Source organism: Symphalangus syndactylus, chromosome 10 (assembly GCF_028878055.3).
Source record: "Symphalangus syndactylus isolate Jambi chromosome 10, NHGRI_mSymSyn1-v2.1_pri, whole genome shotgun sequence".
In the NCBI taxonomy this organism is placed as follows: domain Eukaryota; kingdom Metazoa; phylum Chordata; class Mammalia; order Primates; family Hylobatidae; genus Symphalangus; species Symphalangus syndactylus.
Window position 1 is genome coordinate 97,050,401 of NC_072432.2, and position 576,716 is coordinate 97,627,116.

The window sequence follows — 576,716 nt, forward strand, 5'->3', positions numbered from 1 at the left end:
CCGAGATTGTGCCACTGCACTCCAGCCTGGGGAGAGCGAGACTTTGTCTCAAAAAAAAAAGAACACACCCATCAAAAATTAGCCTAGTTAAGTGCAAGAAAACAAGAAAACTGAACACTTTTCAGATTGCATCATTCTTACTGGAGACTTCTCACTTCCACAGTTCCCTTACTAATAGGAAAGGTATAATAATTTTAAGAAGAAATTACTAAGTCAGTAAGAAAATACAGTCTCACAAAGAACAGACAGGCTTCTTGTAATTTATTTGAGTTATTTCCAAGCGACAGTTACAAAAGTTAATTTTTATAATACTCTTGATAAGAAAATAAAATTTAAATAAAAATACATTCTCAACAATACAACATGGTTACACAAATTCACTACATTAAGTTTTGATAACTTACATTTTCAAACTGGGTACTGTAAAAACCGATATTTACTAGCAACATATTAATTTCCAAATTAATAAAAATGGAAGCAGATAATGTCAACCAAGATTGGTAATTTAACTCTAGAATGAGTCTTGTATTTTTCACATACTGTAAAAACACCTAAAAGGCTATGCAGAATTCTGTCTTTACAGGAGGTACCGTTAGAGCAAATTAAAGGTGCTTTCACTTAATAAAAAGATCTGTTTTTCAAAACCTGGCATAAATGAAATCAGGCTTCAGAAACAGAAACAAAAGCCATATTATTTGTCACCTTTTCTTGTTTAATAAAAAAAAAGCCTAGTTTTCACACTTACCCATTACCCGTGATATTAAAAACAAGTTTCTTTGGCAAATAAAATAGTTCAATTTGATAAATTATATTCCTGGGAGTAAAAATCTTTGCTATTGCCCATCATCTTATTAAATGAATATTAAAAAACAAAGCTAAACAAAAACAAAACAACAACAAAACAAGCAACAGATCACACCACAATTTCAACTGATGGAAATGGCTACACTAAGAACCAGAACCAGCATTTATGGCAAATTTCCCCATATCATCCTTTTCTTTCTTTCCTGGAGTTTTTAGGTTTTTAGGATGAAGTGAGCTGCCTTGTATGTTTTCAAATGTGGAAAAGGTAGAGAAAGAATATCAGGTAGTAAAAATTAAAACATTTGTAAGTAATGGCGGAGGAATGAGGGCCCTGGAAGCAAATTCCTTGGTTGTCTTAGGGTCCTACTTACATGGTCTCTTATTTCAAAAGACTTTCAAAGAAAAATAATTTAATTTCACATTACTTCTTTTTTAGGCTGTGTCAAGTTGGTTAATTCCAGTCAAACTGGCTGTTTAAAAGTGTCATGTGAAGAAAAGAACTAGATGGCTGAACTCTCCTTCTTTCAAATCCAGAGTTATATATGCACACAGCCTTGGTCCCTGTGATCATGCCATGATCTTTAAAACAATCACAATTGGGGATTTGATATTAGAAATGCTAGATGCGTATTTCTTTTGCCTTAAAAAAATAGCAGAGGACTAAAAAGCCACTAAAGAATAATGACTGGTACCTGGCAATGTTTACATGTTCTTCGCAGGTAGACATTTCAGAGACTCTTAAAAGGAATTTTAATCTAAATGCAATTTGAGAATAAGAAATTTATTAAATGGCTAAATTCTTTCAAATGTATAAATCAGTGTAGTTTATGGAATCTACAAGCTTATAAAATTTAAAGGACTCTTTCAAACTTGTCTTTAAAATGAGCTGGGAGTAATAATCTACCATAATGCAGACTTAAACGTAACTCATTGATTTTTACAAGTCATTTAGAGAAATACATTGCTCAGTTATATTCTTTTATGGAAGAACTTTGATTGTATGCCAGTAGTCTTTAAAAATAATTACCTAATAACAATATAATTTAAAAACGATTACTCACCAATAACAAAATTGGCAAAGTATATCTTGAAATATAGCTTATGCTCAAGGAAACAAAGTACTACTAGCAGACTTACATTAATAAGTCACAGTTTTGAAGAGAAACATGTAAATATTCCAAGGTTCAAAGTACCACATTTAGAAAATGTTTTGAATTAAAAAAGACAGAATAAGAGTACCATGGTTTTTAATACTGATGAAGCAAAGTGTATCCCTCAACTTCAAGGTGGCAACTTGCTTCGACTGCTTATTTACAGTTAGGGTTTTTAGGACAAAAGTAAATTTCTAGGGTAAAAAAGTCTTCAGAGTTGCTTGCCCAAATTCCATTTGGCTAGCAGGCAATAAGGAAACAGCAATGAAATATAAACATTTTCAGGAAAGCATTATTTTTAGACTTAAACACTGATCATTCAACTGATCATAAAGATTAGATACCATGGAGTATCTAAAGTATAATCTGGAGCAGTCCAGATTATTAAAGTGCGCCGAGTGACTGTTCTCGAGTAAGATCAGAACCGAACACTATGAGGAGGGCATCCTTATGGTGGCCCTTATTACAATATGAAATAGCAGGTGAAGTGAAGTGATTTTCCCACCACCTTCATTCCCTGTTTACTTTCTTTTTCAGAAGAGATGTCCTTAAAAGTCATGTTAAACTTTCAAATCAAGAAAATGAGTACCTGGTATTTAAAACAATGAAAACAATTTCAGTGGTCTCATTACTTCTTTTGCCATCACTGATCCCAAATGTAAACAGATGCACACAATAGCACATATTCCCTGATTCCTTCTGTCTTGAGTTTTGTTTACATCTTTAGGCAAAAGGATCTACCAACTTTCAAGGATGCTCTGGCAGTTTTCTAAAGTTTCTATCACTGTCTTGAATGGAACCTGTAATGACTGATGGACCAAAGGAAAAACATTTCTTATTATTTTTTCTTTTTTAAAGCGGGAGGGTCTACATGAACTAAATGAAAAGCTCTGAACTGTCATGAATTGGAATTTTCTAGTAAAACACAATGTTGGCAGTATAGAGCAGGCACTGATGGTAGTGAAAACAAGTCCACAGAACAGAGTGTTACAAGAAGAGATGGTTTCTTGCTACGGAGGAGTTCTCCCTTTGTTACAAAGCTTTTCTAGGAAGATTTTTATGATGAAAAAGAAGTTGCAGAAACATGGATTTGGTCACACAGGTATGAAGGGAATACTGGGCTTTAAATTCTCTAGTAATACATCAATACCAGGATTCCCAAACAATTAATTTCAATTATTAAATATTAAATACAATGTGGAGGCAGATGACATTGAAGCAGATGCTCATTCTTAAATACTATGAACAAAATATAGGTGAATTGAAAAGCTCCACGAAAAATAATATTTTCCAGTTCTTCTGAACCAATCTGTTAAACTCTAAGATGCTTTCCCAACAATTGGATTTTCCCTAGAAAAGAAAAAGTCATTCTTCAAAATTTAAGAAACACAAAAATTTAAAGGGTGACAAATATATAATCCATTAAGTATTTAGAATTTTCCCTGGATAATCTCTCATGCCAAATCTTGTTTCATTAATTCAATGAGTACTTACTGACCACCTATTCAATCTTAGACCCTAGTGTAGAACTTAAAGATAAGGTAGTAAACCAAACAGACCAAGAAAACCCTTGCCATCATGGAACTTACACTCTGGTATAGGGTAAATAAAATTAATAAGATATTTAGTACAGTAGAGGTTGATATTTTTTAAGAGAGAAAAATAAAGCTGGGAAGTGATATGGTGTGTATGGGTATGAGTGGAGAGGTACTATTTAAGAAAAAATGTCTGGGATCTCATATGGAAACTTCCCAGGGCTCCAAGGAAACTGGATTACTATTGTTGGAAGAAAACCAATTACATTAATACAGAAAAGACAGGATTAGGATGCTTATAATAACTTTTCTAATTGAGGCATCTATCTAGGAAGAACATATATTTATACCTGTCAAATTGATTTTTATTGTACATGAATAAAAAATATAATTATTAATACACATACTTTTCAAAGAACATTTAAAGTGGTAGGGCCAGGATTCAGAGCCCTAGTCAGCTGTGTGACCTTGGGCAAGGCATTTAGCTTCCCTAAGCCTCCGTTTCTCTAGCTGTAAAATGAGGATAAAACCAAGTTGGACTGATTTGAGGATCAATGAGTGTTCACTGTGGCAAACACTGTTACTTGCTGGCCCAAGATCCATCCCCTCCCTATCCACTTCTTTGTAAACAGACCCTGATTCTGCTCTAACATTGGGCAGCCATGTGTTTCAGGGAAAGCTGGGGGTAACTATAGAGAAGGTTCCCTTCTACTAGTATGGAGAAAACAGCCTTTTCTGCCTGTGGATGCTATCATATAAAAATGTGGGGCTCTGAATTATTGCAGCTCATCTGTGACCATGAGGGAACAAGCCTGAGGAAGAGAGAAATCACCTTGTTGAGGTTGGCTGAGTGGCAGGTGTTCCTTGATAACAGCGCTGAGCTGCTGAATTAATCAACTGTAGAAGTTAACTCTTAATTTGCAAGAGTAAAGAGTTTTATTGTTTAAGCCACCTCAACTGGGACTTCATTAACTTGCTTCTAAAAGCAATCTAAATAAGCTGTAAAGTACTAAGCACAGTGCCCCTTCATAGAGTAAGTTCCCAGTAAATGCGAGTTGTTGCTGTTGTTATCCATTGTAGTATCCATCTACACCTGAAGTGGTCCAAAAAATCAACTATAAAATACTTCTAGCACTTTTACATTTTATTTTTTTTGGGGGTGAGTTTTGTGAATTCTTATTATGTACTGTAGAAGGAGGATCAGTAAAAACAAAAACAAAACGAAGAGCTACTAAGTATTCAAGAAATGAATTACAATTGAATGTAACATTAAAACTGGTGATAGGCTGGTAGTGTTGCCTCATGTCTGTAACCTCAGCACTTTGAGAGGCCGAGGCAGGAGGATCGCTGGAGGTCAGGAATTCAAAACCAGCCTGGGCAACATGGTGAGACCCTGTCTTTACAAAAAATAAAACAAATAGCTGGGCACAGTGGTGCACACCTGTAGTCCTAGCTACTCAGGATGCTGAGATGGGAGGATCACTTGAGCCCAGGAGTTGGAGGTTACAGCGAGTTATGATCACACCACTGCACTCCAGCCTGTGTGACAGGGCAAGAACCTGTCTCTACAAAAACTAAATATATATATCTATCTATGTATAATATATAAATATAAATATATATAAAATATATATTTATATACTATATATCATATATAATTTCATATACATATATATGAAATTAAAAAGTCGATAAAGGATAGCACCAACACAGTGAAATGATGGCTAAACTGAACAACACAAAGAGCACTTTGAGTTTGACTGGCCAGGGAAACTTGCACCAGAGAATGGCCCTGAGCTGGATCTTGACAGATGTGGGTGAGCAGGAGGTGTGGGGGTGGGGCAGGACAGGCAATCTCAAACTCTTGTTTAAAAATATGTTTACAATAGCTTAAAAATTACTCACTTGCTCCCATATTTTGCACTACTGGATCTTTTCTTCCTATATTTTTCATGAGGTTCATCCAGCTTCTCAATTATGCTTTTTATTTGCTGAATTGTCTTAAAGGTTGTTACAGAATCCTCGATTACAAAGTTAGAATAATCATCAGGCTCTTTCTGTGGTCCTTGATAGACTGCAATAGTTCCACAAGCCTCTACAAGGAGCAGGAAAATAAATCTCTGATCAGACAATAAATTATATAAATGCAATATGTAGTACAAATAAGAATTTTTCAAGTGTCTTATGCTGAGGGGATTTCCCTTGGCAGAGCCCAGATAACTAAAATATATACATTTTATTTATTAGGATCATCACATTCATGCAAAAACAGTATTTTTACTTCATAAATGTCAATGAAAAATGCCTCTCTGTGGGTCTGTCAACTTTCAACAAATAACATTTTGGTAAATCTATGAGTATTTTCAACTTTTCTATAATGCTAAAGCAATACTTTAGGAATTGGTAATGAAAGATTATGGTTATATAAAAACAGATTGTGTATTTACCTTCCATCTTCTGCAGCTTAAGTAAACTGAGGGTAAAAAGGGAATAAATTCTTTCTGTTTCTCTGTCTTCATCAATATCTATTTGGATGTCTGCGGGGACACCTCTATGATAAAAATAAAAAATAAAGATATTGTACAAATTTTATTTTGTTAACATGCCAAGGACTTCTGCTGGTTTGAGACTAAAAACAGAACCACAGACTTTTGCAGAAGGAAGTCTGGAAATTTAGTTTCATTTGACAGTTAAAATAAAATGGGGCCAAGGAGAGGTTTGGTTGTTATGTGACTCTAATCAGAAGGAGGGAAATTTTAAAGTAAAATCATTTCCACAACCTATGCTTCATCACAAAACAATACATTATTACTTAAGTCTATAGAAATACAATGGTTGTTCTATACAATTAGAAAGAGAATGCTAAGGACCCTTCTTTCTTGATATCTTGGTTCAAGCTCATGCTTCTATTTAAACATTGCCTTAAAATTTTTTAACTTGTGCAACCACTGTTAATTTTACAACATTTTCTTCACTCCTAAAAGAATCTCTGCATCCAATAGCACTCCCCATTCCTCCCTTCCTATCCCTTGTAACCACTAATCTACTTTGTGTCTCTACGAATTTACCTATTCTAGACACTTTATATCAATGTTATCAGATAATACGTGGCCTTTATGATTGACTTCTTTCACTTAGCATAATTTTTCAAGGTCTCATCCTTGTTGTAGCATGGATCAATATGTCATTCCTTTTCATGGACAAATAATATTAACATTGCATGGATATATCACATTTTGACACATTGCTTTTATAATCAGAAAGAAACTTACGCAGTACATGGCTTGCAGCCGAGAGTGTTTTCACCCGTCTCCTGACAGCAGAGCCAATTTCCGTTTAGATACACAGAGGGATGATAAAAACTTAGCCTGTTTTGATTGCATCGGCTCACCCTGCAGAGTATGTCTATCCATTCATTAGCTTCTACACAGTTATTTGCCTGGACATAGAGTGGTTTCTCCGTATGTATTACTTGGAACATCTTCACAGGCAATTAAGATAAAAAGTTAGTGACAAGAGTCCAAAAACCAACACACAGTACAAAACAGAAGAAAAGTACCTAAAGGAATCTAGTTTGCTTGGCTAGATAACTGGTGCTAAGATGTCTTAGAAATTATTATGTTTCAAGCAAGTTAGTCCCAAGCATAATCTGAGTCACATGGTACTAAGCAGTACAAAAGAATGTAAGTTTTAGAAGCCACACATATCCAAAGGAATGGACTGTCATATAGATAAGAATAAAGGGAAGGAATTGTTAATGGAAGAAAAGGTATAAAGGAAAAGCAGTAGAAAAATATTTAGGAACAAGGATCATCCTGGTTGGCTTGAGTGTATGGTATGCACTGAATGGGAGCAGAAGACAAGGCTGGACAGATAGCTTGGGACTGTATTACTTAGAGACTTGAGTATCACGTACAGCAGTATAACAGGGAAATCTTGAGAAAAGTATCTTTAACTTAACTAATTAGGCAAGCTATATGAGGCATCAACAATAAAAGACAATTTTAAGACAGAGTTTGAGCTAGCTATTTATGAACTATTAATGATTAATGGTAAACAATCCAATAAACAACCTCTTGAAAATTTGAATACCAATATCTAAGTAATAGGTGATACAAATACAAGGTATTACCAAATACCTTGAAATACAAATAAGTAATATATGCAGTTCGGAAAGCTTTAAATATTTATTTACATAACTTACATTTTTCTTGTTGAAAGAGCTCTCTTCCAGTTTTTCCACAGCAAGAATGTTTTTTACTGGAATTGTGTAGATTGCATCTTTGCCTAAATAATAAAAAAAGTAAAACAAAATTAAAGTAATTTCCATCAGAATTATAAAGATGAGAGGTTAATTCTGTAGGGTTTAAGCTCATCCTCTTGATGGTAGGAGTATAAATAACCTACAGAAGACTTACAAATGGCATATATATAAATATTTGTTTCATGGAACAGATGAATTTTGATTGTCTTCTAAAGTGACTACTGCTTTTCTTTGCCATATAATATTAAAACATTTTCAAGGAAAAATCTGGGACTAAATTTGATCTCTGTGTAGAAAGTAAGAACGTTACAAAATTTTATATATGGGGACTGAAAAAAATAACAGACTCAGCAAAAGAGGCCAACTCAAAACTTGCCAAGACAAGGACTTTTCTTTCATGGAGGAGTTACTATGTAAGCAGTGACTATGACTACCTATGTGCATTTTTATATTGTTCTGACCTAAATTTAATTAAGGGATTAACCCTCAAAACAGTATTTCTAAACTGAAAAACTGTTCATTATTATCCCACATGGGTTGATCAGCCACTTGATCAAAAGCTACAAAATTTAAGAGATGTAGGGAAAAAAAGTAAAAATCTTATCTGGTAGAGTGAATCCTTAACCTAAGACTTTGGAAATTCCATTAAGGAAATTTGAGTTTGCTAAAGGAGCTCCATAATAATATGGCATAAGAATATGACGCATTTCAACTTAACGATTTACCTGAGAATAAATTATATCTCACATAGTCATAGAAACTATAAGCAAACATAATTCTAACTTCTGGTCATTTTGTAATATTGTTCTTAGAAAAATCAAAGCTTTGCTTTTATTTCACCCCCAAGCTTTGCCTGAATGACATATAGATTGAAGTGCTGGAGGTTAAGAAACTTTGCATTTTATATTATTTAACCAATTAATTGCATAGTTTTGGGCAATTTGGTTAATAAACATATGTTTCTTTTTTTTTGTCTTGACAAAGATGTTAAGATAGAATATTTGATAAGCCTGGTTTCTGGTATAAAATCTAAAATTTATGTAATTCAAGCAAATGTGACATATAATGTCAAAGTCACTTAATTCAACTATCATATATTGAATGTCTACTCTATATCAGGCACTGTTCTAACCACTTAGGATATAGCTGTAAACAGATCATATAAGGCTCCTAAAGGAGTATGCATTTAGGTCTGGAAAGACAAAAGACCATAAATATTAAATAGAGATGAATGCTACAATGAAAATAAACTGAGGTGATGTGATAGAAAGTCAGAAGTTACTTTAAATTGAGTGGTTAGGAAAAAACTTTCTGAGGAAATGACATTTACAGTTAACAAATATAAATCATAAATGCATGAGATAATAAGGAAAGACTATCAGCAATCTCCTAGAATCAGACGAGATTATATTTATGGGGGTGGGGAGTTGAATGGCGGGGCAGGGAGGCAGTAACTGAAGGAAGCCATAGTCTAAGCCAGATGTACGATAAGACATCTGCAAAAGTAGGAGTGGTTAAGGAAGAGTTTCAAGCCAGAGCAAGTGGACACAGACAGCTGAAGGTTGGGGCACTCAAACATACATCAGGATGATTAATCGGTGAGTTGCATGTGGAACAGCTGGGTCAATCAGGCCCTCCCCATTCCCAGGTTTGTGCTAAGCAGCAGTCAACAGAGGCATATATTCACAGGCTAAAGCAGCAAGGATGCATACTGGGCTGCCGAGCAGTGCAATGTCACAGGTAGCTGCTAACTCTCAGAAGGGAAGGAGAGAATACCCACACCAGAAGACAAGCAACAGCACTCCTGCCCCTCAGCAGCTTGTCCTGTCCCTCCCTCATAATCATTGGCAGTAAGCTACTCAACACTCAAGTAGGTAAATGGACTGCAAAACACAAAGATGAGTAAAACACCAAAAAAAAAAAAAAAAAATCACCAGTTAAGGAAACTCATCACTCTGAAGAAGAGACATACATGCAACAAAGGAGGATAACATCTGAGGAAATCAGGAGTTTAAGAAATTGGGGGGAAGAGACCTAAGTCTTTGGGTACTAATTTACAGGGGGCATTATAATCAGAGAATTTTAAAATTTTGCAAGGAGTTTCTATTTTTAGATTTGTTGAATACACAAAGAATGCACATACCCTGAAAAATGCTATATTTATTCATTTCTGGACAAATTATAACACAGCATATGTAGAAAGGGCATTGCTCCCAGGCACATATACTGTCATGATATCATTAGGGTTAATTTCATAATTAACAGTGTTAACTGGAGTGAACTGCAATGTGAGTTAGTGAAAATGAAAGATTTTACTGAGGATTTTCCAAAAATACAGTACAAGAAGAAAAAGAAGCAAAAATAGAATAGTTAAGTACCATCGTGGATGGATTTAGAAGTTTTAATATCTGACAAATAAGAGTATTCAGGAGAAAATTACAGATAAAAATGTCCCCAAGATAAAGTCGGAAATCTTCAAATAGAAAGTTATCCACCAAGTACTAAGCAGGATGGAAGAAAAAAGAAAACTACCTAAATACTAGGCAGAAAAACATTAGAACTTGAAGGCTACAGATAGTCCTAAGAGTTTTTAGATAGAAGAATCAAAAGTCTGAGAATCAGAGTGACATCAAAATCCTCATCAGCAGCAATGGAAGCTAGTAAACAATGGAGTATTCTAACTATCATTCAAGAGTAAGGGTAAAAGACATTTTTTTTATTCCTGTTCAATTTATTTATTTATTTTTTAATATATATATTTTTATTACACTTTAAGTTCTAGGGTACATGTGCACAACGTGCAGGTTTGTTACATATGTATACATGTGCCATGTTGGTGTGCTGCACCCATTAACTCATCATTTACATTAGGTATATCTCCTAATGCTATCCCTCCCCCCTCCCCCCCACCCCAGGTAAAAGACATTTTTGTATATGTAAGGACTCAGAAGACTTATCAGCCATAAAGCCTATCTGAAAGAATTCCTTAAGTACTCCCACAAAATAATGAATCCAGGAAAAAGATGTGTTATACAAAAAATAGTGTTGGGCCAAAGAAACCAGGAAAACTGATAGGCAAGGATGCAAAATCATTAAAACATAATATAAAAAGGTAAAAGAAACAAGAGAAACAAGTATTAAAATTCCAGATGACTTCTTTAGGGGAGATGTTAGGAAAAGAATAATTGAAAGCATGATAATGTTCTTTCCCAGCTTGAATGGAGACTTGGATCAACTTAATATAAACATTTAAGTTTAAATTTGTTAACAATTTAAAAAGTAAAAATAGGATAGTCAAGTTTCCTCAACAGATAGAGACAGAAAGATAGAGTGCAAACACCCATACATGCTCAACTATTCCAGTAAAAAGGAAGGGAAAAATAAACCCAAGAAACAGAAAAGCCTAGTAAATAGAAAACACAAAACAAAGTTGTAGTAATGGTAATCACCAATAAATGTGAGTGCATTACATTTCCTACTAAATGGCTGAAATCAGGTTTTAAAGTTGTCATTACCTCCTAATTAAACAGAAATACCCTATTAACTCATTGATTACACTCCTACGTATATACCATGAGAGCTGAAGACACATCCACACAAAAACTTGTAAATGAATGTTCACAACTGCATTGTTCATAATAGCCAAAAACCAAAAACAACCTAAATGTCCATCAACTGGTGAATGAATAAACAACATGTGGTATTATCTGTAAAACAGAATATGATTCAGTCACGAAAATAAAGTACTGATTCATGCTACAACAGGAATGAACCTCCAAAACATTATGCTGAGTGAAAGATGTTAGTCACAAAAGGCTACATATGATTCCATGTATATGAAATGTCTAGAATGGGCAAACCTATAGAGACAGAAAGTATATTAGTGGTTGTCAGAGGCTGGCAGAAGGGAGGAATGGGGAGTGACCGTTAATGGGTATAGGGTTTCTTTTTGGGTGGTGAAAATGCTTTGGAATTAGTGGCGATTGCACAACACTATGAATATCTTGAAAACCAATCAACTATATACCTTAAAATGGTGAATTTTACGGTATGTGAATTATATCTAAGTTTTATTTTATTTTTTTTTTTTTGAGACAGAGTTTTGCTCTCGTCACCCAGGCTGGAGTACAATGGCATGATATCAGCTCACTCCAATCTCCACCTCCTGAGATCAAATGATTCTCCTGCCTCAGCCCCCTGAGTGGCTGGGATTACAGGTGCCCACCACCACACTTGGCTAATTTTTGTATTTTCAGTAGAGAGGGAGTTTCACCATGTTGGCCAGGCTGGTCTCGAACTCCTGACCTCAGGTGATCCACCCACCTTGGCCTCCTCAAGTACTGGGATTACAGGCTTGAACCACTGTGCCTGGACTAAATTTAAAAAAATACCATTACCACCACAATAAAAATGAATGTCCAACTACATATTGGCCCCAAGGGACACAGCTAAAACAACGTTATCATGACTGTTTTTTTGATAATAGTGTTAAGAAAGATGGGTGTACAAAACTGGGCAAATTATTAAAAACAACTTCAGGGCACGAGAAAACAACCAACGGTGATAAGTTTACTCATGAAAAACTGCATAGGGTAAGAACTGTGGATTTATGGTCTTCCTACCTGGGGGTGTTTCCATTATCCCCAAGTTAGGCAGTGAAAATACAAGAGTTTTACTGGCTGGAGGTTACAGATTCCATTTAAGGATGAAATCTAGAAGCAAGAGGGCTATGAAAGCCTGATAATAAACTTGCCAGATCCCTGCCTGACTGCTAACGTAGGCATGTATGTGGAATATCCGAGTCTGGCAAAAACTGAAAGCCTGGGGAGACGTCAATTTGCTGTGACTCTGAATGTATTCTCTAATTCACACACAGCTCAGGTGACAGAGGGTGGAAGCCTTTGAGGTATCTGAGCTGCCTGCTAAATTCATTTGTTGACCACTAAACTAATCAAGTTCAGGTGAGGCCCCCTAGAGCGCTAGCTAGGGTTAGAGGGAAACATCTGAACAGAGAGATACACTGTAAGAGAGAGACTGCAGTTTTAGTCTAGGCAAGCATTCAGAACAAACCAAATGCAGACACACTACAGTGTACTATCTACAAGAGGGGTCCCCAAAATCTGGACCATAGACTGGTGCTGGTCAGTGGCCTGTTAGGAACTGGGCCACCCAGCAGGAGGAGCAGTGGGTGGGCAAGCAAGCATTACCACCTGAGTTCTGCCTCCTGTCAGATAAGGGTGGCATGAGATCACAAGAGTGCAAACCCTATTGTGAAATATGCATGCAACGATCTAGGTTGTGCACTCCTTATGAGAATCTAATGCCTGATGATCTGAGGTAAAACAATTTCATCCCAAAACCATGACCTGCCACCAGTCCGTGGAAAAATTGTCTTCCGTGAAACTGGTCCCTGGTGACAAAAAGTTTGGGGACTGCTGATCTTAAAAATGTCTAGCTTTTAATAAGAAAGTAAGACATATAAAAAAACAGGAAAGTGTGACACATAACTTGGGAAAGAAGGCAGCCAACTAAAACTGATTCTGAATGGGTCCAGACAGTGAATTTAGCAGCCTAAGACTTCAAAGCAGTTACTCTAAATATGCTGAAATAATTCAATAAAAATATACTAATAGCAACTGAACATATATAGGCTTTCAACAGAAAAATCTAAAGTATAAAGAGAACTAAATGGAAATTCTGGAGCTGAAAAGTACAATAGATGAATGAAAAATTCACATGAGCTAAATCAGTGAACTTAAGCAAAAATGATCTAATTTGGAGACCAAAGAGAATAAAAGAAAAATGAACTGAGTCTCAGTGAGATCTATGAGACAATTTATCAGCATAAATTGGGGGATCCCTAGAAGAAAAAGGGGAGAAATTTGAAGAAATAAGTCAAAAAAGTCTCAAATTTGGTGAAAAACATTATCTTATGGTTTAAAAAATTCAACAAACCCCAACAAGCTCTTGAAAAATTTCAACCACCAAGTAATACATTTTATGGTCATCATATTAAAAAAAGAAAAAGGAATGACAATGAATAATGGAGAAAACACACCTTTCTTTTCAATGAAGTCCAATTTGTTTAAGAAAAATGTTCAGTGCTTTTAATGTTCTCTTCAAGAAATCCTAGCATATCATGGTTTCGAAGATATTTTTCCACATTTTCATTGAGGTCTATGATTCTATCATCTTTTTTTTTTCTTTTTTTTGGAGACAGTCTCTCTCTGTTGCCCAGGCTGGAGCACAGTGGTGCGAGCTCGGCTCACAGCAACTTCTGCCTCCCGAGTTCAAGCATTCAAGTGATTCGTGGACCTCAGCTTCCTGAGTAGCTGGGATTACAGCCGTGGGCCACCATGCACAGCTAATTTTTGTATTTTTAATACAAACGGGGTTTCACCATATTGCCCAGACTGGTCTTGAATTCTTGAGCTCAGGCAATCTATCTGCCACGGTCTCTCAAAGTGCTAGGGTTACAGGCGTGAGCCACTGTGCCCGGCCCCATCATCTTGAATTAAATTTTGTGTTGTGTGAGGTGGGGTAAAGTTCATTTCCCCTCCATGTTTATCAGGGTCGTTCCTGCACCATATGTTAAAAAGCCTTTTCTTTCCCTACTGAATTGCCTTGACAGCCTTGTTAAAACAGAATTGGCCATATATATATGTGTGTGTGTGTTTCTTTCTGCTCTGTCCATTGATCTCTTTCTCTCTTATCCTAAACCTACAATCTTGATTACTGCAGCTTTACAGTAAGTCTTTAAATTAGCTCTCAACTTTGCTTTACCTTTTAACATTGCTTTGGCTATGGTTAAGACCTTTATTTTTCCATCCATGTATATTCTAGAATCAACTTGTCCATTTTAAAAACTGGCTGGGATTTGGAGTGGGATTGTGTTAAAATCGAGATGAATTCAGGGAGATGTGGCTTCTTAAAAAATATTTATCTAAAAGGCAGATCAAAGTGGTGGGACTCTAGTTGTGGCCACGGAGATGTGAAGCTCTGAAGGACTCCTCCTGCTCCAGGTCGGCGCTTGCCCTTGCTCTCTTTGCCCTCTGCCCTGCACCCGCCAAGGAGAAGACAGAGCTGATCCAGAAGGCCAAGCTGGCCAATCAGGCAGAGTGCTACGATGACATGGCCACCTGCATGAAGGTCATGACCGAGTAGGTCGCCGAGCTGTCTAACGAGGAGCGCAACCTGCTCTCTGTGGCCTACAAGAATGTGGTCGGGGGCTGCAGGTCTGTCTGGAGGCTCATCTCGAGCATGGAGCAGAAGACTGACACCTCCGACAAGAAGCTGCAGCTGATTAAGGACTATTGGGAGAAAGTGGAGTCCGAGCTGAGATCCATCTGCACCACTGTCCTGGAATTGTTGGATAAATATTTAATAGCCAATGCAACTAATCCAGAGAGTAAGGTCTGCTATCTGAAAATGAAGGGTGATTACTTCCAGTACCTTGCTGAAGTTATATGTGGTTGCATGTGGTGATGACTGAAAACAAATAATAGATAATTCCCAAGGAGCTTACCGAGAGGCATTTCATATAAGCAAGAAAGAGATGCAGCCAACACACCCAATACGCCTGGGGCTTGCTCTTAACTTTTCTGTATTTTACTATGAGATTCTTAATAACCCAGAGCTTGCCTGCACGCTGGCTAAAACGGCTTTTGATGAGGCCATTGCTGAACTTGATACACTGAATGAAGACTCATAAAGGCAACCCTCATCATGCAATTGCTTAGAGACAGCCTAACACTGGACATCAGACAGTGCAGGAGAAGAATGTGAGGCAGTAGAAGGGGCTGAAAACTAAATCCATACAGGGTGTCATCCTTCTTTCCTTCAAGAAACCTTTTTACACATCTCCATTCCTTATTCCACTTGGATTTCCTATAGCAAAGAAACCGATTCATGTGTTTGGAATCAACTGTTTATAGTCTTTTCACACTGCAGCTTTGGGAAAACTTCATTCCTTGATTTGTGTTTGTCTTGGCCTTCCTGGTGTGCAGTTACCGCTGTAGAAAAGTATTAATAGCTTCATTTCATATAAACGTAAGTAACTTCCACACACTTATGTAGAGGACTAAAAATGTATCTGGTATTCAAGTAATCTGAAACAGTTCTGCAAGTGACTGTGTTTTGTATTACTGTGAAGATATAAAAATGTAGTTAATTACAATTTAAAGAGCGTTCCACATAACTTCTTAATTTCTATATTCCCTCCCTTACTCTTCGAGGGTTTCCTTTCAATAAGCAACTTTTCCATGCTCTTAATGTATTCCTTTGTAGTAGGAATCCAGAAGTATTAGACTGAATGAAAACGCACTTGCCATCTCTGGCTATGGTTCACAAATTGAAATGCCTCCTTTATCACATAAGGAGGTCATGTATATCTGTGGCAATGGGAGTTTCCTTATTCACTCTTTATTTGCTGCTGTTTAAGTTGACAACCTCCCTTCCCAATAAAAATTCACTTATACCTCCTGTCTTTGTAGTTCTGGTATTCACTTTACTAAGTAATGGAAGTAGCATGTTGCTGCCAGAATACAACATTGCTTTTGGCAAATTAAAGTGCATGTCATTTCTTAATACACTAGAAAGGGGAAATAAAGTACACAAGTCTAAGTTTAAAACCTTTGTACTTTTCTATGCAGATTTGTGCACGTGAGAGGGTGTCCCGTTTGTCTAGTGATTGTTAGAGTTGGAACACTATTGTGTGTTGCTAATCATTGACTGTAGTCCCAAAAAGCCTTGTGAAAATGTTGTGTCCTACATAACAGCAGAGTAACATAAAATAAAATTACATTTTATAAACCAAAAAAAAAAAAAACCCCAAAAAACAAAGAAACTCAATCTTCAATCCACAAACACGACATGTCTCTTTTTATTTAGACCTTCTTTACCTTATCTCCAGAGTGTTTTGTAGTTTCAGTGTAGAGGTGTTGTACTTCTTTGGTTAAATTTATTTTATTTATTTATTGAGACAGAGTCTCGCTCTGTCGCCGAGGCTGGAGTGCAGTGGCACGATCTCGGCTCACTGCAACCTCCACCTCCTGGGTTCAAGTGATTCTCCTGTCTCAGCCTCCCGAGTAACTGGGATTACAGGCATGCACCACCATGCCCAGCTCATTTTTTGGTATTTTTTAGTAGAGACAAGGTTTCAGCATGTTGGCCAGGCTGGTCTTGAACTCCTGACCTCAAGTGATCTGCCCACCTTGGCCTCCCAAAGTGCTGGGATTATAGGCATGAACCACTGCACCCAGCCTTCTTTGGTTAAATTTATTCCTAAGTATTTTAGGGTTTTTTTTGGGGGGGGACTACTGTAAAGGGTATGATTTTTAAAATTTTGTTTTCTAACAGTTTGCAACTTGTAGAAATATAATTGATTTGTACATATTTATCCTTTATCCCAAGACCTTGCTAAATTAAATTCAGTTATTAGTTCAAGTAGCTGTTTTGAGGATTCTTCAGGAGTTTCAATATAACACTATATGCCTTTTATTTCTTGTCTTACTGCATTAGCTAAAATCTTCAGTATTGAACAGAATTTATTAAAGGGGATAATCCTTGATTTAACTGCAGATTTCTTACATATACTTTTGATCAGATTAAGGAGATTATCTTTCAGACTTCATTCAGAGTTTTTATTTTCTTTAATCACAAACAGGTGTTAAATTTTGTCAAATACATTTAGTCTGTTAATAAGATAAATTATGTTGATTAGTTCTCAGATATTAAACCAACTTTATATACTTGGGACAAACCCCACTTCATTATGGATTGTCCTTTTCATATACTGCTGGATTTAATTCATTATATGTATTTTTTCTTGTAAAATCTTCAGTTTTAGTACTAGAGTTATGCAGGCTTCAGCAGATGACTTGGCAAGTATTCTTTCCCTCTGCTTTCTAAAAGACTTTGTGGGTAAGGCTGACATTATTTCTTCCTTAAGTGTTTGGCTGACTTTACCAGTAAAGCTATTTAAGCCTGGCATTCTTTTTTAGGACACATTTCATCACAAGCAGAGATACAGGGTTAAGATATTCTACTTTTTTCTTGCATCTGTTTTAGTAAACTGTGTGTTATTACAGACACTCTAGTTGGTGTGAAATGGTATCTCATTGTGGTTTTAATTTGCATTTCTCTAATAATGATGTTGAGCATCTTTTCATATGCTTATATCCATTTGTATAATCTCTTTGATAAAATGTTTGTTCACATTTATCATCCTCTTTTTAAATTGGGTTTTTGAAAATTCTGGATACAAGTATATAAGCGTTTTGCAAATATTTTCTTCCAGTCTGTTGCTTACCTTTTCATTTTCTTAATGATCCTCTTTTGAAATAATGTTTTTGAATTTTGATAAGATCCAATTTATCGAATATTTTCTTTTATAGACCATACATTTCGTTATGTAAGAAATCTTTGCCTAACCTATAAAGATTTTCTTTACTTGCTAATATAAATATTTATAACAATCAATTTCCCTTTACGTACTGTTTTAGCTGTATCCCACAAACTTTGATATATTTGTTGCATTTTCATTATCATTTAAGTTAAAAATATTTTTGAGTTTCCTTGTGAATTCTTCAATCTATAGGTTACTTAGAAGTATTTTATTTAATTTCCAAATATTTAGGGCTCTTCCAGATATCATACTGTCATTAATTCTGTTGTGATCAGAGAACATACTTTGTAAAAAGTCAATCTTTTGACATTTACTGAGACTCCAGGCCCAGCATGTGGTGGCCTATTTTACTGAATGTTCCATTGCACATTTTTTTTTTTTTTTTTTTTTGAGATGGATTCTCGCTCTGTCGCCCAGGCTGGAGTGCAGTGGTGCAATCTCAGCTCACTGCAAGCTCCGCCTCCCGGGTTCACGCCATTCTCCTGCCTCAGCCTCTCCGAGTAGCTGGGACTACAGGCGCCCGCCACCACGCCCGGCTAATTTTTTGTGTTTTCAGTAGAGACAGGGTTTCACCGTGGTCTCGATCTCCTGACCTCGTGATCCGCCCGCCTCGGCCTCCCAAAGTGCTGGGATTACAAGCGTGAGCCACCGTGCCCGGCCTCCAATGCACATTTCAAAAGAATATGTATTCTGCACCTGTTTGGCCTAGTGTCCCATAAATGTAAATTAGATCAAGGTGACTGATAGTATTATTTCAAACTTCTGTAAGAAAACTGGTCCTTGTGCTCAGCTGCTCTAACAATTGCTGAGAGAAGACTATTAAAATATTCAAGTACAGGTCAGATGCGGTGGCTCATACCTGTAATTCTAGGCCGAGGCAGGAGGATCACTTGGGTCCAGGAGTTTGAGACCAGCCTGGGCAACAAAGTGAGACCTTGCAGCTACAAAAAATCAGAAAATTAGCCAGATGTGGTGGCATCCACCTATGGTCCCAGGTACACAGGAGGCAGAGGCAGGAGGATCTCTTGAGCCCAGGAGGTCGAGGCTGCAGTGAGCTATGTCTGAGCACTCCAGCTTGGGAGACAGAGCAAGACCCTGTCTCAAAAAAAAAAAAAAAAAAAAGAAAAAGAAAAAGAAAAAAAATTCAACTAGAATTGTAGATGTCCTAATTCAATTCTGTTTTTTTTTCTCCAACTACACTGAAGTTGTAATTAGGTATGTACACATTTAGGATTATGCGCTCCTTCTGTCATTATAAAATGTGCCCAAACGTATTCGGTAAAAGTTGTTTTGACATCTACTTGGTCTGGGATTACTGCTTACTGTTTTTACATCATCTTTCTCCACCCAATTACTTTCAACCTATCTGCTTTTATAATATATTTAACATGGATATATTGTAGAAAGTATATTATTGGATCTTGCTTTTTAAAATATAGTCTGACAGTCTCTGGCTTGCAATGTAATGTAGTTCATTTACATTTACTGTAATTATTGATATGGCTGGGTTTAAGCTATCATTTTGTTATTCGTTTTCTGTCTGTCTCATCTGATTTTTGCTCCTCTGTTCTTCCCTTCCTCACATTTTAATTTATTTATTGTTTGGGAGGAAGAGAGGGGATGGATTAGTTATATCAAGTTTTTTCCTAAAGTTTTGTTCTAGATATTATAATATACAGCCTTAACTCATCACAGTCTACTTAAAATTATTCTTGCATCACTTCACATAAAATATAAGACCCTTGGAATAATTTACTCCACCCTCTTCCTTTGTGCTGTTACTGTCATATATTTCATATTGATATGTTATAAACCCTATAATTAAATGTTATACATTTTGCATCAAACAGTTGCTTTTTAAAGAAATGGAGAAAAAAAAAGGCATTCTTACATTTACCCACATATTTACCATTTCCAGTGCTCTTTACCCCTTGTAGATCTAAGTTTCCATCTGGTATTATTTTCTTTCAGCCTGAAGAATTTCCTTTAGCATTTCCTATAGTGCAGGCTTGCTCACAATGGAGTCGAAGCTTTCATTTATTTAAAATATATTTTCATTTTCGAAGAAAATTTTCTCTAGAATGTTAGGTTGAGACTTTTGTTCCTTTAGCATTTTAAAGAGGTCAGTCCACTGTCCTCCAGTTTTAGTTGCTTTTTATGAGGAGTTGGCTGTCAGCTGTACTGTTGCTCCCCTGTGTATGTATCTTGTCTTTTGTTTCTCTGCTTGCAAGATTTTCTCTTTATCTCTGGTTTGACTATTGTACGTCTAAGTGCAGTTTCCTTTGCGTTTATCATGCTTGCAGTTCATTGAGCTTCTCAGATCTATAAGATACTATTTCATCAAATTTGGGAAATTTTAGGCCATTATTTCTTCAAAAAAAAAATTTTTTTTTTTTTTGTCCAATTCTTTCTCTGCTCTCCTTCTAGGACACCAACCATGCATATGCTAGACTACCTGATATTGTACTAAAGGGTCACTGAGGTTTTGTTCATTTTCCCCCAGTCTTTTCTGTGTTCTAGATTGGTTCATTTCTACTGATCTATCTCCAAGTTCAGTGAACCAATCTGTTGTTAAGCCTGTCAGATTTTCATGTCAGATACTGTGCTTTTCAATTCTAGAATTTCCATTTGATTCCCTTTTTATTTTCTTTTTTGGCTGAGATTCCCCATTTCTTTACTCATGATGACTACTTTTCCACTAAGTCCTTGAAATATTTATAATAGAGGCTTTAAAGTTCACATCTGCTAATTCCAACATGTAGATCATCTAGGGGTCTACTTCACTGATCGCCTTTTCTCCAGATTATGCATTATAATTCTGTGTTTCTTCTTGAGTTGTTAATGTTTCATTACATACTGGCCATCATGAATAAAACACTGGAGAAACTATGGATTCAGTTACCTTCCCTTGAAGTTACATCATTGGTGGTTATCATGAGGGTTGGTTTTATACTTTGTTTATACTATACTTTGTTTATTCTTAATCCTAGAATATAGTCTTTACTACTGAGCCACCACTCTTTTGAGATTTTGATGAAAATACTGAAGTGTTTGCTAAGCTCTCTAAGTAAAATTCCAAATTCTGTCTCCTTTGAGGGGGACAGAAACTGAACTCTCTGTTCATCTTTTTAAAGTTTTCAGTTGTTGCTTTTCACTAGCCCCTCTGGAGGTCCCTCTTGCATTAGCGGTTTAAGAGTCAACTAAAGATTTCAGAGGAGTTCACACGCAGACTGAAGAACTCCTCTTTATGCCTCAATTTCCAGCCTCTCTGGTAGCCCTAAACTCCATCCTTTGGTATCTCAAGCCAATAAAGCTTAGTTTTCTGCTTGCATTTTAGCACCACCTCAAACTGACTAGACTGGGAGTGCTTTCAAGGGGAAAAGCTGTATAAAAATAAATCTTAGGCCAGGCGCAGTGGCTCATGCCTGTAATCCCAGCACTTTGGGAGGCCAAGGCGGGTGAATCACCTGAGGTTGGGAGTTCAAGACCAGACTGACCAACATGGAGAAACCCTGTCTCTACTAAAAATACAAAATTAGCCGGGCATGGCGGCGCATGCCTGTGATCTCAGCTACTGGGGAGGCTGAGGCAGGAGAATCACTTAAACCTGGGAGGTGGAGGTTGCAGTGAGCTGAGATTGCACCACTGCACTCCAGCCTGGACAACAAGAGTGAAACTCCATCTCAATCAATCAATCTTAGCCAGCATGGTTCCTTTCTTTCAAGGGTCAAATTCTTCAGAGAACTGCTATACATATTCTGCTCAAGGTTTATAATTGTTATCTATGAGAGTTAGTCTAATACAAGCTTCTCTATCATTACCAGGACTCTTGGTTTTTTTCTGCCATTACCAGGACTCTTGTTTTTTTTTAGTTCAGTTTTACACTGTCTCCATCATTTTCTGTTCCCCTTCTTTACTTCTTCTTTTTTATTTTTCCTCAGAAAGAGTTCTGTATCTATTTTTAAAAAGGCAACTTCATGCCCAAATCCTTGGAATTATCCTTAACTTGCCTTTTTCTCTCACTCCCAGTATCTAACTCCTCTGGGTACTATCTTTCAAATAGATCCAGAATGTGATCCATTTTTATCATTTCAACTGCTACCAACAGATCCAAGCCATTCTCTTTTCTCCTCTAGAATATTTTAATAGTCTCTTAACTGGTCTCCCTGTGCCCTTCATTCATTCTCCATGTAACACTCCACAGACATAAGTTACCCTACTAAGACATAAGTTAAACGATGTCATTCTTCTGCTTAAACCTCTCCAATGTCTTTCCATTTTACTCAAAGTTAAAGCCCACAAGGTCCTATAAAATCTAGCACTTCTATGATCTTTTTGATCTTAGTTCCTATGACTTACCCTCTTCATTTTTTTCCAGCCACAAGAGCTTTCTCTTAACTCTTTAAGACTCAGGCATGCTTCTATTTCAAGGCATTTGTTCTGGGTGCTGTTAGCTATTTCTGTGACACTTTTATCCCAAATATCCACATGGTTCACTCCCCGACCATCTTTAGGTTTAGGTCTTTGCTCAAATGTCACTTTCTCAGTGAAGCCTTCCCTGGTTAGACCTTTTAATATTTTAACTCACCTCACTGAACTCATCATTTTCTGTTCCTTGTCCTTGCTTGTTTTTTGTTCATCTCATTTATAATAATCCAACATAAATATAATTTCCTTTTTTTACTGTTTATTGTCTTAGTAAAGATCTGTAAGGGCAGGGATTTTGGTATGTTTTGTTTACTACTTTTCTCTCCAGAGCCTAGAACAGTGTCTGGTACATAGTAGGCACTCAATAAAATACCTGTTGAATAAATGCATGATTGAATCAATGATGTATTTTGTTCTTTAGCTATCAGAAAAAAAAAAAGCTGCAGAGCCCTGTATGTGAAAATACAGGTAGGTGAAAACCATGTCAACCTCAGTGTATTGAACATTTATGTTTAAAATATCATAGACATTTCTTTTACAATGTCCATTGGCTATATGAGCTAGGGTAGGGCTGGCTATATAAGCTAGGGCATTTAATGTCACATGAAAGTTGTGTGTATGTATATGTGTATAACAGGTCTCCCCAAAGTAGACAATATCTAATTAAATTCTACAGAGCAGAATTTCAAAGATGAATTAGTATGCCTGGCAGAAATTTTAGAAAGACAAGTGGTTCTTAACGTAACTCAGATGACAGCACATATGGAAGACATGGTGTTCCTTGAAAAATACTTACTATATGCCTTTATGCCACTAGTAATAATACGGTCCTTACCACTGAGGATCTTAAAGACTAGGGGAAGAGATGGACAGAAGTAATGACCACACAGTATGCCATGTAGCTAAAGATAAACAGTAAGGGAATGGCTACACCGAGGTAGCCATATGAGGCTTACAATGGCTTCCATAAAGACCTGACACTTGATCTAAGACTTAAAGAACAACAGATTACACAGGTAAAGAAGAAAATAAAGGAATTTTTAGGTAGATATTTTTATGTACATATGCAAAAGCATGAATGTAAAAGCATGCAAAAGATGTAAAGAAGGAACTGCAAAAAGTAGTCTGGTGAAACTACCTGTGGATACTGCAAAAGATGAGGCTGAATGAGACATAAACAGGCTGGAACATCAGTAACTAGTTTGATCTCCGCATACAACTAAGAGAACTTTTACTTGTAGAAGATGACTAAATTATAGTATAGCAATATAAAATCATAATCGTAAGTACACAAGGCCATAAAAATCTCTCAAGGTAATCATGACTGATGGCTGAGTGTCTGATAATATTCATTTGCTACATGCTAATTTAACTCTACTGATTAGTTGCTTACTATTGCCTGTTAGCACTTGCCTAAAGGGGCCTCAAAAATTTAAAAACTTATTGAAGAAAAATCCTTAAGACAGAGAAAATTCTACTAATTCATTTTCCAGTAAATTGGGAAAGGACTATGCATATTATTTGACACTAAGTGACAGAAATACTTGATTCACAATACTACTGTATAATAGGAAGACAGAGTGAAAGACTCAATGAGTTAGGTCTATGTTACAGGAAATTTGGGAGGTATTCTTTCAGACACCAAAGTCACATAGTAAGTGTAGCAAAAGACTAATTAACTAGCAGTCTTGGCTATCTAGAAAACAGCAGGGAAATTGGAAGTAAGCAAAACATTTGCTCAACAACCAAACAGAGAATGCAAGGCCCATGTATTTTATTTACAGGAGAAAGTCCTGACGTTTTCATTCAAAGCCTTTTAATCTTAGGCATAATTTAAACAAACATAGCACTTGCATCCTCACTCATAGGACATTGCTGTAAAAAATAGAGGTGGGTGATGGGATGGGAATAAGGTATTATATTATGGTTCACAGACATCACAAGAAATTTAAGGTCACAGCCTTACCACAAAGGATACAGAAAAACTGTATAAAGCGAACACAGGAACACAAAAAGCACAGCAGTCCAAGGCATTTAGCTGCAGAGTAAATGCATTTAGCTGGAGTAAACAGCTGCACACACCCTTAAGCAGCCCTGAAAATATCACTAAATCAGAATCCATATAACAATTAATATTATCAATGGTAGCCCCAAGTCATCTAGAAGATGTTAACTTACGTTCAATGAACTCTTTTTTAGAAGGCAGGCAAGCATGTAATATATTTTGGAAAAATCCATCAAAATAGTTAAAACAAAAAGCATGGAAGCTTAAAACTGCAGGCTTTGGTAAATAAGCTTGAAATTTCATATTTCATTCCTCCAATGTCATTCCAAAATTTTAAACTTCTTAATGCTTAAAAACAACATAGCTTCTAATGTGTCTATCTTATACCTCTAGTAGCCTCATCATTCTAGAGAATTTTGTCCTCTTAAAATCAGTGGACAGGACAGAGATTCTTTTTTTTTTTTTCTTTCCTTTTTTTTGGAGACAGTCTCATTCTGTTACCCAGGCTGGAGTACAGTGGCACCATCTTGGCTCACTGTAGCCTCCACCTCCCAGGTTCAAGCAATTCTCCTGCCTCAGCCTCCCAAGTAGCTGGGACTACAGATGCACGCCACCACACCTGGCTAATTTTTGTATTTTTAGTAGAGATGGGGTTTCACCGCGTTGGCCAAGATGGTCTTTATCTCCCGACCTCGTGATCCGCCTGCCTCAGCCTCCCAAAGTGTTGGATCACGGGCGTGAGCCACCGCGCCCGGCCAGAACAGAGGTTCTTAACTTGAGAATCACAGATGAACTTTAGGTCTATGAACTCCCTGATATTATATGCAAAATTTTGTGTCTATGAACTCCCTGAAGTTAAATGCAAAATTTTTTGTCTATGTTTGTAGGTACAGTTTTCTAGCCATAGCTATCTAATTCTTAAAGAAGATTATAAACCAAAAAATTCTTCAGAATATTGGTTTAGATTAGAAAATGCTTTAAATGAGGAAAAAAGAACTCATTTATTCATAGAGAATGACTAATTTACCTTAACTTTTATTTAAATGTACTATTAATGTAAACATAATTAGCACCCAGTGCTATGCATAGGTGAGAACATTTATATAGTATTCAGTAAGTTATAATTTCTAAAACATTCAAAATATGCTTAGCTTAGAAAATGCTATCTGGGCTGGGCGCGCTGGCTCACGCCTGTAATCTCAGCACTTTAGGAGGCCGACGGAGCAGGTCACGAGGTCAGGAGTTCAAGACCAGCCTGGCCAACACAGTGAAACCCCGTCTCCACTAAAAATACAAAAATTCGCTGGGTGTGGTGGCAGGCGCCTGTAATCCCAGCTACTAGGGAGGCTGAGGCAGGACAATCACTTGAATCCGGGAGGCAGAGGTTGCAGTGAGCCAAGATCATGCCACTGCCCTCCAGCCTGAGTGACAGAGACTCCATCTCAAAAAAAAAATAAATATAAATAGCTATCTGGAAAGGCATGTATGTAGCCTATTGACTTTTAGTTATTTGAGTATGTAAATGTTGTAACAAATTATCTGGGTAATATACCCAAAAGTATAATGCATTTGGTTTCTTACATCTTTCTAATATACTGGGACACACGTAGTCATTCTGGTTAAGCCATTCCTAAGGAAGAATTATGAAATAAAAATTTTTTCTTATCACTCTACTATTCACGAGTCTCCACTGAAGCACTCTACTTAACTGTGTTATATCCTCTTTAAAGCACCCTATGTCTGATGTATTATTACAGAATTTACAGCAGAAGCTGTCTTAACAGATCTTTACCTAACAGATTTGATGGATTAACAGACTCTCCATTTCCTCTGTAAAACATACTGAATGTTGCTCACGGGGTGCTACACACTTGTGGTTGCTTGGGTACTCTGTTAAGCCTGCGTCCTTCTACTTCCATGGGTTAGGCTGTTTTGCTTACTAAATCCATTGGGTTTGTTGCTAAACTTATTTATGCTAGTTTTCTATGTTGTAATTATAATTTACTTTATGTAAAGAGACAAAGTAAGTGCCCACTACCAAGAGGTTTATTACTTATTTGAAAATCAGGTAAATGCTTTGAAAAGCCTCTAAAAAGGAGACACATACCTCCACAATTAAGGCTGATTTATGTGGGGGTAAGACAGCTGTAAAAGACTAACATAACTATCCTGAAAATCTAAGAGGATTTTGTGCTTGAATTACTTTTCAAGTATCTAAGTTCTAGATTACTTTCGAGAAATCAACCTGAAAACTGATGCATTATGGGTATATTTACACAAGAAAGACAGGAAATCTGATCTATAGATCCATAGTCAAAGAAAGAATCTTGGTTCTCTATCAAAATGCTGGTAAACAAATACATAAATATTTAAGATCTGTATGCATCTTTTTGTTTATTTTAAAATGATTCTCGCTTTAACCAACCTTTTGGTTTGGTTAAGTGAACATCTCTGGATCCTGATCATTTTGGACAGAAGGGATTCTACTATATAGATGTGATCTGTCATCTAGATACTAAATTCTTCTTGCTAAAATATCAGAAGCTAATGGCCTTCTGTGGATAATTCCTTTTTTTTTTTTTTTGAGATGGAGTCTTGCTCTGTCACCCAGGCTACAGTGCAGTGGCACGATCTCAGCTTACTGCTGAGAATCAAGCGATTCTCCTGCCTCTGCCTCCAGAGCAGCTGGGACTACAAGCATGCGCCACCACGCCCGGCTAATTTTTTTGTATTTTTAGTGGAGATGGGGTTTCGCCATGTTGGTCAGGCTGGTCTCAAACTCCTGACCTCAAGTGATCCGCCCGCCTTGGCCTCCCAAAGTGCTAGGATTACAGGCATGAGCCACCACACCTGGCCTTCTGTGGAAAATTAACCCAACGGAATAAACTCAAAAGTAGTTTATTTAAAGGACTGTGTCAGTCTACTGAAGGATAAGCTTTGCCTCTCTGCAGCTCTCAAATCACACTGTAGGAAGACGGCTTCATTTACACAAATAGCCCACTTGTAAAGGCAACAGAATCTTCACACAAGGCAAATTATTAAGTCATCCACCTTGGGGTTAGCTTAGCTAAGAGCCTAGGATGAATTTGACAACCGTATAGGGATCACAATCTATGGTATAACTGTGGGAATTTTTGGCTGATATTTCCAAGCAAAGGACAGAAATATTCTCATTTATTAGATATGGAATCTTGCTAATTTTGCCTCTGAGAGTTAAAGAAACTCCCATGTTCTAAGAGGTTTAGCTGTTGCTCTTTGATAAATAACAGTATGGATTACTATGGATTTTTAGAAAACAGAGCACACTGAAGGAACACCATTTTCAGAAACTCAAGAAATTTAATGTGAGAAAAACATAATATACATGGGGTTACTGTCAAATGTTTTTTCATTCTTAGTACGTATGTATCAGTGTGAGAAACCATAAACTACAGTAATATTACTGAAAGGATTCACTAGAGTCACAATAAGCGGCAAAGAAATCTCCACTGAGAACCAGGAAAAAACCCACAATAAAGCATAAACACAACTACCTGGCTGTTTGTGGTAGGTGAGCTCTCTGCTTGTTAAGCAGAACCATCGTTTCTTAAAATTCTTTTTTCCAATCCGAGTTCTTCCTTGAGCTCTTTTATACATCTCACTGCCAACATAACAGATGTAAACATTTAGCTATAAAAATTAAAAGTTAATCCAAAACAAAAAGTATCCTTTAATTTTAAATGACATGAATAGTACTGTAAGATTATATTAAATATATAAAAATGTTTTTGCTATCCATGACTGTTGCATTTATTTTGGCCATACTAAAGGAATAAGGTCTTTAATTAATATTTTTAATTGTACTATACAGAACAAAAAAGGGCCAAATGAGTGATTCCCCCCCTTAACTTACAATAAACACTTTACATTAAGACTAATAGTGCTGCTACTTTTTTAAAGTACTCTAAATACCCATCATCTCACTATAACTGCAAAACAACTCTAGGACTGTATGCACAGGAAATCATGCTTTTCTGCCATAAAGTTTGTCGGACAGTAAAGGTGACTTACCTGACTGCTAATTTTGGCAGTTCTAACACAGAACACAAAGCCAAATCTCCTGACTCTTAGACCCACGCTTTTTGTACTTACTTAATATCTATACTGATATATGACTTTCATGTCTAATTTGATTAAATTACCCTTCTTTCAGGTGCACAGGCTCACTCGTACCACTGGACTCTTTAGTTTCAGTAGATGAAATTTCATCCAAGAACTAAATGGGGAAATGGGCAAATATTACACTGTGTGATAAGGTACATTATAAAAAATTCAGTTTATCTTACATGTCATTGATTATAATGGGAAGTTCATTATTAATGAATACACATAATAGTAACTTATAAAACAAAACACGTATTTAATTACAGAGGAAATCCCTAATTTACAAATGACAAGTATTATAAAAGTATTATTTATTTATTTATTTATTTATTTATTTATTTATTTATTTATTTATTTATTTATGTGGAGACAGAGGCTCACTCTGTTGCCCAGGCTGGAGTGCAGTGGTGCAATCTCGGCTCACTGCAACCTCTCCCTCCTGGGTTCAAGTGATTCTCATGCCTCAGCTTCCCAAGTAGCTGGGATTACAGGCATGTGCCACCATACCCAGCTAATTTTTTTGAATTTTAGTACAGACAGGGTTACACTATGTTGGCCAGGCTGGTCTTGAACTCCTGGCCTCAAGTGATCTGCCTGACTCAGCCTACCAAAGTGCTAGGATTACATGTGTGAGCCACCGTGCCCAGTCTAAAACTTTGTTCTTAAGTTACTTAAAACCCAGAACATATTTCCTTGTAGGAATAATTAAATCCATAATTCCTTAACTGCAATTCTGAAATACATAACACTCTGAAAACAAAGTTTTTTAATCTTGTCTTTGATTTGAAGTACTCATTTAGGGGTATAACTTAACCTGAACTGGTGTAAGGCTATTTACACTCTGTACTTATATTACTTACTGTAAGTATTCATACACTGTATTAATGTATTTGATTGTGGGGTGCTACCCTAGGCTCTGTGTATTTGATTGTGGGGTGCTAACCTAGGCTCCACTGGGGGGTGTTACATATAGTATATACTGATTACCTTTTGAAACTCTGAAAAACTGAATTCTGAAATACTTTTGGTCCCAATAATTTTACATATAAGATTGTGAACCTTTATTATAGGTTAAGGATCACCAAAGTATGGCTCAGAGGGCCACGTTTGACCTGTAGCCTGTTTTTGTAAGGGCCATAAGAATACACGTTGAACATCCTTAATCTGAAAAATCCCAAATGTTCCAAAACCCAAAACTTTTTGAGTGCCAACAGGATATTCAAAGGAAATGCTTGCTGGTGCATTCTGGATTTTGAATTTTGGATTTTAAGATTGGGGTGCTCAACCAGTTAAAAAAATATATATGGAGAGACAGAGAATGAATAAAAGTATTTCAAAATTTGAAAAAAATCCAAAATCCAAAACACTTCTGGTCTCAAGCATTTTTGATAAAGGATACTCAGCCTGTAACTATTACCTTTCTAAATGTGACAATCAGGGTTACATTTAGGATTGTGAAAGGGTTGTGAAAACAAAGACTAAGTGGCAGAGACCTTATGTGATCAGCAAAGCCTAAAATATTTTCTCACTGTCCCTTTACAGAAAAGAGTTTGCCAACTTCTATTACATATAACTGACTTTAGCTCTGAGAGATGTTATTTCACAGTCATGACCGAAGTGTAAACAGATTATCTGGGATAATCTGGAAATCTGATCACCATTTATAAACTTTCCATCAAGAAAATTTATAGTATCCATCTTTACCAAGTCAGCCAGTGAAGAACATTTAACTTCATAAATATGCTGCCTTGACTGGTCAAGGGCTTTTTAGTATTTGGCTGTCTCTTCATGGGAAAGGGAAATTAGCAGTTCAAGGAACAATTCCTTTTTCTTTTCTTTTTCTTTTTTTGAGATGGAGTTTTGTTCTGTCGTCCAGGCTGGAGTGCAATGGTGCGATCTTGGCTCACTTCAACCTCCACCTCTCAGGTTCAAGTGATTCTCCTGCCTCAGCCTCCCGAGTAACTGGGACTACAGGCGCCTGCCACCGTGCCTGGCTAATTTTTGTATTTTTAGTAGCGACAGGGTTTTACCATATTGGCCAGGCTGGTCTTGAGCTCCTGATCTTGTGATCTGCCTGCCTTGGCCCCCCAAAGTGCTGGGATTACAGGTGTGAGCCACCGTGCCTGGACAGAACAATTCTTTTCTTTCTTTCTTTCTTTTTTCTTTTAATCTACCATTACCTTGATTTTGAGGAACAATTCTTGTTCTTAAAGAAGAATCCTATTTTGCCCCCTAAATGAGCTATCCATTTATTTAGTTCATTAGGTGGATATTACAAACTCAGAGAGGGTCTGCATTTCTTTGCTTTTTCCTTTATACTTTTCTACGTTGTTCTGCTTAGGACTTAAAAACAAACCACATTCCAATAAGGATGGTATTGAGGCTCCAGTGCCTATTCTAAAGTGGAATTTGTAGGCGCAGCCATTTTCTCCTAAGAGTGGCTGACGATTGCCTGCCAGAGCTCAGACTTAAGGAGTTTTGAAATGGAATGTTTACTTCTGTTTGCTGAGAGAAAATATTAGTAAGTGAAAGAACAAGAACAGAGTTCCTTTTGCATTATATGTCGGTAATGTGGGTACAAGTATCCAAGGGAACTGAAGAAGTGCCCTATCACAGCATCAATTCTCCCAGATAGACCATACACTAATGGAGTCTGAGTTATGTGAATATTTTATTTCTTAATATATACCTGAAGTCACTGATTTGTTAGCAAATATTTATTATTTATAATAATTTATTTTATTTTTTTGAGACAGAGTTTTGCTCTTGTTGCTCAAGCTGGAGTGCAATGGCACGATCTCAGCTCACTGCAACCTCTACCTCCTGGGTTCAAGCGATTCTCCTGCCTCAGCCTCCCTAGTAGCTGGGATTACAGGCACGTGCCACCAGGCCTGGCTAATTTTTTGTATTTTTAGTAGAAACAGGGTTTCACCGGCCGGGCGCGGTGGCTCAAGCTTGTAATCCCAGCACTTTGGGAGGCCCAGGCGGGCGGATCACGAGGTCAGGAGATCGAGACCATCTTGGCTAACACGGTGAAACCCCGTCTCTACTAAAAAAAATACAAAAAATTTGCCGGGCGTGTTGGCAGGCGCCTGTAGTCCCAGCTACTGGGGAGGCTGAGGCAGGAGAATGGCGTGAACCCGGGAGGCGGAGCTTGCAGTGAGCCGAGAGCGCGCCACTGCACTCCAGCCTGGGTGACAGAGCGAGACTCCGTCTCAAAAAAAAAAAAAAAAAAGAAACAGGGTTTCACCATGTTAGCCAGGCTGGTCTCCAACTCCTGACCTCAGGTGATCCGCCCGCTTCGGCCTCCCAACGTGCTGGGATGACAGGCGTGAGCCACTGCGCCCAGCCAATAATTTATTTATTATAATTCTTAAGGAACTATGGGGTAAATACAGAGATATAAAGTGAAAGAAAACCCAGTAATTAAGATGGACTATAGGCAGGGTGACTATAGGTCCCAGTTTGCTCAGGACCATCCCTATCAGGACCATCCCTATCAGGACCATCCCTATCAGGACCATCCCTATCAGGACCATCCCTATCAGGACCATCCCTATCAGGACCATCCCTATCAGGACCATTCCTATCAGGACCATCCCTATCAGGACCATTCCTATCAGGACCATCCCTATCAGGACCATCCCTATCAGGACCATTCCTATCAGGACCATCCCTATCAGGACCATCCCTATCAGGACCATCCCTATCAGGACCATCCCTATCAGGACCATCCCTATCAGGACCATCCCTATCAGGACCATTCCTATCAGGACCATCCCTATCAGGACCATTCCTATCATCCCAGAATAATCACAAATAGTATTTTTCACTCTTAAAAGTGTTCTGGTTTAGACAACAAATTATATGGTCACCTTGTTTATAGAACTATCCAGGTTATCCTTTCTAAACTCTGCAGGGAATAGCATATGATTCAGAGTCATACTCTGTTTTCTTCTGCATCAATAGTAAATGTCACTAGTCAGAGTGCCAATATAAAATGAGAAATTGAGCTTCACAAGCTTTTACAATTTATAGCACTGCACATATCTTGTTGTAACTACTAAATAGGAAACTAGGATATTAGGGCAAAATACCCTATGTCAGCTTAGGGATCTAGAACCAAATCTGAGACAGAGGCACACTATGGCGATAGTCCATTAGAATGTTGAGTGGGTGACTCAGAGCAGATCAGGAACAGACTAAACTCCTGGAACCCTTAAATCCTTTCTCCACTGACATTATCAACTCTACACATTCTGATTATATCAGGGGAGAAAAAATCAGATGCTACCATAGCCTCGGTCACAAAACATGGAAAAACAACCCTCAAACAAAAGACAGTACATCATAATCTTGCCAATAAAAGTCTGCCTACGGTGTCACAAATGTTTCAACAATGTCTGAAAAATAAAAGGGCAGCTTTTTATTTGCCTATTCTTTTGAAAGACTTTCTCCTCAAAAGCCTTCAATGGTTGCCTAAAAAAATCTTGGTTAAACAGGCACTATTCCAGATGAAAAACATTCCAACGGACTTTAATTTTTTAAATCATCATTTTTCACTTACTAAGTCTCTCTAAGAACCCTAAATATAAAAAAAGGCTCAAACATGTATCTCAACAAAATAAATACTCTGGCAACCAACTGCTAGTTGTGCTACAGAAATTGAATGAAGTCTTTAACATTTGGCTTTGCTAATTTGGATTCATTAAGACTGTGATACATAAAATACAGTACTTTCTTCAGGCCCAGTTTAGATATAATTCATTTCTTTCCGTATTTTTTAATTCTTAACTTCTAGACTATATGGGATAGAGTACTTCAAAGGTAACTTTTCTTTATAAATTTTCAGCATTTTACAATAATGCTACATTTTGTTTAGATGATTCAGGACTAAGGACTCAAGAAATTAAAGATCCTTTCAAAACATTCTCAACTTCTAAGTACAGTGATTTTTGTATGCTGCAGGCCTTGTGTTAGGATATTATATACTATAGGCTTTTGTACATTTATAGTAGCTTTCCTCAGGTTACTACCATAAATTTATATTGTTCATTAAATGTTCAATAATGTATATATTTTTTACTATGGCAATTAAGTGCCCACTCTACATCAGGCACCATACAAAGCCTTTACCCCCAGAGACCAGAGGTTCTCAACCAGAGGCAATTCTGTCCCTCAAGGAACATTTGGCAATACCTGGAGGCATGCTTGGCTGTCAAAACAGAGGCATACTTCTTGCATCTAAGGGGTAGAGGCCAGGGATGCTGCTAAATATCCTGCAACGCATAAGCCAGCCCCTCAGAATCAAGAATTATCTGGCCCCAAAAGCCAATAGCGTCACTTTGAGAAATCCTAACCCTAGACATCTGTAATTTGTGTTTCTAATGCACTGGCAAAAGTAGTTGTTGTTAAACTTATTTAGGTATTTTCAAAGCTTAAAAGCACAGCTTTGTGTAAGAAGAAAAAAGAAAAATGAAGCCTTTTTGATGAACAGTTTAAACATTATTATTTAAACTGGGGATTGATAATAATAATATATATAAAATGTTATTTCCCCTATGTTATATGAAATAAATATTAACAATTCCAGAATAAAACCATCATACCTTTTTAACTGCTATAATATATCCTTCTTCTTGAAACATTTTGAAAAATTCACACATGAATGTCTCTTTGAAACTTGACTAAGAAAAAACAAACACAGGGTTTATATGTGTTAAACAGAGAATTAAAAATAGAATGGACTGTATTTTTAAGCTGAGGATTCAGGCCTAAAAGGACTCAATTATATATTTTCAGAGAGTTCAGGGCTTGGAGTGGAAGACTTCTTTCAAAGCTGTCATGTGATTATGGCCCAAGCAGGCAGGCAGACAGACTGTCCTGCACCTCCTTACTAGGCTCTCGTCTTATTTAGCAGTTTTCATGAAACTGTCTGCTTTTTTTTTTTTTAATGTTCTCATTACACTTTTTTTCTTTTTTAAATTTCTAGAGACAGGGTCTTGCTATGTTGCTGGGACTGGAGTGCAGTGGCTATTCACAGGTGCCATCATTGTGCACTACAGCCTTGAACTCCTGGCCTCAAGTCATCTTCCCGCTTCAGCTTCCTGGGATTAAAGACACAAGTCACCATGCCCAGCTTCTGAAACTGTCCTCTTTAACAGGTGACTAAGAGAGTATCTACTTAAAAGACAGCTATTATGTCTGTGTGTGTGTGTGTGTGTGTATATATACACACATATATGTTTTGTTTTTAATTTGGAAGAAGGTAAGTCAAGGACAAAGGATCATAGGATGTAACATTTAGAAGTGTAAAAACAAAATAAAAGATATAAGGACTTACCTTGCTTTTGGACAGACTCCCCCAGCTTCCCAAAGTTTGTATAGTTTTTGAGATGAGAGTTAATGTTCTAATTGTCTGTGCATCCTAAAGAATGTAAAAAAGACCAAAACTACTAAGTTTTCAAGAAAATAATTTGTATAAAAAAGTAGAATAGAGTAAATGGACTACATTGCTGTAAAACAATGACTCAAAAACGTTCAAACCATCCACAGTTAAAATCTAGCTAAGGCTGGGTACAACTCACCAGCCTAAGGAATTAAGAGACTAAAGAAGCCATATATAATTAACAATTCTTCGCAAAGTAATTATTAAAGATGTGGTGCTTTTAAAAGTCATATGTGTATGTATATATATATATATATATATATATATATTTCTTTCTTTTTTTTTTTTTCCTGAGATGGAGTCTCGCTCTGTTGCCCAGGCTGGAGTGTAGTGGCGTAACCTCAGCTCACTGTAACCTCCACCTTCTGGGTTCAAGCGATTCTCCTGTCTCAGCTTCCTAAGTAGCTGGGATTACAGGTGCCTGTCACCACGCCTGGCTAATTTTTGTATTTTTAGTAGAGACAGGGTTTTGCCATGTTGGCCAGGCTGGTCTTGAACTCCTGACCTCAGGTGATCTGCCCGACTTGGCCTCCCGAAGTGCTGGGATTACAGGCATGAGCCTTTTGGCACCAGCCAAAAGCCATAATTTTATCAATATTATATATAAGTTGTTTCATACAGTATGGCACCTTGGATTACCTGACAAATTATAGTCACTTCTGGAATAGTCACTTCTACTTTACTACCTTGTAACTTAAAATGGCAGTTTTAGATGTTCCAAATTTTCTGTGCTCAGCTCACCTCTAAACATATTCAATACTTTAAATGGCTTTTGCAATTAACTCTTTTCACCACGGAAGCAAAGACCTAAATTCAGCTTAGGAAATGTGAAGTCACCTAGTTCTTTTTGGATCTTACCAGAGGGTGATTATTTGGGTCTATTATCCAAGAGGTTTTTCAGGCCTGTCTATCTGAAAGAAGTAATATATAGTAGTATATAAAATTGACTAAATGGTATTCCCTCAGGAATCTTTGCTCCTTCATTTTTTTTTAAATTGAAATGTAATTTACATATGACAAAATGAATAGGTCTTAAATGAATACCCTGCTGAATTTTCACCAATCCATACATTTGTGTAAGTTTCTATCAAAACACAGACCATTTTTATTTGTTTTAAGGATTCAAGTAAACAGTATCTTGCATCTAAAGACATATCCAGAAAAATTTAGATACAGAAAAGCTTTAGTTTGATTTTTGGCTCAAATTCCTTAATATTTTAGTATCCCCCCCCACCCCCACATTGAAAATAGGCAATGAATGTGAAGGGGAAGAGATGACCAGAATATAAGGTAATCTGGAAAGGAAGGAATATCTGAAATATGATCCTTCTAAAATAGATACACACCTAAATTAAGGCTATTCAGAAAACATTTTAGCTGTAACATCTGGGATTTCATTATATCCATAAAAGGTCCCTACAATTCTCTGTCTTTGAAGAAAATAATATTCTTAAAGATGTCCTGGCACCTGCACTCACGTTTCTTGCAGCACTATTTACAATAGCAAAGTCATAGAACCAACCTAAGTATCCACCAACATCTGTTACAGGAATATGCAAATTCAAGTATGAATACAAGGCAGACTCACAAGTTCAGAAGTAGGTGTTCTGTTTATGTCCAGAATGTTGCTACCAGGCTTTCACTGCCTCAGAGTTCTGTGCAGCTTTAGTAACAAAGCCACAGAATGGACAGCCCTGTGAACAAAAGGACACTGGCCCACTCTCTGCTGGGGCTACTCACAGACCATTTATCCTTTGGCAAGAAAGGGCATGGTGCTGCCACTGCAACATGGTTCTATTCAGTTCTCACAAAGTTAAGTGAGTGTCAATGCCATGTAGCCGTTGAGAGAAGAAATGGGTATTCAGAACCTGGTTCAACTCTAAAACTCATGTGTTTTCCCTACACTATTGAGCAACTCCTCTTGGCTGTCAGTTTCCTAAGGGCAAAGAGTATCTTATTCACCACTGCATCTCCAGTACTGAGCATGAAATGATACATTATAGGTACTTGAACATCTGTCTAAGAGGTTGAAAGGGATAGGATTAAGCTCACAGACGATAAAGACTGACTGAATTTGAATCCCAGTTAAATCCAGTTCAAATTGAGTAAGATCAAATCATAATTTGTCAGTTGTGTGGGCCTGGAAAAGTTACTGTATTGTGATTTCCTTATCTGCACATGTGGATGGTAACAGAATTTACCTTACGGGGTTGCTAGGAAGACCAAATAAGTTAAAACATAAAGTAGTTAGAACAAGGCCCAGTACAAAGCACTAAATAAATGTGGACTATTATTATTATTTGTTATGCAAATCAGCAACTAAGAGCAATTAGATAAGATTATAAAGTATTTGGAACATAAAAGCTTAAAGAATCAGCCAAATTACACCATATAAGAAGGAATCAGAAGTATAGCAAAAATAAATAATTTTAAAAATTAAGAAATAAACATGTAAATCTATGCAGTGGAGATTTAGATTTTTGGTAATTAAATAGGACTCCAGAACAAAGATTGCATGCTTAAAAATTTTTTAAATCTCATATGTTTACAGTATTACCTCAGGTAAATAAAAAGTAAAAATACTGATATATTTAACAAGTTATATTCCAATAAAAGTTCCTACACCTTTCATTATACTGCATTCTTGGTTTCTTTTTCTGTTTTACTGTTAATGCTTACCCAGTTCACCTGCCATTTAATATTTTCTAATTATATGCTGTCAGTTTCATTGCTACTGAAATCTTCTATCTTAGATGCTGTTTCTAAATTAAATGGAATTTCTCTTGTAGCCTTCTTTCTTAGAGAAGAGCCTCTTCAAATTTCTGTGAAATTTAAAAATATCTGCAAAATTAACCTATTTTAATAAATCAGGAAAGCAGATTTTGTTTAAATAAAAAATCTATCAAAATGAAACCTGTAACTAATGAAAAAAAATCTTATGGAAATTTACAAACACACACAGTAGCAGATGAAAAAATATAATAAATCCCCTTTGTACTCATCACCAAGCTTCAATAGTTAACAACATTTTATTACTCTTGTAGAACATATTTTAACAACAACAAAAAATAGGATTATTAGCCTCACTTGAAAGACTGAAACGGCCAAGAAAAATGCTGAGTAAATTTAAGGATCAGTTATAAGAAAATACAGCCCAGTGAAATTAGTTTATCTTTTCTTCGTTTTAATAAAAATTTAAAAAATGGAATAAAGCTTTCAGAAGAACGAACACTTACTGGATGATGAGGTCGCAAATGAAAAGTATGAGGTGATACTACGGCTACAGCAAAGAAACGAAGAAATACAAAGCTGCTCACTGCAGAATACTGAACATGAGGGTCATCTGCAGGAAAAAAATGGTGAAATGTCATGCACAAAAACACTCAATTAAAAAACAAAGATGATAAATTAAAAAATATAGAAAAGACATGTAAACTAGGAGAGCAACATAATTTGTCTAGTAAGAACTGAGTTGATGAAATGATAGTGATATTTATGACTAAATTAAAAGAAAACCCCCTATGATTAAAAAAATCCAAAAGAAGAAATAATATGAAAAAAGACAAAAATGCTAGGTTTTCAGAAATATTTTAATTTGAAAAATACCTCTTTCCTCACCTGCAAGAGACTGCTAAAATTACAACAAAAATAAAAGTAGTATCTAGCACTACCTAGTGGTAACACTGAATCCCTTAAGAGTATGATACAAGGCTACTTTCAGTTTTAGGTTCTTGTTTCAATTTCCCCCCCAAAAATCTTGATAATATCAAAAGTTATGCAACAAAAACAATTAGGCAGAAATGTTTACTTTAAAAAGCTATCAATAGTCCATAAATAAAAATGCAGATGAACTGAAGACTACTGGTGGCTTTGATCATTCACCTACAACTTTCGTTTCAGACTGGAGTCAACACTTTACCCAACAATCAGACAAATGGTGGTGAAGCAGATGGCGAGGGAAAGAATCTTTAGGTTTGGTTCGAGTTTTAACTCTTCTAAGTCATTCAGTAGGTAACCATTAACAAGTCGTTTAATTTGTCATTCTTTAATAATATCTGCTTTCTACCTGCTGTCTGCCCTGCCCTCCTACCTCTCCTTCCCCCGTTCTTCTAGGGTAGTAAGAACAACAAAAAACAGAGAATATGAAACACTTATGGCAACAAAACTGTCACTACTATAGTCCACTGAGGATATGATACCCATATTAATAGTTAAGTCAACAAAAACATAACTAAAGAGATACATCTGAATGTATATAAAAACATAAAGTGTTGGCCGGATGCGGTGGCCCACGCCTGTAATTCCAGCACTTTGGGAGGCCGAGGTGGGCGGATCATCTGAGGTCAGGAGTTTGAGACCAGCCTGACCAACATGGAGAAACCCTGTCTCTACTAAAAATTAGCCAGGCGTGGAGGTACATGTCTGTAATCCCAGCAACTCGGGGGGCTGGAAACCTGGGAGGCGGAGCTGCAGTGAGCTGAGATTGTGCCATTGCACTCCAGCCTGGACAATAAGAGTGAAACTCGGTCTCAAAAACAAAAACAAAACCCAAAAAAGCCCCATAAAGTGTGTAAGATCATTTATATAAACAAGAATCAAACAGCTAAAACAGATTTAAGGCCAAGATCACCAGTTAGTATAGAGTATAGTGAATGGCAGCATGTGGTTTGGAGTAGACTAGGCCTAGGTTTGAGGCCCTGCTTACCTGTTGGCCACGCTATAGACCTTGGTAAAGTTACTCAGCTTCTCTAAACCTTAGTTTCTCACCTAATGGGAGTAGTACCTACCTCATATGGTTTTATGAAGATGAGAATAGGAGATAATGGAAGCTAACACGCTAACACTGTGTTACTAAGTAGTCAATGTGGTTATCATGATTTAACTATTTAAAAATATAATTTCAATGAGCATTTCACCTTTCCGTGTGCCTCTGGCTCCCCTTATTTTTGTTATGAAGATTAGATTTAGTTACTTATTTGCAACTATAATTAGCAAAGACATTTAGATCTGAATTTATCTACATGTTAGACAACTCAGCCCCACTAATTTAGTAATGGGTCAATTTAGCAGAAGGGCAGTTAACTGCACACATGTGTGCACAGGGTGAGCACACGCTTAAAAACATAAAACTGCAAAATCTCTTCAGATGGTTACAGAAATAAACTTACAGTTTTGCACAGCTGGTTAAGACTGATAATTTAAGTACCTGCCTAATTTTACCCTCCTACCCACCACCTCTCATTATAGACCGATCTGGAAAGATACCTGTAGCAAGTTTATTTACTTATCAGAAATACATTAAAATGTGAATAATTCTAAGTATTAACAGCGACAGTAACACTTAATTTTATGAAAAGTCTCTAAGCAAAACCTTGACATAGCTACTTTTTCAAAATTAAAATATGCCAGTTACTGATATATGTACCTTAAAACTCTATGTATGTTACAACAGAAAGGTTTCTAATGTCTAAGACCATTTCTGTAAAAACCTCTCACCACCAAAACCTTATTAGCATTCTCATACTGTCAAATCTAGTCAATTTTATGGAACTAAAGATTCTCACTATCTGAATGCATGCAGCTGGAAAAGATAGTTGGTATAAATAACAAAGGTATTTTTAACTTTCATAAGCATCTGGTATAAGTGCTTACTTATATAATGTTACAGTTCTAAATTTTTGCCTTTCTTTAATGGTGATTTTGATTTGCTCTTTGTATAAAGTTGCATTATACTGAAATAAAATGGAATAGAAAGCTAGAATCATTTTGAAAAACTAAAGAAGGTTGTACTTAAAAACCTTAGGCTGGGCGTGGTGGCTCACGCCTGTAATCCCAGCAACTTTGGGAGGCCAAGGCAGGTGGATCACGAGGTCAGGAGATCGAGACTATCCTGGCTAACATGGTGAAACCCCGTCTCTACTAAAAATACAAAAAATTAGCCGGGCATGGTGGCAGGCGCCTGTAGTCCCAGCTACTCGGGAGGCTGAGGCAGGAGAATGGCATGAACCCGGGAGGTGGAGGTTGCAGTGAGCCAAGACAGCGCCACTGCACTCCAGCCAAGGTGACAGAGCAAGACTCCGTCTCAAAAAAAAAAAAAAATAAAATAAAATAAAAATACATAAATAAATAAAAACCTTAAATATCTCACACAAACCAAACATGTAATTAATATCTACAAAAAAGTCAAAGAAAAAGAAATGGCATGTTTTAGTAAAACAAGGCACTTACTAGGAAATCTCTGAGTAGCCATCTGCCTTAGAGAATAAAAGATATCACACATTACAGTGGGGCAGCTCATACTTGATTTTACTATTGTATTGAATAACTTGTCTACGTAGTAGTGCAGATTCTCCTGCAGGATTTAAAAAGGTAAACATTAAGGTTTTGATGTTCACACATCTTCAATAGCCTTCATGAAAGAAAAATGTAAGAAAATGAGGTTTATTAGACAGTCACTATCTAACATTTTTTAAAGCACTGTTACCCTTTTCCAAACTCATTCAGTTTAAGGACAATTTACATGCTGACTTAATTTAATAAATTAAATTTAGATTTGCTAGGTGTAAGAGGTGAATCTATGAATAAAACTCACAAGAAGCAAGAGGGAATAAAATGATCCAAAAGGAAATCACAAAATAACTCGGATACACAAGCACAAGGACACTGTGACACTATTATCCACTGCAATAAAAATTTGTGACCGTAACACAATCATTGTTTTTTCAGAGGCCACTGAAACTACTGACTGACAAAGTCACTGTGTCACTTAGCCTGATCAGTTTGAGCCCAAAGGAATGGCTAGAACAGGGGCTGCAACTAGCTATAGCTTAAGTTCACTATTGTTACTAGGGCCAAAAAGAGACAATCAAGAACAAAAATAAAGTGAAACCACTGAGGAAATAACATTCTAAAAACTAATCCTAGGAAGTGCTGCTAATAATAAAGGCTTATGTGAAGAATAAACAGCACTGCTTCCCTCTATATATGGCTTTATTATAATGTAAGTGGGAGAAAGGTACACCATTAAGACCAATTTTAATGCAATTATTAATAATATAACAAGGACTTACTTTATTATTTTCTACATTATCTCCCTCTTTCAATTTAACAGGATCAATTTCACAGGATTTTGAGGAGTCACATATCTGAAAAATAAATTTTTCAGTTAATGATTTTTTCTAAGTAATCTGACAAAATGAAAATAACATTTTTCTGATAATAAAAGTTAATTACAGAAATTTAAATTGTAGCAAAGCGTAAAACGTCCTATGCAGGGACAACATATACAATTTTCTTAAAACACGATATCAAAAAGTATTTGTCATACATTTGAAACTCTAGCTAAAATAGACATCTCATAACAAAGAAATAATGTAGATTATACTATACTGTACCTTTTGAGTAAAAATCCATTGACAGAGAAGTAAATAATTTGTTTCTAAAGTGTTCAGTCTATTTTTGCAGTAATACATGAATGAATAAATCCTTCCCATCAACAGATCACTTGATAAAAGAACAACTATCATAAGGCCACAAACTATCATTGCTGGAGATATATGCTGTACCTCATCAAGAATAGGTTTTAATGTTACTTTCAGGTAGTGCCCTCCCACTATTTTCATCATCTCATCCAGACATCGGGTAGCCAAGGAATTTCCTCTAAAAATTGTGTTTGCATCTCTGAAATAGAAATAGATGAAACCAAATGTAGTAAACAAAGGTTTTGAAACCAATAATATAACATACTTGACCAATTTAAGAAAGAAGCATTTAGCTGAAATAGATTAAGACGTCCTAGAAGGCATAAGTTACCTATAATTTTAGTAATTTTTACCATTTATTTAAAAGCTTGCTGCCATTAGGTTTTTCAAACTTACCAAAAATATATAAAAATAATGGCCAGGTGTGATGGCTCACACCTGTAATCCCAGCACTTTGGGGGTCCGACGCAGGTAGATCACTTGAAGTCAGGAGTGTGAGACTAGCCTGGCCAACATGGTGAAACCCCATCTCTACTAAAAATACAAAAGTTAGCTGAGTGTGGTGGCGAGTGCCTGTAATCCCAGCTACTCAGGAGGCTGAGGCAGGAGAATCGCTTCAACCTAGGAGGCAGAAGCTGCAGTGAGCCAAGATCATGCCACTGCACTCCAACCTGGGTGAAAAAGCGAGACTCTGTCTTAAAAACAAACAAAAAACTCAATACATGTGTGTGTGTATATATATATATATATGTTTTTTTAAAAAGGCAAATCATGTTTATGAACGAAAAATGTGGAGTATATGTATGTCTGTGTGTGTAAAAAAACAACAGTGTTAGAAGTCACTTGATTGCTTTTTAGAATGTCATACATATGCATATCAGGGTGATACATAATGAATAAAGAAAAAAACACTTCTGCTCTGGTGTTTTTACTTGTGACACGTGAATCATTACACTAAGAAGCAGATTAGTAACAAATGAAATTTCCTGAGTTAAAGAAAAACATCCTTCATTAATTGTTGTCCTTAAGGTAGGTGAATACTGTTTGATAGCTTAACTGCCTTTTGTTATTTATTAAGTACTTCTTTTCAGCCTACTATACAGTAAGGATGATCAATACAAAAAAATTCAGACTACAAAATCAATCTGTTAAACTAAGGTCCAATTTCAACAACATGTAATTAACATTTAATAAAATATAACTCTTACTGTGTATCCTTCAAGTCTAATTCAGCCACAGCAGTGGCAAAAGGAACAAGTTTATCATGGTGCAGCAGCAGTCGTACAAGGGGCAAAACAGCATCATTTTTATCTCGACATATTTCACTCAAAATGTAAGCAGCTGAGGCAGATATTGGCTAAATATAGAAAGGTAGAAAACAAGCACAAAAATCAAGGAAACATGATTAACTGTTCAATCACTAGCCTGTAAAAGTAACTGAAATCATGTCACTAAAGCTGTGATACAGGATATTTAATTTTCGAAATTTTTTATCAGAGATGATTGTGGGAGCACACGTAGGAACCACAGTACTCTGGTTCAGATAAATAGGAACGTGTGTGTGTATATATATATATATAATTTTTACTCTTTTAATAAGACTTGATACTCTTGAAATCTTTTCCTTATCATTTATAGAATTATTTTAGCCGTTTCGTGTTAAATCATATCCTTAAGATTCTTAACATACTTGAACATCTGGTGATTTAAGCAGCAAAGTTTTCAAAGGACCATAGTACTCTGAAGGAAGCACGTAGTCTTCTGTATAACATATATTTAATCGAAGAGACCCCAGGTCATCAGTTTTGGATGACTTGTTTCCATTGTCTCTTGGTTGTAGCAAGTACCTAAAGTAAAAATATAAGTGATTCCATGTGATGGAAATGCATTCAAGCCAATGAGGCAAGTTAAGAGTTAAGCTATAAAAATACTAAACCAAAAAAGTCAAGTTAGTATTTACGGTTAGGAAACTTCCTAAGTAGCAGGATACTAATCTTCAGGAACCTAATATTGGTTATACATTGGATTAGAAAGCTATAAATACATTTTTATTCAGGAAACAAAAAGCATAGATATCACAGAAATTAAGATCTCAAAGGAGTTGAATAAGAGTTTGATTAGCTTACAGGTTTAGAAAAAATGATAATAAAAGGTAAACATTTAAAATCTAATGTAATATCAAAAATAAATTTTTACCAACTAAATTTAAGAAAGAGGCATTTAGTTGAAAATAGATAAGACAGTCCCCGTGCAGCGGCTCATGACTGTAATCTCAGCACTTTGGGAGGCTGAGGCAGCCAGATCACTTGAGGTCAGGAGTTCAAGACCAGCCTGGCCAACATGGTGAAATTTGTCTTTACTAAAAATACAAAAATCAGTCCAGCATGGTGGCAGGTGCCTGTGATCCAGCTGCTTGGGAGGCTGAGGCAGGAGAATCACTTGAACTCAGGAGGCGGAGTTGCAGTGAGCTGAGATCCCGCCATTGTACTCCAGTCTGGGCTTGCCTGGATGACAGAGCAAGACTTCATCAAAAAAGTAGATAAGACACATCAGAATGCATAAGTAACCTTGTTTTAAAGTAAATTCTTTATCCAAAAATTTGAACTTAAGAGAAATTTGCAGGACCAAAACCAGAAATCTAAGAGTTTAAAAAAAAAAAAAAAAAAAGCTTTTTATCATGGGAATTTAAAAACACAAACAAAAGAGAATATTGATCTCTCATGTATCCATTATCTAGCTTAAACAATTATCAACTGAAGACTAATCTTGTTCGCAGTCATAGAAAGAAAAAAATTATGTCCTTTGCACTAACATGGATGCTGCTGGAGGCCACTACCCTATGTGAATTAATGCAGAAACACAAAACCAAATACCGTATGTTCTCACTTGTAAGTGGGAGCTAAACACTGGGTATGCACAAACACAAAGATGGTAACAATAGACACTGGGGGTTCCAAAAGTGGGGAGGGAGATAGGGGGGTAGGGGTTGAAAAAAACTATCCAGTACTTTGTTTGCTACTTGGGTGAAGGGATAATAAGCCTAAACCTCAGCATTACACAGTATACTCATGTAACAAACCTGTACATGTACCCCTGAATCTAAAATTAAAAAACAAAACAAAACAAAATTAGATGAAGGCTGATAAAAATTGCAAAGTACCATTGACAATCAAGTATTCTTACTTCATTTTTTGGGGGATACTCAGCAATATGCTTGCCTAAATTTGAAATTTACGATTTGTTGTTAGTGTAAATATCTATTTTTTTTCTAGACATATCAGGTTTAGAGAAAGGCAATTTTTACTCTTATAGTAGCCTAAGTTTGCAAAAACAATTGAACTCAACTAATTTGGACATTAAAACTTCAGAATTGCTGGGCTTCAGCCAAAATATATCTTTCTAGGACTGGAAAAAAAAAAAAAGTTTGCTACTCATTCAAGATACCACAGGAGTTCCAGGAGTTAAAAAATTGTTCAAACTCTTAAAAATTTATTTATCTAAAATAATATGCCAATTACAAATACTTCATCCCCTTTATTCCATTAGAGAAAAATATCTAAAAACATCCAGGAAAAAAACCTAACTGTATTCTTATTTTTCAATAATTCATTATTTTAAAAAGGCGTTTTCTTGCGCTGTATATAAAATAGTGAATCTTTGCTTTACTTAACTATAACCAGAAACCAAACTGCAGAAAAACTGTATTATATGTGTCTTTTATTAGTACATTCTAAAACAAAATTATTTTAAGTTACTATGTGCAGCCAGATGCTCAACAGTAACACTGATAACATCCTTATTTGGACACTGAAAATAGCATAATTTTAAATTATGCTGCAGAAACTATCACAATTAGAATATATTAAGGGAATTTATTTATAAATATTTATCTGCATATTTTTTTTCCTGTGGCTTATCATCATATTGCCCACAAAATTTATTTTCAGAATTAACTCCAAATTAAATTTACAAATTTGGATTTGCTATTAACAAACACTGTAGGTAGATAAAAGCAACTGAATGGAGATTCTTTTTGTAGTGAAGCTCAAACTTCAAGAACCAAGAAAGAATCTGTGTGGAGTGCCACTTATTATTTTCATCACTCTTTGAACCAGAATCTTCTTTATTTAATATTAAAAAATCCTTACTACACATAGACAAATAGATAACAATGCATACATATATAAACAATGCCATCAAATCAATGCTTTTGTTTTCTTAGGGAACATTTTCTTTTTTTTTCTCTTTTAACTTTGTTTTTCTCTTATCTTTTCTCTTATCTTCAAAACACTACCATTCTGCACCTCTGCTTCTCTTAGGAACCTGTTAACTACCTACTATGGACCCTTCTCTATTTTCTTCATGCTTATATAATTTTATTATAGATATTTTAAAATGTGTGCATATATACACATTTATAAACGAGTTTTGAGCCTATTAGTCAGTTTACAAAAATGTTATTCTACTCTCCTGTATCTTGTTTTTTTTTATCTGAAAGCACTTCCTAGTTAACTCTTTGAAACTGCTTTTCATAGATCCAATTTGTTCTTTTTAACAGGTACATAACATTCATGCAACGAATGGAATCGAGTTCGTTAAGAGAGGTGTTTATGAATATAATGAAAAATAATTGTACTGTCTTGTGAAGTGAAAATGCTATACAGCTTAATAGGCCATAAGTAACTTAAAAATAATTGTGTTCAGAAAGCAATAAACAGCAAACATTAAAATTCTGAATTTAATTTCAACCCTCCTTACTAAGAGACTGGGGAAAATTATTTATTTGCTTTGTGGGTCTGGGAAATTCTCTCTCTCAGTCCGCTGTTCCCAAGTTCTGCTAAAATGCTTTTCTGGATTTTCTTTGCCATTCTTCTCCCAGAATAATCTGCATTGATACTTCTTTTATTATTTGCAGAAAATCCTCAACCTCTGTTTATACAATTGTTCAACATTTGTACTAGGCATAGCAAATTTATAGCACTGGTTACTTATACTGAGGAAGAGTTTGTCTTTCCATTTTCATCTTGTTACTGCTCTATTCTGTTCCTCTCTTACTCACTGCCTCTATGGTACACACTTGCTACAGTAAAGGCAGGGATTCTCTCCTTTGGTATCATGTCACAATTATGACACAAACTGCATTTTCTTATATTTTGTGAATACATGTAAAATACATTAAGAATGCATTTTAATGTTTTAAAAATACATTTAAAAAGTTTTAAAATACATTAAAATGCATTTTAAATGCTGTCAATATTTCCCCTATATTGAGAAATAAATTATATATTTTATCTAAGAATGTAGAATGTTTGGAATTATTATTATTAATATTTGAGACGGAGTCTCACTCTGTCACCCAGGCTGGAGTGCAATGGCATGCTCTCGGCTCACTGAACCTCTGCCTCCCGGGTTCAAGCAATTCTCCTGCCTCAGCCTCCCGAGTAGCTGAGACTACAGGTGCGTGCCACCACACTGGGCTAATTTTTGTATTTTTAGTAGAGGCGGGGTTTCACTATGTTGGCCAGGCTGGTCTTGAACTCCTGACCTCAGGTGATCTACCTGCCTCAGCCTCCCAAAGTGCTGGGATTACAGGTGTAGGACACCATGCCTGGCCTGGAATTATTTATTTATACTCACAGTTTTCAAGTTTTATAAATCCTGCACTAAGGCCTTTCTAAAGTTTGAAATTACAAAGCCCAGTAGTAAAGTAATTCCGTAAAAATACTAAAATAGATTCACAGGTGCAATATTTTAAAGCAGTTTGAACTTTTTTAAGCATTGCTGTTTGAACCCACGATTTTATTTTCAGTAGATAGGTCAGCATAGGACACATGGGCTTAGGAGTAGACATTCCATGGATGTTGACTAGAGAGTGAGCGAATGAATGCTTTGGTTCTGAAGCCTTGGGTCACTTTTTGAAAGCAATTAGAAAGAAGTTTCCAATTAACATGAGAAAAAAGCTGCCATCTTCTCTATTCTCTATCTAAAGGCAATGCCAAACAAAATTTAAAAATACATACACTGAATTTTTTTAATAAAAGACTGATCTTGTTTCAGCCATACCTTCACTCACTCTCCCATCCTGTTCCTGCATTATTATTTTAAAGCAATTTCCAGGTATAATTTCATGTATAATTTTAAAAAGTCATCACTATTCACTTAGTATTCAAATTTCCCCAAACTTATCATAAATGTTTTTCTACAGTTTGTTTGAATCCAAATAAGGTCCATAAATTAGAATTGGTAATAGCATTCTTAAGTCTCTTTTATAGATTCCTCACTGTTGGTCCTATAGAGTTTTCCACCTTTGGAATTGTGTTAACTCTTTTCTCTACCTCCACAATGTCATTTACCATATTCCTTCATCCTCTCTGTATTTCCTCTATATTGGTAGTTAGATCTAGAGGCTTGGTTAGATTCAGATTTGATGTTCTGGCAAGAATGCTTCATTGATAATGCTGTGTAGTTCTACCAAGAGGCACAAATGTCTGGTTGTTTCTCCTTTTGCAATATCAGCAGCCACTGATGATCATGGCTTAGAGCCATTAATCATCAAAATGATAATTTTATAACTCTATCACTTCTCCTTCACTTAGCTGGAATGCTGAGATGCTTTTTATAAAAGAAACAGTAGTTTTAATACTAAATTTATATATTTATCAGCTATGACCTCCTCTAATACATTAATTCATTTAAAAATAGAAGAACGCTTTAATAGAATATTTATTAGCTTTGAGAAAGATAAGATAAAGACAGAAAAGACAACTAGTGAATTAACCAAGGCAAATTTAAAGGATGAAGGGATGGTTAATACAAGAAGAAATTATATCACTATCCCACAAAAGAGGAAGATCAACCTTCAGAACATCTACTGTCTGATTTAAGAAATAGTGATGTAAAGATATGGTCAATGAAATAATTAGAAACAAGTCTGTTAGCAAAGGTGACTAAGAAGTACCTCTAAGGGAAGTGTATTTAGTCTGTTCTCATGCTGCTAATAAAGACATACCCAAGGCTGGGTAATTTCTAAAGGAAAGAGGTTTAATTGACTCATAGTTCCACATGGCTGGAGAGACCTCGCAATCATGGCAGAAGACAAAGAAGAGTAAAGGGACGTTTTACATGCGGCAGGCAAGAGAGCTTGTGCAGGAGAACTCCCATTTATAAAACCATCAGATCTCGTGAGACTTATTCACTACCACAAGAACAGTATGGTGGTTTGAAACCACCTGATGATTCAATTATCTTCACCTGGCCCTGCCCTTGACATGTGGGGATGATTACAATTCAAGGTGAGATTTGGGTGGGGACACAGCCAAACCATATCAGGAAGTTTAGCTGGTTGATGACCAAGCATCCTGACAATTGATACTTTGGTCAATTTTTCACAATCCAGAGCATGTTCGGCAACCTTGCAAATTCAGACATCCGTTTTATCAGCACATCTAAAGTGAACCTGAAGGTCAAGTGTGGTGGCTCATGCCTGTAATCCCAGCACTTTGGGAGGCCAAGGCGGGTGGATCACCTGAGGTCAGGAGTTTGAGACCAGCCTGGCCAACATGGTGAAACCCCATCTCTACAAAAATACAAAAATTAGCCAGGCATGGTGGCACATGCCTGTAGTCCCAGCTACTTGGGAGGCTAAGGCAGGAGAATCGCTTGAACCCAGGAGGCGGAGGTTGCACTGAGCCAAGATTGCACCACTGCACTCCAGCCTGGGCGACAGAGAGAGATTCCATCTCAAAAAAAATAAAATAAAATAAAATAAGGTGAACCTGAATTGCAATGACTGAGTGCAGAGCCTGATATACTTAAAAGCAGGTCAATTATTAAATTTATGAAAAAGAAATATAGTCAAGTGGCATAAGTACCTGGGTTGTTAAGTGACCAATGCATTTTATTATAGAAATGCTCACTTACAAAGGTAGGGAGAAGAGTGATAATAGTAATAATGAACACCCTTTCTTAACACCACCCCCATGTGCTTGTCACTTGGTTACAACAATTATCACCATTTACCATAGGGTTTTCATCTATATCTTTCACTCTATTTTTTTACCTGTTGGTAGGCTATTTGGAAAGGCAAATTATCAAAAGGCGTTGTGGTGAGTACAGAGGCATGACAAGGAGTTTTATGCAGCCTTAAGAATCTCTCAGCTAAGACAATAGTCTTGCCAAGGAAACAGTAATTCTTCTGGACCAGAATCCCCTTCCCCCTCAATTGTGCTTGAGTAGGCAGTACCATGCCTACCTCTTTGGAATCCTTTTTTATTATTCTAGATGAATCTTTTCCTCCTATTGAACTAATGTTTTCCATGCACAGTAGAGTAACACTACTTGTATTACTGTTTACTCAGTTACAACTGGTTCTGCCTCTCTGGGACCATTCCTATCCATCTTAAACAGTGTCTCTACACTCTACAGTCAAAACAAACTCTGTTTTGGTTTGTACTACAGAAATTTTGCTCAGAGTGCAACTTTATTTCCTTTAGCTCCAAATAACTGAGGGAGGGGTATGACATCCCTCTTTACTCTCATATAACTGAAAACTACCAGGCCTACAGTCTTAACATAGCATTGTTCTATGTAAAGGAATTAGGGTAGTGCTATACCAATTACTCATTTTTATGCACACATTGTTTTTGGATGCTTAAGAACTCCAGAACAGTTCACTCCTGCCATACTTGCTAAACTTGTTTCCTTGGATTTTCTTTGCAGGATAAGAAATCCCCACAGACAAAACATCTCATCTACGTCTACTTGAAAAAAAAAAAAAGACTTCACAACATGTTGTTTTACCCATCCCTTGAAAAGATCATTTTTTAAATGAGTAGGGAATGCTCTGATTCTCTTTTAAATAATATTTTATAAGCAAGGGGCACTCAAATCTTTGCTAATGGCTTAAAAGAGAGAATGTTTCTGAGTTTTAAATATATTCAGAAATATGCCGAAGTTCAAACTTACAGTACACTGGTTAAAAGCACAAACTTTGGGGTCAAACAGTTTGGTTCAAATCCCAGCTGTGTGACCTTAGACAAGTTGCTAAATTTCTCTGTGCTTTTTCCTCATTTGTCAAATAAGGAGTATTAATAGTGTCTTAACACATTAAAACCCTACAACAGCCCTAAAAAAGTTACTATAAGTAAAGCACTTAGAATAGTTCCTGGCACACAGTAATCACTATGTAAATGTTACACATATAACATTTATATATATGATGTATAACTATTACCACTTAAATATATGAATAATAACTATCAATAGTTATTTGTATAACTATATAAATGTGATTATTATTTTAAAATATTATTACAAAGGCTCAATTTAATAAACTACCTGAAGGATCCTTGTGAATTAAATAATTCTGCATGAATTAGAGCTAAAGAGAAAAGGCTCAAGATTTGTTAAATAGTTCAGGACTATCTGGCATTTCTAAGTGAAAATAAAACAAAAAACTCATATATATATGTCAGTTTTTGAATGAAATATTTCCGTTTGAAAGAAAAAGAAACAGGAAATAAAGAGAAATTTTTAACTGAAAGAAGCATTCAGTTGCTCTACACATGTACTTTTCATTCACAGGCATAAAAGCAATCCTTATGCTCTCAAAAGTAAGCAGTTTTGACAGTCCCTTAACAGAAAAAAATCAGCATTTAAACAATTCTAACCATACGGTCTGTGTAATTAAAATTGAGGTAGACAAACCCAAAGTACAATTATTTGTACATAATGCTACGTAAATGAGAGAATAAAGAAGCAGTTCTATTAATAACTGAATGTGGGCTGGGTGCAGTGGCTCATGCCTGTAATCCCAGCACTTTGGGAGGCTGAGGCGGGGGGATCACAAGGTCAGGAGATCAAGACCAGCCTGGTGAATATGGTGAAACTCCGTCTCTACTAAAAATACAAAAATTAGCTCGGTGTGGTGGCACATGCCTGTCATCCCAGCTACTCAGGAGGCTGAGGCAGGAGAATGGCTTAAACTCGGGAGGTGGAGATTGCAGTGGGCCAAGACTGCGCCACTGCACTCCAGCCTGGCGACAGAGCGAGACTCCGTCTAAGAAAAAAAAAAGAATGTTGAATGTTATTTCTGTTTTTTTTTTGTTGTTGTTGTTTATTTTTTTGAGACGGAGTCTCGCTCTGTCTCCCAGGCTGGAGTGCAGTGGTGCAATCTCAGCTTACTGTAAGCTCTGCCTCCTGGGTTCACGCCATTCTCCTGCCTCAGCCTCCCGAGTAGCTGGGACTACAGGTGCCCACCACCAAGCCCGGCTAATTTTTTGTATTTTTAGTAGAGATGGGGTTTCACCGTGTTAACCAGGATGGTCTCGATCTCCTGACCTCGTGATCTGCCCACCTCGGCTTCCCAAAGTGCTGGGATTACAGGCATGAGCCACCGCGCCAGGCCTATTTCTGTTTTTTTTTTTTTTTTTTTTTTAACTGAAGACAGGAGACTTGTTATATTTTCTAAATTCAAATATTAAACAGATATGTTAAAAATGTGAGACCAAAGGCTGGACACAGTGGCTCACAATCCCAGCAATTTGGGAGGCCGAGGTGGGCAGATCACGAGGTCAGGAGTTCAAGACCAGCCTGGCCAACATAGTTAAATACCATCTCTACTAAAAATACAAAAATTAGCTCGGCATGGAGGCGTGTGTCTGAAGTCCCAGCTACTTGGGAGGCTGAGGCAGGAGAATCGCTTGAAGCCGGGAGGTGGAAGTTGCAGTGAGCCGAGATCATGCTGCTGCACTCCAGCTTGGGCAACAGAATGAGACTTTGTCTCAAAAAAAGTGAGACCCCCCCCCACCAACAAAAAATGTTTGAGGACAAAAGGTGTCAAAATTAACAAACTGGAAAGCTAAATCATATCAAATATTCATCTAATCTAAAATCACGTATGAAGTGCTTCTGTTGAAAAGAAAAAACCCAGTAATTCATTTTATCTATTATTTGAATCTCACTTTCAAACTTAAAAATTACAACTGAAAAGATGTTTATATCTATTTTGAGACTTTTCAAACAACAGAATTAAATTACTGATGATTACTCTCTTAACATCAAGATGAGAAAGAATTCGCCCGAAATCCTGAGGGTAAATAAATCTTTTCTTAGAGTTTTCATGCAGTTACCAACAATCCCACAAGGGGATGCTATGGCTCTACAGTTGACGGAGCAGGTTAAAAGTTTTATTTCCAACTTAGAAGAAACAGCATGCACATTTTTATGTTTCCTTACAACTATGGAAGTATATATGAATGACCAGATGTTCCTATTTCACGGTATATAAATTTTAGCACTTATATTTCTGGTAGGTTACTTTAAAATATCATGGGCCAAAAACATCTATAAAAATAAAATTAGTTTGTTAATGTTCTTACATACTGCCAAGGAAGCTGCACAAAGTTTTGCCAAATTTGGAAGGGATCTCTGGAGACAGTCTTACTTAAAAAACAGATTATGTGGCACATTTCAAGTTCATTTTGAGGGACCTGGAGGCACTACAACGCGTTTTTCTCTTCTGTACTGAGTGGTCTGGCACATAATTTTAAAAACTTGACAAACTGAGCTCAGAAATTTTCATTTTAAAATGTATGCTATTTGATGGAAGGTGGAAGACACGGTGTAGTGGGAGGATGACAGGCCCCAAATCTTCGTCAATTTTTCATAGTGACTACGTTTGATTTTTTTTCCCCCTCTGTGGATGCATTTTACAAACTATAATACACAAAATGCCAACATAAAGACCAATAAATCCTAGATCTGCCTTAGACTAGAGAGGCAAAAATAAAGTAAAAATCAGTCTACAAGTGATAACTGCTCCAGGCCAAGACTCTAAAATGAAGATGTCTGATGGCCAATCAGAAGAGGCAGGCTCTTTTAGGGACAGATGAAACTGATATCCATAAGAAACACCTAAACACTCCTCTTTGAGGCAGCAGAAACTGAGTTCCAAAAAGTGCTCCTTAGAAGGCAAATGAGAAAGGCACGTTCATTTATATCCAGTTGAAACCAAAATCTAGCAAGAGAGATGCTGGGCAACATACTGAAAGGATACACACGCTTTTAAGTGCTATAGACAGAAAAAAACAATAGTTTCACATTGATTCTGCTAAGGAAACTAGCTCAATGTAATGTCTGAACATTAATTTGAATTAAACATCAGTTTAATGTTATTATTAGAGTCACTGAAAACTAAAATAATATTATAGTCATTATTGAACACCGAGAGCCCTAAAAAGTGCCAGCTCAACAACATAAGACCTTAGACATTCAAAAAGTAACATTAGGGCCATCTACGGTACATTTCAATGGGGTGTGGTAAAGGAAGAACAGTGGTTAGTTCTTATAAACTGAGTCCCCTAAATAAAATCCCTTGCTTTCAAATATCCACAGTTTCTATAACCACTAATAAAACTTCTGAAATGCAGACACTGATTTGTGACCAAGCATTTTCTTACATGAACTCTTACGTAATGTTTTAAATGTTTCCCATTTTTCTCCCTTAAGAGTCAAGTCTTCACTTCCGAACAGAAAAATATTCCTAGATGATTCAGTTCTTTTTTCTCAGTACCACAGGTCAAGTAATAAAACTTACAATTTACTTCTGCAACAATGAATTAATGAACATATCAATATTAATAACGTTTGGCTTATTACATGGAAAATTTAAAATATGTTCAGAGTAAGCATCTATTTGCATATATATACTGTATTAAAGAGAATTAAACTATGGAGTTCACTAAAATTCTGGGCTCTTACCAGGCTTGATGAGAGGAATCAGTTCTTAATACGTTCACAGGAACCTTAATCTCACCTAGGAAAACATCTTGGACTAGGTTTCCATTGTTCCACAAGTCGATCCTGAAAATTGAAAACTGGCTTTATGTTTTGCAAACAATGTTTAAGAGAGTTCACACCACAAAACAGCTTCAAATTACTTTGATCTGTATTATAGCATTAATTTTACATGCTTAAAAGATGTTAGCGACACCATATACATACCTCACTATCCAGACTAGAGATGCAAAATACTACAGCAGCTTTTATTTAAAAAGCACAGAAAGTAATTTTAAATAGTCTAAAAGAAGGCACTTAAACTGTCTTAGTTTGAAAGTCGAGGCTTTATTTTAACCTGTAGCAATAAGGACTACAGAAAGAAACTACAAAAAGAAACCAACTTAAGACTAGTTTCTCTCTAGATTACCACCAATTAATATATATTGAGAAATTAGAAAAATACATTACCTGATCACTCCAAACACATGATTAATATACCATCTAGATGAACACACTGTTAACATCACACCTACACATGCATTTATAAGATTTTTCCTTTGCAAAGGGCATAGATATTTAAGACCTAGGAAACAGCACAAACTTCAAACACATGCACCTGTTGAATTATCTTCTTACCTCACTGAAATTTCTGTTAGACAGCAGATATGTTAAGAAGAATAAAAAAAAATTTCTAAATTGGCTGAGATATAACTTCCTTTCCATCCATTACACTATAATCCAGAAATGTAAGGAACAACTTGGGAAAAATTAAAAATCAATACAATAAAACAGATGAAAATTAGATCATCTTTGTTTATAAAATTAATACACCTTGACTATTTCTGCAAACAAATCAGACTTTGGAAAGATAATCTGGATTTAGATTAGTTGCATATTCCTCTAAGTCTCATCAACCAACTTGCTATAGACAATTCTATTAAAGTTGGTTTATCTTTTTTGGTTGAATCTAGGATTTTCTTTTGGTACACAAAAAAGCAATTCTGTAAAACCCCAAGGCACATACCTGATTTCTAGCTTTTCAATGTCCTCCTCTTCTACCTGGAACTGGGACTTTCTGGTGTAACTACTGGATCTGGTTACCTGTAAACAAAATATTTTAGTAAAAATTTTTTTTAAAAAAATACATTTTTCCTACAGCTTAAAAATGATCATCTGCAAAATATTCAATTGTGGATAAAAGCAGAGGAAAATGTCCACGTAATATTTTACTCAATACCTGAATATAAAAGCAACTATGGAAGTAGCAGAAAAGAATAAGGTAGTGTAAAAAAAAAAATCAAAATAATATTTGTCTCTATGCCATTCCTATCAACTCAATATATGGCAACGGCCAGGTGCAGTGGCTCATGCCTGTAATCCCAGCACTTTGGGAGGCCAAGGCGGGAGGATTGCTTGAAGCCAGGAGTTCAAGACCAGCCTGGGCAACAAAGTGAGACTGTCTCTATTTTAACAAAAATAAAATAAAATAAATATATCAATGAACATTAGATTCTCTGGCTCATAGGTAGTCAGTTGGTGACTCAGAAGTGTTTAAAGATTTTCTCACATTTCTCAAGACACCAATCCTACCCTGCACTTCCTTCTCACATTTTTGCTGGAAATATCAAGGCCATTGGCAGGAACTTCCTCAATGACCGTTCACCTGAACTTGTCCACTCTCACACAGGGTTCTCTACTTGAGTTTTTCTCATGCTCTTCTGAACAAGAGAATGAGATGATTTTCTTCTTTTCTAAGACTAGCCACCCACACAGGGTATGCAATAAGCATTCAGTAAGCATTATTTGATCTATTTTAATTACAGCTTTCTATACCGGCTTGTTCATCTCACTCAAGTCTAAGAAAAATTCTCCCCTTAAATTATGGTCTTCCTATCTCTTTCCTTTCTCAGACAAATATCTGAAAACTGTAATCCATCCTTACAGCTTGTACTTCCTCACCACCCACTCACTATAGTAACTCCTTATAATCTTGGCTTCCTCACAGATCACTCTCCTAAAATCTCTCTCTTCATCACCAAATCTGATGATGAATTCTCAGTTCTTACCTCCCTTGATCTCCTATTTAATTTAGTGATCATAGAACTGTATCTCCTTTCCCAGAAACACTCTGTAGAGTTTACCCGGGCACTACCTTGGCAACCTTATGCTGCTTTGTTTCTTTTTCAGAATCTACAGATATATTATTCTTCAAAATTTTATGTTTTATCTTATACTAAAAACAACTTGGAGCTGCACAGTGCTGTACAGTCTACAAAGTGCTTTCACATCCATTATCTCCTTTGTTCATCAGAATGCTGCTCAGAGGCAGGCAGGGCTAGATTTATTATCCTCACTTAAAAATGAGGAAGCTGAAGTACAGAAATTAAATGACATGCTCAAAGTTGAATATTTAAGTCGCAGAAATTAGTTTCTTCACTTTTCTCCTGTATCGTATACCTCTATTCTCTTGGCTTTCTTGGCTGTTTATATAAACAAACCTTGAGTGTTGGTCAATTGCTATCACTCATATTAAGTTTCAGTCATGAACTCCCTACTGGAGGATTTAAAATGTCAGCCCTCAAGCTAATTATGCTCCAAACTAAACCACTTTCATTTTCCTTCTTCCCTACTTTTCTATTTTTCCAGATTTGGAACCTTAGGGGCAGCATTCAGTTACTTCCTTTCTCTTTTTTTCTATCACCAATTTGTTACCTTGCCCCTTGCATTCTCTCTTTTATCTGCCTCTTCTTCTCTATTTCCATAGTGCTCTCTTGAAAGATACCCCATCCCCTCCCCATTTTTCTTACACCTAAAGTACAACAGTTTCCCCATCTTTGTTCTTTCTCCCTAAGCCACCTGGACCTCAGATCATATTTAATTCCTTCCCAGACACTGTTTTACTCATTACTTATAGGCTCAAAATCATTTACTTAAGCACCACAGCTAGGCACTCAAGGCCTTTCATCAGCTGGTCCTACTCTACCTTTCTAATCTTAGTTCCCATTATTTCCTTACACAAGCCCAGTAAAATCAGTACTCACTGTACTTTGGACATAACTTTCTGCTTTTCTGTCTCTGTGCCTCTGCTCAAAATGTTTGTCATCTCTAATACTCTCTTTCCTCAATCTTAGAAAATCCAATCTTTCTTCAAGTCTTTAATGGAGCAGAGTTCATCTGACCTCCCCAATATCTACTGCATTTTACTGTTGTGTATATGCATACATGTGTCTGCTTTGTGTTCCTTGCTTTAGATAAAGGACAGAGATGGAAATGTATCTATCTTTATAACCAACAAAAGGCCCTCTGAATGAATGTTGCAAGGCCTAACAAGTACTCCTGCTACAGCAGGCAGGTCAGGCCTTCTACTTTTAAAAGGTCATCTGCTGACTGTAAGGATCCATGAAGCAGAGTAGATTCCATCCAGCTGAGGTTTAAGGTATGTGGGCTAATGCGGAGTGTGAGTGCCTTTAGTCAGCAGCCCTTTACATTGCTGCCTTCTTTGTTTTCTCCAGGTTAGATGCAACCGCCATTAATAAATGTAGAACAACTGCACCAAGTCCTTAGCCAGGAAATGGAAAAGTCTCACACTGGTACTTTTTCTTTTGTTTTTTTTTCTCCCTTGCTTTCCCCTCCACAATTCTTCCTGCTTCACTTTTGGCATTTTCTTCGGCCTGTGTTCCTTTATTAAAGTACAGCAATCAGGCATGACTAAAGGTACCCTTATTCTCTCCACTTTGAAATACCAAGAAAAATACACATACAGAAGAAAAGGCACAAAATGTAACTCCTTTTTTCAAACCTTCCCTACACGTTGATATGAACTGCAACATGCTTTATTAGAATACAATCTTTTTGAGAGTTTGATTTCTTTTTCTGTAGTTTGCAAATAATAAGAAAAAGGATTTCGTTAACAAATGCTCCAAAGAAAAGCACTCCAAAGCACTGTATTTGGGACAACTTCAAGGCAGCTAAAGCTGTCTATGAAGATAAGCAGGTGTCCACAGAACGAATTAGGCTTAAAAAAAGAGTAATAATAAGGCTGTAATCATACAGTATTTTATGGTCTCAAAGGATTCTCACATGCTTTGGGTCTTACAAAAACTCTATGAGTCAGGTAGTGCTGCTATTTTCCCTTCCAATTATTCTTTCACAGGATAAGAAACTTGAGTCACATTTAGTGACTCTTTCAGTCAACTTGACTGGAACTCAGATTTATTGAGTGATAATTATACTTACTTCACTAGTGACTGTCAAAGGCTACCCTGCAGAAGAGTCCTGTGGCCACTATGTGTTAGGTAGGGAGCTGGGTAGGGTAAGGGAGGGTGCAAAGGAGGGCATGATAGTGATGATGACTGGGGAGTGGGTATGGCCCCGGCCCTTCCTGCTCCCAAATTAGAGCTCTGCTTTTATTCATTTTATATATTGGGCATCCATTGCATCACACCATGGTTTTACTGCTTTCAGGAGAGAAATGCTGACCTGCATTAATTGATAAAATGATTACTATGACTGTGGTTTGAAAAAAGAAATCAACTAGCATTAAATATTACATATTTAATGTTAACATTTACGTAAAACAAAAAAATTACCTCAAAATAAAAGATTTCATTAAACTGCGGATTGCTTGTTTTCTTCTTTACTTTTGTCTTCTTTTGGTCATTCCTGTTCCAATGTGGTAGAGTTTTACCTTGTAGAACTTAACAGCACACAATTATAAAACATGCTATTTCCAACCAGGGAGCCTGACCTCCATTTAAAGTTAAGGTGACTCAGGGAAGATTCAGTTTTAAATATTGCTTGGAAAAAACTAAGTGTCCTTATAAACTCAAATCAAAGAATATATAAGCTTTAGGCATCCCCTATGTGCCAAGATTGTATTATTCTCTCTACGGACACACTAGATTGCCAACCTTTTTCAGGGGTTTTAAAAACACATTCTATTCTATAAGCAACTCAGAATAAATAGAAGGAAGACAATAAGATTTAGAGTACCTTCATCTATGTTGAAAAATACCCAAGGAACTTGAAAAAACATTCTTAGCTTACTTCTTAGGCTTCAGGTACAATAGAGACTTCTTAAAAAAATCTTTTAATTTAATTATAGATTCAGAGGAGATCACAAAAAATGTTTAAGGAAACCTTGTGTCTTTACCCAGCCTCTCCCAGTGTTAACATCTTACACAACTACGGTACAATAGCAAAACCAACAGTGACTTTTTATTTTTCAGTTTTTTGAGACGGAGTTTTGCTCTTGTTGCCCAGGCTGGATGGAGTGCAATGGTGCAATCTTGGCTCACCTCCTTTGCCTCAGGGTTCAAGTGATTCTCCTGCCTCAGCCTCCCAAGTAGCTGGGATTACAGGCATGCGCCACCACACCCAGCTAATTTTGTATTTTTAGTAGAGACGGGGTTTCTCCTTGTTGGTCAGGCTGGTCTCGAACTCCTGACCTCAGGTAATCCACCCGCCTCGGCCTCCCAAAGTGCTGGGATTACAGGCGTGAGCCACCTGCGCCTGGCCAGACTTTTTAAAACACAAATTCATATGCCAAATTGTCTCTAACTGTATGTTACCAAATAATTAAAGAATTTGTCAGGTAGAGATTACTAAAAAAAAAAACAAAAATAGCTCCACTAGATTGAACATTTTTAACATGCAAAAATAAATCTCTCTAATAGCATTTAATGTCATACGACTGAGTATCTGCTAATAGCATACTATTGTTTGAGCACCTAATAAATACCAGCATGGTACTAGGTACTTTACATACATACATAAAGACATTTTTCAAAGTGACTTAGTAGTGATTTTCTACAAAGTAAGAATAACTAGAGATTCTGGGGATGGGGAAAAGGGGTGTGTATGTATGCATGTATGTGTGTGTAGAGGGAATACTGTGATTCTTGCTTCCTGATTCTAAACCTTCAAGTTGTAGACCTATTTCAGATGTGTTAGTTCCTTAAAGAAACCATAATGAAGTCATATAACACACTGTATTACAAAATGCTATAGGTTTTTTCACAAATTATTATAAATCATTTAAATCAGTGATATGGTACACTTTGCCATGCTCTAGTACTTCAGCAGTTTTTCTACAGTTGGAATTCTCTCTGTAGAGGATAGATCTCACGAGTAGAAGAGGCAATTTTCAGTCCTGAGCTGCCTTCCAGACAAAAATATATAAATTGTCTTGTTATTCTGAACTGGCATTAATTAAAACAGGATTTTACATGCATAAAATTCAAGATATTTGAAAGTAGGAATGCTGATGCATGAAAAGTCAAGTTTATGTTTTAAAGTACTACATTGTAATAGTATAAAACTGAGGTTGTTCCTTAAAGCCTAAGAGCATGGCAGATTTAAAATGGGGTACCAATTTCTGTCTGTAAACAGAAGGCTTTGTTATTGACAAGTGTATAACAGAATTCACTAAAGATTTTTCTTTCAAAGCATTTATTACTGTGTGTTATAAATAGCTATTTATCATTTGCTTGTAGAATCTTTTTAAATTTTTAAATCAAACATCAAAACTTTAAAACCTAATAATAATTCAATAAACATTACCTAGAAGGGCCCACTAGAGAAACTGTTGCATAAGGGTCACAGCTTTGGCCATTTATGAGAGGCAACCCATGGCATGCCTTGATGCTAAGGTAGAATAAAAGAGATTTAACATATTAGATTCCAGTTAAACAAGACAAAACATTATCTTTAAACACAAACTAATACATTCAAAAGGTTAAGAATTGTTTTCCATATGTCTGCAGTTGTATGGCTATATACTACCTATTCCATACATATATATGTATGCATTTTTAAATTTATGCTATGTTTTCAAAATGAGACTAAACAGGAATGCCACAATCATTAATGAAACTATCCAACACAGGCTGAGCATTCCAAATTCAAAAATCCAAAGTCCTCCAAAATTCGAAACTTTCTGAGCACTGACACGATGCTCCAAGAAAATGCTCACTGGAGCATTTCAAATTTGGGGTTTTTGGATTTGGGATGCTTAATGGGCAAGTATATATCATGCAAATACTCAAAAAAAAAACCAACAAGAATAAGAAATTCAAAACACTTCTAGTCTCAAGCATTGTAGATAAGGGATGTGTAATAGTCAACACATTTCCTTCTGCTAAATACCCAACAAGGTACATCTTGCGGTTTGCTAATACATCAAAACTGCTGTGGCCTCTAAAAAGGAAAAGAAAGCAGTGCAAACCCTAAATGAGAAGCTACAAGCCAAGCCAGCCCTATGGCATCATATCCTCTGCTAAAGCATGAATGACAAACAAGGAAACAACTGTGGCTTCCACTTAAAAATCCGATTCATAAATATAGGGCAAGCCTCACACAATTCTGTAGCCCTTTATTCCAATTCTCAGTAAACAGCTCCTCAGTAAGCACCATTCTGTAGAAAATGTTTTAGACCATAAAAACCAAGGTCATCTAATCTACTCCATGGCTCACAGTTGTTGGTATTTACAGAGAACACAGAATCTAACTTTAGTGATTTGTTCCTCCAATTTTCTCACTAAATATTACTGAGTTTATGAGTTTAGTTTAATGTCTAAGGGTCTGCATTTTCTAATGCCTAAGAGAAACTCATGAGTGTTGTTGAAAAGTATTCTTTGTTGAAAGATGCAAGCTGTTGAGTAACATCCTTATTTCTCTCCACAACCCACAGGTCACAGATGTGAGTGAAGTGCTATTGGTATACTGCAGAGTAAAGACAGAAATGGTAATATGACTCATTTCTATTAAGCTGAGCATCAAAAAATAAATAAAGAAATTTTGAAACTAGCCAAAGAAAACACAAGCCAAGATAATTCTGGTTTTTAATGTTGGGTTGAGGTATAGTCAGATTTTCCCACTGTACATACTGCTTAAAACTTACCCTTCTCAGGCTAAACCTCAAAATGATATCTAATACGGCATTTACAGTTTACTATGCACTTTCACAAAATGCACCTAATTCACACAACTGCCTTTGTGAAGAGAATTATGCCATTTAAAAGAAGTAAGGCTCAGAGGTTATGTGAGAAAGTTACAACGTAAGGCTCAAAGAGGTAGCATAACTTGTAAGAAGCTGGCCAAGACTCAATTTCTACTTTTTAATTTCATTACTGAAGTCCAGTGCCCTTCTACGTTCCCACTGTGCCCCCAAATACAATATTTATGTCACATAAACACCAATTATGAGAAACCTTAATGACAGAAATCCAATTTTCTATTTTATGAGGTCTAAAAAAACCAGAGGAAAATGCAGTACTGACTTATAAAAAACTTATGAAAGGATAAGAATACCCACAAACCAAAACAAGGATGCCATAAACCAGAAGTGTCACCCTACAGAAATCATCAGTACTCTTAATTTTTAAATATAAAACAGTTAAAAATTGAGTTTTCTGCAAAACTTAATATTATTAAATATAGGTTATTCATTACATATATTTGGAAATATTATTTTTCTAATTACCTAGGATAGCACTGTTCTTCCAATCTGTAAGTCAAGCAATTTCATATCATAAATCATGGATGGGCAGAAAACAAATGTTGAAAATAACCTCAATATAAGGAATTTTATATTTTATTTATATGTGACATATAAAGCATTTATAATACAGTATCTAAAATTTACAAAGTAAATATTATAAACAGTTTACAATCAGACTGATCTGATTCTTTTCTTTGGATTTTTTTTTTAAACTAAAAGAAAATTTTAACTTCTACATCCAGGTAAGATGGAGTAACAGGAACTAGATTTACTCTCCACCCAAAATGACTTGGACAAAATCAGCAGTGAAGGACAGGTGAGCCCTCCAACTGCCCCAGCTTACAGATAAATGGTTTCTCTGAGAAGAGGAGGCAAAGCTGTCAGCAGGAGGAGGTCAAAGTGACTAGAGTCCCCAGGGCAGAGTACTAAAGGGAAGAAAGTTGCACAGAGAAAGAAAAACCTCCAGGGAGCTACAAGAATCCCCACTGAGTATTCAGCTGAATACTGATATGTGTAATATATATGAGGAAATCATCTGAGGCTGGGGAAAGAACCATTTGAAAAGAATAGAGGCAACAGTTCCTAAAACCCACACATGGCTAGCAAGAGGTACCATCAGCCACAGTAGAAAACCTGGTAATTCATGGGTACTGCCTTAATAGTAGGAAAACATAAGCCCTCCAGTAAAGGCTGTGCTTGTCTGTTTAACAAACGTTAAAAGTAAACCACAAAAGGATCAAACTGTTTCTAAGTAACTTAACCGAGTGCTGAACAAAGCTCAAGCACATTCATAGAAATATTAAAATATCCAACAACTTCACAATGTCTGGCATGCAACAGAAAATGACCAGGAATGCAAGGAACTAAGAAATTATGATCCATAATGAGAAGAAAAATCAATAGAAACAGAATCAGAAATGACAAAGAAGATAGAACTAGCAAAGACATTTAAAAGTTATAATTATATTCCATATGATCCATCCAGACACAGAAGACAACAAAAATGGAAAAATCTAGTGATGAAAAACATACTGAGTGGAATTAAACATTTGCTAAGACTTTGGGGGAGGAGTTGGATAGACATGAGAATCAGTACTTCAGTTTTTGAGACGGAGTCTCACTCTGTCGCCCAGGCTGGAGTGCAGTGGCGCAATCTCGGCTCACTGCAAGCTCCGCCTCCCGGGTTCATGCCATTCTCCTGCCTCAGCCTCCCTGTACTTCAGTTTTAAATGTGTTAAGTTTGCAATGTGATTCATCAAAGTAGACATATTAATCTGAAACTCAGAAAACAGACCTGGGTTGAATGCATAAGGTATAGGCAATTTTAAAAACCTTGTTATTTTGAAATAATTTCAGATATTCAAAAAAGCTGTTAAAATAATAGTTTCTGTATACTCATCAACCAATGCTAACGTTTTGTATAACCATAGCAGAATTACTGAAATCCGTAGCCCTTACTCAAATTTCACCGTCCTTTTTTGATCTAGGACACAATATAGGATCCCATACTGCATTTAGTTGTCATGTCTTCTTATTCCTCTCCATCCTGAGACAGTTCATTAGTTTTCCTTCTTTGCCCCATGATCTTGCCAGTGTTGGCCAGTTATTTGGTAGTGTATTCCTTAATCTGAGTTTGTCTGATGTTTACTCCTGATTAGGTTGAGGTTATGTATCTTGGTGTCCTTCTCAATGCATCCTGTTGGGAGGTACTGGATGTCTCATTATTGGTGAGGTTAACTTTGATCACTCAATTAAGGTGGCATCTATCAGACATCTTGTGGGAAAGATTCTTTGAGACTATGCAAAAATGCTGTTTGCCATCACACTTATGCTCACTTAGCATCCACAGATGATTTGTTGAATTGTCCCCTCACCCACTTATTATTGTGATGTTTGCCAATGTTGATTTTCATTTCCATCATTCCTCCTACATTCATTAATTAGAATTCTACTATAGGAAAAAGCAGTCCTTTCTCTCTACCAAGTATTTGAGTTTTTAATTGTTTATTTGTATCAGTATTTGCTTACATTTATTTTATTCTATAAGTTTTAACCCACTATTATTATTTATTCTGAAGCTCAAATTGTTCCAGATTTGGTAATTTGAAGTCCCTTTACATTGGCTTCAATGTCCTTTTTACATATCCCCATTATTTTTAGCACTTTCTTACTTTTTGAGCCCTTAAGATGCTCCAGACTCATCTCATATTTTCCCTGCCCAAGTCCTGAAATAAGCTACTGCTAAAAAGGAGTCCAGATTCTTTTACTGAAGCTGCACTAATGCTGTAGTCATTAGCCACGTGTGGTTATTTACATTTAATTAAAATTAAACAAAATTAAACTTCAGCTGTTTGGTCACATTAGCTGTATTTCAAGTTTTCAATATCCACACATGGCTAGTGGCTACTGTTTCGGACAGTGAAGATACAAAGCATTTTCTACATCACAGAAAAATCTACTGGAGAGTGCTGACTGGAGAATTGCAAACACACACACACACACACACATGCACACACACTCACTCATACACACTCCTACCACTATTTTTCCCTAGAGAAGTCTGCCTTCAAATCAGAGCAGAGGAATGGGAACGATAAAAAGGACTGGGGTATGGGTGGGCAGAGATGAGGTCTGGGGAGGCATGCCTTTTAGGATAGAGATACTAGAACATGTTTATTTGTGGTGAGAACCATGTAGGGGAGAAGGTAAAGCTGTCAAAACAAGAAAAACAAGGCATAACTGAAGGAGGAAAACTCGTTAAGTAGAGGAAATAAATGGAATCCAGAGCTCAGATGGAAGAATTCAATGTCAAGAAAAGGAGTACCTCCTCTGCTATAAGGACAAAATTATGGATGCAAATTAGGTTTATAGATTTGGATTCAGGAAGATGTAAGCAATTTCCAGGCTGTGGTGATAGAGAATCTTATAGCTGTATTAGAGAAGCACAATTAAGTTCCAGGGCAGATATAAGTGCCCATGTGAGGCCTGTGATGATAAATTTAAAGTGAAATCAGCCTAGGTGATTTTCTCCAGCAATATCCATGTGCAGATTGAACACAGAGGAAGAGGTCACTTTCAATCAGAGTTTTTCCAGATAAATAAGAATGATGAGAACAATAGGGGAGTTTACGGAACCTGCAAGAAAATGACTACAGCAATAGATCACGGAAAAAGATGTAGAAAGAAGTGAAAACAGGAACACAGTGAAGATCAATGGATGGCAGGGGGGTCTCACTAAAGTTCAAAAAAATGTTGCAGTGGGGACTTTCTAGGTCTGGAGGATAATACTAACTACTAGGACATGAATCTTTCCATACATTACTCCCCCAAAACCAAAGTCCAGCAAGAGGCACAAAGAAAGTCATATGTGAAACCATGCCTTTAGCAATACTAAAAAACAGAGAATGTCATGAATTTCAGAGTATCTGTAAGGACGAGAAATCAACAATGAATTCCATAAAGCTACCACTGGAACTCTGCTGCTACAAGACAGTGAGTATGGAGAGCAAAGACTTAAGAAACTTTGAAAAAAAGAATAAATGGAAAAACCTAGAAGAAATGGATAAATTCCTGGACATATACAACCTACCAAGATTGAACCACGAAAAAATCCAAAACCTGAAGAGACCAATAACAAGTAATGAAATTGAAGCCACAATAAAAAGCCTTCCAGCAAAGAAAAGCCTGGGACCTGATGGCTTCACTGCTGAATTCTACCAAATATTTCAAGAGGAACTAATACCAATCCTACTCGGCTAGTCCAAAAAATAGAGAGGGGAATACTTCCAAATTCATCCTATGAGGCCAGTATTACCCTGATACCAAACCAGAGAAAGATACATCAAAAAAAGAAAACTACAGGCCAATATCCCTGATGAACCTTGATGCAAAAATCTTCAACAAAATATCAGCAAACCCAATTCAACAACACATTAAAAAGACCATTCATCATGACCAAGTGGGATTTGTCTCAGGGATGCAAGGATGGTTCAATATGTGCAAATTAATCAATGTGACACATCATATCAACAGAATGAAGGGCAAGAACCATATGATCATTTCAACTGATGCCAAAAAAGTATCTGACAAAATTCAACAGTCCTTCATAATAATAAAACCCTCAAAAAAATAGGTACAGAAGGATCAAACCTCAATACAATAAAAGCCATATAGTACATATCCATAGCTAGTATCATACTGAATGGGGAACAACTGAAAGTCTTTTCTCTAAGATCTGGAACATGACAAGGATGCCCACTTTCACCACTGTTATTCAAGTCCTAGCTAGAGCAATCAGATAAGAGATAGAAATAAAGGCATCCAAACTGGAAAGAAAGAAGTAAAATTATCCTTGTTTGCAGATGATATGATCTTATTTGGAAAAAACCTAAAGACTCCACCAAAAAACTATTAGAACTGATAAATTTAGTAAAGTTGCAGGATTCAAAATTAACACAACAAAAATCAGTGGGGTTTCTATATGCCAAAAGTGAACAATTTGAAAAATAAATCAAGAAAGTAATACTGCTTACACAATAGCTACAAATAGAACAAAATAGCTAGGAATTAACCAAAGAAGTGGAAGATATCTATAATGAAAACTGTTAAACACTGATGCAGGAAATTGAAGAGGACACTCAAAAATGGAAAGATATTCCAAGTTCATGGACTGGAAGAATCAATGTTGTTAAAATGTCCATACTACCTAAAGCAATCTACAGATTCAATGCAATCCCTATCGAAATACCAATGTCATTCTTCACAGAAATAGAAAAAAAAATCCCAAAATTTATATGAAACCACAAAAGACCCAGAATAACCAAAGCTATCCTGAGCAAAAATAACAAAACTGGAAGAATCACATTATCTGATTTCAAATTATACTACAGAGCTATAGTAACCAAAACAGCATTGTACTGGCATAAAAACAGACACATAGACCAACAGATCATTACAGAGAACCTAGAAACAAATCCGTACATCTATAGTGAACTCATTTTTAATAAAGGTGCCAAGAACATACATTGGGGAAAGGACAGTTTCTTCAATATATGGTGCTGGGAAAAACAGATATCCATATGCAGAAGAATGAAACTAAACCCATATCTCTCACCATATTAAAAAAATCAAATAAAAATGGATTAAAGGCTTAAATCTAGACCACAGACTATGAAATTACTACAAGAAAACATTGGGAAACTCTCCAGGACATTGGACTAGACAAAGATTTCTTGCATAATGGTTGCCACAAGCACACAAGCACAGGCAACCAAAACGAAAACAGACAAATGGGATCACACCAAGTTAAAAAGCTTCTACACAGCAAAGGAAACCATCAACAAAGTGAAGAGACGACCCACAGAATGGGAGAAAATATTTGCTAACTATCCATCTGAGAAGGGACTAATAACCAGAATATGTAAAGAGGTCAAACAACTCTACAGGAAAAGAATAATCTGATTTAAAAATGAGCAAAAGATCTGAATAAATATTTCTCAAAAGAAGACATACAAATGGCAAATAAGTTTATGAAAAGGTGCTCAACATCACTGATCATCAGAGAAGTGTAAATCAAAACTATAAGGAAATTATAATTTTTCTCCAGTTAAAATGGCTTTTATTCAAAAGACATGCATAACAAATATTGGTGAGGATATGGAGAAAAGGGAACTCTTGTACACTGCTGGTGACAATGTAAATTAATAAAACCACTATGGAGAACAGTTTGGAGGTTTCTCAAAAAACTAAAAATAGAGCTACCATATGATCCAGCAATCCCACTAAAGAAAAGGAATCAGTATATTGAAAAGATATCTGCACTCTCACGTTTACTGCAGCACTATTCACAATAGTCAAGAATTGGAAGTAATCTAAGTGTCCATCAACAGGCGAACTGATAAAGAAAATGTGGTATATATACATAATGGAGTACTTTTCAGTCACAAAAAAGGATCAGATCCTGTCATTCAAAATAACAGGGATGCAACTGGAGATCATTATGTTAAGTGAAATAAACCAGGCACAGAAAGACAAACCTCATATGGTCTCACTTGTGGGAGCTAAAAACTCAAACAATTGAACTCATGATAACAGAGTAGAACAATGTTTTCCAGGGGCTGGGACGGGAAGTGAGGGTACAAAAATATAGTTAGATATAATGGATAAGATCTCGTATTTAACAGCATAAGAAGGTGACTACGGTCAACAAGAATTTATTATACATTTAAAAATAACTAAAAGAGGGCCAGGCTTGGTGGCTCATGCCTGTAATCCCAGCATTTTGGGAGGCTGAGGTGGGCACGTCACGAGGTCAGGAGTTCAAGACCAGCCTGACCAACATGATGAAACCCCAACTCTATTAAAAATACAAAAATTAGCCAGGTGTGGTGGTGCACACCTGTAATCCCAGCTACTCAGGAGGCTGAGGCAGGAGAATCACTTGAACCCAGGAGATGGAGGTCGTATCACTGCACCCCAGCCTGGTCGACACAGCGAGACTCCATCTCAAAAAAAAAAAAAAAAAAGTATGTAGTACCTCCCCACTCTCTCTCCTGTCCCTACTCCTGCCATGTAGGACACCTGCTCCCCCTTGGCATTTGCTATGATTGGAAGCTTCCTGAGGCATCCCCAGAAGTAGATGCTGCCATGCTTCCTGTACAGCCTGCAGAACCGTGAATGAATTAAACTTCTTTATAAATTACCCAGTCTCAGGTACTTCTTTATAGCAATGTGAGAATGGACTAATACAAGACACTAACACCAAGATGACATGATTGTTATGATTATGTGACATGGATCTGAAAGCAGCCATCATAAAAATAATTCAATGAGCAATTTTTTTTTAACTTAAGTTCAGAGGTACATGTGCAGGTCTGTTATATAGGTAAATTTGTGTCACAAGGGTTTGTTGTACATATTATTTTGTCACTTGGGTATTATGGCTAGCACCCATTAGTTATTGTTCCTGATCCTCTCCCTCCTCCTACCCTCCACCCTCTGGTAGGCCTTAATGTCTGTTGTTCTCCTCTATGTGTCCATGCATTCTCATCATTTAGCTCCCACTGTAAGTGAGCATGTGCAGTATTTGGTTTCATTTTCTGTTTCTGCATTAGTCTGCTAAGGATAATGGCCTCCAGCTCCACCTATGTTCCTGCAAAGAATATGATCTCATTCTTTTTTACGGCTAGTATTCCATTGCATATATGTACTGCATTTTCTTTATCCAGTCTGCGATTGATGGCCATTTAAGTTGATTCCATGTCTTTGCTATTGTGAATAATGCAATGAGCAATTATGAATATGTTTGAAACAAAAAAACAAACAGGAAAGTCTCAGCAAAAGAAACTCTCACCAAAGGAAAAAAATTATAAAGAATCAAATATAAATTTTAGAACTTAAAAATATAAATAACCAAAAAAAAAACTCCACAGATAGGCTAAACAGAAGAATGAAGAGGACAGAGGAATGAATCAGTGAACTTGAAGACATAACAATAGAAATCACCCAATTTGAACAACAGAGGGAAAATAGACTGGGGGGAAAAGCAAAGGACAAAGCCTCAGGGGGACCTCTGGGACTGTAAAAAAAAGACCTAACATTTGTGCCACTGGAGTTCTGAAAGAAGAAGATAGCAGAGGTGATAAAGAATTAATAGAAGAAATAATGGTTGAAAATTCCCCAAATCTGGCAAAAGACATAAATATACGTAGTCAAGAAGCTGAGCGAACCCCAAACAGGCTAAACTAAAAGAAATCTATTCCAGGATACATCACAGTCAAGCTAAAACATATAGAAATCTAAAGGCAGGCTGGGCGTGGTGGCTCACACCTATAATCCCAGGACTTTGGGAGGCCAAGGCAGAAGGATCACTTCAGGCCAGGAGTTACAGAGCAGCCTGGCCAATATGGTGAAACCCCGTTTCTAATAAAAATGTAAAAATTAGCTGGGTGTGGTGGTGCATGCCTGTAATTCCAGCTACTTAGGAGGCTGAGGCATGAGAATCGCTTGAACCCAGGAGGCAGAGGTTGCAGTGAGCTGAGATCGTACCAATGCACTCCAGCCTGAGCGACAGAACTAGACTCCATCTCAAAAAAAAAAAAAAAAAAAAGGAAGAAAGAAAAAAAGAAAAGAAATCTAAAGGCAAAGAACAACCTTAAAAGAAGCCAGAGAAAAACAGTGTGTTACCTATACGGAAAAACAATTTGAATGACAATGCATTTCACATCAGAAACCATCGAGGACACAAGGAAGTGGTACATTTTCAAACATGGAAAGAAAAGAACTGTCCACTCAGAATTCTATATCCAGTATAATTATCTTTTACAAATGAAGAGGAAATCAAGGCCTTCTGAGATGAAGGAAAACCAAGAGAATGTATCGCCAAGAGACTTACTCTAAAAGAATGTTAAGAGGAAACTCTACAAACTTAATCACAGAAGGAATCTTGAAACATCAGAAAGGAAAAAAATAACATGGAAAGGCCAAAAATGTGGGTAAAGACAATAGACTTACACTTTCCTTCTCCTCTAACTCTTCTCAATTGTGTTAGATGGCTGAAGCAAAAATTATAACATTGTTTGATGTGGTTCTCAATATATGTAGACGAAATATTTAAGACAAAGTATATTACAAATGGGGGAGGGTAAAGGGATTTAAAGAAAGGTAAAGTATATACACTTTATTCTAATTGGTAAAATGTTGACATCAGTACATTATGATAAGTTATGCATGTATAATGTAATACCTAGAGCAACAACTAAAAAAAAACTATACAAAGAGATAGACTATAAATTTTTTAAAAACACAATATAAATAAATCAAAATGGAATTCTAAAAAGTGTTCAAGTAACCCACAGGAAAAAGAAAACAGAAAACTATAAAATAGGAGACACACAGAAAACAAACAAAAAATGGCAGATTTAAGCCTAATATTCAATAATTACATTAAAAATAAATGGAAAAAACTCACCAAAAAAAGACAGAGATTGGCAAAAATGATTTTTTTAAAAAGTGACCCAACTATATTCCATCTACAAAAAACTACACACAGTCATTCAGATAGATCTGAGTAAAAAAAGCCAATCTCAAAAGGTCACATAAGATTCCATTCACATAACATTCTTGAAATGACAAAATTATAGATATAAAGACAGATCAGAGGTTGCCAAGGGTTAGAAGAGAGGAGTGGTTATGACTATAAAGCTATGGGATGAGGGATATCTTTATGGTGACAGAAGAGTTTCGTATCTTGGTGGTGGTAGTTACACAAATCTACACACATGATAAAATGATCTGTAACTATATACTTACATTATGCCAATGTAAATTTCCTGGTTTTGGTATTGTGCTATAGTCATGCAAGATGTATCCACTGAGCGAAAAAGAATGAAGGGTACATAGGACCTCTCTGTACTATCCTTATAACTTTCTGTAAATCTATAATTATTGCAAAATTTTAAAGTTGGGGGAAAAAAATCAAACTGCCAGAGTTCAAATTCAGGCTCCAACACTTCCTGTGTGAAATTAGGCTTATTTAACCAATATGGGCATCAGTTTTGTCATCTGCAAAATGAGGATATGGCAAGAAACAAATAACATACCAAAAAGGAAATGATATACGTACAATGTGGATGAATCTCAAAAGCATTATGCTAAGTGAAAGACAGCAGACACAAAAAAGACGTATCATACACTTTTGTTCAAGTAACACTTTGGAAAAGGCAAAAACTATAGGGACAGAAATCAGATGATAGTTGCTTGGAGCTGGGTGTGGGGAGAGGGAACTGAACTACACATCTCTGAGTAACGCCTTTTGTTATAGTTTTGATTTTTGAAATCATGCAAATATTCTATTCAAAAATAAAATTAAGTCTACAAGGATGGGGGAAAAAACTTAAATTGGGGGGAAGGGACACAAGAAAACCCTTAAACTGAATGCAAACAAACCAAACCAACCAAACTAACTGTATTTCAAATGACTATTATAATTAAACTGAAGCAGGGGAGGGAGGAGTGGAAGACCTAATCCAGATATTTTCACCATATGCTCTCAGTTGGTCTACAGAGTCAGTATGTGGAGAAAAAGCTGCAAACAGATCTTGAACTGTTTTTAGTAGGTAAACCCAAATTGAGAAACATTAAAAAAAAAAAAAAACTGGCTTATATTCTTTAAAAATGTTAATACAATCAAAGAAAAGCAAAAAATTATTCCATGTTAAAGGAGATTAAAGAGACATGTCAACTAAACATAAAACATAATCTTGGAGCAGATCCTTTCTTAGAAGGAAAAAAGCTCCTTAATAGACATCATTGGGACAGTTAACAAAAGTGGAACATAATAACTGCAGATTAAAATATTAGAAAATAACTATAGATTTTTAAAAAGTATTGTACCAATGTTAAACTTCCTGAATTTGGTAACTGTACTGGAGTTATTTAAGATAATATTCCTTATTCTTAGGAAATACATACTGATATATTAAGAGATAAAGAGTCATACACATGCAATCTTTTTTCAAAGAGGTCGGAAAAAATTAATGAAATAAATATTATATATAGTAGTAAACAGACATATTTATATACAGATAGAATACCTCAAAGGAGCTGGGGTTCACAATTGATGAGAATAAGTTACAGGCTGGAGCAGCAATAGGAGAGTAATAGCTACTCTACTCCCTGGCCTTACAGTATGTAGACATGATAGAAAAACAAAGCCTCTAACTGAGAAGGCTGTGAAACTGCAGTTCTTTGTGGGATATTCGGATGTCAACTAATGCAAAAACAGAGAAAACACCCAGAAGAAGTGAAGGTTATCTGGCAGTCTAGTGAAGGATATCACAGAGTAGGGGTTTGGAGGGGAGGAAAAGAGCAGGGGATTGGGCTACAACAGATTTCCAGAACAGCCAGGAGATTAGAGTCTGGGTGGTAAAAAATGACTTGAGGGTGGAAGAGGTAAAAAGGAATTCAAAGTAGGTGGGAATCAATACTGGTCATCTCTGAGTGGGCATTGGTTCTTGCTCCAAGGTCTCTAAAGCTCTGCTCTGTGGTATGACAATTTCTAGAGGACTTTCTTTGGGAAGCCTTTCCAATTCTCCACTGCCAGAGAGTTAGACACCCTTATCCTTAATGCCCATATATATCATTTAACCCATATTCAATAAATATTAGTTAAATAAATTAATGACTCACCATAACCTGAGTAGAGTATGAGAAAATTAAATTGAAAATCAACTTCACAAAAGGAATGACATAGCAGAATTTTGTTTTTGAAAAAAGTTTCTGAAGTTAAAATAAGGAGTTGGCTTAAAATCGAAAGAATACAAAATGGAGAATTATTTCTAGTTGATTTTGGTTAAAAAAAATGCTTACTGTACAACAAGCTGCTGGCATACAGTTCCATTCTCCGTTATCAGTTCATTCAGTTTTAATTCAAGGTGAACTTTACCCTATAATGACAAAAAAAAATTACAAACTGAGTAGTCTATTTTACTGACAAAATATTAAAGGTGTGTGCCTTTTCAAATCATCACAGTATTTATCCACTGACCACTAGTACATGGCTTTGCCTATACTAAGTACTTGTTAAATGAATAATAACCAAAACCAAAGATCAAAGTTCTGAAAGATATGAAACAAATACTTATGTCAAACATGGTATTCAAATTTAAGAATTTTATGTCCAGTTCAATAAATACTTATGTATCTAATTATCATAGACTAAAAAGAAAGATAATACCTAAATTTAAGGAAATTTTGAGATAAAACCAAATTATAAAATGTAGGATGCTTTTTCCAGAAGATAAACCAGCATTAAGGACAGAAGCAGTATCATTAAAAGACAGAGAAATCACACAATTCTAAAACAACTAAAAACTAAGTTACAGCCAATAAAACTCAATTTGCCACTACTTAACTTTGATCAAACAATAAAGATTTATGGAATGTCTACTATGTTTCAGAAGGCACTGTGGGAGTGGGTAGGAATCCATAGATGTCAAAGATGTAAGTCACTGCTTACAAGCAGCATACAATCTAGTTGGGAAAACAATAAACAAAAGATAACATATGGCCAAGAGTCTTGATGGAAAGATGGGACACTGAAAATAAAGGAGTACTTTAAGAGATATTAATAGACGAATTTTTAAAAATTAAGTAGTGTAAGTTCAAAAGAATTCAAACTATCAACTTCTCAAGAAACAAAGGCTTAGGAACAATATAATCCAGAGCTTGATATTTCTACCCTGCCGCTGGTGATGAGCAATTCTGCGCTAATCATGAGCAATTCTAACCTGGTTAAGAAACAGTACTAGATTACCTCCACCCAGATGACAAGACAAATTCTCCCACTGCCATGTGGAGATTTCAGGGGAGTGATGTCTAGGGACTGATGACGTGAGTGATTTCATTAGAGGTAGGAAAGTTCATTATCTAGTCACTGATCCTCTTTAGAACAACTCCTTTCAAAAATTCTTTCACAGAAACCTAACCTGAAACACTCTCACTATTTTAAGGGGACTTATACCAGAATGAATCTGAGGTCCACCAGGTACAAAGCTCAGGGTTAGATGAATAGTAAGAGATGAGCAATAAATACTGATGGATCTTAAAACAAAATCTGCCTGAGAAAGCTAAGGTCTAAAGCAGCAAACACATCTGTGGTAGCAAAATTAATACCAGTTATGTGGAGCTGGCATTAAATTAAGCAAATCTTCCACTAAAAATCTAGGCACAAATATTTATAAAATTATATATAATTTGTAAACCAGGTCTTTCATTATTCCTGCATTTAGTATTTACAATCTCTACTATTCAAGGGTGATCTTGAAGGTCCATGATATGTAATTTGTAATATTACTCAACTAGAATTTTGAAATCATATTTTCTGTTGTGACAGCACATATGTATTACTTGGCTAGCAAGGGAGCCAAGCCAACTGCACAAAAATTTGCAGTTTTACAATTTTAACATATATACATTTTATTACAGAAATCGTATGCTAACACAACAATCTTTCAGGAAATGTCTAGGATCTATTCCAGTTCTAAGAAATAAAAACTATGACAACAGAGTAGAAAAAGATAATCATTTTGTTTACAACTAAAATCATAGTATTATAGCAAGTCAAAAGGATATTTAATGAGATTCTGCCAGAAATCATTATTATTGAGTCAGAGTCTACCTAATATGTTCATTACTCCCACTGACTGGTAAATAAAACATTCCTTAGGTATTAATCAACAATAACATAATTATCCATTAACCTGGTCAAGAAAAGTGTGAGGACAGAACAGGCAGACACAAAACACATACTGTTAGGGTGGAACACTAAATTAAAAGGCATTATGAGTTAAATTAAGGAAATTACAATTTCTAAACCGTAAAACACTAACTCATTATATACTTTAACAAGGAAATACATACAATACTTAGCAAAAGAAATAAATCACAAAATAGGGTACATACTATAATGTTAACTTATAAAAATAAAAAACATGTAAGTATAAAATTACAAGATCATCTACCAAAATGTTGATAGAAGATACCTTTGGTTGGTGAAATTTCAGAAGATTTTCTTTGCTTTTTTGCTCTAGATTTTAAAAGTTCATACTACCAATTTAATTTTCAAAGTTTTTACTACTACTGTGTTGTTCTTAGTAAAGAAAAATGAACGAAGTTTTAAATTATTTAAAACTGCTTTTCAGTTTTAGAAACTGAAATCAGTGAACATTTTAGAATACTTTTTAGTCTCTTTTCACACAAAAGTTCAGTTTTACTTATATCTGTAATCATTTTATAGATTTGAATTGCAGCAAAACAAGTCTGTGTGTGTGTGTGTGTGTATGTGTGTGTGTGTGTGTGTGTGTGTTTTGTTTTTTGATGGGGCAGTTATGAGCCCAGCAAACTGACATTTTGTAGCCTCCCTTGAGATCAGGGATAGCCATATGACGTAGTTCTGCCCAACAAGATAGAAACGGAAGTTGCTGGCAGGGAATCATACTTCTTCTCTAGGGGAAATACATCATTCAGGCCCTCAAATTATCTCCAATATATTTTATATTTTAATCTCCAGCATTCCATTAAAAATTACAGAATATGCCAGAAGACCAAAAACCAAGAGAAAAAATGAGGAAAGCAGTGGACTTACAAGAGACGCAGATATTGGAATTGACAGAATTTAAAATTGCTTTTTTTTTTTCTTTGAGACAGAGTCTAGCTCTGTCGCTCAGGCCAGAGTGCAGTGGTGTGATCTCAGCTCACTGCAACCTCTGCCTCCTGGGTTCAAGCGATTCTCCTGCCTCAGCCTCCCGAGTACCTGGGACTACAGGCATGTGCCACCACGCCTGGCTAATTTTTGTATATTTAGTAGAGACGGTTTCACCATGTTGGCCAGGCTGGTCTTGAACTTCTGACCTCAAGTAATTTTCCTGCCTCGGCCTCCCAAAGTGCTGGGATTACAGGTGTGAGCCACTGCATCCAGCCTAAAATAGCTATTTTTTAAAAGACGTAAAACAAAATGAAAAATCCTGCAGATACCTGGAAACTATAAAATGAATGAAATAAAAAAGTTAGAACTAAGTAATAAACCAAAATGAAAATGTATTCAGTAGCAGAGTAGCCACAGATGAAAAGAGGACTGATGAAATGGGAGACAGGTCAGTAGAAAATATCCACAATGAAGCACAGAGAGGGAAAAAGCATAGGAGACATATGAGACATGGTGAAATGGCCTATTATTCATGTAACTGGAATCACAGCAGAGAAAAGAAAAAAAAAAAACAGGGCAGAAGAAAAAAGGAGATAAGATAATTGCCTGGAATTTTCCAAAACTGATAGAAGACAAGCCACAGATTCAAGAACTCCTAGGGACAAATGAAAAAAATAAAGAACCTACAAAGATGTAACATTAAGAATCCAACAAGGAGGCTGGGCGCAGTGGCTAATGCCTGTAATCCTAGCACTTTGGGAGGCCGAGGCAGGCGGATCACCTGAGGTCGGGAGTTCGAGACCAGCCTGACCGACATGGAGAAACCCTATCTCTACTAAAAATACAAAATTAGCCGGGCGTGGTAGCGCATGCCTGTAATCCCAGCTATTCGGGAGGCTGAGGCAGAAGAATCACTTGAACCCAGGAGGCGGAGGTTGTGGTGAACTGAGATCACACCATTGCGCTCTGGCAAAACTCCATCTCAAAAAAAAAAAAAGAATCTAACAATCTAACAAGGTACTATGTTTGATAATAAACATGTAATGTGATTTGGTCTACAACTGCATTCTTATTATTCAGTCTCCTAAAGGAAGCTCAATGACAGTATACTTTTCATCTATGTCAGAAAATGTTGGAAGATCAGATACCTTGCACTGTATTATACGTCTTTAATAAAAAATAAACCAAATTCTTGGAAGGTATGGCTCTATATGACTTCCATAGCACTGATTATGTTAGGCTGATACATGCAGTTATAATATCACATTATCTTCTATTAAGAGGCATTCTGAGGAACTTACATTACTCTGGTACTGATATGGTTTGGCTGTGTCCCCACCAAATGTCAACTTGAATTGTACCTCCCAGAATTCCCATGCGTTGTGGGGGGAGCCCGGGCGGAGGTCATTGAAACATGGGGGCCAGTCTTTCCTGTGCTATTCTCGTAATAGTGAATAAGTCTCACAAGATCTGATGGGTTTATCAGGGGTTTCCGCTTTTGCTTCTCTTTTTCTTTTGCCACTGCCATGTAAGGAGTGCCTTTCACCTCCTGCCATGATTCTGACGCCACCTCAGTCATGTGGAATTGTAAGTCCAATTAAACCTCTTTTTCTTCCCAGGCTCAGATATGTCTTTATCAGCAGTGTGAAAACGGGCTAATACAGGTACTATTTGAAGATTTAGTATTTTATATGCTAACTTTATTTCAATTAATTTTACAAAAATTTCACACAAAAATATCTGTGATTATTTTAATTGTATATTACATATGTTCTTGGTACCATATAGAAGATACTGTGTAAATTTCTGCATATAGTTTGGGAAAATAAGATGAACAGAGGTTGATATGGTTTGAATGTTTGTCCCTCCAAATCTCATGATGAAATGTGATCCCCAATGTTGGAGGTGGGGCCTAGTGGGAGGTGTCAGATCATGGGGGCAGATCTCTCATGAATGGCTTAGTGCCACCCCCTTGGTGATAAGTGAGTCTTGCTTAGTTTGTTCATGTGAGATCTAGTTGTTTAAGAGTCTGGGACTTCTGCCTTCTGTCTCTTGCTCCCTCTCTCATCATGTAATATGCCTGCTCCCCCTTTACCTTCCACCATGATTGTAAGCTTCCTGAAGCACTCACCAGAAGCAGATGCCAGCACCATATTTCCTGTACAGCCTGCAGAAGAACTGTAAGCCAAAATAAACCTCTTTCCTTTATAAATTACTCAAGCCTTAGATGTTCCTTTATAGGAACACAAAAATGGACTAATACAGAGGTATTTGAGCAAAACATAATACATGCACTCAAAATCCTCTCAAGTCTAAACTTTATTTTGTTTTTATCACAAAACACTAAATTTTAATAACTATTTCCATATAAAACAACTCAGTATGTTTCAACTGGTAAAAAATGTTTTTACAGGCATACCTTGGAAATACTGTCTAAGGGTCCAGACCACTTCAATAAAGCAAATATCTAAATAGAAAGTCACAAAAATTTTTTGGTTTTCTAGTGCATATAAGTTACATTTATACTATTTTGCAGTCTATTAAGTGTGCAATATGTCTTAAATAACAATATACATATTTTAACTTAAAAATATGTTATTGCTAAAAAAGGCTGTCATACAGACATGAAGTAAGCATATGATGTTGGAAAAATGAGGCAGATAGATTCGCTTGACACAGGGTTGTCACAAACCTGCAATTTGTAAAAAAATGCAGTATCTGTGAAGCACAATACAGTGAAGTACAATGAAAGAAGGTATGCCTGAACATGAGGTGAAAAATATCCCAACTTCAGGGTTTCTGATGGATGTTTTAATATGTAGAAATTACCTCTATAAATAATTTTGGACACAATCACCCATCAGATGAAAAAGCAAAATACAAATTTTATTTAGTATCTCTTATATTAATGGCAGTTCTTTATGGAGGTGTTGTTTTCTCCTTAAAGAAGTATTTTATATGATCTAGAATGGCTCATTATTAATTCACATATAGAAATTTAAAATGAAGTTAAAAAAATCAACCTGCAATAATGAATTACGTTTTTACATTTGTTATGTCTTGAATAGGGCATGTTTCAAAAATCCTCGTGTATTTATTATTAGCTATAATCATTGCATTTCTTTTTAAATGTCTTTTTAAACAGGTAAGGCAGAGGTCTTTAAAAAAAAAAAACAAACTATAAAACAATCAATAACTTATGGCATGATCCAGAAATTCAAGATATGCTTGTTGGTAAAGACCTATTAACCAAGTAATTGCATCATAAAGGACATGGTTGATAGCACATCTGGATTTACTGCTTGGACAAGTTGTGTGAGACAAACTCCTTAATTAATGAGAGCAGCAAATTCTCCATATGGGAGATTTGGTTTAATAACTCTTTCCCGCCTCCCCCCCGCCCCATAGAGATGGGGTCTTGCTATGTTGCCCAAGCTGGTCTCAAACTTCTGGGCTCAAGCAATCTGTCTGCCTCAACCTTTCAAAGTGCTGAGACTACAGTGAGCCACCATACCCGGCCTTGTTTAATCAACCATATGTAAAGTATGCTTTCTATCACAGTGCCTAAGAAATAAAGAAAGGATAAATACTTAATGTACCTGGTGAGTTACAGGACCTAATAACTAATAGCACGGCTGCAGTTCACTGAAGCCAAAAGAGGATTTATAGAAGGCACCAGCACTACCCATATTAACTTCACATCTGTGGCAAAGAATATTGAAAAAGAATACCAAATGAAGTAGATGATAACTAGGACCATAAACAGGATCAGAAACTAAGGAAGAGAATGCTTCAAAATGGAGGGAGTGGTCACCAGTATCAAAAGCTGCTCAAAGATCAAGTAAGATGAGGACTGAAAAATGTCCACTAGACTTATTGACACAATGTCATTGGTAAAAAGAACCATTTCTGCTCTCTCTCTGACCCACTGCAGAGTCTGAAAGCAGATTAGAATAGGTTGAGGAAAAAAATGGTTCAGCCCAGAAGGAAGAATTACAAAAGGTAGAATCAAGCCAAAACCTAAATACAAAAAAAAAAGTAGAAAAATACACTCATGAAATGTTACTAACAATATTTTAAACTACTGAAGATGAGACTGAAAAGAACTATTAACATTATTGACAAGTATAACAGTATCAGCAATAATAAAAAATTATCTCTGGTAGACAATTCACGGTAAGAGGTTACAGTTCTAAACAATTTCTCAACTGTTTTGGCATAAAGCCCATCTTAATACTATCGGGATCTTTCCACTGGAAAGCTAAATTACATTTCTGCATGTTATTTCCCTAGAACTTCACAACCAAGGGAACCCTTTGCGCTGACATTATCATTTCATAGATGAAGATCCTCAGGTAACAGGCTTGTGATTATTTGGGGCGCAAATGCTAATTAGTGGTAGAACTAGGAAACAAGCATCTCTCCCTCTGAGGTAGCAATGTCAATCATTGCCTCTACTCAAACCCCTTCCTTAGGGAACATGCCTACTCAAAGCCCTAAAGTGGACTGCCTTACAGTGAATTTTCCTCCAACCATATCAAATTAGATTGAAGTGGACATCTGACCAAAGTTTAGCCAAGCTTTCTCTCTAGATTGTGGCAGAAAACTGAGTCAGATGTTGGAGGTGAGGAAGCTGTATGGTCACATGGACTCAAAAATTGGTGTGGCCTCTTTTAGGTCTCAAAAAGAGACTGGAGTAGATTTACAGAGAAGCAGAGGAAGAGACATGTCTCATCATACATACAAAAAGAATACAATGGAATCTCAAAATGGTGTTCTTTCCTTTATATTTTGCAAAGCGAATAGTTATTAAGATGAGAGGGAAAGACTGAGAGAAAACATTATTCATTTCATGAAAGGGAAAGAAAAAAACCAATATTTAAACAGTGAGAACTTATACTCAATAAGCACAGTGAACACAGGAATAGAAGAAATGATTAGTGGGTCTCAGTTTCCACGTGCCACCTGCAGTATCTATTGCTGTACTGAGTCGGGGTGGGGGGGAGGTCTACATTTTAAAGATACAGTATATAGTTTTCATTTACCATGGCCCAGAATACAAGCCAATTATTTTATGTGGTAGTCAACCAAAAACAAACAAACCACCCAAATATCTTAGGGTATTTTATAAGAAACAACTATTTTCAAAAATAATTGTAACTTATGCAAAAAAATTTTAACTTTTCATTTTGTATACTCATTTTACAGATGAACTTGGGCAAATTTTAATGTCTGTTGTTCTAAGAATCTAACCTCCACTTAAGATGCATCTCCTCTGCAAATGCCTGACAACTTTCTAGCTCACACTGGCAATGTAAAGTTCCCATGATGACATTCCAAGAAACTCTTTAGGAGCTTTCCAATGGCCTCTCCCATTTTCTTTGAGCAAATCTGAGGAGGCTTCTGTTCCTTACACTCAGATGTTACTTAAGTGATACTCCTAATCTATTATTTTTTTTTATGACTAATAGTACAGAATGGTGAAAGGCAGTAAAGGCACTGTGGTTAGGAGTTTTAGAATCAGACAGATCTCTTTTGGAATTAAGCCTCCCCTACTCAGTAGTTCTGTGACTTTGGAGAAGACATTTAACCTCTGCATTTCATTTGCCTTATTTGTAAAATGCAGGTGATGCTATTTACCTCATAATGCTACTCTGAAAGTTAAATGACATTAAGTACTTAGTACTGTGCTTAGGATATACTGGTATAATTACTAATAGCAATTATCAGACTGAGTTCCTGTTGAACGCAATCTGTTTCAAGCTTTCACCTATCTCCCTATTAATTGCTCTTATGTTTCATGGTATTTTTGTAAAATGTTATAAAGTTTATGGAAGTGAACAAATTTATTAACAAAGTAGGATTTGTATGAACCATGGGATGATTTTCTATCTTTTCTAGACTCATAAAGATAATTTAGTATTCCCTTATCACTAGTGGGACAACAACATTTTCAATGGTACCATATTAACCCAAAAGTGTTATATGTCTCTTCCACCCCTTAAAGTACTTTTCCTTCTAAAATCTGTTTTAAATAGTGGGTAAATCTTATTAAGTATCATTTAAGACAAAGGAGTTGTAAAGTTTAATAACTCATAGTCATGAAAATAACTTGCACAAAATTTTAAAATGACTATATTATATCTGGGTAACTGCTGCTTCCACAATTTTCCTGTTTCATAGATGAAATAGATATCTCTCAAATGTGTATATATACATGCACACATGCATATATATGTGCATATCTATAAATATGCATACCCATGTGTATGTAATGTGTATATATATATACACACACATATATATATGCACACACACCATCAAATAAAGGCTTGTGTCTCTGTATTAATCTTTAGTACCATCTCTAAGAATTCTATATTCTATATAGAGTTCTACCTTTTGAGAGCTGGAACTCTTAAATTGTTTAGCAAATTTACATAAAATTCACAAAATTTATGAGTTTTATAAAATGTAATGGTTCATAAAATTTCAGTTTAAATTTTCAGTTTAAACTGAAATTTTCAAAGCCTTTTCCTATCATGCCTTTTCTTAAAACTATTAAAAGAAAAACTGGTACTTTAAAACTTTCATATCTGCCTTTTGGTAAAGGATTAGTAGGGAAATAGCCACCAGACTGACTGGTGGTAAACCGACAATATTTTACATCTGTATAGCATTAACAGCTTTTAAACTATTCTTACAGATATTCCACTTAATTCTCACAACCATATGAATCGAACACAGCAACTTTTATTCCCACTTTATAGACATGAAATTCAATGTCATTTAAGCAACTACATATAAAAACTAGGACCTAAGTTTTCTGCCTTTTAATTTAAACCCTTTCCACTTCTTCACATTGCTTCTCACATGGATCATTTACAATACTGTACAATTGGGATCTGAGTAATAGCTATGGTCATAAGGAAAGACAAGAATATTAAACCATGGCAAAGTAGGTTAAACAGGAAAAGTATGTTAAATTTTGCAGTTAAGAAGGGGTTTTAGTGCATAAGTACTTAATTTTTTGACAATTTAATAATTAATCAAACAGAATGCCTGAGAGATTATGAGGAAATGGAGACACAGGCACTTATTTGCAAATTATCTGTGGTGTGGGTGTAGCACTTTCTTCTTGTCTTAAACTTCTGTTTGAGTCACAGTAGCAAATTAAAACTTCTTTTAGAGAGGAAGAATCCTGCTTGCAATTATGCCCTTGGGAAATGGTTTCACAATCCTTACCATATTTTATAAATAAATAAGGCTACAAGAAAAAGATTCCCTTTAGTTAGAAATAATAATTTCTAAGACAGAGCAACTCATATTTTCTAAAAACAAATAGAAACTTCAGCTACATGGCTAAACACACATCTTTACTCAGAATCTGAAAAAGGTCTCTTATTTTGGAAAAAAGAAAAAGATTAAAGAGTAATGATACCCTTTCAAATAAAAAGCGAGGTGAACAACAGGAAAGGGTGGGTGTGGGAGTGAAGGCTGTGTACAGTGGGCTCAGGCAGGGTTTAAATGAACAACATTTCCCCAAGTCCAGTTTACTAGAGAGTAAACAGAGAATCAAGACAGACAAAATCAGACTTCCAGGGATTCTCCCCAAAGTCAGAGTTAATAAACATATATTTTCCCTTAAAACTTTTCCCCTCAAAGATAAAATAATAATTTGCTATTGTGACTCAAACAGAAGAAGGTAAGTAAGAAATGCCCTAATCTCCACAAATCTACACATATGCATACACATGAGCATTATTCTTGAAACAATATGACAAAGCCATTACCTTCCTGTCCTATATTACCCAAAAGTCTATAATATTTGATGCCAGAATTTAAAATAAGGTATAATATGCTCTATTTACATGAACCAGTTTAATTAGTTCATTTTTTACTCATTTCCTGTGACAATCTCTTGTATTACATAAGCCTTAATATTTACCTGAACCTCTGAATTGGAGTCCACAGGCTGTAATGAAAACCAAGTTTCTTTGCCACTGTGATTACACAAGTCTTCTTTTTTGATGGCTACTTTTCCTACAGAAAATAAGTAAAACAATATAAGAAAACATGCTCTGTATAATCCTAAGACTCATTAGCATTGTTTTATATAATACTTTATAGAAAATATTTTAAAATGATTTGTACCTATTGACATAAAAATCCATTTTTATAAAGCATTTTTTCTACATTCTAAAGAATGAAAAAGTGTCTCATTTCTCCTTGCCCCTTGGCAGACCTTTGTCTGGGTCATTTTGAATCAGGGGATTAGATAAAACCTCAGTTGTATTACATGCAACTGCATTTTTTTAGTACTTACTCAGATTCATGCTTTTACCCAGAGTACACTCATTATAAAAAGCAAGGTACAATGGTAGAGCAAACTAATCTTCCCAATTTTTTGACCCTATGAACAAATGACAAGTTTTGAGCAGATGTATCTGCATTTAGTAAGAGTTTATAAATTCCAATTAAGAGAAAAGGAAAAACAATATCATACATCATTAACAACAGTGAAAACTGACTTGAAAATTATGGGAGATTATAACACTTTTATTATTCAGAATTTACTTTTATCAAAACATTGCAAACACTGATTACGTTGCTCCAACACATACAAAAATTAAGGCAGTTCTCTGAAGAGTTTAAACCCTCTCAGAGGAAGATACAGTACAATGAACAAAGTAGTATGAGAGGAAGAAACAGAAATGTTCTTATAATAAAATATTTGCCATCCTGGTACAAAGCATTTCCTTCCTCAATTCAAGTTTTAAGAAGTAGACACAGTTTTGCATAAGACTGACGATGTATTCCAGGATTCTACACAAAAGTTTCAACAAAGGATATATAAAGTTAAAAGCAGTTCACTTTCTTTTGTCAAGTAAGAATTTTCATTTTATATGCCCTAATTCTACTTTATTTCCTTGTACTTATGATTTACCTTGGTCTTTTAGTTCAACATTTGAAAACTTTAAGAAAATTGTAAAGAAATTTTTCTGTCAAGACACGTCAACTTTTGTCTATCAAGTGAAAAGGAAGGAACAGGAAAACAAACACAAACTATGCTTAAAATTTCATTCTGGAATTAGATAGTGGTGACAGTTACACAACTCTGTGACTATATTAAGGTCCCCACCACACCATACACTTTTTTTAACTTAAAAAATATTTTAATTCACCCAAGCCATTAGTGCTGGAAAAAAGAAAAAAAGATGTATTTTGAAATAATTTCAAACAGAGAAAAGTTACAAGAACCGTACACCAAAAACTTCCATATTTTCTACTCAGATTCCCCTACTGTTAACTTTTATAATGTTTCTCGCCCTCTAACGTATATAATGATTCTTTTTCTGAACCACTGAAAAGCAAATATAATGTATACCTTAAAAGGGTGAATTTAATGGTATGTGAATTACATCTCAATAAAACTGTTATTTTTAGAATGTAACCACATTACAGTTTTTGATAAGCTTCTCATTCATGTCTTGGAATTCAAACTGTAAAGACAACCGATACATCTAATTTTAAAGAAAATAGTAAAGTACACAGCTGTATTTTATTAAAGAGTGGTAACTGTATTAAAAAAACACAATTGAAGGAGGCCTATTGAAAGTTCATCTTTATATGTCTATTAATACATGAAGTTAAAACATATAAAATTTTTAAATAAATTGGTCCTGATAACAAATACATATCTTCCCAACTTTCTTTTGAATATTTTGGATAAAATATAATTTGAAGATCAAAATCTTTATGTGAATATATAGCATTTATAGTTCATTCAAATCACATGGAAAATGACACTAGGGAAATAATGTATTTTAGTTTTTTTTGGTTAAATTTAAGATAAAAATGATGGGAGAACAGAAATTCTTATAGTATTAAATACACAGATTAAAAGCCAAATATAAAATTCAGGCACTAACTGGAATACTCAAATATTCCTTAAACTGCAGGAAGAATTTAGGTTAAGAGACAAATCATCCAAATCTCTGGATGTGTTTTATCTATGAATTGTATCAAATTCCTGGCAAATCCATATACTACCAGGAATGGCTTAGGATATAAAATTATGACAAAGTATTCAATATTGCACACTACAAGTGATTACCATAATTCTATCAAGTAGTCCTAATTACCACAGATTCCACACCAGACGTAAATAAAATGTTAAGGCAATGCATAATAGTTTGATACTCAAAAAATATATACGTACATACAGAAATACATCTATACATCCTATAGCTGAAGCTCTTACCTTTTAAGAACCATTCCCCTCCCTTTAAGAATCTTTGTAACTGTGTATCTTTTGTGTCCTCTCCCCAGAAAAAGGCACAGATAATATCTGGCACAGAATTTTAAGAGAGTTTACTTACCATCCAGAAACGAATCAGTAGACTTCTGGTGAAATTTCTACTTTACGATTTCCATAATTTTTAGTTTTGTACACAATTTATGAATATGTATATAGATGTACATATGTACATACATATAATATATACAAACATCACTAAAAGAAGTCCCAAATTCTAAAAGAGGGTTTCCTACAAAGTTTATTTAGGAGTTTATTGGTTTGACAAACTCATTCCCTCATTCAACAATCACAATGGCACCGTGTTGTAAATGCTGATATGATTTCCAGGCTTCCCTAACCAAACTCTATTTAACTAACAATGCTGCTAAAAACTAGAGTAGAAATGTACCTGTCCTATTTATGACTCACTACTCTCAGATCACTGGAAATACATCTCATCTGTCACAGGTGCCTTCCCAAAAGAGAATCCTCTTAGTCACACAGGTAATATATTCTAAAGCAAATAGGCTCTTCCTCCTATTCTGCATCATGAGTATCATGACATTCACTGTCACTGAAGAGTTGAATGTTTCTCGTCCTATGAGAGGGAAACCCTTCTCTGACTAGCTGCATAAATAAGCCATTTGTGAGTTGAGAATAATCTATAATTTTATTGCCAGCTCTTATTCTTAAGTTCCTTTTTAAGATGTCAGTTTCTGATATGTAAAGATCTAGCTGCATGAGGCTAGTTGGCCTGAAGAAGCAGGGAAGAAAGAGTACATGATCCCACAAAGTTAGAGAAAATGATATATAAGAATGGCACAGGAAAATTAAGAAAAATATTTGAAGTCAATAGGTAGCAGGATACCTACAACATGTCCAGCACTTTATTAGGCAATATAACATATAAAAAGAAATATACATCATCAGCCTGAGGGAATAAAACAGGGAAGGCGGAGAGGGGAAGAGAGACAAAGAATGAAGGAGGAAAAAAGGTGGGAGGATAAATGAGAAGGAAGTATGGGAGAGGGAGAAGAGAGGATGGGGAAGGAAGGAACAAGTTTCTGAAACACAAATAGAATTTAAAAAAAGCCTCATGATTCTGATTTGTTATTTTATCACTAAACTGGCAGGCATTAACAGTAAAAGGTAGGCAGCCCAATACAGTGGAAAGAGCACTGAACTGAAAGAAAAGCCAGCGTTTACTGAGTCTCTACCAGGTAGGAGACATTCCTATATATTTTCTTGTTTAATTTTCCTAACCATCTTGGAGGTAGAGGGTATAATCAGCATCTTACAGATGAGGAAAGCTGAACAATATTTTTAAACTTGCCACAGGTGCTGCAGTCAGATTTCAAAACCAAGGCATGCCTGTTCGTGCTCCTTCCAACAAACACTAATTTCATAACCTAGAGTCAATTCTGTTACTTATTAGCTGTGTAATCTTGGGTGAATTACTCAAACTCTACATCTGATGTGCCTCCTCTGCATTCGAATGACTTTTAACTTAATGATCTTAAAAACCTTTTTGTGCCTCTAATAGTCTCAAAGATTGTTTTAGTTTAGTGTTTACTATTTTCTTTTATTTATGTATTTTTTTAATTTTTTTTTTGAGACAGGGTCTTGCTCTGCTGCCCAGGATGGAGTGTAGTGGCATGACTACAGCTCACTGCAGCCTCGATCTCCTGGGCTCAGGTGATCCTCCCACTTCAGCCTCCCAAGTAGCCGGAAGTAATTTTTATAGTTGGTCCCAGTTGGCTAATTATTATAGTTCTTGTAGAGATGGGTTTCCACCATGTTGCCAAGGCTGGTCTTGAACTTTTGAGCTTAAGCAGTCCAACTGCCTTGGCCTCCCAAAGTGCTGGGATTATAGACATGAGCCACTGTGGCCAGTTGTTGATTACTATTTTAAACAAAATTAATTCATTATTTCACTAGCTATGAAATTACCAACTTCAAAAAAAAAATCAAACACATCTGGGTGCAGTGGTGCATGCCTGTAGTTCCAGGTACCTGGGAGGCTGAGACAGGAGGACTGCTTGAGCCCAGGAGTTCAAGTCCAGCCTGGGCAACATAGTGAGACCCCCGACTCTTAAAAAAAAAAAAGTCAACAAGAAACAAACGTTCCAACAAATCATTTAAAGTTAGTACTTCATTTCGTCACTGTCCTGACAAACTCACGGACAGAAAGAGCTTAAAACCAAACATATACATACCAGATGCTGTATTAGCTCCTTAAAATCAGACAAAGAAAGGAAACACAACAGGAAATGAAGGAACTGTGGGCACAGAAACCACCTTTGTTGATCTTTAAATAAAAAAAGCATTTTTAGCTTTCTAATACCATTTTTCGGCAGCATTTTCTTGCCATCAGTAAATGTGTTACCCTTCGGACCCATTTTTAGATACAATATATTCTTAGAAATTTCAGCCTGATACAATTCACCAATTGGCAAAATCCTAATAGTCCTGTTCCTACTAGAGCACTAGCAGAAATGGCTAAAAGAGGAGATAAAAACAGTGACAGGCCGGGCATGGTGGCTCACGCCTGTAATCCTAGCACTTTGGTGGGTGGATTGGCCGAGCTGGGTGGATTGCCTGAGCTCAGGAGTTTGAGACCAGCCTGGGCAACACGGTGAAACCCCATCTCTACTAAAATACAAAAAATTAGCCGAGCGTGGCAGTGTGCACCTGTAGTCCCAGCTACTCCAGAGGCTGAGGCAAGAGAATTGCTTGAACCCAGGGGGCAGAGGTTGCAGTAAGATGAAATCATGCCACGCCACTGCACTCCAGCCTGGGCGACAAAGCGAGACTCCGTCTCAAAAAAAACAAACAAAAACAGTGACAAATATTACTGTCTATATAAAAATGAAATAGGACCAGAGGACTGAACAATCTGGCAGATAGTCAACAGCAGCAATTTAGAGACAATGGCAGCACTTCGAAGCCTTAGTGTACGAGGTTTCAATAGATATATTTTGGTCTTTGTGGTAGACTGGTATATTAATGGCCTCCATAACTCCTGGTTATCTACACCATTGTGTGGTCCCCTACAGCACTGACTCTTGGATTATGTGACTTGCTTTTACCAACGGGACATCAGCAAATGTGACACACCTTTGCATTAGGGCTTGCCTTCTTAGAACCAATCAGGAGAGCATGTGGTGAGGAAGGTCCAGCTAATAGTCAGTACCAACCATCAGACACATGAATCAGACCAGCCAGCCCCAATCTCCCAGATAACTGCACATCAGCCCCAGGCGAGACCAGCCGAACCACTCAGCTAGGTTCAGCTCAAACTGACAAACAATAGGATCACGAGTAAATGTAAGGTTGCTGTATTAAGCCGGTAGTATTGGAGCAGTTACATAGCAGGAGATAACTGATACAGTCCCTGTGCAGACACTAAAGTGTAGCCATAAGCAATTTATACACAGTAAATTTTGCTTAAAAGCTAAATGTCAGCAGAAATTACAATTCAAACTGTTGGAAAAGACCTTAGCAATTTTAAACCCAATCTTATTTTATGGATGAACCAGGCCTAAGAAAATGACGCAATGAAGATCACATAGATAGTTAGTGACATAGTCATGACTGGTATTCAGGCCTCAGACATTTTAGTAAAATCCTTTCATTTCTATATGGTTCTGAACCAAGGTGGGGTGAGGGGTGGGGGAGAACTGCCAGAATCTACTAAGATAGTCAGTTTACTTATTTGAGCTCTAGAAAAATAGTCATAGTTTACTTGTTTGAGCTCTTGCATAACAAAATAACTAAAAAATACATATTAGGAGGTAAAACATTTATGTTTTAATTTCAGTATTATTAGAATCCTCATTGGAAATAAAAATATATGCTTAAAGTTTTCCTTTTTCTCTCATTTTGTACTAACTGTTCCTAGCATATAAAGATGCCTAATATAAACAATTATGCCCCGAATTAATAACAATTATTACCTCTGGGAAGAGGACTGGTTGGAGGCAGTGGTCAAAAGTAATTTAGGCTGGGCACGGTGGCTCACGCCTGCAATTCCAGCACTTTGGGAGGCTAAGGCAGGTGGATAAGAGTTTGAGACCAGCCTGGCCAAATGGCGAAACCTCGTCTCTACTAAAAATATAAAAATTAGCTGGGTGTGGGGACGGGTATTTGTAATCCCAGCTACTCAGGAGGCTGAGGCAGAATTGCTTAAACCCAGGAGGCGGAGGTTGCAGTGAGCCGAGATCATGCCAACGCACTCCAGCCTGGACAACAGGGAAAGTCTTCGTCTCAAAAAAAAAAAAGGATTATCTATGCCATAATTTAAAATTTTTTACAAAAATAAAAATATCCATACATAAGAAGCAGAGAGAAGCAAACACATTTCCACACTCAGGCTCCTTCTGACTCTCCTAGGTTCCATTAGAGCAGAGTAAGTGCCAGTGTTCCGCCAACCCAGGAACAGGCCCTGCAGACTCAGTGAGAATCATCCCAGAAGAAAACTCAGGAATAAAAATGGAGAAAGTGACACTTCAGACTGAAACTACCAGAAACATCCAGAAAATGAAGCAGAAAAAAAGCAGTCCAGGGACCAGAAAAGCCCTCAGTCCAATTAATTAAACCATGGAGTAGCCAGGAAGTCCAGAGTTTCCTGCAAGAATGGAATTTCTTGAGTGTGAAGTGTACAGGGTGAAGAGGGTATCACACAGTATCAAAAGCAATTGCCCTGCATCTCAAGCACAGAGGTATAAAGAAGAGCTGGCAGGAATGTCTCCAGATGCTGATAAGCTTGCAGGACTTATACTTCACTATTCATGAGGCCAACCAGAGGCCAAGGTGCCAACCCTTGCCATGTCCTTATGGAGACGCCCTGCACAGGATTCTGGGATACAGATGGAAGATCAGCGTCTTCTCAGGTCCTCCCTGTGCTGATGTGGCTGACCTTGCACCTCCCGAGCACCAGCCCCATGCCTATGGCATTCCCGGAGACTTTCAGGAGCCGATGTGGGCCCCAACACCTGTGATCTATATGGAAAATGCTCAGGTACCCAGATGGGAACCCTGGAACATGAGCCTGCCATGGTCAGTTCTACAGATGTATCCTGCCTTTCTCTCAGCAGCCCTGGGCCCTCCACCACAGTGGTCCATCCCTACTGACTGATCCAGATTTAGAAGACAGTTAGAATCTGGATCCTGATTCTATCAGAAAGACTGAAAAACAGCACAATCTGTGTGTGTTGGTGCATGACTCCTTCCTCTCCTCGCCTGGTACAATGAGAATAAATGTGAAATAAATGAATGACAAAAAAAAAACCATACATTACTCATGTAATTAAAAATAAAAAGCCCCTAAAATCTATCTATGCTCAACTTGTACTGAATCACAGATCTTAAGTATAAAAGATGATTCTGTCAATTCTAGCTCAAATTTCATTTCCAGAAAATGCTATGTCAGTGTTCAATCTACAATTGAGTGACTCCAAATTATAAATTAAGAAAACTCAACTTCCAATAGCTCAAAATTTAAAAAAAAACTTGTGTGTTAATGACAAAAGAAAATGATACTGAACTAGAAAAATGTTAAAAACATATAAGCAAAAACATCAACCACTTCCAACCTTAAAGGGTATGTAGTGTGTTTAATAATAACTCTATATGCAAAACGAAAAAGAATTTTCTGTTAAAAGTAGAAATTTTATCCCTTAGAAAGAATAAACATTTAAGAAAAAGTTATCACACCAACAGTTACAGCTTTCTGACACCACTCCCTAAATAATTGATTTTTACTAGAAATTATTTTACTTAAAATTGATTTTTACTTTCAAAATAAACAAAAAACAAAGGCAACTTCTAGAAACCATAAACCTCAACTTTATGCTGCTATTTAAAAGGCCTTAAAGGCCTTTTCAAGAAATATTACCTTAAGATTATAACACGTAAAGAGACGATGAAAATTACTAAACATTTTTCTTAAGATATGATGGCCAAAGTTATACATTCTCTCAAAGGTTATTAATAATTACCAATAGCCTCTATCAATCCTTATCTGACTCCACCTGTCTCTAGTTGCAGACATTAAAAGGTTTCCTTATCTTCTCTGACATTAATCTCTCCTATCTTTCTTTCTACTTCCTGATATGCCTTATCTATCTTCAAGTCTCTTCTTCCCTGAAACTCTCCTTATCCACTCCCAGGTAATTTCATTCATTCCAACACAGGCTTCACCTATCACTTAATGCTAATAACTCTCAAATCTGTATCTCTAGCTCTTTTCTCTAAGCTTCAGATCTATATTTCCAGCTGTCAACCAACATGTCCACTAAGATGTACCCCAGTAATACTAAGTTTAATTTGTTTGAAACCAAAGTCATCCTCTCTCCTCCTCACTCAAAAGCGAATGTTCTTGCTGTGTTCTTTATCTCATTTAATGACAGCCATACAAGCAAGATCATTTTAAACTCTTCTCCTTTTCACATCTCCTGTATCATCTTGGTCCCTATGCTCTATTTGAAACCCCTAAAGTACATTCCCTCATCTGTATTGTCACTGCCACTGCCCTAACTCATTTCATTTGATAATAGCATACCTGTTGGTCTTCCTGCCTCTAACCACTCCCTATTCCAAATCAACTTCTTATGGCCTACAACAGTACTACAAACTCGATGTATATAGATTACATATTTAAATTAGAATATATAATATCTGTGTGTGTATATAACTGTATGTGTATATATATGTGTATATAAGTGTGTGTATATATGTGTGTGCACATATATATATAACTGAGTATGTAACTATATATAACTGTATATTATATAATACAATATGCAGATTCTTCTGTTTCTAGCAATACAAATGCATGTATATTCTATAACACACACACACACACACACACACTCCAGTTATATATAGTGACATACATTCTCAAAAGGTTCAAAACCACTGTCTACAGAATAAAGTCCAAGTTCCTTAGCTTTTGGAATTAAGAATGGTTTCTAGGGTTCATCAGTTTGGTCCCAATTTATATCCTCAGCTTCTATCACCCTCCTCCAGCAGGTACACCACAAACATGATTCATTTTTCCCCCTCTGCTTCTGCCAATCCCTGTCACCTTGAAACTGTTTTCCCTGGTGGGGCGTGGTGGCTCACATGTGTAATCCCAGCACTTTGGGAGGCCAAGGCAGGCGGATCATGAGGTCAGGAGTTCGAGACCAGCCTGGCCGACATGGTGAAACCCTGTCTCTACTAAAAATACAAAAATTAGCTGGGTGTGGTGTTGTACGCCTGTAATCCCAGCTACTTGGAGGCTGAGGCAGGAGAATTGCTTGAACTCAGGAGGTGGAAGTTGCAGTGAATGGAGATCACGTCACTGCTCTCCAGCCTGGGCAACAGAGCAAGACTCCATCTCAAAAAAAAAAAAAAAAAAGAAAAGAAATTGTTCTTCCTTTTCCTACCTATGTAGTCTCTGTTACTCCCCTACCAAATAAAATGAGCTGTTCTCCCTACTATTCTCTCCAAGTATTCTGTTCATATCTCCAGCACAGACCCTAATATATTAGTATTAATATATTAGTATTAGACTACAAGTCTGCCTCTCTGATGAGCAACTTGAGTCTTACTCATCTTAAAAGTCTCATCCTTTGTGTGCCACAGAGAAGTGTTTGGTAAATGTTAAACTGAATTGAGGACACAGCTTCAAGGGTGATCTATAATCAACGGTTTGCTAGAAACAGAAGAGTCTGCATATAAGAATCCATCAGAGGGAGAAACACATCTAAAAAAATACACCACCATGAAAATGTCTTTTCTTTCACTTTCAACAAACTGAATAAGCAATCAAGAGAGTGAAATGTGACACAGAGGCAGAAAACAATAACAACTAAGAAAATGCCTTTTGTGAGACAGAGTATTTGGTGTGTATAGAGCTGACAAAAGTTAACATATCCAAAAATAAGAAGGCTTAAGGATAAATGTTAGAACTCCAACCAAAAGAAAAATAGGCAAAGGAATGAGTAATCAATTCACAGAAGAAAAATGTAAATACCGGCCGGGCGCGGTGGCTCACGCCTGTAATCCCAGCACTTTGGGAGGCCGAGCCGGGTGGATCACGAGGTCAGGAGATCGAGACCATCCTGGCTAACATGGTGAAACCCCATCTCTACTAAAAAATACAAAAAAAAATTAGCCGGGCAAGGTGGCGGGCGCCTGTAGTCCCAGCTACGCGGGAGGCTGAGGCAGGAGAATGGCGTGAACCCCGGGGGACGGAGCCTGCAGTGAGCCGAGATCGCGCCACTGCACTCCAGCCTGGGTGAAAGAGCGAGACTCCTTCTCAAAAAAAAAAAAAAAAAAAAAGAAAAATGTAAATACCAATAAACATATAAAAAATTCCTCAAATTCCTTCAAAATCAGAAAACACACATTAAAATAATAATGTGTTATTTTTCACCTATCATATTGGCAAATTTTTTTCAACGATAATATGCAAGAATGGCCAGAGGGTAGTAAAATGGTTATGCCCATGACATCTTTGAGGAAATGTAAAGTAGTACATTTCTGTCATCCATATTAATATGATACTGTGTGGGGTAGAGGGGCAATACAGAAATTTACAGAGGAAATCATAAAAATGTTCATACTCCTTGACTCAGTATTTTCACTTCTAGGAATTTATGCTGGGGAAAGAGAGACATGCAAAAATTTATGCCAAAGGACATTTGTTCATAGCAACACCATTGAGGATGCCCAAAATTTGGAAATGTAAATGTTCACCAACAAGGATGTGGTTAAAATAAAACACTTTTCTATAAAGGATATTATATAACAAATAGTTTTGACAAATATTTATGATATGGGGAAAGGATCACTATGATATTAATTGAAAAGGAAAAAATCTGAATAAAATGTAGTAATACAAATGTATGAAATAAAGAATGGAAGAAATACACCAAATTATTAACTGTAGTTATTTCTGTAGAGAATCACTACCAGACACTAAGAACATATAATAATTTTATAATTAAGAAAAATATATTCTTTTAAAGGTTATTTGATTAAAATGATGTTGGCAAATTTCAAGAAAGGTTTATCAAAAAAACACAGAAGCCAGATTATAGAGATTTTAAAAGAAATAAGTAGCAAGCAGAGGACGGACACAGACCATCTGTTAAGGAGTTCAATATCAAACACGGAGAAACATCAGAAGTTAGTTAAGAGGACAAAGACAACGCTTAATTTTTTTTTTTTTTTTTTGAGATGGTGTCTCACTCTGTTGCCGAGGCTGGAGCACAGTGGTGCGACCTCAGCTCACTGCAACCTCTGCCTCCCGGATTCAAGCGATTCTTCTGCCTCAGCCTCCTGAGTAGCTGGGACTACAGGTGCGTGCCACCACTCCAGGCTAATTTTTGTATTTTTAGTAGAGACGGGGTTTCACCACATTGGCCAGGCTGGTCTTGAACTCCTGACCTCGTGATCTGCCCACCTCGGCCTCCCAAAGTGCTGGGATTACAGGCATGAGTCACTGCACCTGGCCAAATAATGCTTAATTTTTTAAGCTGTAGGAGACTTGACCATATTTCAAATAAAAAAGGAAATGGAGATGAAATTTAGGACACTAAAAAGAAAGAGAATAAATGTAAATTAGACCTCTGCCTATGATTAAAATACAAAGATAGTGTTGCAAAGACCAGGAATGTGACACATATGTGGCCAGTTAGCTCTGTTCTAGTTCATGCCCACATATCACACTCTAGTCTGACAATTATTTAAGATATATATTTATTGGCTGGGCACAGTGGCTGACGCCTGTAATCCCAGCACTTTGGGAGGCCGAGGCGGGCAGATCACGAAGTCAGGAGATCAAGACCACCCTGGCTAACACAGTGAAACCCTGTCTCTACTAAAAATACAAAAAAATTAGTCAGGCGTGGTGGTGGGCGCCTGTAGTCCCAGCTATTCAGGAGGCTGTAGCAGAAGAATGGTGTGAACCCAGGAGGCGGAGCTTGCAGTCAGTTGAGATCACGCCACTGCACTCCAGCCTGGGTGACAGAGTGAGACTCTGTCTCAAAAAAAAAAAAAAAAAAAAAAAAAAAAAGATAAATATATTTACTGGTCACTGATACGGTTTGACTCTGTGTCCCCACTAAAATGTCATGGCAAACTGTAATCCCACTGTTGGAGGAGGGGCCCGGCATAAGGTGACTGAATCATGGGGGCAGACATCCCCTTGCTGTTCTCATGACAGTGAGTTCTCATGAGATCTGGTTATTGTAAAAGTGTGTAGCACGTCCCAACTCTCCTCTCTCCTGCCAGCCATGTGAAGATGTGCTTGCTTCCCCTTTGCCTTCCACTCATGTAGGTTTCCTGAGGCCTTCCAGAAGCAGAAGCCTGTACAGCCTAAAAAACTGTGAGCGAATAAACCTATATTCTTTATAAATTACCCAGTCTCAGGTATGTCTTTATGGCAGTGTGAGAATGGGCTAATACAGTCACTAATACAGACAGGAAGAAAATTTATAAATAGATTAAAGTGAATTATTACTTCTACTAGAAAAACCTCAACAACAGATGTTCTTTGGAAGGATCAAAACTGCAATCTTTCTATAAAAACATTATCTGAACCACTAAACAAATACTTACCCAACACTTACTAAATGTAAGGTGCTCCATAAGAAAGAGTGCCTGCCCGGCCGGGCGTGGTGGCTCATGCCTGTAATCCTAACACTCTGGGAGGCCGAGGCAGGTGGATCTCCTGAGGCCAGGAGTTTAAGACCAGCCTGGCCAACATGGTGAAACCCTGTTTCTACTAAAAATACAAAAATTGGCTAGGCGTGGTGGCACGCGCCTGTAATCCCAGCTACTCAGGAGGCTGAGACAGGAGAAATCGCTTGAACCTGGGAAGTAGAGGTTGCAGTGAGCCAAGATTGCACCACTGCAGTCCAGCCTGGGAGACAGAGCAAGATTGTGTCAAAAAAAAAAAAAAAGTCCCTGCCCTTTTACTCACATTTAACTAGAGAATCTAGATATGAAACAGCCAACTAATGAATAAGCATAATGAGTACCATGGAAAGGGAACCATCAGGTATTATAAAAACATATGACATAGTGACTAAGGGAGCTGCAAAGGCCTCCCTGAGAAAGTGTCATATAAGCTGAACACATAAATTAAAAATAAAATTTCACAAATCAACATGTAGTCTAGAGAAAAAGATCAGAGATGTTGAGCATATATTATTCTGTAGTTTTCAACGCTATACTAAGAGAACGAATGAATATAAACATTAACGTTGTGATTAAAGATAATTATGAATAGTACATACCTATACGGAGATCTCTTTGTAAAACATTCTTATCATAAACATAGAAAGACAAATACTGGAAAGTTCTTGGAATCTCGAAGTAAAATTCTTCACTGAAAAATGGGCTAGAAAGAAAAGGAAAGCTCATTACTTCAAATAATATAAAATAATTAAACAATAATTAATATCACTTTCAATAATAATTGTATACTCAAATAATATCACTTTCTTTTTTAAATATATACATATTTTATTATACTTTAAGTTCTAGGGTACATGTGCACAACGTGCAGGTTTGTTACATATGTATACATGTGCCATGTTGGTGTGCTGCACCCATTAACTCATCATTTATATTAGGTATATCTCCTAATGCTATCCCTCCCCCCTCCCCCCACCCCACAACAGGCCCCGGTGTGTGATGCTCCCCTTCCTGTGTCCAAGTGTTCTCATTGTTCAATTCTCACCTATGAGTGAGAACATGCGGTGTTTGGTTTTTTGTCCTTGCGATAGTTTGCTGAGAATGATAATATCACTTTCTTCTTTTTTTTTTTTTTTTTTTTGAGACAGAGTCTTGCTCTGTTGCCAGGCTGGAGTCCAGTGGCGTGATCTCAGCTCACCACAACCTCCAGCTCCCAGGTTCAAGCGATTGTCCTGCCTCAGCCTCCAGAGTAGCTGGGACTACAGGCACATGCCACCACGCCCAGCTAATTTTTGTATTTTTAGTAGAGATGGGGTTTCACCATGTTGGCCAGGATGGTCTCAATCTCTTGACCTCGTGATCCACCCACCTCAGCCTCCCAAAGTACTGGGATTACAGGAGCGAGCCAATGCTCCTGGTCAAATAATATCACTTTCAATAAAGTTAATGAAATTATGGACTAAAATGCCATTGAAATGAATTTAAAAAGCCCCAAAATAATTCTCAATGCTAAAGTTCAACTAAGTTCTGTACAAACCAAGCTGAACACTGAGGGGATCTAAGTTGCCAGTATGAGTTCTGAACAAATAGCTTTTCAGCAGTCCTGTGGATAGAAGATACAGTAACTGCCTGGGGTCATGCTCACCTAAGGTAGACCATTTGAGAGGTGAGGATAGTGTCATTCATACCATCCTTGTCTTAGAAATGTGTAAAGCTGTATTATTTACAATACATAGTATCTAAAACAGCCAGTGTTATGTGAAAGGTTACCTCAAAATTTTTTTAAAAATTAAAATAAGCTATTTTTAAAAAATTAAAATATGCAATTTTAAAATCAACTTAAAAATATTTTTAAAAAATTAAAACAAGCTATTTTTAAATCAATTTTATTGAGCTATAAGTTACAAACAATAAAAATCCAATTTAAAGTATAGAGGTTGATGACTTCTGATAAATTTATACAACTGTGTAGCTTCCACCCCAATCAAAATACAGGACACTGCTATCTCCCCAGAAAGTTCTCTTAAGCCTCTCCTTCAGTTACCCCACCATACCTGCCCCAACCTGTGATGTGTTTTCTGTCACTACAGATCTATCCTAAAATCTCACATAAATAGAATCCTATAGTATTTACTCATGTCCAGCTTTGTTCATTCAGCTTAATGTCTGTGAGATTTTTTCGATGTTGTTGTGTATATAGTAGTTCAACTGTTTTAATTGCTGCATAGTATTCCATTGCATTCCAAATCCATTCTCCTAGTGATGTTATTTGAGTTGTTTCTAGTTTGGGCTATCAAAACTAAAGCTGCTATGAACATTCTTACACAAAGCTTTTTCTAGACACATGCTTTTGATTACTGAGAGTGCAATTACTGAGTTAAAAGGCAGGTGAATGTGTAATTTACAAGAAACTGTCAAACTGTTTTCAAAGTGGCTGTACTGTTTTACACTCCTAACAGCAATGCTGCAGTTGTTCCACATCTTGGTACTGACAGTCTTTAGCTATTCTAGTGAATGTAACATGATAAATGTATACACCTATGTAATCTCCACCTTATAATCAAGATATAAAACATTTTTATCTCCTCAGAAAGTTCCCTTGTGACTCTGCAATCACTCCCACCATATTCTTACAGGCAACCAGTGATATGATTTCTATCACTGCAGATTATGTTCTAGAATCTATAGTGACAAAAATGGTTTTAAATTGATATTCTGATGACTAACAATGTCCAATACCTTTTCATGTGCTCTTGGCCATATCTTTTCTGAAATATCTGTTTAAGTATTCTCCCCATATTTTAAATGGCCATCTGTCTTCTTTTGAGTTATCAGCGTTTTTGTTTTTAAATAAATTCTGGATACAAGTCTTTTGTCAGAATACTTTCTCCCAGGTGTGGCTTGCCATTTAATTTTCTTGACAGTGTCTTTTAAAGAAAAGGAGCCTCTAAGTTTGATAAAATCTAATTTACCAATTTTCATCTTTTATAATTAGTGGTGCTTCTTGCATTCAAAGCAAGAAATCTTTGCCCATCCTCATGTTGCAAAGCTTATTTTTATAAGTTCATTTTAAGAATGCCATTTTGATATATTTATTATTCTATGATTCTTCTATGAAGACGTGAATCTCTGAAATGATAGTTTCTTTTGTCAAGTGTACCTCTTTCCTGAGAAAGTTTAAAGAACAAAAAGATTCTCTAGAAATATCACTACGAAATGCAGTATCTTTATGATGTCATAACTAAATGAGAAGCTGAAATATAAAGTAAAACACTCCTACAGAAGTCATATCTGATCATGTCCAGAAAACAGTTGGTTCAGCTTTTTAGTTGTTAAAATGCCTGGTGAACTTTTGTCACTATATTTTTCCCTTCAAATGTAACCAAACTAAACTTTTAAAAATTGGTCTCACAAAGTAACTAGAGCCTTCTAATTAATTTCAACATAGAAATCAATGCAAAAAGAACTATTAGTCAAACACATGATATGAAAGACAAGACATGGGTAGGTATGTATCTCTTTGCATTATTTTATAAACAATTATAAATGCAGAATTTCCTTTATATATCACATCCACATTCAAATACTATGTTTAAAGTACATTCTAAAGCCAAATAAGAACAATATGAGAATTAAGACTAAAGATTTCAAGTTTATTACTTGAAATGTTTTTGGGCTACTAAAGTATTTTCAGTTTTATACAATACCTTTTCTAAGAAGAATTCAATAGATATTTAAAATTATAAAAAATGAAAATAAAGACATAAAAGGAAACTTCAAAGGCAAATGTAAAAGAAAGATATTTTTAAAAAGGCATCAAAAAAAAAAAACAGATCCCTAAAATACAACTGACCTAAAATATGATTCAGATAAGGCATGGCATTCAATATTTCATCCACCACATGCTCATTCCAATAATACCCCACACCATGTTTTTTGTTTTTGCTTTTGTTTTCTGAGATGGAGTTTCACTCTTGTTGCCCAGGCTAGAGTCCAATGGCATAATCTTGGCTCACTGCAACCTCCGCCCCCTGGGTTCAAGCGATTCTCCTGCCTCAGCCTCCCAAGTAGCTGGGATTACAGGCACCCAGCACCACGCCCAACTAATTTTTTTTCGTAGAGACGGGGTGTGACCATGTTGCCCAGGCTGGTCTCGAACTTCTGACCTCAGGTGATCTGCCCGCCCTGCCTTCCAAAGTGCTGGGATTACAAGCGTGAGCCACCACGCCCAGCCTCCTTATTTTGACTTTTGTCTCCGAACAAGATTCTCAGCACAGCTCTGCACCAGAATTATGTTCACATTGCTACGGTGCAGAAGTGGTATATTCCAATTTTATGAATTAGAATTTAATATGATACTCTCAAAGGGCAATTACACTTTCAAAGATGAGACATCTATCTGAGCATTCATTCCCTGATAGTGCACTACTAAGTTAAGCAACTTGTATGAAGTTTAAGTAACTTATTCTTTAGATAAATAAAATAAAGATGTACTTTGAGGAAAGTTCAAATGAATAGGCAATATTTAGCCTGTCATGTGAAAAAATTTTTCTCCAGAAAACAAAGATAAAATTAGGAACAATTAAGAGGAAGATACATTTTGAGGCCATGAAAAGCCACATGAAAGTAAGCACTGTTTCTATCTTGTCTTCTTGATTATCATAATCTGGAAAATGCATAATATTTACCAACCTATATAGTAAAAATTATAATTTACCAATTTTTCTACCAACCTTAAAGATTTTTCCACAACTTGGGTACGATAAACTTCTTCCTGGTCCAAATTTATGGTACAGAAACAATCTCTCATTTTGTGGGGTCCAAGATATGGCAATAAATTTTTTGCTTCACCTGTTGGCATAAAATTTGAAATTGTTATTAAATATCATCAACTGCTTCATACTAAGCCTTATATAGGATGACTTCAATCTGAAAGAACATATTAATGTGGCACAGAAAAAAAAAAAACTAGCGATTAGAGAAAGATCAAGTTGGTCTAAAGGAGACTGGTAAGACTGAAGAGAGGGGGCTGTGTGTAAAGTGACTTGAGGTCCCTTTTTTATATTACGTAATTGCATCCCCACTCCTATGAAAGGGCAATCCCTCTACTTGTGCTCTCTATCCCATCCCACCAGTGCTACCTCAAGGACTTTACTTCACAATTTATCTTTCTTTCCAGAATCACCATTAATTTTCCTCTCTAGTGGATCATTCCCATCAGCATATAAACGATGATGGGAATTTCTCAACTTAAAAAAATACACAAAAAGAAAAGAAAAGAAAACTTCTCAAAAGCATCATCTCTAGTCATTGTCTCTTCTTTCTCACCTTCCATTCATACTTCAACCCACTCCAATCAGCTTCTGACCCCACCATGACACTAAAACTGCTCTAGCTGAGGACACTAATGCCTTCCACATTGCCAAATCAACGGTCACTTCTCTGTTTTCATCATACCCGGCCAGGCAGCATGATTTAACCCAAGAGAACATTAATATCGCTCTTTAAAAATGCTCTCTTCTCTTGGCTTCCACAGCACAGTATTTCTGACTTTTCTCCTACATCACTGGCTCTCTGCTGACTTCTCCCCCTCCCTACCTCTAAACACGCAATGCCTCAATTCCAAACCACCTTCTCTTCCTTCTCTTTGCCAACTCTGCAGTATACAGTGTTAATGCTAACGCCTCCCAGATCTGCAACACCAGGTCTAACCTCTCCTCAACAAACACTAGATATGACTATTCAACTGTCTCCTTGGATATCCAGTAGGCATTTCAAATTTAACAAGTCCCAGAAAAACCATCTGATTTCTTTCCCTGAAATGTGCCCTTTCCCCAGTCTACCATTTTCCTCTCTTACTCTCACCATCCTCTCACTACTTCCCCAAACTCCCATACCCAGTCTCTTAGCAAATCCAGCAGACCTCCAAAATAAATCCCAAATCCAACCAGTTCTCTTTGCCTTGACTAGAATCACCAAGCCCAAGCCACCACAATCTTTTATTTGGACAAACATGAGAGTTGCCTAAGTGGTGCCCCCGCTTCCACTTTTGGCCCTCCTACAATCCATTCTCCATCAAGCAGTGTGATATTTGAAACATATTCTTTAGGTTACTCACTCACTCCCCTCCTCCAATACCACACCATTTCACTTAGAATAAAATTATCTTTCTATACTACAGTCTACAAAGCCCTACTTAATGGTCTCTCTGATCTCTTCTCCTTCCATTCCCCCAACCCCGGTCAGTGTTTAGTTTTTTTTCATTCGTCAACTGTGCCACATCATGTTCAAGTTTAGGGCTTTTGTCTGGAATGTTACGCTCCTAGAGATCTTCAATGGCTAGTGCCTTTATCATTCAGTCTCAGCTCAAATATCACTAACTCAGAGAAATCTTCCTTGACTATTCTATCTAAAGCACATAGTTCTGCTACCATATTCTATTTCTCCATTTTGTTTCTTTGATAGCACTGATAATTATCTAAATTTCTGTTCATTTTTAATTCAGTGTTTATTTTTTGGTTCCCTCATTCTTGAGGCCCAAGAACTTGTTGATCTTCAAGATCTTAAACAGTGACTGTCATACAGTAGACAGCTGAGAAACATTTGTTGAAGGAATATTAAATAACCTAAAAAGTCTAGTTTTGAAGTTTTGAAGTCCTTTGATACTCTAGCTCAAAGGACATACACAAGTACAGGCACTGAAATCAATACACTAGTTCCCTTATGCAGTCAGTTGGCATAAGGGAAACAGCATTGCCCCAAGAACCATAAAACCAATATTCCTCTCTTACTCTGCTACTAAGTGGCTGTATGACTTCAGACAAATCACTCAATCACAGCTTTCCTGATGAAGGTTTGGACTAGATAAACTCAAGTATCTTTCTGCTTATCAACTTTAAAGGCCATTTAAACCAATATATTTTAGAGAAGTCTATTAGAAACCTAAGAAGTACCTATAAAAAAAAACTCAGTAAACAAATTATTTATAAAATTAAAAAAAGAAAACCAATGGAATAGTACCAGTAAGATACTTATTAAATCTGTCACTGAAAGATTTTTTTAAAAAATAAAGTTACCACTTAAACAGAATAAACAAATTTATGTCCACCTCAAGTCAGAATCGAGGAATCTCACCTTTTAAATGATTGATTTAATTAACTGCCTAAAATGGGTTAGTCCTTACAAATAAACCAGGTTCCTAAGAAAAATAATCTATATCTGAACCTGTTCATCTGTTTTCCTCTTCCTCCAAAGACTAGTTATTCCTCTTCTCATCCAAAGTTCATCCATATACCTGTGCTCTCTCCACCCCATTCCCTCTTCTCCCTCCAGGACACTGTCTAGCAATTCTATTTTCATTACTTTCAGCCTTCTTGTTCTTCAGCCTCTCCTTTTTCTTTGACATCTCCCTTCTGCATAATTTAGACTTTTTTTTAAACGAAAGTCCAACTAAGTCACAATATAGGACCTAAAATACAAAAAATTTGGAATTAGATCATAATAATTCTCTACTTAATAAATATGCTCCATAATAAATATGCTCCATATCTAATTGGGAGAATTTGAAACACTAACTGTCCCTGAACGTGTTTCTGTTTCATTCACATAAGTGCAGTTTTGAGAAAACAATATTATACAAATTTACACATATTCTACTTCCCTCTCCCTTTTAAGAGAGAGACAATGAGGTTATTTTGAAGAATCCAATGAACCTGACATTATCAGATATTTATCTAGAATAAATAAAAACATAAGTTCTATGTAATATGAAAAAATGTACCAAGCATCCTTTCCTATAAAAGCAGTTATCATAATCTGTACTTCTTAAATATCCACCACTGACTGAAGTTCAAATAAACTTTGCTGAAAGTTAATTCATCTAATCAATGCCCGGCTCAACAATCAATTGTACAAATATGTTAAGTCAGCTACTGTAACTCCAAACTATAGTAGTGATTAATTGGCACTTTATAAACAACATAATCAAAAAGGAAGTAATGGTTACAGATATAATAAGAGTAATGTTGTACCTATTATATCTCTAAGCATAAAGAGAATATGTTAAGAGCCACACTTTATATCAAGCTACACAAAAAGACAAAAGTGAAGAACTTTGGAAGATTGTACTTGCTTGTGTGTGATATTTGTTCAGGGCCTCATGAACTCTAGCCAATTCTGGTATATAAATGAGCATGTGCCTTAGACCAAAAAAAAAAAAATCTATTGCCCAATTTCTTGAAAACTTATTCTATAAACTGCTTTCAAGTGTTCCCTTCAACTCACAGCCTAAACCTGCAACTTGCATACTTCTCTACTTCTTGTTTAGAACCTTGAAGAACACTAACAGGCTGGGTGCAGTGGTCATGCCTATAATCCCAACCTCCTTTGGGAGGCCAAGGTGGGCAAACTGCTTGAGCACAGGATTTCGAAACCAGCCTTGGCAACATGGTGAGACCTCATCTCTACTAAAAATACAAAAAATTAGCTAGGCGTGGTGGTGCATGCCTGTGGTCCCAGCTACTTGGGAGGCTGAGGTGTGAGGATGGCTTGAGTCCAGGGGATGGGAGTTGCATTGAGCCGAGACTGTGCCACTGCACTCCAGCCTGGGACAAAAGAGCAAGACCCTGTCTCAATAGTAAAGAAAGAAAAAAAAAAAAAACCAAAAAACCACTAATATTAAGTGCCCAAATCATATCACTGCTTTTCAATCCCACCTTATTTAACCACTCTTCATTATTTGACAACACTAACCTTTCCTCAGCTCAGGTAACCTTTTATGAGGGTTTTTCTTATACTCCCTCTTTTGGGCTTTTTATCCACTAACCACATTTTAAACGTGAGGAAACTTTTGGTATCCACAGACCACTTAATTCATCATAAAGGTAAAGGACAAATTCTAGTTTTTTTTTTAATGTTGTCATTATAAAACAATAAAAACATACAAAGAAACAAATGAGTTTCTCAACATTGTTTGATGGTATTATTTACAAAGTTTCTCAACTTATCTATAGCCCGTTTAATGACAGCCAACCTTAAGGAGAATCAGGTTCTAAACCTGCAGTAAATATGGTAGATTACTGTTTAACATCCATTTCAACCTCCTTCAGTGTATGTCTTCCTGTGCTGCAGAGAAGAGAAAGTTAAAAAATACATTTCCCAGCCTCTCTTGTGGCTAGAGTTGTAAATGTGATTTAAGTTCCACCAATCAGATGCACTCACTAGAAATTTTAAGGACAGAAGAGAAGGGAGGTTGAGTTTGGGCTGCTTTACTAGCAAACATTGTCATGGAGATGTTCATGTCCTGCAGCAGTATTTGTAGAAGTCCTAGTATCCAGTCACAGATTTCATGAATATTAAGAAAGGTACAAGGCATCCATTCTGCAGTACAGGTTGTGGTAGGCAGAGCTTGGCTCTAGGGCCAGCAACGACAAGGGCTTACTGATGAAGGTGGCTGCTTGCTAATGGCTATTTCCTAATAGTAGTAGACTCCTGATCATGGCATAGTCTACTACTATTGGCAAGGTTCTATGGCAAGGTTCTAAGACAGGCATCTAAAAGCTACAGTTTCACAATTCTGCAAAAGCCTTTCTGATCCTAAAAGAGGCAATAACCCTCTTGGTGGCCTAGATGCAACGTGGCTTTTTCTAGATCTAGAGTCTGTTTCTTCAGTCTTGTCAACAATTCTATAAGCCACTTAAAATTTTTTTATTAAATCTCTTTCTGCTTAAACTAACTAGAGTTGATGCTGTCACCTAATCTCACTTCTTTTCTAACCTTTGTTTCCAACAAATTAGAAAATCCCACCTTGAGTTACTGGTCATCATGGTTGGGTAAATCCACCAGCTACACGTGGCTATCTGGATCAAACATGGAATCAGAAATTACAAAGCAATTTTTCACTGAAAATTATTTTCATTGTTCCATCAGAAAGTGAGTTGAATAGCGGCACACTTAAAAAGGGAATCCTTTAACTTGGGAAATGGATCTTAACTCTATATATAGTTGTTCTACCTTCACAAAATATTTCTTCATCTTCTGTAGCATTTGGATAAAATTTTAAAAATATATTCAATAATACAGTATTCATATTTTCATGAACTTGGAATGCCAAATTCTTTTTTTTTTTTTTTTTTTTTGAGACAGGGTCTTGCTCTGTCACCCAGGCTGGAGTTCAGTGGCACAATCATGGCTCACTGCAGCCCTGCCTTCCTGGACTCACGTGATTCTGTCACCTCAGCCTCCCGAGTAGCTGGCACTACAGACACACACCACCATGCCTGACTAATTTGCTTTGTATTTTATGGAGAGACAGGGTTTTGCCATGTTGCCCAGGCTGGTCTTGAACTCCTGGGTTCAAGAGATCTGCCTGTCTTGGCCTTCCAAAGTGCTGGGATTATAGGCGTGAGCTACCATGCCTGGCTGGGAGTGCCAAATCCAAATTCTTAACATTCAAATCATGTGTACCATTTTGGGTGCTTCTATTTTGTCCTTAAATTCACAAATCATAGTTTGACCCTAAATTAATAAGAAAATATTCAAGAAATTCAATATATTGCTAAGATACGACACAAGAAAGCCAGCTGAAATAATAAAAATGGTTTTTACTTGCATTTGAATGAAAGGAAGAAATGTTTTTATAGTTCATCCCTCATTTCAAAAATTCTGTGCATGCAGAGTCCTGCAATATGCAAAAGCAGACACTTGTCCTACAAGGCAGATACATTGTTCCCACAGCAAAGAGTATAGATTTTTGACTGTATGTACAACTGTCACTATTTCCTTCAACAATAAATCAAGATCAGGAGGTATATCAATGACAACCAACTGTTCCTCTATGAAGAAAGGAGGTTGACATTTAAGCACAATTTATTTTATTCTGTAACATCTTTTCTTGTTGATTCATAACTGGTACTCCTTAAGCACTTTTCTAGTGTACATTACGACTTACAACATAACTGTTAACTAATTTTTTAAAGTCTTCTTTCTTAAAGGGTGGATTTTCAAAGACAAACAGAATAATCTTCCACTGTGCATTTCTTCTCTTTCACAAATGTACTGCAAGTATGCCAAGAACATTTTCCCACTATACATCCATGATTTTGTCCAAACATAAAATGAAATATCCTCTTGCCCACATGTGATAGTAATTGTTTTTCTACATCATATTTTTCTAAATCATACATATCTTAAATAAAATGCTGTGTTTAGCTTTGATACTCAACCTTCACATTGTTGCTAGTTACCTTTTTAATACACACACACACACACACAGAGACACGTATTAATAAATATAAATAAAACATCCCTTGCTCAGAAGTCTTCAATGGCTCACACTATCTACCACTGTCCACTTGGAAGGACAAAATCTAAAATTCCTTAGTCTGGCACAAAAACCCTCCATCCCTCCATGATCAGGTGCTATCTACTACATGTTCAGCCTCATCTAGTTCATCTTTACCCCCACAAATTATGCTGTAGCAGTACTATACTTTTAGTTCCTTGAACACACTGTTCTCTCATTCCTCTGTGTATCCACAATGCTATTTTCTTTGTATGAAACGCCCTACCTGTTTTTCTCTCCAAAGAGCTCTGCTTAAGGGCATCTTTGTAAAGTCTTCCTCAATTCCTAGGCAGTCATGTCACTCTTTCCCATGTGTTTCTACTGTACCTTGCATCTCTACTACAGTGATCATATTGTTTTGTACTTGTTGCATTTCATTCAACAAATATTTACTAAGTGCCTAAACACACGAGGCACTGTTCTAAGTGCTGGGGATATAACAGTGAATAAAAACAGGTCTCTGCCCATACGAAACTGTTGTACAATATATACAGGGACAACAAATACCACAAACTCTTAAATAAGCATATAGTATTTATTGCCATGGAATAAATAAATATGTATTGCTATTCAAGAAAACAAAGCAAGTTAAGAGAGTTAGGGAATGGCAGGCCCAGAGGGTAGAGACAGGGAGGAAGTCAATGTTATTTTATATAGGGAAGCAGGGAAGGCCTTTCAATTAAAATATTTAAGCAGATACCTGAAGGAAGTCATTGAGGGTATAAGCCATACAGTTATCTGGGGAAGGAGATGGACAGGCAGAAAGAATAAAATGTGCAAAGGCCCTGAGACAGGATAGTTTGGCACACCGGAGGAGTAGCAAGGAGGGCAGTATGGCTATAAAGCAATAAGCGAAGTGGGGAGAAGGAGGAGATAGTAAGAGATGGAGTAAGGGTATGGGAGGAGGCAGGTTAAATAAGGTCTTACAGGCACTGGAAAGTCTTAGGCTTTTTTTGTGTGTGAGATGGTAAGGTTTTGAAGGATTTTGAGCATAAAAATGGTAAGATTTTTTGTTTTAAAATCAATGCAGAGGGGAAAGGTAGAAGCAGGTGACTAGATAGGAGGCTACTGTAGTAATCTCGATGAGCAAAAACTTGCAGGTCAGGGGAGGCGCAGAGCAGACACGGGTCTGGAGAGAATGGGTCATTTGGGCATGTATTTTGAAGATGGAGCCAACAGGATTTACTGTAGGGTGTGAGAAATAGAGTAGTCAAGAATGACTTTCAAGAGTTTTAGTCTGAGCAGCTGGATGAATACAGATGCTATTTCTAGAGACACAGCCTCTTGTTGGGACCACGTTCAAGAGACCGTATTGAATATTAAATATGAGAGGCCTTATATATCCAAGTGCAGACAATCTGTCCAAGGACAAAGGGTCCTGGATAGAGATAAAATTTGAGAATCATCAGTAAGTACATAAAATTTACAAAACCAAGAGACAATACAAAATCACAATGGGAGCAAATATAGAAAAGAAATTTGAAGACTGAGCCTCAGGGCTTTCTAATGTTTTCAGGTGGTAAAGATGAGACACAACCAAGCAAAGGCAGTTTGGTTGTCTCTTCACTAAACTATAAACTTCTTGAGGAAAGGGACCAATTCTTAGCACCATCCTTAGCATATAATATATAATGAAACAGCTGCTGAATAAGTATCAATATGTATGTATATAACTTTGGCATGGGCAAAAAAAAGGTTCCAATACCACATCACAAACCATAAAATTGTATGTAAGCTTCTTTTTTCCATTTCATTTAAGTTGATTTATGTCAACTGCTCCAGAGATTTTTTAAAAAGTCTCCTGTATACAGTTACCAAGAGCACTTAAAGAATCTTTATTGTATTAATACAGAGACGTTTTGAAAATAAACCAGTGCTGAAGTTCATACATTCAAATACTTACTGAGTACCTACTAAGCTGCTAGGATATGACAGTGAGCAAAACAGACAAAAAGTCTGTGTCCTTATTAGGCTAACACACATGGAGAGATCAACAACAAATAAGATACATAAGTAAAAATGTATGGCCTAATACTAATAAGTATGGGCACCACAAGAAATGAGGTAGCTCAAGGAAGGCTTCATTGAGAAAGTAACTTCTGCATAAATACCTGAAAAAAGAGGAGAGAAATGTAACTATAGAAAACAGCAGCTTTTAGACATTGTTAAAAAGTAAATAGTTTAAAGCGCGAAGATAAACACCATCAAATCAAAACTGTTAAGATTAACAGAAATGGAAAAACAGCTAACTCTCTATGTACAAGATCAATGATTCCATGTAACAGTCATCAGACAGTTAATTCAAATCCTACCATATAAATTTTATCTAGGACAAAAATTCCAATATCAGGCTACTATCAAAGGTAGAGATTCTGGTGTATATGCTTCTGTTCATGTATGTGAGTATGTACATATGTGCCTATGCAGACGTTTGAGGATTATGTGCATGCATTTATACCTGAAGGTTTGCATGTATGTTTCTTTATGTCCTAGGGGAGGACACTACAGGGATAAGACAGAAGATAAAGATTTACTAAGTAGTTAGATGCTCCAAGACAGCATTAAATATTTTCTCAAATGTTTCATTTGATCGGTACAACAACCCTGTGAGATAAGCATTATTATTCCCTTTCATAAATTAAGAAAAAAAAATTCAGTTACATAGCTGGTAAGGTTATTTGGCATAAATCAAACTCCAAAGCCTAGAGTCTTTCCATTCAACTCTTAAGGTCTTTCTGAATACAGCAGTGCTGAGAAACTATTCCTATCTGAAAGAGATGTAGTAGGTCCAGGTCTACTTCAAAGGTTACCTGAAGTACAAGGGTAGGAGCCAACATGGGTCCCAGTAGGATTAATCCCCTAGAAAAACTGCAAAGGGCCAGGGTCCTGGACAAGATGATCCAAAGTTAAGGATTATTTGGGGTGAGAGAAAGCCAAATCATAGTAATAGCTACCACTTACTGAATAAATTAATACATGTATTACACACAGATTTTTCATTGACTTCATATATATTATTTTACTTAATCTTCACAATAACTCTTCTGAATGATATATATTTTCAAAATACAGAAATTGGGGATAGGAGGATAACATTCCAGGAGGAAGGCATAACATGAACAAGTTCTGGAGGGGGGCAACAAGAAGAGCACCATCGAGGAGGCAGTGAATAGTATAAACTGACTATAGCATAAAGAGAGATGAAGGGGGAATGAGAGGGAAAAAGATTATAAAGGACAGGTAGTATCAAACAGAGAACCTAAATGCCAAGCTAAGGTTTAACTGTATTCAGTAGGCAACAAGGGTCGCTGAAAGTTTCCGTGTGGTTCATACTTCAGGAAAAGTACTCTGATAGACTGAAGAGCCTACATTAAGGTAACAAAGGGAGATGAGAGGAAAGAAAAAATAGAAGAGATACTATGGAGACAGAATCCACAGAATTTGGCATTAACTGGCTTGAATGACTCAGGATATAATGTTTTAATACAGATCGAATATCCCTTATCCGAAATGCTTAGGACCAGAAGTATTTCAGATTTCAAATGTTTTTACATTTTGAAATTTTGCATTGTATATACTTACCAGTTGTGCATCCCAAATCTGAAAATCTGAAATGCTCCAATGAGTATTTCCTTTGAGAATCATGTTGGTGCTCAGTTTTGCATCCTGGAGCATTTGGGATTTTGGACTTTGAGATTTGGAATGCTCAACCAGTAATAGAAATATCAACCTCAACAGAACAGTAGAACTTCAGGTGATGAAAAGATATAAAATATGCACATTTTGTCATTTGCATTCACAACAACAACAACAACAAAAGAAAGAGAAAGAATGAATCTAATGCACATGTAAAAATATGATATAGTCTCTGGTATTGACTAGTTTAGAGTAAAATTAAAATGCTGTTGTGCCAATCTAATTACACATAAATAAGACAATCCTATATAATGGTAATATATCATAAGGTCTTTGAAATTTTCTTCTAAAGTTTAGCTTCAATTTTTGCAATATGATAAAAGGTATGCATAATTATAAAAACATATACATACTAGTATAGTATAGCAAGTTAAATGGATGCATTACAGAGGCAGACATCTGCGTTTCAAAATGAACTTTGCATTTAACTATCTGTATGTCCTTACTCTCAACCTCTTATGTAAAAAGAGGTAACTATAATGCTTCAAGATTGTTGTGAGCATTAACTAAGGCAAAGCGCTTGGCACAATGCCTACGACAGAGTAAATATTCAATGGATAGTAACTATTAGTGCCCTTTCTTGGCTAGACATTCTTAAAAATTAGCATCTATATACAAATTCCCTTCATCCAAGCCATTAGCTCCTGCCAAAAATAACCTGTAATATAAGAACTGGGTATAACAGAGGAGGTTATTTTTTAAAATGAGTCCTTTGTTACAAAATCAATGCATTTCTATTATAGGAAATACATGGAAACATGTCCAACCTTCATACCTCAAGCTCCACATCTCTAAAATGAGGATACAAATCTGGGGTTGGCTAGCCAGAGATTTGTTTGGCCTGCACCAAATTTAAAAAATAATTTGTGACCATCTAGAAACTGAGAGCTAACAATAAATAAATTTTAATTTCTGGTTTCTCTTTAATAATCAAAATCTGGCAAAATGATTTTGAGTGGAAACTGCAGACAGGTGTATCTTACTAAATCATAATAAATCTCTGCTGGGCTTTACTGCATTATACCTGGTCTGTGTATATTTGAGTTTGCAACTCCTTAGCCAGTTAATCTTCTAGGTTCTCCATAGCTCTAAAATCTGAGAGACAAAAAAAATAAAAAATAAAAACATAAAATCTGAGAGACAACACTTGAAATTTAAAAAGCACAGAATAACACTGATTTCTAATGTTTTACGGTAGTACTACTTATTGCCAGTTTAACCTGATGAACACTACAAGAACTGGATATACATGTAGGTACGAATACTCCAGTACATTTCTATCAAATAAGTTATCCATTAAGAAAACTATGAAAAGATACTTTATGGGTATCACTACTGCTCGTGTTAGAACCAACACTTAACTGAGCACAAAATGCCAGGCAGTACACCAAGTCATTTAACCTTTTCACAACCATGCTATATGATTAGTAAAACTACTATTCCTAATTCATAGACAAGGAAGCTGAGGCTCAGAGAAGTTAAGTGATTAGTAGAAAAGCAGCAGAAAACCATGCTTTAAACATGCTACCTTAGCCTTTACCATTCAATCAGTTTTCACACACTTAAAAAATATTTTGTATATAATAGATCTTACACAAGAAAAAAACACTCCCATTGACTTATCTTTAACAGTTCTGAACGGAGAAAGGAAGAGAAGAACTGTCTTTATCACACGACCTTCCAAAGAGTCTCAAATTTATCCCCTTCAGAGTACATCAGATTGCTGCAGTGTATGAAAAAAACAAAAATAAAAAAAGGAGGGGGGAGTGTCAAGAACTACTGAAAAGAGAAAAGTTATGTAGCTGTTATTTCCTTCCTTAGTGGCTCCTTAATTGTCATCTTGAAAACACCACTGGAAGGTTACACATTTGTGATATTAATCAGACAGAGAATGAGAAATGGTACCAATAGGCATATGGTGACTGCTGGAATATCTACCAGTAAGCAGAGTTTTCCAATGCATAAATTAACATGGTGAAATAACTCAGTTGTCAAGCAATTTTCCTCACTCCTGGCAAATGACTTGTATCTGTAAAATAATCCAAGATTCTATAATCCCACTCGATTGGTAATCTTTAAAAAAATTAACACATTGGCCGTGCGTGGTGGCTCATGCCTCTAATTCCAGCACTTTGGGAGGCCAAGGTGAGCGGGTCAGGAGATCGAGACCATCCTGGCTAACATGGCGAAATGCTGCCTCTATTAAAAACACAAAAATTAGCTGAGTGTGGTGGCGCACACCTGTAGTCCCAGCTATTTGGGAAGCTGAGGTAGGAGAATTGTTGAACCAGGGAGGCGGAGGTTGCAGTGAGCTGAGATTGCGCCACTGCACTCCAGCCTGGTGACAGAGGGAGACTCCATCTCAAAAAAAAAAAAAAAAAAAAAAAATCAACACATTAAATAACTCCTACCAGAAATCTGGTTCTGCCTAAGGACAAGGCACTATGATAAAATGAGGTAGTACCAGTGAGCAAACACTTGAGTGGGCACAGGACTCCAGGAATATGGCTAGCTGAGACTCAGTGAAGCAAAGAACTGTTTTTTCGTGTGTGCGTGTGGCTATAAAACCTGAACTATATATAAGTACAATTCCACATAAATAAGACAATCCTACGTAGTGGTAATATATTATAAGGGTTTTTGTGGGTATAAAACCTGAACTATATATAAGTACAATTACACATAAGTAAGACAATGGCTGACAAGATAAAGTCAAAGTAAACGCATAAATACCACTGCAACTCCCAGTGGTAAAGTCTACAGAACATAATCAGGGGTTAGTTGCTGCATGGAAGTCATGTGCACAATAACTATCGTACAGTTATCTACATTGCTATCATATTAATCACTTCTGACTGAAGCTTAGTCTAGAACAAGAAGTTAGGAAACTACTATACACGAAAAGGCAAGTTTCACAAGGTATTGCCAGGAAGTGTCTATGAGTTATATAGATACGTCACCAAGTTGCGGGCAGGATCTTCCTGTGGTTTGCCTTGCCCACTTCCGGTTTCAGTTTTGAACGTGTGCTGATCTACAAGCTCCCTACAGACCCCTTCTTCAAGTGGCAAACCAAACTCTGAAGTACATATGGCAGGAATCTCTTCTGGGCTAAGCCAATGGTACCTATAGCTACAAGAAGCTTAGCAAGGCTACTAAGGTGACCAAGACAGCCTGGTATGGCAAACAAAAGGAAGGCAAAAAGCCAGGTGCTGGCAGAATTCAGGGCTACATGGACAGGCTATATATGGGATATGGCTGTTATTTCTGGTGACAGCATCCAGCGAGCCAAAATAGGATTCATATTGATCTTGGCCCCCCCCACAAAAAAAAAGACACCTAGACTCATAAAGAAGTTACACCCATGAGCATATAAAAGTGTGTATGTGTATACCTGTGTGTGTGTATGTATGTGTGTACACATATTCAAGAACCACTCAAAAGTACATACAAACCCACATAAGCAGTTAGGCAGCTAAAATAATTACATTCATGAACCCCCAAAACAGGCCAGAAGATAAATTCTTATAGCATTCAAACATCATAATTTTATTGAATATCCATTACATTGGGCCATAGCCAATTTAGGAGTAATTATCAACTTCTTGACAATATAAATGTACTCATCAATTCCTTCCAATATATCATCTGACAGGCAGCTTTGTAGAGAAAGGGATGTGGGCTTTGGTAACATAAAGACTTTCTGAAAACTCGGCTCTGCTCCCTTACAGTCCTGAGCAAATAACCTCTGTTGCTTCTTCTCTAAAATAGGAATAATGATCTTCTTCATGTAATTGGAATACATGAAATATTTTGCAAAGTATCCTAACACAACATCTGGAAACCAGTAAATACTCAATATAACGTTAGTTCACCCCATCTACCAAGAATATTTTATATAAAACTGTAAAATTCCAAACTAAAATTCTGTACCACTCACACAAATGTCATATTTTAAAGGATCAAAATTTTTCAGACCCTTTTTACCACATTTCTCTGAAACAATGTATTAAATTTTTAAAAGTTTTTCTAACATAAACAATTAGTCAAACAGGTAAAGTATATAAGAATTTGCTGTATTATTCTTTTTTTTTTTTTTTTGAGACAGGGTCTCACTTTGTCACCCAGGCTGCAGTGCAGTGGTGTGACCTCAGCTCACCACAGCCTCAACCTCCTGGGCTCAAGTGATTCTCTGGCCTCAGCATTCCAAGTATTAATAGCTAGGGCTAAAGACACACCGCTATGCCTGGCATTTTTTTTTTTTTCGTTTGTAGAAACGGGGTTTTGCCATGTTGCCCAGGCTGGTCTCAAACTCCTGAGCTCAAGCCATCCACCCCCCTCAGCCTATTCTTACAATATGTAAGTCTGAAATTATATCAAAAGTTACCAATAAAACTTAACAGAAAAGTTGACTTTATTTCTTCTATAGCACTCAAAATGTTACAAAACCTAACATTTGATTACTCTTGTTTTTGCAGATAGGATAGTCTTCCAAAGTAGAGTAACAGAGACTGCCACAGCTTAAGATTAATACCGTACCAAGTTCATTTATATAAACAATTACTTTTGATAACATATAAATATACTCCCTATAGGAAATCAAACCATTACAGGTAAGGCTAACTCCCCCCTTTTTTAAATCATACTTTAAGTTCTAGGGTACATGTGCACAACGTGCAGGTTTGTTACATATGTATACATGTGCCATATTGGTGTGCTGCACCCATTAATTTGTCATTTACATTAGGAATATCTCCTAATGTTATCCCTCCCCCCTCCCCTCTCTCCCCACCCCACGACAGGCCCCGGTGTGTGATGTTCCCCTTCCTGTGTCCAAGTGTTCTCATTGTTCAATTCCCACCTATGAGTGAGAACATGTGGTGTTTGGTTTTTTTGTCCTTGCGATAGTTTGCTGAGAATGATGGTTTCCAGCTTCATCTATGTCCCTACAAAGGACATGAATTCATCCATTTTTATGGCTGCATAGTATTCCATGGTATATATGTGCCACATTTTGTTAATCCAGTCTATCATTGATGGACATTTGGGTTGGTTCCAAGTCTTTGCTATTGTGAATAGTGCCGCAATAAACATATGTGTGCATGTGTCTTTATAGCAGCATGATTTATAATCCTTTGGGTATATACCCAGTAATGGGATGGCTGGGTCAAATGGTATTTCTAGTTCTAGATCCCTGAGGAATCGCCACACTGACTTCCACAATAGTTGAACTAGTTTACAGTCCCACCAACAGTGTAAAACTGTTCCTATTTCTCCACATCCTTTTCAGCACCTGTTGTTTCCTGACTTTTTAATGATGGCCATTCTAACTGGTGTAAAATGGTATCTCATTGTGGTTTTGATTTGCATTTCTCTGATGGCCAGTGATGATAAGCATTTTTTCATGTGTCTGTTGACTGCGTAAATGTCTTCTTGTGAGAAGTGTCTGTTCATATCCTTTGCCCACTTTTTGATGGGGTTTTTTTCTTGTAAATTTGTTTGAGTTTTTTGTAGATTCTGGATATTAGCCCTTTGTCAGATGAGTAGATTGCAAAACTTTTCTCCCATTCTGTAGGTTGCCTGTTCACTCTGATGGTAGTTTCTTTTGCTGTGCAGAAGCTCTTTAGTTTAATTAGATCCCATTCGTCAATTTTGGCTTTTGTGGCCATTGCTTTTGGTGTTTTAGACATGAAGTCCTTGCCCATGCCTATGTCCTGAATGGTATTGCCTAGGTGTTCTTCTTTCTAGGGTTTTTATGGTTTTAGGTCTAACATTTAAGTCTTTAATCCATCTTGAATTAATTTTTGTATAAGGTGTAAGGAAGGGTTCCAGTTTCAGCTTTCTACATATGGCTAGCCAGTTTTCCCAGCACCGGCTAACTCCCTTTATCCACCATTGAGGCAATCACTGTTATCTGTACAACTGTTCAGACCTCTTTTTATGTATTTATCCATCTACATGCAGAAAAGTAAAATGTTTTGAGATTTAAAAAAATACATAGGATACTACACATATTATTCTACAACTTGCTGTTTTTACCCAACAAGACATCCTGGAGTCCTTTCCTTTCATAACATAGATATACCTCATTCTTTTTAGTTGCTATAGAATATGTATATGAACATATTATCCATTTTCTGACCGATGTACATTTAAGTCGTCTCCAATTATTCTGTTTTACCAACAAGGCAACAACGAATATCTTTGTATATGCCTCTTCTCTAAATGTACAACTGTTGATGTAGGGCAAATAGGTAGAAGTAAAAATGCATGGAGTATAGACATTTAAATTCTTAATATATATAGCCAAAATGCTCTCCAACATTGCTTTATCAATTTAAACTCACAGCAACAATGAGGAAAATACTTATTTCCCTAAACCCTCACCAAAGACTAAGATAAACTTTCCTTTTTTTGTAAATTGATGATGTTTTAAAATTTTATTTCCCTGATTAATTTTTACTTTACCAATATTTTCACATTTACTGGACATTTGTATTTCCTTTCCTGTGAGATGCCTATTCGTAGCCTTTATTTTTCTAATGGCCTCTTGTTTTTAAGTCTGTATGAATTATTTATATAATCTGGACATAATAAATAGAGAGGCATAATAGCATAGTAGGTTAAGAGTTAACAGGATGGACTCTAGAGCCAACCTGCCCAGTCTGATTGATAGCTCCACCATTCACCAGCCATCTAACCTTGGTCAATTTACTTAGCTTAGCTATTGTGTATCTGTTTCCTCATAATGTGTAAAATGGGGATAATAATGGTATTTTTAGAGTTACTGTAAGGATTAGTTAATATGCATAAAGTGCTTTAAAACAGTGCCTGGCAAAGAATTAATACACATTTCCTTTGTCTGAAGGATACGCTGCAAATATTTTCTCCCAATCTCTTGTCTTTTAACTTTTGTTTGTAAGTCTTCGCTTACCTTTCCTCAAGCAGTTCTTTCTCAATTTCTCGACCATCAGACATTATGTAAGTAGATGAAACTTACAACTGACTGCCCTCGCTGGATCTCACAATCAACTTAAGAATAAATTCAGGCATCAGCCAAAGTATACAGATTTTTTTAATCTTTGCACAGGTTTTAAAATAATAGCTAACTTCCTTATAGCATAAAGCATTTTCTCACAAATCAACAAGACTATAACTCACCAGAAAAAAAAGGACAAAAGAAATAGACAAGTTCACATAGCACACCAAAAAAATGGCTCTTAAAAATATGAAGAGATCCTATAACTTAATTTCAAGACTTAGAAAAATTTAAAATTTAAAAATTAGGGCCGGGCGCGGAGGTTCATGGCTGTAATCCCAGCACTTTGGGAGGCTGAAGCAGGCAGATCACGAGATCAGGAGATCGAGACCATCCTGGCCAACATAGTGAAACTCCGTCTCTACCAAAAATACAAAAATTAGCTGGGCGTGGTGGCACATGCCTGTAATCCCAGCTACTCGGGAGGCTGAGGCAGGAGAATCGCTTGAACCCGGGAGGCGGAGGTTTCAGTGAGCCGGGATTGTGCCCTGGTGACAGGGTGACAGAGCGATCCTCACTCTCATTTAAAAGTGCAAATTAAAACTACAAATTAAATGTTCCTTTTTATTTCACAGATCAGTAAAGATCGAGAAGTTTTAAAATACACCCTACGTGGGTATAAAGAAATAGACATTCATACATTGCTGGTGAGAGCTTAAATTGCTATAGTTTAGCATTGTCTTTCCAAAATAAAAATGCACATATCTTTCAATTCACCAATTTAACATCTATCTAGAAATGTATCCTACAAAAAGACACTCATATTAAAAATGACATGCTTACAAGGTTATTCATTGTAGTAATGTCTGTAATAGCAATGACTGTTATCCACCTAAGTGTCAACTAACAGGGGACTGGCTAAACAAACTGTGGTACAGCCAAATGATGAAATATTATGCAGTTGTTTAAAAAATAAGGCAGATCTCTCTTTATGTGAATGTGAAAAATCTTCAAGCTATGTTGTTAAGTGTAAAAAAGCAAGATACAGAAAAATGTATATATTTTGCTATAATTTGTATGTTGGTGGAAGGAACGTATTAGTGCACATAAATTTATGTTTGTAAATGCTTAATTTCTGGAAGAACACACAACAAAAAGGATATAACAAATTGGTAATGCTTGCTTCTGGGGAGGGAATGGCTAAAAGATAATGAAAGGAAGGAATACTTTTCAATGTATATACTGTTTTGTACCTCTTGAATTTTGTACCAAGTGTTCATATTATCTAATCAAACAGAATTAACACATCAAATATACATGCAAACAAACTAAAATATCACTGTAACTACACCAACCTTTCTACTAGTACCTTTTAAATGATAGCACAGCAGGTTGCTTTCATTTAGGTAGGGTTTGTGGCTAATCTATTTGTGACAAAAGCAGAAATTCACCATCCTAGCTGCCCAACATCACCCCCTGTGGAACTTTTGAAACCCAGAAATTTTGACTTAGTAGGTCTGGGGTAGAGTCTAGGCATCATAATTTTTTTAGTTCACAGGTGATGGTGACAGACAGTCAGAACTGAAAATAGCTGAGGTAGACCATGGCACAAGTAATTAAACATCCAGGTTCAATCTCCACCTAGGTCATAACCATAGTTTCATCACTAATCCTAATCACTTCACAAAGTTCTTAAGAAGGAACAGTTGAGAGTGTGTAGACGGCACAGTGAAAATCTTATTACCACCTCTCAATATATAAACAGATAAGTAGTATAATCTCTGTGTATTAAATGTAGTACATTTGCAACATTCATAGTAATAAGTTAATCTCATATAGCATTCTAGAAAGAACTTTGATAATAGTGGACCAGTGCCGAACAGGCCATCAACTGTGTGACATTTGCTATCTCTGTTAGATTCTTCATTTGTAAAATGAAGGGCGAGAACCTTTATTTTGTCTACCTTCATGTTCTCTCCCTTCCAGCTTTAAATTTCTATAATTGTCTAAGAATACAGATGTCTAAAAACAGCTATTGCTTAGTATAGACTTTAGGATAAAATAGGATCTTTCATCCGATTCACAGCTTAGGCCCATTTCAGTCCAGTGGGTTAGTGTCTCTTAACAGACCCTTAGATATGTATTATGTGCTGCTGAATTAATTAACGGTCACAGGAAAAAAATTTAGAATTCAAACGCTCTTATCTAATAAATCTTAAATATTTTTAAAACAGTGAATCATGCAAAACAAGTGTACTAAATACATTTAAACACTAAAATAAAGCATCTGATGTACTGTCTTAAAGCAAATGGTTCCAGTTAAAAAGCAATAATCAAAATGGTAGAAGGGATGTTAAAGACCACATCCAAACCTCTAATTTTAGAAGTAAGGAAATATGGGATCAGCAAGGTTAAAGAATTTGCCCAAAGTCATTGTCATTAATGACAGGAAAACAAATTTGTCATTTATAGTTCTCTGTATGTGTACTGATACAAACTTTAACGTTTATCACTTTAGATAGGGGTCTTTGATGACTAAATTTACATACAAACCTAAAGAGATGCCATAAAAATGTCTTAATACACATAAAAAGCTTAACTTACATGAATATATGACTATACAACAAAATTTTGTTTGCAGTTCTCAAAAGAGAATAGAACTTTATTAGTAGCAAAAACATGTAATCTGATACTATTGTCAAATAATTTCATAAAGCACATTAACAAGGAAATAGGATTAGCAGCTATGATTAAAGGATAAAATGATGGTTTTATTCTGGCTATATTAGTCACTTAAGGATCTATTCAAAGAGTTCTAAGTTTTAAAAAAACAACTCTATGAACTCATTGAGGTTTACCTCCCGTCTTCCACAGAGCAAATGATTAGCAGACTGCTCTGTGAACTTTTACAAAGAACCCTTTTCTCCCCAGTTTCTATCCATCTGAAAGATGGATTCTTCCTCCATCCTAAATAACTCATCATCTCATTTCAAATATCTGATAAAAATGAACTCTTCGCATGAATACACCCTTTTTAATCTCTTCCACTCAACTTTACTGGATAGTCAATAAAATGTTTTCATTTATACTTCACAGAATTAAATAGACGGTTTTATTCAAACCTGTCACGTCAAATTAAAACACTTAATGTGTAAAGTATGAATATGAGATTTTCTTTTCCAAGCTCCAGGACCAATTAGTAACAATATTCAAATGCCCTAATAATAAGTAATCAGAGCATTAAGAAAAATTTAATCTTTTTCCTAATGAGGCAACTTTGGCATCAATTCAAACCTAAGCTTAGTGGGCACTGTGATTTTGAAAGGGATGAACTTCCTGATGCAGACTCATGCAGCTTTCTCTTAATACTAACACCTTCTAGTTTTTTTAGGTATATAATTTATAAAATACTTTCATACCTAGTAATTATCCACAGGATAACATTGCGAGGTAGGGTATATTCTAAAGGCCTATTCTGTTCTAGGCACTGTGATGACACTGGGATGATTTTTAAAAAATGAACAAGAATCAATTCTATCTTGAAAGAGCTCACTATCTAACAGGAGAAGTGAACAAATGATTTCTATGAAATGTGCTATAATAAGGAAATGAACAAGGAATTGTGATACCCCAGCAGCAGAAAGTCCTAATATCCTCTGGCCAGAGATGGCACTGGAAGTGTCTCAGAAGGTTTTGGGAAGGAGATCACATAGAGCAGGCTTCTGAGGGATGAGTAGGAGCTTCCTGACATAAAGATGGGGTGGGGTAAAGAAAGACAATCCCAAGCAGAGGGAACAACCTGTATACAATGGATAGTGGGAAAGCATCATTCCCATTTAAAAGATGCGGAAGGTAAGCTTCAAGATAAGTGAGCTGGCTAACGCCATATGAAGATTAATTAACAACGTTTAAAGAAGAATATAGGTCTTCAGATTTTAATCAGCTTTGTACACCTGGAAATGCCAGTACACGTTGGACAAGAACATCAGATAAAGATTAGATTTTATCTCCTACTTTACTCCTTCCTAAGAGATGGTCCGTGTATGACCCAGATCCTGGGGAGTGAGAAAGAGCGGGCAGAGATGAGGAGGGGCAGAGTAGGGAGGGAGGCTTATTTAAACCTCATAACAATCCTGTGAGATAGGTATTTTTACTATCCCCATTTTACATATGAGAATATGGAGGCCCAAAGACATTAACAAAAGTTGGAAATTAGGTGAAGATTCAAACCCAGGTAACTAACTTCTTCACCAGGCCTCTAAGCTCAAGCACTTAACCATATCCTATAGATCCTCCCTACTCTGTCAAATAACCCTAGGCTATTGTTGGTCTGAAGACATCAGAGAAACCAAGTGAGTTTTGGAACACAGGGTCCCACAGATCTCGCACTGTACCACACATCTGAAAATTCACACAAAATTTTCCCATTTGGCTCTCTTATTGATCTGGTATTCCTTGAATAGATAAGCCCACACATATGGTGGCATAGGTGCTCTCCGCAACACTTTTACAATCTAATGTAATTGGGTAAGAGGAAACTTAACAAGTGCTAATCAAAAAGGAGGTCACCAAATAACAGCATGAAGCCTGAAGATATATAAAGGAGGAAGCCCTAATCCCTCTTTTCTGCTTGAGTACTTTTTTTTTTTTTTTTTTTTGAGGGGAGGAGGGAGCATGCAAATGTGTTTCAGGTGTTCTAGCATACTTGCTACTCGCTACACAGGAGTTCAGACCAAAGAATGGAGTTGAGTACATCCCTAATTTCCTTTATCAGGGGTTCATATGACAACCTTAGGATATCAAACAACCAAACTCACCTCTTGAAAAAGTTCAAGGAAGCAGACAATTCAGAACTGTCATGGTTTCCTAGCGCAAACCGCAGCAAATTCAGGGTTGCTGACAATATTTTGTCTTATAGATGGATCTCGAATTCCCTGGGTTCATTTGAGCGCATATAAAACACCTGAAACACATTTGCATGCCCCTTCTTCCCTCCTCCCCAGCCCCCCAGCAAAAAACAAAGAAAAAAAAAGTACACTCAAGCAAAAAAAGGGTATCGGGGCTTCATCCTTTATATATATTGAGGTCTCATGTTGTTATTTTGTGACCTCCACCTTTTTGGTTACCATTTTTTGTTAAGTTTCGTCTTGTCCAATAGACAAATATCTGTCCAACTGACAGATATTTCACCTTGTGAAGTATTAAGGGGAAATAATTACAGGAATGAAATCCCTAAAGAAGGTTATGGACTATTATCTCTTGAACATTCAAGACACATAAACCAATCCATCCTCACTTTTTACCGGGGTGATTTGCAGTTAAAAGGTCCTATGCAAGTCTAGAAATAAGAAAATTTCTTCAGACTAATTTTCAGCCCCTACAGATCTCTAACTCTCCAGAAAAGACGCTCTCAATCAGTAGTATAAAATCTGCCAGCACATCTCCTAGTGGGCACTATCAGGCTTTCTTCCAAGGTTTCCTACTGTAGTGAAGAGAAAAGCTGACACGGTTACACCCTCCCCAAGCTGCTTAATATCTTGTCAGAACCACCACCGTCTCATTTCTGTGACCTTGGCACCTGCTAATGACTCTTCCAACCCCTCAGTCCCCACCCTACAAAACCCACATGTTAGTTTCAGGGAAACAGAAAACAGCATCTCTTCACAAGGTTCTGAATGTCAACCAACTGTGGATTACATCAGTTAAAAGGAGGACAAAGAAACGGGAAGGGAGCTTCTGTATACAAGTACACAAATACATTTTTTTCTAGAAAGCAGACACTCCATAATCTGAGCTATAAGATAAGCAATTTAAAAAGCAAGAAACTGACTAGGATAACAGATACAACACTTCAACTGTGGTTAAAGCAGTAATATCATTCCCAGCAGCTGGATGATCAATCTCCAAGCCAGGGTTGCTTTAAACCATAGAAACAAAGTGGTTTTTTGTTTTTCTTTTTTTTAATGTGTAGACCCAAGTTTCACTTACAAAACTGTTCTTAGTGGTCTTTGGCATGGGGCAGACAAAAGCACAGGACAACTAAGTCCTTCTGGAAACCCTAACCCTAAATTCCAAGATGTATATATGTAGTTCCATGGTAAAACCTGCAGTTACGTATCAGTGAGGCTCCAAAAGGCAATGCCTAGCATCAAGTGGCACTAAGAAAGTGGTAAAAGTCTGGAAAATCATATAAAGGGAGAAACTTTGGCCCATTTACACTTTTCCCAAATAGTAAATTAGATATATGCAAAAGTTGAAAATAAAATTTTCCCGTCAAATACAAGGTTACAGAAAAACAAAAAATAAAATTTAATCTGAATTCTGAAAAGATTTTATGCCCTAGAAAGTAACTTTAATTTTGGGAACTAAGATCTACCTCTGTGGTGTCACTTTCCAGGTTTTAAGAAGTGTAACCTCTTAAGAGCCCCAGGACTACCTCAGGGAATAAAAAGATAAGAAAAGTTAACATGTCTGCTTCTGAGGTTTCATTAAAATCCCAAATACGTGAACCACCTGAAAAGAGGAAAAGTGGGAGAATGTGAGCTCAATGGTATTGGTATTAGAGGAGAGGAAAATTTTACATCCTGCCCAGGAAAGAATTGTTAGCCATTTTAATGCAAGTCAATTTTCTTCAAAGTGAAAAGTACGCCCTCATAATTGAGGGTTATTTATAAGAAACATGAAGCATGTTTCCAATCTGAGAATACTGCATGAAGAAAATAATGCTAATTTTCGACAAATGCAAAAATAAATTTTATTGATCTCTCTTACAAACAGAAAACAAAAAGCGCTTCATCTAAATAAACTACTGTGAAAAAAAATTGCAACCTGACACCAAAGGGTCGTTTTTAAAACTAAAATGTTCAAATGACAGAACTCAAATGATCTGGCCACAGTAATGCTCGGACAACTCTGAGCAAAATTTCGTATTTAGTCAACTGGCAGGCTCGCTCACTAAAGTAGCAATTACACGCATGAGAAGGAAGGGAATTAAGCGGGCTGAGTGCGGGCTGGGTGATTGTGTTTTGAGACCTGCTCACAGGAAGCCACTACATCCTGCCTTTAGTCCCGCCTGTCACGCCGTCCCTCGATTCAAGTCCCCGCCGCAGCGAGGTGGGGCAAGTACAGGTGTCCCGCCGAGCTCCTCCCGGGGCGCTCACCCGCGAACAGCCCGCCCGGTAGCCACTCGGGCCCCAGGGCGGCCCGTTTCCTGCAGCTCAGGGCGCCTTTTTCAACCTCTCCCAGGCTCGCCGAGCCCAGGAAACGAACAGCCCCCTCCCCTCGGGCCAGCCCCACTTCCCGGCCCGCCACCTCCTCCGGCCGCGCCTCCGTGTAATTACTGCTCGGCTCCCACCCCGGGGCCGCTCCCCAGCGTCCGCAGCCGCGCGAAGGCCTGAGTCTGAGGGCGGCCGGAAGCTCCTCACGCCCCCGGACCGCGCCCCCGGCCGCGCCCCGGACTCCAGCGTCCCCGCGTCTAGGCCGCTCCCCACGACCGAGCCCCTCACGCCGGCGCAGCCCGGGCTCTCCCACCCCAGGCCAATCTCCAGCTCCCACTCCCTCCCGACAGCAGCAGCCCCGGCCCACGCCGCCCCGTCGAGGCGACGCCGCCCCCCAACACACCCCCTTCCAGCCTCAACCGCGCCCGGCCCAGGCCCCCTCCCGGGCCCGCGATCCCAGCGCAGCTCGGCGCCGCCACCGCCGCGCACCCGCCGCCCCCTCAGCCTCGCGCCCGGCGCGGCCAGGGCGTCCCCTCAGCCCAGCCCCCGCTTACAGATCTTGCCCCGCAGGCTCTGCAACACTCGAACCTCTCGACTGTCCTCGTCCCCGGCCTCGGGCTCCGCAGTTGCACTCGCCGCCGGCGCCTCGGAAGAAGCCGCCGCAGCAGCAAGCGCCGCCGCCGCCATGGTGCCGCCCGGCCCGTGCCGCAGCCCTGCCGCCTGCGTAGCCGGGCGAGGCGGAGCCCAGCGGCGGTCTAGGCCCAGGAGAGCCGCGCGCCTGGCCCCGCCCCCGGGCCTCGGCCTGACTCGCCCCGCCCCGCCCCGCCCCACCCGCCGCGGCCCCGTCCCCGCCCCACCCGGGTCTCCATTCACCGCCGTCGCCACCCCTGAGCCGGGATGCCCTGCCGAGAACCCGGCTTGGGGCGCTGGCTAAGGGTAGCTCCCAGTCGTGGCTCTGAGCGGCCTTAAAATCCCCACCAGGAGAAAGCCCCGGTCCTCCCGTGATCCCTAAATCCTCCCGGGAATTGGGCTCCCCCAATGAATAGACCTGCACGTCTCCTAACGCTCGCGGGAAATACAGGCCCTTCCCAATCAGGGAAACTCCCTGTGGGAAAAAAATAGAATGGAATTTGGCAGGTGGGTGGACCTCAAAAGTATCTTATTCAAAAGGAGGCAAGAGATGCATTTGAGGCTCTTCCAGTATTATCCAAATACTGCCCGCCATTAAGCCAAACTCCTCCCGCACAAATACTGTCTACTAGGACCACTTCTCTGCAAAAGCTGGTTCAAGAAAAGGACCAGCCACCCCCAACTCCAGCGTGAGTGCAGCGCCTGAGACCCTCTCAGAGAGAAATTCTGAAACATTTACCATCACTTTTGTATTTCAGGAACAGAAAAAGCAAAGAAGGGCTCCCCCCACCCCGCCACCACCACCACTACTGAAAGTTGGCTTTGTTAAAAAGTTGACTGACCCTAGGAAATGTGTAAATCTTTGACTAATTGTTAGCTTTATTTCAAGGGAACTCTTTACAGTGAGTAAACTGCATGAATAATACCCTGGTATGTGATGAGGAAGACAATTTCCTGGTGTTGAGGTTGTTAACTACGCTGCCCTAAGAAGGAAGAAACTGTGACTTAATCGGGCAGGGTAATTCTTTTCCAGGGCAACAACAGGAATAAGCCAGTCAGTCAACAAATATTTTTTGAGGGTCAGACATAGTGATGGCCTCAGACCTCAGAGACTACACAAAGATCAAGATGAAGAGAGCTCCAGCTCATTCTGGAGGCAGACACAGAAAAGGCCAGAGGCACTGGGAGATAAGAAATAGGACGGGGAAACCTGAAAACTGAAGACAAACGCGCCGCCTGTGCAAAGGCTGGACAGCCCCAGAGAATGGTCAGAGTTTAACATGGACCTGGCCAGCGAAGCTTCCAGTTCTGCCTGGGTTGCAGGTGACCCCTATTCCCACATGTGATCTTTACACCTGTTGGATAAAGTGAACCACCTCCTCTTATGTGAATGTTTTGCCGTCATTTCAAACATAAGTCCAAAACTTAATTACCTGTCTTCCTTTCCAAATCTGAGTTCACACCTTATACTGTTATTCAGGCCAGAAACTTTGACTTTTTCTTATCCCTTGTCCCAATGCTGTTTTCAGTTGCCACATCCTTCCGACTCTGCTGAAATCTCTTCCTTCCTTTCCATTCTCTGTCATTGCCCTTGTTAAAATTATTCTCATTTAAAGAGTATCAACGGGTTACAGGGAGGTTTTTCCCCCTTATTTTTAAAGGCATCCCTTTTTGGAATCAGACACAGAGCCTGTTTCTACCCCTTTTACATTTGGGCAAGTTACTCAACCTTCCTAAACCTATTTCTTTTTTCTGTTTCTTTCTTTTTTCTTTTTCTTTGTTTTTTTTTTTTTTTTTGACAGTCTTGCTCTGTTGGTAGGCTGGAGTGCAGTGGCACGATCTCAGCTCACTGCAGCCTCAACTTCCTGGGCTCAAGCGATCCTCCCATGTCAGCCTCCTAAGCAGCCGGGACTACAGGTGCGCGCCACCATGTCCAGTTAATTTTTGTATTTTTGGTAGAGATGGGGTTTTGCCATGTTGCCCAGGCTGGTCTTGAACTCCTGGGCTCAAGTGATCCATCCGCGTCAGCCTCCCAAAGTGCTGGGTGTAAGCCACTGCGCCCGGTTGAACCTGTTTCTTTAACAGTAAAGTGGAAATGCTAAACTTTCTTCTTTGAAGGGTTGTTATTAAGATTAAATAATTATTGGGAGCAGGATGTGAAGTGTCTGTTGGAATGCTGAGCACGTAGTAGGATTACCCCAGTAACTGACCTCATGCTTTTGACTGGAACTCTGGTAATAAGTCCCCCAGCCCTCTCATTCCTCCTACATCCCACTTAAATTAACTTTCCTGACAACAACAAAAAAATGGAGCTTATCAGTTGCCTGCTCAAGAAGACATCAGTGGCTTCATTTATCCCTTCAGCCAGCTAACAAGCACACGCTACAGGTCATGAACAATGCTAGAAATGACTAAAGTTCAAATTCTTCAGCCAAGTGTTGGAACTGGATCCAGCCTACCTGACTCCTGATCTCCAGCCACACTGAGCCCCTTTTCTCACCAGCCTGATTCTGGCCTTCCTCCTGCTTGGCCAAGCGATGCCTCATCCATCTATTTCTTTCTCCAATAAACAGAGAAATTATTTGAACCTTTGGACAAATGTATCCATTTATAAAGTATCAATGTACAAATGGACAAATGGACAAATGTATCCAATGGACAAATGTATCCAATGGACAAATGTATACAATGGACAAAGTAACAATATCATTGTCCATTTGTGTCAAAATCTTCTAACTTCCCTTCTTTTTCACTAGCTTAACCCCAAGTGCATAACTCTGTTACTAAATGGTCACTAAAGGTATGAAAACAATGTTACATAAAGGGACACTCCCCTTTTTTTGTTCTTCCAGACAGTCTTCCTTTTGCAGATTTCAGACTTATACCGTTTCACTAAAATCCCCAAACTCCATTGCTTTTTCATCTGAAGTCACTTCTAATTATTCTGTTTTTACTGATACTTGCCTACTTTGAAGAGATCTTGGGTAATGTCAGTGTTTCCTTAATATAAAATATTTGGAAAATAAAGTTTTCTTTCTTTTTTTTTTTTTTTTTTCTGTTTAAGACGGAGTCTTGCTCTGTCGCCCAGGCTGGAGTGCTGTGGCGCGATCTCGGCTCACTGCAGGCTCCGCCTCCCGGGTTCAAGCTATTCTCCTGCCTCAGCCTCCCGAGTAGCTGGGACTACAGGCGGCACCCGCCACCGTGCCCGGCTAATTTTTGTTTGTATTTTTAGTAGAGACGGGGTTTCACCGTGGTCTCGATCTCCTGACCTCTTGGTCCACCCGCCTCGGCCTCCCAAAGTGCTGGGATTACAGGTGTGAGCCACCGCACCCGGCCGAAAATAAAGTTTTCTAAAGGCTAACAAGACAGACATACAGTATAATTACAAGAAGGCTGTTACATCTCATTCCCCTTATTGCCCTTGCATTATGTTTTAAATTCGTCTAGAGTTCCTCTCTTTTCTTCATGATGTTTAGTAACTGGAACAATATTGCATCATCACAAGCTTGAACTTCACTTCCTTCCTCAAATTATTAATGAATGCGTTTAAAGGCCATCACTCCTATCCCTACCACTCTTCGTTCTGATGAGCAACCATTCACTGCTATGTCTTTTCCTATTTCTTCACCAGTTTTAAACTCATTCAGTCATTTCAACCCATACATTGGCTTGCTTTATGGCAGATGATGTAGGAAAACTATGTTGTCTCTTAATAAGAAGACTATAACCTGCAGCTAGAAACTAATTCCATAACTCGTCTGTTACGGCATATTTTTGAATCAGCACCCACCAACATATAACATGGCATTGTAGGGGGTTGTCTCCAGGCCTTGAGTTATTTATTACATTTTTTCTGGTGAGTAGGGGGAAGAGAAATGTGTTTTCTTTTTAATATTTAAATGTAGATCATTTTCATAGGGCTGGACACTCATGAGACAGAACTGTTTCTACTGGACTGGTGGGAAAGCAAGTTCCTTTGATCATTGGTGACTTGGTTTCCCCGTTTACCCCATCAGAGTACTGTTTGATGTTAAGCATTATGCACTCAGTTACATTATAAAAAAAAAATCTCTAAATCCAACTGGCATTTTAAAAAATAAAATTGGAGTGGTAGAAGGTGAGGAGAGACCTTAAATGTTCAGAAAACTTACTTTCAACATTTCATTTGAAGATCAAATAAGGCCATTGACTAGGCTGTGTGGACAAAAATGTGGACAAATTTTTACCTTAAAACCTCCAACTCCTTCGGTACAAATATTTTCAAGGCTAGATGTGATGGCTCATGCCTGTAATCCAACAGTCGGTTGTAATACCAACTGAGACAGGAGGATCACCTGAGGCTAGGAGTTTAAGACCAGCCTGGGCAACACTGTGAGGCTCTGTCTCTACAAATATAAATAAATAAATTAGCTGGGCATGGTGGCACGTGCCTGCCTGTACTCCTAGCTAATCAGGAGGCTGAGGTGGGAGGATTGTTTGAGCTCAGGAATTTGAGGCTGCAGTGAGCTATGATCATCCCAGTGCACTCCAGCCTGGGTGACAGAGAGAGACCCTGTCTCTAAAAAAAGAATTTATTTTTTTTTTTCAAATTCAGTCACCTCTTGCAACAGAACTTTAAAGGCCTGAATATCTGAGCACAATACAGCTAATGCCCTTAGGTCAGTGTGACTTCAGTTATTTCTCAATCCCCCTCCTTTTGAACTATTTTGCCATATCCATTCCATCTCCAGTGCACTCTTGTCATTTTAGTGATAAAACAAAACAATGGGTGTAGGCTGGGTGTGGTGACTCATGCCTATAATCCCAGAACTTTCAGAGGCCGAGTTGGGTGGATCACGAGCCCAGGAGTTCAAGACCAGCCTGGGCAACATAGTGAGACCTCAAATCTATTTAAAAAACAAAACAAAAAACAAAAAACAAAAACAACAAAAACCCCCAAAACTCAAAACCAACCAAACAAATAAAAACATACAAAACAATGAGTGTAAAAAGCAAACTGGAAATGTTGTGCAGCCATTCGCTTGTTTCATTTTCTACTCTGTAGTCATTCATAAACAGGACTTTATTGGGTTAGCTTCTTCGCAATTCTTTTGGCTTTTGCCTCATGGTCACAATATGGCTGCTGTAGCTCCAAACATCTCAACATCCAATGGCAGGAAGGTATATTTTTTTTTTTTTCTAAAATGTCTTTTTCATTACTTTCAGTGGCAAGATCATAGTTACTTTTGCACCAACCTTATATTAGGGAGGAACGCTTTTCCAGGTAGCTTTCTTGTAAATCACCACCGTGAGGTATCTTCTTAAGGCTCACTGACAATCACAAGGAATATATAATATTTTCTTAGTCTAAGCAACGTTGATACCCCTGGGTCTGGGGATGAACCCTCCTTCCCAAAGTACATTGCTACTTGAGACCTGAAGCCTGAACGAAACCAACGTTTTCTTGTGACACAGAAAGGGGAGCAGTAAGACATGGAGTAGGCAGCCAACTCTGTTCACCATATCAACATACTTATCTTCCAATAATAGTGCCTAAGTTCAAATGAAAATATTTCAATACATTTAATGCTCAATCTTCACCTCCTGACTTTGTCTCACAGAACTGGCCTCTTTTTCCTTTAGGCCATTATGTACCCTGTATATATGAATACAGATAATCATTGTAGTGCTCATAACACATTTACTATTCCTGTTTGTTTACCTGTCTGAAACAGTCTCAAAGACTGGACAATATTTTGTCTTTGCCTCCCTAGCGCATAGAAAATACAGAAGAACACAGAAGGCACTTATTAAATGTTTGATAAATGAACGAATGAATGAATGAGCAAATAAATGAGATAATGTGTTCAGAGAAGCTGCTAACAAATGAGCCTAGAATTCTGAATTTAAAATCCACAAGGGAAATCAGAGCAGACCACAGAACCAGCTGGCGGGGCCTGGGCTTTGCAGAAAGCTTAGGTGCAGAGAAAAGGCAATAGATCAGGAGTCTGATGAGGAAGGAGAAAGGGAAAGAGTCAGGGTCTGGGGTTTCCAGTCCTCACACTGGGCTGGGGCTGCGTCTGTCACAACCAGCTCATTTTTGTCAGAGACAGCCAAGGAGAGCAGAAGCTCATCGATCATAATCTGTGCTCTAAATGTAGGCTAGATACAAACGTCTTCAATTTTTTGTGGGTGGTTGTAGAAGCTGGGAAAACTGATTTCAAAGTTGCAAGGTGTTTTCATACTTGTTATTATGACCAAATATCCAGGCAGCATGTCAGTCTGTGGCTACATATGAAATCCTGTTAACATAAATAATCCACAGTTCTCTATCTTGTCTCCACTTTCTACCTGCCCAAATAATTAAACCTCTTCCCAATTATTGATTTTCAGGAGTGCCCAGTGGGTTACATTGGCAGAGTAGGGTGTGGGGAACATGATAGGGTTGCGGATTTGTTATATTCTTCCTCTCCTGCTCTGGCTTTCCCTGCTACTGTCACAAAAAGGGACCCTCACCACTTTATGATGGCTGCTATGAGAATATCAAGGCCCAAGCCAAGAGCGCTATCCTTCAGAACCCACAGGGCTTCCACATTTTCAGCAAAGCTGGCAAGAAGAGTTACCTCCCATTTCTAGGCCCAAAGCTGCACTGCTTGGGCTCAGAGTCTTTAGGAACAGCCCGGCCTGGTATCTTGCCCTCACAGTTGAGGGTCCAAGGGAACGAGAGAGGCCTGCATTGACCTGCCTAGGCCAGGGCTATTGGTTGCCCTCTCCTAGGCAACTGCCTCCTGCCTTTCATCTACAAGAGGGCAAGATTGGGGATGGAATGAGGGAGTGAACCCCTCACTCCTTATCACATATATAAAGATAAAATATTTTAATAAATTGTATTTTATCTAGTTCTAAAGACATTGGTACTTATTTTATAAGCATACAACTGAATTTTGGAAAACTGACTTGGATATACAGCCACAAATGAAAGCTGGTGGCCTATCAAATAATTGACTCGACATGGCCACCGGAATGTAAAACATCTAGTTTGTGTATTGTTGTTTTAAGCCATGTAAGGTGGGTCCTTAGGACTGAATTCTGGGGCTGTATGTGCAGAGGTAGAACTGGGAAGGGCTGTTGGAGAGAGGGGCCAGGGAGCTTGAAATAAAAATCCAGAGGCATTTATAGAGCATCTGTATGGAAGGCCAAATACACCACTGTCCCCAGCACCCTTAACTCCAAATAATCCTTCTTAGTGAATGTCTTGTCTGCAACGAGGCAAAACAAACATACTAATACCTCAGCTAAAGTTTCTCAAGGGGCGTGATGGGATATAAGCTAGATTCTGAGGATTCTCTCTAGCCATGAGCAAAGCATAGAGTAACCTAATTACCCATAATAAGCATGTCTTACATGCCATAGCTATTTTATTTGCTGTGCTAGTTTTATTATATTTTCATATTTCATATTGAAAATACAAATACTTATAAAGATTTTCCAAAATTTTATGGGGGCTTCTTTATTCAACTCTGTTTTTTCCACAGGATCTGGAATTCTTCAATGGGAATTCTTCTGCCTTAAAGGGTTTTAGGGAACTGATTTATATGGTTTGGCTGAGATTATTGTCTGTATGTAGTGCTGATTAAGAATGAATATCACACACCTGAAAACGTGTTTCGAGTGAAACAAAGCTGTCTTTTATTTTGTCATTGGAAAGGGAAGCTGTAAGGAAACAACTGCCCTTCCTCCATTTCTCTATTTCAGGGTTTCCCGACTGTGGCACTATTGACATTTTGGCTAGGATGGGTAATTCTTTCTTGTTGGGGAATGTCCTGTGCATTATAGGGCATGTAGCAGCACCCTAGACTCTATCCACTAGATGCCACCAGCATATTCCAGTTGTGACTATCAAAAATGTCTACAGATACTGCCAAATATCCTCTGGGAGACAAATCACCATCCCGTTGAGAATCTCTGCTGTATGTTAATACATCTCTTGTATCAACGGGGTCATTGCGTTTGTAAACCTGTCAAAGCTGAGGTCTGTGTTGTTCAGTGCCTGAGTGAGTAGAGTTCAAATAAGCAAAGTCCTGATAGGAATTATACGGTTAAAAAATGAGATACAAGTATATAATCTAGAGCAGTTCTTCTTCTTCTTCTTCTTCTTCTTCTTCTTCTTCTTCTTCTTCTTCTTCTTCTTCTTCTTCTTCTTCTTCTTCTTCTTTCTTCTTCCTCTTCTTTCTTCTTCTTCTTTCTTCTTCTTCTTCTTCTTCTTCTTCTTCTTCTTCTTCTTCTTCTTCTTCTTCTTCTTCTTCTTCTTTTTTCAGATGGGGTTTCGCTATGTTGCCTAGGTGAGTCTCGAACTCCTGCTTATGGGATTCTCTTGCTTCAGCCTCCCACGTAGCTGGGACCATAGGTGTGTGTCACAGCACCAGGCTGGAGCAGTTCTTATCAAAAGGTTTTTCATCTTATCTTCTCCAATATCCAACAAAACCAAGATCCCTCACCCTCTTTCCCCAGAGTAGCACACTCCCCCACCCACCCGTTCTCTCCTTCTATCTCTGACTGTCCTCCTGCTCCCACTTGATGCCTCTGAACACATCAATGCCCCCACTCTCAGTTGCCTCTTGCAAGAAAAGCTTGGCTTTGATTCTTTTCTCCCTAGAATGTACCCATGTGGCTTATGTCATTTCTATTCCTCTCTTATTTTTTTAAATTTTGCATCGAAAGTCCCAAAGATCCGGTCTGGACCCTCCACGCTCTTCTCTACAGTTGGGTGTGGGTGGATGGGAGGAACTGAGCAGCCCAAGCAGCACCAAATTTAGCAGTGGGGAGGAGGACAAGAAAAACTGGCAACACTAGTATGTGTGAAGGGTTGCAGATTTTTTCATCCTACCCACAGATGTGCAAAGAAGATGCAGCATCTTAATTTCTCTAAAATTGTTCTTCTCTTCCTTATGAGTCTCCAATAACTGAATAGAGGAGAAAATATTCTGATGCACCAGTTTGTTTGTTTGTTTGTTTGTTTTGAGACAGAGTTTCACTCTGTCACCCAGGCTGGAGTGCAGTGGATGATCATAGCTCACTGCAACCTCGAATTCCTGGGCTCAAGGGATCCTCCCATCTGGGCCTCCTGAGTAGCTGGGACTATAGGTAGAAGCCATTTATTTTTATTTTTATTTTTTGTTGAGATGGGGGTCTTGCTTTGTTGCCCAAGCAGGTCTCAAATTCCTGGGCTTAAGCAATCCTTCTGCCTTGACCTCCCAAAGTACTGGAATTACAGGTGTCAGCGACCTAAATAGACATTATATAAATGGTCCATCCATTTAGGTAAATAATACTCAGCCCCTTAGATATCTGCATTCTTTTTTTCTATTTTTTTTGAGATGGTGTCTGAGTTTTTGATGGAGTTGTGGCTAAATGACCCCATAGAGACAGCAGAGGTGGGGTCCTCGTATCGATGCAGTATCTTTTGCATCTTTGCAGATTTCTGTTGTGGGTGGGTGGTCTGGATACTTTCTGGATACTTCTTTTGAGGGTGAGATGGGCTCAATCCTGGGAGTTGTGTGAGGGCCTGCTATTGAGGCTGTATCTATAGTACCCGTGATTTGGTTCCTCCTGGCTTGGCAGTGCCTGCTTGTTTCCCCTGATGACTCAGACTCCACTCTGGCTGCCACTCAGACCCTACATCCTCCATCTGGCTCTTCACTAGAATACCTCTCCCCAGCCTCACTGCTGATTCACCTTTCCCTTGTGATGGCCGGTGCCTGGAAGCCTGGTGGCTACCACCTCAGCTGCTTTCCACGCCTCTTCCCTGGAGTATGTGGGAACTCCTTGGTCCATTCTAGTCCATACCGGTCTTGGGGGAAGCTCAGGAAATTATATTTCCCCCCTTTCCCTGCAAGCTATGCTGTGCTATTGAGTTAAACTTTGATATCGCCACTTCTGGGGTGGTGTCAGGCAACCGATAAGGTGAACTCCTCCCAGGGTCCCAAAGATGCAGTACTCCGAAGCCCTCAGCCTTTCCCCTATCTGCTTAACAAACCTCTCACTTTGGGCAGGATCAGGAAAAGGAAGATTAGATGTGGCCTCCCTTACCTCTCTCTTCTTTTTTTTCCTAGGTAGTCCCCTGGGATGAATAGCGGGGAAGAGGTTTCCTCTTTTTCTTCTTGTCTTTCCTTGTGAAAAACTCCAAGATTGGCCAGGCACAGTGGCTCATGCCTGTAATCCCAGCACTTTGGGAGGCTGAGGCAGGCAGATCACCTGAGGTCAGGAGTGTGAGGCAAGTCTGGCCAACATGGTGAAACCCCATCTCTACTAAAAATACAAAAATTAGCTGGGCGTGCTAGCGTGCGCCTGTAATCCCAGCTACTCAGGAGGCTGAGGTAGGGGAATCACTTGAACCCAGGAGGCGGAGATTGCAGTGAGCCAAGATTGTGCCATTACACTACAGCCTGGGCAACAAGAGTGAAATGCCATCTCAAAAAAACAAAACAAACAAAAACAACCTCCAAGATGGAATCTAGAACGTCTTTTCTCTCTTATAAAGCCTAGCTTTTAAGCTACTACCTGGCCAAAAAGCCCCCAGATCCTATTTAGAAGCTGATAATTAACTGTTTTTTTTTCTCTTTTCTCCTTTTCTTCTTCTTCTTCTTTTTTTTTTTTTTTTTTTGCATTCCCACTGTGACAATCCTAAACCTCCCTGAGGCAACTGGAAACCTCTAAAGATTGGGGGAAAGGTAAGTACAAGAAAATGTAAAAGAAGGCAGCGAGTTGAGGGACTTCAAAATGATATTATCACCATTATATACATTGATAATTTTTCCTACGCACATCATGTTCTAATGTGGTTGTTCCACAGAGGCTTGAAAGGCTGAGACCACAGCCCTGTGGGTAGACCACATCTGTCCAGCCAATGGCTGGAAGAAGATGTAGGTCCTCAGACAGGAAACCAGAACTCTGAGGGCAATCTTAGCAGACAGGAGAAAGCATTCTTGGCCATCTCAAGGTTTCTTGGCCTGGCCTCACAGGAGCCTCAGGACAGTCCTCCCACATGTGGGCCAATTTTCTCTCTCAAATGGAGTCCGGCCAGGGTCTTTGAAGGGAGACTTCTTCGTAGGGCTCTGATTCCCTGAATCTACAATTCAAAAGATTAGCAAAATAAAATATTTTTAGTAAGAGGACTAACATAGGAGTATCACTTTGTATTTTGCCAAGCACGGATGTTTAAAACAAAGCATTATTTGTATTGTAAATGTTTCTTTTAAAAAAGGTAAGAGCATTATTTGTATAGTCAGTGTTTCGTTTAGTACCTGAAAAGTTGATGATTTTATTTTAAGGAAAGCGTCATTTACTGACAAGCAAGAAAGCCACTTCAGATGCCTGGATGGCGTGGAGCAAAGGCATGGAACAGAGCCAGAGAAGGGAGATAAACAAGGTCATTCCAAGGCTAGTAAGGATACTTCTTTGCCCACAGGATTTGCACGGGGGCCTATGGGAGGTGAGACCGAAAGGACGCTGGAGCATGTCCTAGAGATCCTTGAGTAACAGGGTGAGGACTAGAATGTCAGCTTTGAGAAAGTCAGAGCTTCTGTCTGTTTCATGAAGAGGGAATTGACTAAGAGGAAACCATATTTGGGAAATTTAAGTTGTAGGTTATGTGCAGCTTCTGGTGGAATTACTGCATTTTGTGGCAGAGAAGTGAGAGGAAGGAAAGCCATTCGGGAGAGAAAGCATGGAACCTATCCCAGACTTTGGCTGAAGTGTAACATCTAGTGCGACATGAATGGGGCACTTTTTCTACGTCTGTTATTTATTGTGTCTGTTGGTTGCCATGGGGGACCAGGTGATTTTTAAGAGAGCCACAGACACTCTTTAAAATCCAATAGATATGCACAAGGTAGATTTGAACATTTTAGACAATTTCTGTCTCTTCTATACAGAACTTAGTCCACATTTGTACAGGCCCTTCCACCTTGGTGCCTGTATCATAATATGACGTGCCTTTTTCCTTTGGGTCACTTACCACAATTCGGATTATTTCATTAACATAAGCATCTCATTAATATCTGTTTCCTCCACTAAACCATGAGGTTCATAGGAACAGGGCTCATTATTTTACTCACGATTGTATCTCTAGCACCAAGTATGTGCCTGACATATAAAAAAGGCACTCGATAGGCCAGGCACGGTGGTTCACGCGTGTAATCCCAGCACTTAGGGAGGCCAAGGAGGGCGGATCATGAGCTCAGGAGATCGGGACCATCCTGGCTAACACGGTGAAACCCCATCTCTACTAAAAATACAAAAAATTAGCCTGGCGTGGTGGCGGGCACCTGTAGTCCCAGCTACTCGGGAGGCTGAGGCAGGAGAATGGCGTGAATGTGGGAGGCGGAGCTTGCAGTGAGCCAAGATTGCGCCACTGCACTCCAGCCTGGGCGACAGAGTGAGACTCCATCTCAAAAAAAAAAAAAAAAAAAAAAAAAAAAAAACTCAATAAACGAATCAACACATGAATGTACCTCTAGGAAGAGTAATTGGAATCTCTTCATCAAGTACACTTTACTGAGTGTGTGAGGTATATTTGTTTGTTTGTTTTTAACAAAATGAGCTTCTTAAAGGCCACAATCAAACACAAATAAATAATGGATCCTACAGTTGCTGTTAGGTGAAGTGGTCTTGGTAGTTCCTGGCAACTGAGGCATGGTGCTAATGTAGTGCCCCCTGTTGGATAAAACAGAAAATTCGGCTTTTTGCACAATCACATTTTCCCTTTGCAAAGAAACATGTAGTTCCATCTGAATTTTGTGGCATCTCCTCTGGCATTAACAAATTTTTATATTTGGCTTCATTTCCTCAGCTAAATTTACTGTTTTCTCACGCTTTCTCTATTAAATAATAGCTTTGTTTTACCCCATTTTCCACATTTCAGATAAAGAAATCTTATGTAGTAAATCGTAGTAAAATTTCTGATTCACAAAAGTAGTCAGGGAATTGAAGTATCGCATTAATAAATTACCTTATGCGACATGCATCGATCACTTGAAGACACAGATATCTGTGATAGAAATACACTCTATAGTAATGGTATGGCAACATATTCATTAAGAAGATTATTGAGAAGAAATACTCATACCAAAACCTATGGCATACAGCAAAAGCAGTATTAAGAGAGAAGTTTATAACAATAAATGCTTACATTAAAAAAGTATAAAGATTTCAAATAACCAACCTAATGATGCATCTCAAGGAACTAGAAAATCAAGAAGAAGCCAACTCCAAAATTAGTAGGAGAAAAGAAATAACAAGGATAAGAGCAGAATAAATATAATTGAGACCAAAAAAATACACAAGAAAAAAGGTGTTTTTTTGAAAAGATAAACAAAATTGCCAAACCGTTAGGTAGACTAAACAAGAAAAATAGAGAAAGGACCCAAATAAATAAAATCAGAAACGAAAAAAGGAGATATTACAACTGCTACTACAGAAGTCCAAAAGATTGTTAGAAACTATTGTGAACAACTATACACCAAAAAATGAGAAACGTAATGGAAATGCATAAATTCCTAGACATGTACAAACTACCAAGATTGAACCAAGAAGAAACAGAAAATCTGAATAGACCAATGGTGAGTAACATGATTGAATCAGCATTAAAAGTCTCCCATCAAAGGAAAGTCCAGGAGTTGATGATTTCACTGCTGAATTCTACCAAATATTTAGAGAAGAACTATACCATTTTTTAAAAAAACTTTTCTAGAAAGTTGAAGAGGAGAGAATTCTTCCAAATGCATCTTTGAGGCCAGCTCATCCTGATACCAAAACCAGACAGGAACACAACAACAATATAAGAAAACTATAGGCCAGTGTCCCTAAAGAACATAGATGCAAAAATCCTCAACACAATACTAGTAAACTGAGTCCAACAGCACATTACAAAGATCATTCATCATGATCTAGTGGGATTTATTCCAGGGATGCAAGGATAGTTTAGCATATGCAAATCTATAAATATGACATATTACATCAAAAGAATTAAGTACAAAAAATCATCTCAATAGATGCAGAGAAAGCATTTTATAAAATTCAACATCCCTTCATGATAAAAAAAAAACCCTCCAAAAAGTATGTATAGAGAAAATGTACCTCAATACAATAAAGGCCATATATGACAAACTCACACCTAATATTATATGGAATGGGGAAAAACTGAAAGTTTCTTCTCTAAGAACTAGAACAAGACAAGAATGCCCACTCTTACCACTCTTATTCAACATAGTACTGGAATTCCTAGCCAGAGCAAAAGCAAAAGAAAGAAATAAAGGGCATTCAAATTAGAAAGGAGGAAGTCACACTGTCCCTATTTGCAGATGACATGATTTTATATATAGAAAACCCTAAAAGTTCCACCAAAACAAAACAAAACAGAAAACTCTTAGAACTGATAAGCAAATTCAGTAAAGTTGCAGGATAAAAAATTAACATACAAAAATCAGTATCATTTCTATACACCAAAAACAGACTAGTGGAAAAAGAAATCAAGAGATCAGTCTCATTTACAACAGCTATAAAAAATGTAGGAGTAAATTTAACCAAGTTGATGAAAGATCTCTATAAGGTAAACTATAAAACATGAAAGAAAGAAATTGAAGAGGTCACAGAGAAAATGGAAACACATCCCTGTTCATGGACTGGAAGAATTTATATTATGAAAATGACCATACCACCAAAAATGATCTACAGATTCAGTGCAATCTCTATCAAAATACCGAAGACATTCTCACAGAAGTAGAAAAAACGACCCTAAAATTCATATGAAACCACAGAAGTCCAGTAAGAACGTTAGCTTAAAAATTTTTTTTAAACAAAAGAAACCACAGAAGGCCTCAAATAGCCAAAGCAGTCCTGAGTAAAAAACAACAAAACTGGAGGCATCGCATTACCTGACTTCAAAATATACTGCAAAACTATAGTAAACAAAACAGCATGGTACTGGTATAAAACCAGACACATAGACCAATGGAACACAGTAGAGAACCCAAAAATAAATCCATGTATTTACAGCCAATTAATTTTTGACAAAAGTACCAAGAACATTCAATGGAGAAATGACAGTCTCTTCAGGAAATGGTGCTGGGAAAACGATATTCATAGACAGAAAAATGAAACCCTTATCTCAGTTGTCAGCAAAGCCTGAGTCCTGTCCTCTCACTCTCCTCCCTGGACAGCATGAGCTTCACCACTCACTACACCTTCTCCACCAACTACTGGTCCCTGGGGTCTGTCCAGGCACCCAGCTACAGCACCTGGCCAGTCAGCAGCACGGCCAGTGTCTATGCAGGCATGGGGGGCTCTGGTTCCTGGATCTCTGTGTCCCACTCCATCAGCTTCCAGGGTGGCTTGGGGTCCAGAGGCCTGGCTGCAGGAATGGCCAGGGGTCTGGTAAGAATGGGAGGCATCCAAAATGAAAAGGAGACCGTGCAAAGCCTGAACAACTGCCTGGCCTCCTACCTGAAGACAGAGAACCAGAAGCTGGAGAGCAAAATCCGGGAGCACCTGGAGAAGAAGGGACCCTAGGTCAGAGACTGGGGCCGTTACTTCAAGACCATCGAGGACCTGAGGGCTCAGATCTTCGCAAATACCGTGGACAATGCTCGCATGGTTCTGCAGATCAACAATGTCTGTCTTGCTGCTGATGACTTTCGAGTTGAGTATGAGACAGAGCTGGCCATGTGCCAGTCTGTGGAGAGCGACATCCATGAGCTCCCCAAGGTCACTGATGACACCAATGTTACTCGGCTGCAGCTGTAGACAGAGACCCAGGTTCTCAAGGAGGAGCTGCTCTTTATGAAGAAGAACCACAAAGAGGAAGTAAAAGGCCTACAAGCCCAGGTTGCCAGCTCTGGGTTGACCATGGAGGTAGATGCCCCCAAATCTCAGGTTTTCGCCAAGATCATGGCAGACATCTGGGCCCAATATGACGAGCTGGCTCAGAAGAACTAGACAAGTACTGGTCTCAGCAGATTGAGGAGGGTACCACAGTAGTCACCACACAGTCCGCTGAGATTAGAGCTGCTGAGATGACGCTCAGGGAACTGAGACGTAGAGTACAGTCCTTGGAGATCTACCTGGACTCGATGAGAAATCTTAAAGCCCAGCTTGGAGAACAGCCTGAGGGAGGTGGAGGCCCGCTATGCCCTGCAGATGGAGCAGATCAATGGGATCCTGCTGTATCTGGAGTCAGAGCTGGCACAGACCCAGGCAGAGGGGCAGTGCTAGGCCCAGGAGTATGAGGCCCTGCTGAACATCAAGGTCAAGCTGGAGGCTGACAGCACCACCTACCACTGCCTGCTGGAAAATGTCGAGGACTTCAATCTTGGTGATGCCCTGGACAGCAGCAACTCCATGCAAACCATTCAAAAGACCACCACCTGCCGGACAGTGGTTAGCAAAGTAGTGTCTGAGACCAATGACACCAAAGTTCTGAGACATTAAGACAGCAGAAGCAGGGTACCCTTTGGGGAGCAGGAGGCCAATAAAAAGTTCAGCGTTCAAAAAAAAAAAAAGAAACCCCTATTTCTCACCATATACAAAAAAACAAATCAAAATGGATTAAAAACTTAAATGTAAGACTTGAAACTACTAGAGGAAAACATTGGGAAAGTGCTTTATGACATTGGTCTGGGCAAATTTTTTTGGGTTAAAACCTCAAAAGCATAGACAACTAAAGCAAAAATAGGCAAATAAGATTGCATAAAGCTAAAAAGCTTCTGCACAGCAAAGGAAACAATCAACAAAGTGAAGAGACAATCTACAGATTGGGAAAAAATATTTGCAAACTATCCATTCAACAAGAGATTAATAACCAGAATATAGAGGGAACTCAACTCAACAGCAAAAAACAAAACAAAACCAAACCAAACCAAAAAAAAAAAAAAAGTAATACAATTTAAAAATGGGCAAATGAACTGAAGAGACATTTCTCAAAAGCAGACATACAAATGGCCAACAGGCGTATAAAAAATGCTCAGCATTACTAATTATCAGGAAAATGCAAATCAAAACCACAGTGAAATCTCATCTCATCCCAGTTAGAATGGCTATTATGAAAAACACAAAAAATAACAGATGCTGGTGAGGATGTGGAGAAAGGGGAACACTCATACACTGCAGATGGAAATATAAATCAGTACAGTCACTATGGAAAACAGTATGGAGGTTCCTCAAAACACTGAGATCTAAAAATAGATCTACCATATGATCCAGCAATCCCACTATTAGGTATACATGCAAAAGAAAGGAAATCAGTATATTGAAGAGATATCTGCATACCTATGTTTATTGCAGCATTCTTCACAATAGCTAAGATATGAGATCAATCTAAGTGTCCATCAATGGATGTATGCATAAAGAAAATATGGTACCTATACACAATGAAATACAACTCAGTTATAAAAAAGAATGAAATCCTGTCACTTGCAGCAACATAGATGAAACGAGAGATTGGTATGTTAAGTGAAATAACTAGGTTAGAAAAGTGAAAAAAGACAAATACCGCATTCTGTCACTCGCGTGTGGGATCTTGAAAAGTTGATCTCATGGAGGTGGAGAGTAGAGTGATGGTTGCCAGAAGCTGGGAAGGTCGGAGGATGAATAGAGGTTGGTTCATGGGTGCAAAAATACAGTTAGATAGAAGGAATATATTCTAGTGTTTGATGGCACAAGAAGATGACTAAGTTAACAATAATTTATCATATATTTCAAAATAACTAGAAGAGAAAATTTGATATGTTTCCAACACAAAGAAACGATAAATGTTTGAGGTAATGGGTATTCTATTCACCATGATTTGATCATTACACATTGTATGCATGTATCAAAATATCACATGTATGCCATAAATATGCACAATTATTATGTATCAATTTAAAAGTTACTACTCACTAGAAGAAAGCTATATTAAAGTTCTTATGGAACCTAAATAAAAGCCCAAATGTCCAAAGCAATCCTAAGCAAAAAGAACAAATCTGGAGGCATTACATTGCCTGATGTCAAATTATACTACAAGGCTACAGTAAATAAAACAGCATGGTACTGGTACAAAAATAGACACATTGATCAATGGTTCAGAATAGAGGACCCAGAAATAAAGTCACATACCTACAACCAACTGACTTTTGACAAAGTTAACAAAAATAAACAATAGGGAAAGGACACCCTTATTCAATAAATAGTTCTGGGAAAATTGGCTAGCCACCTGCAGAAGGAAACTGGACCCCTTTCTCTCATCACATACAAAAACTAATTCAAGATGGATTAAAGACCTAAATGTAAAGCCTGAAGCTATTAAAATCCTAGAAGAAAATCTAGGAAAAACACTTCTGAATATCAGCCTAGGTAAAGAATTTATAACAAAGACCTCAAAAACAAATGCAATAAAAATGAAAACAGACAGATAGGATTTAATTAAGCTAAAACACTTCTGAAATAGTCAACAGAATAAACAGACAACCTATAGAATGGTAGAAAATATTTGCAAATTATTCCTTCACCAAACGACCAATATCCAGAATCTACAAAGAACTCAAACAATTGAACAAGAAAAAAAACAAATAACTCCATTAAAAACTGGGCAAAGGACATGAACAGACATTTCTTAAAAGAAATATAAGCAGCCAACAAACACATGAAAAAATGTTCAACATCACTCAATCATTAACGAAATGCAAATTAAAAACCACACTGAGATACCATCTTACATCATTCAGAATACTATTAAAAAGCCAAAAACAACAAATGTTGGCGTGGATGTGAAAAAAGAGAACTCTTGTACCCTGATGGTGGGAATGTAGATTGGTTCAACCTTTATGGAAGAATCTCAAGGAACTAAAATAGAGCAATCGCACTAAGGGAATCTACCCCAAACATAAGAAATAATACAAAAAAAAATAACACCCACACTTGTGTGTTGATTGCAGCACTATTATTTATCATAGCAAAGTCAAGGAACCAACGTAGTATCCATCAATGGTTGATTGGATACAGAAATGTGATATGCAGCCGTAAAAAAAAGAAATAATTTCCTTTCATACAGCAACATGAATGGAGCTGGAGGCCATTATCCCAAGTGAAGCAGAAAATCAAATATTGCCTGTTCTCACTTATAAGTGGGAGCTAAACAATGGATACACATGGGCATAAAGATGGAAATAACAGACACTGGGGATTCCAAAAAGGGGAAGGGAGGAAGGGGGTGACTGTTGAAAGGTTGCCTATTGGAGACAAAGTTTAATTTAGGGTGACCAGTACACTAGAGGCCCAAACCCCACCATTATGCAATATGCCCATGTTACAAACATGCACATGTACCCTATGAATCTAAAATTTTGAAAATTAATTTAATTAAAAAAGAAAACATCATGAACTTCTAACCACTAAGTAAGAAATTAACTCTTTTACATTAGTTTACAGTTCAATGCAAGTGTAAATGGAATTTTTAATGGGAAAAAGTTACTACTTATAACCTACATTTAAATAAAAGCTTTGTTGAGGTATAATTCGCCTCCCATAAAATTCACCCATTATACTTTAAAATATAATTGAATGTTTTTAATTTTTTTTTTTAAACTTTTTTTTGAGACGGAGTTTCACTCTTGTTGCCCAAGCTGGAGTGCAGTGGCGCAACCTCAGCTCACTGCAACCTCCACCTCCCAAGTTCAAGCGATTCTTCTGTCTCTGCCTCCCAAGTAGCTGGGATTACAGGCGCCTGCCACCAAGCTCAGCTAATTTTTTGTATTTTTAGTAGAGATGGGGTTTCATCATGTTGGCCAGCTGGTCTCGAACTCCTGACCTCAGGTGATCCACCCACCTCGGCCTCCTAAAGTGCTGGAATTACAGGCGTGAGCCACCGCACCTGACCTTAACTGTTTTTTAGTATGTTCACAGAGTTGTACAACCATCATCACAATCAATTTTATAATATTTTCCTCACCCCCCAAAGAAACTCCATACCCATTAGGATTCACTTTCCATTTCCCTCCAACTCATTCTCCCTCCCATTCCGTCCCCACCCTATCCCTAAGCAACTGATAATCAACTTTCTGTCTCTGTAGATTTGCCTATTCTTATGGCCGAATGATATTTCATTGTGAGGATACGCCACATTTTATCTAACCTTTCATCAGTTGATGGATATTTGGGTTGTTTACACTTTTTGGTTATTATGAAGGATGCTTGTCTTCAAGTGTGTGTATAGACATAGGCTTTCATTTGTTTTCAGTGAATTTCACTGCAGCCAGGAGTGAAATTGCTGGGTCATGTGGTAACTCTCTTTAATCTTTCGAGGAACTGCCAAACTGTTTCTAAGGCAGCTGCACCGTTTTACATTTCCACCAGCAATGCATGCGGGTTCCAGTTTCTCTACATTTTCCCTCATACTTGTTTTTATCTTTTTTTTTTTTTTATTACAGCCACTCTAGTTGGTGTGAGGTAGTATTTCATTGTGGTTTTGATTTGCAGTTCCCTAATGGCTAATGATGTTGGACATCTTGTGCTTATTATGTTGAACATCATGTGTTTGTTAGCCATTTGTATATCTGAAAAAATATACAAATGTGCATGTTTGCTACATGAGTATATTGTATAATGGTGGGTGGGTTTCTACTGTACTTATCACCCCAAATTGAAAATTTGGACAAAAATGTCTATTTAGATTCCTTGCCCATTTATAGATTGGGTTGTCTTTTTGAGTTGTAATAGTACTTTACATATTTTAAATATGTCCTTTATCAGATACATGATTTTCAAATGTTTTCTACCATTCTGTGGGTTGTCTTCATTTTCTTGACAGTGCCCTTTGAAGCATAAAGTTTTAAATTTTGGTGATGTCCAGTTCACCTATTTTTTGTTGCTTGTGGTTTTGCTGCCATATTTAATATATAATTCACCTTTATAAGTTATCCTGATATGCAAATATTATTCATTATGTGATAGAAATTAATGTTATTTACATTGATATGAAATAATTTAAATATCTTGGGTTTATGTGTACATTCTTAATTATTAGAAATCCAGAAAACAAGGTGTGACCTACATGCATCCCCACTGAAGAGGAAAGGCATTTTCTTTTTCTTTTCTTTTTTTTTTTTTGAGAGGCAGTCTCGCTTGTCACCCAGGCTAGAGTGCAGTGGTGTGATCTTGGCTCACTGCAAGCTCCACCTCCTGGGTTCACGCCATTCTCCTGCCTCAGCCTCCCAAGTAGCTGGGACTACAGGCGCCCGCCACCACGCCCGGCTAATTTTTTTGTGCTTTTAGTAGAGACGGGTTTCACCGTGTTAGCCAGGATGATATCGATCTCCCGACCTCGTGATCCACCCGCCTCGGCCTCCCAAAGTGCTGGGATTACAGGCTTGAGCCACCTCGCCCGGCCGAGGAAAGGCATTTTCTATCTGAGACAATTGCTTTAAAAGTTACAGGAGGATGAGGTTGGACTGAGGGGATGGGTTTTATCCCTGTGACTCACAACACAGTTATAATAACAAGAACATTAAATGTGGGAAACATTTCATGAGCGTCTGTGATATGAAAAAAATTTTCACCTGGGAAAGGGCTAAGCCCAGGAAGAACCATAAAGAGGTTTCCCAGGATCGGGGGTGGGGAGAAGAATTCAGTTTTACTCAGAGGGAACATAAAAGGGATTTTGTGAATTCTTTAAACCCAGATTCATGGAAATTTGTTTTTCTTAGGACTGAACACTACATGTCTCAGTCACATCGAGTCTGCAATGAGAAATGCAGACATTTACAAAACAGATTGACAAAGAAATGTAAGCTGTGCTATCTTGTCTATGATGTAGCTTTTTATTTGGGGTATTAGACTTTAATTTCAATTACGCTTCCTTTGAAACCAGGCAATAGATACTTATTACCTTTAAAGTCCCTAAATAAAAACTCATCGAAATGTCAGAAATGTCCTATAATTTCCTGGATGAGGAAATAGATATTCAGAGAGTTGTTAAAAGCTGTAGGTGCAAGTGGCATTACAAATCAGGTTAGAATCCAGAAATTACCAGTTCTCTATATTGTCCTCTAGAAAGCAGCCATTTCCACTAATTTACAAGAAAAATTTTGTTAATATAAAAATAGAAAGTGCACCAGATGAAACAGATGTATTTAACAGAAGAGTGGCGTGGAGAGAAGAGCATTGCAACCCCAGACATGATTTTTAATCCTGAAATCACTGTTTTTATGCTCCATGATGCCAGGCAAGTCCCTTCCATTTGGGTCTTGTTTTCCTCAGCCTCTATGGGGAGTTCAGCATTCTCCTCCTGGAGGAAGAGCTCAAGAATCAATGGAATTCTTATGGTGATATGGTTTGGCTCTGTGTCCCCACCCAAATCTCATCTTGAATTGTGGTTCCCATTATCCTCACATGTTGTGGGAGGGACCTGATGGGAGGCAATTGAATCATGGGGGTGGTTACCCACATGCTGTTCTCATGATAGTAAGTTCTCACGAGATCTGATGGTTTTATAAGGGGCTGTTCCTCTGCTTTGCTCTGCACTTCTCCTTCCTTCTGCCATGTGAAGAAGGACATGTTTGCTTCCCCTTTCGCCATGGTTGTAAGTTTTCTAAGGCCTTCCCAGCCCTGTGGAACTGTGAGTCAATTCAAACTCTTTCCTTTATAAATTACCCAATCTCGGGCAGTTCTTTATAGTAGCATGAGAACACACTAGTATATATGGCTACCACAAAACTTGCCATTTTTTGGTAAAGAGAAGTAAAATAAGTGCATATCTATTAAACTATAAAATGTGCCACTGAAATGATCTTGGGCACCTCTTGTGGTACACATATCCTGATCTTAGGGGTCTTAGGGGAATTGGCTCCTTCTACTGCAGCCAATGCAGAGTCACGGAAAAAGGATGGAAGTAGAAGCACAACAAAGAAGAAGGTGGAAAAGAGGCCGGGAGAGCATGTGACAGCAATGATGACCCCAAACACACCTGTTTTTTACCAAGTTGGTCCCATGAGCTCCTCCCAACCATGAGACGGAGGGGAAAGACTGGCACCCTGTGGAACCAGAGCAAGCCCTGGGCGTGGGTTAATCACTACAGGTATAACTCACTCTGGCCCTGCCCACTTCACCACACTCGGACTCAGACCCTGATATCTCTCTCTCTCCCTCTCTCTCTCTCTCTCTCCCTCTCTCTCTCTCTCTCTGTCCTGGCATTCAGGGACAGCCTTGGTCTTGCCTCTATAACTACAGAGAAAGGATGGAAATGAAAGACCAATTGTTAGTATATGAACCTCTTAGGTGACATTTGTGGTACTTCCTGGGAAATCACCCTTTTCCCTCACCTCTGGTCCTTCCAAGGTCATTGCCCACCTCCGCACTCCTCCTCACAGTTCAATTTACCCAGGCTCACGTGGGTGTGCTCTTGAGGTGGAGCTAGCAAGGGAAGTTGAAGGTTAGTAGATTCTGTTCCCAGACTGCAGAGTTTCATTGAGAAGGAACAAACGATGACTGTTCTGCAAGGCCACACAATGAACTGCTTTCTCCTAAAGCCATGCCCTTTAGCCAGGAAGAGGCCAAGCACACTTATCAAGTCTCTGCATTTGCTGCAGCGAATCTGTGGTAAACAGAGCAAGAAGGCCCACATTGTCACTGAGGGCCTGCAGAAACCAGTTATTTATTTATTTAGTCAGTTAGTTAATTATTCTGGAGACGGAGTCTTACTCTGTTGCCCAGGCTGGAGTGAAGTGGCGTGATCCCAGCTCACTGCAACCTCTGCCTCCTGGGTTCCAGTGATTTTCCTGCCTCAGCCTCCCAAGTAGCTGGGATTACAGGCACCCACCACCACGCCTGGCTAATTTTGTATTTTTAGTAGAGACGGGGTTTCACCATGTTAGCCAGGCTGGTCTCGGACTCCCAACCTCAGGTGATCCGCCCACCTTTGCCTCCCAAAGTGCTGGGATTACAGGTGTGAGCCGCCATGCCTGACCCCAGAAGCCAGTTTTTTACACAGAGCCCTTGGTTGCCTGGTCAAGGCCTATGATCCAATTTAACTATGGCAATTGGTTATTTAAAGTTAAAAGGTAATTTATTTAGTTGGGTTTTGATTGGCCTGGATAATTGCCAAGGACTGCCACTGCGGCCATGCTGTGGTGAACATGTTTGCTGTTTACCCGTAACTCATGTCTTCTCTGTCCATGCTCATGGAGGCTCGATTCTGTACAGCTATTCAGTAACCATGCCACCACTGTCAATGGAAAACCCTCATGGGAGCCATCCCTTTCCTCTTTGCTAGGGATTGGGCTATTGTGAAGTGCTGAGGGTCTATAAGGAAGGGAGAGGGTCCTGTCATGCTGCACTTACTTCTTGCTTTTGGACTCGTTTAAGGGCCGGATGCTTCGACTGGCTTTGGCCTTCTTCTGGCCATGAGGGTAGATATTACAAACAGAGTTGACAGGTGTGAATAAAGGCCTGAGTCTTTGTTGACACAGCTGGGCTTTGGAATTGCTTCCTTTGGGACACCTTGTTAAGGTGGTTTCTCTGCGGATTGCAGACTACAGCTTCCTAACTGATACAGATACTTCTTCCCAGCTGACCTAACATAATCAGCCACAAAACAAAACCTTCAGCAAATAGTTGATATCAACACTCTGGTTTTGTTATGGCTTCAGGCAAGATGCTGAACTCTGGAGGATTTCTGATTTTTCATTGTGTCATTACACTACAGAGGAACTGGAAATTGATTTGAACAATCAACATCAGGCTGGATGGCCAGGGAATCCCCTTTTCTGTCAAGACCACAGTCCTTTAACCTCAGAACCCGCTTCCTTTTTTGTTTAGTTCTTTTTCTCTCCCTGAAGGATTTGGAACAGAAATCCATCCATCCATCCATCCATCCATCCATCCATCCATCCATCCATGTCTATTAAACCCCCTCCATGTGAGCATTTACCAGTGGGGGTGATGGGATCTCTGTGTGCACTGTGATGACTGGCATTGCTGTGGACCATGGACTGTGGGCTCTTTGGTTCCAATCCTTCTCCTCCTAAAGCTAGGCTCTTTTGGAGGTAGCATCAGAGGCAGTTCTGGATAACTCAGCCTAACAAAGATTTATCCAGTGCCAATTATGCCAGGGCCACTGCATTAGGTGTGGGGTAAAAGACATACTGCAATTGTGATATAGGAGCTATTGCATCAAAACATGCAGAATGAATTTTGCTGGCTTAGAAGAAAGTTTCTAAGAGGAGACTTAAGAAATGCTGTCTCAGTAACACTCACTTGACAAATGAGGACACAGATCCACAGAGCTTGTCACTCGTTTTACATGTGTTAAAATTCATTAAGCTGCATGCAAGATTTGCATGCTGTACTGTGGGCATGTCTTACTTTAACAAAAAAACCCAAAAAGTAACAAAAGAAAAAAATGTCCTAAATATCTTTTACCATCACTGAAAGGAATAAAGGCACTTCTTTGAATAAAGGGAATATCTGTGATATTTTACACATTTTAAATTCACAATAGTGGGAATGGTCCAATTAATTTCTATTTATCATTCCTCTTCTGCTAGAATCTCTTCTAAATCTTCAGTTTCAACTTCGTTTCCAATAAGATGCTTTTAAGTATGTGTTGTTTTTTGCAGAAAACATGTAATAGGACAGTTATTATCTCTGTGTTAATCTTAGATTTCAGATTTGTGCCTTGCAATTGCTAGGTCCCACTTTGGGTCAGGAATGGTCACAAAGATTCAGAATGGCCTAGATGTTTGCATGGGAACAAGCATATCACATATCCACTGCCCAAAGGCTGTAAGGTTCAATGACCTGGCTGCTCAATTACCTGGTGCTTGGGTGGGGGACAGGCCATACATCCTAATGGCTCCTGTAGTTGTTATTTTCACCTGGCCTCTGAGGCCGGCAGCCTCTTGGCCCTGGCCAGTATGTGAGGCAGATGCCGTCATGTGGCAATTCAATGGTCTGTAGGTGCCCAACTGCTTCCTCCCACATTTTACAGTTTCTTCTCCTCCACCTTTAATTGGTGGATGAGCCCTGGTGACATGTCTTTGCTCTGATGGTGGCTATTTGAGAGGGCTGGCAAGTCAGTCCATTATACATAGGTACTGTCTGTGGCTCGCTCTTGGCCCACAAGTGGCTCATAGATGCCTCTCGTTTGTGGGAGTTTGAAAGGTGGATATCATGGAAGTAGAGAGTAGAATGATGATTACCAGCAGCTGGGAGGCAGGGGTGATCAGAGAGGTTGAATAATGGGTACGAAGATACAGTTAGAAGGAGTCAGTTCTAGTGTTCAATAGCACAGTAGGGTGACTATCGTTAACAATAATTCATTGTATATTTTAAAATAGCTAGAAGAGCTGAAACGTTCCCAACATTAAGAAATGATAAATATTTGAGGTGCCATATCATGGTATCATTTCCTCCTCTCTGAGGATCTATGTATGTTACCTCAGACCACGTTGTGTGTGTGGGGGGTGTGCGTATGTGCATGTGTATGCACACGGGCTTGTGTCCTGGGGTGGGAGTCTCCTCTCAGTCATCCAGGCAAGAAGCAGGTGGATTAAGTTTATGATTGGGCTAAACATGGAAAAATACAATCCAAGGTGAAAGCAGAACCTGCTGTTCTCTGTGTGTCTTATTGTGAGTATTAATGTTAAACACTCTTAGGTTTGGGATAGCAAAGCTTACTACTGAGAAAAAAAAACTGCTGGCCCACGCACACTTGATTAGTGCAAAGCTGCCGTTTATCTCCTTCACTGAGCTAAGCAGCCATCAGGTTAAGAAGAGGGCAGGGGAGAGGGGGGCACAGCCTTATTGGGATGAGGCCAGCCTGCCGCTGACTCCCAGCTGGTACAGCAGTGACCTCTGCTGGCAGGATTTTCCTCTCCAGTGTGCACAGAGTAGGCGTTCCCTTGGAGTCTGTGTGGTTCAGTAGTGTTCTTCAGAGAGATGCCCCAAGACTGATGCTCAGGGAGAGGGCCGACTGGGCTTTCCGGCTAAAACTGTCACTAAGGGCTGGGGTTACGCAGTCAGGAGTTGAGATAGATCCTTACCCTTGCTTCAGTGGACTTTCTCTCAAACACATATGGCTTCTTTACGTTACTCATTCTCAGATCTAAACATATTTCTTTAAAAATATGTTCTCAAAAAGAACAAAACAAGTGTTGCTGGGTGCAGTGGCTCACACCTGTAATCCTAACACTTTAGGAGGCCACGGCGGGTGGATCACTTGAGCCCAGGAGTTCAAGACCAGCCTGGGTAACATGGTGAGATGCCATCTCTACAAAACATTAAAAAATTAGCTGGGTTTGGTGGCACGCGCCTGTAATCCCAGCTACTCAGGAGGCTGGGGTGGGAGGATAGCTTGAGCCCGGGCGTTTGAGGCTGCAGTGAGCTGAGATCGTGCCACTGCACTGCAGCCTGGGGGACAGAGTAAGACCTTGTCTGAAAACAAAAACAACAAGTGTCACCCAAACAAGTCCATGACATTTCTTGAGAATAACGCATTTACAATCTGACAAGCTGATGTGAAAACACCCTCAAAACTTTTGTGTGTGTGTAGAGGACAGGAGCTGAAGCATCCTTTACAAATACCTGAATCCTACTCCTCACTTCAGCACACCACATCTCACCCACAAATCAGTGTGAAATGCTGCTGTTGGACAAGGCCTCGGCAGAACGTTTTCTTACCTATCCTGACATATCCATAATGGAATACTCCAGGCTAGAAAGCTAGACAGCCAAGTTGAAGCCATCGTGACGGCTTTGAGGGTCCCTCATGCAGAGTTACTGACTAAGCAGCTCTTGTCCACAAAGCTCTTGTCCCCGTGGGACCATGTGGTGGCACTTGATGGCCATTCCCAGCGCACCCGCCCTTCTCTGATCACCATGTTTGTCCTTGCGGTGGGGCCCCTGCAGCCATCTTCTACTATAGGGCTCTGTCCCTTTCGGCAGAGCTCATCAGATCATCGGGGAACCAGTCTCTTTAGTGGGGGTGGGGAAGGAGGGCCGTGGATTCCTTTGCCTGTGAGGTCCCTGTAGGGCTGGCTAGCATCTTCCATCCACAGGCAGGGAGAGGCAGAGAAGGCTGATGATTAGCACAGACAGAAATGAAGAAAGGTGACACGGGGGACACAGAGATGACAAGACATGGAGAGAGGGAAGTTTTCTGCTTCCTGTTTCCAGATTTCCCAGTCCTGCCTTAGTTTCCATCTTTTTTCCTTCCAACATCACAGTTTGCTTAAGCAACTAAAGATCCCTAAGACACGAACTTCTGTTTAGTTTGCATTTAATACACAGCAGAAGAATTCCAAAAAGTTTTACTTGAGAGCTCAGAATTGGAATTATCTTCATTCCAACTACCAAGAACCCTCAGAGTATTGTATGGCCTCTGTCATCATATTTTCTGGTTAAATAAGAGTTAAGCAGAAAACTGTTTTTCTCTTTGTTTATATCTCTATTATAAAAATATGTCTAAAATGTAAACACAAAAGCAAAAGATTGGAAACAAATGCTAGCCAATTATTAGACAATGGGTTAAAAATTCATACAACGTCCCATGATTTGAGGGAGCCTAAACAAATTAATACAATGGAACACTACGCAGTCACTAAAAGAATAAGAGAGATCCATATGTCCCAGCATAGAAAGTTTTCCTTTATCTATTGTTAAATAAATGAAATAAGGCATTGAGTGGCATGTGTAGTGTGCTCTCATTTATATACAACAAGAAAAAGAAAGGAAAAAATTTGTAAGTTTAAATGCACACACACACACATATATATATTATATATATATACGTAATATATATATATATGCTTAGATATGCATGGGATATCTATGGAAGGACACCCAAGATCTGGTAACAGTGTATACTTTTAGGGAGAAACCTGGGGGCAGAGAGGCAGGGAGACCATTTTTCTCTGTGTACCCTTTTGCAGTATTTGAAAATTATTTTTTCTGTGTACATGTATTAGCTTTTAAAACACATACATAATACATAAGTACACACAAATGTATTATCTTCCTTTCTACTACAATTACAGAGTGGTCATTTCTCTTAATCATACAAGTTCCTGGAACTTGAGGTAGGTAGATCTTCATACATGTCCACACTGGTTGGGTCACCTATTCTAACATGTTTGCTTTCATGCATAAAAGCCATTGAGTGGCCAGGTAAAGGCAGGAAGAAGTGAAGGCTGGTGTTCCTGGAACCACACAAAGTGAGGGCAGAAGGGAAACGTGGAGGGTGTAGTCTGAGCACCAGTAAGTTGATATATGAGGTTGAGGAACTGCCAGTCAGTAAACTGGGGCTGTCATTCCTGTGTGGATTGTCATCACTGAGAGCAGTGGAGTCCTTGGACTCGGGCCTTCACTTGTTGCATTGATTAAATGGTGAAAACAAGACCTTCTTTCCAGGTTCTTCTGAATAAAGATGAAAGTATGTGCCTGGCTCAGTTAGTCTTAGCTGGATGCAGAGTGTTTTGTTGTCATTTTGATAAATTTTTCTTGAATGTGTCCTGAAAGGAGGTGCGTACCCTGTATTAGTAGAGATTCTGAGTGTCAACTCTGATGTTAGATTTCTTGGATGTGGATTCAGACTCTGCTCTTGAGAGGTTATCATTAGAAATATCTCTGCTCCCTTTGAAGACTTTTTTTTTTTTTTTGAAGAGTGTGTTTTCACTCGTTTTGGAGAACTTGATTTCACTCAGCATGGATATCTTTGTCTATCAACTGGGGAGAACCAGTCTGAGACTGGAGCTAATGCAGAGGAAAGTAAGAGAGAAAAGGGACGGAGAGTGAGGGGTTGAGAGAGATATCATTTTGCTAGAGCCCTTGAATTCAGCTTTGCTTAAAGCCAGCTATATCCTCCCCATATCATGAACAATTGGGTTTCTATCTCTGGCAATGGAGAAGGTCTTGACTCAGTTTCCTCATTCTTGTGTTGAGATGTAAAAAAACACGTGCTAGAAACCGGCTTATATGCTTCCTTCCCAATCCCATCAGGTGGCCACCAGTCACCTGATCCTGATTTCAGATATGGTCTGAAGGTGGGGCTGATGAATAAGAGGGTTAGGGGTTGTTTCTAAAGGAAATTCAGGTGCTTTCACCCATAAACATAGAAAAGGACTCAGCAGGAAAACCCGTAGCTTTCCTCCACACTGGGCAGGATGTAGTGGAAGACTTGTACTCACTGTTTTTTAGGGTGGACGCCATCAAAAATTCTGAGAGGCAAACGCCTTGTGTGGGCAGCTGGAAGCAGTATGGTGAGCTTGGTTTCCCAGGAAGTTTTTCAGAGAAATGAGAGAAGTAGGAGTGTCTGTGAAATCACTGAAGGATTTTAGTAGGGCTCTGGAGATTGGGTCCCAAGGTTCTTCCCTCCATTTTCTCAGGCCAGACTTCTGTGTGGCCTAGGTGTTTCCTCACTGCTCAGGAAAGAACGTCCTATTAGTTGTTTGAAACTGAAATTGGCCAATGAGTTCTACTTCTACCATGACTGCTGATGCTCCCTTCCTTTCTGAAGAGGTTCTTCCCCGTTAGGGTGACCCATCATCCTCATTTGCCTGGGACTGTCCCAGTTTTAGCACTGAATGTTTTGCATCTTGGGAGAGTCTTCAGTGCGAGGCACACCAAGGCAGTTGGTCATCTGGGGTGGCGAATCGGCACACTTCATAGATGGCTTGCATTTGACTGCAGCGTGCTGATGCTGGGAACATCCCGGAGGAGCTCGCTGGCTGACGGCAGAGGCAGAATTGAAAACGGCTGAACCCAGAGAGCTGTGGTGGGGCTGGAGGTCAAGGCAAGCAGAGGTGTGAGGGGCTGTCTCACACAACACTGCAAGGAAGAGGCTTTTGATGGGGCCTTTGAATTAGGTATTGAGAAATGATCACGTCTGTGGATGGGGCTGGGGTAGGGATGGAAATGAACATTTCAGCATGGTCAGAGCTTGTATACACAGACAGCATGATGAGACGCCAGGCATTTTGGAGAGTGATGACAGCCGCCCCCTCAACACTCGCAAGGCGGGGAGTAAGTGTACAGATGGAGGCATATATATCATGTGTCTAAATATTTAAAAGTTATAAACCAGGCTAGCAAGTTCTTAATTAAATATATTCTGTTCTCCTCCCTTGACAAATGTACTTTCACAGCAATCTGGAAGACCGTGTTGGAATGTGGAATTCCTAGTTTCTGGCATTTCCTGCAGGAATGAGACAGCAGGGGAAGAGGTGGGCCAGATCTTCTCCCATCCCCTCCTCCCCTCACCCTGCTCCCTCCCAGGGTGCTAGGGGCCTCAGGCACACATGTGGACGCTGAAACTCCATCACAAACTCGGTCCACAACCCCTGCAAACAGCTGCCCTTTGGCTGCCCCCGGGGTGTGGCACTGGCAAGGAAGCGGCCAGAGCAGGCCTTGAAAGTCTGCAGGGAATTCTCAGGTTCTGGGTACCAGAATGCAGTCTCTGGGGATGGCGTGGACATTGGGTGGGCACATCCCTGTTGTCCCTGCAGACTTTTTGCCCCGTGCGGCGGGGCACCTCTGGAGGAGGGCAAACACGGAACCCTCCTGCCTAGGTCTGAGAATGATACTGAGTCCTGAGCAGTTGCCGGTGGCTGGAATGCTGTCGTCTTCAGCAGGAGCAGCAGCAGAGAAGGCTGATACCCATCGTGATGACAGACGACGAAAATGGCGGCCCTGAATTCCTACCTCTGGTCTTTAGGAAGAGGAATGTCAGAAATAATGGAGTCTGATTTGGAAAGACGTGGGACATGGCCTGATCCTCTTCCACTCACCACACTCACGCAGACGTCGAGCACGTCCAAATCAATGTGTGGAACCTCCCTTTCTGGCCCAGAAGTTCTGAGAAGCTAGACATTGAAAATGGCTTAAGCTACCCACTGTCTCAGGTCGCTAGAGTTCCAGAGAGAAACCAACCGCTCCAGAGGTGAGTCGGCTTATTTCTGGCAATATCCACTACTCCCCTGATGTGACTAACCTTTTTGAAGTAGACATGTCGTTTCCTTGTCCTTCCATTAGAGGGAGCAAATGTGCATAAAGTAATCGATGACCCAGACGTTTAGCAGAGGAGCTTGAAGATACCTTCTGAAGCTGGTCTGCACTGCAGATTTTAACTCCCTGGTCCAAGCCTTCGTTTCTCCCGTATATGACCACTTTGAGTATCTGACTAAAGGTTCCAGATGTTAATTATTTATAAGGAAAAATAACACACACATACCCCACCCACCCCTGCCCCCCAACACTCATATTTTCATTTTTTCCTGATTGAAAAGATAAAAGTATGAAGGCTTCTACTTGCCTTGGGCCACATGAGACCATATTTCACCCCCAACGTAATAACAGCCTTGTTTAGACAGTCCTTGACATTTCCTAGTATTTTTAGAATTTCTTCCTTTTCACCGATCCCTGATAGATGACTCCAGGACTCTCCAGTTCTGCTATGAATAATGCTGTGCTCTTCTAACCCTGACTCTGCTGTGAGAGTCCGGGCTGCGCTATTGAGCTCCAATCCCTTTTGCCTCTCCTAGCAGGCTCTGGAACGCAACTGCCTGGGATTAACTCTGTTTATCCACATACCAGCTGTATGGCCTTGGGTAAGTAATTTAACTTCTCTGTGCTTGGTTTTCTCGTTGGGAATAACCGTCGTTGTTGCTTACCTCTGAAGATTGCTGCCATCAATTCCTTCCCTCCCCCCCACTGAGGACTAGAGTCTACTCCTTCACCCCCTTGAAACTGGGTGGGCTGTGGCTGCTTTAATGCCACCCTGGTCATGCCTTTAGATGACTCCAGCCTCATCACCATCTAACTGCAACTGCGTGAGAGCCTCTGGCCCAGCTGATCCCAGTCAAACCACAGAACCATGGCGAAATAATAATAAATGGTTGTTTTAAGCCACTGTTTTGTGACACTGTACAGCAAAAAGATAAGCACACTAAACATTGATGGCAATGATAATAGTGTTTCCCTCATGGGGTGATATGAGGATTAAATGAGTTAATCTTCATTAGATGCTTAGAACAGCACCTGGCAGTACTAGTTGCCATATAGAATATGTCGAATAAAAAAAGGAGTGACCTAGGTCTCTGAAAGTATTAGGGTCTCAGGCCAATAAACAATCATTTTCAGGAAAGGACAGTATTTTTTTATTGTTTTAGCTCTAGGTTCTTCCAAAAAATACCTTAGTCAATGTGGAATCAGTAGGTGGGGATGACAACAGTGTCTTGGAGATCAAAAGGCTCAGAGTTGGTCCTGTCTGGCCTGGGCAAGCCCCTTAACCCCTCTGTGCCTCAATGTCCGCAGCTTCCAAATGAAGACAGTCATCACACCACCACAACAGGACTGCTGTGAGGGATGAAGCAGACAGTAGTTGTGCAAAGATCGTAGACTCTAACCTTATTGAGACACCTTGTTTCTGAACCCTCCATTTGTGTCATTCTATCAGACATTGAGGTCTGTACTTCTCTGGGCTCTTCTCTGCCTTAGTTTGTTATATGGACTATTATTTGACTCATCTTTCAAATACAGATGATCCTTGACTTATGATGAAGTTATGTCCCAATCAACCCACTGTAAGTAGAAAATATAACAGCATAGGCCAGGCATGGTGGCTCAAGTCTGTAATCCCAGCACTTTGGGAGGCTGAGGCAGGTGGATCACCCAAGGTCAGGGGTTCGTGACCAGCCTGGCCAACATGGTGAAACCCATCTCTATTAAAAATACAAAAACTTCCCGGGCATGGTAGCATGTGCCTGTGATCCCAGCTACTCGGGAGGCTGAGGCAGGAGAATCGCTTGAACCCAGGAGGCGGAGGTTGCAGTGAGCCAAGATCGCACCATTGCACTCCAGCCTGGGCAACAGAGTGAGATTCCATCTCAAAAAAAAAAAAAAAAAAACAATCTACCAAATAGCTCAGCTTAATCTACCTTAAATGTGGGTCAAATGCTTACTTTAGCCTGCAGTTGGGCAAACTCATCCAATGCAATGCCTATTTTATGATAAAGTGTAGAATAGCTCATGAAATTTATTGAATACTGTACTGAGTAAAAAATGGAATGCTTGTATGGGTACTCAAAATGTGGTTTCTACTGAATGTGTATTGCTTTTGCATAATCAGGAAGTCAAAAAATTGTAAGTGGAAACCTCAGAAGTCAGGGATCATTTGTATTGGTGTTTTCTGGATTCTTCCCTTCTCTATACAAGCTTCATGGGGGGACATCTTGCACTCCTAGCTTCAACAATTCTAAAACCCAAAGACTATCCTTGATCCATCCCTAGGCCTCACTTCCCATATATCATCAAACATCAAGTCCTGCTGATTCTCTCTCTGAAGTATCTTCCAAATCCTCCCCTTTCTCTCCATCTTCACTGCAATCACATCATCAGTTAAACTAAACTAAATTTGGCCTAAGGATGCCTTCATACTCAAGTTCGAAATGAACTGCAACCTTACTTAGTATGTAAACTAACTAAATGCCTAAACTAACAGCTGAGTCTCAAGTCAGTTCAGCAGCTGAGCTTCAGTCAATCTCAGGCAGCTGACTGATTCACATAAGGCAAAACACTGAGCTGTAGCCAATGAAGCTGCCTGTGTACCTTACTTCTTCTGTTTTCTTCTTATAAATGCTGCCTATGTTGTAGGCTGGAGTTCTTAAAACCTATTCTGGTTCTTAGAGGTCCCCAATTCACAAATGGTTCTTTGCTCAATTAAACTCTGTTAAATTTAACTTGTTTAAGGTTTTTCCAGTTAACAAATCCAAGCCACTATAATCTCCAGCCTGCACAATTGCAGTAGCTTCCTAAGTGCTCTACTTTTGGCCGCTACTATCTTCCAAGCCACTGTCTACATTTCAGCCACGGTGACTTTTTTGTAATATAAAACTGATTAAATATACCTCTTCTTGTCCCAACCTGCTTTAAATAATTCAATGGCTTTCTGATGCTCTTAAGATCTTCTGGATCTTAAGAATAAGATCCAAATTCTTAGCATGACCTTGAAGGTTCTGCATGGTATGACTCCTGTCCTCTAGTCTGATTTTAAATCAATTTCTCATGTACTCTGGCCACCACTGGCCTCCAAAGAACTGTGTTCCCTCCACAGGCTGCCCTTGATATCTGTTAGTCCCTCAACCTAGAAACTCTCTCTCCTTTCAACTCTTATTTGTCTTTCAGATCTCAGCTCAAAAGTTACTTCCTCAGGTCTAGGTCTGAAAAAAAAAGTTACTTCCTCAAAGACAGCCTCCCTTGAACCTTCCAACTAGGTTACATTCCCCCATTAGATGTCCTCAGAGCACCATGCACCTCTTCTGCATAGCATTTAGTATGGTTGTCATTAATCACCTTTTTAGCCTTTTGTGTTCCCCACTATGTCACAGGCTCCAGGGACTATTTGTTTTGTCCATTCTTGTGCTGTACTCCCACCTCAAATATATTTTGAATGAATGAAATACAACTTTCAAATCCTTACCTCAAGTCAGTCTCCTCTTCTGAACTTCCAACCCAGGTATCTCGTTTGTTGGCAACACCATATTTCTAATTGTTCAGGCCCAAACCTTGGTGTCATTTTTGATTCCTCTCTTTTTCAACCGCTGGTATCTATACCATCAGCAAATCTATCAGATCTGACTTCAAAATACATCCAATGTCTCAGCCACACAGAGTGTACCTCCTAACGGAAGAACATAACCCAACCTAGGAGGTTGTCCTGTTTCTTCCCAGACTGTGAACACAGAATTTCTTCGGAACGAAATTGCAAAGGGAAAAAATAGAAAATCTATAGATTAAAAGACAGGTATATCAACTAATTGTAGTATGGGACTTGAGTTGGATTCTGATTCCAATTGTAAAAAATATATATATAATGATGAGACAACCAGAAATTTTAACGAATGGAACTTGATATTAAGGAAATGTTAATTTTTAAGGAATGGTAATGATATGGTTATATTAAAAATGTTGGCTACCTTTTTAGAGATCTGTATACTGACATATTTACAGATGAAATGGTATGATGTCTACGATCTGCTTTAAAGTAATACAGTGGAGAAGGAAAGTAGGTGAGGGTATTGATGAAACAACATTGGCTGTGAATTGTTGATTGTCGAATGATGGGTACACTGGGTTTCACCAAACTATTCTACTTCTGCATCGGCTTGGAAATTTCCATATTACAAAATGTAAAAATCGATCTCCAGAATGTGACCCATTTCTTACCATCCCCACTACTCCCACCCTCTTCCAAGCCACTGTCATCTCCCGCCTGTACTGCCACAGCCTCCTATCTCATCTGCCTGCCTCCACCCTTACCCCGGGCTGTGGTCTATTTGCTACACGCAGTAAGAGTGATCCTTGTAAGCACATCAGATCCTTCCACTCTCTGATGGAGTCCTCCTCCAAAGGCTTCTCATCTTGCTAGGATATTGTGTTACCTCTCTCTGAGTTCGCCTCCTACTACCCAGCCCCCTCCTTTGCTTGCCCTCTGCCTTATGCTATCAGGATAGAGGTCCAACTCTGGTAAAGCCAAGGCCCTGATGATGTGTCCCATGTGCCTCTCCAGGTTCATCATCCCAAACCCCAGGCTTTTGGAACAACCTACATTCCCCGGTGGCTCCTTTGTTTTAGTCGCTCCTCTCTGGACCTGACCCCTTTGGTGAAGCCCGGCTCCACCAGCCCCTGCTCAGTATCACTTCTCTCTGCTTTAGTTCTAGGCCTCTTAAGAGCTCAGAGTTTTGTTTTATAATCATCTATTGTCTCATCAGTCTCCTTCACCAGACCTAAGTTCCTCAAAGGCACAAGCTACCTCACATCTCTGTAGTCCTTGTTCAGCAGTAAAAATTAAGTATATTTGGAATAAATGAATTACAGTTTTACGTAAGTTAGCATTATTATTATTATTATTATTATTTTTTGAGATGGAGTCTTGCTCTGTTGCGCAGACCAGAGTGCAGAGGCACGATCTCAGCTCACTACAACCTCCGCCTCCCAGGTTCAAGTGATGCTCCTGCTTCAGCCCCTCCAGTAGCTGGAATTATAGGTACCCGCCACTATGCCCAGCTAAAGTTTTGTATTTTTAGTAGAGATGGGGTTTCACCATGTTGCCCAGCCCATTCTTGAACTCCCGCCTCGGCCTCCAACGTGCTGGGATTACAGTTGTGAGCCACCGCGCCCGGCCGCATTATTACATCTTTAAAATGTCTGTTTACCAGTTTCTCTAACTGGAATACAATACTTTTGCCTATAATTACATACAAATCATATATTTTAAAATTATTGCAAAAAAGTGTTTGATTTTCCAGAAAAACATTCTAAATAGAATGTTTTCAATGTTACTAATGAAATAATAAAATATAACATTTCTAACTAGTTCTTCATTCGTTGTCTAAATTTAGAGTGAATAGTTCTAAATTGCACACCCAGCCAACTTTCTTGCTCACTGACCATCTTGCTTGAAGAACTGGGTTAGGATGTACAAACTAGGGAGGGAGTAAAGGAGGCTTCTCTCTCCAGAAGAGAAATCAATAGCTGGTCAGGATTTGGGGAGGGGGAGGGGGATGTGTTCTCAGATATGGAGGAAACTGAAGTGGAAGAGCTGTTGCTTCTGTAAAAATAAACTGGTAAGAGACAGATGGGAGAGGAACTAAATCAATCAGTAGGTGATGAGAAAAGACGAGTAGCAAGAATGAAAATATCCGAAGTAATGGAAAAAAATATACTAACATTTTTGTTTTATGCTTTTACTTTCTCAATTGTTACAAATTCTTTCAATATTAAATCTGTTGTTCTTTTACATAATGAAGTTAGTTTTAGCAGATAACAGTTATTAAATTTTTGGTGAATCTGGTTTGGATTGCCCTTCCAATACAAAACTGATGCTACTGGCCAGCCATTGGTAGGCCTGGCGTAATTTTCTGTTGCTGATGGACTGTGCTGCCTGAGCCACCGACATCCCCTCTCACTTTGCCCACTGGGACAAACTGCAGGCATTTGCAAGATAGTTAGCTAAGTTTAGGAGTCTGTGACGAAGGAACGTATTTTTTTCTTTGTGTGAAAATTACTAGCTTATAATGCCATTACAATTTTACTCCATATCCTTAAAAAAGTGCACAAATTTTACTGATTTTATAGGGCAATCTCCTGAGATATAAGAGAAGCCCAATTCAGGGGAAGCTGAACCTGACACAGCCTCCTTTAATCCTGTTCCAGGGCAGTCACTAACTGCCATCCTAAAGCTGCAGTACTTTATCGTATCTCCTTTCCTCATACTCTGTTCAGTTTCTATAAATCATTTCTCTCTACAGTGTTGAGAAGGAACAAAAACATGGGCTTTGGAGTCAGGCAGACCTATGTTAGCATCCTGGCTTTGTCTGGTTGTGAGACCTTCTCAAAGTCACTATAGAACGAGGATAATGAGGTCGAATTCTGGTGTGTGTGTGTTAATGAAATAGCCGATGTAAAGACATTGCCCAGTGCCTGGTACTCAATAAATGTAATTTGTTTCCCGCGGATGAGTGGAGCAGAATTGCTTCCTGGAGAGCATTTCATTCTCTGATTTATCATTGTAAGATCAGGCCTATCCAAAACACTCAATCATCAGAAGGCTTCAATCTCTTTTATTCTGCTTTTTTTCCTAATGTCATAATCCATTTGACTCCTAAGCATGTAAGTAGGTACCACGTAATATAAACAAGGAAACAGAAATAAACTGAATAATACGTGGAAACAAAGCTGTGACTCACACAGATGAAATAGCTGCACAAAAGAAATAACATTAAAACATTTAAAAAGAGACTTAATGTAGGAATAAGCTATTTTAATCAAGCAAAAACAAATTTATATCCATTATTTCTAAAAATAAAATTAGACTTTTCCAATCCTTAACATCTGCATTTAATAATATCTTCTAACCAAAATACAGATGCTAAAACAGCAAGTTACATTATATCTTGTACAGCATACAGTATGTTCACTGTTTACACTTACTTTAATTCTAGTTGGTCATGTACTCAATGCATACTTAAACATCACTCAATAAAATTTTCACAATTAACAAAAAAATGTGACAAGGCTGTCTTAAAACGGCTCTGCTATAAATTGTATAGAATATACAGAATTACAAAGTCAAGTATTTTTTTATCAAAATATACACCCCTCCCTGAAACTAACACAAGCTATCAACATTTTAAATGAATACAATTATAGAAAATATTTGCAAAATTATTTTTTCATGTATAAATATTCTGCCATATTTACTTTGGTCTAGAATTATCAGCATACAAGTCCACTTAAAAAATATCCACATATAAGGGCTGGGAGAGAGACATCACTACAGGTAATTTTATATTTGGGGTTAACTCAAATCAAAATGACTAGAATACACAGTAATTGTCTTTGATTCATATTAACTGATAAAACAAATTAGTGGATCATAGGATTGCTTATTCAATATTCTAATTATCAATTCAAAAATGATTTTCATAAGCCCTTTGTGACTATCTCTTTAATAAAACCGAAATGAATAGTGTAGGGTACACATATATACAACGTATAAAATAAAGTTGAATTTGCTTGCATTTTCCCATTTTTCTCTACTTATATAATACTGTATGTAAGTGAAAGTAGATGAACAAAAGATAAATGCAGATACAATAGTGGGGTTACTTAACAGCAAGGTACTACAGTATTAAAAGGTCAACTTTAATCATGTCCTTTCCTGGGCGTTTAAATGCTTTCTTACCCACCCAAATCCATACAAAGTCTTCTTCATGGAGACATCACACTTGTAGACAGAAACCGGAGTCCTTTGAGCTACTTCTTCACAATGATAACCTTCCAATCTTCGATAACCTTGGGTTTCCATCTGTCAAATCCAATGAACATGAATGACTGCAGGTCACGCTGAAACTGCATTCCGGATTCTGTTCACACCGGTGATCAAAGGGGTAGAAATGTTTTCTCTCTCCCTTCTATTCCGGCAGTTTAAAAAAGAATCATGAGTTCCAGCTTTCCAGGAACCTAGTCCACATGACAGAATATGCTGTAGGGCAATTAGATTTTAGGGTAATGTTGATGGTGTGGGTCAAAGAACATTAAAAAAAAACTTCAGTGGGTTTTTAGCAAGGGGTCTAGATGCCTGCAAATATGAAGACAGAGCATCTGGCTTTGTAGATATATTTCTGAGTCTCATAAGTAAAGGATAGAACCATGTCACTCCACATCCTACCTTCCCATCCCCTAAAAACAAAGCTACTGTTTTAGGCAAGGAAGGCCATCACTTCTTCTTGCCCACTCAAGTCATTAATGGGTGGGGTGGAGGGTGGGGGTTCCTTTGTCCTTTTGCTTTATACTAGTCTGTACTTGTGGGCTGCATAATCTCCAAGAAGGCTAGTAATTGTAGGGATTAGGCAGTCACTTTCAAGTGCCTGGGAATTCACTACTGCAGTGTACCTTGCACTAAATCTCTTGGATAGTCCTTCAGTGGAATGGGAGATGGCAGGTTCCACTTGAACCTTTAAGTCTGTCTGGAATAAACCCCCACATCCATGGCCTTGTGGTGGCTGGAAGACTGCAGAGAGTTTCAGAAGAATGTGACCCTCTTTCATTCTCTGAGATGAGGCCATTGCAAAGTAATATGCAGCACAGGTAATCACAGGTAAATTCTGGGAGGGTGTTCCCCCATAGATAAGGCATGACCTATGTTTTCTGTGAATTGAGTAGACCAGTTCTAAGAACAGCTCAGCCATAACTTCAAGGGAACAGCATTCCATCTAAAAGCATTCACATGCTCTTAAATCATATTCAAAATGCTTTCTATTGATTTTTACATGAGTCCTCATTATTTGCAGATCTATTGCTCCTCATAATTCTCTACAGGGGATATGGACAGTTAAAAGTTATAGTGATTTATATATGTATTTTACAAGGTTTGTGTTGCAGAAAAGTAGTTCTACATAATGTATGAATGTCCTACTTTAGGTTACTCATTATGCACATAATTTCAGTTATATTGTTTAAGTATTTCATGTGTATCCATTAATTTAAACAAATTTTAATAGTGCAGAAGCCAGATGTGAATAAACACCGTCACACAGCTCATTACCACGTAACATATTTACGAAGATGCCATCTTCAGGATATCTGACCCTTATTTTCTCCAGTGACTAAAGACAGTTCAGCAGCCAGTTCTTATTAGCAATTATTAGAAAGTTTTAAACTAGGCTAAAATTAAACTCCTTTTTTCACTGGTAGAAATACCACAGCTAAGAACTTCATTAACTTTCACAAGAAACTTGGGATATTGGAGGAGTCAGCTATTTTGTTTTTGTGCACTTTGCATAAAGTTAATGCTAAAACCCAAAGTAGATATTAGGATCCTTTTTCTGGAATTTTCACAAATGAGTTTTTTTTTTTTTAATTTCACTCCTTCATGACTGTCATGTGAACAAAATTAAACTAAACTTAAATCATAACTAAAAAAAACCACCAACTATATTTTTGAAGATTTTTCTAACTCTTGCCACTCAAAGGACAACATTTTCCACACCGGTTTGTATGTTATCCTTTTGGTCATTGTCTTCTGAATCAATGAAATGTTGATTCTCCAAGGGATTTGAGTTTTCGTGGCACATGTCACCTATTTTCTCCTGCTGACTTGGGCTTTTGAATAAGTGTTTCTTTTGGTGCATTCCAAGGGCAGCAGCTGTTTTGCAAATTTTGGGGCACTGGAAGCAGGCATAACCCTTCCCATTATGCTCCCGAATATGCCTCTGCTCGTGATTCCTTTTGGTGGAGAGATACAAAAATCTCTGAAAGCAGAACTGACAGTGGTAACGCTTTTCTCCAGTATGGATTCTTTCATGGATTTTGAGGGTCTCATTCAAGGTGAATGCCTTGTTGCAATACTGACAGATGAACTCCTTCAAGCCCAGGTGGATGCGTTCGTGTTTCTGTAAGTTTCCTTGCACCGAAAAGCACCGTCCGCAGGTCTTGCACTGGTATGGCTTCTCCCCGGTGTGACATCTCATGTGCATTTTGAGTGTGGAAGGGCTCTGGAACTGCTTGGCGCAGAGCTCGCAGGCATATGGCCGAGAAGTAAGATGCCGGTGGGGCCTTCCTTGGTTTCCAGCCCCGACTGCTTTGTCTCCATCGCAGAGTTCACACTGCAGCTTGGGCATCTCTTTAGCTTCTTCTTCCTCAAAGGGTTTATCCCGAGGAGCCTTCCCCACGGCGCAATCCAGTTCTGCTGGGTATTTACATTTATGGCTCGGGCTGCTGTTTCCGTGCTCCTTCCTCCAGTTGACTTTCCTCATTTTTCTCAACTGTCTGGATTTCTTTTTGGGTTTGTAGTTGTAGTAAGGGCGCCACGGTTTGTCAGTGGAATCCTGGTCACTTGCGTCATCGAACACTTCACTCATCTCCATGCACTCGGATTGGCAAAGCCCGAGTGGGCTGTCTCCACTAGGTTCTGGGTCATTCCCCTGTGGCAAAGTCTCCTCCTGCATCTGATACTTGGGTCTTCTCCCTCTTTTATAAAACAGTTTAGATCCTAGAATGTGCCTTTTCACAATGGCTTCATTTCCAATTTTCACTGTTATTTGGCAAAGGGGTGCAACGTTACTATTTGTGGAGGTTCCCGGCAGAGCAGGTTTTGCAATGTAGGTTTCAATTTTACTGGTTTCTTCAGCAATATTTGTGGTTTTGCTCAATGATCCTCCAGGATCAGCAACATAGTTTGACTCCTCCGGTATTTCTCCCCTGGTATGTGATGTAGTTTTCTTTTTCTCCTTAATGCTTTTGGGTCTGCTTGCAAACCTACCCACTTTATCTGGCTCGGGCTTACTGTCATCTTTCAGGGACTGACTGACAGCTGGGTCTGAAAAGGCTCTGTGGTTGCTGCTGGTCATGGCAGCAATGGCATTGCTGTGCATGATCACTGATGAAAACTGGCTGCTGTGTACAATGACCGAGGGCGCAGAGCCACTGTAGCTGATCACAGAGGCGGCATTCTCACTATTACTCAAAGACAAAACAGGTACATCCCCTGCCTGGAGGTCAGAACTGACAGCATTTTCAGTGGAAGAAACTGACACCTCAGTTGAATAAAAGTTATTGTCAAGATCAATTTTCAATGCCTCCTCTCCCCATTTGGTACCCTCTGCATTTTGTACATTGGCAGAAGTGGGTATGTCCTGACATGCAGATGTTTCCAACGGGATGGCTGGACTGTTGGTCAGGGTGTTTACAGTATCTTGGAAATTCAGCGTTGGTAATTCAGAGCTGTGTGGATTCTGAACAACATAGGTACCAGGTGCAGACTCATTCATTTGACTGTTTTCTCGTGCATTTTCATAGGAAGAATTTCGGTAGCTCTTATAAGGGGCTCTCTTGCATTTCATAGGCAGTAGCCTATAAAGTTTATATGGATAGACACTAGGCTTCAAGCCTCCATTTGCTGTTTTTTTACTGATGGAAAGTCTATGATCGATGGCATGGAAAGACTTCTGATGATTTTTGAGTATGTAGTAGGTCATGAAAGTTTCAAGACAGAAAATGCACTGATATCGTCTTTCTCCCGTATGCCAAATTTCATGCCTTGTCCTGTACTCAGCCAATGCAAATACTTTGTTGCAGTAATGGCAAGGATATGTTCTTCTCCAGGAGTGAACATTTGCATGTCTTCGGAGGCTAGATAAGGTCACATAACTACGTTTGCACACAACGCAACTATAGAGCATTTGCCCATTAACAAATTTAACCATGTGGTCCGTGTCTGGCAAAGTACTTCCAGTACTGGAAAATTCACCAATCCTATTTTCAGATAATAAAGGTTCTGGACCTGTGAATGAACCTCCATTTTGTCCAATGGTAGGATAGTTTTCTAAAAAGCGTTGGTTTCCTCCAGGAATGGGCATGTGGCTTGACCTCATGCAGATCTGTTCATGCCGATCCAACCTGTTCAGGGTGGTGAATTGTTTGTTGCAATACTTGCACACTAAAGGCTCCTGGGTTGGCTTGTGAAGCTGCATGTGCGCACTGAGCAGAGTGCTGCTGTCAAAGGCTTTGGAACAGCAGCTACAATTGTACACCAGAGGTGGAACCTCTGCTGCTGGTGGCCCAGGAACATCAGAAGATTGATTTTCATCTTCCCTGGAAAGATGGACATCTCCTTCATTGTTTGGAGACTTTGAACGAGTGAGAACGGCAGCTGGCTGTGGACTTCTTTCTTGATTAACCTCTAAGTTGGATACTGGAGGGGGTGGTATATTTTCTGGGGCTGAATCAGAATCCTGTGGTATGGAGAATGTCTTTGGCTTCCGGCAGGTTTTCGGTTTCGCTGCAAGGGCTTCACAATTTTCTTTCCCTGTGTTACCAGGTGAACTGCCATCAGGTTCACGTACAGGCTGACTTCTGTAAGCCTCGGCGACGGAAGAGACAGCGTATGAGTGCTCGGCGAGTGTGCGGACAGGCTCTGCCTCGTGGCAGACGTCCGTCCTCTCCAGGCAAAGGCTAGCTGTTCTCATGGAGTCGGAGACCTTTTTGAAACTTGCCCTCAAGTCCAGCGGGGAAAACATGTTATTACTATTTTCTGTTTCGATGATGGAAAATGCATTTGTGATCCTCGGCCCATTAGTGATGGCTGGTTCTTCATGCCTTTTTTCATTTTTTTCTTCTTTAACCACTCCCTTTTCAGTAATACAGAATACATAGGGACCCGGGGAATTTGAGAAGTTGCGATCAGTAAGGTCTTCCAAGAACGATATTCCCAGCTTTTTTCCTGCAGCTGCAAGATCAGTGACTGTTTCCTGTCTCTTGACAACGACTGTGGAACTGTAGATATAATTAAGTATTTCAGTAAACACTTCAGCTTTGAGATCGTCCAGCTCCAGGACGTGGCTGGAAATACAGATTGTATGGCTCCAAAAGATATTTTTAAAATACAGGCTTGAAGCTGCCAGCACATTGCTGTGGGCTTTAAATTTGGTGTCTTCCACAATGATAGTGACATCGCATAAAATGCCCCGAATGCGCTGCTCATTTAAGATGGAGAGCACCGTGTCACTGTGAAAGTCGTCCTTGAGGTCCCTGGAAAGGGACATGACTGTCATCTAAAACAAGAGGAGAGAAATGGTCAGATTATCTTCCACAGGTGGCTTCTTTATCTCTAGACTATTTTCCACTTCTGTGAAAAACTGTTCTTTTGTATGAAACTTCAGGTTCTTATCTCATTCTGTTGATGCTCCCAAGACTCAAGAGTCAACATTAGAAGCTAAATCTTTTTCTTGCCCCAGCCTGTTTCTCATACCATTGCTAATAGTTGTTATCATTGGAAATCCTCCCAGAACTCCTTCCCCTTTTCTCCAAAGTTGGAGCTATATATACATGTCCAAATTGGGGAGGGGAGGAGTTTTTTTTTTTCTCTCTGAAATGTTAAGGGTCTCATCATCATTCAAGGCTGCTGCTTTGAACTACTAGAGGTGGGCAATGCCATGGTCCTGCCACAAGCTTCCTGCCTATTTTCAAAGAGAACTCTGATGATCCAGTCATAACCATGAAGCAGGAAAATGATTTTTTTTTTTTTTTTTTTTTTTTTTTTGAGACGGAGTCTCGCTCTGTCACCCAGGCTGGAGTGCGGTGGCGCGATCTCGGCTCACTACAAGCTCCGCCTCCCAGGTTCACGCCATTCTCCTGCCTCAGCCTCTCCGAGTAGCTGGGACTACAGGCGCCCGCCACCACGCCCGGCTAATTTTTTGTATTTTTAGTAGAGACGGGGTTTCACCATGGTCTCGATCTCCTGACCTCGTGATCCGCCCGCCTCGGCCTCCCAAAGTGCTGGGATTACAAGCGTGAGCCACCGCGCCCGGCCATGATTTTTTTTTTTGAGACAAAGTCTCGCTCTGTCACCCAGGCTGGAGTGCAGTGGTGCAGTCTCCGCTCACTGCAACCTGCACTTTCCAGGCTCATGCGATTCTCTCACCTCAGCTTCCTGAGTAGCTGGGACCACAGGTGCGAGCCACCATGCCTGGCTAATTTTTGTATTGTTGGTAGAGACAGGGTTTCGCCATGTTGCCTGGTCTATTTTTTTAAATAAATTTTCCTTAAGTGGTACCTATATGCAAAGCTATTGCCCACTCAGCGAAGAAGCAAGAACTGAAGGAGCCCTTCCTAATTTGTGGCTCAGAAGGGTCAATCTCTAGAGTTGGAGGGTGTGTAACCAAGTCTGACCACCAGGGGCACCCTGCCTCTCTGCGCTATTGGCCCTGTGGGGACTCATTAGGTTCCTTTTCTAGTTTCCCCTTTAGTAGAGACAAAGTACACTAGGGTTTTCGAAAAGAACTGTCAGGTACTGAAGGCAACTAAAAAGGAGGCAAAATGTAAAACCAGGAAAGGACATTTCCAATTCCTTTGACAAGAATGGACAAGAATAAATCTAGTCATAGATTCCTGAATTAGCACAACTTCAAGGCACAGTGGCTCTTGTTCTGGTCTGAGGATCCCATCTCCATTCTTCTCTGTATTTGCTATATTCTCTATATAAGTCCTATTCCATGAGTCTGGAGTGCTAGAGCTTACTAACTGATATTTTAGTGAGGGGCAGTGAAAAGCAGCAGCTTTCATACTTCCCACAGTAAGAGATACACAGTACATAGTGACCTAAGACACAAATGAAATTAACACTCACCCTTACTAGGTGTGATGCATTCTGTTCTGTGCTAGTATTTTTCTTTTTTTTTTGAGATGGAGTCTCGCTCTGTCGCCAGGCTGGAGTGCAATGGCATGATCTCAGCTCACTGCAACCTCCGGCTCCAGGGTTCAAGCGATTCTCCTGCCTCAGCCTCCCAAGTAGCTGGGACTATGCGCATGCCACTACGCCCAGCTAATTTTTGTATTTTTAGTAGAGACGGGGTTTCACCATGTTGGCCAGGATGGTCTCGATCTCTTGACCTCGTGATCTGCCTGCCTCGGCCTCCCAAAGTGCTGGGATTACAGGCGTGAGCCACTGCACCCAGCCTTTTCTTTTAAAGAATGCTTACAGCAACTCAGTAATTTCACTACCCACTAATAGATCACCACATGCAGTTAAAAGTAAAGCAAAACAAACAAACAAACAAAACACTCACAAAAAAACCCCTCTGGTCTACAGAACATACTAACCAGCGATTCATCCAGTCTATGCTATTCTGTATTAAGAGCCGTCTCCAGAAAGCCTTACAGTTTGATGATACTTCTTTAACTCTCAGTGGCAATGTTTTCCTAGCACTAAAGTATAACATTTAGCTCATGGCATTTATTTAGTTGGATGAACCAGATGGCCACACAAAGAACCTCTCTTTACCTTTTTGTAAAGCTGCTATTATAAGCTGTGACTATTATGTTATTTAGTGTCCTTTATACAAGGATCCATTTGATAAATTCTTTTATTGTATCCAGTCATAGGAAAAAAGTACCTTTCTACTAACAAATTCTTCAATTCAGATAATGAGAACACTATATTCACCATGTTTCTGTTTTAATCCTCAAGACAAAGAAGCTCAGAACTAACTTTTATCATCAATTGTTGTAGCTATTCTTAGCCTGGGTTTCTGGTGTGCCTATTGTTTCATTTTCTTTATTTAACATTAGTTCTTCTGCTCTTGTTTACCCTGCCTTTAAGTGTAATCTTCCATGAATCTTTTCTAGAAGTATGGGGGATTATTTCTACAAATAAAACTAGAATGAAACGAAATGGAATCTTATGACTTCCTCTTTGCCTCTGAAGGGAGAAAGGGTCACCCCGGAGTGAAGGAGTCTGTCCTTCACTGGGTCACAGATCAATAGCATACTTTGCTGATGTTTCTTTTGCCTTCTTTGAAGTCTCTCGGCTCTGGGCCCCTGTAGGATCTCCTTTCTCCCCTGACTCATATATTTTTATCATGTCTGGCTTCTTGGAAGCCCACATGTTATTTTAATTCTTTATCAGCCTGACTAGATAGCTTCAGATCTGACAAAACGCATGCTATATGATTCAAAAAGGTGGCTTAACTCTATGCTGACATCATCTATTTTGTCTTTCCAACTCAAAAGTACTGCTTCTTCCAAAACATTCTGCTTCACAGCATCCTGAACCTCCCTTTAGGCTCTGCTTCCATTTGGGGAATACGGCATTTCACATCAGGCTAATGAACACTCTAGGGTGTCCTGACTCAGATTTACAATATACAAAGCTCCAACCAGTCTGTGGGGTTCTGATTCTTCTCTCAGATTGTTCAATTAGGATGGTTAGCAAAAGGCCAACTCTTAACATGGAATAATATCGTAGTCATACTTAACAGAACAACATATACAATAAGAATCATTATATATGTCATTAAAATATTGTCATAACTTTGCAAAATCCAAGCATGACATTTTTCAGGGGGGGATATCTACCTTTGTGTGTCAGAAAGCCTTTAAAAATCATAGTTACTAAGTAGCACCTTGAGTTGCCTTCTTGACACACCTTTTAACAACTTTATCCAGCAAATATGTTAATATGGTCAGACATAGTACTTGGGTGCTAGAGATATACTGGCGATAGGAACAGGAGGAAGGCAAGTCTCTGTTCTCAAGGAGCCCAGAGTCTAGGGGAAGAAAGAGAACTGTCAACTCATCATTGGAATCCATGATGGCAGGCCTTATACTGGAGAGAAGTATAAAATGTTACAAGAGTAAGTACAATTATTTACAGAGGCCCTGGATTACTTCCATAAATAAATAAAACAGGGGTATAGGAAGGATGCTGTAAGCAGAAGGAACACTATAGGCAAAAAAAATTAAAAATGATCAAATTGGGTACTGTTCTCAGGGGCTGATGAGGGAGTCTCAGTGGTAGCAGGAGTGGCGTGTGCGGCCCAGTCAACAGCGTCTACATGGGGCCAGGCACGTGGCAGGCCTTAGCATGTATTTGTTGAATGAGACAGCCTGGGAAAGAAGGGTCAGACCAGATCATAAAGGGCCCTAAAGGACTCCCTATAGTTAAATTTTATATTGCAGGGAATAGGGAACCACTGAGAGTTATAATGAAATTTGAGCTTTTTTAAAAAAAATCACGCAGCCTGCAGTACGCTGAAAGTCTCAGAGGGAGGCAGGCTGCAGGCAGGAGACCAATAGGCCATCACAGTGGTCCAGGTGAGAAGTAGCTATTCACCCCAGACAGAGTGAGAGCCTGGGGAAGAACAGATGACTCGACTTCCCGGCTAAGAAAGTGGGATGGGGTGGGCCAGGCGTGGTGGCTCATGCCTGTAATCCCAGCACTTTGGGAGGCCAAGGCAGGTGGATCACCTGAGGTCGGGAGTTCATGACCAGCCTCACCAACATGGTGAAACCCTGTCTCTACTAAAAATACAAAATTAGCCGGGCATGGTGGCACATACCTGTAATCCCAGCTACACGGGAGGCTGAGACAGGAGAACTGCTTGAACCCAGGAGGTGGAGGTTGTGGTGAGCCAGGATTGTGCCATTGTACTCCAGCCTGGGCAACAAGAGCGAAACTCCATCTCAAAAAAAAAAAGAAAGAAAGAAAGAAAGAAAGTGGGATGGGGTGTTGGAGGTGGTGATGGCATCTGAATTCAAAATTTACTTTAATTCTCTTAACAAATATTTATTGAACAATTGCTAGGCAGAAGGCATCAGCTAAGTGCTATAGAAAGACATGCGTTCAAACAGCTGGGCATAGTGGCGTCCGCCTGTAGTCCCAGCTACTTGGGAGGCTGAGGCAGACGAATTGCTTGAACCCAGGAGGCAGAGATTGCAGTGAGCCAAGATTGTGCCACTGCACTCCAGCCTGGGCCACAGAGCGAGACTCCATCTCAAAAAAAATAAATAAAGAAAAGAAAAAGAAAAAAGAAAGACAAGCGTTCATTCCTCCTTTGAATGAATGCTTACTGAATACCTATTATATGCTTTGAGACAGCGGTTCCTAAACCTGGCCAGGCATCAAAATCACCTGGGAGGTATTCAGATAGTACAGTTTTACAGATTCCACCTCCCCTGCTCCTATAGAGATTCTGGTTTAGAACAGCTGGGGTGAGACCCTGGAATCCATATGTATTTTTATACCTTAATTTCTTTTGTGAATAAATAATACATTCATATGATATCAAATTGAAAAAGCACACAAAGTAAACATTGGAAAGTGTCCTTCCCACCTTGTTCCAGAGGAGCACCTTATTTCAGGTAGTTTTTAATCAACCAGCCAGAACCGTTCTAAGGGCTGACACTAAAACTCAGTGCCGTAAGAGAAACAAAAATTCTACACTCAAAGGTTTGCAGGGTGGCAGGGGAACTAAGATGTGTTCATGAAACACTGCAAAACAAAGATACCCAGGGAACATCCAGGATCAGGCATGCAGGGAAAAGGTATGGGAGTTCAACAGAGAGTAAGGGAGGCAGAAGGGGTGGCTGAGAAACTCCCTGCAGGAGGACGTGGCATGTACTGGATCCTGCTGCTGGAATTGAGTGCTGCAGATATGGACAAGAGGAGAAAAGGGAACTTCAGGCAGAAAGAGACAGAGTCAGAGTTTCATGCCCTCGAGAAGTTTATAATCCAGGAGTCAATGCAACTGCTTAAAACGAAGAGTCCAAATCTGCAAATGGAACTTGAAAAAAAGCAGTGAAACTTCTTGGAGAAGCAATTTAAAGTTAAGACTCTAGTATCCACCTCTCCAATCTTAACAGTGCCCGCTCCCAAAACCACCAAGTGTTGTCAAAACTGTCTTTAGAGCACAGTTATCCAGCTCATTGGATGATCTCAGAAAGTGCTACAGCTAAAAGGTATTCCACAGGTCCAAAGTGCAACAGGGAAATGAGTTCTAAATCTGCAGACCAAAGGAGGCCCACTGTAAGCCATGCAGCAAATCCGGTCCCCACAGGTTTTGTTTGACCCATGTGATTTTTAAAACTATGTTTTTGAAAATCTTAGTTAACCATGTTGAAAAACTGTAACATAAAAATCAAGATAGCCGGCTGGGCGCGGTGGCTCATGCCTGTAATCCCAGCACTTTGGGAGGCCAAGGTGGGTGGATCACTTGAGGTCAGGAGTTCAAGACTAGCCTGGCCAACATGGTGAAACTCCATCTCTATTAAAAATACAAAAATTAGCCAGGCATGGTGGTGAGTGCCTGTAGTCCCAGCTACTTGGGAGGCTGAGGGAGGAGAATCACTTGAACCTGGGAGGCGGAGGTTGCAGTGAGCCGAGATCACGCCACTGCACTCCAGCCTAGGCAACAGAGCAAGACTCTGTCTCAAAAAAAAAAAAAAAAAGAAAAGAAAATCAATATAGCTTTTTCTGAAAAATAGGAAGACCAGGAAACACTGCGGTTGTAGCCTGCCTGGCAAAAAGGACTGGCACCAAGTGGCCGTGTCCCCAACACACACACGCTGCCTGCCCAGGGATTTATCACCAGGCAGCTTCTCTCAGTAATGTGGCCTGCCTGGCCGCTTCGGCAGGTTCAGTTTGTGTGACTGATAAGAACAGTAAGTAAAATAACATTGGACCCACAGATCTTAGACATACTTACTTGAAGGATATCCCCAGGATGAAAATTTAGACTTTAAAAGAGCTCACGTGGGAGGGGGACAGTCATTTTCACCAAAAACAGTATTCTTTGACTTTAAAGTTACTTTAAAGCAATCTCCTCCACTATGTTTCTTCATAAAGAGTAACTTAAAACAGAAGTCTTAGGAGATCCTGCCAATGGAAAGTCCCCAACAGATTTCAGAAAAAGAAATATAAGTTAGAAAGAAGATGAGGTTTTAATTTACATGTAACTTTCTAAAATATTTTCTAAAAAGCAAGTTTTGTGCAATAAATTCACCGAGATGGAACAGATAGGCATAGAAAGGCTAACAAAAATATTCTAGATATAAAAATTTAGATGAGTCAATATTTTTAAAAACATAAAGTAATTTGTAATTGGATAACTGGCCATCTGACTTTAATGTCATTATTTTCCTGAGTTTGCATTTTAGCTGGAATAGCTTTTAAAATATGTTTTTATTTTAGTTTTCTTTTTTTTTTTGAGGCAGAGTCTCACTCTGTTGCCCAGGCTGGAGTGCAGTGGTGTGATCTTGGCTCACTGCAACCTCCGCTTCCAGGGTTCAAGCAATTCTTCTGCCTCAGCCTCCCAAGTAGCTGGGATTACAGGTGTGTGCCACCATGCCTGGCTAATTTTTGTATTTTTAGTAGAGATGGGGTTTCACCATGTTGGCCAGGCTGGTCTTGAACTCCTGACCTTGTAATCTGCCCACCTCGGCCTCCCAAAGGGCTGGGATTACAGGTGTGCGCCACCGTGCCCGGCCTAAAATATATTTTTAAAATGCATATTACACATGTGTATATAGCCACATGTATGTGCAAATACAAGCATGAATATATAAATATACTGACATATATTATACTTAAATACATTTTATATGCACAGATGTAGAAATAGGATGAACATATAATTCAACATCCAAAACAGGACACTTGAGCGAGAAAGGAGGTACAACTAATGCCAGGGAAATAGGTATACATTGGGATTGTACCTTAAAAAATCAGGATGAATGGTCATCCAGCATTTTATACATAAACAAATCTCTATATAATTTTACTTTTATTATCTTTTTTCTTTTTTGAGACAGGGTCTTGCTCTGCCACCTAGGCAGACAGCAGTGGTGCTGTCATGGCTCATCACAGCCTTGAACTCCTGGGTTTGAGTGATCCTTCCACCTCAGCTTTCCCCCATCCCCCAACAGTAGCTGGGACTACAGGCATGTGCCACCATCCTTGGATAATTTCTAAATTTTTTGTTAGAGATGGGGTCCCACTATGTTGCCCAGGCTGGTCTCAAATCCTGGGCTCAAGTGATGCTCCCACCTTGGCCTCCCAAAGTGCTTGGATTACAGGCCTGAGCCACCACAGCCAGCCTATGTAAATTAAATATAAAATTATATATTATACTTATAAGGACATTTGTATTTATTTACATAAAGAATATTGTACAAATATGTAAAGTACTTTTAAGAATTATATACATATCTGATAAACATATTTTATAATTAGACTTTATACATTCTAGTAAATTAGCATATTTGGAATTTTCTGTTTTTGTCCCCTGCTATGCTTCAGCCTTATATAATAAAAACACATACATATAATGTAAACAGAGGCACTTAAGATACTTTTGATGACTGAAATGAACTTTCTTCACTTTTTAGAATTTCCTAGGTTTAGAAAAAAATGAATCTATGCTCATGGTCAAAGACTGAAACAGCACAGATGTGCATTAAAGTAAAAAGCAGAAGTCCCCTTCTCCATCCTAGCCTCCCCACTCCCTACAACCATACTCCCCCCGCCCCCCCAGTGCACACACAGCACACACTCTCCCTCGTCATAGGTCCCTTTTCTTATAACTTTGGAAGACTTCTACATTCTGCCTGAATAAAGCCTTAGGAGAGAAACTGTTTTTCCTCTTAAGATTATCCTTCTCTCCCAGTCCCTAGTTCCCCTACCTGGCAATCCTCACTTGTTCTTGTCTCATTTGATGTCTTATCTGCATAGCCTTGCTCCTCCAGAATTTCTAGTTTTGGGTTTCCCATCATTACAATGTATGGTATCATGAATTTGTTCACATTTATATCTTCCCTATGAGCTCCTTGAGTACAGGGACAATCTGACTCATTTTTGTGCTCTCTGCACCTGTAGGCATGACAATCCGTTGTTGGTGATGTTGAGAGTAAGCAGACGGGAACTGGCCCTAGAGAGCGGCCTTGAGAAAGTGCCTTCAAGTTCTAAGAATGTAGGATTGCTTCACTCTTCTCTCTGCAATTTCTTAAAGATTTACTAATAAAAACACACTTTTAGGAGATTATCACTTGTCAAGTTTTGGTGTAGTATCAAAGAATATCCATAATTAGCTAAAAAGGCTATTAAAAAATTCCTTCCCTTTCCAACTACCTATTTGTGAGAAGCTGGATTTGCTTTATATACTTCAACTAAAACAGCGTTACCACAGCTGAAGGCAGGAGCAGAGATGAAAATCTAGCTGTCTTTCTATCAAGCCAGACTTTAAAATATTTGCAAACATGTAAAACAGTACTAGTCCTCTCACTATTTTTTTTGTTTTAAAAAATAGTTACTTTTAATAAAATGTTATTTTATCATTCAGTTGGATTTATCACAGTCATTTCCCATCAGTTAATAAATATTAGGTAGGTGCAATTAAAAGTAGTGGCAAAAACTGCAATTACTTTTGCATCAATCTAATCTTTAAATTCTCATTTAAAATGTTGAATATGGTAAATATTGACAGAAAGAACTCAGATAAACAAAAGCTCTTTGCATACCCAATGACTGTAAGAGTGTAAGGGAGTGTAGGGACCAAAAAATTTGAGAACTGCTGTGCTAACCAAAAAAAAAAAAAAAAAAGTCAAAACAATTTTAATTAAAAATCTTAAATAATTTTCTAAGAAATTATTTAAAAATTATTTTACTCAATAAAATCAATATACATAAGCCTAAAAGGACTAAAGAGACAGTGAATAAAATGTGGTGAAACACAAAGCAGAAATCCTCAGGAGACAGATGGAGACCAAGGGATACAGAAACACAGACACACCCACAGTCACGCAGATATACACACTCTCCATACCTGTCCTTAATTTTTCAAGTTTGAGGCGATGAGTATTTCTTGAGTTTGAATATGACTGAAAAACCAGGTGGACCAACGGTCTGGTCCACACTATACACAGGTGAAAATTGTTCTTTGAGGTTGCTACCTACAATTTGTTTATACAATCAAGCTATCATTGCTTGCATCCTTGCCTTCCAAGTCTCAAAGGTTAGCTTGGTCACAGTAATCTATCCTAGATATTGCTTTAAGTATTGGTTCACTCATTCTGGGAATGAATTTGAAAATAAGGGAAACAATTCTTGGCAATAATCCGACTTTAACTACTTCCCAGTATTTCCAGCTTAATTAAATCTTCTCTCCCTTCAATTAGTTAAGGCGATCTTACTGAAATACACAGAAGAAAACTTAAAATGATAGTTTCCATATAAACTCTAATTCTTACAATGCAAAATGAATCTTGAAAAATCTCTTTAAATTGTTAACTAATGCATCTATTATGCAGATCTTTATAGGGCTTGTTAGTAAAATCTGGTGTATTTTTATTAGTGAAGCTCTAAGACATTACAGAGAGGAGAGTTAAGTAAACATTTTCAGTCTACATTCTTAGTGAGAACTACAAGTCACTTACTCAAAGCCACTCTCCAGGGCCAGACTGAATCCCATTTTTTTTAATCTTCTAATCAGAGGAAAAGGCCAAGAGCCCTCTTGCCAGCCCTTGGCCACGCAGCTCCTAACGTACATAATAACAACCGAATCGACAGAGCAACTTTCTCCTCCCTCTACGGCAAGTTGTCTTCTATAAAAAGAAACGTAGAAATAAAACCTAACTAAAAAAAGAACGCACTGTATTAGGATACTGACCTGGAATCCTGCAAAAGTCAAACCTGCAGTCCATACTGGGCCAGCGCAGGGGCCATATCAAAGTGAAATCTACTGCGCAGGTCTGTTATTCCCTGCGGAAAGTTTTCCGACAAAGGATATTTTGCTTCAGTGAGCTGGCTGCACCATCCCACACACATCTTTGCAGTATATTTTCTCAAAGTCATGTTGGGTGACTACGTCAGACCTCCCTCACGTGACGGGGTGTTAGAAACACACGCATCAGATCTCGAAAACAGATTACAAAACAGAAGTCCTTTATGGAGTTGAGCTGTGTCTAGGAAAAGGAAAATCCTGTTGATGTTGCCTTCTAAATGCGGCCTGAAACGGGCACAGAAAAGCTACATTTATCAGATTTTACTGCACTTAAGTTATCAGATTCAAGAAGGCATAGTGTGACAGGGGAAGCTTATTTTTTAACTGAAATTCAGGCTGTTCTAAAGGCCAACATCGGGAAGCTGCTGGAGTGCACTCAGCAGAGAGGGAGGCCAGCTTGGACAACCTCACCTATTATCTGGAAAAGGTAAACATTAGGGCCCTGGACTTGCAGTTGCGTGCACATAGGATTGTGAGAACGAGTACTATCAGATTCATGAATGATGCAATGGGCCCAGTTAAATATTTTAGGTTGCTTGTTTGGAAAGATGAAAGGGGGAAAAGGTCCTGAGTTTCTTTTTTTCTTTTTGAAATACAGCAGTGTTTCAGGGTAGCTCGTGTGCCTTGGGTTCATCTCAGGATCAAGCTTGCCTGGGCACCTGCTTGCTTAAGAAATCTGGCAAACAGGCTTAGAGAATCTCTCTGAAGCCTTTTGAGTGCTGTGTCTCTATTTCTTGTTTTACCCAGATTCCACTGACACTCAGAGTCCCCCCAAAATATATATATATATATATATATATATATTTTTTTTTTTTTTTTTTTTTTTTTTTTTTTGAGACGAAGTCTTGCTCTTGTCCCCCATGCTGGAGTGCAATGGCATGATCTCGGCTCACTGCAACCTCCATGTCCTGGGTTCAAGCGATTCTCCTGCCTCAGCCTCCCGAGTAGCTGGGATTACAGGCGCCTGCCACCATGCCCGGCTAATTTTTGTATTTTTAGTAGAGACGGGGTTTCACCATGTTGGTCAGGCTGGTCTCAAACTCCTGACCTCAGATGATCCTCCTGCCTTGGCCTCCCAAAGCGTTGGGATTACAGGTGTGAGCCACCATGCCTGGCCCCAAAATGTATTAATAGAAGGTATTTTTAATCTGAATGCTGTGGGGAATGATGTGTCCCAGAGTTCCCCAGGACAGCGTTCCTGTCCCCTGAAAATTTTCATTTTAGGGGTAAGCTTATCAAGAATTGGTTTCAAAAGCCAACCGTCATTTCCTTGTGAACCCAAAGGACTGGCTGATTGAATGGAAGGTGGCTCTGTACCTCTCAGTTGATTGCTACCTCTGGGGGAGGGCAGAGGGAAGAGCCGTTTACATTCCGGCTTCTGAACAAGAGTGAACCTCCAGCTAATCACAAGAATGAGTTGTCCTAAAATGGATGAAGCACCAGCTGCTGCTCTGGTGTTAAATCTAAATCCGCCTCCCCCACTGCACTGCCGCTCCCCACTCCCTGCCCCTCTGCACCCTGGGTTTCTGGGGACTCCTGCAAGACAGTGAATCACAGTTTACATTGGTACTTCCTGGATAAATCAGAAACTGGGCAGTGAGGAGTGAATGAGATGATGCGCCTGAAAAGCACCAAGTGTGGTCCATGGCACCTAGCAGGGGGTTCAAGAAATGTCAGCTGGAATTAGCTTGAGAACTGGCTGCATCTGCCTAGTTGGTAGCTATGGAGAGAACTGTTCATGCAGCTTATCCTTCATCCAGTATGTAGGGTGATCTTTAAAAACCACAAATGAGGCCGGGCGTGGTGGCTCATGCCTGTAATCCCAGCACTTTGGGAGGCTGAGGCAGGTGGATCACCTGAGGTCAGCAGTTCGAGACCACCCTGACCAACATGGCAAAACACCATCTCTACTAAATATAAAAAAAAATTAGCTGGGTGTGGTAGCGCATGCCTGTAATCCTAGCTACTCGGGAGGCTGAGGCAGGAGAATCACTTGAACCCAGGAGGCAGAGGTTGCAGTGAGCCAAGATCGCGCCATTGCACTCCAGCCTGGGTGACAAGAGCAAAACTCTGTCTCAAAAAAACAAAATGAAACAAAACAAAAAACAAAAAAACAAACCCACAAATGAGATCAAGTCAAGCCCTGCTCAAAGCCCTTCAGCGGACTTCCCCTGATCTTAGGATAAAATCAGACCCTTCCCAGTGCCTAGCAAGGCCCTGTGCTGTCCACTCTCCAGACTCACTCGTTCCCTCCCACTGCACTCCTTGCACTGCCTTTGCTCAGGTACACAGGCTCCCTGGGCTGACTCCACCTGCCCAGTCTCTTCTGGCCCTGTGGCCTTTGAGGCACACAGTTCCGGCACTGCCCATGGCTGGCTCAGGCTCGTGCTTCAGGCCCAGCTCAAATGTCTCCTCGGAGGGGCCACCCCATCTCTCTATCTGCTGCCCTTTTGGTTTGCACTCACATCAGCTTGTTTATTTCTTCATACTGCTTACCTCAACCTGCAATTATCACCTGTCCTTGCCTGCTTGTTTACTGTCCACTCTGCCCGCCAGAAAGTAAGCTCCAGGAGGAGCTGCTTCTCTAGGCTGCTCACTCACTGTTCACTGCTGTATCTCCAGGCCGCAGCACATGGCAGGGGCATGCGGGAAATGTCTGGCGAGTAAGTGACATGACCATGCATACGAAACACAAACCAGGCTCACCCCGACTAAAAAAAGCAACCTGCTGCTGTCCCCTGCACTCACGATCCCCAAAAAAGCAAGCTGCCACCGTTCCCTGCACTCACGATCCCCCAAAAAGCAACCTGCTGCCTTCCCCTGCACTCACGATCCCCCAAAAGGCAACCTGCCACCTTCCCCTGTACTCACGATCACCCAAAAGGCAACCTGCCACCTTCCCCTGTACTCACGATCACCCAAAAGGCAACCTGCCACCTTCCCCCTGCACTCACGATCCCCCAAAAAGCAACCTGCTGCCTTCCCCTGCACTCACGATCCCCCAAAAGGCAACCTGCCACCTTCCCCTGCACTCACGATCCCCCAAAAGGCAACCTGCCGCCTTCCCCTGCACTCACGATCCCCCAAAAAGCAAACTGCCTCTGTCCCCTGCACTCACGATCCCCCAGAAGGCAACCTGCCGCCTTCCCGTCCTCACGATCCCCCTTGCCCTGCTCTGCTTTTTTGACCTTTCCACGGCACTCAACACTCCAATATACTACATAGAAAATGGACTTATTGTCTGTCTGCTTGCAAAAATGTAAGCCCCATAAGAGTACCAATCTTTAATTTTCTTCACTGATCTATCTTAAGCACCTGGAACAGTGCCTGACACAGAGTAGGCCCTCAGTATTCATTTACAAAATGAACGATCTATGCTATAAAAAGATATATGTTTATAAATCAACATTACATGAGGATGGTCACCATAAATATTGCCAATTACAATTTTCATCTGTCTGAATTCTCCAATATTGAATAAAATTGCTTTTATTAGATACATTTCAAGTTGTAAAGCACTTTGCATATTAATTCATTTAATCACCTCCACAATCCTGTGGAGGCTGGCACATAAAAAATGGAAATACTGGCCGGGCGCCTTAGCTCATGCCTGTAATCCCAGCACTTTGGGAGGCCGGGGCAGGAGGATCATCTGAGGTCAAGAGTTTTGAGACAAGCCTGACCAACATGGTGAAATCCCGTCTCTACTAAAAATACAAAATATTAGCGGGGTGTGGTGGCAGGCGCCTGTAATCCCAGCTACTTGGGTGGCTGAGACAGGAGAATCGCTTGAACCCCGGAGGTGGAGGTTGCAGTGAGCCGAGATTGCGCCACTGTACTCCAGCCTGGGTGACAAAGCAAAACTCCGTCTAAAGAAAAAAAAAATGCAAATACTAGTATATACTCACAGGATTCAATGAATTAACAGTTAGTGCCCAATATGGAAGCTAGTATTATTAACATGCTCATAGTACAGATGTGGTAACTGAGCCCGGAGAAGTGACTTGCCTCACATCAATGTGCACACATACAGCAGTAATTAAGTCAGAGCAGGTGACTTGTTCTATAAGGCACCAAAGGCCCCAGCCGTGAGTCCAAACTGCAGGCTTGTTATACAAGATCCCCACGGAAGAAGCTGGCAGCTGGAAAAGACCCAGAATGGGATTCAAGAGGTTGGGCAGTTGGGGGCAACCAGCCTGAGTCATATGCCAAGAAATCACAGAGCGAACAAGGAATGTGCCAGAGAGGTCTCCAAGCAGGGCAGCCGAGGATGGCAGTTAAGGCATGCAGCCCCTTGATCCCAGGTGGCAGTTGCCAGGATGATCTGAGCATTGCTGGGTGGTGGGCCTTGGGCCTGGGATCCTTCATGGCTGGCCAGGTGTACAACAGCTGTCCAGTAGGCATTTTCCAGGTGCCGCCTGAGATGTAATCAATCTGTGTCTGCCCCACAGCCCAGAAAACACTGGCACAGCCAGGATTTGCTAATCTAAAGTAAATGCCTCAGGAAGATGGGTTTTCATTCGCCTCCCCTCCCCCACCACAGGTATGTAGGTTTACTTTCTTATTACAGGTCTGTGATAATGCAGTCTCCAGGGATTATGGGGCTCATCCTGGGGACATGCCAGTCAGGGTGCAGCATGAGACTGGCGAATGTGAAGCTTCAGGGGAGCACTGGGGGAAGACAGTCTCCAAGGGCAGAGCTGGCTTCTGGTGTGAGCCTCCTCCATGATGGAGGGAAGAGTCTCCTGGCCAATACAGAGTGGAGACTGGTCAGCAGGGCTTGTCAAAACCCTGAATCCAAATCTCAGCTGCCTTACCAAGGCTTCTAACGTCCCCTGTGATCTGACCTCCTTTCCTGCCATTCTAACCCACACTAGCCACCCTTCTGTTCCTTGAGTGTGCCTGGGGCCTTCCCAGCCCAGGGCATTTGCGCATGCTGCTTCTGCAGCCTGGAATGTCCTTCTAGCCTGGGCAGCAGCCCACCCTCACTTCCATCCACCACCCACTTCTCTCCTCCCATCTGGTGCCCCTGTTATATATTTTTTAGCATACTTTTCTTTCATAGTACTTATTATGATTGTAATTAAAAGTTACTTGACAAGTCTGTGCCTTTACTACAGAGTAAAAATTACATGAGGGCTGAGACTGTTGACCAGTTTTCCTAGCACTCAGCCCTGCAACTGCCACATAATAATTGTTAATAAACCTTTACTGAATGAATGCAAAAACAGAAAGCACCCGAAACTAAGCTTTATAGAGCCCATCATACCTGGCACTGTTACTGAGCTTTTCAGACCCAGTGTCAGGTCAACCTAAACTGCCCTGCTATTTCCCACCTATGCTAATGTGTGGTGGTAAAAAAAAAAAAAAAAAAAAAAGCCAAGAAGGTTGTTCTGACATGAAAAAGGAAAAAGAACCCACCCCACACACAAATCAACATTGCTGGCCTAAAGCTGAGCTGCATAAGATAAAACAGCTATCTGCTGCCCACAAAGCTATTACAGCCCAAACAAGTTACAACACTGAACCACAGCTCTGGAACCCTGAAAAACTGCTTACTATCACCATTTTGGCCCAAAGGAAGAAAAAGAGCAATCTTTCAAGCACTACCGACATGCTTTGTTCAAAGTCCAGGAATTTGGCCTTTGTCTTGAGTACCTGGGCTGAAGTGGCAACAAATTCTTTAAAATTTAATACCAAAAAAGTTGTAAAGGTGGCGACATGGTGGTGTCCTGTGAGGCCTTGGTGCTGGGTATTTGTAAAGGACTTAGCTTCCATGTGACATCTTTCCTTCCCACACTCTGGCAGCTTTCCACCCTGCATTCACCGGTCGCTTCCTTCTGGCGTCTGCTCCCTCCCCCCGCCTCCTCTCCTCCTCTCATAAGGAGCTAATCTGGAGACGGTGCTGGGTCTGTGGCCTGCTGCTGGGTCATGAAACTGTAGATGCTCTGCATCCCAGCACTTGCCCCCCATCAGGCAATGAATAGTAGATGGAAAAGGCACGGTCGTGTGTACTTATAACGGTTGTTCTCAGCAGAACTATGCATATCAGACTCACCGGTGGAACCACAAAAAGAATTTGAGATCAATGATATCACTGACACTGAGCCAGGGTTTGGGAGACAGGGTCTGGGCAGGTGTGCTTTTGCATCCTGCTGAAAATTACCAAGATATATAGTCCGCACGACCTGGCCTGTGACTTCTCACTACACTATGAAGGAACAGTTTACCATGTCTCCTGCTTATGCTGGAGCCCCTCTGGGCAGCCTGTCTGAGAACTGCTTTAAAGTGACATGCCCATACTCCTAATAAATGCAACAATGTCCCCATTGTGACATCATTTGACAGGAGGAAATCACCTGCATATGTCATCCAAGCTGTGTCCCAACACCTAACAAGCATATATGTGCTGTGTGCTCGGCACCGTTCTACACACTGCATTTATATCATTCCATTTAGGCCTCACAGCAATCTTTCTCATTTTACAAATGAGAAAAGTGAGGTTCAGAGAGACTGTGGAACTCAGCCAAGATTGTTTAGCTATTGGCGGCAGAGCTGGGATTCAAACCCAGGCAGCATGACTCAAAAACCACGCTTTCCATTTCAGGTGCAGGAGCACCAAAGCATAAAGAACTTAGCTTGTCCATGTTTTTCTTGGTTTCATTTAGCGACCAAACTATTGAAGGCTCATAGGGCATCACACTAGCCTACTGACCAGTTTACATCTGGCAAAGTGTAACTGGGCCTGGAGCAGGGCTGCCATGTGTGGGGTACAGGCTATGCCCGGTGGTAGGCTGAGAGGCAGCCCAGGCTCTGCTTGGCTGGGCATGTCCCTCGGTGCAGGGCTGCAGTCCTTGCCAGAAGGAGGCCATTTCTCACTATGTACAAAGATGCTATATGGGACCACCAGGTGGCCCTGGGGTGAACATTTAAGGGAAATTCAGTATTTTCCATAAATTCTACTTTTAATTCATTTTCTTAAAAAAATGTGAACTTCAAAGTAATATATGGCACTTATGAATATGACTTATTTCGATTTTGATTTTTATCCACTCCCATTTCAAGATAATATTAAGTGTATACGTAGGGTTACCATAAGATGGGGGCATAGAAAAGGAATGGTGGGGAGATTAAAGTTGCTGAACTAAAAGAACTGAGAGACTCCCAAAGCACTGTTATGTCCATTCTTAAAACAGCGCTCTACGATAGATACTTTAGGATAAGGCACACCATGTCCAGTCTGGTACAGTGGCTAAAAGTCTGAACTTTGGTATGCGGGGGACCTGGCTCTGTCATGCTCTGGCTGTGACCTTGTGCAAATTTTAAAAACTCCTTGCATTTCAGTTGCTTCCTCTGCAAAATGGGAGCTAATAATAGAAGATACTCGGGTTAACATGAGGACTAAGTGATACCTTTAAAGTGCTTGGTATAGTATCTGGCATAAAAATCAAGCTTCATAAACATTAGCTATTATTATTATTACTATTACCAATTAATTATTAGTCAAAAATGTCAGAAGGAGCAAGTATTAGCTAAGCCTTGGCCCCAGGCCCCAAATTAGGGAATGTGAAATTCCTCAACGGCAGGGACAAATATCCTATTTCACTGTGTGCCCAGAGTTCCCCAGACCCCCTCACAGTGCTTGATACCCCATACGGGCTCATTAACTAATTATTCTTTCTTAATTCAGAGAGCAGTTACACCTGAGCTTTGGCCACCACACACACACACACACACACACGCATACACACATACACGCACACACATACAGGCATTTAATTATAACTATCATTTAAATAATTTTCTTTAGTTGCATTGTTAGCATCTCTTCTGAGCAAATGGAAAAAGGAATTATTATTTTTTATTTTTATTTTTTTTACTGACAGGGTCTCACTCTGCCACCCAGGCTGGAGGGCAGTAGCTTGATCATTGCTCACTGCGGCCTGGAACTCCTGGGCTCAAGTGATCCCCCCATCTCAGCTCCTGAGTAGTTAGGATCACAGGTGCCTGCTAACATGCCCAGCTAATTTTTTTATTTCTTTGTAGAGACAGGGTCTTGCCATGTTGCCTAGACTGGTCTTGAACTCCTGGGCGTAAGTGATCCTCTGGCTTTGGCCTCCCAAAGTGCTGGGATTACACGTGTGAGCCACCATACCAAGCAGGCAGTAACTATTTAAATAAAGAATCTTTCAAGTTCACTGTTTATTACCTGTTCCAGTAAAAAGCTTGGTAGAAAGGAAGGTGTTTAAGATAAATACTTAGATCATCAATAAATTTCCGTTATGTGGACTTATCCTCTTAAATCAGAGGGTCACTCAAATTTGGGTATAAATTGATGAATAAAAACAAAGCTAGGGTTTTATCCGTGTATTGAGTTACATGTCTGTTTTGGATAGTGACATTCTTTCACCTTCCTAAAGAAGCCTCTCCTGCACTGGGCCTCATTACCTCTGCGATCTGTTTACAGACTTGACAAATCACATCTGCTCCTTTTTCTTCATGCAAAGGGGATTTTTAATAACGTATCAGTTTGGTTACAATTTATTTTAGAGAATATTTTGGTGTTTTGGGTTTTTGATTTTAGAATCTTTTTCCTTTAAGCCTCAGTTTAATGGATTCATTAGTTTGTATTTTGTTCAGTAAAAAATAATTAAAAATTTGGGTTCACTTTGGGATTTGGCATGTTTATTGTGCTTTATTTTAGATTTTGGTTCAAGCTTCCCGTGAAGTCCTTGATTAAATTACCAGGAAGTGTCAGATGTAGTTGATAGTTCCAAGCTTTCCTTTCCTCTTCCGTGGGGCATCCTTTTTCTTCCTGTATAGTGAGTTATCTTTACCTTCAGAGGTAGAGCACTGCTTACCCACTCCTGGGTTTAAATTATAGTTCTGCTAACTTGCTAGCTGTATGCACATGTACAAGTTAATTAGCATCTCTAGACCTGGTTTTTAAAAAAACTATAAAGTGGACACAGCAGTGTGACCTCATTCTTATGAGGATTAAATGAGATAATACAGATAAAATGTAGTATCTCATTCTATTTCTCCTTTTTGCCCTCGTAATCTTCCATGAAAATTCCAGAAAACAAACAAAAACCTGTAACTACAGCTTTTTTCTCCAGTCCATCTCATTATGATACTAGCAACCAATTAAATGCTCGACAGTTGAAAGGTATTGGAAGTGGGGTCAGTTTGTAAGTGGAGATTTCCCTATCGCTGAAGTGGAGAGTTGAGTGGCCTGGAGAGATTCAGGCTTTAAGAGCTTCCTCTAAGTCCTGGCAAGATCAGCTCTGCAGGCCATATTGTCAGGAGCTGAGGGGCTCAGGCCAGGCTGACCCCAAAAGAAGGGAAGCCAGGGAAAAAGTACTTGTGGAAGGCACATGCAAAACCAAATTTTTAACAAAATAAGGGACTATAGGTAATACAGTAAGAGTTCATATATTAAGGCTTTGGGAGAATATGTTAATATTTTTGGTACAGTGAAAAAAACCTATTTTTTGATACTTTCAAAGAATTATATAAAAAGTATTTTTATAATACTTTCAAAGAATAGACACATGCATCACGATGCAATATTGTGATAAATACAGTCAATAACTGTGTGTTAACAGACACAAAATTAAGTGACTATATTGTTTTGGGGAGCCCTGCATGCCCATTAAGGAAAAGGCACCCGCACAGCCCCACCGTGAAGAATAAACAGAGAAGAGGTTAGGGGTTCAAACAACCAGAAGGGAGCTTCTACCCCTTGAGTGGCTTCTATAGGCCCACACATTGCCCCTTCCCGTCCAAATAAAGAGATTGAGCAAATCTGCCCTCCAAGCATCACTTTACCCTGAATTAGATGATCATTCAGTTTCTTCACACATAGAAACATCAGGGGCCGGGCGCGGTGGCTCACGCTTGTAATCCCAGCACTTTGGGAGGCCGAGGCGGGCGGATCACGAGGTCAGGAGATCCAGACCACGGTGAAACCCCGTCTCTACTAAAAATACAAAAAATTAGCCGGGCGTGGTGGCGGGCGCCTGTAGTCCCAGCTACTCGGAGAGGCTGAGGCAGGAGAATGGCGTGAACCTGGGAGGCGGAGCTTGCAGTGAGCTGAGATCGCGCCACTGCACTCCAGCCTGGGCGACAGAGCGAGACTCCGTCTCAAAAAAAAAAAAAAAAAAAAAGAAAGAAACATCAGGGCACCCAGCTTCACCAGAGCATTAGGAGACTGGGCTAAGAAGGCCAAAAGAATCTCAGCACAGGAGCACTCTGTTCCCTTCACAGCTTCATCCTGGTCCATCCTCGCCTTGCTGGTGAGGGGGCTTTTAAACACAGTAAGGTGACTTATGCTCTGAGAGGCAATGAGTGCCAGGCAAGGGGAGGAGGCAGGGTACAGGGGTGTCCTGGCCCGAGAGGTGAGGCAGGATGCAGAAGGAGAAAGGCCAGAGAGAGAAAGGGGCATGGGGCTCCCCCTACCCAGGAGGCCTCTGCTGTCCTCCTGAGTGAACGATAGCCCAGTACTGCAGCATACTCTTGGAAAGGCCTGGCTCTTTCTGCATTGCTGAGCCTGCCCATTCTGCTCTTTCAGGTGTCATGGGCTTAATAACGAGGCTAGAGTCATAAAAGTGAATGCCCCAAGGCAGTTCCTAGCTCTGAGGGCAGGCAGTCCCTCTTAAAAACAGGATTCCTTGGGCAGAGCCCTTCCCCAGAGGCAGCTTTTTCAGGGTTGTGTTTTGGGGTTCCTTTAGATTTGATAACCACAGCCTATCCCCAGTTCACAGTGCTGTGTCCACAAGATGGTGCTGAGACCACACAAGGAAATGCTCCTGGGTCCCAGGTAGCCAGTCATCCAGCCCCAAGACCTTTCTCAAAATGGGCAGATGAGTAAGCATCACTTCACTATGACTAGAGCTTGGGATGTTTTAGATAACAAAAAGCACAGAGGGCATGATGCTTCGTGGAACACGCGCTCTGACTCATTCTTATTTGCCACAAATGGATTTTAGAGATTCTTCAGATGGGGAGTGGGGTAGGGGGCTGAGGACGGCTCCAGCCAGTGTGTGACTCTCCTTGTTAGAGAAGTCCCCACCAGGGAGGGAGCAACTGAGGGGCCCTCAACTGTAGCCTTTGCCATACGACAGCCCTTTGAATGTTTACCCTTTCCTGGGCTATACATCTCCAATTTCTTCAGCTACTCCCTTGTAACAACAAAAACAAAACAAAACAAAAAAACCCAAAAAACTTTACAGAAAAGCCTAAGATCTCATAGTGTGACCAAAAGGAGTTTCTAGACTCCTCGGTGGGTGTGGTAGCTCACACCTGTAATCCTAGCACTTTGGGAGGCCGAGGCGGGAAGACTGCTTAAGGCCAAGAGTTCAAGACCAACCTGGCCAACATAGCAAGACCCAGTCTTAGTTAAAAACAGAAAAAAAAAAAAAAAAAAGAGAAGTTTCTAGACTCCTGGTTCCACATGCCTTATTATGCCATACTCCTCAAATGGCAGATGCTAGGACCCCACTTATTAAAGTGGTTGACCTCACTGTAAGCCTCAGTTTCCTCATCTATAAAATGGAGTGACTACTATACATATCATAGAGTTCCGGGAGGATTGAGAGTATATGAGCACTCAGCAAGTACACAGCAAGTAGTAAGTGCTCAATAATTGATTTTATTTATAATATACAGACTTTTTTTTTGCCTGAACTTCTCCTTTCTTCCCTTGTTTTATTCCTCTCCTATGGCTTCCAAAACTCCAGGACCGGATTTTTTTTTTTTAACTGAAACTCAAAATTTCCCTTATTTATTCTGGTTAATCTTAATTGCGTTTGTTTTATCCATCCTTTCTCTGCCTGTTGAGATATTTTAGAACATCAATTCTATCTTAAAATATATCTACTGATCACTTAAACATGCTCTACTGATTCCTGCTCTAGAAGCTTTCAATAAGTTCAGGACAGTGATGACAGGGATAAAAAGACATGACTGTATTCTAGCTCACCTCCACAGAGCAGCAGAATGGGATCATTCTTCTTCCCCAAAAATCGTATTTCGAGATCAGTACTGTTATACTTAGAAAACAGTTTTAAATCTATTAGAATAAAAAAAGAGAAAGCCTTGGCTTCATCTTTAAAGAAGGAAACTGGGCACACATCATTAGGATGTGACCCTGTAAGAAGCAGTTCTGAACAGCTTAATCCATCAATATGTTTGGAATCAAGGTACTGAGGCCACAAGGCAAGTAAGCTCTTCAACTCAGATCCAGAAAGTTTCAGAGCTCCTGGGAGCAGAATTGTTGGGAATAACCTAAGAATAAAAGATCAAGATATCAAGCTCCCTGGAACTGATCTGTGGTCTCTGGGCTGGTCTTTGGTTACAGGTGACCCAGTGCAAAACTCCAACCAATTACATTCTCTCAGCTTCACTGTTTCGAAACCATAGCGAGACTCTAATATTCAAGTGTTCTTCTCTATTCCCTCATTCTCCCTAAGTAGCTCATTCCAATTGTTTTTCTTGGGCTCACATCCCAGCATCCTTGTGCCCCACCCTGCCTGGAATTCAGGCAGCCTGCGATTGTTTCAGTGCCCACATCCGCTTACCCAGCAGAACACCACCTTCCTCATCCTGACTCCTCCCAAAGGCCAACCTTCTTGACCCAAACACAGAACAAAGACAAAAACACCCGGCCTCATTCCTGTGCAGCCTTGTACCATTTGCAAATCACTTTTTTTTTGAGATGGAGTTGTGCTCTTGTGGCCCATGCTGGAGTGCAATGGCACCGTCTTGGCTCACCACAACCTCCACCTCTTGGGTTCAAGCGAGTCTCCTGCGTCAGCCTTCCCGAGTAGCTGGGATTACAGGCATGTGCCACCACGCCTTGCTAATTTTGTATTTTTAATAGAGACGGGGTTTCTCCATGTTGGTCAGGCTGGTCTCGAACTCCCGACCTCAGATGATCTGCCTGCCTCGGCCTCCCAAAGTGCTGGGATCACAGGCGTGAGCCACTGCACCTGGCCTACAAATCACTTTCTTATACCCCTCCTTATTTTCCTTCTCACGATGCTACTGCAGGCTGGGAAATTGTATTTCCATTTCAAAGATGGGACACCAAGACTCAGAAAAATGAAGACAAAGTCCCAGCACCACATCACATGTCACTGGAAAGGTTGGGTTTTCAGTCCTGATCTTGTGACTTTGAGCTTCAAACTAACTTCTAACATACTTAAATGGAAGACTAGATTTGTGTGATTCTAAACATTAGCAAATATAAACCACCATCTCATCTTTTGATTGGTATGCTTAACAGTTGTGCTTATTTTATGCCAAATTCAGTGTCAAACATGTATCTGCCACTCAAAAAAAAACTACATATGTGATATGGTTTGCGTTTGTGTCCCTGCCCAAATCTCATGTTGAACTGGAGGAGGGGCCTGTTGGGAGGTGACTGGATCATGGGGGTGGATTTCCTCCTTGCTGTTCTCCTGAACAGTGAGTTTTTATAAGATGTGATGGTTTAAAAGTACGTGGCACTTCCCCCTTTGCTCTCTCTCTCCTGCCGCCATGTGAAGAAGATGCCTGCTTCCCCTTTGCCTTCCACCATGATTAAGTTTCCTGAGGCCTCCCTGTCATGCTTCCCTGTCATGCTTCCGTTAAGCCTGCAAAACTGTGAGTCAATTAAACCTCTTTTCTTCATAAATTACCCAGTCTCAGGTAACTCTTTACAGCAGTGTGAAAACAGACTAATACAATATGGTTAGCTATCTTTACCAACAAAACCAGTTTTTCCTGATCAGCCTGTAGCATGCCATTAACACACTGCTGACCAGGTGATCACATAAATATTCTACTTTGTGTTTTCTACCATCTTGCATTACTTGATCACACAGTATTTTGTTTAACTTGTTCTATAAAATGAGAATAACACCTGAGAAGATTATTGTGATAGCTGAAGAAGGCAGTGAATATAGAGACCTTAGCTAGCAAATATTCAATTAATGGTATACCATATTACTACTACTAACAAATTTTCAATGCTTTCACTAAAATCAAGCAGAGTTTTGTTTTCTTAACAAGTATCTGATGAGGTATAATGCAGCATCAGTACAATAATTCTAAGAAACAGAATGATTTCCTCTCCTTGGCCTTTTTGAATCCTTTATTTCTTCCCTCATTCAGCAACCTCCTGGAGCCCACTCTCCAATGGAGGAGAGAGACGTGCAGACAGCTCCTATGATGAGAGTGCTCTACTGATGGGGCATCCAGGGCTCTGGAGGAAGCAGCCTTAAACTGGGGAACAGGAGTCAGGGCAAGGGAGGTGGGGCTCGCTCTTGAAGGATAGGGAGAATTTCCTTGGAATCCAAGAGGGAAAAAGGCATTCTTTTGTAGGCAGAGGTCTAAGCAAAGGCAAGAAGGTATGAAATAGAATGATGCACTTGGGGAGGGGCAAACAAGTGGGACGGCTGCCCCACAGCCATGTGCAGGGCTGTGCTAGGAGATGGGGAGGAACCCTGGTGGGGCCTGGTCATGAAAAGTTTCCAATATTGGATGAGTTTGGACCTTATCCTCTAGTCCCATAGTTCTCACCCCCTAACTACATACTGAAATTGCCTTTGGAAACTTGAGAAAACACCAACACTCAGGCCCCAATTCAAGATTCTGATTTGTTTAGTCCTGGGTGGGGCCTGCGTATTGGGCTTTTTATTTTTTATTTATTTATTTTTTTGAGATGGAGTCTCACTCTGCCACCAGGGCTGGAGTGCAATGGTGTGATCTCGGCTCACTGCAACCTCTGCCTCCTGGGTTCAAGTGATTCTCCTGCCTCAGCCTCCCGAGTAGCTGAGACTATAGGCACGCACCACTATGCCAGCTAATTTTTGTATTTTTAGTAGAGATGGGGTTTCACCATGTTGGTCAGGGTGGTCTCCATCTCTTGACTTCGTGATCAAGCCTGCTTCAGCCTCCCAAAGTGTTGGGATTACAGGTGTGAGCCACTGCGCTCAGCCTGGGCTTTTAAAATAAGCTCTCTAGGTATAACTTGAGCAATGGCAAGTTATTTAAAAGATTTAATATGGGAATGATTTGACAAATTTGCAGACAGGTCACTCTAAAAGCAGTTTGGTGAGAAGGATATCTGGAAAAGTCTGAAAGAAGGCAAAGAGACAGGTGTGGATGAAAGAGAGGGGAAAAATTTGAAAGCTATTTGGGTGAAGACTCAACTAACTGGAAATTAGGGGAAAGGCAGTGGAGCAAGAATGATTGACGTGCCAGTTCTACTGCATCTAGATGTGCTACTAACAGGTCAGGAGCCCAGATCAAAGAGCTGGTTTGGGAGGTGGATAATGAAGTTTGTGAAGTCTGTGCTCCCTCTGAGAAGCCTGAGGAAAATGCAGGTGGCTCCCTCAATCAACAGACATCCAAAATGGACTTCAGTGCTGAAAGGGAGCTGGGGTGAAGATTCAGATGTGCAGTGCAATGACATATGGGAGGTGGCTGCAAACATGAGCATGCATTTTGCCCAAGTTGAAGTAAACTGGATGAAAAGAAAATAGGGCTAAAAGGGGAGCATGAACAATGGATGCTGGTGCATCAGAACCACCTGCAGACCCTTACTGCGATTTCATTTCTTCATGCCACTCCAGACTGACTGAATCTGGTAAGGCCCCAGAATCTCATTTCTAACAAGCTCCCTTGTGCTGCTGGATCAAGGCTAGGTTTGGACACTGTACTTGTTTCCTGGGGCCGCTGTAACAAATTACCTCAAACTTGGTGACTTAAAACAACAGAAATTCATTATCTCACAATTCTGGAAGCCAGATGTCCAAAATCAAGGAGTCAGCAGGGCCGTGCTCTCTGTGAGGGCTGCAGGGGGAGAATCCTTCCCTGCCCCTTCTAGTTTCTGGTGGCTCCAGTCTCTCCTTGGCCTATGGCTGCATAACGCTCATCTCTGCCTTCATCTGCACATGGCCTTCTTCTTTCTACAAGTGTCTCTTCTGTGTGTCTCTTATAAGGACACTTCTCATTGGCTTTAGAGTCCACCTCTCATCTCAGAATCCTTAATTACATCTGTGAAGACCCTTTTCCCAAATTTGGTCACACTCACGGGTTCTGGGACATGGACACATCTTTTGGGGTGCAGCCATTCAACCCATTACTGACACCATGGCAGTAGCTCACATGAATGAATGTGAGAGGGAGCTGGGATCCAGAACTCCACGCCAAGCTTCCTGACAGTGGTAGGAAGAGGAAGAAGAGAGGAAGGGAGAGCGAGCCAGCTCAGAGACTCCTAAGATATCCAGCTGCACTCCCAAGTTGTGTTCTGCTCAAGGGACCGCAGGCCACTGTGAGTCCAGGGCAAAGGACCACCTGAGAGTACTCCACAGAATGGAAAAAAATCACAACAACCATAAATTCACAAAAAGCCAGGCCATGCTGCCCTCAAAATGTAGGCAAGAACTTGGAAGGGCTGAAAAGGCTTTTAATTCATTTTTAAACCAGATTAATGTAATATGAAGCTGGAATTTCCTCTCTAAGATTCTGCAGCCCTTTTCTCACCACCCTAGTAGTTTCCAGTCCAGACAGGTCACCACGGCAGCATGGGATTAATTATTTCTGTCTTTCCCATTGTTTTCTTAGGAGCAGGCAATGCCCTCAGCCATGAACACTAAAGAAGTTCAGCTACACCTCCCTTTTCAACACCTACAAGGGTCCCATAAAAATTCACTGAGAGCAGACCACCCCTCATTTTTATACTGATACACGTTCCACCATTAAAATCCTACATTATAATTATTTGTGTCAGTTCCCTGATACACAAAGGTTTTCTGTCCCCTAAAATAGGACCTTCCCTGCTTGGCAACAGGGTTTCCAAGGCCAGAAGGTCAGTGGGGGCTGGAGATGGTGGAAAGGAATGTGGCACTATAAAATTAAAGTCACAACCAGGGGACAAGAGTCTTCAGAATCAGATTCTTAATGTGGTCAATCACCCCATCATACATTTCTATAGCAGGGCTTAAAAGGCACAACCCTCAACCCCACCCCCTAAGACCAAAGCATCCAATGCACCTCCTAGTTAGCAAGTCCACAATCTTACATAGGCCAATCTCTCTGTCAGTCTGTCTCTGTGCTTCGCCGGAGTGTCTGGGGCAGCACTCCTCAAATGTCAATGTGTGTAAGTCAGCTGAGGATCTTGTTAAGAGCATTTTCTGACACAGTGGGTCTGGGGTAGGGCTCGAGGCTCTGTATTTCTAACGGACTCCCAGAGGATGTCCATGCTGCCAGTCTGAGGACCACACTTGGGGTAGCAAATGTCAGGACTCCACAGCAACAGCATCTGATGGCTTTTCTTTGGTCAAGTCATCCTGAAACAAGTTTGTAGAATGATTCCACCCTGGCCCCCCTAGAGTCCAGCCCACACAGCATAAGCCCTACAACTTCACTTACAATGGCAGAAACTTGTATTTCTAATAAAAGCCCAACTCCTACAATGAAAATGGGTGACGTAAACAGGACAGATTCCAGAAAAGGGTCTTGTATGTCTGGTTCGTCTTCATCTATGTCAGGGTGGAGATGGCTGAGGTACCCCTAAAGATGTGGTTTAAATGGAGTGCAGGGAAACCAAGTTCCCTGACCTCTGCTGAAATAATAGCTAGAATGGAGGAGATGATGATGATGATGCCAGTAACAAGAAAAGCTAACACTGACTGAGCACCTTTTACATCCCAGGCCATGTGCTATGTGCGTCAAAGACATTATGACTCAGCACTGAGAAAGAAAGGGCAGGGTTAAAAGATATGCAGAAAAGAGGGAAAGCACTGTAAATTCCAGGGTGTGTGGAACGTCAATAAAGTGTCAACAGAGGGAGAGAGGACAATCCTCAGATTGTCCCAGTCTAGGCCTAGTTAGGAAGTCACTGTTTGATATTTCAGAAAACATCCTTGGACCAAACATACCAAAGACCAAGTACATCAGGACATATCTGCTGTCCGCTGCTGTCATCCATCACCTGATGCCATCCAGGTTAGCCTCTGCAGGCTTCGTTCCATTTGGCTGCCTTAAGAGGGACATGCCTGGACACAGAGGGGCTTCCTCTGATGTTCTTCCTGTCTCACCCTGGGATCAGTACACTGAGCACTGGGCAACTTAGTCAGGGCTGCTCTGTCTGATGCCTTCCAGATGTCCCTGGACACAAATACTATGCTCTGCTACTGACCCCACTGACATAATTACTTTGCCTGTATGAAATGGACACAGTTATATCTGAAGTGGCTGACTTACTTGTGGTGACATGGAGAAGGTTCAACAGCCTTTACTTTTCCCTGGGCTGGGCCTTAGCTTCAAGCCCAATGCTCTGCAGGAGAAGACTGGGCAGGTTGCCACTGAAGGAATTCAGATCAGCGGACTGAGTCAAATGGTGTGCAACCGGCATGCAAGAAGCAGTCCATAGGCTCCATTCGGCCTGCAGACGCTCTCATCAGGCCCCTATCTATGTGAAAAAGTTTCAAACCTCCAGTTTGCCACAATCTAACCACTTGCTTACCTTCTTATACCAAGCCCACATTTGACGTTCATATTACCTTCCTGTTCCTGTACGTATGTGAGTTTTAGATCTTAGTCTATAAAAATGTAAGTATAAATCACATGTAGGTTTTGTTCTGCCTGTGAAATTTTAATCTCTGTACTGTGATTCATTGTTCTTCTAAAATTTAAATGATGAGATGTCAGTATTCAAGTTTTCAAAACTCTCAGAGTGCTCTGTCCTAATGAAGGACAGGTGTTGAGAAGCCTTACCACAGAATATATTTGGGTGACATACTATTTCTTAAGGATCCCTTTAGTTTGTCCATTCCTATGGGGAAAATTTCTCTATGTAAATCTTCAGAGGCAGAGTGGCAGATATCAAACTCTTCACTTTGCTCCAGTCAGTCACATTAATGATACAGTCTGTTCAAGCTTCAAGAAAAAGGGGTACTTAACTCCTAATAAGCATTTCATGAAATCAGATTTTCTATCAGAGGCACTCAGCTCTCCTTCTTTAAAACAAGCATCCCACAAGTCATCATGGGCAGGTGTGTAACAGGGGAAGCAACAGTCACTGAGCTTTTATCGTTTCCAGTATCCTGAGCTGACATCATGCTCCTTCCTGGGTTACAGTATGTGGGAGTTGACATCATGCTCATGTATTTGTGTCACACAAATACAACAGTTCCAAAAAACAGATCACAGAAATAGGGCCTGGACCATCCAGCTGTCAGGTATTCAATAGGGTCAACACCATGAAGCATCTCCACCAAGATCACAAGGAATCCTCAGAACTGCTCAATGAAAATGGTTGCTAAACCCAGGAAGCAGATTTCAGCTTTAGAGACATCAGGGGAATGTGCAGCTGATTCCTCAGTCCGGGGAGCATTCTGACCGTCTGGGGCGTGAGGACCTCCTGCAGGAAGGTGGCTGAGGCTGTCGGCTGGCCGGGTCTTCCCCACCTCCTCCCCACTGTCAACAGACACCTGGCTCCAGGCGCAAAATACCAGTGTACAGAGATCATCTGTATGGGCCTGGGCCCTCAGATATTTATTTAAGTCCACGTACACACTTTCCCTGCACAAACATTTTCTTCTTCCCCATTTCCCACAATTCCTCCTCCCATGTTTCCAGTTTGAAGCCACTGCTGGCAACACTACGACCTCTGGAGGGAGGCCAGGCCTGGCAGCACAGAGCTCGAAGGCAGCACAGGATTGTGAAAGTCGCCTCTTCATAGGCTCAGGAGACGCAGGCGCTTGGCAGAGCTGTCAAGCAAGCCCACCAGTAGGTCTGAGGTACAAAGGCTTTCCTACTATGGAAAAGTGACAAAAACTCTGGCCAGTCTTTCGAATGGATGAACAATGGTTCAGACAAAAAAAACAAAACAAAACAAAAAAAACCAGTGGAAAAAATTGTGGGAGGGGGAAAGAATATTAAGGGAGCTAAGTTCCACTCAGCTGTTGCCAATTTCACCCCAAAAGAAATTTAATAGAAACAGAAGGAAAGTTTCTGGCAGTAGTCAGGTGCCTACATAGTTCCCCTGTTCACCTGGTTTAGGGGTAGAATTATCTGAGCAGAAGGAGCAATGACGTTGGTAAATAAGTTGTCTACATTAAAAAATAAATAAAACTCCCCAAACAAACTCCAAACCACTGCAGGTAAACACTCGTACTATGTTGTTTAGAAAAATTATGCTTTAAATATACTGATCTAAAAAAAAAATCGAAAGAACAGACTGTTCTGTAGAATAGCTTGAGTTTCTGCCTGTGCTTTCATTTTAGAAAACAAATGCTCGTAGACCTCACAGTGGGAGGAGTTTCACACAGGGATTCAGCTAGCAGAAAATGGCCACCGGCTTTGAGAGACCTTAACACAACAAACAGGTCACCCAAGAGACCTTTTGGGAATACGAGGCACTTGCCTTTCACAAAGGTAATTGTCTAGAGATACACAAAACCATTTTTTTTCTTCCTGACCAGTAACATAAATCATGGCCTCCAAAGTACTTGTTTACAGAATACCACAATGACTAATTACCAGAACTTTTCTTATTCTCTCTGAGCAAAGGAACCTCATGGGAGAAAAAAAAAAATAGGTCATTTTTAATGTAAGGGAGTTGCTAGGATTGGAGGTAACACAGCTATTTAAACTTCATAAAAGGAAAAACAAAAGACCTCAAAAAGTATTTTGTAAAATAGAGAAAGGTGCAAATCTTCTTATCAGAAATGCATTATAAATATAAAAGAAACTCTTAAAAGAGATTGTTCAAATGTGACAAAAAGCTCTTGGTTTCCTGAAAATGTCAAAAACAAAAACAAATATTGACAATACTAAATATCCAACAGACAGGGTAAGAACTTCACTTAGAAGCAAATTTCCATTTAGGTAATTTACGGTGCTTTTGTGCAAAAAGTTGCTTTTACACTGTGTAGTCGCTGAAGACACTCCAGAATTGCTAGACCTTTACAGGAAAAATTTTAAAGGTCAGGGTTTTTTTTCTTTCCCTAGTTAGCACAGCACTCACAGGCAGCCAGTTCTCTAACGTCTGAGTAAAATCCTACACAGGGCTTCATTTCAGTGCCACGTCATGGCTTTTGCAGACTATCTTCTTGCCTCCGCTTCCTCAAAGTGGTCCTTCTGTTCCCTCCCATTAAAGCAAAGGTGGAACTTGCATTAATTCAAGGGAAGGGTGAACACACTACAGAAGGCATGGTTCAGCCACAGGCGCCGGTTACGGCTGTAACCACTGTAAATCTCTTCCACCAAAGAGCATCAAAGACCCGCACGGAGACCTTGAGAAACCTTGCTCTTTGGGCTCAAGTCAGGGACTGTAAGACCAGACTAAATAGGTTTAAGCAGGGACAGATCAGAATGCTGAGTAGGTTTTTCAAAAAGGATATCCTCATTTAGGTGTCTAGGAGCCAATCACTGTGCCATTAGAACTAATCGGAAATCTCCATGCTTACATGAAAACGCACAAAAGTATGGGGAGACTGATCTGAATATGCGGGTCTCCCTTGCCTGGCAAGATAATATATTCATCTTTGTTTGGACTGAATTGGTGGTCTTATTATCTAATTGTAATCAACTCTACAAATAGTCAGTTGTTCTAACACATGAACAGGAAAAATAACATAAATAAAACAGGGCCTAGAAACAATATCCAACCACAAATCAGGAAGTGACAGCTCATATCTGTCTCACCTTGCACAAAGCCTGCCTTCATGGGTTACTGAAATAATCCCAGGATACCCTTTCAGGACTTAAACAGCCACTGGATTTTTCATGAAAATGCATCCTGGTACGAATACTCACAGTAGTGGCCAGAAAAATAGGGGTGCGCAAGCTGGGTCTTCCTCTCTCCCTGTGAAAATGTTTTAATTTCTTTCAATATTAAGTTATAATATAGCTTAGGAATTTTCATTTACATAAGAGAGGAGAAATGCTTTTGTAAGATGGAAAACAGCCTTCTGTCTCTCCCAGGTCAAAAATAAATTTGCTTGACTATCTTAATTGGCAAAAACCCAAGGGCTCCAACTGGACCAGAAGCTTTGCATCACGGTGTCCTACTGCGTGTGTCTGCTGGAAGCCCAGCAGATGTCATGGTCAGCTTGCTCTCATGGGAGAGTGCCAGTCCTTCTTTAAGCTTTGCTGTTGACTGCCATCTCCTGCTCTTCTGATAACCTGCCTTTTTCTGGCAGACTGGGCCTAGGACAGTGGGTTCTGTTCCCACTTTGCCACTAATGATGTGGCCTTGAGCAAGTCCTAAGACTTCTCTGGACTCTTCTTATCTGGAATGCAAAGAGGTCGGGCTAGTTTATTTCCTAGGTTCCTTATAAGCATTAAATTTGAAAACCATGATTACCAGCCAGTTGCAATCCTTCTGTAAGAGTCTTCATTCCCTCAGAAGTGGACAATCTCCCACCCTTAAATTCATGCACTTTCCTCAAGTGTAGAGGGTTAAAGGCAGAACCCAAAGTCTGGCTAATATCGGCATATCTATGAGGACAGGAGGGAGCTACTACATTGAGACCCCTGGGAGACCTCAGACTGAGTCCCTGCCCCTGCTTGTCCCAACACCTCTGCTTTTCTGCTCAAAAGAAAATAAAGTACTACACCTTAGAGCCGGAAGGAAACAGCCATCATTGAGCGAAACCTCTGGTTACAGGTGAGGAAACCAAACAAGCAAGGTCATGCTGGGAACAATTCCTAGGCCTCCCCTCTGGATTCTCACGGATGTCTTTCTTCTCACCGCAACCCAGCCCTGCAGGGGCTCTGGGCAATTTTCCTAGCCCCCTGTAGAGTCCCTCAGGGCCTCAGAGGGTAATCAACAAACATTTACTTAGCCCTCTGGGCAATCCCCCAAGGAGCAGTTTTAAACTTTCAACTGGTATAGGCTCTGGGAACATTTAGCCCAGCACAGTGACAGTGACAGCTATAGCAAGACACAAATTGATTGATCTGATCAGTGTGGAACTCTATTGGTGTTTTACTCTAAAAGAAAAGCTTGCAGCAGCACAGACAGTAGATAAGGATAGGTTAGGGATATAGGGAGGCTCCATGAGGGTGGGGTCCTGATCTCCTACCTGGCAGGTAGTTGATACTAAGTAAATATTTGCTGAACAAATTCAAGTTTGCACATTATCTCTGCTCCATTTGCTTCTTGTCAAAAATTCTGAGGTTACAATAATATTAAGGACGAAGATCTCTGAGCCTCTCAGTTAAAATCAGGAACAAATACCTGTTTCATACTCTCACTATATGGCTGGGGAGGCAGCCCAGAGTGTGGAGAGAAGGGGCTGGCCTTGTGAGTCAGACAGACCCCAGGGTGTAAAAATCTCACCTCAGGATGGGCACGGTGGCTCACGTCTGTAATCTCAGCACTTTGGGAGGCTAAGGCCGGTGGATCACCTGAGGTCAGGAGTTCGAGACCAGCCTGGCCAGTGTGGTGAAACCCCATCTCTACTAAAAATACATAAATTAGCTGGGTGTGGTGGCAGTTGCCTGTAATGCCAGCTACTTGGGAGGCTGAGACAGGAAAATCACTTGAACCCGGGAGGCAAAGTTGCAGTGGGCTGAGATAGCACCACTGCACTCCAGCCTGGGCAACAAGAGCAAAACTCCGTCTTAAAAAATAATAATTAAAAAAAAATAAACTCCCATCTCTACAATCTTGGCTGTAGTTGTTGAGTTTCTTTTTGCTTCACTTGCCACACCATGTTGTCTGAGGTTCTAAAAGATGGCTGAGATAATGCACATAAGGTATAGACCTAACTCCATGAATGTCAGTTCCATCCTCTTTCCTTGGGAGCTGTGGGTATAGAGAGAGAAACTCTGTTTCTAGGAAAGGCTCCAGGCCATTGGCATCCTCCTCCAAAGAGGCAAACCAGCAAGAGGATGCTGACATCGTTTTAAAATGACTCAATATAGTTTTCATAAATATATTCCCACTAAGTCATCTGATTTCTAAACTATGTATAGAGAACATAAAGAGCAATTCAATATACATGTCAAATGTTTTATACTTTCCATATCTAAGTTAAACACCAAACATGTCTGTATATCTCAATCCTTTGTTGTGAATAAACAAAGAGGGGAGCTAGAACTAGGAAGAAAAAAATGATCCTTTTTTTTTTTTTTTTTTTTTTTGAGATGGACTGTTGCTCTATCACCCAGGCTGGAGTGCAGTGGTGCGATCTCAACCCACTACAACCTCTTCCTCCCAGGTTCAAGTGATTCTCCTGCCTCAGCCTCACAAGTAGCTGGGGCTACAGGTGTGCGCCACCATGCCCGGCTAATTTTTGTATTTTTAGTAGAGATGGGGTTTTGCCACGTTGGCCAGGCTGGTCTCGAACTCCCGACCTCAGGTCATCCATCAGCCTTGGCCTCCCACAGTGCTGGGATTACAGGCATGAGCCACTATGCCCGGCCAAATGATTTTTTCATCTATAAAATGGAGTTGGGATAGATAAAGAATATGAACTTTAGCCTAAAAATTAAGTGATTTTAAGATGCAGAGATTGAGGGAAATAATACAATGACAGAGATGTTTATCCACCAGAAGACAGAGTCATATAGAATACTTTAATGGCATGACTGTGTAGTGTTGTCACTATATATATATTGCTAACAAACAAGTTACAATGGTTTTGCAAACTCTGGCCATGGGGACAGGGTGTCATCACTTATTCCACAGAAAAAGAAACTGGTTTGCAGGCAGCATGTTATCCAGTACTGTGATCACACAGCAGAGAGCAATGAGACGATATGGGGTGGGAGGGTGCAATAATACCACCATTCCCTGACTCTCTGGAATGTATTTGCTTTTATCTGATTATGCATATAATCCATTAACATTAATGATATAAAAATTTTGAGCATAGACATATCTCTAGTAGAAACAGGATTTGAAACTAGCATCTCAAATCTCAGGTTTATCTCTTCCTCTGCTTCGCAGAAATTGGCAATTGTTGATCTTCGTCACCAGCCATGACAGTGCTGTTTAAAGCACAGATTCCCTTGCCCCACCTGGAAATCCACATTTTGACAAGTTCCCCAGGTGGATTCTTGTCCATACTAAATTGATGGTCACTGGGACTAACCCAGAATAAATCAGTGGTAATAGGAGGTGTGTGCTTTCTGTGATAAAATTAACAAATTAAAATGAGTCTTAAAGATAAGGCTTTAAGTGTAGATGCACAATATATAAATTTACATATCTATACAAGGTTGTGAGGGGAAGGGAACCAATATTAATTAATTACCTACTATGGTATATAGAAATCCTGACCCAATTATATATTAATCAGTCTTCCAAATAATCCTATATGAGTTATGCATGGAAAAAGTCAGGCTTAGAGAGAAACTCTTCTAAAGTCACAAGTCTGGAAAGTGGCCCAGCTAGGTTGTGAAACTAGATTTATCTGACCCCAGTCTCCTCATTCCATTGTACTAAGCTCATATGCACGTGAAAACGCGCAGACACGCACATGTCATACAATAGCCATATGGTAAAAGGCAATGGAATTATATTACTGTTAGAAACTTTCTGCGTCAACAGAAATGTAGTTTTAAAAGGACTCATTCTATTAAGGGATATTCTTTAATTTGCATGCTGACAACAGAATACAGTGTATGACTACTATCAAAACCACATTTAACAGCCTGAATTTTCATCATCAGAAATGTGTTTTGGGACTTGCCGGGGACAAATTTAAGAGTGATTCTTGATTTGTGTAAATTTGAGTGGTTTAATATGTGTAAATTAAGTCACTTAATATTCATCATACACGTCATATTACCTTAAAAAGGAAAACACCAACAACGTAACTTTGCACTTGTCAATCCACCAGTCTTCCTAAGCTCATCCCTCACCTTCCACGGTCTCACGTGCCTGGCTCCCTCCATCAGGAACCCCCTTCCTCTGGCTTCTGGAGTTGCATTCTTCCATGGTTCTTCCTTACTATCTTGCCAGACTTCTATCTACCTCCCTAGATCTTCCTTTCTTTTCTCAAAAGGCTCCATCCTCAACCATTTTTCCCCTATATTATCTCTCAAAAATCTCTTTTCCCGTCTCTTGACTTTTTCTTGTAAACCAAAGACTCCCAAACGAGCCCTGGCCTTCCTGTGGAGCGCAAAGCCTCCTTCTGCCTGGGAGACAGCATGCTTCAACACTGCAAACACAGCACCTCTAAAATGCAGCTCCTTACTTCCTTCTGAGTTTCCTCCATGGGTACCACTGCTCTGGAAATCACAGTGTCAGCTTTAGCTGTTCCTTCACTGAGACATCAGATTCTGTCAGTTCTTCCCTTTGCATCTGTTCCTTTCCCACTTCATTGTTATCATCCATTTCAGGCCTCTCCTGCCCCTCTTTTTCCTTGGTGGGTTGTGGTAGCTTAAATGGCTTTCTGGCCTCTAGTTTCTGCCCTGCCTCTCCTCCCGATCTCCCCCCAAGCTACTCACAAGAGCCTGGTCCTGAAGCACAGCCACAACACTCCCCTGTTCAAGTACCTTTAATGACACCTATTGGTTAATGCATTCACAATTCCTAGTTGGCATTCAAGACTCTATCATCTGGCACCGAATGTTCTCCAGTTTTGATGCCTGTATATAGACCAGTTCTAACTCAATTGGACTTGCTGCTTTTCCCTGAATATGCTCCAAGTTTCTCCATCTCCTACTAGTCCTCCTATCTCAAATGCCTCCTCCCCATCTCTTTTATTGAAATGCCACATCATTCAAGGACTTGCTTAGATGCTTTTTCTCAAGAGTCTCTTGACTGCTAGGGATAAAAGGGACCCCTTCCTCCTCAAATTGCCAAAATATCTTCTTTTTGCATTTATCACATGGTTATTTCTGCATATCTTCTTTCCTCAACAGAGTCTGAGAGTAAAGAGACCAGATTTTTGTGGCAGCTGAATTCTCCATTCTCTCTAGCATAGTCATACTTGTAGTAGATTGCTGTACAACATTCATAGAACACCTTAAAGTTTACAAAGCACGTTCACATTCAACATCTCATTCGTTTTATTTGGGGATTAAGTTATTACAGGTAGCATTCAAGTTTTGCGATTTGATTTCTGTGGCTTATTGCAATTCTTAGAGGTATCTAATTTTCTACTTTATAAATTAAACAAACATATTTCTTAAATTACTTTACTTTTGAATACCCACAGTCTTCTGTGGCCTACAAAGCTAAAAGAAGAGAACATTTCAAACCAAACAAAGCCCCCTTGCCAAACTGCTTTTTCTTGGATTATGAGTTAAACGTACAAATGAAAAGGCCTCTGTAAGCAGGTAACAAGAATGACAAAATCAAACTTTTAAAGAGAAGTGTGAAATTCCTTTCTGAAGATATTAAGACTTCTTAAATGACTTTCCTATACATCCATTTGGAATTCTACGTATGGGTCAATCTCCAACATCCATGGAGCTGACATTCCAGCATATTAACAATAGAAAATTGCTAACAGTTGAACAACAAATTCTTTGCTAAGAGACTGGAAATGACTAATATGATTGTAAAAACAAATCTGTCTGGTCTTGAGTACCCAAGTGCCTTGTAGAAGCTCAATAAACATTTGTTGATGAAAAATAAATGAACGAATTCAGAGAAGGCCTTACTATCATTTATAAATTGAGGGCATAAGTTTTAATAGATGGGTGGAAGTATAGATTTAAGTGGAGAAAAAAAGAAAAATTGAATTTAGAGGTAGGAATTTTGGTGTGTCTATGACCCCACTCTGCAACTGCTGGAGAAGCAGGGGAAGGAGGTGGGGGTGAATGGCAAGCACCATCCATCCTACTGTGCCTCTCTGGAATCAGGCTGCAAGCTCCTCCAGGATGGGCACTCTGCAGTCCTGGCAAAGAGCTGTGCCCCCAGAAGGGACTTCATACATGTAGTATGAGACACAAAGCTCTCCATGACCTGTCTCTATTTTCACATTTCAATCCTTTACGCCTATTCTTCCTCACCTCATAGGGCTATCGTAAGGGGTAAATAAAAAATACTGTGCTTAAAGCCCTTCACACACTGGCTAGTGTACACATGCACGCAAATGCTCGACAAATGGTAGTTGTTACTGTCACCATCTGGGACCTTGTTTATGGCTCCAAGGTAGAGCTTAGTGTGCTGGGCCGTCAATATTTGTCTGCGACAGCTGCAAGTGTCCCGGGAATGGTCTCTTCACATTTGTATACTCGGTGCCTAGCAGAGCGCTCACCTCACAGAGGGCCCTGAAGCTGGCTACGTGACTGAGCAACGAAGATCCAAGGTCCAGTCCTGCCTTGACCCCAACCCACTGGGTAACCCTGAAGAGTCATTTAAACTCTCCGGGCCTCAGCAATGTCAGTGCATCCTTCCATCCTAGGGAAACTAGAGATCTGTGAAGAGACATGTAAAAGACCCCACGACAATTGCTGACAGAACTGGAACAAGAAACCAGCTGTCCTAAAGCCTTGATCTCCTAGGTCCCCTTCATCATGGGGGCTTCACACATCCGGTCTCCCAGTAACATATCACTTGAATGTCATGGTCACTTTGTAACCCCAAAACTTGGTGGATTGCGTCTTGAATCACATACCCTTTGGGAGTCCCTCAGAAAGACCATTTCCTATCTCATGTAGACTATGGAGAGACGCGACTTTAGTTACCTCAGTTAGAACAGACCAGCTTTAACAGAGTGAGATTCCTGTGCTTTGGAAGAAATCACTTGGAAATCCTTGGTTCTGAGTCCTCCATTTCTTCCACATCAAGATCTAAAAAGAAAAAAAAAAGTGCAGTGTCCCATGACTAGCTGCTAGGATTTCATGTTTTAGCAACAATAATAACTGCAATTAGCACATATCGAACACATAAGTCAACACCCACAAAGTGGTTGACATATGTGGTTTCATGTTGTCTTCATAACAACCTTCAGATATAGGGAACATTCCCCCATTTTACAGCTATAGAAACGGAGACTCTAATGGGCCACGGAACCTGTTCAAGGTCACACAGCTGGTTTATGTGACAATTAGAACTCAAATCCAGATTGAATTGATTCCAAAGCCTGGGCTATTAACCAGTAAGTCAGGGCTTTAAAAACTTTTCAGACAGTGACCCACTGTTTTAAAAATTTACATGATATTAACTGAAAACCAAAAACCTCATAAAACAATGCTTACCCTTACTATGTGCAATGCACGTTATTTTTTCTCTTCTTCTCTGTATTGTACTATATATTCTATATCTTTAAGAAGATTTCCAGTAGCAACCCACTAAACTGATCCCACAATCTTCGAATGGGTCCCCCACTCTTGAAAAACGCTACACTTAGATATAGCGCCTCACTAGCTGCTTCTCTGAAACCAGGACAAAACTCTTTCACATTTTTTAACCATGAGAATCTGACCAAGTAGTTGAGCTTCACAGAAGAAGTCTTTAACCTTTAAAATATGTATAAGGCACCATAACACATATCACCTATAATTGATGCTTAGAAGGGATACTCAATTAGGGCCAATGTCCAGAATGGAATTAGGCACTTACCTACCGCAGTGCAGGAGTTATAAAGTGGAACCGCGGACAGCCTAAAATCTCAGGTGATTTATGATGTACCCTATAAAAAAGTGGCTAATGGCGGGCGGTTGTGTTGTATGTTGTACCAACAGAGCAGACCTTACTACTGCAGAAGTAGGCGGCTGAGACTGCAAACCCCTGGGGGGCAGGGCCCTGCCTTTGCACTTCCCGTTCAATTCCAGGGGCTTGGTGTTGCATCAAGGAAATTACCAAATTCCCGTAGGTTCAGGCTAGGGTCCGATTCCCAATCCAGGAGACGGGAGGTGTGACTGTCAAAACAGTGCCCGAGCCCGCTGGACTCAAGCCCACCACGTCCCCAGCCCCAGGAGGGCATTCCTCCTCGGCCCCCGCCCTCTAGCACAGCCGCGCAGTTGGGCCACGAGATGCCGCGCAACCTGCCCGCACTCTCCAGCCGAACCCACCCCGCCCCGCCCCGCTCCGGGCGCGGGCCCCGGAGTCGGGGCACCTGCGGGCGCTTCCTCCCCGCGGGCAGCTCGGTTCTGCTGCGTTTGCAGAGCTCAACCCTTGCGAGGGTTTCCCCAGCCCGGCTTCCCGGCTCCCTCCAGAAGCGAGGAGCGATCGGGCTGGCGGCGCCCCGGGCGCCGCGCCCGCAGGCCGCGCCTCGCCCCGTCCCGCCCCCGGCCCTGCGAAGACCCTGCGAGGGGCACTTACGGGGCTCGGCTCCTCCGCCGCCGGCGCGTTTCCCCGGGGGTCCATGGTGCTTCCGGACCCGTGAGTCCGGCCGTGGCGCTGCACAGCACCGCCCAGAAAATGGACGCCGGCGGCTCGGCTCTGCCGGCCCGGCCCGCCCCCGGCGCGGGGCAGAGGACGCAGCCCGTCCGGGAGGAGGTCGGCCCGACCCGCAGCCCCGCGGGCCCGCGGCTAGGGGAACTGCGGCGCCGAGGACCAGGCCTCAGGAGGGCGGCGGCGGGACCCCCGAGGGTCCCGCAAGGCCCCATGCCCGACCCAGTGGCCAGCCGGGGCCCCCCACCAAGGAGGCAGCGGCCTCAGCCTCCTAGGGGAGGACACAATTCAGAACCTGCCGAAGGACAACGCAGTTAGGACTCTGGGCCACAGAGCCTAGTGACTGTCAGAACAAGGCCTCGGGCCGCAAAAGGGTCCGTGGGCTCCTGTTCCAGACTCTGCACACAGGATTCGCAAAGTCGCTGTTTCAATTGCATCAAATTCTCAGGAATAAGGAGTCACCTGTATTTTTCCATGGCCGTCAAGAGAGGCCTAGATTGATTTTTCCCAACGTGGCACAGAAACTATTTCACGCAAAAGACCCAGTCCTCTTCTTTAAATGAAGGGCCCTGGCCGCTGGCATCTTTCTTCCAAGATCCAGGGGCTGCTCATTGAAAAAGTATTCAGAGAGGGCCTGCCACAAGCTGGCCATGTGGAGCTAATGCACGAATAATGGACAGGTGTTTTTTTTTTTTTTTTTTTAAATCGTCCATGTTCCCTGTGTTTTGATAGTAGAGTCTTATTATTAAATTTTCTTAAAAAAATTCAAGGCCACAGCTTAAAAAGATTAAAAAGTCAATTCTTTACGTTTTCAGCCAGGAATCTACAGTACTTGAAATTCTGCATCCCAGTTCCTGACCATGTTTTAAGAATGTGATCACTTGATGAATAGACTCCAATATGAAATATAAAGCCAACAAAACATTTTAAATAATGAGGGAAAAATATATTGACTCAAAGTCAAATTAAAGAATCATGTTATTTAAAAATGAAGAGTTTTGAAGGCCGATAGTTTGGGCAATATGCGTACACATGTATATTAGCATTTCCCAACCTCCTCAAAGCCAAGCATCCTTTATTCTTCCTCCATGCGCCATGTGTTCAGAAAGATCTACTCAATTAAATTGCATTTATTAAGTAATGATTCATCTTCCCACTTAAAAAAAACAAAAACCTGCAATGTTTTTGTATATGCAATTACCAATCAGAGCTTCCTCAAAACCTGAGCTAACCTGTTGTTAATAGTGGATTCCAACCTAAAAAATCTGTGGTCTATTAATAATTGCATGTTTGTATGTTTCCACTGAAGCTTTTGGAAACTCTGAAAATTACACAAAGACCTCCAAGAAAACTGAGGCAAATGGATAAGGAACCAGGGTTGGGAAGTGCTAGTATGCGGTATTGCTCTCTGTGTTTCCCTGTGACTGGAAGGTGGGAGGTGGTAGGGCAAGGCAATTCCGCTTTGGATTCAGCCTGCCTGGGTTTAAAGCCCAGCTTTGTTGCTTACAAGGCTAACACTTTAGGCAAGTTAGCTCAACTCCCGTGGCTTCTTCATCTATAAAATGGGACTAATTTTAATATTAGTGCCTACCTTGTAGGGCTTTTTAAGAACTAAATGAGATAATACATGTGAAGCATTTTCAAGAGTACTTGGTATTATGTAAGCGCGCTATGATTGTAGGCTGTTGTAGGCTGCTGTTGGTACTGGAAGTTAAGTATTCAGAGTTCTAAGTTCTTACCATCCAAGCAGTGAGAATCATAGCTACTGTGTGTAAAACAACCTTTATACCCTAGAAATTTTCCATGGGTAATCTGCCAGGGTCACATGGGGGGTGACATAAAGGGATTGAAACACAGGTCTGACTCCACATCCACTTTTTTGTATTGTTAACATGTTCCAGGTGGTACCTTGACCAGACTCTGTCAACAGCTTGTTAAGGGTAAAACCGGCTCTGGGTTTCCTAAGAGGCTTAGCAAGTGAATGGGTCTTTACATCCACTTGGGAATTCACAAACAGTGGCATTTCTTTCTTATTAGAGCCAAATGTTTCTCCAGAAGTGGCTAGATTTCCCCAAATTGTTATTAATAACTAAATATCACAGCAACAGTTTTAAACAACACAGTCTAAAAATTACATAATCAACCCGTCCTTCAAAATTTTCCATCCTTCCTCATAACCAGTCACAGATTCTCTCTCTTAATCATTCTTCTGAGTATGGGGAACTATCTGGAAATTTCCAGGAAGGGCCCAAGTTGTCATAATTATTTTCTTTTCTGTAAAAGTTTATCATTTTCAAGACCACTAAACATGATGTGTTTCCTCTATCTTTATAATACTTCTCATTTTAATACATTTGCAAAAAAAAAAAAGCAAGACTTTCAAGATTATCTCCTCTCTTAAATTTCCACCAGTTCTTCACCATTCCCACAACATGGTTCCTGATCCTTTTCCAGGGGCGTTTTCTAGAAGGCTTTCCTAACTCATTCATTTAATCTCCACACAGGTTTCCGTTATCCTACAACTGCCTGCTTGCACCTTCTGACTAGGACTCTTGGCCAATTTAACACTTACTAACGTCTTCTCTTTAAGGTTTCAATATTATATTAAAAGACTAAAGTATCTTTTTTAAACCCACTTGCTGTCTTTGTTTCCTACTATTGGTTAGGAATCTGTTAACTCATTCCAACTCTCACACTAGCAGCACTCTGTTAATTTAATTCATGGTTTTACTTTTTTTCCTCTTTCCCTCAACCTGGGTTCTCACCAAATTCTATAACTTGGCCTCCCCTAATTTGGCTGCTTATCTCTTTCTCTTCAAGCACTTTAAGGAAGTCTCTTTGCAAATCATTTTTTCTCATCTCTACTACATTCTTGAAAGGCTACTTGTTGTGTGTGATGTATGTGTTTGGTAGTAAATCTACCAAAGCCCTTGAAGAGGCAATGTTTAGAATAGGGGTGTCAACTTCCCATGCCTGTGGGAGCCAGGCAGATAAATGTGTGAAACTGCTTATGGGAAGTGTCATGAATTTTGGCCTGCAGGAGGATTCAAGTCCCACCTAAATGGGGTTGGGAGGTGGGGAGTGGGGATGGTGGCTACCCAACCCCAGACCAATTGTTGCCAGGTGGAAATGCCGGATCTGCAGCACTTCCTAAGGGAGCCTAAATCAGGATTTTTATATAAAAGCCATGAAATGTTGACTACTTAAAAAAAAAAAGGAATATAAATCTGATCAAGGCTGTAGATGTAACTCCCAATTTACAGGAAATCTCTGAGATAGAGAAACACATAAAACAGCACCAACGGAGGTAATCACCAAATTTCAGATAGGAGGAAACTACAGTTTCTTCAACAAAATTTTTACAGCAATAGCAAGGAAAAAAAGAGAGGAGAGAAACCTATAAATTAAATTTAATAGTGTCAATTGCACTGTATGGACTTTATTTGGATTTGAGCCTTGAACAAATAAATTGGTTTTTTAAAAGATGACCTCTCATTTTTCGAATGCTATTATGTTTTGATGTTATTAAAGAATTACTGTTCTTTGTTTGTGTGGTCTAGTACTGTGGTTACTTCTCTTTTTTAGTAATCCACATTTTAAAAATATATTTTAAAAGTAATCTACATTTCTAAAACTTTTTATTCCGAAATATTTCAAACTTATAGAAGTGTTACAAGAACAGTGCAAAAAAAAAAAACAAAAAAACAGGAGATTTACATGAAACAAGATTGGCTGGCAGCTGATAATTGTCAAAACTAACTGAGGGCTCATTAAACTAGCCTCTACTACACATGTTTAAGATTTTCATAAAGTTTTAAAAGGTTATGTTAATAAAAGTCTTTTTTTAAAATGATATAAAATGCTTCTGCTAGGATGTTAAGCAGACAAGAAGATACATAGTTTGTCTACAAAATACTATCTCAACTATTAAAAAATGCAGCATGCATAGATAAAAGGCCAAAATGTTCAGCACTCCAAATAACCTCACAGTAGGGATATACTACTTTTATAATTTGAAAAAAAAAAAGGTAATATCATTTTAAAACCAAGAAACAAAAATATTGGCGACTCATTCAACTAAAAACATTGTTAGACGTGAAACAAACACACAGGTGGACTGAATCTGGCCAATAGGTCCCCAGTTTACAGGTTTCCAATGAGAAAATGGGCCTGCAAAACCCATTAGGTCCCTTGGGCCACATCTGGCCTGATACCTGTTTTTGTGTGGCCTACAAGCTAAGAATAGTTTATACATTTTTTTAATTATTGGGAAAAAATCAAAAGGAGAATATAAACATAGCTCGTTTTATTGCACTCCATTTTATTGGGTTTGTAGACACTGCGTCTTTTTTTACAGGTTGAAGGTTTCTGGCAACCCTGCATCAAGCAAGTCTGACTGGTGCCATTTTCCTAATAGCATGTGCTCACTTTGTGTCTCAGTGTCACATTTTAGTAATTCTCACAATATTTCAAACTTTTCCATTATCATTATATGTGTTATAGTGATCTGTGATCAGTGATCTTTGATGTTACTATTGTAATTGCTTTGGGGTGCCATGAACCACACCATAAGATGGCGAACTTTATTGATAAATGTTTATGTTCTGACTGTTCCACTGACTGGCCATTCCCTACCTCTCTTCCTCTCCTTGGACCTCCATATTTCCTCATCTACAAAAATACTGAAATTAGGCCAATTAACCCTACAATGGCCTCTAAGTGTTCAAGTGAAAGGAAGAATTGCGCATTTCTCACTTTAAATCAAAAGTTAGAAATGATTAAGCTTCATGAGGAAGGTATGTTGAAAGTCAAGACAGGCCAAAAGCTAGCTCTCTTGTGCTAAGCATTTAGCCAAGTTGTAAGGAAAATCTCTTGAAGGAAATTAAAAGGGATACTCCAATGAACACGGAAATGATAAGAAAGACTTATTGCTGATCTGGAGAAAGATTGAGTGGTCAGGATAGAGGATCAAACGAGCCACAACATTCCCTTTAGCCTAAGCCTAATCCAGAGTGAGGCCCTAACTCTCCTCAATTCTAGGAAGACTAGGAGAGGTAAGGAAGCTGCAGAAGAAAAATGTGGAGCAAGCAGAGGTTGGTTCATGAAGTTTAAAAAAGAAGCTGTCTCCATAACATAAAAGTGCAAAGTGAAGTAAGTGCTGATGTGGAAGCTACAGCAAGTTATCCAGAAGATCTAGCTAAGACAATTGATGAAGGTGGCTACATTAAACAACAGATTTCCTATGTAGACAAAACAGCCTTCTGTTGGAAGAAGATGTCACCTAGGACTTTCATAAATAGAGAGGAGAAATCAATGCCTGGCTTCAAAACTTCAATTAGGGGCTTATGAAGCTGGTGACTTTAAGTTGAAGCCAGTGCTCATTGACCATTATGAAAATCCTAGGACCTTTAAGAATTATGCTGAATCTACTCTGCCTGTACTCTATTAATGGCACAACAGTGACTAGATGACAGCAGATCTAGTTTAGTGAATATTTTAAGCCCACTGTTGAGACCTACTGCTCAGAGAAAAGATTTCTTTCAAAATATTACTGCTCATTGACAATATACCTGGTCACCCAAGAACTGTGATGGACATGTACAAGGAGATAAATGTTGTTTTCATGCCTGCTAACACAACATCCATTCTGTAGTCCTGATCAAAGAATAATTTTGACTTTCAAGTCTTATTAAAAATATATTTCATAAGGCAATAACTGCCATAGACAGTGATTGCTCTGATGGATCTGGGCAAAGCAAATTGAAAACCTTTGGGAAAGGATTCACCATTCTAGATGCCATTAAGAACATTCATGATTAATGGAAGGAGGTCAAAATATCAGGAGTTTGGAAGACATTGGTTCCAACCCTCATGGATGACTTTGAGAGATTCAAGACTTCAGTGGAGGAAGTAACTGCAGATGTGGTGGAAATAGCAAAAGAACTAGAAGTGGAGCCTAAAGATGGGACTGAATTTCTGCAATCTTATTATAAAACTTGATCAGATGAGGAGTTGCTTCTTATGGATGAGCAAAGAAACTGGTTTCTTGAGGTGGAATCTATTCCAGGTGAAGACACTGTGAACCTTGTTGAAATGACAACAAAGGATATATAATATCACATAAATTTAGTTGATGAAGCAAGGACAAAGTTTGAGAAGACTGACTCTACTTTTGAAAGAAATTTCTACTGTGGGTAAAATGCTATCAAATAGTGCCACATACTAAAGAGAAATCTTTTGTGAAAGTCAATAAATGCAGCAAACTTCACTGTTGTTTTATTTTAAGAAATTGCCACCCCAACCTTCAGCAACACAACACTGATTAGTCAGCAGCCTTCAACATCCAGGCAAGACCCTCCACCCGCAGAAAGATTATGACTTGCTGAAGGCTCAGATATCAGTAGCATATTTTAGCAACAAATTATTTTTAAACTAAGGTATGTACATTTTTTTAAGCATAATGGTATTACACACTTAATAGACTACAGTATAATGCAAACACAACTTTTTTTTTTTTTTTTTTTTTGAGACGGAGTCTTTCTCTGTCCCCCAGGCTGGAGTGCAATGGCGCGATCTCGGCTCACTGCAAGCTCCGCCTCCCGGGTTCACGCCATTCTCCTGCCTCAGCCTCCCGAGTAGCTGGGACTACAGGCGCCCGCCAACACGCCTGGCTAATTTTTTTTTTGTATTTTTAGTAGAGACGGGGTTTCACTGTGTTAGCCAGGATGGTCTCGATCTCCTGACCTCGTGATCTGCCCGCCTCGGCCTCCCAAAGTGCTGGGATTACAGGCTTGAGCCACCGCACCCGGCCTGCAAACACGACTTTTATATGCACCGGGAAACTAAAAAGTTTGTGTAGCTTGCTTTATTGCAACATTCACTTTATTGAAGTAGCCTGGAACTGAACCTGTGACATCTGAGGTATGCCTGTATTTCATGATGTGAAAATTATATGAAATGCAGATTTCAGAGTTTATAAGTGAAGTTTCGAGACACAGTCACATTTATTCATTTCTGTACCTGTGATAGTATATCACTATTACTACACTTAACATTATATATTATTGTATTTTGAATTTCATCAATACAAAATTTATGAAAATTTGCTTTGTCACTTGTTATATAAATACCTATGAAGTATCTTCAGTTTTGTCTTGACCCACTGTTAAATTAAGTGTATAGAAGGCCATTGATTTAGACTGGCTCCTGCGCTAAGCCCCAAGAGACCAAACCAAAATGGAGTCACTCACGCTAAAGTTCCACATCACTAAACTGAAATGAAGTTGTTTATCTGACTTGAGAAATTAGGAGAGAGATAATAGGCCAATTTTAGCCAGAATGATAAAGCAGTCCCCTCTGCTTTAACCTTTATAAGGAAAATTACCTGCAGTAACCTGATGTTAACCAATCTGCTTTTTGTATTATGTTATTTCCTTATTCCTGCCTAAGCTACCTTCTAAAAACCAATTGTTCTGCCATGCCCAACAGAATACCTTCCTATTTGTTATAGATAGTGTGCTGCCTGATTCACGAATTGCTAATAAAAACCAAGTAGATCTTTAAACTCAATTTGTGGAAAATTTGTTTTTTCATGCCATAAAGCCTAAAGTATTTGCTGTCTGACTCTTTACAGAAAAAGTTTGTCAGCCCCTGGTTTAGAACTGGGCTTCCCCTGTGACCTCAAGGCAGCTTTAGTAGAAAGAGCACTGGTCTAGGAGTCATGCATGGTTTCATTCCACCACTTAACTCTCCAAGAGACCTTGAGAAGTCCCATCTTCTCTGGGCCACGGTTCCCGCAAAGATAGAGTAAAAAGAGTCTAAAATCAATAAGGCAACAGAAACATGTAGTTCAGATTCCCATAAGAGCTTAGCAGGAAGTACAGGGATGATGCAGTGCTAAATGCTGGTATGCCAGCCAGGTGTGGTTCTCCTGGAGACCAAGCGATTCAAACAATCAGAATATCCTTTGAGGATGGCTCCACAGGCACTCAGACTCGGGGCTGGATAAGCTGGTGAAGGAAGGAAGAGGAAGGCTCTGGGGGCTCCCAAAGCAAACTAGCATGCCTGCAGTGGGCAACCTGACTTTGGGGAAAATAATTTCTAAAATCTGCAGTGTACAGCAGGTATTTTGGGTAGGTCTTCAGTCTGATTTGTAGATGACCAAAAGCACTTGATCACACAGCATGAATAAAAAGTCTGCTTATTTCATTTAATGTTTAATTCAGATCTAGTATAGTGATGGGGAGGAGGGTGGTAGTGGGTAGTGGGGAGTGGTGTTAAGGGGGCCCTCTGGCATCCTCAGCATGTAGAATAGGAGACTTGGATAGAAATGGAAAGTTCAGGCTGGGCGCAGTGGCTCACGCCTGTAATCCCAGCACTTTGGGAGGCCGAGGCGGGCGGATCACGAGGTCAACAGATTGAGACCATCCTGGCCAACATGGTGAAACCCCGTCTGTACAAAAAAAAATAAATACAAAAATTAGATGGGCGTGGTGGTGCATGCCTGTAGTCCCAGCTACTCAGGGGGCTGAGGCAGGAGAATCGCTTGAACCCAGGAGGCGGAGGTTGCAGTGACCCGAGATTGCGTCACTGCACTCCAGCCTGGCGACAGAACGAGACTCCGTTTCAAAAAAAAAAAAAAGAAAAGAAAGAAAGAAAAAAGAAATGGAAAGTTCATATGACTCTGTAGTAAATAAATCACCTTTAAGGACATCAATCTGTAGGCTCTTCACAATAGGCAACGTGGGGCAATTAAGTAGCAAGGCCAACATTATGAGCGAAGCCAGAGAGTACATCATAGCACCCAGTCTGTATGCTCTTATGGGAATCTGAACTACATGTTTCTGTTGCCTTATTGATTTTAGACTCTTTTTACTCTATCTTTGCGGGAACCGTGGCCCAGAGAAGATGGGACTTCTCCAGGTCTCTTGGAGAGTTAAGTGGTGGAATGAAACCATGCATGACTCCTAGACCAGTGCTCTTTCTACTAAAGCTGCCTTGAGGTCACAGGGGAAGCCCAGTTCTAAACCAGGGCCTGCAACCTGCATTTAAGGTCTCTCCTGAGCCTTCTTTTTCTAGTTGCAACCCCTTCCCACTTTCTCCCTGGTACCTTGTTCCGCCAGCTCCATGGCGCAGCAGAGCGGCATCTCCTTTTGTCCCCTGGCTGCCTCCTGACTGCTTCCTTTGTTCCGTCTTTCTTATCTTCTGCATCCTCACCCTGCCCCCGTGCTGCCCTCTCTATCTACAGCCAGCTCCCCATTTTGCTTACCAGATGACCACCCCATTCTCTTCCGCATTGTTTCCCCAGTACCCTGAGTACTTCAGAGAATCTTTCCATGGTGTAGTTCCTTCCTTTCCCTGCTCCAGGTTCCTCTCTTCCCTTCCTCAGTTCAAGAAACAAGAGAAAAGGAAAAAAAAAAAATGACAAGGGCACTGCCCTTCTGGGATTTAACCACACTCTCAGCTGGTGGCTTTTGTTTTCTGGCTTCACTGGCTTGTAAGGCCCTCGGGGCAGGGACTCTACGTCATGCTCAGCACTGGGGAAGGTCGGCAGGACTGTTAGGCCTTAATTAGAGCAAGGTCTCAGACAGGGTGGGAGATTTTAGCAAGCAAGAGGAAAAGAAATTTCAAAATATCCATTTGGCAGCAATGACCACAGAGTAAGGAAGAGGATTGTTTTATTGTAGAAAGCATATAATGAAAGCCTCCACTGCTTTTCATGAGCACAGAAAGAATATTTACACTGGCAATTTTCAAACCAAACAGCACCAGAAAACAAACTCCCTCCACAGGCCAAACATAGGGAGTGTTCAGTCTTGAACCCTGAGCAGGAATTGCTGCAGAGGCAAGGAGAACATTAAGGGGGAAAAATGCAAAATGAGTTATGAGATCAAAACCAATTTTCTGGCCAATGAGACATTTAGGCTAAGGCAGTGGCATGCTGGGATCACCTAATAAAGACAATTGATTTTGCAACTGGTCTCTGATTTACCTGCTGCCCAGAAAGCCTTCTGCAGAACAGCCAGCATGGAGACCCCTCACTGTCAACCAGGGAAGGTAAAAAAGCAAAAATATCTTGCCTACATCACAAATTCAAATTTTTGCATTTGAGGGCTTCTCAACTTAACATCTGCTCATGAATGCAAAAGTCGCAGCCGTTATTGAGGTCACCTGGCAATGCAGGCGGACCAGCTTGGAGAAGGGCAGCCAGACATACGGTGGCTTATTAGGAGCCAAGACATCTCGGGAAGGTGGTGAGGTCAAGACACAAAGTCCAAGTGAAGAAATGTCCTTGTCATCAGCTGAAATGCCCAAAACTGAGGGATGGCCTCCAGCGAACAGTATAAAAGGCCATTAAGAGAACAGCACACCATTTATTTCTTCCTGGAACAGGGAGGATACACAATTGTGCTTGCCCATACAATGATCTACCCTTGTGTGGGAACCTGGACTGCAGTTTCATAAGGGGACTATGTCATATTTCATTCTGCTTGGCTTATAGCAGTGTCTGGCACATAGCAGATGCTCAACAAATGCTCAAAGAAGTAAACTGAATTGTTGCAGTCCCCTTCCTCACTAATGGGCAGAGAGCCCCTTTATCACCAGCCCCCTTCCCCACTTTACTACAAAGGAACCGAACAAGCTTGTCTTCATGTTGTGGAATGTTTCAGGGCCTCTCAAAACCAAATGAAGTACAACATGCCAGCCAGGCTGCCTCTACTGTGATAAGCAAAGTCTGCTAAGCAATGAATCAATTTTAGAAGGTGCTTCTGAAATGTTTAGAAGGCTCAAAAGAGCCTTATAGTTTCTAACTCGCATAGCAAACTTCTCCCTTTGTTCCCTGACCTTTGTCAACAGAATAACCTGAAAAGCATGAAAGAGTTCTGGTTCTTAAGAAGAATTTTTTAAAGAATGACTTGCTCTAATGGAGGAAAAAAAAACCTCACTAGTTCTTTAGAAAGCCACCAACAGGCAAAGATGTGTGCAGAGCTGAAGCGTTTTAGCAAAACCTGAAAAAAACTTCACTCTGGTGGGAGGCATTTTAGGACTAAGACAATCTACTGGCCAGATGAGATGAGACAAACCCTTCCACCATTTTGCCTTTGAAAAAAAATTCAATGACTATCTCAATGTTTTGCCATTGGTTTAAATTCCGGAATTCTTATGAAAAATAAAGCAAGAGGCTTCTCAGAAATTTCTCTACTCTGAGAGGTCTTTCTTCTGTGCATTTCTTGGGTTGACACTGAATCTGTGCCAGAATTTCATCACCACCTAGCACTGCAACGTACTGTACCTTCTGAAGCAGTTTCAGGGTCGTGATTGGGTCAAAGGCAATGACCCCATGAGTACCAGACTCTGGGAGTTTGACTGGCTAAAACCAGTCACAGGGACCTGGGCCATCCTCTTACTGTAGGGGAAGCTTACCTAAGTTAAGCCTCAGCCCTTGTAGCTGTCAGACCTGGCTCTGAGATAGCAACATTTACAAAAGAAAGGAAAGTTTGAAGGCTGAGCATGAGCACTCCTCTCCTGGTAATGCCCCACGTCAGATCTTCACCTGACTAGATCCTTCTCAGCACACAGATCAGCACTTAAATGCCACATCCTCAGAACATTCTGATCAACCATTCTTAAGTGGCTCTCCGCCCTAGAACCACACAACCCTCACTTTTTATTTTATTTTTTTAATTTTAATTTTTTTTTAGAGAAAGAGTCTTGCTTTTTGCCCATGCTGGAGTGCAGTAGTATGATTCTAGCTCACTGCAACCTCGAACTCCTGGGCTCAAGTAATACTCCTACCTCAGCCTCCCGAATAGCTAGGACTACAGGTGCACACCAGCCACCATGTCCATTTAATTTTTAAAATTTTTTGTGGAGATGGGATCTTGCTATGTTGCCCAGGCTGGTCTCAAACTCCTGGTCTCAAGCAATCCTCCTGTCTTGGCTTCCCAAAGTGTTGGGGTTACAGGCATGAGCCACTGTGCCTGGCCCACTTTCATTTTTAAATTTTTAATTTTCCTCTGTGCACTTGCCTTCTTTATTTACATCTATATTTTTGCTTATTCCCCTCCCTGCAAGCACCCTCCCATTCTCTGGAATATGCCTGGCATATAGTAGATGCTCAATAAATGTGTTGACTGTTTATTTACCAAGAGAGCTGTTAAGAACAGCATTTTCCCTGGAAAGGAGCTGTTAGAATGAACCACATGGTACCAGGAACTCAAAGACTTAGCATGACTTAGTACTAAAGAGAAAGTGCTAGATCTCTATCCAGATTCTTCTCATATAACAGTAAAGAGGCTCTAAGTCATAGTCCGATTACCAGTCCATCTCCGGGGGATCCATGGAAATGGATGAGGTAGATCAATACCACTCTAGTATTATGGCAAGAGATGCAATCTTGGTATTATAGTATTATAAATATCATAGTATTTTAGATTATAAATCATTCCAACAGAAAACCACATATTTGCCCATTTTGTTTTGGTGAGAACAGTGCAATTGTTTGCACAGTCTTCCTGTCGCACCTTCTCTGGCCTGCCCAGTAAAAATACCGGAGCAAAAAAGTGTAAATGGGTTCAGCATAGCTTTTCAAACAATGAGATGGGGTAAGTGCCATCCTCTACAATCATCAAGAAGCACTTTCAGCTAATCTTGGAAATTCAATAATAATTGTAAATGGGTAAGTTTAGGAAAGCTTTGTGCCTTATCAAGATTGCTGTGAAATATGAAGGCAAAATATTAAGGTGAAACACAACGAAGTAATATATAGTAATTATTATTCTATTCACTGGTTTATTTATTAGAATGACGATGATACGATACACTTCCCAACAATCTTATTTGACTTTCTAGATCCTTGAATGGGGTTTAAAATTCTTTTAGGCAAGACTAAGAGCAACATCAGTGAATAATGCCACAAAAAAAACCCCATTAAGTATGAAAATCTACAAGATGACGCAACCATGCTTGAGTTACAAACAAAAGAATCGACATTCTATAAAGAAGAAATACACTGTTGAATCTATCAGGCATTCATTTTAATGGTAAAACAATTGCATTGCATCCATCTAATCTTGTAATTAAGATTCAAATAGGTGCAAAATGATTACTTTGTACTGGCCTATCAAAATAGAAGACATTGTAGTTATAAGCTTTCTGACTAGCAGTAGTGTTTTAATTATAAATGCCTGGCTCATTATTTGCTCAAGAGCAAATGACAATTAGCTTGATCCTATTGCAACTGTTAATGCTGTTGGTACTAAAAAAAATTGGCAATATTGAATCAGGTTTCTGATATTTCCCTTCAGTTTACAGTCTTCTGACTGATACTATATTCAAAATGTACTTAGTCATTTAAAGTCACAGGCAAGAAAGAAAATGGCTCCCAACAGCCAAAAAAAAAAAAAAAAAAAAAAAAAGGTGTTGCAGGAAGGGTATTTCATGGCAAGCCCGTAGAACAAAATCAGTATGAGATGAATCACGTTCTAAAATAATTGAACCAGAGAAAGACTCCAAGCAAAATATTTTAGTTGGCCACAAAACAACATGACAACAACCACCACCACCCTTCAGCCCATTAGAGTGGTTCAATTCTACGATAGTGCTATGGAACAGAATATTAGTTAAACTGCTAGAATAAAGCAGCCATTTACACAGATGGTTTTGAATCTCAATGTTCTTCACATCGAAGCAAACCTCGGGGAGGTTTCAGGTTTAGCACCATCTTCCTAACACACCTACAGAGATATTTCCACAAAGGTTCAGGGTGCACTTGTCATTGGAGGGGTAGGCTTGGGTTTGGGTCCTTGTCTACCGACAGCACTGAGGTTACCAACGGAGGGATCAGGGAAGGCAAGAGTACAAGCATTTTCTGATTCTCAGAATTTCTGAAATACCTTTTGTTTCAGTGGTGCTGGTGAACTTGTGATAATGAAACTACACCTCTGTACACAAACCTTGACCTGCATTCTGGAGCATACTGCAAAGAAAACCTTAATTTTGAAAGTACTGAGCACAAAGGAGGGAGAGAAAAGCTGTCACTGTGCAAGCTTTCTCTATATGTTTAGAAACATGGCTTAATTTTTAAGGCTTGAAGACCGCATTAAAAACCATCTAAAACCAGTTCAGATTCTATATGAGAGGAAAAAGAACTGTAAATTTTTCATTAAACATTTGTTTCCTTTTTAAAGACATTCTTTTGCATATCTGTTATTGCATGTTTAAATACGATTTGGTTACCAAGGAAACAGGTTCTGGCCCAGTGTTAAATTTGAAACTAAAATATATTTGAGAAGTTAAGCTCAAAAGAAAGAGCTCATGAAATTATTTTGAAAAGTGCCAGAACCACAGCTATATGGTCTGCAATGAACCATTCTAGGGGCTCGGTTTCATTTAGTGAAGCTCTATTTCTTTTAAGAGGGCCATCTATATTTAATATTTCCCTCTTTAAAAATTGTAACTCCTCATCCCCCCAAATTATATACATAATATAATGTATTCTTGTATATTACCTAAAATTAATTTTGGAAGCATATCAGTTTTTATTTTCATCTTTCATATAACACGTTTAAAGACCGCTTCTTAAAATTTAAATATTTTTAATGTTTCTTATTAAGCTTGTTTACGCTCTTTGAAATCATCTCCAGAAACCCATTTATTTTTAGTTTCAAGCTGAAATGGAGCTGAATCATCAATCTTTTCAAAAAATTCTTTTGTTGTCTAATGGCACCACACCTATCATATATATGATTTTTTTAAAAAAATCTCCCTTTTATGGCAGAATCATTTAATAAGTTTGTAAAAGCTACACATTTATATACCATCTGAATAGCAGAGCCTGTCCAATTAAAAACCCTCCCCCAAAAGATTACAACTGTCTTATTTAATTTCTGTTTTTTTAAAAGTCATATTCCAATGCATCTAATGTTCTTGCTGCATGCCTCAAAAAAAACTATAAAAACATGCAAATTTCAACCTACCTGTATGCATCACTTAATGCAGTGCTAGCATGACAAGACACTCAGCCATTTTTATGTAAAGCGATGGAGACCAACTGATTTCTCTGTCTTCTTGCTCACAAGTTTTAGATGCAATTGTCACATACACACAAAAATCATACGCAGAACAGCTTGAATGAACTGTGATCATAGAACTGAATTTATCAACAGGAAAACAGGATTGAAAAAAGAAGTTTCTCATCCAAGGTTTTTCTGAGACTGCAACCAAGGAGGTGGTGTGTTGAATTTTTTTCCCCTTCCTCCTCTGAGAGTTCAAAGCTCGGAGCTGACCACTGCAAAGGCCACTGTCACATTTGCTGAAAATCAAACCACTGATACCAGCATTGAAAATACAAATTTGAGAACCCAAGTTGCTTGCACATGATGGAGTGCATAAGAGTTAAAAATAGAATCCACCTTGCCTCCTACCTGCATAATAAACATGTAAGTTTCAAGTGTTTAATTTGATATTCACATTAATTAACAATACAACATACATTATTTAAAAGACAGCAAATGCACGAAGAAAGGAGAGACACCATCTGGTAGCAGAGTTTTGTTGTTGTTTTTGTTTTTAGGGTTTGTGGGGGGTTTTGGTTTTGTTAAAAAAAGACAGGTAAAATCATATTTTGAATGTGATGAAAAGCAAACATCCAGAAGCAAATGAATTGGAAATGAAAGGTGATGTTGAAATATCTATGGCTGTAATGAGGCAAAAACAAGTCTTCGCTACCAGATGATATGGCATACAGAGCATTTACATACTCACATCTGAAATACTAAGCAACGTGTAATGAATTCTAGACACAGCATGCACACACAGCACAAGCACGGCTAATCCTGCCTGCCATCTTAGGCTCGCAGAAGCAAGATACGCACTGCATGCAGCACACGAGCACTGGGGAAGGAGGAGGCAAGGGACAGCTCACCTTAAATGCAGTATCTGATTAATGTTGTAAGTGACATTGCATATCAGCCTCAGAGTCTTGGTTCAACTGGGTAGGAGGGAACAAAGAAAAATGTCATCAACTGGTGATGCAAGATGAGCCCAATCACTAAACACTGTTTAGCAAACTCCAAATTCTGCAACCAGACAGAAGGCATTTCATACACTTAAGCAGAGCTGCTCCACAATGAATGTGTCCTTCTGCTTCTGAGAATCAAACAATCCTTTTGCTAAGGAAGAAAATAAGCTGGAAAGAACACTCTCATATTCTCTTCCTGAAGAAAGCTTTCAATACAGTATGTATCTGGTCTGGGATGCATTTTATAGATTGTTAATTTTATAGAATTGCTAAGAAAAAACCAAAATTGTTAAGCTCTTGCAAAGTAAAGAATAATTTTCATAAAGAGTATAGCATTTCTAGGTTATTTTTCAAAATCCTAAATGGTGCCGGCAGGCTTGTAGAAAAATGCATGATCAGCTGTCTGTATCCGTGCTATAACCTTTAACCACAAGCAGTGTAAATGTATCCTGCTAAATGTATCTGCAGTACAGAGCGGCAGATACCGCCTCAGAATTTTATTAAAATGTGAATGGATTTTTTAAAACTTGGAAGCAGAATAAAATCAGAACAGAAAAATAAATTGATGCTGAATTCCTCTGGCTGTATAGCTGACCATCATGAACGATAAAAGCTATCCTTAGGATCCTGACCTAAATAATACTAAGACTTACAGCAGCATACTGTATGCGTTCAGAACACAGAAAATGCAAAATGATTTATCTTCTCCCTCCCCCTCCAAAAGCTAAACTGTAAAGTAACAAGCCATTAATAGGAATACCAAAAGGCTATAGATAGTACATACTGTAAAAGAAGAAATCGTATTGTGCTGAGATGCAATGTTTCTTTGTTTTACTTTGAGGCTTATTTTAGCTATGCTTGCATGATGACATTGACATCAAGAGGTCAGTGCTGACACTGGGTTGATATCCGTTTTATGAGTGAAATGTTTTCCGAAAATTAAATCTCATCTACTCAAACACCAAATTTCATGTCGTCTTCAATACCACCTCCCTACCCCCACTGCTCAAGATTGATGGGATCTAGTTTGGTGGTATGTAATAAATTGGAATCACCTTCTGCAGATACTTCAATACGTAATGGTGAGGAATTAATTTTTTAAATAAAAAACCTTCAAGAATTCTTATGCACTCCCTTTCATTCCTTCCTATCAATACACACACACACACACACACACACACACACACACACACACACTCGAAGCTCGAATTGCAATGAAATGTTTAACATGTGGAACAAAAACTGTTGAAAGAGCTGCTTATTCAGGATTTTTAAGAAATGCCTAATAAGCAAATACGGTTTTGCTGCAAAACCAGTGTCACCAGGTCCCCAAAGAGGAAAACAGCATAGCTTGCTAGCAAAATTTCCTCCAGATCCTGCCGGCAGGTAAAAAAACATAAAAGCATTTTATTTGCCAGGCTGTATAAAACAAGAAGTCTTTTATTTTTAAGGAAATAGAACAGATTCTTTTCCACTCTATTTCTTTAGCTACAAAGAAACCATACCCACCCCCACCCTTAGATCCTGGACATAAGCCAACATTTTTATAAAATGCTGAGACTGATTTTGAATATATAATATTTATAGTTTTCTTCTTCTTATCTCTCCAAAAGTCTTCAATTGCCTATTGCATCACTGAATATGCTGTTGTTAATTTTAACACGTGCAAAAATGAATTAATATTTTCTGGGGTTGCTAGTTTTCCAGCACCTCAATCTTCTGTAAGGACTGGCTGAAAATAATCAGGTTAGCAACACATTGAAGCTCCCCAGAATTTTTTTAAAAGAGAAAATATGTTCAAACACCTTAGCTGAGGTACTAGGTTTCACAACTGGATCTTTTGTTTCTAGCTCTCATTCTATCTCCTGCCCCAGAGCGTAAGTGATTTTTAGCTTAGTGTGTGTAATGTACCCTGCCCTCCTATATCCTATATACTTTAAAGTCTCTGAGTTGAGTTGTCCAGATGGTGGGTCATACCTGAACCATAGCGAGAGTCCTCTTCTCTTTGGAGTACATCTCTCTCCCACAACTACTCCAGAAATAAATGTGGCTCTAACGAAAACAGTAGCTCCTGGTCTCACACCAATGGTGGAACCATCTTCCCCACCCCCACATCATTGCTCTATGAGCTCTGGTTAGCATTGACAGCGTCAGAAAATTAGAATGGAGTGTCCTTAGGCCAATTCCTCCTTTACCATGGGGGTCGAGAATTAGAGAGATGATCACGCTGAGTTATAAGGCACCAATTCAATATACGGTCATCTATGAAGCAGAGTCCTTAGAGTGGGGTGGGAGGAGGTTGATGCAAACACCTAGGCATTGAATGCTCTTCATGTCTGTTGAGATATTCCCCATTAATGACGTTTGAAAGCTAGACATTCATTTAAAAATACTCGCAAATTATTATCATGTAGGCTAAATATACACGTTATGGAATCAACTCTGACCACATAGAACTAAGTCGTCTGCCTCCTCTGTCGGGAATAATAAATGACAGTGACAACAACAGTAATCCATATTAGGTTCCCAGAAGATGAGTAAATAGTGTTCTATTCCCTTTACAGGGAAGGGTGGTGAATGTGGTCAGGTCCCCTACTGGTACTTGTAAGCCAGATGCCAGGGCAGTTTCCAAACCCCTTGTGGGGTTCTCTGTCCACCCTCTGTCAAAACCAGCCTAAAAGCCATGTATTGGTTTATTTTGTGATGTTCCAAGACAATCAGTAAACGTGGTACGTTTACCAGACCTGCTTGGATTAAACAAATGTGAACTATAGTTGAAAATATTCAAAGCAATGAGCTTGTTTATGCAGACATTCTCAACTAGTAAATCCTGTTTTATACTTTCAGAAAACCATGCTCATGCCTGAATTACTTAAGCTTTGTCATGATTACTAGTGGCAAGGGTATGCATTCACTTATGATTTTAAAAAATTGCGTGCTTCTCATCAGCCGGGGCATGTGCACAAACATTAATTTAAAAGGCAAATCCCTTTTCCACAGTGAACATTTTAGCCTGTTTCTGCCACTTTGACGAGTCAAACACGAGGAACCCGAGATAATCTGGCAGGCACAGGCTGGAGAAGGACAGAGCTAGAAGTGAGGGGCAAGCCTTTCACTTCGATTAACGTGCTTACTTGCTCGCGGTCTCGTTGTTCTGCAGGCTGAGCTAATTTTCTTTGCAGTCCTGTGGGTTAAAGTTAAATTGCATGGCTAATGCAATGTACACAATTCAAGTAGGAACAAAGCTTGACTCTCTATGTTTTAAAAAAACATAAAGTCAGGGCACTGAGTCCCAGAGGAATACTTGGTTTATAAACATTTGGATCAGTTTGCATGTTCCTTTATGCCATTCACCACATCAAACATTACGGCTGGATTCTTTTTACACCTAATAGAGGTAGTCAACATTTGTGGGTACATTGTTGTCAGGTTAGGCTATTCCAATTGAAATTAAAAGAAAAATAAAAGTGTTTACCAAATACACTTTTGTTTAAATTCTTAGTATATAAAAAGTTTAAGATTTTTTAATGAGGTTGGTTATTACATCTGTCTATAGCATATTTAGTCCTGGAAACAACGTGGTGATTTAATTTACCAATGACCAAAAATGCCTTTGGATTTTTGAGAAAGTTCAATGCTACTTTGAACATCTACATCTTGCCTAGAGACCTGGGCAGGAACTTCTGCCTTCCACATTGATCAGAGCTAGAAAGTCTATACTAGCTACCCTTATGGAGAACCTACTATATACTCAATATTTTAGCTACATGCCCAATGTTTATTTCATTCTAAGCCAATAATCCTGCAAACGGAGTATCTTCAATTTTAGGTGAGGAACTAATAGAGATTACACACAGTAAATAGCAGACTTAGGATTCAAACCTAAGTTTGATTGATTGCAAAGTCTACGTCTTTCCACCAATCTTAAGAGGATAAAACTTCCTTCTACGTCCACACTCCATCCCTGATGTCAGTAATCTTCTTATTGTGCAGACACCTGGTAGAGGACTCTATCTCCCTGGAGCCCTGACTACCTCTGTTTATATGAATCGGCCTCTACCCTCCAGGACCTGGGAACTGTGGGAACCTAGGATGCCACCAGCTGGAGACAGGCTGGGCCCAGCAGGTGGAAAAGACACAATGAAAGAGGAGGAATCAGATGGACCATGTTGGAAAGTTAAGTGTAGAAAGCAGAGTAAGTATTTTAGGGGGAGATTTGCCATAATTCAAAAAATATTTTATGAAGCAAAATAAATGAAAATAAATGACATAAATATATTTCAGATGGAATGTTTATTTTAATAAATACATTTCCACTTGAAATGTATTTATTAAAACCTAGCGTAGTCTAGTTTTTTCCCTCTCACAGGTGACCAAACAGGCTGAGAGAGATCCAATGATTTGCCCAAGATCACACACTTCATAAGTGAGTTTATTATTAATGCAGCCTTTCACTATATAAAAATTATAGCCAGTTTCCTTTTACACCCAATGTATTCAGCATTTGTGAATAAATTTGTTATCAGGTTGTTAGAGTGTTCTACTCTAAATGATCAGTTAAAGAAAAATCAGTGTAACAATCAGACTAGCCTGTTCTCTTTTGTTTGTTTGGTTTTGGGTTCTCTTGAGACAGAGTCTCGCTATGTTGCCCAGGTGGTACTTGAACTCTCAGTTGATTCTCCCGCCTCAGCCTTCTGAGTAGCCAGGATTATAGGCTCATAACACTGTGCCTGGCTGAAACTGACCTACTTGCAACTCACAAATAGTATTTTTCTCCTGAACAGATAACCTAAGTAGCTATTATGATTTTTTTCCAACATATTTTTAAATGGACTTTTAAAAAGCCTAATTTTGAAGTAAGAGATTTTCCTCAACCAAATTTACTGTTTTATTTTATCATTAAAATGATTTAAACACTAAAATCATTTTAATGACTCTGTTATCATCTGTTCATTTTGCCTCTGTCTCGGGTCCCTTCTAGTTCTAAAAGTTTGTGATTCTAAAAAATCAAGCCCAGCTTATTTTCTAGGTCAAGTAGGCCAAGAGCTGGACTCCAAGTCTCCTGCCTTCTGGTGTACGTGGCCAGCTGACTATCCTGCTTCATTTGCAGTAAGTGTACATGCCAATAAGATGGCTCTCAAAGGGCGCTTTCTAATCCACCAGCTCCACCCCACCTGGGAATAGGAGAGGAAGACTATCTTGCTCAATGCTCATAGGTAGTAGAATGGAGGGTTGGGTGAATGACATGCTTGAGGATTCTGAACTCCAGGAAACCTTCTCCAGTTCTTATACACAAGCGTCCTCACGTCCATCCATTAGCATCTGTGTAGGACGTGAAAAAGGAGTACACATCTGTTGGCAAGGATTGGGCAGCAAGCCTTGTGGACCAAACTGGGGTTACCCTCCAGGAAAGAGCTGGAAGGAAAAGGGAACTGTAAACCATGTGTTTTTTAACAAAGGAAAAGTGGCAAATGACATAGGCTGCAAGGCAGACTGTGGTTGACAACATCTCAACCCATCCTAACCCAACTCAAATCCTCCTGTGGGAGCATCCTCAACAGATGTCATCACCATTATGGAAATCACTACATTGGCTTTAGCAACTGAATAGTTGCTGCTTTCATTTCTCAGTGCATTTGAAACATGGCATGAATAATGACCTTGAGTGCCCATTCCTACTACCCAATCACAAGTTCATTTTCTGCCATGACTGCTTGTCACGCACCAGATGGAGAGCAAGTGAAACAACAGGGCCTTCTAGATTCTGAATTGCCAAAACACATTCAGCAAGGAAGTAGAGTTTCATCTTTTTGGAGAGACTAGCAACTAGGCTGAAAAGGGAAGGTGGGGATATAAATGAAGGTAAAAAAAGTAAGAATTCTTACAGATCTATAAAAATCCACCTCATGTGAGAGCATAATCTTCTCTTTGTATCTTTCTTCACACCCTGGGCAACAAATATTTCAAGAGTTAAACCTGGGAATAAATTTACTTGCTTTCTCTTCTCTCAGACACATGACGTTGCAGCTCAGAAAGGGCCACAACAATGCACCTCTTCTCAGAGAAGCTTAACAAGCCTCAGTGAGTCTTTAACTCCTTTCGACTAAGGATAAAAGCACAATACATTTTGGTTGTATTGAATTATCTACCTAGGCCCATGTCTCTGGCTTGCTTCCTGCAAGATCTTTGTATCTTCCAGGGCACTAGAGCATTTCCTAACACCATGGAGAGGCTCACTGAGGATGTTTTGGACTCACCAGCACCAAACTCCGGAGTCCTTTCTCTACCACTACCAGTGGGATCCTCAGCTTTGTATCATGAAGCCACTTCCTAAAGTTAAAGTACTTGTTTCAGGAGTTAAGGAATGGGCTTGGGGGCTGAAAATCTCTATGAAAATCTTTCAAGTACTTAATCATTTGTTTACCAAGGGGAGCCACAAGTTGTCTGGCAAGCAGACCACAGTGCTTTGTGTAAACCTGTCTCTCCTAGAACAGGGAAAGAGGAGACAGAAATAAGAGTGGCCTGACAACACTGCCACAGCCCCCAAAGAATACCTCAACATTTCCTCAGGCCCTCAGTGGCAGAGCGTGTTTCACAGAATTAAAGGACAAGGAAGACACTTTAGAAAATGCCATCTAAACCATTTCTTTGAGGGAGAGGAAAATTAGGTTCAAAGAGAGTAAGTGTCATATTTAAATAAAGGCCTCAGCAATGAGCATAGAAGTCATATTCCTTAATTTCTAGCATCCTGCTCTTTGTAATTCAACACACTGGCTCAATTAAAAAAAATTCCAAGCTGTCAGATACTTAAAAATAGTTATAGGTTAATTGAATTAATGACTAAATGACAGAATGGAGGGTTTATAACATGTTTTCCAATTCCTCTCAGATGAAAATATCATACTACATTTGTTTAACTAAAAACAAAACTCAACTAAATATAATTTTAAGCAAAATAGTCAATGTTGGCCAAAATATCACCTGGAACTTCTCAATGTCACTTGAGACTTGTGAGAGAACCAGACTTGATTGCTATATTAAGTCAATTGACTAAGTTTAGCCTGCTGAAGTAGCCTTTATCCTCTTTGGTTTGCAAAGAAAAATCTCATGATTTAGCATGAACGGCTAAAAATAAGCTGCAGGTTTCATTTTCCGTTGTTCAGTATGGTTGTGAAACTAAAAGGTGCAAAACTATGAGATTCACCAACGACTACAGAAAGTCAACGATTAAAATTGTCACCTTTCTAGCACACGATCCTGGTTGCCAGCTCACAGCCAGGCCCGAGAAATGCGCACCGCTGTCCCTCCCATCATGGTCTCTTGAGATGAGTCCCTCTAATAACTAAGGCACGGTTGGAAGCTGGGGGCTGAGGCCAGTCCTGGGGTAGCAGTGGCTTGTGAGTGTATTGTCACATCCGGACAGGATGCCGCATAGACTTCAGCCCATATGCTCAGCATCCATCTTAGGTGATGCTGGGGACTCCTCTGCAGAACCTGGGAGTAAATACAGCTCGAGTTTCATTAAGATAGGGCTCCGAAGGTGGTGAGTGCAGCGAGTCCCTCTTGACCTAAATGCCCATGGCCTTGTGCAATTCCATATTGCCAACCCAGGCAGCTCACAATAAATTTAATTTCAAAACTGTCTTTCCAGGGCCAAGTCTGGCAAAAAGGTATTTGACAGGGACATAAATGCTTCAAAGAGAAGGCAGCCATCTCACTCTGTAGCATTCAGCTGTGGCACAAGGCCCGGAGACAGCAGCGCTGTTAAAAGAAAGCCCTCAGCTGAATGAGATTGAAAGGGGGCAAAGAAGGGTTAATCTCCTTCCATTAAAGGAGGGCCCATTTGGTGAAGGTGAAGAGTATAATCTGTATGAAGAGCAGAGCAAAGAGTCGTTCCAGAAAAGAAATTACTGCACAGGGGCGAGAAGGATGATTTGTCCTCGATTTTCACCGTGAGACCATTTCTTAGATCTGAATCTACCTAGCTTTGAAGTTATGGTCTCAGGGAGGGGTAAATGGGGCACATTCACATTCAGTGCTGGCATACTTGAGCTTTGATTCCATCTGAGATGGGCTGTCAGTCTCTGAGAAGCAGAGGGTGCGGCCAAAGCCAGCAGGACATTGTAGACTTCAAACCACAAGTTAGAAGGCGGCAAAATAAATAGCAGGAGTTGCTCATAAAGGAGAAGCCAGGGGATAAATCCCCCTCCTCAAGGTGGGAAAACCCTGTTTTAAACATAGTTTTAAAAACTTTTAAAAAGTTTTAATACCTTTTTTTGTGAAATAGCATAAGATGTACAAGAAGTTATACAGTGTCTACTTTCTCCACCTTCCCCCAGTGATGTCTTACATAGCTGTAGTACTTGGGCTAAACCAAGAAACAGACGCTGGTATAGTTGAAATAAATGCAGATAGAGTCTTATGTGATTTTGCCAGTTTTTACATGCACTCCGTGTGTGTGTGTACCTGTATGTCTACAGTTCTATGCAACGTATCACATGTGCAGGCTGGAGTAATGACCATCACCATCAGAATAGAGAATAGTCACCACCACAGTTCCCCGTGCTCCTCCTCTGATAATCACACCCATCCTGACAACCACTGATCTGTTCTCTATCACTGTAAATTTTTTTTTTTTTTCTTGCTGAGACAAGGTCTCGCTCTGTCACCCAGGCTGGGGTGCAATGGCACAATCATGGCTTACTGCAGCCTCAAACTCCTGGGCTCAAGCAGTCCTCCCATCTCAGCCTCTCATGTAGCTGAGACCACAGGTGCACGCCCGCATATCCAGCTAGTTTTTTAAATTTTTGTAGAGATGGGGTCTCCCTGTGTTGCCCTGGCTGGTCTCGAACTCTTGGGCACTCCTGCCTCGGCCTCCCAAAGTGCTGGGATTACAAGCATGAGCCACCGTGCCCTGGCCTATCACTGTAATTTTGTCAGTTCAAGAACGTTCTCTAAATGGAATCATGTAGCATGTAACTCTTTGAGATTGGCTTTCAGCATAATGCCCTTGTGATCCATTTGAATTGTATGTAAAGAGCACATGCCTTTTTATTGCTGAATAGTATTTCAAGGTGTGGATGTACCAGTGTGTTACCCACTAACTTGCTTAAAAACATGTGGCTATTTTCCAGTTTTTAGGTATTACAAATAAAGCTGCTATAAATGTTCTTGTAAAGTTTATTGCGAGAACATAAGTTTTCATTTCTCTTGTGTAAATACCCACGAGTAGGATTGCTGGATCATGTGGTAAGTATATGTTTAACTTTTATAAGAAACTGCCAAACTGTGTCCTAGAGTGGCTGTACCATTTTACATTCCTACAGGCAATGTAGGAGAGATCCAGTGTCCCCACATGTTTGCCAGCATTTGGTAACCTCAGTATTTTTTATTTAAGCCATCTACTAGATGTGTCGGGGCTCCTTTTGATGGGCCACAGTCAGGAAGGCAGTTAAGCTCTGTGGCCTTCCGAGCTTAGTTGGGGTGACCTCAGATGTCTCTCATTGCTCCAGTTTTCCTGGTAGCTGTCTACACAGCAGTTTGGGCTGTCTGGCACTTAGGCGATGGAAAATGGGATGGTCTCTCTGGATAGGGGGCTGAGTCTTCGGGTTTGCCCAGTTGCTCCTGACTGCAGTGGTGGGACATTGCTATCTGGGTATGCTGAGCCTCTTTGAGGCAGTGCCTCTTGGCCCAGCAGGAAGACTTGATATCAGTGGCACATGCTCCCATGGGGTAGGGCAGGTGAAATGACAGCTGTGGGGCAGGAACAGAGTTTGCCTGGGCCAGGGTCTTCCTGTAGCTTTGGCCAGAGGCTGTGTGAATACTTTTGATTTCTCAAGTTAGATCATTATGAGCATAGTGTGAGAGGAAGTGGGACATGGAATCAATGTAGAGAGGCAAGGGTGTGACCACCAGTGGCACTTGTCAAATCTTGGGACCCACTAAACAATCTTTGCCCTTGAACTTTGTACTCTGTGACCACCCAAGACTCTCCAGCAGCATGTGGACACCTTGTCTGGATGCCATGGAACTCCTATTTTTGTCTCCTGTGGGTGAGATTTGGAAGCACTGCTGTCACCACCACATGGGCTTTCCTGGCCCAGGGGTCCAGGTCTCATGAGCAATTAGAATGTCATCTGAGTATCAGAAGGTGCCTCACTCAAGAAAGTTGTGCAGGACAACAAGGTGATGGGTTTTACATAAGGCAAACATCATAGTGAAGACTTGAACCAGCCCAGCCATTCTTGGAAAGTCACCCTCCATCTGATTCAAGGTACCTCTGGTTCAAGGGAAGTTGCAGACTTCGCCAGAGCTCTTACTCATCATGACCCTGGAGCCATGAGTTTGGACTAGGAGGCCAAGAATCAGGAGAGTAGTGATCCTGAACAGGGATACCCTTGAGATAGTGGAGACTTGCATGGGGCAGTGAAGCTTGGGGATCATCAGCAAAATTCCCCGGTGGCTAAGCCCTGGGAGGATCCTGTGGAGGAGCTCCTTTGGGTTCTGGCTCTTGTGTGTCACCAGGTGCCTTTGCAGGAGATCAACATAGACGTAGGCATGGAGGAAACTAAAGTTGATTTCTAGAACCTGAACATGAACTGGGGCGGGTAGGGAGCTGAGCAGTCTGTCCAGGCAGAACTTGAAAGTCAAGTGATGCCTTGGTGGGCTCTAGAAGTTGAGGTGGTGGGATGAGAGGAAGCCAGGCAGTCAGACACCGTCAGGTGATCAGTGGGTGTGGGTTGATGGGTTTCAGCAGGGTTATGCAGGCAGGATGAATAGTCAGACTTCCTCTTAGAGGATGGTGAGAGTTTAAAGAAATTGGTTTTTTGTTGCTATAATTGTTTTTTCCATTGTTTCCTAAATTTCCATTTTCAGGTTCCTCCTGCTCCGGCCTGCCTCCTCTCAGGCTGTGTTCCTACTCTCCTGCTGTCAGAAGGCAGCCCAGCACACAGCACCTTTCAGATTTAAAAAGGCAGGCACGGCTTGCGGCAGGTACCTCCCCTGACTGTGAGGTCACACAGTGGGACTCCATCCTTGAGGCCAAATCCTCTGCAGTTCCCCTCTAGCTCTTGCTTGTCTTCCTTTCAACTCATCCCTGCCTTGACCTCAAATTTGCCCACACATTTTAGTCTGGCACTTGCCCTGACCCTGCTCCGCCGTCTTGGTTTCTGAGCCCAGATTCCACCTCCTACTCTGCTCCTGCGGCGCTGATCACACGGATGCTGCCTGCACGGCTGCCCTCTGTCCTCCTGGGTCCAGCTTCTTCAGTGCTACCACCTCAGGGATCAGGGCACACCATGGTCTGGCCCCATTAGGTGACCAAGATGGGCACGTGTGCCCCTTGCTAGGTCTAGGCTGCCCAAGAGTGTCTTGAAGTAGGGGCATGCCTATCTGAGGGCAGGTAAGAGCTCCTTGGCTGAGGCAGGGCGTTGCCTCAGGAGTCAATCTTCCCATTGGTGCCTTTTGTCTCTTACCTAAAGGTTGGGTGACTCTGGGCCCTTTGTCTAGTTCAACCTTTGCCACTAAATCTCTGAGTGACCACCAGGAAGTAAATGAACCATTATGGGCCTCAGTGATTTCATGTGTACAATACGGCTTCTTGATTCCCTAGCTAATAATCTTTTTACTGCATCATATTACAGTTAAAGGAAAATCTAAAAATCAGAAGCCAAAAAAAGACTTTAAGTTAAATTCTGGCGTAGATATACTAGCTCAGAGTTTCCTAATGTTTTTTTGTCTAATAAATGTTTGCCAACTGAGTATTTGTTGAACTGAATGCAGCATATCAATAGTTCTCAGGCATTAATACAGAAGAATTGGAAGGGCAGATTAAAATGCATCTCCCCAGGCTCCTCCTCAGAGCTTCCAATACCACTGGGGCCTAGCAGCATGCATTTTAATGTGAGAAACTAAAAAAGACCAAGGTTTTGAAATAGACATTGGTACCTTTCTAGGGGCCAATTCACTAATATGCATTAGAAACTTTAAAAATAGTAGAACACTAAAGTCAATCAAAATGTCCAACAACAAAAAATTGATACATTAAAATGTATCAGTGCAATGGACACACAGCCATTAAAAAATCATGTTTTCAAAGACCATTTAGTGATTTGGTAAAATGTTTACAACATAATGTTAAATGGGGGCAAAACACCACATAAAATGCCATCTCAACAATTTTTAACATTTTGATGTAATTTTTCCAATTTTTTCTTGTATATATTCTTCTCTCCTTTTAAAGAGGAGAGAATGGGGTGGCGTTGGGGTGAGGGGCTATACTAATGCTTTTTTGGACAAAGATGAGGGGTCCACTCTCTCCACTCTGGCTTGGAAGGCACTACCCAAGGTCAATGCCTCCATGGAGTAGTTTCCAAGCCTCCTTGTCCCAGTGCACTGGGAGCCCCATAGAATGCCAGGAATCATCTTCTTTTGGCAGAGAGATGACTCATCCATCCTTCTTCAAAGGTTTCAGTGAACCCCAGGTTAAATATCCCTGTGAATAAGATCAGAAGCCTCTCCGTAGGGAGTTTGGCCTACAATCAAACATGCTTTGGCTAGTTAGAAGTGGTGCTAAGGATCCCAGATGAAAGTCAATTTAGAAAGACAAAAAAATCTTTAAAATAAAGATAATAACAATATCAAAAGTCAAAGCACCAATACTGACCATAATTATGATTTTTTTTTATCAACACTTTTTTTTTTTTTTTCTCTGTTGCCTAGGCTGGAGTACAGTGGCCCATTCGTGGCTCACCACAACCTCCGCCTCCTGGGTTCAACCAATTCTCACACCTCAGCTTCCCAAGAAGCTGGGATTACAGGCATGTGCCACCAAGCCCAGCTAATTTTTGTATTTTTAGTAGAGACAGGGCTTCACGATGTTGGCTGGTCTGGTCTTGAACTCCTGGCCTCAAGCAATCTGCGCACCTCAGCCTCCCAAAGTGCTGGGATTGCAGGCGTGAGCCAGCATGCCCGGCCTTTATCAACAGTTTACCATGACATGCACTTTTCTAAGTTGCCCAAATCATTTTGCATATATCACCTACTTATTCTGACAGAGTCTCAGCATTACATTTTCTAACAATACAATTTTGGAGGTAGGAGGGAGCTTTAAAGTTCTGATGAAAACCAGAAGCTTCTTGAGTTAAAAACAAAACTCTGAAGTGTGGTATTTTCCAACTTGGTTCTTGACAAGAAATTAGGGGATTTCAGTGTGAGAAATTATAAAGCCCTATTACTATGAATTCTTAGTTTTGGTGAATATGATGTGGTATTTCTGCAAAACTCTCTAAGGACAGTGACAGAACATTCATGATGCTGACCCATGGGGAGAAAGGAGCTTGCACATCTGTGCTATGGCAATTCTAAAACCTCAGGGATTAAAATACTCAACTAGTGTAAGAGCTGCCTGTGTGAGACTGTGTGCTCAGTCCACATCTGCTCATCATGGCTCAACAAGGCCAGGCTCAGATCTTTAGATGACCTAAGCTCTGAAAAGACTATAGTGCCTCAAATTTGAATTATTACTCCCATGTGAAATTAAAATAGAAAAAAATAACAAAACACAAAATTAAGGTTGAGAAAGCTCAACAAAGTCTAACTTTTCCCAGGCTGTCTACTTTGATGCTTTTTTTGAAATGTCAAATATCAAAATATTTACAAAACGTGTGTTTGTACACAATCCTGCTTTGCTGGTGTTGTCTGTGAGGTCACTCAGCATCCAGTGGTCACAGGGATCTATGGCTTTCTTTCAAACACCAAGTGTTGACAGTAGTGAAATTCTGGTACCTGATGTGGTGGTCTCACTCCCTTTCCTGTAGTAATATGCAGCTAGAAATGAGAAATCAGGAGGCTGGCTCCCTCCCCCAACCCTAACACCATTCATATGTCAACTCCTGCATACTTAGTGCTTTGAGGAGTCATAACAGATGGTAGTTGAAATTAGCAAGCTGTGATTAGCCACTCTCCCACATGAATGGACCCTGACGTTGACTGAGACCTTTGGCTCTGCCCTTCCTGAAAGACTCTGTTAGGCTAGGACTTCCAGCAACACATCATCCCCATTTGGCTCCAGCGTTTGAAATCTGGCACATATTCTTAACTTATTCCTTCAACTGAGCCCTTCTAGCTGGCACTGTATTCCCCATTCACCTGGTCTTTTTTTTTTTTTTTTGAGATGGAGTTTCTTTCTCGTTGCCCAGGCCGGAGTCCTATGGTGTGATCTCGGTTCACTGCAACCTCTGCCTCCCAGGTTCAAGCAATTCCCCTGCCTCAGCCATCCCAAGTAGCTGTGATTATAGGTGTGCACCATCATGCTCGGCTAATTTTGTATTTTTTTTAGTAGAGATGGGGTTTCACCATGTTGGTCAGGCTGGTCTTGAACTCCTGACCTCAAGTGATCCACCCGCCTCAGCCTCCCAAAGTGCTGGGATTATAGGCGTGAGCCACCGTGCCCAGCCCAACCTGGTCTTATCATTAGCTTACACCACTAGCCCACACCACTAGCCCAGCCAGCATCCCGATCAATAGACACTTTCAGTTCCTAACAACTTGGAAAGACAGACTTTCAGAGGCTGAAGTATTTTTGCAGCAACTCATCTTGTTATTCTATTCCATTCCTCCTCAGCTCCATCCTAATGTAAGGGGACTGGGCAGAGGCTAGACAGCAGTAACAGGAGAGTAGGCCAGGCATCAGCCTCTGTCAGATATCTGAGAAGCTGTGGCAAATTGGCCAGTAACAGGTATCCCCACACAATAGACAATACATGCTCTTCAGGGTGTGGATGTGGGTGCCAGAAAGGTCAAGTCCAGGGGCAAAAGTCAATTAGAAACCAGAGTGTTTAGTCAGATATTGACAAAACTAGAGAACTAGGTACCAGGCACCTCAGGCAAAGACTTGAGTTCATTTTTATTTCACACCTTTAAGTCTGGGGCATCACAAGGCATCCATCATGTGGTTTGTATCTACCAATGAGGGGAATACTTCACCAACATCAACAATGGTTAGAAGGTTACATAAAATGTTAAACTTATTAAAAGTTCTCCAAATAGAGCTTACAACTTTACCACTTGTTATTTCAGTAAATGTTTTGAAACTTTTCCTGAAAATAAAAAGCTAGACATCTATATCACATCTTTTGGGGTAGCATTAGTAGCCCCAGCCTGAGACTTTTTAGTCTACTTTTAAATGTTTCTCGGCTGGGCCCGGTGGCTCATGCCTGCTATCTTAGCACTTTGGGAGGCCAAGGTGGGTGGATTGCTTGAGCCCAGGAGTTCAAGACCAGCCTGGACAACACGGTGAAACCTTATTTCTACAAAAAATACAAAAATTAGCCAGGCATGGTGACACATGCCTGTAGTCTCAGCTACTTGGGAGGATCGCTTGAGCCTGAGAAGTTGAGGCTGCAGTGAGCCGTGATCGTGCCACTGCACTCCAGCCTGGGTGACAGAGCGAAACCCTGTCTCAAAGAAAAAAAAAAAGTTTCTCGGCTGGGCACGGTGGCTCATGTCTGTAATCTCGGTACTTTGGCAGGCCAAGGCTGGCAGATCACGAGGTCAAGAGATCGAGACCATCCTGGCCAACATGGTGAAACCCCGTCTCTACTAAAAATACAAAAATTAGCTGGGCGTGGTGGTGTGCGCCTGTAGTCCCAGCTACACGGGAGGCTGCAGCAGTAGAATCACTTGAACCTGGGAGGCAGAGGTTGCACTGAACTGAGATCATGCCGATGCACTCCAGCCTGGCAATAGAGTGAGACTCTGTCTCAAAAAAAAAGAGAGAAAGAAAGAAAAGAAAAAACAGTTTCTCTAATAACTTGGTTTAAAGGTCTCATCTTAGGGAATTTTCCCCTGATCAAGTGTCCCAAGACCTGGAGCAGATCAGGTAGGATACATTTCCAAAGCCTCCAGGAGCAGAGAAAACTACAAGCTAAGGAAGTCAAGAGCTTTCCTATAGACCACTGGGGCTCATAGCTGGGGGAGCAGAATTCTGTCACAATTCCAACTAATATGACTAGATCCAGGAAGGAGACAAAGCCAGTATAGTCCTAGACCAAGAGGATCCTGAGAGGAAAAATAAGGAGAAGGAAATAAGGAAAATGTCCTTCGTGGTTCACTGGCCATGGGCAACATGATGGTGCTCACATAAAGGCTTAGGGTCATAATGGACAGAGGTGTTGAGAAATCTCATCCATTGCGTCTTGCCCTCATGGCCAGATGTTACCTAAGAGTGTCAGTCAGGAAAATCTAAATGTGGATAATTTTTTACTTCTCCCACTGTTTCTATGCAACTTTATCCTTGAGTGTCTCCAAGTTTCTTTTATGTGCTGTGCCAGAGAGAACTACCTCTTCTTCAGAAACCCTCCAGAGCTGTCACTGCTAAGTGGCTGCTCCACCAGGGACTACATTTCCCAGACTCCTCTGTGGTTAGCTGTGGTCATGTGATAGGGTTTTAGCCAATGGAATGTGAGTAGAAGTAACACGCGCGACTAGGCAGAGCCCATAAAAAACTCCCATGTGCACTTTTTCATGCTCTTTTCTTACTTCACTGAGGAGTGGAGACACCTCTAGGCGACCTTGAAAACCACATGCTGCAGAAGGCAAAGCCCCTCTCTACCTGTGTCTCTGAATGAATGCATGAAAGACAGTTGCCCCACTGACCTGTACTGTTACATGAGAAAGAAATAAACTATTGTGTTTGCGCCATTATAGATTTGGGGTTCTAGTATAACAATTAGCCTATCCTAATATCCTTTTTGATATAGCTGTTATCATTGTGTACAGAAATTTCTGTGCCCTTTCCCCTTTTCTTTAAATCTTACCACAAACTAAAAAAGGAGAATTGGGAGACTTAAATTTAAGTAGCTGTTGGGGACAAATGACACTTACCAAATTAGTGGTCACAACATTCAGATCTTAGAGCCAGAAGAACAGGACTACAGCAGAGCCTCACTTCAAGACAACCTAATATATTAAAGTAAAACAAAAAGTAAAACATAAGCCCTATAAAACAGATATTTTAGTGTGTGATAGTTAATTTCCAAAGGGAGTTGTCCATTTACAAAGGAATATGCCACTGTTTTCCAGTAAATGACAAGCTTCCTTACTGGCTTTAAAATGAGACTTACGCCTCTCCGCTCCCAATCATTTTAACATAGAATTTCTGAAGAACAGATCTCCCCTGATACGTCAGCTATACGAAGACTAGATGCTGACTCAGGGGATGACTTAGAAGCCGGGAAAATCAGGGTATGATTTCTATGCCTACGTGCTGTTCTCATGTATATGTCAAAACTTTTCTCTTGGGAACTTAACTTTCTTGGGTACGAACTTCCAGAGGTCGTGAAATTATAGGCTTTGTAAAGAACTACGAGTTTTTAGACAAAGTTAAAACAGACACATTGTGTCTTTGTGTTTAATATCATCCCAGATACGATGGCACAAGTAGGAATGAAAATAAGTCCTTTGTAAACAGGGTGATAAGATAAATGCAGGTTCATATACAGAACAATCAGAAACGTGCTCAGTAAAGGCAGCACAACTGTGTACATCTTTTTACCAGGGCTGTCATATTTTACCAGGTTCAGTGTGAAAATACCATTTGATGGCACAGGACACGTATTTGCCTAGAACAGGGTTTATTTTTATGTCTGATCGCTCAGTATAAGATCTAGGAAGCAAACAATCCAGAACTCTGGACAAACATTCTGACAGTCTGAAACGGAGTACTCAGGTGAGGGGAGGAAGAGGAGGCAAAACAAGAGGGTTGACAGGGAAAGGCTTCAGTTGGGCCATTCTCCCCAGGGTTTCCGTCTTAGTATTTTTTTTTTTTTTTTTTTTTTTTTTGCATTCTTTTCTGATCCTGTGGAGAAGAGAGATATCAGATCCCTTTGGGGCCGTATTTAGAGGGTCTCCCAAATGCAGTCCCTACTCCCAACGCTGGGCTGGGGCTTGGCAAGCTGTAGGCATCAGGGACCAAGATGGCGCCCTACGGTGAAGGGCGCTGAGTGAGGGGGGGCCAAAAGTGGTCCTTCACTTACTCGGAGGCGCTGGCTCCTCTGAAGCCCAGACGCTGTCAACTCCCTGGGCCCAGGAGTCACAACCGCTTTCATGCTCTGGGTTCTTCACTTCTTGTGGTGATCAGCTCCACATATTTTTCTGATGATGTCACCCATTCTGACTTCCTACATTTTGAAAGTTGATCTACAAGTAAAATCTTTCGTGAGGCTTAAAAAAAAGAAGAAAAGAAATAAAAGGTGTGCTATAGGGAGATGGAGAGAAAGAGAAAGGCCGTTGCCTCTTTATTTTGAGATTTGCTGCAGCTGCGAGTGCCACTCCCCAACTAGTTTCCTGGCTTCAGAGGGAGGCCAGTGGCCGGGCGTGGGTGACGTCAGGGCCAGGCCTGAGTCATCGCCAGCAGCCCGGGCTGGGCTGCCCTGCCACTCGGAAGGGGACAAAAGGAACCTTTGATGTCCAGAGGCCCTCCTCTCAGCACACTCGCCGGCACAGACCAGCAGGCCAGGAGAACATTCCTGCCGTCTCCCCACCCCCAACTGCCCTTCCTACTTCCGGAACAGCCCCAGACAGATTCAACAAGGCCTCCCCAAAGGACATCACCCTCCTGCATGGCAAAGGCATGGCCGTGCTCCGTCAGAGAAGCAGGGAAGAAGAGGGTGTTTCCCTGGGGACCTCTCACTGCCCCTCTGCCATCCCCCTTCTTCTGTGTGGTGCCCACCTTACTCAAGGAGTTGCAGTGGTATTGAAAGAGATGCGGAAAGGTGGAAGGCACTTTTGTCACCATCCCCGGGCAGCTCCTGGTGGTCAGTGTCTATTCTCCTCTGCCTCTGTGCTGAGGCCCTGGGCTTCACTTCCTTCCCTGGGTGCCAACATGAACTAGCTCTTCCTGGATTTAAGACATGACCACTCTTTAAAGGGATTATTTATATCTCAGTGCCTGGCATGGGGCTTGGTAATTATATGATGAATTAAGGAATGATAATTGTAAAATAAAATAGTAAAGGACACATTAAATACTTAGAGTGAACATTCAAGCCTCTGTGCTTTATGAAGATTATTTCATTTATTGGTATTATCACAACAAAAAAGCTGTGAGGTAGGTACTATTAATATTCCTAATGCCATAGAGGAGGAAATGGATGCTCAGAGAGGTTAAGACACTTCTCTAAAGCCTCACAGCTAGTTAGTTCATGGCAGAGCCTGGATCGTCTAATCTCACATCCTGTTTTCTTAATCATGGTGCTGAGTGGCTGGAGTGAATGAAGGAATATTGACCAAGGGCACCCTGGCCAGGAGAAAGGAGACAAAGATAAAGATGGGACTTGAAACCACATCCTACAAGGAAACAGTGAAACAATTAGGAATGTTCTGGCAACATGGGCCTCATGTCTTCTTACTGCGTCAACACCAGGTCTGAGGTTTGGCAAGTGGGTGGCTTACTCAGTGTGGCCAGGAGGGCGAGTCAGTCATCAGGTTCAAGTGGGGATGAGAAACTAGGGAGGTCGGATGGACGCAAGCCTGTGGCATGTAGTAGATGCAAAATCTGAGAGCCACGGGGGACAGAGTACCTTGGCGTGAGCCAGAGTCCACGCTTGTCTTTGTTGCCTTCTGGCCTCATGGATGTAGGTGGGAGGGTCAGTCCATCTGGGGTGGACAAGAAGGCTACAGGAAGAAGGACATGACGGCACTCTCAAAGACTCCGGACTCAGAAAAAGAGTTGGAACTGTGGTGTGGTTTTAGAGTGCAGGAGGAGTGAGAAGGGATTGGGAACAGATCTGGACCTGACAATGGTAGTTACTTTCTACTCTTAGTGCCCTCCTACCAGGAATCAGCTGCCTTTCTGGGCCTGAGGAAGAGTCCTGGCAATGGCTGTGGGCAAGCAAAGGCGAGGAGGGGTGGCGAGAAGAGAACATCTGCTTATCAGGGTATCTGGGCCCAGCATAAGAATGGCCTACGAGGTAGCTTCTCCCTCTGTGGTTTATGATTCTGTGGTTTGTACTTTTCCATGATTCTTTTAGAGTAAATGTCTCATTCCAAGAGGAAGACAAAACCAGGAATTTCCAGCCCCTTGTGGAGGCCTCCTCGATAACACACCCACAGCTTTCCTTCCCACTGTGGGTGGGGTGTCAGGTCACAGAGACCACTCTCCCTGGCTCAGGCAATCTATGCCTCTGATGCCTGGGACATTGTGTAGTTCTACCTTGTTCCTGGGAGCTCTGCCAGTTGCCACTCGGAGGAACTGCACTTGTTCCACGTAGTTTGAATCCCTAGGCAGGTGGAATTTATAGAGGTGAATTTCACAAGAGAGAAAGCCACATGCTTTTAATCAAGGGAGCAGCAGCAACTGATCAGGTTCACTGTCAGTGTCTGCACACAGCCTGATCTTGGGCTGAGGAAATCGCTTTAAGTTCCAGGCATTTTTGGCAGAAGACTTGTTTATTCTTTTCTTCCTTCTCTGCAGAAAATGCCTCTGGGCACCTCCCTGCTCTGTTTCCCCAAAGACTCAGTGGCCTTGCTTGCTTCATATACACAGGTATTTATTTCTCTAATAAGATGAACAGAGGCTGATTATTTCTTCACCCTGCATCCTATCAGGATAATGTGAACAGAAAAATAAAGAAAAGAAGCAGAAATGATCAGTAAGCTTAAGTGAGACACAGATTCTTGGGTTATACGCTCTGGGGTTGATACTAACAGTGAAAATAAAATCAGAGAACTGGGAAAAATATCCACCTGGAGATACAGAGAAGTAAGTACAATGGCATTTCCCTTGTCTCTACGTGAAGTGGGGCATCCTCCTCCTTTGCTACAACAAATGCAGTTAAATGCTGGTAATTAAAACCAAACCTTTATGAATGCAAGGAATTCCTTGGAAGACTTGTCTATACTTGTTGACGTAGATTTCTCTCATTTCATTCCCTCTCTTTAAAAAAAATTATTAAGGTATAATTTACATACCATAAAGTTCACTCACTTAAATTGTACAATTCAATGGGTTTTAGTGTATTTACAGAATTATGTAATTTGTAACCTATTTTTTTTAACACTTTTTGTCACCACCCCAAAAAACACCGTGCTTATTAGGTATCATTCTTCATTTGTCCCCACCTGCCAGCCCTAGATGACCACTCATCTAGTTTCTGTCTCTATAGATTTTCCTCTTCTGGACATTTTCTAAAAATGGAATCATACAATATATGGTTCAAATATTTGTCCTCTCCAAAACTCATGTTGAAATTTAATCTCCAATATGGCAGTACTGAGAGGTGAGGTCTTTCAGAGGTGGTTAATCTACTCATGGATTAATGGATTAATTGGTTAATGGATTAATGGGTTATCACAAGAGAGTGGCTTTATAAGAAGAAAAAGAGGGACCTGAGCTAGCACTCTCAGCCACCTTGCCATGTAATGTCCTGTGTCACCTTGGGACTTGGCAGAGAGTCCGCACCAGCAAGAAGGTCCTCACCAGATGTGATCCCTAGACTTTGGACTTCTCAGCCTTCATAACCGTAAGAAGTGAATTTCTTTTCTTTATAAATTACCCAGTTTCAAGTGTTCCGTTTAAGCAACAGCAAATGAACTAAGGCATAGAATATTTTAGTACTTCATTCCTTTTTATGCCCAAATAATATTCCACTGTGTGGGTATATAACATTTTGTTTATCCAAATCTTAGTTGATGAACACTTGAGTTGTTTTCACTTTTTGGCTGTTATGAATAATGTTGCTACGAATATTCATGTGCAAGTTTTTTTTTTGTGGACATGGCATTCATGTCTCTTGGGTAGACATGAAAGAGTGGGATTGCTGAGTGATATCATACTATGTTTAACGTTTTGAGAAACTATCAAACTGTTTTCCAAAGTGCTGCATCATTTTACATTCTCACTAGAAATTTATGAGGGTTCTGGTTTCCCCACATCCTCACCAACGCTATTATTGCCTGTCTTTTTTATTATAGCCATCCTAGTGAGTACAATGTGGTATCTCATTGTGATTTTGAATTGCATTTAACAAATGACTAATGATGTTCACTGTGTTTTCAGGAGCTTATTGGTCACTTGTATATCTTCTTTGGAGAACTGTCTATTCAAATCCTTTATCTTTCAAATTGGTCTTTTTTTTTTTTTTTTAGATGGAGTTTCCCTCTTATTGCCTCGGCTGGAGTGCAATGGCACAATCTCAACTCACCACAACCTCCACCTCCCCGGTTCAAGCGATTCTCCTGCCTCAGTCTCCCGAGTAGCTGGGATTACAGGCATGTGCCACCATGCCTGGCTAATTTTGTATTTTTAGTAGAGACGGAGTTTCTCTATGTTGGTCAGGCTGGTCTTGAACTCCCGACCTCAGGTGATCTGCCTGCCTCAGCCTCCCCAAGTGCTGAGATTGCAGGCGTGAGCCACCACGCTCGGCCTGATTTTTTTTTTTTTTAATTTTTGAGTTTTAGGGATTCTTTATATATCCCAGACACAAGTCCCTTATCAGATATATATTTTACAATATTATCTCCCTGTCTGTGGTTGTCATTTCTTTTCTGGTTGGTGTTATTTGAAACATAAAAGTTTTTAATTTTGATGAAGTCCAACATATCAATCTTCTCTTTCATCACTTGTACTTTTGGCATCATATTTGAGAAAACATTATCTAACTCAAGGTCATGAAGATTTACACTTGAGTTTTCTGAGAGTTTTATAGTTTTAGTTCTTACATTTAGATCTATGATACGCTTTAAGTTAATTTTGCTTATGGTGTGAGGTAGGGATCCACATTCATTCTTTTCATGTGGCTATCTGGTTGTCCCATAACTAATTGTTGAAAAGATTATTCTTACAACAATTCTGTACATATAAAACTATTCTAAAATAAAGAGTTTATTTTAAAAACTATTCTAAAATAAAGAGTTTATTTAGTCTTCCCTCTATTGAATTGTCTTGGCCCCTTTGTCAAAAATCAACTGACCATAAATATTAATATTTATTCCTGGACTCTTAATTCTATTCCATTGATTTAGATATCTATTGTTATGCCAGTACCACACTGTTTTGATTACTATAGCTTCATGTTATGTTTGGAAATTAGGAAGTGTGAGTCAACCAACTTTGTTCTTTTTCAAAATTGTTTGGCTATTCTGGATCCCTTGCATTGCCATATGATTTTTAGGATCAGCCTCTCAATTTCTGCAAAAAATACAGCTGGGGTTTTGATAGATGTTAAATGGTATCTGCAGATCAATTTTGGGAGTAATCCCATATTAGCAATATACAGTCGTCTGATTCATAAAGCTAGGAAGCCTTCTCATTTATTTAGATCTTTGATTTATTTCAGCAAGCTTTTGTTGTTTTCAGTGTACAAGTCTTGCAATTCTTTTGTTAAATTTATTCTCGAGTATTTTATTAACTGGTATTGTTTATACTGGGAATCATCTATGCTCATGGACCTAAGAGCTTGTGCTTTCATGATCAAAAGTCTTAAGTCCCAGTCCTGGTTTCGCTATTTATTAGCTGCATGTAATGTAAGGTTACTTAGACTGTATCAAGTTCTTTTTCTTCATCTGAGAAAAAGGAAATACTAATACCACCTCATGGGTTTGTTATGCAGATTAAATAAGATAATGCATATGTAACCCTATTCAGACCATGACCTACAGTGTGCAGTCTTGGGGTGGGGGGCAGGGTTTCAGCCCAAGAAACCCCGTCTAGTCACCAAAAGTAATTTCTAATTAACTCATATTAATACTTGCATTTCTCAAACATCACAAAGAGCCCCTTCAGTTCCCCTCAGCATCCTTTTCCCCTCCTATCCAAGCCCCTTACACCCCATAGCTTCTGCCTCCCTTTCTTTCTCCCAAACTCCCTAAAATCTTTTTCTCCAGTTCTAATCAGCATTCCTCTGGTCCTTCTACTTCTGTCTAGTTCTTCTTCTGATGGGGCAGAAAAAGAAATTGGACAGACAAAGCCAGAACTCTTGTTAGTGGGCAGGAAGAGAAGAAAATCAGGGAACACTTAAACTTAATTTATGTCCTATCACTCATGTAAAGTGCTTAGTGCAATGTCTGATATATAATAATGGCTCAATAAATGTTAGATTAAAAATGTTTTTTATGCTGGTGGTTATTTTATGCTATCTAGATTTTATGTTATCTGTATTTTATGTTAATGATGTGGGGGGTTTAGATCATAACCTCTGAGAATCCAGTCTAGAGGTTGCTACCCAATGGCCCATCCTCACTCATTCGGTGAATTTTGGGAATTCAAATTTGGAATTATTGTTCTCTTTTCTTCCTCCTGAATCACACCTCAGAGAATCAGCCCTTGGAAAACTATAAAACTGTAAAAATTTCATCTTTAGGGCTCCTTAAGTATTGTTTGGAGGACACATCTGTTTCCTTCCTAGACCAGCCCCAGGACCCTATACTCTTTCCCCTCCACAAAACCTTCTAGTGTAATACCTTCAAGCGCAGGTCAGGACTCATTATTTAGTGGGTCAGCATTGGTTTCAAGTGATAGAATAAAATAGAACAATAGAAAAGATCCAAGTACATTATAACTAACACTTTCGTTTCAATTTTATAATATGTATGTGAGCTGGGTCTCTCTGTGAAACATATTTTCTATTGTGGTTCAGGGTTTTAAAAAAATGTTTAAAAACCAGTGTTGATGTAGATCCCTCACTTTCGCTAAGGTGTATAAACAACTCATCAGAGCATAAAGTAAACTCCTTTTAGTGATCTGTCCACTTTTATAGGGATGGAGACCTTAAGCCCTAGGGATGAAGCTCCATCAGTAGTGAAGTATTTGGGGGCACTGAGGCTCTTTCCTGTAATTTACAACACTTGCAGCAGGAGTAACTTCTGTTTGCTGTGTGGACCTACCCTGCTCCCTCATGCCACTCTGTAGCCATCCCCTTCTCTCATTCCCACAATATCTACACATTCACACCTTGAACTTGTGTGTGGTTTTCTATTTTTCAAGACTCTTTCATGTTCTCCATCTCATTTGTTTTTCACAACTATTCTATGAAGTTGATGGGTCAGACGCAAGTCCTTGCTTGACGACTTAGCATACTGTGTGACCTTAACTTCTCAGCCTCAGTTTCCTCAGTTCTGTTATCTATATAAAACCAGAGAAGTTAAGAAGTTTGGCCAACATCACACAGCCCAGAAGTGGCAGGACCAGGAAGAGAACTAGATTTTCCACCTCCCAGCCTGGTTGTCCTGCAGGCTCCGCTTATGGAAATGTATGTCTTTTTTTAGAGGCATGATTCATCTGACTACCTTACAAAGAATGTTTAAAAAGCAGAGAACATTTTGCTGTCCCCTCCCCTCCATATCTAAAAACACTGACTTTTATGGCACCAGGCACAAGACAAACAACTCTTCATGCTTCATGGTGAGGGGTTATCACACTCAACATCAAAGACCATTTATTTAAGGCTGGGGCAGTCAGAAACAGAAACAAAGTCAAGAAGAGAGGAAAACAAAGTGGCCTGAGTGCTCTCTTTCTGTCCTTTGTGTAGCAGAGTGTCCCCTCTAGTGGCTCTGGAGGAAAATAGCTTCTGGAAAACACATTTACAGATTTGACGTTGACGGAGTCAGAGAATTTAATGCTTTAGGGGAGCTTAAAGCCCTTGGTTCTGTGCTTCCTTTTATTGATGAGAAACTGAGGACAAGAGCAGTGATTCTCAACCAGGGGTGTGTTTGCCCTCTGGAAAACGTTTAGCAACATCTGGAGACATTTTTTATTGTCATTTTGGGGGGTAATACTGTCAACAGTGGGTAGAAGCCAGGGATGCTGCCAAACATCCTGCAATACACAGGACATTCTCCGACCCCAACACAACTATCTGGTCCAGTAAGTCAATAGTGCCGAGGTGAAGAAATCCTAGACTAGAAAAATGACGGGCCCTGCCCAGGGACTTACAGCTTATTCACAGCTTTTGACAGCTCAGACTAATCACTCTCTTTTTGTTCCTTACTTTTTTTTAAATTAGAATTGTTAATGATTCAAAAATAATACATGCTCATAAATACGAGTAATATAATAAAATATAATTAAAAGATTTTCCATCCCCTCATGGCTTCCCAGAATCAATGTTAACATCCTTGGTGGTTGATTAGGCCGAACCGTATTAGAAATGACAATTGTAGACCCTTTTTGATGTACAAAAATGGCAATTTCTGATGGCAAAGCTTAAGATGTTCATCCCTCTCTCCAGGCACACGCCGAAACAAGCATCAAGGCACACAGGGGATTCTTCTGACTTTGCTTATCGTACAGGAGTTACAGTCAACAGCACAAATTATAATTTTTCATATTTAATAAACAGAGTACTTCTTCAGATCAAAGATAAGGATCTCCTGCATGTTCCCAGAAGCTTAGGATGCTTAGCACTGTCGGGTCCCAGAGCTAAGATGGTCTATGACAGACATTAGAGGACACTGAATCACGTGGTGCGTGTCTTTAATGCCTCTTTGACACTTGGGATCTCACCCTTTTGTAGAGAGCTTGGTTCAGGGTTAGAATCTTCTGTAGGCTATGCTGTCTAACTAGAAATTAGTAAGATTCTTTTGTTGTTTTTGTATTTATTATTATGGGCACTTTATACCAAGCACTGTTGATTTTCTATTGAATATGAGGTTTTAAAACTTCATCTTATGACAAATTTATAAGAAAAACTGAGACAACTCAAAAAAATTTTGTTGTTTTTGTTTATGAGACAGGGTCTTGCTCTGCTGCCCAGGCTGGAGTGCAGTGGTGTGATCATGGCTCACTCCAACCTCAACCTTCTGGGCTCAAGCAATCCTCCCACCTCAGCCTCCTGAGTAGCTGGAACCACAGGCATGCACCACCATGCCTGGCTAATTTTTTAACTATTTGTAGAGATGAGGTCTTGCTGTGTTGCCCAGGCCAGTCTTGAACTCCTGGGCTCAAGTGGTCCTCCTGCGTTGGCCTCCCAAAGTGCTGGGATTACAGGCATGAGCCACTGCACCTGCCCCCATTATCTTTTTATTGATTACTGTTTTTCTTATCTTCACTGTGCCATTTGACCACATTCTTATCTTCAAAAAATACTGTCCTTTGCTGGACTAAGAATGCTCTACTATCCTGGATCTTCTTTGTCTCTTGTGGCAAACACTGTTGTTAGCCTACACGATTGCCACCAACTCTCCCTTCTTTCTTGCTGGGCAGAGCTCACCACCCACCATAGGGGCTGACAATGGCAGATAGGCACATGCTCAGCCTACCTCTCAACTAAGACATGGATGTGTGGCATGTTCCTGGCCAATGGCACATGAAGGGAAGTTTCTTGGGTAGGGCACTGGGAAAAAGTTTCTTTCCTTAAAAGCCAGAGATTCAGGTTTCTGTAGGCAATTGCATGAAGAGGCGATTCCTTGAAGAGCAGCAGCATCTTCCAACAATGAGGGGGAAGCTCAGAGTGTAAAAACCAGTACATTAAGACAGTAGAGAGAAAGGTGGAAGAGCTGGGTCCTTGGCAACACTGGTAAGTCATGGGCCAACTCAAGAACCATCTACTTCCAGATTTCCTATTAGTAAGATAATATGTCTTTGTCATTTACGTCATTTGTAGTTCAGTGTTCCTTACTTGCAGCCAAAATCTTCCTTACTGAGCACTCATATGACCACATAACAGCTACTCACTGGCCTCCTAATGGTTCTCCTTTTTCTCCCAGCCCCCATCCACCATCCTGAATCCAGTCCCTTCTCTCTAAAGAGCCAGTTTGGTTAGAGAATTCTGTAGTTCAAGCCTTTAGTGATAGTATTGTGCCAAATCAAAGAAGCCACTGACAAAAGACCACAAATTCTATGTTTTCATGCATATAAAATGTCCAGAACAGGGAAATCTATAGGGGCAGAAAATAGATTAGTGGTTGCTTAGGGCTGGGATGGAGATATGGGCTTAGGGAGGTGACAGCCAAAGGGTACAAGGTTTCTTTCTGAAGTGATGAAAATTTTCTAAAAGTGACTGTGTTGGTGGTTGCATTTGTCTGTGACTATACTAAAAATTTTTGAATTATACACTTTAAACGGGTGAATTTTACACTTTAAATAGGTGAAATGAATGATGTGTGAATCATATCATAATAAAGCCATTTTTAAAAGAACATTTCAGTGGTGATCTATTATCTAGAAAATAAAGCACAAATTCATTTCCTTGACTTTCAAAGTTTTCCACCCTCTGGCCTCAAACTACCATCTAATTTAAATCCTCATGACTTCCCTATATGGCAGACGATTGGACAGATTGCAAGGCTTCCAGATACACAACCTGTGCTTCACTGCTTCTCTGTCTTTGCTCCTTTGTTCCCTGGGCCTGGCAGGATCCCTCCCACCATCTTGGTCTATCAAAATTTAACTTGCTTTGAGGTTCAATTCAAATGTTCTCCCTAATATTTCTGCCTGGAAAGCCAAGCAGAAATGCCCCTTGCACCTCTGAATTAGTAGAATTCAATAGACTTCCTGTGGTGCTTACCTTGTCCTCTTTCACAGGCTGATTGGCTATATGACCACAGTTTCTGAATCAGAAGTTGGTGCTAATACTGTGTCAGTAAGAAAGAATATTACAAACCAGGACTACTTTAGAAAATTTGGATTATGTGGCTACCATAATATCCTTCCCATTAGAGTGTATGATCTTTATTGGGAAACATCTTTTCCTCTCTCACAGAGTTCTCACCACGGTCTCTCAGATGAATAAAAGAGCTTAGGTTCCTTTTTTCTCTACAATGCATATAAAATGTGGTTAGGTGGTATTAATTAAGGGTCTTACATCTGCATTCTACAACAAATAAATAAAAGCTAAGTTGATGATACAAACTTTTTAAAGACCACAAAAATAGCCAGGTGCAGTGGTTCATGCTGTAATCCCAGCACTTTGGGAGGCTGAGATGGGCAGATCACCTGAGCTTCGGAGTTCAAGACAAAAATTGGCAGGGTGTAGTGGTGGGTGCCTGTAGTCCCAGCTACCCGGGAGGCCAAGGCAGGAGAATCGCTTGAACCCGGGAGCCGGAGGTTGCAGTGAGCCGAGATTGCGCCACTGCACTCAAGCCTGGGCAACAGAGCGAGACTTCATCTTGAAAAAAACAAACAAACAAACAAGCAAACAAAAAAACAAAACAAAAAAACAAAAGATGACAAAAATACCAAATGGAAAAACAGAATATTTTTATAATGGAGGATGCCTTCCTGAATAAGTCACAAAACCCCAAATACCATAAAGTAAGTCATTGATAGATTTCTTTGCACAAAAACCCTGTTTGGCTAAAGACACCATAAACTGTTGAAAGACAAATGACATACGTTGAGAAAGTATTTTCAGGAGAATAATAAAGGATTAATATCAGTGCTAATTGAACAAACAACACACAAGAAAGAGGGCAAAGAAAAAAAGGAGTAAGCCATAGAAAAAGTACCAATGACAAATAGTATATAAAACATGTTCAATATCACTAGCGTCAGGGAAATGGAGACCAATACAAGGAGGGTCATTTGCCTGTCACATTGGCAAACATGGAAAAGATTAAAAATATGCCTAATGGTCAAGTGTATGGAGAAAAGATCAAACACAAGTAGTAGTAATGAGAAAACAAATTGGTTCTATATAATTTATAACATATATTATACATAATTTTGAAGACAGCAATTTGGTAGTGATCTAATTATTTTCTGCAATTAACAGATATTACATTTATAGTTCCCAAGTGAACTTTTAAAAAAAGTCATTCTTGATGATTAATGAAGGAAATCTCAAATCTTTTTTTCCCAATTTCTCCATTCTAAGACACTTATATAGAATACGCTTATTAAGATAATTTCCCAGTTGTTTGCAATATCAAATAAGGAAGCCTAGCAGGAACAATCATCTTTAAAAGAATTCCCCATATTTGCCTGGACTGATACAGCCAGAGCACTTGACCAATTGACCAACTCGATGAGGAGAGCAGTGAGGGGGACAAGATGCTGCTCTGCCTTGGTTTCCCCATCCCTGGCTTCCCTTGATTGGTATTTGGTTGTGTCAATGCTTTTTGTTTCCCTGATGCTTGGTGAGGCTTCCATGTAAGGTTAGATGTAGTATAGAATTGTGTCAGTCTTTATGGTCGACCAAATACCGAGGCTTCCCCTGAACCTGGCATATTTTCTTATCCCACTGTCTTTCCTAAACAGAGCCACAGCAGCCCAGTAACACTTTTGTATGAGTGAGAAAATGCGTCCCTTGAAGTGTAACCCCGTGCCAGGATGCAAGGCTGGGCGAGGGAAGAGCCGTCCGTCTTCTCACCCCTGGGCCACTGTATGAGCAGTCCTATTCCTTACTCCAGCCCTAGTCCAACTGCTGCGCAGGAAATCCTTACAAACTGCCATTTCCTCATTTCACATGGTCCCAGGGCACAGCAGCACCTGCTACAGTTAATGCTTTCTTTTTTAACTATTTGTAGAGATGATGGCTCCTCTTTTGGAGCTGCCCTTTGAGATTTCATCAGGGCTCCACATCGCCTTTGTTAATGAACTTGGCCACACAACTCCCACTCCACCACACACACACACAAACACACACCCATAGGCTGAGTGTTCACCCATGAAACAGAGAGTGGCAGAGAAGTTAATTGGTGTCCTTTTTACTGCTGCGGCCCTTACCAGCAAAAAAGCATGATAAGGGAATTTCTTCCTGCTTTGAATTTTGTGTCTTGGGCTGGCTCTCCTTCCTCAGGAGGAAAGAAATAGCCCTTTGTGCTTTGGAGCCTAAAACAGAGAAGTTTTTGGGCTCCCAGGATAAAGCCCCTCCACTCAGATCTTTGTTTGAAATCCAGACTGATTAAGAAGAATTATTCAGGATGGTGGAGACAGTTGCTGTGGCTAAAGGAGGAGAGGGTGGTCCAGCCCTACTGGTGACCCCCCTAAGATGGGAAGTCTGTGTGGGAGGTGGGTGTTTGGGCTAGAGATTTCCAGGGTGGCAGGGATCTACATCCCACCCCTGCTGTGTAAACTCAGGTGGGAGCTACTGGAAAGCCTGTGGAGGCTGCACACTGTACGCTCTGACTTTGAGAGCCGGGGTAGGGCTCTCCATGGATAACCTGTGGCCAGGGGAGACAAGCACAGCACGAAGACGCCTTTCCATGGCCCCCTAGAGGGCTCAACTAGCAGAAAAGGCTAGAACATGGAGTAGCAGGAGCAGTGGTTACCACGACAACCACCATGGTCTATGAATCAGGATATCCTCATTTCTCTGGGCACGTGAAAGCCTGGGGCTCCTGTACATGCCCATGGATGGGTCAGGAAGACCCAGTAATCAGGATATTAGACTATTTCCCAACCTTGGAGAGTAAGGACCTTGTAGCCAAGTTTAATCTGATTTTAGAGAAATACAGAAATGTGACATTCTTTGCCTCTGGGTATTGTTATTATACAGCATTCTTATCTGTTACCCACAGTTATCTCTATAATGTAATCTATGAGATTCCTCCTTGGAAAGAGAGGAGTGCTTGTATTTTGAGCAGAGCTTCCTCAACTCTCCTTCCACTCATTGTAATCTTCACCTCTTAGAAATTCTAAGAGAATATAAACTAAGCATGTATAGCTTAGTTTATAACAATGTGTGCATATATTAATTTAGTGGAAACAAGACTTCTTAGGATCTTGCCATGTGCTCCACTACTCATCCTAAAAATAAGATGAAAACAGGATCTTCAATAAGAATCGTGAGAAAGAGGCCTGGAATTAGGCCTAGACCCTCCATCTTGGTTACACCTATCATTCTCCCATTGCCCATCATCTGAGGAAAAACAGGGTGAACTGCAAGTGCTTAGACAAATGGATTTAGTTCCTTTGACTCAATCAGAGTTTTGCAGTAACAGCCATTATGCAAAAAGCAATGTGTTGAGTATTCTGAGAGATTGAGAGAAGTAAAAGATATGGGTACTTCCAGGAGGAAGATACTGCCTGCCTGGAGAGATATGCTGATGAATCCCGAGGTGCACAGTGGGGCTGTGCTGACCATGAGGAAAGGAGGACGTGGGGAGCCCAGAAAGCTGCAAGGACTGGACCAGTCAGGAAGGCTCCCTGGAGGAGAGCTTCTAGGAGGATACTTTTTCCCATCCAATTTCTCGATTTCAGTCAGCTGAGAGAGAGAGGAGAGGAAAGAGAGAGAAACTCCAGGGAAGAAGAAGCTGGCTGGACAAAGGGACAGAGATGAGAATGGCCACCACCTGATTGCAAGGCATCATGTTGGAAGCAATGGGGAATGCATGGAGTGTGGTCTGGAAAGTGGGACCAGCTTTCAATGCTGTATAGAGTTTTTCAGACACTGGGCAGCTGGGTTTTCAGCACAGGAATTCCATGCTGAGAGCAGGGTTTAAAGAGGATTAGCAGGCAGCTCACGTGGGATATACTGAGTGTTAAGGGTTTTGTAGGTTAGTAATGATTTCCTTGTAATAACGTTTATGGTATTTTTTAAAAGTTAACTTTGAGATATGAGCATTGTGTCTATTGTGCACAGAACTTTGAAAGAGATTATACCTTGATACCACTTAATCCACACTATTTGTAAGAGTGTGAAGGGATTATTGACTTATGAAATCAACAAGTCCAACCAACAGGGCCTGAGTTGAAGAAATTTGGGATAAGACCAGATACCCAAGCGTTGACTTCACAAGGTGGTTATGAATTCCTGCAGCAGTTAGCTGATGATCGTGTTGTTCTGCAAGACCACACTTGCCAGAGGAACAACTGGAGTGTTCCTGGAGATAACTGCTGGAGTCCAGGATAGCTTCCAAGAAGCTGTCTCCATCTACGGTGAGTAACAGTGAACCAGGACTGTCATCAGACAGCTAGGAGCAATCTCACTGCACTCAATGCCTCATTTGCTATGCTCATGTGTCCATTTATTCATTCACTCGTTCATTCAAATATTTCTACTTGCTAAGGCACTGTGGAAGATACAGGCTTCAGCAATGTGTGGCATGGTCCATAATCCATGGGAGAAACACACATACATACAAATGATAGTGGAGCCATTGTTCTGTTTCCTTCTTCCCCCTTCTCTCCTTCCCAATACCCTTTCCCTCTGGAAAACTGAAATATCTATTGTATTGGTAGGTAATTGATTCTCAATTTTCTTCCATGAGTTCTAATGTCAACTTTTGCTTTTTGGTTAGTAACAAGAGTGAAGACATTCAATGAGAAATTTTAGAATTCTTTACTTTTCTCTACTTTCTAAGAGGTGTGGGTTAGAGGGAGGTTGTGGGGTAAGTGATGCAAAAGGAGAAAGACAAAAAAGGGGCATCATCCTCAGGGGGAAGGGCCAGAACTCATGGAAAGAAGAGGGGGTTGGGTTGAGGTCTGAGGGCTTGGTTTGGAGAGAAAGAAAGGGGAGGTGGTAGAAGACTGGAAGAGAAATGGTGAAGGTGACAGAGACAGAGAGATTGATGGGGAGAAGAAAAGAGAGAGCCTCTAGGCCTAAACACCCCTGGTGAACTGAGAGATTTGGGACGAAGGGACTCTTGTCTGTCTGGAGGAAGTTTTGCTGTGCATTATGCCCTGAAACTTCTTCATCATGGTCTGCACGTACTCTGCTACTTTTCAAGGTTTGGGGATGGGGGAAGGGGAGGTCAGGGTTTGTTGGTTGGTTTGTTCGTTTTTTTGGCGTGAAAACTAGTACTACTAAGACTGAAGGCAGCTTAGTCTTATTTGGGGGTTCTTATGTTACCTTCAATTTTGCAGTCGAGTGTCTTCAGATTTCCTTTGTCTGTGCATGCTTGATATCTGGGCTCACTGGCCTGTGAGTTCGTCATGATCAGAGATATGGCTTTTATGGCTGCAGCATGTAGTGGCCCAGCTCAGCAGGGCCACTCCTTCATCTGGGGAAAATACAGGCTTCACTCTCTACTCTGCCTAGAGAGCTGCTTTGTGGCAAAGATCATCCATCCCTTTTGTCCACTCTCTGGCTTACCTCATTTGTCATGTGTTATGCCTATAGTTCATTTTGCTTTAAGTTCTCCCCCAGTTCCCTTCACCCATGTATACCATCGTCACCCCATTTTCCTAGCTATTCCTTGAGCTCACCCTAGCTGGCTTTCCCTTTATGAAATGCTTCTTCCGTTCTTGCCTGCTTACTCATCTCTCTCTTAAACTTGAAGCCCTCCCATTGAACTTCCCTCCATCTGTATATCTTCACTCTAAACATACTCTGAATCTTACCCCTTCTACAACATTCTGATTCTGAGAGTTCAGATTATCATGGGTTCTTTCATAGCCTATACATACCTTGAGGACAGAGGCATATTTATTTGTGTAACCCCAGAAGGAGGCAGGTGCTGGGATTATACATCCCAGATAGCCACACGTCTCCCTCTCTCACTTCATTCGGGTTTCTGCATGAAATAGCAGCCCGCTCTCTCCACTCTAGCTTCTTTTTCTGCTCTATTTTTCTTTATCACTTGATATATAAAAAAATTATTTATTGAATTGCTGACTATCTGCCTCCCCTGCTCCCCTAGAGTGTAAGCTTGGTGAGAGCAAGGACTTTGTCTGCAGCTTTAGGACAAAACCATGCCTGGCATATTGATTGCATAAATGAATTCTTGTTAGGTCTCAAGTACTCAGTCAATGTGGACCTGAATTAAATAATCAGAAGTAAACCTCTAGAAACATAACCTTACAAAAACAAGACTTTATCTTTGTATTGAAATCTCCAACAACCTGAGGTTCAAATGGTATCTTCCTCTCCCATGGGATTTAAAAACCCCTCAAAAATATAAGCTTAACTCATCTATAAATGAATTGTTAGATAATGATTGCACTTAATACTTAACATTTTCAACCTATAATATTGAATCTGAGAAAAGCGAAAAGGGAAAATTAATGATAATACTTTTTTTTTTTTTTTTAGAGACAGAGTCTTGCTCTGTTATCCAGGCTGGAGTGTAGTGGAATGATTACAGCTAACTCCCAGGCTCAAGTAATCCTCCTGCCTCAGTCTCCCAAGTAACTAGGACTACAGGCATGTGCCACCGTGCCTGGCTTTAAAATTTTTTTTTTTTGTAGCGACAGTGTCACTATGTTGCCCAGACAGGATCTGTCTGGTCATGAACCCCTGGCCTCAAGCAATCATCCTGCCTCGGCCTCCCAAAGTCCTAGGGAGGGAACTTTCTCTCCACCATGTCTGGTCTGATATATGTTTTTGTACTATTAAAGAAAATTATTGATAATTTTATCTTTGCAAGACAATTTTTAGTTTGCTAAGTTGACTTGGACCAGACATTTACATTGGCATTTGGAATGAATGTCTCATATGCCTCTTTTTAAAAATTGTGAATTGTGTATTAGGAGAATTCATAAAACATGGTTGTACCACTTAAAGGATAAGTATGAAGCAAGCAACTGGTCAATTACTTCTCAAGTCAAATAACAGTAACGTCAGTTCTCTAGGAGCCCCTAGCATTCCTCTCTGAGCTCTGAGCACAACCACCTCCCTACCCTAGAGATAACACAACCCTGCCCTGTGTGATAATCTTTCACTGGCTTTTCTTTATAGTTTAGCAACCCACGTTTTATAATATAAATTTTTTTCAAAATAATAATGTATATTGTTAAGAAAAAATAAATAAAGCAATGGTGAACTGTCTTCTCCAGTACTACTGTACAAAGGCAATCGTTTCTTACCTTTTTAGACATTTCTTCTGGTAGATATCTCCATACCTCTAAGCAATCTGCTTATATTGCTAGCACATGCTGTATCCATTTTAAGAGAGTGAGAGTAGAGGAAAGGCATGTTCTTACCAACAGAATGAAAATTTGAATTTTATCAGAACTGTTCGTAGCAACACTTGATGCTAGAAGGCATTGGAACAATTTTTCCATGTTTCAAGAAAAAAACAATTTTCAAACTAAAGATACACTTTTGACTCATGTATCAATTAAAGGTGATAATTAAATACGATGTCAAAGAAAATTGATCACCTACACATCTTTCTAAAGAAGTTACCTGAGGATCTGTTTCAGCAAACCAAGGAACTAAGACCAGAAAGAACAAAATATAGACTCCAAGCAATTTAATCCAGTGAAGACCCTGGGCGATTCCTGCGTAGGAACCCAGAGAGCAAGATGTCCAAATTGAAGTAGGTGAGGTCTCAGGAGCAAAGAAGAGGATTTGATAGAATAACTGATTACATAAGGAGATTGAATAAACTTGAGGGATAAAATGATGACAAAGATGCTCAGAAAGGCAAATACAAACTCCAGTGAAAAAAACCAAAAGACTATACAAGAAAAGAAATGTAATCAGAGTGGTTATTAACCCTACGATATTTTTCATGGTCACCATAATGTAAGCCCTGTTACTCATTTTCAACTCCTAGACTAAACCTATAAAGAAAGCACAAAAGACTTCGTTTTAGTCACAACACAGATTACAAATGTCATAGAAGATCTTTTCTTATCCCCTATGTGTAAACGTAATGATTCTATGTCTAATGGACTCATGTCCTTCAGCTCTAGGAAATGTCTTCTATTTCTCAATATCCATTTTCTCTTACTGTCACTACTATTAGTCAGCTGTGGAACATCCTGGATTAGCCCTCTAAGATGCTTTTCTTTTGTTTTATGATTTCCATCCTTTTGTCCTCTTTGGGAGACTTCTTTGAATTTATATTCTAATGCTTTCGTTTAAAAATATAAAGAGATATTTTTTGTAAATGTTTTTAATATCCAAGGGCTCCTAACAATGCTCTGATTTTTCTTTTTTCATTGCCTCCTGTTCTTTTATGATGTAATATCTCATCAAATTTCTCAGGGGTGCCAACTGGGGGTTTCTTTCTTCCCTTCTGTTTCTCATCTTTACTCTTTCCTTGGGCCATTGTGGTTTTTATTTTTATCTGTCTTTCATGATGTATTTTTATTTATTTATTTGAGACAGAGTCTCACTCTGTTGCCCAGGCTGGAGTGCAGCGGCATGATCTCAGCTTACTTCAACCTCCGCCTCCCAGGTTCAAGTGATTCTTGTGCCTCAGCCTCTCAAGTTGCTGGGATTACAGATATGCACCACCATGCCCAGCTAATTTTTGTATCGTGTTGTATTCTTTCTTCAAATATCTGGTGATCCTCAGTTGTCTTTAATTCAGAATGAGAAAATAAGATGCTAATTGGCTTTGGGGTTTTTTGTTTGTTTGCTTGTTTTTTGCACCTGGAATGAGCTTACTAGAGGTGATTTAACCTTGTGGTGATTTAGCGGTTAACTGCTGCATGATCTCAAACAGCACTCTGTGCTTTAGTTTCTTCCTAGAGTTGTGAATATTAAATGAATTAATATATAATGTACTAATTGCAGTGTTCTGTAACTATTTGCTGCTTCTATTACTTGCATTATAATTACTTGGTAGGGACTCAGCTATTTAGCTAGGGAATTCCTAAATGTCAGGATATCCGGAGTTTCATTTTTGGGGCCACCTCATTTTGTAGAGAGAAGAACAAGGCTGTCAGATTTTTAGGGGAGTGAGGGAGAAAAGGTAGAGGAGGGCCTGTCTGGCTGCCAAGTGGAGTGAGAGGCTAACTGCTCCTTTGGGGTATTTCATGAATCATGGTGATTTCAGCCCCATCACTCTCTCAGCTGATGTTTATGGGTTGCCTAGTCTCCTAGATTTTGTGTTGCAAAGATTTCCTCCTCAGTTCTAGCCTCCCCCACCCTTACTCTTGTAGTATAGATTTGGCTTCCTTTATCTTTCTTCTACCTCCACTTCTCTATCCACTGTTTAGCCTCCAGAAATTCTGCAAAACTGCTTATCTGCCGAGAGTCCCTTTACCATTACTATGGTGATTATCACTTTTTAAATGCCATTACTATCATTTTAGTGGGGTCTTGGTGAGGATAAATCAAGTGTGCTTATCTGCCATCTTTAATCAGATACTCATCGGCTCTCGACAGATACAGTGCCAGGTTCCACGTTTGAAGCCCTAGCTCCTTTATGTGCTTTACTTACACTTGTAGGGTCTTTTAAGCTTGAGTAAGATGAGAAAAGGAGGTAAGAAAGGAAATGGTAGCCACATTGACTTGCTTTAGTTGAGGGCCCTTTGACGATATTCTACTAATGCATTCCCCTCCTGGAAGGATCTAAATTTGCCGTCAGCAGGAGAGAGGATTTTAGGCTAAAGATCAGGAAAGACACTGCAAGTAATGATAAAAATAAATCACTTAAAGAGGAAGATATAATTACTTCCAAGTTCCAAAGCTATTATGAGCATTTCTTTTACTGTAACTACTATTGGATAATTCCTCCATGGCACTATTGTTGGAAGTCAGCATGTATATTAGCTCAAGAATAGATGTGGGCTATTTCTACAAAATACAGTAGTAGTTCCATTATGAATAACAATTATTCACTGGCTTATGATTTACTATTTCCATTACATTTACCATATGAACATATATAGTAAAATTAGGCCACTCCTTTGAAGCTCAAGATGGTGGAATTCACAAGCATTTATGATATTTAAGCATTTTAAAATGTTTTGGGCAAATACAAATAACTTCAATAGGTTAAGAACTACCCTTCAAACAAATAATTACAGATAATAATAGATTGGCAACCACAACTATAATTAAAGAATCTACTAATGGCTAATCTATGTTAAAGGAAAATGTGTTTTAACCATGACATATGTATCAGTCAGGGTCTAATCAGAACAAAAACCGTTACATGTATTTATAACAGAGGGAATTTAATATAGAGACTTGGTTACACAGGTGACAGAGAATCTGAGAAGCTTAGAATAGTGACAGCAGGAAGTCACTCCCAATCCTGGACTGAAGGAACCATTGGAGGAGATGATGTTACCAATGTCCAGGGACTAGGGTCACTGAGAACAGCCACAACCATGGCAGCCTTTCTGGCAGGAACTGGAGCCAGGCCTCTGCTACTGTCAGAGGCACCATCCACATCTGAGAGGCTTAGGCAGAGAAACCCTAGGCTTTTCCTTCCTCCTGCCTTCCAGTGTTTTTCATTGGCTGAGCCCGGCTGGAGCCTAGGTGACCTGGCAGCCAGAGAAAACCTGTTTGCAAAAGTGGGCACTGGTAAGACAAAGAGCAGAGTAGGTGAAGGGTGAGGAAGAAGTCTGAAAGCAAACAGGCCCGTGTATAATGCATTTTACACAGCGTGGTCATTCCTTAGGTTAAACATATGCTAAGAGACATATATTATAGAAATATATGTGTACATGCCTCTATAGCTCTATATATACTCAGATCAAATTATGTCTTGTCCAGTCAAGTCAAGACTGTCTTAATGAATTCAGATCAGGTTCAAATGAGCCATAAACTATTGCTCCTTTAGCTACAAATTAAATGATACTTTTAATTTTTTAAACCAAGAAGCACATCACCCCACCACCTCTGAAAGTAGAAATGATTTCTCTCCTCACATCTTGTCTCTAATCCTAACACTAGGCGCATAGAGTCTAAGATGCACAACTACAATTCCCATGACTGCAGAAATGCCAGGCAGCCCACCCATATGTAACTCATCAACTGTGTGGCTTTTGAAACAGTGACAACTAACTGGAATATTCTTTGGTAATTTTCATGAGAATATAAAAGCAGTACATTCTGAAACCTAGGCTTCACAACTAATGAGGAACAGTTCTTTGGTTCTTCCTTTATAAAAGCTAGTGGTGGAAGTGCTGAACCAGCTGTTTCCCTCACTAATTTCCACCAGGCAGATGGCAGAATAAAACATTCATAGTAGACACTGCTTTCTTTCAGAGACTGAAATGTACAGGTACGTGAAGAAAGCTTGAGGTTTGGCCTTCTTCAGGTGTGAGCATTGCACTACACACAAAAAAAGCAAAAACAAAAACAAAAAACCTTGGAGAGTTTGAGAGGCAGCAGGGGTGCCTTCAGCCTGTGTTTTCTAGAAAGTCTGATGACTGGCAACATGGAGTGGACCAGGCTGAGCCCAGCTGGGCATTGGCTCATTTCCTATTTACCCCTCGTCTGAGCGTCTCACTGTAGCACTCCCTTTATTCACTAAAACTTTACACCAAGAGGAAGTAAAAATATGGAGCTGCCAACTGTGCTGCCCTTTTCATCCTGACCTTTGTTGCAACAGAGTAATAGCTTGGATGAACGAAAGGGAACTGTATGATTAATTCTAAATAATTATAACAAAAATGGGTAGAAGGGAGGAAAGGAGAAAGAGTGGGATAAATTAAAGGGGGAGTGGCTCACGAGGAAATTTCTCCAGCCAATGGGAAGCGTTTATTTCAACGCTGCTAAGCCCTTCCTCACTCCAGCGTCAAGGTTATTCTCAGAGAAAATCCCCTAATAACAGGTTATCAGCTCTGGCTAATCACCGGGAGTGTTAAAATAGCTAGAGGACCGGGCCTGTTTAATCAGACTCTCTGGGGTGACACCTGGGTATCAGTATTTTTTAAAGATACCCTGTGATTTCAACGTGCAGCCAGGGTGGAGACTCTCTGAGGTGAGCCCCACCTTGGGTATATCATGGCCAAAGGTTGAACAACAGGAGCTTCAGAGAGAGGTGATTGCTTTAACTGGTAAGAAATCACAGCCACTATTTAGAGCAGTGGAGCCCAGTAGGTATTATTCCAGGAAATTTCTTCAGCTTCTGTAAGCCAGAAACTGTCCCCAAAGCCCTGCCGGGAACAGACGTTGCCTTCCACTCACACCCCTCTGAGCAGACGTTCCCAGTGGGGGTGGCCTTGTCCCCTGGGAGGTCTTTGGGAAATCCATGGGGGTGTTTTCAGTTGTCACAATGATTTGGTGGGTGAGGGCCTGGGGGAAAACCAAGCTATTAGAATGGGCAAGGGAGGGATGGGAAGGAAACTAGCATTGGAACCTATCGTAGGTTAAGCACTGCCAGCCTCCCACCTCCCACCCCAAGACACACCCACACACACCCATGCACCACAACCATAGGCAGCCTTTCTGAGCTTGGGGAGAAGTAATGTGCCAACATAGGGAAGTTAAGAGATGGAATCCAGGAAAGAGATGGGAGAATACTCTCCTTGCATAGTAAGGCCAGGATAATTAGTTTACATAAAATAGGGTCAAAGTTGAATTAGCAGAAGCACTATGAATCTTACATGCAAACAGATGGGTTGAGAAAAGAAAAGTCTAGGAGAGAATGAGCTGCAGGCCGAGCAGAAGCCCTCATTTCTTCATGCCCCAATGCATACACCACCATGGGCCAGAGCTCACCTGTTCCCAGCACGTAGTCCAACATCAGCTGTCTAGGCCCTTGCAGCCATAGCCAAGGGTAGCCCTGTGGTTGCTCCTCCATATCTGTGTCACAGGACTGACCTTTACCAACCCTCCCAAAGACGTTAAAAAAAAAAAAGAGTTCTGCCATCCAGGAACACTGTGCATCCCTTTCCCACAGAAACCACTAGAGCTTCTTCCTAAGCCATACGTCTATCTAGAGTGGGTGCCTCATTTTTCCAACTTACCCCAACACAAAGTCTTCTCCAGCTTCTTTTGCAAAAGTTCTTGGTAGCTTATGTGAGAGAGGTTGATGACTCTTAGCAACATACAGTTAAGCTTAGATCTCTAGATGACAAGAAGTGTCTGGAAATACCATAGGCCTGCCTCCTCTCTCAGGAAGATAAGAATTTCCTTAATTTCTTCCCTAGGATTAACAGCAGGGCTTCTTGCAATAGCAGCTGTGATAGACAGAATAATGGGCCCCCAAAGATGTCCAGGTCCTAATTCCAAGATGATGTGAATATGTTACCTTACGTGGCAAGAGAGGGTTTGCAGATGTGATTAAGATTATGGACCTTGAGATGGGGAAATTATCCTGCATGATCTGAATAAGCACAATATAATCTTGAGTCCTTAAAAGCAGAGGACCTTTCCCAATTGTAGTTAGTGAGAGAGAGACATGACTATGAAGAAAGGTCAGAGAAATGCACAATGCTGGCTTTGAAGATGGAAGAGCTGGGTGCAGTGGCTCAAGCCTGTAATCTCAGCACTTTTGGAGGCCAAGGCAGGAGGATCACTTGAGCCCAGGAGTTTGAGATCAGCCTGGGAAACACAGTGAGACCCCACCTCTACAAAAAATAAAGACAAAAAATTAGCCAGGTGTGGTGGCATGTGCCTGTGGTCCCAGTTATTCAAGAGGCTGAGGCAAGAGGATCACTTGAGCCTTGGAGGTTGAGACTGTAGTGAGTTGTGATTGTTCCACTGCACTCCAATCTGGGTGACAGAGCAAGACCATGTCTCAAAATAAATAAATAAATAAATAGAAGAAGAAGATGGAGGAAGGAAGCCATGAGCCAAGGAATCGGGACAGTCTCTAGAAGCTGGGAAGGGTAGGGAAAGGGATTCCCCCTTAAGCCTCCAGAAGGAAACACAGACCTGTAGACACCTTGATTTTAGCCCAGTGGGACCCATGATGGACTTCTGACATATGGAACTGTAAGATAACTGTGTGTGTTAAGCCACCAAGTTTTCGGTGACTTACTACAGCAGCAACAGAAAACAGCAGCCAACTAAAACATAGCCAAAGTGGACCACAGTTGGAGGTCTCCTGTCCTGCTATTACTAGAATACAAAGTACACCTGGGTTCCTAAGGTAACTGGGAGACATGGAATCGATTTTGTGCTTTGGACATATTGATTAGATGCAAGTCCCTCAAACTTCCCAGCATCAACGTTTTCTCTCTTCCACTGTTAGAGGCCCTTGGGTGAAAAAGTTTGAGAATCACTGACAAGAGAATGATGTCCTCATTTGTGTCATTTACACAATGGAACACGTCTCTGGGGCACAAAGACAAAGGAGACGACAACACGAATCTGAGCCATGGAACTGTCTCAAGATGATATGATGTTCGAAGCAGATTTTTCTGGATATTTCTTTATCCAGAAGGAGAGTTGTACTTTGATCCATGCCTGGTCCTGGCTCTGTTGAGATTTCTCAAGATATTGGTCCATTTTCTGTGTCGGTCCCAGCTTGCCTGGCATCTTCAACCAACAGGGGCTGAGGATAATTATCCTGGATTGATCTGTCCCTCTGCTAGTCTAGATCAGGAAACAAAGCTCCTGTGTGGATGGGAAGACTATGTATGCTGTGATAGCCTTAGTCACCCTCTTCGAGAATCTGTGAGAGAAACATTCCACCTGTTTGATCCCATTTGCTCAGAGTCCTTCTCCTCCCCCAACCTCCAAGGGTCCTTGTATCTGCTTGTTGACAATCCCCACCTCCCTGGCTCTCATGACCTAACACCGTGCTTGGAAGTCCCCAAATGATACTACTGTCCTGCTCCCTTGAATGGAAACCCCAAGGGATTCTGAGGTGGTTCATAAGAGTAAACTGGAGTGTTGGTTTAACCAATACTCCTGCAGTCTTGGTTGCTGTGAATCACCCATCTTTTCCCTGAGCGGGGAAGGATTACCACTTTTAGCCCAGATGACTTTCCTGTTGCCATTCATTCACTTCCTTGCCCTAAACTTACTCCGATCCAGCAAGCCACATGGCTGCTGTTCTCTTAGATCAATCCTGACAATACAGTATGCAATGCCCAAAATGTACGAAACTGATGGGAAATACTTTGCAGCTTTGTTTCTTATGACATATTCAGTGTCATAAACATATAGACTTGCAGACATTTGATCTCAATGGAGATGGAACACAGCTCCATGTATTGACATTGCAGGTTTGCTCATGCTCATTCAATTTTCTTCACATCAAATAATTCCCTTCCACCCCTAGCTTAAAAGACCTGTCTTCTCCCCTTCCTCAGCTCTTGTTCATGATTTTTCTTCTCTCCCTCCCTGAATCATTATTTCTCTCAGCAACACCTTCCATCTTTAGCTTCTTAGTGGCTTCTTCCCACTGCCTGTACACAAACCCAGATCTGTGCATTAAAAAAAAAAAAAAAAAAGTTCATGGGACCTTATTGCCCTCTCTAGTTTTTTATTTCGGGCTAAACTTCTTGCACGAGGGTTTGTGCCCACTCTCCAGCCTCACCTCAAATCCCCTACAATCTGGGTGTGGCACCCGCTTCTCAACTGCGGCTATGTTCGCAAATGTCACCAGGGTTCTCCTAACTGCCTAATCCAGTGGCTTCTTTACAGGTTTTGTTTGTGTGGTTGATTGCTTTAGATTTTCCAAAGTTTTCAAATGGACAAAAAACTAGAGAGAATAGTATAATTAATAAACGTATATACTTGTTACTTAGATTTAACCATTGTTACTATTTTATTTCTTTTTTGAGACAGAGTCTCACTGGCTCTGTTGAGATTGCTCAAGATATTGATCCATTTTCTGTGTTGGTCCCAGCTTGCCTGGTATCTTCTGTCTTGCCAGGCTGGAGTGCAGTGGCATGATCTTGGCTCACTGCAACCTCCACCTCCTGGGTTCAAGCGATTCTCCTGCCTCAGCCTCTTGAGTAGCTGGGACTATAGGCACGCGCCACCACGCCTGGCCAATTTTTGTATTTTTAGTAGACACAGGGTTTCACCATGTTGGCCAGGATAGTCTCGATCTCCTGAACTCGTGATCCACCTGCCTCAGCCTCTCAAAGTGTTGGGATTACGGGCATGAGCCACCGTACCCGGCCCCATTGTTACTATTTTGCCTTGTTTCATCCATTTTATCTGCTAAATTATTGTTCATTACAGACATTCTAACGTTTCACCCTGAAATAATTCAGTATGCTTTTATAAAAAAAAGAACATCTTCCTACACACCCACAGTTATCATATCAAACCAAGAAAATTAACAACAAATCTGTAATATCATCTTATACACACATTCCACATTCCTATTTCCTCAATTATTCTGCCAATGTCTTCACAGCTGGTGTGTTCAGATTGCAGTCATGGATGTCCACTGTGTTTGGTGGTTGTGTCTTGGTTTTCACTGATGACCTCACTCTAGCATTTGCCCCTGCTACGCAGTTCCTTCTTGGAAGACTTTCCCTTGGTTTCTATAATATTAACTCTTCTTTCTCTTAATCTTCTACTCCTGACCATCTGTTTTCTTCATAGACCTTCCTTTGCTACTTGTCTTTTCAGTATTGGTGCTTCACAGGATTCTGTCCTTGGCTGTCCATTCTCACCTTGAACTTGCTTCCCAGGCAATTCTCCTGAATAATATTCCATTGTATATATGGATACCATCTATGGTGTGGCTACACCACATTTTGTTTACCCATTTATCAGTTGATGGACGTTCGGGTTGTTTCTACTTTTTTGGCTATTATGAATAATGCTGGTATGAACAGCATTTGTAACAGTCATGTGTATTGTATACAAGTTTTTGTGTAGACATATGTTTTAATTTCTCTTGGGTATATACCTATGAGTGGAATTGCTGAGTCATATGATAACTTTATGTTTAACATTCTAGGAAACTGCCATACTGTTTCCCAAGCAGCTGTACTGTTTTACAGTCCCACCAGCAATGTAGAAGGGCTCTAATTTCTCCACATCTTCACCAGCACTTGCTACTGTCTGTCTTTTTTTATTATAGCCATCATAGAGGATGTGAAGTGGTATCTTATTGTGGTTTTAATTTGTATTTTCCTGATGGTTAATTATTTGAACATCTTTTCATGTGCTTATTAACCACTTGTCTGTCTGTCTTTCTTTTTCTTTCTTTCTTTCTTTCTTTCTTTCTTTCTTTCTTTCTTTCTTTCTTTTCTTTCTCTCTTTCTTTTCTTTCCTTCCTTCCTTCCTTCCTTCCTTCCTTCCTTCCTTCCTTCCTTCCTTCCTTCCTTCCTTCCTTCCTTCCTTTCTTCTTTTTCTTTCTTTCTTTCTTTTTTTGAGACAGAGTCTTGCTCTGTCGCCCAGGCTGGAGTGCAGTTGTGCAATCTCAGCTCACTGCAACCTCCACCTCCCGGGTTCATGCCATTCTCCTGCCTCGGCCTCCCAAGTAGCTGGGACCACAGGTGCCCACCACCATGCCCGGCTAATTTTTTGTATTTTTAGTAGAGACGGGGTTTCACCGTGTCAGCCAGGATGGTCTTGATCTCCTGACCTCGTGATCCGCCCGCCTCGGCCTCCCAAAGTGCCAGGATTACAGGCGTGAGCCACCACGCCTGGCCAACCACTTGTATGTTTTCTTTGGAGAAATGTCTATTTAGATCTCTTGCCAATTTTTCACTTGAGTTATCTGTCTTTTTTATTATTGAGTTGAAGAGTTTTTATATATTCTAAATACAAGTCTCTTTTCAGAAATGTGATTTGCAAATATTTTCTCCCCTTGTAGGAATTGTCTTCTTAGTCATCTTTATACCCCTAGTTTCTAGCACAATAGGCATTCAATAATTATTTATTGAATTCAATTGAATCTCTCATAAGTCTTTTAGGCAAAGTCTCTAATTATCTTTTTTACTATCCACTCAACTTCAACTTCCTTTCTTAGACTATAAGAAAAATACAAATAAAAAGGAAGAATATGAACGCTTTGGACTGAACATTATTGAAAACTCTAAAGTATACATGGTTTTTAAACACTAGGTTTTAACAAATTACTTAACTTCTCCATGCCTCAGTTTCCTCAGTTGTAAATTTGAGAGAGGTTTTGGAATTTGTACTTGGTCATCTCTAAGTTTGCTTCCACTCCAACATTTAATAAGTTTAACAATAACAAAAGTCAAGACAATTCCTGGTGGCATGCAGGGCTCGGAGCAAACCACTTAGAATAATCACTGTGTCTGCCTTGCTTGCTGGTATACTCCAAGCACAAAGTGCTGTGACCTACCCATAGTAAGTAATAAAATAGTTTTACTTAATTCCCATTAAGCTCATTAAATCCCACACCTGTAAAAATCATCAAGACGTCAATGACTCCCAAATCAGTATCTCTAGCCTGGACTCTTTTCCTGATGAATTCATTTGCTGATTCAACACTTCTATCTGCAGGTCTAACAGGCCTCACAATTGTAACATGTCAAAAATAGAATTCTTGATTCCCCACTCCTCCTCGAACTTGGTCCCCACTCGCCACTCCACACCAGGCTTTCTAATTCAGTAAATGGCACCACCTCCAGTGAGATGCCCAGGTAAAAAGGTTGGAATCATCCTTAACTGCTCTTCTTCTTTAAAAGTTATTCAATTCATCAAAAAGCTTTATCAGCTCTACCTTCGAAACACACACAAATTCAACCACTTCTTACCATCTTACCTTCTCCACAGCTTACTGCTCTGGGCCAATCTATGACCTTCTCTTCCCTGGATTTTTATAGTAGTCTCCTACTTTGTATCCTTAAATCTACTCTTCCCCACCTATAAACATTTCTCCACATAGGAGCCAGGATGATTCTCTAAAAACTTAAACAAGATCATACTACTCTTCTGTTCAAAATGCTCCAAAGGCTTCCTATCACATTCAGAATCAACCCGTGGAGTTGCCGGTGGAGTGGCATGTTAGGCCTAGAACAGTTCAAGTGAACTGGGTCTGGCTTCCTCCCTGATCTTACCTCCTATATCTCTGTCTCCCTTGGTGACTCCAATATGACCTTGTCAGCCTTTTTATGTTTCTTGAACATACCCAGAATATCCTACCTTAGAGCCTTTGCACCTACTGATCTCTGCCTGCAACACTGGTTCACTTGAGATTTGGCACGGCCCACTCTCTTGCTTCATTCAGGTCTCTGCTTGAATGTCACAACTCCGGGGAGGTCTTATCCAACACCCTTTCTAAAAAAGCCCTTCTGCAACTCATTGTGCCTTTATTATGCTTTATGTTCATTCATAGTACTTAATATTCCCTAAAAGATAGTGTGTTTGTTTGTTTACCTCTTCTGTCCCCCACTAGAATGTCAGCTCTAGAATCTAGAAGGGCAAAGATCTCATCTTTGTTTTATTTTCTTTTTCTTCCAACTTTCCAACTTTCTTTTTCGGTTCAGGGGGTACAGTGTGCGGATTTGTTACATAGGCAAATTGCATGTCACAGGGGTTTGGTGTGTAGACTATTTCATCATCCAAGTAACAAGCATAGTACCTGATGGGAAGTTTTTTGACCCTCACCCTTCTCCTACCCTCCACTGTCAAGTAGGCCCTGGTGTCTATTGTTCCCTCTTTGTATCCATGTGTACTCAATGTTTAGCTCCCACTTCTAAGTGAGAAAATGCAGCATTTGTTTTTCTGTTCCTGCATGAATTCACTTAGGATAATAGCCTCCAGCTCCATCCATGTTACTGCAGAGGGCATGATCTCATTCTTTTCATGGCTGCATAGTATTCCATGGTGTCTATGTACCACATTTTCTGTATCTGGTCCACCATTGGTGGGTGTTTAGGTTGATTCATGTCTTTGCTATTGTGAATGGGGCTGCGATAAACATGCATCCATGTGTCTTTACAGTAGAACAATTTATATTCCTTTGGGTATTTTTTTTGAGTAGAGTAATAGAGTAATAGGATTGCTGGGTGGAGTGGCAGTTCTATTTTAAGTTCTCTGGGAAATCACCAGACCGCTTTCCACAGCAGATGAACTAGTTTACACTCCCACCAGCAGAGTATAAGTGTTCCCTTTTCTCTGCAACCTCACCAGCATCTGCTATTTTTTGACTTTTTAATAATAGCCAGTCTGATGGTGCAAGGTGATATCTCACTGTGGTTATTTGCATTTATCTAATGATTGGTGATGTTGAACATTTTTTCATATGCTTGTTGGCTTTGTTTACTGCCTTGTTTACTGATGTATTCTTAGTGCTGGGTACCATTTCTAGCACATGATAGACATTCAATGAATATCGCTGAATAAATAAATAAATTAATGATAATTGTTATCTGAGAGTAAGCCCCGGGTTTGTGTCACTTACTAACTGATTTGCCTTAGACAAATTATGTAATCTCCGCAAGTCTCAGTTTTCTTCCCTGCAAAAATGAGCTACTAATACCTCCTGCAAAGGACTGTTGTGAGGACTGGAGATAACGGATGAACGTGCCTCATATTAAGTGCTCAATTCATAGACCTGTAATTACCCATAAAAGTAAACATCCTCCTTTACACACTTGGTTGAAGGACAAAGGGGATCATCAAACCTGCTTCCTTAGAACCACAATTTATCAACTAAAAATGCCATGCCAGAAGCTAAAAAAGGAAATGAATCCATTTCAGTGCAGTAGGCTCAGAGAGCTGTGTTTACACAATGCCAGAATACCCAGGCTTAGAGATACTATGTTCAAATTCAAGTCAGGCCACCGCTTTGTTCTGTGGACTGCGGCAGGGTTGGAGGGGATGATTCAAAATGACCTCAGCTTTTGTCTAATTTGGTCCTGTGACCAGACCACAGGCAATGCCTCATCCAGGCAACTGATTTCCTTTGCAGCTCTCTGCTAAGAGGCCCATCAACATGATAAAATGCTGTGCAGCCATTACGTGTTACTCGGCTGTAGGATGAGGCATTTCTACGTGTTTGGACATGGAAAGACCTTCAACAGGTATTGTGGAGTAAAAAATTCAAGTTGCAGATGAAATACACAGCACAAACACACACCAACAACACTCCGTTATATTTGTATGCAGGTTCCTACATCTATATATAAACATAAAGCAAAGGGTCTTGAAGGTAGAAACCATGTCAGTTACTCACTTCCTCAGAGAAGCGGGGAGTGACTAGAACTGGAATGGGCGTCAAAGGAGACTTTAGCTTTATCTATAGGATTTATTTGCAAAGAGAATGTGTTATATATGTAATTAGAAACTAATTTTTTAAAGCTGCTCAAGCAAGATGATGCTAACACACCCCATTTGAAGTAAAATGAAGGAATTTACTTTTCCCTACCTAGTGGTTCTCAAATGGGCAGTCTCACCCAACAGAAGGTGTTTGGAAATGTCTGGGGGCACTTTCTGGATGTCACAAATTCTCCTGGGGGCTACTGGCATTTAGTTCCCCAGGGACAGGGGATGCTAAATGTCCTATCATGTGGGAAAATCCCACACCACATAGTAGTATCTCTGCCCAGAGGCCAACAGTGGCCCTAGTGAGAAACTGCACAACACAAAAATTTGTGTTTGTTGTATGAGTAAATTCATCTATTACTGCCAGGTGTGGTAGCTCACACCTATAATCCCAGCACTTTGGGAGGCTGAGGTGGAAGGATTGCTTGAGGCCAGGAGTTCAAGACCACCCTGGCCAACACAGTGAGACCCCCATCTCTATAATAAATAAATGAATTAATTTAAAAAAGGAAAACTGTATATTAAAAAAATCTATTACATACAATTAAGAGGTGTTTTTCTGTCTTTGGTTTGAACTACTGAGATGCCCAACACATGTTCTGTCTCTCTATATAAAATAGTAAATTTTATCACTGATAGTCAAGAGAAGCAAATAGAAAACCATGCCAGTTGCTCTTGGTGGGAAGCCTGGGTTTTAACAGAGCTATTGGCATGGGTTTGACATCTCCCATTTAGAGTATGTGAATATTTCTGAGAATAAAGCTCATCCAGGCACCAGCCAGTGCCTTTGTACTTTGCTGATACTTTAAGACAAATGTCCCATCGGCCAGCAGTCAGGCAAGACTGAGAGCCTTCCAAGGAAAGTTGGGAGGGTCCCTTCTCCCATGGTTAGCAGTTCCAGCACAGGACTGTCTGCTTTCAGACAGTCTGCTAGTAGTCTGCTTCAGACTACTAGCTCTTAGAAAGCAGCTTTCAACTCACAGTAGTAAGAGAGAGAAAGGTGATGATAGGCAAAATGGAAAGAATATATGATATTTTCCCCTTCAGTTTCATACCCTTTGACACTATTGTGGTTCATACATTCAACACAGATTTACTGAGCATTTTACTGTGTGTCAGCATTGTGCTAGGTGCTGGGGTGTAGTAGAGAACGAGACATAAATGCTTGTATTCTAGTGGAGAAGGCATAATAAATAAACAGATACACATAAATCAGGTCATTTTAAACAGTGGTTACTATTGTGATGAAACAGCATGCGGATGTGATTGATAGAAACTAGTGGGACCAACATATCAGAGCAGAGACGCCTCTGGGAGGTGATCTGAGGCTAGCTGGGCCCTGTTGTGGGGAATGATAATTGTGCCATCAGTGGCCAAGTGGTAGTGTCAGACATGCAGATTCTTGACCTGCCCCAGAGCTACTGAACCAGCATCTGTGCTCTGCAGGTGATTCTGATGGACGGCCAAGTTTAAGGACCAGAGATCTAGTCCATTTTTTCATTTTTAGAAAGATGATCTGAAAGATTAGCCTTCCATATTCTAGCTAATTGTTCAAAATCAGGTGTTTTAATTTTATGCAGCCTGTCTCCTTTGTTAAAGCTCACTTCTCAGGTAGAGGAACTGGGCACAGCAGGGTTAGAATCAACTCGTGAATCAGGGGTCATTACAGCAGGATGTAGTGCATGCAGGGGGCTGGGATATGTGGTGCCGGGGGCTGGGGAAGGTACAGGGAGAGGCACCGCAGACACAGGACAGTGTCCCTGCCTGAGAGAGTACCTCATCCCCATGTGCGAGAAGGGGAAAGGGACAGACAGGGGCACTGTCCTTTTACGGTGACATCTCACGTACAGCTAACCTAAGGCAATTTAACAATATATCCTTGCCAGAGAGAAAGGAAGGAAGAAGAGAAGGAAGGAAAGGAAGGAAGGAAAGAAGGGAGGAAGGGAGGAAGGAAGGAAGGAAGGAAAGAAGGAAGGGAGGAAGGAAGGAAGGAAGGAAGGAAAAGGGAGGGAAGGAGGAAGGAAGGAAGGCAGGGAGGTGATTTAATGTTGAAAGCATCCCCCCTCACATTCCCATGAGAAGATGCCTCAGAGAGAACCTGCATTTCCCTGAGGTTCTAGGTTACCGTGGGCCTCTTCCGCACATAACTTTTTTTTTTTTTTAATACCTGAGAAGGGATCTAAAGATTTTTCATTAAACATGATCCTGAATGCAAACCAACCACATTGCTTGGTTGTCAGCCAAAAACACATGGTCTGTCTAGTGCTAGAAGAAAATGGCTATATTAGGCTTCCTGAGAGATGTATGCATCCCATTCTTTATGGGTGATTCAAAGGATTCTCAGGAGACATTTTGATTCCATGTATTTCCCTGTGTGTGCTGACTTTAGACACTACCTTTTATGTAAGAGGCAACCACACTGTTTATGAAAGCCTATTTTCTGACTTTCCATGTTGTCAAAGCTGAATAATTGGCCAACCAGATTCTACCCTAAGCCATAAGATCCACACCGTGAGGGAGAAACTAGACTGCAGCCCTAGGAGGAAGCAAGAACTTACAATCATTGGTGGAAGCTGGCTGTGAAAATATCCACTGCAATATTACTGTACTTACACAGTGAGTGTGTGCTCCAAAACCCTACAAACTGCAGGGCCAGATGTCTCTGGGTCCATGACGGTGTTAGGCAAGGGGTCGGTGCAAGGCTGGGCACTCTCCCCACCCACACCGCCCTTGTCTTGGCAGCCTGGGCTCTACTTGTCCACCCTCTGCAGCCAGCCCTGTTGGTGCTTCTTGATCCTGTGGTGACCCCTTCCTGTCACTGATTAGGCATGGAGTGGACCCAGCAGGGGCTGTGCCTGGTCAATCTGAGCCTCCCTCTCACAAATGTGATCTGAGTGGCAGACCATCTGTGGCCGGCCATCCAGATAGCAGCAGGCTTTGGAGCCATGAGGTCCTGTGGACTCTGGGCTGGTAGATGCCAAGCAGAGACAGGCAGACAGAAGCAGGGAAGTGGGCCTGGAGTGAGCAACCAACTATGTGAGCGACTCTCCTGCACTGGTTTCCTGAGCCTGGCTGAGCCTGACTTGCTGTCCTAGGTCTCCTTTACCTATAACCTCACACCAACCCCAGTCCCCTATTAATTGAGCCAGTTGGCATTGGCTTCTGTCTCCTGCATCCGAACGAGGCTTTACTGGAGCAAACAATGAGTCTGGGCTTTACACTGTCCCCTGGGGCCCTCAAAGGCCTGCTAAGGATTTTACAAAGGAGCCAGATCTCCAACCCCTTGTAGAACTCACTGTGGAGCTTCAATCACTTGTGACCTCTTGAGACCCAAAATGCAAACTTCTAGAATTTAGATGGTCTTGGCAAGTTTGTTGTTTAAGAAACCCCTTTCTACAGGACAGGTATTTTTTTCCTGGTGCCATGTAAAATGCCCACACTTGTTCTGTATCCTTCCTTTTCTGATGAGTTCTCTGTGCCACTGAATATCGGGTATGAATTCCCCTAGTTTGTCAATTAGGTGTAGAAACAATAACAGTAGTTTCCAGTAGTTTTCAAATTTTCAGCACAGAATCTTTTCTCTTAAGCTAATGTTACTTGAAACCTCAGTACAGAAGATATATAAGCAGAGCTGCCCTCTGGGTTTCTTCTTTCGGCATCCCTCCCCCACTCCAGCTGCAGGCTCTTCTAGAAGCCAAGGGTGCCAGGAACAAGCATTCAGGGCATTGCTCAGGGCGGCAGATCATTTCATCCTTATCTAGAGCAAATATCATGGAGCACCCATTACATATTATAGCCCCTGCCAAGCTCTGGAAATACAGCAAAGTACAAGACACATCCCCAACATAAAGGAGAGGTGGCTGGGCAAGAGCCTGTGCCAAGTTTGGAGGTGCGGCTAGGGCTGCAGGGCTCAGAGCTGAGAGGAGTTGCCAGGGGCTAGAGTAGCTAGGGAAGGGGCCACCCGGTATGTGGGACTGGAGCAGAATTTCAATAGGTTTACATAAAAAGAGAAGAGGTGTGTACAGACAAGACACAGACAAGAGGAGAAATGTGAGCAAGGGTGGAACTGTCTGGGCGCACTCAGGGAATGACCAGCTGATGAATTTGGTTGGAGTAGCAGGGCATTCTCAATGGGAAAATAAGAAGGGGCAAGAATTTGAATGACAGGCTAGGAAGATTCAACTCATTTCAGAGGCCATCAAGAGCCCTAAATGATTCAACTTAGGAAAAAAAGTATTAGGAAGAAAAAGAAAAACAAGATAAGTGCAAAAATGAGACATCAAGCTGCTCAGTTGTGGGTTTGACTTGGATCTGCAGGAAAGGCCAAGGGTCAGAAAAGGAAACATTGGTGACACAATTCCCCACTGCTAACCTTCTTCCCCAAAGGGTCACACGTCTTCCAGACTGAAGGCAAGCGCATTATCTTCCACTTATTTGTCAGGCATCAGAAAGCACAGTGACTCATTTGAAGTCCCCAGCCGAGGACTCCCAGGGGCCCTGACTCACAGGCCTTCCCAGAAGAATCCTGTCCAAGCACAGATGCGTGATCACCAGACACTTGTTCATCGGCTGGTGAAAGCAGCCTCCTGGCTAGGTCAGCGCTTCTCAGATCTTTCCTCTTCTGCTCAAACCCACGAACGGGAAACACCTAAACTCCCAGCCTCAGGCTCAGCCTCAGCTTACTCTGACATACTTGCAGCCTAAGGAATCCAGAGAAGAATGGCCCCATGTTGAAGCCTCTCCTAAAACCAGCAAAGTGAACACAAACACCTACACAAAAATACAGTAATTCCTTCTCATTTGTGTGTGAGCAATAATTAAAAAACAAACAAACAAACAAAAAACAACAACCCAAACACAGTCATTCTTGAAGCAGGCATGAGCATCAGTGCTGTACGGGTGAAAGCTGTACTCAGGCTACAAACTTCCATGGGGACGACAGTGTAAGACATTCCCTCATTGGACACAATTTGACGGTGACACATTTGGGCTAGCCAGCTCTATCTCTGTCTCTCTCTCCTACACAATCAGTAGCCTGCATTTGTCCAGTAGTTGCCCAGAGTGAAATAGATTCTCCACGTAGGAACATAACCAAGGACTTTGCCCAATCACCCTAGAGCTCTTAGGCATGTTATTCCATAAGGCACACGTTCACCTGTGTCACACATTGCATGGTGCATGCTTCAACAGAAGAGTAAATGAGATATATAGAGTTGATGTCATGACTCATGAGATGGAGTTGGAATTGAAGATCTTACAAGCAAAAGTTCAAAGAGATGCTTCTAGTAATAATTTTTGAGCTGACAGAGGAACTCTACATATATCTTCTCTTTGATCCTTATAAGGATCTGGAGACATGGGAAAAGTATGTATCTGTTTTCTGTTGCTTATAACAGAATACTTAAAACTGGATATTTTATAAGGAAAGAAATGTATTTCTTATAGTTATGGAGGCCAGGAAGTTCCAGGTTGAGGGGTCACATCTGGTGAGAGCCTTCTTGCTGGTGGGGACTCTCTGCAGAGTCCTGGGGTAGCACAAGGCATCGCATGGTGAGGTTCTCTTCCTCTTCTTGTAAAGCCACCAGTTCCCCTCCTGTGATAACCCATTAACCATTAATCCATGAATGGATTAATCCACTTATGAGGGCAGAGCCCTCATGATTCAATCACCTCTTAAAGGCCTCACCTCTCAATACTGCCCCATTGGGGATTAAGTTTCCACGTGAATTTTGAGGGGAGCATTCAAACCACAGCAGTGCATTTGGCAGGGTGGCAAGAACAGAAGCATAAAGAGTCTGAGTGTCTGACACAAGGTCCTTGAACAAAGGAGGGCCTGAACACCCTCTCATCCTGGTCCTCTGGTTTCAGAGGCTGTGTTCTTTCCAACAACTCCACAGGGTGGATGAGAATACATCATTAGAAAAGGGACACAGAGGGACAAGGACAGCCACCGTACATCCCCTATCAGTGGAGGAAAGCTTTCTGGCGAGTGGGTTGCAATGGACTTCCTAGCACCTTGCTCAGAATTTCCAGGAGTCTGTTCCCAAGGCTCTGGGGGGCAAAGGCAAAGGACGTTCCATGGTACCCTTAGTCAGGAGAGTGCATCAATTGCAGCTGCAGCCAGTGACTCAGCACGGATGGGAAAGCTGTCAGCTGGAAGCTGGACCAGACACACTCCCTGAGGCCACTGGCTATAGTCAACACTGGACACATACACCTCCCAGTGCCCATCATGACTCCAGAGGAAGGAACTCTTCAAAGAACCTCCTGGTGACTGTGCCGCCTTTCTTCCACAATAAATATGTCATCTCTCCTTCATTATTTTATATATATAAAATACATGCATACATAAATATATATAAATTATATGTGATATATATAATATATAGATATATATTATATGTGATACATATAATATATATGGATATATAAATTATATGTGAATATATATATAATATATATAGATATATAAATTTTTTTTATAGAGGCAAGGTCTCACTATGTTGCCCAGGCTGGTCTTGAACTCTTGGGCTCAAGCAATCCATCCACTTTGGCCTCCCAAAGTGTTGGGACTACAGGCGTGAGCCACCGTGCCTGGACACCCTTCATTATTTTTCTATTCCAACCAGTTTTCTAAAATTTTCTAATTAAAAAAAAATCCAAACAGTACCAAAGGCTGTACAATGAAAAGCAATAGAGGCTGAAATATAGGATTCTAGTTATTGACACATAAATGTAATGCAGTATCTGGAAACTTCTATTTTTACAAGATGAGAAAATTAACCTTCCATTTCTGCTCTCCTCCCCTGTCCCTAACCTCTGGGTCCCTTAATATCACTGCTATATGGCACCACGTTTTATAACTTGTATGTCTTGCCCTAGAAATATAATTCTTTGTGCTTATATACCTTGATTGTTAAAATTAAAAACAAACAAGTAGCATGTATAATACTCTGCTTGTGGCAGTATTATTCTTTCCAGAGGCAAGTGGAGACCCTCAAAGAAGGATGTACAGTCACGAGTCATTAAACGTGTGCTGCTCCGAGGGAAATAAAATTAAGTTGGGAGAAGGACGTGGGAAGGGATGGAGTGATGTATTGAAGTTATTTTTCCTGAGCATGTTGAAGGCATTTCTCTAATTCCTTTCATTGAATGGCATGAAAGATGGGAGGAACACAGTCAGGGACCTTCCTTCATATACTCATCTGTATTTTTGAGCACTGGCGATGTGCTGGGCACTATGCTAAGTGCTTAAGAAGCATATAAAGAATGGTTCTCACCTTCAAGAGGAAAAGACAGGAAAACCAGTGTGCAGAGAGTAAAAGCTCCAAGGAGGCGGGGTTTTTTTCTTTTGTGGCTTGTTTGCTGTTGTATTTGTAGTATTCAGACTAGCCAATTATTGGATGAAAGAATGAGAGCAATGGCAGTGCTATGCATCACTGGGGGACAGGTAGGGGAGAAGCACCTATGGGAGCACTCAGGAGGAGGCCTGGAGGGCTCAGAGAATGCTCCCGAAGAGAGCTTGGGTTGAATTTTGAAGACCAAGTAGGAGTAGGACATGGGAAAAATTGGGAAAGGGAATCCCCAGTAGTTTGGTGGAAGCAGAAGGTGCATTTGGGAACATGAAAGGAGATGAGGAGGGAATGACCAGAGGGGAAAGAAGGGGCTTGTGTGCCAGGCAGAGAAGCCTGGCTGCATTCCAGGGATGACAGAGCACCTTGGAGGGTTGTCAGCACAGGAGTAGTGTGGTTGGGCTGTGTTTTAGAGACGCTCTGTGTGGGTAGTGCGAGGGTTACCCGGGGGCTGGAGGAGCCCAGGTAGGGGCTGTAATGAGACATGATAAGAAGCTGGCTAAGCTGCTGAGGTTGGAGGGAAGGGCCTAGACCCAGGGAACATTTAGGAGTTAGAGTGTGCACAGTTTGGTAGCTGAGGGGCTTTCTGAGATGGATAAGAAGTTCAGGTTGAGTTTCTGATTTGAGTAAATGAGGGGGTGGTGACATCATTCACAGAAAGAGAGATTAAGAAAAGAGTAGTGGCTTCAACAAGTTTTGAGGAGGTGCTAAGTGCCATTGCAGATGTGCTGTGCATGTGAGATATTCAAATGGGGATGGCTGTAGACAAGCGGATCTATCTCTAGATCTGAGAGTCATTGGCAAGTAAGTGGTAGATGAGGCTGAGGACAGAAAAATGTATTATGCACATGAAATTGTATGAGAAACACCACCTTTAAGCATGGATAGACAGAGAAGTCCATGAAGGAGACTGGGAGAAGGTGAACTGGAAGAGAGTGTGTCACTGTTTCTGTGCAGCAGTGTGCGAACAAATGAATGATGAATATATTATGTGAAATGATGAATTACCTTACCTTCTCTCCTGGCTTTCCCATCTTGAACTTCAAGCATTAGACTATACAACTAGAATCTTTCCCCATTAATCTTGGTGCAGCAGCCACCAGAGACACGACCGAGTTCTGCATGTGGTTATAAAGTTTCTCAAGGGTTTTCAGGAAAGATTGGAAGACACAGAGTCTCAATAGTTTTCCAACCAGTAGTTTCCCTGGCAATTAGCTTTAGATATTTTTAAAATAAACTTTCTATTTTACAGTAGCTTTTAGATTTTGAGAAAAGTTGACAAGATAGTACAAAGAATTCCCATATACCCAATACCCAGTTTCCTCCATTATTCATGTATTACATTAGCATGGTGCATTTCTTATAACTAACAGGCCAATACAGATATAGTATCATTAACTAAAGTCCAAGCTTTATTCAGTTTCCTTAGTTTTTAACTAGTGTCCTTTTTCTGTTCTAAGGAAGCATCCAGGTGACCACATTCCATCTGGTTGTTATGTCTCCTTAGGCTCCTCTGGGCTTTGACAGTTTCTCACACTTTCCTTGTTTTCTTGATGACCCAGACAGTTTCGAGAAGTGCTAGTCAAGTATTTATAGAATTTTCTTCAATTTTAGTTTGACATTTTTCTCATGGTTGGACTGGGGTCATGGGTTTGGGGGAGGAAGACCACAGAGGTAAGGTGCCGTTCCTGTCACATCATATCAAGGTACAGACCATCAACATCATCACTGTGGATGTTGACCTTGATCGCCTGGCTAAGATAGTGTTTGTCAGATTTCTCTTTTTCCCCCTTTCCATGCTGTGCTCTTTGGAAGGAAGTCTATGTGTGGCCCACACTTAAGGAGTATGGAGTTATGCCCCACCTTCTTGAGGAAAGAGGCAGTCAGCTTTTTAAATCTCACCCTGCCTTTTCATTTGAAAAGAACATCTCTTCAGCTTCTTTTCCTTTCTTTCAGACACCCTTTTAAGAACACACAGGCCTGTCAACTATAGAGCCTGACTTTATAGGGACCTTTTATGGGACTTAATATTTCTAAATGTATCTAAATATAAACACCTCAAAAAAACTACATCACGAGATTTTAAAATGCAGGTAAAATGACTTCCCTTCGGGCATGGAGGTCCCCTTCGAAGCAGGCCTAGAAGGATGCCTCCTTGTCCAGGGGTCCATCTGGCAAAGCCTCACCCTTTGTCTGCTCTATTGGTGCCACAAATGAGCCTGCCTAACTGCAAAGTCAGGAATAATGACACCACCCCCCTCAAGACGGAGGAATTGGAAAGGAAGTACTTGAAAAGAATAATGATGCAGAGGATCTTTTCATTGTATTATAGATAAATAAAGTCCTACTTTGTTCCAAAAACAACACTTCGTTCCTGTAAACCAAGAGTGTCATTGTAAAAAACACAACATGATCAGAGATTGGATCACTTCAAAGAGAATTAAGGTGCAGAGTTTCACACCAAGACTGTAGAAAAGAGGATTATTATTTAAAGATACTGAAACTCTAACAAGAATAATTGTCATGTGAGTTAGGAAACATAGTACTTGTATCTTAGCACAATAAATTTTTACAATTTAATAAAACATTATTGCACTCTGATAAGATAAAACCTTAACCCCCCTGCTTTGGTTCCCTCCAGTGGCTGTTTCCTGTCCCCCACCCTGCTCCCCTGCAACCCCCCTGCCTCTCCATGGGTTGGGAGGAGCAAGGAGGCAAAGCACATTAACTGTTTTTCTCTCATTCTCTTTTCCTCCTTATTGCCTGGACTTTGAAGTTCAATGTCATGTAAACATTAACTTGCTTCTTAAATAAAGCTGCAAAGAGCAAACTGTAATCTGAGCATATGATTTACCTCAACATTTTCCCATGAGCTCTAAGGATTCTGATTTCTTCTCTACCAGTATGTCTCTATCTCATAGAATTACTTTGAAATAGTCTTAACTTGTCATTATTATTGTTATTACTTTGGTATTGACATGTTTTCCAAAGAATGCCTCTTCGAGATGATTTTAGATAGCAATATCCACTAAGTTTAAAAAATGTTAAGTTACATTTTTTTTAATTAAAGAAAAAACATGTTATATGGCAGCACAGGTGGTTAAAAGATGGGGCAAAAATTATACTGGCTGAAGTTTGGGACTCTCTGAACACTTTCATTAGTCAGTTTCACAAGTAAAATTGATTGCACAGGTAAAACCTTAATCATCTTATTATAACTTTAGGAACAACCCACAGCAGCTAAGATGTACACTTATTTTTTTTGCTAGTCACCAGCCATCGTCTGCTTAAATTATCAAATGTGTTTGTTTGTTGGTTTGTCTTTTCTACAGTTGTGTTAATCGTGGTAGTCTCAGTTAGTCTAGCAAACACTTCAACTCACCAAACTCTATGCTTCACTAATGCAATATTTGCAAAGCTGGTGTTAAAAGGAAGATTTTTCTGAATTTGCCTTGGAGATGTTTTTATACTTTCTCCTAGGTTACATTTTATTTTCCCCAAATTAAGGAAGTATACAAATATAGTGACTTTTCCTAAACTTGAGAACTTCAATATATGTTGCTACTCGGGTTGCTGAAGAAAGAATCCCTTAGTCTTAACAGCCTGACTCTGTACAAACTATATTTAATTACTCCCCTTCTATCTCCACTGTAGGTGGGTTCTTTTGCAAGGAACAGTGTATGTCATTTAAAGTTGGCTTGCTGGACCTGAAGTGTGTCAATGTATGATCTCAAATAAATGAAAGACTGATACTAAAAAAATGCTAATTTTCTTAATATTCTCCCCCTGCACTGAAATGTTTTTCCTTGACACACAATTAAACATTTTTGAGCCTTTACTAAATTACTGTGTGGTTAATTTTGCTCAATGGTAGGAAGGTTAGATATTTGTAAATTTCCTCAGTGCATCATTCCTGATTAGTTGACCTTTTCTAAATACCAAATGGACCAGTTGCAGTCAAATCTATCACCACCATGATCAGCTTGCATTTATCCATAAGACATCTGTTTGTACACCAAAATAAAGTTCTTCACTGTTTTAGTTTGCTTTTGAGAACTGACATAGACACAGAACAAATGGCTGTTAATGTTACAGAGTTTTGAATTTATCTTAACATATGATCACTGCTGTTTACACCTAAGTTTCAAAGAATACCTTTTTTGTTGTTATTCTGCTGGTCTGCTATTATTTTATCTTTATAAATACACTCTTCATTTTACAAAGTAACGTCAATTGCTTTATTGACTTCAGATAGCAGGGATAATATACCCAATTACTTTGAAAGCAAGACTGTTATCATCACATGATTTCTGAATAATACATTAACACTTTTTACATTCATACCAATTCTCCAATCCCTTTTTCTTTCTCTTCTGCCCTTCTTTCCACCTGTCTTTCTTTTCTTTCTTCATCAATGATTTATTGAGCATCAACATGTTAGGCACTACGCTAGATGCTGGGGAATCAGTAACAGATAAACTCTTGGTCTCCATGAAGCTTATTCTATTGATTTAAAATCTTTCCTATCTGTTTGTTCCAAGGGTCATTTAGAGAAAATACACTAATGGAATTCATGAGAAGGAAAGCAAACAGAGAGAGCTTTCACTAAGTTGGAGAAAAAGTATGTCACCAACCTTTAGCTGTTGCAGAGTAATCTTCTTTTCGGGCTCTGGCTATATCAACAGTTCCTCTTTTCCCCAAGAACTGGCTCTGGAAAGGGCATTCTTCTTCCTCTAGCATAAATAACCCTGGGTGGGAATGTTTAGATGGATATCAGTTGGATGAGACCCAGGGCAGCAGGAGAGGCCTCCTAGAAAACTCAAGTGCCCATATTCATTTGGTAGGGCTGCCCGAGGCCTTGGCTAGAGGGCTTCTGTAGACAACCACAAATGCACAGGAAAAATTGGGGAAAATCAGATAAAGGCAAACCATTAAATGACACATGTACAGAAGGGAAACAGTTAAGAATTAACTCAAATTAATTTAAGGCTGCAAGAACAAGTGGTGCAATGGCTTAGTTAATAAGAAGCTAGTCTCCAAAGCTAGGGCTTTTGAGCCAAATGACTAAGGGCCTTCAGAGCTACCAAGAGGCAGGTGGCTAGACAAAGGGACCTATCACAGAGAGAGTCACAAATCATCATGGGGACCAGGAGTATGTACTGTACAATGGATGGAAACAGATTTGTTCATACATCCATCTACCCATATATACATCTGTTGATGATCGATTCAGCAAATGCTTGTTGATTACCACTGTTCTAGGTGATGGTGCTGGGGATACAGCAGTGAACATGCCCTCATGAAGCTTAAAATTCAGCAACATGGAGGGGGCATGTTGAAAAATCAACTGGAATGTAGATAGGGATTATACAAAGAAAAAGACAATGTTGAAACTTGAATCTGCCAAGTTTGGCTAGTTTCTGTGGAATATCAGAGCCCAAAGAACCTACCCCTTCAACTTTTAACTAGTCTGAGGTTGTGTCCCTTTTTTATCTTTCTCTCAGCTCAGCAAGACCATATAAGCATCCACATCTTTAGGCTCAGGCTCATCTATACTGAGGCCTCCAGACCTGCCCTAACAGGAAACATGAAACCCTTGGATGTCTGCACTTGCCTAGGAATCAGCTTCTTGAATTTCGGATTTCTTTATGATTTTTGACCTCTAAAAATTGAACTCAAGTTCCTGGCTTTCCCAGGCTCGATATTTACCCAGTGTCCTTTGCTTAACTGATATCCATCAATCTTCATGACCCCACTCAAATCTCTAATCTGAAGAATTAGAGTTGGGGGTGTAACAGCCCATTCAGAATGTGTAGGAAGTGCAGTCAGTGGACAGAGGTGAGCAAACCCAAAACTGAGATGGGTTAAACACCTGGAGGCCAGATCAGGGAGTATAGCTCACAGGCATCATAGTTTATGGAGAACACGTTTCTTCTAGAAGACTCTCCCAGAAATTTTTCATGCTGTATTGTGATTTGAAGATAGTTTTGTGGTGAGAGTAAGGGGCCTCTTTGTGAATAAAATCAGGGAAAAGACTATTTGTTAATTCAGACAAAACAGAAGGGTACAGGACAAATAAGTACCTGTACAAGAGTGATTGTCCTTGAAGAGTCTGGAAAAGCTAGGGAATAAGGACTTATCACCGTGTCATCAGCACTGGTGGGATGGATGGATGGATGATTGACTGATCTTCTTGTCCATTTGGAAGCCATGTCCTATAGGCATGGACTATTATAATTTCATTCATTCATTCACTCTCCTGTTTATTTATTTTATTTATTTTATTTTTTTGAGATGGAGTCTCACTCTGTTGCCCAGGCTGGAGTGCAGTGGTGCCATGTTGGCTCACTGTAACTTCACCTCCCAGGTTTAAGTGATTCTCCTGCCTCAGCCTCTCGAGTAGCTGGGACTACAGGCACACACCACCATGCCTAGCTAATTTTTATATTTTAGCAGTGATGGGGTTTCACCATGTTGGCCAGGCTGGTCTTGAACTCCTGACCTCAAGTGATCTGCCCATCTCGGCCTCCCAAAGTGCTGGGATTACAGGCGTGGGCCACCATTCTCAGCCTCCTTTTTAAATCTAGATACTATTAATATAACTTGATAGGTAAGACACAATCCCTTTCCTCTTGGAGCTCACAGTCTAATGGGAAATGCAGGCTTATACTCAACTAATTAAAAAACTGTGGGTTGAGGTTTCTGACAGAAGGTTCCTTGGGATCTCAGAGCAGAGGCAATCTAATGCTCCCCAGGAAGCTGAGAGAAAGCATTCCTGAGGAAGTGATCTTTCAGTTGGACAAGGGTCACAAGGATCCTTCCAAGGTAAATTTTTTTTGTCTTCACTTAGCTCTTCCTAATGGGAAAAGATTTTTTAGGACTAGTCTACCATGAATAGTTCAGTATTTTTGAAAAATATGGTTCTCATTGTTAATCAGTGAATTCCAATTAATTACTTAGAACTAGTGTGTAAATTACTTACTTAGGCCTCAACTGAAATTTTTTTTGAATCTACAAAGCCCAAGACTAATCCTTTAGCCGGGGTAGAAGATATGATAACTGAAAGACCCAGCCTAATTGGCCAGACATCCCTATTTTTCTTTACCAACTTACTATTGGCAACCAGCTCAACCCAGGAACTTTTAGGGCAGTGTAACAGCAAGCTCCACACTTCCTAAACAAAAAGTAAAAATGTGTATGGGAGTGTAGCAGGGGCCTCTTCTATACTTAAAGAAGGTATTTGCAAATAGTTCCTAATAACATTTAACTGGAGGACTCGAATTAACTTTTATTTTCCCAGGACCCTAAGCCTATAGGCTTTCAAGCCTCTGGTAGGGCTGTCATAACAAAACACCATAGACTGGGTGGCTTAAACAATAAAAATGTATTTTCTCACAGTCTGGAAGCCGAAAGTTCAAGATCAAAGTGTTGGCAGGGCTGGCTTCCTCTGAGGCCTCTCTTCTTGGTTTGCACATGCCACTCTTTTGCTGCCTCTTCACATGGGCTTTTCTCTGTGCCTCCACGTCCCTAGTGTATCTCTTCTGTGTACAAGTTTCTTCTTATAAGGAGACCAGTCATATTGGATTAAGGACCACTCTAATGGCTTCATTTTAACTTAACCACCTCTGTAAAAGCTCCACCTCCAAATACTGTCACATCCTGAGATACTGGAGGCTAGGGCTTCAATCTATAAACGTTGAGGAGATACAGTTCAGCACATGACAGCGCCCCTTTGCAGATTCCTGCTCTCTGATTGCCCTATGATTCACCACTAAGGAAGCCAGTGACCACACGGTCCTCCACTTCTTAAAAGAATGCCCACTCCAAACAAAGAGAGAAGTGGGAGAGTCTTGGGACCTGCACACCTTAGGCATACCCGCACTTGACTGCAGAGTGAGCCTCTTTTCATATCCTCCCAGGATTTGGGACAGCTTCCTGAGTTTTATAAGTGACATAGTGAGTTTCTATTAAAAGCAGCTGAAATGTCCATTTTGTACCTCAGGAGCACATGGGAAAGATGCAGACCATTGGCCATCAGAGGCTTCAGACTAAGGAGTCTTCAAAGAGCTCAGGCTGCTTTGTAGAAGCAAAATGCAACGTAATAATAGAGTCAAGATGACAGGAAGTAAAAGAACTCTGCAAAGCACAGTTAGTACCACTCTGAAAATCAATGTTTCCTGTTTGCTAACAAACCTCATTCTCCTGAGGGACTCTGGTCAATGTGAACAGGTCCCATTTGCCAGTGGCTGTAGGTCAATTTGCTGAATGCCAGTTGTTTCCATTTTACATGTGTAGTCCCTGCCAGTCCCACCCCTTCTTTTCCTGTCCCTCTAAGTTTCTCCAGTTGTTTCCAATCCCTCTCATTTGTTTTTTTTTTTTTCCACCAGTCCCTCTAAGTGCCTTTTATCTCCTCTCCCCCTCCTCCAATCAATCCTAGTTCTTCCAAATCCCTCCTGGCCCCACACATCCCCCTCTTTACATTCCAGTCCTTTAATACCTCCCATTGTGCCCATTCCCCTAGCCCCTCCCACTCTTCCCCAGCTCCCCACTACCTCAAAGTGTACACATGCATTTTAATGTTGATAAGGGGGCCAAATTGCCTACCACAAATGCTGCACCAATTTACATGCACATCAACGTTAAACTCAATGAAAAGACTTGATCTCAGAAATACCTTCTTTAACTATCTGATAATATGCTTTGTGAAAATAAACATCTTACTGCACTGCTACTTTATTATTTTTTGAATACTAGTATTGTTGAAAATGCTGTCATATGTTGGTTGTCCAATTGTGTTTCTGACTCTGTAATTACCTGTGATATGGTTTGGCTGTGTCCCTACCCAAATCTCATCTTGAATTCCCATGTGCTGTGGAAAAGACCTGGTGGGAGGTAATAGAATTATGGGGGCAGGTCTTTCCATGTTGTTCTCATGATAGTGAAAAAAGTCTCATGAGATCTGATGATATTATAAGGAGAGTTTCACTGTACAAGCTCTCTCTTTGACTGCTGCCATTCATGTAAGATGTGACTTGCTCCTCCTTGCCTTTAGCCATGATTGTGAGGCCTCCCCAGCCATGTGGGACTGTAAGTCCACTAAACCTCTTTCTTTTGTAAATTGCCCAGTCTCGGGTCTTTATCAGCAGTGTGAAAATGAACTAATACAGTACATTGGTACCAGTAGAGTGGGGGCATTGCTGAAAAGATACCTGAAATTGTGGAAGTGACTTTGGAACTGGATAACATACAGAGATTGGAACAGTTTGGAGGGTTTGGAAGAAAATAGGAAAATGTGGGAAAGTTTGGAACCTCCTAGAGACTTGCTGAATGGCTTTGACCAAATGCTGATCACGATATGGACAATGAAATCCAGGCTGAGGTGGTCTCAGATGAAGATGAGGAACTTGTTGGGAACTGGAGCAAAGGTGACTCTTATGTTTTAGCAAAGAGACTGGCAGCATTTTGCCCCTGTCCTAGAGATTTGTGGAACTTTGAAATGGAGAGAGATGATTTAGAGTGTCTGGTGGGAGAAATTTCTAAGCAGCAAAGCATTCAAGAGGTGACTTGGGCATTGTTAAAGGCATTCAATTTTATAAGGGAAGCAGTGCACACAAGTTTGGAAAATTTGCAGCCTGACAATGCGTTAGAAAAGAAAATCCCATTTTCTGAGGAGAAATTGAAGCTGGCTTCAGAAATTTACATAATGAGGAGCCGAATGTTAATCTGCAAGACAATGGGGAAAATGTCTCCAGGGCATGTCAGAGGTCTTCATGGCAGCCCCTCCCATCACAGGTCTGGAGGCCTAGGAGGAAAAAGTGGTTTCTTGGGCTGAGCCCAAGGTCCCTGTGCTGTGTGCAGCCTAGGGACTTGGCACCCCATATCCCATCCACTCCAGCTGTGGCTGAATGGAGCCAATGTAGAACTTGGGCTGTGGCTTCAGAGGGTGCAAGCCCCAAGCCTTGGCAGTTTCCATATGGTGTTGAGCCTGTGAGTGCACAGAAGTCAAGAATTGAGGTTTGGGGCCGGGCGCAGTGGCTCACGCTTGTAATCCCAGCACTTTGGGAGGCCGAGGCAGGCGGATCACGAGGTCAGGAGATCGAGACCACGGTGAAACCCTGTCTCTACTAAAAATACAAAAATATTAGCCGGGCGTGGTGGCGGGCGCCTGTAGTCCCAGCTACTCGGAGAGGCTGAGGCAGGAGAATGGCGTGAACCCGGGAGGCAGAGCTTGCAGTGAGCCAAGACTGCACCACTGCACTCCAGCCTGGGCGACAGAGCGAGACTCCGTCTCAAAAAAAAAAAAAAAAGAATCGAGGTTTGGGAACCTCTGCCTAGATTTCAGAGGATGTATGGAAACACTTAGATGTCCAGGAAGAAGTTTGCTGTGGGGGCAGGGCCCTCATGGAGTACCTGTGCTAGGGCAGTGCAGAATGGAAATGTGGGGTAGGAGCCCCCACACAGAGTCCCTAATGCAGCACTGCCTAGTGGAGCTGTAAGAAGAGGACCACCATCTACCAAACCCCAGAATAGTGGATCCACCAACAGCTTGCACTGTGCACCTGGAAAAGCTGCAGATACTCAACGCCAGCCTGTGAAAGCACACAGGAAGGAGGCTATACCCTGCAAAGCCACAGGGGCGGAGCTGTCCAAGACCATGGGATCCCACCTCTTGCATCAGCATGACCCAGATGTGAGACATGGAGTCAAAGGAGATCATTTTAGAGCTTTAAAATTTTACCACTCTGCTAGATTTTGGACTTGCATGGGGCCTGTAGCCCCTTTGTTTTGGCCAATTTCTCCCATTTGGAACAGCTGTATTTACCCAATGCCTATACTCCCACTGTATCTAGGAAGTAACTAACTTGCTTTTGATTTTACAGGCTCATAGGTAGAAGGGACTTGCCTTGTCTCAGATGAGATTTTGGACTGTGGACTGTTGAGTTAATGCTGAAATGGGTTAAGACTTTGGGGGACTGTTCGGAAGTGATGATTGGTTTTGAAATATAAAGACATGAGATTTGGGAGGAGCCAGGGGTGGAATGATATGGTTTGGCTCTGTGTCCCCACCCAAATCTCATCTTGAATTCCCATGTGTTGTGGGAGGGACCTGGTGGGAGGTAACAGAATCATGGGGGCAGGTCTTTCTCGTGCTGTTCTTGTGATAGTGAATACGTCTCATGAGATCCGATGGTATTATAAGGGGAGTTTCCCCGCACAAGCTCTCTTTGCCTGCTGCCATCCATGAAAGACGTGACTTGCTCCTCCTTGTCTTCAGCCACGATTGTGAGGCCTCCCCAGCCATGTGGAACTATGAGTCCATTAAGCCTCTTTCTTTTGTAAATTGTCCGGTCTTGGGTATGTCTTTATCAGCAGTGTGAAAATAGACTAATACAGCCTGTTAATATTCTTTTTCCATTTTTCAGTTGGGTTGCCTTTTTCTTACTGATTTATTTTTTATTTATCTTGTGACTACTTTTCTCCTACATATACCTTGTCTTCTAACTAATTGGGCTGAGACAGATTGAATATTCCTTAAAATGCTGTTATACAGATATAAAGGAATACTGGCCAACAAATATTTTGCAGAAATGTTCAAAAACTGTTAAAAGAATACCATCCAGTATGAATTGCCAAAAACCTTGTAAATAAGTAAAAGGAGCAAGTAAATGTGGTGAATTGGTCAATCATTGAATTGGCTTTTAGCAAATTAGTCTGTTTATTTTACCAGCATGTCTTCCTGTCTTCTTAAATACCTCAAAATATGACATCACTTCTTAGTTTTATATTTCTATTTTCCCCTCATATTCATTACCTTATTTCTTTCCTTCTTTAATCACATAGGCAATATATTTTATTATGGAAATAATTTAAATATATACAGGGAATTGTAGCAGGCATTTTTTTGTGCCTACCTAATAGTCATGCCCTGTCTTCCATGTTGGCAAAGCCCAAATTTTGTTCAAGTATCTACTAATCTTGTTAACTGAATTATTTAATTCTCTAATATTATCACAGGAGCTGAGTGTGGTGGCACTCTCCTGTATGCCCAGACACTCAGAAGGCTGAGGCGGGAGGATCACTTGAGCCTAGAAGGTTGAGGCTACAGTGAGCTCTGATTACACCACTGCATTCCAGCCTAGGTGACAGAGTGAGACCCTGTTTATAAAAAAATAAAAATAAAAATAATTTTATTATAGCTTGTGTATCACTTATCCAAAATGCTTGGGACCAGGAGTATTTTGGACTTTTTCAGGTTTCTGAATACTTGCATTATACTTACTAGTTCAGCATCCTTAATCTGAAAATAGAAAATCCAAAATGTCCAGTGAGTATTTTCTGTGAGCATCATATGTTCACTCAAAAAGTTTCAAATTTTGGAACATTTTGGGTTTCAGATTTTGGGATTAGGATGTTCAACTGGTAACAGGTTTATGGATTTCTAAGAGTTACATTAAGAGAAGGAAACTTGTCTTTGATTTATGAATTTCTAAGAGTTATATTAAGAGAAATTTGCTTTCCTAGCCCAAAGGCCCTTTGGTGAGAGGGAGGGACCCTGGAACCACATACGGTGATCACACTGGGAGCAGGTCCACTCACTCAACCATGGTGTAGTGAGGCCACCTTTATGCCTCTTGCGGACTTCCATTTAGAAGGTGCTCAGGTGAATTCCTAACGTGGTCTAAAGTGGATTCAGGGTATGGCAGCCACCCCAGTATATATCTATTCATGAGGGCTTTTTTTTGTGAGAGAATCTGGTAGACGCTGTATATGTATGTATGACAAATGATGATAGTCTTGCCTGACCCTAGGGGAGAGACAGATTACGCAAGAATCCATTGAGATCGAGTATGTGGCTAGAGGTCTGGAGGCTCTCGGGTTACAAAACAGATGTGGTGGTTTAAGCCTGTAATTCCAGCAACTTGGGACCAGAGTTTGAGACCAATGTGGGCAACATAGTGAGATCCCATCTCTCAAAAATAGAAAGAATTAGCCAGGCATGGTGGCATGCACCTGTAATACTAGCTACTCAGTAGGCTGGGGCAAGAGGATTGCTTGAGCCCAGGAGTTCAAGGCTGTAGTGAGCTATGATTGTGCCACTGCCCCACTGCCTGGGTGACAGAGCAAGACCCCATCTGTTAAAAAAGAAAAAGTCACAAATATGTTGCAGAGACAGACTCAGGAAGTTGTGAAATGTGCATAAAATTTTTTACAGCCAAACAATGCACATTCAGGCCCAATATATCAAATTTTTCTTTGGCAAATCTCTTTAATTGTCTGGCTTAATAAATGACAGCTGGGATCTCAGCTTCCACGTTCCTGTCTATTCTGATGCTTTAGTTAAAGTATATGCAGAAAATCTGGCCTATCAGAGATATGTAGTTGGAAATGGGGAGATTATTTTAACAGCTTTTCAGGCAATTGTGAATATTATTCTTGGATACTATACCAAAACTCAACAAATACATAGCTTGTTAGTGTTTAGAAGCAAAGTGGAATCAGAACTACATCCATGAACTTCTTGAGTTATTATTACATTAAAAATCTATTGGACTGTCTTGCAATTGGAATAGATTTTTTTCTTACCCATCTATCATGGTTTTGTACCATCATGAATAAAATACTGGTTCATTAAGTGCAGTGTTATTAAAATATGTCCACATATTCTTTGATACTCCTCACTTTAAGAGGTGGAGCTTAGGCCGGGCGCAGTGGCTCATGCCTGTAATCCCAGCACTTTGGGAGGCTGAGGTGGGTGGATCACGAGGTCAGGAGTTCGAGACCAGCCTGGCCAATATGGTGAAACCCTGTCTCTACTAATAATACAAAAAATTAGCCAGGTGTGGTGGTGGGTGCCTGTAATCCCAGCTACTCAGGAGGGTGAGGCCTGGGAATTCCTTGAACCCGGGAGGCAGAGGTTGCAGTAAGCTGAGATCATGCAACTGCACTCCAGCCTGGGTGACAGAGCAAGACTCCATCTCAAAAAAAAAAAAAAAAAAAAAAAAAAGAGGTAGAGATTAATTCTCCTGTCTTTGACTGTTGGCTGTGCATAGTGGCTTACTTCCATCGAGAGGCATTTGAACCACAGCAACTCCATTTTAAATAGGGGCCGGGTAAAATAAGGCTTGAGATCTGCTGGCTGCATTCCCAGGAAGTTAGGCATTCTAAATCACGGGACGAGACAGGAGGTCAGCACAAGATACAGGTAGTAAAGACCTTGCTGCTAAAACAGGTTGCAGTAAAGAAGCTGGCTACAACCCACCAAAACAAAAATGGCAATGAGAGTGACCTCTGGTCATCCTCTCTGCTACGCTCCCACCAGTGCTGTGACAGTTTTGCCATGGCAACGTCAGTAAGTTGCCCTATATGGTCTAAAATGGGGAGGCAAGAATAATTCACCTCTTGTTTAGCATATAATCAGGAAATAATTATGAAAATGAGCAATCCCAAGGGAGTAGCCATTCTTTTATTCCTTTACTTAATACTGCCTATGGAGAAGACATTATTCCTTCACTTTTTTCTTTTTCTTGTTTTTGAGACAGAGTCTCCCTCTGTTGCCCAGGCTGGAGTGCAGTGGTGCCATCTTGGCTCACTGCAACCTCTGCCTCCTGGGTTCATGCAATTCTCATGCTTCAGCCTCCCAAGTAGCTGGGATTGTAGATGTGTGCCACAATGCCCGGCTAAGTTTTGTATATTTAGTAGAGACGAGGTTTCACCATGTTGGCCAGGCTGGTCTCGAACTCCTGACCTCAAGTGATCCACCCGACTGCCTCCATAAGTGCTGGGTTTACAGGCATGAGCCACTGCACCTGGCCTATTCCTTCACTTTCTTAATAAACTTCCTTTCACTTTGTAGACTCGCCCCAAATTCTTCCTTGCATGAGATCCAAGAACCCTCTCTTGAGGTCTGGATCGGAACTCCTTTCTGGTGACACTTCTAATAAATAGAATGTGACAAAGCATGACTTCTAAGGGTAGCTTATAAAAGACACTGAGGGTTCTATTTTGCTCTCTCTCTCTCTCTCTCGGATCACTTGCTCTGGGGGAAGCTAGCTGTCATGTTATGAAGACACTGAAAGCCCTGTGGAGAGGTCCATGTGGTGAGGAACTGAGGCCTCCTGCAAACAATCAACAAGGAAACGAGGCCTCCTGCTGAGAGCCATGTACGTAAGGCATCTTGAAAGCAGATCCTCCATCTCCAGTTAATCCTTTAGATGACAACAGCCAGCAGACACCTTGACTGCAACTTCAGGAGAAACCTGAAGTCAGAACCACCTGGTCAAATTCTTGACCCACAGAAACTGTATGATAATAGATGTTTGTTCTTTTAAGTCACTATGTTTTGGGATAATTTGTTATGTAACAATATATACCTAATACATGGAGTTATGCAGATCTTCTAAATGTTGGCACATTTCATTATTCAATATTTTTTAAAATCACATTTGTTGATACCATCACCAAGCTCATCAGAAAAACTTTTTAAGTATTGGGATGTTGTTAAGCTCGTGGTGGCAGATATGTTTTCTTTTTCTTTCTTTTTTGAGATAGGGTCTCACTCTGTCACCCAGGCTGGAGTTCAGTGGCACAAACGTGGCTCACTGCAGCCTTGACCTGCCAGGCTCAAGTGATCCTTCTGCCTCAGCCTCAGCTGTGACCATAGGCACACACCACCGCGCTCAGCTAATTTTTTTTTAGAGACGGGGTTTTGCCATGTTGCCCAGGCTGGTCTTGAACTCCTGGCCTCAAGCGATCTGTCCTCCTTGGCTCCAAAAGTGCTGGGATTACAGGCGTGAGCCACCGTGTCCAGACTGGATACGTTTTTCAAAATTCTAACCTGTTTCTTGAAAACTCAAATTTTCTCATTGGCATCAAATAATGTCAGTTGTTTCCTTTGAAGTGATTAGCTTATTTTGTTTATTTTTTAGAAAATGTCTATTAAATACCCAGGTCCAAGTAATCATACTATCAGTTGATTAAGTAAAAGAGGTGTTTTCCACGTATGTTTATTGCAGCACTATTCACAATAGCAAATACTTGGAACCAACGCAAATGGCCATCAATGATAGACTGGATAAAGAAAATGTGGCACATATACTCTCCATGGAATACTATACAGCCATCAAAAAGAATGAGCTCATGTCCTTTGCAGGGACATGGATGAAGCTGGAAGCCATCATTCTCAGCAAACTAACACAGGAACAGAAAACCAAACACTGAGTGTTCTCATTCATAAGTGGGAGTTGAACGATGAAAACACATGGACACAGGGAAGGGAACGACACACACTGGAGCCTGTCGGCGGTGGGGACAAGGGGAGGGAGAGCATTAGGACAAATACCTAATGTATGCAGGGCTTAAAACCTAGATAATGGGTTGATAGGTGCAGCAAACCACCATGGCACATGTATACCTATGTAACAAACCTGCACATTCTGTACATGTATCCTGGAACTTAAAGTAAAATAAATAAATAAAAGTTTGCAAAGATACAATGAAAAAAAAAGGTGTTTCCCAGAAAAAAAGGTGTAGTTCAGCTATGAACTCAAGCACAGAACTGCTTTTCCTCAGGACATAATACGTTGGTGTGCAGCAGACTTGCTTTATGCACACTTCCCATTTGTCACACAAAATATTTAAATGCCATGTAATCAAGGCTCAAAATGGAGTTAAATGAATACTCTTTACAGCTTCATTAAGGACATTAAGTGGAACTGGCTTTCCCATCCCCTTCCCCTACAAGTATACTGGTGAAAAATACAGTAACTGCCAATATAGTTTGGTGCCACTGCCTTGAATCACACCAAGGTTCCAGCAGTTTTACCTACGATTTTAAACGTAAATGTCACTACAGTGAAAAATGCAAATAAAACTTAGTATTACTGTGAAAACAGTTTTGACCTTGCAGATTCCCTAAAAGGATCTCAGGGACCTCCACTGGTCTACCCAGGTAGGAAATGTGGTAACATGGAGCAACATGGGAGAAGGGACAGGCACCTCTGGGAAGCCTGTACTTCATGAAACTGTTAGAAGACACTGAGTTACCAGTGGTTGTAGCTCCCTAGGAGCGGTTGTGATGCAGGACAGGAGAGCCACAAAATGTGGCTTTTTCATTGGCTTTGCCCGGGGAAGAATTCACGGGCTAGCTGGTGGCAGGGTAGCCGAAAACAGCTTGATTGAAGTGGCAGTGTTACAGCTCCATGACTGATCCTGCAGAGCAGGACTAACCCATAGGCAGAGAGTAACTGCTCAGGGCAGTTCTATGGTCATATTTATACCTATTTTTAATTGCATGCATATTAAGGGTTGGGTTATGCAGAATTTTCTAGGAAAAGGGGAGTAACTTCTGGGTCATTGGGTCATTGCCATGGAAAGAGACGGAAACTCCTGGGTGTTGCCATGGTTATGGTAAACTGACATGGCACACTGGTGGGCATGTCTTACGGAAAGTTGCTTCTGCCTCATCCTTGTTTTAGCCCATCCAGTTACACCCATTTCTCGACAGGTCCTCTAAGTAGCTCTAAAGGAGAAAGGTGAAAATATGCCATGGGGCCCATTGCTGGGGTCTGAGGGATGAGGCTGGGAGTGGAGGAAGTGAGGAGGAAGGCCAGCCACCAACAGAACTCAGGCATTTGAGAATATAAGCTAGATGAGCCCAGGCCACAGGAAAATTATCTTCTTGGGAACAGAGGTGGCAGATCAGGAGCCACAGATCTCCCCGCCACCCCCCAGCTACTGTCCACACCTGTCTCCACCGCCTGTAGCCCCTCCTCCGACAGCCACAGCTAGAAGTAGAAGAGCTGTGGAACGCACATGTGGGGCTCTGTGGGTTTGGCTCTTAGAGTCAAGATGGTCACTGCCTCCAAGTGGCAGATAAGCAATGCAGGATTGGAGATAAGGGCGAGGGACACACCATCTAGCCACCAGCCTCTACCCCCAGAGCCACCAAGAGGTGGGCAGAGAGCAAGTACTAGCCAAAGGCAAAGGCAGAGCAGGCAGAGGGAGAGTATAGAACGCCCTTGACATAAGGAACTCCATTTTAGCAAAAGACTCCACTTTACGTTTCAAAAGGCATCATGCCAACAGAGTCCCGATGTTCGCCTAACCAAAAAAGAGTGTACTCAACCAAATACGGGCATAAACAGGCACACTCTTTCACTATCAGTCGTCACCAGAAGACCCCCGTGGCCATAAAAAGAGCAGGACTTCTCTAGCTCTAAATGGCCGTCTTAACAGACCCTACCTTGCTGTCGCCCATGATAAACACCCGGCATCTGCTGCCTAAGGCTTTGCCCACATCAAAGACTCTTCCTTGCAAGACACTGAGGCCAGGACACCTTGTCTCTCCTGGGACTAGTTTGTTAACCCCTTTTCCTATCTATCTCCTTTGCTCTTGATGTTAAATGTTACCCTGCTTGATGTGGAATATTTAATCTACAACATTTAACATGTTGACTAAGTATACTGTTTTGTATGCTTTGCAATACTGACTTGTGTAGTGGCTGAAGCCTGTGTGCCTATGGCTCTGACTACCGAGTAAGCGGGTAGTGTTAGGGGAATTGCCTCCTTGGGAACTCCATGTATCTCCTGGCTTTTATGACTGGAATAGCATCAGTAAAAGTCTGACCTTGCGGAAAGACACAAACGTGGTGGACCAGGTTCTGTCTGACCTTCCTCGCTCGGCTCACGAGAGAGAACGCGCTGGGAACCAGGGCAATCCACAGCCAACAGCGGAAGGGCTGTGGCCAGGCCCCTCCCTTCCTAAGTCCGGGTTTCTCTGGCTCACGAACGACCCCTGGAGGTAGACGCCCGGCGAAACCGCCTACCGGTCTATCGCTTCAGAAACCCTGTGCCCTGCCCGGTTGGCCCGCCTTCCGCTTTCGAAAGCAGAGGCAGTTCCGGGGTGGGAACCCGCGCGGAGCTTTCTGGGAAATGTAGTCCTTGTCAAGAGGCTTCTGGCAGTCGTAGTCCCTACCTGTTCTCCCGGCGCACTGCCTCTCCGTTTTCCTTTTGCGGGTTCTATGGCTCTGCGGCGTGGGAAAGAGGCGTGCGCGCCCTTACGTGGTCCTGCTTCGACCTGTGGCCTCCCTGGCTTCTGGTCGGGTGGGGAAGGTTTATGGGGTGGAACGTGACAGACAGGCTCGGGCACTTTTGCGTCTGGCAGTTAGGTAGCAGGTGGTAGTTTCCGTGATGGGGACGCAGGGGCAGCGCCAAAGGGCCCCAGAGAACGAGGCATCCAGGGGGGAAGGGGTGTGGGATACGAGCCGACTGAGGGGAGACGCGCCCAAAGCCGGGGACCTCACTACCCCAGAGTCGACCTTGAAAGAGCCCTCGAATCAGACTGAGGAGATGGGCAGTATCCTCCGACAATGGAAAGCCGTTGGTCCGCTTCAGGGGAGACGCGCTGTGACCCAAAAGCATTTTACCATCGTCACTGTTGCTGCAGTTCATTCAGAAGGGTTTTGGGGGAGGCCATTGAAGGCTGAGCAGTGGCCCAGGGAGAGGTGACGGGGGCTGATGGTGGGAGTGGCAGCATGGATTCAGTGGATGATGAGGGACCAGGGAGTGGGGCGAGTTGAGGATTCCCAGTTTTCTGGTGTGGGCTGTAGGCCTGTCTGCAGATACTCTCACCTAGTGGAATTCTTTTCCGTAACCTGTCTTAACTTTATGAGAGGCTTGAAGGGTAAATGGTTAAGGATGCACGTACACATCCATTCACCAAACCATTCAGATGCTCACACTAAACCCAAATGCCACTCGTTCACTTATGCACACAGCTCAGTTACACCTACCCTTGTGAACACACCGGTATGTAGTACACACAGCCACCTAACAATTCATGATCACATACTCCTGGCATCAAACAAAGGGTAAATGTATCCATCTCAACTTAAACGGCCTCTGCTATCTTGGGCCAAGTGTGACCTCCACACAAGAAGGACCCAGGTTGACTTCCTCAGTCCTCTCTGGAAACTTCAAACGGCTCAGCCTTTATCCTTTCTCTCGGCTACATCCACCTCCTCTAAGGCCCTCTGATTCTTCCTAGTCATCTCCTGCCACTCTGGCTTGATGAGAGGGAGATAGAAACGGGCTTGAATTCAGACAAGGGCTTTGCTTATCTGAAATGTGTTTGCTGAGGATGTTATTCCCAGAGCAGTAGCTCTGAACATATTAATATTTCGTGTGTGCTGAATTCTGTTGAGAATCCAATGAAAGTTGTGAACCCTCTTCCTGGATAAACACACATCTTTACATCCACGCTGTTTTGAAAGCAAAATTGAAACCATATGTGGAGCCCTGGTTAAGAATCTCACCAGAAGGAGATCAGAACATCAGTTTCCTGATTGCCCTCTGTCTTAGCTCATTCAGGCTGCTCTAACAAAATACCTTAGACTAGGTAATTTATAAGTAACAGAAATAGATTGTTTATCGTTTTGGAGGCTAGGAAGTCCAAGATCGAGGACTGGACTGGTGAAGGCTTACTCTCTGCTTCAAAGATGGTGCCTTGGGGCCAGGCGCGGTGGCTCAAGCCTGTAATCCCAGCACTTTGGGAGGCTGAGGTGGGTGGATCACGAGGTCAGGAGATCGAGACCATCCTGGCTAGCATGGTGAAACCCTGTCTGTACTAAAAATTAAAAAAAAAAAAATTGGCCGGGCATGGTGGCAGGCGCCTGTGGTCCCAGCTACTTGGGAGGCTGAGGCAGAAGAATGGCGTGAACCCAGGAGGCAGAGCTTGCAGTGAGTGGAGATCACGCCACTGCACTCCAGCCTGGGCGACAGTGCGAGACTCCGCCTCAAAAACAAACAAAAAAACAAAAAACAAAAAAAAATCCATTAGGTCAATCAAGTGACGTGTATGTTTAGATATTTAATCAGCCAACCAGCCAGTCAATTACTCAGGATTAACTTTTCAGATAGACAGTGGTCCATCAGGATCCATCAGTCAGAAAGTCAATTTAATGGTCAGTCTGTCAATCAGGGTGCTAGTCGTTTAAAATGCTAAACACCTGGCTCATCAGTGGAACAAAAGGGTGAGGCCATCTGGACACAGAGCGTGTCTCTACTTGCTACAGCTGGAAAATAATGTACACAGGTGGGGAGAAGATTTGACTCCTCCTGGGCCGCCCGAGGGAGCTTTGGTTTGCTGGGAAAGAGGCCTCACCTGGTGTGGTTGACAGGGATAGAGGAAAAGCGGCAAAACATGGGCCAGGTGGAGTTGCCACCAGAAGGTGGTGTGGCATTCCTTCACGTCTCCACCCTGTACACGCCATCAGCTCAGCTTTAGGCATGAAGGAGCACGTTTCTGGCTGGCTTTTGAGGAAAGGCCCCTGGAAGGCCTTCCCATCTTAGGGAGTACTTAACTGAGACATGCTTGGCTCTGAGCTGGGAGGAAGCCAGCCGGCTACCCACTAGGAGAAGGACTTGCCCTCCCTGGGTGTCAGGGGCATGCCAGCCAAAGCACCGGGCAATTGGGGAAGAGAGGGAAACTGGGGTGGGGATGCTGGGGTATGGGGAAATCAATACCGTATCTGTCTGCCCAGGAGCAAGGCGGGGAGCAGCTTCCTAAAGCTGAGGCACTGAGGGCAGGATCTCTGGTTTGTGGGAGTCTACACCATATCCAGGGCTACTTCTCATTCAGCTTCTCCAGGGGCCACACTTTGAGCCTCCACACTCCCATTCTTTTGCTGAACTCTGTGGTCAGCAGCTTCCTCTCAAACGAACAGTAAGTCCAACTAAAGCAGGAAGGATGGAAGTTAGACATAGATAATGAAGAAACAAGGGGAAAGGATGAACCCTCTTGGGAATAGTGGAGATGTTTATATAAGGTTCCAAATACAGTGTTGGGCACAAAGACAGGATTCAGTAAATTTGAGTCCCCCTAAGGGAGGTGCATGTGGCCAATGCGTTGTAGCTCCTACTTATGCATAAAGCATGATTTGATGCCTCCAGGCGGGCTTCTTGGCTTTAAAAAGAGGGCAGTGCAGCATGGGCGGGAGCTACGGCTGAACGTTATCTGGATTTGATCTTTTGCTGCAAGCAGGCTGGTGTTGCCATTGGAAGATTGTGTGAAAACTGACAGCAAGTGTGTAATTTGTGACCGCTGTGTCTGTCCCTTCACCCTGGTATGCTTATATGATGAGTGTAACTATGGCTTTTACCGGGGGCACTGTGAGATCTATGGAGGCCGTGGGAGTCTCTGATGCCTATTATTGTAAGGAGTGCACCAGCCAGGAGAAGAATAGAGATGGCTGCCCAAAGATTGTCAGCTTAGGGAGCTCTGAGACAGGCCTCTTCCATGAACGTCAAAAATATGGCATCAGGAAGAGGTGATTGGTGGGTGGCCCCTTCCTTCCCTGCATCAAGCTGCAGCAGCTGCCAGAAATGATGCCTACTACTATCAACAGAAAGGGAGTGGAGCCCCGGGCATCGCCGGAAGTGCCTGCCGGTGTACTGGCACCCTGCCACCTCTCCCTCCCCTTTCGTACAAACGTGTGATAGGAATGGAAAAGGATTCTTTACAGAACACCCTGTCAGACTGAATCACAGAAGAATTGATAGATTACTGTTTTTTTCTTGAATTTGAAAAGCATATGGGTATGTCCTCCCTACCTGGAGAGCTTCTAAAAAGGAGTCATGGTTCAGTCTTCTGCTTGAGGAGCTGACTGTGAAGCTGCACGCAGTGAAAGACGTGTCCTTGAGGAGACTTCGGTGTGTGGCAGGAAGCTATCAGAACAAGAAATGAGGGCCTTTCATCTTTCACATTAAAAAAAAATGTGGGCAGGGCTGTCATTCTGGTTTCAACTGGTTTTGGTGTCTCACAGCAATGGAGAGAGTCATTTGTGAGAAATAATGACTCCTGCCAGGTGGAGATGGTCCATGTGTCTGGAGCTTCACATACACTCCGCGGGAGTCATCATCCCTGGTTTAGGGATTGTAGGAGCCTAGGTACCGCGCCTGAGGCTCCACACCTGCGAAGTGGTAGAGAACTGGATTTGAGCTCGGTCTATATGGTTCCAAAGCTCTTTTTCTAGGTGATCGCACTCGAGACCAGATAGGGAAGGGGAGGAGAGCGGAGGACTGAGAAAGCACTGGCTTCTGAAGTGCTCTGGAAGCGACAGTCGTCTCGAAGATCCTGTCAATCTCACACCCCACACCATGATGCCAAGACTCTTTTTCGGTCTTCCAGACATGCAGAAAACCCATCAACAACTGCAGTCCATGTACTCAGGGAGGCCCTTAGGGAGTCTGAATTTTATCTGGAAGGCTGTGGAGGGCCAAGGAAGGGTTTTTAATTGATTTACACTGTCATAAATGTACAATCTATACATGCCAGAGAGAAATATTTAGTATGTATTGGTAAGCCATCACACATGCTTTCTGTAGACCCCTGTGAGGAATGTTTAATATAATGATATAATGACTCTGAGTAAGGGCTTGAGTCAGACTGGTTTGCCTCCCAGTTCTGCCACTTCCTGGCTGAGAGACCTTGGCAAGTGACCTCTCCTCTCAGTTTCTTTCCCTGTCTTAAAAATGGGGATGATAGGCTGGGCGGGGTGGCTCATGTCTATAATTCCAGCACTATGGGAGGCCGAGGTAGGCAGATTGCTTGAGCCCAGGAGTTTGAGACCAGCCTGAGCAACACAGCAAGACCCCATCTCCAAAAAAAACATATATGAAAATTAGCTGAGTGTGATGGCTCGTGCCTGCAATCCCAGCTACTCGGAGGCTGAGGTGGGAGGATTGCTTGAGCCCAGGAGCTTGAGGCTGCAGGGAGCTATTACTGCCACTGTACTCCTGCCTGGATGACAAGGGTGAGAGCTTGTCTCTAAACAAAAAAAAAAGGGGGGGATGATAATCTCTAAGTCACAGGTTACTGTGAGATGAAACAAGGTTCTGCGTAAAAAGCACACTGCACGTCTTGGGCGTTGAAATGCTCAACAAGTGCTGGCCCATCCTGCACATAAAACGCATCTTGTGCTCCATTTCCAACCCTCTTGGTCTTTTTCCAGTTACTGATTTCTCTCTTTTTTGCCTTAAATAACAGACATTTATTTCTCACAGGTCTGGAGGCTGAGAAGTCCAAGGTCAGGGAGACAGCACTTTTGATTGCTGGTGAGGGCTCTCTTCCTGGCTTGCAGATAGCCACCTTCTTACTGTGTCCACACATGGGGGTGGGGAGGGAGGGAGGGAGAGAGAGAGAGAGAAAGAGAGAGAGAGAAAGAGAGAGAGAGATTGATTCTCTTGCTTCCTGCCCTAGTGTTTCTCTGATGCCATGGTGTACAGGGCACCCTCCTGCTGGGCAGTCATGCACATGCAAGTCAGCAGAGCAGGGAAGGCAGCTGTGGATGGGAGCCAATGGATAAATGTTTCTCACAAGTGAACAGTTCTGAGATGTATTTCCCAAGCCTTCTTAGGAGGTCCCGTGGGATAGAGCACCCAGTTGCCGCGTGCATCCTTACACTAGCTTTCCCACCTTCCCCTTCTATCCCCTCTTTCACTCCTGCTCCTTTGGTACCACATCCCCTAACAAACTTAACAAACTACTACATTTAAGCTTTTTTTTTTTTTTTTTTTCTCAGACTCTGCTTCAAGGGAGACCAGGCTAAGACAATCTATTATAAGAAGATTCTATTTTCTTGGAAAAGCTACATTAGGAAAAAATGGGAAAAGAAACAAAAGGAGCTAGAAATATAAATATCCATAACAGAGATGCAAGAAGGGGATCATCCCCTTGAGCAGAGTAGACTCTTGACTGTAGCCCAAGTGTCAAGTTTACTTATTCACCTGTGTGGACGTAACAGAGTAGGGGGTGCAGGGAGAGGTACCAAGCTAGAGGGACCTGGAAGAGCTTTATAGTCTATCATAATTCACATTCCAGTCCTGAGTTGGCCACTTACTATTGACTGTGTGATCTTATGTACATGTCTACCTCTGAGCCTCAGAGCTCAGAGCCTTTCCTTACATGTGAAATGGGGATAATAAATGCCTACTTCAAGTGCTCACTCATACTGTGAGATACACAGACTACATTAGTTGAATGTTCAGCCTAGTATCCAGCCCATGGTATCTGTTCAACAAATGGTAAGTCACAGCCCTCTGTAATTAGCTTTGGGTTGTCTGAAATCAAATTTTTCCTACTGCTTCCTATGTGCATACTTAGCTTCTGCAATAAAATGGTAAGCCTCTCAAAGGCAGTGATAGAAGATCTATTGGTCATCAATAGATACTTATCCCTTTTCTAGAAATGAGTCCAGCTTTCCTGCCCATGCTAGCAGAGACCTTAGCCTCTAGGATTTGCTTGCCTTCCATTCAGGTCAGTTCCCAGGAGGCAGATTCTGAGACAGACGTGTGTGCAGGGGGTTGCTGGGGAGTGCTCTCAACACCGTGAAGGATGCTGGATGAGGCAGAAGTTGGGCTGTGTTGCAGTCACAAGGCCTTGGCTGACCCCAAAGGAGCTCTGAAGCTGGGATGGCCCCTCAGGGTTGTCCCTGGGCCTTCCAATCCCTATTCTGACCAATCATTGGATGTGGCTGCCCTGGCAAGGAGCATGTCCTTCAGCAGATGGCTCCCTGCTCCAGAGCAGTGCCCTAAAAGCACTGACAGCCAAGCACCACCAGCAACTGGGGGAAGAAGTCCTGAAGTGGGGCATCTGGGTGGTGCCGCATCCACACCTTCAGTGTAATGGTGGCTTTGGAGAGTGTGGTAGTCACTGCTATTTCTCTACCCAATACCCACTTTCCCTTTTTTCTCGAGTAAAAGGAGGCTGAGCTTGTTTGGGACAGCAGTGTGCCCAATAAAGATCCTCACTTCCCTCAACTCCTTTACAGCGGAGGTAGCCAAGGGGCCCCACTCTGGCCAGTGAGAGGCGAACAGGAGTCTGGGTTCCTGATGACATAATGGCGCCACTGGTGAAAGTGAAAGGCTTTATTGCTTAGGCCACTGTCATCAGGTTTTGGTAGCATGGAACCAAAGGCAGTCCTAAATGGTTCAAGAGGCATTATCACATACCCTGCTTAAGAGCATGGTCCTGCGTGTGATATGGGCACAGCGGGAATCCCAGCTCTGTTGCACACTAGCAGCCATGTGGAGCCTTAGTCGAACTACTCCTCGTGGTTCCCTTTTCTGTAAAAGTGGGAATGACAGTAGTATTCTCACTACCATTTCAACATATAACACCAGGGTAACCAACTTGTTCCAGTTTGCCTGGGACTTTCCTGTTTTTTAAGCACTGAAAGCCCCACATCCTGGGAAACTACTCAGTGCCAGGCAAACCTGCACAGCTGCTCAACCTATTAAAACACCCTCAAACTACCCTGCTTCCTTTACAGATGGAAGACTGGAAAAATTGTGTTGATGCTGCCCCCTAGTGGTTGAATGTAATGTAACTGCTGCAAAGATAACATTTTACGTTCTAAGTTTTCTTAAGAATAGCAAGCCACAGATGGTTAGAGGTAGAGTTGGAATATTCCCCTAACCGTTTAGATTTAAATGTAGAACTGCTTTAACCCTATTATATTATTCATAGATATTTGCCAGCAAATATACTATCTGGTAGGACTATTGTGAAGATTAATGAAATGGTGTAAATTTTCCCATGGTATCTCATATAGTGGGTTTTTTTTTTCTTTTTTGAGACAGGGTCTTACTCTGTCATCCAGGTGGAGTGCAGTGGCACAATCACGGCTCAATGCAGCCTCAACCCCCATGGGCTTAAGCAATCCTCCCACCTCAGGCTCCCAAGGAGCTGGGACCACAGGCATGTGCCACCACTCCCAGCTAATTTTTTTATTTTTAATTTTTTGTAGAGATAGGGTCTCCCTATGTTGCCCAGGCTCATCTCAAATTCCTGGGCTCAGTGTGCTGGGATGACAGGCATGAGCCACTACACCTGGCTGTAAGTGCTCTTCAGTTCACTGGTATCATGTGAACTTGAGTTAGACTCAGCTCTGACTCTTCCTTTGAAAAAGTGACTTCAACCCCTGCCGGGCTCCCCCCGCCTGTTTTCCTCATTCACATTAGGGAACTAGGACTTTCCTCAGAATGTTGTGAAGATTCATGAAGAAACACTTGTGGAAACCATGTAGTTGGCACTACATGGCCAAATTTACTGCTGACAAAGTTGTCTGGAAGGCAGGCCTCAGGCCATCCTTCTGCTAAGCGGCTCTGTAGCTCTCAGGAGCTGAGCTGGCCCTCAGGGATGCCTTCTCCTCATCAAGGCCAGTCTCCGCTGGCAGTCGGGCTTCAAGAAGTCCTGCCCAGCCGCTCTGATGTGTTCAGTGCTTCCTCCTTAGCAGAAGCTGTTACTCATCTGAGCTGGCTCCTGGGCAGGCACAAATATAGGGGGACAATCCAAACATTCAGTTCAGTGGCCTTGGGCAATGGGAGTTAACTGGTGTTTAGGCCAGAACTCTGTGCTGGCTGCTCTTAAAGCCACAACTGCAACATAAACCCCAGCTATTTTCTGCTACTTGTGGCTGTGTTTAAACACACGGGGACACACCCACCCTTGTCTGGGCTGCTAAATCTGTTTAGGAGGCTTCCCAGAGATTCAGAGAAACAGAAGCATGTATCTCTGCCTCTCTCTAGTCAGTCTTTAAGACTTCTGCAAAAAGGAATCACCTAAATCTTCCAGAAAGTCGAATTCTGCTATGGCTATGAAAACCCTCAAATAGGCTTAACAGCAATATTAGATTAAGTTCCTCAATTTCATTTAAAGTGAAGTTAGAGAAAGAATACTCACATCAGGCTGGGCATGGTGGCTCACACCTGTAATCCCAGCACTATGGAAGGCTGAAGGCGGGTGGATCACCTGAGGTTGGGAGTTCGAGACCAGGCTGACCAACATGGATAAACCCTATCTCTACTAAAAATACAAAATTAGCCGGACATGGTGGTGGCACATGCCTGTAATCCCAGCTACTCAGGAGGCTGAGGCAGGAGAATCACTTGAACCTGGGAGGCAGAGGTTGCAGAGAGCTGAGATCGTGCCATTGTACTCCAGTCTGGGCAACAAGAGCGAAATTCCATCTCAAAAAAGAAAAAAAAACCTCACATCAATAAATACCTGCAGCCACAATGAAGAAGCCTCCGCTTTGTTCTGTAAAGCCTTGTAGTCCTGTTTTAGTACCTTGGCTTAAGTTTCCATTTCATGGATTTTTAATGAGATTTTAAAAATATGTCTAATCTATACCATGAAATATTACTCAATGGCTATAAAAAGCCATCTACATTTATACACATCTCAATCAGTCAAACAATCACCTATCATCTTAACGTGGAAATATCTTTACGACACACTGTTAAGGTAGGCAAGTTAATGAGAAATACTTCTCAAGATGGCCGAATAGCAACAGCTCCAGTCTATAGCTCCCAGCATAAGCACGCAGAAGACGGGTGATTTCTGCATTTCCAACTGAGGTACCGGGTTCAGCTCACTGGGGCTTGTCGGACAGTGGGTGTGGGACAGTGAGTGGGTGCAGCGCACTGAGCGTGAGCCGAAGCAGGGCGAGGCATCACCTCACTCGGGAAGCGCAAGGGGTCAGGGAATTCCCTTTCCTAGCCAAGCGAAGCTTTGACAGATGGCACCTGGAAAATTGGGTCACTCCCACCCTAATACTGTACTTTTCCAATGGTCTTAGCAAACGGCACACCAGGAGATTATATCCTGCGCCTGGCTCGGAGGGTCCCATGTCCACGGAGCCTCACTCATTGCTGGCACAGCAGTCTGAGATCAAACTGCAAGGCAGCAGCAAGGCTGGGGGTGGGGCGCCCGCCATTGCTGAGGCTTGAGTAAGTAAACAAAGTGGCTGGAAAGCTTAAACTGGGTGGAGCCCACCACAGCTCAAGGAGGCCTGCCTGCCTCTGTAGACTCCACTTCTAGGGGCAGGGCATAGCCAAACAAAAGGCAGCAGAAACCTCTGCAGACTTAAATGTCCCTGCCTGACAGCTTTGAAGAGAGTAGTGGTTCTCCCAGCACGGAGTTTGAGATCTGAGAACGGACAGACTGCCTCCTCAAGCAGGTCCCTGACCCCCAAGTAGCCTAACTGGGAGGCACCCCCCAGTAGGGGCAGACTGACACTTCACACAGCTGGGTACCCCTCTGAGACGAAACTTCCAAAGGAACAATCAGGCAGCAACATTTGCTGTTCAGCAATATTCGCTGTTCTGCAGCCTCCGCTGCTGATACCCAGGCAAATAGAGTTTGGAGTGGACCTCCAGCAAACTCCAACAGACCTGCAGCTGAGGGTCCTGACTGTTGGAGGGAAAACTAACAGAGAGAAAGGACATCCACACCAAAAACCCATCGGTACATCACCATCATCAAAGACTAAAGGTAGATAAAACCACAAAGATGGGGAAAAAACAGAGCAGAAAAACTGAAAATTCTAAAAATCAGAGCACCTCTTCCCCTCCAAAGGAACGCAGCTCCTCGCCAGCAACAGAACAAAGCTGGATGGAAAATGACTTTGACGAGTTCAGAGAAGAAGGCTTCATACGATCAAACTTCTCCAAACTAAAGGAGGAATTTCGAACCCATTGCAAAGAAGCTAAAAACCTTGAAAAAAGATTAGACGAATGGCTAACTAGAATAACCAGTGTAGAGAAGTCCTTAAATGACCTGATGGTGCTGAAAACTATGGCACGAGAACTACGTGATGAATGCACAAGCTTCAATAGCCGATTCGATCAACTGGAAGAAAGGGTATCAGTGATTGAAGATCAAATGAATGAAATGAAGTGAGAAGGGAAGTTTAGAGAAAAAAGAGTAAAAAGAAATGAACAAAGCCTCCAAGAAATATGGGACTATGTGAAAAGACCAAATCTACGTCTGACTGGTGTAGCTGAAAGTGACGGGGAGAATGGAACCAAGTTGGAAAACACTCTGCAGGATATTATCCAGGAGAACTTCCCCAACCTAGCAAGGCAGGCCAACATTCAAATTCAGGAAATATGGAGAATGCCACAAAGATACTCCTCGAGAAGAACAACTCCAAGACACATAATTGTCAGACTGACCAAAGTTGAAATGAAGGAAAAAATGTTAAGGGCAGCCAGAGAGAAAGGTCAGGTTACCCACAAAGGGAAGCCCATTAGACTAACAGCGGATCTCTCAGCAGAAACTCTACAAGCCAGAAGAGAGTGGGGGCCAATATTCAACATTCTTAAAGAAAACAATTTTCAACCCAGAATTTCATATCCAGCCAAACTAAGCTTCATAAGTGAAGAAGAAATAAAATCCTTTACAGACAAGCAAATGCTGAGAGACTGTGTCATCACCAGGCCTGCCCTACAAGAGCTCCTGAAGGAAGCACTAAACATGGAAAGGAACAACCGGTACCAGCCACTGCAAAAACATGCCAAATTGTAAAGACCATCGATGCTAGGAAGAAACTGCATCAACTAATGAGCAAAATAACCAGCTAACATCATAATGACAGGATCAGATTCACACATAACAATATTAACCTTAAATGTAAATGGGTTAAATGCTCCAATTAAAAGACACAGACTGGCAAATTGGATAAAGAGTCAAGACCCATCAGTGTGCTGTATTCAGGAGACCCATCTCACATGCAGAGACACACATAGACTCAAAATAAAGGGATGGAGGAAGATCTACCAAGTAAATGGAAAACAAAAAAAGGCAGGAGTTGCAATCCCAGTCTCTGATAAAACAGACTTTAAACCAACAAACATCAAAAGAGACAAAGAAGGCTATTACATAATGGTAAAGGGATCAATTCAACAAGAGCTAACTATCCTAAATATATACGCACCCAATACAGGAGCACCCAGATTCATAAAGCAAGTCCTTAGAGACCTACAAAGAGACTTAGTCTCCCACACAATAATAATGGGAGATTTTAACACCCCACTGTCAACATTAGACAGATCAACGAGACAGAAAGTTAACAAGGATATCCAGGAATTGAACTCAGCTCTGCACCAAGTGGACCTAATAGACATCTACAGAACTCTCCACCCCAAATCAACAGAATATACATTCTTCTCAGCACCACATCACACTTATTCCAAAATTGACCACATAGTTGGAAGTAAAGCACTCCTCAGCAAATGTAAAACAACAGAAATTATAACAAACTGCCTCTCAGACCACAGTGCAATCAAACTAGAACTCAGGATTAAGAAACTCACTCAAAACTGCTCAACTACATGGAAACCGAACAACCTGCTCCTGAATGACTACTGGGTACATAACAAAGTGAAGGCAGAAATAAAGATGTTCTTTGAAACCAGTGAGAACAAAGACATAACATACCAGAATCTCTGGGACACATTTAAAGCAGTGTGTAGAGGCAAATTTATAGCACTAAATGCCCACAAGAGAAAGCAGGAAGGATCTAAAATTGATACCCTAACATCACAATGAAAAGAACTAGAGAAGCAAGAGCAAACACATTCAAAAGCTAGCAGAAGGCAAGAAATAACTAAGATCAGAGCAGAACTGAAGGAGATAGACACACAAAAAACCCTTCAAAAAATCAGTGAATCCAGGAGCTGGTTTTTTTGAAAAGATCAACAAAATTGATAGACCGCTAGCAAGACTAATAAGAAAAGAGAGAAGAATCAAATAGATGCAATGAAAAATGATAAAGGGGATATCACCACCAATCCCACAGAAATACAAATTACCACCAGAGAACACTATAAACACCTCTATGCAAATAAACTAGAAAATCTAGAAGAAATGGACAAATTCTTGGACACATACACCCTCCCAAGACTAAACCAGGAAGAAGTGGAATCTCTGAATAGACCAATAACAGGCTCTGAAATTGAGGCAATAATTAAGAGCCTACCAACCAAAAAGAGTCCAGGACCAGACGGATTCACAGCTCAATTCTACCAGAGGTACAAGGAGGAGCTGGTACAATTCCTTCTGAAACTATTCCAATCAAAAGAAAAAGAGGGAATCCTCTCTAACTCATTTTATGAGGCCAGCATCATCCTGATACGAAAGCCTGGCAGAGACACAACAAAAAAAGAGAATTTTAGACCAATATCCCTTTTGAACACTGATGCAAAAATCCTCAATAAAATACTGGCAAACCGAATCCAGCAGCACATCAAAAAGCTTATCCACTATGATCAAGTGGACTTCATCCCTGGGATGCAAGGTTGGTTCAACATACGCAAATCAATAAACGTAATCCAGCATATAAACCGAACCAAAGACAAAAACCACACGATTATCTCAATAGATGCAGAAAAGGCCTTTGACAAAATTCAACAGCCCTTCATGCTAAAAACTCTCAATAAATTAGGTATTGATGGGACATATCTCAAAATAATAAGAGCTATTTATGACAAACCTACAGCCAATATCATACTGAATGGGCAAAAACTGGAAGCATTCCCTTTGAAAACTGGCACAAGACAGGGATGCCCTCTCACCACTCCTATTCAACATAGTGTTGGAAGTTCTGGCCAAGGCAATCAGGCACGAGAAAGAAACAAAGGGTATTCAATTAGGAAAAGAGGAAGTCAAATTGTCCCTGTTTGCAGATGACATGATTGTATATCTAGAAAACCCCATCGTCTCAGCCCAAAATCTCCTTTAAGCTGATAAAAAACTTCAGCAAAGTCTCAGGATACAAAATCAATGTGCAAAAATCACAAGCATTCTTATACACCAATAACAGACAAACAGCCAAATCATGAGTGAACTCCCATTCACAATTGCTTCAAAGAGAATAAAATACCTAGGAATCCAACTTACAAGGGATGTGAAGGACCTCTTCAAGGAGAACTATAAACCACTGCTCAATGAAATAAAAGAGGACACAAACAAATGGAAGAACATTCCATGCTCATGGATAGGAAGAATCAATATCATGAAAATGGCCATACTGCCCAAGGTAATTTATAGATTCAATGCCATCCCCATCAAGCTACCAATGATTTTCTTCACAGAATTGGAAAAAAACTACCTTAAAGTTCATATGAAACCAAAAAAGAGCCTGCATTGCCAAGTCAATCCTAAGCCAAAAGAACAAAGCTGGAGGCATCACGCTACCTCACTTCAAACTATACTACAAGGCTACAGTAACCAAAACAGCACCGTACTGGTACCAAAACAGAGATACAGACCAATGGAACAGAACAGATCCCTCAGAAATAATACCACACATCTACAACCATCTGATCTTTGACAAACCTGACAAAAACAAGAACTAGGGAAAGGATTCCCTATTTAATAAATGGTGCTGGGAAAACTGGCTAGTCATATGTAGAAAGCTGAAACTGGATCCCTTCCTTACACCTTATACAAAAATTAATTCAAGATGGATTAAAGACCTAAACGTAAGACCTAAAACCATAAAAAACCTAGAAAAAAACCTAGGCAATACCATTCAGGACATAGGCATGGGCAAGGACTTCATCTCTAAAACACCAAAAGCAATGGCAACAAAAGCCAAAATTGAAAAAGGGGATCTAATTAAACTAAAGAGCTTCTGTACAGCAAAAGAAACTACCATCAGAGTGAACAGGCAACCTACAGAATGGGAAAAAATTTTTGCAATCTGTTCATCTCACAAAGGGCTAATATCCAGAATCTACAAAGAACTCAAACAAATTTACAAGAAACAAACAACCCCATCAACAAGTGGGCAAAGGATATGAACAGACACTTCTCAAAAGAAGACATTTATGCAGCCAACAGACACATGAAAAAATGCTCATTATCACTGGCCATCGGAGAAATGCAAATCAAAACCACAATGAGATACCATCTTACATCAGTTAGAATGGCCATCATTAAAAAGTCAGGAAACAGGTGCTGGAGAGGATGTGGAGAAATAGGAACACTTTTACACTGTTGGTGGGACTGTAAACTAGTTCAACTATTGTGGAAGACATTGTGGCGATTCCTCAAGGATCTAGAACTAGAAATACCATTTGTCCCAGCCATCCCATTACTGGGTATATACCCAAAAGATTATAAATCATGCTGCTATAAAGACACATGCACACGTATGTTTATTGCGGAACTATTCACAATAGCAAAGATTTGGAACCAACCCAAATGTCCATCAATGATAGACTGGATTAAGAAAATGTGGCACATATACACCATGGAATACTATGCAGCCATAAAAAACGATGAGTTCATGTCCTTTGTAGGGACATGGATGAAGCTGGAAACCATCATTCTCAGCAAACTATTGCAAGGACAAAAAACCAAACACCGCATGTTCTCACTCATAGGTGGGAATTAAACAATGAGAACACTTGGACACAGGAAGGGGAACATCAGACACTGAGGCCTGTTGTGGGGTGGGGGGTTGGGGGGAGGGATAGCATTAGGAGATATACCTAATGTAAGTGACAAGTTAATGGGTGCAGCACACCAACATGGCACATATATACATATGTAACAAACCTGCACGTTGTGAACATGTACCCTAGAACTTAAAATATAATAAAAAAGAAAAATAAATAAATAATTGCATTGTTAAAGAGAAATACTTCTAAGACATACTATTAAAAGATACAAGTTATTAAAAAATATTTTTAAAGGAAAAATATTTTTAAGGGAAGCCAGTCACAGAACTATATATATATATACACACACATATATTATATATATTTACATATATATAAAATGATCTAGTTCCCATTGAAAACTACATATATTTCTGAATCTGCATGGAACTTTTCCAGAAGAATATCTGTCAGACAGCTCACAACGTTACCTCTGGAGGTGGGATGAGATGAGAACATCACTTCTGAAGTTGTTTTTCAGTATTGGTTATTTTCTAGTGGGCATGTATTAATCATAAAAACAAGGAAGCTAAATTATGCATGTATACACCCAGGCCTGTCATGAGTTAAGTCATTAGACCACTGCCCAGAAACCAAGGATATGACCACGTCCACTGATCTCACCTCTGTGCTTAGTGTTTGTTATGGAATGAAGTGTCTCGGAACTTGATAGTGAGGAAGATATTTTGATGCTGTGCATACCAGTGTCTTAGAAGACAAAACTGTTATCTACACTTTTGGTGTTGACTCTTAGCCACAATATTTATTTTTACCAACCGATACTATCAATTGATTTTTTAAAAAATCTTCCGAGTCACTTTTATTTTTAAATCTTCAAGCTGTGTTTAGCAGTTCTAATTCAGATATATTGTGAGTGGGAAGGAAAGAAAACACATTTAGTCTTTGAATACTTGAGAGATAACACAACTTTCAGCAATAAGTAAAGCAGTTAAAATAAAATTTTAAAATACTGGTTCTCTGCATGACATTTGAATGAAGGGGCAAAAATAAAATACTGGCTCTTACTTGAAAATAACTCGAGTGACTTATAGGTACAAACCATTAGTTGTATAGTATAGGTATTCTTCAAAAATTTATTTATAGAAACAGACATATTCAAATGCAACACTGGACAAAAACAAAAAGTTGGAATGCCGATGACAACAGAGAATCTCACTTGCACTTTCCATTTCTCTGAATTAGCACCATTAGTTCAGAAATCACAGATGTAATTATAATTGTTTCTAATATATAAAACACCTTATAAAGATCTGTAAACTATCTAATAGCAAAGTTCTTCCAAAAACGCATTTAAAAATCAATCAGAATTTACCGTTTGAAACTGATGAAAATGGTTTAAAAATGAATCCAGTTCTACGGCTTGTCAAAGGGAATGAGCCATAATTAGTTTTATTGGAAGAAAATGCCTGAATTCATCTTCTAGCCTCCTTCTAACCACCAAGCAGGTACAGTAAATTGAATATTACTACAGGAATAAGAGTCATCTAAAACTGGTCTTAGAAAATATTTTCCTAAACTATAAAAATACTAAATGGCATACAAAAATTTCAGCATATACAGCAAATAGACTACAGCAGACAAATATTTAGAACATACTTAAAACTATCTTGTACCACAATCATCATAAACATCAAGTATTCTTCTAATCAGTTTTCTATGATTCATTCTAATTCAATGTTTATTTACCCTCAAGTTTTGTTCTAGTGTCAGATACAGACCAAATTCTGTGTTTCTAGCAGAAGTTACTGGAGGAACTATTGAATAATTCTTGGTATTCAACTCGTTCTCAAAGTGCTGGAAGTGCAATTGTCGTATAGCCTATTTTTTAGATCGGGGTCAGCAAACTACAGCCCAGGGGCCAAATCTGGCCACCATCTGTTTTGTCCAGCCTGGGAACCCAGCTACACATATTCCTTTACGTACTGTCTGTGGTTGCTTTCCTGCTTCAGAAACAGAGTTGAGTAGTTATGACAGAGACTGTATGTGGCCTTTTGGTCCACACAGTCTGAAATATTTACAATCTGGCCCTTTACAGAAAAAGTTTGCCAACTTTTATTTTAGATAAATCACTTCAAGAAATTCTTAACAAGGACAAGGTAAAAATATCTAAGATTAAAAAAATTTTGGTTGAGGTGTGCTGGTTCTATCACATAGTACCATGGGGCAGGCCAGAAGAGTGCAAACTTGGATTGGAGACTTCAGGTCTTGAACTATATTATTCTGGCATTCTAAGCGAAGTCTGGCTATGATAAAGTACCTTCTATTCCTGTGTGAACTGGCCATTTTGTACCAAGCAATTCAGGTACCATATTATAGCAACGTGCTTACTGTTCAACCCCAACCATCTGTGGTTCCCACAAACAATATTTAGCCTTTAAAAAGCAATTATCTTCTACCCTTAGCAACAAACAAAACTAGAAGTGGACCTTTCCCTGTGCTCTGTATTGGCATCGATTCTACACTGCTATACTGCATACTTTTTAGAATCCTTCCCTGTGACATGCATCATAATAATTTGTACTACTGCCACCCAGGGCTACAAACATGTCCCTTTTGACAAAGCGGACCAAGTTTTCAAGTGGGCACATGGGCTTGGGAGAATGCTTGTGGTGGTCTTGGCAGAAAGAGGTGTGGAATGTGACATCAACGCCATTGTAAAGAATCCGGACAGAATGTTCACTGGGCTTTTCTCTGTCTTGCCAAAGCTCAAAGATCAACCTGGCTGCAAACCTTGGGAATCTGGCTTCTGAAAGGCCCAAGGCACTGAGAACTGGTGACAGAGTGACATCATGAGCAGAGTAGAGGGCAAAGAGCTCTTCTTTCCTGCCCTCGGTGGCACGCTGCATCCGGCTGATGGTTTGGTTCAGGATGGGGTGGGCACCCAGGAGAGAATACCCGAGGTACAATTTCTTCTCCCGTCTTTCCCTTTCATCCTCGATCTGATGGGTCTTAATTACCTTGAAGTGTTCCATGTCAACACAGCCATTTCTGGTACAGGGAAAGCTGACATTGTGGCAGAAGTGGCAGAGCATGGAGTCTATGGGGTTGGCAGCTCGAAGCTGCTTGGTGGGGACATCCACGATCTTGGCCATCTCCCCATAGGTCTTCTCCAGCTGGCTGTTTTTCAAACGTAGGAGGTACTGACGACGCTGCTCCTTTTCCAGATACTGGTTTCTTACTGGGCAATAGCAGCTTCCAGAGCAGAACAGCGCACTTGGCTGGTGCCTGAAATAAATCTTCTTCCAGTCAAAATCTGGGAGAAAGCCATAAAGCAAGGCCAGCCCACTTTGTAGGGTCCGGCTTTTCCCAGTGGTCTCTAGATAGAGCTGGTCTGCAGACCAATCATTGGGCAGTAGTTTGTGTTTCTTTAGATAGATGTCCCTCAGCAGCTGGCCATTCTGCAAATGCTGCACGACTCCTGAAACACAAGCACACAAAGCTTTCCTTACTTCCAGCTGAGCAAAAGAAACAGCAAGGGGAGGTGGAGTCAGTGTCTGGCTCTGGAGTGTTTTAGGGCAAGAGAATGGCATCCAGCCTGTTTCCCCATGGTGTGGAAGTTACAAGCTGGAGTTCACAACAGCTTGTGAAGGGAGCCTCTTGGGGGTATCCATGAAGGATGAGCAGAGCGGGGCCCTGGCCTTGAGAACCATGGCCTTTGGACCATCTGCCTTGCACTTGTCCTCCAGACTGGCCTCTTCCCTGGGGAAAGTGTTGTGACTGGTGGGTCTCAGCGTTCAAAGTCACCCAGCCAGGGGATATCTATAATTGCATGGGCCTGAGAAGAGGTTTTTCCCTCCTGTCCAGCATTCCTCGGTGTGCAGCAAGTGCTCAGTGAAACCACTCAGGCGAAGGCTGACTGCAGATTCCCTGCTTCTTGTTGTCTCCTCACTGCTGGAGAGTCCCCTCTTTGACCCCATCCTCCCCAGCCTGCCAACCGAATGTTCTCTGATAACCTGCTGGGTACGTTCTGCCTGATCCTGGGGGCTTTACAGACTCATCAACACACATGCATCCTCTGTATGATATGGAACAATCTCCTGATACCCAGATAGAATACTTGAAAAAAGCCAAGTGTAGAACAGCATGTTGATTATGCTCCTTTAAAAAGAAAAAGAGGGAAAAATAAGAATGTGTATTTGCAGCCTGAGTTTTGCATAGAGAAACTTTGGAACGTTGTATAAGAAACTAATCTCAATGGTTCTCTGGGGGTGACGGAGGTACAAAAATGAGGTGGATGGAACATGGGTAGAAGCAAGAATTTAAAGTTTACCTCCTAGTACTGTTTTAGTTTTGAACTATCACAGTATGATAATAAATTAACTTTTAACATTGGAAAAAGCCTTATCTTTTTAAGCAGGAGAAGGCAACCCAAGACAAAAACAAGCTTAGTAGGAGGTAACGGGACACAATCTGTCATGGGGATGAGTTCTACACACAGGCCCTGTGACCAGTGACACCATTTATTCAGATGTCCAAACAGTATGAAAAGTCCCACTGCAAACATGAGACAACTTCAGCTGAAAATTGTGAGACAGAGGGAAATATGTTCCCCTGGGAAAGGGAACAGCTCAGCAAAACCCACAAAGGATGTCTGGGTCCTACTGTGAATGAAGAGTGCTGAGAACAGAACTCCCCCAGGAACCCAGGAACTAAAGGCTGGAACAGACTTTAGCATTTCCAAGACGCTTTGCAAAAAAACATGCAAACCGTGAGAGACAAACATTCGATTCTGTGTCTTGCCCTAGTTCATTGCTGGGCCTATTTGATTTGGTTAGGCCACATAAAGTTAGAGTGCTTACTGTGTGCCAGGTCTTTCTCATTTAATCCTCACAAAAACCCAATGAAGAAGGTATATTATTATGTTACCCCCATTTTCCTTATTTTATAGATGAAGAAACGAAGGTCTTGGACCATTCACAGTTAAAAAGTGGCAGAGCTAAAACCCAAGGCCCCATCTGGTCCTAATTTTGTGCTCTTAGTCCCTTACATTTTCATGCCAAAATACTAAGTTCTAGCTATTTAGGGCTTCTTATACTTGCCAAACATAGCCTGCATCTTCATGGCTTTGTTCATACCGTTCCCCTTTCTCTCCCTAGAGAAATCCTCCCAGGGCCTGGCTCCAACACTGTCTTCTTTGTAGTGCTTTCCTTCTTCTTCTTCCTAGTCAAGTTAATAATTCCTTTCTCTTCCCATATGCTGCTGGACCATAACAACATCAGCTGCATTTATTGGCAGCCTCTCATATGCCGGCACTGCACTAGGCACTCTGCACATGCTACCTCATCGAATTCACCACCAGCCACCGGGAAGACAGGCTCCTCCCCATGCTACAGGTCTGTCTGACTCCAAGGCCTGTGTTTACTCTCTAAGGCCCTGCAGTACCTGGCATCACAGGCAGTTGTTTCCACGCGCATTGTGTGCTGCAGCTGGAGGCTTCTTTAGGACAGGCAGGAGGGTCCTATTCATCCTGCTACCCTCTCACACTCAGCAGCTGCCAAAGTATCTTCAACAGGGTAGGCACTCATGAGCAATCTTACCTTACATAGTTACTGTAGGGTGCCATAAGTGCGCCAGGGACAAAAGATGATTATTAACAGCCATGCATTTTTCATGATATTTAAAATAGAAATAAAAGTGACCATTAAAAGAGAATGAGGAAACAGGAGCAGATAGTATTACAAAAATGATTTCTAGAGTAACACTAATTTAGAAACGATGATGATGATAGATGAGTTGAGAAGAAAGATCTCAATGAATGATTAGGTGTCTGAGGGCCAACCCCCCAGCCTCTTCTCAGGTAGCAGCTCCTGGATCCAGAGACTGGTGCCCTCACCTCCTGTTCTCTGCACAGTCACCCTGACCTGTTAGCCAGGGCTGATGGATGCTAACCCCTAGGACCTCAAGGATTCTCCCTCTCTCAAGAATTTGGATTTGCAAGTTCATCTGTGTGTGTGGCTGGGACTGTAATTTTGTTGATAGACACAGCAAAAGATTACAGAGAGAGGCAAGGACAAGACAGCTTTTTTATTCCTGGTTCCAGTCTCTAGAGGCCTGGTTACACTCTTGATCTCGGAGTCTGTGAGTCATTCCTGAATCCTTCTAATAAATTTCCCTTTTTCGCTTGAGGTGTTTTCTGTTATTTTTAACCAGAGAATCTAACCAGCAGTTCTCAGCAAGAGTGCTACTGCCTTCAGAGAGGGCTTGGGGGTGGAGTTATTACAATAATATGGGGAAAGGCATTCCTGGCACCTAGTGGGTAATGGCTGGAGGGCTAGATAGTCTCCAGAAGGGACACGTGTCTTTGTCCCACACAACTTTTGAATGCAGCACGAGACATTCCATCATGTGCAAAACATATTTGAATACTTTAGCCTGTAGAATCTAATTCTGTTTTTTTGTGTCTAGAACACAAAACCATTTTTGTATAATATTAATGTTCACTGAATTTTCCAGAAATACAATATAAACTAAGGAACATCTATACTTTGTTTTAATCAGAATTCCAGAAAAACCATGTCCTGACATGTGGTATTAGAGTCACCAATACAGCATCCATCAATCATCTGCATTTGTAGTTGTCAGAGTCACATTTAGGTACAAGCATTTGAAGATTTCATTCTATTTTCTAGTGTAGCTATTCTTAAGCATTTATACAGAGACACATATAATTAGGTAATAAATTAGTTTCTTTTTGTTATAGCTGGGGACCCTGGTATAACTTTTAAATAATTAACTGCATAGAAAGATTACATTCATTCATTCATTCATTCATTCATTCATTCATTCATTGAGACAGGGCCTCAGTCTGTCACTCAGGCTGGAGTGCAGTGGCATGATCATGGTTCACTGCAGCCTTGACCTCCTGGGCTCAAGTGGTCCTCCCGCCTCAGCCACCTGAGTAGCTGGGACTACAGGCACATGCCACCACACTTGGCTAATTTTAAAAAATTGTTTGTGGGGATGGGGTTCCACTATGTTGCTCAGACTGCTCTTGAACCCTCAGGCTCAAACGATTATCCTGCCTCAGCCTCCCAAAGTGCTGGGATTACAGGCGTGAGGCACCATGCCTGGCTGGTTATATTATATTTAAATTTTACTTCATGATAGTTGAGGGAGATTGCAAAATAGTTAATTGTGTAATCAAAGGGGGTGTTGGATCTGCTAGGATGAAAACCCTTGTTCTAAAGTAATGCATGTGGAACTAATTGCCAAAGGCTTTTGACACAACTCCTTATCCATGGCTAGTCCTCCAGAGGCTTCAGCTTGCTCCACTATGTCACCCAATATCATTCCCCCAGTAATAACAGCAAAACCTAAGAGGACCAACTATAGGACAGAGACCTTCCCTCCATCCCTGCTGAGGTCCTAAGATGCTGATGCAAGATGAAAACAGAACACGGCCAATGAGTCTTCCCAATTCACCCATAAAGGCTGGTGACCAAGCAAAGGTCCTCTGAGGTTCCAGACTGAAGAATCAGAAAACTGAAACCTCTTGAAGGACCACCTGTTCCTCTATTCTCAGCAAAGGTGACTCCACAGTTAACTCACCAACCTACCCTGACGGTGAACTGACTGCACATGGTCTGACTAGGGCTGCGGAGGGAAAGCTGTGCTTCTGTGAGGATTCAGCTCAGCCAGACTCCACATGCAGTAGAAATGTGCCATGCATTTTCCTCCCTGAGATCTTGTACATGAAAACCTATTAGAAGTTTTGTTAGAAATATCTGAGAACATGAGGTTAGTTAAATAAATGATCAACTGCCCATCCAGAGTGAAAGAATATGGAGCTATCACAAATGATGTTGTGGATAAACAGTTATTCATAGGGAAATATCACCAAACTGTGTTGTCGAGTGGAAAAGTGGGTTATGAAATAGTGTGTTTAGTAAGATGTGTGTGTGTGCATAAGCACAGGAAGAAGAGTTACCTTTAAGGGTCTATTTCTGTGGTGGAATTATGGTTGCTTAAACTTTTTCTTCTTTTTACTTGTCTTTCCTAATTTATCTTCATGAACACGTATTGTTTTTGTAAGAAGGAGAAAGGTTCTATTTAGTTTTGAGAACTCTGATGTTTATTTAGAGGCCCTGGTGACCGAGCTCCTTGCAGAGCCAGTCTTTGCTTACCCCCTCTGAGCTGCACAGCACTCCGCCCAGGAGAACTGCTTGGAAGGTATGCAAGCAGAAGAGCGGGTCGGGGAACCCCTGAGCGCATGGGGGTCACACATACCTGTCTGTGTGAGCTCTCCCATCTCACACAGTGGGTGATTTGGGTAAAGAGGCAAGGAGTTCAAGGGGCTTTCGAAAGAGGCTCCGGATCCTTTTGACATGTGACTAACGAAAGCTTCCAGTTTTGGGTGATATGGTTTCCTAGAAAGATGATAGAGAGAGTTAGAGGTCCGAGTGCTCCAGAAGAGTCCAAACAGTTTCCAGCTTCAGCAAGCCAAATCCCACGTGTGTCGCAGCCTTTTGCACCCACAGTAACAGATACCGGCTTAATCACTTTTCAATTCCAATTTCATTATTTCTCGACCACTGACACTGACACACGAAATCCCCTCTGTGAGGTTGGCCGGAGTTCCTAACCTCTGCTGAACTCAGTACTGTGGGATTCAGCTTCGCCGTCTATCTTCCGGCTCCCCAACCTGCACCGCCTTCCGGGCTCGCTCTCCGGGAGACTGCCAACACCCACCCAGCAGTCACGCCTAGGCTGGGCGTCATCCCACTCTCTCCATTCCCTGCCCCTGCACGTGCTGTCTGCTCCCCATGTCTTGCAGATTCTTTCTCCTGGTGCTTCTCCATCCCCTTCTCCTTCATCCTCACAGCTACTACCTAGATTCTGGCCTCAGGCAGCTTTTGTCTGGCTGGCAATGGGCTCTTTATTGGTCTTCTTGCTGATTAAGCATGCCCCTCTAATAATCTTGCCTTCTCCACCGCCAGAAGGATTGATTTAAAAGGTAACTCTGACCAGTCACTGCCTTTCCCTATCACCACCTTCTGGAAGGGACCACACACAGCCTGTCACTCTGTTCTGGGCCTCGCCCTGGTACTCATTGGCACTTTCTACCCTAAAACTGTGCCCTGGCCACACCAAGCCAAAGGCCTTCTTTCCTCCAAAGCACAACGCACCTCATTCTTCAACACTTCCCCTACTTTCCACAAGCTATCCCTTCCTCCTAGAAAATCTACCCTATCCTTTACCGAGGTCACCCATAATCCTTAGTTTTTCTGACCTCTGAAAAATCTCCCTTTAGGAAAATTGTTAACTGAATAAGATAACCAGGATCTCTATACCTCTTTACAATCCACTCCACGTTTTGGACATACAACCTCTCATCTAATATAGGGTAATAATAAATGTCAGAAAAAGTTTATATATGAGATCTGAGAGTATCTATATTTCTGCCACAAAGTATATGTAGTAAATCTTTCTAGTCACTAATACACAATTACCCTGAATAATGAAATGACCTATGAATATAAACATCTCTTCTTTGAATAATGAAGTAGCCTATGAATGTATATACATTTTCCAGCTGAAGAGAAGTGGACGGATAGAGTAGTTCATGACTAAACTCTGTAAGAATCAGCATGAAAAGAAGCAAAGATAAACTGTTCTAATGGCAAACCCCTGCTGTCTGAGGGCCCAATTAACTTTGAAAGTGCTTTAAAAATGGCTGCCAAAATGGGTTTATTATCTATCAACAACATAAAGCTAAAAAAAAAAATCCATCTTTTAAAAATATGTTTTTAAATTAGAGAATACTAATCCAGACATGTAGTATAGTCTAATAAATCACCCTGGATGGCTAAAGGGAGTTATGCCTTTCCACAAAAACAGGGTACGTTATTTTGCCTGAGGCTAAAGCACATAAATGTTTGCAAACTGGGAAATAGAATGTCCAGACTGACAATGAGGCTGCCAAGAGTAATCCACATAAACAAAGGCTATCCATCAACAGGAGTCAAATGTTCTGCACCAGGCCATTATTTCAGGTTGGAGGTTTCTTTGAGGATCTGAGAAAGCTTTGCTGCCAATTTTAGAAATGGAATTTCACGACTGGAAGTGTTTGCTGAGGTGACCCAGGTTTTCAGGGCATCTAACTGCTTAATGACATCTAACTGCATTCATTCCAATGTTTTTTATTTTTGTTTTTTTTTTTTGTTCTTGTTGTGTTGTTTGTTTTTGGCATGCAAAGATGAAGATTTGTGGAAGAAAAACTTCATTTAAAGAATAGCTAACAGGCCAGGCATGGTGGCTCATGCCTGTAAACCTAGCATTTTGGGAGGCCGAGGTGGGAGGATTGCTTGGGGCCAGGAGTTTGAGACTGGCCAACATAGCGAGACCGTGTCTCTATAAAAAATACAAAAACTAGCCAGGCATGGTGGCACAGGCCTATAGTCTCAGCCACTCAGGAGGCTAAAGCAGGAGGATCACATGAGTCCAGGAGGTCGAGGCTGCAGTGAGCTGTGATTGTACCACTGTACTCCAGCCTAGGTGACAAAGAGAGACTCTGACTCAAAAAAAAAAAAAAAGAGAAAAAGAAAAAAAAAATTGACAACAAATGGCTGTATCTTTTTAGTGGAAAGCAGACCAGGTAACTCGAGTCCTGGACCTGGATCTGCCTACCCAGGCCCTGTCTGCCTGGTCCACTGCTCCATTCCTGGAGACCAGAGGGTGCTTAGCACACAGCAGATGTTCTAAAAATATATGTGAGTGAATTCAACTGTGAAGTGTCCCATCCTTGGATGTTTCATGAAAATAGCAAGCCTTCCATAATCTGTAGAAATGTATATGATAAGTTCCCATATGGTTTGTTAAAATATTCAGATTTTTATGAAAATATAGTTGGCCCTCCATCTCTTCAGATTCTGCATTGGAAGATTCAACCGTGGATCCAAAAATACTTGGAAAAAACCCATTAAGAAATAACAATACAATAATAAAAATAATACAAATAACAACTATTTACATAGCATTTACATTGTATTTGGCATTATAAATAATCTAGAGATGATGTAAAGTACATGGGAGAATGTGCACAGGTTCTATGTAAACACAACACCATTTTACATAAGGGACTTGAGCATCTCAGATTCTGGTATCCAAGGAGGGTCCTGGAACCAGTTCTCTGTGGATGACTGTATTAAAACTAAAGGCTACTGTGGATGAGACTAGTGTACTAGTTGTACACTAAAATCTATTCTCTTCTTAAGAACTTGGTTAGATCCTATTTCTGAGGTCCTGAAATGAGGTAAAGCCGCATTCGCCAATAGAACGGAAAGATGTATGCCACTTCTGGGTTTAGGCTTTCTGATCATGTGTATGCCGGCTTCACATTCTCTTCCTTCCTTCCAGCCATTATTTAGGCATGGCAGCAACCAGGGTTCAACCATGTAGCCTTCCCCAGGGGATGGTAGAAGCAACAACCTGGAAGAAACCTGGGGCCCTGAATGACCAGGTGGAGCTGACTAGCACGATCTGGAACACGCATTTCAGACCTTCACATGAGGAAGAGCTAAACTTCCTTGTTATTTAAGGTAATGCATTCATGAGTCCCTGTGCTACAAAATAAACTTACAAAATAGGTGTATCCTGACTAATGCAGACATAATTATATCCATGAAAATAAATTTTTCTTTAGGAAAAACTCATATTATTGTGGGAGCATTGAAAATCTGCCTTCATAATGAAAACTGAAATAATCAAAAGTGTTACTATCTTAAGCCTTCAAGTCATTCACTTTGGAGTCCTTATCTTCACTTTTATATGCATTATTCACATCTATTTATGCCACAAAGTTTGAGGCTGAACCTAAGGCTAATCTACACACCCATGAGAACATTTATTGTTTATTTAAAATCTCAGCAATGACTGAGTTCTGCACAGAATGTTAAGGCGAGCAGAGGAGGCAGATGACCAGTGACACTGTTACCAGAAAACATAATCCAAAAGAGCATACATGGCTGGAAACTGGAATCACACTAGACTTTTAAAATTCATGCCAATTAAAGAATTTATCATCTTACATATTAATAACATGAGATTATGAAAAGATAAGCCCAATGTACTTTTCTTCATTTTTCGCTTTCTGGACCTTTTGGTCTTACTTGATGTGATGCATTGCCCTGCTTTCCTCAGCTCTCATAACATTGCTCTCCTGGCTTTTCCCCGTTTGCAACACCCCTGGCCCCTCTTGAAATCCTTTTTCTCTCTGAGTACCACAGGCTGGTGTTTCCCAGGACTCTGGTTTTGACCTATCCCTCACTCCTCAGGTTCTGTCTGTAATATAAGCCCACAGCTTCAAATGCCATCAACATGCTGAAGATTCTCAACTAAACCTCTCTCTCCCAGCAAGCCAGTGCCGCTGAGCTGCAAAATTATACAGACTAGGCCGGGCAGGGTGGCTCACACCTGTAATCCCAGCACTTTGGGAGGCTGAGGTGGGCTGATCATGAGGTCAAGAGATCAAGACCATCCTGGCCAACATGGTGAAAACCCCGACTCTACTAAAAAATAAAATAAAAAATACAAAAATTAGCTGGGCGTGGTGGCGCGTGCCTGTAGTCCCAGCTACTCGGGAGGCTGAGGCAGGAGAATCGCTTGAACCTGGGAGGCAGAGGTTGCAGCAAGCTGAGATCACGCCATTGCACTCTAGCCTAGTGACAGAGCGAGACTCTGTCTCAAAAATATATATATATACAGCCTATTACTGACTAGAAACTGTCTCTTGAATGTTTCATGACAGCTCAAATGTAGCACCAATGCCTGTACTAACTTCCCCCCATACCTCCCTTCTGTGTTCTCTAATTCCACGGAGGGGTACCACCACCAGCCAGATACCCAGTCAGAAACCTGGGCCCCATCGGGCCTGCCTTTCATACCCCTGTCCAACCTGCCACCAAGTCCTATTGATCCCACCTTGTAACCTTCTCTAAGACCCACTCACTCTCTCCATCTCTGCTGCCACTTTCTGAGTTTCAGCTGCCATCATTTATTCATTCAACAAACATTTAATCACACCCCACCACTCATATGTCAGTCACGGTCCTAGGTACTTGGGATGCAGCAGCAGTGAACAAAAACAAATAAAAATCTCTGCCCTCAGGGAGGTTATTTTCTAGCCTGGGGAAGCAGACAATACACAATGAACACTGTGTGTGTGTGTGTGTGTGTGTGTGTATTTGTCTGGGATAGAAAGTAACAGATGCTGTGGCAAAGAGAAGAGCAGGCTAAGGGGGTTGTGGGAGACCAGGGTGGAAGGAGGAGCACCTTGTCATTTTAACTGGAGTGTTCTGAGTAGGTTTTATTGAGAAGGTGACATTTGAGCAAAGACTTAAAGGAGGTAAGAGGACTGGCCATAAAGTTATCTGTGGGATGAGCCTTCTAGAGACAGAAACCAGTCTGTGCAAAGGCCCTGAGGCAGCATACAGTGCCCAAATGTGGAAGGAAGAGCTAGGAGCATTGTGGCTGAAGCACAGTGAGCGAGCACGAGGAGAGCGGAGGGCAAGGTCAGGTGGGTAAGGGGTGGAGGAAGGGCACTCAGGCCTTGTGGGGGCATTTTAAGGATGTGGATTCTGATTCTGAGTGAAGTCTCTCCTCTGGATCACTACCCTAATAATAACACCACTAGCTGCCACCAGCTTCCAATCCATCTTCCACACTATGGCTGAGACCTTCATCTTTTCATCCCTTTCACTGCCCGGCTCTCTCGCTGCCTTCATGCCTGGACACACTCCCTTGCTGGGTATTCGAAGCCTCAGATAACCTAGTTCCCACCCAGTTTTCCACTCCACGCTCGAGCCTGTGAAATTAACTTTCTGCTCAAGCCTGTGAAACTAACTTTGAGGGCCCCAATGTGCCAAGCTGTCCACCACCTCACACTGCATGGGTTGGTCTCACTGCCCAAGGGGCCATTCAGCACCAGCTTCTGCCTGACTTGCTCCTGCACACCTTTCTGGTCCCTTTCTCTGTGTGGCCTTCCCTGATCTGCCACCCCGTGTCCCCTCCCTGCCCCAGGTTAGGTCAGGCTGCCCGTCTTCTGGCTCATGCCCCCAAATATGGCACCCAAACTACTTCCATTTCTACTTCTTGCTCTTCTTCCATTTCTTCCTATTCTTTCTCTAATGCTGCGACCACTGCTGCCACCTGTGCCAGCTACTATTCACTGAGGGCTGCTGTGTCCTGGGCACCGGGCCTGTCTCTGTAAAGGTGCTGAGCTCCCTGAGGGCAGGGGCAGCCCCAAGGAGCAGCCTTTCTTCTTCGACTCCTCAGAAGCCCACTCCCTCCGTCACTGCTCCAGCCCAGCCATACCCTGGTCTTATTGTGGCTCACACCCGCCCAGTTCTTTCAGCCTCAGGCCCCCTGCACTTGCTGCTTACTCCTTTGGGAACACTCTGTCCCTGGACCATCACAGGGCTGGCCCCTTCACTTCATGTAGGTGCCGGCTCGTGTACTACCTTCTGGTACCTGGCACATGATAGAAGCATAAAACTAAAATTTGTGCAATAAATGCTGATCAAAGTGGATGTTTTCTCTTCTTTGGATGTAGAAAAGCATATTTAATTCATATTTATGAATGCAAAAAAGCATTTACTAAATATGGCATATAAATAACTAATAACCTTAATGCTGGCTAAACGTAATACTATGAGGGTTAAAATAGCACCTTCCTTATAAAGTACATGGCATTCACAAAGAGGCAGCTTCTACTACAAAGGCTTTGAGAGTCACGGGGTGTGTCATTGTGGATGGAAACCCTGGGGCAACAAACTTGTGGACCGCCAGCTAGTTCTTGGTTCAGCTCACTGCACCCTGCCCGCTGGCCCCAGTATTCCGTTTCACTAGACTAGAATAATGGGCACGCTCCAGGGCACACCACCTTTTAGGAGGTCACAGCATTGGTAATTTTTAAAGCTGAAGTAGCACCTGGGAAGACAGCAGGTATTGCTGGTGACCCAGATCCCACAGTCCTAGGGGAGTCAGCAGCCTAGAGAGGGTCCCCTTCACCGGGGTTCCTGCTCACTCTTACTCTTAAGTACCTGTTTATAATGTTGAGTCAACTATTACTGTTTTTAAAGATTAAATTAATTAAATGATATTAAGTAACTATGCATACTCCACCTTCTTTACACAAAGGATTTAAAGTGGCTTCTAAAAATACAGAATGTTCAATAAAATAAAACTAGGCAAAGGAAAATGAGGGCAGAGGCAGCCAGGCCAACTGGTCCCTAGGAACTGAACCTCTCAAATGGGAGCAGCAAAAATGGCCCGATTAGAGGGTCCTGGCATCACTGTGACAGGCGCCCTGCAAGACAAGCTGCAAAGTGTCACTTTTAAAGAACAGCCCTGGCTGTAGTGAGGTAATCCATGGCACCACAAGGCTCGCCCTCCCGGGGCAGGCTGGCACCCCAGAAGCATTCCATCAAAATAACGTCTTTCCCACTGAGCACTTCCTTCGTCTCCTGACCTCATTCAGTAAACTCTGCTAGAATGTTATGTGCCTCCAGACACATTTGCTGAGGTCTCGCCCAATATTTTATTGCTAACTATGCCTCTAATTTTAGGGCCATGCCATTTCCATACAATTTCCACTCTCTGTTCAATTATTTTTCATCCTAAGGGCTTTCAACCAAGAACAGGCTGCCTCTACTCCAGTGAAAAATTAGAAGGGTGAAATAATTCTTACATTTATATGGCTCTGCAATTGCTAACGTGCATTTGTCTGTGTCATCTCACTTACTCCTTGCCGCAACTTTGCATGGGGAGCCTTGTGATCCCCGTTTCAGAGGCAGGAGGCTGAGGCTCAGAGGGCACTAAGGGGCTTGCCCGCTGCTCTGAATGGAGCAGGTGAGCTGGGGCAGAGGACTCTTAACTCAGTGCTCACCGTACTGTGTCTCAACTGTTTATTAAAGTGAAAAATATCAGGGTGGGAGGGTGAGCCTCAGACTGGCCTGGGCTCAGTATATCTGCTGTGTTGCTTCAAACAGGTGTCCCCACCTCTGTGGGCCTCCGTCCTTTCAACTGTATAATGGCACTCACATGTAGGACTGCTCTGAGCTCAGGCTCCTGCAAACAGTATGGTTCACCAAGTGTAGGTCCTGTCATTCTCTATCCTACAGGATTTAACAGATACTTGAAAATGACTTTTAGAAAAAGTGCAATTTACCTGTTAGCCACCAGAGTGCAGTCAATTTCTGGTCGCTTTGTTTTGGGAATGACATACAGTGGGTACCTGTCTCCGTGGCGAATGAACACATGCACTGAGACCAGCTTAAAGTGATGCGGGGCATGACCTGCGCGAGAGAAGCACATTGTCTGGTTATCACTCAGTAGGTGTCAATCCTTTTAGAAGGGGGCCAAGGGGATGACCTGGCCACGTTTGTGCTGGGAATCTGAGCGGGAGGCAGCAGAGGCCACCGTGGGGTTGCAGAGCCACAGTGAAGGGGCCCTGGCTGCCATTCTGGATGGGGGCACTGAATAGTCTTACAAAGCGGGACAGAGGAACGTGAGTAGGCTGATTATGTCCCAGACCTCCTGGAAACAACGGGAGGCCGGTGAAATGCGGGCATGACTACTAATGTGGCCTCACTCACATGCACAGACCAGGGAGAGAGCCATGGAAATACTAGAAACAATGATTTCTGCTTTAAATCTTTCAAGAGACAAGAGAAGGCATAAAGAGATCAATAAGGATTCAACACTATGCTCTGATATACTTTTAGAAAGGCAAAACTTGTAGAAATTGCCTCACTTCTATGGCAAGACGCCAGCAGGACATCCTGTGGACATCCTAAGTCCCAAGAAGCTACCCTGAAAAGCAGAGTGTCTCAATGTGCTGCACTAGTGCCTGCCAAGGCTACCCTTCTACCTTGCTGCTGTCTCACTAAAGATCATGATGATGGCAAACATTTGTGGTGGGTTGATCGTGAGCCACGTGGTATGTTCAGAGCAGTTACTGAAACCTCCCCAGTCCCAGGCATAAGTCCTGCGAGTTACTCCCATTTTATAGAGGAGAATGCAAGGACCCAGGAACTCATTCAAGGGCACAGCCTGGTGGCAACTGCAGGACTTGGGTCCTGGCCATCTTGCTCCTTACCGCTGTGCAATGCTGCTGGAATAACTAGTCCCCAAAGGGGTGTCTGTCCTGGTGGCACAGTCAGGCCTACCTTCCATGCTGCGCTCGGCCACGCTGGGGATGTTGCAGTACAAAAGAGCTTCATAAACGGGGTCTGTCACAGGGGGCTCCGTCACAGGGTCGGGCATGATTCTCTTTCGACTCTTGCTACTCACTCCATTCTTAGCTGTCGACACCGGGATCAGGTGGACTGAAACGAAGCAAGGCAGGTTGTGATGCACAGTTCCTGGGGCGCCAGGCCGGCTGCACGGCCCAGCGCAGGGCTGGATTTCACTTAGAGGAGCTATTCTTACCCTGAGAATCAGGGTGCACTTCAGTGGAGCAGAAGTCAGCTTCCCATTTGAGAAGGGCTTCTGAGCCCCACTGTGTCCTGCCCCTTCCTCACTGCCGCTACCCTCTCCTTACCATCTACTCAACACCAGGGGCGCCTCCCAAGCAAAGGGGCCTCACTCAGGGCACTTGGAGGAAGAACTCACACAGTAACTTCTTAGGACCTGATTACCTCTTCCTAATGCCCTTTAATTCCAGTAACAACAAGAAGGAGGAAAACCATCATTCCTCACTGAAGACCTGCTAGGTGCCAGATGTGGGTGTCTGACATACCCCATTTATCATCATCTGCTTTATGCTTCGTGGGCCTTCAGAGTCGCTCATTTAACCCATGAGAGCACTTTACAGAAGAAAGCCAAGGACCAAGGCATGTGTGGTGGGTGAAAGCCTGTCTCACGCTTACTCCTTGACTTCAGGCCAGCTTCCCTGCCACTGTCTTCGGGGTGGCATGTGTGGGTCCTGCAATCTGTGTGCTTGTCCATCTACCACCCTCATTCCATTAGTGAGCTAACCCTTCGCCACCATGTGTGGTCAGGCTGGACTGTCAATCACAGTGTCCCCACCCCCTGGCAGGGGTGGACATGTGACCAGAGTCAATAACGATAGTAATGGGGCAACTGGACTCCCTTTCCTTGAGATGGGTGATATATAGACTCTAGAAGAGGTGCTCTTTTTCTTTTGGATGCTAATCTGTAAGAATGGAAATGTGGGGCTGCCCAGCCATCTATCCCTCATGAACAGCTTCTGTCTCAGTGGTCCCTAATCTCTCCATGCCTAGGGAATGTCTTTGTAGCATCACAGATCCTCTAGAACTCCCAAGACAGTAATAGTCATACTTTCAGCATCCGCCCTTTGAGGGAAACACATGAAAATAAGTGTGCTCATAGATCTTTTTAACTTCTAAAAGATTTATTAATCACCATAATATCTACATATGCACACGAACAATAGCTAAAACAGGGACTAACCACCAGCCTAAATCAATGTAAATTCCCTAATTACTTCTACAAATTCTTCTACATAAATATTTAAAACTTCCCTTTGGCAAACAGATGCCCTAAACAAAGACAAAAGGCAACACACTGAGAGAAAAATATTTGCAACTAACCTAACAGACAAATGATTAATATCCAAAGTCTATAAGAGCCCCTACACCTGAAAAATCATTAAAGGATATGAACAGGCTAATCGCAGAAAAATAAATACCAATGGCCAATAAACACATGAAGAGATGCTTAAGTTTATTCATAATTAGATACAGATAAAACAACAATGTGATACTGTTTTTCATAATTAAGTTTATTCATAATTAAAGAAAAATAAATCAAACAGTGGACTATATTAGTAATTTTTCCTCATCAAACTGGAAAATCATGTTCTAATGATAACACTCAATATTGGGAAGGGTGTGAGGAACTTGACACTTCCAAACATCATAGGGGAGGGTGGAAACTGGCACCTTTCAGGAGTGTTTGGCAGTAGCCATCAAAATGGTATATGTGCACTACCCCCGATCTCGTTATTCTACGCCTTGGAATCCATTCTGTATCTATAAAGATAGTGATGCCCACGCACAAAAATGTATGGCCAAAGAGATTCCCTGCAGTGCTGTTTGTAATAACAAAAAAGAGAAATAACCTAAATATCCATCTCTAGCAGAACAGAATGTTATGTCCCTACTGTGAAATGTTCTATCCCAGTTAAAAAGAAAGGAAAAAAAATCAAAATAAATTAAGTGAAGTGAATACACCAAGTCACTGTATACTGATATAATCCTCTCTGTGTAAAGAAAAAAAACAAACCATAAATGCATAAATATACAGGGATTTGTTTATTACGTAAATGCAAAGAAAAAATGTCTAGAAGGTTACCCATCATAACACAGCAGTGGTTTTCCTCTGGGAAAGGATGGAATGGGGTGTGAAAAAGTATTTTTACTTGTTTCATATATTCGCACACACATATACGTACAGTCATGTGTTGCGTAACAATGGGGATGCACTGAAAAATGGCCCTTAGGCAATTTTGTCATAGTGTAAACATCATAGAGTGCACTTACACAAACCTAGATGATAGAGCTTTCTACACACCCAGGCTATTTGGTCAGCCTGCCACTCCTAAGCTACAAACCTGAACTGCATGTTACTGCACTGAATGTTGTAAGCAGTTGTAACACAATGGGAAGTATTTGTGTATCTAAACATATCTCGACTTAGAAAGAATACAGTAAAAATATGGTATTATAATATGGCACCACTGTCATATATGTGTTCTGTTGTTGATGGAAGTCATTATGTGGTACGTGACTGCATATATATTTATGGTAAGCATATGTTAATGTATTCTATATGTATAGAAATATATATTTCTGTATTTCTATGCTGCCTAGGTATGCATTTTTTTTTTTTTTACAATGAACATATTTCCCTTCATTACTTGTGTTACCAAAACAACAATCACAGAGATACAGAACTGGTGATTCACCCACCCAACATTAGCCCTTTGGTTGTTCCTAGGGCCACTTTCTTTCCAGTAGTTGGAAGGTGCTAGGATGGCTAACACAGCCCAGGTGTTCAGAGGGAATTCACTACAGGGGGATTAGCACAAGAGCATGGAAATATAGAAAAGTGCTAAGGCAGTCTCTTAGTGACCTGGCCCTTCTGGCTGGCTCAGTCCTTGATTCTGCTCTTTTGTGAAATCTACCAAGTCCTGGCCCCTTGGCCATGCCTGTGGGCACACTCCCTTGGAGTATGGGCCAGGGAGAGAAGCAGCTAAGAAGACAGGATAATATGAGTGACACAGAAATGGAGGGGCACAGGTGAGGACAGTGGGTGTCCTAGAGTGCCCACAGTTTGCTAGTTCATCTGTAAGCACCCGGGGTGAGGCCTGTTGTGGCTGCCATTTGGGAACCATGGCGGTTGGGTGCAAATGACCCACCCATGACCCAAGGAAGCAGTGGTTTGAAAACTACAGATAAAGATCAGAATGAGACCTTCTGTCCAGAAAGATTTTATCTGCTGCTTCCTCTGGTATCTGGGCCTGTCAACTTTGTCTACTAGTCCAGAGTGTGAGATCATCCTGTACTATTTGTGCCTCCCTGAGTCATCAGGACATAGCATCAGTTCACAAGGGGCCTTCCCAATACCAGGCATTCAAAACAGGTCCTGACGCAAAGAAGCTGTGAGGAGAAGTCTCCCCCGCTCCATCTTGACCCCAATCCCAACTTGGTTCTCACTGTTCTGAGCTGCTCTGAGCCGCCCCACCCCACAGGAGGTTTCTCACCTATGTTCCACTGTTTGCTGGCAACTCTACTCTCACCCTCTGCTCCCGAAATCTGGCCAACACTGTAACTGATCCTAGGGTCACCTCCTCCAGGAAGCCCACCCTGAATCCCCAGTTCCCACATCCTCTTCTATGAGCCTACCCAGTTCCTGCTGCCGTCATGGCTCACAGCATAGTATATGCAAGCAGGGGTGTCCCAGTTTGTCACCCTGCCATCCCAAACATCCAGAGGGCTGGGAGTGTGCCTCTTTCACATTTATATCCCTCGCTGACTGACAGAGGATAGGTCTTCCAAAAATACCTGCTGAACTGGGCCAGACGCCGTGCTCCATGCTTTTGATGAAATATCTCATTGACTCCTCATGTGGAGCACTGAGGGTTGCCGAACCAGTGTGGGGTGAGGGGCATCCAAACAGGCTTCCCAGAGGAGACACCTAGCTGGGTCTGAAAGGCTGATGAAGCTGGCTGTGTGGAGGGGAAGAGGAGAGGAGCAGAGAGGAGGCCGTGAAACACAGCCAAACATGGCAGATGAGGGTGAGCAAGCTGGCTCAGGATACGCCTTGGGTCCCGTAAGGCCTGGGTCGATGTGCAGGCCGAGCTCCAGGAGGAAGGCTGGGAAGGGGCCTGGAGGAGCAGACCCTGGGCTGCAGGCTGCCTCTGCCCTGGTGCTGTGCTACTCACCACATCAGCTCTTGAGGCTTGCCCTGATCGTCTAGATAAAGGGAGCTGAGGGACAGACCCAGGGGCTGGGGGCAGACACTGCTCCAGGACACTACTCCTCCCAGCAGGCTTTGCCCAGGCCCCCCGTGCCTCTAGCTGTCCTGTGGGACAATTAGAAACTCTGCTGACCTCAGGCAGATGACAGCAGCTCAAATGTCACAGGGCAAGAGAAAGAGGTTGTGGGGGCATCAGAAAGAATAGTGGGCAGATAAATAGATGGAAGGATAACGAGTTTCATTATGTAAATGGGAAAACCCATGAATCTAAATGAGTGCCCTGGGGCCACTGTGCCACCAGGACCAACATGAATAACAGGATACGAGATATCTTTTACTGATGATTAACTCTGTACCAACGGGCATGCAATTTCTCTGCGGTGTGGTTACCAAGTAGGAGGGCAAATTTCCATAAGCTACCTTTGGAAATAAGCCTCTCTTTTATGGCGGCGTTCTCTGCTCATCTCATCTACGATCACTTTCATCCTGTCCACACATCTACAACCTGCATGTGTAACAATGCCGACAAGGTCTCAATTTCAAAGAAATGGCAGAGAACACGACCTCTAAAGCACCTCCTTGGGACCCTCACTCTCAAAAGCAACCAACAAATTTCTTAGAATCATGAGTAAAACAACCAGATGCTGTCCCATGCAGGCTCCCTCCCCACCACCCTTCCCCACCCCATCTCCCAAACGCACAGTGGATGACTCCGTATGTATTACTAGTAAACATTCCCATAGCTATAGCTAGGATGCAAGCCAAACTGATCCTCTCTGCTTTTCCCAGCTTTGGATCTCAACCTAGGAAGAGTAACCATCAGCCAGACAGTAGACCTTAGGTAGAGGCAGGTCAAGGGAGTTACCTAAGGTCCTGCAGCCTGTAAGCCTGGGCCTGCTCACCCACTAAGCTTGGTATTTATGCATTTGTCCATCTGGCCATCCAACATGTATGGAGCACATGCTGGGGATTCTTCAGAGAATAAAATGGACAAGGTCTCTGCCCTCACCGGGTTTACAATCCAGTTGTGGGGGACAGTCAGACATTAAATAAGAAAAGGTGGGGAGAAAGCACATGGACCATAAGGAGAAAATAGCCTTCTCAGGCACGGGGCCGCCTGCACTCACTGGTTGCTGGTTGGGGGTGCAGGTATGGAAACGATGCAGTGAAGATATGGATATAAAAGAAATATTGGGAAGTTACCAGATGTGATGGTTAATACTGGGTGTCAACTTGATTGGGTTGAAGAACACAAAGTATTGCTCCTTGGTGTGTCTGTGAGTGTGTTGCCAAAGAAGATTAACATTTGAGTCAGTGGGCTGGGAAAGGCAGACCCACCCTACATCTGGGTGGGCATAATCTGACCAGCTGCCAATGCAGCTGGAATATAACCAGGCAGAAAAATATCAATAGAGAGGCTGGCCTAGCCTCCCAACCTACATCTTTCTCCCATGCTGGATGCATCCTGCCCTTGAACATCGGATCCAAGTTCTTCAGTTTTGGAACTTAGACTGGCTCTCCTTGCTCCTCAGCCTGCAGACGGCCTATTGTGGGACCTTGTGATCATGTGAGTTAATACTTAATAAACTCCCCTTTATAAAAAAAAATACATATATATATACTATATATATATGTACGTATATATATATGTACATATATATATATATACGTATATATATTCCATTAGTTCTGCCCCTCTAGAGAGCCCAGGAGTGGTCAATAACAGCTTTAAGCAAAACACGACCTAATCAACTAGACTTGGGTTAGTAGCGAACACTAGAAACTTGTCTAGAGAGACATGTTTCATCTAATGATGATTTGCTCATTTTGATTTTTGTTTATTCCATTGATGGTCCCCATGGAATAGAAAAAAGGAGGGAAAAGGCCAGGGTCAGAGTCAGATCATAACAGCACAGGCTGCTAGGCCAAAAACCCCTGTCTGGCCTTTGAACCTCAGGGAACCTTAGTTATCCCTGAAACTCAACAGCCATAGGGGCAGCAGATAAAGTTATAGCCGAGCATCTGCTGCCAGCTCATTATCTGGGAGTTACTTTGACTTGCACAAGGACACACCAGTTTCTTTCCCCTAGGGTGTCAAGCCAACCTCCCTGATATCCAGGTCACCTCCCTATACCAAGGCCCTGGGATAGGGCCAAGGACAGAAATCTACCTGCATATGTGACTGCATACGCTAGTCACTTCCTTAGGGGACTACAGTCACTTTTTCCTTGGAACTCCACTGACATCTGTCCTCAGTTGCCCCTGCTACCATGGTTCTGAATGCAGGAAGGTAGCCTGGGGCTGGGGGCTGCAAATGAGCTATAGTATTACAAAGATGTGAGTTCATGTCCTGGCTCTGTTACCTCCTAGCTGTGTGACCTGGGGCAAGTATCCCTGCCTCTCTGTGCCTCATTTCCTTCATCTGTCAAATGAAGGTGATGATACCTACAGATCAGGGTGGCAATGATGATGATGAGATACCACCTGTGAATGGATTCTGGTAAGGAATCAAGAAATACTATTTTCAATGTTTAAAAAGTGAGCGGGATGTGGTGGTGCATGCCTAGAGTTCCAGCTACTCGGGGGCCTGAGGCAGGAGGATCGCTTGAGCTCAGGAGTTCGGGGCTGCAGTGAGCCCTGATCATACTACTGTATTCCAGCCTGGGTGACAGAGTGAGACCTCATCTTATAAATGAATGAATGAATGATGCTATTTTCTACATCCATCCCCTGGATATGATTATTCCTGTTTCTTGCAGGCTCGGTGCTCCCTTCAACTTGGGATCTGGAAAGGATATCAAACCCCTGTGTCCTGGTCGGGCGCGGTGGCTCACGCTTGTAATCCCAGCACTTTGGGAGGCCGAGGCGGGCGGATCACGAGGACAGGAGATCGAGACCACGGTGAAACCCCGTCTCTACTAAAAAAAATACAAAAAATTAGCCGGGCGTGGTGGCGGGCGCCTGTAGTCCCAGCTACTCGGCGAGGCTGAGGCAGGAGAATGGCGTGAACCCGGGAGGCGGAGCTTGCAGTGAGCGGAGATCGCGCCACTGCACTCCAGCCTGGGTGACACAGCAAGACTCCGTCTCACAAAAAAAAAAAAAAAAAAAAAAAAAAAAAAAAACCCCTGTGTCCATCCCTTCACAAAAGCACAACCATCCAATCTCCCTTCTCCTCTCGGCCACTCCAATTTTAGCAGCTTTTCTGGCTCCCTTAAATACATTCAGCTTATCTGAGATAGCGCTTCCTCATAAGCTAAAACACCCCCACTCCTGCCACCTAATTTCTCCAATTTCCTCCCCCAAATAAACCAAAAGGCTCTTGAATTATCTCTCCTTCACTGGTCTGCCAAGGAATAATGACATGCTCTGTCAGTTCCCACAATTCCCTTAGTGCTCCTCAACCCACTAAATTATCTTAAATGCCCACCCTGTCTCTAACCTGTACTGAATTTTAAAAGTGTATTGTAACTGTCAAATGAAAACCAGAACCCCAGCGAAGAGCCCACAGTTGTTATCTGCCTCTCATCATCTGCTTTTAAAGGCTGGAGTGGGAATCATGTTATACAGGTGAAATGGGAAAAGTCAAGCCCACATTTGTAGACTTTGAGACACTTGGTTTTACATAAATGAGATTGATCAAACAGTTGAATCTGCTTTTCCCATTTTGATCTATCCACTTTGAGCTGCAATACACCAACCTTTCTTGTTTTCCTCATTCTTAATGTTGCCTCATGGTGAACCACATTAGGTAAGAATTTATTAAGTGCTTCTGATACGGCTGGTAGCATTCAGGGAGCCGGAGAACTCCAGCAGAGTTCAGGGCTGGGCACATCCTATCAGCCTGGAGCTCTGCTCCCTGGGCTATTTGCAAGCTCTATCTCCTCCCTCTCTGACCCTTTCCTCTGACATTTGCCTCTGGGACCTAAGTCCACCCATTGCTTGGGCATGGGGTCTCCCCCTGTGGCCTGGGCTTGAGCCCCAGTTGCAGCCTCCCAGAGGAGTCGGGAAACCCTACACTCTTCTGGGAGCTGCTGGTAACTGGCCTTACCCTAACAGGGCCATTGGATTAGATGATGCCAACACCAGACTCCAAATCACCACACACTCAAGACAGAAACTGGAAATAAGAGATTTCCAGGACAGGCCTCCAAAAACAACCATGAAAAGAACCTGTCTCCTTAACCTTTTTGGGTCATGAAGGTTATGACCCTCATCTTTGAGAATCTGATGAAAATGATTGATCCTCATCTCTGAAAGACGATGTGAACACAGTCTTGTGAATTTGACTTCTGGGGGTTTACAGGACCCCTGAAACCCCATGGGACAACGCAGAAGTCCACGGGTTCAGGCTAAGAACCCAATGTACCTGGAAACAGGTTTTCAATTTCAACACTCAAGAAGAGATGAACATATTTTCTTTTTTCAAAATAAAAAGGGGTATTTAGGCTTCATAAAAAACATGAGTTCAACCTAAAATAGTCACTCAACACTAAAGTATAAAAAGAAAAGGAAAATCACCCATAAATCCTACCACCCAGAGAACCCCACAAGGAATATTTTAGTATTTGAGTATATATGTGCCCTGTCAGAGGCTAAACATGTGCTTCTGTCCCTGCTCCGGTGGGAATGGTGACGGATGGTTACTCAGGCCCAAGGACATTGTTCTCCCTCCCCAAGAGGAGCAAATAAGTTTCCTGTGTCTCAAAAGTCTGCAACCCACTGAGGCCACCAAACCAGCAACCTGTCCTTGAGAGTGGGTGGGTGGTCTGCCTTCTGTGTACAGGCTCAAAAGACATAGCCAGGCAGGCGAGGGGCTTTGGGGAGGCCACCTCAAGGAAAGAGAGAATGTGGCCCAGGGTGGGGCCTGCACTCTCAGGCATGTGGACATCCCACAAGAGTTGCCCCATGTGGACGGACAGACCCCTGGCCAGTGGAGTCCAGCCCCTTGGATGACACAGGGAAAAGAGAAAGGCAGAGAGGCAAGATGTGATGCTGAAGCTCCAGCCAGATAAATCCTAGAGAGGGGCCATGCATCCCAGCCACCTCCCCATTCTCTCTCAGCTGAGCTCACCCCTGAGCTACAGCTCTGAGGCACAGAGTGCATCTGCAGTGTGTATGACAGCCACACTGGCAGGAGGGCAGGATGGTAGTGAGGGCACGATGGTGAGGCAGTCCCAGAGCTCCCTCCCAGGTGCCCGCCCTACTTCACCCTCGTGTACAGGATTCAGATTCTGCCCTTGTAGCTTCTTTTAGATCAGCCTCTTCCTTCCCTCTTGTGAGGTGGGGCTGCTAGTACATGACAGGGCTCTGCCTCTGATCAGCACTCACTTCATTTCAAGGTCGGCTTCCTCCTTTTAATGTCATCAGCATGGGGCCAAAGCCCTGTTGCCAAGACAACAGGGAGTGAGTGGGGTCTGCGCTGGGTGGCTTGGCTCAGCGGGCGCACACTCTGGCTATCAGACTCCAGCTGGGCTCGCACTCTCCCTGCAGTGGGTACAGCCACATAAATCCTGTGGCTTTCTATTCTGTTCATCTCTTCAGTGGATCCTGGAGATCTCCAGGCACTCTCCTGAATTCACTGAATACTTCTACTAATGCTTTCTATTTTTACTAACTAGCTAGTATTTGTTCTTGCTGACTCAAGACACATACACTCACTCTCTCTCTCTCTCTCCCCCACACCCACCCCCATATAAAGGTACCATTTTTTAAATTTAATATATTATGCACAACCTTCCAAGTCAATAGAGACATGTCTAAGTGATCATGAGGTAATGGGGTATTTACTGTTGTACATGTTGGTTGCCTTCTCCTTTGTTTCCTATTACAAATGATGCTGCAGTAAACATCTTTAAACAGATATCTCTATCCCCTCATCTAATTATTGATGAGAACTTCTTTAAGATAAGGAACTAAGAAGAAAAAAGGGAAGAAGGGAGAAAGGAAGGGAGGGAGAGAGGGAAAGGGAGGGAGACAGAGAGGGACAGAGGGAGGGAGGGAGACAGACGGAGGGAGGGAGGTCATTACCTAGCTCCACCCTGAAAGAAAACTAGAAATGACCCACAGACATAAATGTGTCCATTCTCAGCTTGCAGAAGAACCTGCTACATGACACTCTCACCTTCCCACTCCAATGCATCTACAGCATGAGCTTAAGAAATTGTGACAATAGCTTATTTGTCAGATTTAATTTTGTCACTCATCTATGGTATTTTTTTTTTCACCTGCAGATATTTAACTCTATGTGGCAACTGGACATAAAGCATTCTGAGGAAAAGCAAAATTAAAACTCCCAGAAATCAAACAGAAAGTAAAATCTTTAAGAAAAGGACCAAAATTAATAAAAAATACAGAATTTAAAACTTTGGTCACAATGAAGAGATGGCGATACGACAGAACTCTTAGGTTAACAATGTAAACCTTCACTTTCAATTTCTCATACTTTTTGTCTCCAGCTGAACAAAATAAAAGCCTAGGAGGAAGCACATTGAGGCTTTTAGAATAGAGGACGCAGTATGGTAGACCCTGGGCATTCTAAGGGCTTGCATCCCCAAACCTTCTCCAAGAAGCATACTGAGATTTTCACGCATCCCCAGATTCAAAAATACCACTCTGTGCTTTTCTCCACTGAACGTACACAGGACAAAGAACAGGGGACGACCACCTCCCCTGGCTGTGTGGCAGGACGTGGCTTCCTCAGCAGCCGAGCAGCTCACTTCCCGCTACTTTCATCCAGATGTGTGCCTCAGCAGAATCACTATCACTATATACTACAGATCTCAGGGGTCCCTGCAAAGAGTCGAAACCACAAATGCTAATGGCCATCTAAAAGAGTGAGCAGGACTGGGGACACAAGGGTCTGAACCACCGAGGAAGGTGTCACAGCACCCTGGCACCTGTCGGGGCTCCTTGCTTGCCTACTCAGAGGCAGTTCTATGTTAATGTACACACTGTTCTATCAAGCATTGTTATTTTCTTTCTTAGCAGATATCAGACTGAAAGCAGCACAGAAAAAGGGAGGGGATATAGGGGATCGGGGCCACAGGAAACATGATAGCTCTGCAGGTAGGAGAGTTCCCAGGGAAACTATCGAAAACACATGCATGCTCTTTCCCTCTCTCCCCCCACCGCCGTCTCTCCCTCTCTCCCCACGCCGTCTCTCCCTCTCTCCCCCCACAGCCGTCTCTCCCTTTCCCCCCTCCCGCCGTCTCTCCCTCTCTCCCCCCCCGCCGTCTCTCCCTCTCTCCCCCCCCGCCGTCTCTCCCTCTCTCCCCACGCCGTCTCTCCCTCTCTCCCCCCACAGCCGTCTCTCCCTTTCCCCCCTCCCGCCGTCTCTCCCTCTCTCCCCCCCCGCCGTCTCTCCCTCTCTCCCCCTCCGCCGTCTCTCCCTCTCTCCCCCTCCGCCGTCTCTCCCTCTCTCCCCCTCCGCCGTCTCTCCCTCTCTCCCCCTCCGCCGTCTCTCCCTCTCTCCCCCTCCGCCGTCTCTTCCTCTCTCCCCCCACCGCCGTCTCTCCCTCTCTCCCCCCACCGCCGTCTCTCCCTCTCTCCCCCTCCGCCATCTCTCCCTCTCTCCCCCACCGCCGTCTCTCCCTCTCTCCCCCCACCGCCGTCTCTCCCTCTCTCCCCACGCCGTCTCTCCCTCTCTCCCCCCACAGCCGTCTCTCCCTTTCCCCCCTCCCGCCGTCTCTCCCTCTCTCCCCCCCCGCCGTCTCTCCCTCTCTCCCCCTCCGCCGTCTCTCCCTCTCTCCCCCTCCGCCGTCTCTCCCTCTCTCCCCCTCCGCCGTCTCTCCCTCTCTCCCCCCACCGCCGTCTCTCCCTCTCTCCCCCCACCGCCGTCTCTCCCTCTCTCCCCCCACCGCCGTCTCTCCCTCTCTCCCCCTCCGCCGTCTCTCCCTCTCTCCCCCTCCGCCGTCTCTCCCTCTCTCCCCCTCCGCCGTCTCTCCCTCTCTCCCCCTCCGCCGTCTCTCCCTCTCTCCCCCCCCGCCGTCTCTCCCTCTCTCCCCACGCCGTCTCTCCCCCTCTCCCCCTCATCTTTCCCTCTCTCCCCCCGTCTCTCCCTCTCTCCCTCTGTCTCTCCCTCTCTCACACACACAGAGCTGGCTAAGTGGGGCCTCCTCAGCTCCCAACGTGAGAACTTCTAAGTAGGTTGCCCCCTTAGCTTCTAGACCACTCCTATCCGCAGGCCACCCCGTGGCTACTGCTGTTCTATCTCCTTCGTGGCCCCTTGTCCTCTATCTGCCCAGATTTTCTTTTGGCTCTCTCTTCCATCTGCATCACAGGGCACAAATTCAGAAGCTGACAGGAACTAGTCAGGTGGGCACTGTGGCGACCAAGACAGCACTCCCCCAGCCCAGGGAGGCAGCTCCCGACTCAGCTGCCCGGCTCCTGCCGGCGGTCCTTGTAATGCACTGTGGGCCTCAGGTTGCTGCAGAGTCTGGTTTTTCAAAGAGGAGCTGGAAGTTTACATGAAATTGCCTAGTTTTAAAACATTGGTAAATAAATTTAAAAATCTAAAAACAGGGGATGGGCCAAACAAAACAAGTTCACAGGCTGTTGGTCTGGAGCAGCTCCCACGGCTCCAAGGAACCCTGGTCCTCCGGACACCAGGGCTTCCCCAGCAGGGAATACAAAGTCCCCAGAAGGTGGCTTCTGACAGGGTCTCTCATAGGCCTCAGACCCTCAGGTCCACTCTTAGGCAGGACATTGCATCCACTGGGCCCGCTGGCTACCTCCAATGATGTCCATGCCCTTCAATGACTCCTCCCAGCCTGGTCTCCTTCCTGCTCTGCCCCAGCTTGTCCTGCTGCCTAGGTCCTGTCCCACGTTCCTTCTTGCTCTGAGCACTTTCCCTTGGCCTCCCCCTTCAGACCAGGGAGCCGACAGCCCTGCATGGCTGACTTCCCAGTCTGTGTTCTGAGAATTTACTTGCACCTATGGCAGACTTATCCCAGAAGGAAATGAGACATTTACGTGAATGAATGCATCCATGAATGAAGTGTCTACTGAACTCCCGGAGCCAGACTCCTGGGTGCCATGGTAGAGTCCCCCCGACCCCATCATCCTAGCCCCACGACACCACCCAATTAGCTAGAGTTCCACAGAACCACCATGATGTCTCCTGGTTTTGCTTCTTCCTTTCAGGGTCAATACCTTCATTGGGGCATCACTCAGCTTGCTACTAGATGAGCAAAACAGCCTCTGAGGTGCCTCCCAGCATCACCCTTTTTCACCAGCCTCTGGATTGGCAGTTCTTAGATTTTGTGTGCATTAGACTCACCCAGGGAGTTTGTTAAAGATGCAGATTTCTGGGTTCCGCTACCACCAAGATTCTGATTCTGTAAGGAAGGGCACAAAATGTGCTTTTTTTTTTTTTTGGTTTTGGAACATGCATTTTGACAAGCTTCCCAGGGTGTTCTGATGAAGGTGCTTTGGAAAACAAGGTACTGGACTGTAGTCTTTCCAAGACACAAATCTGACAGTGTCTTCCTTGCTTCAGTGGCTCCTCACAGCCTCAGGAATAGTGTAGTGATAGGAGGTAGGCCCCAGACTTCATTCCAACTTCACAGCTACCTACAGGTTACTCACACAGGCCTGCTCTCTCTCACTCTGCCTTTGCACATTTGGCCAGGAGCACCTGTACTCAGCTGCCTCCTTGACCATTCCTGCTTTCTTTAAAGGATGAACTCAGATGCCACCTCTTTTAGGGGGTCTTCCCCAACTCCAAGCTGGATTGGGTTCCTGTACTCTAGTCTCTCACACTACCCTTCCATAAACGATCTCTAATTCATTTGTTTAACAAACACATACGTAGTGATTACTATGTGCCAGGTACTGTTCCGGGTGTTTTATAAATATTAGTTCGCTGAATCCTTTGCCAACCCTATGAAATACAAACTGTCATTGTCCCCATTTTACAGATGGGGAAACCATGGCACAGAGAGGGTAAAGAAGTTGCCTGAGGTCACATAGCTGGTAAGTGGCAGGACAAGGATTTGATCCAGGCAGTCTGAATCCAGAGCCCACGTTCTTTCTGACCCCGCTGTGCTGCTGCCTCTTACCTGTCCCAGCACACAGCACCTGGTATTCCAGGGTGTCGGCTTGTGATTCTTCTCCACTGGACAAAGAGCTCCCTGGGGCCCTTGAGGGATTAAACTCTCAGCCTGGGGCCTAACACACAGTGGAAACTAAAGAACATTTGCTAAAGAACAAAGTATCACATACTCATGGCACTGGATCAACGAGAAAAGATAAAATTCACAAAACCTCAGAGTTTAAAGAGACTTTAAATGGGATCAGACTCAATGACCTGTCCAATACTTTACTCTTCAAAGAGCAGCCCTCCAGAGTTTGTAGACTCCGGTGACGGAGAACACACCATCCATTCCACCTCTGCATGGCACTGACTTTCAGGAAGTTCTACCATATGCTTAACTGAAATGTGTCTCCATGTTCACCTCCTCTTGCAGAAAGGGCCCTTCAGATATTGACGACAACCCTCACTCTCATTTTTGCAGGTTAGCCCTCCTCTCTTCCTCTTTACCCACTGGGAATCTGAATCTCCAGTTCACCTTCAGCATTCCCTTTGACTTTGCTCTGGCCAATCGGGGCCCTGACCAGGAGGGAAACCCCAGATATGCGTGCCATGTGCTCAGTATAAATTAACCCCATCATGGCCAACGCACTCTGATTAAGAACACATACATGCGTGATCTATTTCAAAAGCTTCCCCCACCAAGTGGCTGAAGTAACGTAAAGTCTGGAAACTTCTGGAAAACCAGGAGCCCTGGTTTCTGATGATGGTGCACTATGACGGAACTCTGAGCTGGTTTGCTTAAAAGGTTTATGTTGGCTATGCTTCCATGAGCCAAGGGTTTTCCCATATCTCCGTTCTCACAGCAACCTTGCAAAACCGCAATAATTAACTCTATTTTACAGAAGAAGGAATAGGACACACAGCCACTTAGCAGGGAAGCTGACATTCAAATTATGATTCTAGAGCCTGCGTGCTCCTGTCACACCACCGTTTTGGGAATGGCGGTCAGAACATGGAGAAATGAGCACAAAATCAGCATTAAGAAAATGCAAGGGCCAAGGAGGGAAGTCAATGACTACAAATGAGCATAAAAGGCAGAAATACAACTCATGATTTCTAAGTCTTCACATCCTGACAGTCTTTCCTTGCTGCACTAAAGGAGTCCTTTAATTTGAAGTTATTTTTCCACTTGTATGTATTTTAACTACAATAACCAAAAATATCTATGCCTTGCCTGTTCCCTTCTACAGTTCAAACATCAGGAATTTCAGAATGTTTCACCTTCCAAACACAAAACATTAAAGACTTGAAAACATAAATGGAATTATTTTTATTAAAGACTATTAGCATATAGCAAGTCATTGGCACCTTTTAAGATGAATATATTTTGAGAAACTGTGAACAGTATCTTAATCTTTTCTGTATTTCCTTACTACCCCCACTTCCACAGTGTAGAAAAATGTCAGACACACATAAGCATTTAATAAATATATGTGGGTTCACTACATACTTTCTGTATCCAGAGGAAGACATACTTATTTAAGCAATCTGATTTTTGAATCATAACCTGGGCTATTTCTTTTTCATATTCAAAACACCAGGAAAAGAAACCTACCAACAAGACCAAATAAAATATATGGATCATTTCAGATAACAAAGCCATACTCTTTATTTACAGCATGAGAAAACCGAGTTATACTTGGTTGCCTCAAATATGTTACTTAAAGTAATTATATATGCTAATTTTGTATTCAAAAATAAGTAAAAAGAAATGGTAAAGAAAAAAGTCCATATATTTTAAGATGAGAACATAGGTGGTATATAGGCGTAAACCTGTGCGTTACGAATTAGTGCCGTTTCTTACAGCATAATAATAAGCAACCAATAAAGCAACTAAATAAATGGAGCAATTAAACTCACTTCTACAGAAATGGGGAAATTCCAAAGTTACAGTTTACCTAAAAGAAGAGCAGTAAGAATGTCCATATCTTAATATCTTTCCGATCTCCAACGTATCCAAGAATAAAGAGCTCAGACCCAGACAGGCTAATTTACCCTGCAAAATTTTCCTTAAAAAAGTATGGCTGAAAATTGGCTTTCCTAAAACAGAAGGTACTTTCAGAAGAGTTATATAAGCAAAACACACAGGCCAATTGGGTGACGTGGAAACCAGCTCATGCAAGAGAAATGCCACAAACACAAGTAACACACATTCATGTCTCAGAACCTGTCAGCCTCTCAAAATAAAATCAGGGTTGATTGTAACATCCTACCTCTCCAACCAAAGGATGGAAAATTTTTAATGAAAATTTATAAACAATTAAACTACTGAAAATCTTACCACACTTTTTGGAAAGGATTCATATTTTACAATTCATTTGCCATCTGGAATATTTTTAAACTTCTGATGCCCACCTTCTTTTGACCTCTTTTCCAATTCTGGAAGGATAAAACGAGTATTTTTAATTCTTTTTACTATTAGAAATAGCCTGTCATATGCATGTGCATGGAAATATGTCACAATTGGAAGTGAATCAGGGAAACTTCCTCAAGGCCTCCTCTCTTGAAACCACCTCCTCCTAGAGCCAAGCCTTCCCCATGTTCCTCTGCACTCATAACATCCCACTTACCGAGCCACCTGCCCTTCTTTCCATCATTCAAACTGCAACAGAAATGCCCCTCCTCACACAGCTGTCCTGGGTGGTGTGGGTGCCAACTGCTTGTCTCCCGCCCATCAGGGTGAGGTGGTTAAATGCAGAGAAGGCAGGTGACAGCAACAACACAATTCCTGGCATCACACAGATGTTTTCTCAACTTCAAATACACAGCAACAGAAGGAAAGAAAATAAGAGTCCATCTGCTTTTTAGAGCAGGCATGGATTCATGCATTCAGCAGACATTTACAAAATATTACTATGTGCTGGGCAGTGCTGGTTCCTGGGATACAGAGAGAAACAGGATGTGGTCCTGCTCTCAACGAGCAGACAATCTGGTAGAAGGAAAAGACACAAGAACTGAAAATTATACTAGTGCATGGTTAGTGAAAGGAGGAGGACGGGCGTGGTGGTTCAAGCCTGTAATACCAGAACTTAGGGAGGCCGATGTTCTTACTGCTCTTCTTCTTCTAGGTAAACTGTGACTTTGGAATTTCCCCGTTTCTGTAGAAACGGAGTTTAATTGCTCCATTTATTTAATTGCTTTATTGGTTGCTTATTATTGTGCTGTAAAAAATGGCACTAATCCATAATGCACAGATTTATGCTTAGGTTAACACTTATGTTCTCACTTGAGGTCAGGACTTTGAGACCAGCCTGGGCAACATGGTGAAACCCTGCCCTGTCGCTATAAAAATACAAAAAATTAGCTAGGTGTGGTGGTGCACGCCTCCAGTCCTAGCTACCCAGGAAGCTGAGGTGGGAAGATTACCTAAACTCCTAAACTCGGATGTTGAGTCTGCAATGAGCTGTGATCGTGCTACTGCACTCCAGCCTGGGCAGCAGAGTAAGACCCTATTTCAAGAAAAAAATGGGGGAAAGAAGGAAGGGAAGGAGGGAGGGAGACAGGTTCAAGGATTCAGGGCATCCTGATGTATATAAAAGAAGCACCAAACCCTTAAGTATTCCTGGAAGGGTCCTAGAGGAGAAAAGGCAGGGGCTGAAAGGGAAAGAATGAGAGGGGGTGAGGAGGAGAACGCTCTTGGCAAAGGAGCACCAGGATCTGAGCACAGCAGAAGCAGAGAGGGGCCACAGGAGGGCAAGGGGCCTCCCAGAAGACCATGGGCCACCACTGAGGGTTGCCACTAAGGAGGTCCTGGGGCCAGATCCGTGTCTGAGAACAGCCACTCTTAGGTGAGCTGTAGTGTGCACAGATTTGGGGCCTGGCCTGAGCCTAGGAATCTCAGTGGAGGATGCTGCATGGTGAGGCCAGTGGCCTGGCTTTATCAGAGTTCTCCTGCCTCGTCACAGGGGATTTCCCATGCAGCCCCTGCTGCCTGGGGGGTGAGTTTGATACTGTTGACCTAATCTCCCCACCCTCCCCCAAACAACTCCAGCCCCGCGGCTGACTGAACGCTAAACAGACACCCAACTTGCAAGGACCCAATCAAAGGGCCAAACACCTCTGCTCTGTGTGGCTCAGCATAAGAAGTCAAGCAGGGCCACTCAATGTCTCCATCTGGTGAATCTGAACAAAAAATCTGGGAATAACCAGGCAGTTCAGGAATTCATGCAAAAGTCAAAAGAGCACACAGAACACTGCTCGGTGGTTTAGGATCCCTCTTTGCAACCAGCCACTGTGAACGCCAACAATAAAAAGACTTTGCTGTCTTCAGCCTCATTATTCATTTATAAAACAAGGCTTTGGGGCCTCCTTGTTTCCTATGAAGCCCCCACCCTCCCACGACCTGCGGTGCCCGGCTCTACTCACAGAACTGCAGGCTGAGGCTCACAAAGGCCAGCAGCGCAGCCAGGGCCAGCAGCAGCAAGAAGCGGTTGCGGAAAAGCATTATTAAGTATTCTATTTTCTCTTCATGGTTTCACCTCAAATCAGGAACATGTCCTGTGAATAAAGCAGAGGTGGTAAATGAATGTTTAGAGGTGGAAAACTAAATTTGTCAACCGAAAATAACCAAATTTGTCAACTGAAAATAATGTGATTAGCCCAGTCCCATGGCAGGGAAGCATGCATCTCTAGCTGGAGAACAACAGCATGCTCTATGATTAGGCTTTGCCCCCAAATAAGCCCAAGCGAGAATGCTCCCTTCAAGTTAGTAAGCAAAAACCAGTTCATGAATGCTTTGTTCATCTGACATCAATAGGGAATGAGATATTTTACAGACATGACCGTCCCAAGGAAAAACACAAAGGATGTTTATTGAGTATTTACAATGTGCTGGACAATGAGGGAAATCTTCACATGGACTCATCTTGCTGTGACCTTTAACCTTTAAATGTTCAACGTTTTTTGATGGACATTCTGCTGAAATGATCTTGGTATTCTTTAATTGTAATTGTTAATCTGAACAACAATCATTGCAACATGTCCCACAGTAATGCCTTGGGGGATCGTTTGGGTGTGCAAAAGGATTTGCTCCTACACTGACTAGCTCCATCTGCTAATTGAGACCTCCCTTCATCCTGGACCACTAAGCCTGTTTCAGCTGTATCCATGGGTCTTCTGCAAGCCTCGTCCTGCCTATTCAAAATTCCCCTAACTACATTAGAAGTGTGCAAAAGGACTTTTTAAAAAAGCTGAATAAGGTCCTAAATGTCCCTTCTATGAAAAAAAAAAAAAAAAAAATGAATGACTACTATAACTTTTACCCTAACAGTTTTAGAAGTCAAGTTTATTTCCTGGTTCTCTTTGAGATTTTAAAGAGAACTTGCAAACCATATTCTCTTTAGAAAAGGTTCTTAAACTACAGTTAGATTGTAACGGTAATTTCAAACTTGAATCTTTTCCCCATTCAAATATAATCTTCTTCAGAGACCAGACAGACAAAATCAGATAAAAGCTCATCTGCTACTGTGTGAGGGCTGCATAACTGTGAATATAACTGAATATAGCCATTGAGCTGTACACCTGGGGTGAATCCTATCTCAATAAGCTATACTATGAAAAGCACATCTTTTGGGAATGAAGCAGGAGCCAGACTCCCAGAGCCCCTTGCCTACCGCCTCCTCCCCAAGGGCCCTGTAGGTGACTTTGAAAACCCACTTATTTAAGGGACCTGTCAGACTTTCTACCAAAAGAGAACATTTGCTAACAGATTGATGAAAACACACTTGCACCTTACGTTTGCGCTTGTGTGTCCAGCAATCAGCCATCTCTGTTAACAAACAGATCCCAATTTCATTTTATTTATTGATTTTGTGGTTTTGTAACTCTATTTGGCATATGTGACAATCAGCAGTTAGTTCTCATCCATATCGACTAGATTTTTGAATGTGGTAACAGGTACATAGGTAACCAAATATAGAGCTTGTTTGTTGAAACTTCATCCTCATTACGTTTCCTGGATAGCTGTGCATGATGGTATGGGACGTGCCTTAGTCCTCTGGCCCAGACAACTTTGTTGAACCTGGTATGAATGTGCACATCTGGAGTGCCCCTCTCCTTCAATCTCTCTGAGTGCTGGAGAGGCACGCTTCTTGAAGCCCCTTCTTGAATATGCTTCTTGAATATGCTTGTGAATATTGATGGTGTATTTTCAGGTCACCATCTTGTTAATGGAGGAATGGCCCTTCTCCTTGCCACCCTTCTTTGTGGGAGCCATTCTCCCAGGCCCAAGATGGAAAGGAAGAGCTTGAGGGAAACATTTCTGTCCCATGAGTCATTATCCCTAACCAAGAGTCAGTGCCTCCATGCCCCAAGCTCAGTACTATACATACACATGTTCTCCTGCACATCCCTCCCTCTGCAGCTCTGGTGCGAATCTTGTCTTCAGGTCTCTCACTCTGGGCCTGGGAAGCCACTGTGCTGGCCCTGGGGAATCATCCACCCCCCGTTTCTGATGCCGCGTGGTGTCTTTTGTGTCATCACCTCAGAGGCCGAACTGCCTGCTGGTTGCCCTGTGTTTGCATATGGGAGGCGAGGGCCTTGTTTCTGCTGCTGGGTCATGTCTTGTCCCTCAACTACTTCCTGCTTCCATGCTCTTAAGGGATTTTCCCCTCCCTGTCTCGTGGGAGAGGCCAATAGAACAGCCAAGTATGTTTCCTATGGTCTTACTTGATACTGTATTTTCTTCTTTCTTTCTTTTTTTTTTTTTTTGAGACAGAGTTTTGCTCTTGTAGCCCAGGCTGGAGTACAGTGGTGTGATCTTGGATCACTGCAACCTCAGCCTCCTGGGTTCAAATGATTCTACTGCTTCAGCCTCTCAAGTAGGTGGGATTACAGGTGCCTGCCACCACACACCCGGCTAATTTTTGTATTTTTAGTAGAGACAGGGTTTCACCACATTGGCCAGGCTGGTCTCGAACTTCTGACCTCAGGTGATCTGCCTGCCAAAGTGCTGGGATTACAGGTGTGAGCCACTGTGCCCGGCTGACACTGCCTTTTCATAAGGGATTAGCTGCAGTATGGTTTACAGTTGTCTTCAGGCGGGCATTCGGTGGAAACAGTGGCTACTTGCTATAAGTCTCGGTTTTATAGCATGGTAAATTGTTGCAGTAACAGCCCCCAATTTTTTCATGCCCTTTGTATCCATGGGCTTACCTGGTCTTTTACTATACTGACTTTTGGCTTGGCCAAGGAACTTGTTTTGGCCATGGGACAATAGCAAACGTGTTGCAGGCAGGGACTTGAAAAGTACTTATGCATTGGGGCTTGTCTTCCTTTGCTACTTTTGCAACACTGAGACCACCATGTGAAGACCCTAGGCCAGACTGCTGGGGCATGAGGGACCACATGGAGCCAAGGTAAGCAGTCCCTGCTGAGGCTCCCTTCAAACAAACTGTGGTGACAGTTTGCTGTCACCACACCTGTGAATGAGGCCATCCCAGATCACCCTGCTCCAGCCACGCCACCGGCAGATGGTTATCAGTGCTCTGCCCAGACTAAAAGAACTGCATGGCCAGTCCCCAGAATTATAAGCAAATATAATGGTTGCTATTTTAAGCCAGTAAGTTTTGGGAACTTGATACAAAGCAAAATCTAACTGATACAATAAACAGGAAATGCCTTGCATCTTCACCAGGAAATTCTAAGCCAGGATCTAGATCTCAGTATCTTCATCTGTAAGCACGACATGAAAATCTCCATCTTGTCTATGTTCTTTAATATGTGGAGTGCTTTTTGGGAAAGCAGCTATATTTAGTTTCAGATTTAAATATGTTAGGTTAACCAGATGGCTGGGATCGTGTAACTGCCTGACTGCTTCTAGTCTGCACTGCTGACATCTCCACCTATCTGTGACTTTTCATTTGCTGAACAGTGGGAACATCCACCGTTTCCCCTTGATACTCTCTGGGGTCTGCACCCTCCCACTTCTGACTCTCCTCTGATAGCCTCTAGCATGGTCAGCATTTCCATTATTTCTACTTGTGCTAGGGACTAGTCTGGTGTGATCACAGCCCTACGGGTGTATGTACACAGCCTGGCCAGAGGAACACTGAATCCCAGGATACCTTCTTTTGGAGCCCATTTCACTAGAAAACTTGAAGATAATGATCATACTTTAGTCTTGGTTTTTTTAAATGGCTAAATAATGATGACAGAATCCAAAATTCACATGGATTTGAAGAAGTTTGCAGCTGAAGCTAGGATCCCAAGGAGTAGGGGTGTGTGTGTGTGTGTACACGTGCATGTGCCTGTGTCCAACATGGGAAGTGGAGTGCGTGGTTCTGCTGCTGTAGGTGTTTCTTTGCTGGGGACACTTCAGTGGAAGAGACTGAAAGGAGCCCTAATGTGGTGTAAAGGATGAGGCTCTAGAGATGGGCAGATCTGTGTTCAATTCCTAGCTCTGCTGCTTATTTTCTGTGTGTCTTGACAACTGGCTCCACTTCTCTGAGCTGCAGGATCCTGCTTTTTAAATAAGACTGAAGATAAGAGACAAAAGAGCAGGTGGCAGTGGGGAGCAAATCTCACGACAGGCAGAGCCCTGCTGTTGAGCAGATATGTACTATGTCTGACTTCCACACTCAGGAAGAATCACACAGACACCTATACCACAATCTAAACACAAGGAGTTGCCCTTTTCCTTGAACTATTGCTTCTACTCCATGCTATGGCTCTGCTTTCAAATCCTGGCCACTGGCCCCTCCCCTACTCACTGGCCCCATCCCATCCATCAGGGTAGGCAGCCACGTCTGCAACCATGTTCATGGCTCCTCTGCCACTGTGAGCCTTCCTGGGGGCTGACTCAGCTGTTGTGTCCCTGCCTTGCCCTAGGTTTTCCAGCCTGGAACATCTGCCTCAGCTTCTGTTGGGCCCCACCCCAAGAAGATGAGGTACCAGCCAACTGGCTCTTTCTGGCACTGTGGTTCAATCTCCAGCCTGAGTTTTCCAGAGCTCCCTCTCCCCCTTTCCATCTTCAGGTAGGTAGGAGGCTCCTGCAGCCACTCAAGAAGTCACGCAGTCCTTGGTTCCCTTCCTGCCATCTTCCTGCACTTCTTTCCATAGGAGCTCTGCTCCTACCCCTGGGGTCTACAACAGCTCCTCAAGACATCTGGTGAGACTCATACAAGTCATGCCAGGTGACAGCCAGGATTCTGAGCCCAGAGCAGAACCCCCACAGCCTGCTTGCTCACAGCCCTAAAAATAAGATCCACAGGAAGAGTCCCTGCTTCACCAGCAGGGTGAGGTGCTATAGGATTACAGCTCCCACATCTTCTAATCCCCAAACATCTCTCAAGTCCCATCACCTTCTGTGGAAAAGATGCTCTTGGCTCAATATGGCATCATGACCAAATCCAATTCCCACAAATAATTCCATGTAAACAACTGTTATATGTCCAGGCTGAACATAAAATAGTTGTCAGTCAGGCGGCAGGCGCCATGTCCGGCTGCGAAGGTGGCAAGAAGAAGCCACTGAAACAGCCCAAGAAGCAGGCCAAGGAGATGGACGAGGAAGATAAGGCTTTCAAGCAGAAACAAAAAGAGGAGCAGAAGAAACTCGAGGAGCTAAAAGTGAAGGCCGCGGGGAAGGGGCCCTTAGCCACAGGTGGAATTAAGAAATCTGGCAAAAAGTAACCTGTTCCTTGTGCCTGAGGAGATGGTGACCCTTTATTTCATCCATATTTAAACCTTTCTATTCCCTGCCATAACATCTTTTGCCACGTATAGCTTGAATTAAGTGTTGTCTTGGAGCTGTTGTACATTTAAGAATAAACTTTTGTAAAAAAAAAAAAAAAAATCTTACAGTGGCTCATCATCTCTTTAGTTGTTTTCACTAAGTCATTCCTACCATAACTGTGAATTTAAAGTAAAACCAGCTCAGAATCTTGCCAGTCTGCTCTTTGGTCCTTGTTCTACCCTAAACTTTGTATCACCTGAAATTAAATCAACTCATTTGAAAAAAAAAAAAAAAAAATAGTTGTCAGTCATCACATGTCTGTTGGGCACAGCTGCAGTCCCCTGTGCTAAACCCACGTGGTAAGAATATCTGAAACCTAGAAATTCAATTATTATTCTGAATTCCTGATGAAACAGCAAAAACAAAACAAAAAAACAGAAAACCCAGCTAACTCAATTCAACCTTATTACAAGTCTGAGCTGTGAAAGAAAAGATTTTAGAATACAATTTTGAAACACAGTACTAGTTAATAAGCAGTTCCCATTACATTATGATGAATACCATTTCTGAATTAAAAGGAAAAGAACATGTCAAAGGCATTTTTACAAGCTACCATTCTACCACCACAGAGTTCCAGAGCCCAAGCCTTGGCCTATTTTTTACCTTGTAAGAGCTGAAAACACCACATCTAGTGACAAACTCTGGTCCAGGCTCTCCTTCAAAGTGTACAGAATTTAGGGTTTTAAACATGACCACAACTGCTAGAAAGAAAATGTACAATTACCTTTCATTTGTGCAGTTAAAATACCATTACCAAGAATAGAAAGATAGTATTAAAGAAAATGCTTCAGATGTATTCTACACGTTGATTTTTTGGGTCAGAATCATTTTGGCCTAAGTAAATACAGCATTATAATTGAAAAAAAAAAAAAACCTTCAAGTCTGCAATTGTGAACAAAATATGAGTCAAGCAAAGGTAAAAGCTGTATCTTAATAGTTCTTCTTCTCCAAAGTCACATCAAAGTGGAGTTTAATTGCAAAATCAAAGATGCTTGCCTAAGAAAAACCAGCCTTGAAGTCTGATGAAGATGGGCAGATTCCAGAGCCTCCTGGAAACCCCAGGAAGGCACCTGGGATGAAGGGGCTGTGAGTTCACAGCAGTTATTCACATTCCAGAGTTCTCCATTTAATTTGCAGGCTCATTTCTAAAAGCTGAAGCCAGTTCACGCACTCATTCATTCAGTCAGTGAATTCAAAATAACATTTCCTGACAGCCAGTAGGTGCCAGGCACTATTCTAAGTGGTAAGAACACGAGACACAGGATACATGACACAGTTTTTGTCATATGGAAGGTCCCAGCTGAAAGGCGCTAAAGTATTTATGGGAGAAATTATACAAGACCTAGGACTTGCTTTAATATGTTCCAGAGGGGCCGGGCATGGTGGCTCACGCGTGTAATCCCAGTACTTTGGGAGGCCATGGCGGGCAGATCACTTGAGGACAGGAGTTCAAGACCAGCCTGGCCAACATAGCGAAACCATATCTCTACTAAAAATACAAAAAATTAGCCAGGCATAGTGGTATACACTTGTAATCCCAGATATTCAAGAGGCTGAGGCATAAGAATCGCTTGAGGCCCGGAGGTGGAGGTTGCAGTGAGCCGAGATGGCACCACTGCATTCCAGCCTGGGTGACAAAGAGAAACTTCATCTCGAAAAAAAAATTATATATATATTTATAATTTATATATTGTATATAATATACATAGCATATATATATATATATATTCCAGAGGAGATAAAAAGTTCGAGGGGAATAGATGAAATGAGATTGGCAAAATGGTGACAATAGCTGAAGCAGGGTGACAGATCCTTCAGGGTTCATTATCTGCTCCTCTCTGCTTCTGTGTATGTCGGAAGTTAAAGGTGTTTTTTTTTTTTAGAAAAGTTTCAAGAAGTTTTTTTAAAAAAAGAAGTGTAGAGTCTGGTGAGGGAAGTAGGGAGTAAACAGCTCACTAGGCTCTATCAAACCAGTGCTATCAGGAGGAAAGAAGACTGCATCCAGGCTAGGATACGGCAGATTGGTTTTCTGAAGTGGCAATGCCAGAACTTGATCTTGAAGAGCAGACTGGTGTTGGTGCATCTGTGACTGAATTTTAGGAAAACAGAATGAACTCAAGGGATGGTGTTAAAGGTGGTGGGGAGGTATTGGGTTGTGAAAGGAGCCAGAGAAGGGAGATGATACATCCAACACTGATACATGCAGGGAAGTGTTGTGCCTAGGGAAAGCCAGCTGCCCAGAGGCCACACAGGCGGAGCTGGGGCGCCCCTGCCATGTCTGGGTCTGCTGCTCCAAGGGGTGGGCTTGCCTGGCCCAGCCCCCACAGCCCCTCTACCCAGGCCAGCTTCCCCACTGACCTCAAGGTGTCCTACCATTAGTGGCACCAGAAAACACACTCGCTGATTCTCACTCCCTCCCTGGAGTGCCCTCTGGGCACTAAGCTGACTGAGCTGCAGGATGGAGTGGGAAGAGGGGTCTGATTGCAGGATCCACGCCACCAGGCAGGCCAGCTTGAAAGACAGGCCCACTTCATGGACCTACCCTTATTTTCTAGGGCCAGGGTCCTATCTCCTCCCAGCACCTGGCCTCCTTCGGGAATACTGGACAAGAGCAGGCCCAGAGGCCTCCCTGCCCCTCTCAGCAGGGGCAACATATTGAAGGATACCTAATAGTCACGAGGCATGGCTCCCCTGGAACATTCTGCACTTTGCCGCACCACAGACACTCCCAGGCACCTCTCTCACCTGGGGGTCTCCTCCTGAAAAGCAGCCTGTCTCCTACCCTAGGGTGGTGAGGGGTGATTTGACCTGTGTCACTGTCATGCCCAGATGTGATATGGAGTGGTAACAGCCACCTCTTGGCTGTGGGGAAGCCAGTGGGGAGCTGAGGTGGTGATATGGTTTGGATATGTGTCCCCTCCAAATCTCATGTTGACATGTGATCCCCAGTGCTGTAGGTGGGGCCTAGTGGGAGGTGTTTGGGTCATGGCAGTGGTTCCCTCATGAATGGTTCGGTGCTGTCCTCTTGGTGGTGAGTGAGCTCTAGATCTGTTAGTTCATGTGAGAGCCGGTTATAAGGAGCCTGGGACCTCCTCTTCTCTCCCTTGCTCCCACTCTCACCATGTGATACGCTGGCTCCCCCTTTGCCTTCCACCATGATTGTAAGCTTCCTGAGGCCTCAGCAGAAGCAGATGTTGGCACTATGCTTCTTACAGCCTGCATAACCGTGAACCAAATAAATTTTTCTTTATAAATTACCCAGTCTTGGGTATTCCTTTACAACACAAAATGGACTAACACAGGGGGTGTGCTGATCAGTGCTGCAGATTGATCCTGAAGCAGGCCCTGAATAAAGGGCAGCACCAAACTCAATGTTCTTTGCCCTGCTTTAAGGACCTGTTATGATCTGGCCACACCCCACAAATCCCACCTCAGTTCCCAGTCATACCCACAATAGGCTGTTAAGTGCATGGGCCCAGGGTCAACTGGCTAGGTCTAGAGCCCTGCTCTACCTGCTAATGAGCCACAGTTTCCCCATCTATGATGTGAGAACAATCACTGAGCCCATTTCATAGGTTGTATAGGGAGGGAGTCGTGGGGTTAAGATATGTAAGGAACATGGTACAGTGCCTAGCCTCTGATAAGCTCTCAGTAAGTATTAACGGTGATTTTGCTGATGGTTTTAATACCCACCAGCCACGAGTGAGCTACTTACCCTACTTCTCCCTTGTCTTTGTTCCCTCTCCCCAACTCTAGAAATAGAATCTCCACTGGACCATGCCAGAGAAAGTCAGAGTTTGAAGAGGTTTTAAATATCATTTGGTTCAAACGCCTTCATTTACCTGAAGAGAGGCCAGGGCAGGTCAGAGGGGCAAAAGGCTCCAAGCTGCTCAGGGAGGCTGAAACCCTTGCTTCACATTCAGAATGGTACCCAGCAATCTGCCCTTGTCATGTTCTTCTTCACTATAGCAGACATACTATGTGGCAGATGCTTCTAACTGCTCCAAGTGTCTATTCCTTCCTTCCTCTTATGAACAGAACCCTCTGGATTTTAGCTGGATACATGACCATCTAGCTAGAGAGAATATTTCCTAAACTCCCTTGCAACTGGTTGTAGTGATGTGATCAAGTTCTTCCAATGAGTCGTGATTGGACGTAATATGGCCATTCCAGATCAAAAGGAAGCTGCCTGCCCCAGCCCATCCTGACTTTTTTCTTCTCCTATTCCAGGCTCTGAAACACTGGCATGATGAGGAGCAACTTTCACCATGCAGATGGAAGCAACATCCTAGTGGATGACAGAGAAGGACCCTAGATGATCCCAAGGGGCAAGGCCACCCATTCCTTGATTGCCTTCCAGCTCAAATCAATTTGGGAGAGAGAAATTAATCTCACAGCATTTTAATCCATTGTTATTTCACTTCTGTTTAAGCAGACAAACCAATTTCCGATCTAGAACTTGTTGTTAGCAGAACGCTGGTACTTTTCATGGGGCTCCCTTCTGGAAGTGTAATGAGTAAGTGCACAGGCGTTCATGAGCTGCATTAGGCAGAAAACCTCGTCGCTGACCAGGCTGAATACCACTCTTAGATATGATATGAGACACTGTTGTGGTCATCTTTGTTCTTTTTGCACTTTAGTTTTTGTTTTATCTTAAATAATTCATGTATCTATAAAGATGGCTTGGCTGCAGGTAACAGAAAACCCTAGCAAGCAAAGAGACTCATCCACATTCTCACATGACAAGCCATCGTATTAAGACAGCAGCTCCAAGGCTAGTTGATTCAGCAACTCCAAGCATCAATGGGAAGCCAAGAGCTTTCCGTGTCTGTCCTCTTACTAGGCTGGCCTCTCTCAGGGTTGCAAGCTGGCAGTCACACTGCCAGGTATCACAGCCATACTCAGCCATGGGCAAAGGCAGAAGGGATAACTCTGTTCATCTCTGCTAGAAGCAAAGAAGCCTTCTCCAGAAACCCCTCCCCCAGGCTGCCCATCGCATCTCACTGGTTGAAGTGTGTCATGTACCCACACCCAAACCAATCACTGACACTTGGAATGGACACAACGACTGGGTGGAACCAATCAGGATGCACCTCCTGGCAGAGGCCCATGCAGGGATAGAACGGGCAGAGGCCTGAATAGAGTCAGGGCTCTGTTAGGAATAAGTGAGCAAGGGGATGTTTGCGACAACTCACAACTGGAGAAGGTGTGACAACATGCACAATTATTCTAAAAAATTATTCTCAAACACAGTCATCTGATGACTGTACCACAACTTTTCAGATCCAATAATCAAAACACATACAGTCATAATTATATGTTTAAAAAACATCAGTGCTGGTTTGCTCAGGTGTAATTCAGCAGAGACAAACAGTAGAGCAGCCTCCTGCAGCCTACTGACTGTACATGTTCCACTAACAGACCTTTTGTTTCATATTTTACATGTTTTTAAAACATGCAGCATTAATTATTTACCTACCATTTCTCTCCTAAAAGGATTTGAGGCTGATAATCTGCAGATTTAGTATTTTTAAATCCTTGAAATAGTAAACTTTTTTTTTTCCTTTGTGAACTACATGTTCTAACCACTCTCTCCTTTGAGGTGTTTTTCCAGCTCCACAAAGGATAAACTTGTCAAGGCATCTGATCGTTTCTCAGGGCCAGAACAGACTAAAATAACTAACTCATCAAGCCAGGATTTTCACTTTTATGTACTCTTCAGTTATTATTACTATTTTTTTTTTGACATTTTGGAACAAGTCTGTGTTCCATCCAATGTTACTGCTTTGCTCTTTCTTAAGTTTCAAAGTAGCAACATCTGAGACTGGTGTTATTATTTTAGAATGTCGAGAAGCTATAAGTACCTCAACAAAGAAAGGAGAACATGCAGTTGGCATGATTTACTCACCGCAAAGCCACTTTAAAAATATAGCTGTTTTTAAAAAAATTTTGCAAGCAAAGTGTGTCAATTAAAAGTTTCTTAAAATGTCAAAGAAAGCACGAGAGGATTAAACAGGCAGGCTGCAAGACTGGAAGTACAAGTGGCATAATATAAAGGCTTGAATGATAAAAGTCAAACTTTTAAAGGCAAAAAAAAAAAAGCTTACAAAGTCCTGAGACTCATAGTTGTGCAATGTAAATCAAGCACACCTGAAAGCACAGGTTACCAAGGCCTGCATTTCTGGGTTAACAATATTATATAGGAACGGGATTTTTCTCTGGATGGACGCATGGACAGGAGCACTCACGCATGCCACTGAGAGGCGTTTTGCCCAATGAGGCCTTTTTGGACTGGGATCACACTTACCTACAGAGCTTTGGCAAGACCCTGTGCTCGCTGCCAGGTCATTCTATGACTCATTCACGAAGAGGAGTGGGGCACCAGGAGCCCTGTAGCTCGTTATCACTGCCAGTGCCAGTGGGCATGAACTTTACATCCTTAGAAGTAAATCTGAGAACACAGCTGTCTCACTTAGTGGGAGGTTGACAGTGTCAGTATAGAATGAGCCCTCCTGCCCATGGAGGTGGCCAAGCGTGTGTAGTCACTGCTGGTGATGCTACAGAGGGGCTGATGTGGGTGACCTTTTGGAGCCCTCCACGTGCTGAGATCCAAGGATTCTCTGACTCAGATCCCAAAACAAGCTCTCAAAACACACACACACACACACACACACACACTCTCTCTCTCTCTCCCTATATATATACATATACGTGTGTAAATATGTGTGTATATATACGTGTGTGAGTATAGATATATACGTGTGTATAGATATATACGTGTATATCTATACACACACGTATATATCTATACACACACGTATATATATACACATATATATACACACATGTATATATATACACACACACACACATATATATATATATATATATATACATATTGCTCCTTTGCACTTATAAAGTGACAAGTAGAGCAAAAATAGAGCTAAGAGCACTGTTACCTACAATTACGACATTTAGCTTTGGAGGAAATCTGAACTGCATGGAGTCCCAGCTCCCTGCCAATAAAGTAGGTAATAAGACTTTTAAGAGGCCAGGTTCAGTGGCTCACTCCTGTAATCCCAGCACTTTGAGGCTGGGGCAGGTGGATCATTTGAGGTCAGGAGTTCGAGACCAGCCTAACCAACATGGTGAAACCCTGTCTCTACTAAAAATGCCAAAAAAAAAAAAAAATTACCTGAGCGTGGTGGCGGGCACCTGTAGTTCCAGCTCCTTGGGAGGCTGAGGCAGGAGAACTGCTTGAACCCGGGAGGCAGAGGTTGCAGTGAGCCAAAATTGTGCCACTGCACTCCAGCCTGGGTGACAGAGTGGGACTCTATCTCAAAAAAAAAAAGACCAAAACTCTTAAAAGCTCCAAAGCTTTGATTCAGCTTAGCTAACAGTTGTAATGAAACACACAACTCCAGGTTGATGTAGCTTAATGAGAAATTTGGGAGCAAAAGTGGTTGACCCAAGTAATTTTGAGAATGAAAAGCAATGGGGGTGGCCCTGATCCTTGTTTACACATCAGTTTCCACAAACTGCAGCTAACTGAGCAAGTACTTATTCTGTATTATCATCATAAAATCAAGTTTCTAGAGGGAGTTTCTTACTTAATATGTCTATCAAATAGGGCAAAAAGCTATACTGTATTATTTAGAGGTTTGTTTTTGTAGTTCTCCTTACAAGGAGTTACTGCTTGGGCACTGTTGAGTGTTATGGGAAATTGCAGTGGTGGGAATGTTTGTTGTAGAATGTGAACTCTTGGTTATAGAAAGTTGACTCTACCCACCAACTCTGTGATAATGAACCACGGATTGCCATATCACTGATTGTGATATAATAACTGATAGAATCAGGATGGACATCTATGCTTCCTCTCTTTAAGCCACAGGACAAGTAATTCTAGAGGATACTTGCATTTCAGGGACATACCTGAAAGCCTTGTTTTATAAGACAAATCATTCTAACAGATTAATTTTAAAATCTTGTTTTCCAAGAAGGACTGTCTTCTGTAATCTTCCCATTAGGGAGTCATCAGATCTCTGGTCTTCTAGTGGTTTCCTATAATGCTCCACGGATGTCAACCAAATACTGCCCATTGCCTCCACGGCCCCACCTACCAGTGCAGCCTCACCTCAAGCCCTCACACTATGCGTCTCCCAGACCCAGATATCTCTCAGTCCCACAGAAGAGCCTTGCTCACTGCGGACTCCAGGCCTGGGTCAGCTAGGCAGGTGCCTGGAATGTCAAAAGGGCATCACTCCTGCTCTCCAAGAATGAACCTGAGGTGGAGAAACCTGTTACTCTTGGAGCTGCCTGAGGCAGGGGAGGGAGGTAAGACCCCAAGGAGCACGCTGGAAACAGCACACAAGGCCACTGGACTGCCTTTTTGGGAGGACTCTGGTGAGCTGAGACAGGTAGTGGGTTTGAAGCCAAGGCTGAAGTGCTCAAAAACACAGAGAATGAGACCAGCTACTGCCTGAATAACTGTGTGAGACACATGTATGAGAAACAGCCGGCTGGGCCAGGTCTACCTCCAGACTATGAGGATAAGTGTAAAATGATGGCCGTTTTAAGGCACCAAGTTTGGGAATGATTTGCTATGTGGCAACACTGAGCTCCATGAGGCTGAGAACTTTGTCAGTCTTGCTCCCTACACATGTGTCCCCAGGGCCAAGAACACTGCCTGGTCCAGAGCAGGTGCTTAACCAATATTTGTTGAGAGAGTGAATGAATGTATGAATGAAGAGATTAATGAATGGAGGACTCACTACAGCCAGTAGCAATCCCCCCACCTGCCTCCAGCCAGCATGCTGCCTCTCCTCTGTGCCTCCACTTTCTCACCTTGTTGACTGCTGACCATGCCCTGGATCCCAGCTCAAAGATCACTTTCTCAGAGAGGCTGCCCTTCAACTCACCCGCCTTGTTTAGCACTCTGTCTCACACTCTCAAGTCACCCTGTATTTCTCCTCCACGACACTCCTCAGCACTATCATTATGTAATCAAATGACCATGGTGAAATTCCTGGCTGGCTGGCTGTCTCCTGCGACTGACCCTAAGCCACATAACAGTAGGGATAGTGTCTGTGTGTTTGCAGAGAGCTGACTGACCACCTGTCAGAACATTTCTGAAAACTGGCAACATACAGCCAGTCTCATCTTAGAAAGTGCCAATTCTTAGAGAGCTCTCTTTTAATATTAAGCTGGAATTGACCTCTAACTGCTAGCCTGTCCCCCACCAAGCTTTCCAAACCCATTACACCCAGGTCATCCTTGCCACGCAGACCCCAGGTGACCCAAAAGGCTAGGTGTCTTCTCCAGGTTTACTCGGTAAGTCGGGGGAAGAACTAGAGTCTAAAGCCAGCTCTCTTGACTTTCCAGTTCGATGCTATTTCCATCACGCCACACTGACTCCTGGATGTTTCCACTGACATCGAATGCTCTGAAACCATCATCATCTCTCTATCCAAACAACAACAGCAAAGCTGTGTACTTTTCATAGCAGAATGCACGGAACAGGTCAAGCTTAACATATAACACAGAGTATACAATATCCATATATAACAAGAGCTCATGGTGATATTTTAGGGACCTCCCTGCCAAATACCTAAGAGATGAGCCCCTGAGCAAATATCTAATTCTGATTTTCATTTGGTTCTTGTCTATTGGACACTCCTTGTGCCAATTCTCTGCAGGAGGTGTTTCTTCTGCTTTTCTTTCTTTTCTATGACTTGTCATTCCCAGGATCTTTGAAGATCAAAGACACAAACTAAAATAAAAAACACTCCAGGTGATCTGCAATAGCTCAAAAGGCCAGCAACCCTGAACAACTGAGCTTTTGGAGAGAATGCAATGAACAGAGAAAACATCCCTGACCTAATATGAAAGGAAAAAAGGACAGAGAACAAGGCATGGCACAATTCTAATCAATATGTATAGTTATGTATGTTTGGAAAACCAGGATGGAAAGAAATGTACATTTTAAAATGAGCTGGCGGCCAGGTGTGGTGGCTCACGCCTGTAATCATAGCACTTTGGGAGGCTGAGGCGGGTGGATTACCTGAGGTCAGGAGTTCGAGGCCAGCCTGGCCAACATGGTGAGGCTATATTTAGTAGAGACCCCTATCTCTACTAAAAATACAAAAATTAGCTGGGCATGGTGGTGGGCACCTATAATCTCAGCTACCTGGGAGGCTGAGGCAGGAGAATCACTTGAACCTGGGGGGCGGAGGATGCAGTGAGCCAAGATTGCGCCACTTCACTCCAGCCTGCATGAAAGTGCAAAACTCTGTCTCAAAAAAAAAAAAAAAAAAAAAAAAAAGGAGTTAGTGGCATTTCTTACCTTTCAGATTGGCCAAAAAAATTCACCTCTCACCTATCATGAATGTTAGTCTCAGGGGGATGAGTTCTTTCATACACTGCTGGTGGTGAGAGGATTAATTAGAATGGTATCTGTGAAGGGGAAATGGTGGTCTCCACCAAAACAATAAACATGCACATCTTTTGCCCCAAGAATTTGTATTTCAGGTTTCTATCCTACAAAAATGTTACCACCTATGTACAAAGCAGCATTAGGAGTCATTACAAAAATGTGAAAATAACTGAAATGTTCATCCATAGGGAAACAGTTGGAAAATCACAGTTTGCCCAAACAAGGGAACACGATTTAGCCTTAAAAAAAGAAAGAAGTGGGCTTAGGTGTGGACAAACCTCCAAGAAATATTGCCAAGTTAAAAACAAAAGACAGAAAACAAAAGTAGCAGCATACTAGATACAGTGTAATCTCACTTAGGTAAAACCAATGCTAGCATATCCCAACATATATACGTAAATTTTTGGAAAACATAAATTTACAGAAAAAGGTCTAGCAGGAGATGGCTGCTGAAATTAACAGTGTCATCTCTATTGTGAAGTAGGAAGAACTTTCCAATATTTACTCATATATTTTAATGCTTTGATTTTATAGTATGTTGGGTGCAAATAACAAAAGGTGAGTAATGACAGAGGAAAAACGTTATATTGTTAAGTCAAAAAGACAAGCTACAATATAGTATGTACAGGCTGGGCTGAATGGCTTGAAGCAGGTGTGGGAGCAAGACTTTTTACTGTACACTTTAGAATTTGAACCTGTGCTATTTTAAAAAATGAATTTAAATAATTGCTATTTGTAAAAGTAACAATTTTTTTAAAAAGGGAAAAACATTAAAAAGAGAAAATATGTCCTAAATATTATGAGTGGTTATACCTGCACTGACAAGTAATCTAAATTTTCTTTAAAAGAAACAAATTACAAGACAGAAGATTGGCTCACTACTCCTTAAGTAAGAGGGAATCCTGGCAGGCTTATTTTCTCACATATATTTCTGCATTTTCTAAATTTTCTTAAGTAAACTTGTATTACTTTTAAAAATCAGAAAAAAAGAGTACTGTAAAACATATTTAAATTATTTTTAAACAATGCAGTTAAGCAGTATCTCACAAGGCAGGCACATGATAAATTATAGAGACCAGTGGTTTCCAAACAGTATCCTCTTTCAAAACTCATCACAACATGGAATCTGATGTGGAATTCAGGTAGCAGTGGAGGTGCTTAGGTGGACTGGGAGGGGCCTCATGCCCCACTTAGCAGCAGCCCCATCCACCTGCAGAACCCAGGGTTCCAAGAACACCCTTAGGAAATGCACTGAACAGACAGACAAAGGCTACAGGCACCTGAGGGGTGGGGGACTCTTTGTGCTGGGATGACCAGCGAGAGGGCTGCATGAAAGAGGCAGAAACTGTGCTAAACTAAAAGGCAGTGAGGATGTCAGTAGGCGTGCCTGATGTGAGGATAAATGGCACAGAGGCAGGCTGCAAAGCCCACCCCTATGCCACCGTACTGTGGATGACAGGCCTTATGCAGTGACTCATCAGTGAACAGGGTGGAGGAGGGCTAGAGCCAGACTAGGTTCCCGTAGGAGTAGGGAGCCACTGAAAGTTTCTCAGCATACGCCTGACCGGATGAAGGTGGTATTCTTGAAATGTCACTCTCAAGCTGCTGATAGATACAGGCTGCCTATCACCCCACCTCTGAGTTACATCATGGCGCTGGCAGCAGGAAGACACCCTCCAACCCCCTGGGTCCTTGTGGCTCTATCATCATACAACTGGTGGGTTTTGCCAAGATTGTGCTGTGTTCAGTAGACCAGGCCAGGCAGGCTCCTGCCCTCCTACACTGCTATCATAGAAGTAGCCCTCATTCCAGGGGCAGTAGGGTTGGGGTCCCAAAGTCACAGCTCATGGTCCCTCCCTGGCACTGAGACCAGGGCTTTTACTCCACCACCTAACAGCTCAGGCAAGGTATTTAATCTCTCTGAGCTGCAGTGTCCTCACCTGCAAATAGTAATTCATTCATTCATTCAGATATTTACTGAGTATCTGCTCTACGCCAAGGATAGTTATAGAAGCTGAGGATTCGAAGTGACTAAACCAGCCCCAAATTCCTGCCCTCATGGAGCTTCTATTCTAGTGGAGTGTAATATTGCTGCCTGCCTCAGGGGGCATGGAGGGGATTAGATGAGATCCATCCTGGAAAACATAAGACAGTCATGATTTGCTTCTCATTATTATTTGCATTCCCTGCAGCACTCGGACCAAGAAGGCACCCAAAAAACAGCATCAAACTATTCAGTCTCTGTCTACGAATACAGACTAACCCACCTTGAAGCAAAGTGCAGTTCATTCAGCCCTTGGCTTAGACTAGCATGATGGTTCATCTCTCTGTACCCCACCCCCCAGCACTGTCTCCAGTCCACCTTAATAAACAGGGCTGGGAGGGAGAACGAAGGAAACTACCCTTGGAATCATTCATCACAATCAAGGCAGCTGACAGCTTTGCTAAACCCTGGCTCAGCCCTCATTTCCTTAGGGAAAGAAAGCACAGTTATCAGAACGCTTACCTTCTCAGGCAGTGCTGAAAGTTCCTTTTTCGGGCCAGGGTGTCCTGTGTTATATGGGACATGAATACCTGATGGACTGCACGCCAGCCTCCAGCGGGCCCCATGGAGAGGACCCAGCCCCTCTATTCGGGCCAGTCTGTGGCAAGGTGAGCCCTCATTTGGTGGATTTCAGGGTTGAGCGTTCATTTCAATGTGTCCCTGAGGGCATGTATGAGCCTGGGGCGGGGGTGAGTAACAAGCACAACCAGTACAGATTCCAAGTGAATGGCCAGAAGCATTGGGATAAGTCCAAGGGAGAAAAAAACTATAAGCCAACTTTAGAACCTCATCTTCAGGGCTCCAAGAAAGTGCTCCATCAAAAATCTCCCTGGCAAGTATCTTGATATGTAATGACAGCTTCAGCTTTCCACCAACTACATGCTGGAGTGCTGGTGCCAGCCTCTATTTTTATAGCCTGAGTAATGCCCGGGCAAAGGACCAGTCAAGAATCAGACACAGAGGGACGGGGCACAAGAGGTGATGGCACAAGTGATGGGGCCCCTCTCCTACTCAACCTCCAGCAGCAGACCCTTTAGAGCAGAGTCTGGGACAGCAGCCAAGCCCTCCTCAGATTCTGGCCCAAACTCCTCTGCAGACTCATCCCCCTCACAGCCAGCCCACGAGTTCCAAGGGGGCTGGTCCTTTTCTGCCTGCAAGATCCTGTAAGGCCAGGCCCCATGGCACAGCAGTGTTGGACGGGTGAATGGCCACACCATCCCGCCCGACTCTGGCACAGTCGACTTGCTGTTCCCCCTTTTCATAACTCAGTGTCTGTGCCCATTCCACTCTCTTGGCCCAGATGCCTTCTTGACCTGGTTAACTCCTGCTTATCCTTAAACTCAGCTTAAGCACCACCTTCCCCTGGAAGCCTTCCCTGACCCCAAGACTGGGTGACATCCTCCAATACTGGGCAACCACAGCCCTCAGAGCCTACCCCTCCCACTCTACTCATGAACACAACAGACTCGTGTCAGCTTCCTTGCCCACCTTCCCCAGGGCTGGGTGGACAGACAGCAGAGCAAGCAGCAGGTGCTCAACAGGTATGTGGGGGAAGGGAAGGAGGGTGGGAAAAAGGAAGGGTGAGCACCAGGAAGAATGCTGTGGATGGAATGGCCCCATCACAGAAACCTACAACAAACTAAACAAGAATAAAGCACTACACCCCAGTATATCAATATATCACTCATCAATTATTACCGAGGAAAACTAGCAGGAAGCAGTGGGAAAACACTTTTTAATGAATTAGAGGGGAATCAGGTCACTCTTTGCTGTGTCCTCTCCTCCCCTCCAGATGTGGGCTGGGGCGGAGGCTGGAGAGGAAGAGAAGCTTTGGAAGGTTGAGTGGGCAGGGGCACTTGAAAAAAAGGAGCTCTCATAGGTTCCTCTGGCCTTGGGGGACCGAAGACCATTTCCTCTGGGGTAACCTCCAACTGCTGATGTGAATCGACTAGGACACATTCCCACAAAGCTGTTAAGAACATGCCCTGTGTCAAGACAGGGGGATAATGAGGGCCTCCCACTGTCCTACTGAGTCATCTGGCCCAGTTCCCAAAGGTAGGAACAGAAGCAGAGATTTAGAACAGATGATGTCCTAGGAATGAAGACGACTCTTGGCTGCAGCCTTCTTAGCACAGCATTTCCTTCTAAAGAAAACACCCCCACTTGCCCCTCAATATCTACTCATTCTTTCTTGTTAAGAGAATCCTGATTTTTGGGGGGAGGAGGGGGCAGACAGTGTAGCAGAGACTGCCAGCTAATTGTGATACCCATCTCCTCTCCCTCCTGGGCATGTGGCTGGACCACATTTCCTCCCCTTGGAAGGTATGCTCAGGCGACTGAGCCCTGGCCAGTGGAATGTCAGGGCCAGTAGTTCAGCACCTCTGAGCCTGGCCCACAAAATCCTCCCACACACCATCCTCCATGTTCCTTCCTCTTCAGCTGAGTGAGGCAAACGAGCATGGCAGCCTTGAGAGCCTGAGTCCCTGAATCTCCTCTTGGAGGAAAGCCCCATGCAGAAACAGCCATTTTGGACTGTGTGTGAGCAAAAAGTGAATGCCTACCATATTTGAACCATTAAACATACTTGGTTTGTTCAAGTAGTGAGCCTTCCTCAGTGTGCCCCGCTACACACTCACATGGCCCATTTAACGGAGGGCAACCCATGTGATACAGTTCTGGCCATGAAATGTCAGGGGAAGTCTGGTTTGCTGGTGTTTTTTGCCATCATGAAGGAAAGGCCAAGAGAGTAACACAAGTGTCAGTACAGACAGATGTCAGCTGCTGAAACCAACACCAGCAATCACCTATCTTCACGCATTTTGTTACGTGAGAAAAACAAACCCCTATTTGCTGAAGCCACTAAGCCAGGGCTTTCTGCTACTTTCAGCCAGACACATTCATAACCACTCATCATTCATTCACCTAACTTTTATTGAGGCCTGTTTCATGCCAGTCCTTGTGCTAAAGGCCAAAGCTTTAGAGATGAGCTGGGTATGGTCCCTGCTTTCTAGGGGCTCCCTATCAAGCTGGAAGACAGGCCCATGAGCAGACAATCAGAATACACGGGGAACGGATGCTGTGGTGGCACATGATGATGTCCCAGGAGAGTGTGAGCATTGGGCATTGGGCAGTGGGCCGGCACTGAGGTGAGGCATTCCCAACTCCCCTTCTGGCATTCGGCACACAGAGTAAATAAACACTTCTCAAACTAAAAAGCAAGTAAAAAGAACTTGGCGATCCTCAGCCAAGCCAACTGTGATTACTTAGTGTAAGTAGAGTCGTTAAACACCATCAATTAATGCAGCTGTTTCAAGATAATCAGCAGTCATTAGAGCAAGATGCACAAGAGGAGAAAAAAAATCATATGCTGCTAACTTAGCAATGCTAGAAATTATGTGAACCGAGGATGAGACAGGCTTGCTTAGATCTTCCTGCCTGCTGATGTTAGCCACCTCCCAAAATAACTTTCTTTCTCAAAGAAGACAGTGATTTTTCACTTTGAAGACAGAGCCAAAAAAATCAACCATCCATGCCATGACCTTTGGCCATAAATGTCCAAGCTTTGATTTTTCAGGTCTGTGTTTCCATTAGGGACTGCAACGGAGACAGACACACTGGCGACAAAAGAGGTTCCAGTCTGGGAAATCAAGAGACGATCATGACCAGAGAAGTCAGAGCACCTGGGGAGCCATTTGTAAAGCAGAGAAAGGGTTTTCCCCCTTTTACCTTAATTCTCCCTATATACAAAAGGTTGGCATTATTTGCTGTTTGTTTTACAAGTGTGGGGCAAGTTTTTTTTTTTTTTAAGACAAAACTTAATTTAAAATTTCCAGGACATAGGTCTACCCTTGAACAACACGGATTTGAACTGAGCAGGTCGACTTACATGTAGGTTCTCTTTCGCCTCTGCCACCCCTGAGACAGCAAGACCAACCCCTCCTCTTCCTCCTTCTCAGCCTACTCAATGTGAAGACAATGAGGATGAAACCTTTATGATGATCCACTTCCACTTAATGAATAGGAAATGTTTTCTCTTCCTTATGATTTTCTTAATAACATTTTCTTTTCTCTAGCTTATTGTGAGAATACAGCATATAATACATACAACATACAAAATATGTGTTAACTGACTACATTATCAGTAAGGCTTCTGGCTAACAGTAGGCTATGTATAGTTACGATGTTGGGGATTTAATATACTTGGATTTTCCTGTGGGGGGCCATGGTTGGGGGAATCAGTGCTCCTAACCCCTGAATTGTTCAAGGGTCAACCGTAGTTTAAAGTAAATAAAAATAAGCTGGTTGCCACTAAGATAACTGATGACTGGTTTTCCAGTCTGACTGCTGACTTATCGGTATGAAGTATTCCAGTGTATGTTGAGTACAAGCTGGGCTAATCACACTCAAACGAGGCAGAGAAGCACTCGAGTTCCTGAAGCAGCAATCACAGAAGGATTTTCTGGTCGACAGCCCATTGCTGGAGGCCGTGCCAGCTCCGTGATGGCAGGTGCTAGTCGGGCACGCTGCCATGCTGGAGCCTCTCTGTAGGATGCACAGAGCAAGCAAAGCGAGGTCTGAGGAGGAAGGTCCTCTCTTTCCAGCACCAGTTAGGAAACCCATGCCCGTCAACATAGTTTCTTTGGGTCAAGAAGTTTCTAGCTATGGCAGACACAGGAAATGTGGTGTTCTGGCTTCCTGCCTCTGGCTAGTCCCCTACCTGCTCTCAGGAGCAGCTGTGCCATTTCTTGCTCAGAGAACTGGGTCTCTGATAGTACCAAAGGTTTCTGGGGCTGCTGAAGAGCCAGTCCAGTTCAAAATAGTAGCCAGGGCAGTACTCTGTCAACCAGGACCAAAAATAGTGTTGACAAAACCAGGTGACTAAACAAATCTAGGATCTCTTATCACACTTCCCACTAACAACCTGTGGCCAAGAGTGACAGTTAAAACAACCAGCATGTGTCAGACACAGATGAGTCAAAATGAGTGCTGTTTCAAAGAGCTGGCAAGGTCACCACCCCATGGTCAGCCCCTTCACAGCCTCTCATGGCTATAAGTGAGCAAGTGCCTGGAAATTGATCTGCACTGCCATTCATGTCCTTCACCACAAACTGAAGTATAATGTCCTCTGTTCCATGAGGACAGAGACCGTCATCCTGTATCCATCATCTCAGTGCAGTTGGTTGGCGCCTAAAAGGTAATTTTAAGAAACAAATGAATAGGAATAGCAGCTAACATTTTTAAAGCACGTACCATGTGGTAGGTGCTTTTCTAAGCCCTCATCATGTATTATTATATTTCAGTTTCACAACAGTACCATGAAGTAGGTATTATTATCACCACCCGAATTTTACAAATAAGGAAACTGGCACAGAAAAGTAACTTGCTCAAGGGTGCACTGCTAGTAATGGTAGATCCAGGGTTTAAAGTCAGTTTGGCCTCTGAATGTACACACTCAATTACTGCACTGTGCTGAATACACAACCAACTCAGGTACTCTAGTATTAGGAAGTCATCAACAGAGAACCTCTGATATCCACAAAACTTGAGAAGTCCTTTCAGGTTTCTAGGTACTACATACACAGTTCTTGTTTCTTTGTTTGACTTGCAGAAAGTTTTAGAGAAAACCAATGCCTACTTTTATCCCTAAGAATAGGACCATCTACAATTTTCAAAAAACTATGTAACCACATTCGGTTATCAAACAACGTGGGCAAGAATATCTAGGTTTACATAGTATTTCTCTGCTTATGAGATCTGAATTCTAGAGGAAGCCTTTTAACCATCCCAAGGTCCCATCTCCCCATCTCTAAGCAGATCGCAGGCTTATTGAATCAAATGAGATCATGGACAAAGTTGCTTTTTTATATAGCAAGGTACTGTATAAACATAATGCATGATCCTAATAATATAACTTGCATAAAAAATTATATACTTATTAATCTATACTTGCCAAACTTTCTATACTTTCAAGGTAGTTCATATTTATATCTCTGCATGTTTTAATATTTAAGCTTAATAGTTTATTTCTGTAAGTCCCTCCATTATTATTTCTGAGCTTCCAAAAATTTGTTCTACAACTTTACTAACTTTACGGTAATCCAACTGCCACTTTCATTTTAGAAGCATAAAGCCTTAACAAGACAGTAAATGTTTAATTCTAACTAGATTCTCCTATGTCTGCAGAGAACAAACTTAGCAAGTAAGAGCTTCATTTTATTTTACAGTTAAAAGCTCAAAACGATACTGCTGTATCTCTGAAGGCCTGAAGGTTGGTGTTGGATCCAAGAATGAGGTAAGCCTAGGAAAGCAAGCTGTGGTTTTGTTGGTTGGAAAGACACATGTCTCTGAATAATTGAGGGGTGGGACAAATAGTATTCAAAATGATTTGTAATTTTAATGTAAATGATGGCTGTAACCACAAACAGAAGTGGAGGAGGAAAGGGGAGAGAGTGGGGGTATCAAAACCAGGTGCAATAATTTTCATCTTAATATGCTTTTTAATCAATATGCTATTGATTACAGCTCTTTCTAAGGAAGCTGGTCACACCCAGGGGCATAAGGGGTGGCGAGCAGGTGACAAAAGGATGCCCTGTAAACTGAAACATGAATGCATAAATTGTGGAAATGATTCTGCAAATACGAAGAGAATTTTAAAGTTACTATAGTCTCTACTACTAGATGTCTGAGTTCCCCCAAACTCTCCTCCACCCTAGAGTACGCAGCTCAGAGGCAGCTCCACTGATGGAGGGAGGGGCAGACTCATGCACAGATGACTGTGGGCCAAGGGGATGAGGTAAAGGCTGCCTCCTGACTGCAGGAACTACTCCCCAAGCCGCCATCCAGTTCTTCTTCCATGCCTTTTTAATCATTAACTTCTTCCACACTCCTGAGATGGTTCCTGCCATCACTGCAGACTGAACTTTTTCCAAAAGCCAGTGGCTTCCCCAGCCAAAGTCCAAAAAGGGTCAGAGAAGCCTGCTGGTTTTGAGGGTGGAGGATAAACAGGCCAGAGTCTGTGGCTCAGTTAGGTGTTAGTTGGCCAGGGCCCTCCTGCCTTTTGGACTCAGAGCAGACCCTGAAATTCATTCTGGGTTCACAGGTGCCTCCTCGTGGCTGCCGTGCAGCATCTCCAGGTTGAGAGGCTCCAATGGGCCCTCGTTTACCTGCAAGGCTGTGCAGCAGGTTCAAAAAGAGTCCCTGGGAGACGCTTCTATCAAAAGGCCCACCATCCTACTAGAAAGCTGCTCCCTCTTCTTCACCTCCTGAACACAGGCGCACAGACCTTCCAAGCCACTGCTCCTTTTGTCACTTACCTAGACTCTCCCCTCAGCACCTCAGGTGAGATGAAGTGACAATGGCTGCAATCTGAAGTGTCCAGGGGGGCTCTCCAAGTGGCACCCTGTCTCCCTGGGAGCTTCCTCCATTGTAAAATGGGGGATGTCAAAGGGGACTGGGGCTACAGCTCAGGGCCTATAAAGTGGCTTCCCCGGCCAAACCCCAGATCAATCTTGCTCAAGCCATTATTTCCAAAAGGGCACACACCTCATTCAAAAACTTCAAACAGCTCAGTGCTCTCCTGCCGTGCCGAGCCCAAGTCTCAGCTGGCTTTCAAGGCCTTCTCAAAACCAGAATGATGGGCCCAGCAAATGGATTTCAGATTCCCATGGGGCCATTTTTCCTATCTCAGTGACTTTGCTCCTAACTGGTAACCCCTACACTGGAATGTGGGCACACTTCCTTATCCACCAACCAGGAACCTTGTCCAGAGACAGGTTCTGGGGCTGAAATCTCCCCTTATAAATTTTCAGGACCTTGAACATTCTCCCATCCTTTCTCCCACCCACCTCTAGATAGCAGTATGTCTCTTTCTCCCTCTCCTCCCTTTCTTTCACTCACAGACTGCAGGCATTAATTAAACCTCTTCTAGAAAACAGATTTTCACCAGCTGCAGGAATTCTGAGCCAGACCTGAAGACAGAGACAATCTGGGTAAGAAAGATAAGTTTGTGACAGCCAGGGGCAGTGCAGGCTCCCACAGTCAAGTGGCAGTCTCAATTTTAGCCCTTTCCAGATTCCCCCCCCCAGAAAGGGGGACATGAGGTGTTCCCACCCCCTCAGCATTTGGCTGTACTGCCTGGGGGTGGCCTTTGACAGAGGCACAAGAGCTGGACCTTGCCCCATCTGCCAGTGGGTTATAGCCACCTCCAAGAGACAAAAGCACTGGCCCAAAACACCAACCTCCCTCCCACCAATAGAGCTGCAAGCCACAGTGCCAGAAATGTGCAAGAAGAGGCACTCCCAGCCCGCCACAGGAAGCAACACCCACTGGAGTGGGGATGGTGCAATCTGAAGCGGCCAGTGGGGCTCTGCAAGTGGTACCCTGTCTCCCTGGGAGCTTCCTCCATCAGTGAGCAGGGATAGGAAATGTTAAAGGGGACTGGGGCTACAGCTCTGGGCACTATAGGTTAAGCTATGGTGGATCAACCCTCAGCAGACAAACTTCGTAGCTCCCAAGGGCGCCCACCACTACCTACCCCAATTCTTGAATGAAGACAACTGATTTTCTTCATGGAAATCTTGGAGTCCCCACTGAGGTTAACGACCCACCATCAGAGCCTGATCTGCAGACTGCACTCCCTGCCCCAAACACACACGAAGAGTTTGTCTCTGGTGATATGACACATTAAAAAAAAAAAACAACTGTTTAATTTAAGGGTAACATTTTGAACAGTGTAGCAAAGTGTAGAAAACATTGGTTGTGAACTCAGACTAATTCACTGGGGCATCCATTTTTTTCCCTCACGAACACTGAGTACCCCTATGTGGTAGACGGGGGGACCAGGCAGGGACCTGGGGCCACAGAGATGGTTCCTTCCACCCATCCCTGAAGATGCTCCTGCACAGTGGGGCATCTGACAGCAACTCATCACAGAGCGGTGTAGGGAGGGCCAAGGAGAAGCCCACGGGAATTTCTGGACAGAGAGACCCCACTGAGCCCCAGTGTGTCCTTGGGCTGCTTATCTAATCAATAGTGAAGTAATATTGAGCTAATTACTATTCAAGCTGATCAATAGAAAAAAGAGTTACAGATACTGCAGTCCACAAACACTTGGAGTGCTGCGCACCAAAGGCCAGGTGGCCCACGCTGTTCCTGGTGCCCAAACGCAGCCTCCCAAGGTATCAGTGAGGATGGGCTGGCCAGAAGTTCCCCCTACACATCCTTTCTTTGAGATAAGCAACTAATTTAATCCAAGAATTAATGAAAGCCAGGAGAAGGGATGGGGCAGATTCATACACTGGCTTTCAGGCTGTCCCATGCATCTCCACCTCTCTCCAGGGACCACAGGGTTTTTGTTTTTTTTTTTTTTCTTTGACGGAGTTTTGCTCTTTTTGCCCAAGCTGGAGTGCAATGGCACAATCTCGGCTCACTGCAACCTCCGCCTCCCAGGTTCAAGCGATTCTCCTGTCTCAGCCTCTCGAGTAGCTGGGATTGCAGGTATGCGCCACCACACCCGGCTAATTTTGTATTTTTAGTAGAGACGGGGTTTTTATATTGGTCAGGCTAGTCTCGAACTCCCGACCTCTGGTGATCCGCCCGCCTCGGCCTCCCAAAGTGCTGGTATTACAGGAGTGAGCCACTGCGCCCGAGGCCTTTTGATCCATCTGCTATAAATCCCCTTCTCACAGATGTCCCGATTGGGCACCAACACCTCTGAGGAGGGTAAGTTACTGCCAAGCCCGACCGCAGTCGCGTCCCGTTTGAAAGGGTGGGCTCCGCACTGCCAGCTTCACACCCACGGGCCTTCTGGAAATATCAACAAACGGCCCCATTTGTGGAGCACTCTCCGATCCCCCATCCATCCCCCTACACTTCCCCATTCACAGCTCGATCTGATTCCACATCTCTCCTGATTTTACTTGTTGAATGCTTACAAAGGATCCTTGCCTTCCCACAAAGACACTGGCTAGTCAGGCGGTGATAACCTCACTCACCACAGAGCCCCCTCGCAATCGCTGAACTCACAGCCGAAGCGGGAAAATATGGCTCCACCGTCCTGTGCACTACCATCCACAAGTACAATTTAAAAGGCAGCTGCGGCTGCAAAGCAGGCAACCTACCCTAAGCAAATCCATTCCCTCTCTCTCTCTGTGTGTGTGTGACAAACCCAGCTTATTTAAAAGATCAGGACATATGCAAGTTCACCAGCAAAAGCAACGTCGTGGGTCCACACCACACGGTCCTAACCTGCGCATCCAGGAATGTTAACCTGCGCTCGGGCGGCCCGGCGGCCAGGCCCGGGACGCCCGGAGGCGTCAGGCTGCAGGTGGCTGCCAAGAGGAGCCAGCCCCGTCTCCGGGAAAGGCCGCGAAGTTGCGGCCGCCTGCTTACCTGGAGACTAGCTGGCTCAGGACCGCCCGGGAAGGGGGATCCCGGGAGCTTGAATCTCGGCTGGAATCCGGCGGCGGGAGGGCGGGGGCCGTGCGGGAGAGGGCTGGAGGGGCGGGGGCGAGGTGGAGGCGAGCTCCGCGGGAGAATGCGGGGCTGCAGGGGGCTTGGAGACAGAGCCGGGGGTTCGCAGGGGACGTGAGACGGCGCCAGCGCTGGGAGAGGGGGGCTACTGGGCGGGCGCCGGGGCAGGGACACCGGGCGCATGGGGGGAGTGGCAGGAAAGAGGGCGCAAGTCCTAGGCTCTGGGGTGAGCGCGGGGATAAAGGAGGAGGCTTAGTCGCGGGATACGGACCCGACGCTTCGAAGCGCCCCCAGCCTTCCCGCCCCTCTCCCACTGGCGAGTTAGGGGGACCTCCTCAGTCTCCCAACCTCGGACCCTGGACGCCCACTCGCCTAGAGCCTCTGCGCGGCGCAGCCCCAATGGCAACTGCCCCGGCCCAGGCCCGCGCCGCACTCACCGCCCATGGTCCCAGGCCGGACCCAGCTCCGCCGCTGCGCGCCCGGCTCGGCGCTCGCCGCCAGCTCCTCCCGGCGCGAGGGGAGGCGAGGGCGGCGCGCACCCGCCACCGGGCAGCTCGCGGGGCCCGGCAGCGCCCCCTGCCGACTCCGCCGCGCCCCGGCTCAGTTCGGCCAGCCCAGCACCAGGAGCCCTGGAGCTCCGCCCCGGAGGCGGTGTTGCGGTGCGGCTGGGCGGGGGCGACCGCGCGGGGTTGCTGAGAGGACGCTGCCTCTGGAAGGCCCAGCGCAGCCCCGAGAGACTGGTCAGTCTGCAGAGCCCTCGGCGTGCAAAGCCACGGGCACGGACACGCCGAGCGCGCAGGGACCACGACCACAGACACGCAGGGCTCCCGCGTGCCTCACAACTCCTGACCTGCGATCAGAGACTGCGCGGAGGCGCGCCAAGGCCCAGGAACACAGCCCTGGCCGGCCCGGGCCCTAGTGTGGGTGCTTTGGGGCCATGTGCCTGCCCCGGCGCCGCTGATCCTATCGTCCGGTGGGCGCGCGCGTCTGGGGTCCGCCTGCTGCCACGTAGACCCAAACTGTCACCCCCCACCCCCCACCCCCCACCCCCACCCCTTTCGGCCTATCCCACTCTCCTCTTCCGGCTCAGAACACATCCGGCCTTGTGTTGCTCTAGTCCTCGCTGCTGCTCCGTCTCCAACGGCCTGCAGGGACCCGGGGAGGTCGTGGCCCCGCGCAGTCGCCCTTCCCACCTGCTCCCGGCCCGCTGCTTCCTTGGAGCCGCTGCTGAAGAGCCTCAGAGCACTTGAGGGCTGCCTGTAACGCCCCGTTAGACATCTGATAGGCGAACGGTTGTATTTGGTTTGATCAGTATTTGTGGATCATTTATTGCAAATGTCAGGTTCCAGCTGGTGGAGATTCCCACCAGATTTCTCTGTGGGAAATGAAACGACCAACAGCGATTGTCAGAGAGGCCTTTGCTGTCAGCTCGAGGTCTACAGCGACCCTGTGTGTCCTAGCACAACTAGCCTCAGGCAAAATAGATACCGATTCGAATTTGCTACTATATACATTTGAGGTGCACCTTTGGGAGGACCTCATCCCTTGACCTCTGCTTTCTCTCCTTTATTGATGGCTCTCAAATCCACACACTTGGCCCAGATATGTTAGCCATATTTCCCCCTACCCTCCGGTTTTTTTCTTAGAGCTTTCCACCCCAAGTTACCACGTCTGGCACCAAATTTTACCTCTTCCAAACTCCCAACTCCATTTATCCCCGTAGTCTTGCCATTCTGTCAGCCACCTGGCATGCCTTCTTCATCAGGTGCCTTAATGGCTCGTCAGTACCGGACTTTGCTGCCTGTCCCCCTCTGGTATTCCCCCGATGCAGCGCTATCCCGGGCCTTTTTTCTGCCCTAAATACTGACAGCCTCTCCAATCCATGAGCGCAAAATCTTTTCACTGTCCCCTTTAGCATCACCCCCAACTCTCCCACCTGGCCCCCACAGAAGCCCACCCCAGCCCGCCCAACAATGTCTCCTCTGCCCCTCCTGATTGTCCTCTCACCGATTGCAGGCTCTACTGCTTAGCTCACACTGTCACACTCTTCTCTACATGGATTAGTCAAGGTGCTTTCTGCTGTAAAAGACAACCGAATTCACACTAGCTTAAATCACAAAGGGTTGATTCGCTGTGTACAAGAAGAGCCTGCTTCAGGCCTGGCTTTAGTCCCAGGGTCTCAGGGACTCCCAGTCTCAGCTTTACTTTCTTCCACATGAGCTACGCTTTCACGCGCACATAAGACCCTGGCAGATCCAGGCTCACAGCCTCACAGCTCTAGTTCTAGCAGAAAATCAGCTTCTCTGCCAGCCATTGCAACTACCCTTGGACCTGGCTTTGTTTGCAGGATTGGGCCACATGTCCATGCTGTGCTCTCAGCCTCTGTGACTCCATGGCAGGTGGGTTCACTCGTGGACACACTGTCACCCTCAGCAGGGAGCATGTGGGCACTCCTGGATCCCTTCTCTGTCACAAGGGGACGAAAGGTAACTCAGGGCACCATCTCAAGCCATTTCTCTGCAAAATTTGCCACACCAGCGCTTTGCTTGACGGCGCAGGGCATACTGTGGGGGCAGAGTCTCAGCCTGGAGATAGGACACAGGCCCTCTCTGCTTTCAGCTTCCCCCTTAACCTATCTGAGATCTGTGTCTTTGTACCACCCCCTTCCCTAGGTCCACACTTGGTATAGGGATGGCCTCAGGCTCTCATGGTATCAGACATCATACACTCCCTAGACTCACGTCCTGTTTCTTTACCTCACTTTCCCTATTCCCTGAGGATGTCTATGCTACCTTCCATTCTAGAGGAGGCATCTCCTCTCCCTCCCTGTGGACTCTAGGTTCTGAGTGGTACCCACCGAGCCTTAATGGAGAAAGGGGCTACAGGGAAGGAAAAAGAAAAGCTTTCTACAGGGAAAATAGATATGAGGGAGCATCTCAAGACCATTACTCCCACTAAATCTCTTTCCTCCGTGGTTGCTAAAAAGGTAGGATGGCAGCCTGACACAGCTGGGGACCATCTGGCCGGCACCTGGGGAGACTGTGCCAGAGACTGCAGCTGACAAAGGAAAGCAGAGTGGTGAGATAGGCCAGTTTCTTTCTTTCTTTTTTATTTACCTTCACAAGAGAATGGATGTCATAGGCAGGTTTCTGCTGTGCCTGAATCCCACATACCACTGGATTTTTCAAGTACGTGTTCCAGTGAATACCCCATTTTCCCCTAAGCAAATTAGAAATGGATTTCTCTGTCACTTGCAACCAAGAGAGTCTTGACTAGTATAAGCCTCTAGCATAGGACCTCACACATTAGTTCCTGTAAAATAGCAACTATCATCACCATTATTCATCTGATAAATGAGCAAGCCATCCTCTTTGGTGACTGTAAACTGTAGAAATGAAAAGTGCATGCCGTGTGCTCAATAACTTTTGTCTCCCCTCTTATTCCCAGCCTGCTCCTTTGTCCTTTCCAAATTCACATCTTGACCTCCAAGGAAACCCTCAACATTCATTAAAAGCAGAGCCCACCCATCTTATAAAAATAGTCCCAGACTCACCCAAGTAATCAATATTCCGCTAGGCAGCATTTGCTGCCATGTTACACAAGTGATCCCTTCCTAGACTATAAGCAACTGGGAGCAGGTGTCCAGCTTCAATTCACTTTCAAGCCTTTGAGCAAAAATTGTACAAATTGCACAGCCTTCTTTGTCCCGTACTGTAGACTTAGAGAAACAATGAGCTACTGCCTCTACACTTAAAGGGACTTTACCATGGGGAAAGACAAAGAGTCTAGGACAGAGACTGAGATGACAGATGACAATACCAGGGAGTCCTCTAGGGGATGGGGGTGGAGTGGTTATTTGCACCATGTTCTAAGTTCCAAAGGCCTGTGCTGCCTGCAATCTTGACTTATGACAGATTTTATACATCCACACTAAACCTTTCTTCTGTGCCCATCACAGTATCCAGATAATAAATTTCATTTCAAAATTCCATTTACCATGGGTTTTGTTTCTCTGGCGACAAAAGAAGTACCTATTCGTTATTGAAACTTGGAAAAATACAAAGCACACAAAAATAAAGATTAAAACTAACATTATGCATAATAGATTTATGTTGATTAATATAGTAGAGAACATCAAACTATGATGTAAAGAGAGAAGATTGTCTCATTCACACTTCTACCCCACACCTGGCAACTGCAGGGCCTCAGGGAGATAAATATCTTGCAAAAAGCTAAAGATCATCCCTTAGCTTCTTGCAGAAATGCTGTACTCTCTCTAACACATGTATAGTTTTTAAAAATGCAATCCAGGCCAGCTCCAGGGTGGTCTGTTCTCTATTATTTATGTATGCATGATTCATTTTACTTACTACCAGCTGTAATCCCTTCTCCCCACCCCTAGCAGGCCTATTATGCAAGTGCCTTCTCCCTCCTGAGAGCAACTAGGGAGGCAAACTCATTTTCCCATCTATCTGGGTGAAATTTAATTAGAAAGCCAAATCTGGAAGAACAGAACACAAAATAACCACATTAAATAAAAATAAGAGATGGCTCTGAACTTGACTTTGAGCCAAAAAATCAAAGAACTGCAGTAATTTGCTGAATCATAGATCTAAATATTCATTTTTGTCTTCTAACCTCTAAGCCCAACTGAAAGAGGCTTCTAAAGAAAAAAAGAAACAAGTACTAGATGAACACACATAAATCATATTTAGAAGTCGTAAAAGGACAACAAGGACTCTGGCTTTCTATTCCATCTAAAACAATGCCAGGCACATAGTAGGTACTGTATAAAAATTGGATGAATGGATAGATGGGCTAAAAGACCATACTTCTTGTTTTATAATGGAATGTTAATCAGAAAGGAGATGAGAGGAGGTTGAGCAGCTGACAGAGCTTTCTGCAGTCTCATGGGCACTTGAGAAATAGCAATTGTAGTTCAGGGTCCATGAGAGATGGGGCCCAGGCTATACCCTAGACTTCCAGTTAGGACCCAAAGGAGAGAGACTGGAAGCTAGAAAACAGCCTTAAAGTGCTGTAAGTCATTGCCAATGTAGAATTCTATGCCCAGAGTAAACAAGTGACAGAGAAGAATCAACTTGCCCAAAATCAGTCACAAAATTAGGTAGTGGGAGACCCAGGACTAAAATCCAGGCCTCCTGAACATTTCAGGGCCCTTTTCACTAAACTGCACTGGGTTCTTTGCCCCATATATATGTTTTTTAAGCCACTGAATAAAAAGAAAATAAAACATCTCAGTATTCTCCAAAGAGGAGCAGAACAAATTTATCTTACAAGTTTGGATTGTTCACAAATTGCATCCCGAAACTAATTGGGCTCACCACTTCCCTCAGTGGATCCAGGCAACTTATATTCGTGAACACTGGCTGAGTTGCCTTGGGTTCTGAGATCCTTTGCCTTCAGCCCACGCCTCCTTGTTGAGCGACAGACCAGAATATCCAATTGCTTACTCAGTGATTCCGTTGAACTTCTCAAAGCACCAAAAACTCCATGATGTCCAAAACTTAACTGGTGTTTTCTATTGTAGGGAATAGCACCTGTGCCAACTCTCCTATCTGAAAGTTAGAAACATGGGGAACACCTCTCTCTCTCTCATCCTCCACATCTGGTCTTTTTCCAAGTCCTGTTCATCATTCCCTCTATGAATATTCCTCTAATTTGCCCACTTTGATCGTCTCCATCACCACTATAGTCCAAACCATGAATCTGCTTTCTATCACTATGGAGTAGTTTGCATCTTCTCAAATTTTGTATTAATGAAATCATATAGTATGTATGCTTTTTTGCTGGATATTTTTCACTTACTTAGCACAATTATTTTGAAATTCAGCCACACTGATGCTTGTATCAATAATTTGTTCCTTTTCATTGCTGACTATTTTTCCATGGTAAGGATGTCCCATAGTTTGTTTTTGATTCACCATTGATGGACATTTGGGTTGTTTCCAGATTGGGTTATGACAAAGCTTCTGTGAACATTTGTGTACAAGTATTAGTACTTGTACCTATGAACACATGCTTTCATTGCTTTTGTGTAACTATCTAGGAATGGCATGGCTGGGTCACATGATAGGGATATATTTAACCTTTAAAGAAATTGTCGAACTGTTTTCCAGACTGCTTATATCATTTTGCACTCTCATCAGTGATGCTGAGAATTCCTTTTGCTCCATATCCTCGCCAACACTTGGTATGGTCAATATTTTTAATTTTAGCCATTCTGGTGGGTGGGTAGCAATATTGTTTTTGCTTTAATTTGCAATTCACCATTGTTTCATGATGCTGAGTATCTTTTCATGTGCTTATTTGCCATCTGTGTATCTTCCTTGGTGAAGCATCTGTTCAAATCTTTTGACTATTTAATTGGATTGTTTGCCATATTATTGAGTTGTGAGTGTTCTGTATATATTCTAGACACAAATCTGTCAGATTTACATTTGCAAATATTTTCTTCCAGCCTATGGTTTGCCTTTTTCATTTTCATTACAATGTGTTTTGCAGAACAAAGTTTTAAATGTTGATAAAGTGCCACTTATTGATTTTTTTTTTTTACAGTTCTTGATTTTTGTGTTCTCTTTCAGAAATCTTTGCCAAACCCAATACAACTATGATTTTCTTCTAACTTCCTCAAGAAGTTTTACAGTTTTGGCTCTGACATTTAAGTCTATGTTCTATTTCAAGTTAATTTTTATATAGGGTATGAGGTAAGGGTCAAGTTTTCACATATGATTCCAACTATTCTAGCAGCAGGTGTGAACATTATCCTTTCCCCAGTTACTTGCCTGGACACCTTTGTAGGAAATTAATTGATTTGTATCTGTGGGTCTATTTCTGAACTCTCTATTCTGTTCTACTGATCTAAATGTCTATCTTGTGATAATACCAAACTGTCTTGATTACAGTAGCTTTATAATAAATCCCGATGGCAAGAGCATAAGTCTTCTAATTTTATTGTTTTCAGAATTGTTTTGATCACTCTAGGTCTTTTTCATTTCCATAAAAGTTTTAGAATCAGCTTGTAAATTTCTACAAAAAAAATCCTTGTTAGAAACTTGGCTGGGATTGTATAATCTGTAGATCACTTTGGAAAGGTTAGATACCTTAACAATATCGAATCTTCTGACACATGTACACCATATTTTTATATTTGTTCACATCTTTAATTTTTCTTAGCAATGTTTTAGTTTTCATTGCACAGGTCTTATACATTTCTTGTTTATTTACACCTAAGGATTCAAAATTTTTGATGCTGTTATAAATGATATTGTTAAGTGTCTATTTTTAATTGTTCATTGGTAGTAGATATAAATAAAATTGAGTTTTGTATATTGACCTTGTATTCTGCTAAACGAATCTATTAGTTCTAGCAGCTTTTTTAGGTCCCTTAAGATTGCCTGCAGAGATGATTATGTCGTGTGTGAATAAAGACAGTTTTATGTCCTCCTTTTCAATCTGGATGTCTTTTATTTCTTTTTCTTGTTACTTTGCACTGACCAAAACCTAGTATAATGGTATAAACAGGGGTGGTAAGATTGGACATCCTTGCCTTGTTCCTGATCTTAGAGGGTCTTTGAGCCATCCACCATTATGTATGATGTTAACTGTGGGCTTTTCATAAATTGCCTTTATCATGTTGAAGTTTCCTTCTATGCCTAATTTACTGAGAGGTTTTTTTTTTTTTTTTTAAATCAGTAATAGATGTTGGATCTTGTCAGTTGCTCTTTGTCCATATAAAGAGATGGATCATACAGTTTTTAGTTGAGACGAGCATATGGTTTTCTTTTTTTATCTGCTAATATGGTAAATTGTACTGATTATTTTTTAACGTTAAGCCAGCCTTGGATTTCTGGGGCTAAACTCCACTTGATCATGATACATTACCCTTTTAATACATTGCTGTATTTGATTTGCTAAAAATGTTTAAAGAATGTTTATGTCTATGGTCATGAGTGACATTGATCTATAATTTTCCTTTTTTCATAATGTTTGGTGCAGATATCAGAGTAATGCTGGCCTCATAGAATGACTTAGGAAATGCTCATTCCTATTTCAGTTTCTGGAAAACTTTATGTGTATGAGTATTATTTCTTCCTTAAATGTTTGATAGGCATCACCACTAAGCCATCTTGACCTGGAGTTTCTTTACGGGAAGGTTTTATAGAATTTGTATTTAAAAAATTAAGCAATTGTGCTATGATGTTACAATGACTACAACATCACTAGCTAATAGGGCTTTTTCAGCTCTATTATAATCTTATGGGACCACTGCCGTCTATGCGATCCATCATTGCAGCATCTGTTATGGAGCACGTGACTGTACTTTAAAGATGTTCTTCCACTGTCTTCCTATTTGCAATTGTTTCTGACAAGAAGTCCATTGTCATTCTTATATTTCTTTCTCTTTATGTAATGCCTGTGCCCTCCTCCCCCTGCTTGCTTTTTATACTTTTCTCTTTATCACTGGTTTTAAGCAATTAGATTATGATTCATATTGGTCTAATTTTCTTTATATATGAAGTTTTCACCAAATTTATAACAATTTCTGCCATTATTTTTTGAAATATATTTTCTGTCCACTACTGTCTTTTGAAGACTCCATTTCCACATGTATTAGACTGCTTGAAATTGTAGCACAGCTCACTGGCACTCTTCATTTTTTCCATCTTTTTTTTTCTGTGTTTTGTTTTAGTTTCTATTTCCACATCTTCAAGTTCACCAATCTTTTATTTTCTGCTGTGTCTAATCTGTTGTTAGTCTCATCCAGTGCATTTTTTGTCTCCGATATTTTATTTTTTATAACTAGACACTTGATTGAAGCTTTACTTAAAAAGTCTTTTTCGCTGGGTGTGGTGGCACACACCTGTAATCCCAGTGCTTTGAAAGGCCACGGTAGGAGTATCACTTGAGCCCAGGAGTTCTAGACCAGCCTGTGCAACATAGGGAGACTCTGTCTCTACAAAAAAATTAATAAGTTAGCCAGATGTGTTGATGCGTACACCTAGGCTTAGCCACTTGGGAAGCTGAAATGGGAGGATCCTTTGAGCTTGGGAGGTCAAGGCTGCGGAGAGCCATGTATGCCGGCCTGACAGTGGGGCAAGACCTTCTGTAAAGAATAAAAAGAAAAAAACTTAAAAAGTATTTTTCATGTCTCTATTTAACATGCTTATATTTTCCTCTACTTTATTGATCATATATAGTAGAGTCGTGAGTTTTTTAATGTGCCTATTTATTTAATGTATAATTTCTGGGTTGATTTTGATTTTTTTCCCTTATCATGGGATGTAGTTCCTTGCTTCTTTACATGCCTGGTAATTTTTGATTCAACGCCAAACAATGTAAATTACATTTTTGTGGGTACTGAATATTCTTGTTTTCTAACAAATATTTTTGAACTTTGTTCTAGGACACATAAGTTACTTAGAAACAGTCTGCTCTGTTTGAATATTTACGTTTATGTTTTGTTATGTGGGATCAGACCAGCCTTTAGTCTATACATGGTTTTTCCCCATTACTAGGATAATACCCTTTTGAGTACTTTATTTAAGTTCCCACGCATTACAAGGTTTCCCCACTGTGGCTGGTGGGAGCACCAACAATTCCCAGCTCTACGTAATCCTGGATGTCAGAGACCTGTTCATCTGCCTTTAATGCGGGCCTAAAAGATCCCTTCCACCCAAGAAACTAAAGCAATGTTAGGTCTAGCTGGCTAATACTAGAGCTAGCTGCTCCTTCAATTCCCAGAGTACCAACATATGTTCACACGCCTCACAGGGAGCAAAGAGCTAAGGAGTCCTAACTCCCTCGTCCTCTGACCCTTTCTCCCTCCCATCATACCTGGCTCCAACACCCCATCCCCACTACCTTAGATCCTACGTGGGTTTCCAAATAGCCTAAAACAGAGAGGTTGAATTGAGCCATAGGCTGGGGCAGCGTAGGAGGTAGGCCTGGGACAACTGGGGTGATCTCCCATTATCCTGGGGAAACAAAGGCAGGAGCAACCTAAGTCCTTTTGGAAGAGTGAGAGGCCAGCATAATGGCAGTGTGGCAGGATGGACAAAGAATGAAGAGTGTTTTCAAGAGGTCTCCAATCTCCATTCATTCATTTATTGAGTGTTTAAGGCATGCTCAGCACTGTGCTGAGTATCTTGATGGGTATCTGCCTGACAGCCCCCAAAGCCTGTTTAAGAAGACATATGATCAAACGAGCAACAGACTACAATATTGAGTCAGTGATAGGGGTTGAGCAGGGGGGCCTAACCTGGCCTGGAGAAGAGGGAAGGTTTCCCAGAGGTGAAGCTCCACTGGGTGAGCAGAAGTCAGCCTGGCCTTTCTTCCCTCCATGGTTCTGGCAGTGGCAGATGGGGCAGAGCCATGTCCTGGGCGCTTCAGGGTTTTCACACAGCCTGGCCTCTCAGGCAGAAGACAGTTTGCAGATGGGACTCTCTTTCCATATTCTGAAGGCCATGACTCTCAATTGAAGCTCAAAAGCAAAGCACGTCTGTATGTGCTCCTCTTTCAGGAGAAGGGCTTCCTCAAGAATTCTAAATGACCCATAAAAACAACTGCCCTTTATTGAGCACCTCCTGTGCACCAGACCCTTTGCTAAACATCTTCACATACACCATCTCATTCAAGCTCCAGCGGTTGTTGGGAATATTAACTCCATTTTACAGATGAGGAGAATGATGCTCCGAGGTTTCAACAGCCTGCCTAGCATTACACGGCTCTCTGGGTGGAGCCAGGTTTGACCTCTGTTTGCCTGACTCTTGCCTCCCTTCTCAGTCTCATCCCCCTTCCATCCAACACACTTGGGTTCCTCCATTAATTCTCACTCCTCCTGGAGGAAGCCCCTGTTGGGCCCAAGAGAGTTGGGGAGTATGGAGGATCTCAACATCCTCCCTACCTATGCTGGCTCCTGGCCCAGGTAAGGTGCGCTGTCATGTCTGGACCTTGGTGAATGTCTCAGCCCCTTTTAGTCTCCCAGTTCCTCACAAATAGTCACTCCTGTGTACAGTCAAAACTCACTTTTGACTTTAAAGGATCCAAGTTACCAGTCCTTTTGAGTGAAAGTGAGAAGCACCATGTTCCTCTCCTAGGCTATGGTGTTCTTAAAGAAAAAATTATTCAGTGATACCTGTTAAAGCATGGTACAGGAGACTTTATCTGGGAACATCACAATAGGTTTAGGGACCACTGCAATGGGATTTTGCAGTGGGGGAAAGAGATTGGGCCAAACTCGGACAGGCAAGTGGGAATGTATAGCAAAGGAGCAGGTTGGGGGTCAGTGGATGTAAAATTACTAAGAGGAAACATGAGAGGCAAGAGAGATTCTGGCTCAACTGACCTAATAGGATTATTTCTGAAGTCAGGCCAGGGTGACTAGACATCACCTGAGGGATGGTGGAGGATGAGGAACCCAACAGATAGCAAGGCTGGTCAGATGTTGAGGATGACCGGATATCAAGAGTGGTTAGGCTGGGTGCGGTGGCTCACACCTCTAATCCCAGCACTTTGGGAAGCTGAGGCAGGTGGATCACGAGGTCAGGAGATCGAGACCGTCCTGGCTAACACGGTGAAACCCTGTCTCTACTAAAAAGAGACAGGCAGTGGTGGCGGGCGCCTGTAGTCCCAGCTACTCGGGAGGCTGAGGCAGGAGAATGGCATGAACCCGGGAGGCGGAGCTTGCAGTGAGCCAAGATCACGCCACTGCACTCCAGCCTGAGCGACAGAGCGAGACTCCGTCTCAAAAAAAAAAAAAAAAAAAGAGTGGACAAGGAAGCACACAGGTGTGCTTAGGAGAAAGTTCAGAAGCCTGACTGAAGCTTGGCCAAGCAAATAATTTTTTTAAGTGTGTGCCAGTGTTGTCTGCTCTCTGTGGAAAGAGAGACTTCATCTGCTTAGAAAGGGATCCTTAGGGAGGATTTGGGGTATAGAGACCCTCAGCCTTGATTCTGTTTCCTTCACCAACAAATCAGAGAGCCAAGTTCTCTGGGCTCCTTGCCAAGTACAAACAAGAGATTCCTAGCACCTTGTTCCCCTGGGATCTTCCTCCAGACCCTAGTAGGGGGCAGATAGGTGGAACCTGCTGCTTGGCCTTGGGCAAAGTCAGCCTGTGGGGGTTCCTGGAGGCCCCTCCTTGGTCACCTCTTACAGAATTATGGACAAGAGGAGAGACTCTACCCTACAGAGATACCGTGTTTGACTCTTACCCCAGGTTTTGATATATGCAGACTAGAGAAGGACCACAGTATCTGGGATGCGCTATTCCCTGGGCCAGGTGGCCTGGGGTGGGCAAGAGGATGGCAGAGGGGGAAGGCGGGCTTCTTCTCCAGGGAGACGAAATGCTGAGCCTTGCAGGTGTCAGCTGTTCTGGCATCCATCAAACCATCACCACCTCCAGGGCTTCATGTCGAGGGTGGAGGAGGCAAAGGATGTGTCCCCTCCACCACATCCCAAAAGTGAGGGAACTCCTTCTTGGAAACCCTATTCTCTCTCCTTATTCCAAATATCCAGGAGAGCTTAGACAGGCCCCACTAGTGCTCCTATAGGGCAGTGGGTACAAAACCCTGGCCTGGGCACTGGACTTGGGCACTGGTTGAAATACAGATTCCAAGCACACACACAGAGATTTTTGTCAGGAATTGGGCTGAGACAAAGGTGGAGTAAGAGAGGAGCCTAGGGTGAGAAGTTCAAGGAGCCCCCATTCTCAGGAGCAGACCCTGCACTTGCAGGACCCTGAAGCAATAGCCTCCTAAGATTTGTGGCCTGGGCCCCTGGTTGCTTTACCCTGCTGAATTTGTTGGCCTGTTCAGGAGGTCTGGGGATGGCCCTGAGGGCCAGCCAAGTTTGGGAACCACTGCCTTCCAAAAACAAGCACTCAGCATCATCCACAGAATAACAGGCAATGCCAACAGGGCTGCCTTTCTTCTTAGCAATGGCAAGGAAGCGCGAGGGCAGCTGGATGGCTAGCAAGCTGGGATGGATGTGATGGTAGAATAGGAGTCTGGGGAAGGGAGGAGCAATGGGGAGGACAGGAAGGGTGACAGACAGGAATGAGGTTGAGGAAGGACTTGGAGGCAATGGTCTTGCCCACTTCAGTAACTCACAATTCCTATCCCACCTCATCCCTTGAACCCAGCAGTGCACTTGTGCTCCAGGTGGCAGCTGGGAGGTACAGGCAATGGACCCCCACGTGGTGGAGATGCCTGGGCTGGTTGGCTCATGATCCAGCTCACAGGGAGCACTCTCTGCTCACTGGATTGAGGTTCACTGTGTGTGCTTCTCCTGATGGGTGAGTAGCCACAGAAAGCAGGGCTGGGAACCACTGTGGAGGCTCCTCTTAGCATGGCCCCTGCTCAGCTGGGGCTTCCTGCTCAAACTTCTTTGCCCCTCCAGGCTGGGAAGGCCCTTCTGCCTCCTCCCCTCTGCCCATCCCGGCAGCCACCTTGAGGTCCACCTGTCCTTATTCCTTTACACAGATAATGAAGCACTGTCCTTACCAAGCCCAGTCTTCTGTTTTCTTCTGTGATGTTCCCTGTGAACCCAGGAATTCATCAGGGAGAACCTTAATCCCATTTTATGTAAGGGATAAAAGTAAAGGCCAAAGAGGTTAAGTGACATGACCAACGTGACCCAGAAATTTGTTTGTTGGGTTTGCATAAAATTAAGACCCACGGTCATTTTCCTCTATGTGGTCTTGGTCCTCCCATCAGTCCAGCCCTCCTCCACCAATCAGAACTGTGAAGGCTGCATGTCATGTCCTGGTTCTTCACCAGGGACCTTTGTGCAGGTCTCAGGTCCCTTGTGCAGGTCGGCCCTATGTGGCTCCTACTGCCGTGAGTAGCTGTGACTTGTCACCACAGTGGGCCTGTCAGCTTCTCAGATGGCCATGTCCCTGAATGCCCCAGAGTGCCTTCACATGCCTGGTGATCAATAAATGTCTGCTGACCGAGTTCCTGTTAATGAACAGTGATGCTTCATCAGTGAATATTGATGGATTGGGACTCCTGCGTACTCTGGACAAGAAGCCAGGGCTTTTGCCAAATGCAGCAAAGAATAATTCCTAGTAAGTTGAAGGCATTCTAATCCCCTACACAGACAAATCTGTAATTGATTCAGGCCGGGGGATGGGGTGTCTCTCTGTTGTCATGGTGACTCATTTAAAAAAAAAAAAGGATTCTTTAACAGCATCCCAGACATTATGACTCTGAAGTAATAGCCCTTTTAAAATTGAACCATATTAATAAGATCCACTCGACTGCACAGTGTTTTTTTTTTCCTTTGGATGCATTATTAACCTGGCTAGCAACAAGACCTCATCAATGCAAAATGCCCGTTCAATAAGAACAACATTTCCAGCATTGAATAAGGAAAGCTGCAACTCTCCAATTCTGGAGATCCTGGTGGGTAAGGAATAAGCTCTGAATGGTGATCTTTGGGTTGTAGAGTCTTGAGGGCCAGGTTTGTGTGTGGGTCATCTCTCTTGACTGAATCCCTAAAACTTGGGGCAGCCTGTGCAGGCACACAAGCCAGCTAGCCACAAAGCATCAGAGGGAAGTTGAGAAAAGAACAAAGTAAATTTCACAGACGTTCTACATTGTGTAAGAGATGAATTGCAAAAATCTTGATTCTCACAGTTCTTCTACCCGAGCGTCAGTTTTCAACATTGGATTTAACATTTTGTGAGTATTTACTGAGCACCATGGTGGACAGACTCTAAATTGACTCCCAACAGTCCCTACCTCTTGGCATTCACACCCTATGTAATATCCCCTCCACTTGAGTGTGGGCAGGCCCTGAGACCTGCTTCTAACAATAGAATATGGCAAGGCAATGAAACAACACTTCTATGATTATGTTACATAAGAAGCAACTTCCGTCTTGTTGGCAGACTTTGCTCTTTACTGGCTTTGATGAAGCAAGATGACATATGGTGAGCTACTCTATGGAGAAAACCCCCTGGAAATCAACTGAGGCTGGGCTCTGGCCACAGCCAGCAAGAACTGAGACTCTCAGTCCAGTAACTCACAAGGAACTGAATCCTGCCAAGAACCACATGAGCTTGGAAGTAGGATCTTCCTCAATCAGACCTGCAGATGAGACTCCAGTTCTGGCCAAGACCTTGATTGCAGCCTCATGAGAAAGTCTACAACAGAAGACTCAGCTAATCGATGCTCAGATTATTGACCCACAGAAACTTTAAGATAGTAAACATGGGTTGTTTTAAGTTACTACCTTAGTGATCATTGGTTACATAGCAATAGATAACTAATACAAGTACTTACTGATGTTGTAAGTGCCATGAATACACCAGTGAGTAAGACAATGTCCCTGCCTTAATGGATGTTTCATTCTGTTTGAGGAGTCAGACAATAAGTAAAGTAATACATTATTGCCATGAAGAAAAAGCAATTAGGCTGAGGGGACAGAGTAGGAAGTGAGTGGTATTTCAGATGGGGTTGGTGAGGAAGATTCAGTGTGATGAGGAAGTGTTTGTGCAGAGAGCTCAAAAAGTGGGCACATCTGAGGAAAGAGTGTTCCAGGCAGAAGGAAGAGCAAGTCCAAAGGTCCTGGGGTGAGGAAGGGGTGAGGATTGAGCTTGGTAGGTCAAATTCCAGTTGGTAGAGGGAGTGTTGTAAGAGACGAGCTCGGAAAGTTAGTGGGGCCAGACCACAAATGGCCCTGCAGGTTGTGGGGAGGGCTTTGCTTATATTTGCCATGTGAAAGGGGACTCCAGAACCTTCTGAACAGTTGAGTGATGTGACCCAACCCGAGTCACAGTCTCTCTGAAAGGACAATCCTCCTCTAATAGCCATGACATGAATTGCTACTCAGGGCCTGGAAAGTGACAAAGAGCCTTCTCATCCATTTTGCTCCAGGGGTTCTCTCAGAAACCCTGTAAGGTGGATGGGGCAGGTACAGGAATTCCTCCCTAACTGTGCACTCCCCTAGTTTAAAATGCTGGTCTGTGTGGCTGGACCCGTGGGTCCTATTTCCACACTAGGAGCCATTAGAATAGAGCAGGACAATTGATGAGTCACTCCAGTCATGCTGGGGGGACCCTGAGTCATAATGTCAGAAAGGCTTTCAGGTCTGTGTGGGTTGAAGTAGGTGAAAAATGGTTCTTCCCAGGTACGTGTTATTTGCAGCAAAGGCAAATGAATGTACAGGGATTTTTTTATAGGCATCTTTTTGTAAGATTTTAAAAATCTTCTCTTTTCTTTCCTTTTTTCTTTTTTAAGCTCCAGGTCCTCTGAAGGCATCTTTTTGAAATGTCAAAGAAGGAAGACCTTGAAAATATTTCTCATGAATTAATTATATAGGGCCCATTATTACGAATGTAAAATATTGCAAATACCATTAAGATGATGTGTTTTTTCTTTGAGTAGTACTGTCTTTATTGTGTTCTTTTAGAGGCCATATAAATACATATTAGAAGTTTTATGTATTTACATGCATTATTAATCCTTCAATTTAACTTTTTCCTGTAACATTATATAGATATATAGATATACAGTTTCATATCTATAATTTTATTGTTACATAAACATAAACCTCAGTGCTGAAAGAGAAATTTGTCTTTCAGCCCCGTCCCTGAATTTTAAGAGATTAAGTAAAAGGCCACTATAATTTCTTAGTGGGTCCTGCTGCCTTGGGCCATAGCAGAGGGGAGGGCAGCAACCATATTGGAAGACAGGTGAATAAAGTCTCATTCTGCCCTCCATCCATTCCCTCATCCATCCATTCATCTACTTATCCATCCACTCACCATCTGTCCACTGCCCACGCATCCGTCTTTTCATTCATTCATTCATTCATTCATCCATCCCTCACCCATCATCCATCCCTCACCCATCCTCCATCCATCTATACAGCCATCTACTTATCCATCATCCATTCATTCATTCATCCATGCTTCACTCATACTCCACGCATCTATGCATTCATCTACTCATCATCCATCCATTCATTTATTCATTTGTTCATCCCTGCATTCCACACATATTTATTGAGCACCAAACATGGCCAGACATTGCAACAGGAAACGGGAGACAAGGCAGAGATGGTATTTTGTCTCATATACAGTCTAATCTTTGTTCTGCAAACAAAGTTTGGTTCCTTCCCCATGGCACTACTCCACCACTACCCTTGAACTCTCATTTATACAATCACCTATTTAAGTCTTGCCAAGGGATATGCTGGTAAACTTTGCTTTCCATTCTGGAGTAGAATCCAAAAGACTCCCTCAAAGCACTCCTATCCCACAGAATGGGCCTTTGCGTCTGAGATGGACATGATGAGGGATGACAATCAGAGATCTCAGAATCTGGTCCAAAGCCCTTCTGGCACTTAATTCATGGGAAGCTCTTTAAGGTGTCAGTACTAATAGTCCAAAGCCTTCTGAAACAATTCAAATGTGTTGAATAATTACTATATAAGGCAGGATTGATGGATGTGCTCTTAGTTTCAAAACCATGGTTCTTTCTAGGTCCTCTACCCCTTCTGCTCTAAAATTTTGGAGTGTTCCTCAAGGTGAAATTTTCAGCCATCTGCTTTATGTAACCTGAGTTAATCCTTCAACTTAATTTTTTAGATTTTACCAAATCTAAATCCTGATCCAACCAGATCTCCTAAGCTCTTGACTTGTGCCTCTATTTTCCTGCTAGACTCAGGTGTCCTAAAAGGAATTACTATGAGCTGAATATTTGTGGCCTCCCAAACTTCAAATGTGGAAACCTAATCCCTAATGAGATGGTATTAGGAGTTGGGGCCTTTGGAAGATGATTAGGTCATGAGGGTGGAATACTCATGAATGGGATTAGTGTCCTTATGAGGAACTACAGAGACCAGAGAGCTCCCTTCCACCATGTGAGGACACAGTGAAAAGACACTGTCTATGAACCAGAAAGCAGGCCCTCACCAGACACTGAATATGCTGGCACCTTGATCTTCAGCTTCCCAGTCTCCAGAACTGTGAAAAATAAATGCCCGTTGTTTATAAGCCACCCAGTGTATAGTAAACTGTTATAGTAGCCTGAGCAGACTAGGGATAGAGACTCAACCTGTCCCAAATGAAATTCTCACAGCAACTACAACATTAAGGCCCCCAGAGCTCTAAGATATGATGAATGAAATCCACAAAGGATGACTCCCGGGCTGGCTGGGGTAGCACAGAGAGACTGTAGCTAATTCAGGGACATGAACCCATCTCAAGAAGTGTGCAGTGGAGGCAGGGTGCAGTGGCTTATGCCTGTAATCCCAGCACTTTGGGAGGCCGAGGTGGGCAGATCATTTGAGGTCAGGAGTTAGAGACTAGCGTGACCAACATAGGGAAATCCGTCTCTACTAAAAATACAAAAATCATCTGGGTGAGGTGGCACACGCCTGTGATCTCAGCTACTCGGGAGGCTGAGGCAGGAGAATCTCTTGAACCCAGGAGGCAGAGGATACAGTGAGCCGAGATCGGGCCACTGCACTCCAGTCTGGGTGACAGATCTAGACTCCGTCACAAAAATAAAACAAAATAAAATAAAATAAAATAAGGAGTGTGCAGTGGAAGGTGAGCAGCAGAGAAAACCTGGGTTTCAGAGAGACAATGTTACTATCCAAGGAGGAGTGACTCTGGATAGAGGGTCCTCAATCCTGCCACTAGGGAAGGCCTTCAGCCATGGGGTGGGAGATTCTTTTCAGGGTCCATGCTTCTTAAGCAGATGAATGGTTCAAACCTTACCTTCTCAGCACATTGCTACCAGGAAGTCGTTATTTGAGAATGATCAGGAGCCTTCCTGGCATCAGATCAGGATCCCACTGCTGTGAACACACTCATTCTGGGGCAAAGGGTACATCAGTCTCCTGTGAGTATGGTTAGTTGGAGCCAAACCCTGACAGACAACATTCTGAGTGGCCCAAAAAACACAGCCCAGCTGAGGCCCAGATTCTCCAGGCTCTGGGAGCCAAGGGAGGCACTATTCATTTTATACGGTACTAATGACATCCAGTTGATTCACATTCATACCAGGTTGGTATGACCACTTTTTGCTGTAATTTCCAGGTCTGTTGGTTCTGGCATTTCCTTTATCTGCACAATAATATAGAAGAGCTCACTTTTAGGAGATATCACTCAAGTAGCTAAAGTTTTCCTGCCATGTAAATGTATTTGCAAATGAAATGTAAATTGGTACAATTTTAGAAAACTATTTGGTAGTATTTACTAAAATAAATACCTACTCCATGACCTAGAAATTCAATTTCTAAGTATATGCTTGAGAGAGATAAGTGCACGCATCTGGCAAAAGACATGTATAAGAATGTTCATCACAACCTTTTCCATTATAGCCCCAAACTGAAAGCATCCAAATGTCCATCAGGAGGAAAATGGATTAGAAAACCCCTGAACTGTGGACATCTGTACAATGGAATACTATACAGCAATAAAAAGGAATAAAATACAGGTGTGTGCAACAACGCAGATGAATCTCGCGGACATAAGATGAAAGAAAGACATCAGAAACAAAAGGCTACGTATGCTATCATTCCCTTCACATGAAGTTAAAGAGGTGGAAAAACTAATGATGTTAAAGGTCAGAGGTAAGAGGTCAGGTGGCCAAAGAGTGGGGCTATTGCCTGGGATCAGGTGGAAAGCAATCTTGAGGGGACTGGAAATGTACTTTATCATGATTTAGGTGTTGGCTACATGAATATATTTGTATGTAAAAATCTGTTGGCTGTACATTGAAGATTAGTTCACTTTTTGCCATTTACTGCATCATACTTTTTCAGCATTAAAAAGCATTTAAAAATTTTTAAATGCATTTATGCCTGAGCAGAGTATTACTCTAATCCAGGAGAGTAATGTGTTTAATCTCTCATATAGACTTTAATAGAGCAAAATTTTTCTTAAGAGGCTGAGTTATGGGGACATCTGTAGCGTGGCTGTGGGAGTGAGTGATAATAGATATTTCAGGGTTTCAGGCTACAACATCTCTGTCACAACTGCTCAGCTGTGCCCTTGTAGCATGAAAGCAGTCATAGACAATAAATAAACAAATGTTCCAATGAAACTTTTTGTTTTCTTTTTTTACAAAAACAAGCAGTGGGGTGGATTTGGCCTGTGGACTGTAATTTGCCAACTTCTGATCTAGTTAATTGGTAGTGACATCCTAGGAAACTGTTGAGGCTTGAGGGGCCCCTGCAGGGCTCTCACCAGGGAAGAGTGCAACGATCCATTTGTTAGGTCTAGTTTGGGGGAGGGATAGAGCACTGGTATCAAGGGTGCCAGTGCCCATCCTGCTAAGCAGTCAGTTCCTCACACTTCATTGAGAAGGAGCCAGCTCCTCCCACAGAGGCCTCTGTAACTGCCGTTTCACAGAAAACAAACTCCCTTCATTCTTACCCCTCACAATGAAAGCCTCATCCAGCACCTGCCTTCACTGTCTGGGCCCCAGGACACTGCTACCTGCACATTCCTTCAATGCAGATGACTCTGCCTTCATGCCTTATACCTCAGCTGTCCCTACTCCCATGCCACTTCCCCACCACCTGGTATAAAATTCCCCTCTCTTTGGGGGCTTCTGCTAATTTGTAACTGCCAAATGATTTCACCTTGCCCATTGCCTAGGCAGAGCCAATTTATCAACACAGAGGAATTGCAACAGAGAAAGAGTAATTCATGCAAGGCCAGCTGTGTGGATACCGGAGTTTTATTATTACTCAAATCAGTCTCCCCGATAATTTGGGGATCAGAGATTTTAAGGATAATTTGGTGGGTAGGAGGGCCAGTGAATCAGGAGTTCTGATTTGTCAGGTCAGAGATGAAATCACAAGGAGTTGAAGCTGTCCTCTTGCGCTGAGCCAGTTTCTGAGTGGGGGCCACAAGACCAGATGAGCCAGTTTATCAGTCTGGGTGGTGCCAGCTGATCCATCCAGTGCAGGGTTTGCAAAATATCTTAAGCACTGATCTTAGGTTTTACAACAGTAGCAATTTGGGAAGGTTTAGAATCTTGCAGCCTCTGGCTGCATGACTCCTAAACCATAATTTCTAATCTTGTGGCTAATTTGTTAGTCCTGCAAAGGCGGTCTAGTCTCCAGGCAGGAAGGAAATTTGTTTGGGGAAAGGGCTGTTACTGTCTTTCTTTCAGATCTAAGCCGTAAACTAAGTAAGTTCTTCCCAGGACTTAGTCCGGCCTATACCCAGGAATGAACAAGGACAGCTTGGTGGGTAGAAGCGAGATGGAGTAAGTTAGGCCAGATCTCTTTCACTGTGATAATTGTCTCAGCTATAATTTTTGCAAAGGTGATGATAAAAGAAAAACCTCAGCCAAATTAAATTTAAAGGAGTTTAACTGAGCAATGAATGATTCACGAATCAGGTAGCCCCAGAATCACAACAGATTCACAGAGACTCCAGCACAGCCACATGGTGGAAGAAGATTTATAGACAAAAAAAGGGAAATGATATTTTCATGCGCCTCCGTGTGAAGAGACCACCAAACAGGCTTTGTGTGAGCAATAAAGCTTTTAATCACCTGGGTGCAGGCGGGCTGAGTCTGAAAAGAGAGTCAGCAAAGGGAGATAGGGGTGGGGCCATTTTATAAGATTTGGGTAGGTCAAGGAAAATTACAGTCAAAGGGGGTTGTTCTCTAGCGGGCAGGAGTGGGGGTCACAAGGTGCTCAGTAGGGGAGCTTTTGAGCCAGGATGAGCCAGAAGGAACTTCACAAGATAATGTCATCAGTTAAGGCAGGAACAGGCCATTTTCACTTCTTTTGTGGTGGAATGTCATCAGTTAAGGCAGGAACCGGCCATGTGGACGTGTACGTGCAGGTCATAGGGGATATGATGGTTTAGCTTGGGCTCAGAGGCCTGACAGACATACAGAAATCAGAAATGAGGTACAGGTACAGCTTGGTGTTTGCCTTATTTGAACACAGTATGAACATTCAGCAATGACTGAATGGCTGAAGTACGGCCGCTGGGATTGGCCAAGACTTAGCTATTGTTACAGGTACATACTCCTAAGTTAGGTTTTCAATCTTTTCTACCTATTAAACTAGGCTGCAGTTCGTCCGCCAAGGACTTAACTATAGAAGTACAAAGTCCTTCTCAGGCCACCATATTTAGTTCACTTTAACAGCAGCTTCAATATAACGCTGTCATCCTCATTCCTGCTCAGTGCTGACACATCCTACCCTCCTGGGCACTTCCCTCTCACCGCCTCCCTCCTCACTGCAGGTCCTGTCCTCACCCTGGAGTCTCCAGTGCCCAGAGGCTGACCCATCCAATATCCTCTGGGGCCGCAGACAGCCAGGGCCTTCATTTATCTTCTGCCTCAGCCACTCACACCCACAGCCACACTGCAGACCTCCCCATTACAGAGCCCCACCCCACCAGCAGCATCTCACATCCACACGTCACACTCTTGGAACAGTCCCTCCCTCCTTCATTATCACCACACCTGTCCCTCACCCTGCTGAAGACAATTGAGAAGAAACAGATACATGGAAAGACCTCTGCCCTCTCTCTATTTATCTAAAAGTAGGAAATAGATTTGTAAAAGTGTCCCACCTCTCCTGTCTACCAGGAGGGACAGGAGTTGATCACTAGAGACAACTGTAAACCAAAAATAAAATTCTAAGCCTCGGCCCGGCGCGGTGGCTCACGCTTGTAATCCCAGCACTTTGGGAGGCCGAGGCGGGTGGATCACGAGGTCAGGAGATCGAGACCACAGTGAAACCCCGTCTCTACTAAAAATACGAAAAATTAGCCGGGCGTGGTGGCGGGCGCCTGTAGTCCCAGCTACTCGGAGAGGCTGAGGCAGGAGAATGGCGTGAACCCGGGAGGCGGAGCTTGCAGTGAGCCGAGATTGCGCCACTGCTCTCCAGCCTGGGCGGCAGAGCAAGACTCCGTCTCAAAAAAAAAAAAAAAAAAAAAATTCTAAGCCTCACAACCAATGAATAGACCCCTCCTCTTAGCTAGGGGGAGTCGAGGGAAACCTGAAAGACTAGTTCATGCCGTGATGGGAAGGTGGGGAGGTCAGACATGCCTCATTATACTCTCCTCCCTTTGGAACTCAGGCACAACTGACCATCATTAACATGAAAACAGAGATCTTAAGAGTGAGAAAACAGACTCTTTATAGCAGTAAGTTACCAAATTCCAATCCGACTCTAGTATAGCATCACATAACAGATAGGCCCTGAAAGAAATAAAAATATTTTACCCCAAAATATATTTCTTTGAGATACTTTTAAATTGCCCTGCAAAGGGAGAAATTTATATTCTGTAGATAATCTCTTTCCCTTTCCAGGTCTTTTTCTGATCCTGAAGAGATTAGCTGAGAGTCTAGCACATTTTTAAAGGTCTGAATAGAAAACATTTGCCATCTATTGCCTCTAAGAGTGGCCACCTGTGAGACTTCATCTACATAATAAGAACCTTGGTCTCTACAAGCCCTTGTTCTAGCCCAGATACTTTTTTCTATTGATTCCAGGTCTTTAGATAGAAACTTAATTCTTTCAAGCAATTTCCAATCAGTAAATCACTCCCTCACCCATTTTGAATTTTCTCGCCTTTCAGGACTGAACCAATGTGTACCTTATATATGTTGATTGATGTCTTATGTCTCCCTAAAACATACAAAATCAAGCTGTAACCCATCCACCTTGGGCACATGTTCTCAGGACCTCCTGATGCTGTGTCACAGGTCATGGTCCTCACATTTCGATCAGAATAAATCTCTTCAGATATTTCACAAAGTTTGGCTTTTTCATCAACACAACTCTGGACCTAAAAGCCTGGAGATGGCACCAGAGGAATCTACATAATGAAACATAAGCCATGTAGGTCATAAATGATTATATTTGTAGACATTTTTGGTGCCTTAATATCAGCAAGCATTACACAATGAGTTTCCACGTGCATGAATTCCAGAGATGTACAAAAATTCTAGTTACTTATAATGTTTTGGGAAAGAAACCTGGAACAGATGCCTGCTTTAGATAATAGGAAGGTCTAATTACTTCTTAATTCCTCAGATAACGTGATTTGCCTCTGGAGAGCCTGCTTGACAGTAACCAGGTGATCTTTGCTCTCCTCAGATTATAGCAGAGACTGCCGGTTGCCTTCCTGCAGCTATCCTCCCCTTTTACCTGGTAACAGATTCCTGATATTTCTAAATATGGGCAAATGGCTGTCCACAATAAAGGTATTTCCCAGCCTTCCTTGCAAGTGGTTGTGGTCATGTGACCTAGTTCTAGCCATTGAGAAGTGAAAGTGTCTTGCGGGACTTCTAGGCTCCTTCAAAGAAGCCCAGTTAACTTGGAGTCACATCCTTCTCCCTCTCCCCCTTTCTCCTTTTCAATGTCTGGAATGAGGTGTAATGCCTGACTCCACTGCCTTCTAGGGTCACAAGAATATTTTTAAGGATGACAGTCACATGTAGAGGAGCAAAAAGACGGGAGCAGTCTGGATCCTCGATAACTTAGTAGAGCCTCAAGATCTGCCATGGATGCTTATCTGGACTTCTTTTACGGGAGAAGAAAAACAAACAAACAAAACGGAATACCCCTGTGTGTTGGGTCTGTTACCAGGAGCTGAAATTAATCCCGATGTAACTCTCTTCTACCGCCCAAATAAATGTATGATCTTTCCCTGCCACAAACTTTCCTCCTCCTGTATGTCCTATCCCAGTGAAATGAACCATTCCTCCTTCTTTGCCCATTTTTGGTTCACCTCTTGTTTAGACCAGAAACCAGGACTCTCCTTTGACTCCCTCATATCTCTTCATAGCCAGTCAATGATCAAATCTTCTCATTCCTACCTCCTAACTTTATCTCAGGGCAGTGATTCAGGTCATCAAAAACTATCACCCCATAGCCAGGGCCCTAGTGTTCAGAGGCTGCTGAATGCCAGCAGCTCCCCTGGGTGCTAGCTCTGGCTTGCCTTAAACAGAAAAAGGAGGGTGTCTGGGGGCTGGATGGAGGGAGGAAGGGTCCCAAAATGGGATATGAGGCCCCAGGGTCATTCTTCTCTGCCCCACTAAGGGCCCAGCTATCTGGGGTGGTGTCACGGCCAAGGAAAGTTCTGGGTCAAATCTTAACTTTTGTTTTTTGAATCTGCTGCAGCACTCCCTTCCTGGGGACTTCTCAGTTTTTCCCCAAAGTTACTTCCAGAAATTTCTTCTTGGGGAGACTTAATTAGCAACTATAGGCTGTGTGTGTGTAACACAGGTAAGGGCAATCAGGGCCCAGGCACCCATGGGTTTAATTTTTTATCTATTGAGCACCTATTATGTGCCAGGCACTGTGCTGGCAGCCTCTGACATCCCTTCTGGGGAGAGTTTAATATGACTATTTTATAGTTGGGAACACTGAGAGTCAGAGAGGTGAAATGATTTTCCCAGGGCTGCACAGCTCAAAAGGAAGGGGCCTGGGAATGTCCCTGGGTCTGGTTCCAAATCACTGCTCTTTCTCACCTCACCAATTATCCTAAACCTGTATAAACATCTCCATCACCTGCAGAGCTATTAAAAATTCTGATTCTAAGGCCAAACCCTATAGATTCAGCTTCAGTTGTTTTGGGCTAGAGCTAGGAGTTTTTGTTTTGTTTGTTTGTTTTATAAGTACCTGGGTCTCCCAGGTAATCCTGATGCTCAGCAGGTCTGGGATCAGCCCTGCATCATGTCTGGCTGACTCCCAGTGGAAGGAGAAGCTGCCATGCCCCCTGTATAGCAGGGAGGAGGAGCTAGCTTGGTTGGCTCTGATGGGGCAGCTGCAGCCCTGCACAGAGTAGTAGCAGGCCCAGCAGATTCTGAGTAAAATTGCCAGGGCCAGGAGACAGACCCTTTGCTATTCCTACCCAATACTTGTTTCAGAGACTGTTGCCTTAAATTATTTGTGCATTTGACCAAATCTAGTCATTCTTTGTCCCAGCCAACCTACACAGAGAAGCCAAGTGAAGGTGCCGTATACAATATCTGCATCATGTCCCTGTTTGAGTGTTTTCATGGGCTCCTCCTTATATGAGTGAAGTTCCTGGTCCCAGAGTGGCCCGACCTCCTGCTTCTGCCTTCTTCTCTCTGGCTTGTCTGCTGCAGAATTCTTCACATCCAGATTCTACTGCAGGTTAAATATTCCCTCTTCCAGGGAGCCTTAGGTGGCCTATCCCTCAGTCCTTTCTTGTCTTGCTAGAACACTTGCCATTGTCCATCCATCCATCCATCCACTCATCCATCCATCCATCCATCCATCCATCCATCCATCCATCCACTCATCCATCCATCCATCCATCCATCCATCCATCCATCCATCCATCCATCCATCCATTCATCTATCTACTCACCAATCCATCCACCTATACCCTTACCCATCCACCCAGCTATTCATCCATCTATCTATCCATTTACCTATCTCCCCACTTATCTGCACATCCATCTCCTCTGATGTGTCCTGTAAGCTTCACATCTGTGTCCTAACAACACAGTAGAGGTCATTCCCTAAGGTCATAGACTAGATCTTTTTTTTTAACTTTAAAGTTCGGGGGTACAAGTGCAGGTTGTTACATAGGTAAACTTGTGTCACGGGGGTTTGTTGTACAGACTATTTCATCACCTGGGTATCAAGCCTAGTACCCATTAGTTATTTTTCCTGATCTTCTCCCTCCTCCACCCTCACCTTCTGAAAGGCCCCGATGCGTTCTCTATGTGTCCATATGTTCTTATCATTTAGTTCCCACTTAGGAGTGAGAAAATGCAGTATTTGGTTTTATGTTCCTGTGTTAGTTTGCTAAGGATAATGGCCTCTATTTCCATCCATGTCCCTGCAAAAGACATCATCTCATTCTTTTTACTGCTGCATAGTATTCCATGGTGTATATGTGCCACATTTTCTTTACCCAGTCTATCATCGATGGGCATTTAGGTTGATTCCATGCCTTTGCTATTGTGAATAGTGCTGCAATGAACATACATGTGTATGTGTCTTTATAATAGAATGATTTATATTGCTTTGGGTATATACCCAGCAGTGGGATTGCTGGGTCAAATAGTATTTCTGTCTTTAGGTCTTTGAGGAATTGCTACAGTGTCTTCCACAATGGCTGAACTAATTTACACTCCTAGCAACAGTGTAGAAGTGTTCCTTTTTCTCCACAACCTCACCAACATCTGGGTTTCTTTTTTACTTTTTAATAGTAGCCATTCTGACTGGTGTGAGATGGTACCTCATTATGGTTTTGATTTGCATTTCTCTAACGATCAGTGCTGTTGAGCTTTTTTTCATGATTGTTGGCTGCATGTATGTCTTATTTTGAAATGTGTCTGTTCATGTCATTTGCCCATTTTTTTATGGGGTTGCTCGTTTTTTTTTTCTTGTAAATTTGTTTAAGTTCCTTACAGACTCTGGATATTAGACCTTTGTCAGATACATAGTTTGCAAATATTTTCTCCCATTCTAAAGGTTGTCTGTTTATTCTGTTGATAGTTTCTTTTGCTGTGCAGAAGCTCTTACATTTAATTAGATCCCATTTGTCAATTTTTGCTTTTGTTGCAATTGCTTTTGATATCTTCATCATGAAATCTTTGCTGTGCATATGGAATGGTATTGCCTACGTTGTCTTCCAGGATTTTTACAGTTTTGGATTTTACACTTAAGTCTTTAATCAATCTTGAGTTAATTTTTGTATATGATGTAAGGAAGGAATCCAGTTTCAATCTTCTGCAATATGGCTAGCCAGTTATCCCAGCACCATTTATTGAATAGGGAATCCTTTCCCCATTGTTTGTTTTTTTTCAGGTTTGTCTAAGATCAGGTAGTTGCAGGTGTGTGGTCTTATTTCTGGGTTCTCTATTCTGTTCCACTGGTCTATGTGTCTGTTTTTGTACCAGTACCATGCTGTTTTGGTTACTGAGCCCTGTAGCATAGTTTGAAGTCAGGTAGCATGATGCCTCCAGCTTTGTTCTTTTTGCTTAGGATTGCCTTGGCTATTCAGGCTCTATTTTGGTTCCATATGAATTTTAAAATAGTTTTCTCTAGTTCTGTGAAGAATGTAAATGGTAACTTAATAAGAATAGCATTGAATCTATCAATTGCTTTGGGCAGTACAGCCATTTTAATGATGTTGATTCTTCCTATCCATGAGCATGGAATATTTTTCCATTTGTTTGTGTCCTTTCTGATTTCTTTGAGCAGTGGTTTATGGTTCTCTTTGTAGAGATCTTTCACCACCTTAGTTAGCTGTATTTCTAGGTATTTTATTCTTTTTGTGGCAATTGTGAATGGGAATTTGTTCCTGATTTGACTCTCAGCTTCACTGTTGTTGGTGTATAGAAATGCTAGTGATTTTTGCACATTGATTTGGTATCCTCAGACTTTGCCGAAGTTGTTTATCAGCTTATAAACTTTTGGGCTGAGACTACGGTGTTTTCTAGATATAGAATCATGTCATCTGCAAACAGTGATAATTTGACTTCCTCTCTTCCTATCTGGATATCATTCATTTTTTTTCTCCTGCCTGATTGCACTGGCCAGAACTTCCAATACTATGTTGAATAGGAGTGGCGAAAGAGGGCATCCTTGTCTTCTGCTAGTTTTCAAGGAAAATGCTCCCAGCCTTCGCCCATTCAGTATGATGTTGGCTGTGGGTTTGTCATACATGGCTCTTATTATTTTGAGGTATGTTCCTTCAATACCTAGTTTATGGAGAGTTTTTAACATGAATTAATGTTGAATTTTATAAAAATCCTTTTCTGCATGCTATTGAGAAAATTATGTGGTTTTTGTCTTTGGTTCCATTTATGTAATGAATCACATTTATTGATTTGTGTATGTTGAACCAACTTTGCATCCAGGGTGAAGCCTGCTTGATCATGGTGGATAAAGTTTTTGATGTGCTACTGGGTTTGGTTGGCCAGCATTTTGTTGAGGATTTTTGCATTGATGTTCATCTAGTATATTGGCCTAAAGTTTCCTTTTTTTATTGTATGTCTGCCAGGTTTTGGTATCATTCTATGGTGCTGGCCTCATAGAATGAGTTAGGGAGAAGTCCCTCTTTCTCAATTTTTTGGAATAGCTTCAGTAGGAATGGTACTAGCTCTTCTTTGTATGTCTGGCAGAATTGAGCTGTGAACCTGTCTGGTCTTGAACTTTTTTTGATCAGTAGGCTATTTCTTACTGCCACAATTTCACAACTCATTATTGATCTATTCAGGGATTCAATTTCTTCCTGGTTCAGTCTTCAAAGGGGTATGTATCCAGGAATTTATCCATTTCTTCTACATTTTCTACTTTATATGCACAGAGGTGTTCATAATATCTTCTGATGGTAGTTTGTATTTCTGTGGGGTCAGTGCCAACATCCTCCTTGTTGTTTCTGGCTGTGTTTATTTGAATCTTCTCTCTTTTCTTCTTTATTAGTCTAGCTAGTGGTTTACCTATTTTATTAATTTTTTTTTTCAAAACAACTAGCTCCTGGATTCACTGATCATTTGAATGGTTTTTCATGTCACTATCTCCTTCAGTACAGCTCTGATTTATTTCTTGACTTCTGCTAACTTTGGCATTTGTTTGTTCTTTGTTCTCTAGTTCTTTTAGTTATGATGTTAGGTTGTTAACTTGAGATCTTTCTAACTTTTTGATGTGGTCATTTAGTGCTGTAAATTTTCCTCTTAACACTCCCTTAGCTGTGTCCCAGAGATTCTGGTATATGGTATCTTTGTTCTCATTAGTTTGAAAGAACTCCTTGATTTCTGCCTTAATTTCATTATTTATTAAAAAGTCATTCAGGAGCATGTTATTCAACTTCCATGAAATTGTATGGTTTTGAGTGAATTTCTTAGTTTTGATTTTGAATTTGATTGCACTGTGATCCAAGAGAGTGTTTTTTATGATTTTGGTTCTTTTGCATTTGCTGAGGAGTATTTTACTTCCAATTATGTGATCAACTTTAGAGTAAGTGCCATGTAGCAATGAGAAGAATGTATATTCTGTTGTTTTTGGGTGGAGATTTCTGTAGGTATCTATCAAGTCCATTTGATCCAGTGCTGAGTTCAGGTCCTGAATGTCTTTGTTAATTTTCTTTCTCAATAATCTAATATTGTCAGCAGGATTTTAGAGCCTCCCACTATTATTGTGTGGGAATCTTAAGTCTCTTTGAAGATCTCTAAGAACCAGCTTTATGAACCTGGCTGCCCCTGTGTTGAGCGCATATATATTCAGGATAGTTAGATCTTCTTGTTGAATTGAACCCTTTACCATTATGTAATGCCTTTCTTTGTCTTTTTTGATCTTGTTGGTTTAAAGTCTGTTTCATCAGAAACTAGGATTGCAACCCCTGCTTTCTTCTGTTTCCCATTTGCTTGGTAGATTTTCCTCCATCCCTTTATTTTGAGGCTACGTGTGTTGTTGCATGTGAAATGACTCTCTTGAAGATACCATACCATTGGATTTTAGTTCTTTATCCAGCTTGCCACTCTATGTTTTTTTAACTGGGGCATTGTGCCATTTACACTTAAAGTTAGTATTGGTATGTATAGATTTGATCCTGTCATCATGATGTTAGCTGTTTATTTTGCAGACTTATGTGATTGCTTTATAGTGTCACTGGTCTGTATATTTCAGTGTGTTTTTGTAGTGTCTGCTAATGGTCTTTCTTTTCCATATTTAGTGCTTTCTTCAGGAAGTAAGGCAGGTCTGGTGGTAACAAATTCCCTCAGCATTTGTTTGTCTGAAAAAATCTTATTTCTACTTTGCTTATGAAGCTTAGTTTTGCTGAATATGAAATTCTGGGTTGAAATACTTTTCTTTAAGAATGTCGAATATTGGCCCTCAATCCCTTCTGGTTTGTAGAATTTCAGCTGAGGGGTCTGCTGTTAGTCTTATGGGCTTCCCTTTGTAGGTGACCTAGCCTTTCTCTCTAGCTGCCTATAACATTTTTTCTTTCATTTCCATCTTGGAGAATCTGATTATTATGTGTCTTAGGGGATGATATTTGTATGGGGTATCTTACTGGGGTTTTCTGCATTTCCTGAATTTGAATGCTGGCCTTTCTAGCCAGGTTGAGGAAGTTCTCAAGGATGATATACTGAAATATGTTTTTCAAGTTGGTTCCATTCTCCCCATCTCTTTCAGGTATACTGATCAATCGTAGATTCAGTCTCTTTACATAATCTCATTTTTTTAATTGGAGTTTTGTTCATTCCATTTTATTCATTTTTTCTCTCTCATCTGCCTGTCTTATTTCAGAAAGGCAGTCTTCAAGCTCTGAGATCCTTTCCTCCACTTGTTCTATTCTGCTATTAATACTTGTGATTGCATTATGACTCTGGCTACTTTGTCAACTCCTGCAATATTTTAGCATGATTCTTAGCTTCCTTGCATTGAGTTACAATGTACTCCTTTAGCTCCATGAACTTTATTCCTATCCATATTCTGAATTCTACTTCTGTCATTTTAGCTATCTCAGCCTCATCTGAACTTTTGCTGGAGAGGTTATGTGGTCATTTGGGAGAAAGAGGACACTTTGGCTTTTTGGGTTTTCAGTGGTCTGGCGTTGACTCCTTCTCATCTTTGTGGGCTTATTTGCCTTCAATCTTTGAGGTTACTGACTTTTGGATGGATTTTTTTTTTTAACAGTCTGGCCACCTTTCTGTTGGGCTGCTGCAGTATGCTGGGGGTCTGCTCCAGTCCATGGTCACCTCAGATTTTTCAGTGCTTGGAGGTATCACCAGTGAAGGCTGCAAAACAGCACAGATGGCAGACTGCCCCTTCCTTTGGAAGTTCTGTTCCAAGGGGGTATGGACTTGCTGCTGGCCCAAACACATCTGTAGGAGACGGTGGTGGACTCCAGATAGGAGGTCTCATTCAGTCAGAAAGAATGGGACTGGGACCTGCTTAAAAAAGTAGTCTGGCCATATTTTCATAGAGCAGCTGTGCTGTGCTGGGGATACACTTCAGCCCCTGGTCGCCTTGGACATTCCAAAGCCCAAAGGCTGGAATGGCTAAGTTGCCCAAACAGCCAAGATGGCAACCTGACCCTCCTCCTGGGGGAGGAGGTGTCCATCCCAGGGAGTCCTGAAACTTCCGTCAGCTGGAGAACACTGGTGAGTGTGGCTGGAGACTCTGGTTAGGAGACTCCACTTGGTGATGAGGAATGACTTTGTCCTCCCTCTTAAAAAAGCAGTCTGGCCATGTTTTCATGGGTCTGTTGTGCTGTGCTGGGGTACTACTTCCACCCCCGGTTGGCTTGGATTCTCTAAAGCCTGAAGGCTGGAACTCCTAAGTCACCTAAACAGCAAAGACGGTGGCCCACCCCTCCCTCTGGGAGTTCTGTCCCAGGGAGTTTTCAAATTTCTGCAGACCGAAGAACACCGGTGGGGGTGGCTGGAGGCTCTGGTTGGGAGGTTCTGCCCAGTGAGGAGGAAGGGGATCAGGGACTGCTTAAAGAGACAGTGTGGCCATGCTTTTATAGAGCAGCTGTGCTGTGCTGGGGTACCACTCCTTCCCCCAGTCAGCTTGGGCTCTCCAGAGCCCAGAGGCTGGAACGGCTAAGTCACCTAAACAGCAAAAATGGTGGCCCACCCCTCCCTCTGGAAATCTGTCCCACAGAGTTTTCAAATCTCTGTTGGGCAGAGAACACCGGCAGGGGTGGCTGGAGGTCCCATTTGGGAGGTTCTGCCCAGTGAGGAGGAATGGGATCAGGAACCTGCTTTAAAGAAGCAGTCTGGCGGCCAGGCGTGGTGGCTCACACCTGTAATTCCAGCACTTTGGGAGGCCGAGGGGGGCAGATCATGAGGTCAGGAGATCGAGACCATCCTGGCTAACATGGTGAAACCCCGTCTCTACTAAAAATACAAAAAATTAGCTGGGCGTGGTGGTGGGTGCCTGTAGTCCCAGATACTCGGGAGGCTGAGGCAGGAGAATGGTGTGAACCTGGGAGGCAGAGCTTGCAGTGAGCCACGGTCGCACCACTGCACTCCAGCCTGGGTGACAGAGCGAGACTCCGTCTCAAAAAAAAAAAAAAAAAGCAGTCTGGCCACACTTTCATAGAGCAGCTGTGTTATGTTGGGGTACCACTTCTGCCCTGGTCAGCTTGGGCTCTCCAAAGACTGCAGGCTGGAACGGCTAAGTCACCCAAACAACAAAAATGGTGGCCCATTCTTCCCTCTGAAAGCTCTGTCCTAGGGAGTTTTCAAATCTCTGTTGGCCAGAGAACACTGGTGGGGTGGCTGGAGGCTCTGGTTAGGAGGTCGTGCCTGGCGAGGAGGAATGGATTGGGAACTTGCTTAAAGAACAACAGTCTGGCCACGTTTTGGTAGAGCAGCTGTGCTGTGCTGGAGGATCCCTTCTGCCCCTGGTCAGTTTGGACTCTCCAAAGCCCACAGACTGGAACAGCTAAGTTGCCCTAACAGCAAACATGGCAGCCTGCCCTATCCCGAGGAGCTCCATTCCAGGGAGGCGCAATGCTGCTACTGGTAGCTGACTGGAATTTTTATCCTGTGAGGCACTGTGGAAGTGGGGCCTGCAGACCATTAGTTCTTGGCTCCCTGGATTCAGCCTTTTTCCTAGGGGTATGTATAGGGGTCTAAACTGCTTTGTCAGAGTTGCGGTTACTTTTGCTGGGAAGCCCGTAGCTGGAGTATCTAAGGCTCCTGGGTCTCCATGCACACATGCCTGAGCGGGTGCTCTGCTGAGACTCCACATAGCTTCGTGTGTCAGGCTGAAGGCCCTGACTAAGTGGGTTCACAAGGGGATATCCTGATTCAAGGGTTGCAAAGAACCATGGGAGAAGTGTGGTCTCCTGGGGTCGCCCATTCACTCACTGCTTCCCTGGGCAGGGGAGGTTCCCTTGGCTCTATGTTGCTCCTAGGTGGGCTGTCATCCTGCCTTGCTTTTCTCTATCCTCCCTGGTCGAGTTGTTTCCTTGATTAGTCCCAATGCGAGTATCTGGAGGTTTCTGTTGAAGGTGCGTATTTATTCACCCCTTCCGTTCCTCTTCCTAAGAGCCACACACACTAGCTGCTTCTAGTCGGCCATCTTGGCCACTCCCCCTAGATTAGAGATCTTCAATGCCTTCTTGAATCTTCACCTGCAATCCTCAGCTGTTTCCCAAGCCTTGGATTCTCCTAACAATCCCCTTCTTCTATCTCCCCCTGCCCTCTAAACTGACCTACCCTGTGGCCCAATCTATCAAGATATTTGACTCTGCTATGAAACTGGTAAGACAGTTTGTAATAATTGGATGATGAGCTGTTTATTTTTCATTTTATTAGGAAAGAAGTTACATTTTATGGAGCATCTACTTTGTGCTAGGTGTTTTACCTCAGTTATCTTATTCACCACAAAAACTCTGAGTGGGTGTATTATCCATTTTGCCAATAAGGAAAACTAATATGCAGGGAAGTTAAGTGATACGCCCAAGGTCACACAACCAGTGAACGATGGAGCAGGGGAGTGAGATCCAGCCAGTGCATTTTCAATCCTTTCCTTGGCACATACAGTATTCCTCCTTTCCTTCTCTGCAAAGTGCTAGCAGCAGTCACCAGAGGGCGATGCGGGGAGGCCACGAGCCTGGCTCTCCTGCAAAGCCTGTGGTCCCCAAATCTACCACCAGGGGGCAGGCGGGGAAAAGAAATGGCACATACTGCACGCAAGGAGTGGTGGAGCATCAAATGGGGACGGCCACAGCAGCTCACTGACAATGTGAGTTGTTCTAAATATTACAGGTTCCACAGTGTGTTACTGAAATCTTCCCTACATGTATTGAAGCACTATATGCCAACCAGAACTTTAATCTTTTTCGTTGATTAACTTAAAAGCATCAGTAGCATTATGCTTTGGTAAAAAGAACACAATCCAGTCTCTGCAACTTCCTGGCTTGGGCAACAAAGAAAAACACCATTAATTACCTCTTGCATGCCAGGCAGTTTACATGCTTTATCTCGTTTAATCTTTACATCTTTGAGAGGTTCAGAGAAGTAAAGTAATCTGCCCAGATTTACACAGCAGAGCCAGGATTGGTGGGTCTGGCTTCAAGGTTGTTTATCCATCTATTCAAGCCTCAGTAGCCTCATCTGTCAAAGGGACATGATCATGACAATACGTATCCCAACGTTGCGATAGTTAGGCATCAAGCTAATGCACACATATCAAAGGGTGGAGTGCTAAAGTGGGTGAAGTAAAAGATGCTACTTCTCTGAGGCCTGCCGCACAGTGAATTCAAAAGCAGATTCACAAGCACAGTCTACCTTTTGCAGCAACCAGTAGTATTATAAATTCTGGTGATGGGTGTTTTCATATCTAGTTTACATGGAGGGAAACTGAGGCCCAGAAAGGGGAAGACATTTAGCTGAACTCTCTCAATGCCTGGTGTTCATTAGCTCTCATTGATTCACACACTTGACAAACATTTATTGAATGCCTACCATGTATCAGGCTTGTGCCAGGCACTGGAATCCAGGGATGACTCATATATTGTCTCCACCCCTTACAGTCTAGGGAAGGGATGATTGCTCCAATCAGGATTGAGCCCTCATTCTCCACTGCCTTCTGTGATGTTTCCTCATCCATTCATCCATTCATTGATCCACCCACCAATTCACCCAACCATCCACTCACCTGCCCATCCATCCATCCATCCATCCACTCATCCATCCATCCATCCACCCATCCATCCATCCATCCATCCATCCATCCATCCATCCATCAATCCATTCATCCATCCATCCATTTATCTACCCACCTATTAATCTGCTCACCCACCTACCTACCTATCCATCCATCCATCCATCCATCCATCCATCCATCCATCCATCCATCCATGTATCCATGCATCCCTCCATCCACCTATGCACCCACTTATCTGTGCATCCATCTAAGCAATGGATTAGACTTTGCTTCCTTTGGGTGAGGTCCCTCATTAGTGCCCCCACAGTCATTTGTGCTTCCCTCTATCACATTACTGATCACCCTTGGTGTCATGTTGTGTTATTTTGTCTGTGTCCACTTCTAAATAGTGAGCTCCCGGAGAATAGGAGATGGGCATAAGAAACACTCAGTAACTGCATGTTGAATAAAGCAGTGGTACCAGAAGTAGGATTCTGGGCACCTCAGGTCTTGTGAAAGATGACCCACTGAGATCCAGGGGGACAATTTTAGAACTTTCATTTGCATTTAATTTTTAACTGAATCACAAGAACACAGTTAATCATCTACTGGTATTTAATACCTAGATTGACAATGATGTAGCTGATGTATTGTATACCCCTGCATCACCCTGGTACATGAAGCATCCCGAGAAGACGATGGGAATTCCACACCACCGATGGCCTACTGTGGCCTCCTCTCTTGTTTTCTGACTTTCAGGCAATTGCAAAACAGCACTTTTTCAACTCTAGGATGTCACTGGTGGTAACTTTAGGAAAATGAGATTTTCAAATATCAGAGTCTTTGTGTAACTTTGTAACAAGATGCCCAGTGATTAAAATTTTTTAATGAGTGATGGTTAAATATGTTTAAGATCATCCTCTGAATTGAATATAAAATGGTAAAACTTGATCTCCTATTTAGCAAAACAAGAGGGATAAACCAAGAAAGAAGACATGGGGTCTAGGACACAGGGGATCCCTTGCAGCACAGCAGGGTGGGGAAGCGGGCTGGACAGCAAGTTCAGAATGCAGCAAGTTTAGATGGAAATGAGGGGAGGGCACAGGGAAAATGACTTGTTTGCAGGCCCGATGGTTAGCCAGGATGTGCCAGTTTAAGTACTTCTGAGTGGGCTTGTAAATAGCAGCTAACATGAGCCACCCTTCTTCCATTGGCCAGCCCCCTCCTGGGATCTCCTGGACCTTGCCATGATCCGGATTCTGAGAAGTTCATGGCTGGCACAACCAGGGGCTTCCAGCACCCTGCCTTGGTGCTTTGGTGACAAGGGCTCTGTCTATTCTGATTGCTCTCTGCTATAAGTGATCCCCATAAATGGAATTAAATAGGGTTGGTTGGTGATTAAATGTTTTTAGTATAATTCCTTGCTTCTTAGAATACTTGATATGATGGAAAGTTTGAAAAAAGTGAGGATGTGATATAAGCAAACAGGACAAGAGAAAAGAAAGATAAATAGAAACTCCAGGACAAACAAAAAGTTTGCAAGAAAAGCAGTGTGCTCATAGTACTTTGCCGTATCGGTTGAACTGCCATCAATATTTGCCTAATCATAATGATGTAAACGTTGCTTCTTGATTTTCAGTTGTTAGATTCAGCCTGTAAACAAAGAACATAAACCTTGATTGTAGTTGTAGAACAGAATATCAATCTTGAAAACATAATGTAAGGCTGGATGCAGTCTCACACCTATAATCCCAGCACTTTGGGAGGCTGAGGCAGGCGAGGCACTTGAAGTCAGGAGTTTGAGACCAACCAGGCCAACATTGTGAAATGCCATCTCTTCTAAAAATACAAAAATTAGTCGGGCATGGTGGCGCGTTCCTGTAATCCCAGCTACTCGGGAGGTCAAGGCATGAGAACTGCTTGAACCCAGGAGGCAGAGTTTGCAGTGAGCCAAGATCACAGAACTGCACTCCAGCATGGGTGACAGAGTGACAGCCTGTTTCAAAAAAAGAAAGAAAGAAAAAGAAAAAGAAAACGTAAAGCCATGTTGGGTTGGTAGGAAGGAGTAGGGAGAGTAGGGAGAGAAGTTAATATCTTTAGCTTGCCAAGGGAGAGTCAAGAGGCATGTTGGCCCTGGGAGCAGAAGTATAAAGGTGGTATTTACACTTATAAAGACATCAAAATGAGAAGTTTAAAATAGTTTCCTGCGTAACCTGAGTTTAGTCATATGCACTAAGAAATAATGCCTAAAATCATTGTCTAGAAAGTATGTTAAAATCATATTATCTAGAGACTTGGAGGGAAATACCCGCAGAGGCAACTGGAAGAGTCCAGAGTGACCCCACTGGGACTTGGTGGGGAGGGAGGGTGATGTCTGGGGCCTTCTTTTATAATTTCTTCCGTGCTCCGTGACATTTTAAAAAACCATGTGCATATGCTAAAAACCCAAAGCCAGCAAAACAAGCTTTTTGGTCATCACATTGGATGTGGTGGGGGCTATTTGACAACACTCCATTCATAGGCAGCTCCTAGAATCTAAAATTTATTGACAGACATGCTTCCCTTAGAAATCTGTTGCAGTTCACACTCCCTCCCCAAAAACCTTGGGGCATGGTGGGCCTAGGATGAAGCCCCTATTAGGCTTCATCAAGCGAGGCCTGAGCAAAATGACCAGGTGGGGTGCCAGGGCTGGAAGACCACAATTAAGGTCAGAAAGAGATTGCGGGCCCTTCTCTGGGTGGGGTATATGTGCTGCCTGCGGGGGGCAGACGGGGAGCCAGACTAGACCCAGATCTCAGGAGCTCAGCCATTCAGGGCCTCCCTACACCTCCTGCATACCCCTAGCTGGGATGGAGGGCAGAGAGAGGGGCCATTACTGCCCAGTGAACAAGAACCCAGAGCTACTTGCTTTCTGGATCAGTTGTTCTCAGCCTCTTGGCCATTCTGTGGCCCCAGCATTCCTCCCTGAGGACAGATGGAGACAGCAGTTTGCAGCTAGATACATGCACATGTGTTGTAAGACTCACCCCTCTGCAGGTGAGAGGGCAGGTCCCAGGAAGGAAGTCCCAATCCTTCTTTCCTCTCCTCTTGCCCCTCTGCCACAATCTGAAAAGCTGAGGACGCTGGTCTGCAGGGCACCCTTCTGCCCTCTTATTACTCGACTTTTGGTCCACCGCAGAACCCCCTCCTGAACTCCCAGTTTCATCCCACCTCAGGTAGGACCCTTGATTCCAAAATAATACACCTCCACTCCCCTTTAAGCCCCTGACTCTCAAGGTCCTGCTCCTGGTTGACCTAGAGCCTTGGTACTCAAAGGGTGGCTCTTGGACCTGCAGCAGAAGCATTACTCAGGAGCTTATTGGAAATGCAAAACTGGGGCTCTACACCAGACCCCCTGCATCAGAATCTGCATTTTAAGGAAACCCCCAATTTATTCACAGGCACATTGAAGTTTAAGAAGCACTGAGTTAGAATACATAATCTGATTAATCAACTTACTCTATTACTACTAGCTGACATTTTAAAATTCTTTCTATGGTCCAGGCGATATGCTAAGACTTTGCATATCTCATCTTATTTAAGTTTCACACAGCTTTACAAGGTAGAGACTCTTTGAACCCATTTTACAGATAAAGAAGCTAAAGTTTGGAGAGATTAAGCAACTTCCCTAAGGTTACCTGGCAAATAGCAGAACAGAGATTTAAACCTAGGTAGTATTCTTACTCCAGAAAACTCATAGATCTCAAGGCTGAGGTTAGCAATGATGTTATCCATCTTGGGGTGGGGTGGGAGGGGCGGAATGTGCTAAGACTCTTAGGAAAACATTCAGGTAGGAGAATCTGTTCAGGAGCTGGGAAGGCCTGAGGACAAGGAGGAATTTGGGTTCAAGAACCACTTTTTTTTTGAGACGGAGTCTCACTCTGTCACCTAGGCTGGAGTGCAGTGGTGCGATCTCTTCTCACTGCAACCTCTCCCTCCCAGGTTCCAACTATTCTCCTTCCTCAGCCTCTTGGGTAGCTGGGATTACAGGCATGTGCCACCACACCCGGCTAATTTTCGTATTTTTAGTAGAGACGGGGTTTCACCATGTTGGCCAGGCTGGTCTCGAACTCCCGACTTCAGGTGATTCGCCTGCCTCAGCCTCCCAAAGTGCTAGGGTTAGAGACAAGAGCCACCGTGCCTGGCCAAGAACCACCTTTTAATAGGGCAACTTTGGGAAAGTCACTTAGACTCATCTGTGAAGTGAGAATGATAACGACAGTTTCTGCCATGCCAGGTTATATGATTATTCAATGAGAAAACATATGCAAATCCCTTGATAAAGAGTAAGCATCCAACCAACATTTATTGGACTCCTCCTCTGTGCTAGATGTTGGGGATGCAGAGATGAGAGATGACACCACGCCTTCTGAAAGTTCAGAGCCCATGTGAGGTGGGATAGGAATAGATTATATCAGCAGATGGACAACACAATGTGGTCTGTTATAACAGGGAGGCACAGGAGGCTGTTGGGCTTGAAGAAAATGTGTACAGTTCAGACTGTGTGGGTAGAAATACTTCCTAGAGAAGGTAATACCTAAGTTGAGTTCTGAAAAAGTTAGGCTGGTGGAGAAGGATATTGTGGATGAAGGGAACAGCATGTAGCCAGAGCTGGAACAGTAAAGAGAGATTTTGCACACAACACTACCCAGAAGTCAGAGAACTAGAGAGCCTGGGGAAGGCAGTTCCCTGCAACACCGAGCAGGCAGGAGAAGGGCAAGGAATGGGTTAGAGGTAAATGCGCAGTTCGTAGAGTCTCCCGGCTTTTCCCTGACCTGCCTACTTCCTCTGACTTCTCATTGTCTCTCTTGGCTTCCAGGCTCTTTCTGGCTTCTAACTAAGGTTTCTCCTCTTTTACTAACACACAATTGCTCCCTCCTCTCCCCATTGCTGGGTTTGGGGATCTAGTATTGGGGCTGGTGCCTCAGACTCCCATGGCTCCGCTTCCCAGCTTCTTCCTCAGACCTGACTCTGGTCTTAGGAACATGACATCCTTAGGGCTGCCACTTAGCCCTATGGTGGTTTTGTATCTCTTCCTGTGGGCAGATAGCCCTGTGCCAGAGTTCACAGATGAGCGAGTGAGTGCTGATTGGCCCCCTCAGTTGGGGCATTTGTGCAGTGCTCAACCTGTACAACCACACATGGTGTCCTGATGCTCAAGATCCTGCCCCATTCTCTGCTTAGACTAGGGGCACCTCAAAGGCAAAGATGCTCATACTCATCTCTATCATAGTGGCCAGGAGCAGGATCACCCAGTGGGACAAATGGATGGCCTCATGTCCATGTCCTCCAGCTCAGCTGCAAAAGTCAGAGAAAAGGAATCCAGGGGTGACAGTGCTTGGCTTGTCTGGCGGTGCCAGGGCTAAACCTGTTTCAGTCTGAAGCTCTCCCTAGCTGGGGCTTAGAGCACATTGACTACCCCATGTCTGCCCTCCAGTACGACCCAATCTTGGCAAAGTATCTGAGGCTGGAGTGGGGAGTGGGACCTTCAGGTCCTTCTACACAAGGGAAGATATCAAGGAGGGGCAAGGGAACAGGCCGTGCCGTGAGGGAATTACAACCGGGGTGGAGAGATATTAGATTTATTAAGAGAACAAATAATGAATAATTTAAGCAGCAGATCATTTCAGGGCCAGACCCTGCAGTTCAGGCTTCCCAGACTCCCCCAGTGAATGTGCCTACTGAGCTCCCGCTCCGGGCCCTTGGGAGTCTGGGGTGAGCTGGCATCGCCTGCTGCAAGCTTGAGGGCTCTTTGAAATTACCTGTTTCCTCTTAAAAATTCACGAGAATTTTGCACTCTACTTCTGGGCTTGTTTTAACGTAATATTGATGTGTTAAGCTACTTCTTGTGAGTAAGACGGGAGCTGCAGAAGACGCCTGCATTCACCTGTCACATCGCATGTGGCTGGCACGGTGTTGGTGAGGAGACAGCTGCTCCGTTGCTTTTCCTGCCCTGCCTCTATTCCCTTTCTGGTACCAGTGGCTCAATTTCTCTCTGGGGGAACCACCCCTCCCCACTCTCTGTCCATGGCTGGACCCTGCCCTGTCCCAGGTGTACCCATAACTCAGGTTAGATTCCTCTGAGTGCAATGCTTGCTTCAGAAGTGAACACGTGGGCTGGGCACAGTGGCTCACACCTGTAATCCCAGCACTTTGGGAGGCCAAGGCGGGCGGATCATCTGAGGTCAGGAGTTCAAGACCAGCCTGGTCAATATGGTGAAACTCCATCTCTACTAAAAAAAAAAAAAAAAAAAAAAAAATTAGCTAGGTGTGGTGGTGCATGCCTATAATCCCAGCTACTGGGGAGGATGAGGCAGCAGAATCGCTTGACCCCAGGAAGTGGAGGTTGGCGTGAGCTGAGATGGCACTGCTCTCCAGCCTGGGTGACAGAGCAAGACTCCACCTCAAAAAAAAAAAAAAAAAAATTAACATGTGGCCCAAGCAGACCAATGAGTATCAGCCCTTGGGCGTCTGCTGCTACTCTTGTAACAGAGAAGGCCTGTTTCAGCTTGGGTGGGTAAACCACTGAGATGTAGCCTAGAAATTTCAAGGTCGCTAGTAGAGGAAACTGCCTGGGAATGAACCAACCCAAAGGAAAGCATATGTGAAGGGTGGACAGAGGTAAACCCCAATGACATCATTTTAATCCTGGGATCTAGCTGTACATAAAGCCATGTAATTTCTTGGTTAAATTGATTTGCCTTAGGTTGTTTTCACTTGTAGCTAAAATTCAAGTCCTGACTAATCCAACTAGTGGACACCTGCCCCAGTTTGGAGACACAGGCCTGGTGAAAACAATGTTGGGACATTGGTATGGGATCAGAAGGCAGATGGGTCCTAGCTTGCCCACAAACCTGCTATGTGATTTCAGAGGTGGATTAGATAATCACCAGGGTTTCTTCCAACTTTAAGATTCTCTCCCTAAAAATCCCATAGAGCTGGGTGCAGGGCACACACCTGTAATCCCAGCTACTTGGGAGGCTAAGGTGCGAGACCTGCTTGAGCTCAGGAGTTTGAGTTCAGCCTGGGCAACACAGCGGGGCCTTGTTTCTAAAAACGAACAAACAAACCAACCAACCAACCCCTAGCCCCTCACAAAACAACAATAAAACGAAACGAAATAAAAAAAACTTGTAGAATTTTTAAAAGTTTTTAAAAGGCAAATTGACTGTAGACTTGGGGTGAGATTCCTAGGCTGAAAATCTGAAGATTCCAACTCTGTATCTGGGCGGGACTTGGAGATCTGTATTTTTAACACAACGTCCAGGTAATTTTGATTCATAGCCAGGTTTGGAAACCACTCAAATTCTTAAATTCTTCTTCCTGAGGCAGCCACTTAAAGTCTTCCAATAAGAATTTATTGAACACCTACTATGCATCAGTGGCTCCTTCCTCTGACAATGGCCTCCTTGTTGGGTGGGGAAACTCACTTCTGTCCTCATGCTGGACTTTCTATAAAATCCCAAAGGTAGCTCTGAGGAAAACATACATTACTGGCAGCAAACTTCCTCCAGTCATTCACTTGCCTCATAAATGGCATTTAAAGCTTTTATTTATGAATAAGCTATTCACTGTCCAGTTGGTTCGTTTATAAATAGCAAGTAGATTAATGTGTACACTTATGTTGCTTTTGCTGTTGATGTCTCATTTAAAACCTTAACAAGACTGTGCCATAGCAACCGTAACTCACACATTACTAGAATTCAAATGGCTTATTATCAAGATAAACATTTATTATATTAAGGTATGCAATATTAGTGTCATATTTTATACATGGTTACTTGTAGCATAGTTCAGCTCGGGGCCAACACCATATTGAATTATTTAAAGCTATTTCTCCCAGGGTTATTAAAAAGTTCAGTAAAATATATATTAGTGTATAAAATTTTAATGCATAGTTCACATTGCAGTGTTTGCAAGCTCTTGGCCTTTGGAAGAGGAAAGCCAGGGAAGCAGAACTCCAAACAGACCCTCTCTTTGAGAAAGTGCTCACAGCGCAACGAAACACAACCTCCACTTTGTCTCAGCAATGACTTCAAGCCCTGCAAAACTCTCTTTATAGAAGTTACAGGCAACGAGGCCAGAATAAGGTGAAGCCACCACTCATGGCTCTGGGAGAACTTTGGATCCTCAGTCTCAGTGACTTTGACTCCTGCTGACTTGAGTACAGGGAGAGAAGCCACCCATTGTCTCTGCTCTCCAGGGCCCCCATATGGACTGCATTACTTGGGTGGACAATTAATTTGGTGTTTGCCATACTGTTATTAACCCATTTTGTGAGTGTTCATTGTAGCTTCTCTGAATTGCACCTTCCCTAGAAGGGCTGGATGGAGCTGAAGTACATGGTTTTGAAAACTCAGCCTTAGAGAAGCCCTGTTTGGGTCCTATCAAATGTAGGGCCTACTACTGCCAAAGTCCTCTCCTTGCCAACCAGAGCCCCCATGTCAGGGCAAGAGACTCTGCTGGCCAAGGCGTGGTCACACCATGGTTGGATTAGGTGACCTTCAGCTTGAGCAAGTCACTGCATTCCCTTGAGCCCTAATTTTCCCAACAAATACCTGAGGATGTGAATATAGGACATGTGCCTCAGAGTCGGTGCTCCACTATTGTTCATTCCCACACCAAGAATGTTGATTTTCTTCTCCTGAGATCTGGGTCATCAGCACCTTCTCATTTTTCTTCTTTATCCCTCAGATGGCTGTGGGCCAGGCTGGCCTCACAGTAGGTACTCAGTTAGTAATTGTTCTACGGCGGTAAAATATATGGTGTTGTTCATTTCTCTTATCCTCTTTGTGGAGGAGACGCCAGAAGGAGAAAAACGTCATTTTTCTTTCTTCTCTTTTCTTTCTTAACAGATAAGGGCAGACTAGGTCTGGACTTGTTTCCTCTGGAGATGTTGATAGCTTTCGGGTTTCAGAGCCTAGAACAGAAGCTACCAGGGCTCCTAGGTTGGTGTTCCCTGAAGCAGACCTTAGGACAAGAGTTTGTGGGCAATCTGGGAGGTGACCACAGGAGGCACACAGTAGGCAGAGTGGAGAAGTGAGCCCAGGCATGGAGGGCAGCTAATGCAGGGTGTGTTGACCAGCAGATTACTGCCGAGGGCACCTCGGGCTCCATCCCACTGGGAGGTTGTGTGAAACACAGCTCCCTGTGTTGTTCCACCATAGGGACCAGGAGCTGATGTATTTATCCTCAAATCATTGATTGAGGTTGCTTCTAAGTCATTAACTTCCAGTTACTTCTGGCTTGCACAGTGAGCCAAGCACACCCCTGTGGCTATGAAAGTCCTCAAGCAGAAGCTTAGTCCCTGGAAAGGTGAGTTCTGGGCTTAGCAGCAGACACCTAGAGTGATTGCTGCACCTGGCACCCAGAAGACAGCCCTTCCACACTAGGGGCCCAAGCTTGGTTCTGCCTGAGGAGGAGGAGGTGGAAGCTGGTGCCTGGTGTTTGGGGTGACTCCTGGAGGTGGAGGAGAAGGTGATGGTGAGGTCCATGCATGGTGAAAATGGCACCTCACCTTCGTGTCAAGGCCTCCAGGGGATTATACACAGTTGTCAGTTACTGGGCCCTGAAGGATGTGATGTTGGGAGCAGCAAACAAACACTGCACCCTACACAGGGTGTAAAATGTGACACCACCCATTTTAAATAGACAACATGGGCAATGGGAATCTTAGTGGTAGGCTGAAGACCAGAGAGGTCCTTCCCCAAATTTTCAAGACTGTGAGAGTCTCACTGGCTTCTTGGGTGACCCTAGGGAAGAAAAGGTATCCCCAGTAGTGAGTTATGTTGGGCGTCTCACTGCCCAGGGAAGTAGGGACTGAGAGCCAGATGGAATTTGAATTAGGAAAAAAGAAAGTAATGCAATGTTTCTTGCTCTTGAGTGTTGTGGTGGAAGTGCAAATCTATTTCAGTGGTTGGAGTGGATACAGTTTTGAAATCAGACATGAGGGAAGCCTGGAATGTGAGGCCACAATACCAATAGCAAGCAGTTGTATTTAAATCCTGATGTCAAGCACAGGCACACAAGAAGAGGGGTCTCCTTTGCAGTGAGAAAAAAAAAATAGCATCAAGAAACTAGAGCAATAGCGGAGTGTAATTTTTAAGAAACAGAGACAAAGAAGTTGCCTCTTTCATCCTTAGAGACTTACAAAGTGTGTGAAACAATGGAGAAGGTGTAGAATAGGACTTGGATCTTATGACAAAAATCTAGACACTCGGGAGAACTTTAAAACACAGAGAAGGAAATCCTATTTCCCCAAGGGCAACCTGTCACTTTGAGAGACAGCACAGGCTGGAAATGGAGACAGGTTCAAGAAAGGCTAGGAGGAATTCACAATTGGCAAAGGCAGGCATGTTACTAGAAGAATAAAGTTTGGGGCACCTGTCCCTGATTGAAGGACATTTGTGATCCTCACAAAACCACCACAGCCAGTGGAATCATACGAAAGGGCAGGCCAGTGGGTGTGAGGTGTCAATCTACAAGGACCACTAAGACAGCAGCAGAATAAATGGAAAACATGGTACCAGTTAACTCAGATGTCTGCACTTGACACCACACAACTGTGGCAAAATGTACCATGGTCCACTTCTGTTGAGACAGAAAGCATACTAGGGGACATTTAAATATTCATTGAGAACACTCATCTGACACATATGGAACAAATATTGTTAAGCTATTGAAGGGGCCTCAGATTCATTAGCCTGTCTGAGATATGCACATGTCTCAGGCCAGCCCTGAGATAATATTCTAACTCTTGGATAATCATGGTGGCCAGACATGTCTACAAAAAAGCAGAGTCTTCCTAAGAGTGGGTGGGAAAGGCATCTATATCTCCACCAGAGACAGAGAGTCTGGTGGGAGGAATCATCCACCTGCCTGTGCAGCTCAGTGAGTTCTCATATCTGTCTAGGGTGTCTGTTGTTCACGAGGCCTGGATCCTCGTGAGGTAGATTCTTCAGCCATGCCATCTAGCGGAGGAGATTTTTCACTCTGCCTGCCCACATAGGTGGCTAGTTTAAGGAATTTATTTCTTTTAGAGGAGATAATGTAAAGTGCTTTGCATAGTGTCTGGCACAGCATGTTAAAAGCAAAACTTTAGACAAAATATATATATTTTTTTTTGAGACGGAGTCTTGCCCACAGCAGCATGAGCAACCAGCTTTTATAGTCTGAATGCAAAAGTAAAGTTGACAAAATTACTTGATTGGCTACAGCTGAGCATTTGCTTTATTTGGGCATAGTTCAAGGGGAAATCCCTAGCTATATAACAGACTGGCTAGTTGGCTGCCTGTGATTGGATAAAGCTCAGTTTTGTTGTTGTTGTTGTTTTATATTGGTTACAAGAAATGCCTCCAAGTTAAGTTTTGGGTTAACTCTGTAAGAGCTCCAGATATACAGACAACCTTAGGCTAACGGTCTCCTTCTTATTTGCTTTAACTATAGTAAGCAGTCAATTATGACTGGATATTATTTTCAGTTATTATTATTATTATTGAAATATTTCTTGCACTATTCCTCTGCTCTTCTCTTCCTCACCCCTTCTCTTACCCGTCCCTCTGTGACCCTTTTCAACACTGTTTGCTGGTAGAGGTGAGCCTGGTGTGGTCTTGGGTGTCATCAAGCTGGGGGCAGCCATGCCTTCCTGGGTGCTGTGTATATACAGAGAAAACATACACATTTTCTCATCAGAAAGACCTGGGCCTAGCTCAGCTCCACCATTTGCTGACTCTGAACCTTGACCAAATTTCTAAGCCTCCATTTTGTTACATGGACAGACTCAAAGCCCTCATGTAGAAATATTGTAACTGTGTATGAAGTGTCTGATTCTTGGTGAGCTCAACCAATAGAAGCCGTTATCACTGGAACATGTGAGGAAATACTAAAGCATCAACAAACCGGGTTTGTTGATGTCCTGCCTGATCTCCTGTAGGAAAGGGTAGCAGGGAAACACTGGGTAGGGAAGGAGGCCACAAGCCATCATGCACTGAACCACAGCCTCCATGGGGCATTTGCACTGGCCAAGACTTGGGCACACCATCTATTTATATGGATTTCCTTCCCCATATTCCATGGGCATATGCACCCACTCTGCACAAAAATTCCCATCCCCCAGCACCTCCTGCCCCCTCCCCTGCTCAGATGCATACACACCACTGGGCTTTCTGGAACCCTGGCCTGGCCAGGGAAGCGGGGAGGTCAATAGGCATATTTTCCCAGTTGTCTGGCAAGCAACGAGATTGTTTTAGAAGTTCAGGTTACAGAGGATCCTGGTTCATTATTGTTCACAGGTGTCTGCTGGCTCCCAGACCCAGGATTTTCTCAAATGCTGCCAGCACACCCACAGGGCTCTAGATTGATTGAGAGATTTTAAAGAAAGCTTTTATTTTCATTTTACTCCAGTCCATTCATTTAGTTGCAAGGAAACATGCTTCCAACCTTTGGTAAAAAGACAAGCCAAGAGAATGTTGAAGAAGTCCAAGAAAGTAAGAGCCAGAATGACAATTCAGTCAGTTATCTGTTACAGATGTTGATGATAATTTACCTCCTTGGATGACCGAGGGAGCTGGGCCTCTCCTCACAAGAGAAGGGTCTTCCTCAATGTGCGAGATTGAGAAGCACCAATACCTCCTGCAGAGGCACTGACAGCTGGAGCCTGGCTGCTGTATTCCCTGCCTCACAGGCAGCTGCTCTCAAAAGGCAGGGTGGCATGGAGCTTAGTACTAGACCTTTGCTTCACCACTTACTAGCTGTGTGACCTTGGGCATTTTCAGTAGAAAATCTCTCAGGATTTCTATTTCCTCATCTTTAAAATGAGCATAAAATAGTATTGCTTTCATGGGGATATTGTGAAAATTAAATAAAATAATGTGAAGCATTTAGAGTCATGTTTGGAGAAAAGTGCTCATCAAGTATTATTAATAGATATTAGTATTGCTGTTATCATCATCATCATCGTCGTCATCATCTCCCCCTGGATTTCTTGGTCTGACACATAGTTGACTTGAGTTGTGGATAATTGAAGGTGAGCTAAGAGTGGATCCAAAGAAGGTTGAGAATTCATGCATGAGCTGCAAGCACTTAAGGTTTATTGCCACAGACAATGACCACATCTTCTGACACCAGTCTGGCCCTGAATGCCTGGGACAGGAGCATTTTCGTCATTTTTCAATAATCTTTGTAAATGTAATCCCTCTATATATTGGCTCTATTTGAGCTGAAGTGGCCCAAAGAGTTCATGAGGGAAGCAAGAAGGGCAAGTGAAACATTTTTAGGGAGAGAAGAAATTAGAGAGCCTTCTATACTTTTCGTGCTCCTGCAGTTTGAGGTGTAGATTAGATATTTGTTATTTTTTGGCCATCCAACAACAGAAGCCTCTTCCTGCTTGCAGGTAATGCTCTGTTGTGTGGTGCTTGGTAGGAGACAGGGCTCTGCCTCCAGCCTCAGAATGTGTAGTGATTGGCTAACCCTTTTCTACCCCCTGGAGGCTGGGGTATGGGCCTGTGACCTAGGCTCAGCTAACTGGATATTCCTGCAAAGAATTTTGAATTTCCAGTAAGTGAAGGCAAGAGACAGGGATGGGTTAGGCAGGGAGCTGAGTCCAATGGCAGGGCAGTGGTGTGGTGTTAATGTTGGCTGTGTTAGTGAGTGTTAGTTGAGCTCAACTTAACAAGCAGCTACCGAGGGGACAGAGGTGAATGCAGATCAGTTCCCAGCCAGATAAGAAGACAGACAGGCAAGTGGGGAATTGTGAGAATATGCTCAGTGTTGAGAGAGGTGCACAAATGATGCTGGGGGCAGGATGGGGGGAAGGACATGGGAATGGAGGAGTAGTGGAGACCTATAGGAGCAGGGGCCTTAGCTGTGGGGATGAGGAATAGTAGAGTTGGTAGGGAAGTGTGGGGAACAAAAGCAATTCCGTGTGGCTAGAGGTGCAAATTGGAGTTTCAGGACATAGAGACATAAGCAAAGGTCAAGTCACAGTGAGCCTTATAAGCAGGATGACTGTGTCATTTATTGTCCAAATTAAGGAATTGTGTGTGTGTGTGTGTGTGTGTGTGTGTGTGAAATCAAACTTTTAATTTTGAGATAATTGTAGAGCCATAAGCAGTTGTAAAAAATAATGTAGAGATATCCTGTGTACCCTTTACTTAGCTTCCCTCAGTGATAATAACATCATCGAGCAAAGCTATTATACAATATCTCAACCAGGAAATTAACATTGATATAGTGAAGGTAGAACATTTGCATCACTGCAAGCATCCCTCAGGTTGCCCTTGTGTAGCCACACTCACTTTCCTCCTACTTACCCTCTCCTTAACCCCTCACAACCATTAATCTGTTCTCTATTTCCACAATTTTGACATTTTAAAAATGTCATATGAGTAGAGTCATTACATTTAAAAATGTCTTATGAATGGAGTGTAACCTTTTAGGATTGACTTTTTTCATCTAGAATAATTATTTGGAGATTTATCCAGGTTTTTGCATGTATCCGTGGTTCATTCCTTTATATTGCTGGGTAGTATTCTATGGTATAGATGTCTGACTGTCTGTTTAACTATTCACCATTGGGCATCTGGACTGTTTCTAAGCTTTGGCTACTATGACTACAGCTACTGTGAATATTTATGTACAGAGTTTTGTGTAAACATAAGTCTTCCTTTCCCTGGAATAAATGCTAAGGAGTGAAATTACTATGTCTTATGGTAGTTCTATGCTTAGTTTTTTGAGAAATTACCAAATCATTTTCCACAGGCTGCATGGTCAGGAGTAATGCTCCCTGGGAGGCAGGCACAGGCACTGGGGGAGCCCTGCCCCAGCCTGCAGCTGCTGCCATCCTTGCTGAGTGGCTCCCATGGGGGCCCATTCCCTCCTTATCATCAGCTTTAGATTTACAGTCTGGCATGGAGGCAGCTGACTCAGGGTGGGGCTCAGTTTGGTCCCTTGCTGCTAGGGAAGCTGGGAGAGAGAGCTCCTCTCGTGAGAGGGCCCAATTCACACAGTGGGGGATTCCCCAAATTCAGCTCATGGGTGCTAGGCAGCTAGAAAGAATGATGACTGTCATTATATCCCCCTCTAGGGTGGGACGAAGTCCGCAATCTCTGAATAACCAATTAGGTTGAAATGATGAAACTTCTGGAAGGAAGAGCATAACTTAAGTGTGTGAGGGACAATAATAATTTTTTATTTCTCTATCTATTAAAAAAGTGTGTAGATATTTATTGAACGTCTACTACGTACAGAGTAATGAGGGGACAGGGTCCTGTGTTCATCTTTCCTTCTTATCAGGAACTGGGCTACGAATACCTTTCTGCAATTTTCTTTATGCTTATGACATTCTCTGCCCCAGCATAAATTACAGGAATGATCTCTCTTCAGAAAATATAAATTTCCCTGGCATCCATAGTCTTTTTGAAATTCTGGTCCAATGTCGATTTATATGCACTAAATTATTAAACTCTGTTTATTCAGATTGCCAGTGGACTCCTGGCACATTCTCTTTCATACAGAGGGGAGAAGGGGCTTTCTTTCGGTGAACATGCTAGCATGGAAATCTCACAACAATCAGAGGAGGACATAGACACCACAGATGTGTGCAAGTTGTCAGATTCAGAATCAAAATGGAGTCACTTCTGTTAAAACAAAACAAAACAACAACAATAACAACAACAAACTCTGACAAGTAGAGCTAAAAAAACTATAAAGAGAGGGTTTTCATGCACAAATGCCTGATAATAAAAACTATCACAAAAGGTTCTACAAAAATCAAAACATTGCACAGAGGTTATCACAACCTTACACAAAAGATAATTCTGCAGAGACACCTGCTCATCAACTGCCTGTCCAAACTCAGAGTGGTGTCACCATTGTTATTGATCCTTGTAGCCAAGGGTGATCATCTCAGAACAATTATGTAATCCTCCTCATTTTTCCTTTAAAACCATTTGTCTTCCCTTACTTTCCTGAATACACACATAGTTTATGATGGTATGTGTATTCCCATTGCAATACCCTATTCCCAAATAAATATTATTTTCTTTTAGAGGGCTTCTCTCTGTTGGTTATTTAGGTTGACAGAGGCAAAGAGCCTGGAGATGTTGGATACTTTCAAAGTAACAATAAAAAGGAACGAAGACAGAAATGGAATTTGCTAACAGGCGGTCAGTATGAAAATTCACAATCTTAATTCAGACATGCAAATATGTACCTTATTTTTTCTTAAGTGAGTGGCTGATAGACTCCCTTTTCAGAAAAAGAACTAAATGTACTAGTTGAAGGCACCTTAGCAGAACTGATTTTAAATGTGTCAATTGTAGATTTAAACTCAGCCAGTTCAAGGCTATTCCATTTCCTCATCAGTTCCTTCCCACCCAGTGTTACTGGAAAGGGGTCCTGATCTAGACCCCAAGAAAGGGTTCTTGGATCTCATGCAAGAAAGAATTCGGGGTGAGTCCTGTTTCACTTTAAAAGATGGTTTGCTTTATTTTATGTGCTTTTTCTGTGTTTTCACATTTTTTTTTTCCTTTTGGGACATCCTTTCAATCTTCATTAGCTTTTATTCTTTATATATAAAATTTTGTATATTCTTTTGGTTGAATTCTTTATCTGTTTTATTCTTGTGAGCCTATTTCGGTTTTGTCCACAGTCCTACATGCCATTTTTATAGTTAGAGGAATTGTCTTGCAACTTTCTAGGTCCTAAGTGAAAGCAGAAATCCTGGTCAGACATGATGGTTCAAGCCTATAACCGTAGCACTTTGGGAGGCCAAGGCAGGAGGATTGCTTGAGACCAAGAGTTAGTTTTAGGCCAGCTTGGACAACATAGTGGGACCCCATCTCTACAAAAAAAAAAAAAAAATTAGCCAGGCATTGTGGTGTGTGCTTGTAGTCCCAGCTACTCAGGAGGCTGGGGTGAGAGGATGGCTTAAGCCCAGGAGGTTGAAGCTGCTGTGAGCTACGAGTGTGCCACTGCACTCCAGCTAGGGTGACAGAGTGATACCCTGTCTCAAAAAACAAAAAACAAGAAAACCAAAATAAAATAAAATAAAATAAAATAAAATAAAATAAAATAAAATAAAATAAATCTCCCAAATATTAGAGTCTCCTTAATCAACTCTATGTAGGTATAATTTTTATATAATGAGGTGCATCCACTTAAAGTGTACAGTTTCACTTTTTGCAGCTGTATACACACCAATGAAGCCAGTGCTGCAATCCAGATACAAAACATTTCTATCACCACCCAAAGTTCCTTCCTACCCCTTTGCATTCCATCCTAGCCCCAGGCAATCAGTGACCTGCTTTTTGTTATTATAGATTAGTTTATATTTTCTAGAATTTTACATAAATGGAATGATATAGTATATACTTTTTTGAGTATGATTATCTTCATTCTGCATATTATTTTTGAAATTCATCCATGTTGCTATATGTTATCAGTAGTCCATTTGTTTTTATTGCTGAGTAGAATTCCATTCTATAGATACACCATATTTTGCTTATGTATTCACTTATTGATGGACATTTGGGTTATTTCCAGTTTGGGGAAATTTTAAATAAAGGTGCTATAAATATTTGTGACATGTCTTTCTGTGAAGAGGTTTTAGTTTCTCTTGGGAAATTATCTGGGAGTGGAGTGGCTGGATTGTATGGTAAATGAATGTTCAAGTTTGAAACATTCATAAAGAATTTCTTAAAGCGGTTTTACCATTTTACACAACACCAGCAGAGTATAGGAGTTTCAAGCGCTTCACATCCTAGCTTACACTGGGTATTGTGAACATTTTTAATTTTGCTTTTTTAATTTTAGCTATTCTCGTTGTGGTTTTTATTTGCTTTTCCCCCAGACTAATAATATTTAGCATCTTTTTGTGTGCCTAGAATTGCACCAGCTTACTGCCTTAAGAGAAGCTCCAGGACATGGTGAAAAGAGAACAATCCTGAGTGGAGCCTGGTGGTATCTCTGCTTATTTGTAAGTTGTTGAAGTTTATTTTCAAATATTTGTTCATTTTCATATTGTTTTGATTAACTTTATATTAAGTTGTAAAAGTTATTTATATATTCTGGATACAAGTACTTTTTCAGATATAAGAATAGAAAATATTTTCTTCGATTCTGTGACTTGCCTTTTTTTAACCAGTGTATTTTGGAGATAAAAGATTTTTATAAAGTCCAACTTATCAACATTTTGCTTTATGTTTCATGCTTTTCTGGCCCCAAGTAACGTTTGCTTATTCCCAGGTTGCAACAATTTTTTCACGTGTTTTCTAATAGAAATTAGGTTTTGTGTATGGCATGAGACAAGAGTTGGTTTTTACATAAATATCAAATCACACTAGTGTTATTTGTTGAAAAGTCTTACTTTGCTCTATTGAATTGCCTTGGCAATGTTGTTGAAAATCAATTGATCGATAATTCTTTCAGAAAAAAATGGAGGGCCAGGGACTGGATTGAACTTCCTCTCTGAAGCAAAAAACCCCAAGCAAACAGAAAAATATAGACAAGACAGATGAAATAAGACACTGTACATCAGGCAACAAAGGACAATGTTCTCTGGAAGACAGAAGAGATACAAGGTGAGGCCTAGAATTGCACCAGCTTACTGCCTTAAGAGAGGCTCCAGGACATGGTGCAAAGAGAACAACCCCGAGTGGAGCCTGGTGGTATCTCTGCACTTGAGGACATGGAGCTGCTAGTCCAGGGAGGCCAAGGTGGCTAGAGTTCACAGGGCAGAGCACCGAAGAGGAGGGAGTGGCACAGAGAAAGAACCTGGTAACGGACAGGGGGATCTCCCTCAAGTACAGACGTACCTCAGAGACACTGTGGGTTCAGTTCCAGGCCCCAGCAATAAGGCACATATCACAATAAAGTGAGTTGCACAATTTTTTTGTCTTTCTAGTGTATATAAATATTTATACTATACCATAGTCTATTATGGTGAGTCACCAATAGATTATGGTAGAGTATAAACGTAACGTAGCTAGTCACCAGGCTAGCTCACCCATAATCTATTATGGCAGACTACGGTATAGTATAAACATAATATTTACATACACTACACAAATAGCATGATGTATGAAAAATGTACATGCCTTAATTTAAAAATACTTTATTGCTAAAAATTGCTAATGATCATCTTAGTTTTTAAAGAGTCATCATCTTGTTCCTGGTAGAAGGTCTTGCCCCAATGTTGTTGGCTGCTGACTGGTTAGAGTGGTGGTCGCTGAAAGTTGGTGTGACCATGGCAATTTCTTAAAATAAGAAAACAGTGAAGTTTACTGCATGGGTTGACTCTTCTTTTTATGAAAAATTTCTCTGTCACATGAAATGCTGATTGATAACATTTTACCCACAACAGACTTTCTCTCAAATTTGGACTCAATCCTCTCAAACCCTGCTGCTGCTTTGTCAACTGAGTTTACGTAATATCCTAAATCCTTTGTTGTCATTTCAACAATATTCACAGCATCTTCGCCAGGAGCAGAGTCCATCTGAAGAAACCACTTTCTCTATTTACCTATAAGACGCAATTCCTCATCTGCTCAAGTTTTATCATGAGGTTGCAGCAATTCAGTCCCATCTTCAGGCTTCACTTCTAATTCTAGTTCTCTCGCTATTTCCATTACATCTGCAGTTACTTCCTCCACTGAAATCTTGAACCCCTCAAAGTCATCCATGAGGGTTCGAATTAACTCCTTTCAAACTCCTATTAATGTTGATATTTGACCTTCTCCCATGAATCATGAATGTTCTTAAGGGAATCTTAAGTAAATTTTCTTTTTGGGAGATATTGACAAGCTGATTCTACAGTTTATATGGAAATACAAAAGACTTAGGAGAGCGGCTGATCGCAGTCCGGAGGTGAGGCAGAACTCTGAGGTGGTCCATTATGGCTGACATGCAAAATCTGGTAGAAAGATTGGAGAGGGCAGTGGGCCGCCTGGAGGCAGTATCTCATACCTCTGACATGCACCGTGGGTATGCAGACAGTCCTTCAAAAGTAGGAGCAGCTCCATATGTGCAGGCATTTGACTCGCTGCTTGCTGGTCCTGTGGCAGAGTACTTGAAGATCAGTAAAGAGATTGGGGGAGACATGCAGAAACATGCGGAGATGGTCCACACAGGTTTGAAGTTGGAGCGAGCTCTGTTGGTTACAGCTTCTCAGTGTCAACAACCAGCAGATAATAAGCTTTCTGACCTGTTGGCACCCATCTCAGAGCAGATCAAAGAAGTGATAACCTTTCGGGAGAAGAACTGAGGCAGCAAGTTGTTTAATCACCTGTCAGCTGTTAGCGAAAGTATCCAGGCCCTGGGCTGGGTGGCTATGGCTCCCAAGCCTGGCCCTTATGTGAAATAAATGAATGATCTGCTATGTTTTATACAAACCGAGTCCTCAAAGAGCACAAAGATGTGGATAAGAAGCATGTAGACTGGGTCAAAGCTTATTTAAGTATATGGACAGAGCTGCAGGCTTGCATTAAGGAGTTCCATACCACCAGACTGGCCTGGGGCAAAACGGGTCCTGTGGGAAAAGAACTGAGTGGACTGCCATCTGGACCCTCTGCCGGATCAGGTCCTCCTCCCCCTCCACCAGGCTCCCCTCCTCCCCCAGTCTCTACCAGTTCAGGCTCAGATGAGTCCGCTTCCCACTCAGCACTGTTTATGCAGATTAACCAGGGGGAGAGCATCACACATGCCCTGAAACATTGTCTGATGACATGAAGACTCACAAGAACCCTGCCCTGAAGGCTCAGAGTGGTCCACTACGCAGTGGCCCCAAGCCATTCTCTGCACCTAAACCCCAAACCAGCCCATCCCCCAAACCAGCCACAAAGAAGGAGCCAGCTATACTTGAACTGGAGGGCAAGAAGTGGAGAGTGGAAAATCAGGAAAATGTTTCCAACCTGGTGATTGAGGACACAGAGCTGAAACAGGTGGCTTACATATACAAGTGTGTCAACACGACATTGCAAATCAAGGGCAAAATTAACTCCATTACAGTAGATAACTGTAAGAAACTTGGTCTGGTATTCAATGACGTGGTGGGCATTGTGGAGATAATCAACAGTGGGGATGTCAAAGTTCGGGTAAAGGGGAAAGTGCCAACCATATCCATCGACAAAACAGATGGCTGCCATGCTTACCTGAGCAAGAATTCCCTGGATTGTGAAATAGTCAGTGCCAAATCTCCCGAGACGAACATCCTTATTCCTACAGAAGGCAGTGACTTTAATGAATTCCCAGTTTCTGAGCAGTTCAAGACCCTTTGGAATGGGCAGAAGTTGGTCACCACAGTGACAGAAATTGCTGGATAAGCGAAGTGCCACTGGGTTCTTTGCCCTCCCTTCACACCATGGGATAAATCTGTATCAAGACGGTTCTTTTCTAGATTTCCTCTACCTTTTTGCTCTTAAAATTGCTTCTCTGCTCTGAGAAGCACAGCTACCTACCTTCACTGAAATATGCCTCAGGCTGAAATTTGGGGTGGGAGAGCAGGTCTCTTGGTCTTCTGCAGGAAGGTGCAGCTTTTCCATTATCAGCTCAACCACGCCGCCAGTCCATTCTTAAGGAACTGCCGACTAGGACTGATGATGCATTTTTAGCTTTGAGCTTTTGGGGGTTATTCTACCAACCAACAAACAGTCCATTGGAAAGAAAACAGTCCCAGGAATAAACAGATCAGAATGTTCACACTGGTTAATGTTTTTTTAACAACGAGCATGAAGGTAGCAGAAGCTGGTGTGTTTCCAGATGGTTCTTCTAACCAAACTAATTTTTCACTGTTGACAAGTGAGGCAAGAGTTGCACTGGACCAAAGGCTGAGGCTTGGCCATATAGCATTCCATGCAAAATTGTTTCCTATAAGCATTCCTTTTATTCTCTATTCTATCCTGGGTCTGCCTCAACCATGAGACAGGAGAGTCTCTGGTAGTAGCTGCTGTAGCAGTGCCCTTCATCCAGGGCAGTTAATGGAGTCTTGGACCCTTTCTTTCTCTGGGATCCCTGCCCAGCACCTTCCTACAGAGATGACTTTAAAAGGAAACAAACAAACAAACAAAAAAAAACCCAAAAAAACCAAAAAACAAAAAACCACACCATTTCAAGGAGTCTGGCATTCCTGAATCCTCCTTCCCTGCCAGGTGCCTGTCACCTGTCTTCACTGCCTCCTTTTCCCTGTCATGCTCATCAGCTTATGGCTTCTGTCCAAGCACCTGAACAGAGGACTAAAACCTCCACTGCAGGCTGGTTTTCGGTCTTGACTTACGTAAGAATCTTGCACAGCACTGCTAATGTAAATTTCAGTTTTTCCCCTCTAGGACAAACACTTACCAAAATATGCAACTTTTTTTGGTGGGAAGTGAGATTGTCCTGTGATTTCTACCCATTTCCTCAGGCCTGTGGAAATAAACCTTTAGGTACTTAAAGTTATACAGAAAATAGAATAAAGTCAATACCTAACTTGAAAAAAACAAAACAAAACAAACAAACAAACAAAAAAACAAAAGAGAATAGTCAAAATGACTTTCATAAAGAACAAGGTTGGAGGATTAATACTATCTGATTTCAAGACCTATTATAAAGCTACAGTAGTCAAAATAGCATAATATTGGCATCAGGAAAGACAAATACATCAATGGAACAGAATAAAGAGTCCATAAAAAGACCATCCACATAGGGACAACTCAGTTTTTACAAAGATGCAAAGGCAATTGGATGGAGAAAGGACAGTCTTTTCAACAAATGGTGCCGGAACATTTGGATATACATACTCAATAAAATGACTTTGATCAATTCCACTAAGGTAAAATATACAAAAATTTCCTTGAAGTGGATCAAATACCTAAATATAAAACCTAAAGCTATAAAATTTCTGGAAGAAAATACAGATGTAAGTCTTTGGAATCATGACTAAGGCAAAGAATTCTTTAATAAGACACTAAAAGCATAGTCTATAAAAGAACATATTATTGATCTGGACCTTATTAAAGTAAAAAACTTCTGTTCTTGAAAGACACTATTAAGAGAATGAAAAGACAAGTCACACAGTGGGAGAAAATAAAGCATATATCTTATAAAGAATATGCATCCAGAATATGTAAAGAACTCTCAAAACTTAATTAAAAACAAACAAACCAATTAAAAATGAGAAAAGGATTTGAGCAGATATTTCAGCAAAAAAAGGTGTATGACTGCTAAATAAACATATGAAAAGATGCTCAACCTCATTAGTTATTAAGGATCTGCAAATTAAATAACTCAATGAAATACCACTTCATACTTAAAACTACAAAGTCTGATCATGTCAAATGTTGGCAAAGATGTGAAGGAAGTAAAACCCTCATACACTGTTGGTGGGAATGTAAAATGATACAATTTTGGAAAGCAGTTTGGCAGTTTCCTAAAAAGTTAAACATATACCTCTCATTTGATCCAGCCATTCCACTCCTAGGTATTTACCCAAGAGAAAAGATAGTCTATGTCGGAACATTAATGCTCACAATTGCCTTATTTGTAATGGCCCCAAACCAGAAGCAACCCAAATGCCCATCAATGGTGAGCAGATAAACAAATTGTAGTATATCTATCCAATGAAATACTACTCAGCAATAAAAAGGAATTTACTATTGCTACACATTAAAAACATGTATAATTATGCTGTTATTTAACTGAAAGAATTCAGGTAAAAAAGAGTACAGAAGAACCAATATGTTCTTTAGCAATCAAAAATGAAAATAACAAGATATTAAACTCAAAGCTTGGACACCAGTTAGTGAAGAACAATTGAAAGCAGAAAATAATTAGGGACTTGGGTATCAAATCAGGGAATTTTATTTTCATTTTCCAAGCTTGATGAGAAATGGCAAGTTGATTAAATCAGTCAGAATCTCCTTGGTTATTAACTCATGTGATCATATGTAAATGCTCAACCTTCCAAATCAATTCACCCACAGAGAATTCTTTTATTATAATTATTATGGGCAATTTCAAACAAGATTAGAACAAAGAGTATAATAAACTCTCATGTTCTCATCACCCAGCTTCAACAATTTTCAATTTATTGACAATTCTGGTTTGTTTGTTTGTTTTTTTTTTCCTGACAGAGTCTTGCTCTGTCACTCAGGCTGGATTGCAGTGGCATCTCTGCTCACTGCAACCTCCGCCTCCTGGGTTCAAGAGATTCTCCTGCTTCAGCCTCCCGAGTAGCTGGGATTACAGGCACCCGCCACCGCGCCTGGCTAATTTTTGTATATTTAGTAGAGACAGGGTTTCACCATGTTGGTCAGGCTAGGCTGGTCTCAAATTCCTGACCTCAGGTGATCCGCCTGCCTTGGCCTCCCAAAGTGCTGGGATTATAGGTGTGAGCCACCGTACCTGGCCTTGACAATTCTGTTTCATCTTTATATCCCCATCCATTCTCCTTGCCCCTAGTCCCAAATATCATGCCATTTCATCTGAAGATATGTGTTTGTATTTCTACAAGAAAAGGACTTTTTTTGGTCTCTGTTTTATATTTCTAATAATTCAAATCCAGTCCTAGCAACTTCATTTGAAAATTTTGGAGGAATTGGTGAGGAATATGGGACTGCCTACACATTGAGAAAAGTGAATTGATTTACCTGCCAGGAGATTTTTTTTTTTTTTTTTTTTTTAAGAAAAGGAAAAAGAAAAGGCTTATCTTCTCTGTTTACAAAAGAAAAAAAAAAAAAAAGACTGATTTTTCTCTAGCTAGTGGGCAGTGATATCCTGTTTAGCTCTTTGTGGAAATCCCAGAGGCTGTTGTGTAACATAATCATTATCCAGGAAAAGAATGTGCATTTTAGATGAAAATTTGCAATTAAAGAACCTATGGCCTGTGTGCAGTTGGGGTCCTGAGAGCACCCACACTTGCTTTATAGGAGGTCACTTGATACAGGGAGTCACTGAACAGATGTTGAACTCCTGTGAGTGCTTCTAGGGCGTTAGCTCTGGGAGTTGTTTTCACTAGACAATAGGATTCTTTGTTCTTCCAGACCTTCAAATCTCTCAGCCCCCTTTCTTTTTTCTGCCGTGGAACCATCTCCCTGCTCAGATGCAGTTACTGCCAAGGGAAACACTGCATTGAGTCCAAAGAATTTCTAGTGAGAAGGTAGTAACTTTTTAAACACAGAAGTGTGGGGATGTTACTTCTCCCTCCTCCTTAAAAAAAAAAAAGAAACTTTGGTGGGCCTGGTGCGGTGGCTCACGCCTGTAATCCCAGCACTTTGGGAGGCCGAGGCAGGCGGATCACAAGGTCAAGAGATCAAGACCATCTTGGCTAACACGGTGAAACCCCGTATCTACTAAAAATACAAAAAATTAGCTGGGCGTGGTGGCGGGTGCCTGTAGTCCCAGCTACTCGGGAGGCTGAGGCAGGAGAATGGCGTGAACCCGGGAGGCGGAGTTTGCAGTGAGCCGACATAGCGCCACTGCACTACAGCCTGGGCGGCAGAGCGAGACTCCGTCACAAAAAAACAAAAACAAACAAACAAAAAACTTAGGTGTACTATACGTAAACAAAGTACACGAATCCTAAGTACATAGTTTGATGCATTTTTACATATGTATGTATTCATATAATCATCACCCAGATAGAAATCTTTCTAGGACCCCAGCAAGCTCCCTCATGCTCATTCCCAAAATCAATAACATGCCATTCTCCCTCCAAAGTAACACTATTTTGACTTCCACAATCATAGATAACGTTTGCCTGTTCTTGAATTCACCTAAGCGGAATCATATAATCTTTTATGCGTAGCTTCTTTTATTCAAAATTCCATGAGCTTCATCTATGTGGTGTGTAGCAGTAGTGTGTTTCTTTTGTTGAAAATTGTTGTATAGTATTCCACTGTATGAATATGCCACTATTTATTTTTGTTTTCTACCAATGATGCCATTTGGATTGTTTCCAATTTGGGAGTGTTAAGAATACTCTCTCTTATCAGTTATGTATATTGCAACTATCTTTTCTTAGACTGTGCCTTGTCTTTCACTCTCTTAATGTGATTCTTAATGAAAAGGAGTTATTAATTTCAATGAAGTTCACTATGTTAGTCTTTTTCTTAATTGTTACTGCATTCTGTGTTCTGTTTAAGAAAGCCTTGATCACCCCAAAAACACAAAGTTTTTTTTTCCCATGCATTATTCTAGGAGTTTTTTTGTTGTTGCTGTTTTGCCTTTCATGATTAGGTTTATAATCACTTTCCATTTAGTTTTTGTCTGTGGTGTAAGGTAGGGGTGAGGATTCATGTTTTTTTCTACATGGATATCCTATTGATCCAGTACCATTTGTTGAAAACACCATCTTTCCCCCAATGAATTGCAGCAACACGATTGACCATGTAAGTGTGGGTCTGTTTCTGGACTCTGTTCTATTCATTGGTCTATTTGTTTTTATGCTTACCCCATATCAAACTATCTTAATTATTATCTTAGTCTATTTTGTGCAGCTGTAACATAATATCTGAGACTGGGTAATTTGTAAAGAATAGAGATTTATTTCTTCCAGTTCTGAACACTGGGAAGTCCAAGGTCAAGGGGCCTGTATCTGGCGAAGGCCTTCTTGCTGCATCCTCCTATGGCAGAAGGCAGAAGGGCAAGACAGCACATGCCAGAAAAAGAGAGGGAAGAGGGTCAAACTCATCCTTTTATCAGGAAACCACTCCTATGATAACTAACTCATTCTCGAGGTAACATTAATCTATCCATGAGGGCTGCCCTCGTGACCTAATCACCTCTTACGGGCCCCATCTGTCAACATTGTTGCATTGGGAATTAAGTTTCTAATGCATGAACTTTGGGGGACACATTCAAACCATAACAATGATCATATCTTCATAGTTTTCTCAGTATCTGGTAATGTAAGTTTCCTATTTTGTTTTTCTTTTCTTCATTATTATTTTTTAACTTTTATTTCAGGTTTGGGGGTACATGTGAAGGTTACATAGGTAAACACATGTTATACAGGTTTGCTGTACATATTATTTCATTACCCAGGCATTAAGCCCAGTACACAATTGTTAACTTTTCTGCTTCTCTTCCTCCTCCCACCCTCCCCCATCAAGTAGACCCCAGTGTCTGTTGTTTCCTTCTTTGTGTTCATAAGTTCTCATCATTTAGCTTCCACTTTTAAGTGAGAACATGTGGTATTTGGTTTTCTGTTCCTGTGTTAGTTTGCTAAGGATAATAGCCTCCAGCTCCATCCATGTTCCCACAAAAGACATGATCTCATTTGTTTTTATGGCTGCATAGTATTCTATAGTGCGAATGTACCACGTTTTCTTTATCCAGTCTACCATTGATGGGCATTTAAGTTGATTCCTTGTCTTTATTATTGTGAATAGTACTGCAATGAACATTTGTGTGCATGTGTCTTTATGGTAGAATGATTTCTATTCCTCTGGATATATACCCAGTAATGGGATTGCTGGGCCGAATGGTAGTTTTGCTTTTGGCTTTTCGAGGCATCCCCACACTGCTTCCCCTAATGGTTGAACTAATTTACACTCCTACCAGCAGTGTATAAGTGTTCCCTTTTCTCTGCAACCTTGCCAGCATGTGTTATTTTTTAATTTTTTTAAACAGCCATTTTGATTGGTGTGAGATGGTATCTTATTGTGGTTTTGATTTGCATTTCTCTAATGATTAGTGATACTGAGCTTTTTTTCATATGATTGTCGGCTGCATGTATGTCTTCTTTTGAAATGTGTCTGTTCATGTCCTTTGCCCACTTTTTAATGGGGTTGTTTGGATTTTTTCTTATAAATTTGTTTAAGTTCCTTGTAGATGCTGGATATTAGACTTTGTTAGATGCATAGTTTGCAAATATTTTCTCCCATTCTGTAGGGTTTTTTTTTTTAACTTTTTTTAAACTTTTATTTCAGGTTTGGGGGTACATGTGAAGGTTACATATGTAAACACATGTCACAGGGGTTTTGCAAATATTTTCTCCCATTCTGTAGATTTTTAACTTTTAAAACTTTTATTGGCTGGGCACGGTGGCTCATGCCTGTAATCCCAGCATTTTGGGAGGCCGAGGCAGGTGGATCACGAGGTCAGGAGATTGAGACCATCCTGGCTAACACAGTGAAACCTCGTCTCTACTAAAAATACAAAAAATTAGCCAGGCGTGGTGGCGGGTGCCTGTAGTCCCAGCTACTCGGGAGGCTGAGGCAGGAGAATGGTGTGAACCCAGGCCCGGGAGGCAGAGGTTGCAGTGAGCCGAGATCGTGCCACTGCACTGCACTCCAGCCTGGGTGACAGAGCGAGACTCTGTCTCAAAAAAAAAAAATTTTATTTCAGGTTTGGGGGTACATGTGAAGGTTACATAGGTAAACACATGTCACAGGGGTTTGCTGTACATATTATTGCATTATCTAGGTATTAAGCCCAGTACCCAACCTGGGCTTACTCTGTTGATAGTTTCTTTTGCTGTGCAGAAGCTCTTGAGTTTAAATAAATCTCATTTGTCAATTTTTGCTTTTGTTGTAATTGCTTTCAATGTCTTTGTCATGAAATCTTTGCCCATTCTTATGTTCTGACTGGTATTGCCTAGGTTGTCTTCCCAGGTTTTTATAGGTTTGAGTTTTACATTTAAGTCTTTAATCCATCTCCAGTTTATTTTTGTATATGCTGTAAAAAAGGGGTCCAGTTTCAATCTTCTGCATATGGCTAGCCCGTTGTCCCAGCACCATGTATTGAACAGGGGGTCTTTTCCCCATTGCTCTTTTTTGTCACCTTAGTCGAAGATCAGATGGGCATAGATGTGTGGCCTTATTTCTGGGCTCTCTATTCTGTTCCATTGGTCTATGTGTCTGTTTTTGTACCAGCACCATGCTGTTTTGGTTACTGTAGCCTTGTAGTATAGTTTGAAGTCACGTAATGTGATGCCTCCAGCTTTGTTCTTTTTGCTTAGGATTGCCTTCACTGTTTTGGCTCTTCTTAGGTTCTATATGAATTTTAAAATAGTTTTTTCTAGTTTTGTGAAGAATGTTATTGATAGTTTGATAGCAATAGCAATGAATCTGTAAATTGCTTTGGGCAGTATAGCCATTTTAATGATATTGATTTTTCCTATCCATGAACATGGGATGTTTGTGTCTTCTCTGATTTTTTTGAGCAGTGTTTTGTAATTCTCATTGTAGAGATCTTTCACTTCCCTGGTTAGCTGTATTCCTAGGTATTTTATTCTTTTTGTGACAATTGTAATGGGATTGCCATTCTTATTTGGCTCTTGTTTTGGCTGTTGTTGGTGGATAGGAATGCTAGTAACTTTTGTACATTAATTTTTGTAGCCTGCAACTTTGCTGAAGTTGTCAGTAGGAAAAGCTTTTGAGCTGAGACTATGGGGTTTTCTAGATATAGAATCATGTCTTCTGCAAACAGAGATAGTTCAACTTCCTCTCTTCCTATTTGGATGCCCTTTCTTTCTTTCTCTTGACTTTGCTCTGGCTTGCACTTCTGATACTATGTTGAATAGTCTGAATTTAGGATTGCAACTCTTTTTTTTTCTGTTTTGCATTTGCTTGGTAGGTTTTCCTCCATCCCTTTATTTTGAGCCCATGAGTGATATTAAATGTGGGATGGGTCTCTTAAAGACAGCATACCATTGGATCTTGCTTTTTTTTATTCAGCTTGGTGGCCCACCCCTTCCTCTGGGAGCACTGTCCCAGGAGAGTTAAAATCTTTGTCTTTTACTTGGGGCATTTAGCCTGTTTACATTCAAGGTCGCCATTGATATGTGTGGATTTGATCCTGTCATTGTGTTGTTAGCTGGTTATTATGTTGGCTTGTTTGTGTGGTTGCTTTACAGTGATACTGGTCTCTGAGTTTAAGTGTGTTTTTGTATTAGCTGGTAGTGGTCTATCCCTTCTATATTTAGTGCTCCTTTCAAGATCTCTTGCAAGGCAGATCTGGCAGTAATGAATTTCCTCAATGTTTGCTTATCTGAAAAAGATCTTATTTCTTCTTCACTTAGGAAACTTAGTTTGGCTGGATATAAAATTCTTGGTTGAAGATGTTTTTCTTTAAGAATATTGAATATCGGCCCCCAATCTCTTCTGGCTTGTAGGGTTTCAGCTGAGAGGTCCACTGTTAGCCTGATGGGGTTCCCTTTGTAGGTGACCTACCTTTTCTCCCTAGCTGCCTTTAACATTTTTCCCTCATTTCGACCTTGGAAAATCTGATGATTATGTATCTTGGGGATGAACTTCTTGTGTAGAATTTTGCAGGAGTTCTCTGTATTTTCTGAATTTGACTGATGGCCTCTCTAGCAAGGTTAGGGAAGTTTTCATGTATGATATCCTGAAATGTGCTTTCCAAGTTGTTTGCTTTCTCCTTATCTCTTTCAGGGATGCTAATGATTCATAGATTTGGCCTCTTTACAGAATCCCATACTCCTCGGAGGTTTTGTTCATTCCTTCTTATTCTTTTTTCTTTATTTTTGTCTGACTGTCTTATTTCAGAGAAACAGTCTTGTATTGTGTTAGTCAGCTCTGTTGGACCTGTTAGTTTCTTTTATATACCAACTATTTTGTCCTTCAGCTCCTGTATTGCTTTATCATGATTTTTATTTTCCTTGGATTGCGTTTTGCTGTCCTCCTGAATCTCGAAGATCTTTGTTCCTATTTATATTCTGAATTCTGTTTCCATCATTCCAGCCAGTCTGGCCTGGCTAAGAACTCTTGATGGAGAACTGGTACAGTTGTTTGAAGGACATATGACACTCTGGCCATTTGAGTTACCAGAGTTCTTGCATTGGTTCTTTCTCATCTCTGCATGTGGGTATTCCTTTGACTGCAGTGTAGATTGAGCATAGTCAATAGACTTTTATTCTGAATGTTTTCACTGGGTTGAGGCTTTGTGCAGGGTCTTTATTTGATGCTGACTTCTTGTCCCTTGTTTAGAGAGTGGTATGTTAGTGAGGTATTTTTGGTGTTGAAGCTTTGGGGTGTGATTCAGCAGGTGGCACTTAGGCTTATTGGTCAGTTGGGAGACTCTTGCTTGGTTGTATGGCTCCCCTGTGTTTCCTCACAATTGCAGCCAAGTCCCCTCTTAATGCTCTGAAAGTTTGGGTTCCTCTCTGCCTTGAGTCCTGACTGTAGATCATGACTTGGCACTCTTGGGCTGCTCACTGTAGCTCTGGGGCTCTCTTGGTGTTTATGTTTCTCCCCCAACTTGAAGGCAGCAGAGGAAGAGATCTTAGTAGTGGCTGTGGCCGAGAGTCATTTGCTTGGCCCCCGGGAACTCCACCCTAGAAAGCTTTGGGTCAGCAATTGCTCAGTGCAATCAGCCCAGGATGGAGGGTATGTGCTGGGCCCAAGCAAGGGATTTCCTGTGTGGTGACGAGCAGCGGGAGGTGTGTGGAACCCATGGGAGACAGACTGGCCTCCTCTCCTTAGGTTGACTGCAGCTTGTTGGAAGTATGGATAAAGCACTTAGGGTCTTCACACCTTTGTTAGTCAGAGGGTGGCAAGGGCAGTTCCACTGCAGAGGCAGTGGCAGAGAGGCTTTCAGTTGTCCCTGGAGGCTCTGTTCAGGGAACTGCTGAGTTGCTAGTGGCTCGATAGCTCTGGCGTAGGGTGGCTGGAGGCCCAGGCCTGGAGGACCTGCCTGGTGAGGAGATATGGGAATGGGCACCCATGTAACAGTCTGGCTGCTTTTCTGTAGGGTCACTCCAGTCACCTCACATTTTCCAGTATCTGGAGGTATCACCAGTGAAGCCTGCAAAACAGCAAAGATGGCAGCCTGTTCCACCCTCTGGGAACTTCATTCCAAAAACATACAGGCCTGTTGCCAGCTCAAAGGCACCTGTAGGAGGTGGCTGGAGAACCTGGTTGGCAGGTCCTGCCCAGTGAGGATGAATGGGATTAAAGACTCACTTAAAAAAGCAGTCTGGCCACATTTTGGTAGAGCAGCTGTGCTGTGCTGGGGGATCCCTTCTGCCCCCAGTTGCTCAATCTCCAAAGCCTGAAGGCTGGATTGGCTAAGTGGCCTAAACGAGAAAGATGGTGGCCCACCCATTCCTCTGGGAGCACTGTCCGAGGAGAATTCAAATCTCTGTTAGATGGTGAACATGGGCAGGGGTGGCTGGACGCTCGTTGGGAGGCCCCACCCAGTGAGGAGGAACAGGATCGGGTATCCGCTTAAAGCAGCAGTCTGGCCATGTTTTGGTAGAGCAACTGTGCTGTGGGGGATCCCTTCTGCCCCCCGTTGGCTCAGACTCTCCAAAGCCTGAAGCCTGGAATGGCTAAAGTGCCCAAACAGCAAAGATGGTGTTCAACCCCTCCCGCTAAGAGCTCCTTCTTATGGAGGTGCAAGGCCACTACTGGTGGCTGGCTGGAATTCCAAGTCAGTGGGTCTTATCTTGTGAAGTGCCGTGGAAGTGGAGCCTGCAGGTTGTCACTGCTCAGCCCCCTGGATTCAGCCTTTTTCCTAGGGGCATGCATGGGAGTCTAATCTCCCATTTTGTTGGACCTGCAGCTACTTTTGCTGGAAAGCCCAAGTATCTAAGGCTCCAGGCTCTCCATACATGCCTGAACAGCTGCTCTGCCAAGAGTCCACATAGCTCTGTCTGTCAGACTGAAGGCCCCGGTGGAGTGGGTTCACAAGGAGATCTCCTGACCTGAGGGTTGCAAAGATCCACGGGAGAAGTGTGGTTTCCTGGGGTTTCACATTCACTTACCACTTCCCTGGGCAAGGGAAGGTCTCCCTGGTTCTGTGTTGCTCCTGGGTGGGCCACTGTCCTGTCTTGCTTTTGTTCATTCTCCATAGGTCAAGTTGTTTCCTTGATTAGTCCCAATGCAAGTATCAGGATGTTTCAACTGAAGGTGTTGTATTTACTCACGCCTTCTGTTCCTCTCCATGAGCGCCACACATACTAGCTGCTTCTAGTTGGCCATCTTGGCCTGACATTGTTTTCCTTTTCTAATATCGTTACAGCTATTTTAGGTCCTTTGCATTTCTAAATGAATTTAGAATCAACTTGTCAATTCCACAAAAAAAGCTCAGAAAATTTGTATTGTTATTGCATTGACTCTACAGATTACTTTGGGTAGAACTGACATTTTTAACAATATAGAATTATCCAATTGAAACGGTAGAGCCCTCTATTTCTTTAGTTCTTCCATGTCGTTTGCCAATGTTTTGTAATTTTCAGTGTAGAGGTCTTGCACATTTTTCATTAGATTTTTCTATTTTTGTTACTATAAATGGCATTGTTTTACATTTCGTTTTCTAATTGTTTGTTGTTAATATGTAGAAATACAACTTCTAAAATATTAACCTTGTATTCATATTTTCTAAATTCCCTTATGAATTCTCATAGTTTCCTATATTTTTTCCTGTGTATACAATGATGTCATTTGCAAATGATGGTGGTTTTGTTTCTTTCCTTCTGATTTTTATACCTTCTAATTTCTTATTTTTGGCTTATTAAACTGCCTAGGGTTTCCAATACAATATTGTGTAGAAGTGGTAATAAAGGGCAACTTTTCTTACTACTCATCTCAAAAGGAAGCATTCAATAATTTTTCATTAAATATGATATTAGCTGTAGGTATTTCATAGATATCCTTTACTAGTTTAAGTAAGTGTATCTCTTCCTAGTTTTATGTAAGTTTTTTCCAGAATCATAAACAAGGTATTGAATTTTAGCAAATAATTTTTCTACCTCTATTGAGATGGTAATTTTTTAAATTTTTTAATTTTTAAAATTTGGACAATATGATTATATCACTTTTTGATTGTTAAGCCAAACTTATACTCATAAAATAAATTCACTTTGGTCATGATGAACATATATATATATATATATATATATATATATATATACTCCTAAGTTTGATTTGCTAACATTTTAAGATCTTTGCATCTCTGTTTTGAACTAGTGTCTCTGGTAATGTTGTGTGCATGCTGGGTGCCCAGGAATAGTTAGAGGTATAAACTCTCATACATGGGTCAGACTCTGTGTAGGTCATTGCTGTGAAAGCTTCATTGAGACTTGGTTTCCCTCACTCCCATCTACTCTAAGCCAGCTTATCTTCATCACTCATCAAGGGGCATGTCAGAAAAGGGACCACTGTAATGTTAGGCCAAGTGAAATGTGCTGAAACTTGGTAGAGTACCCAGACAAGGTCAGAATTAATATGGGATAATCCCAATTTCAGCAACATAGTAGCATCCTGGAGCCAGCTCATACTGGCTTGCAAAAACTGATGGTTAAAACTTTGGAAATCTTTCAAACTGGCTATTTATTACAGTCATTATTAAAAATTAAATTATGTAAGTGTACAATGAAATAAATTACATTAAAAACAAATAAATACTTAAAGCTCATCACTTTTTAATTATTTTACTACATTTCATTATTATCTTTGCTACTCAGATCATTTACATCTACCGTATCTGTATGATTGGAAACACTCTATGATGGTTGGCTACTGATCAACTTTTCCCAATCTGCATTCAGTGGCATCACATTGGAGCTTAAAATTGGCTGTGGTGGGAGTATTTACATTATGGAAAACAGCAAACACTACAAATCAGGGCTTTTTACTTATCCCCAGAGAGATGGTTGTTAAACATTTACAAGCACACCACTGTGGCAACGCAGCCATCTGCTCTCTCTACTCCTCTTCCTGGCTTAGCATGCATGTGAGATACTTTACATTTACCAGGTTACCTGTCTATGTACCTTTCCTACTAGAGTATAAGCTCTCCAAGGGTGCAGATTTTATATTTGTTTTCTTCATTGTAGTGTCCTCTGCATCAACAGCAGTGCCTCACACATAGCAGGCCCCGAATAAATGTATTGAGAACAAGTGAATGAATGGATTGCGAGTGTCCTCACTTCTTTTCTTGCCGAAGTTCTGCGTGCACCAAGTCACTAATCTCTGTAGACTTGGCCTGTTTGCACCAGCTCTCTGTCCCAGCCCCTACTCCCATGGCCTTCATTCAGGCCCTCTTTCTCTCCCTAGAACCAACAGCCTTTCCCTCAATTTCCCCACCTGTACTCTTGTTTTTTTTTTTTTTTCGATGGAGTCTTGCTCCATCACCCTGGCTGGAGTGCAATGGCACAATCTTGGCTCACTGCAACCTCTGACTCCCAGGTTCAAGCAATTCTCCTGACTCACCCTCCCAAGTAGCTGAGGCTACAGGTGTGGGCCACCACACCCAGCTAATTTTTGTATTTTTAGTAGAGACAGGGTTTCTCCATGTTGGCCAGGCTGGTCTTGAACTCCTGACTTCAAGTGATCTGCCTGCCTTGGCCTTGCAAAGTGCCGAGATTACAGGCAAGAGCCACCATGCCCACTAACCACCTCTACTCCTGCTGACTGGCTAAGCCCCCATCCAAAGACCCTGCAGGAAGGCTGTACAAAAACACAAACTGGACCTCATCATTCCCACTTCAGATCCTCTGTTGCTCTTGCAACAGCATTTACAAAATCTAGTTCTAGGCTCTGGACCTGCCTCTTTGTGTCACACATTTGGGAAGAATGTAATTTTGATGATAACCTAAGGCTCTTTGGAGATGCTTCAGGTGTTTAGCATCTGATGTTCAGATAGGAGAGGTACGGAAGTGGGGTTCAAAAGTCCCCCACCCACATTTGAAACAAATTAGCTTTTATCTATTTATGCACTCAAGTTTTGCATTTTTGCAATTTTGTTTGTTTATCCTATAGATAAAGTCTGTTGCATACATTCTTCTCATGACACTCATCCACTCTCCCTCCTCCTCTGCCCTGCTCTGTGTGTAGAAAGCTGACCTCTGTGGATGACACCAATCAGGTTCCCTTGTCTGCTGTGCTCCTGAGTTTCAGCTAGTGGGAGGCACAGACAGGAGATGAGAGGAAGAGCAAGGACAAGTGAGAATATTTATGCCCTGCTTCCTCCTTGCCAGGCTTTGGTTGGCAGTGGCTGTGGCTGTGTTCCTCCATCTAACCTTGTATCTCCTGTTGGGTGGCTCTCTCTTACAGCTATGGTTTTTTCTTTTCCCAGTTACTGCTCCCTTTTCTTGGCCCTTTGAGCCTAGGGATGCTAATGGTTTTCCCTCCCAGTGTTGCCAGCCCAGGGTTCCTCACCCTTAGCTGCTGGTTTCCCTAAACTCTGCCCATAACTCTGTAAATAGTCCCTTTCTTATTGAACTCTCTTCAGTCTACTATTTCAGCGTGCTAGCTGTTTCCTCCTAGAACGTTGACCCATACTGTTATGGGCTGACTATTTGTGTCCCTCCAAAATTCATATGTTGAAATCCTAACCCTCAACATAATGGTACTAGGAGGTGGGACCTAATTAGGTTGCGAGAGTGGAGCCTTATGAATAGGATTAGTGCCCTTATAAAAGAGGCCATAGGGAGCTCTCTTGCTCTCTACCATGTGAAGACACAATGAGAAGTCAGCAGTCAGCAACCCGGAAGAGGGCCCTCGCCAGAAACTGACCGTGCTGGCACCCTGATCTTGGACTTCCAGCCTCTAAAACTGTGAGGAATATTTACATTCCTGCTGTTTACAAGCTATGCAGTTTGTGGTACTTTGTCATAGCAATAAGAACTTACTAAGACAAATGCCAAACCTTTATTCCTGAGTGTGACTTGCAAGGCCCCACCCTTCATCAGTGTGTGCCCCCCACCAGCCACCCCATGTAGCTTCTCCTCTGTTGTCTGGGATTCCTCAACATTCCCCACCACACTCTAGGCTGTCTACACTCCAGCACTTGCTTCTGTTGTGCCTTCTCTCCACTGGCCTGCTGCCCATCCTGTCAGCAGGCAGTTGACACCTGTTTGCCTATTGGTCTCCCTGAGGTGTAGGGGTGGTCTTGGGCAGCAGGAGTGTTCTTGAGCTTGTACAGAGCTTGGTACAGAGCCATTTGTTGAATCAGGCAAGTGACAGGCAACTCTTTTTTTTTAAAATGCCATCACTGTGCAGCAAATCATCAACATATTATCTCCCTTGGATGGAAATCCCCAGGCATAGGAACAGTGTTACTGAGGCCCCTGGGGCTGGTTGGAAGAAGGGAAATGACCTACCCTGATCCTCCTCCATGGGCTAACTGGGCTGCACTCACCCAGTACCAGGCCTCCTCCCGGGGAAAGAGCCCTGGTTATTGAAGAGGCAGAGCAGCTGGGGACACTAACACGGCCATCAAGCCAGGCTTGGCTTGTTCTTGGCTCGTTTTACTCTAAAACCTAGAAGTGTGTGTGTGAAGGGCATAATTTTATAATTATAACTATATAATTTTTAAATACAAATATGAATATAAATTATAATTATAATGATAAGCATATAATTTATAATTATAATTTATTATTTATTATTGGCCAAATGTGTTACCTGGCCTTAAGAAAGCAAGGTTTGGAAATGCTAGGAACCAAACCACTCACTATCTCAAATTCTCATAAGCTCAAATTTTTCTATTCAAAATAGTACATTGAAGACCAAGCCATTCTCAGTCTGCTCTTCGCTTCTGATTCTAAGGTTATTCTGATTGCTCAGGACAATGCTGTCTGGGAAGATTGCCCCACAGCATGGGCCTCACAGGTCAGGGAGCGAGTGGGGCTGCAGTCAATTTGTCAAGAATTGTGCAGCATCAGGGCAGGTGTGGCTGGTCCTTTCTCCCCCATGCTCAGGAGCAACCAGCTCGGCATCACTGGAAAGTGGGAAGAAGCGCTGGGAGGGACTCCCTGCCTTTGGACCTGGCCACACTGGGGACTCCCGCCACTCAGTATCCCGTCGGCTGTGGGAATGCAGGGAGCCTGGGCCAGCATTTTCTGGTCTAGGATGTGCATTCTCACAAACGTCAACCACCTCATCAGGGAGAAGACTTAATTAAGCACCTTATCCAGTGGTTCTCAGCCCTAGTTGAGCATTAGAACCATCTAGGGAGCTTTAAAAACTGCCCATGGCCCGGCCCTACCCCCAGAGGTCCTGATTTAATTGGACTGAAGAAGGGCCTGTACACTGGGACTTTTTACAAAGTTCCTCAAGGGATTCTAATGTGCAGCCAGGCTGTCTAATCATGTCACCCAGCTCATTACAAATAGGCCCTGAGAATTCTTGTCCTTGTCCTCTAGGAGTTCACCATCTAGCCAGGAACACCTGGGTTTCTCTGGTGTCTGAGTAAAGATTCTGGGTGTCTGTGAGCTCCTTGAATATTTGTGGCTGAGGCTGGAGAGACTTCAAAGTCAAATGCAGAGCTAGCAGACTCTCCCCTCCTGAGCCCTCCCTCTGTCGGGTGTGTGTGTGTGTGTGTGCACGCGTGTGTGTATGTGTGTGCACGCTTACATGTGGGTACTTATTACCCACTTATGTGTCTTATACCAATAGTCCAGAGAAGCAAACTCAGAAGCCTTAGCCCAGAGGCAGGGAGTGAACGCCCTTGAGGGTGGCGGCAGTGAGAGGCCCAATGCTGTGTTGTGGGAGGGTTGGACGTAGGGCTGGACCACAGAGCAGAGGCCTCTTCTCAAGGGGCTGCCACTACTCAGCTTTGGCCAACCTCACCATGAAGGAATGTGGGCCTGGCTTTAACACCTCTCCCCATTTTTCAAGGGAAGTCTGAAATCTGGATTTTTCTATTAAATTACTTGATTTTTCTTTGTTAGGCTCAATTTTATTAAAACAAACACACACACACACACACACACAAAGGATGATAACAAAACAAATCTGTAGGCTGGAATGAGATCCAAGCACCCAGAACTATAGGAAAGAGTGGACCAATTTTCTTGTGTTTTGGGGGTGGTCAAGAGCTCCCAGGATGTCTGCTGGGGAGACGCCCTTGGTCGTGTGTGTGTCTGTGTGTGGGTGCACTTGCATGCCTGCAGGAAGCACAATTGCATAGGCAAGCCTGGAGGTGTGTGGGGCTCACACACACAGGGACGCTGAGTTGCAGCTTGGGCAGGAGTGGCAGCACAGGGGCTCCCTTTCCTCAGCTCAACTCACTGGGGCTCGGGAGTTCCCACTCCGAGAAGGTTGGGAGAGCCAGAAGTCCCCCCATGACCTGGAGATCCACGCCCTTTCAGGTATTTGGCTCCCTCTCATTTCTTCAGTTCTTAGCATCTTCCCAGAGGGCCTCCCCCCATCACCCTCAATTACTGGGTCCCTTTTGCTCCCTGGCTCTAGCCCACCCGCTGCTCATCTCCGCCCTCTGACACCATCTGTTTCTTTGCTTGTGTGTCCTGTCTCTCCCTTAGAATGTGAGCTCTGATATGGCAGGGCCAGATTTCCTTATTCATGTTCTCATAATAGTGCTGAGTGCGTGAAAAATGCCTCATAAATACCTGGGAAAAGATGAGGGAATGAAAGGGCAAGAGATCCGGGAGGCCTCAAGGCCAGGTTCTTGGCTCTGGGAGGATGCTCCCCTCCCCGCTCCTCCTTGCAGTTTCCCATGGTTATCCCAGCTGCAGGGGCACCTCCACCCACCCCTCCATCTTCGCTGAGCCCATGTGTCTGGTCTGGGCTGTGTGGGAAGGAGCAGGCAGAGGCCCTGCCCGTCAAAGGTCCATAGTTCCCTGGGCAGGTGAGACCACAGGGCAGAGGAGCTCAAGTCCCAGTGCTCAGGAGGGTCCTGGGCCCCAGGAGTAGCATCCTCAGGCCAGGACATGAAGAGCTGAATTCTCAGAAGCAGAGATGGGGGGAGTGGTTAAACAGGGCTTCCTCGAGGAAGCCACTCTAAGCCAGATCCTGGAGAGGGTAAAGATGGGGAGGACATTGTTCGGGTGAGGGAAACCATGTAAGTGAGGCTTGGAAGCCGAGATAAGACAGATGCATCCAAGCTGGAAAGCTGGTGCTGAGATGGGGACTCCATGAGCTGAGAGAGGAAGAGTCCCCAGTTACTGGCTACCTGGCTCAGCCAGCACAGTGTGCACAGAAGGAAGTGACTTCCCCAAGGTCATAGCACATAAACGATGAAGCTGGGACTCAAACCCAGGCTTCCCACACACAAAGCCTCAAAGCCTCCATGCCATGGCCACAGGAAGCTGCCTCTGGCAAACAAAATGACTGAAAGCTGCCTGATGCAGAGCCCAGCCCTGAGGTCAGAGCTGGAAACATTACCCCTGGGGGAAGACGCTGCAAGTTTGGTCTCTTGGTGGTCCTCAGGAAGGTTGTCTGCCCTTAAAATAACAAGTCTGGAGAGTGCCTCTTCCTCCAGGAAGCCTTCCCTTCATATTCTATTCCCATCCATCCCTCTTCATGAGCTCCTTCTCACTTCTTTATGCTGTACTACACATCTCTGGGAATGAGATATATGAACCTGGGCACTGGGTCCCTGGAAATTGGCATAGTGCATGCTGTTGGCTGGTACTGCTGAGTGAATGCTATTCCAGTCCTTAACCAGACCCTATCCTGACTCTTAACTCCTGAACTGCTACCAGCTCTGAGCCTGGCCTTACTTCACACTCACCCTTCAGCAATTTGCACTGCTCCTTGGTGACAACATGCACTCGCTACAGTCACATCCAGCCCCAGCTCCAATCCACTTGGAAACTGGTGTTCCATAGGGTTTGCCCTGCCTGACCCTAAGCCCCTTTGCAGGGCTACCCCTTGGCTCTGGCAACAGGCAGCTGAGTTGTTTTTCCACCATTAAGGTCAGCTTTGCATGGACCCAGGACACAGGCACATTCTCTTGTCCAGGGTAGGCCTTTGCAAAATAGATAGAGTTTGGGCTCAAGCAAGGACCACAAATCAGACGAGACAAGAAATGTCTAAAGAGGGATTCACGTGCCTGGCTTCTATCGGTCTGAGGACGGACCAGGCAGGTTGATGGAAGAAGCTCTCTGGGTCCCTCCCCAAATAACATGTAATACGCAGCTGAAGGACTGAATGACAAACTTTATTAGAAACGCTCCTCATTCATCAGTCAAATTCACATTAAGGTGGGGACAGTGGGGCGGGCAGGGAGAGGCAGTGCTGTCTGGGGCTCTGATATCCCACTGCTGTGATGATTTCCAGTTAAAAATGAGTCTGGGCAGAGAGTGTCTGAAACATATAAGAGGTGGTGGCAGCAGTGGTGGTGGAGGGAGCAGCAGCATTCCTGCGAGAGGACCAGGATCGGAGCAGGTAGAGAATGTGTCTCCCATATCCACCCTTCCAGTCACAAGGCTGCCCCCACAGACCTCAAGCTGATAAATAAAGAGCACATCACACACACATTTGAAACAGGAAACAAACTCGCAGAAGTCTCCTCAAGTGAAAAAATAATTTGCTCAAATAAAGCTTTGTGACAGCCATGCCACACCCTGAATGGACGTTGCCCAGAGACCCTGACACTCCAGGAAGGCCTCCCAACCCAGGACACATCAGACTTGGGTGTCACAATGCCCCCAGTTCCCCCGTTAGCACCTTTGGACTAAGTACTGTCCTCTCCACATTCCTCTTTTAAAATGCAAATGCTACTTAAAATAATGGTAAGGATACACTCTTCCCTGGGGCAAACCAGTCAGACTCATCTTCCCTGAACAGAGGTGTCTGGGCATCCAGAAAACTGTGAGTCAGTGGCTGGGAAGGGGGGCACGTGGAAAGGGGTAGGTAAACAACGTTCAAAGAGGTAAGCCGGAAGGTGTCTCCACACTGCACTGTCCACTTGCCAGGTCTGCGGTTGGGCCTCCTGGAAACAGTCTCTCAAAGTGGCACAAAGTCCTAAAACGGTGTGACAATCCTGCTGCCCTGGCAAGGGGTGTGGGCCAGGAGGGGCACGGCATCAGGCTGCTTTCATCATTCATTATTCAGAGGCAATTTTCTCCCTGCACTGGCTAACTTCTCCCTGGCCCTGTCTGCAATGGGGCACACAATAGAAAGTCTCCTGCCTAAATGTTTTATTCATTCTCTTGAATAAGGAAACAGGTTCTCTGATCAATATGGTGGCTGCTGTGTTCTGGTTGGTGGCAGGATTTCCAGGAGGTGCAGACTCCAGGCTCTCTGTGGCTCCGAAGGAGGGCTCTTGGGAGGGCTGCCGCGAGGGCAGTAGATACTGTTGGCAAGAGACCTTTCGTTTCCAAAGCTGGTACTACATTCTGGTCTTTGAAAGAACTGAGTGTCCTGGGGAGCCAGGAGAAGGGTAGATCCTTTCCCCTATGTGCCATGGGACTGTGAATGACAGGCGGGCCGGGCCCTGCGATGTGTGTCTGTGTCTGTGTGTGTGCTGCCCATCAGGCTCGGCTCACTGGTACTGCAGATAGTTTTTGAGAGACTGAGGCAGGGGCAGGGAGCTGATGTCCTGCAGGCGCTGGCGGCCCAGGGCCGAGCGGACGGATCTCCGGCACAGGTCCATCAGTGGCAGGGGCTCGGCTGCAACGAGAGGGAAGCAGTTAGTGTGTGCCCCATGCCATCCTGGCACCTTCTCATCCCAGCCCCCGCTGCACACCGCCTCCTGCCCGCTCCTCTGAGCTGGCCTTCAGGGCCAATGGCTTCTCCTCTGAGAAGATTTCTCTGGTTACGTAAGCTGAAGGCCTAGAGCAGTGTTCATCAGACTGTGGAATGCAATCAGTGAGATTAAAGAGTCACAAAATCAATTAAATGGGTGGTGACCAGCAAGAATTTTTTTTAAAAAAAGAGAAAATGGGAGCAATACCCATAGCAAGGATATTGTTTCATGTCTCTAGTCTCTGATGTAGGTGTTCAGCGTGTCTTTTTTTTTTTTTTAGCTGGAGTCTTGCTCTGTCGCCCAGGCTGGAGAGCAGTGGCACAATCTGGGCTCACTGCAAGCTCCACCTCCCGGGTTCACACCATTCTCCTGCCTCAGCCTCCCTAGTAGCTGGGACTACAGGTGCCCGCCACCAGCCTGGCTAATTTTTTGTATTTTTAGTAGAGACAGGGTTTCACTGCGTTAGCCAGGATGGTCTCTATCTCCTGACCTCGTGATCGCCGTTCTCGGCCTCCCAAAGTGCAGGGATTACAGGCGTGAGCCACCGCGCCCGGCCTAGTGTGTCTTAATGTGAAAAGGACTTCTCACTGCAGGTCATGATGGAAAATGTTTAAAAGCTGGTGGCCCTGGGTGGATCTGCAGAGGAGTTTCCTCTACAAACAGGTTAGATTCTGAGAGGCTGTCTCAAATGCCTGTGAACCCTGAAACTTCCCCTATTGCTTTCCTTGATGGTCAGCAGCGGGTTGCATTTTCTTCCAGCACCTAGTTCTGGAAAAATTTGTAAGTTAAAATCCATAAATAATGGAACCACTGGACATAGGACCAGTTAAACCAAGTTTAACTAGGTTTATTGCAGACACCCTTATTAAGCTCTTATTCTGATTCAGGCCCTCTGATTAGCCCTGCGGATACAGGGATAACTAAGCTAGCACCAGAGGCAGCTCTGGAAGAGGGTGGGGGCAGGTGGGGGGGTGGTAGAGGCTCATGATCTGGGATTTTAACTAGGTGAATCATTTTAATAGAGTGTAATATATGCAATAATTCCTAAATATACAGGTACAGAAACTGGGAATTTCTTATATAGAAGAGCTGTTTGAAAGCTTCACAGAGAGGACACATAATGGGGTTTTGAAGAGTGAATAGGAGGGTTAAAGGCACATGAGGATGGGGAGGGTATCCTAGGCAGAGAGAACAGGCAAAGGCAAAGGAGGAATAAAACAGGACAGGCTGGAGGTTTGTGGGGAGAGGACAGTGCTGATCAGTTAGCATCAGCTGGAAGGAAGATGATGATGGTGGTCACATGGCATCTGGTATGGTTTGTACAGGCCTGGTTTCCCCAATCCTCCAGGAATATGCTGGAAGCCTGAACCTGCATCTTAATACTTTTTTGGTAATAGAATAAATAATATTTCATAAACATCCTATAATGTACTAAGATACAATAAAACTGTTGAGTGGTAAATACTAACACAAGAGCTGTGATAGGAATAGTACCACAGAGACAGGCCCTCTACAGATCCACCTGAGGCCTGCAGCTTTCAAACATTTATTTATCACGACCTGCAGTGAGAAGTACTTTTTACATGGGAATGTAGTCAAGAGTCAAGAATATGTTTTATAGGAATTTTTATTTACCTGAGCTGCAGAGTTAATAAGGGGAGCCATTAAAATTAAAGTGGGGCTTGGGGAGCATGCTTTGGAAGCTGTGCACAAGAGTACGTCCAGCTCTCCTTCACTTGAGGCCAGATCCCAAGGCTATCTGCAGGGAGCACTAGTGGCTTCAAACACACATCTCTGTATCCTCTTTTTTAAAAAATTGTTTATTTTTTTATTGTGTAATTCCACTTGTACAAAATCTCCAGAATAGTCAAATATGGAGACAGTATATTGATCCTCATACAAAATGAGGCTGGACAGGGCAAGCCCAGCCATGCCCTATTTTCCAGGCGCAGAAGGCTGATCACTCACCTCCCAGTCACCCAATCACTGTGCCTAGGCCAACATTTGACAACCCTCCCTCAGGATGTCCCTATCTCTCCTCCAACAACACCCTTGTACCCAGTTCTCCCACTCCCTGTCCCCCATCTGGCATCAGGAAAACTGAGATGTTAAAGTTTCAAAATCACTGGCAGACCTTAAGAGATTTTCTTATCACTTTAATGCCCTAGGCACATAACAGGTATTCAACGCCCAAAATGCTTAGCCTTGTCAGCAAACCCAACTCCCTGTGTTTTGCCTGCCCAATTAGGAGCTGAAGAGGACAGAATGCCTTTTACCTTCATCTCTCTGCAGTCATCGAAATCAATCTAGAGCCTAAATTCCAAAGGAAGAAAGAAAAGGAGTTCAGAGTACGTTGCTAGCTCTAAATGTGAAATATAAATCATCTCTCCTAACTTCTGAGGGGAGAGTAAACTGACAATTCCAAAGTGCACAGAGAAAGTCCTTGAGTCCCTGCCCCCACTGTGGAACTTTAAGAGATCGGAGAATGCCCAGCGTTGGCTGCGCCCATTCCCTTGGCTCTTCTTTCTCATCTCTCCTGGCTTTGAGTTTTCTTAGAACTACCAAATGTCAAAGCTTGGAAATAATCACCTAGATAGGAAGGGAAGCACAGAATTTTCCAGCATGGGAGCTATTCTCAGAACTATTTTTTCACTAAAGATAAAACTGAAAAAGAATCATTGTTCATAAAGGTGAATATCCAAATGGCCAATAAACATATGTAAAAGTGCTCAACTTCATGAATCATCAGGAAAGTAGAAATTAATACCATAATACGACTCTGCTACATACCAACAAGGAAGACTAAAATGATGATTTCCTCTTTTCTGTGATGCCTGGGACTGAAGTCTGGAGTGATGAAGACGTCTCTGACGTCCCTGACACTGAATGTCCCTGACACTGTTAGGAGCTATTAGTTTGGTCTTTTCTAAAAATAGGCTTTTCTTCTACTTTTTATTGTCTACTTATATTTAATTTATATATTAATGTAAAAATGAGGACTCATATGTTTGTCTACTTCTAAATTTTTATTCAGTCTGTAACTCTCAGACGTAATTAAGATAACCTAATGAAAAGAAGCAGCAGGCCACTGCAAATTCTGTGAGACAGAAAAAAAACTCTGGTGCTTTCTTGAAAGTGCCACCTCCTGGCTGGAGGCCAACCCACTCAGGACATTACAGCAACTCATGACAGAACAACCTTGCTCCAAGGAAGGAGAAATAGGAGCTAATTCCACTGCCTGCCAAATCCTGGCTAGCAAGTGGGTCCCAAGTCTGTTCATATTACAACCTCACTGCTAGCATAACCAGCATTAGAGAAAGCCAGCACACTAAACATATCTATAACCAAAGACTCTCACAGAGTCTACTTCACTCCCCTGCCACCTCCACCACAGCAGGTGCTGATAGCCGCAGCTGGGAGACCTGAAGACAGATCCCATCATAGGACTCTTTGCAAACATTTCCCAGCACCAGCCCAGAGCCTGGTAGCCCCACTGCATGGTTAGACCCAGAAGAGTAATAACAATCTTTGCAGTCCAGCTCTCAGGTAGCCCTGTCCCTAGGGGAAGCAGGAGAGTATCACATCAAAGTGAATAAAAATCCACCAACCAAGTATCTGCTGTCTTCAAGAGACTCACCTAGCACATAAGGACTCACATAAACTTAAGGTAAAGTGGGGAAAGAGATATTCCATGCAAATGGAAACCAGAAGCAAGCAGGAGTAGCTATTCTTTTATCAGACAAAACAGGTTTTAAAGCAACAACAGTTTAAAAAGACAAAGAGGGAGCCAGGCGTGTTGGCTCAGGCCTGTAATCCCAGCACTTTGGGAGGCCAAGGCAGGCAGATCACAAGGTCGGGAGATCGAGACCATCCTGGTTAACATGGTGAAACCCAATTTCTACTAAAAATACAAAAAATTAGCTGGGCATGGTGGCGGGTGCCTGTAGTCCCAGCTACTCGGGAGGCTGAGGTAGGAGAATGGTGTGAACCTGGGAGGTGGAGCTTGCAATGAGCTGAGATCACACCACTGCACTCCAGCCTGGGTGACAGAGAGAGACTCTGTCTCAAAAAAAAAAAAAAAAAAAAAAAAAAAAGACAAAGAGGGACATTATAGCGTAATGAAAGGATCAGTCCAAGAGGAAAATATCACAATCCTAAATATATATGTACCTAACACAGGAGCTCCCAAATTTATAAAACAATTATGACTAGACATAAGAAATGAGATAGACAGCTACACAACAATAGTGGGGGACTTCAATGCTGCACTGATAGCACTAGACAGTTCACCAAGACAGAGTCAACAAAGAAACATTGGAGTTCAACTATACCCTAGAACAAATGGACTTAACAAATATTTACAGAACATTCTACCCAACAACTGCAGAATATACATTCTTTTCTTCAGCACATGGAACATTCTCCAAGATAGACCACATGACAGGCCACAAAACAGGTCCCAATAAATTTAAGAATATCAAAATTATATCAAGTATCCTCTCAGACCACAGTGGAATAAAATTGGAAATTAACTCCAGAAGGAACCCTCAAAACTATACAAATACATGGAAATTAAATAATCTGCTCCTGAATGATCTTTGGGTCAACAATGAAATCAAGATGGAAATGTAAAAATTCTTTGAATTGAATGATAATAGTGACACAACTTATAAAAACCTCTGGGATACAGTCAAAGCAGTGCTAAGAGGAAAGCTCATAGCATTAAATGCCTACATCAAAAAGCTGAAAGAACATGAATAGACAATCTAAGGTCACATCTCAAGGAACTAGAGAAACAAGAACAAACTAAACTCAAACTCAGCAGAAGAAAATAAATAACAAAGATCACAGCAGAACTAAATGAAATTGAAACAAAAAATACAAAAGATAAATAAAACAAAAAGCCAGTTCTTTGAAAAGATAAACAAAATTGATAGACCATTAATGAGAATAACCAAGAAAAGACAAGAGAAGATTCAAATAAGTTCAATTAGAAACAAAACAGGAGATATTACAACTGATACCACAGAAATACAAAAGCGCATTCAAGGGGATTATCAACACCTTTACACACACAAACTAGAAAATTTAAAGGAGATAGATAAATTTCTTGAAATATTCAACCTTCCTAGATTAAATCAGGAAGAAATAGACATTCCGAACAGACCAGTAACAAGTAGTGAAATTGAAATGGTAATAAAAAAATTTCCACCAAAAAAAAAGTCAAGGACCAGATGGATTCACAGCTGAATTCTATCAGGTACTCAAAGAAGAATTGGTACTACTCTTTCTGAAACTATTCCAAAAGATAGAGAAAGAGGGTATCCTCCTTAAATTATTCTATGAAGCCAGTATCACCGTAATACCAAAACCAGGAAAGGACAAAACAAAAAACAAAAACTACAGAGCAATATCCCTAATGAACATACATGCAAAAATCTTCAACAAAATACTAGCTAGCTGAATTCAACAGCATATGGAAAAAGATAATTAACCATGATCAAGCAGGTTTCATGCCAGGCATGCAGGGATGGTTTAACATATAAAAGTCAATAAATGTGATACATCACATAAACATAATTAAAAACAAAAATCATATAAGCATGTCAATAGATGCAGAAAAAACGTGACAAAATCTAGCATCCCTTTATGATTAAAAGCCTCAGCAAAATTGGCATAGAAGGGACATACCTTAAGTTAATAAAAGCCATCTATTACAGACCCATGCCAACATTATACTACTGAATGGAGAAATGTTGAAAGCATTCCCCCTGAGAACTAGAACAAGACAAGGATGCCCTCTTTCACCACTGCTGTTCAACACTGTACTGGAAGTCCTAGCCAGAACAATCAGACAAGAGAAAGAAATAAAGGGCATCTAAATCTGTAAAGAGGAAGTCAAACTGTTGCTATTTGCCGATGATATGACTATATACCTAGAAAACCCTAAAGACTCATCTAAAAAGCTCCTTGATCTGATAAATGAATTCAGTTAAGTTTCAGTATACAAAATCAATGTACACAAATCAGTAGCACTGCTATACACCAACAGTGACCAAGCTGAGAATCAAATCAAGAACTCAATCCCTTTTACAACAGCTGCAAAAAAAAAAAAAAAAAAAAAGAAAGAAAAAAAGAAAAAGAAAAAGAAAAGAAAAGAAAAATACTTAGGAATACACCTAACAAAGGAGGTGAAAGATTTCCACAGGGAAAACTACAAAACATTGCTGAAAGAATTCATAGATGACACAAACAAATGGAAACACACCCCATGCTCATGGATGGGTAGAATCGATATTGTGAAGATGACCATACTGTCAAAAGCAGTCTACAAATTCAATGCAATTCCCATCAAAATACCATTATCATTCTTCAAAACACTAGATAAAACAATCCTAAAATTCATATGAAACCAAAAAAGAGCTCACATAGCCAAAGCAAGACTAAGCAAAAAGAACAAATCTGGAGGCATCATATTACCCAACTTCAAACTATACTACAAGGCTATAGTTACCAAAACAGCATGGTATTGGTATAAAAATAGGCATGTAGACCATGGACCAGAATAGAGAACCCAGAGATAAAGCCAAATACTCACAGCCAACCGATCTTTGACAAAGCAAACAAAAACATAAAGTGAGGAAAGGACAACCTATTCAACAAATGGTGCTGGGATTTGACAAGTCACATGTTGAAGAATGAAGCTGGATCCTCATCTCTCATCTTATACAAAAATCACCTCAAGATGGATCAAAAACTTAAATCTAAGACCTGAAACCATAAAAGTTCTAGAAGATAACAGGAAAAACTCTTCTAGACATTGGCTTAGGCAAAAAGTTCATGACCAAGAACCTAAAAGCAAATGCAATAAAAACAAAGATAAATAGATGGGACCTAATTAAAATAAAAAGTTTCTGCTCAGCAAAAGAAATAATCAGCAGAGTAAACACAGAGTGGGAGAAAATATTCACAAACTGTGCCTCTGACAAAGGACTAATATCCAGAATCTACAAGGAACTCAGGCAAATTGGCAAGAAAAAAACCAATAATCCACCAAAAACTAGGTAAAAGATATGAATAGAAAATTCTCTAAAGAAGATATACAAATGGCTGACAAACATATGAAAAAATGCTCAACATCACTAATTATCAGGGAAATGCAAATTAAAACCACAATGAAATACTCCTGCAAGAATGGCCATAATTTAAGAAATAACAGATGTCAAAAAATAGCAGATGTTTGTGTAGATGTGGTGAAAATGGAACACTTTTACACTGCTGGTGGGAATGTAAACCAGTACAACCATTATGGAAAACAGTGTGGAGATTCCTTAAAGAACTAAAAGTAGAACTACTGTTTGATCTAGCAATCTCACTATTAGGTATCTACCCAGAAGAAAATAAGTTATTATGTGAACAAGACACTTGCACATGCATGTTTATAGCAGCACAATTCACAATTGTAAAATTTTGGAAACAGCCTAAATGCCCATCAGTGAATGAGTGAATAAACAAAATGTGATAATATATATATACACACACCTTGGAATACTACTCAGCCATAAAAAGGAATGAAATAATGGCATTCACAGCAACCTGGATAAAGTTGGAGACCATTATTCTAAGAGAAGTAACTCAGGAATGGAAAACCAAACATCTGTATTCTCACTTATAAATGGGAGCTAAGGTATGAGGATGCAAAGTTGTAAGAATGATATAATGAAGCTGGGCACGGTGGCTCACGCCTGTAATCCCAGCACTTTGGGGGGCCGAGGCAGGCGGATCACGAGGTCAGGAGTTTGAGACCAGCCTGGCCAATATGGTGAAACCCCATCTCTACTAAAAATACAAAAATTAGCCGGGCATGGTGGCGCTCATCTGTAGTCCCAGCTACTTGGGAAGCTGAGGCAGAGGAATCGCTTGAACCTGGGAGGTGGAGGTTGCAGTGAGCCGAGATTGTGACACTGCACTTCAGCCAGGGCAACAGAGTGAGACTCCATCTCAAAAAAAAAAAAAAAAAAAAAGATATAATGGACTTTAGGGACCTGGGGGAAAGAGTGGGAGGGAGTTGAGGGATAAAAGACTACACATTGAGTAGTGCATCAAAATTTCAGAAATCACCACTAAAGATTTTTTCTATGAAACCAAAAACCACCTGTACCCCCAAAACTATTGAAATTAAGAAAGAAAAAAAAAAGAATGACTAAAATGAAAAAGATGGTATTAAGTGCTCATGAGGATGTAGAGCAACTGGAATGCTCACAGTGCTTTTAGTGGGAATGTGAACTGCACAACCACTTTGGAAAACTAGGCGCATTGACTAAAACTGCTGAATCTCCTGGGTAAACACCTAACAGAAAAGCACATACATGTTCACCAAAATGTACATTCACAAATGCTCATAGGAGCATCACTTGTAACAGCACCAAACTGAAAGCAACAATTCTACTGTCCATCAACAGTGGAATGTAAAAATAAATTGTGTAACTTCATATAGAACACTAATCAGCCACGAGAATGAAGGAACCACAATTATACAGAAAAGCATGGAGGAATCTTTCGACATAATTTTGAGTGAAAAAAAGCACATTTTGTGTGACATCTTCTGTATAGAAGCAAAAGCAAGGTGATGAAGTTAGGGCAGAGGTGACCTTAAGGGAGTAGTGATGGGCAGGAGGCATGAGGGATTCCTGAGGGGGCTGGAATTTTCTGCTGCTTGAATTGAGTTCTGGTTCTACTAGTGTGTTGTTTGTAAACATCATCAAGCAGCACTCTTAAGATTTGTGTGCTGTCTACATATATCTTATACTTCAAAAACAAGTTTACATTAAGAAAAAAAAAATCACTGACAGAAGTACTTGGTGAGACGCAACACAAACGAAGCATTTGCCTGCCTGCCCTAATGGGAAGAATAGGGGGAAGGAGCTAGCTTGGAATCCTAGCTTCTGCTCCCACCACCCACTCAACAGAGGACAAAAATGTGGCTCCACATTTTTATCATCTGTAAAATGGGGATAGCAACACCTCCATCTATGGGCTGTTGTGATGATGGTATGACATAACAGGCCCCTTGCCTTAAAGGTGTTCTCTCTAAAATGTGTCTTATTTCAGGCCATCAGCCCAAGAAGCACCCTTAAAAATAGTCATAATTTACTTATTGTGGTTCTACAAATGCCTCAGTACATCATCCTAATTGACAACAATGTTCTGCTCTTGATGAAGATTTCCTGGAGCCAGGGATGGATGTCTGGTTCTGTGCTAAAAATATGACAAGGTAATCATTTCAAAAGTTCTCCAGTGATCTGAATATTCCTTAATTTTCCATCACTAACCACCTGCACAACCCTAGGTGAGCCATTGGACTTCCCAGGGACTCTGTTTAGCTATCAATAAAATGAGGAAAGTTACTGCATCCACTTATGATGGCCTGTTTCTGTGACGGAAATGGGTGGAGATCTTGGCGCAGAGATTGGTGGCTTAAGCTGCTTCCCTGAGCCCTCTGAAGTCTTCTCTGCCTGCAGTGAGAAGATGCCAAGACACAAGTCACTACCCTACCCCAACCCTGTATTTATATTTTGAAAAAAGATCAGCATCTTAGGGTCAGGAGGTGAAATTCTCTTGTGGTAATTTTAGACAATGGTCAGCAGATGGGGGAGGGTTTGAGTGACAGCCCTGAAAGCTGGACTCAAATAGACCTGGGCACTGTTTGTTTTCAGGGAATGAAATGAGGAGGAGCCACACACATGTGCAAGTACACACACACTCTGTGGCAGACACTGTACTCATCAGTTATCCACAGACTATGGTTTTGGTGTCTGAAGCCTCAGAATTGCTTTCATGCCCCTGAGACTCCCCTCATGCTGCTCCTTTTGCCTAGAACACCATTCCTTGTACTTCCTGCCAGGAACATGCCTCATCTTTCTGGGCTCAAATCAAGTATCACCTCTTCCTCAGTGACTTGGCTCCTCTGCCCTCAGGGTCTGCACCTGTTAGGTGTCAATCCACTTAATCATGCAAATTGTCAAGTGTATCATTACCTGTAGTAATGCTACTTCTAAAATATGGCATCCCTGTACCGACTGGCCCTGTCATGGTCAACAGAGACCTCTGCTCCCATCTAGAAGCATTTGGAATTCGGAGAGTTTTCTGTTGACAAGCTTCAGTTTCCCCAGCAAAAAGGGTTGTGACTACAGCTGGGACACAAGCAGCATCTTCAGATGAACTCTGTGCCAACAAGCGTCATCCACACAGATGGTCCCCACAGCCCAGGTGGGGCCCTCATTTTCCCTGGGATAGGGAGCTATCAAGTTACTTCTTGTGCACAGAGGAGTGTTGCACAGGAAAATAGTCCTAAATAATGCATGGCCTTCCCTAGCAACGCTGCAAAGCAAGGATGTGAGAAACCTCCAAAGGGGACAACCCAGAACAGGGAGTGCTTGAAAAATTCCATTCCAATGTTCCAGCTGAACTGTGTGGGACTGTTCCAAAGACGAAAGCAGTGTGATCAAGGGGGCAGCCTGGGCCCACACTGCACCCCTCCTACCCAGTGTCTCTCTGAGATGACAGAAGATTCGCTCATGTGTGCATGCGTGTGCACGAGGGACAGGATAAGAGTGCTGGAAAACAAGAAAGGCCATCAGCAGCCAGACATTATGGTAAATTCCAGGAAGACAGGAAGCAGGTGTGACAGGATGGTGGAGAAATCAAGCAGTGAGACCAGTAGCCTTGTATACCAGGGATGTGCAGGGCTCTCACCAAAAGAGTCCCAGAGAAACCCCAAGCTTCAAGGAGCAAACATGGGGTAATCCTTAAAGAACTGTAATCCCAACATCTGGGACAGTTGTGTTCCCATCTGCCCCAGCTGCAGAGCCTGATCCAGCTCTGTTTGAGCAGGGCAGCCTTTGGGAGAGGCTCCTGGAGGTGTCAAGGTCCAATAGAGAAGCTGAATAGAGCATGGGCAAAACCTCCACAGCAGAGGTGGGCAGGATTTGTGGGAAAGACACCTCCACTTAGATGAAGAACTCAAGGGTCTGGCCTTCCCGTCAGCTCCCTGACTCAGAACTGACAGGAGAGTGTGTCTGGCAAAATATTTTCACCCAAAGACTCCTCACCCTCCCAGGCTAAGGGGAGCTACACTGTTGCAGAGCAAACAGCAGCTTCCTTTCTGGATGTGTGCAGTGGCTCTGAAAGAAGAGCTTCTGTCTGCCTAGTCTGAAAGTTACTCAAGGAGGCATTCCAGCAAAATGAAAAAGGAGCCCTAGAAACAGGATGATACCCACCTCCAGAAAAAGAAGAGAGTGAATATAACCCTGAAGTGAAGGAAGGTAGAATGGAACAATTTAAAGTTCTGTTGGATCCTGATGCTTAGTAGAACCTCTTTCTAGCAGCTGACTTTGCTAAAGAGCCATCCCCACATGATGCTCTGTCCCCCTTACCTCTGACTCCAGCCCTTAGCTTCCCCACCACTCAAATCTTCCACTGCACCCTTTGGAACTGCCACTCCACATACAGAAAACTGCAACCCCAGCTTCTTCTCTGTGAGCTCCCCTCAACTGCCTTAACTGGACCAAGCATTCTGTCCCGGCACCCCGTTGCCCTTCCACCTTCTCTGGGGGCTGCGTGCTCACTCAGGCCTGGAGGCAGGGCAGGGCCCCTCCTGGCTCCTCTGCCATATACAAAGCTCCACACCCACCTTCTGTTTGTGAGAAATCCCCCTTCCTATGTGGTTCACACCACTTGGCTCGGCCCTCTCCCCACTCCTTGATGCTGTCATCCACTGACCGCTGGCCCCGCGTTTGTCAGGGCTTTGGCCTGGCCTCCCCCACCCCCTCTCCACCCACACCTGTCACCCCCTGATGACTCCTCCACAGGGATCACTTTCTCATCACTCAGGCTCCTGATTCTTGACTGCCAGATCCCAGGGACTCTCTCCTCCACCCAGCCACTATTACCTGGGCCACCATGAACCTCAGCATCACTCCTAAACACATTCCTGCACCCCAGTCTCTGACCAATGCCTTACCACACTCCACCCCCATCCCCACCGACTATAACCATTATTTCCCCTCAGGGAAACCTCCACGGCCACATGGCCGTCTCTTCAGATCTGCTCAACCCACCAGCCTTCTTTTTCTTCTCCTCCCTCCTCATCCAGCTGAACAATTCACTCTTCCCAGGAACCAAGGGTATGGGGTCAGGCGGGCCAATGGGGCAGCTGGTGAGGGGCTGTGGGAGGGGCAGGGCTAGGGACTAGGAAATGAACTGGGAACAAACAGCTTCTGGAATTCGGTTTGGTTCTCAGTTCTTAGACCTCAGTTCCACTGCAGGGCCTAAGAGAAGATTTGTCCTCCTTTCCCTGACCTGCCATGCAGCTGGGCAGCTGGGAGCCCTGAGTGCCTGGCAAGTCTCAGCCACCAGCTGGCAGAGTGGCCTCACCTTCCTTCTCCAGCCTGTGTCTCCATCAGAGTGGCAAATGGCTTGGCATAATGGCTGAGGCTCTTCTCCACTGGTTTACGTTTGGCAGAACAGAAATCACATTTAATCCTGGCAGTGAAAGGGCCTTGATTGTACCAAATCAAATTAGATTTGATAGAAAAAAAAATGCACATGAAAAAGTGAATGGCAAGGCAAGTGATGCCTGTGAGATAAATGTTGGAGGAGCCTTGCAGACCTGGGGAGACGTGGCTTCTGAGCTCTGGATGGAGGCCAGACAGGTTTCCTTGGGGAGGTGGGGCTGAACCAGGCCCAAGGGCAGGGCTGGCTCTAAGCTGCTGTTATTATCAAAGGCAGGACTGGCTGAACTGAGGCCTCACTCAGCTTTACAGGTGAGGCTCATTTTAGCCGTGGGCTCACACTAGCATTGTCAAAGGAACAAGGGGTCTGGAGACCTGAACCCCTCTCTGGCAGCCTTCCTTCCACAGGCATCTGCCTTCCTGGCCAACAGCTCAGCAGCACTCAGCTGCCTGTCCACTGCTGGCTTGCTGCTGCACCCCAGCCCTGCTGAACCACATGGGTGTTCACTATTGACCCCCTCCCAGCTGTGAGGAAGAATGATTGGCTTCAGGCAGGCGCTGGAGACTCAGGTCCTACTGGGGTTTGTGTCCTGGACCACTATTGGGTCTTCTTGACCTTGAAGCATACACATCTTGGAGAAACCTCTGTGTGTTTGGGTTGGGCGGGGAGTGAAGAGGTAGAAGAAGGTCCCATCCCTTGCCCAGCCTTTGAGAGCCCGGGATGGGGCGTGGGGGGCTGTATTGGAGGGAAATCCTAGCTCAGTCTCCACCCTAGTGCAAGGCCCAAGCCAGACTCTTTCACTAGCCTCTTACCATCAAAAGCAGAGCCAGATTCACCACTAATCTATCCATGGAAGGGGTCGGAGTGGGCTCTGTTTTCACAGAGGAATTCGAGTCCTATCCCAGCCAAGGTCCTAGCAAACTCAGCTCGTGGACCCGTCTCTGATGGTGCTTGTGCGAATTAAAGGAGGTAACCTATGGAAAGGATTAAAGCATGGCCTGGCACATGCTCAGATGCCATCGATGTTTGCTTTGCTGTTGTTATTTGGTCTCCCTGGGTCTGTGGAAGAAGATTCTCTGGGGTTGATACAATGGGCAGATGGGTATCCTTCGAAAAATATCACTCTTGGGATGTTGGTAGCAAGCCTGGAACCCTGGGTGGAAATTGAAGGAAAGTGGGAGAAAAACAGAGGACTGGACTCGGGTCCAGGAGCCTTGATCTCTGTGGACGTGGACTTGGGGTCAGTTTCCAATCCAACAGGTTGCTCCGTCTTCTCTCCACAGGATTGAGTCTGAGATCGCCTGAGCCCAGAGCCTCAGGGATGAAAGGCTGGCTGTGACTTGGGCTGCTGCAGTGAATGCCACTCCTCAGGCCAAGGAAGGCAGGGAGGTGGAGGCAGAGGTGACTGGGTTCAGAAGACAGGGGTTTGAGCCTCGGTTCCGCCATTAACCCCTTGGGATTCTACATTTTTTCCCTCTCCGAGCTTCTCTTTCCTGTCTGAGGCCACTGAATGAGATTTTCTCTAAGCATCTGGTCAGTTCTGAAATGCTGGGGCTCCCTCTCTTGTGGTGAATCATAGAGCCCCACAGACTTGGGGAGCATTTAGTGGGGTGGCAAGGATGTAACCAGAACCCCCTTCTCCGGCAGGTCTTTCAAACCTGTCTGCGTGGGGCACCCATATGCTTGACTGGCCTTCCCACAAAATCTCCACGAGCCATGGAGGAAAGGCCAGGATCCAATATGATTCCCCTCTGTCTTCATACCTCTTAGAAGAGAAGCCTTGGACAAGGAGAATGATATTTCTATAGTAATATTTATTTAAAACTCCCAAAGGAAATCAAGTCACAAAATCAACTGTTTTGTTTTGTTTTTGGTGTCATTAAAGTTCAAAATGAGCCCAATATACAGGAGCCAAATTGCAACCCTTCCCTGAATATGAGCAGAGGGAGGAGGTGTGAGCAGAGGGAGGAGGTGTGAGCAGAGGGAGGAGGTGTGAGCAGAGGGAGGAGGTGTGAGCAGAGGGAGGAGGTGTCTGCAGAGACAACCCTGGGCAGGACACGGTCTCCTTGTTCTCAGAGGAACCACATACATCCCCCTGCACCTTGGGCCCATGCCTGAAATCCCTTCACAGATTATTTCTGCAGGCAGACTGAGGTCTCAAAATGAGACTGACCCCTGGCAGGGGGCACATGTTGACTTCAATTCATACTAATGGACATGCTTGAGAATACCTGTGTCCAGGTATTATGAGGAGGAGGCATGGGAGTCCTGGTCTCCAGGGTTCTGAACCTTCTGATTCTTCCCCTGCCATGATGTGATGAAGGCACAGAGCTGCCCTGACTCTAATATTACCGCAACACCAGCCACTTCCTGTCTGATTGCAGACCCTGCCACCTTGTGCTGGTGAGCGCATGGGTGAAATGGAGAGAGGGAGCTAACCTCATCAGAAAATTCACTTCCGAAGAGGCAGAAAGAAAAATATGGCTCTGCCCAACTGCTTACAACCAAAGTCATACCTGTGAAAGTTAGAGGAATCAGTTCTTCATATGAAAAAAATTATATAAAGGCACATCTCCTCTTCCATTTTTGCATCCCTGGATTCTGATCAAGATGATCGATAATGGTTTTTCTGGAAGTTGAGACATTTTTCTTGTGGGGGGAAATGAAAAATGACACTACATGCCTCAGTTCAACAGGTACTTAACTCCTTATCCAAATTAGGGACGTTGTCACATGCGATCTCTGCCCGATTCTTGTCTGGGACCCTCGTTAGCCTGGCTACCTGATCTGTGGACTGGCAGCACCAGTGTCACCCGGGAGCCTGTTGAAAACGCAGGATCTTGTGCTCCACCCTGACCTACTGCATCAGAAGCAACATTTTAACATGATCTGAGTGATTCTAATACACTGGTCCACATGGCCTGTCCGTGGCCTCACAAACATGTCAACTCTCTGCAGTGAAACCAAGTTCCCTGCCCTTCCTCCTTACTGCTGTACTTCTCTAGTGGGAGCCCTGTCTTTGTAGCCGTGTTAACAGGTTGAGACCTTCAGACACACTCACGATGTCCCTCCTCTGCTCTCCAAGCCCAATCTACCCCCAAGTGCTTTCATGTCCACGTCCTAAACATCTCTGTGTTCCATTCTTTCTGTCTTCCTGACTCCATTATGAATGCAGCCTCCCTAGGTCTCCTTGCCCTTCCGTGTCCCCATGAAACACAGCTCACACCTGCTGCTGTGAGCACTTCTCCACAACCTCATCAGACCCTCCCAGGCAGAGGCCTGTGAGTGGTTCTCGTCATTATGGTGACTAAACCTAAGAGTTTTATGAGACGATCCTAGTTTGAAATATTCTGTCCTGCTGCCAGACCTCATTGTCCTAATTTGGGGTTTGGGAAATGTGGTCTCCCTGCCCTCAAACTTCAGGAAATCCCTGACCACCTTGAATCTCTGTAGAACTGTTCCCTGTTGCTGGAGCTGTCCTCGCCCCTATGGGCTCCCACAGGCAGGGCTGGGTCTCGTGCTAGCTGTCCAGCCCTTACCGCTCTGCTTTGGATACTGTGGGTGCTGGGTCAATGAGAATGAGAAACCCAGTGTTCAGGAGAGAGGAGGCAGCTGAAATGAGCCTGCATCTCTACAAAGGAAAATGCAGCCCAGGTCCTCTGATGCAGGTAATGAATAAAAAGTAGCTCTTTCATATTGTCCTGAGTCCACTGAAGAACCCTGGCAAGGTCCTGCAGGCAGACAGAATTAGCAACACACTGCGCCAGTTCCTTGGTCTGGTAGAGGATACTCCTAACTCAGCTTACAATTGTCCCAGAAAGTCTGACTTGGAGCCTGCCCCGGGGAGCTGCACGATGGTTGGACACGCTGGCCTTGGATGGGACAGCCCTTGTCACATGGGGAGAGTGTCAGATGGGGGTGCCTCTGGGTTGGCATGCACCCTGCTCCACGGATCTTCCCAACCTCTGCAGTGTTCCCTGTCACTGCAGCACTGGAACAACCCAGCTGCCCCTACAGGTACTGAAAGAAACACATCCAACATCGGAGACCAGGCAGGGGAAGCAGAAGGGTGCTTGCAGAGACAGTTGGTGCTAATTTCATCCAGGGCAGGGTGAAGTCCTCAGAAACGGGTCCCCAATTCCCTGTGGCATCTCCTTCTAAAAAGAAATGAGGAATTTGGGGACAGAAGGACTTGCCTACCAGATATCAGGTTACTTAACGCTGTAGCAATGACACTGAGTGGTACTGGCATAGGAGTATGTAATTTGAGAAGTTGCAGAACAACTAAAATGAAACAAGGCATTATTGAGGCACACATCTATGTACAAAAAATCTATAAGGAAAAGAGCAAAGGAATAATAAGCACAAAATTCTGAGAGTGGTTGCCTTTCAGCAAGGGTGCAGATTGGCGGAGATGACACAAGGGGCACAGAGGTGCTTGATTATCAATGTTCTAGGCACTGGGTTGGGTGGTAGATTCATGGGTGTGCATTAAATTATAAAGGGGCAAATACGTAAATAAGGAAATTAGAATTAAAGAGGGCTATGCATGGGACCAAAGATGACAGTGTATTACAACTAAGGATTATGTTTAATCCAATTCTGTGTATCAGAAGTTCAGTTAAAAACAAAGAGAGAGAGAGAGGATTTAGGTCTGGCTTCCAAGATGGCCAAACAGGAACAGCTCTGGTCTGCAGCTCCCAGCAAAATCGATGCAGAAGATGGGTGATTTCTGCATTTCCAATTGAGGTACCTGGTTCATCTCATTGGGACTGGTTGGACAGTGGGTGCAGCCCATGGAGGGCAAGCCGAAACAGGACGGGGTGTCACCTCACCAGGGAAGCGCAAAGCATCGGGGGATTTCCCTTTTCTAGCCAAGGGAAGCTGTGACAGTCTGTACCTGGAGGAACGGTACACTTCTGGCCAAATACTGCACTTTTCCCACAGTCTTTGCAACAGGCAGACCAGGAAATTCCCTCCTGTGCCTGGCTTGGCGGGTCCCATGCCCACGGAGGCTTGCTCAGTGCTACCGCAACAGTCTGAGATTGACCTGCGATGCAGCAGCATGGCAAGGGGAGGGTCGTCCGCCATTGCTAAGGCTTGAGTAGGCGGTTTTATGCTCACAGTGTAAACAAAGAGGCTGGGAAGCTCAAACTGGGTGGAGCCCACCACAGCTCAGCAAGGCCTACTGCTTTGCTGTAGATTCCACGTCTGTGGGCAGGGCATATCAGAACAAAAGGCAGCAGACAGCTTCAGCAGACCTAAACGTCCCTGTCTGACAGCTCTGAAGAGACCAGTGGTTCTCCCAGCATGGCGTTTGAGCTCTGAGAACGAACAGACTGCCTTCTTAAGTGGGTCCCTGACCCCTGTGTAGCCTGACTGGGAGCCACCTCCCAGTAGGGGCCGACAGACACCTCATACAGGCAGGTACCCCTCTGGGACGAAGCTTCCAGAGGAAGAATCAGGCAGCAATATTTGCTGTTCTGCAGCCTCTGCTGGTGATACCCAGGCAAACAGGGTCTAGAGTAGACCTCCAGCAAATTCAAAAAGACCTGCAGCTGAGAGGCCCAACTGTTAGAAGGAAAACTAACAAACAGAAAGGAATAGCATCAACATCAACAAAAAGCACATCCATACCAAAACCCCATCTGCAGGTCACCAATATCAAAGACCAAACATAGATAAAACCACAAAGAGGGGGAGAAACCAGAGCAGAAAAGCTGAAAATTCCAAAAACCAGAGCGTCTCTTCTCCTCCAAAGGATTGCAGCTCCTCGCCAGCAAAGGAACAAAACTGGACGGAGAATGAGTTTGACAAGCTGACAGAAGTAGGCTTCAGAAGGTCGGTAGTAACAAACTTCTCCGAGCTAAAGGAGCGTGTTCTAACCCATTGCAAGGAAGCTAAAAACCTTGAAGAAAGGTTAGACGAATGGCTAACTAGAATAAACAGTGTAGAGAAGACCTTAAATGACCTGATGGAGCTGAAAACCACAGCACAAGAACTTCGTGATGCATGCACAAGCTTCAATAACCGATTCAATCAAGTGGAAGAAAGGATATCAGTCATTGAAGATCAAATTAATGAAATAAAGTGAGAAGACAAGATTAGAGCAAAAAGAGTGAAAAGAAACGAACAAAGCCTCCAAGAAATATGGAACTATGTGAAAAGACCACATCTATGTTTGACTGGTGTTCCTGAAAGTGATGGGGAGAATGGATCCAAGTTAGAAAACACTCTTCAGGATATTATCCAGGAGAACTTCCCCAACTTAGCAAGGCAGGCCAACATTCAAATTCAGGAGATAGAGAATACCACAAAGATACTCCTCGAGAAGAGCAACCCCAAGACACATAATTGTCAGATAAGCCAAGGTTGAAATGAGGGAAAAAATGTTAAGGGCAGCCAGAGAGAAAGGTCAGGGTACTCACAAAGGGAAGCCCATCAGACTAACAGTGAATCTCTCGGCCAAAAACCTACAAGCCAGAAGAGACTGAGGGCCAATATTCAACATTCTTAAAGAAAAGAATTTTCAACCCAGAATTTCATATCCAGCCAAACTAAGCTTCATAAGTGAAGGAGAAATAAAATCCTTTATAGACAAGCAAATGCTGAGAGATTTTGTCACCACCAGGCCTGCCTTACAAGAGCTCCTGAAGGAAGCACTAAACATGGAAAGGAACAACCGGTACCAGCCACTGCAAAAACATGCCAAATTGTAAAGACCATCGATGCTAGGAAGAAACTGCATCAACTAACAAGCAAAATAACCAGCTAACATCATAATGACAGGATCAGATTCACACATAGCAATATTAACCTTAAACGTAAATGGGCTAAATGCCCCAATTAAAAGACATGGACTGGCAAATTGGATAAAAAGTCAAGACCCATTGGTGTGCTGTATTCAGGAGACCCACCTCACATGCAAAGACACACATGGGCTCAAAATAAAGGGATGGAGGAAGATCTACCAAGCAAATGGAAAGCAATAAATCAGTAAATAAATAAAATAAGAGCAGGGGTTGCAATCCTAGTCTCTGATAAAACAGACTTTAAACCAACAAAGATCAAAAGAGACAAAGAAGGCCATTACATAATGGTAAAGGGATCAATTCAACAAGAAGAGCTAACTACCCTAAATGTAAATGCACCCAATACAGGAGCACACAGATTCATAAAGGAAGTCCTTAGAGATCTACAAAGAGACTTAGACTCCCACACAATAATAATGGGAGACTTTAACATCCCACTGTCATTATTAGACAGATCAACGAGACAGAAGGTTAACAAGGACATCCAGGACTTGAACTCAGCTCTGGACCAAGTGGACCTAATAGACATCTACAGAACTCTCCACCCCAAATCAACAGAATATACATTCTTCTCAGCACCACATCACACTTATTCTAAAACTGACCACATAATTGGAAGTAAAACACTCCTCAGCAAATGCAAAAGAACAGAAATCACAACAAATTGTCTCTCAGACCACAGTGCAATCAAATTAGAACTCAGGATTAAGAAACTCACTCAAAATCCCAAAACTACATGGAAACTGAACAACTTGCTCCTGAATGACTATTGGGTACATAATGAAATGAAGGCAGAAATAAAGATGTTTTTGAAACCAATGAGAACAAAGACACAATGTACCAGAATCTCTGGTACACATTTAAAGCAGTGTGTAGTGGGAAATTTATAGCACTAAATGACCACAAGAGGAAGCAGGAAAGATCTAAAATCGACACGCTAACATCACAATGAAAAGAACTAGAGAGGCAAGAGCAAGCAAATTCAAAAGCTAGCAGAAGGCAAGAAATAACTAAGATCAGAGCAGAACTGAAGGAGATAGAGACACAAAAAAACCCTTAAAAAAAAATCAATGAATCCAGGAGCCGGTTTTTTGAAAAAATCAACAAAATACATAGACTGCTAACAAAACTAATAAAGAAGAAATGAGAGAAGAATCAAATAGATGCAATAAAAAATGATAAAGGGGATATCACCACTGATCCCACAGAAATACAATACATCAGAGAATACTATAAACACCTCTACACAAATAAAGTAGAAAATCTAGAAGAAATGGATAAATTCCTGGATAAATAATAAGAGCTATTTATGACAAACCCACAGCCAAAACCATACTGAATGGGCAAAAACTGGAAGCATTCCCTTTGAAAACTGGCACAAGACAGGGATGCCCTCTCTCACCACTCCTATTCAACATAGTGTTGGAAGTTCTGGCCAGGGCAATCAGGCAAGAGAAAGAAATAAAGGGTATTCAATTAGGAAAAGGGGAAATCAAATTGTCTCTGTTTGTGGAAGACATGATTGTATATGTGGAAAACCCCATCGTCTCAGCCCAAAATCTCCTTAAGCTGATAAGAAACTTCAGCAAAGTCTCAGGATACAAAATCAATGTGCAAAAATCACAAGCATTCCTATACACCAACAACAGACAAACAGAGAACCAAATCATGAGTGAACTCCCATTCACAATTACTACAAAGAGAATAAAATACCTAGGAATACAACTTACAAGGGATGTGAAGGACCTCTTCGAGGAGAACTACAAACCACTGCCCAACGAAATAAAAGAGGATATAAACAAATAGAAGAACATTCCATACTCATGGATAGGAAGAGTCAATATTGTGAAACTGGTCATACTGCCCAAGGTAATTTATAGATTCAGTGCCATCCCCATCAAGCTACCAATGACTTTCTTCACAGAATTGGAAAAAACTACTTTAAAGTTCATATGGAACCAAAAAAGAGCCCGCATTGCCAAGACAATCCTAAGCCAAAAGAACAAAGCCGGGAGGCATCAGGCTCCTGACTTCAAACTATACTACAAGGCTACAATAACCAAAAAAACAGCATGGTACTGGTACCAAAACAGATATATAGACCAATGGAACAGAACAGAGGACTCAGAAATAATACTACACCATCTACAACCATCTGATCTTTGACAAACCTGACAAAAACAAGCAATGAGGGAAGGATTCCCTATTTAGTAAGTGGTGCTGGGAAAACTGGCTAGCCATATGTAGAAAGCTGAAACTGGATCCCTTCCTTACACCTTATACAAAAATTAACTCAAGATGGATTAAAGACCTAAATGTAAGACCTAAAACCATAAAAAGCCTAGAAGAAAACCTAGGCAATACCATTCAGGACATAGGCATGAGCAAAGTTTCATGACTAAAACACCAAAAGCAATGGCAACAAAAGCCAAAATAGACAAATAGCATCTAATTAAACTAAAGAGCTTCTGCACAGCAAAAGAACCTATCATCAGAGTGAACAGGCAACCTACAGAATGGGAGAAAATGTTTGCAATCTACTCATCTAACAAAGGGCTAATATCCAGAATCTACACAGAACTTAAACAAATTTACAAGAAAAAAACAAACAACCCCATCAAAAATTAGGCAAAGGATATAAATAGACACTTCTCAAAAGAAGACATTTATGCAGCCAACAGACATATGAAAAAATGCTCATCATCACTGGTCATCAGAGAAATGCAAATCAAAACCACAATGAGATACCATCTCACGCCAGTTAGAATGGCGATCATGAAAAAGACAGGTGCTGGAGAGGATGTGCAGAAATAGGAATGCTTTTGTACCGTTGGTGGGAGTGTAAAGTAGTACAACCATTGTGGAAGACAGTGTGGCAATTCCTCAAGGATCTAGAACCAGAAATACCATTTGACCCAGCAATCCCATTACTGGGTATATACCCAAAGGATTATAAATCATGCTACAATAAAGACACATGCACACGTATGTTTATTGCAGCACTATCCACAATAGCAAAGACTTGGAACCAATCCAAATGTTCAACAATGATAGACTGGATTAAGAACATATGGCACATATACACCGTGGAATACTATGCAGCCATAAAAAAGGATGAGTTAATGTCCTTTGCAGGGACATGGATGAAGTTGGAAACCATCATTCTCAGCAAACTATCACAAGGACAGAAAACCAAACACCGTATGTTCTCACTCATAAGTGGGAGTTGAACAATGAGAACACACGGACACGGGGCAGGGAACATCACACACCAGGGCCTGTCGGGTGGGAGGTGGGGGCTATAGGAGGGATAGCATTCGGAGAAATACCTAATGTAGATGATGAGTTGATGGGTGCAGCAAACCAACATGGCACATGTATACCTATGTAACAAACCTGCACATTGTACACATGTGCCCTAGAACTTAAAAATAAAAATAAAAACAGAGAAAGAGAACAAAAGTGAATGAGAAAGTTATGAAGTGGCCCCAACCAAACTCAAAGAGCTTGGCCAGAAGATGAATTATAAATTCTAGCTAAGGAGTAATAACAGAGTCACTCTTGCCTGCTTAGAATTTAGCGTGGCTGGGCAAAGGCAGAGCTGGAAGGAAACAGCAGCCCAGGCCTGGACTTAGAAGACCTAGAGTCAGGTTCTGGCTTTACAGGGCAGGCTGCTTCCTCTGTAAAATGGGAACATCACCTGCCTCGTGGGGAGTGCTGGGAGGAGTAGAAAAGGGACAGAGTCCAGGTACCCAGCATAGGCCCTGTCCTTTGTGGACAATCAATCAATGACAGCTATTATTAATATTTCAGAGAAGTTAGTTCTTCGGGACAAGGTGAAAAATAGGCAGCTGGTGTAGGGAGCTGAGGACTGAACATCCAGGTAGGATGCTTCTACATCAATAACCACAGATAATTCCAAATAGACTCCTGCTCAGGACACAGCATCTAATGCATCCGTGAGCCGGGGCTCAGATGTGGGGCTCAGAGCCAGTTCCGTGTGACCTGTGGCTTCCGCCACACCCATCAGCCTGCTTCACTCTTCAGTATCCTCCTTCCAATCTTCTCATCAGAAGCAGAGAAACTCATGAGTGTTGACATATTTTCAAAGCCCAACTGAGTGCTCTTACTGGACTCTTCAACTGATTTTTTTGGCAATAATAATAGTAACATTATAGCTGTAGAAAGTTGTAGCTTACATAGCACTTCCTATGTCGTGAGATGTTCTAAGCACTTTCTTTGTCTTACTGTATTTAATCCTCATAACAACCCAATGAGGTAGTTACTATTATGAATGCCCAGCTACAGACTGGAGGAAATGGAGGCAGTTGAGAGGATAGGCACTTGCTCAAGGTCACAGTTAAGTGGTGAGAATGGGATTGGAACTGGGGCAACATGGTCTGGGATGCATTCTCTGTTGCCAGCTCCCCTGAAGAAGTGGGATGATGGTCACTGCAAAGGAAACCTCTTCACCAACCCTATCAGTTCTGTTCCTGAGTCCCAGGGGCCCCATGGCCCTGACCCTCAGCCCTGCTCCATGTGGTGGTGCCAGCTGGTTTTCCAAGCTCAGCCAGAGTGAGGGACCCTGCCTAGTGGGGGGCAGCAACTAACGGGTTCAATCCACCTAATTCCAACTGCGATTTGACCTGAAGAATTTGGAAAGGGAAAGGGAGCTGACGCGGACTCCACAAGGGGGTCTTCTCCCCTCCAGACCCAGCCACCAGAACCACCACCATCAAGCCCCCTTCCTGAAGCAGCCTGGGGCTGTGCTCCTCACAACCTCTGAGACTAACTGGCACAGTTGACTCCTGTTTTCTAGCAAACAGCTATGCTTGAGCAAACTTCCTCTACTTGGGAAACGTCATCTCTTAGCCTCTTGCTAAATAGCATAAGCCCCAGGGGCTTAATATGAAGGCCTTCTAATGGATTTATTGTGTTTATTTGACCTTTCCAAGTGTGAGCTCAGAAACAGGCCCAGAGGAGGATGGTGGAAGCTTGTTTTTCTTAAGTTAAGCAAAACTGATGAGTAAACTGAATTCTTGGATGGAGTCTGCCTAGTTTTCTCAGCCGAGCTCCCTTCCTCCTTTAGTCAAAGGATCCAATTAGGCCCAAGAGGAACCCAGCATTTATGAGATACTCCAGAGGAGGAAAATTGTGTCTAAGAAGAAGTGGTAAATGATGAAGTCTGAAATGAATGTTTTCAGTTTATAAACAGCCATGATACAAAATAATAGTTGGCAAATTTAAAAACAGCTACTTTACTTCCGCTTCTAGTTTCAAGGCAAGTGATTTTTTGTTTTAGATAAATTTTTAAAAAGTTAATGATCAGTGCATTAACGAAAACTATCTCAAGTGCCACAAATACATTTGCAATTTAGATCAAAGGCTGCAAACTCCAGCGTCCATGGTGCCAGGCAGGTAACCTAAGTGAATAGCGGGGAGCAGGTGTAAGCTATGGGCAGGGGGCATTTCCTGCTCTTTCCAGAAAACTCCAAAATTCAGATTTTTATGTGACATTTCTGTGTTGTTTTAATTTAGTATGGCCAAACAAAATATTTCTAGGCCCAGATCCAGCCCTGAGCTGACAGTGTCACTTCTATTGCAGAATAAACCTCATCCACCACCGTTAGGGATGTCAGTACCTGCCAACGCCACCGAGGACAGCTGGTCCCTCAGTAAGCTGCCAGAGATCGGATCCAACCACAGAGGCCCAAATGCAGTTGGATCCAGGAATCCGATCATTGTTCTTCCATACCTCAACCAACTCTAGATATGATGTCTGTAACTACATAAAAAACCAGAACTGCTTTTAAACCCCATTTAGTGTCTAAGTGTGCAGATTGGGAAGTTCACTTTGTGCTGATGCTGGCTGAGCACTTGACCTACAGTAACTTACTCAGTCCTCCTCACACCCTATGAGGGAACTCAGGCACAGAGAGGTCACGTGATTTCCAAGGTCATGCAGGCAACATTGGCAGGGCTGCTGGGCTCCCAAGACTCTTGTGTTCCTCACAAGACACTGGTCAACGCCCAGAACATTCACATATTTGATGTACAATGCCTACAATGTCTACTTTTTCCATAAAACCAGACACTTCCTTTCTTATTTTACCGTAGACAAGGGGTAGCAGACATTAGAGGTTTATGGACAAAAACATATTGGTAGAGAAAAATGATAGAGAAAATGAACTTTTTTTGAATTGGGAAAAGGCAGAAAAATACCTTAGTTCAGATAGTGGCAAAAGCAGTTTCTCAAAAGACCACAGACCGAGATGCCCTTGACCATGGATAACAATGATAATCACCTAAGACCAGCAGCAGCTGCCCTCTGCAGAGTCCTGCCAGTGCGCCCAGGCTAGCCATGGTGGTTTAGATGCATCTGGTTGCTGGGCCAGCACAGTGGATCTAGACTTGGCCTTGTTGTCCCATGTTACTTCACAGTGAGAAAAACTAAGTGCTGAGATTAAGCTTCTAGCACAATATTGCAGAGCTGGTGAGTGGAGGACAGGCACCTGTGCATTCACCGTGTTTCATCAGTTACCCACAGGAGTTAGTTCCAAATCTCTTAAGGATTTGTCATGTGCCAGATCAGCTGCAAGGGAGCTGGAAATGAGTGAGATGCCCTCAGCTGGAGGAGTGCACAGTTTCCTGGGGCCATGGGGAATGAAGGGTGCTCCCCCAGGGCCATGCTTAGGGCGATTGACTGAATTCACCCCTGGTATTTTCCACATGAACACAGCTGACCTGTTGACTGAATTCTGGTGGCAACTTCTTGCACTGAATTTATTTATAATTTTTAAATTGAGGTGAACTTTACATAATATGAAATTAATCATTTATTTTATGTTTTTGAGATGGAGTCTTACTCTGTCACTCAGGCTAGAGTGCAGTGGTGTGATCATAACTCACTGTAACCTCAAATTTCTGGGCTGAAGGAATCCTCCCACCTCAGCCCCTCAAGTAGCCAGCACCACAGGCATGCGCCACCATGTCTGGCTAATTTTTTCTAGAGATGGGGTTTCCCCATGTTGACCAGGCTAGCCTCGAACTCCTGGACTCAAGCGATCTGCCTGCCTTGGCCTCCCAAAATGCTGGGATTACAGTCGTGAGCCACCACTCTCAGCCAAAATTAACCATTTTAAAGTATACAATTCAGTGGCATTCAATACATTCACAGTGTTATTCAACAATCACTTCTGTCAAGTTCCAAACCATTTTTATCACTTCCAAAGGAAACCCTGTGCCCATTAAACAGTCATGCCCCATCCTCCATTCCCCAGCCCCTGGAAACCATTAATCTACCCTCTGTCTCTATGAATTTACCTATCTGGATATTCCATACCCAGAATATGAATATGGAATATTATATGATCGTATGGAATCATATAATGAGATCTTTTGCATCAGGCTTCTTTCACTTAGCACAATGTTTTCAGAGTTCATCCATGTTGTAGCATGTATCCAAATGTCATTCCTTTTTATGGCTAAATAATATTCCATTATATCAATATGCCACATTTTGTTTGCCCATTCATCCACTGGTGGACATTTTGGGCTATTTGCACCTTTTAGCTATTGTGAATGGTGCTGCTATATTCATGCATAAGTATTTGAATACCTACCTGTTTTCATTCCTCTTAGGTATATACCTAAGAATGGAATTGCTGGGTCATATGGCGATTCTATGTTTAACTTTTTGAGGAACTGCCAAACTGTTTTCCACAGCAGCTGCATCGTTTTACATTCTCACCAGGAATTCCTCCAAATCTTCCCCATTTGTTATTTTCTGTTCTGCTTGTTTGCTTTTTAATTATAACCATCCTAGTGGGTATGAAGTGGCATCTCACTGCAGTTTGGATCCTTGTGCTGAATTTAAAGCACTGCTTCCTGACCTTTTGCTCAGCATGAGATACAAAGAAGATGGGAGAACAGCTGGGGTAACCTGGAGGGGCTCTGTCCAGGCATCTGTCCAAGACATGGTCAAACAATTCATTTACCCATTGTCCTATGTACCTAAAGGGGCCTCAGAGGCCCCGTCAGAACCCCTCTATTGGGCCACTTGCTGAGAGACCCTGGAAAGCTCCCTGAGGCCAGAAGTGGTCTGTCCATGGGCTCTGCTGCCCCATGCCTTGCCTGGCCACTCCGAGGACTGAGAAGAGCAGTGTCTTGGCACCCAATAACCCATCTAGGGTCATGATGGGACAGCCCAGTCAGCAGGCAGAGGGCAAATCCATGAATTTAGTTGAACAAGATTCCTTCTCTCTTTTGATAGAAGGCCCAGGTACTGGCTCTACCACAAACTCGCTGTGAGAAAATATTAATAATAGCCAGCATCACTAGTGTGGCTACTGTATCAGGCACTGTTCTAAGAACTTTCCGTAAATTAGCTTATTTAATCCTCATAACAACCATTGACATCTTCATTAACAGATGAGGAAAGTGGATCACAGGGGGGTCACCACCTGCCTAAGGGCATCTTGGAGCCAGTGAGTGATCAGTGGGGATCCCACCACAGTCCTAGCCCAGGTTCTGACTGCCACGCATGGTGCCTCCCTGGGTTGCAGTTCTCCAGCTGGGAGGAGAAGGGGGGGTTTCTCCAAACAGCAGAACCCTTTGCCAAATGAAATTTACGCAGAACTCCAGTCTATTTAGCAGAGAGACAGGAAGCTGCCCAGAGTGGACGGTGGGGTCTCGGGTTCTAACCATAAGGCAGGGCTTTGAGGTCTTCTGAGGAGCGGGTTTTGGGTTCCACGATTCTGATAAATGAATATGACAAAGCCCTGGACTCTTGCCTGATGGAAAGGGCACATCACATTTAATAAGCGTGAAAACAATACCGTATACTTACAAAGCACTTTGTCTTTTTCCGAGGACCCAAACACTCCATTTGCTCTCAGAGTGAATCATTCCAAAAACACCCTAGGGGATTAATGGGGCCCTAAAGAACCTCTGTTTCCTACGAAAGAACACTCAGGAAACTGAGAGACCCGCTGATGTGGGTTCTGTGCAAACTGGAGTGTTCCCACTCTTTTCTTGCTGTGGTTTCAGCTTGTACGGCAGTCTCTTGCAGCCCAGGCCTCTTCCTGCCTCAACAGTTCAATCTAGGGACCAAAAATAACCACCAAGCATGGAGCACTCACTATGTGCTGGGCCCTGTGCTCAGAATTTTTGAACAAATCATTTCCCTTAATCCTTATGATGACCCTATGAGGGAGGTACTACAGGACTGTTGTCCCTTATCCAAAAAAAAAAAAAAAAAAAAAAAGCAAGTTCCAGGGTTTAGTAATTAAGTAATTAGGTTGCGTATGCTATGTATGGTATAACGTCCCCAGCGGCCTGCAACCAAACACTTTAATATTTCTACAGTGAAACCTATGAATATTGACACCAAGAGAAATAAGGAATGATATAAATAGTCTCACCCAGTTCAAGCTGAGCCTGGCTGCCAAATGAGTTTGCCCCAAACTTATGAAAAAAGTTTTGGTTTTCAGAACATGGTCCTGCACTAGTGTCTTCATTTAACAAATAAGTGAGGCTCTGAGAGGTTAAAAGACTTGCCTAATTAGGATAACATAGCTGGTGAATACTGGAGATAGAGTTCAAGCCAGAAGCATGATGTTAGAGCCCAAGTCTATAACCACCTTGTTACATGCACAGGTTTCTGGGGGAAACAGCTGACAGTTCAAATCCCTGCTCTGCCACTTTGGAGCCGTGGGATCTGGGCAAATCACTTCACCTCTGGGACTCTCAGCTTCTGTGGGGGTCATTGTGGTTGTTCTCAAATATTCTGGCTCTTGCCCTCTGAGCAATGATCAGCTTATCCTTCCCTACTCACTTGAAGTTAGGTGTGGCCATAAGACTTGCTAAGGAAATGGCAGCAGAAATGATGTGTGTTACTTTTGCTTGGAAGCTTTAGGAGCCAGTGTGAATTTTACTGTCTTCACTTTTCCATTAGTCACCATTAGAGGCTGTTCCTTCTGCCCTGGACCCAAAGTGAGGACACACTTTGTGGAATAAAGCCTCCTGCTGAACAGCAATGAGCACACAGTATGGGCAAAAACAAACCTTTGTTGTTTGAAGTCAATGAGCTTTGGGGATTGTCTGTTACTGCAGCAAAACCTGGGCTATCCTGACTGGTATAGTTTCCTTCTCTATAAAACAAGTTGTGTGAAGATTGAATGAGACGGTACATATAAAGCTCCAAGGCAGTGTGTGGCAATAGGTATCTGTTAATTCCTTCTCCCATTCTCAGCCTCAATTTTCCCAACTGTAAGAAACCATTAACTTGCTTTGTTTTAATGAGTGAAACTGCTAGTTAACCTACGAGATGTTAATGGAAAGAATTTTTGGAGTATCCATAAAAACCTGGATATATTGTCTTACATATCTCTCTTACCACTCTGGCTTTGATGGGGAGGCTGAGAAGAGGTGGTGGGAGGCTGGGGACAGAATTCCAGCCCTGGGGCAGGGCTGAGGCCTCTTGGTTCCTGACAAGCATCTGCTGTGACCAAATATCCCCAAAGGCAGGGCTGCAAAGGGCCGGAGAGTGTTAGGAGGGGGTCAGAAGGGCCAAGTGGCCTGCTGACAGCTGCCGAGCCACAGGAGGCACCATTTCTCCCTCAGGCCAACAGATGGAAGGAGTGAGGCTGTGGGGCGGAGATTCTCTGTGATGAAAATGTGCAGTTGCCACAGGACGTGAGTTAAGACCCATTTAGCAACACCGATTAAGGAGCTATAAATAGCACCTGGGCTCTCTCACAGGCCATAAAACACTCTTCTTTGCACTGCTCCCAGCCTTGGCCTGCCCTGCTTAATTGAGGCTCAAAATAAAATACCTGGAAGGCCGCTTTTTGATGGAAGGCCCTTGTTGCCATGGTGACCAGTTGCTGGGACCAGGATGGGGCAGAGGCTTGATACAAGGCTGCTGAGACTTAAGGTGGGGAGGAAGAGGAGGAGGAAGAGGGGAGAGAAAAGGAAAGTGAGAAAACATTGATAAAGATTACTGTGGAAATCTAAAATCCACATCACGGGGCCGATGGAAACACCAGCTTCTCTGCCTGTAATGGCTACGAAAAATGGCAGCCTCACCCAGCTGATGGGCTAGCAAATGAGGACTGCCGGCAAGGAAGTGGATCTGGCTGGCCCAGGGTAGGTATGGAAGGCAAGAGGAGTGAGTTTCAGGCCTGGCTCAGTCCCTGAACAGCAGGTGAGCTGGAGCTGCTCCCCACCTTCTCTGGGCCTTTCCACTGTAAGACGAGGGGCGGAATGAGAAGGTCTCTAAGCTAGGGGTAACAACTGAGCTCCCACCATTGTCAAGGAGAAGGCAGAAGCTCCATGTGCTGAATCACCTCCAAGATGTATGAAGTGATGGAAGCAAGGTGCACGGCAGGGTGTGAGCGGACTGCTGCTGTTTGTGTATTTGTGGGAAACACCTTAGAATACACAAGAATCTGACAGCATCGGTTGCCTCTGGGGAGGATGGCTGAAAACAGGGGTGGGCAGAAGACTGATCACTGTCATGTTTTAATAAAACCTTATAAATGTATTCAAAATAAGTAAAATCTAAATTTAAAAAACTGGACTCCAAAAGGCTCAGGTTTTGATGAATGAATAAATACCAGTTAGAGCGGTGGGGTCACCCTCCATGATCTGGTCTCTTTGCTGACTGCTCTCTCCCTCATATGCACCTTGGACTTCTCGGAACCTCCTGAGTGCTGCTGTGCAATTTAAAGCCGCCGTGCCTTCACACATGCTGTACCCTGCCCTAAAAAGCCATTTTCGGTCTTCCCCATCTAGGGAAAGGGATACTTGAGTCTTTAAATCTCAACTCAAATATTCTTCCTCTGTCTGCACTTCTTCGATGCCACAGCTGATCCAAACACCTGATATTCTCTCTCTCCTCCACGCCTCCTGCACTACCCAGAGCCCTTTATTAATGCTCATCTCACTGAATTATCATTATTGTTACTTGTGTGGCTACCCGATAAACTAGGGGCTCTTTGAGGCATGGCCTGGGTCTGATCCTAGGGAGTACCCCGGGACCTGGCACAGAATGCTGCTCAGTAAATATTCTGCATCTCCGAGAGATCGAACACACACAGAACATCTATCCCAGGTGGCTCCCTGGTGGTCTATCCACTAAAAATTAAGTCTTTTCTCTTATTCCACCTCCCGCTTTGGCCTCATCTGAACGCGGGAAAGTTAATTTTTAACATTAGTTTGAGCAAAATACAATTAGGAAGGGAAGCCCTGCAGCAAGAAGTGATCTCAGTACATGCGCCCAGCAGCACACAGTGAAGGGCCTGGCTGCTGCTCTGCCCACTGCGGTAATTGATTTTGTGGGTTATTCATAGCAAAGGTGTCATCGGGGCCTTCACCTTGGCTGCCTCTCTGTCTGCCTGCTTGGGAACCCTGTGGTAACGAGACTCCCACGAGAAGGGGTTGCCAGGCAGAGGCTCCTGAGCTCAGTGATTTAACTAGCTCTGTGAACTCAGTAAGACTCTGACCCTCGCTGGCCCCCATTCACAGCAGAAGGGGCTTGCACCAGAGTCCCTAAGGCCCTGCCCACTTGGACACTCTATCTGGAATTTTAAACATTAGCCCAAGCAGGACAGAACAGCGAAAGAGGCCACCGCAGACAAATAAAAATCTTTTTTTTTTTTTTTTTTTTTTTGAGACGGAGTTTCGCTCTGTTGCCCAGGCTGGAGTGCAGTGGTGTGATCTCGGTTCACTGCAACCTTCACCTCCTGGGTTCGAGTGATTCTCGTGTCTCAGCCTCCTGAGTAGCTGGGATTACAGGCTCGTGCCACCGTGCTTGGCTGATTTTTGTACTTTTAGTAGAGATGGGGTTTCACCATGTTGCCCAGGCTGGTCTTGAACTCCTAACCTCAGGTGATCCATCCGTCTTTGCCTCCCAAAGTGCTGGGATTACAGGCCTGAGCCACCGTGCCCAGGCACAAATAAAAATCTTCAAATCAACTTTAGAGAGTAGCAGAGGGGATGTAAGCCTGTCCCAATAGTTACAGGATGATATTCACATGCAAGACAGACTCCCAGAGGGAAACTCAAACCTAAGGGACTACCTCTCTTCTTCAGGGCTGAGTTGGAGGCACTGTTGAAACATGTCTTCACCAATACTGTCCTTGCCCTGGATGGAAGCGTAGTGGGGACAGGACAGAGGCCAGGCCCAACTCTGTTTTCTCTGTCGCGGAACAGACTTTTCTCGTCTTATTTATTTTTTTCCTAAGCCTTTTGCATTCCTATGAACACACCTTTCCAGTGAATGAAGCGACATTACCATGAAGATAGTCTTATCACTCTGATTTACTCAAAAGATAAATCATGTATGAACTTCCATTCTACTAACCTTTATGTTAGTTACTAATGGATTTCTGATGATTTTGCCTCCAGCATCCTCCATCTGCCCTTTAGGTAAAACCTTTCAGATCCCTTGGGGAGTGTGTTTTTCCTGAGGCTTTGCCCCATCCCAACCCCAGGCATGGAGCCTCTGACCAGGCTGAGCCAATCAGCACATTCCAGTCCAGTGGCCACTGTGATTGGTTCAGGGGTGAGCCTGAGATCCCAGTGGGGCCCATGAGAATGGATTCCAGGACTTGTGCTGGGCACAGCCTGCAATAAGAAGGAGCAACAGGTGGACCCAGGGCCTCCTTGAAGTCATTTGGGGACCTGAGAAAGATGACCCCATACAGAGGCCTCTAGAATATGTATGTAGGAGGGGCTCAGGAGTGGTGGTCTGTGAGATGGAAGATCTAGGAAACACTGTCTACTTAGATCCTGTTATTTCAGGTAGGTTGAGGGTGTGGGGCCTAAAGCCCCATAAGACACCCCTAAGGTGCCACTAGACACGAAGGAAGAAGAGCTGAGAAATGGAGAGAGAGACGTCAGACCTTGCCAATGGTGTTTGAACCTGGGATACAGGTGAGGCTAAAGCAACTACAATTACTCAGTGACAAAAGCACATATATTCCTTTTATTAACTTAAGGCAGTTTGGGGTCAGATCTTCTGTTCCTTACAAAAGAATACAACTAACAAACTACTTCTGCTGTGCTAAGCCCATCCTAGACCCTGAACTTGGTTTCTTGGACTCTGATCGGAGGTAGTTCCTGATCCTGATTCCTAGGGTGTGGTAGAGGGTCTCTGGTCTGGTGAAGAAAGGCATGGGGTGAGAACTGCCCTTAAGAGGGCTGCAGTCAGAGCAGATCCCAGGGAGGGTGAGAAGCCATAATGGGATGCCTGAGGCCAGGCCAAGATGCACACTTAGAGGAGGAGGTGCGGCCTTCATGGAGTGGCCCGAGGGCTCCAGAAAGCCTTGCCCCACACTGTCTCCCCAACTGGTACCTCAAAACCCGCCTGAGCATTTTTCTTTGAGTTCAGTGCAACATAGGAGGACAATAAAGAGTCAGGGAACGTCCAAGTTAAAACGGAGTCTCCAGGGACACCAGCCTACACAGGAGCTGCAAAAAAAGGATCTGCCACCTAGAGGGCTAGAGTGGCTGACTCAGTGCCACCATGGCCAGTCTAGGGCAGAGCACAGACTAGAACCTCTGAATTCTCACTTCCAAATTGTAGTCCCTTCCAACAGCCCATAGCTGTTATCTTTGCTCTTGATTCACATCCCGTTATGCAAAATCTGTACCACCAGGTGGCGACGTAGAGTTACCGCATGTAGTGTGGAATTTTAAGTGGCCATCACGGATTCGCTTTTATGAAAGTGTATCTTTATTTCATCTAAAAGATAATAAGCAATTTACCAGGAAAGGGAGATGGAAAAGAAATTTTTTTTAAAAAGATAGTATTCATTTAAAACTTTAATCAATTTTATTACAACTTCGAAGGCAAAAGAAAAGAATTATGATTACTTACACTGTGTCTTCTTTAATAATTACTTGCCTCTTCCTAACCCTGTCAATGAGGGAATGGAGAGAAGCCATACCTTGAAGTCAGACCCGCCTGGTTTTGAAATTCAACTCTGCCATGAATTAGCTGTATGTCTTTGGCAAGTCACTTCTCTTTGAGCTCAAATGATCCATCTGTAACAATGGATTCAATACTACGCCAGACAGGGCTGCTGCATCCTCGGGGGATAGCATATAGTAGGTGTTTGATAAATCTCAGTTAAATGAATGAATGAGGTACCTAGTGGAATGCTCGGCATAATATAGCAAGTACCCAATAAATGACACTTATTACTAGAGGCAAAAGGGAAGCGGATCTACCAATGAAATTATAGGCCATGGGCAGTAAGAAATGAGGCTTTGTAGGGGATGTGGGAACTCAGTGGGAGGCCAGGAATCACAGCGCAATGGTGGCTGCCCACTGGCTTACTGCACAAGGCGGATGCTTTTCAACTTCAGTGTGTAACATCCCGTTTCACCACGCACCTCAGCCTCAAAGCCTTTCTGGAATCCTTTCTGCCTTGCAGTGAAGTTCTGAAGGAGAATTCCTATCCACCCTTTTCTGTGAGTGCTTTCTGGCCTCACCTGTGAAAAAGAGGCTAAAATGGTTCCTGAATGTATGGTGCTAAAGATATTTAAGGAACTCAGTCCCCTCATTCATCTGACGCCATCCGCCTTGTGGGCTGAAGACTTTCCAGACTCAGGGCCTCATTCTCTACGTCTGCAAAACCCGCAGGCGGCTTGGATGGTACCCATCCCTTCCAGAGGTGGGATCTTGGGTGTACTCCCCCTCAGGCTGACAGGCCTTCCCAGGGGCACAGAATTCTTTTAAAAGGAGTATTGGTTCACTTCAAACCTCCTCAACTCTAACGGCGCAAATTATGTGACGCTTTATTTTTCCCAGCTTGAATGGGTAGACCTAGCACCTCATAAAGTGACAGGGAAAATATTTGGCTGGTTTCGTAAACCGGGGCCACAAAGGCTCACTTGTGATGGGCTGGCCACGCAGCCTGTGCCGGCTCCCAGGACGCCCTGGCAGGCCCTGCCCAGGTCTGGGCAGCAAAGTCTGCAGACACCACTGCCTGCCTGACACCGGCCACCTGTGTGCAGGCCACGAGGTCTGGCAGCCTTTCAGTCCCGCCTGGCCATCTCCTCCCACAGACTTACAGAATCTAAGCTGCCAAAAACAACCCCAGCCATCTGCCATGCAGAGGAGATCCTTGGGGGTGTGTCTGGGAGGCCCTCAAAGAAGCTTCTGTGGCTGGTCAGTGGCAGCCACCCGGGAGGTGTCTGCAGTGTGTCCGGGTCACAGTCTGGCCCCAGCAGGCTCTCCTCAAGGAATCTACCCACAAACTTCCCTCTTGCCAGACTCATGTACTTTCTTCCCCTTCCCCAAGAAATGAAGCAGATTCCAGCCCCTCGCCTTTGCTCCTGCCACTCCCACTGCCTGGAGTGCTTTTCCCCTGCCCTCTCCCTCCAGCCCATTCCTGCCCCATTTCAGGGCTGCACAAGGTCTTCTCTCGGCCCAGTCCCTCTGTCATTCTCACCCACAGGAACCTGCAGGCACTCATTGTCTGTACCCCTCACTAGATAATCACACCCTTCTAGGGACTGCTTTATTGTTTAATGCTGGGATTATTTATTTCACTGCTGAGATCATTTCACTGACACCTCATTTATTCGAAACTGTTGGGGAAAGCTTTCTCAACATGAGTGAATTTGTCGGATCAGTGGTCCTTTTAAGTGACGAACCTACTTTGAGCATGATCTCTTTGGGTGGGAATTTTTCTAAGACTCATTATTCCCTCATCTTGAACCAATCACCCTAAACATAACTGAATCCATTTTGGAGGATTCAGAATTAGAAAAAAAATAAAAAAGTCATTTTTGGTACTACAACCTTGCTCTGCCTGGCTCCTGAGGGCTGGGCCTCATGCCCCTTTGCTGAATGGCTCTGGACAGCCGCACTTTAAGAGTTCTTGTTTGCTGTGGCTGTTCTGTGTCCCTCATGTGGGTAGGCAGTTGGCTGTTGGAGGGCTGTGGCTGGTGTGCCTGTCTCTGGCCTTACCTACCCCTCATTCTCATTTGTGGTTTATTGTGTGGAGGGAATGGAAGGCAGGTAACCAGGCAGGTATAAATGAACTGCAAGCAAGTAGCACCTGAGAAGACCTTTCTTTAATATACTTCAGGACAGAAGCTGATCCCTTCCCAGGCACCAACTGAGTCTTTTCCGTTCATTTTTAGGGTCGGGATTGTGTAGAGCTGAGGGCACCAAAGGTGTGTGCAGTTCCGATGCTGCCATTTCCTTGGGTTGATGAGTGAGCTGGATGGGAAGCCCTTTGTTCTCTGTCGTGGGGCCCCTCTGTGTCCACACTGTGCCTGACCTGGAGTAGCTCAGTAACAAGTCCCAGTTGACTTGCCTTGGGGGATGTGGCCTACCCCAGGGTTCACTGTTATCAGCTCCTGCTTTAGAACTAATTGGGCCTTGAAAGGGCATGCTAGGTCTGCAAATGGAGCCAGCTCAGAGGGGGCCATGGCTCCAGGCCAATGTAGGCTGCTGTCTTCAGAGGCTGCCCCTTTGCCACTGGGATTCCTAAAGCCTTGTCGCTAACAATCAGGTATTGGGAAAACAGAGATGTCAAACAGCTTTATGCAGCACCCAGGACAGGCGCGGCCACTTGGGAGCCATTCCTATTTTTGTAAGTGACCGTATATCTGGTTTGGGCTGCAGGAAATCCTCTTTTAGGGTCTGGGAATAGGGAGGAGTCCTGGAGTCCAAGTGTGAGGTAGAGGCAGAGATGTGGCCTCTTCCTCATGGGCAGGCTTGGCTGCCCTAGGGCTTGAGGAGTTCTGCCAGGCAGTGTTCTCCTCTTGGCCATGCTTTCCTTGAGCAACCACACTGACCTGCAGGCATCTCAAAGGGGCCACTTACCTGTTAGTAAGTCTGCAATTTTGCCCACACCCCAACTTATCCGTACTAAAAATTTTCATATATACAAAGTTTCCATTCCTGCTTGGTTCCTTTATCCTCTGTGAGACCCTGTCTGCTTCTCCAGCTTTTTTTCCTGCCATGCTCCCTGCATGCCACCTGCCACCTGAGTTCCTAAGTTGTGCCAGCCTCCCTCTTGCCACAGGGCCTTTGCACATGCTGCTGCCGCCGAATAGAATACCTTTTTCTTCATCCCTCACCCCCAAAGAGGCACCTCGCTTGTTAATTCCTCTTCTAAGCTTAGAGGTTCCTCAGATTGGCCGCCTCTGGCTCTCAAGACAGACCAGGCCCCACTCATACACTCTCCGAGGACCATCTACCTTCCCGATATGCCACCCTGCACACTAGTAACCACAGGCTAATTTCTGTAATCGGTTGTATGTTTTCCTTGCTAAGTTGTACGTTCCATGGGGTAGGATCCCTGGCTGCCTGTTCACTGCCTTATCTTCAGTACCTAGCACAGGGCCTGGCCACAGTACCTGCTCTGTATATATTACTCAGTTACTAAGTGACTACACCCTTCACTCCAGCTCTATCCACACTGAGCTGCCCCATACCCCGAGCCCTCTCATAACTCCGATTTCTTGCTCTTTCTGCCTGGATACACCTTTATTGCTTGAGTAATTCCTACTCTTTGATGAAGGAATGAATGAAAGCATGAATAAACAAACTATTAGAACTTTTGGTGATTTATGTGAGAATCCACTGCACAACTGGAAAGGCATGAAATGTGGGGCTAGAGGAACATTCCCGGAGGAAAGGGCCCTTGAGAAGGAGTACTGCCTTCAGGGAAGCATGATGACTTTACAAGCATCTCTCTAAATGCTTCAGGGAAGCCTACAAGTCTCCAGTGAGCAAGGGCTGGTGGGTGGAAATGAATAGTGCAGAACCTATTATGACTAATTTAAGATGTGCAACACATTATCAGTGCATCTTCTATTTAGTGTGCTGTCAGTTGTTTAACTTAAGGGAAGGTAAAAACATTAATACGTGGGAAAGAACGTAGGTGTCCATCATTTGGGGAATATTACACAGGTAATAATAAGAGCCATCTGATGGTGATCACCTCTGTGTGCCAGCACCGTCCTGGGCAGTTTATACGCATTCTACTATTTAATCCTTAGGAGAACTTTGCGAGGTGGGGATTATTGTCCCCATTTTACAGATGGGAAGACAGAGGCTTGAAGAGGTTGAGTAACTCAGCCATGGTTCCAGAACTAGCTTGGGGCAGAGCTGGGCTTTCCCCCTGGCAGCTGGACTCCTAAGTCTCTGCCCCAGCTGCAGAGTGAGGAGCTGGGCAGGGGCCATCTGGCAGATGTCCCCAGGCTGAAGACAAAAGTGCTGTCATGGAAAGAAGGTTCCCAGCCCCTGGTCCTGCCAGGTCTGTCTCTCCTGACTTCCCAGCCTTAGTGTGATGTCGAGGGGAGGTGCAAAGGGTGGGCCCTCAGATCAGTCTGGCCAGGTCACTAAAGCATGGCAGTGTCAACCTGGTGGGAGCTGTGGCGGTGTCCAAGGGGACACAAGTTGGTCTCTAAGCTCCACCCACCATTCTCCTCAGGGGGCTCCTTCACTGCCAGCCTCAGAGGGTCCAGGTGGCACTTTTTGGGCCAGTGCCATTCACCCATGACAACTCGTACCACATCCTTCCACACTCACAGAGCTGCAGGTGTCAGGGGGACTCAGCCCTCTGCTGTCTGGAAGTTTCCATTTCCTTCTTGGCCATCATGCATCCCCACTACCAGAGGGGCAGCTATGTGTCTTGGTCACTGGCAAAGGGGCCTCCAACCACTTCACAGGGACCCTTTGTTGAGTTTATAAACAAGCATTCACCAGAGGGCTACAATGTGGGTACCAGGGCACCCTCCCTTCTCTCCCTAGGCCCCTGCCCATACCCAGGGCTACCACACCCCAGGATTCAGGGTACCCACTCCACAGGCTCTCTCTCCTCTCCCCTCCTGCCCCCTCCCCACCCTTGGCCTCACCTGTTCAAGCCACCATGACAAGTCATTCCTGAGCAGTGGAGAACCTTTGCTTCACGCTGGCTGAGCAGATGCACCCTAACCCTGTGTATCAGTTTCCTGGGGCTGCCGTAACAAAGTGCCATGGACTATGTAACTTCACAGAAATTTATTGCCTCACAGTTCTGGAGGCTGGAAGTCCAAGATCAAGGTGTCTACAGGGTTGGTTTCTTCTGAGGAGTGTGAGAGAGAATCTGTTCCATGCATGCTTCTCCCCTAGCTTCCGGTGGTTTACCTGCAATCTTTGACTTTCCTTGGCTTATAGATGTATCTTCCTGGTCTCTGCATTCATGCTCACAGGGCGTTCTTCTTGTGTGCACATCTATGTCCAAATTTCCCCTTTCCATGAGGACACCAGTCACAGCAGATTCGGGCCCACCCTGATGACCTCATCTTAACTTATTACATCTGCAATGACCTCATTTCCCAATGAGGTCACTTTCTGAGGTGCTGGGGGTTAGGACATCAACATATGAATTTGCGGGGGACACAATCAACTCATAACACTTCTGTCTACTTTCTGCAAGGGAAGACAAGAGCTGCCAGGGAAGAATAAGGCACAGCCCAGCAGCTGACTACAGGGCAGCTGGGTTGACCACCAGAGAACAATAAGAGAGAGGGCCGGGCGCGGTGGCTCACGCCTGTAATCCCAGCACTTTGGGAGGCCGAGGCGGGTGGATCATGAGGTCAGGAGTTCAAGACCAGCCTGGCCAAGATGGTGAAACCCCGTCTCTACTAAAAATACAAAAATCAGCTGGGCATGATGGCGGGTGCCTGTAATCCCAGCTACTCGGGGGGCTGAGGCAGAGAATCGCTTGTACCCAGGAGGTGGAGGTTGCAGTGAGCCGAGATCGTGCCACTGCACTCCAGCCTGGGACACAGAGCAAGAATCCATCTCAAAAAAACAAAACAAAACAAAACAAAACAAAACAAAACAAAACAAAACAAAACAATGAGAATGAGTGAGACTTTGCTGTGCAAAGTCAGCACAGACGGCAAAGCCATGGGGAGCCAGAGGAGGAGGCCACGTGGCTGCCGTATGGCTGATGACAGCCACTGTCACGAACGTGTGGCTTCTTGGGCTTGGACAAGACCAGTCAAGACCATACTAGGGCATGTGTCTGATGGTTGCATGGTTTATAACGGTCCCTAATGGAAGGGGATTCTCAGAAAGAAGTAAACAGAGGCTCTGTTTGCTTGACTTCAGGTTGCGGGGGTGGCCTCAGTACCAGCACATTCTGGTGCCATGATGTCTTGTTCTTAACTAAATCTAAGCTCACAGTAAATCACCTTCCCAACAAGACTAACATACAAGCTCACACAACATAAATTCCCTTCTAAGGAAATCCCCTCACTATCCTAAGATTCTGCAAGGCACTAACCAACACCTGAAGCTTTGAAGTATACACTTTGGTTAACAAAGAAATCTTTTCTGAGAAATCAGATGGCATTCAGCATCAGCAATGTCAAAAACAGTTTTATTCCTTGACTCATCATTTTTACTCCTAACAATCTACCACACGGATATAAATAACATGGGTGGTAAACGTATAAGTAAGAGCATTCCCTGCAATATTACTTATAAATTATAAACAATCTATACATACAAAATAAAGGACACTAATTGGATTATGGTATAACCAAATGGTGACATATTATTTAGTCATTAAAAGTCATATTATCCCATTACTATGGTTTAAATGTCCCATTAAAACTCATGTCGATATTTAATTGCCATTGTAACAGTATTAAGAGATGGGACCTTTAAGAGGTAAGAAGTCCTGAGGGGTCCATGCTCAGAAATATGTTAATGCTGTTACTATAGGAGTGGGTTAGTATCTTGGGAGGGGCCTCCTGATAAAAGGATGTCTGGCCCCCATCTGGTCTCTTTTTCATGTGCTCGCTTCCACCTTCTGCCATGGGATGACCCTCGCTGGATGCCAATGCCATGCTCTTGGACTTCCCAACCTCCAGAACTGTGAGACAAATAAACTTCTGTCTTTATAAATTACCCAGTCTTTGGAATTCTATTCTAGCAGCAGAAAATGAACTAAGACACCCACCAACACCACTATTACCTTTCACTGTTCTAGATGTATTAGCCAAATAATTATATAAAAAAAAGAAGGCAAAATTGTCCTTATCTGCAGATGATTTGATGGTATGCCTAGAATACCTAGAGAATCAAGAGAATCTACTAGAGGAACTTAGAATTCAGTGAGGCACATAATTACAAAATTGGTAACAAAAAATCATCAGCTTTCTTCTAGACAAATAATAAGTTAGGAAATATAATGAAAGATAGGCTTCTTTCATAATAAAAACAATTTTATATCCCTAAATACTTAGGGATAAACATGACAAGAATTATGTGAGACTTGTAAGAAAAAAATTAAATATACTAAAAGATATGACAAAAGCTGAATAAATGGAAAGACATTTATGTTTGGATTGGCATACCCAACAATTTAAAATATCATTTATCCCTTAAAATAATCTATAAATGCCATATAATCTCAATAAAAATACCAACAGGATTTGTGGGGACCATACTAAAATAATTAACTAAAATTCTTCAAAAAAACAAACACAAAAGACGAAACAGAAACATATCTAAAACAAGAGGAGTAAGGTGGAGTGGTCCTATCAGCTATTAACAGATTTTTAACCATAGCATTACAGTAATTAAAACCACTTGGTACCGGTGAAGGACTAGATGGATCAGTGGAACGCTGCATTTCTCTAGAAAGAAACTGGCAAATAGTTGCTGGTTAGTAAGAAAATGGTTTAGTGAAGAATAAAGGGCATGGATTTGAGAACCAGACAGGCCTGAGCTGTCCTCCCAGCCCATGTGACCTTAGATGTCTCTGCTATTTGCTCTGAGCCTGTTTTTGTTTCATGTAAATATTGTGGGAATTAAGTAAGGTAATGTATGTAAAGTGCTCAGACTAGGAACTCCAATACAATGGCTATTCATTAAAGGGTCACTATTATTATCAATAATTTTCTTATTATCGGTAATTATATTTTCTTTTAAAATTATTTCAATTATTAAATATTATCAATCTGCCAGCCAATCAGAGGCTCACTGACCTTTTGCTCTGTGGGACCAGCCACATCTCAGTTCCCTGTCAGGTCCTGCCTCCCAAATATAGCTACCTGCAGGTCCCAGAGACCATTCCCCCTCACTGAACAGGAGGGAGGCCAGTCTCTCTCCTCTATGAGAGACAAGCAGAAAGTCAAAGTGAAGAGGCATTAGGAGATAGTTCTCAGAGAGCATCAAGAATATGGGAAATGTGTGGCTGAGCACGGTGGCTCACGCCTGTAATCCCAGCACTTCAGGAGGCTGAGGCGGGTGGATCACCTGAGGTCAGGAGTTCAAGACCAGCCTGGCCAACATGGGGAAACCCTGTCTCAAAAAACAAAAACAAAAACAAAAAAAACCACCAAAAACAGAATATGGGAAACGTGTGAATTTGGAGAAAAACATGGGCAGTGTCAGAAACAGTTTCTGTAGTTTGAAAGCCTTGGTTGAAATACCATCCCTGGATCTAGTGAAGCTCTTCCCATTCTCAGTCTAGGTAAGAGCAGGAACAATGGGGGAAATGAAGGAATCAGCATGGCGGGTCCAAGGGCCAACAAAGGCCCTGGCCAGACTACAGCAATAGCCTATGTAAGGGCAGAGGGACATTGGGTCACATGGGGGCTGGGAGCTGCTGATGGAGAGCCCCCATGCAGGCTGAGTGGCATGGCCTGGTTCCAGTCACCGTCACAGACTGTCAAGAAAGGGTGAAAATGGAAAGAACGGGTATTTCAGGGTGATGAATTTAGAAGCCATGCACAAAGACAATAGATTGAGGACAAGGAAACCCGAGACAGGAAGATTGGCTGGGATGCTCGTTCAGCTGACCAGGATGCCAGGGAGAAGGCAATGGGCCCATTTCAACCATGGGGCACTCATTCCAGGCACAGGGCTCTGGACTACATGTTTTTCAAGGGCCTTAAAAAATGTTTGAGACATGTGGTGAACTTATTGGTTCAAAAACGACTGAAAGAAAATCATAAAGTTAAAATTAATGTGTTTTAATTAAACATCTACCCCAAAAAAGCATTATGTCAAGAAGTCACGTGCAACTTGGATCACAGTTACACGTCCATTATGTTTAATGTAGGATGCTATATACTTCAATATGTTTACTATGATGTTACCAAACGCGTGAGCAGCACATGCTGGAAAAAGAGAGATAGCACAAAGAGTATGGAATTAGAAACCCAAATGGTCTCCATACTCTAGGAAATCTGGCATAGTGCAGTTAGATGGAACCCATTAGGGATTCCTGTAAAGTCCTGTTTTTAGGCCTTGGAAATCAATCCAGCTGGCAGGACAGGGAGAGCTGGCCTGGCAATATGTTCCATGAAAGAGAGTCACAAGTTCTCTGAGACTGGGCAATATGAGCTGGCTGTTCAATTAGCTAAGACTAACAGAGGCTGCATCAAAAGAAGTATAAGGTCCAGATGATGGGAGATGAGGGTCCTACTACAACCTGTTTTAGGAGGTCCCAAGTGTCTAACAAGTCATGTACCTCCTTTGGTCACTAAACTTATGTGCCGTCTTATTCAACTATTTAGCTGTTTCCCCCGTGGCCCCGGGTGGTTGTCGCATTGTAGGTTTGGCTCCTCTTCTACAAGGAAGCATATAAAAGGCTTTTGGCTGAGGCAGAAGGTACCTCTGGTTCTTCTGTTTCAGGCATTATTCCTACCTCTGCTCTTCCCCACTCACCCACCTGGTCCCTTCCCGGCTCCCCTGAGAGTTTTCTGGGACTTGGTGTTGTCAAAAGTCATATAAACCCTAATATCATCTGGCTCTGTTGTCCCCCACAGCCCTAGATATCAGGCAGAAGAAGGGAGTTTTTACTTTTAGCTGTAAGAAGGATGGATGAGGAAGACCTGTGCTCTTCTTACCCAAATCTAGGCCTTGGGCCCCAATCCAGACTTGCTCTCAGGAGTCTCTTGGCTCTCCATTGAGTCTGAATCCAAGATCTCCAATAATCTCTGCCACATCTCCTCCCTGGGCCTCCCTCATCCTGGGACAGTACCTCTGCCCACAGTGCCAGCTCCACCCTGGTTAGCCTCAGGCCCAGCCTCATAAACAGAAAGCACTGGGATTGTCCAGAATGTTCCGAGGGGACAGGATACAAGGGGTCCAGGTCCTGGCAGCTTCCCAGGAAGTTTGGGTGGGCACAGGCCCTCCTCATCCATCCTTCTCACAGAGAAAAGTAAAAAATCCCTTCTTCTGCCTGATGTCTGGGGCAGTGGGGGACAACAGAGCCAGACGACATTAGGATTTATATGACTTTTGACAACACCAAGTCCCAGCAAAGTCTCAGGGGAGCCGGGAAGGGAGCAGGTGGGTGAGTGGGGAATGAATAAGTCTGTTCTGCGCCCCAGGACAGCCTCTTCCATTATGCATTTGTATTCATTCCGTAGCCATGGTGCTCCAGGCAGCGACCCAAACAATACAGAGGACACAGCTGTTGAGGAGCTTATAGTCTCAAATTTTCCGCCTCGGAGTAGCCCGGAAATCCCTTCCTGAACATGCCCTCCGCAGTCTCCGCAGCACAGCAACTCTCCAGGGACTGCGGAGGGCTGCGGCATCACCCGCATACCTAGTACGCAGGCACATTTCTGCACGGTGGCTGAAGCGGTCTTCACCCCTACCCCTGGCCTGCCTCGGCCTCTTCCCCACCTCTAACTCAAATAGGGACCGACGAGACACGCCCCGTTTGGCAGCAGAATACACCGCCAGCCAGTGGAGCCTTTTCTCTCATATGACACAATGCATCCCTGCTGGCCTCTAAGGTACTTCTCAATCTCCCATGTTCTCTGGGAGGAGCAGTGCAGCCACAGGGAAAATGGATGAGGTCTCGGAGACAAGGGAAGCACAGGCAGGAGAGGCTTGTCCTCAGCCAGCTACAGGGTGAGCCAATACGAGGGGGAGGGGGAGGGGGAGGGGGAGGGGGCTGGAGAATGTGTACACCAACCCTCCAGACAGTGAATGAGGGCCGCTCCCAAGGGGCAAAGGGGCGGGGGGCGGGCAAGGCACAAGGGAAAACCTTCAGGCCAAGAAATAAGCCAGCATCTCAGTCTAGCAGGCAATCAGCTTCCTCCTTAGGGTGCAGTAACGTGGTTTCCACTTGAGAGCATTTTGTTACACGACTTTTGGGGGTGGTTAAAAAGAGGCCCAGGAGTAAACACAATATCCAACCCATGTTCTCTTCAGGCCGTCATTAAAAAATTGCCTCCTCTAAGAGGCCTTCCCTGAGTCTCTCACCAGCCATTTGCCGAGTTCAGGGCACAGAAGCGCATGCAACAGCTGTCCAGCTCAGCTCTCTCTGAGGCAACTGACAGAGATAAGGAACTGCCACATCTCCCCGTGGTCACCTGGAGAGGGCAGGAGCAGAGATTCTCCCCTGGATGTCCCATGGCAACCAGTGCAAATCTGGAAACAGCCAGGCACAAATGCAATGACTCATTCATTCACCAAGTTCCCATGCACCTGCTCTGTGCCAGCCCAGTGCTGGAGGCCAGAGGTGCACAGACCAACCAGGCTCACAGTCAGGTGAGGAGGGCCATGGTGGGAGAAGACTGGGCGCTGTGGGAGCTGGAGGAGGAAGAGAAGGTAGACATAAACAGCATCAGCCTCAGGGCAGACCACTGAGCCCCAGCCGACCCCAGGCAGCAAACCACTTTAGAGATACAGCAAGCACGCCCGGCTGCCAACAACTACGGGCAACCTGGCCAGGCCAGCGGGGCATTTGCCTGCTGGGACCTGGCTGCCTTTTTTTTTTTTTTTACTGACATCTCATGGGGCTGGTGCTGCTAGCCCCTACTTCCCAGAGGTGGAAACAGAGGCTCAGAACACAGCAGTGACCAGAACAAGGTCACATGGGAGATCTGTGTGGTATTAGAAGAGGGGGCCAAGGCACGGCTCAGGCTCTGGAGGGCCGGTGGTGTGGGCACAGGGCTCTTCATGCCCAGCTGGTGAGGACCGTTGGCTTCTGGTCTGAGCCTGCTGCAGAGGTTGAACTGCTCATTAGAGTCTATGTGTGTGATTAATATGCATGTGGGATGATGGGCGAGAAGCACAGCTGAGCCTTGGCAGCCGGCATGGCCCTTCTCCAGCGCCGCAGGGTGGGAAGGTGGCTCTGGAGAACCGGAAGCTTCACTGGCTGTGACTAATCCACCATGGGTCTCAAGCCTGGCTTAACCTCTCTGGGCCTCCTCTATGTCACCTAAGCTCAAACACTGTGATGCATTACACCTCGGAATGGCAGAATGAGTAAGGTTTTGGAATGAGACAGACGCAGGTTTGGATCCTGGCTCTGTTACTTATTAGTTGGGTGACCTTGGGCAAGTTATGTGACCCCTCTGAGCCATCAAGTGCAAAAGAAACTAAGGCCTACTCTGCAGATTTGCTGGGAAGATTGACAATATGAAAAGTGCTTACTGCAATGTATGGCATTACTAGATATTTTATTATTGTTGTTGTCATCATATTCAGCTGGCATTTTTAGGTTTAAGTTCCAAGAAGCTTTGATTTTTTTCTCTACAGACTCTCTTATGAAAGAGAACCATTTCGTCTCCCTGCACTCCCTCTGCAAATGTTCCCACATCCCTGCAGCTGCCCCATCTTCCACCACCTCTTCCCATCCCATCCAGGTATAGGGCTCCTGACGCCTTTTCCTGTCAGGCGGTCTCAGCCCCATTGCCACCCCCTTCCCGGAGTCACCCTGAAGCCTGTACTGCAGGCCAGCAACCATGGTGTGACCACAGCCTCCTCTGAGCAAGGCCTGGGGAGGGAGAAAGCAGGCAGAAGAAAAAGAGCAGAGCCCAAGCATCAGACTAGCCTGGAAACAGCTGCGTGGTCTTGGGCATGTCACTTTACCCCTCTGAGCCTCGTAAAATGGGGGAGCAGTCTCTCCCTGCAGCAGCGCAGGTGTGAGGAAGTTGATAAGACAGTGAGTGTGCACTGCCACAGAGGAATGTTTCCTTCCTGTGCAGGGAATGTTGCCTCCTCGTTCCCTGCCTTGGGACAGTGCCCAGGCTGCTCACCCGGCCTCAGCAGCAGTAAACCCCACAGCAAGAGCCTGAGCCCCCATGCCAGGGAAGCCTCTAAAGGGCCAGCTGGTGGGACAGTGCAGGAAGGGGTATCTGGGCAAAGGTGGTAGCTGCCTGAGCAGGCTCAAGCTGCCCAGAGTTATTCTGGCAGAGTCCAGCTCCATCCCAGCCTCAAGGCGCACTCCTGGTGCACAAGGGCACATGGAGATATTAGTTGCATCAACAACAAAGGCCTTACGTGTAGTCGGCTCTAATGAATGCTTCTTGACTGATCATTTGTTGATAGTCGAGAATGGTAGATATGGTTAGTGAAGGAGAAGGGCTTTGGTTGAATGTAGTTTGATTTCACCCTGGAAGTCTTTTGCTAATATGCTAATGCTAATGCTAATAATAATATCTACTATTTAGCAGGCCTTGTTTGTGCCCCTCACTCTACATCGTTATTTCTAATCCTTAAACAATGCTGAGAAGCAAGGGTTACCCTCCCATCTTGTAGAAGAGAAAGCCGAAGCTCAGAGAGGTGAAATGACTTGCACTAGGTCTCCCAGCTCAGGATAAAGGAAGCTGAGATTTGAACCTAGTTCCGTCTGATTCAAAACTGACATTCTGCTTCCCACAAACCCAGACTTTGCCTGTCCCCATGCTGCCAGCTCTGGGTTCATAGCTTCCTCCAGAGTTTGCTCCCTGCTGTGTTCCATGCTACACTGACTACTGAGAAAAGCAGCATCTGGGCTAAGCAGGCTCCAGAGACATAGGCTTTGCTGAAGGGAGCTGGTAGGGAATGAGCTTTACCTGCTCATCTGCCTTCCAAAAGGAAACTGTCCGACAAAAGGAAGTCTCTCTGCCCTGTCACCACCTCTGTAGGTTGCAGCCTGTGTTCCCTGGCCATTTTTAGCATGAACCTGGGCCCCTGGTACCACCTGTAGTGGGCAGTGCCATTGGGCTGTCCTGAGCCAAGTCAGCATCCACATTATTGCTGGCAAACAGCACCTGCACTACTTTAATTAAGTCATTTGTCAGCATTAACAGGCTGTGGCAGAGAGATCAGAGGAGCAGGAGTCTGGGGTTTCAATGACAGCCCTGGCTCTGTCACCAACATGTGGTGGAGATCTGGGCACTTCCCTTACACTCTCTGAACTCAGGGTTCTCACTTGTCAGATGGGAAGAATTATGTCCTGCCTTATGGCTCAGGACAGTTTTGATGGTCAAAAATAATAGAAAACAGATTCAAAAGTTGAAAAGCACTTACAAGTAGACAGCATTATGCTTGTTGAAACAATAATTTCTGTCATTAATAGAAACTCATGTTTCTGGTACTCTTACTCTATGCACTTTATTACGTGTACCATCTCACTAATCTCCATGACAACGCTCACGAGGTGGTTATGGCTTTTATCCCTATTTTACAGAAGCAGAAACTGAGCCTTGGTTTCTAAGCATTATAGTGCCCAAGGGCTTGGTGCTGGGACCTCTTCTCTTCAGCAGCCACTCTCCTTCGCCAGGGGATTTCATGCTACATCAGACTGTTTTAAAAATCTGTATGCTTGACCTCTGTCCACATAGAACCTCCTCATGGATGTCTGATGGGCATCTCAACCATAGCATGTCCAAATCTGAGCCCCTGCTGGCCACTCCCCAACCTACAGTCTTCCCCATTTTGGTGAGTGGCCCCTCCATCCTTCCAGGCACTTGGGCCCAAAACCTTGGGGTTATCCTTGACTCTTTTCTTATCCCTTACAGCAAATTACGTTGGCTTCACTTTCAAAATAAATCCAGCATCCAACCACTTCTCACCATCTACATTGCTGCCATCCCGATCCAAGCCACCAGCATCTCTTACCTTTATTGAAATAGCTTCCTTCCTAGCTGGCCTCCTTACTTCTGCCCTGGCCCCTCTACAGTCTATTTTCAAGATTGCAGTTAAAGTGATCCCTTTAAAACCTAGGCAAGTCACGCCACCCTTCTTCTCAAAAGTCTGTAGTGACTCCCCGTCTCACTCAGAGAAAAAACCAAACATCATCCTTGATCGGCTAACCTCTGTGCCTGGTTTCTCTCTGGTCTCAGCCCCTTCTCCTCTCTCCCTCGCTCTTGGGTTCTAACACATATGCCACAGGGCCTTTGTACATGCTGTTTCTGCTGCCTGGATAGCCCTCCCCAGAGATACCCACATAGCTCACTCCCTCCCCTCTTTCAAGTTTTTTTTGCTTAAATGTCACTTTCTCCACGAGTTTCTCAACTGTCTTATTTAAAATTGCAAGCCCCAGCCTCCTCCAACACACTCCAGCTCCTTCCCTATTTTATTTTTCTCCACAGCACTTATCATTAGCTAACACTTTACTGTTCATTTATTGACTGATTTTCTGTCTCCACCTACTAAAATATAAGCTTCATGAGGACGGAGACTTTTGTCTGTTTTGTCCCTGCTGTTTTGTATCCTCAGTGCCTGGAATAGTGCTTGGCATGTAGTAGATACTCAATATGTGCAGATTCAGTGAATTTAAAAATGGACTTTCTCAGGGACACATGGTGGTAGAGTTGGGAGTTTAAATTCTGGGCTAATGCTAACATATTAATACATTCCCAATCTGGGAAGCAGGAGAAGAGGGAGAGAAGAGGGGACGAGAAAGAACTGTTATGCTTAGCATTTCCCTTCATTTATAAGCAGTCTGGAAGGGAGGCAGGAGCAAAAACACAAGGGACGGGGGAGGGAGGGAGTGGCCAACACCAACCAAGACAAGTGTTCATGGCTCTCCCCACCCCACTGCAAGATTTTACCGGCTGCTTTCAAAACAACAAAAAAAGCACTTCTAAAGCAGGACCTAGAGTGACTTTCCCAAGGTCACCCTAGCTGATTAATGGCAGAGCCGTCAACACCCAAAAACTGTGAAATGATTTCTGTGAAATCCCTGAAAATTGGTTTTGCAAAGATAACTGGCTTTTGACAAATTCCCCCAAAGAATAAGGTAAGAGGTTCTGTCCAAATGTGTCCATCATCTCATCTGGTTCCCAACCCTGAGGCTGCTGGCACAGGCATGGCTGCGAAAGTCTGATAAAAGACTTCATTGCCATCCAGGAAAACTACAGGCCAAGACGTTGGAAACACCACCTCTGCTCACTGTCTTACCTGCCCCACTCACCTCCTCCCTCCACCTTTGCTCAAGCTGGCCTCTGGCCTGCCTTGCCTTCCCGCTAGGCCCCTCCTTCTCCTCCAGACTCTACTCCACTAGGCAAATACCCAGATTTCAGGACTCAGAGCGTCACCTCCTCTGCACAGCCCTCCTTTCACTCCCTGACTCCTCTGTGTCCTGTGTCTCCTTTCTGAGGTCTGTGGGCACCTGGGGTCCTTAGTGGACTGTTCTACTCCTGCTGGACGTATGGGCTGGAACCGTGTTGGCCAATCTTTGTGGCTGCAAATCCCCGTCCTGGTCTGGCCTCCCGGTGCAGGTGGGGAAAGGTCAGCCAGTGTTTGGACTCTGGTCCACCTGAAGAGAACAAAAACTTGTCACACGCACCCCTTCCTTAAGGACCAGTAGCCTCTGGCTTGGGTTGGTCCCAACCTTGGAGGATGGGGGTGACCCCCTAAGCAGGATTGATGCCGCCAGGAAGGGTTCCTTGGCCTGAAATTCCTCCTGCAATGTTTCATTCAATCATGAAGGAAGCGAGTTGCACACTGGTGAGTTCAGTGTGGCCCTGTTTGTACTCTGTGAAAAAGAAAGTGTATGTATCAGTGTTTGGATATGGACACAGATGTGCTTATATATGCCTAGAATATATCTGTGGAGCTCTATGAGAAATTGATCAGAGTGGGTCTTGGTTTGGGTTCCTGAGACAAAGATGTGGGTGCAGATAGCTTTGTGGGAGGATCTCAGGAGATGAAAATGAGAGATGGAGAAAGTGAGACAGGGAAGGGAGGAGGACTAGAGAGAATGTGTGAATGAGCCGCATACTACCGTGGGCATCCTGGGCTCATTCACTAGGATGCTCTGAGCATCTATGTAGGATGGACCTCAGAACTGTCTCCTTGGGGGCACTTAACCATGGACTCCTGTCTCAGAGTCACTGAGGGGTGTCCCCAGGGGTGTTAACTCCCCTTCACATTGCGGTGCTGCCTGCATCCAGCTGAGTGGCTACCTGCAGCTTAGGAGAAAGCAAAGCTGACTGATGCCCACAGCAGTACCTAACGAGGTGAGCTGAGAGGATGTGGTGGGGTCACCCCAAGAGTCTGCTAGGAAGTGGGGATAGAGGCACTTTAGATTTTTCACAATTATATCCTTTTGTATGTGTTGATTTGGAAGTACATAAAGCACAAAGAGGCAGGAAAATTCACCTCTTATCCTGCCGCCTAGAAGTAATCATCAATAGCCTGTTTGGAATATACCTTCCAGCATTATTTTTTGTAGCATGGATGTATGCAGTACATTTAACTGTGTGCCCTTTTCTGTGTCCCTGTGTACCGCTGGCAACAACTTCCCTTGAAGCCAGCACTAACAGCTTCTGCAGTCCAGGGGAAGGGATGGGCAGCTCCTGGGTCCATTTCCAAGAGAGCCCTGGGGGAAGGAGTTTCAGGACCAGATGGAATTCAGAGAGCAGGGAGACCCCCTTGGGCCATTCCCCACCCCACAGCACACTGCGGATTTATCATCCTGATGCTGTGTCTCAGCTCTTAAACACGGTGCTGCCTAAATGGCCAACAGGGCTTTAAATCTCCACTCAAGGGTCACTTCCATTTTCCTGCTCACTGAGCCCAACCAAACTTTTGCTTCCTAAAGAAAAGTCTATCATTTAAGGTTGTGGAGTACAGAAGCATCTCACCACTCCCCACCGCTACCACAGACAAGGCCAGAATGCATCCGGCAGCAACTCCTCACAGGTGACTAGAGACACTTGCCATCATCCCCTCCCATTCCTCCTCTCCCCTGCCCGCATTTGCCTCGGGGGGGGGGGGGGGGGGGCACGTGGGGAATGCAGGACTCTGTGGCTTGGTATGCAGCCCTGGGCCCGGGTCCAGCTCTGTCACTCCCTGGCCTTGCAACCTCAAGCCACCGCTTGACCTTCCGAGGCTGTTTGCTCATCTGGAAAACGGGGACATCACACACACTTCCCAGGACTATTTGAGGATCAAATGAGATCATGGATGTAGACCAGCTGCCACAGTGCCTGACGTCACTGGGACCCTACAACTGGGGGCTCCCTCAGCACATGCTGGACATTTTACCCCATACTGGGACCCTCTTCCTGGGTTACCTCCCTATGTGGCCTGCCTCCCTCCACCTTCTTCAATTTTGTCTGGTGCTTCCTACCACTTCACTAAAGGAGAATCCTCCTAACACCTGGCTTTCATCATGCTCTGCCAGACTGTCCCACGGCTCCCACTGCCTACAGGCCGTCTAAATTCTGCAGCCTCATGCTCCAGGCCTCCTAGAGGTCTCCTCCTAGCCTGTCAACCTACTGCAGCCATACTACTGTGCACACTGCCTGCTATGCCAGCCCCAGGAGGACAGCCCCCCTCAAGATAGGCTCAGAGAGCTCATCCTCCTGAATAAGGGTTGGGGTCCTGCATGCAAATCTGGCTGTGAAGGCTCAGAAGCCCTAGTCCTCTGTGCTGTGCGCGTGTCATCCTCCAGGCAGCTGGCCCTGAAGCTCTGGGCCATCTTTATCTCCTTCCTTCTGCTCTTAAACCCAGGGCCTGCTCCTCTGCAGAATCAGTGTTCCCAAGCAGGATAGCACAGGCTCTGGATCAGCTGACCCAGGAGATCAACACTCAGCTTCCTTTCTTACCAGCTACATGACCTTGGGAAAGCCTCTATGCCTCAGTTTCCCCAAGAGGAATGTTACCACCACCTGCCTCTATAGTGTTCTTATGAGATAAAAGAGGTGACACATATAAAGTGCTGATAACAGAGCCTGGGACACGGTATCATTATTTTATAATCTTCGCCATAGTTCTAACTTATTGCGTATGTCCTGTGTGTCAGGACTTTACAGTTATTCTGTCAGTAATCCTCACTCTGCAAGGCAAGTCACATTATCCTTGTTTCAAATAAAGAAACCGGGGCTTAGAAGAGTAATTTACCCAGGATCTTAGCCCAGACCTGTTGGATCCAAATACTGTACCATGGCCAAAGAGCCATTACCACTTACACGTCCACACTGTGTGCCAGGTCTTAAGATGTTTATGTATGTGTCACATGTACAGGCCTCAAAACAGCCCCATAAGGTAGGTACTATTATCATCATCTCCATTTTACAGGCAAGGAAACTGAAGCACAGAGAGGTTAAGTAACAGATGCAGGATCACACAGCAAGCAAGCAGGAAAGCTAAGACTGGAACCCAGGCAGTTTGAACACAGCTCTGCACCTAATTGCTACCCTCTGTGTCTCCACCTGCTTTGCCCTCTTTTATTTCGTGTGATCCTCTCAAAAACCCTTCAAGGAAGGTAGTATTACCCCCTTCCACAGCTAAAGAAACTGGGCTGTGACACACAGCAGGAGTGAAATTAAACCAAAAGACAATGCATTTCCAGGTGTGAAAATAAAATGGCTCAGAACTTCCCTCAAATTCTTTCTGTATTATTGCATTCTGGAAAAACTTCTCACCAGGGGATGAGGCTACAGCTACATTAGCGACATCGTATTTCCTTCTTTCCTCCTAATTCATGCTCCAACCACACAGACCATTCTGCAGACTCAAGCCCTGCTGAAGGGCAATGGATGCCTTAAGGAGGCTGCAGATCAGAAATAAAATCAGACTGCAGAGCTCCAAGAAACCCTTCACCTAAATTCCGCTCTGCTTTGGGGCTTTGGGGGATGGCTGGCCATGTGCCAGCTCTGTTTGCAGGAGCTGCACCAAACCTTGGGAATCCCTAGGGAGGGGACCTTCTGGCAGAAGACCAGCAAGACACATGCTATTGGCTCCACACCCACACCAAAGGGAGGCATCAATAATTGATCACAGTGTTCCTTCCCACAGAAGTAAGATTGGGCTGCAGAATCCTTTGCAGAACAGTGCTCTAGGCAGCACCTACTGATCAGAACTGTATCTCTCAGCTTCCCTTGCACTAAAAGTGGTCATGTGATAGTGTTCTGGCCATTGGGCTATGCACAGAAACATAGTAAGGCATTTCAGAAAAATCTTTTAAAAGACGAGTCATGTGCCCTCCTTTAGCTCTTCCATTCTGCTGCCTGGAATGTGGGTGCAATGGCTGCAGCTCAGCAGCCATCCTGGACAATGAGGTACCTATGGGAATGGAAGCCACAAGGTAGGAAGGTGGAGCAGCAGGCAGAAGGAGCCTGGGGCAGTGATCATGGAGCCCCACAACATCCTTGCACTGCCTACTTCCAGACTTCTCTTCCATGAGAGAGAAATTCTTGTTTAAGCCCATAGTATTAGGCATTTTTGGTTGCAAACAAGCAGACCTAATTCTCACTGATACAGTTCCAACTCCTCATTTTCTCCCCTGGGTGTACTTCCAGCATGGTGTCCAACTTGCAGGTCCCTGAATCCATCAAGCTGGTTCCCATCCTGTGCCTGTACCTTCCTTCCACATGCTGTTCCTTCTGTCTGAAGCACCCTTCCGCCACTCTATCTATTTGGCAAATGCCAACTCATCCTTCAAGACTCAGCTCAAGTGCTCCTCTCTGGAAAGCTGTCCTGGATTCTGACACTGAAGTGCATCCATCTTGAGTTCCCACAGTGCCCTGGCCTTCCTGCTCAATTACAACCCCTATCACCAATTCCTACAATTCTGTATCCATAGCTGTCTTTAGGACCTACTGGCACAAGGGCAGCATCTGATCTTCCCTATGGGCCCAGGCAGATGAAGCACAGTAAATGTTTGCGGAAAGAATGAGCAAGGTATGAATGAGCATCTGGAAGGGTCAGACATTCTGAGCTATAGAAGCTCCAGCAGCTGCCGTAGTGCAGAAAAGCTTCTTGGAGGAGAAGGAGAAACAGCGGCACAGGGAACGCCAGCTTGGTCTATTGGTCCAGGTTAATGTCTGTGCCATAACAAGTAGACACCACAGACCCTCCAGAGATTTTTATATGGCTTAATGGAATATCTCCAAGATGGTCCCTGAAGTCTTGGAGAGGTCACAGCCCCCAGCTGCTGCCCGGGCCGGGATCACCAAGTGTTTGTGATTGACAGGGCAGCTGCCTAAAAAAGTTCCAAGCCCCAGGGCAGGCAGGAGGAGGGGGGCCAAGCATTGTTGGAAGCTAAGCTTACTCTGTGCTGGCATAGTACAGCCATCTGGTTTGGGTCAAAGGTCTCCAGGGACCCGTTTGATTTATAGGCCAGTGCAGCCACCCAGGCGGCATGAGGGTGAGGGCAAGGAGAGGCCAGGAGAGGGGTGTGGGGGAGGTGGAGGGAAGGGGACGGTTAGAGGCCCCTTCAGAGGCTGAGCAAGCCCTGTGCTTCTGCTCCAGGCCATAGAATGCCTTCGGTTGCTTTTAAAAGAAACATCACAAAAGAAAGTATTAAAAAAGTCAAGAAGTATTTATTGTGTGCCCACTGTCTCCCTGGGTCTGCATCGGATGCTGTTACTCTCTGGGAGAGGAAGTAAATCCACATGAGCTCTACCCAGTGACTCCGGGCTTCCCACATTGCGGCCTCATCCACCTCTGTCTGCCATTATTAGCCGCATTCTGCAGATGATGACGCCGAAGAGCAGAGTCCCACAGCCTGCAGTGGCAGAACTGGGAGTCAAACCCAGGCTTTCTGCCCAACTTCAGAGTCTTTCCCCTCTACCCTGCAGGGCCTCCAGAGGGTTCTGGAGTTCAGAGGGGAGGGAGGTAAGCAGGGGCCAGAGTCAAACGAGGAGTCTCAGAGAAAGGCTTGTGAGGATTGCTCACTAAGAAGCGGGCCATGCCTTAAAAAGACCCCACAGACCCCCTTCACCACCGCAAATGTGCTCCAGCAGCACAGAACAGAGTGGGCAATATGGACTAAGGTCGTCAAAGAGGACTTCAAAAACCAAGGTGGCATTGCTCGGAGCCTCCAGAAAGGATAGCTTTAGACAGGTGGAGAAGTAAGCCAGCATCAGGCAGGGAGCACAGCACAAGCGGAAGCACGGAGGCAGAGACTTGCCCGCCGGGGGATGTGGAGGCTACACTGAGGGCTGGGAGGTCGCAGTCCTCTGCTGGGGGAGGTGGAGAAGCAGGCTGTAGTGCTGGGTGCCACACAAAAGGGTCAGACCTAAGCCCCAGAGAAAGGGGCAGACCTAAGCCCCAAGCGGGGCAGGGGCCTTTCTCATATCTTCTGCTGGACACGCCCTGGGACCATGAGGGGCACCATCCAGGGCTCTACAGAGGGTGGGGGGTGGCAGTGTGGAGACAACAGTGATTGTCTCCTTGGAAAAGTCACAGTATACAGTCCCCATGGGCCCTCCAAACCAGCCGGGGAAGCCATGCACGTGGCACTCCAGCCCTCCATCTCCTTCATCAAATAAGCCAGCCAGGCACCCCCACTCTAGTGAGGGCACCTGGGGGGTCTGTGGTGGACACAGGTCACACAGCTCAACAAAACCTGGCTTTAAACCCAAATCTAAGGAAGCCCAGGTTACCATGTTGAGGCCAAACAAAGAAAGCAGAGATGGCCTAGAGCGTTTCAGATACTGAGAAAGCCCGGTGCAGCTCATCATGGTCTGGGGAGGTCCATGGTGGACACAGGTCACACAGCTCAGCAAAACCTGGCCTTAAACCCAAATCTGAGGAAGCCCAGATCACCACGCTGAGGCTAAACAAAGAAAGCAGGGATGGCGTAGAGCGTTTCAGATACTTAGAAAGCCTGGTGCAGCTCATCATGGTCAGAGTAAAGACAGCAGGGGAAGAAAGGAGCCCTCAGGACATCCTGAAAGGAAGGCTTTGAGCCTGAAATCAGGCAGACTAGAGTCCAAATTCCAGTTCCGGCCCTGAGACCTTTCAGCCTCTCACAGCCTCAGTTTCCCCATCTGTGAAATGGGGATATTAACACTCCACACATGGGGCTAAAAGGATTTAATGGATAGATAGATAGATAGATAGATAAGATAGATAGATAGATAGATAGATAGCACCTGGGTTGGGGCAAGGAGATAATCATCAAATGGTTACTGTGGCTTTTCTTCACTGCCAATATTGTTGGGAAGCACAGCAGTTCTGTGACAGAAAAAGTTTATCTGGCAGGGTTCAAACTCCTCTCTGTGTTCTGCATGTCTGTGGTGTGGACCTCATGAAAAGCCAAAGCCAGACCTGAGCAATGAACCCACCCAGGGCTAGAGTGTAGCAGACAATCCATCATCAATAAGTCAGCCAGAAATGCCACCTCCCAACCATGGATGCAGATGAGAGCCTGGCGCAGCCAGGGGAGGGGCCGCCTGATGCAGTCTGGCACTGGGCTACCTCCCGCCAGGCGCACTCCCTGGGAGACCTGGCAAAGCCCAGCTCTGGCCTTTGACCTCCGCCCCCGAATTGTTTTCATGTGGTGGGGCTGGGGTCAGAGCTCACGATGGGCCATGGGTTCAGCAAATGACAACCAGACCCAGCCAGATGCACACATGTGTCACGGACAAGGAGCGTGTTCAACAACTCTTGGGGCAGGAATATGGCCTGGTGAAAGGCCACCAGGTCAGGAGGAAAAGAGAAAGACGTGTGCTCCCCACATGGCAGCCACCAGCGCTGTTCATGGCTGTTGGGGATACAGGAGGGACATGGCTGGTCTCCTTCTCTAAATGGTCTAGAGCCCCATCAGAAAGACAGGATGGACACCCCAGAACCTTAAAATCATAAATGAGGACAGTCTAGGATTACAAGCTGAGATAAATAATAGTGCCATATGAAGTAGCCCCTAACGACGTCCAGACCTTTGCCATTTACAAAGGGCTTTCACGGGTTTTGCTTTATTCCATCTCCATAACAGCCCTCTTTATTTTTCCCATTTCACCCACAAAGAAATGGAGGCTCAGCAGGCTCAGGGGTGTCCCCAAGGACACAGAGCTGGCAAGAGGCCTGCTGCAGAACCTCCGCTGTGTTCTGCACAGCTGCCCCTCCCCCTGCAGAGCTCCTGGCCCCTGCTGTCCCCCAGGCCCTCCTCAGCATTCCTGGCATACCTCCTGTCAGTGGCCACCCCCCACCACCAAAGACCTTTGACATTCTCCTAAGGTTTTCTGGTCCTGCAGCCTGACACTCATTGGCTGGTATCTGGGCTAAATCTTTCTCCTACACCCGCCCCCACTTGAACTCGCTCCTTCGGCCCTGGAGCCACTCGGCTGACCACTGGCCCAGAAGAAGTCCCATGGCAGAAACAGAGGCCTGTGCTCTCTCTCTCTGGGGCTCCTCAGCCCTCTCCAGCGGCTCTAAAGCAGCCCCATCCACTAGAACTTCGAGCTGCGGTTGGAATGGTTTACATGCGCTCATCCAATAGGGCAGCCACCAGCCATGTCTGTGGGGCATTTGGATGCGACTAGCACAGCCAAGTAACTGAACATTTAACTTTATTTGATTTTAATTAAACGACCACATATGGTTAGGGCTAGTGGCTCCCACATTGAATAGGGCAGATGTGGAGCTGATGTAGCACCACAGTGTAAAGTGTCATCCAAAAAATCCAGATGCGCAGTCCTTCCATCTCAGAGACTGCAGAATGATGGAGACCACTTGAGGTCATCTTATCCAATCCCCTCCTTGCAGTGGAGAAACTGAGGCACAAAGAGAGGAGCTGACTTCCTCAAGGTCACAGACCAAGTGGGCAAGCTGGAGCCCACTGGGCCAGGTTTCCTGGCTCCCAGACAAGTGCTCTTTCCAGGACCTGTCCGCCTCCTGCCTCTTTTGTAATCCCACACCAGACTCTGGGTACAACAACTCAGTTCAGGTTGAGTATGCTTTTTTAACTTACACATATCTGAAAAGTCCACTGTGGCAGAACATCTTAAATATCCAAGGGAGGTTGACTGTCAGCCAAAAAGGAAATACAAGCCCACAATTCACCACTTCTCTCCTCGGTGGCTTGCCCAGCCTGGTGGTGACAAGTGCCCAGGCCAGCTTGAGCTCCACCATCCCAGGTGACAAAAGGGGAAGGCAGAGCTTACCCAAACAGAGCCCTGCCCTGGTGCTGCCCTTCCCAGGGTCCAGCCAAGAATGTGGAGAGGCTGCAGCATGATGGACAAGGCGGGGGACCTATGTCACAGCTACAGAGGTTGGGGTGGGCTCCAAGCCCTGGGTCACTCACTTGCCCCAGGTAGGGAAGACTGAAACACAAATGCCCTGCCCAAGAACAGGACAGAGTTGAGACTTACTGAGGCTCATGCTGAGTTCACTGCTTTACAGAGGCCCCTTTTCTTGGCTGGATGGCCAGATGGTTATTAGCAGACCCAGTGAACTCTACGCTTTATTAAAAAGCCTGGAATTCAGTTTTCTGGAGCAGTAGCAAGACGGAAAAGCACAAGATGGAGGTTCAAATCAGTTCTACCACTCATGGTGCAACCCTGGGTGAGTATCTCAACCTTTCTGGGCCTCAATCAACTTGTCTGTAAAATGTGAATGGCCATATCCACCTCAACCAAAGGCCACCCTGACCAAAGTTCCAACAACGTGCTATTTTTTAGCACCAGGGGAGGCCTGTCCCAGTGGAAAAGAGACTGGTAGTAAGAATTACTTCTTTAAAATGAGAGTGTGTATAACTTTTAAAAAAATAGTGGAATGACTGGAGTCTGAAGGATGGAAAGACATGCTGGTGTCTCGCTGCTGCTGACCCCTGAGCCTCACCACCCCCACTCTGCCCTCCATGATCCCCAGCCCTGCCAGCCACAGGCTTGCCTGTTGGTCCCCACTGACTCACTCTTCCCCTAGATCTTCACATGGCTCCCTCTGCCTCATCATTTAGGTCTCACTCAAATGCCCCTCCCCCAAAGGGGGCCACTGCAGCAGCTGACCTCCCTCCCTTATCATATTCTCCAACTTTGTTCTATATCTGGATTTTCATAAGCATTTATGAATTTTCATAAGCATGTATTCTTGGTTTACTCTGTTTCCTCCATGAGAGTGGAAACTGGACTTGCCTTGCCCACCACTGCTGCCCGGCTCCCGGCTAAGGGTCAGCACACCACAGGCCCTTAATAAACACCAGTGCAGGGATAGATGACTGGGTGTCACTGCTCTCCCCACGCTGCTTGGCCAATTGACCTAGCAGGATTGCATGTGATTGAGGAAATAGCAATGGCTTCTTTACACTCATATCAAATTAAGTAGCTATGGGCAGGGTGCAATGAATTTCAATTTACTATTAGTAGCTAACTGGAAATTTCTCCGGATTCCCTTCTCCAAAATTTCAGTAAGAAGCTTGTCTATACTCTTTCTGTTTTGTGGGATGCTGTGGGAAACGGGCATTCTTTCCCTGGGCCTCTGCTGCCAACCAAAGGTGCTTTTCTTTTTTTTTTTTTTTTTTTGAGATGGAGTCTTGCTCTGTCACCCAGGCTAGAGTGCAGTGGCGCGATCTCAGCTCGCTGCAACTTCTGCCTGCCAGGTTCATGCCATCCTCCTGCCTCAGCCTCCCAAGTAGCTGGGACAACAGGCGCCCGCCACCACACCCGGCTATTTTTTTGTATTTTTAGTAGAGACGGAGTTTCACCATGTTAGCCAGGATGGTCTTGATCTCCTGACATTGTGATCCGCCCGCCTCAGCCTCCGAAAGTACTGGGATTACAGGCATGAGCCACTGTGCCCAGCCCCAAATGTGCTTTTCATCCTACTGTGTGGCCTCTGAGTGATGCAGCAGCTCATTCAACAAACACACACAGAACCCACTACATGCCAGGACAAATAGGACAGCCCAGCCCCTGCTGTCGGGAAAAGGGCAGTGACTGGGAGGACTTGAGGCTGTACTACACAATCTTGAGGGTGCAGAAGTGGTGCACACAAGAGCACAGCACCTCCTGGAACTGCAGCGGAGGGCCTGGCTTTTGGCAGAGTGCTTGGCACTTAACCCAGAGGTCCCTCAGGAGGCACCAGGAAGAAACAGTGAAATGAAGCTGCTTTTTCAAATCAGAGCACCTACCACTGGTACTTAGGTTGCATGGACACATTTTCCCTTTGGAGAGGAAAGCCACTGAATTCTGCTAAACACACCTTTCCTTGGTGGCAGAGTCGATGGAAAGGATCTTCGGGTCCCCCAAGCTTGTTCCAGCCAATACTGGGAGCCTGATCCTTGCTTCTGCCCTGGACTGAGCTCCCCAACTGATTCCTGGGAATCTGGAGCATTGTGGCTCCCTCCACCATACCCTGCCCCTAAGGACCTTGCACTCCCCACACCCTCCTTCTGGCCAGGCATTCCAGGCAGCTGACTTCTGGCCAGTGCAGGGACTGATGGCACAAGTCAACTGGGAAGCTTGTGACACACACGTTCCAAGCCCCACTACAAGGGTTTCTGATTCGGCAGGTGAGAGACAGCAGAGATCTCTGTCTTCCACATGTCCTGAAGGATACTGAGGTCCAGGCAAGTATGCTAAGGGCCAAGCTCTTCTACAGAGGAGGAACCAGCTGAGGAACCAGCAGCTAGGCCCATCCCAACCAGAGGGCTAGTGGGAACCTCTGCCTGCACCTGAGGAGAAGCACTGGGCCCATTAGACACTCACAGGATTTTAAACCAAGATCTAGGAACACAGCATGCCAGCTAGCACATTATTAAAGTTGCCAGGGCCACAGTGAGCCAAAGCCAAGGGGCACCTCAAATTATGAGGGAACAGAAAAGATAGAGGAGATGGGAGGAGACCATGGCAGACGTGCAGTTGATGCAGTGATGGGGTGCCTGAGAGCTTTCTCATTCCTGGACCACCTGCCGCTTCCCACAATCCACATGCAGCCTTATGCTCACCACTTCCTTGAAGCAACTTGTGAGTTCTGGGCTTCCGAAGGAGCCCTCACTAAACAGCCCACTCCCACTCTTGGCACCTGGCCTGGCCTCTGCATAAGCACTGTGAGTGGCCCTCAGTTGTGACCCGTGGCCCTTCATTCCAGAAGGGTGACCCCTCACCCTTAGGAGATGAATGGTATCTCCCATGCTCCTCCTCGTGAGGGTCAAACATCAGGCAGAGAGCTGTCCTCTACCCCAGAACACGCCAGAAGCAAACACGCTCTCACCCTGGGACCTCCTCATGAATTGCATTTTGAGGGAGAAACATCAACAAAGAGGGCAAGATCTGGAAGTCAGCTGTGGCTCCCTGGATCGACTCAGAAGCATCTACTTAAATGACTTCAAAGCTGGGACGATGACAAGGTCTTGGCTGGCAGTTCCAGCCCCCTGCTGCTCACTAGTGAGATCATGGGCGTGGGAGACAGGAGGGATGGGAGACACCAGGTGCCCACTGGGGCTCCCAGCAGGCGGGTCACGAAGCAGAACTCACGACTCTATTTATAGAAAGCAGCCGCTGCGAAGGATGAAGAACCGGGGAGAGCCTGCATGGCAGTATTTTCCAAGCTTACGCTGTCTCGGCTTAATTTCATCCCAAGCAAATAAATCATTAAGGAGGCACCGAGTCCTGGAAGATCTGACGAAGAAGGGCCATTAAGCGGCACAGCCTTTGCTTGAATTATGGAAGGCCTCAGACAAGCAGCCTTATTAGTGTCTGGGCGAGGCCGTAACTCACGTTAACCGCCCCCTTGCCTTAACCAAAGGACGAGACTGGGCAAATCAGCTGGTTCCCAACCCTGTAAATAAAGGCTGCCGCCAGCCTGGCAGGCCATTGGCTCTCCTAGCTCACTTAAACCCCATCCCCCGCCCCGGCAAATTTGCTTCCTCTGTTCAATGCTTTCCCAGCACCACCCACTCAGAATCATCAGCAAGTCAGAAGAGTTCAGGGTGAATGCAGTTTGCTGTACTGTATTTAAGGGTATCTAAGTGCTGTGGTACTGGGGGCTGCCAATGCTGGCTTCAGTAAACTCTTGTTAAGCACAGTCAATTCAAGGCCTGGAACCACCTGCAAAACCACTGAAGACTCAGCGTGACCCTGAGTAGCATAGAGGTTACAGGTGTGGGCGCTGGAGTAGGCCTGGACTCAAGTTCGGGACAGACACCTCCCAAGCAAGTGCTGGCTCTTCATCTCCCTCAGGCCCAATCTCCACACGTGCAGACTGTGATACCAGCACTTCTCCTCACCCGTGGGGATTAAATGAGCTACGCTGCATAGGGTGCTGACGAGCCTTTGTGCAGGGCGGTGGAACTGGGCAGTGTCTGCTTTTTGTGAGTGCTCAATAAATGACTGTTTAACAAAGAGCTGTTTCCATTTGCAGTAATCCCTTGCCAAACAAAGTCACCCTCACAGGAACATTCATGGATAAGAGTGTAGATTTACTCGTGTACACTGCACTAGCAACTATAAGAATTTGGGTTCCAGGGCACATAAATGGAGTCACTTGGAAGCTGGGAAGGGAAGGGAAGTGGGGCCGGATGTGAAAAGGAGGAAATGCAGAAGGCATAGCTGCCTTGTCGGGAGCAGGGCCAAGCAAGGCCTGAGACTGGCCTGGAATCAGCCAGGTGGCAAGGACGAGGGCAGAGCCAGGCCTGGCAACCCCAGGCTGAGCTGGAATCAGGGAAGCGGGCCATTTCCAACAAAGAGGGCAACACAGACCAAGGCACAGAGGAATACGCATTTTATCTTATTTTTTACGTTTTTGAGACACAGTTTCACTCTGTTGCCCAGGGTGGACTGCAGTGGCTCGATCTCAGCTCACTGCAACCTCCACCTTTGGGTTCAAATGATTCTTGTGCCTCAGCCTCCCGAGTAGCTGGGAGTACGGGCATGTGTACTATACCTGGCTTTTTTTTTTTTTTTTTTTGTATTTTTAGTAGAGACAGGGTTTCATCGTGTTGGCCAGGGTGGTCTCGAACTCATGACCTCAAGTGATCCGCCTGCCTCAGCCTCCCAAAGTGCTGGGATTACAAGCGTGAGCCACAACGCCCGGCTGGAATATGCATTTTAGCTTGGCTGCAGGATCATTCAGCATGGCGGGTAGATGGGTGGATGGTGGGGCATGGGGATAAGGTGTGATTGGGGGCCCTTGCTCTGTGTTACATCTTCATCAGCAACATCCAGGAGCTTGTTAGAAATGCAAAATCTTGGGCCCGACCCAGTCCTACTAAGTCAGAATCGGCATTTTAACAAGGTCACCAGGTGGCTTGAATGCACACTGAGGTTTGAGAAGTGTAAGTGCCATCACTATATCCACTTTACAGGTGAGGATACCGAGGAACTGCAAAGTTAGGAAACTTATGCCCAGGTCACGCAGGTACTAAACAGGCAGACCAGTTCTTACCTGGGTATCTGTGACTGTGCTAACCCCCTGGTTGTATGGTCTGAGCGGCGGCCAGGACAGGGCCTCTGACATGCAGGAGGCACTGAGAAGCCAAGGAGGGTCTTCATCTGTGTGTGTTGTGGGGAGACACTGGTCTAAACTCTGCCCAAGCTCCAAGGCCTCCCCGCAGAAAGTCCCTCCGACCCATCAGCATCACCCCCAGCCCTAATTACTCTCCTCCTAAGCGCCTACATCCTCCCACAGCTGTGTTTTTCAATACAGACTCATAAACTGCATTGAATTCTCACTTCCTTGTTTCTGATGGTGAACATTTTCAAGGGGGATTGGAGGCCTGGGTTTTAGTTCAGGTTCTGCCACTAACTGACAGGTAACCTTGGGCAAAGCCTCCCAGCTCTCTGGTCCAGTCACCTCCCATCTGTAAAATGTGGGTCTTGCATTGGCTGCCAGATACCATCTCTTCTATCCCTGTGTCTGGGGCCTTTGCCTTCACCCTTCTGCCAGGGCCTGAAAAGGTGAGACCCTTTACTGCTTCCCCTTCCCTTTTTCCCAAAGGTCCAATAATGGCCAGCCCACAACCATACCAAGTCACTATTTTCACAGAGGTGGATGCTGGCCCTCAGGGCCGCCACCTCGGCAGCTCATCCCTGCTGAATGTCTGCCTGCACACAGCTGGTGAAGGTGCTGCTCGTTTGGGTATCCTTGTGAATGCATGTCCACACAGGCAAGTCACCACTGGGAGCTGCGGCCTTTTAGAGAAACACTTGAATAAGATATGCAGCTGGAAACATTTGAAACCGCTCACAGGGAAGGCTAAACACTCCCAGCTCATTTGCAGCAAACTCACAATGGCCTCTGAACCTCAGGTGGCATTTCCATCATGTATCTTAGAGAGAAACGAGTCCAAGACCGTCCAAACTATCACAGATTCCCTCATGTGAAATCCTTCAGTTTCACAGTGTGGACCAAAATTTAATAACCATAACTATTTATATATTTAATAACAGTAATTTTACCAATTTATGAGAGCAGTAATAGTCATAATTAGCCATTTTTAAACCTACCACTTTTTCAGTAGCTGTGTTCTAGGCACTAGATCAGTCACTTTCTATATATTAATCCATGATCCTGACACCTCGTAGCAAAGTAAGTTTCTGTTTTTCAGATGAGAAAATGAAGGCCTGGGCATGAAATGACTTGTTCAGGGTCACAGCTAATTAGAAGCCAAGTCAGAACTGAAGCCAAGCCAGTGCTGGAAGACCCCTGAACCCTTCTCTTCCCACAAGACCATGCTGTGGCCCACGGTGATGCTTGTCCTGATTAAGCCTGATTTCAAATGCTGTCACCTGCATTTCAAAGCCAACTTTCTGCAAGCCAGACTTCCATGAACCTAATTATGACTATGTTAATGTGAAAACCTCCTTCAAAGAAGGACCACAGCATCTGATCGAGGCCTTTTCTCAACTGGGAGACTGTTCCTTTCAAACAAAGGGTAGGGGCCAGTTTCTGAATGTCAGGATCCTGCATTGACATGCCTGACCCATCAAGCAGCCTCTGCTTGGCCTGTGTGCAGGGACAGATGTGCTGTACACAGGACACAATGAGAGGTGGGAAAAGGGTCACTCGGGGGCGGCTCATAGCCAGCCCCTCTGCTCCAGCCAACTGTGACTCAAGTCCCCCTGTGGCAGAGGAAAGAAAAGCTTATTCAGTTGGTGGGAGGCCAGGACATTAATATGCATTTACTGAGCACTGACTATGTACTCTGTTGCAAGGGCTGCCATAGGGTGGTTGAAAAGGCCAAGATGCAGTCGCCACAGCAAAGAGCCACCACTTTCGGCATTAGCAGCAGCAGCAATAACAGAAAAGCAAAACACACACATTATGGGCCTATTCTGTGAAGTAAAGGGCTAGGTGTCTTATGTTGACTACACACTATGTAAGGACTGGCTGAATTAGACACCTCAAATAATCTTAATCCAACAATGTGTCTGAAGCCTCGTTAATATCAAGTTAATAATTTTAAAAAGAGAAAAAATTAATGTGATTCTGCTGTATTTTAAACTGGAAACAAAGTCATTCACGAGCCTTCATCAGGTGCACAAGATGAGCTCAGCATCACAATCAGAAATTCAGGGAACACATATCAATATTAACCTACTGTGAGCCACATGCTGGGCCGTGCTTCATTTCTGCATCACTTCTAATACTCACAGCAACTCTGCAAGGTACATATAATTATTCCCACTGCACAGATGGGAAAACTGAGGCTTGGGGATGTTAATTAGCTAGAGGGGGCATAAAGGACATTTCAATTGGGATCAAAATGTATGCTCAAAGATTGCAAACTGCCTAAATGTCCAAATATGGGGATCTAAGTAATTAGATTATAACACAACCATATCATGGGCCCATGCAACTGCTAAGAAAGAATGAAGCAGCTCTACATTAACTGATAGTAGATAACTGCCAAGGTCCATTGAAGGGAGAAAACAAGATACAGGGGAATGTTTTCAGTATGATCTAAAAATTATCTGTCACAAATATCTCTGGAAAGACAAGAAACTGCTAATAGTGGCTGCCAGCAGGAGGGGATGGGGGGGCCGAGCTACAGACGAGAGGTTATTTCACCATACGCCCTTTGGTAGTATTTAAATCTGTTGCCACATGCACAGCTTTCCTTTCAAGAGTAATGTTTTAGTCTGTTTTGTGTCGCTATAAAGAAATATCTGAGGCTGGGTAATTTATAAAGAAACGAGGTTTATTTGGCTCAGGGCTCTGCAGGCTGTACAAACACGGCACGGCTTCTGCTGAGGGCCTCAGGAAGCTTTTACTCATGATGAAAGGCAAAGGGAAAGTAGGTGTGTCACATGGTAAGAGAGACAGTAAGGGAGATGCCAGGCTCTTTTAAACAACCAGCTCCCACATGAACTAACAGTGAGAACTCCCTCATTACCACGAGGAGGACACTAAGCCATTCATGATGGATCTGCCCCCAGGGCCCAATCACCTCCCACCGACCCCCACCTCCAACATGGGGGATCTCATTTCAACACGAGATTTGGAGGAAACAAATATCCAAGCGATGTCAAGTAAACAGGCACATATGACGTCCCTAATCTTCCCAGTTCACCATGCATACCTCCTGCGTCTCCATCCCTGCCCTGAGGAACTTCAGAACCGCTTGGGGAAAGAAGGCCTATGCATGGGTGGAAAAATGAGTGAACTCTGCAGATGCAGGAGAAGTCAGCGCTAAACTCCCCGTGCAGAGCCAGGGTCCTCGGCTGAGGCCCGGGGGTGAGCTGGGATCAGGACAGATTGACAAGGGATGGGGGCAAAGGGGCGACCAGGCCCAGAGGAGCCAAATCCAAATGTCCTGGAGGCTGGGAGGACCTCACTACCCCAGGAGATGTACGGGAGTCAGGCGAGAAGGTCTTGAGTGCAGCTCTGGCAAGGAGACGGTGTCCTTGTAGTCATCGTGAGAGCAAACTCTCTCTGGCCTTCATGAATACCAGAAGCCTTGGCTAGCTGCCAGCCTCCTCTGCTCAGCCATTAAGCCAATAAATACTTGTTGGCAGATCAATTAAACCATCTAGGAAAGAAGTCTGGAAATACAGCTTCCTCGGCTGTGTGCAGGGGGAAAGCCCTCTCAGCCAGTTAGGCCCAAGATACCTGTATTTCCACGCTCCACCCTGTGAAAGTCAGCCCTGACACTGGCGTCCGCTCTGTGAGGTTGGGCCATGCTCAGTGGTGGGCAGGCTCGGGCAGATTGGCCCAGGCATAGGAGGCAGAGCTGGGTTTAAGCACAGCTGTGTCATTTGCTAGCTGTGTGGCCTTGGGCAAATTCATTACCTTTCCAAGACAGTTTCCTCATCTATGAAATGGGGATAATAACAGTCACATTGCCTCATGGCTTATTGCGACGAAAAGAAAAAAAAAATGAGTAAAACCCTAAGCCCAGGGCACAGAACATGGATGGGAGCCAACAAAAGTGTCATCAATACCCCCAAATCAAAGCTGCCTGGGACCCCAAGGCCGCTTGTCTGAGACTCCTCTCCGCTTCCTGTGTCACTCACACACCACTTACCACCCAAGAACTCCGAGATGTGAGACAAAGCCGTTCTGTCAGCCCTCCCGCTGCCAGCATGTGGAGAGAGGAGCTGGGGAGCCACGGAGCAATTCCAGAAAGCAGCCCAGAGCGGATTCCAAAGGCCTAGCCCACCCCAGGGGGCCACACCTCACAGCAGTGGAGACATTTGCAGTGACATTCCCCTGTTAGTGATCAAGCACGCCTGATCCATGGCCACTGCTGGGGATGCCTTTATACAACTTAGCATTTCAGAACACCCTGCAGAGTTCCATGCTGAGCCAAGAGCTTTGAGGGCTGGAGGTAAAGCCAGCCAGAGGAGGAAAAATGACAGGGACAGCATCTCAGGGACTCGCCCAAACTCACTGCTGAAGGCAAGGACTGGGCTGCACGGTCACCAGCCAGATGGAGCAGATGCTCCTGCGCATTCTCTCCCTGCCTTGAGGGTAAATGTCTCCACAAGGTGCCTGTGTGTGCCTCCATTTGAATCCAGGCTCCCTCAGTTACTCGTAGTGTCACCTTCAGCAACTTACTCAAGCTCTCTGTGCCTCGATTTCTTCATCATACACTGAAGATGATAATATAGATAGTACTAGTGCAAAGAGTCATTACAAAATTTTTTTTTTTTTTTTTTTAAGACGGAGTCTCGCTCTGTGGCCCAGGCTGGAGTGCAGTGGCGCAATCTCGGCTCACTGCAAGCTCCGCCTCCCGGGTTCACGCCATTCTCCCGCCTCAGCCTCTCCGAGCAGCTGGGACTACAGGCGCCCGCCACCACGCCCGGCTAATTTTTTTGTATTTTTAGTAGAGACGGGGTTTCACCGTGGTCTCGATCTCCTGACCTCGTGATCCGCCCGCCTCGGCCTCCCAAAGTGCTGGGATTACAAGCGTGAGCCACCGCGCCCGGCCTAACAAAAATTAATTAAAATTTGCAAAATGGCCGGGTGAGGTGTCTCACGCCTGTAATCCCAGTGCTTTGGGAGGCAGAGATGGAAGGATTGCTTGAGGCCAGGAATTCAAGACCAGCCTGGGTAACATAGTGAGACATTGTCTCTACAAAAAAAAATTTTTTTTAAAAATTAGCCATTACCTCCTGAGCCAGTTTCATTCATATTTATACATATGCCAGGAGTGGTGGCATATCCTTGTAGCCCCAGCTACTCAGGAGGCTGAGGGGAGGAACATTTGAGCCCAGGAGTGAGAGGTTACAGTGAGCTATGATTGCACCACCACACTCCAGCCTGGGTGACAGGGTGAGATTCTGTCTCTAAAAAACAAACAAATAAACAAAAACAACAACAACAACAAAAATAAATTGTAAAGTATTTAGAATACCACCCCCCTCACCCACTCAGACTAAACACCACATAAGTATTAGTTGTTGCTGTTGTTGCTATTATTATTATTATTTGTGCCCTGGACAACCCCTGGGACAGCTTCTCCATTTGCCTGGCCTCGGCTCCATCCTTCTCAGTTCACTTAGATGGCAGGGCCCCTGTGCGGCCTGCAGCTCTTTGTAGTTAGCTTTGAGATGCTGAGCCATTTCACTCCACAGTGTAGCAAAACAATTCCACTTGCAGAAGGTTTGACAATGTTATGCATTTGCAATAGGAAATCACACCTCCAGTTCTTGCCCTCAACAAATGCACGCTTCCAGAGTCAAATGTAGGGAGCCCTTTCAAAGTCTTGCTTTCACCATAACAAAAATTCAAAAATTGAGAAAGTGATATCCATTACCTTACTTTCATCATGTTAGAGGAAAAGCCTCTATTAAGGCCATTTTGCTTTCAGCCACAGGTGAACCCCAGAATTTGCCTCAGTTCACCTAGTTAATCAACACAGGGGCACCAATTGCTATGTGTCTGCTCTGTGCCGGTGAGCTTTATCATCCTCATCATTTTTCAAAGGAGAACACTGAGGTTCAGAAAGAGGAGGCAATCGCCAACAGCCATTTGTTGAGTGCTGGGGCCAGGGTCTGACCCGGCTCTGTGAGGTGCCCGGGGCAGAGTTCTCTTCTCCTATGATCCTGTGGGGAAGCAACCCCAGAGAGCTGGCCTGCCTTTTGCTTCCAAGCATGTCTTTGACTCTGGTCCCTCACACCCCAAATCAAGTCTGAGTTTGAGGACCTGCCACCATGTCCACAACCGACGTTAACTCAGAATCCTTTCCATCCACAGAATCCACCTTGGGTCACCTTCCCTGCTCAGGGACTCCCTAGAGCCAAACTAGTCCCAAACCTAGGGATTCATGGTGGACTTCAGCCCAGGACACAGGCTATAGGCATCATACAGTCCCTTCCCAACTATCCCCGCGAGACTCCACTGCAGCATCTCCTATGGCCCACTCTGGAGTCAGAGATTGTCCCAGGCTGGCCGTGAATAGGCCTTTCAAGCCCAGAGATGCTGAGTTTCCCTTTTCTGCAGTCACACCCCTGTCTGAGATAGAGAACATTACCCCTACCTAGAGAACAGGCTAGTGCCGTAGCAGATAAGCCAACCCTATCACTGAATGGCAGATGCCCCAGGCTTGCATCCCATGACATCTGGCCTTTCTTGCCTCCTAGATTCAGTAATCCAGATTCAGCCAACCTGAAAAATCACTGCCAGTAAGGAGGAGGATAGAATACTTCATATTTTAGTTCCACCAAACTTGTTCAACCACCTGAAGGACCCATAAGCTTAAAATACCCCAAACACAACTGCCTCTCCCCACGCAATCTCCCTGAGGTAGGTCCCTGCTCCTGATCCCAATATGCATGGCCCCACGGGCTACAATCTGTTAGTACCTTGGCTTTGTACCTGAAAACCAGGCAGCCAATAAAACCCAAGTGTGAATTAATAGCCAAGAGGAAGCCTACAACAGGAGTATAACTATTGGCTCTGGTAGCTCCCACTGGGTGTCAATGTCAGGCCTTAAATCTCAGCTACCATATTATTGGTGCTACCACACAAGAGCTTACGGCAGCAAAAACGGGACCTGATACTATCCCATTTTACAGATGAATAAAGTGAGTCTTAAGAACTAAGAGTGACTCACCAAAGACACAAAACCACTGAGCACTTGGAAATAAGTCACATCAGACTCCAGAGCCTTGGTACACCAAGGCCGCTCTTCTAGTCCAGTGATTAATTCCAGCAAATAAATTTTCCAATTCCATTAAAGATTGTTTGTTGTTTCTGTCGGTTTTCTCACCACTGGGACTGGCCTAGTCACTATGTCTCAGAAGGCTCCAGACACTTTCCACAAGGCACTGTGACGACTAAATTAGCCCTTCTCAGGGACATAATCATCAGTTCCTAGATTTAACCCATTAAACAGAGAAAATGGAACAACATTTTGCCATTCAATGGCAATTGTAGGCAACAACCATGGAAATAAAATACGAGCAAGAACGTCGACAATTATACCTGAGTGCTGAGCATAGCAGCAGCCACTTTCCCATTAGCCTGCCACCCTCAGAAACCATCAAATGTCCCCTTCCTGTGCTCCAGTAAATGTACATTTTGCTTGAGTAAAATCTTGTCCTTGACTTCTTTTCTGGAGAAGTGTTACTCTTTTCCGGAGTGTTACTCTCAGTCCCTCATCTAAAGGGGAGAACATAGGAAAAGAGTGGACTTCGGGGCCATCAGAACTGGGGGAACCCTGATTCTGGCTCTCTGTAGCTCTGCTCTTAAGTTTTCTTATTTCTAAAAGGAGGATCTGCCTCAGGGGCTGGTAATTACATCTCTTATTTAGAATGAATAAACTGGAAATTCTAGCTTTCAGCCTCGCCTCTGAGAGCTTCATTAGGGGTGTGGCAGGAAATCTGGATGGGTGCTAGTAGGCTGATGTTGGGGAGTGTGCAAGCCCACAAGTGCCTGGCTCCTGGCCCCTCAGCTGGGATTCAACTCAGGACAGGCAGCCACGTGTGCCTCTGTCCAGAGGCCACCCTGTCTCCCTGAGTGACTCCCTCCCAAAACCAAAACCTCTTTGTTCCTACACTTTTTATCTTGCCGGACGGTATATTAAATGAGAGGAAGCTGTAGAGTTGTCAGGGGTCAACCCCAGCAGCGTGTGGGCTGGTTTGTAGCCTGCAAGGGTATTTTGTTTGCCCATATAGAGTTTTCAGCAGCTGTCAACTTTAAAAATTGGGACAGTTCACACAATCTAGATTTCTGGACTCTCTTGGAAAAAGTCACAAGATTCCACAACCCAGGGTTTTCATTCCCATGAGATGACAGTCGGCTGGAGATGAGAGGCAGCTGCCCCCTTTAACAGATGGCCCATAAGCACTGGAATTGGGGTATTCAGCCTCTCGAATACAGTAGGTGGCCAATAAAGGATGGTTATCATTACTTATTACTTATCAATAACTTGAGTGCATGGCATTTAAGTGCAGGGACTTGGGACTTGTCACTGTCTTCCCATTGTGACTAGCTTGGGTCATTTGGTACAACCTTTGTACAGACTGGAAGGTTGATAATTGGCATCAACACTCAAAGCCCCTATTGGGTGCCAGTCACTGTTCTGAGCACTTCACACATGTTATCTAGATCTTCACAACTGTGAGCTAGATTACTATTACTTTATTTGATCGTTACAACTGTGAGCTAGATTACTATCATCGTGATGCTTTTGCCGATGGGAGAACTAAGGCACAGCCCCAAATCACCAAGCCAGCAGAGAGTCAGGATTGAAACCCAGGTCCTGACTATTCCTCCACACTGCAGGATCCTCCCAACTGGTGATGGAGGTGTGGCCTGCCCAGCTTCCCTAAGGCCTGGCAGCCTCCGAAAGCCCTGCCCCCAAGCCCAGCACAACTTACGGTCAAGGCCGTTGATGTAGCGCATGGTGACTTCGCAGTGGCCCCACACGGCACTCACCACCGGGTACAGCTTCTTGCCCTTGAGACCTCGGAAGGCCACGCCCAGGTACTGGCCGTCCACGATGAAGCTGAGTGTGCCCTCATCCATGTCCAGTACCACGAGCAGCGAGTCGGGCAGCGCAAAGGCCTCGTCGGGCCCCAGGAAGGCCGGGTAGGCCACGCCGGGCTGGTTCTTGCCGTCGTGGTAGAGGCGGCTGCGGCCCAGGTCCCAGCCCCACGACTCGGCGTCACTGCCTACCAGCGCCGTGTAGCCCACAGAGTGCAGGGGAGCACGGGCCGTGGCCACACCAACTACAGCATGGGTGCCGCGCTGCCGAGCCGGCCAGTCGATCTGCCAGGCGTGCAGGCCGCGGGCGTGGCCCACCTTGCCGCGGATGCCGTCGGTGCTCTGGGCCACGGGGTGCCGGTGGAAGGTGAGCCGGTCGTCGTCCTTGACGAAGACGTTGAGCGAGCGGTCCTCGGGGTTCCACGCGTGCCGCAGCTGCACAGCCAGCCCCGCCGACGGCATGTCCAACAGCTGGTCCAGCCGCGCCGGCCGCCCGGGCTCTGCACTCCGCAGCTCCCGCTTGGCCGGCCGCAGCGCCGGCTCTCGCACCTCCACCGACTTGAGGCTCCCCGAGAGCTTCTGGCCCATGCTTCACTGCGGGGAGGTGGCCGCTGCAGGCCACCGCTACCTCGTGGGAGCCTCCACTCCCCGTAGCCAGGAATGGGCCACGGGGCTGGGAACCAGGCTTGCGGACGGTAGACCTCCACAGCCTCTACCGGGCTGCGGCAGGGGCCCAAGCTCCTGGAAGGAAGCAAAGGGCACGGGTTATAGCAGCAGCATCAGCAGCCAGTTGCCAGTCCCTTCTTTTATATCCATACCTTGGCTGAACCCTTTGCATGCACAATAATAGTAATAATTCGTACACTCATATCTGGCACTAATCTAGCACCTGCCATATGCTAGTGTTCTAAATGATTTATGTTTATTAGTTTGTTTAATCCTTAACATCTCCCTATAAGAGATATACATTATTATTCACAATTTACAGATGAGAACACTGAAGTGCAGCGAGAGGGTAAGTGATTAGCCAAAGTCCCACTGCAAATAAGTGACTGAGCCAAGATTCAAACCAAGGTCATCTGGCTTCAGGGTCAGTGTTCTGGACCTAGAATAATCATAGGGAGTCTGATTTTAGAAATAAGGCATGAGCCCAGAGCAGTTGTGACTTGCTCAAGATCAGAGCCTGGATGAGAACCCAGGTGCTTTTGATCCCAGGGGACAAGCCTTGTGCCAAGGCTGGGGGGCACACAGCTGCTCAAGACAGAGGGCTGTAGGGTGTGGCCCATTGGTTCCCAACCCTGGAGTCCTGGGGAGCCTAAATAACCTCCTAAAATGTAGCCAGGCTTGAGAGGCAAGACACAGAACAAGGGTGCAGCAGGGTCAACCAGGGACATGGAATCAGGCAGCGTGGGAAGATGGGGTGAGGGCTCCATGGGAAGGTGAATGGAGGTCAACAGAGGTGAGGAGGAAGGATAAGGGAGCTGGTGTCCAGGCCCTGGAGCCAGACAGAACTGCATCCAAATCCCTCTCTCCGTCTCTTGCTGTGGGTCCACAGGAAAGCCTCCTAGCTTCTTGGATACTCCAGATTCCTTGCCAGTAAAATGAGGATAAAACACCTCCCTGTGGTAATGGGGGAACTTGAGAGACCATAATATAAAGGGTCCTGGAACTCTGCCGACAGGTTTTCCTCTCTGGCTCTGTTCTCTGGGCATCCCATGTGGATCCCCTCCCTTTGGATGGGTGAGCTCTTTCTTCAGTCATGTAAACACCATTAACAGCACTGACCCCAGACTGCCTTCCCTGAGACAGGATCCTGGTTTTCATGGAGAAGGAATTGGCCCCCATCACTAGGAAATCAGCCAGAACCCAAGGAGCTTGCACTACTTGGACGGGCCCTGGGTACGGAGAGAGATGGAGAGCCAAGCCCTGTCCAGAGCAGAGGCATGTGTCCTCCCCTCTCTGGCCTGAGAGCTGCTGGGCCCAGAACAACTTCTCCTGAGCCAGATGAGGAGATGGATGGGTGTTTTTCATGCCCTGCCCTCCTCGGCCTCAACCTCCCACCCAGACAGTGGTGCACCCCTAGCCAAAGTCCAGGTACGGAAGGAAAGAACTCTGCTGCCACACAGCACAGACAAGTATCCTGTGGGTTTTTCCCCATGCCATTTTATTCTTAACTCTTATATTCTTTCCTTTCTATTGTCAGATCCCAGCTTCAGCAGATGTTGACCCTATTCCGAGAGCTCTGGCTAATGTTCAATCTGAGGGAATACCAGAACACATAACAATTTGCAACGCTAGGCAGTTTTAAGATAGCAGAATAAAGTTACTCCTTTTCATATCCGAAATCACCCAAAATCCAGGAGAAAAAAAGAAATGCAAACTCCTTCTTCAGCAAACTAGAACACATTTATGACCTGAACCACAGCTTATAAGGAAAGGCTGCCAAAAACAGGCGAGGGCTGCCAAAAGCAGTGAAGATCAAAAATACTGTGAGAAAACACCTAGAGAAGACACCTGTGGTGGCAGATCTCAGACAAAGCTGGCAGAGCCAGCCAGCAGCTGGCATTCCCTGAAGGAAAAAACTAATGATCCCTTAGAAAAAATGGGAGCAGGGCATGTGGTCTGGTAGTGGGTGCTGCCTCCTACACCCAGGGGGAAGAGGAGGGCAGGGCGAACAGAGGAAACCACAGACCTGCCATCTTCACAGGAAGCAGTGTGTTGGCGAGGCAGAGTGAGAGGAGGACTCTGAATTGGGAGAAGCCCATAGCTGTAGAACTCTGCTGACAGAGTAGAAGCAAAGACTAAAGGAAGTCACTACGACAACCCTGTGAACAAAGTTCCTGGGAACCAGGGAGCAATCCTGCCCTCTTCTTGGTACCTCCTCCACATGCATCTCCTGCAAAATGCTGATCCAAGAAGGTTCACCTCTTTCAAAGAGGAACCAGCAAAGGATATAGTCAAAGATGCTATAGAAGAAAGAAAGGAATAAACGAACAGGACAAAACATGGCAAACCAAGCAAACTCACCTGAAAAAAGCTGTCACAAAGCAGATAAAAATGGGAACCAAATTTGTAAACTAATTTTGTGATTGATTATTTCAGAAGGGAGACAACTAGCATGGTCTCAACAAAAGATTAAATCCATTTTGCCTGGTTATAAAGGTAACCTCCAGAACTAAAAATAAAAATACACATCTTGCAAATACAAACCTTGAACATAATACAAAATAAAATAGATCATATACTGAAAGATTTTGTTAGAAAGCAAGAGAGGCAAAAAGGCATAAAAGCATGAAATACGATAGTAAAACTAAGACCAAAATATTAACCATGTCATTAAATGGCCATAGTAGACTGCTAAAAAAAGATCGTAAGACTGGGGAACAACACAAAACCCCCAACCGTATGCTACATATAAGAGACATTCCCCAAAGCAAAGTGATTTAACAATTTTGAAAATAAAGGAAGGGCAAACACGTAACAGGGAAGTGTGAACTCAAACTAAGCAGGCACTGTAATCTTAATAGTAGGCAAGTAAAGTTGATTTCAGGACAAAAGGTTTTAAGTGAGACAAGAATACTTAATAATAATAAAGAATGAGATCCACAATTGAAGACTGAACTCACCAAATAGCCCCAAAATTCAGAGCAAAAGCTAGAGGAAATATAAGGAGGGACCTCAGACAGACACACTTCAGAGGCATGTAATTTTAATTTCCCTCTTCTAACTCATGATGGACCAGTGGACCAAAATTAAGTAAAGACATAGAAAAACCAAATTACATAATTAATAAGACAGATCTAATTAATGTGTTCATCAAATTCTATATCTTGAAAACAAAGAATGCATGTTCTTTTCAAGTGTTCATGGAACCATCAAAAAAATTTTCCCATATATTAGGTCACAAATAAAACTTCAAAAAAACAAAAATAATACAGTATCTGATCACACAGAAGGAAAACTAGAAATTAATCACAAAATTATAGATCACAAAATCCTATCACTTGGGCATTTTTAAAAATTCTTTAAACAACCTGACCCCAACTCAGATCAAAAAAGAAATCCATATAGAAATTGCAGAATATCTGGAATACAACAATAACAAAAAGCATTCCACATACTAGAACCTGCGGGGTGCCTCTACAACAGTTCTCAGAGGAAATCATGGCTGGTATATTTATGCTACTAAATTTTAAAAAATGAATGGAGCATAATAAAATAGGGAAATAATAGAACTAAGCAAAAACTCAAGAGCTGGTTCTTTGTGAAAAACTACCACAAAAACAAAACCAAACCAATAAAACATATAAACTATTAAAGCTAATCATGTGATGTATCATATTATGTTATATTATTATATTACTATTATATTAATCTATCATGTTGATAGTATGTACCCTTGATATGATATAATGAAATCTTCCTTTTGGGCGTCTTCCCCAAAACCCATAACCTCACTCTAATCATGAGAAAAACAAAGGACAAATTCCATTTGGAGGCCATCCCACAAAATACCTGACCTAACCGGCAAGGTCATCAGAACCAAAGTCTGAGAAACCATCATAGTGAAGAGGGCCCTAAGGAGACCTAACAATTCCACATAATGTGGTATCCTGGATGGGATCTGGAACAGAAAAAGGATATTAGGGGCTGGGCTTGGTGGCTCACACCTGTAATCCCAGCAATTTGGGAGGCCAAGGCAGGTGGATCATTTGAGGTCAAGAGTTCAAGACCAGCCTGGCCAACATGGTGAAATGCTGTCTCTACTAAAAATACAAAAAAAAAAAATTAGCCAGGTGTGGCGGCACACGCCTGTAGTCCCAGCGACTTTAGAGGCTGAGGTGGGAGGACTGCTTTAACCCAGGAAGTGGAGGTTGCAGTAAGCCAAGATCGTGCCACTGCACTCCAGCTTGGGCGACAGAGGGAGACTCCATCTCAAAAAAAAAAAAAAAAAAAAGAAAGAAAAGAAAACTAAAAGACAAGAAAAGAAAAAGTATATTAGGTAAAAACTGAAATCTGAGAAAAAAAGGAAATCTGAAAAAATGTGTTAATAATATTAATAACTTATTTATTAATATTAATTATTAAAATAAGTTAATAATAATGTATCAATACTGGTTCATTAGTCACGATAAATGTACCATACTAATGTAAGATGCTAATAATTGGGGAAACTAGGGTGGTAAATGGAGTGGGCATATGGGACCTCTCTGTACTATCTGTTTAGTTTTTCTTTAAATCTAAAACTATTCTGAAGAAATAAAGCTCATTAATTAGAAAAGGTTAAATAAATGTCTAAATTTTAGAAAATACAAAAAAAGGACAAAAACTAGAATTCACCTCTTTCTCCTATCTCATTAACCAGATATAAACATTGTCAGCTTTTGGAGGAATTTCGCTTTATTCTCTCTTTTTTTTTTTTTTTTTTGTCTATATAGTGAATTTTCTTTTTAGAAATTGGTATAATGGGCCTTTATTTAGATTATTTCACCTAAAAATTACGTAATTTGCATTTTCACATATTACTAAATATACTTTAAATGTGTGACTTAAGTAACTAAATTTTTAAAAACACATAAAACATAAACCATATAATCATTTAATGGGGGGGAAGACAGAAATATGTAAAATAAGAAATGAAAATGGGAAATAACAAAACGGTGTAGCTAAAAGCACTTGTAAAAGAAGTTAGACTTGTTTTAACATAGGAAAAAATTTGCAACACAAATTACCAACAAATATATGACAAACTCCTACAAATGAATACAAGTACAAAATGTGAAAAGATATCAACAGTTTACACAAAAACAAATGGTTCCTTTGAAAAGATACTCAATGTATACTGAAAAAGAAATGAGTTAGAACTCCATTGAAATGCCATTTTTGTCTATCAGCTTATTAAAGTTCAAAAAAATGGATAACGCATGCTTGGAGAATGTGTGGAACAGAAGACAGACTCATACATTGCTAAAGTGGATATAAACTGGTTTAGCCTTGGCAAATGGCAAATTAACACCATCTTTCAGAATTGCAAATATGCAGACCCTTTGACCTAGCAATTCTACTTCCAGCATTTATTCAGATATGTTCTCAAATGCACAAAACTACCTATGTACACAGCACATGCATACATATGCAGCGCTGTTTGTAATAGCAGCCCGGATTCAGAGAGGTTGCATAACTTGCATAACCTGGGGTCACACAGCCAGGAAGTGGCAGGACTGGGATCAACCCCAGAGTTACCATATGACAAGCCTGTGCTCTTACTTCTTCCTCCATGTTGTTTAGAATAATGCCCTCTCCACGGCAATGACTGTAACCAGCTCTGTGTGGCCCACACAGAAAATTTCTAAGGGAAACTGCTTTGTCCTTGCACACAACCATGCCAACTTTGGAGCTGCTGTTGTTGAAAAGACACTTAAACGTGTCAATAGCCAAACAGCAGCCCCAGGGAAGACCTCTTACTAGTACTTGGCTTGGCCCATACTGGGTCATTGAGGGCCCAGTGCTCTCCTTTGCAATCATAGTCTCAAAGTCTCTGTCCGTACCAGAGGCAGGCAGAGATCCTGAAGAGTGCTCACACTGTGGTGAGACAAGGTGGGCAAGTAAATAGACAGCCCCTTTGCTGCTCCCCCAGTATGGGGCACACAGTAGAGTGCTCATGTCCATGAATGGCAAGCCGTTAAGGGAAACTAGCAGCTGGGCAATCTAAGGAAGGACAGGAGACCTAGATGTGAATCCCTAGGCTGTCTGTTGGACCTAGGCCAGGACTTAATCTCTCTGAGACTGGTTGGAAGTGCTGCTTACTATGTGTTAACCTCGCGTGCCCTTGCAAGTATCAGAGCAGACACCTGTAAAGTCTGGCACATCACAGGGCTTCCAGTAAGTGGTGAGTGCTCTTTTAAATTGTGGATGTGTTCCAACATTGCCATTTCACCACTTGAATGTGCCTTGCTATGAACTGATTGTGTCCTCCCCAAATTCACATGCAGAAGCCTGATATAGGTTGGATATTTGTCCCTGCTCAAATCTCATGTTGAGTTGTAATCCTCAGTGCTGGAGCTAAGGCCTGGTGGAAGCTGTCTGGGTCATAAGGGTGAGTCTGTCATGGCTTGGTGCTGTCTCAGGGATAGTGACTGAGTTCTGGAGAGAGATCTGCTCATTTAAAAGTGTGTGACACCTCCCCACCCCTGCCTCTTGCTCTTGCTTTCACCATGTGACATGCCTTCTCCTCCTTCACCTTCTGCCATGATTGTAAGCTTCCTGAGGCCTCTCTAGAAGCCAAGCAGATGCCAGCACCGTGCTTCCTGTAGAGCCTGCAGAACTGTGAGCCAACTAAACTTCTTTTCGTTATAAATTACTCAGTCTTAGGTATTTCTTTATAGCAATGCAAAAATGGCCTAACACAAAGCCCCAGTGTGACAGTATTTGGAGGTGGAGCCTTTGAGAGATAATTAGTCCATGAGGGTGAACTCCACCTCCTCTAGGAAGCCTGCCCTGATCCAGTAGCTCTCCAGGGGCCTGCCCTGTACCTCCGTCCACCCTTGAGCCAGCCAGGGGGACATCTTTCAGGCCTTACTGATCTGCTTTTTTCTACCTTGAGGGCATTCCTCTGATGGCAGGAAGCTTTCACCAGCACTTCTGTGCCCCCAGCCACTGCACCACTCCCTCCATGCAAGACACAAGCCTGGTACTTTGAACATGGGGCAGAACACACATATGGACTGTGGAGAGGTTATGCTGCGCTTCAGGGAGGGCTCATGCTCTGCTCTTTTTCAGAGGATGAAGCAGAGAAAGGGCCAGGGCTAAAGTCAGGATATGGGGACATGAAGCCCAGTAATGCCACTATCATAGTTGGACTCTCACTCCTGAGCAGCTGACTCTTGGCTGTATCCAGTCTACTCCTTTATTAGCTACTGCTTTGCATCCTTCCCTCATTTATTTGTTCAAAAAATGCTTGGTGAACACAATGCCAGGCACTGTGCAGCTGAGAGCAAGGGACAGAGCAGTGGCCAAGTCAGGCTCATCCCTGCCTTCTCTCTCCAGCCAGAGGGAGTGGGCACTTAGCACATTTCTCCTCTCCTCATCTCCACCACAGCATGCAGCACTGGGCCAGGCACATGGGACATACAACAGGATCCACCTTCCTGACAGGAATACCATCATCTCTCAACCCACTAAGCAGCCAGCATCCTGAAGAATGCCAAAGGGTGCCTCCGTCACTTTCCCCCAAAACCAAACCTAATTTCCTACGTCATGCTTGGATGGGGATGCTTAATCACATTATCCAGAAGGATCTGCTCTGGGGCTTCAATCATGGCTGAGCAAGAAAATAAAAACTCTAATTTGCTAATTGCCCTTCCCAGGACCCTAGCAGATGTTCCTACCCGACAGGGAAATGAGGAGACATGAAGTGGAAATGCCACACTGTTTAAGGAACCTCGTTAGTTTGAAAAATATGATGCACAGTCTTCAAAGGCCTGGGACCCCAAATCACAGCCACAGAGGCCTGTCTAGCTGAACTCAATGGACACGGGGTCTGCAAGAAGACATGACTGCTGTGGGGATTGGTAGTGACTGTGCGAAATGCCCTTCTCTCTGTGTGGCCTCTGGCTTTGGACTTGCTGGAGCCAGAGGTGGGGGCAAGTCTCCTTCTTTCATCTAGGCAGCAGTAATGATGCCTGCCCTGGGGATCTCAGGCTGCTGAAAAGCATAAGACTCAACCACTTTCCCCTAGAGAGAGAGCCTACACCAAAGGGGTCAGACTCCACGACAGATCTGAATAATGACAAAGACTGTAAAAAGAATCAGTTAGATACCACTGGAATTCCTTTATAGACTGCATATTACTTTCAAATATATACTACAGCACTTGTAGAAGTAGAAAGTTGATCTAATCACACTCCTGCTCAAAATCCTCCACAGGTTCTCTGAGGCTTTCAGGATATTAGTTATTAGTGCCTCTGGGGAGCTCCCCAGCCCCCTGTGCTCTCAGAGCCCTTGTACTTGTGCCCACCACAGCTCTTATCACAAGAGGACATGATGTCTCTTTGGCTGCCTCCCTCCCATCAGACTGGGGCAACGTGGGAGCAGGGGCCAGGTCTCCCTCATCAGAGTCTCCATGGGCCTGGCTTAGAGAAAGTGGTGTGTGGACGTCTGTGGAATGCACAGCACGAACAAATGAAGAAAAGCAATACACTGCCTTAGAAAGAACCAACACCTAAGAATGAACTGGGAATGCAGGGCACTGGGAGCTCAGACTATTTATTTAATGTCTTTATTTTTCAATTTTTGACTCTGTGCAAAGGTATCAATGATAGGTGCCTGACCTTAGTTTAACTGGAACGTTTTTAAGATTTTTCTTGTGCAAATATTAAGTAGGGAGGCTGTTTTATTAAAGATGCTCATTCAGAATGAACCCACCAACAATGAATGAACTAAAGAACCCCCAAGGTTTTGTTCATAGGCATTCATTAGCTTTTCCCTGCTATACACACATGGAGCTCAGGCTACAACGGGCTGGGCAAGCCCTTTCTTCCCCAAGAGCTCACAAAGAGAGCCATCTGTCCAGTTCCAGGTGGAATCATCTCACGCCTGTTTTCCTGGAGCGAGAATCAATGAGGCTTCCCCGAGCCTCTCCTCCTCCTGGGGTTTCCATGGGAATCCTCCCACGCGTGACTGAGCCAGGGGCCCCCAAGGTGCAAGCTGGGCTGTCAGCCAGCAAGGAGAGCAGCAAATGGGATGAAGGAGGTTTGCTAGGCTGTGACCAGGACAGCAAGCTCTGCAAGGTCATTTGAAAGAGACATACCACTGAGACAGCGAGGCCACGTGCAGTCCAGCCAACCTGGTCACCGCAGCTGCCCCTGTGCCCAGAGGCCTGCCCCAGGCACATGTGGAGGTTGTTTGCAGGGCAGCTGGCCTCCCTGAGGCCCAGCATGTCTGGGCTGGGTCAAAGCATGAAGGGAGAAGATGGGAAGGGTGCCATTTAATGAAGCCCTCTGGGGAAAACGATGATGAAAACATGATAAGGTTTGTATCCAACCCCTCATTTACCTCCCAAGATGAACCTTCCCCACTTGGTATAACTGGTTGTCTAGAAACAGAATGCCTAAAAGAAAAGCAGAACTATTCATGCCTCTGGCTTGAGCTAGGTCATAATAGGGACCTGCTGGGATTTCTGAAGATCCCTCTGTTAAGCCTACAGTATCTCTGGAGGCATTTTTGAGATACTAAGGAGGAAAGGAGAGACGATGAGAGGAAGAGAGGAGAAAGGGAGCAGGATCGGGGAGGGAGCTGCTCCAGCCCCAGGAATCTGTACAACTTGCACATTTCATAGAATGCAGATAACAGGTGGATGTCTCCTGAAGGTAGATAGCAGAATGTCTCTGTGGCCAGTAAACCGGGCCAAGGCCCACTCACGTCTGGAGAAAGCAGAGCTCCAATTCACCATACATGACATTTCACAACATTAAAGGTCAGATGGATGACTTTGACACTGCTCCAGCGTCTCCCACCACACATACCAGCACACTGAAGTGTAGAGCTTACCACAGCAGCTTTCCTGCCTCCTCCTGGCTCCAGTGTCTTCCTGCCTACCCCATCAATGGCACACCCCCAAGTCCATTGCTTCAACCTCAGTTTCTGCTTTTCATTCTCTGTCTCCATGCATCTTCTCTTATGACCTGCATCTCCAGCCCCGTGCAGACACTCTCAAGCCGGTTCTCCGGTGCCGCCTTCTCTCCTCAGCACAAGACCTACCTACTAGAAGGCCCTCGCCAGCCCTGCCTGGGTGTTGTTTCAAATGATCTTGTAAGGCCAGCTGACCTCTTTCCATCATAAGCCTCCTACCGTGGGCACACCCACACTCTAAGCCCCGTGGGACATCTGTGGTCCATGTGCACCTCGGAATCTGCAGGTGCTAGGCTGAGCCTGGCCTCTTCCCTCTCTCGCATACCAGGTTCCTCTGCGTGTCACTGTTCCTGCCGTGGATCCCGTCTCTCAGTCCCCACCACTCAACCCCATCAGCTTTCCCCTAGTTCGGACCTTGCCTGGATTACTTCACTGGTCTCTTAGCAGGTTGCCCTGATTGCAGTGTTTGCCCGCCAACCCACTCTCCATGCTGCCAACAGGTAAATTTGACCAAGACACCTACCAATCTCTTCATTCAACCCTCCAGGCAGCTTCTCCAGAGAGAAGCTGCACCTCTTTGCTTGGCACTCAGGGGCCCTCTAGGCTGCTCTTATTTCTTCCACACTGTCTCTCATCACGGCCCACCTCCGACCAGTCATGCTAGACTCTCCTCGTCAGCACATCCTGGGACCCTTCCCATCTTCTCCGACCTGGCTGACATTCTCTCACTCCCCCGCCCCTTCTAGCAGAAGCGGAACTGGGCACCCCTCCGTGGCAGCCCCTCAGCCCACTGCATCCTCTTCCCTCCGCCCCACTGCGTCCTCTTGCCTGTGTCCCACTGTGCCCTCTGCCCTCCATCCCACTTTGTCTTCATCTTAGCTGTTGATTCCTGCTGCTATCTCTTGCACCACATCTGCATTTCTTAGTGGAGCCAGTGCCCAACCAGCCTTTATCTCCAATACTCGTACGCAGCCTTGTACCTGTTACCTCTGTCTGCATTAAGAAGTGCTTGTCAGACTGAAGAAGGACTAGCCACTCTATACCTCCTGCATGGTTTGCATATATTTTTTTTTTGAGACGGAGTCTCGCTTTGTTGCCCAGGCTGGAGTGCAGTGGTGCCATCTCGGCTCACTGCAAGCTCTGCCTCCCGGGTTCACGCCATTCTCCTGCCTCAGCCTCCCCAGCAGCTGGGACTACAGGCGCAAGCTGCCACGCCCGGCTAATTTTTTGTATTTTTAGTAGAGACGGGGTTTCACTGTGTTAGGCAGGATAGTCTCGATCTCCTGACCTTGCGATCTGCCCGCCTTGGCCTCCCAAAATGCTGGGATTACGGGCATGAGCCACCACGTGTATACATTTTAAATGGAGTAAGTTCTGAACTCAATGTGTGAAGCAAAAATCACATGCAATCCACACTGCTTAGGAAAGTTCTTCTAAAGTTCCACACAAAGTTCATGATAACTGGTTTGAGGTATACCACCTCTTTCTCAAAAGGCACACCACCCACAGCTGTTTTTCCTATAGCCTCAAAACAAATTTCTATTTCTTGAACTGATCAGCAGCAAATAAATTAGTTGGCTTATGTAGGAACCATGTTTTATTAAAAATGTGTTGCTGGCTTTTAAATTTTTTATAATTGATCTTTTCTTGCCACAGATGGTCATGTTCACATAAATTAAGGGTACATACTATGTACTTATATAGTACATATATAGGCAGAGACTTCTGGTGACCTCCATCTAGGGTCTGACACTCCCCTAGACACTTCACTCCTGTATCAACAGAGAAAAAAAACCTTTCGAGAGCATAGATGTGTGACAACAGGTCAGGCAGCTCAGGGGAAATTAAGTAATTCCTGTATGGTGAGTTGTACTAGGTCTTTCCCCAAAAGGGCAAGGAATTCTGCACTGGCCACTGCGGCTTTGCCACTTTCTGGGATAGAAATGAAGCCCTTCCAAGGACAGTTCTACTTGAATGATGAGGAAGTTTCAGTTGTATGAAAAACTAGGAGGAAAAATATTCTCGGCAGGGGGAACAGCAAGTGAATGAGCCTTTGGAGTGTTGGAGTAAAACGAAGAAGGCTAGGAGGGTGGGTGGGGGGGAGAGGAAAATGGTGAGGAAGAGGTGGAGAAGGGCAGTACCAGACCTGAGGACCTCTGGGATCATCTAGATTTTACTCGTGGCAGCCTTAAGGAGGTCCTGAGCTAGGGAGAAATGTGATCTACATTTTTAAAAGATGCTTCTGATAAATGGTTATGACTACTTGCTAATTTGATACAGTAAAAACATCTTGTAATTTTAACTTGCATTTTTCTTATTGAGGTAAGGCATCTTGTCATATGTTTTAGTACCATTTCTATTTTATTTCGTGTGTATGAATTGTGTCTTTGCCCATTTGATCTTTTGTTTGTTGACCTCAGGAATCTTTTACATATTTAAAGAGATGAGCCTGTTGTGATAGGAGTGGCATATGTCATATGTGACAGTTTGTCATATATCTTTTGACTGTTTCTGGTGATTTCTTTTCCTTGCAGATTTTATTTTTATATCATTAAATGTATCTTTAAAACAAACGAGAAATACAAACTGGAGAGATATTTGGGTAGAAGGACCAGTAAGTTGAATTTTGTTTGTGGTTTGCCAAAGGTGGCTTAAATTCTTTTCATTACCATTTTTAAAAATGGAATAAATTAGGCCGGGCGCGGTGGCTCATGCCTGTAATCCCAGCACTTTGGGAGGCTGAGGCGGGCGGATCACAAGGTCAAGAGATCGAGACCATCCTGGCCAACATGGTGAAACCCCGTCTCTATTTAAAAAAGTATAAAAATTAGCTGGGTGTGGTGGCGGGCGCCTGTAGTCCCAGCTACTTGGGAGGCTGAGGCAGGAGAATCGTTTGAACCTGGGAGGCGGAGGTTGCAGTGAGCCGAGATCACGCCATTGCACTCCAGCCTGGGTGACAGAGCGAGAGGCCGTCTCAAAAAAAAAAAAAAAAAATGGAATAAATTAGAGGGTATGTGTCTCCGAGGAATATGCCCTTGAGTAAAGGATGTTTATATCATGCTTTTACACATTTTACATCTTCCAGACTTAAGCTCATCAAATTGCGGGGGTGGGGGACAGCGGCGCAGAAAGGGGGTGGGAGGATAGAGGGCTCAGAGTCTGAGAGAAGGAACTCCTGTCTTCATCCCCCAACCCCCCCAGGAGGAGAGTGGGGCGCAGAAGAGGAAACCAAGCTGGGGGAGGTTAGAGAACTTGCCCAAGGTCACACCGCGAGCTGGTGGTGGAGACAGATTCGAACCTAAGCCTGACTCCAGAACTGAGAACTCTCCACCTTCTCGCGACAGCGGTACAGAAGTGCCCTCCTCTCCTTCCTGTCGGCAGCAGTCTGCGCTTGGCCATGGGCCGGCGGGAGCAGCCACTCCCCCGGTTCTCCCGCCAGTCAGAGGTCGGGGGCTCGGCGTCCCCTCCTGGCTTGGAGCCCCTGGCGCGTACAGAGCGACCAGGGCGGACACATTTGCCGCGCTCAAGTCTCTGGCCCCCTCCCTCCTTCCCAGAGCCCTGCGCCTAGGGTTTCCTGAGCTCCCAACCCCCTCCCTTCCCGAGCATAGACAAGTTTGTCTTCAAGCAAGGCCAGGAACTGGTCCCCGGGTCGCTCTCGGGCCAGGCGACCAGCCTCACTGCCCCAGCGTCAGGAATAAACGGTAACAACAGCCACCGGTGCCTCTTGCGTGACCCGTGCTTTATTTCCACCTCTCCGAATACCCCGGACGAACAGACCCCCAGGAATTACTGTCCCTATTACACGGACGAGGGAACTGCTGCAGCTCCGGAAAGTTGGATAACAAGCTTGGGCTCGCAAAGCTAATAATAATACTAGCCAACATATGATTGAGTGTTTCCTGTGTGCCCGGCGCATGTCTACCTACGAGCACCATCCCATAGATCTTTCCAATACCCCTATAACATGGGCACAATTATCATTCCCATCCTACGGATGAGGAAACAGAGGTTTGGCGCCCTGTCCAAGGTCACTCAGCCAGTGAGTGACGGACCCTGGATCCAAACCCAAGCGGGTGAATCGGGTGGCAGTTTTTTGTGCGTTTCCCACTACGCAGAGAAGCAAAAGGCTTAGAACCCATGATACCAAGGGCCGGGCCCCAAACGCCCCAGGGCTGCGCGCACATCAACCATCTCGAACTGCCACAACCTGCAGAGAGGAATTCTCTGGGACTGGGACGCCAGCAGCGCCAGCTGTGTCGAGTGCTGGCCCGCACAAAGTCCGTGCAGCCGGATCTCGGCTCCCGGCCCCCGCGTGCCCCTCACCAGGAGCTGGAGAGTACTCACCATAAAAGAGAGGGCAAGCGCCTGTTCGGGAAGAATCCCCAGCGCTGGCAGGTCCTGGACTCCCGGGAGAGGCGTCTGCTGCCGCCGCCGCCCACTCAGGGGCGCCCTAGTGACCCGCAAATGCCGGCTCTCTCCGCACGGCCAGGGGCGCGTCCTCACGGCTGATGCCCGGCAGCAGCGCCCCCTCTGCGCTGCAGGATGGCCTGGAGTTAGGAGCGTTCTTGGCGAAGTTGGCGCTCAGGCGCCTGGGGTCGGGCCTGGGGTGGGGAAGCGCCTTACTGAAGCGACCCTGGGGGCGCTCCAAGGCCCGCGCTCTAGCCGCTTGGAAGCTTGGCGCCTAACCCGGAGAGCGACGAGTCCCGCTCTCAGGGCGCACGGGCCGCGCCTCGGCTGCCGGCCCCAGGCGCGCCGGGCGTCTTCCTCAGCGCCCTGAGCGCACGCAGAGGTAGCAGCAGCTGGGGCCCGGGCCTGGAATGTGGTGTGTTCATCGCCCTCCCCTGGGGCTGGGTGCCTTTGTGCGCGGGGCGCGCCGGCCGCCACGGCCGGCTCTGGATGCTGCAGCCGCCGTCACCTCCCCCTCCTCCTCCGCCGCCGCCCGCTCCCCGCCTTCCCGGCCGGCCCGGAGGCTGCAGCTGAAAGCCGATCTGGCTGAGCTCATCCCTGAAGGCCACTAATCCAATAGCCGCGGAAGGCGCGGTCGCCGGGAACGCCCCTTCCCCCACCATCCCGCGCCCCGGCCGTCCCAGCTCGGGCCGCTGCCGGCGCCGCCACCTTCTCGAGGCCACCAGCTGGTGGGAGAGGGAAGTGGAGCCCGCGCCCTCGCCCCTGTGCCAAGGCGGCGGCGCGGTCGCCATTCACTCACCCGCCCGCTCGCCCGCTCACTCCCTAGCTCTCGCATTCATTCATGCGCGCGGGTCCTCCCGGATTCATTCAAGCGCGCCTGGAGCACCAGGGTGGGTGCCCCTGACGGAGAGGAGACACCCAGTCACTAGGCAGCTTTGGTGCCTTTACTCAACGCACGTGGGAAACAGCAGCCAGGAGGAAAAGAGAGTGGTTTATTATCCCCCTTCCTCAGACACACACGTGTCCACACTTTATTTTTGAGATCAGGCTGCAACTAATCTCTTAAAGTCCAATTTCATACCGCACCTGCTCAAGGAGCGTTCCCCGCCCACCCGAGGCGCAGGAAGTCGGTCTCTTTGCTCTACCAGAGCTGACGGTGGGCCGCCTCACTGGGAGCCTGAACTGAGCGATGAGGAAAAGGGCGTGGCCAAAACAGAAGCAGCGAGGGTGCTTCTGGTATCTGCGCTTCCTCGGGGAAATTGAAAGTTGTTGGTTTGGTGGTCCTCGTCTGTGCTCCCAGAATTGACTTCAGGTCCATTACGCAGTCATTTGCTGACCCAATCCCTCTCTGTGCCAGGTACCAGGCAAAGAGTCTAGATGCAGAGTGCCCATTTCATCAAGAACATGGAAAACAGGTAAAGGCAATCCAACTCTGTGAAGGAAACGTTTTGAGAAAGGTTCTGGGGCGAATTTGTCAGACTGGAAAGGGCAACTGGGAATGTTTCCTAGTAAATGTTTCTATATGAATTAGCTCCTGGAGGCAGCGGTCCAACATGGTCACCCGGAGAGCTACCTATCACAGCACAGAGACTGTGCTATAAGCAGAGGGGGTATGACCGAACTGGAGGGATGGCCAGTGTCTAGGGTCTTGGGTGGGGACTGTATCAAGAACTTGACCTTCCCCATCACTTCGGGAGGCCTTAACCAGGGTAGTGACCTTGTCGGATTTGCATTCCAGAAAGACCTTAGCAGCCAAGTGGATGGATGGATGGATGGAGGAAACCAGGTTGGCAGCTATTGTAATAGTCTAAGCATAAGATGATGCTTTATGAACCAAGATAACCATGATGAGGTGACAAAAGTGTGTATTGACACGTATTTTTTGTACTTATTCTAACGTTTCATCACTGTCTGTTTGCATGTCTGCCCCTCCTAAAACTGTGAGCCCCCCCGGAGGGCAAGTATAGGTACCTCACACATCTCTGGATGCCCTGCACCAGCATAGGATAGATGCTGAGGACAGTAAATGTGATTTGAACTGCCCTGAGTGGCAGTGCTGACCTACATTCATACTTGGTGTCTTTCCTTCCTACCTCCTATTGACAAGCTCCTGGAGCACCTCTACTGTGAGCTACTGTGGGGGTTATGGATGTGGTTGGGGAGCAAGAAAAGAAAATTTGTGGAAAGAAGCTCAGAAGCAAAGGAAAGTTTAAAGAAGACGTTCATGCTGATGGTTTCTCTACCAATCTGGCTGACAGGCTGGGTGTGTGTGTGGAGGATGCCCGTTGCTTCCACTCTTTGTTGGGAAGCATCACAGTAGCTTCAAGGACAAGGGAGGGAGGGAGCAGTGGCCACAATTTGAGAAAACAACTCCCCTCCTCCCTTGGGGGCTCCAGTTAGGTTCACCACACTGGCCTTTCCCAATGAGATTATGCCCCAGGCACAAAGGAGTGGGCCAAAACAGGGCCCCCTTGTGTCCCTGTAGACCCCCAAATCCTCCAGCCTCTGAATAACAAGGGAAACAACTTGCCATTTGGGGAGAAGCCAGGATAGCCTGGCTACTAAAATTCTTTAGATTGAGATCAGCAGCTTCTAAATGGCCCCCAGTGATCCCTGACTCCTGGTTTATACTCCCTTGTGTAAACCCTTTCCCTTAAAGTGTGGGCTGGATTTATTGACTTGCTTCTCACTAACAGAATACAGCAGAGGTAATGGGATGTTCCTTCCAATATTAGGTTATAAGAAGACTGTGGCTTCTGTTTTGAGCATACACTCTTGCTGTCTTTTGGGATCACCTCCCTGGAGAAGCCAGGTGCCATATCCTGCAGTGGCACTGTGGAGAGAGGCCCATATGGTGAGTGACAGATACCTGCCGATAACCACATAAGTGAACTTGGAAGCAGAGCTCTGCCCCCCTAGCTGAGCCTTCATAGGAGACTACAGCTCTGTGTGATGCCTTGACTGTAACCTCACGAGAGATCGTGAATCACCGAAACCAGCTACCTGTGCTTAGATTTCTGATGCATCGAAACTGTAAGATAATAAATGTTTATTGTTTTAATCAGCTAAATGTTGGAGTAATTTGTTATTCAGCAGTAGATAACTAATACAAGATGTTCTTAACTGTCCAAGAGTGAGTCTAAAAATACAACCGTGAAAAACTAGCCACAGTATTGCTCTAAAGAATGTACAGTATTGCATGGGCATAGTCAGACAGCTCTGGGCTTGAATCTCAGTTCCAAGCCTTTGGGTCCTAGCTTTCTCATTTGTAAACGGGAATAGAAGAATGTCCCCAGAGTACAGTTGTGGGTTGTAGCTTGTCGTGTAGTAGGTGCACAATAAATCTTTTTCCTTCTACTTCTCAGGAGTAGACAAAGATCTGTAGCATTCGTGGGATTCTTAGACTAAGGCAAAGTAATGCCCAGGGCAGAAGGTCCAGTAGGGAGCTGCTGGAGTTAGGGGTCCAGAACCCCTTGGATAAAGAAAAGCTGTGAACCTCACTCCTCCTGCCTTTGCTCCCACAAGGCATGGTATGTGGTCTACTTCCCAGTTTTTAGCTATTGAAATCTTGGACTCCTTCTCTGTCTTGCAAAAGTACTAACCATGGTTTTACAGAAGTTGGAAGAAAAACTTTCAGTTCTGAGAAATTTTGGAGCTTGAAGCTTGCTCCAAGGAGGTCTGTGGCAAGACAGAACTGTGTTGTGTGAGGTCTGAATGTCCTCTGCCCACCCCTCAGGAGCAACCCTGTTTGAGCCCAGCCTGCCATGCAGCACTGTCCATCAGGTGCTCAGCTCTCAAATTCTGTTCCTCTCTACAGCCCAATCATCACCATCTCTTTCCCTAGCAGTTACAGCAGCCCCCTCACCTCTACTCTACTGCTGGGCTCTCTTCGTGAAGGAAAAATCACCCTTGCCACTCCCTTCAGAGGTACCCCATGGCCCACAGGATAATTTTCATGCTTTTTTATGGAATCTGGCTCCCTGCCTACTCATCTAGTTTCACCTCCTCTCATTTGCGTTCCCGGCCAGGCCACACTGCGGCCCCCTGTGCTCCTCCATGCTCTTTCTCCCTGCCACAGGCCATTGTATGTGCTTACCTTTCTTCCTGGTACAGACTTTCCAGGTAATTCTAATTCATACTTCGTCTCTCTGCCTGTATACATGTCATCTCCTCCAGGAATCCTTCCTAACACTGCAGGCACAGCACGGTGCCCTCCTATGTGCATCTCAAGCCTGTGCTTGCCTCTCTCACAACCCCAAGTCCCACTGTTGTGACCTCCTTTCTTGTCCCTCACCCCAAGATATGAGCACTTCAAGGGCAAGGCTTTTTCATTTTTATAGCTGTTACACCCCCAACCACATTTTCTTCTTGCTAATTTCTCAAAGCAGAAAGCTCCAGTCTTCCCAAATAGCCCAGGCTGGATTAAGGGCCCTTTCCGTAAGCCCTACCACAACTAGTTGCTTTACATCTGTCATAACACCTTGAAAACCTTTGGGGAATTGTCAGACTCTTGCATCACAATGTGACTCTTTAGGGCAGGACTGTGTCTGATTCATCCCAGTGTTCCTAGTTCTCAGCCTGGGGCATGGTATACAGTCGACAAACAATAGATGTTTGTGGAATAATTAAAGGTAAAGGAAAAGAAAAGACACGCAGGCAGGGAGGAAGGGAGGGAGGATAAAAGGAAGAAAGACTAGCTCCATTGGCTTCTCTCTCTATTTCTGTCTTCCATTTAGGTATTGAATGATCAGAATTGAATTAATCATAGTCCTTGATCATGACACATTGTCAACATTAGCCCAAGTATGGGACTTATTAATTCGCATATTTATTCGTAACATAATTTCACACGTGTCCGTGTGAAGAGATCACCAAACAGGCTTTGTGTGAGCAACAGGGCTGTTTATTTCACCTGGGTGCAGGCGGGCTGAGTCTGAAAAGAGAGTCAGCAAAGGGTGGTGGATTATCATTAGTTCTTGTAGGTTTTGGGATAGGCGGTGGAGTTAGGAGCAATGTTTTGGGGGCAGGGGGTGGATCTCGCAAAGTACATTCTCAGGGGTAGGGAGAATTACAAAGAACCTTTTTAAGGGTGGGGGAGATTACAAAGTACATTGATCAGTTAGGGTGGGGCAGAAACAAATCACAATGGTGGAATGTCATCAGTTAAGGCTATTTTTACTTCTTTTGTGGATCTTCAGTTACTTCAGGCCATCTGGGTGTATACGTGCAAGTCACAGGGGATGCGATGGCTTGGCTTGGGCTCAGAGGCCTGACATTCCTGCCTTCTTATATTAACAAGAAAAGTAAAACAAAATAGTGTTGAAGTCTTGGTGCGGCAAAAATTTTTGGGGGGTGGTATGAAGAGAGAATGGGCGATGTTTCTCAGGGCTGCTTCAAGCAGCATTAGGGGGGCCTGGGAACCTAGAGTGGGTGAGATTAAGCTGAAGGAAGATTTTGTGGTAAGGGGTGATATTGTGGGGTTGTTAGAAGAAACATTTGTCCCGTAGAATTATTGGTGATGGCCTGGATATGGTTTTGTATGAATTGAAAAACTAAATGGAATAAGAGAAGGAGAAAAACAGGTATAAAAGGTCTAAGAATTGGGAGGACCTAGGACATCTGATTAGAGAGTGCCTAAGGAGATTCAGCATAGTCCTGCCAGCAAAGATTATTTATTTACTTTAAGAGTTAAGAGTGGCAGTTTGGGGATAGCACGAGGAGATATCAGCTGTGATGGCTTGGAGAAACAGTGCAAACCGGCAGTGTAAACAAGAGCAGGGCATGTGTGAGTAGTTGAGAACGGTGAATAGGAGTATGACTAGACAGAAGATACTAGGGATGACAAGTTTTTTGGGGCACAGTCTAAGTTGGTCCTGTGTCTGGAATGAGACTGGGGCCTAATAAAAAGGATCTCAAATGGGCTGTACCTTGTAGCATTCCGAGGACAGGCCTGAATTCTGAGAAGTGAAAGTGGTAAAAGTATTGTCCAGTCCTTTTTAAGTTGGTGGCTGAGCTTGGTGAGGTGTGTTTTTAAAAGACCTTTAGTCCGTTTTACTTTTCCTGAAGATGGAGGACTGTAAGGGATATAAAGGTTTCACTGAATACTAAGAGCCTGAAAAACTGCTTGGCTGATTTGACTAATAAAGGCTGGTCTGTTATCAGACTGTATAGAGGTGGGAAGGCTAAACTGAGGAATTATGTCTGACAGAAGGGAAGAAATGACTGCAGTGGCCTTCTCAGACCCTGTAGGAAAGGCCTCTACCTATCCAGTGAAAGTGTCTACCTAGACTGAGGTATTTTAGTTACCTGACTCGGGGCATATTGAGTAAAGCTAATTTGCCAGTCCTGGATGGGGGCAAATCCTCGAGCTTGATGTGTAGGGAAGGGAGGGGGCCTGAATAATTCCTGAGGAGTAGTAGAATAGCAGATGGAACACTGAGAAGTTATTTCCTTGAGGACAGATTTCCACGATTGAAAGGAAATGAGAGGTTCTAAGAGGCGGGCTAGTGGCTTGTACTATAGCATAGCCTGCCTTTGCTGGTGTGTGGCGATTAGGCCTGGTGGAACTGCCATCAATAAATCAAGCGTGATCAGGGTGAGAAACAGGAAAGAAGGAAATATGGGGAAATGGGGTGAATATCAGGTGGATCAGAGAGATACAGTCATGGGTGTCAGGTGTGGTATCTGGAATAATGTGGGAGGCCAGATTGAAGTCCGGGCCAGGAACAATGGTAATTGTGGGACTTAACAAAGAGTGAGTACAGCTGAAGGAGCCGGGGAGCAGAAAGTGTATGCATAAAATAGATTTTAGAAGTTATGAGAAATGTAGAGAGTGAGTTGAGCACAGTTTGTGATTTTGAGGGCCTCTAAAAGTATTAGGGCGGCAGCAGCTGCTGCACGGAGACATGATGGCTAGGCTAAAACAGTAAGGTCAAGTTGTTTGGACAGAAAGGCTACAGGGTGCGGTCCTGGCTCTTGTGTAAGAATTCTGACCGCACTAACCATGCCTAGGAAGGAAAGGAATTGTTGTAAGGGATTGAGGTTTGGGAGATTAATCAGACATGATCAGCAGGGAGAGCACGTGTGTTTTTATGAGAATTATGCCGAGATAGGTAACAGATGAGGAAGAAATTTAGGCTTGACTGAAGTAATGGGGGTTGTCTGTGAAGACTTGCAGCAGTACAGCCCAGGTAATTTGCTGAGCCTGATGGGTGTTAGGGTCAGTACAAGTGAAAGCGAAGAGAGGCTGGGATGACTGGTGCAAAGGAATAGTAAAGAAAGCATGTTTGAGATCTAGAACAGAATAATGGATTGTGGAGGGAGGTAGTGAGGATAGGAGAGTATATGCGTTTGGCACCATGGGGTGGATAGGCAAGACAATTTGGTTGATAAGGCACAGATCTTGAACTAACCTGTAAGCCTCGTCTGGTTTTAGGACAGGTGAAATGGGGAAATTGTAAGGGGAGTTTATAGGTTTTAGAAGCCCATGCTGTAGCAGGCGAGTGATAACAGGCTTTAATCCTTTCAAAGCATGCTGTGGGATGGGATATTAGCGTTGAGCGGGGTAAGGGTGATTAGGTGTTAATGAGATGGTATGGGGTGCATGATCGGTCGCCAAGGAGGGGGTAGAGGTATTTTATACTTGTGGGTTAAGGTGGGGGGATACAAGAGGAGGATGCAAAGGAGGCTTTGGATTGGGAAGAAGGGCAGAAATGAGACGCAGCTGTAATCCAGGAACAGTCAGGGAAGCAGATAATTTAGTTAAAGTGTCTCGGCCTAATAAGGGAACTGGGCAGGTGGGGATAACTAAAGAGTGCTTAAAAGAGTATTGTCTAAGTTGGTACCAGAGTTGGGGAGTTTTAAGAGGTTTAGAAGCCTGGCCGTCAATACCCACAACAGTTATGGAGGCAAGGGAAACAGGCCTTTGAAAAGAAGGTAATGTGGGGTGGGTGGCCTCCGTATTGATTAAGAAGGGGAAGGACTTACCCTCCACTGTGAGTTACCCGAAGCTCGGCGTCCATGATGGTCTAGGGGGCTTCCGAAGCGATCGAGCAGTGTCAGTCTTCAGCCGCTAAGCCGAGAAGATCTGGGAAGGAGTCAGAGAGCCTTGGGCCAGAATTCCAGGGACTCTGGGAGTGGCTGCCAGGTGAGTTGAACAGTCCGATTTTTAGTGGGGTCCCACAGAGATGGGACACGGCTTAGGAGGAATCCTGGGCTGTGGGCATTCCTTGGCCCAGTGGCCAGATTTCCGGCATGTGTAGCAAGCTCCTGGGGGAGGAGGTTCTGGAGGAACCCCTGGCTGCTGCGGTTCAGGCGTTTGGAAGTTCTTGTGTGCTGGAGATGTGGCTAGGGTTTGTCTCACACTGGAGGCAAGGAATTGCAACTTTTTTCTATTATTGTACACCTTGAAGGCGAGGTTAATTAAATCCTGTTGTGGGGTTTGAGGGCCGGAATTTAATTTTTGGAGTTTATTTAATGTCGGGAGCAGATTGGGTAATAAAATGTATATTGAGAATAAGACGGCCTTTTGACCTTTTGGGGTCTACAGCTGTAAAGCGTCTCAGGGTTCCTGCCGAATGAGCCATGAACTGGGCTGGGTTTTTTATGTTTGATGAAAAAGAGCCTAAAAGCTATCTGATTTGGGATAAAGAAAAAGGAGCATTAACCTTGACTATGCCTTTAGCTCCAGCCACCTTTTTAAGAATAAATTGCTGGGCAGGTAGGGGAGGGCTAGTCTCGGAATGAAACTGTAAGCTGGACCAGGTGTGAGGAGGAGAGGTGATAAAAGGATTATAGGGTGGAGGAGAGGAGACTGAGGAAGAATTGGGACCTAGCTCGGCCTGTGGAGGAGGGGAGAGGTCAGATGGGTCTGTAGAAAAGGAAGATTAGAAAGACTCAGTGATGCTTGGGGCTGGGGTTGAGGGGACAGGTGGGAGGGAAAGAAGGAAGATTTGGGATGACTTGCACTGGGCACAGAGACTAGGAAGGGACTGATGTGTAAAAGAATGCCTGGACGTCAGGCACCTCAGACCATTTGTCCATTTTACGACAAGAATTATTTAGATCTTATAGGATGGAAAAATTGAAAGTGCCATTTTCTGGCTATTTGGAACTACTGTCGAGTTTGTATTGGGGTCAAGCAGCATTGCAGAAGAAAATAAGATGCTTAGATTTTAGGTCAGTTGAGTCTTGAAGAGGTTTTAAGTTCTTAAGAACACAGGGTAAGGGAGAAGAAGGAGGAATGGAAGGTGGAAGCTTGCCCATAGTGAAGGAGGCAAGCCCAGAGAAAAGAGTAGAGACACAGAGAAGGGGTGGGGGTTTCTTGCCCTCCAGAAAAGCAGAGAAGGGGTCGGGGCACAGAGATATAAGAGGTTGGGGCACGGAAATAAGGGATCAGGGCACAGAGATATAAGTGGTCGGGGCACAGAAATAAGGGATCGGGGTGCAGAGATACGAGGTTGGGATACTTGCCCCTCCCCTAGAAAAGCAGGACTTGCCGCTAAGGGTGAAGGACCAAGGCAGGCATCCCTGTGTGGTCTGACACCTCTGAAACGTGGGTGAATAATCAGAGAGGCGTCCCTGCAATGATTAAACACCAAGGGAAGGCTGCCTTCCCAGTCCGTGACCAGTGCTGGAGTTTTGGGTCTACAGATAAAATGTGTCTCCTTTGTCTCTACCAGAAAATGAAAGGAATTGAAATTAAGAGATGGGAGAGATTGAAGTGTGGTGCCAAGATTGAAAGGAGAAAGAGGTTGAGGGATAGTGAAGGAGGTTGGAGAAGAGAGTAAAAAGAGGCCGCTTACCGGATTTGAAATTGGTGAGATGTTTCTTGGGCTGGTGGGTCTGAGGACCTGAGGTTGTAGGTGGATCTTTCTCACGGAGAAAAGGGCAGGAGGAGATCAAATCTCCCAAGGGAGGTCCCCTGATCCGAGACACGGCACCAAATTTCATGCGCCTCTGTGTGAAGAGACCACCAAACAGGCTTTGTATGAGCAACATGACTGTTTATTTCACCTGGGTGCAGGCGGGCTGAGTCTGAAAAGACAGTCAGCAAAGAGTGGTGGATTATCAGTAGTTCTTATAGGTTTTGGGATAGGCGGTGGAGTTAGGAGCAATGTTTTGGGGGCAGGGGATGGATCTCGCAAAGTACATTCTCAGGGGTAGGGAGAATTACAAAGAACCTTCTTAAGGGTGGGGGAGATTACGAAGTACATTGACCAGTTAGGTTGGGGCAGAAACAAATCACAATGGTGGAATGTCATCAGTTAAGGCTATTTTTACTTCTTTTGTGGATCTTCAGTTACTTCAGGCCATCTGGATGTATACGTGCAAGTCATAGGGGATGCGATGGCTTGGCTTGGGCTCAGAGTCCTGACAATAATGAACACACATGAACCCACTATTGAACCCAAGACCTAGAACATTTCCGACACCTACATCTTCCTGGGTGCTCCTTTCCTAGCCCATCTTTTTGCCTCCCCTTCACACAAAAACACTATCCTGATTTTTTTTTTTTAAGGTGGAGTCTTGCTCTGTCACCCAGGCTGGAGTGCAGTGGCACCATCTCAGCTCACTGCAACCTCCACCTCCCAGGTTCAAGCAATTCTCTGCCTTAGTCTCCCGAGTAGCTGGAATTACAGGCACTCACCACCATACCCGGCTAATTTTTTGTAATTTTAGTAGAGATGAGGTTTCACCATTTTGGCCATGCTGGTCTTGAACTCCTGACCTCGTGATCCACCCATCTCAGCCTCCCAAAGTGCCAGGATTACAGGCATGAGCCACTGCGCCTGGCCACTATCCTGATTTTTATGGTTTATCATTTCCTTGGATTTAAAAATACATGTAACATGAATTTATTTAGCTTTACTTCTTTTTGAACTTTATTAAAAGTTACTATACTATATATCATTTTCTAGGAATTGCCATTGGACTTAACAAGATTCATCCATGTTGATGCATATAACAGTATCTCATTCATTTTCATGGCTCTATAATAGTTCATTGGGTGAACATACACAATTAATTCTTCCATTCTCCTTCCATAGGTGTTCAGATTGGTTTTATTTTGGAGCTACTATAAACAGTGCTGCTATGCACATTTCTGAACAGGTTCCCTGGTGGATCTGTGCTAATGTTTTCTTGGGTCTTTTCGTAGGAGGGGAATCATTGTGTCTTGTCCTCTTCATCACTGTCTAGCATGGGTCAGCCTATTCAAATGCAGGGCTAAAACCTTTTTCAATCTAGCCACAAAACAGGGAGGGTTGTATGTACCAAAAGTAATTTGCATCATTCACAGGAGACAAAAATGTTTGACCAAGGGATACCCAGCTCCGTTTCCTTGGAATGATTTGCATGCAAGTAAGTGATTTGCATACTGACAGGGCTTCACATTCCAGGCCATTCCATTCCCTGCCCCATTCCCCTTTACTTCTTAGATAATTAGACCTAGTGGGGCCCAGAAGTCTCAGCCTCCCAGGAGGACTCTGGAAAAGACCTGAGTTAGTCTGTAGTAGGAAAGAAGACAGGTGAGGCTCGGTGACAGATACCCAAATATACCCAGTGGTCATCAAATTTTGCGTAGGACAAGATGTTAAGGACATACGCACACATGCACGGAGGCCTGGAGAGTTCTGCTATAAAATGACTTGATACCCTGGGAGGAAGCGTCGGGGTGGGCGTGGCAGATCATGGCAGGGTTGCACGTACCACAGGATCTTTAGCTTTTAATTAATTTCTATAATCCTCATTTTTCTCTTATTGAAATGGGGGCAATAACATCTACCACATAAAATTGTAAAGATGAAAGGAGGTTATGTATATGAGGGCTTGGCGAATGTTTGTTCTTTGGGCTGTGGTCTTACACAAGTTACTAAATGTCTAGGAAATTTCAGTTTCCAATTTGTAAAATGGAACTAATAAAAGTACTTTCCTCTATTGGCATTTGTTACTTTTGGACCTTGAGCAGCTGAATTCCCCTGCCTAAGCTGGGGAATTCCCCACCATATTACTCTAGGTAGGAAGCAGAGTCACTTCGCAGTAATGGCCAAAAAGCCCACCATTCAGTCATGACATGATGTTCAAAATCTTTTGAAAACCCTCCTTTTCATGCGCGTCCGTGTGAAGAGGCCACCAAACAGGCTTTGTGTGAGCAACATGGCTGTTTATTTCACCTGGGTGCAGGCAGGCTGAGTCCGAAAAGAGAGTCAGCAAAGGGTGGTGGATTATCATTAGTTCATATAGGTTTTGGGATAGGCGGTGGAGTTAGGAGCAATATTTTGGGGGGCAGGAGGTGGATCTCTCAAAGTACATTCTCAAGCGTAGGGAGAATTACAAAGAACCTTCTTAAGGGTGGGGGAGACTACAAAGTACATTGATCAGTTAGGGTGGGGCAGGAACAAATCACAATGGTGGAATGTCATCAGTTAAGGCTATTTTTACTTCTTTTGTGGATCTTCAGTTACTTCAGGCCATCTGGATGTATGCGTGCAAGTCACAGGGGATGCAATGGCTTGGCTTGGGCTCAGGGGCCCTGACACTCTTCACAGTTTGTTTTTGGTAAAATCAAATAAACAAAACTCTTTCATTTCCTAGCCTCCCTTGCCACTGGATGTGTCAGAGGCATTTGAACCAGAGCAACTCCATCTTAGATAGGGGCTGGGTAAAATGAGAATGAGACCTGTGGGGCTGCATTTCCAGGAGGTTAGGCATTTTTAGACACAGGATGAGATAGGAGGTTGTCACAAGATACATGTCACAAAGACCCTGTTGATAAAACAGGATGCAGTAAAGAAGCTGGCCAAAACTCACCAAATCTAAGATGGTGATGAAAGTGACCTCTGGTCATCCTCGCTGCTCATTATACACTGATTATAATGCATTAGCATGCTAAAAGTCACTCCCACTAGTGCTATGACAGTTTAAAAATGCCATGGTAATGTCCAGAAGTTACCCTATATGGTCTAAGAAGGAGAGGAACCCACAGTTCCAGGAAATCCCCACCCCTTTCCCAGAAAACTCATGAATAATCCACTCCTTGTTTAGCATATGATCAAGAAATACCATAAAAATAGTCAACCAGCAGCCCTCAGGGCTGCTCTGCCTATGAAGTAGTCATTCTTTTGTTTCTTTCCTTCTCTGATAAACTTGATTTCACTGTACTTTATGAACTTGCCCCAAATTCTTTCTTGCCCAAGATCCAAGAACCCTCTCTTGGAGTCTGGATCAGGACTCCCTTCTAGTAACCGATGCAGATGTCATCTGGATTCTGCAGACGGACACACTGATCTGACTCCGAAGCGAACTATTTGAAGAAACTCTCTAGGCCTAGAGCATCCATTCTGCCTGGTGTGAGGAAGAAGCAACTCTTGTTTGGGGTCAGTGGTAGTAGTAGCAGCTTCCTACTCTTGGCTATGGCAGAAGCTCCCTTACCACGTCAGTTCTACAGCGTAATGACAGGTATATTCCTGAAAACTCAGTTCAGAACCTACGTTTTGACAATCACAATGATTCCGTTAGTCTTTTAAACTAAGTCCCTATCTGAATGTAGTAGACTGAATTATATTGTTAGCAACAAAGACCCCTTGTTGGTTCCTTACTATTCCAGCCTTCCTGACAGTTTGGCCAATCAAAACCTCCCTCTTAGGTTTTTGAAGCTGGGACCAGCCATTCAAAAAAAGCAAGGATGGAGAATTTATTCTGTTGGAGGCAGGGTTGGCAGAAGATCCCATAGGCAATGTTAGCTTTGGTGGTCACCTCTATATCCAGTGCTGGGAGTGGCAGCAGTGGTCCTCACGAGATTGGGTTTGAGGCAAGATTTCCTCCATGGTTCTGCTGCCTAGAATTTGTTGTTGTTGTTGTTGTTCTTGTCTGTTTTTTGTTTTGTTTTGTTTTCTGGATCTGGTTTTCCATCCTTCCCAGTCCACTCTGTGAGTTTCCCAATTTCCTTTCGGTTTGAGTCTGTTCATACAGAAAATTGCATTAATTGAATTTTGAATGTGAAAATGGCTTTGCATTCCTGAGCTAAATCTCACTTAGTCATAATGTATTTGTCTTTTCAATATATTGTTGGATTCAATGTGAATCCATGTTCATAGGGGATATTGGTCTGTGTTTGTCTTTTCTTGTGACATCTTTGTCTGGCTATGGCATCGAACTAATACTGACCTTAAGGAATTGGTTAAGATGTGTTGGTTTTTCTTCTATTTTCTGAAACAATTTGTATAGAATTGGAGTTATTTACTCCTTAAGTGTGTCATAGAATAAATTTACCAGTCAGGTGATATGGCCTTGGAGTTTTCTTTGTGGAGAGGTTTTTAAGTGGAAATTCGATGTCTTTAATAGATACAGAGCTCTTCTGGTAATCTCTTTTTTAGTAAATTGTAGTAGTTAACACCTTTCAAGAAATCTGTCCATTTCATCTAATTGTAGGATATATTGACATTAAGTTGTCCATACTATATAATCTTTTAAATACCTGCAGAATCTATAATGATGTCACCTTTCTCATTTCTGATATTGTTAATTTGTGTCTCTGTCTGGATCTGCCCCAAGCCTCCAGCTCTCATTCTCACTCTTTTTTGTCTGTTCAGTCTCATTAGCAACTTATTGATCTTTTCAAAGTTACAGCTTTTGGTATTATTTATTTTCTCTGTGTTTTTCTGGTTTCTATGTTATTCATTTTTTTCACTCTGATCTTTAGTATTTCCTTTATGCTGCCTACGATAGGATCCATCTGCTCTTCTTTTTCTATCTTTTTCAGATGAAAACTGAGATCATTTATTTAAGACCGTTTTTCTTATCTAATATAGGCATTTAGGGCTATACATTTCCTTGTAAGTACTGTTTCAGATACCTCTCACATATTTTGCTATATTGTGTTTGTATTTTCTTCAAATTCAGAATACTATGTAATTTAAAACAAATCTTCTTTGCCTCATAAGTCACTTAGAATTGTGTTATTTTTTGCAAACATTTGGATATTTTTGGACAGCATTCTGGAATTGATTGCTAATTTGGTACTATTGTGATCAGAATGCCCTCTTTGCATGATTTGAATAGCTTTAAATTTATTTAAATGTATTTTCGGCTCAAAATACAGTTGATCTTTATAAATGTTTCAGGTGCACTGGAATGAATGTGTATTCTGCCATTGGTGGGTGGAGTGCTTTGGAAATGGCAATGAAGTCAAGTTGGTTGTGTTATTCAAGTGTTCTATATCCTTACTGACTTTCTGTCTACCTATTCTGTCCATTACTGAGAGAAGGATATTGAAATCTATGAATGTACTTATGGATTGTCTGCTACTCCTTGTAGTTCTATCCATTTTTGTTTCAGGTATTTTGAAGCTTTGTTTTACATGCATACGTTTTTGGTTTGTTATGTCCCTTTATGAAATGATCCTGTTTAAGCTTGCTAATACCACTTTGAAATCTACTCTGTTTGATATTAATATAACTATGCTAGACTCTTAAAAATTAGCATTAACATGATATATCTTTTCCCATCTTTTTGCTTTTAACACATATGTGTCCTTATATTTCAAAAGCATATAGTTGTGATTTGATTTTGTTATCTGATTTGGTGATCTCTGCCTTTTGATTGGGATATTTAGACTATTATATTTAATGTGATTATTGATATGGTTGGGTTTAAATCTAACATCTTGCTATTTGTTTTGTATTTTCTCCATTTGTTCTTTGCTGCTTTTTCCTCTCTTTTTTTCTGCCTTCTTTTTGATTATTTTTTATAAATCCATTTTATTTCCTTTGTTGGTTCATGGCTATAAGTTACTGTGTTGTTTTGGTGGTTGCTTTAGAGGTTATATTAATAGGATACATATTAACTTGTCATAGTCTACCTTCAAGTAATATACCATTTCATGTATAGTGTAATAACTTTACAAAAATTTTATTTCCATTTTTACGCTTGACTTTTATGTATAGTTGTCATACATTTTACTCCTACATATGTTATAAACCCCTTAATATATTGTTATTTTTGCCCCAAATGGTTATCTTTTAAAAAGATTTAAATATTTTAAAGTTGTTGTGTTTACCCACATAGTTGCCATTTCAAATACTTTTCATTCCAGTGTATAGATTCATATTGCCATCTGCTATAATTTGCCTTCTGCCTAGAGGATTTCCTTTTAGCATTTCTTATTGTGCAGGTATGATTGTAATAAATTCTTTCAGCTTTTGCATGTATGGAAAAGTCTTATTTTGCCTTAATTTTTGAGTGATATTTTCCCTTAGTAAAGAATTTTGGACTGATTAATTTTGTTTCTTCTTTCAGCACTTTAAAGATGTTGCTTCATTGTCCTTTAGCTTACATTGTTTCTGACGAAAAATCTAAGGCCGTTCTCATCTTTGTTTTTCTGTAATATGTCCCCTCTTCCTCTAGGCTACTTTTAACGTTTTTTCTTCATCAGTGGTTTTAATAAAGGGAATTATGATGTGTCTTGTTGTAGTCTTCCTTACGTTTCTTGTACTTGGGTTTCATTTAGCTTTTGGATCTGTTGGTTTACAGTTTTTATCACATTGGGAAATTTTTTAGCGATTATTTTTTCAAATACTTTTCTTCCCCCTTCATTTTCTTCAAAGACGCCATTACACATATATAGGCTGCCTAAAGTTGTCCTGTTATTCTGAACATTTTTTCATCCTTTTTCTCTCTGTGCTTAATTTTCAGTAGCTTCTATTTTTATGTCTTCAAGTTCACCACTCCTTTCCACAATGTTGAATCTGCTATTAATCCCTTTCAGCATATTTTTATCTCAGACCTTGTAGTTGTATCTCTAAAAATTCAACTTGGGACTTTATTATATCATCTATACCTTTAACTTAACATGGTTAGTTTTTCCTCTAGCTTCTTGAACATATAAAATAGAGTCATAATACTTTTTAAAATGTCTTTGTCTACTAATTCTATTATCCATGTCATTTTTAGGTCAGTTTCAAGTGATGGATTTTTCTCCAAATTTAGCGATACCTGCTTCTTTGTATGGCTGCTAGTTTTTTCCCCACTATGGAGCAAGATCCCTCTGAGGGACTGAACTCAGTGGCTCTCACCTTTAATCTCAGCACTGTGGGAAGTCGAGGTGGAAGGATCGCTTGAGCCCAGGAGTTCCAGACCAATCCTGGCAACATAATGAGACCCCCATCTCCACAAAAAATTAAAAACTTAGCCAGGCATGGTGTGCCTGTCGCTCCAGTTACTTGGGTGGCTGAGGTGGGAGGATTACCTGAGACTGGGAGGTGGAGGCTGCAGTGATCGAGCCAGAATCGTGCCACTGCACTCCAGCCTGGGCAACAGAATGAGACTCTGTCTCAAAAAAAAAAAAAAAAAAAAAAAAAAAAAAAAAAAAAAAAAATTCCTTCTGAGTATTCCACCCAAAGTCCACTCTGCCTGGTAAGACTAGGTACTATTCTGAGTCCTATGTGAGCTCTACTAATTGTTCCCTCTTTTTAGTTGTTTTTTTCCAGGTCTTGAATAGTTTCCTCTCATGTATATACTGATCTGTACTCAGCTGAATCTACAAGTGGGAACTCTATGTAAATCTCAATGTTCCTCTCTATGTAGCTTTTTCCTTTCTAGAATTCTGCCCCACAAATCTTAGTCCCCTTGGCCTCCCTTCTCTCAGCTCCATATTTCCAAATCAAGGCGACTGCCAAGCTCTGTCTGGCCTCTTCTGTTTTGCACCATGGCCTGGAAACTCTATCCAGGTAGTAAGCTGGGTCAATTGCAGTGTTCATTATGTTTGTTTCTCATCTCTCAGAAATCAGTCTCCTATATTGCCTATTGTCTAATATCTTGAGAACCATTGTTTCATTTTTTTTTCTGCCTTTTTAGTTCTTTCAGATGGGAAGGCACATCTGGATTCTGTTGATCTACTGTGGCTGGAAACAGAAGTCTTTTTGCACACAGCCAGAGTAGTTTTCTGGTATTTACACTGGAGAGCCCTAGCTGAAACACTACATTACATGATTAATGCGAGGATTAATGAGAGGACACATGTTAAGTGCTTAGGACAATGCCAGCACAGAGCAAGTGTTTAATTAGTGTTGATGTATTAGTCAGCTTTTGCTGTGGCAACAAACAACCTCCACGTCTCAGTGGCTTGCAATAGCATTTCTAGCTCCTGGGTCTGCCGGTCTATTGGTCTGCTTAACTCTGTCTGTCATGGCTCATCTCTGCTTGGCTCACCTTGAGCACCAGGCTTTCTCATTCTGAGACCCAGGCTGATAGTAGAATCATCTGAAATGTGCTGTTCTCATGGTAGAGACAAGAGGATGATGCCAAATAAATTAAATTAGGCACTTAATATTTCTTACAGAAGAGGGGCCTGATAATTGGGAACAACAATATAATTTACCACAGCTGTTTTTTTTTTTTTTTTTTTTGAGATGGAGTCTCACTCTGTCGCCTAGGCTGGAGTACAATGTCACAATCTTGACTCACTGAAACCTCTGCCTCCCAGGTTCAAGCAATTCTCCTGCCTCAGCCTCCCGAGTAGCTGTGATTACAGGTGTTCGCCACCACACCTGGCTAATTTTTGTATTTTTTGTAGAGATGGGATTTTGCCATGTTGCCCAGGCTGGTCTTGAACTCCTGACCTCAGGTGATCCACCTGCCTTGGCCTCCCAAATTGCTGGGATTACAGGTGTGAGACCCTGTGCCCAGCCTGATCATTGTTATTAAAAGCCTCTTCTGCAGGTAAATTTCCCTGCATATTTTTGTTAAAAGCAACATACATTTTTGTTAAAAGCAATACTTTCTCAGGAGTCTCGAGGTGAACGCATCTCTGTCCATTCACATCTCCTTTATCCCAGGCATATCTCTGTCCTCTACTTGGTTTTTGATTGCCCAGTGAACTCTGGTTACTCACACTGCAGGATGCTTCATTCGTAATAGGCTAGAAGGCCATTGAGGCAGGTGGATGGCAAAAACACAGTTTGAGGGCAAACAGTATCAGTGGTCTAAGCACTGAGAGGATACCTGAATTACTTTCTCAGTCTTCAGTGTACCAGGTGGGTACTCAAGTCTTTATTTCTTACCAATAGTGCAGAGCAAGAGCTTAGGGCAAAGGCTCCCATGATTCATCTGAGGAAATCAGCCCGTCTTGAAATGCCAGTCACTTTTCTTTTTCCAGGAATTTACCACACCTACCTCAGTCTGAATGGCCCTGGCCTTCACTGAACTCCAAGAGCCCTTATTTCAGGGCATTTCACTTGGTAATGAATTATAAGCTATCTTGTAACAGATCTTCTGCTTTATTATTTAACTAATATATGGTTTGAGGATGATGGAATTCAGATTTTTTCAAATGCCTACTCAGCACCAGGTCCCTTACATGTAGTGCAGTTTTAAACCTCATGACAGCCTAATGATGTAGAAGGCCACAGAGCTAGTAAGTGGCAGAAGTTGGATTTAAACCCAGTTCTGTCTACTTTGCATTGTGCTTATTTAGGTTCCTTCAGGACATTTTAAGCTCCTTGAAAGCAGGGGCCATATCATATACTTCGTGGAATCACCTAAAAAAATCCAATACAGAGTCAGGACACTGGGTGGCTGTTCTAAAACATTTATTTATTTTTCTTTACAAAGAGGGAAGCAGGTGGCTCAGTGCTCCTAGGATCTTGAAAGAAATACTGGGTGTAGAGTTGGAAAAATTATTATTCCTTTTGGCTCTCATTCCTCTGGTGGTCTAATCCTCATAGCTGGTTGATGGTGTATTAGGCTGAGACCACTTTGGGGCTGAGAAGATAGACAAATAGGGCTTTGCCAGGGCACAAAATTAAAGCCATGGAAGTCACAGACAGAGAGAAAGGAACTCACGTTTACAGGGTGCCCGTTAGCCTGGCTTTTATCATTCATTATTTCAGCCAAGGCGCATAATATCTTTTGGGGAGAGGATTTCTTACCCGCATTTAACAGCTCAGCATCACACAGCAGTAAATAACAGAGTTGGAATTTAAATACAGGTCTAACTGACTCTGAAGTCCTGATTGCTGCTGTTACACCCCACGACCAGCACGAATAGCATGAACCCTATTGAGAGGAAACCAGTTCAAGCCATCAGTGAGGACGGCTGGCCTCAAGCACTTGGGAAATTAATAACCAGGAATATATTCCACCACAAAACTGAAAGTTACCCACTCCACACTGCCCAATCTACTGCCACTTGAGACTCGTAAGCTACTACCTGTGTGGTAGTCAAGCATTTTATCTTTCTCATTGAATTATCTTATGTCTTGACATAGTTGCTCATTCTGCCCAAAAATAAAGTGATTTATGGGGAAAACTGCAATTACAATGCCATCTATTAAAAGGATCTGAGATTCCTGTAGCGTTAAAAGGGATGTGTAATTGCCAATTAAAGAAAAGCATGCCATTGGCCAAAATCATTGATTAGAAGTAAATCTGGAAAAATTCTCTGAGCAGCATTATAGACAGGCTCATTTCCTTTCTTCTAGAGCTGAAGTGACCTGTGAAAAGTTGATTTCATGGGCAACATGAAATCAGCTTGTATCTGATTTCTGGCTTTTATTATTTCTCCCCTGGGCTTTGGCAGTTGAGTCTCCTCTCCCTCGCCTCACTCCTTTCCCCACCATGTTCTCAAAATAACACCCATGGTGATGTGGCAATCACTATTGATTGCATGCCGAAAACCTTCCCCATCCCTTTTACATCAACAGAAAAATAGTTTTAAATTTGGTCCAGTAACAATATGTTCAGCCTGAGGAGATGAATCCTGATAGGTTTCAGTCCTTCCTGGCAACCACATTTTATTTTACCAGTGATTCATCTAGGAGTAGGCAAGTGAACTAATTCTGGTTAATGAAACTTAAGAGGAAGTCTACTGGGACTCTCTGGGGAAGACTTTTCTCCCTTGATAGAAGGTCCATCTTGAGCAGAGGAGAAAATTCCACTTGTTTTTGTTTCTTCCTTCTAGCTTCAGACATTACCATGTAAGAAAATGATGCTTGAAGCTGTAGACACCTCTCAACCATGAAAACAATACTAAGAGAATCATAGAGATGCCAGCCCAGTGTTCTAATGTTGTTGAGTCACTAAACCAACTGGGAACCACGACCCCATGACTACATTCATATATTCGACAAACATTTATTAAGCACTACTGTGTGCCAAGCACTGTTTCTGGCATTAAAGATATATCAAAGAACAGCAATGACTTTTAACCTTGTGGTTTTTAGATGGGGGTTAGGGGTGGAGAGGTGGAAGTCAGACAATAAACAGCACACATAGAAAATATATAATATATTAGAGGGTGATGAATATATAGGGAAAAAAAGGACAGAAAAGAGGAAAGGTGAATCCAAGTACTGGGGCATCATGGAAATGGTGAGATTGGAGCAAAGTCCCAAGGAGGTGAGTGAGTGAGGCATGCATGTAGCTGGGGGAAGAAATTCCCAGGCACCTAGTGCAAAGGCCCTAAATAGGGAATTGCATATTGTATTCAAGAACAGCAAAGAGACCAGTATGACTGTTCCCTCCACTGGGATATTGAAAATAGGGGGACAAGGACAGGAGCAAAATTAGGAGGCCATTGAAGTAGTATTTTCGTTACTGTAGCTTCTTGTTATAAAATAGATAATTACACACATTTCTCTACTCGAGCCATTGACAGTAGTCCACTGTTTGCAGTCAAAATGATTCCTAATCATTATCATAATCTTGCTAATACATAATCTAGCCATAGTACTGCCTTGTAATTGGGGGAAGACTTAAACAGAATACAAACAGATAAATGAAGCCAACTGTATCGCAAAAGAATATCTGCAGTGAAGGGGAAAAGAAGAATGAACTTAAGTAATTTTTCAGCACAGTCCTTGACTGACTTCCCATTGAATAAAATACAGGCTTCTTGACTTGACATAAAGGTCCTCCATGAATGAATGAGTTTCCTAGCCCCTGAATTAGCTCCTTTTCTCAGTTCTGTTGAATCCCAAGTGAATAGGTTTTCCTGCCTATATACAAACAATTTGGCTATAAAGAAAACTTGACAGCCTGGGTAATACGGCGAAACCTCATCTCTACTAAAATTCTAAACAACAATAAAAGAAAAATCAGGTGTGGTGGTGTGCATATGTAGTCTCAACTACTCAGGAGGCTGAGGTGGGAGAATCACCTAAGCCTGGGAAGTTGAGGCTGAAGTAAGCTGTGCTCGTGTACCTCTGCACTCCAGCCTGGGCAACAGGGAGAAATCCTGTCTTGAAAGAAAAAAAGAAAAAAAAAAAAGAAAACTTGTTGGCCAGGCACAGTGGCTCACACCTGCAATCCCAGTGCTGTGGGAGGCTGAGGCAGGAGGCTCACTTGAGCCCAGGAGTTTGAGGCTACAGTGAGCTATGATTGTACCACTGTACTCCAGCCTGGGTGACAGAGCAAGACTCTGTCTCTACAAAACATAGAAAAGAAAAAGAAAACTTGTCACAATTATTTTATTTTTTGTTTTGTTTTGGAGATGGAGTTTCACCCTTGTTGCCCAGGCTGGAGTGCAGTGGTGTTATCTCAGGGTCTCTGCAACCTCTGCCTCCCAGGTTCAAGCAATTCTCCTGCCTCAGCCTCCCAAGTAGCTGGGATTACAGGTGCCCGCCACCACGCCTGGCTAATTTTTTGTATTTTTAGTAAAGACGGGGTTTCACCATGTCGGCCAGACTGGTCTTGAACTCTTGACCTCAGTTGATCCACCTGCCTCAGCCACCCAAAGTGCTGAGATTACAGGTGTGAGCCACTGCGCCTGGCCTCAAAATTATTTTAAATAAGAATGAGAGTTGAAAAGTTAGGACCGTTACTTTCATACATTGCTGCTGGTGGGAATGCAGAGTAGTACTACCACATGAGGAAAAATTGACATCTAACAAAATTTCATAAGCATTTACCCTTTGATCCAGATAATCCTCCTTTTAGAATTTACCCTGAAGATATACCTCAAATAATATGAAAATACATCTGCATGAGGTTATTTATTGCAGAATTATTTTGTATTATACATTATGAGACACCACCAAAATGCTAAGAAATGCCTGTAATCCCAGCACTTTGGGAGGCCAAGATGGGCGGATCACGAGGTCAGGAGATCGAGACCATCCTGGCTAACACGGTGAAACCCCGTCTCTACTAAAAATACAAAAAAAAATTAGCCGGGCGTAGTGGCGGGCTCCTGCAGTCCCAGCTGCTCGGGAGGCTGAGGCAGGAGAATGGCGTGAACCAGGGAGGCGGAGCTTGCAGTGAGCCAAGATCGCGCCACTGCACTCCAGCCTGGGTGACTGAGCGAGACTCTGTCTCCAAAAAAAAAAAAAAAAGAAATTGGTTGAATAAACTGTGATGCATTCACAGAATAGAGCATTATGCAGCTGTAAAGAAAAAAATGCAGAAGATCTTGAATTCATGGCTGAGTGTGGTAGCTTATGTCTGTAATTCCAGCACTTTGGGAGGCTGAAGTGGGAGGATCACTTGAGGCCAGAAGTTTGAGACCAGCCTGGGCAACATAGTGAGACCCTGTCTCTATAA

At 42.7% G+C, this 576,716-nt stretch overlaps 5 protein-coding genes and 4 pseudogenes across 44 annotated transcripts; 5 read left to right on the forward strand and 4 right to left on the reverse strand.

Moving 5' to 3' along the window:
* Positions 1–244: 244 nt before the first annotated feature.
* Positions 245–129,161, reverse strand: RASA2 (RAS p21 protein activator 2). 3 transcript variants are annotated; one of them, XM_055295201.2, is made up of 25 exons: positions 128,918–129,144; positions 103,867–103,984; positions 99,733–99,836; positions 86,090–86,184; positions 75,309–75,385; positions 62,003–62,086; positions 60,031–60,103; positions 56,466–56,542; positions 55,424–55,525; positions 44,355–44,511; positions 43,873–44,021; positions 42,749–42,863; positions 42,254–42,328; positions 41,412–41,535; positions 38,420–38,526; positions 35,079–35,162; positions 34,345–34,422; positions 28,774–28,847; positions 28,126–28,232; positions 24,766–24,777; positions 7,695–7,777; positions 6,763–6,971; positions 5,938–6,041; positions 5,396–5,585; positions 245–3,305 (listed from the first exon to the last, which is right to left on the reverse strand). In XM_055295201.2, the coding sequence occupies exons 1-25, from the start codon at positions 129,048–129,050 to the stop codon at positions 3,275–3,277; spliced, it is 2,562 nt and encodes an 853-aa protein (XP_055151176.1). In that variant the 5' UTR covers positions 129,051–129,144; the 3' UTR covers positions 245–3,274. The 3 variants fall into 3 exon arrangements, with proteins under 3 accessions (XP_055151176.1, XP_055151177.1, XP_055151179.1); XM_055295202.2 differs by lacking the exon at positions 24,766–24,777 and having other exon boundaries at positions 28,123–28,232; positions 128,918–129,161; XM_055295204.2 differs by lacking the exon at positions 24,766–24,777 and having other exon boundaries at positions 128,918–129,149.
* Positions 9,342–16,128, forward strand: LOC129491924 (14-3-3 protein theta-like; annotated as a pseudogene).
* Positions 92,933–93,578, forward strand: LOC129491926 (putative uncharacterized protein MSANTD5; annotated as a pseudogene).
* Positions 129,162–139,736: 10,575 nt separating the features above from the next.
* Positions 139,737–306,703, reverse strand: ZBTB38 (zinc finger and BTB domain containing 38). 24 transcript variants are annotated; one of them, XM_063610671.1, is made up of 8 exons: positions 306,570–306,703; positions 292,579–292,692; positions 248,961–249,147; positions 247,810–247,884; positions 230,830–230,895; positions 213,254–213,358; positions 178,388–178,510; positions 167,595–174,103 (listed from the first exon to the last, which is right to left on the reverse strand). In XM_063610671.1, exon 8 carries the CDS (start codon positions 174,101–174,103, stop codon positions 170,519–170,521), a length of 3,585 nt encoding a protein of 1,194 aa, XP_063466741.1. In that variant the 5' UTR covers positions 178,388–178,510; positions 213,254–213,358; positions 230,830–230,895; positions 247,810–247,884; positions 248,961–249,147; positions 292,579–292,692; positions 306,570–306,703; the 3' UTR covers positions 167,595–170,518. The 24 variants fall into 24 exon arrangements, 19 of the variants coding, with proteins under 19 accessions (XP_063466741.1, XP_055151197.1, XP_055151198.1 ...); XM_055295222.2 differs by lacking the exons at positions 247,810–247,884; positions 248,961–249,147; positions 292,579–292,692; positions 306,570–306,703 and adding an exon at positions 232,903–233,136; XM_055295223.2 differs by lacking the exons at positions 247,810–247,884; positions 248,961–249,147; positions 292,579–292,692; positions 306,570–306,703 and adding an exon at positions 231,012–231,122.
* Positions 306,704–307,132: 429 nt separating this feature from the next.
* On the forward strand, positions 307,133–310,273 carry LOC129491647 (PHD finger-like domain-containing protein 5A; annotated as a pseudogene).
* A 13,038-nt stretch (positions 310,274–323,311) lies between these two features.
* Positions 323,312–387,695, reverse strand: PXYLP1 (2-phosphoxylose phosphatase 1). Of its 11 annotated transcripts, XM_063610694.1 has the most exons (7): positions 386,403–386,831; positions 384,547–384,679; positions 358,173–358,304; positions 339,418–339,576; positions 338,418–338,544; positions 330,479–330,618; positions 323,312–325,670 (listed from the first exon to the last, which is right to left on the reverse strand). In XM_063610694.1, exons 3-7 carry the CDS (start codon positions 358,249–358,251, stop codon positions 324,733–324,735), a joined length of 1,443 nt encoding a protein of 480 aa, XP_063466764.1. In that variant the 5' UTR covers positions 358,252–358,304; positions 384,547–384,679; positions 386,403–386,831; the 3' UTR covers positions 323,312–324,732. The 11 variants fall into 11 exon arrangements, with proteins under 11 accessions (XP_063466764.1, XP_063466765.1, XP_055151208.1 ...); XM_063610695.1 differs by lacking the exons at positions 384,547–384,679; positions 386,403–386,831 and adding an exon at positions 387,677–387,695; XM_055295233.2 differs by lacking the exons at positions 384,547–384,679; positions 386,403–386,831 and adding an exon at positions 387,334–387,514.
* On the forward strand, positions 360,487–363,597 carry LOC129491224 (translation machinery-associated protein 7-like). Its single transcript, XM_055295239.2, has one exon. It carries the CDS (start codon positions 363,240–363,242, stop codon positions 363,432–363,434), a length of 195 nt encoding a protein of 64 aa, XP_055151214.1. The 5' UTR covers positions 360,487–363,239; the 3' UTR covers positions 363,435–363,597.
* Positions 387,696–441,978: 54,283 nt separating the features above from the next.
* LOC129491225 (adenylyl cyclase-associated protein 1-like) lies at positions 441,979–443,633 on the forward strand (annotated as a pseudogene).
* A 19,326-nt stretch (positions 443,634–462,959) lies between these two features.
* Positions 462,960–554,339, reverse strand: SPSB4 (splA/ryanodine receptor domain and SOCS box containing 4). Of its 5 annotated transcripts, none has more exons than XM_063611305.1 (4): positions 554,268–554,291; positions 553,119–553,375; positions 538,040–538,886; positions 462,960–464,434 (listed from the first exon to the last, which is right to left on the reverse strand). In XM_063611305.1, exons 3-4 carry the CDS (start codon positions 538,731–538,733, stop codon positions 464,307–464,309), a joined length of 822 nt encoding a protein of 273 aa, XP_063467375.1. In that variant the 5' UTR covers positions 538,734–538,886; positions 553,119–553,375; positions 554,268–554,291; the 3' UTR covers positions 462,960–464,306. The 5 variants fall into 5 exon arrangements, with proteins under 5 accessions (XP_063467375.1, XP_063467377.1, XP_055151216.1 ...); XM_063611308.1 differs by lacking the exon at positions 554,268–554,291 and adding an exon at positions 494,671–494,765 and having other exon boundaries at positions 464,279–464,434; positions 553,119–553,572; XM_063611307.1 differs by lacking the exon at positions 553,119–553,375 and having other exon boundaries at positions 554,268–554,339.
* Positions 554,340–576,716: the final 22,377 nt, after the last annotated feature.

Coding starts and splice junctions, on each gene's coding strand:
- PXYLP1 (XM_063610695.1), bottom strand. CDS start 358,251: ATGCTTTTCCGCAACCGCTTCTTGCTGCTGCTGGCCCTGGCTGCGCTG. Junction 338,545..339,417: donor GGCCGAGCGCAGCATGGAAG/GTAGGCCTGACT, acceptor TCTCTCGCGCAG/GTCATGCCCCGCATCACTTT. Junction 325,671..330,478: donor GGGAGAGCTCACACAGACAG/GTATGTGTGACC, acceptor CTTGTGTTTCAG/GAGTCGTGCAGCATTTGCAG.
- ZBTB38 (XM_063610671.1), bottom strand. CDS start 174,103: ATGACAGTCATGTCCCTTTCCAGGGACCTCAAGGACGACTTTCACAGT.
- LOC129491224 (XM_055295239.2), top strand. CDS start 363,240: ATGTCCGGCTGCGAAGGTGGCAAGAAGAAGCCACTGAAACAGCCCAAG.
- SPSB4 (XM_063611307.1), bottom strand. CDS start 538,733: ATGGGCCAGAAGCTCTCGGGGAGCCTCAAGTCGGTGGAGGTGCGAGAG. Junction 464,435..538,039: donor CTACATCAACGGCCTTGACC/GTAAGTTGTGCT, acceptor CTCTCGTTGCAG/CCGAGCCCCTGCCACTGATG.
- RASA2 (XM_055295201.2), bottom strand. CDS start 129,050: ATGGCGGCGGCGGCGCTTGCTGCTGCGGCGGCTTCTTCCGAGGCGCCG. Junction 44,022..44,354: donor TTAAATCACCAGATGTTCAA/GTATGTTAAGAA, acceptor TTCTATATTTAG/CCAATATCTGCCTCAGCTGC. Junction 6,972..7,694: donor GCTCTTTCAACAAGAAAAAT/GTAAGTTATGTA, acceptor TTGCCTGTGAAG/ATGTTCCAAGTAATACATAC.